Here is a 514,209-nt window from a genome sequence, read left to right as displayed (position 1 = left end):
CTTGTGGCAGCAACATGTTACTACATCAAAGTTGCTCTCGAACAAGAAGCAAGGGCACAAAATATTCCTACATAGAAGCATGAATACATTACAGAAGAGGTTCTCAAACTTTATTTTTTTCATGGAATGCCCCTCACAAGATAGAGAAAAAAACTGTCCATTGGAATACTTTGACGTAGTCTATTTTTTACACATCTAATTTGCATTTTAGAACATGAATGTGCATAGTGTGTAGTGTAAAGTGCTTTGGATAAAAGCACTATATAAGTGCACCCCATAACATACATACGCATATCAAGAAAAAGTGTTAATAATATATACAATTAAAAATAAATATATTTAAAAAAAAAAAAAAAAATATATATATATATATATATATATATATATATATATATATATATATATATATATATATATATATTAAATAAGTAAATAAATATACATAAAATTCAAATACCTCAAAAGAACAATAGGCCTAGCCTATTAAAATGGTATAATAAATAAAATAGTATCAAGAGAAAATGTTACACTTTGTGTGCAACCATAATCAAAATTAAATGTGGATTGTGATTAACTTATATAATATACAACAAAAAAGTACATTAAATTGCAAATGCATTAAGCAAAAAAATATAAAATGTACATAAACAAAAATTTAAATAAATAATTATAAATTATTTTCTTTAAAAGCGTGAATTATAATTGTGATACATTTATATAATATACAATAACAGAATACATTCATATTAAATCAAATAAATAAATACTTAAATATGCATAAAATAAAAGTGTTTTACAGTTCCCCCTTTCTGCTCTCTACCTTCAAATTATAGTCCGATTTTGACTTCTATCACTAAGCACTTCACAATAAAGTTTAATCTGAAATTCAGGTTTTCTATTGGAATTTGTTTTATTGTTAAAGGCTACAAATGTATAACTTCCCTCTGTGTATCAATATTATAGCCTAATACCTACAATGATCTACCAGCGTGTGGAAAGTAAGACTCCTGCAACGTTGAAATCAATTCCTTAAATGGTTCGTAATATTTACAGTTGGCCTAATTTGTTAATCAGGATCGCATAGCATTATAAAGCTAATGCGATCTGTGTACATGTATTTACAGCTCACCGCATTTAAACTACATTTCCCAGCAACAGGTGTATTGATTGGTCGTCATCGACTCCGCACCAAATCTCGCGAGATGTGTATCCTGACCCTGCCCTATGTCTCGCGCACTCGCAGCTCCATCGCTCAGTATATAAAGCAGGACAACGACGGAAGGAGGACGGCTGGGGAGTCGCAGCCCGGGATTGTAAATAAGACCGCTAAAACTGTGTTTTATTTACAAAAGTGATGCCGGCTGTTTTAAAATTTCGTTCCCAGTTGTTTTAAGTCGTTTTTTTTGTAATTTTTGGCTCTATTTCTCGCCTATTTCCGTGTGGTTTTTACACTACGCGTATAATGGCGAGCTCGGCTAACTCGAACCCAGTGGTAAGGATCAATCTCTAAGGATTGTCAGCGGGGAAATGGGGGTAAAGATAATGGAAAGCTGTCACGAACTGTTTTTTTCTTCATTTATTTCAGTGAAATGAATCTGCTTTAACAAACACTACACTATTCTATCAAATAAAATGAAGACTCTAAGTTGAGTCAATCGGCCATTTTAATCATTTTTCGAAACTAGACTGTTCTCTCAGATAAAGCCACCTGGCTGGAGATCTGGCTAAGAGGAGCTGTATGTAAAGTTAGTGGAAATGGTGTAGAAGTTTATTGAAGGTTGGTGATCTATTTTAAAGCTGCAAGTCATGGGCTTTTTGTGAGGTTGAGGCTTTCATTAGTTGGCCGTTAGTTGGTTCATGGTAGCATCTCAGAGGCTTCTGAAATTATATGTACGGCTACGTTAATTTAGGATAAGGATATTTTCCGTAGATATGTAATGTTGGTGCTGTTGCTGTAGTTAAGGGTCAGAACATTGCTTGTGTCGATGAGTCGGACATAAAAGGACAAAATGGTAAATATGGGCTAAATTGTTTATTTTGCATAATATATAATGTGCATATGTTCGCAAAGCACCTCGCCACCATCCACTGCGAAAGAATTGAGCTTATTTTTCTTAAAAATTAAAGTGTCCTTCGCCGAGAATCTAACGCCTCATCATTGTCCACCATTCCACGACCCGCAGGAAGAATAGCCGTCCAAAACCACCACTTTTACTCATCTCATAACTATTTTGTCCTTCTCCCCACCGACAAGGCCATACTACTTAGTCAAAGCTGAGCTCTCATAAGATATTAAACCGAAAATATCCTTCACATTCCGCCACATAATGGTCAAAGTACGGGGCTGTCGAGCGCGCAGTTCGCTGCTCCGTAAAATGGCTTCCACGTCTCCCCTCGCTCCGCTTCTGGCCCTCCTCCTCTCTGCTGCCTGGTTTTATACCGCCATATTGGCTGTCTAATATAGACTGCCCGGGATGGGAAGGTGCTACTCGACGCTACGTCACCGGCTCTACATATAAACACCAGACTGTGCTTTAAATAGTGGAGGAGCAGACAGGCCGAGGGGGAGGGAAGGAGAGACCGAGGTCCGTGCTGCGGACATTAGGGACAATGCGGAGCAGGGAGCGCAGTGCGGTGGCGCTGTGTGCGTCTGTCGCTTTTCTGCTACCATTGTACCGCTGTCTTCCGCTGCTGAATGCGGACGTTGTAGACCTTTAAACGGTATACGTTGGTTGTTTGTGTGCGCCACGTATCCCACGATATCCTCAGGGAGTGCTGTATACCGTGTTGGTGGTGACAGACAGACGTGTTTAGACCTGGCTGATGTCATATGGATTAGCATACAGTGACGTTAATACATGGCAGCTAAATCCCTGGCATTATCTCAGATAGACCACTTCCTCACCCTGTTAAAATAATCGCCTAACTCATTTTCTCAAGTTTTTCAGGAGACACAAAAAACTTCACCAGAAGTGTAACATATGATATTTATTGATCATTTCACTCAAAAAGGATGTAACAAAGGATGGCTATTGGCATAGTAATAACACTGTGTGTAAATTATGTAACTTAAGAGAAATAAATGACTTAGGCACTTTTTTGATCATGCCTTTGTGACTTAAGCAAGATATTGTAACACTTTATTTTGAAGGTGTCTACATAAGAGTCACACAAGCCTGTCAGAAACATGACATGACAAGTATGAGCATTAATTTTACTTTAAAGTGTCATTAATGTTCATGGCACATCCCATGTCATGTTTATGACACGCTCATGTCACTCTTATGTAGACACCTTCAAAATAAAGTGTTACCATATCTTGCATAAGTCACAAAGGCATTTTCAAAAAATTGCCTAAGGCACATTTTATTTTGACTTAGGCATAATAAATCTGCTGAAGTCACACACTTGACATAGGCCATTATCTTAAAAAGGTAAAATCACATGATCTGATCAACAGAGGATGTATGTGGTTTTACCATAGGTGACCGCCGTCATGAGGAGAAGATTTAGGCAAAAAAAAACAAAAAAAACAATTCTGACAAAAAATGACTTTGGCGATTATTTTAACAGTGTGACTATATGTATTAGCATACAGGCTACATCAGATAAACACCCAATATTACCATATTAAACTCACTTATGCTTATTTAGCAATGCAAAATTAGATTTATATCAACATGGTCTGTTAGACATGCAATGTTGCCGCAGCTGTGAAGCATTAGAAACTGGTGTCTTCCTATTAAACATATTTCTGAATAGCAAACACCATATGGTCCATGTAAAAGTAAGCCCAGAGAGGTAAACATTTATAATAACAGATGTATGTTTTTCTTTCTTCTTAAGCACACAAAATCATGAAAATGTGTCTTCTCTCCCTTTTCTGTTCTTCACAGCCTAAACTATACAAGTCTGTGATTGAGGATGTGATCAATGAGGTGCGAGAGCTGTTCCTGGATGAGGGAGTGGATGAGCAAGTGCTGCTGGAGCTGAAAACGGTAACTGTCCATGGCACCATTGTTCACGTGTTCTAACATGATAGGGGAAGTATCACTAGTGCAGAAGTGGTGTGAGGTTATTCATTGTAATTGACAACTTTTAAAATTTACTATGAACTTCCCTGTACAGTAATAATGTATATCAACATCCGCAATTCCCCAAAAGTTTGTAAACTGTGTAAAAAGTACAGAATGTGAACATTTGCTAATCCTTTTTTAAATTAAATTGAAAACTGTACAAAGACAATATATCAAATGTTTTATGTTATCTTCATGGATTTTTGTAAATATATTATTCTGAATTTGATGCCAATAACCCCTTTTAGAAAAAGTTGGGACAGTGACAACAAAACTTGGAAAGATGTTCGAATGCAAAAAAAAAAACCCTGTTTGGAACATTCCACACGTTAATTGGTAACAGGTGATAGTGTCATGATTTGGTATAATAGGGGCATCCATTAAACGCTAGGTTATTCACAAGCAAGGTGGGTCGAGGTTCACCACTTTGAAAAACTGCGTGGGCAAAACATCCAACAAGCCAATGTTTCTTAATGCACAATTATATTATGAACCACAAAATATGACTGTTGAGCAACTGAAGTCATATATCAAGCAGGAATGGGAAAGTATTTCTCTTTCAAAACTTTAGCAATTAGTGCTCTCAGTTCCTAAACACTAATGAGCGTTGTTATAAGAGAGGTTTGTTGTAAATATGCCCCTTTCCCAACTTTTTTTTGGAACATGTTGCAGACATCAAATTCAGAATGTATATTTACAATAATAATGTTTGAGTTTGAACATTAAATATGTTGTTCTCTGTTTCATTTTCAATTGAATATCTGTCAAAAAGGATTCACAAATGATCACACTCTGTTTTCTTTAGATAGCGCCCAACTGTTTTGGAATCCGGGTTGTTTTGGGGAAATGCCTTGTATGGATTTAATGTCTTAATGACACAACCTATAACTAAAACTCTTCTCTTTCTTCTGCCCGGTGCTTTAGCTATGGGAAAACAAACTGTTGCAGTCCAAGGCAGTGGAGGGCTTCCACACTGAGGAGCAGGCAGCCCTGCAGGCCGCACAGCAGCAGCAGCAGGTGCAGCAGCAGGTTCAGCAGGTCCAACAAGTCCAGCAGGTGACCCAGCCAGCACAGGCCCAGCAAGTCATCCTGCCTCCTCAGCAGCAGCAAGGTGTGTGAGCACTGTCACTGTCTGCCACAGTGCGGTAGTAAAGGACTAGTTGTAAACAGTAGAATTATCTGACATCTGTGAATGCCTCTTTTACACAGGGTTCGTACGGGTTCTTGAAATCTTTGAAAATGCTTGAATTTAAATGTTGTATTTTCAAGGTTTAAAAAGTGCTTGGATTTTGGATAAATTGCTTGTAAATGCTTGAAATTCTTACTGTATTTCTCTTGCAATCTGACTATATCCATCTATAGAGGATAGATAATCACATGTTCACAGTAAGAAATAATAAGTAGCCTATCAGAAATGAAGACCGTTCCTCCTAAAAGTGTAATACCATCTCTGTTGGTATGGTTCAGTGAAATCTCCCCACTTTTAGTATGCAAGTACTCATCTAAAACATGCAGTTTACAACAGATGTAAGATACTGGAAAAGCTTGAAAATTTTACCTTGAAAGTCCTTGAAAAAGGCTTGAATTTGACCACTGCTAAAGTGAACAAACCCTGTTTACACCACAAAAGTGTCAATTTAGACCTACTAGTCTAGTCCTACTAGAGGGGTATAGCATAACATTCCTCAATAAAAAGGCTTTTTTGCCAGAATGTGATATTCAAAAAGTTAAATAATTATACATAACTACCATTTTTTTTAAACCTTGAGCCTGAAGATTAAACAACTTGACCAAATTAGTCTTCACACATTTATATCTGTTTACTAATATGCTTATTGGGGTAATATTTGTAGTTTTGGCACGTATTATGGCTCAAATAAATAGTTTGTATTTTGTGAAATTGGATGCAGTACTGGCATGGAAGCTCAGTTATGTCCTGCTGTGGATGGAGACAATAGCAAAATGTGTTTTAACCAGCTAAAAAAAATCAATATCAGTTAAAGTGTACAATACATTTAGTATCATTATTATTTTACCAATTTGACTGCCTTGTTTTCAGTTCATGTGGGGCGTCTGAAGCCGTTGTGTGCGTTCTCTTCAAAGCCACCACACTCCTTTTTTAGGTAATTTACCTCACAGAACAGAGGAGTTGCTGGGCAGAAGTAGACCAAAAACATTTTTTGGGGTCTACCACTGACCCTATAAAATGACCAAAGGAGTCTGGTGGCTTTGAAGAGAGCATAGACGACGGCTTCAGTACCTCAAGTGTCAACTTAAACAGGGCTGTCTGACCACAAAATAAATTGGTGAAAACAACCTAAATGCAACTAAATACATCATAAGTGATTGATTTTTTTAGGTGGGCTTTTATTTAGGAGGCTAAAATATTTTTTTCTCCTGCCTCTATCCACAGCAGCACATTGCTTAGCTTCAGTAACTCCTGCCTGCTTCTCCAAACTGAGCATGCCGACCGCCATCTACTGCAGATGATACACTGACTATCTTTAAGCACCTCGTACTACTCCAAAAATCTGAGTTATCCCTTTAAAATGTCTCTTTCAACAGCTCCCCAGCAGCAAGTCATTGTTCAGGATTCCAAGATTCTACAGCACATGAGTGCAACGGGGATGGTAAGTAGATTATGTACACATAAAATGAACATACAACTAGAGTCTAGGGTTTTGTGCTCATAACAAAGAGTAGATGCAGTGCAACACTCACTGATCTCTACTAGAGATTTACAGTGACTCCTTTACTTACTGAAGCACTCTGTTAAGTGTAATATAGCTTTTAATGAGAGAAAAGATATTTTTTTTCCACATTTTTTTCCCAGCCAAAAAGAAGAAGAGGGTCTTAATGTGTCTCTGCAGGCTTTTTTCTCAGAGCAGACAGATGGAGGGGCAGAAGGATATGGAAAGCAAGCTAGTAGAGTAGAAGAAGGACCTTCAGAGAGTTGGATAATACATCCTACATGCTCCTGTTGTGTCTCGCACACACTGATAAACACACTTTTTCCTTCATCAGTTTAAATTTCGCACAACGGAGTGTCAACACTTCCATTTCTTTTGTACTTCCTTCTCCCAACAACACTTCTGTTCAGCAAGCCATCTGTTGGTGTCAAGGCTCGCATCTGCGCCGTATTAATAAACCATTTTTTTCCCCGTCTTAAGTCTAAAACACTCTGTTTTAACTTCACTTGCAAATTTCTAACCTTTCACCATCAAATCTGGCAGGTAAAGTGAATGCATGTGCAGGCTTTTATCGCAACAACCAGGGGAATATGAATATTAGCACTTTAATTGTGAAGTGGTTGCACTGAATTTCATAAATATTAAAGTGTACCTAACGCATACATTCATACATGCCTGTGTGTACCTGGCTACAGAGCATTTACACCTTGGCAACCTTCTGTTTTGCACATTCTTATACCCTAAAAAACAACTTTTGCCTGTTTGTTTGCATGCAAGTGAGTTTGTACCTGACTGCCGTGTTTCAGTCACTCATGTGAGTTCTCCTTTTCTCCTCTAGAGTGCAGCAGCTACCGCAGCAACCCTTGCTTTGCCCACAGGGGTCACCCCATACCAACAGCTCATCACCAGCCAAGGTGAAAAACATTCAAGTTTATCTGTGCATCCAATTGTTAAAAAAAAAAAAAATATGGAAGCCAATTTTTACCAATATAATTGGGGGAAAAACGTTTTTATAATGAGAAAATAGATTTACAATGACTTGGCGTCCTAAAATGACAAAAAAATAATGACAAACTTTCTCAAAATGGATAATGGAAACGGACTTCCATGAGGATATTCCAATTGCCAAGTTAAGTAAATTCATAGATGCACTCACATCTTCTCTGTTGTGCGGTCTCTCAGGTCAGATCCTGCAGGTGGTTCGTGCACCAAACGGGGCTCAGTACATCATCCAGCAGCCCCAGCAGCAGATCCTCCTGCAGCAGCAGATGCAGCCTGGCGGCGTGCAGGCACCGGTCATACAGCAGGTAGGCGTCATCAGGCATGTACGTATACTTTACTACTGGTAAACGGGGGCAGGTGGCTTCAACTGTTGCTTGCTGGCTGCATGTATCTTGTATATTTGTGTACTTCAGAAAGACCACTCATAGGGTATAATAATCGACATCCTGTTTGGCCACAAAGGTCGTCTGGCATTAAAGCAGCGAAAGACTAATTGAAACAAATACTATGAGAGTAAATATGAGCGCATTGCCAGTATGTTAGATTGTAATTTGATCTAACTTTCCTTTAATCTCCTCAAAAAGTTGTGGTGCTGACAGCACTGTCATTTTACATAACAGTGCTGTCAGTCCTTTTTCACGCCACAACATTGTCATCTTTTGTTTTTCGCTGTGTGAGAAAGTGGACATGTGGCATGCGAGCTTGTGAATGTGAGTCGATGCAAGAGTTAGCAGCCCCGCACAACATATTTACTGTACCAAGTTACAATACAGAGTATGTAGAGCTGAAAATGATGTGCACAGCTCAAATGTTACATACATATTCACATGACATTTCAAGCCCCGTGTGACCTTTTTATATCAGTAACTTCTCCAATTGAACCAGCATAGTAAAAATCCAGTTAAAATACATCACTCTAAATACAATTCGCTCCAAAGTACTGTACAATAATATTTTTCCTAGAGCTTTCACAAAATGTGACTCGTTCCTGTGTGTTGTGTGTCCAGGTCCTGGCTCCTCTGCAGGGAGGCCTGCCCCAGCAAACAGGAGTCATCATCCAGCCGCAGCAGATTGTCTTAGCTTCAGGAAACAAAGTCCAAGGCAATACACAGGTCAGCACTTCTTCACTGCCTTCATTACGGATTTAATTGCTTTTTTTTTTTCTTCAGAAAGTTTGCTTTGCACTTTTTCCCCCTTCCTGCCTTTTTTGTTTTGACATATTATTGATTGGCATCTGTGTCTATTTTGGAAGTACACTGGATTAGTTTAATTTATCCTTACACTGTTGAACAGGAAGCTACTGACACTAATGACCTGACAACCTCTTTCCCCATTAGGTAATGCAGGCGACAGCGATGGCGCAGCAGCCTGGTCAGGCAGCAACAGCTCAGGTCCAGCAGGTTCAGCAGGCCCAGGGTGCAGCTGCACCACAGGTCCCACAGCAGCCCCAGGCCCAGCAGCAGGGCCAGGCTCAACCCCAGCCTCAGGCCCAGCAGCCTCCCATGATGCTGCAGGTGGACGGCGCTGGAGACACCTCCTCAGAAGAGGACGAGGATGAGGAGGAGGAGTACGATGAAGATGACGAGGAGGAGAAGGACAAGGATGGGGGAGAGGACGGACAAGTTGAAGAGGTGAGGAAGTAAGAGGTCAGATTTTAAATGAAACTGACACGATGGATCAGTGTTTGAAAAAGTTCAACTGCCAAAAAGTAAGAAACAAAAGTTATGTTGTACTGTTTTGTGAATTTCTTTTCCCTAGATAATGTATATGGATAGTTTGCAAGTACATTTGTATTATAGCAGAATGAATGGGATGTTAAGCTCACCAGTCAGCCACTCTGCCTGTTTTAATGTTGAATGAAAATTCAATATTGTTCAACTTTTGTTTCCTCGTCAGGAGCCACTGAACAGTGGTGATGATGTCAGCGATGAGGAGGACCAGGAGCTGTTTGATACAGAGAATGTAGTGGTGTGCCAATATGACAAGGTAAGAAATTATGTACTGATGACTGTATTATATTCACTCCTGCAGTGAGCAGTATCCGCCTGCCTGACCAACACCTGCTGGCTGCGCTAGGGGAGAGAGAGAGGTTTGTGCTGTCAGCCGAAGAGCCAGTCACTGTGGTTACTCTGAGCTACACGCATGGCAATACTTCTTTATTTCGCCGGTCATTTTTTCGAGCCTCTAAGAGGCCTGAAAAGTTGCTAAATCAAACAAGCATGTTGGCAACATTAAGTGTGTGTGGCTGTGACAATAGCTAGCTATGGTCCACGTCGATTTGTGCCCAGCATGAACCAGTTTGATGGACAATAATCTACACTCAACGCCCACTTTATTAGGTACACCTGTGCAACTGGTTGTTAATGCGAGTATCTAATCCACCAATCATATGGCAGCAACTCAATTAGTCATGTAGACATGGTGAAGATGAGCTGCTGAAGTTCAGAATGCGAGGAAAGGTGATTTAAGTGACTTTGAACGTGGCATGGTTGTTGGTGCCAGAAACGGCTGAGCTACCTGGATTTTCACATACAACCATCTCTAGGGTTTACAGAGACTGGTCCAAAAAAGAGAAAATATCCATTAAGCCTTGATGCCAGAGGTCAGAGGAGAATGGCCAGACTGGTTCAACAGTAACTCAAATAAGCACTCGTTACAACCAAGGTCTGCAGAAGACCATCTCTGAACGTAACCTTGAAGCAGTTGGGCAACAGTAGCAGAAGACCCCACCACCACTATATTAAGTACACAGTTCACCTAATAATAAAGTGGTGGGTTACGTGCTCAATGAGTCACTGGCCAGTTGAACAGTGCTTCTATGTTTATAAATGATTTCTTTCATGGAAGTTTCCATCTTTCTTTTTTTAAATTGCTGACTTAAAGGAAAATGTATTTTGAAGTTCTTTAGTGCATGAGGGCCTTTACTATTGGATGTAAGTTCTGCTTTTGGTAGATCCTTTTTTGCCTTGAGTGAAGAATTTGATGGTCGATATCATACGGTATGTATTGGTCATAGCTGGTTAATGTGTTTGCGTCCAACTCCAACTTGTGTGTGTGTGCAGGGGTTAAAGACATTAGACACTCTGTCCACTGTAAGATGAAACAGTGTCCATCTGTCCCCGACGCCCACAACATTAATTTCCTTCTCTTTGCTCCCCAGATTCACAGAAGTAAGAACAAATGGAAATTCCACCTGAAGGACGGGATCATGAATCTGAACGGGAGAGACTATGTCTTCTCCAAAGCCATTGGGGACGCCGAATGGTGAAGTAGAAAAAAAAAACAGACAAAGCAACAGGAGCAGGAACTCTGTAACTCCTTCTATCCAGTTAACAGACACTTCAATATCCTTCCATATCCTGTGACTGGATTCATTTCAGGAAACTTCTTCGGAGTCTTTGAGAACTCTGACAAACCCAAAGGACTGTGAGGTACCGTAATACAAACCCGTGCGTCGTCAAGAAACACTCGACTAGCCTTGCGGGATGAGAAACCTACAGGGGACGAGAAAGCCTGCGAACAGAGCGTTCTTTATCTTCTTTTTTTTGTTGCTTCTTCCAGGCTTCTCTACGTTTTTTCCTGAGAGAATTCACATACATTGGAAAGAAAGCATTTCACATCGTACAGGAGTAGTGGACCAGGGTGACCTGACCCAAAGGTCAGAGGTCATTCATTATAACCCCGTAGATGAGAAACACCTTCATAATGCACTGTAGTCGGTTGACTGGATTGACTCGTGTCTACATTTAAGTCCAAACTTAGTGCCACCAGTCAAGATTGCTGCCTTTAGAACGGCCAGAATCAACCTTGGCTTCTAACTTTTGTTCTTGGATCATCACCTGTCTCAATTCATGTTTATGAAAATGGTGCTCCAGAGTGTTTTATGTAGTTAACAATCTGTTATTGTTTTAAATTTTTTTAAATGTGTTTAATGAAGGGTTAAGACAAAGAAGGTCAAAAGAAATTAATCCTAAAATAACTAATAGATGTTTAAAGGCATTATTTTAATCTTCTAATGAGTGCTCAATCCAAAAAAATACTGTTATTTTCCTCATCGGCTTCTCTGGAGCTTCATTCCATCTTTATCCAAAAACATAACAAAAAAAATGGAAGAACAAATCCAACACAGAATTCATTTAAGAATTGTACAAAATGTGTGGAAGTGTGTCCAGTTGTATCTTCTTTGCTCTTATTTTAGTTCCCTGCAGCCGTCTGAAAATTTGCACTGTCAGTTTATCAATGTGTTGTGAATCAGTCAGTCGAGTTAATCAATAGCCACAGCGTGCTCTCTTTTGTCTGTGTGTGTGTGAGGAGGTGTGAGAGGCTGAGTGTGTGTTGTCACTGCTTTTCTCAAAATGTATTAGTTTATTTTCTTGCACACCCCATACTCTCAAACTGTCAGTGGAAACAGTAAAATCGTTTTTAATTTCAATTTTTTTTTAATTTATTCCTGAAAGTTCATAAAATGTACTATTTTTTTGAAAGGTTGGAAAGCCGCACCAAACTGTGCTCTTATAATCTAATAAGTGTTCCTTTTTTTTCTCTGTTGGTTGGACAAAGCTACATAACGCTGTGTTCCAAATCATTTCGTCCACCATATGTTCCTCCTGTGCTTTCATTTTATTCATGACTTTTAAATGAGAATATTTTCTATCGAAGTGAGTTTAACTCTGGGGGCCCGTGTGTTTCTCTGCAGTTTGTTTTTAGTGCCCCTGTTGCAGCAATTTGAAATAAAGTATGTGTTTTTTGACTGTTGTGTCGATTTGGTTGATGGTTGGCTCTATAGAGAATGTTTTTAAAGAAACCCCCTTTAATGCCAAGGAAGCACTGATGTACACCAATGTAGGACCAACAAGTTAAAAATATGATTATCTGACATTTTCCCATACATGATGTAATAGAAGTAAAATAATATGTAATTTCATATTTTTTTTACTCTATTTTGATCTATGTACACAGAAAATAGGCCATTTAAAAAGATGACCATCCTTGTATAATATATGTGCCAACAGAGAGGCTTCCAACACATTTCAAGTCAAACGATAAATAAAAAATCGCCGAGGGAAACCCTGGGCTTTCAGGACAGCATTTAGTAGCTCTCCATGGTTCTAAGTCGCGCTAAAAAAACAAATCACAGTAGCTTAATTATTTTTTGTTCTCCTTATCGCTGGATGTTGCGTGTGCCTTTTGAACTTTATTTCAGTTTTCCAATATTGACAAATAATAGAAGAGCTAATGAAAAGGATGTCTATTAAAAATGTATTCTCTGCTTTCTGATTGTTTTGTCGTGTGTGTTCCAACTGCTGTTCAGATGATAAAGGAAATGTATCGCTCATATTCAATTAATTTTTTTAAATTAAATCAAGTTTGCAACAAAACTTGGGAAGTTGTGCTTTCAATGAAATATGTTGTCTTTCACAAAAAAGGAAATGCTTTCAATTAGTGTTACTGTTGACTTGTATTGAAGTGGAATGGCACTTACTTTATTACCAAAAAGTAAGATAAGACCTCTGCATTGCCCTTATACACTGCCTGACCTTACAACACTTAGTCAGCCTATCTTTTTTATTGTCAAATTAAGCCCCAGAGCCATATCAGATTATCTCCACCCTGTCATCAGCATCCCCCACCATCTTCATAATGTGTTTGCTTTAATTAACTCTGTGCATATTGTTCCTGTTTTTTTTTTCTTATACAATGATCTTATGACTTTTAGCTTACTTTCCATTACAGTTAGATCACTATTGTAACAATGTATGCATTACTTTTAGCCAACTATTATAACAAATTATCCCTTACCTTTGTCTAAGTAATGTAACAATTTATTACTTGCAGCTAACTACTAATTTATATATGAAGGTTAGCAAAGTATTCGAACAATCTATTCATTAATTTTAGCAATTTGAACCATTTTGCTTTCAGTTTATGGTTTGAACTTTTTATCTTTTTATTTATTTAAACCATTTATCCATTACCTTTAGCTAACTATTGTAACAATTCTACTGCTTTTGGCTAACTATTGTAAAAATGTATCCCTGTTGTCACAATTTATCCATCACGTTTAACAAATTCAACCACACTGCTCCTGTATAACTTTGCTTTTATATCATTTAAAACCACAACTGTCAGAACATTAATATCGCAGTAATTACAGTGTTAACTCTGTCCCCATTGTTGCCGTTTTTAGGACTGTTAGCGGTGGCGTTAGCACCATTAGCTGCTAGCTGCCAGCTCAGTCACTCCCATGTTGAGAGTCATGTACTGGCAATCATTATGCTCTTAAATCTGTGTAAAGCCACTTTTACCCTTTATCCATTAATTGTATCTTTTTATTTAAACTATCCATTACCTTAGCTAACTGTTCACTTTTCTGCTTGCTTGCTAACTACACACTCAAGTTCAACAAATAGTGTTCAAGAGTTATAGCTTAATTAATAGAATATTATTTTCTGTTTTGTTTTTCAAATTAGTTCAGTTACTCTAATCTTTCCACATTTTCCTGGCAACTGCAGACAAACCCACCGGGTTAAAGGGAGCTCCAGTTGCAAATCACTTCCTTACTAAATCGGATGCTACGTGAACGTGAGTCCCAGAATCTGCCACAGCCTGTCTTCGATTCCACTTTTCTAGCTGTATAATCCAGTGTCTGGATGGCTGTCAGGGTATGCACAGCATGGGCGTTCTCCCTGCCGTTCCTCTAATCCTAACCAAACTGATACAATCCCTGTGTATTTCCTTGTGGGTAATTATGAGATAAAGGTGTGGTGCTGTCTGGGATTAAAGCTGAATAAGAAACTACATGGAGATTTTTGCCCTTGATTGTAAATGGATTTGAGGCAAGCTGTCACTTCTACAATATATCATGCTTCACAAAGACTTATTCAGTCCTGAACAGACCTAGTGGAGGAAGAATGTATCCCTGGCTGCTTCTGATTGAGTGGGCCCTCTTGCTACTCCTGGGCACTCAGACCTAAGAGTCTGTGCTGCTGGCGAATGAGGCTTATAATGAGGCCCTGGAGATGTCTAGCTTAGACTCTATGGCTTTCTCTGCTTACCACCTAACTGACGGTGACTGCCAATCAGCTGCATGGCAAAATAGATTTGTAGGCTTCCGTGGAATGCAGTAGCCAGACCTGTTGGCTGTAGCATGTTGAGTTTACCGTGGTCTGTCTCTTTGGGACAAAGAGCCTCTATCCATTTTTAATGTAGTTTCCTCCTTTCCTGGTTTTCCACCATTGTTGAATTTCATGTAGCTACTTGAGTTTCGGGGTCCTGGTATTGTGCATGCTGGCTCACTGTCACGACTTTATGGGACACAAATAGAACAGAGCCATCATTAAAGTTGATAGTAACACCTGTGCTTCTTCTACCGTGACAAGTTAACATGACCGAAAAAGTTGATTCACTCACCGTCTCAGGAGGGAAACTGTAATCTTTTGGCTTGGGGAGAATGAGATGAATAGATTTAATATCAATGAGCAAAAAGTCCAAGAGAAATTGTGCTCTCAATGTCAAGTCTTTTGGGATTTTGTCAAATCAAGTCTACAGGTGGCAGTAGGCTTCCAAAAGAAATGCTTGTTGGATGGTGAACGAGAGAGCCTGGATCCTACAACTACCTGTTTAAAAATGCATTGTAGCAAGAACACTGATTTATGAGGATCAGTACACAAGTAATTATCCCCATTAACCACCAACTTCTACATGGTTAAGGAGCAGCATGTAGGAATTATGGGAGCTTTTTGCAGAATTGAAGTAAAACATTCATTATTATGTTTTCATTAGTGTATAATCGGTTGAAACCTTGTTGGGTTCTTGTTAGTTCAGAATGATCCCAGGTGACATTGGGTGAGAGGCGAGGTACACCCTGGACAACTTATCAGACTATCACAGGGCCCTTTCATTTATTGAATACTTTATTTTTAGCCAGATGTTCCTTCTGTGCACATTTAATAACTAATATGGCGGTCACATCCCATGCACTCCACCTGGGAAATGCAAATTAATTTGTACTGACGCAGACATCCACACAAATACATCAAACACAGTGTTTGGTGACAGTAGAAAAGATAAAACTCTTGTCCAAGATTTGTATGGTCGATAAGTAGAACCACTCAAAACAACACTTGGACAAATGTTTTCACTGACTTCAACTCTGGGTTTTTGCTCCAGTAGACATTCAAGAGTTTTGTGTAAGAGAGAGAAACTTGACTCTTCAAGAGGAACGTCAATGTCTACTGGCCCATGGAATAACGTAAGGAGTGACGCCATAAATACAGGGATTTTATGTTCCCAGAAACAAGAGCTGGATGGATACTTGAAGACTCTGACCTCCTCTGAGTGACCAAGGCTCTTCTAAATCTCCTGATAGAAACCTCAGTTTTTCTGTTCGGTAGTTCTCATGTTTTTTTCCCCACTGTATTTGAATATAGCAACGTAAGCTGGTGTTAGCGAGGTGCATCGTTGGGCCCCGCCTTGCTTATTTGAGGTACGGCTCGGCGATGGGTTTATTTAAAATACCGGGAGAGGAATGATCAGGCAGGCCTGAGAACCAGCTACATGAAGAATGTCAAAATAAATCCAGTCCAAGTCTTGATTGGTTTGTTCGGCCTTTTCTGTCTGTTGGTTTCTCTAATATTTTGTATGATAATCCGGATGGCTTTGAGAAAATACTTGACTATTTCATGAACCCTGAGTGGAGGTGTACTTTCAGAAGACAAGTATGTCACCATATCTGGTCTCTTCGTGTTCACACAGTCAAATGCGAAGTGATTTTTGATTTTTATCAAACTTGACATGTGCATACTCGTAAAACAAGTATGAAATGTGGGTTAACTTCAACTGGCAGTGGAAGAGAGAAGGCCCCTCACAAATGCAGCCAGGCACATCATGCTCCAGCTCTGTGTGCTTAGCGTTTGAAGGGTCCACACTGGATTGTTGTAAATGGGTGATTGGAGGAGATGGACACGAAGCTGTGGAAAACATTCAGCTGAAAATGACGTCCTGTTAGTCTGTTAGGAATTTACATTGCAAGTCAAGTCTGGAACGCAGCGAGCAGATGCCACTTTTAATTTTTTCAACTTTAAAACTTTAAATCCTTCCAGTTTTGAGGTTTCAACCATTTCAAACTCACTGATGCTTTGAAAATGCATATGAATGGTATAGTGTTGGGAATGTCATACTATATTTTCCATACTGAAACAAACTGTCCAGGTCAAATATCTTCACGTCTTTGCAAGCAAAATTAAAAAAGATCTGGAATGATCCCCCTTTCTTGGAAATTCCCCCCTGTTCATCTGTATATTTCCTTGAAAAAAATGTCACCCAGCAGATGAAATGCTAACCAGATGTTAAGCTGCCATTGGCAGAGGGTGTCCTTTAACTCATAATGGCTCAATATCGCACAAGTTGCAGCGGTGCAGCTCACACGTGTCTCAGCTGTATTTGCTTTAAGTTCTCCCGGTGAAGGCAAAGCTATCTCTGCTGATTGTATAAGTCACTTGTTTCCGTAAGAGGATGGAAAAATATCACGATCATGCTGGAAAAACAACCATGACATTCCAAAGGAGAGACATGGCTTTAACAGTATATATTTGTGATTATCATACCTGTCTGTAATTTGCAGAAAATTGCTAATAATCAAAATATGTCTTTTGTAATTGGATCACATACTCCCGGGAGATGAGGACGTGCCGCTGCAAACTGTTTTGCTAGAACAATGTGAAAAAAGTAAAAGATATTTGGTTACATTAAAAAAAAAAACCCTCACAATGACATAAAGAAAAAAAGTACACAAATATTTTGTGAATCTATAAGAAAGTGATACATCAACTTGGTGCAGGTATGAGCCACTTAAAGATACAATTTAAAAATCCTCTCGCACTGTAAAAACTTTCCAGTATCACAGTCAAGTAGTATAAGTACTATACAAAACCTGTCCGAATTTACATTTCAGTTTTAGGTTAACATACAAAAAAACACCAACAATTGTCCTGTTTTCATCAAAAAATCACCAAACAATATTGTGTATTTATATTTTATACAGAGCTATTGATAAGACAATAACAAATGCAGTGTTTTTACATTTTCATAAACTGGATAAACTGTCAACAGCACTGGACCAGCAGGCTGTCATTGAACACAATAACCCAAGTATGAATACGGCACTTCAGAAGGGAATTTTCTGTAACATTTGCTAGTACATCAATGTTAGAGATAATTTGAAATCAAACTCTTAGCTAAATTTAAGATACTGAAAAAATAGATTCTATCCGTAGTTATAAATGTATTTTGTAAGTTTTTATCTTTTTATTTTCCCTTAAAATAATCTCTGTTCTTTTCTAGCTTTTCCCTCCAAACACAAAGGACTATAAGTGAGATGAAGTCGGGCTCATATTTCATTGACACTTGATATTCTCCAACAACTGGAACCATAAAATCATCACAGCCGAAATTGTGAAAACAGCTGAACTTGGCCTGAAAACTGAAGCAGATACAGAATACTGGAGCTTTCTGTTAAATATCCAAACAGATCTGTCCACAAACACTTCAAGGCCTCTCCGCTCCCACCTGAAACTATCTTGCTTTACTATCTCAAGCTGGTGTTTTGCTCACGTGTTCAGGCTCTGGCTCTCTTCAGGGCTTGTCTGCTGGCAGATTGCTGGATGGTAGGTATGTCCAGAGCACTTCTTCAGGTGGATGGGCACATCTTCCTGGCCTCTGCTTCCACCTTTCCTAGCCTTATCCTTGTCTCTACGGACCTGAGATGTCCCACTGCTGCCCTTTGAGGACACCGTCTGGCCTCTGAACAGCTGCGCTCGCTGCTGACAGAGTCCGACCTTACTGAGGAGGATGAATACGTCCCCCCTGAAGGCCTTAGTGAAGATGGCGTACAAGAATGGGTTGGCACAGGAATTGAGTGGGTAGAAGAGCACCAATAAAATCTTGGAGTTGGAGACTGTGATGAGCGGCCGGTCCAGCACGGCTGACATGGCATAGAAGGAGATTGGCGCCATACACAAGAAGTCAGTAAAGATTAGGACAGCCATGCGCTTGGCGATGTTGGTATCCTTGGATCCAGAACGGTAATGTGGGTTGTGCACTGCGCAGTAGATCTTGAAGTAGCAAGCACAGATAACAAGAAAGGCCAGGATGTTGAGGACCAGCACTGACAAGATGTAGACCTGAGCCACTGTGGACTGGGTGTCCATTGGGAGACAGATGCTGACCTTCTGGTAACTGCTCACCCCAACCAATGGGAGCAGGGCCAATAGGAGGCAGAAGATCCAACCGCCTAGCATCACGGCTGCAGCATGGTGCAGATGCAGCTTTCGATCCAGCCGCATAGCAAAGGTGATAGCGTACCACCTCTCGAGAGTGATCACCGTCAAGGTGTAGACGGAAAGCTCGCTTGCGAAGACCGTAAAAAACCCTGCAAGTCCACAGCCAGGCCCTGTCTGCCAGTCTATGGCATGGTTGAAGTACTCGGATCGTGTGTGGAGGTCTACGGAGGCGATGAGCAGCAGATAAATCCCCATGCACAGATCTGCAAAGGCCAGGTGGCACATGAGGAAGCGGGAGACTGAGAGCTTGTAGTGGCTGGTGAGCAGCACCAGGAGCACCACCACATTCCCCACAACAGCCAGCAGACTCACAAACCACACAGACACTCGCAGGAAGCCAAAACCCATTATGTCCTCACAAGGATTGAACTCATCGGGCACTGGTGCACACGTCACCTCTTCTCCCTCCTCACACACCACATAATCGTAACGACTGTCAAAGTCTTGGCTGGTGTCCTCCTGGGGGTTCTTGAGGGTCTCTCCGAAACCCACATCCTCATCTGGCCGGCCCCCAAAGTAGGCGTGATAGTGGAGGCTGCCATGGAAGTCACCTCTCCTCCAGTCTTGCTGGGACTCTTTGTGGCTTCCATCATTTGGCTCCTGGTCTGGCATTGTTTCCACCACACCGTCCCCTTGGAGGGAAGGCATGCCAAGGGGCCCCACAGAGCGCTTGTGATGCTGCTCGTAGAACGCCGTCAGGTTACAGAGGATGTACTCCACATAGCTGAAAAACACATACAGATTGAGTCCATAAAGTGGTACTGTAGTCCTAAATGAGGCAAAAATACACAGAACTGGCTTCAACTCTCACTCGCACTAAGTGTCAAATCAAATCATTTCATTTATATATCCAGTTGAAAAGTGATTCCTGTTTTGAGAGTCATTATTAGTCTGGCTCAGGCTTCTTCCTACAATAACAGCAATGAGTGACACTAATTGTGGCAGCGCTGTAAGAAGTTATAGGTAAACACGTCAGGGAGTTGATTCAATCCCTGCCAAGAGCCACACCATACAAGTGCAGCTGCCCCACTCACTGTGGTAGATCATACACATACACAAATGCATTCTATTGGAGGATGTTTGTTTTGACTCTCACAAGTCCATTCGATGAATGCAAAATTTAGAATTGATAAAAACTCACCCTCGTTTCTTTTTGAGGTTTTTGAAGCCGCAGCAGTGGCTGGGATAGGTGAGGTTGGCGGTGGTGAGGTGTTTGAAGGTTTTGATGGGTGGCAGTTTCTTGAGGGCCCAGGCATTGTGTGCCTTCAGTGTCCGGAGAGAATCCATACCTGTGGTCGGCAAGGAGGTGATCCCTGTTTGGGAAACGTCTCTTTAAGACAGAAAGGGAATGAAAGAATTTAGGAAGATACAGTAGATGTATTAATTTAGATTTTTCTCTTCAATGGTTGCACTGAACTTTTGTAGCATTCCTACAAAATTGTCCAGTGACGCAGTAAACTAGCCACGTATGTCCTTATAAGATGGGCTGCAGCAATAGATGGATCAAACAAACCCTGCCTTTCAGCCAGGAGATAGACGCTTGTGTCCTAATTGTATCCCATTGTTAGTTATGAGCACAGGTCATTTTTTTGTAACCGTTACCGTGTGCTTTTTCCTAAACTTAATCACGCGAAATAGTTCCATTACACAACATTAACATGTTTAAAACAGCAATCATCACCTGTTTTAATGTGCATTTGAAAAAAAAGAGACAATTAACATGTAATTCCCTTGCATTACTTTTCTGTGGAAACCATACAAATTCCTTGGGAATAAGTTAATGTGAAGAAAGCAAAGTGGAAATGGGCACAAGAGTTACTTCCAATGCATGGGACTAATTATTCTCGGTGACATCCTAGCCATCAGCAACTCTACAGAGGAGCCAGAAATTATGAGACCAGAGATCTCATAGATGGATTAAACAACACTCTCCGTCTGTTTCCTAAAGTCAGCTCCTCTCTCCTTCATCATCTTTAAACTATTACATGTGGTATTTCTTGTGCTCAGCCGTGATGCCAAAGTCGGCTCAACCTCATCGGGACAAAGACATGCAGGGGATTGACAATCTCTCCGACATCCCGTGTGATCCCATTATCAGGACATTCCGCTGTTCAGCGCCGGACACTCCCCCCTTCCAGGGGCCAAGTAGAGGCCAGGTTGTCTTTTGCTTTCTTTAGTTTCCTAACCCATTAAACCTCGAAGTCATTGTATGTGCTCATTAACTTGATTAAATAAAAGAAACACAAGGCAAAACATTTCATATGTGCTAAGAGCTCAGTTGTTCTTTTTTAGTCCCATTTGCTCTCCCCACTTATCTACCCTGTGCTCTTTTTCCTCTCGTGGGGCACATTGTGTAAGGCTGTAAAAAAAAAAAGAGCTGCACAGACTCTGAGTGTCAGTCTGATTTTGTCATTCCCAGATGTTTAGCTCATGACCTCATGGAGGTGACCTCACTCAGGACATGTTCCTCAGTGGAACAGAGGAGGAAGACCTGCACACGAACCCCATTTACCTAAGCAGACACTTAAGGCTAGATCAGAGCCATAACAGCAACTAGATAGCCGTGGTAAAGGGTTTTGGCGATCAAACACCTTTTAAATGGGGACTCAGCTTTAAAAGCGTTGAGAATGGCAGAACCGATGACAGTATCAGAAAACCGTCGGAAGTTTCTCCCTCCCACGCTTGCACACAATGTGTGTCAGATTTCCTGGTCAAAGACACAGCTGTGGGGGAATGATTTTTACTCTTTGATGATATGCTATCCATTTCACAGACATGTCTCATCCAGTCTGCACATTATAAATGAGGAAATTGTTCAAATCTACCTTGACATGGTGTGCAAAATTAAATTATCAAACTAAACCTATTATTTATTGATATCTACTTTCAAAATGGTTTGCTACATGTACATTTGAAATACATCATTGAAACAGTACTTGGCCCTTTCTTGCAGAAAGTTAAATGAGAGGATCAATACCTAGAAGCAGGTTAGACTGCCCTGGCTCTGTCCAAAGATTTGTGACCACTTAAAGCGCTTTACACTACAGACAGCACTCATTCACCCATTCACACGCAGCATCAGGAGCAATAAGGTTCAGTATCTTGGATACAAGTCGGCTGCCATGGATCGAACCACTGACCTTCCGAGTGGGCAACCGCTCTAACAACTGAGCTACAGGCACAAGATAACAAAAAACCTTTAGAGCTCACTTATTAATGCAATACATCTTATTTGTATATAAACTAGTATTGATCTTTCATCTAGCTTTCAGCAAGAATATGAAGAAGCAGCTATATTTCCCAAAGTGTCTTATAACTATTGCTTTAAAGTTAAGCCATGGAACAGGAACCACTGTAGCCAAAAGTGTAAATCAAGATATCATGGTAAAACCTAGTGTAACATTAAATAGGGAATGTTGTACCATCAGTGAACTTACGCAGTAATTTAAGTTATGCAACAATATCTACTTAAAATGCTATAAACCATATTCAGAACACTAATATAGCAGCAAACAACTTTTTGCTATGTAATGATATAGTAGTGTAATACTATCCTGAGCAGAGAATGAAGTCATACTCCCTCTGCATGTGTTGTCATTCAAGCTTCTCTTTTCTTTGTTTGGGTTGCTTGTGCATGCTAGTGCATGTGAATCCCTCCCTTTGTAACACTTGTCCCTCCCCAATTATTCTTCCTTTCTGTTGGAACAGTGTCCATGCTTTCCTTGCACCGTTAGCTCTTTCAGCAGTTAGTACTGTTAGCACCGTTAGCGATGATAGCAGTGCTTGCCGGCATTTCGGCTCAGCAACCATAATGTTTGCTTGTGACGTTAGAAGTGAGAGCTGTGTACAGGCAATCCCGGCCCAGACTCTAAATGTTGTAAAGCCGTATAGCAGCTTGCTAACATTAGCTATCCTTAGCAATTAGTCATACCAGATCAAGTAAGGCCATAGCAGTAAAACCCTTGAGTGTTTTGAACTAAGAAAGGGTGCATTTTATTACATATGTGATTAACATTAATTTTGATAGAGAATACATGTTTTTTCTTCATTTAAAAAGTGATTTAGTCTTGCTTTAATGTAGGCTATAGCCGCAACTATAGCTCACTACATGCACGCAAGTTGAGTTAAGAATTCTGTGTAGTTGAAGAGATAAGAGTGTCTCTAATTTGAACCATTCAGGTACTTACAGAAGCATGGGGCCGCTGATTTTTCCTGCAAAAGCCCTTTCATCCAACTTGGTAAGATACTTATTCCTGTGAAGGTCTCTGGATAGGAAAGCAAAATGTAAGTTTATTAGGAGAAAAGTAATCCTTCACATTTCAATCAGACTGACAGAGGGGAGGCATGGCATAATATTTTCCGAAGCCTCATCACTTCTGTTTATTTTCTCTCATTTGAAGTGTAAAACATGACAGAAAAAGGTCTCAATCACATTGTTGATTCAAATTAGACAGTATAAGATATGATGGCGTTCTCCTTAAACACGCTGCACCCTCACTACAAAACTCCCTGAATCCCTTAAATCTAATAAGGATAATAGACCTGTGAGGGGTGTGTTTGTCTTGGTCGGGCTGTGCTGGGATCAGTTCCCCCCTCAGAGCAGATCAGGAGCCAAACCAAACACCCATGTGCGAAGACTCACTAGACATCGACCAATGGCTTAATTAGGCTCTTATAAGGACCTGGGATGTGTGTAGGTGTTGTAAAAAAGGAGAGGGGGCTTACATTAATGTCATTAATACCTCATATCCTGAATGTGCAGGATTCTGGATGACAAGAAAAAAAGAAAACATGTTGCAACAAAAGAAAAAAAAACAATTCTTACTTGTTCTCTTGTAATTTATCCAACTGAGGCTATTGAAAATATAAGTAAGAAATAGATTTTTTTCAAGTCTGACCCACACCTGGCGTCCAGTGTGGGTGTATGGGAGGGGGGAACTCTTAATGCAGACTTTCTGATACCAACTTTTGGAAACATATTTTCCCCTGAGAGCTCCAACTTACTAATCAGGAGCTGGGCTAAGGCCCTTTTTAAATACATTTGAGTAGGCTGTGATCCAGCTGCTTTTGTAGTGCAATTTCAAGTCAGGAATTGCCTATGCCAGATGTCAGAAATGGTTTAATCCAGTGAAATACTAAGCAAGTCAATTTTTTTGAGAGATGTAAGACCTCTTAATCGACTGGTGTGCCAGTGAAAGATATTGTACTAGATAAAAAAATAAATCTGGCTTCAGGGGATAGTTCAGATCTTTGAAATGTGGTTGGATAAGGCTACTGTATGATTGACAGGTCGTTGCCACAGTGCACTGTATGCTTTTCAACTTAGAACTTGGACCCTTTCGCATTGCCTTTTCAAGTTAATTAAAACATTTTGGTTGCCTAAAATTGTCTTGTTCAGTGTTCCATTGAACCAAAGAACAGTTTAAGGAGCCGGCTATTCCTTTTCAACAAAAAAATCGCCCCTAACTAAATTGGGTTTCTTTTTAATTGTATGTTTTAAATTCGGTTTTATGTAAAGAACATTGAGTTGCCCTGTGTATGAAATGTGCTATATAAATAAAGCTTCCTTACCTTGCCTTGCCTTGCTAACATAGCTATATACGTAGCTAGTGCTAACTTTAGGTAGTGATGTTGTAGTGTATTTCCAGATCTGCTCTGTGTATTCACTGGCTGCAGAAAAACAATATGGCGATGGCCATAAACCAAGATGCAGATGGCCAAAATGCTATAGTTTATAGTCTTTAAGCTCAGCTAAGTTCAAACTTGCTGGCTCTAGCTCATATTAAATGAGCGGTATCTATTTTTTTTTTATGTAACTTTCTGCAAGAAAAAAAATATTTCCAAAAATGTCAAACTACTCTTCTATCAAATTAGTAAAACAAAGAGTTTATATGAAATACCTACACTTGATCTAGCTTGGTCCCATTGAAGGCATGATGTTGAACTTCTCTGAATCCATTTCCGTACAGCATTCTGGAAAAAAGAAGTTCATACACAAATTTAAAGACAATCACATTGATTAGAATTTGCCACTTGAATGAATATATTTCCCATGTGCTGATAATTCATGCTTTTCTGCATAGCAGTGACAGAGATAAGTAGGACCTACTTATTTCGCATTCAATGGTGAGGTTTCATCTGTCTGTGCAATTTTGCGGTTTTTAGCCCAACATTTTCTAAAACATGCTGTTTTGTGGATTGAAATTGCAATTCCTCTTCCCCTGCTCCCAAACCTAACCACATACATGTGATAGCCTGTTGTGTTTGAGTGTCTGTGTACTTGTTTTTGCTATCTTTGAAGGATTCAAGTGAGTTCAGAGTAAGGACATGTTTTTAAAGTGAGGTAATTTTGGCCAATCTATTCTTCTTCTGGTGGCTATTTTAGGATTTGGTTTGGCTTTAGGGATAAGGCAGCTCACCATGTATTTCTGACAGTTTGTATCTAGTTTACATTTCCCTTACGCAGTTTGTATGAAGGTGTATGGCACAAATGCACATATATTGCGTTAAGTGTTAGCAATTCTTTTCTGTACATTTCTACATGTACCTTACTGTATGTGTGTGTGCATGTGATTGCTCTTGCAGATATCTTACACTGTCAGCACCTCGCTAGTGATGCCACGGAATGAGTTGGCAGGGATCTCGGTGATGTAGGGATGATCAGCAATCTCCCTGCCAAGGAAGACACCGAATAGAGAGGAAATGAAGTCGTGTCATAAATAAATACCTTTCACTGGAGAGTGGCACAGGGAGGAATGTAGTTGATGAATGTATTCTCAAGTATTATGGCTCAGTTGGAAAATTAAATTACATAGAATTTAGAGTATGATGACAGAAAGATGCGAGTATAGATGCTCATTTCCTGCAGAAATGCAGAGGGTTATATATCAAAAGGCAGATTATTGACTCAAAAACAAAGAAGTGGAAAGCACAAGCTCTGCATATATAACATTTTGTACACCAATAACACAATCAAATTTATGAAGGGAACTGGTCTTCAGTTAGTGAGGTTAGTGGTGGCATTTCTCTAAATTGAGACCACATTTCCCATAATCCCTACATGGAATGTAAAGTCGGATAAACATGTAAAAGATTATTTCATCTTTATTCCTTGTGACATTGCAAGAATATGAAAATCTAAAAGCTCAGTGAAAGAACCCATCCATCGTTCCTTAAGTAGTGTGAAATATATTGCATGAAAAAGCTGCTCATCTGGCTGTTGCTTTATCATAGCCAAAGTAATGGCTCTGAATTAATGTGGCAATGAATTGCTGACATAAAATGCCACCCGTAGCAGTTTGAGCTTGCATGAATACCGATTAGTGTACTTAGTTTAAAAGTTGTAACAACTTACAGTATGAAGTTCATGTCATTAGAGTGGATGCTCGTCAAGTCAGGGAAGAAAGAAAGGCCCGTATTGAAAATTCCCCTGAGTAGCAAGAGGACAGAAACAGTTAGGTCATACAGTAGATACAACAGAGAGTACACAAGCTCCTTTAATGAAAAAAATGGTAGATGATAACAGTATTTTGAGCATTGCTATTGCAAAAACAGTCCTAATGATCTGAGTTTTGCAGATGCAGCATGTAATAATAAGTAGCAACCTATTTGTTTACTGGCTTGTTTATTTTTGACATTAAATAGGCCAAGTGTCTAGTTACAGGCCGATGATTCTTATATTACTTTTAAAGGTATTATGTGAAATTTTTGATAATCCTTGTTATTAATGACATTGGTGGCCATTAAATGAACTGCAATCAGCTTCTTCATGCACATGAATCGAATCGATTGGCCTGCTAATGTTGAACATGTTTCCAGGGGAAACATGGAAGTGCCATAAATGGCCTCAGCTCACCCACTCCACCCTTTTGCCCAATTTTGGTATAGTTGGGAGTTAGGTGCAGCCCGGCACCGCCGAAATGACGACGGCTGGAGTTGCTGTATTCCCGTTTGGCCAGACGGGCTTCACTAGATAAAAGTCATTTCTGTGCTAATATGGGCTTTGTGTTGCATTCTGTGTTGTGGTGGATGCCAGTCATTTGTTTACATTAGTAGACTCTATTTACAAGCTAACGTTAGCCAGTGTTGCACACCATTGGTGCTGTAGGGAAACTGTAGAGACACAAGGCACTTGGGAGCACACAGATAGATTGGAGGTGGGGTTATGGTGACCAACAAGACCAATTATAAGCGTGTATCATTCTTTTCATTTTATTTGTTGAACTGCAATGTGACTGATACAGGCTCGCATTAGCAGGCTACAAAGTTTAACATTAACAAATTACCTTCTGTGTTAATAAGACAAAATCGCCATCCATAGCGATGAAGACGAGCAACACAAATGTGTTGTACATATCCTGTTTGGATGAAAATGTAGGCTCTCAAAGCCATGAGCAACATTTGTAGAGACACAATGTAGTCTGCCATTGTTGGTATGTAGTCAGAGAGCAAAGTGGTAGGCAGTCATTAGACAACATATAAATTCAAGGAAGGTCTCAGTTTGCGACACTTATTTTGTACCCATATTTAGAAAAAATGACTGTAAGGTTTTGCTTGGATAAAAAGGTATTGCTTTCACCTTTTTAAAATGATACCTGGTCCTAGTGACAATCCATTCATTATGTATTAATACATGTGTATTGCTATACTTTTCCTAACCTGTACGACTGCATTAAATTCAAATAAAGCAAGACATTCTTGCCCATACTGGTACAAACAATACTATAAATAGATCCCAAAGTCTAAATTATTGCCAGACTTAAGCATTTTAAATATAGACCTTTCATTTTGTGGATTACCATAATGCTGTCAATATGTGGAATTCAACGACAAAAAGAACATGCAATAAAAAATACTCACAGGTATTTGAGGTTTGGAAGATTTTTGAAGGCTTCAGGGTCAATGTAGGTCAGACTTTTTGCATTACGTATCTCTCTGAAAGACCAGACAAGAAAAAAGTGTCCTGAAAATGCACTTTCACATAAAAACAAACTAATTTCAAGTATGAGTAAAGGACAGAAGTGTATGTGGTGGCCACTATGAGATTATTTGGACACACATTCAGAAATACACATTGTGCGGTCTTAAAACTTGCTGACAGAATGGGACAAGGTGCATGCCAGTGTGCGAGAGAAGGGAAACTCAGTGCAGACAGCCAGGGCCGGAAGTTGAGTCCAATTAGTGTTTCATTAGTGTGTTTACTCAGGTCCGCCCTGGGCTGGACTGAACACCTCTCTCTGCTGTCTGAAGCCATGTAGTGGTCTGGGACATGTGCCCTGGCCCTCCTTCACACACCTGGCTAACCACACTCAGACCAGCAGACAGACATGGTCAGGTCAATAAAAGTCACTGAGTTGGAGAGGTTCATCTTCCCAGTGCTGCTGTATAAAGACTAAAGCTTCACTAAAATATCTGATTCATCAGCCAATATAACTATTACATAGTCGGTCAGGCAGACTATAAAACTCCTGAGTGGCATCGTCTGAGCCAAACAAATGAGGTAAAGAGTTTGAATCTTTGTCACAACTATTTGAACTTGAGAGGATCTCATACAGCACTGTAAAGAATTTCATTTCACATTAATTAAGCAGTCTGAAAAGGCTTGTGCCCTGGACTGCAGAATTACTAAAAGGTAGAATCAGGTTCATGTTGAACTCCAATTTTAAAGCTTTGAGTTGGCATTTTGACGGTTGCCATCTTGGTTTTTGGTCGTCATTATGTTTTTTTTGCAACCAGTGCATGCACAGAAGAGATCGGGACCCAAAGGAATGCAATGTTATCCATTAACGTTAGGGCTAGCAAGGGGAATCTGTTATTAAAAATGAATAGCTGACTCCTTGGCGTTCTTTAAGATCGCCCAAACACTAAAAATGACTTTTTTTATGAGAGAAAAATGTTCCAGTTTACTTTGGTGAAGTGAAAACACACTGTGAAGGGGTCAAAGTTAAAGGTGAAAACATACAACGCACCAAGGTTGCAACCTGTCAATCACAAGTTAGCTCCTGCTTTTTAATCTTTTCTATTCTAAATGGGACCATAATTTACAAAATAAACATCATGTTGTAATAAAAAAGGACTTTAAACTAGTGGTTGAGAACTCATCAAGAAAAGGTTTACTGTGCTAATAAATCAAGTGAGAAGTAGGGTCATTTTCCTATTGATTAACAAACAATCAGACTTCTTTTTGCAACTGGTGGAGTCGCCACCTCCTGGCCATTAGAAAGAATGCAGCTTAAATGAAGCTTTATCTAGCCAATTTCTTCCCCCAACAAATGACAAAAAATGTAGAAGCTTTCATAGTCTTTTTGTACAAATACACTGTATCACTACCAATGATAAAAACTGATTCATCTGTATAAAAGACAGATTTTTGCTTCCCAGTAGAAACCAGGAATTCTTGACATTTGTGGTTTCTCTTGATGGTGGCATGATACAAACTTCACCCAGCCCCCTTCTGAATTCTCAGCTCCGACTGCAGTCTTAGATCCACAGCTGCTGTCGGCTTCAAGCAGCCAACAGGAAGCAGAGCATTAATTTGTGTCTGACCCTGAAGGAAACCTGAGAGAGATGCCATTATCTGATGTATGGCACTACACCGCACCAATCAGTGGCAAATAGGCCCCGGAGATCCAAAATACACCCCCAGAACACTGATACAACCCTCAGCTTGCAGTTCGAATTATTGTTTCTGTCTGTATTTTGATGTCTGGAATTCAGCAGCTAATAAGGAGGAAAAGGAGAATAATTAAGATACAAATGGCAGCCAAATGATACACACACATGCATAAAGCCATGTCAAATTAATGTCTGTAGCTGTTAATTAGGTACCGTCTCAAACGGCTAAACATTTTACACAATCATTAAAGAGTGGAAACAAATTGCATACACACAAACTGCTGTGTTACAAAGATGCTGTAACTTGGAACAAATCATTCACATAGGCAGGAAGTCTTGGAGTAATATATGAAGTGCTAGGAGGTGTTCTGCTGGAAAGTGTGTGGTCCACCCGGAGACTCAGCCATAAATCTCTATCCCATAATTGAGAATAGAGTGCAACTTGCTTTGCTTTTTCCCCTGAGCTGCTTCTACAAGAGCTGGAGCATAAAGAAGACGAGTAGTGCAGCCAAATACTGTCTCTCTCTCTGCTCTAACATGCTTATTCTGACTGTCTATTTAGACCAGGCTCGGTATTAATAGTCCAGATAATAAGACTTTTCATTTAATTGAATTGTTTCTTTTTCAATTTGCATGCAGTGATCCCACAACTGGGTACATTTTTTTTTGTCAATTTCTGGAATTGGGAGTGTTCTGATGAGGAGCAATAAGTGGTGTGCAGGAGAGAAATAAGCCTCTAATGTGTTTCTTCCTTGCTTCCATTTGCTGCCGGCAAGGTTCAAAATTAGGCATTTTTCTCTCCAGAGAGCAAATGGAACAGTTTAATCAATACAGATCGATAAAGAGCGTGCCATTTTCCTTTACTCACATGTGGGTGATTTTCCTCAGGCTGTGGAACGAGTGCCTCTCCAGCTTCTGCAGCGTCATGTCCACATATATGTATCTAAAAGAAATACACAGAGCTTATAGCAAATTTACAGCATAAATGATCTTTGTAATAACAAAATAATTGTGTTTTTAACCATCTGGCTAACTTGTAAGAATAAAAGGCACTGTACCAGCATGTAGGGGAAATATAAGACGTGTTTTTATAAATGCGTTTAAGTGTGTGTGGCTCTAAAAATGATCCTAAAGCCTGCAACTCTTTCCTGAATTTATCAACCCACCTAGCCTAAAGCTTCCAAAGTCACGGGTAATTTTACAGGTATGCACCCCACATATACATTACCCAGTCATCAGTCACTCTGCTCCCATTTGTTATTACTTGGTAACAAGTATGCTCTTTAAATAAACCATGAACCTAGCACTCGAACAACCTTAAAAATGACTTGAAAAGAAGCACTGTCTATAAAGCTATATTGATATACTTATAATGCATTATAATCTGCTTATAGCACTGAAAAAACTATTAAAAGCACTTGTAAATAGTCATAATGCTTTTTAATAATAATCTCAACACATCACGACTTAAGGTCAAGTTTCATAATTCTTCATAATTGCTGGTCACTTCCAGACTTTGTTTTTGCAAGAATCATAGTGTATTATCATTCTCATAGTTGTATTACCAGACATGTGACTCAAGTCATTTTGTCCAAGCCTCAAGTATTACCAAGTCTTTATTTTTTGTCTTGGGCAAGTCAAGTTTCAGGTTATGTCAAGTCAAGTAGAGTACTTAAGGCAAGTCAAGTCACACCATAACCACAATTATTTAACAGACATTGATTGCAGCATTATATGACGCATGGACATTTTAAAATGTGATCCACATTCAAGAAATGTAACGTTGCAATGCCAACTTTTTGTTCTTGGGAAATTAATCATTATGCGGCTAACGCTAGCAAGCTAAGGAGTTGTGAGAGAGCATATTGTATCTGGCTGATCCAAATTAGTCTGATGTTTTAGTAATGGAAATTGTTACATAGACACTTGCAATGTCACCATTAACAACATTTAACTATTTTAATAAATTATAATTAATATTTAAACTGAGAACATAAAATTAACAGAGACAAGTCATTTCAGTCATCAAGTCAAGTCTTAAAACTTCCAAGTTAAGTCATTAATTTTCTGTCAAGTCAAGTTGCACTAGAGTTGACTCAAATCCAGCCCACATCTCTGTGTAATAAATTATAAAAAACAATGTATAATGCATTATTATCGGCGTTATAATGCATTATACATGGTTGCCCATCAAGTTGGAATAATTCTGTTTTGAGACACAATCCTCTGTTAAATTGTGGTTTCATTCGAATTGTGATATCTTTGGAAGAGATTGATAAATAAAGTTGTGAGATTTATATGTCAAGAATAAACCACATAGTCACCATTATTTCATGGAAAGCGGTAAACAAAAATGTATATTTATAGTGCATTATAGACACAGGCTTGCAAAAACAATGTCAGAGAGCAACCAACAATCATATTATTATAGATTAATTATATATTGTATGTTTAGTATGATGACACTTGACCTTGAAAGTCATTATAAAATGCTTTTTGCTTCATATTATAAAGCACTATGAATATTTATGAGTACTTAAAGATATTATTATGCAGTGCTATTAATAATGATGTGTAATGAGTAGGTTTATAATGCATCATAAAAGTGAACCGAAAAGAACACAACATTAATATTATTACAGGCACTTAATAAAACACACTTCAGTGTTCACAAACTAAAAAAAAAAGCTTGTGTTAAGAATGTGACTGACATTTAGCTGGTTTTCCATCATGCAGTCTATCACTTTTTCTGGATCAGGAACAAAGAGTCAATGGAAACGCTGGCTGTTAGCACTGGCTGTTTGAGGCTTACAGTCTCATCCACCTCAGTCTCCCTTCATGCATGACTTGGACGCAGATGCCGGACTCAGCGGCTGGGGATCAGGGCTCAAGTGTATATTTTACCTCTACACAGAAACTCCACCTCTACTGGGAGTCTAAAACCAGCACACACCCAAAACGCTCTGCTGGAATACCTAACAAATGTCCAAGCTCCGTTGCGGTCGAAGCACCAACATTCCTATTGAAGGAACGCATTAGCGCTTCCAGCTGTGATTAGGAGCCAGCGGTGATACTAACCAGAGAGCATATCAGCTGCTTGGGTGGGAGACAGAAAGGAAAGGGGTGGGCAGTTTGGAACTGGGATAGATTCCCACTTTTTTAAGCAGAGCAGTTGAAAGACAACAGGTGGATGAGGGTTCGTGTTTGAAAAGCAGTAAATGAAAAGTGTTCGAGCCTTGAATGGAATAATCCCTCTGAATAAATTGCCACTCACATCCTTGAGATGTTGACCATGTTGGCAAAGATGTCTGCTGGCACGGATGACAGGCGGGTCTCAAAAAGCCATCTGGTTGGAAAAGAAAGACATTTTAGATGTTTCAAACACATTTTACTCTCAATGTCTTCTAATGCCTTTTTGTCATTAGCATGGTGATCTTTGACATTTTTAAAGGAAGTACTAGATATTTTGGCAAAATGCTTATTTGCTTTCATGCAGAGAGTTAGATGAGAAGGCCACGCTCACATCTGTGATGTAAATATATAACTGGAGCCAGCAGCGCAAATAGCTGTAACCGCTAGTTTGTCAAAAGGTATCAGATCTGTTCACCAGTAACTTAATAATTAACGACCACCAACTTGTGGTTGTATGCCAGTCAAGTTGCACTTAACATCCATGTCTGTCCAACCTCATTATGTTTTGAAGACTTTCAAGAAATTTAACAAGGTGCCAAGTATATATATTGGCAAAACACAGATGCTTCACACAAACCTTCAACCCAGCAGAACGGAAGATCTATACAATCACCACAATTTGAAGGTGGACACCCAAGATTGGTGTCACCAATTCACTAATCTAACCAAATGTGATATATGGTTGAATAATGGCCAGAAAAGTGTTTTTCCAGAATATTATGATGTTACAGTGAAGTTGACCTTTGACCCTTTGGTTTAAAATGCCATCACTTTATCATTTTATCCTATTAGATATTTGTGTAAAATTTTGTATCAATAAACGTATGAATTCTTGTCTTTTGGCCACAAATGTGTTAAAAGAGGTCACATTGACTTTGACCTTTGACCACTAAATTCTAATCAGGTCATCCTTGAGTCCAAATAGACATTTGTGTCAAATTTCGACAAAGTTCTGAAAGGCGTTTCTGAGACATTGCGTTCATGAGAATAAGACGTACAGCTGAAGGGACATACAGAAGAACTAACAGAAAACATAATGCTACAACATGAAAAGCAAAGTGTGATAATGACACACTGTGGTTTTACAGGTGGGTAATGATACTGGTTGCTTGGCAGTTGATCTTGGCCAAGAAATAGTCCTTGTAAAATGAGAAATTGATACATTTTTATAAAGATTAAACAAATGAGATATAAGATGTTGGGATTCAAAGGTGCTGGTAGATGAATTTTGTTAGTGTTGGACAGAGCTTTTCCCTCCTGTTTGTAGTATTTGTACTAAGATAACTGTCTTCATATTCAAATAAAGAAAAGAAGAGATATAAAGGTAAGAGAGGAAAAAGGGGGAAAGACAGATAAAGGCCCAACACTGATTTCAAAATCAGATGAAGGGTTTCTTTGAAGTAAATGGTGAAACAGCCCCCCCTGCTCTAGAAACAAGGGAAAAAACAAAGACTGGACCTGAGCTGGCAGCCAAATCAAACAATGTCTGGGTCTGTTTAGGACAATGTTTCAGAATATCAGGTTAAGACCTAAGTGTGGGATACACAGTAAAACAGACCTCCACATCAGTTCCCAATGTTACACTTAAACTGTTAAACCAAGGGTTATGTTATGAGAAAGATAATAATTAGAATGTGATCTGTATTCCTACATTTTACCCACAAATCAAACATTTGATTGTTGGTGTATTTTTAAAATGACAAGAAATTCAAAAACATTTTATAAAACAGAAATTGTTTAATTTTAAGGAAATACACCTTGTTGCTTTATTGCTTGGAATTCGATGGGCAGATAAATATGGAATGGGAATCATGGAGCATTTTGGGCAGCACCACCATTTTTGGATGATAGAATTGTAGCTACGATAGCTATCGCTATCATCACTGGCCATCTGTCATCTATCAATTGTTCATCATCAGAAATATATATGCACGAGTTAGTAAGCTAACTGGCTGCACTGCAAAAAAAAAGAAAAGTTGGGTGAACTCAAAATTTCAAGGCAACAAACTTCGATAAAATTTTGATTTGGACAATTAAACTAAATATTTTAAGTTTTGTTTTTGAGTTTGCTCAACTCTGAAATCATATTTTTGTCAACTCAACTGTAAATTGTACTAACTTATAATTTTACATTGTAATAACTTTTAATCCTTACTTCTGCTAACTTCTGCAATGTGCTGAATTGGCACTATTGTAACGCCGCTATGAAATGTCAGCTAATGTTGCCACCACAATTTTGAGTTAGCATTAATACGCTAATGGCTACTCTAGCATCAGTTAGCCGCTAGCGTCAGTTAGCCGCTAGCTTTCGCTAATGACCGTATTTCACCACTTTCCCGCATTTCACAACAAAGAAATAAGAGTAAGCAGAACTATTGTCCCTTGTTGTGAACCCCAACTTAAAGATATAAGTAACAACAACTCACCAACTTGTTTTTGAGCAGACAACTGGCTTCCTTTGTTGTGCTAACTTACATAATTGCCCTAAATGTCAATAATTTATATTTCCAAGTGTTACCAACTTAAATCACTGTTTTAGGCCAAAAAATACAAGTTGGCTTTTTTGGCTATAGATTCATGTTCAGCATATAGAAATATAGAACTGCTTCAAGTGACAAAGTAGGTAAAGAATGGCACTCAGAAAGTACAGACCTCCACCAAGTCATGCCTTATGTCGCAATGTTAACATACCGACTTGATGACCCGACTTTAGATTATTCCGATGCCACAAGAATACAGCACAAATGCCCTAACTCAACGCAATGTCAACAAAAGTGAAAAATAATCTGTGCATGCACCCCATGATTTGGATCTATTCCAAACTTTAATTGGATCTTCCTTAGCCCTGGCTACACCTGTTTACCAAGTTTCACAAAAATCGTGCAGGTAGTTTTTTTCTGTAATTCTGCTGACAAAAAGACAAACCAAGCAGAAAACACGATCCCCTTGGTGGAGGAATAACTGTATCTCCCAAAATGTTTTTATGAAAGCATTGTTTAACCTAGCTAGTCAAAGTGTGTTATTTCTGTCCTGTGATCTTGCTGTAGATTTTGTTGTGCTGGATTTGGGAATCACAACATGGTCATAGAGGAAAGCAATTAAGATGGTAGCCACATGTGTTGATGTCATGTTGTACTCCAGGGCCACCCTGCAGTAGGATGCACATTCCGTGTTTGTTCCACTGCATCCTGCCTCAACTAGCAACAGTGCATGCATCCATTTGGAAACAGGTTTGAAAAGTGACTCAGCCAAAGCCACCATCCTCGTGCACCTTTGGTTCATCAGGGGAACAATAGACTAATTCAGAGGCTGAGATCTGGCCCACGAGTCTGAATCATGCTCTCATGGGGGGGTTGGTCAGTCAGTAGACACGGGAGCACAGCACCCAGCACGCGCTTTGACAAACTCAAACAAACAGAGGGACACAGAGCAGACCCTGACACCAAACACCCCTGTCAGAACCGCGCCGATTCGCCACCACGCTCAAATAACCAGCATGCATTTTCTCTCAGGGAGACGAGCTATGAGCCCATCTTGGAGGCTTGAGGAGAAAATTACTCCCCCAATTTGTCATTTTGGATGGAAACCCGAGAAAACAAACAGGTTGGGAATTGAGTTTGAAGTGGGGAGAAGCCACATAATTCGTAATATTGCCAGCATTGGGTTGACAACATCGCTGTGTTTACTATGGGCTCTGTCTCATTTTTATGTTTAATAGTCTGTGGTGAAGGGTTGAGAGGGTCACTTACATATTCTGCTGCACTTTTCAACCTCCAGTGTGATTCAGTGTAAACTACTATCATGCAAAAATGCTGTCTCTATAAAAATCCTTAACGACTTCTCAGTCTGAATGCTCGGATATGAATTACAGAGTGTAGGAAGATAAAAGAAAGTAGTTCAGACAGCTGTTGGTGGACAATGATTTACCTTTTAGTTTTATTCTAGGTTGTATTAAAGATTACATTGTTTTTTCATAAATAAATGAGGTACATTGTAGAATCTGAAGTAACAGTAACAATTTCCATTACATGATCCATCGGTACAAATTAATAGATGGGAAAATGTCAGAATTTCCAGTAATCTTAGTTCCAGCTCATCATGTTCAACGTCCCACTTCTTATTTCACAATTAATCCCAGTGCTCATCTGTTACCATTCAGAAAACAGCATTAGGATTTCACTCTTCAGTCAGTTTTATTAGATGAGAGGTCAAGGGACAACCAATATCACAAGTTATCACATGTTTAAACCCCAATCCAAAAATGCTGAGGTTTTTGAAAGACTGGAACTGCTGTGTTTTTTTCCCCTTTTCCCTTGAAGTCTTTTTCCCTCTTAATTATTCTCAAATGGAACTCTCCGGGTGTTTGAGAAATGTGCTGTAAAAGGTAAATATTGTATTTGAATGCATCGTCCAGACGCAGTCGGGAGTCACGCTACGCAGGCTTCTAAGCGTGTCTGTGCTTTCCTTTCCACCTCTCTGACTCCCAGTGACACATGGAGTAACCTCCACAAGTACACACACACACAAAGGACTCCAAGCTCTAAGTGTCCACATATGCACACTCACTCACAGACACGCACAGACGTCTGCTTTGCATTCACATTTTGTTTTGTGAAGAGAACTTTGACACATTCTCCTTCACAAAAGGAATTTCTAACCAAAACCTTGTGTTGATAACAAAATTAATGCAAAAATATTGGGCTCTAATGTGGCATTTAAAAAAATGATTTATTGATAAAGAAAGCAATTTAAGAACACAGACCCAGACCTCCACTCATGTTGAGAATTTTTTTAGGAATCACGGTTATTTGCTTTCTGGCAGAGAGTTAGATGAAGTGATTGATAACACTCTCTTATCTGTCTACTAAATATAGTTATTGCTAGAGGCAGCAGCCAGTTCCATTAAAGGGATACTTTGAATTTCTTCTAAGGGCTGTATGAGGTACTTATTCATGTTCTTTGGGGTAAAAAAAAACAGTTTTTGTCTTTGTGCTACACTAAGCTAACCAGTGCTAAGTGTAGCTTCATATATAACAAATATGATACAAATATGAGATGGTATCTTTCTTGCAACAAGAATAAAACAACAGATTACGACTCATAATTTTGTTGATTTGTTGGCAGTGGCTGTAGTAATTATGATGGGAGAAAAGGAGGAGGTGAGGCAACGTAGTCTTAAGAGCGATAAAGTCCGCAATATTGTTTCTTTTGCAGCCAGTGCATGCACAGAGCAAATCGGGAGGCAGAATGATGCCACGTTATCAGCTTGGTCAGCAAGGGCAAATTATTCTTCAGAATTAACAGCTGACTCCTTCAAGTGTCTTTTAGCTGAACTGAGTGCTGAAGAAGATAGTTAATGAGCCCAAAAAATGCTGCAATTAACTTTGATGAACACTAGGAAAGGGTAAAAGTTAGTTAGCTAGGTAGCTAGCTAGCTAGCTAGCTAACTAACTAACTAACTCACTCACTCACTCACTCACTCAAGTATCAAGTAAGAATTTAAGTAATTTTCCTATTGACTTTCATACCAATTGAGTTATTTATTTTTCCTACCAGCGGAGTCGCCCCCTGCTGACCATTAAAAAGAATGAAAGTTTAAGGCACTTGTGTATTGGCTTTACTTTTCAGACCTGGTTTTGCTGCTTGCATGTAACACAGGAAGTAGATAATATTTACTAAACCTTTTTTATGCTCTTTGACCATAACAAAAACTTACTGAGTTGCCCTGTCAAGATTAAATCAAATATCTATCTTTGTAGGCTCAATAAGTGGCTAAAATCTTGATGGAATCTGTAGGAATGGACCACACTGGCCCGACCAGGGCAGCAAGGTCGCCCATTCCTGAGTGTGTGAACAACATAATCACACTCCATCACGCCTCATCTGCTCAAACATCCCACTCAATAGACAGTCTATTTTGAGCTTATTTGGCAGATATTTTTTATCAGGAGGGGTGACAATCCCATGCTTGGTGGCATGCTTTCATGTCTCTCCATCCTCCTAGAGGGCTTTCAAGTGAATTGGGGCAGTGATCGGGAGATAATTTTATGTGATGGGTGCTGTTTGAGGCAATGCAAAGCATGGAGAGGTGTTCCAAGAAACTGTAAGAAAGGAATGATGATTATCATAACATGCCTTTGAAGGAATTTTGTGGAAGAGAAACAGCAAGGAGGAGTACCAACTGATTACTTCCACAACAACATCACCAAAAGTTCACTTTATACAATGGAACAGTATCGTCTGATTTATCACTCAAGAATGCTGCTTTAAATGGAAAGAGCCTTTCTAATTCTTCCAGTTCTATGTTTCCACACATCCCTCTGAAGGGCATGTGTTTCCATCACTCAAGGCCATGGCAAACTTGTCGCTCTGTGTTGCATAATTTTTGCCCTGTACTTAAGCAATTTAGGAAGTGTAAAAGCCCCGCTACATTTTTCAGAAGTGACCCTGACATATTACATCATGTCGGCTCCCAGGATTCTTTACAGATTCTTTAAGGTCTCAGATAACAAGAAAACAGACCGCACACAGATCAACTGTTGATTGGGTACTTTTTTTTAAATGACTATTTTTGTTGGTTTAATCTCCCACTGTTAACAGTCATAAACAGCACTCCTCCTACACTGTTTTGTTATTGAAAGGTTTTTTTTCATGAGTGAAAGCCTTGTTGCAACTTGCTGCTATACTTGTATGACTGTAAATTTAATATTTTTGATTTTGGGTTTTTTGTTTGAAAAAATATTTTAAGTATAAAGAGTTCATATAGGACTCTGGGAAATTGCGAGTGGGATGACATTTTCTGATATTTCACAATTTGAAAAAAATAATAGAATTGATTTATTAAAAAAAAAATCAACATGAAATCACTTATAAAAGTAGTTTCAGTCCAAGTAGAAATATTCTTTTACTGTCTTATTACCGTTATTGGAAAGAGTGGACACACTGTGATTTCACTTCACTACATATATAGTTTATACTGCAGTCTGATAGCTGGAAAATAACATCCTCCAAATAGTGTGTGTCGGTGTTAGCTTGGCTGTTTGTGAATTAACACACTACTACTGTAACTACTGTAGAGAAACATTGCAGGTAAACATCAACATCAAAGTTGAAGCTGAATAAATAAATGTGAGCAGGTATGTTTTTTCTTCTTCTGAAATGTCCTTTAAAAAAAAAATCACATGCAGGACATTTAAAATGGTTTAAATACCCTGCCGGAATCTTCTGTTATGTTGCGTGGGGAAATTAACTCCTTCTATATATTTTGTAAATATTTTGTAGATAGAATATGTTTGTATGTATGTGTCTACTTATGTGTGTTATTTTAAAGGTTTATGGTGTATGTTTCTTTCTTTTTCTTTGCTCTAAAACTGAGCTACCATGCTGTACAAAAACACCAACATTGTTGCGTGGCATTATTAAAGTGTCTTGTTTCTTTATTTCTGTGTCCGTCTCTCTCTATCCATCATCATTTTTAAAAATACAGTACATCTACAAATTGCCAGACTTCAGGACCATTAATAATGCATTGACATTAAATATTGTAGTGTGGATTTGATAATTAAAAAGGTAAAGGAAAAACTCCAAACAACAACTAAAACTAAACTAAACACAAATGCAGAAAATGTCCACTATATATTAATTTGGTAAATTCAGGTTGTGTTTTTACCCTGCTCAGTTACATGTATCTGATTTATTATATATGATTGTTAATTAATATGGTGTAATTATGCTATTTTTTAGTAAAATAGGTGCAAATTATTTAATCATTATAGTCATTAAAAATAGTTGTCCAATCATGTATTATGTATCATTTTAGTGCTACATTTGGCTACATTTCACACTAAATCAAGAATAGTCCCACTGACAACTTTGGAACATAGCTTGTTAGTCATACATATAATAGCATACCTTAAAAGGAATAACCACTTAACATCATAGACAGACTCCAACTCCCAGTGGGAGCACTTTGAGGGAATATTCATGATATTATAATGATTTTTCCTCGGGGGGTTAAGAGCACTTTATACATTCAAAATGCATGAAAAAAACAGCAGAATCTCTTTTACAGATGTACGCCTACTTACAGTGTCTCGGTGCTTGCTGGAAACCTGGGGAGAATATCAATGTCAAAGCAGGAGATTGTGTGAGTCTTCCACTCAGAGCACTCGCAGACAGCAGGGCAGGAGTCAGCCTCCGACACGCTGCTCACAGGCAGAGTGACGAGCGTAAACAACGCGCATGTTATCACCTGCATGCTGGAGGGCTGCTCGCTGTCAGATTCGCCTCAAAATATCTCCACACTGACTTCAGCCTGTCTTCACAGTCCTCTTGGTGTCCTTCAACAAGTGTTTATATCAATTTAAGTAAGCCAGGCTAGTCTGTGGTGCTTGGTTTTGGTGTATAATCCTCAGGTGGAGACAGTGGAGCTGCACGTGTGCTCATGGGCCCAGGAGTTTCTGTGGAGGTGATGCTGTAGGACGGACAGCTGCAGTTCTGTGGTGGGTTTGGAGGTGGTCTTCAACTTGAGGGGAGGGTGGACTTCTGAGGCACTCTTGTGTTAGACTCGCGAATAGTTTCTTCCCCCCTTGAGCCGTGTATGCTGCTCTATACAGTGAAATAAACTTTCGACTTTAGGATTTTCGATTTAAACTTTTTGTTTGTTTCTATCAGCCCTGTAAGCTTTGCCATTGTTAGACTATTGCGTCTAAAAACCCTCACCCTGTTAAAATAATCACCTAAATAATTTCTTTTAAAACTTTTCAAGTTTTTCAGGAAACACAAACTGTTAAAATAATCGCCTTACTAATTTTTCAAGTTTTGCAGGAAACACAAAAAACTTCACCAAAAGTGTAACATATGACATTTATTGATCATTTCACTCAAAAAGGATGTAACAAAGGATGGCTATTGGCATAGTAATAACACTGTGTGTAAATTATGTAACTTAAGAGAAATAAATTACTTAGGCAATTTTTTGAACATGCCTTTGTGACTTAAGCAAGATATGGTAACACTTTATTTTGAAGGTGTCTACATAAGAGTCACACAAGCCTGTCAGAAACATGACATGACAAGTATCATGAGCATTAATATTACTTCAAAGTGTCATTAATGTTCATGACACATCCCATGTCATGTTTATGACACGCTCATGTCACTCTTATGTAGACACCTTAGAGTAAAGTGTTACCAATATTAGTGTCGACAATAAAACAATGATAAACTAAACTGATAACTAAACAATCTCCCTCTAGCTCTTCTTTGCTGGGTTCTTATCTTATGCCTATGAAAGTGGCAAATTGTCAAAGAAGTGATGATCTTAAAGGGGTAAAATCACATGATCTGATCAACTGAGGATGTAGGTGATTTTACCATAGGTGGCCGGCGTCATGAGGAGATGATTTAGGCAACAAAAACAACAATTTTGACAAAAAATGACTTATTAAATGATTATTTTAACAGTGTGACGATATACAACTATCAAAAGATCATTGGCCATTTTCATAAAAATATCAGCACACTGAGTTTAAAGCTATATTGACATTGCCTCAAATTTTGTAAAAATGATACAGAAATAATTAAATACTTTTTTAAAATTGTAGAATATTCCATAAATTTTGACAAGACCTGGAGTCTTACTTTTTTGAAGCCACTTACTTCATCTACTCCTTTAACGTTAACTAGGTATATTGTTTCCAGATTTTGGTGTTTATATGGTTAATTTCATTAGGCTATTCTATGTTCAACATTTCTTTTTCGCAGAGTTCTTTTAATCACATCGTTTCAATAAGTTTACATATTTTATGCTTGAACTGAAATCTCTATTTAAATCAATCCTTTTTTATTAAACAACAAGAGCAGTAAATATAAAAAAATGTATGGTTGCCCACTTTTCCCACTGAAATCTAAACATGTTTATACTTATTTTATATATATGTTGTTTGTTTATTTGTTATTAATACAGGCTAATCAGCCATTATTATTCAAGTTTTAAATGTTTTATATATTCCTGTGTCTCTTATATTCAAATATTGTGTTGTGTTTGCTGATGTTTTCCTGAGTCTTTTTATATTGTACTTTTTGTCAATAAAAAAAGGAAATTATTCTTCAACCATCTTATTAATAGCTTTATTTTTCTTATATGACGGACAATTGTCTGTTTTGTCTTCTTATCTCGTCACACTTAAAATAATCGCCTATGTCATTTTTTGTCAAAATGTTTTTTTTGCCTAAATTATCTCCTCATGACGCTGGCCACCTATGGTAAAACCGCCTACATCCTCAGTTAATCAGATCATGTGATTTTACCCCTTTAAGATAATGGCCTATGTCAAGACTTAAGCAGATTTATTAGGCCTAAATCAAAATAAAATGTGACTGAGGCAATTTTTTGAACATGCCTTTGTGACTTAAGCAAGATATGGTCACACTTTACTCTAAGGTGTCTACATGAGAGTGACATGAGTGTGTCATAAACATGACATGGGATGTGTCATGAACATTAATGACACTTTAAAGTAACATTAATGCTCATATGATACTTGTCATGTCATGTTTCTGACAGGCTTGTGTGACTCTTATGTAGACACCTTCAAAATAAAGTTTTACCATATCTTGCTTAAGTCACAAAGGCATGTTCAAAAAATTGCCTAAGTCATTTATTTATCTTAAGTAACATAATTTACACACAGTGTTATTACTATGCCAATAGCCATCCTTTGTTACATCCTTTTTGAGTGAAATGATCAATAAATGTCATATGTTACACTTTTGGTGAAGTTTTTTATGTTACCTGCAAAACTTAAAAAAATTAGTTAGGCGTTTATTTTAACAGGGTGACGTTATCCGACAGACAATTGTCTGTTTTGTATTATCTTTTCTAACTGGCGAGCGGCAACACTGGCGCAAATGCATACCTTTGGACAATGTAGTTCACAATGATACATTCCCTCATTGCTTCTTCGTGGACAGCATACATTTCCCGGCGTCCTTTGCAGCTGCTGTGGTCTGTGTTGTTTTCCTGCTCAGACGCGGCTAGTTCAAGTTGCCATAGCACGGCTGTTCTTCTGTTAGCTATCACTTTCAAAGCGAAAAACCAACGGCTCTGGCTTAAGCATTTGTTTTTCTCTGTTTCCGCCGGACATATGGAGTATTTTGTCGTTTCCACGGTATTGTCACAAGTCTAAAATAGTTGGCTAACATTGGGGTAGCTAGCTAACGTTCATAGTAGACACCACTTGTTGCTAGCCAGAGGAGCATCACTCAACAATGGCCAACACAGTGATTTATTGGGAAGAGGGCAGTTTGAATTGCAGTGTTTTGCTGGTCAGATAGCTTTCTGTCTCTAAGGGCTGTCAAGGTAACGATGACAAAGCTCTCATTTCCGCTAGCTATGACAAAAATATCCATTGTAAAGAAAGTTAAGAAACAGCCCAGTTTGCTCGTTAATCTGATTAACGTTGCAGTTATCAGTTAGCGTTTCCTGGTCACTAATCGTCGTTTGACCTAGTCAGCCGTTTATCGCCCCCTTAACTATAAACCTGCCATGTCCCAAACTATGGATACATCCAGCGAGACAGATTCATTCGACAGGACGCCGGTGCACCGGCAACGGGGGCGTGAAGCCCACCGCAGAGCCGGCCGGGACAGGGGCAGATCCAGTGGGAGTGGAGGTGATGGTCGAGCCGCAGACATCTCCGACAAGATCAGTACACTGGCAAACACTTTACAGGTACTCTGCTGGGCCTCATGAGACACAGCCTCAGCTCCCCTACATTCACATACATTTCGTCACCCTGTTAAAATAATCGCCTAACTCATTTTTTCAAGTTTTGCAGGAAACACAAAAAACTTCACCAAAAGTGTAACATATGACATTTATTGACAATTTCACTCCAAAAGGATATAACAAAGGATGGCTCTTGGCATAGTAATAACACTGTGTGTAAATTATGTAACTTAAGAGAAATAAATGACTTTATTATCAATTTTGAACATTCCTTTGTGACTTATGCAAGATATGGTAACACTTTATTTTGAAGGTATCTACATAAGAAACATGACATGACAAGTATCATGACCATTAATGTTACTTCAAAGTGTCATCAATGTTCAGGACACATCCCATGTCATGCTTATGAGACACTCATGTCACTCTTATGTAGACACCTTCAAAATAAAGTGTTTCCATATCTTGCTTAAGTCACAAAGGCATGTTCCAAAAATGGCCTAAGTCACATTTTATTTCGACTTAGGCCTAATAAATCCACGTAAGTTACACACTTGACATAGGCCATTATCTTAAAGGGTAAAATCACATGATCTGATAAACAGAGGATGTAGGCGATTTTAACATAGGTGGCCGCCGTCATGAGGAGGTGATTTATGCAAAAAAAACAATTTTGACAAAAAAGTACTTAGGCGATTTTTTTTAACAGTGTGACGATTTTGGGTCTGTGATCATTAATAGCATACATTGGTTCTTAAACTTGTACAAGTAATTGTTAACTGAAAGTTTCTTTTCTTGGCAGGACGCCAGTCGGAACTTGACTAAAGTAGACCGGATGCTGGGTCATTACAGGGAGCATACAGATGATCAGGCTGAAGCCATGGCCCTGGTCAGACACTTGTTTTGTCAATTATGATTTCATTATAACTTATTAAGTCTTAAAGATGCAGATTATATGATAGTTGTTTTCCATTGCACACATTGTCATGTTATGATGTCAGATTTGTTTCAAGTACATGTTGTATCAAAACAAACTTTATTGGAGCTATTTTGAATAACATTGAGATCAAGGAAACATTCAACTAAAAGTAGCTTTTCTCCCCAATAGTTTTTTTTTGCTGTGGTGGCAACTAGGGTTGCAGCAATATATACCATTTTCAAAGTAAACTGGTATAAAAATTCATGGTTATAATACCATGTCCATTTGCTTAACTATAGTAATCAATACAATGTTTTATTTATTTTAAGGGACATTTTTTACACTTACTTCCACTAAAAATGGTTTCAACTTTGTTCATCATTGTAATTAATAATAATAATAATAGTAATAATATATGTGGACAGCATCAAAACTAACTAAGTTATTTTCGTCAAATGGTTGTAGTTAGTCCTCAGTTACAATAATGTGCTGGTAATAATATTTGCTTTCTCAGTTTGTTGTTTTACATCTGATTTTTTTAACCTGCTCCAGCTCAAGGAGAACCTGGAGGAGTCAATCAGTCAGCTGCAGACTCAGAGGGTGAGGAGATCCAATGGGGCTAGGAGTGCTTCTGCTTCAGCCTCCAGCTTGCATACCAGTGACCTGGAGGCTTGCTCAGAATCAGGTATGGAGTAATACAAATTTCATATTCTAATCTTACATCTGGATTATTTTTAAAGAGATGAAACTGAAAATGACATCAAACATGAAAATAAGTTTGTGTTTGGTGTTCTGACTCCTTCTTTTATTACTTTCTAACATATGTGCATCTGTAATTCCAGATGGCCAGCGTTTCTACCCTACTTCTCCACTGAAGGACTATACAAGCACCACAGGAAGGAGGCGGAGGTCTCAGTCTGCCAGTGTTCGCTTCAAGGATGCCAGCCTAACAGGAGAAGATGTAAGGAACAGAGACAGAACAACTACTTATCAGTGCCACTTGTTAATGCCATGTAGTGTCACAAAGTTTCCACAAGAGGGCAAACAGAGTCAGGAACATTGATATGAAATCTGTAATGCTAATCTTGAATAGGCTTTGTAAGATTTATATGAATGGGATATTGTTCATGTTAGTAAGTTATTCTGCTTTCCCCAAGGGTTGTATGGCAATATTGGAGCGCCTTAAAAAAAAGTATGCAATAGAATACAAAAATATATATGGAAATACATGAGGATAAAAATAAATATGTATTAATAGGTAAATAAAAAAGTGGCAATATGAAGCCCAATAAAAAATAATCAACATATAAACAAAAAGACAAATAAAATATAAAAGAATATAAGAATTTTCTTTACATGTATTTGTTTGTTTATTGTATATGTTTATTAATACATTCTAGGAAAATAGCAAGAGCAATAGAGAAAAAATAAGGAAAAATAATGGGATAAAAATAAAGAAATTACATTATATAAAATGATCATTAAAACATTTACAGAAAAAATAAAGTGCTTCAAATGCAAATGAAAATATTTAGAAAATGTATACATTTATACAGAAATTAATTAATAAATGAAATGCTTATACTTTTTTATATTTTGTTATTTTGATTTTCATTTTAACATTTATTTGTTTCCTTTTAATTTGCACTTTTCATGAATAATATAAGAATACTCTTTATTCCTGTTTATATTTATTTTCTTATTCTTTTATGGATTCATTTATTTATTTATTTATGCATTCCTATGGCGCCATAGGTTGCAAGGCAACTCTTTTCTTTGCTTTGCTTGTATACAATAATGTTTTGTATTTTCTCTCCATCTGTGGCTATCCCCCATAGATTCACACTCTGCATCAATCCTTGAGGGATCTGTGTTGTGACCAGCAAAGAATGTCTACTGACCTGGATAGAGAAATCCTCAGGAGAAATAGGTATGTGCAGGGAAGGGCAACGGCTGAACATCGATCATTTACCAGTCAGACATGTGATTTCTAGAACTGAGTTTAATCTCCAAATTATGTTTTGTTACTTGCTGTAGCAACATAAATGGTCTCTCAAGCCACAGAAAAAATATACCAATCTGTTTCCCAGTTTGTCACAAATCAGATTTGAAGAGCAAGTGAAATGATAACAACTGGTGATGCACAGTAAACATGTTTTTCTTCTCAGACATTTTTGTTTGATTGCCTTGAAGTCAGAAAAGAAAACTAATTAGAACAGGCTTCTTTTTAACAAATAATTCTGCATAGTAATCAGATAAATGAGTGCTTTAACTCCACCAGGACGCCTAAATCCTTAAGCGACATTATTGTCTTTCAGAGTCTGTTGCAGGCTCAGTTTTAAAGCCATATTGAAGATACCAGTTGCATATGAAACTGGACGACTAAGGCAACGATCCAACTATCCCTTTCTAGTACATCACAAGGGAGTCTCCCACTTTATGCAAATCTCATGCAGACTATCTCATGCAGTAGAAACTTTTTATTTTTTTCCTATCTATTTAATTGCAACTCTCTTGGAATTGCCTAAATTGGGTATGACTGGAGAGCTGAGACTCTTGTGGTTTCAATTTTCATTTCATTGTTGTGACAGCATTTTTTAAAACTTTACTGTATAAAATGAGCTGTGACCTCCGAGATAATCACAGCTTCATGAAACTTTACAAACCCAAGACCTAGGCCATTAAGAGGATGTATCTTTTTCCTGTGTATATTTACAATAAGCAGTTTCCAAAACAAGGTGCTTGCCATCCACTCTCTGAAAAATACAAATCTCCAAAATGTCAAAAGTTTTTGATATATAATCACAACATGTTTTTTTCTATGGTGTTCCTCAAGGTCTGAGTGTCTTAATCTGGTATTGACAATCTGTAACAAATGGTACTAACCCCAAAATTGCTACCAAATCTTATGAGACGTAATTGAGCGTGCTCATCATATAGTTCCATGTACAATACAATACAATACAATACAATAAATCTTTACTGTCCACCATGGTGGAAATTTTCCTTCGGCTCACCGTAAAAATACAGAATTTCTTTAAAAACACACAGCAGTTGAGAATGCAGTTAAAACATAGAATAAGAAAAGAAAGAGACAATTAAGAGCAGTTCAAAGTTAGTGCATCACTTATGTTGAGTTGAAGAGGCGAGTAGCATTGGGGATAAAATATTTTTTAAAGGCTCCTTTAGCTAGTGGGACCCTGTAACGTCTCCTGGACTTCAGGAGCTGGAAGTTAGGAGGTGGGAGAGATCTGCTGTAATTTTCCTGGCCTTCCTCATTGTCCAATCTGTGTAAATTTCGGTTAGTGACTTTTGGGGTCGTCTCACTATTTTGCTTGCCCAACTTAAGTAACCAAACCAGACAGGAAGATGGAAGGTGAGCACACTCTGTACATGTGTGGTGTTCACCAATTCTAAAATCTTCTGGCTGACCCCCAGGCTGCTCAGCCTCCTTAACAGGTTGAGTCTCTGTGAACATTTTTAAATACATAGTCTGTGTTTCCTGTGAATTTCAGTTGGCCATCAAGCACTGATCCCAAATATTTAAAGGTTTCGACAGTTTCCACAGTTTGGCCATCCAGTAAGATTGGCGCTGTAGAGAACTCCTGGTTTAAGCAGAACATCACCTCTTTTGTTTTTGCCACATTGATTTCTAGTTTGCTCTCTGAGCAGCATTCTTCTAGGGCCCTAACATGGGTTAAAAAAAGAGTGTCATCAGAGGGGTCTGTAGTCCGTGGAAGGCCCACTAGGGCCATATCGTCAACATATTTAATTACATTCATTAATACAGAAATCATCTGTAAAAAGAGAAAAAAGCACAGGGGAGAGAACGCTGTACTTAGGGTGAGCGTGTCAGACAGGGTGCCATTACCTGTACCCTCTGAGGACGGCATGAGAGAAAGTCCCTTATCCATTGGATTAGGATCCCTGAGATATCAAGTTCTGCCAGCCTTTCCTAAAGAATAGATAGCTTCACAGAATTAAAGGTTGCACTGAAGTCTATAAATAAGACCCTTGCATATCCTTTAGGCCGCGAGAGCTGCTTAGATATGGAATCTGTCAGTGTCGATACAGTCTCATCCGGGCCTCTGTTACTTTTTTAGGCAAACTGCAGTGGATCTAATCTCCAAGCTAAGGTGTCGACTAGGACTCTCCATGATTTAACAGAGATTAGATGTTATTGCAATTGGCCAAAAACCTTCAGGTTTGCATGCCCCTGGCTTTTTTGGTATAGGCGTTATTATTGAGGATTTCCAGGATGCTGGAACACCTGTCACTATAAGGGTTTTAAACAGCCGACTGAAAACTCCTTTTAATTGGGGGGCACAGTCTTTGAGTAGGCGGGTTTTCAGGCCATCTGGGCCTGTGGTCTTGGCTGGCGTCAATTTAGAGAGACTCCTATTAACAGCCTCCTCAGTTATGTCAATTAATGATCTTGGAGGGAGGTTTGTACAGATCTCATAACATTCCATCCTATCATCAACATCAAATCTAGAGAAATACTGATTCAGATCATTTGCAAAAAGTTGACTGTCATTAACAGGGATTTTATCCCTCATTTTTCTATCTTTCCCCATTAGGGTGCGTAGTCCCTCCCAGGCTTGTTTTACGTTGCCAGTGTAAAATTTGCTCTCTATTTTGTTTTTGTATTCAATTTTTGCTTTGAGTATTTTCCCTCTCAGTTGTCTACTTTTTTCCCGCATCAGTTCTGTGTTACCAGAGGCAAAGGCTACTTCCCTATCATTTAAACACATTTTAAGTTGTTTAGAGACCCAGGGCTTAATATTTGGGTAAATTCTTACTGTTTTTGTTTCACACACAACATCCTCACAAAATTTAACATAAGATGTGATAACATCTGTAAGTTCATGCCCATCTTTACAAGTTTAAAAAACCCCATCCCAAATAGTGTCCCCATCACTGACTTGTTTCTTACTTTCCTCCGTCCACACTTGGATTTGTTTAGTGAGAGCTTTCATTCTCTTGACCACAGCTGTATATTTGGGCAGGAGATGGATCACATTGTGGTCAGATTTTCCCAGGGGTGGTCCGCATAGCTTCAGAGATGTTGCCATAGCAGCGGTCGAGGGTTATACTTCAATGATTATGTTCTAAGCCCTTATACCGTAATCCAAATACCCACAGTGTTTACTATACAGATATATAACTAGAACAACTTGACGCTATGTTGCTGAGCTGCATCTCAAATGAATCTAGCTTCTAAGCTTTCAGATGGTATATACCACCTCTATGTGACATCTTCTGTTGACCTGCTGTCCCCCCTAAAGACTACCTGTCCCTAATGGAGAAGACAAAAATGTGTCAATAGGAATGAGCTTTGGAGTAAAAAAAACAGTGAAACAAGTTTAAAGGCTTTTCCTCTCTTCCATTTTTTTAAACATGTTACACTGAAAGTCTGCATGTCCTTAAATTGAACTTGTAGGATTTTTAGTTTTTTGCTTTAACACTGATCTGAGTGTTTGTATAAGGCAAGGGAACTCTTATGCAGTCCCTTCTTTTAGTCTGCCCACATATTTTCTTCATTATTTTCTACACTAACTTAGGCCTGACTGCATATTGATTTTTATTTTTCCATATCCACGGTACATAAAAAGTTTTCTGGTCTTTGAAATCTCCTAGATGAGAAAGTGATAAAAGTGTCATTGGAAACTTAAAGAGACGGCATTGGAAAGTCAAAAGGCTGCAGCTCTTTCTTTGAACATGCATTAGAATTTGACATTTTCAGCTTATTAAAAAGTCCCTCCTCCCTGGTGCTGCTGACCACACCAAATTGATCCACCACTATATTTCAACATCTGAGGCTTCATAATTATTTTTAGTGGCATCACATTATGCAGTCACATTTTGATCAATGATGTCCTGGGAAAGGATTTTTCAAAACGACAGAGAACTGTGATGTGTGAATATTTGTCTGCTTTTTATAGGGTTGATATTGACACGAGGCGAGCGATGGAGAACCTCACAGAGCACCTGACAACTTCCCCGAGACAGGCCTCGGTGAGTTGTGGCTGTGCATTTCACCACTACTACTTCCACTATGCTTTCTAGTTTTGTGGACTTCAGAGGAAAAGTGGATACATGCTGAATTTAACGACATCACGTCACAGTTATTGTTGTATAAAGCTTACAATATGCAAATATTTTTTAAACAGAAAACGGCTACGGACAAATGGCGTCCTCTTTTTTTCAAATGCAACTTCAATGAAGTCAAACTTTAGCAAATATTTCAGCATAAATTCCAGACACATGGCCTCTCACTGCACCATCACTACTGTGACAAATATGCTGCTCCAAATGACAGCCAACATGTTTAATATTTTTTATCTTGTCACGTCCACAGTCGTGACAAGATAAAGGTATTAACTGTCTTTTACAGTTGCATGTGATGCTGCCTGATTAGACAGGGAATTCATGCATCCTGAACATCCTGCTCCCAGTCAGTTCGAAAAGATTTTTTTTTGTCACGCACCATTTTAATTTCCTGTTGTCTCATTTATCATATCCTGCTGCCATTCTCTGCACCGGTGATGTTTGTGTGACCTCAGGCGTCCTCCGTCTCACTGTCTGCAGGTGTCATCTCGTGTGGAGCAGCGTCTGCAGGAGCTGGAGAGAGAGATGCACACTGAGAAGAATAGAGCCGAGAGAGGGAGAAGGCCTGATCAGCAGGTGGCTGTGTCTGACGAGCTGCAGGAGGTGACACTCCTCCTCACCACTCATCTGTTGTTATCCTTCCATCAAACACCTCCCTGTTGACACTCATCATGTTCTCTCACATTTATTAGTCATCACCATAGACTGTATCAAAGAAGTGGACATAGCCTCAGAGGTCTGAAAAGTGAAGCAAATGTCGAAGTGCCTTAAATCTGCATTCTTTTTAATGGCCAGCAGGGGGCGACTCGATGGTTGCAAAAAGAAGTTAGATCATAGACTTCTATGAGAAAATTACCCTTTTTTAAAAATGTTCTAAACATTTTTCTAATAAGTTTATGTTCTCAATCAGTAGTAAGGATGCCACAAGAACCCATACCTCTATATCAAATAAGACGGTACTAGTTTTTCTACAGTAACGGAGAAAGGACTCTCAAATACCTGGATGACAATGAACTCTGACAGTCAGGAGGAATGAAACAGAACAGGGGTTACGAATGTAACTATGGTTCTATTGTGGATGACAACCAGAATTCATTGTCATCCAGGTATTTCATCCGATCTCTGGTCATGTTTTTGTTTTTAAGAGCTGGGCACCGTTTACATTTGAACCTGTAGCTGGATTTTTTGTGCCGGTACCCAACATCACCTTTTTTTGTACTTTACTCTCTCTAATTACAAAATTGCAAAAAAAGCTTTCAATTCACCATAATATTACATTATATTTCAGTAAGCATTGTCCGTGTGGAGTTTTGAAAAGTGTAACCACACACTAGGCTTGACATTCATTCCACCAAAATTAGGTAAGGCAAGGCAAGGCAAGTCAAGTTTATTTGTATAGCACAATTCAACACAAGGTAATTCAAAGTGCTTTACATACACATTAAAAACAGCAAGACACAATTGAAAACAGTAAAAACAGTCAATTAAAACAGGGAAATAGAAATAAAAGTATAAATAGGATAAAATAAGATACAGCAGGATAAAAAAAAAGAGATAAAATATTAAAAAGCACAAGTCAAACATTGTGTAGTTAAAAAGTAAGGGCAGTAGAGTAGAGCAGATAAGTGTTAAAGTTAAGAGTACGCTTCAGTAAACAATAGTGTTTTTAGTCCTGGTACCAATTGGTTTAACATGAATCAGCACTTGGTAGTACTAACATCATTTGGTAGCCTTAAGAGTACCGAGTTTAGTTCCCAACAGTTCTGCATGTTTAATACAGTCTATGGTCATCACATATAGCATGTAAAGTTCAAGTACACAAGGCAGGGTTCATACAAAGTCTTTACAGCTAGGAAATTGTTTAATTTTAGCCTTTATGTTTTCAGGGGAAAGGAATATGCTTTAATGTGAACATGCTCCATGAAAAATGCCTGATTATCGTTATAATCTGGTGCTTCTTCTACATAATTAATCATCTAATACCAGGTCTTCAGGTGGCTCACACTGCATGAGCTATGCTAGCCTAAAGCTAAATAAGTCCTCTGTTGATCCCTTACTCTGGAAAATAGTAAGCATTAAATAATCATGATCAAAACATAAAATCAAAGCTAATATAAAATACATGGTATGATATTAACAATTCTTATCACCATTATTTTAACCAAAATAATTATATTTATATTTATAATATAAACCGTATAATAATAATTAAAAAAAAATTTTTTTGTAAAATAAAATATGTTCTGTCTGATTTAACCTTTCTTATGTGATGTGGGATATGGCTAAATTTACAGCCAGGCATAAGATAGGAAGGACCACACAGCCCAGTGCCATTAGAACATTTGTGGAAAAACAAAGTAAAACAGGAAATCAATATAGGACTGCATGTTATCCAGCAAGTCAGCTCTTTTGAAGTCACCTCTATCCAAAAAATGAAAATCACCACGATCAACTTAGTGTGAGTGTTTTCGTGATCCGCTATTAAATCATATATCTTACCCTCAGTAATATAAGCAGCTGGTAAAATAACCAAAGTGTCAATATACATATACAAAGACCAGGTAGTGTCAGATAGGAGTCCGAAGATAGTCCGTAAATTGAGTTTTGTTGAAGGCCATAAGAGTCAATAGTGTCTTTCCAATGCAAATATAGTGATTAGGGATTTAGATTGAACAAAATAAACAAGATTGATCATCCAGTCTAATGACTCATGTTGCTAAAAATCAGGCAGCATTCTGCACAACTGATTCTGAATCAGCAGCCAAAAACAACTTGACCAAAAGCTGCGCCCGAGACCAAGACGATTCCGAGTCCAAGGCATGAGACCAAGACGAGTGTGAGACGTAAAAAAAAAAATGGGCCAAGACTAGATGCAGATACATTCCTGCTTGAAAGTGCTTAAACTTTATTCTTTAAAAGCTGTTCCAATCCTGTAGAAGGACACTGATTGACAGAGCAGGATAAAAATATATCAAATATCATGTTGGCCCTGGTCTTTTTGTTAAATCTTTTCAATCAGTGTGTTCTAGCCATGTGATGCTTGGGGCAAAAAGGCTGATTGGCTAAATGAAAATTTCCCTTCTTGTCTAATGCTGTCACCTCAATCAACAGCACCAGGGCAACTGCTTTTACTTTGGCCACAAGCTTGATTGTATATTATTTCAAAAGGCTTGAATGTGGTTTTATATGTTTGAGTGTCAGCTAGTGTAGCAATCATCATTGCATTCATGAATAATTGTATTTATACTTTTACACACATAATACAACTAATACTAACAGCTTATCAATTAAATATATTTTTTTTACAACACAAGGAGAAATTTGGCTGAAGAGAAAGCAAGCCAGCAGGACTTTCTACCCACGTAGGAACAGCAGCAGCAATGAATGTCTATTGGTTATTCCTGAGTAATAACACACACCACTGACATTTACACAATTTATGAATGCTCAATTTAAAAGAATCATAAGCTGTTCTGGTTGCCAACTCTGGTTTAAAAAGGTTAATTGCAAGCGTGATGGCAAGAAGAAAAATTAATCCTGAAAGATTCTTATATAACCTCTGTTGGGTGATTATTCTTCCCCTTTACAAAACAAGACAGATGATTACATAATCATTTTTGACATGTATTCAATTGAAAACTGAACAAAGACAATATTATTTAATGTTCATACTGATAAACTGTGTCGTTTCTTGTAATTATACACAGTACATATTTTCTTTTAACGGCACTCAGTAAGTGTTTAGAAACTGAGGACACTAAAAGTTTTGAGAGTAAAGTTTTTTCCAATTTTTACTTGATATACGACTTCAGTTGCTCAACAGTCCGGGGTCTCATAACGCGTCACACATTTTCAATGGGAGACAGGTCTGGACTGCTGACAGGTCAGTTTATTACCGGCACTCTTTTTTATCTTCTAAGGCATGCTGTTGTGGCATTGTCTTGCAGAAATAAGCAGGGACATCCCTGGAGACGTTGTCTAGATGGCAGCAAAACCTGTATGTACCCTTCAGCATAAATGGTGCCATCACAGGTAACAATTTTGGAAAGTAATTTTCCTCTTAAGCCCAGAGGACATGAGGTCCATGATTTCCAAAAACAATTGGAAATGCGGACTTGTCAGACCACGGCACACTTTTCAGGTTTGTGTCTGACCAAGTTGGTGGGATTTCTAGATGTTGTTGATATACGGCTTTCTCACTGCGCGCTAGTTTAAGCTAGCCTTGTAGATGCAGCAAAGAACTGTAGAAATGTAGTCCTTTATACAATGTTCTGCTAATACAATCATAGAATCATAGAATCATGTGGGTTTTTAATGCAGTGCTGCCTGAGGGATCAAAGGTCACCGACTCACAGTATTGGTTTTCAGCCTTGTCCCGCCTACATGCAGAGATGTATTCGAATTTTAGTTAATGATGTTATGGATTGGAGATGGTGAGAAATTGTATGTTGAGAAAAGTTGTTTTAAACTGTTGGATTATTTGCTCATGCAGTTTTTCACAAAGCGGTTAACGTGCCCCATCGAGGATGCCCTTTTCAGACCCAATCATTATACTATCACCTGTTACTAATTAACCTGTTAACCTTTGGAGTGTTCCAAACAGGTGTTTTTTTTTTTAGCTTTCCACAGCTTTTCCAGTCATTTAGTGCTCTGGGCCCAACTTTTTAGACATGTGTTGCTGGCTTAAAATTCAGAATAAGCATATATTTACAAGAGAAACATGCATGAAGGTGATCAGGTAAAGCATTAAATGTATTGATCTATGTACAATTTTCAATTGAATATATGTGGGGGAAAAATTGGCAAATAATCACATTCTGTTTATTTACAGTTTACACAGTGTCCCAGCATTTTTGTAACCCGAGTTATATGTTTGAATTCAATAGCAGCATACAAAAAAAGAAATCTCAACATTTCTCTGCATTTGCCAGTACATGTGTCTAACTGAAAGGTTTTCTCTCTAATGTACTGCAGTCCTCCCATGTTTGTGAAAGCAGCCTCCCCACTGTGTCACCTAGCCCTCCTGCTCTGCTCTATGAGACTATAAAGCACACCTTGGCAAATTACTCTGATGCAGGGCAAATGGTTGCGAACCAAGCAATTGCTACTTTCCCATTTTTCATACCAATCTTTTTGTCTCGAAGCATTAAAAGCTGAGAGAGCTCTGTCATTAGGTGCACTTTAGTGATGTAGCTAGATGCACTCAGTAGATGCCCACTGTCACAGTAAAGCACACATTATCTTGTATTATTGCTCTCTTTTATTGCTACTTTTCATTTAGCCACACAAATAATCCATAATATACACCATCAGCATAATGCTAGTTCATTTTTGAAATAACTAAACCTTGACAGCATTTTTAGAAGCTTATCAGTGTCTTGACAAAGTCTACTGCAGTTTATTAGTAGACCACAGAGGGGCACTGTGTAGCTGTATCCAGACTGATAACTTTATGAGACTTTTTCAGCACACTGTTTAATGATAGTAGCTACAAATTCATTTGCATCCTTCTCCTCGGTAGTGCCCTAATGGGACACCAGCGGGGCCCAGGGCGATGGGAAATAATGCATTTTTCCAAAAATTAAGGGTAAATAAACAAGCATGAGGACATGAAGAGGAAAATAATCTCTTTTACTACTAAAGAGCAGGAGAGGAGGGAGAGCAGAGGGCACATTTATTCCCCACCGATGGGCCCGCTGTGATGTGAATCAAATAGATGATGAGTCACTTGGGTAGATGTTATTGCTAGCAGCCGGTAATTCATCATCACAGCCTGCTCAGAATGAGTGGGATTGAGTGGGATCTAAGCTCTTGTACAAATCCACCATGATGCCAGTATCTTGTTCCAAGAAAATGAGATGGGGGATGCTATGATGCAAGAGCACCTCTCATGTTGCGTTCTTATACTACTCATATATGTGTGCTCTTGTAATGATTCATGGTGTGGTCTTTATATTGTGTTTTGTAGACTTCAGGGAGACGCCAAGTTCAAGCCCGTGAGAGAGAGGAAGCTGTTACAGCCAGACTGCTGAAAGCCGACAGGGAGAAATCCAAGGTGAATATATTAAGTCTCAAAGGAGTGTTTTGTATTAACCCTTGTTTCTCATTTTAATAAAAGTTCCCTGATCTCCTTAAAAGGCACATGTTTGCATAAAAAAGCCATCAAAATATATTTTCCGTCCCGATTAGAACTGCCAAATATCCATTCATTTTCAGAATTTTAACCCTTTGTATTTCAGTTAGTGTACATGCATGCAGTTTTTATGGAAAAAAAACAATCAACTCAAAATTGTATTAATTTATTAATTATATATACTAATGCTACAAGGGATTTCTTTTTTCATTGTAGTAATATGTCAGTGATTAGCAACAACAACGATTATTTATTTTCTTTTTTTGTGCAGTCATTTTTTTGAGTTAAATCATTATTTTATGCATACTAAATTCTCGGGAATTTTTATTTTAGTTTTTTCAGTCTTGGATATGTCAGGAATCAGCAACAACATTGATTCTGATAAAATGCATCGAACACTGTAGGGCGCCATAATACGCCTTTACAATTCAAAGTTTGGACGTTGTCTAAAACGTTAATAAAACAATGCGATAATTTGCTAAGTCTGTGACATATATTCAATGGAAAATTGTACAAAGACAGTATATTTTATGTTCAAACTGACAAACTTTTGACGTTGTAAACACCAAATCTAAATTCTGGATTTCATCCATTCTATTTTATTTACACTTTATGCAACGTCCCAACTTCTTTGGAAGTGGTGTTGTACAGCAGCATTAACTCTAGTGGAAACCAGGAAAGTAGAATTTGTTTGCCCCATAGGGCAACCATGAGAAAATGGCTCAATCTGATGGAAAATAAAAACTACAACTTTGAAGCCAGGGCTCTGGAATAAAAGCCTGATGTTACAGAATGCCTGACTTAATGCTGTGGCATTGGGATCAAAAACTGTTGTTTGAGTGAGAAGAGTCTGAGTGTCTGTATTTTGGACATACAGTTTATTATAGATTTGTCGCTCAAATTGTGCTATTTGCATTAAAGCAGCCTAAATGATCAAAAAAGAAAAAAGTACTTTTTTTTTTCCAGTGATGATTACAAAGATAAAAATTGATCATTTGTAAGTTAGTGCTATAAAAGTTTGCATTATAAAAGTTCCTGCCTGTTCCTGCATAATTTCTACAAAATTGGCAGCGGTAGTAGTTAGCATTCATTCCTTGCTTTGGCAGTTAGTATATCAAAACTTTTCAGCTGAAAACTAAACAGAGCCCCATCCTAATGCTTTCATAATAGCGCCTTAACTAAAAGTATGTACATTCTCAATGCTTAGATTGTATATATTCTGCATACCTAATTATATACTGCACTATAGGCAATGCTCATTCCCAACATTCAAACACATCGCACCAGGCTTCTGCTACCTCCACATCACTTTCCCAAACACTTCTTTATTATGTATTGTCCTGACATTGTTATTGTTATGCTTTTCCTTAGACGGAGCAGGAGCTGGAGAGAGCTAGAAGACTGCTTGAACAGTCTGAGGATAGCAGAGAGTCTCTTGTTCAACAGGTTTGTTTATGTCTCTGTGTACTGTACCTGGTTGTATATGCAGATGTACTGTAAACCTCAGGAGACAAAACAATAAGCAGTGCAGCGGTGTTCTCTTAGAGCATTTCAGTGTCGTTTTGCTCACTGTCAGTCAGATGTCTTTCTCTGTGTCTGCTTACACGGCTGATGATCCCCAGGTGGAGGACATGCGCGGTGAGCTGCTGAGGACAAGGAAGGAGAAGACTGAGCTTCAGAGGGCCCGGCTGGAGACTTCTCAGTCCATTGCTCAGCCACATGGCAGCCACGCTGACAGGGAGGAGGGAAGAGGAGGACAACGAGGGCCAGGTACTGAATTTAAATCTGGACTGGAGGTGAGGGAACAGAGCATAAACAGGAAGACAGAGGGGATTTAGATGCAGGTTTAAAGATCGCTATACTATGTAACCATAGAAGTAGCTGGCATTAGGCTGTAAAGGAAAGAAAATTGTGAGTAACTTAAGGAATAGTATAGAAAATCTTATCTCATCAGTGCCCCACTGCTATTTTATAATGGTATTGATTTTAGAGCATCATGGGGCTTCAAAAGGCAGTGAAGGTTTGAAAATTACAAAATCTTGTAAAATTGTCTGGAGCTCTATAGAAGCCCAATACCAAATAAGACTTTTCTGCTGATTTAGATTAGATTTGTTTAAAGTCCTCTCCACTCAGAATTGTGTTTTTCTCGTGTCCCCTCAAACGCCTGACCTTGACTACATTGACTTGTGTCTGTGCAAAGTTTGTCACTAGAGAGATCCCTGAAATCAAACATACGCTGGGCAAGCTAGATTTGGTATGTTACAAGTTCGAGAGAAGCAGTAAAAGGAACTTCAGCGCAGAGCAGACTTGTCAGTACAAAGAGGAAAATCACATGTTTCCCAACTGATAACGTTTTGTCAGCCACTGCCTGTTATACGCGAACAAACAAATAAAAAAGCTACATTTTCTATTTTGATATGTCTCCTCATCTGAGTGGGAGGCTCCGAAATCTATGGCGAAATCTTACCGATGTTTTCTTTAAAGCTAGCCATCTTGATGCACTCTGCTTTTCACTGGTCAACCAAGCACAAGCAGTGATGGTGGGCTGGCTTAATAATTATGTAGCTATCATTTTTGCCCTTTTGCAGGAGGTACATTGTCTATCTTGTGTTCCCTAATCCATCTACCACTTCAAGAACTTTGTCCCCATGTATTCTGCGCTTCTTGTAGAAATCAGTTCAGAACCATTTTGATTATGTGCCTATGTGTATAGATCGTTTCGACCTGGAAAAAGAAGTGGCAGAGCTGAGAACCCAACTACGCGCTGCTTCAGTCCAAAGTGAGGTTGAAGAACTGAAAAGGACTCTGGACCGCAAAGAGAAGGAGAGGGTCCAACTCAGCCTACAGCTGGAGGTGTGTATCAGAGAACTACCATAGACTGTATAAAAAGACATGGCCTCTGTGTCTGAAAAGTGAAGGCAAAGTGCCTTAAACCTGCATTATTTCTAATGGCCAGCAGGGGGAGACTCCACTTGATGCAAAAATAAGTCTGGTTGAACAGAAGTCTAAGATAATATGCTTCTTACTTGATTTAAGTGTAAAACAGTATACTTTAGGGCATGGCTACCTTGTGTATGTCTTCAGTTCTTAAAACTTCATCGTAACATTTTTGTATCTAAAAAATATCTTGGTCAGTGTTCGGTTAGACTAAGTCAGCTGTTAATTTTGAAAAATGATTGCCCATTGCTATTCAAGCAAGCTAGCTGATGACGTAGTGTCATTCTGGCTCCCAGTCCGCGCATGCACTGGTAGCAAACGAACAATATGGCAACGGCCATAAACCGAGCTGGTGGCGGCCAGAATGCAGAACTGAAGAGTCACAATACTTATGTCCATTATTTTTATACAGTCTATGACATAGATGATGATTGAACGATGGTTCATCCAATTGTCTAAGTCTGTGAGTAGAAGCTTGATCTTATTACACCTGTGGTTAAGAGAAAGCGTGGCATTGTCATTCCTCATCTATGTGGCTGTCTGTGCATTATACCCTAAAGAATAAATACACTGAGGATTGCTCAGCTTGAGTGCAAATGAACACAATAGAAGCATGTTTTTGACTTAACTCGTGTTGGCGTCTCCACCCTGAGCAGGGTTATTTCAGTTTGTCGGGTGCCTCTCATCCGTGGTCGCATCCTCCGCCAACTCCCTGCCACTTGATCCTCTTAAAATCGTCAGATGAAGTGACAGTTGGAATAGGAGATCAGAAGTCAACCAGCAGTCATTTATCCTTCTCATACTGGTGCGATGTGTCACTTCCATCACTGTAACAAGACATAAAAAAATCTAGACCTAAATTCCCTTGCTAAGCAGGGGTATTCAGGGCTATGGTGGGTATCAATAAAATGTAAGTAGAAATAGCTGCACTTAAAGCATTGGCACATTCCTCTAATCTCTGATGTTTCTTTCACTGAAAATGTGTTTAAACTCCCACGCTTCCCCTATTGCGGAGTAGGTGTTAAAAGATGAAGTGGGTGTTTGCATGTATCACCTGGGGCGTCTCTTATGGTTTTTATGTCTAGATCAAAATAGACATTGGAAATGTTTCATTTTAACGGTAAATGAGCAAAAACGAAGTATAATGAGGAGAATAGGGTGGAAGATTCAATTTCTCAGTCACTGAATTTACATACAGTCTAATAGGCCTATGACTAATCGGTGTATGACTAATTACTCCTAACTTGGCAGTCTTATTCAGTATAAATACCTAAATGGCGCCAGGCTAACCTTACCTGCTCTTTCTTAAGACTTCAGAACTTCAAAGTGATTGTGATTTTCTCGTGGATATGAAGTTAATCCAGTGCAACTCTCCTTTCAGACTACTTTTCAGACCAGTCTTGCAGATAATCCAATTGTAGGCAGCATGTAAACAGTCTCAACCTTCTTCGACCTTTCTGTCTTTGCCTTTTGTCCTCTTCTTTGCTTACTATATGCGCCCTTTACTGTTGATCTTTTCTTATATCTCTCATAGCTTTTTTTCTTGACTCTTTTTCCTCCCTTTTTCTATCTTCTGTCGCTCTAAACCAACCTGCACACTTCTATGCCTACCTTTCTGTCTTCTTCTTGCCATTAGCAGTACCCGTAGTCACACAAACACACACGTCCTTGACCTTTATCTTTTCTATATATCAGGAATTGTCATCAGACCTGGCGCGGCGGGAGCAACAGCAGCTACGAATGCTGGAGCAACTGAGGGAGATGCAGGTATTTTCATGTTGGTTATTGCGTTGCAGTGTGATTCATCAGCAGATAGACTATTTAAATCAAGGACTCGAAACAAAGGGATGCTTGTTCTAGTGGTTATTTAAATTGGAAGCATGCTGTGTGTAATACCTCATTCTAGGCCACAAGTTCACAAAATTAAGATATAAAGAAGCTGTAAACGCTGCAATAATGAGATCCTTCCGAGTAAGGTATTTTTAAATCCACCCCATAGTTAAAAAACACTGCTTCACATTATAAAGAATGAATATACACTTTATTTATACATTCATTCATCTTTTCAGAGCCGAGGGCAGGCAGAGAGGAGAGAGACGGAGGCATTACTCCAGGAGAGCACGAGGAGCAGAGATGAATTGAAGACCAGGGCCCAAGAGGCTGTGCGCCAGTGGAGGGCAAAGTGCAGGAGACTGCAGAAGGAGCTGGAGGAGGCGAGGGCCCAGGCTCAATACCATACCGACAAAGCCTCACAGGTCGGTTAAGGCAGATGCATTCATTACACGACTTTTGACACCACAGTCTGCAATAGCAGCTGCGGCTAAGTAACTGCTGATCTTTAGAATGTTGGCTGCGTTTCCACATTTAAAAAAAAAAAGTCCATTGAGTCTAGCTGGCTGAGCTGCACTATTTCAAGATATTTTTATTCATGAAAATATTCGAAGTAAGAAAAATTCTCATTACCATATGCTTAAAAGGAATGACAATCAGTTTAACCGTCTCAAGGAGTACTAGACAGCAATTTGTATAATGTCTTCTCTGGCATCTGAAGGTGCTTTCCAATGCTGGAAAAATAACCCTCAGATGTGAACAGCGATATAGTATAACAGAACAGTTAACAAGATAGTTTTAGGTGACCAAAATGTTCCAATCAAGTTTCATGAACTGAAAAACATGCTGCGGAAAGGTCAGAAAAGTTATGAAATAAAAACACACCGTCCAATCTGTCAATCACAGGGTAGCTGTGCCCCAAAGCATACCATTTTATCGTCTATTTTACTCTAAATGGGACCATCATTTTGAAAAATTAACATCATGTTGTATTGAAGACCCTGAAGACCAGCCATTTAGGCCATGAACTCATCAGGAAAATGTTTACTGAGGTAATGAATCAAGTGAGAAGTAGGATCATTTTTTAATAGACTTACCCAGTTGAGTTGAATTTTCTTTTAATCCTTCCCCTAAATGTATGCAAGTGCAGTACTAAATCTCTGAACTGTCTCAAAAACAACATTGGGATGCTCAGTCTTTGTTTATGGTAGGTTTAGTCTATTCAAGCTAAAACCACCTTGAGAAAGAATATATTGACAAAAAAATTGCTAAGGAAGTTTGTCTCAGATAAGCAGGGCAGATAAACATGTGGTATTCGATGGTGAAGCCTCCAAGCAGCCTGGACTCTTGTTATTGTTATTTTACATTAGTTAGAGATAAACTAGCTCTGTGTCTAAGCCCACAAGATAGCAATCAAATCGCTTAGTAATCAGCTGCTTTTTTTGTTCCTGTTGGTGGTATGGTGGTACTTTTTGGCTTATCTTTAAACAAAGTGAAAGCTCAGTTGTTGCATAGAATCCAGCAAAGGTTTCCCACACTGTTGTAAATCTCACTGCAGCTTATTGACAAGGTATCAGTTTGGGCTGGAGGAAATCTGCGGCTCAGATACAACAACTCTACCCATCAGCAGCTCTGTCTCAAACTCACCTTACAGTGGTGCTGCTGCTGCTACTGCTCAAGGCTGGGCTAGCAGCTCGCCAGCTGGCAGCATCGTCCACAAAAACTAACTGTCTTTGTTGGATTTTCTAAGCAGTGGACTCGAGCTCATGCATACCTGCTTTGACTTTGACAGTGTGTTCTAAAAAGTGGAGTAATCAATAATGTTTGTCCTGAAATGCATTTCCAAACTCTAGTAATAGACTGATTTGTAGTGACGCCCCAGGCAGCGTGAATATAACCAAACTTATTTCAGCCAAACGCTCCCTGAAGCTCTGCAACGCAGTGACGTCAGAATTCATCAGCGGGTGATGGAAGCAAACTAAGTTGCTACAACTTGCTGCAGGGATACACAGAATTTTGGAAAGTGTTGTGAACATGATGGAAACACAACATCAACAAAACAACGACAAAATCATTAATGTGAATACATTTGAGCCCATTTATCGTTATAAACCTACCCAAACTTCATATCAGAAACGTTCACATTTTTACCATGCAGGTCTTTTTTCAACTGTTTCAATTCCTTCAAATTTCGGTTGTCGATTAAAAACAAGTCAACCATTAAAATAATGACTTTTGCTTAAGCGATCAATAGATTACTTGGATGTCAATATTATTATTCTGTTCATGTCATCACACAACAATATGCATATCAGTGATATAGAGCGATCCATTTGGTGTCCACTTTCACAAACAGAATAAAGATTAAAAAGACAATGATTATTGAGACAACATGTAGTCAAGTATAGCAGTCAAACCAGTTTGTGATGGGGAGTAGCCTACAAAACGGGGTAAACAAACTCTGCTGTCAAGGTAACGTGTAGAAAAACATTAATTTCCATGTTCATCAGCCAATGTTATGCTATGGACATTATTCTGAAAATACATGTAGCTAGTTGGGAGAGTTATACTATAAAACAGAGGTGGGATCAAGTCATTGTTATGTCTCAAATCTTTTCCCTCTCATCCCAAGTCAAGATAGACAAGTCCAGAGGCAGGTCCCAAGTCCTGAACTTTGAAATTCAAGTCATAATGCGCTCTTCCTCGAATGTAATGCCATTAGAAATAGATTTGTTTGTTCATTTTAATGCATGCATTTTAAAATATTTACTATTCATTCTTCATGGTTTTCCCCCGCAACTTCAGTGGATGCTGATTCAAACAATAAAGGGAAATTAACTGACACATAGCACACTTTTTAAATAACATCATTTTATCATCTTTGGGTTCCTTAAGTTAAAGTTTCAGTCTAAGTGAAGTCACAAGTTATTGATGTTAAAGTCAAAATCAATTTGCAGTTCTTTTTGGTTTTGCCAAGTCAAGTCTAAAGTAATCAAATTAGTGACTCAAATTGGACTCAAGTTCATGTCATAAGACTGAAGTCCACACCTGCTATAAAACGTGCATATAAGCTCACTGTCTTTCCTCGAGAAATCCCCTGGGCCCTGGAGGCATTATAGGCTGATCATTATAAACTGGCCATTAAGCCTTGTATTCAAGGCCATTTAGACTCTATTCAGTCTAGTCATAGTCTTGCATAGCCAGACCTTTCTCCACAGCACATTTGGTGTGTAAAATTATCAATACATTTTTTCAAATTTTTATTTTTTATTTTTGTGCCTGGTGTGAAAAAGTGTTTTTAGCAGCTCAGATTTTAAACAGTGATCCTTCCTCCTTTGTTACATTACAGTATGGAGGACATACAAGTTTACATCTCAGCATTTTAGAAAATAAATCAACACGCTCCTATCACAGGGGAAATGGAGATGCTAAAATATTTATGACTTTCCTGCTCCAATTCTTCCATGTTCTTTCATAGTAGAAATTGGCTTGAAAATCAGCAAAAGCAGCACCTTCCGTACCTTTAGAGTATACTGATTGGAAAGACGAGATATAAATCCATACCCGTTGCAATCTAAATGGTATATCGCATACAGTCCTTTTATGATAAAGACAAGGAAACAAGTCTCAGTTTTAAAGGAAAGAATGAAGGGAAACAGTGTTTAGAACTAGAGAATACCTAAGAAACACTAATATAAGTAAAGAGAAATGTTCAGGGGATTTTTATCAGTGCTGCTATTTAACCCAAACAAAGCAAAAATGATTGAATACATATGCATGCACTTATCTGTTCATTTTAATTCATACTTTTTCTTTAGCATAGATGATTTTGTATGAAAGTCAGATTAAAACTCTTGAATAATGTATTTTAAATTAACTTAACAATGATAAAACTAAATATAGAAGCCTTAGCACCTTTGTAAGGTATGTTACAGCGGTTGTGCTTAGTTGAATAATTAACAGCTGACAATTATTATTAGCTTGAAAGTCACCTCCCAGTGATTTCCATTCCATTTGAACTGAGTGAGTCACCTCCAAACTCACAGTCAGCATCCTCGTGCCTCACAGAGAGACGGACAGACAGACTCCCACCTGGCATACTCGACGTGACGCGAATTAATTACAAAATCATTTCTGCCCCCTTAATGAATTAGGGGAGAGAATCAAGTGCTCAATTAAATGATTAGCTTCTGAGCTACAGCAAAGTCTTTGCAAATTCCAGTCAAAGCCAGAGTATTAGAAGCAATCTGCCTTGAACAGACCTGACCATTGTCCCTTATCAGGGAGCTGAGTGCTAGCATTTTCCTATCAGTGCAAGAGCTGGTACTGCATATGTTTCTCTGCCTCTGTCTCTCTGTCACTCTTTCTCTTGCTCTCATCATTATTGTTAGAACTCCTTTTTGTACACCATCTCCCGCCTCCTCTTCATTTGTCATTCTTCATTTCCCTTCTTCTCTCTTTCCTCTCTCCCCCCCACTCTCTCTCCTTCTCTTTTGCTCCTGCTCTCTCTTTCTCCCTTCAGGCAGCCAGGGAAAAGGAGAGCTCTCAGGCCCAGCTGAAGGCGCTGAGCCAGCAGACTGAGGCGGCCCGCAGAGAGCTCGCTGAAATCCTAGGCCGCCTGGCCCAGCGTGAAGAAGAGCTCCACCGCAAGGACGTAGAACTGTCTGAGACCCGCCAGCGCCAGTTGTCACTGGAGCAGGAAATCCGGGAGGTACGGGGTTGAGCATCCAGAAATGTAAAATAACTCTCAACTCACTAGGGACACAAATCATTATATTTTATTTATTTTACTAGGAATTAACAGATCTCTTGTATAAAATACCAATTGTATTTATTAGGAGTCTTTCCAAGTCAACACATATAGTCAAATACCTGTAATGAGGCGGGTCTCACTCGCCGAAACGCCCCTATTTTGAATATGAGCCATCTGGAGTGGTCTTTTGATGGGACTTTTTTTGGCCCTGTTTTTCTCCCCTGAAAAAAGCCTGGTTGCTGATTGGATAGAACGCTAAGCAGGATGTGACGTAGTACTCCACGCCACAACACCATGCGCCATTTGTAAAAGCCGGCGAAGCAGTGTTGCTATCAGCTGCTGACGTTGTGCACAGTTACCGACGGTGGCCACAGTTGCGTCTATTGTGTTTAATCTGTTGCGTATGTGAACATGGATCACAGTCGAAACTGTCGCTAAGTGGTTACGTCACGATCGAAAACCATACGTCACCTCCGGAGTCTCGTAAATCCCTCTGGGGGCCTTTTTGTAATGGAGACACGCAGAGTGAGTGGACATTTGAGAGGGTGTGGCCTGACACTTTCCCGGTGGCCACTCTTCCCCCTAAAGGAAACAGGGCTATTGCCTATCATGATTTCAACATTAAAATCATATTTAAGGCTCTTTGGTTTACTTTCCCCCCATTTTCTCAAAAACTATTGGTCTAAAAGACTGTTCAATGCTAGTACAAGCAATTAGCTTGTAACTGAGCATTTGCTATGCAAACAATAATGTAGATTAACGGTGTTCATCGTAGGGGTGTGCCATATCGTATCGTTCACCATTATACCTTTTCATGGGTAAAAAAAAATGCATATCACGATATTGGCAACATGCCCTACTTCTTGACATAGTGGCAAGGATTTCCTATTAATTACCTAGACCTTGGCGGCCCGCCAGGGTCTCTTGCGCTGCGCTAACGTCACATTTCAAGCTACTGAAAGTATATCTACACTTTTCATAACATAGTTATTTTGCGTTGTGTCTCTGCTCAGCAGTGTCTGTCACCCGTCAGTCAGTCAAAACGCCGACCCACCCCTCTGTCCTCCTCCGAGACATGCGCACGCATTCACACACAAGCACTGAATATACCGAGCTGCCCTCCCACTGCGCTTCAAAACAAGCACCTACCTGTCTGTAATGTATCAGTTGCGTCCCCACTCGCTCTCTCTGTGCGTCTGTGTGTGCGTGAGCCGATCTAAATACTATCAACCTGTCCTGTCAGAGGTCCAAACGGTCCAAACACACTGTTGCATTCTGCCGTTCGTTAGCCGCGAGCTAACATTAGCTAACAATTAAAGTTGTTTTAATCACAAAAAGCGACTATTACTTCCTGTCGCTATACAAATGCAGCTTTCAAAATAAGAGCACAGAATCCACCACAGAAATTACAAGAAGACTGTCAAAATAAGATGGCTTAAATAAAACATAGAAGAACCCTTATTCTCCTTTTCAATAATTAATAAAAAATAGGCAATGATGTGTTTGTGAGGTGTTTGCTCCCATTTAGCTCTCAAAGTGGACGAGATTGATCACATTGTACTATAAAATGTACAAAATTTTCTCCCAGGGGGCCCCCAGACCCCCTAGAAGGTTATTGTTTATTATTATTTGCCAATACTCAAGTAAGTAATTTTTTTGTATTTGGCAACTGTTGAGATTTGCAATTTACACTACATTTAGATTTATGATTGATTTTTATTTTGTTGTACAATTTTTATTTATTGATACAGACTAAAAAATAATTTTCTATATATTTTTCAGTATTTTTTAATATCGTCAAGAATATCGTTATCGCGAAAATACTCTGAAATATCGTGATAATCTTTTAGGGCCATATCGCCCACCCCTAGTTCATCGCTTTTCACCCCTCCAGCACACATCAGTGAACAATCTTTTGTTGTTAAGAGTAAGACAAGCATGTTTGTGTGCTCATTCTCCAGGGGAATGCTAGCCATCATACTTAGCAAGGTGCATCCATAATTCAGGTTAACTGTGGCATTAATTAGGATGCTAAGTTCGGCCAGCAAAAAACAGGCTTGAAACTAAATGCACTTACTGAAAAAAAATAGTATCGCTAAATCAGACAACTTTATGTGACCAAAATGTTACAAATAGCTTTCATGATGTAAAATCATGCTGTAAAAGGCACAATGTTTAAGACGTTATAGACAAGACCCAAAAACGTCGGGTTACTTAACGTAATCCCTGGTTCTTTGATAACAGAGTGAGGTGTTTCACTATGGGAATCGCTTAATGCGTGACCAACTACGGAAGCTCCAATGACACCACGTCTGTCTTTTGACAGACAGGTCGACCCGTGGGGAGGGCCCCGCCCTCCTTTATTATAAGGGTCGACTGCACTGACCAGGTCATTCTTAAACGGTTTCTTCCCTTACCGGGCAAGGAGGGAAGTGTTGGTGAAACACCTCACTCTGTTATCAAAGAACCAGGGATTACGTTAAGTAACCCGACGTTCTTTTTCTAACTTCGTTCGGTGTTTCACTATGGGAGATATAGCCCACTCCCGGATTGCCTACTCTCCCAAAGCCATATGGCATCCTTAAACCTAGTCCATGACTAAACAGTCCCTGGAGTCCCTGTCTCCAGTACTGCATGAGCTAAGGATGGACCTGAAACATCCAACCTGTAAAACCTTACAAATGTGTGCGGTGTAGCCCAGCTTGCCGCGGCACAAATGTCCTCCACTAGAACTCCTTTAAACAGGGCCCATGATGTAGCCATGGCCCTAGTGGAGTGAGCCTTTAAATCTAAAGGAGGCTGCAGGCCTTTACACCTGTAAGCTAGCCCTATTGCCTCCACAAGCCAGTGGGACAGCCTCTGGCGAGACAGAGCTTTCCCCTTGAACTGTTTAGCCCAAGACACAAACAGCTGGTCGTTTCTCCTGAAACTTGCTGTCCTGTTTACATAAACGTGCAATGCCCTCACTGGGCATAAAGCATTTAACCTCTGCTCCTCAGCTGATGAAAACGGAGGAGGGTGAAAAGCCCTCAGCTCGACTGTGGGGCATCTATACGCAGACTCCACAACCTTAGGAACAAAGGTCGGGTTGGGCCGTAGACATACTTTTGAGAGCCCAGGGCCAAACTGCATGCATGCTGGGCGAGTGGACAGAGCATGTAAATCACTCACCCGCTTGGCTGTAGTCAGAGCCAAGAGCAATGCCGTTTTGAGTGAGAGAAACTTCAAACCCACACCCTCCAAAGGTTCAAATGGGTGTTGTGAGAGGGCGTCTAACACCACTGACAAATCCCATAAAGGTACCAGGGACCTAGAGACTGGGAGTTTACGACGTACACCATTCATAAAGCGACACACCAAAGGGTGTTGCCCTGCTGGTTTGTCACCCAGCCCTACGTGGCATGCTGAAATGGCAGCCAGGTAAACCTTAATTGTGGAAAAAGCCTTTCCCCTGTCCAACAGATCCTGAAGAAAACAGAGGATATCCACAACCGAACATTGAAAAGAGACAATATGTCGCACCTCACACCACTCCTCAAACACTCGCCATTTACAGCTGTATAATGAGCGAGTAGAGGGGGCTCTCGCACACTGAATAGTGTCGATCACACCGGGGGGCAAACCAACTGCGTTTAAATTCAGCCTTTCACGGGCCAGGCCCATAGTGCTACCTGTTCTGGATGAGGGTGGTAAATCTCCCCTCGAGCCTGAGACAGCAGATCCCTTCGCAGCGGGAGGGGCCATGGTTGGCCCGAAAGCAATTGCACTATTTCCGCCACCCAATGCTTGGATGGCCATCGTGGGGCTATTAGAATCAGTGACAGGCCCCGCTTCCTCACTCTGGAAAGAGTGGGGGAGATTAGGCTGAGAGGAGGGAAGGCATACAGCAGAACGTTCGGCCATGGGTGGGCCAGAGCGTCTAACCCCAACGGTGCGTTTACGTCCGCCAGGGAGAAGTACAGGGGGCACTGCGTGTTTTCCTGCGATGCGAAGAGATCTACGGCAGCCTGCCCAAATCTCTGCCACACCTGTGCCACTACCTGTGGGTGAAGCTTCCATTCCCCGAATAGAGGATTTCCTCTTGACAGAAGATCTGCTCCTATGTTCAAGACTCCTGGCACGTGCGTCGCTCGTAGCGACCCCAGCCGGTCGCTGGACCACAACATTATTTTTCGTGCCAGACTGTGTAGCTGCAGGGAGCGTGTGCCGCCCTGCCGATTTATGTATGCTACCACTGTGGAGTTGTCTGACTTTAGCAGAACATGTTTCCCCCTGAGGAATGGAAGAAAGTGTTTCAGAGCTAAAAACACTGCCATCAACTCCAGATAATTTATGTGAGCATGACCCAGCTCCACCGACCAAATGCCGTTCACTGCTCTGCCCCCGAAGGTCGCTCCCCATCCCTTTAAGGAAGCGTCCGTCGTCATGACAACCCTCTCCGCTACTGCCCCCAGGCGCACACCCTGAGAGAAAATAGCCGGGTCCCGCCACTGACGGAGAGCCGCCATACACTCCGGTGATACCGTCACCAAACGACGGAGATGACGGCGGGGGCATAGTTTTAATGATGCCACCCATCTCTGTACATCCCTCATCATAAGGAGCCCGAGCCTCACCACTGATATAACTGACGCCATCAGACCCAAGAGTCGTAGACAGAGTCTGAACGGCACCGCGGCTTTCAGTTGGAAGCGCGCCAGGCACTGTCTGAATGACGTTATTCTCTCCTCCGAGAGACTGACACAATATCTGAGGGAGTTTAAACTCAGACCCAGGTAGACAGTGCATTGAGTGGGCTGTAATCGGCTCTTGGACCAATTTATTCTGAAACCCAGGCCCGTGAGGTGGGACATTAACTTCTCCGCATCTTTGATTGCCTGTTCTTGTGAATGAGAGCATATCAGGTAATCGTCTATGTACGAAAATACTCTGATGCCGCTGCTTCTTAACGTGCTGGGACTGCTGGAAGGAGCTGTTTAGCCGGAGGCTGGGCTGGAGGAAGCCTTTTACCATCGTATAGGTCCCTCACCGTCCCCTCCGTGCCCTGGGCCGCTGGCCATGGGATGTTTAGCTTGGCAGCGGCACGCTTGCAAACCTCATACAAGTTGTTATCGACCGGTGAGGCCGCATCAGCACTGCTGGGGGGTCTGGATTCTAGAGTGGGGAAGGTGGAATCCTCCTCCCCTTCCTCCATATCATCCATATCGAGGATGTCAGAACTGGCATCGCCGTCTGCATCGTCGCTCCCCGCTAAGAGACCTTCGAACAGCGGAGGCATGTCCAGTGGCTCTAGCTCGTCCATCGCGTCGGCCCAGCTCGTCGAGACTGGCCGCTGATGGGCAGTGGGGTTTGCTCTTGCCTCGGTGGTTTTAGCCAGGCATGGGTCCTGGCTGTTAACGTTAGCCACCGCAACCCTCAGTCTCCTCTCTAGTATTTTTTCAGTCATGGTGGCGCAGTGAGCGCAGACCTGCGGGTCAGCTAGTGAAGCCTGGGCGTGTTTAGCGCCCATGCACACTATACATAGCGGGTGTGGATCCCTGCCCGAAATGATGGCTCCGCATGACGCAGGGCAAGGCCGGGACGCACCCCCCGCTTCCTTGGGCTCGGACCCTTTGGCGGGGGTCGCGGGCACAGACATGATGACTAGCGAAGTAGAAAGAAGCTAGGCTGTTAACCTAGATATCTTGCAAGAAAAAACAAGACTCGTCGTAACACGTTAGTCTTGTAACAGAGCACCGGCTATAGCTAGTGTAACCTTACTACAATCCGTGCCCTGTGGAGGATAGCCCGCCGTTACGCGATGGCTATGCGTAGGGAGTCTGGTTAGCCACCAGCTAATGTTTAGCTAACCCGACCGGGCTCGCCTGAAGCTATCGCCCTAAATAATCGCTTGCTGCTCGGTAAACAAATACCAAGTCGCTCGCGAGAATAGCTCGCCACAACGCGGTCGCTATTCCAATAAAGCTTAAACTCACTTTATTTCAATGACGAAAATTTTCAGCACAGTCCAGAGTCGTAATCGGAACCGCGCTAGGCGACGTAGCTCCTTGACGGGACGTCTGATAGCAGTTAAGCAAGTCCGACTCGTCCGGATGCGCTGAAGGAGCTTAAATGTAGATTATTCCGCATGGGAAGAAAGCGAGAATGACCTGGTCAGTGCAGTCGACCCTTATAATAAAGGAGGGCGGGGCCCTCCCCACGGGTCGACCTGTCTGTCAAAAGACAGACGTGGTGTCATTGGAGCTTCCGTAGTTGGTCACGCATTAAGCGATTCCCATAGTGAAACACCGAACGAAGTTAGAAAAAGAACAAGTTCACGACTAGTTAAATGTACACAGTGCCATGGATACAAATTGCTACGGCTTTATCCTGATTGACAGGTCTCTTCGCTAGCAACTTGTCAATCACAAGGTATCCATGCCCTAAGCACACCCTGCTTCATCATCTATTTTACTCAATAGGATAATCATTTGCAAAATAATCATGCTGTAAGACTTGATACTAACAAGTGATATCATTAATTTATTAAACATGTTTACTGAGGTAATTATTCAAGTGAGAAGTCTGACTTATTTTTGCAGCCAGTGGACTCGCCCCCCTGCTGGTCATTAGAAAGAAGATTTAAGGCACTTCAGCATTGGCTTCACTTTCCAGATACATCAACAACTAAACATGCTTTGGTTTGAGATCAGTTTAACTCCCCTATTCAAAAATGACAGCTGTTAGCACTCAGATTGACTCAGACAGTATCACACTTCCACCATGAAGTGTGCTGTTTGGGTGTCATTAATGATGACAACTTCAGTAGTCAGCAAGCATTGAAGTTGTGCCACTGTGGACATGTATCAATTCTCTTTTCTGACATGCTTGTTTACTGTTCACAAGCACATTAGCTTTCTTGTAGAAATCCCAGTTTAACCACAGACATGGCTGAAATTTTGATTTAATTCTGTTGGCAGACCAATTTGTCATGTTCAGTTTGAGGTGTTAAGATGAAAAAAATGAATTAAACCTCAACTAAATAGTCATTAGAAGGGCTTTGATCAGATTCTAACAGATCCTAACCCTAGGTGAAGGAAGCCTCAGCTGCCCTGGAGGAGGAGACTCATCGTGTGGCTGCTGTCCAGGCAAGACTGAAGGAAGAGAACCAGAGGCTGGAAGAACGAGCTGACACCCAAGCCCGTCGAAGTCTGAGAGACCAGGACACGCACGCCGAGCTCCAGGCCTCCCTTAAGCAGATGACCTCAGCCCATGCTCACCTAGTCCAGCGATTGGCTGAGGAGGAGAACTCTAAGAAGGAGCTCCAGAAAAGCTCCTTGGAGCTCCAGGCCAAGCTGACAGCAGCACAGAAGGAGCGTGCTGCACTGGGGCAGCAGCTGCAGCTGGAGAGAGAGGTGCATCAGAAAGAACTGGACAACACCAAGGCGATGATGGAGGACAGCAGGACAAAGAAGTATCGTGAAGTGCAGGACCTGCTCAAGCTCTGCCGCCAGGAGCGGGATGAAATGCAGGCAGACCTGAAGGAGGTTAAGGTAAACCCTTTGTATAGATATGCATAAAGTATTCTAAAAAGGAAATGTTCAGTTAAAGAAAGGGTTTGACATTTTGGGAAATATACAGACACCATTTAAATACATATATATTTTTTTTATAGAGTTTGATGGTCTTTCTTAGTTGTGTATAGTTAATGTGTAGCTAGAGCCAGCTGCTTTTTTTTTTTAAACTTAGCATTAAAACTGGTATAACGTCAGGTTACTTAACGTAATCCCTGGTTCTTTGATCACAGAGTGAGGTGTTTCACTATGGGAATCGGTCAGTGAGGTTGGTCACGCATTGAGCGATTCCCATAGTGAAACACAAACGAAGTTAGAAAAATAACCTAGCTTGACTCGAACCAGAGGTAAATTCAAAGGCAGCCACTGGTTCCTACCAAGAAATAATCTGCCCCAAAGTCACTTTGGCTATTGTATGGATTGAAAAAAAATTTGACGCAACTTGTTCAATGATAAGCGTTAAAAGTGCTGGTAAGCAGATATTGCAGCGTTCAAATTACATTAGAACCAGGAAGGGCCTAGGTCCACCAAAATAAGCTTGCGTCCCTCTAGAAGCAACAAACTTTTGAGAAAACTGATAAATAACCATCAGTATTTCTTATGCTGCAATAAATAATACAATACATGCATAAAGTCTGATTAAAATATATGTCCTATCATCAGTAATAAAACATGTGTCTGCACAAATCTGGACAGGCTCAGGGTTATTTTATAGATTGTTTGGCCTCCAGATTTGCTGTTTGCATTTCCTTCAAGAACCGCTCATCCAAACATCGTCACAATCAACATTCTGCTTCCCTGGGTCCCGATTAATACACCTGCGTTAAGCATAAGCAGCTTATTTAGGGATTAATTTGATGGAACAAAAGCACTCATTCCAAAAGTTGCATCACTGATGATTGAAATGTTTGCTACAGTGTAACAACTCCACTCTCTTTCTTCACCTGTCCTTGAATGTGCTACAGCAAGGGACGGAGAGCAAGCTGTACCCAGCATTCCGTTTAACAGTTAAAAGGGTTTTCCTTTTTTATAAATTATAGAATGTGCACATAATGTACTATTAATACATTTTCCTGAAAATCTCAAGAGGTTCAAAGCTTCTGAAACTTCCTTCGGTCCTCAGCAGTGCACCCACCAAGTGAGAATCATTCAATCAATTTGATCAGATGAACCGCTGCCAAGGACTTACAGTTTGCATTTTACTTAGATGGTTTTGTATGCTTATGCCCTTCTCCATTGTACACTTTTACACAGTGGCTGGAGGAAATAAGTTTTTATTTCCATACAATGACGAATTAGTGATATAGAAACTGGACACAATTTTTCACTAAGCGTAGAGTTGATATTTCTTTGTAATATTTGTTATTGGAGGTGAGAGTAGCCTAATAAAGTCTCTCTCTCCCCTCCCGAAGCTGGTTGAAACTTTCAAATTTCAACAAGCTCTGCCAGCCTAGAGCTCTCCAGCAAAAGTCCACATGAACTACCCATGCTGCAGTGAGGCAGCTGGTCAAAAGCCTCCTTGAAATAGACCTCGACTACGTTATTGTGGAAATTAAAACTTTGTTTGCGTATTGAACCAGATTTTATGAAAATATGCGTTTATTATTATTTTATTGCTTTTTTTTGCTATTAGCTACCATGACCAAGACCATTACTATATAGTTTTATATGATTGGTGTAGCTAGCTAGTCACCCAAAGTCTCATTTGATTGGATTATTTTTTGTAAACACCCCTGAGTGCATGATAAGTCATGAAACATTAAGATCTGTTTTACTTGATTTTTACTGGAACAGAAAAGACAGGATTTCTAATATAAACATACATCTGACTTTTTGACATACATTTGGCATATATAAAGAGATTAATGTACAATTAACACAGGGAATAAGGATTAAAACTGGGAAAATGTATTTTTATTTCACCTGGGGTTTCAAACATACCTAGAGGCCCTTTAAAATGCAGTGCTGAGCTCTTGATTATGTATCAAATGCGACCAAATCAGATGATGTCAGAGATGTCAAGGTCATGAGCCAAACAAAGACTTTTTTTTTTCTTCTTTGCACCTAGGCATGGATCACAGAGCACCACAATCTAATTGACATTTAGACTATCATTGGCACACACTTCAAATTCAGCACAGGGTAACATGCCTCAGCCACTAAACATCTGGCATATTTCCGACTCAGCGAGACACAGACAAAATCCTCATTTAGAGTAATTTTCTTCATTGGCCGGGGCCCTGTCCTCTGAGTATGGGTGAATCGAGGATAGCTGAGCTCTTAATGGTGTGTGGTGCCCCGTGGATCCTCATGGCCATTCCAAAGCTCCAAGCGTGAATATTTAAAAACCCCGATATCAGACCTCAGAAGTCTCATCAAGGCAGTGCTGGAGATAGGGGACTCCACTTGACTTACTCCCCCAGTGCCCTACCCGCCTCCCTCCTTTCCGTATCTCCAATGATGAGCCCTCATGGGTACATTGTTTCTTAAGGGGCATGGTCCTCACTGATATGGTTGAGTTTAGCCCATTAGCGGTGCTGAATGGCATTAATATCTGACATAGCTCATTGTAATGGTGTCATTCCCGAGCGCGGTAAGGACAAGGGCGTTTGCTCAAATGTTTTAAAGTACTAGCCTACGGGTGCTGCAGATGTCCCTAAGAAGCCCACCCAATATTCACATAGCATAGCCAAAGGCCTGTATTAAGATTTTGATACAGTCAACTGTCAGAAAAAGCTTAAAATATTCTTATTTTCATGTCCTTGTCCCCTCACTCTTGATTTCTCCTCCACCCTGTCTTCCCTTTCGTTATCTCTCTCTGTCTTAATCCCTCTCTTACTGCCTGCCTCCAGTTCTAATTTTGCATTTTCCATCTGTTTTCCCCTATTCTCACTTCTTTTTTTTCTTTTTTTTTCTTTGTTTGTGTCACTCCCAATCCTCAGTTATTGTTGTTCATTCCACTCTACTATATCTTCAGCTGTGTGTGATAATGTAATCACTGTAGATAGAAAGCTTATGTCTGAAGCTGGATTTTCCTTTGCAAGCTTCAGCTGGACTGAGACATGAATTAAGGACTTAGACCATGATTTCAGAGTCTTGGCAATGGCATTTACCCATTCTCTTGACCCATTACATGATGTTCTCTGTTTGTGCAGCGCAGAATGTCATGTCAGACCTTATTGTGAATTCACCCTGTACCTGTCAGACGTGACTTAAGATCTTTTACAGATTTATAGGGTCCACTGGCAAATTGGTCATGCTGTATATATGATCCAAAAGCAATATTATTTCAATGAAATGTCAACTTTGAAAACTAATTTAGAGGGATTCATGAAATATAAAGATACCAATAAATTATCAGCTGATTGTGGGAAATGTATAATATGTATTATTCTGATAATTTAATTATAGTCCATAAATTATCTACTGATAATAAGAAGCCAAATTGTTTTCATTAACTTGAAATAACTAAAAACGACCACACCTGTTATATATTATTTCAAGTTCAAGGTCTGAGCAATGAACACTGAAGGTGAAACTGATTACAATGATGGCATTACTCTGTATTTTGTTATTGTTTTGATTGAGAGACCTCATAGCAGCAGAGAATTACACATTATATGTATAACAAGCACAGCATCTACACAAGAAGCTAGTGGGCCTGTAGGTAGGTAGTTATCATATAAAAAAATCCCTATCTGCAGCCCTACTTAATTGCACTGCGTAATCACACTCCCAGTATATTCAAGAGCTTGAAAATCACAGAAATAAAAACTGCAACCTGCTTTAAGTTGATATTTTTGCAGCAGTCCTTATTATCTCAAATGATTGCCTGTGTACCATGCCCATGTTAAGCACACCCCTTCTCTACCAGGCAGATGCAGCGTCAGACAAGGAGCTGTGTGGGGCGCTGCGCTTCAAGTTGGACAGGATGAAGGATGAGTGTGATAAGCTGGCAGCACAGCTGAGCACAAAAGACGAGGCGCATACACTTCTCCACAGAAAGTACCAGCTACTCAAACAGGAACTGGATGACAAAGTAAGCCCTCCCTCCTTTGCCAAGTTTTTTCAAAAGTGGTGACTAATATCAAATGACTTGGAACTTCCAATAAACGAGGGGTATCTGTTGTCTCTTCAGTGAAAAATGTCTATCCTCAGCAGAAGGTTTAAAATATTTGGGCTGATTCTAATGAATCGTGACAGATGAAGTCCAAGGACATTAAAAGGAAAGACATTTGAATGACTGTACAGACATGAGTGCCATCAGCAGCCATTAAATATTCCAGTTTTGATAGAACTATGCTCTTCACTGAATCTGCAGGCTTCATATTATAACTTTGACAACTTATTTGATAACTTTTATACAGAGCCTGACTGATTAATGATTTTAGTGGGGAAACATTTTCTTATCTCGTATCCAATATAGTAATTTTTGAGCTAGGATAAAAAATAAGCCTTTTCTGTGTGGATTGCCACCGATATTACAATTGGGCGATATTCCAGAGGCTGCTTTCTTGAACAAGAATTAATAAATATTAAATTAAATGCAGTGTATTACATTGTCAACCAATTTCTAGAAATTAAAAATAAAGACTAAATAAAACTAAAATAAATTCTATAATAAAACTACATGTACAGTATATTTTGTTGATTATCCAAATAAAGAATAAATACAAATAGAATAAATAGCTAACCATTTCCCAGAGCATCGATTTCTGCATTGTATGTTATGTAAAAAATATTTAATATCTGGACATATTGGACAACTTATGTATATATATACATATATGCTGATACTAATATGTCTTTGATAGTCTAATATTGGCAGCCCGATATATTGGTTGGCTCTCCTCTTATATAGCACACAAGGGGGCAACAACAAAAGCACAAACGTTAACCTACAAGAACATTACTTTCCTTCCTTCCTTCCTGCCATTAAGATCAAGGATATCTGGTAAGGTCACATGATGATATAAACCTGAGAATGGTTCGAAAGGTTAAGTGGTGCCAAATCAGCACTATTTTTAAAGAGGCTTTATCAATACATCCTCAGGTGTTTTACAACAGCAGATGAAGTATTGAACCCCTATTCACTTGTCTGACAGGTCCCTGATCAGTTGTATGGGGCTCTTTGGGGATCCATGTATTGATCTGTATGGCTGAATAGAGAAAAAGGGGCTCTTATTAATGTAACATGGGTGGTTTATTATCCCAGGGACAGGATAATGATCCACGGTCCCTGGGCAGCACTGATCAGTTGGTTCCTGTGCCTCGAACATATCGATCACCTGTGTCCTGGTAGGGACCCTGAAACTATTGACAGCGCGGGCCAGAGTAGGGAACTTAACTAGGTCTGATTGTGTGAGAGGAATCTGAATGGCTCTATAAAGTACTAGGATTGATCTGTTCATAAGCAAACCTGGATTTCTCTATTCATCTTCAGAAAATCTACTTTAATTAATGTCTTTATACTGTCTTGTAAGATTCAAATGACATTACTAACAGCACCAGGCAGTGAGCGCTAATTTAAATACCCAATACCGCACTCAGCTCTCTGCCATCCTCCACAGGTCAGGTCAGGTGAGCGGAGACGTGCCTCAGAGACGGAGCTCGTTAAGCTGGAGGAGAAGGTGCTGCGGATGGAAGCAGATCAAGAAGCAGTCCTTACTTCCATTGGTGAGGAACTAGATTCAGCTTGTCGGAGTCTGGCAAGGAACGGTGAAGACAAACTACAGGTATTTATTTAATTACACTGTATTTAATCCAAGAGTGTTCCCGATTGATCTGACACTGATTGTTATCGGCCAATATTCGTTCTAAATGGTTCGATCGGTGTCTCTTTAAAGGCCAATCGGATGTTGCAAACACACCAGACGATTTCTTTATGTTTCTGTACCCGTCTGGCAGTTCTTTCATGTGTCTGAAAAAGACCAAAAACTTGCAGTTTGCAAGGTGTTCTTTTTGTTTGGGCTTGACATTATGGCTCATTTTCTGTGGGACATGTGGATTTTTTTGTAGGGAAAGTGGGAGAGAAATTTACTCGCCCCACCTGAAGACCAGAAGTGCTGTGGTACCCAATATAAGAAATGTTATGCTTGTTTGTGGAGTTTAGCCGTAAATATTTTTACAGCTATATCTTTTTACTCACATTGTATGGAACGTTTTGCTATCTTTTTTGAACCTCCGGAGCTGAAAAGTGAAGCGTGAAAAGTGTGGAAATGTCTACTTGAGGCTGATTCTAAAAGGGAGTCAGTCCTCATAGACACTCATATTGAAATGACCAACTTTACAGAATATAAACTTGGTTACAGTCTCCCACAAAAATCCCCTAGTCTCTACAAAAAATCCCTCTCGTTCTGACAACTGTAAAGGGGTCCAGTTTATTTTTAATTTATCTGTTTTGATTAGCAACAGGACCCACCCACTCTGACATATCCAATAGGTTTGTTTGTGAGGACTTAAAATGAATTTCAGGGACTACATCCAGATTGTAACCTGTGTAACACCACTAGATGTGTACTTGTGGCTTCTTAGTGAGACAAAGTTTTCTGTTCCAATAGTTATTGCATTCAACTACTGCAGAAAGTGCTCTCTGAAAGTGCATTACACGCATACTATACAACCACACACACCCAGGACTGGTAGATGGTAGATTGTATTCATGATACATTAAAACTTTATTATTATGCACAGTAAATTGTATGCAGTACTGCTGACAAATGTTAATGTTTTACATATATTGCCTACTAGAAGTACCCACATTCTTATACACTAATAAACACATAGTACAAACACTTACTCCAGCCTACGTACTTGACGCTGGTTTTCCTCTGGTGCTCGAGCTAATGAACCCAGGCAGCTCTTATCTGCTCTTATAGATTTCCCACTTTGGTCCAGCAGTGCTACAGCCAGACACGCGGGCCAACGCCTCGCCTCTTCTGTAATCTGTCATGTTGAAAAGAAGTCAAACTCGCAAGTGATTGGCCTAATGAGGGGCATCATTAACAGTTAGGGGTTGTATTAGGTTTCAGTTACCTCATGATACCTTTCTTCCTTCCCTTTAGAAGCACTAATGCATGAAGACAGTGTGTCGCTACAATGAAAGTTAAGGAAAACTTCTCGGGGAGATTAGAAGTTTACTGTATGTTGGCAGCTGATAAATCAGTTGCCAAGGATTTTAAAGTGGTAAAACTGACACAAAATCCACTAAGACTACATTCCAATAAACCACCAAGCTAATGCATCTTCATACAAGCCTGGAACCTGTACTTTGTGTCTGTTTTTTTTTTTTGTACAAGTGGTACAAGACTGTCTGATATAGTCAGTGAAATTATATACAAATAAAAAGACAAAAAAACAGAATAGAGCATAGGGATAATAAAAATTATGACAACACACAGAAATTAAGAAAAAAAAAGGTTATTGTAAATGTATTTGTAGAATATATCTAAATTTGTTTGACTGATGGATTTTTTTTTTGCTTGAATTGCTCAACCTTGTGCTAGGCTTGCCACGGTAGTCACCATTACCACTGTTACCTGTTGTTCAGGCATACAGCGATTACATTACACCAATGCTCCCACAATCATTTTGCTTTTTCATTTAAATATCTATCTACATCTAATACATACAATACATCTAAATAACTCATTTAGCTCATTTTTTTCATTGTCATCAATTTTTTTTTTTCAAAATGAATTAATTGAATTTGAAAATTACTAACCATGTTATCAATACTTCAGACGAGGGGCACTGCAGTTATAACTTTGAAAGTGAATGCTCCATACAGCAGCAGCACAGAGCTTTGTAAGCAAGCCGACATTGCAATGCAAGATTCCAGATATGTCTGTAGTAATATCCTACATATTCATGAATTAGGGTACCTCAGATACCATATCTGTGCAAAGCACTGGAACAAAACATTAATGATAATATGATTAATACTGCAGGCAGTAATGTACATACAGTCCAAGCTGCAGAGAGATTAAAGTAAACATATACGACCATCTTTTCTTTCTTCTTACTTCATAGTACTTCATCTTATGTAACTTCTCTGTCCCTTGTGACCAACTTCCTGTCCACATAATCTTTTCTTTTGGGCTCAGCTGGCTCAAGTGAGTGCACACCATGTAACTGTGAAGTTCTGTGTTTGAATTCAGCCTGTGACATTTGTCACCTTTTGTTCTTTCAATCTCACTATGAATCTTTCCTGTCTCCCTTCTCTTTGAACAGTTTTAATGAAGATAAATGCCACAGTGGTAATCTCTATAGAAATGTCTTACTCTGTCCTTTTCCACTTGCTGTTAGTCTTTAACATCTCCATGTTTCGTTTCTCACTAAACTTTGCCATTTTTACCATTTTCTCAGCAGGAGGTGAAACAAACAAACTGTAACCAAAGACACACCGCCACAGATTTACTCGCATTCTGAAAGAGACATACAAACCACGCAGTCACACATTTAAATTAGCTGTGGTAGACACTTGGATACCACGGCGGTGCTGCTGTGAAAATAGTGGCATTTCTTTCACTTCAACCCCACAGACAGCACTTTCAACTCCCAGCCTACTTGTTCAGTTTTCCAACAGTTTCACCTCCTTTTTGTCTGCCACCGCGCAGAGTTGCCTTTGATGGTTCGGGAAAAGAGTAAAGAGAGCGAGAGGCATGTTTTATCCTCCCACACAGTCACACGCTCTGCCATGCAGTTGTACACTCCCTGAGACGGGGACCTCTGCACAGCAGTACTCCATTGCCGTACTTTGAGCTGCCACGGCAACAACTTGGGAAATTCGTTTTGCTTGGATCTGGATTTGAATGACAGCTTGAAAAAGTTGCTTGACACCTCTGCAGTGACGATGTTGTTTGCCAAGGCACAGGACAGAAAGGGTCCAAAAAATCCTACTGTGTGCTTTCCATGTCTGTTGATCATGCGTAAACACCTTGCCACAAGGGTGTACTTGGAAAGAAAAAAGGGTTGTACTATTTGTTGACTTTGTTCATACCTGTGTGTGAGTTTGTACTTGTGTATTTGTGTTTGTTATGTCTTCTGGCTTTTTTAGTTTTACCCATGAATGGGAGTTATGTTTTTTCTCTTTCTCTTTGTTTGTTAGCAGGGGGCAAGATGTCTCCCTATAAATGGTTTCACACATAAAAATGGAATGGTTGATCATGGGGCAAAGAAGTAATTATTAAAATTAACTTGTGTCCAGTGGTGGAATGTAACTAAGTACATTCAAGTACTATACTTAAGTACAATTTTATGGTACTTGTACTTTACTTGAGTATTTCCATTTTATGTAACTTTATACTTCGACTCCACCACATTTTGAGGCAAATATTTCTCTTCTTCCACTACTACATTTAGCTGATAGCTTTAGTTACCTTTCAGGTCAGGATTAACATGAAAAACATGATCAGTTGAAAGTGATAAGACATTTTTTAATGAAACCTCAACAGTATATTAAGTAGTTATAATGAATCCTATCTTTACATAATTAAACACTGCTTGAATAAATGCATCCGTATGAATAATCTAATAATTTATTTTGAATATATAAAACAATGTGATTGGGTCCATTCTGAGTACTTTTATTTTCAATAATATAAGAACATTTTGATGCTGATACTTTTGCATGCAGGACTTTTACTTCATTTCGCAGTGTGGTTTTAGTACTTTTACTTAAGTAAGGAATCTGAATACTTTTTACACCACTGCCTGTGACTATCATCTAATACCATCTACCTTTAAACAGATTAATGTCAAAACTATAGAATTTTAGCCACCCTCGCAGCATGGCTCCAGAAATGGCACTGTCACTTGGTCAGTCCACCGTTTTGGTCCAGATTAAATTATCTCATCAAATACTGGATGGATTGCCATGAAATTTAGTACAGACATTCACACTTCTCTGATGATGAATTTTAATGCCTTTAGGGATCCCCTGGCTTTTCCTCCTGCGCCCCAATGAGGTTGGCATTTGTAATGTTGAGTCAGTCATGATACCATGATGTTGCTACCATGTGGTTTGAAGCTGTGCTTAAGTAAACCCTCACAGAGCTGCTAGTGGGGCTGAATACTCTGATGCTGCATTCACACTGACTTAGATAGATAGATAGATAGATAGATAGATATACTTTATTTATCCCAAGCTGGGAAATTACAGTGTAGCAGCAGCATTACACACAGAGACAATAACAACACAATTAAGTAAAAAGAACAACCTAGGCATACTTCAAGCAATAAAATATAAAAAAAAACAACAAAAAAAACAATAAAAATACAATAAAATATAAAGTGTCTAAAGAAGGAGTAGAATAGAATTCCAGTGCAGAATAAATATGAATATACAGTATAAAAATGTTTGACTTCATGACTTCAGCAATGCATCAGGAAAACTCATCCCCCTCATTCATTTAAATTAGGCAGGGGTGCCAACACAGGGTCGGCCAGCAGAGAAGTTGAACCTGGCTCATCTTTTGCCATTGTGCAACATGATGTTATCCAGCAAAACACTGTGGTGGCCAATCGAATACATACAAATGCACATTTCTTGTAGAAAACTGACAATGCATAACATATATCCACAAAGTCCTTAGATGCATGTCATCCCCCTCGCTTTCTCCATGTTTCCTCTCCATATCAACACTCACTGTTTAAAAAATGATGCTACTCAGGTTTTTGAAAACCCAAATGGCCCCTAACAGACAGAGACCTGATTGGCTACATAGTGTAAAGACAATGAACTAGAATGCTAAAAGTAGAATGAGAACAGGCATATTTAATGTTCCATTTCAGGCGGTGGCATGCACTTGTGTTCATCTCTTCTTGTGAAATAAGCCAGTAATGAAGCATTGAGGGGATTGTTAACCTTTGGTGAAAAATCCACATGTGGAGCTGGCACAACTCAACAGTTGCATAGAGTTGGTGGAGGCGTGCTCTTAACTGAGTGCCATCTAGTTATATGACTGTGTTTATCTGTGAATCTGAGTGTCTTTTTGAGTTTGTGTGCGTTTTTGTAGGTATGTGTGTGTGTGGTGCAGTGTGTGTTTGTGTGTGTGTCAGCAGTCATTAGGAGCCGGCAGACAGTCAGTTTGTATTGCTGATGCTGACAAGCTTGTCTGGGAAGGATGGAACATACTCCCTGAGCTCATTTTTATGACACACACACAACCTCTGTGTGCAAGTGTGTGTGCATGCACAAGTGTAGTGTAGTGTCATAGGCTGTTAAACACACATGCACAGAAATTTATGTTGGCAGAAGCCGTTCTTCACAAAAGTTAAGGGTTTGACAAGAGACTGTAGCAGTTTTTTATCCTGTTTGTCTATCCACATTTTTAATCACTATTTCTGTTTTTTTCTTTTTACATTCTGTACAGTAACTTGATGTCTCTTCACAAATTTGTGTATTTCGACAGCTTACTGTAAATTCATGAAATCCTTTAATGCCTATTCCAAAAAAAGGTTGGGATGCTGTTTAATAAGTAAACAAAATAGGATGTGAATGTGAATCATTTTTGGTATATGTTCAATTGAAAACTTACAGAGCTGACAAGTCTGGCTCTGACAAGTCCACATTTGAAATTGTCTTTGGAAATCCTGGACGTCGTGTCAGACAGATTGTTACAAACGCAAAGTTCAAATTCCAGCATCTGTGATAGTATGGGTGTTTTAGCGCCCATGGCATCATGGGTAACTAATCTATGAAGGTGCCATTAATGCTGGAAGGTACAAACAGGTTTTGGAGCAACATATGCTGCCATTCAGACAATGTCTCCTCAAGGATGTTCCTACTTTTTTCAACAAGGTGATGCCAAACAACATTCTGCACGTGTTACAACAGCATGGCTTCACAGGAAAAGAGTGCAGGTAAAAGACTGACCTGTCTGCAGTCCAGAGCTGTCTCCCATTGAAAATGTGTGGCGCATTATGAAGCACAACATAAAACAACAGAGACTCCGGACTGTAGAGCAACTGAAGTCATAAATCAAGCATGAATGGGAAAGTATTTCACTTTCAAAAACACTTGAACACTGAACACTGAAACACTGAGTGCTGTTAAACAAAAAGGTTATGTAACATAGTGGTTAAACATGCACCTGTCCCAACTTTATTTGGAACATGTTGCAGGCATCAAATTCAGAATGAGTGTATATTTATAATAAACAAAGTTTAGTTTAAACATTAATATATTGACTTTGTACAGCTTTCAATTAAACAAATCTCAAAAGTGCAAATTTTCACACTCTGTTTTATTCACGTTTTAGACAGCGTTCCACCTGCAATTGCTTAGATTTTCATTCCTCTCCAGTGTAGTTCTTTTTGAAGAACAGATGTTTTGTATAAATGCTCACAAAGGCTGCTCACAGTTGTATTAATCTCTCTTCTGTTTTAACAGGCGATCTCCCAGAAACCTGGATTAGTGACAGACCCCCACCGCTGGCTGGCTGAGACAAAGGTATCAAATTATTACATGCAGCTGTGCTGCCTTCCTTACCAGGGATTTGCCTAAATAATCAATTATATAATTGAGAAATACAAGATTAAACATTTCAGTCACACTATAACCATAAATGTCACACTCATTTCAGGCCTCCACTATATAGAAGATTAGTGACAATAGCATAGAATATATGTATTCAGTCTGATCTGGACTTTGCAAACTTAAAATGATTGTACAAACCTTATATGGTTACCATGGCATACCATCTCAGAAAAAGATACATTTTTTGTTGAAGAAGCCCGTTTACACAGCAGAGCACTGATGTGTGTGTCAGCAGTGATCATAAAGAAACTGTGAATTTCTGGAATTTTTGACAGAATGTCTTTCCATAGTAACGACAAAGGCAAGGACGATTGTAAATTGCACTGCCCTTCGAAGTTCAGTTATAGTTCATGATTTCACTGGCTTTCATTCCTCTTAAGCCAGCATCGTGGTTAACGTGTTATTATAACTAATGAAATTCTGTAATGCCGTTTCTCTTCAATGTGTTTTCTTCCTGTTGTTGTTGTCTTCCTGTCTTTTGCAGTAATGTTGCCGCTTGGCTTCTTTCCAAGACAAATCAGTTCCCATTTAGTATTGCAATGATGTACTTTCCAAAAGAAACATGTAATTATGGCTGTGGCGGTGATGCATGATACTTTGTTAAAATGTGTTTGCACAATTCATAGTGTTTATCACCATAATGTATATCTCCTGTCAGAAGTGCTTTCAGAGCACTATGCATTTACAAGAATAAACCACTGGAGAACAAGAGAGATAATTAGCTCCCCAGTTAGCAGTTTTTATGTTTGTAAAATCTAGGTATGATTTACAGGCTTATAGAGCACAGTTAGAATACCCATTTAACCATTTAGTAAGGTCATAACAACCCTTTGTATGAAACACTGTCAATTTATTTACATTCCCAGTTGCACTGTCAGTATGCACCACACTACTTTGATTGGGCCATTGTATTTTCCCTGAGCTTTTAACACACTCATTAAGACTGTGTTCCTATCTGAACTTGGGATATACAGCAAGGTCAAAATGACAAAATAATGATAGATTATATTGTGTGTTCAGAGAGATTTCAAGAGAATTATAAACTTGCAGATTAAACAGAACTGGAGAAAAATAAGGGAGAACAGAATTCCTTACATTCTCCATGCACTTTAAACACATGGTATGCCCCCCATCTTTGCCTTGTTCAGTCTGCCAGACCAAATTAATTTTTTTATAGATTGTATCCAGATTGATTTTAGAACATTGATTTTAGCAAATCGGATCCAAACCACATCTTGAGGTTGTTTGAAATGCCAGTTCAATGGGATTTCTACAGCTGCATTTCAGTCTGAACGCTCTAAAATGGCTAACTACCTAAAATGTGCCCACTCCTGTGCAGATAGCACAACGACTACTGCACTGGGAGGAGAGTGATGGAGATAGATGGATGGCTAACGAGTTAGCAATCTAGCAAAGTAGTCTACCAGCGGTGGACATAGAGGCGGAGTGCTGTCACCAGTCTGCTGCTCATTTTCTGCAAACAGTGTAGCATGAATGCATGGCAGAATAAGAAGCCAAATAGTTCGCCAACTAGCAGATGGCTGGCTAGCTTGCTAATTCTACCATGCTTTCATGCTACACTGGTTAAAGTAATTGAGCCACAAAAGGTTGTCACTGACATGTCATCTGACATAAGCAATGTCTTTTCCCACTTTGTGAGAAGAGTATTGGATGAAGCAATAAATTGTTAAATTTTGCTCATTTAGCATCTGGCTCATTAGTTATCTAGCTACTTACGTTTCTGTATAGGACAGACGTGTCAGCAGTGTAGCCAGTCTATGGTCTTAACAAACAAATTGTATTAGTCTGAATTTAGCCTTACATCAGACAGGAAATGGATCACTAGAGTACTTTTTTTGTCACTTGTCTCTAATACCCCCTTTTCAACAACACGTACCTAGTTCTAGTACTGGGCTGGTGCTGGTTCACAGTTGGTTGAAATTTCTCAGGGCCTGTTTTTCCACAGGCTAGAGAGCCACGTCATTACAACAGTGTATATGCCTGTATACGTCTCAGCTTTCCCAGAAACACTAGCGCCAACCTCAAGCATAAAAGCAGATAAAGCATTATAATTAATTTAAGAAAGTCTTGAAGTTGTTGGTCATGATAATTCCTTCCCAGCCCCTGACATAAGTGGTTTGTGGTTCCACACTAGCAAAGAGTTGGTGCCATTCTGAAACCGGTTTTCTTGGACGAGAGCTGGTTCTTTGGCTGTTGAAATGCGAAATTAATTTTGAGATTAGGCACCAGCTCTGAACCAGCCCTCGAACTGCCTTGGTGTAAAAGGGGCAAAGAGATTAAATATCAGTTACTTAAATTGGTGACTTACTTATGTTTCGTTGCCCTGGTTACATTGCAGACTTCTATGTCAGAAAACTAATGGCAGTACAGTACTGTATGTGCTGTTACGTAAGGAAAATAACTTTTCCCTACTGAGTCTTGTCTTAAAACCTATATGGTTTAATGCCCTGATCCCCTTAAAACTATAAGAACCAGTAAATCCCACCATACTTAAACCCATTGATTTTTTTATTATTTAACCAACCAGATCAAGATACGCTGGCTGTGTGAGGAGGTGCGGGATTTCAGCACAAGAGAACAGCGCTCGAGGAAGCAGCAACAACAGACCAGGGATCAGTTGAAGGCCCTGAGGCAGAGTCGGGACTCAGAGCAGGAGGTTCTCCTACAGCGCCTGGACCAACAGGAGAAGCTGCTGCACTCCCTCAGCACTGAAAAGAGAGGTACATAAACAGTATTTAATAAAAAAAAATACCATCAGGTTAATTCCATTTATGCTTTGGAAGCAAGTGAGAGAAAAGAGTAGGTACGAATATATGTGGTGTTATTTTTTTTTAATCTTACCAGTAGTACTACAGTCATCAAAGCAAAGCCAACAGCACAGCATCATGTGGAACTAATCAGGCCATGTGTTCCTTATGAGGCAGCTAATGCCTGATTAAAAACAGTATTAACTATTGGAGTAATACTTGAATCTGGTCAGACACTGACTTTCTGTTTCCTTTCCTAATTTAATCACGACATCATTGAAAGCAATTAAAAATTAAATGTCTGCATATTTCTGAAGGGTTTTAGTCACCGAGCAGTTTCTGTATGTCGTGTTGTAACGGATGCTTGTTAAGATGCCTGTCTGTGCCTGTTCCTCTGTGTCTGATGCATTGTTTATTATACCGCGCACACTGGCCTGTCTGTTTATGATAACAAATGTTTGAGAAAGCATCTTAATGCGTGTGAACTTTGAGAACTCCTGTGGAAAATGGACTTGTTTTTCCCGTCCCGGGTCCCATTTTTGACTGAATTCCTCCTAATGAGCTGTAACTGCCGGAGGAAGAACAACTTGTTTTTAGCTCTTCATCTGAACAATGCAGGGAAATGGGGCCTAATTTGGGTTCCATTAACAGAGAGAAAGAGAGTTAAAAGACGCAGTGAGACCATAGAGCGAGGATTAGTCAGACATGGACAGGAAGATGGAAGACCGAGACCGTCCGTACTGTCCATCGTTTCATTCTGTTGTTTGGGTATAGCGGTAGCATTGCACCATCCGAAGATGCAGCCTCATCCCTGGAGCCCCTTTAGAAACCCACTTCGCTCTGTCTTTAGACCCAATCAGCCATTTGACAGAAGTAGTCTTGTCTCCACTGCAGGCAGAAGCACTGATATGGTCTCTTAAGTAATTAGACCTAAGAGTGTGTGTCACAACAGCTACAAGATGCGGTTATTTGAGTTGAAGGCGTGCAAATTAAGATTTTATCAGCTGTGCTTTGAGTATGGCGTCTCAGTAATGTGGTTGCTCAGTGTAAGTCTTGTATTTCTGCAGAGCAAAACAAGATATAAAAAATCCCTACCATGCATGGATATGTACATTATGATGAGCAGTAATGACACGATGCATTTGCAAAAATACATTCAAACTATGCAGTGTGGCAAATACTAATTATATCCATGTTTACCTGAACCCAACACAACAGATTTTTTTTTTGCTGCCAAATTATATTATCAACAGGGAATGTATTCTCATGAGATTTATTTTCCTTATACATACCTTTCACCTCAGTAGATTTACTATAAATACCAGCTTTCTTCAGAGCCCTTGTGTGATATACAGTAATTGTCTCACAGTGAATTTATTACTGTCAGATTGAGGTTTTAGTCTGTGAATTTTTTTCATAGATTTCATCACTTGCACAGTGCTCTCTGTTGGTCTTGCCTTTTGAAACAAGTCTCTACTGCATATCTAGATAACAGTCCTTCTGGACCTACCCCACGTTTTAAGGTGTGAGTCAGCAAAGAGAACACTGGCAGCAATAGACTGCCACTACTACGTCTCGTCTGTACACTTCATGTCAGGAAAAATGTCAGATTGTGTAGAAGTCAGTGAGAAAATGACTGTACTCGTCGCTTTACTTATTACCTCAGCAAACATCATCCCGACTAGTTTATGGTTTTAAGTGTTAAAGCAGGGTGTGCTTCAGTTTGTTGCTACCTTTGGATTGACAGGTCGCTACCACGGTGTTGTCCAGGTGGGTGATGATTTCTTTCTGATCCTCATTTCCTATTGGCTGAGCAATGTATGAATCTGTCATAAATGGTGAACAGTTAATCAAAACAATACAAAATTAACACAGAAGTCTGTGCAGTAAGTGTTAGTTATTGGAATAATAATACTTTATGATTATATTTCACAATGATTAATACCAATATAGTACTTTAAAACATTTTCTTACTTTTTATTATTTCCATAATGTGCTTCCAACATTTCATTAAAACAGTTTGCACAAAGCTTATTCTGCTCGGCAAAATGCCAAGCAGAGTAAACTTGGGTAAATATTGTGACATTTGCTTAATAAGATTCCATTGCTAAATAAAATAAGAGTTATTCCTTTGATTTAACACCTCATTAAGCAAACAACCAGTGATTGTAATTAAAAAACAATTTGGTGTTGCATTGAAACACAAACACAAACAGAGTTTGTCTTTCCTCAACCTGTTTGGGTAAAAATGATCCAATAGCAGCATTCGATCTGACATACTGGCATAAGTAACATTCATCACATGACCAAACCACTGTTATTTGTTTCTTCACTGGTAAGCTGAGTCTATTTTTCATACCTCATTGATTGCAAATTGGTAAGACTGATTATTGTGGGATGCCCCAGGTTAAGATGTTCTGCCTCCGATTCTGAGTCAAGTCATATTAATATTGAGTGACTGGATGTGGTACTAAGACAGCTAAACACTCGTTTTACCACCACACCAAATTCCATTGACAGATATAACACTTTAAAGTTTCTTGAAATATTTAGCAGTTACTTTTTCAAATATTTATCAGTCTATTACTATGCTATTAAAACCACTCCTCACATTGGCATAAGCTAGATTGACTGCACAACACTGATTTTAAAAAAAGAGTACATGTCACTTTCAAATCAAGTTCACCTGTAACTCTCATTATTTCCGTCTTCTGAAACAATGGTGAATAACCCCAGGAGCAAGTTGAGTTTTCATTAAAACAAAATTATGAGTGTTGAGTTAAGTGCATGCCAAATTATTCAGAGCTCACAGGGCCAAATTGCCTCCTAACCTACCAGATGACCGGTTGCTGAAAAAAGCAAAGTAGCATTTAAAAGGGTTTTTTATAAAAGGAGTCTGGCACAGCGATCGTTCAACATGAAACGCATTGGACTGCCAGCAAAATACACAGAGAACAAAACAGCAACACCGATATATTTTAACCGAATACACTCTGGTGAAGCTCAGCTAGGCTACTGACATGGTTATCTTAACCTGTTCCACTTTTGCAGTTTAGATTGGAGACACTTTACTGTCCAGTTATAGAGAGCAAACAAAATGACGTATTTTTGTAGACCAACCCAGAAGTAGCATCACCACGGTGTCTAATTAGAATTCGCCAATGGGATTTTTGCATTGGATTTTGGATCATTGCAGAAAATAAGCTCTGTGGCAAACACATGTTTGCTGTAATGCAGCCGACTGAGGTAAAAAGCTAACGTTGTGCTATAGCAAACTACTTTACGGTCGCATGACTTGAATGTCACAGCCATTATGTTTAAGATGGTCTCAGACAAGCTAACCAGCAGTTTTGACAAGCTAGCAAATCCGTAGCTTATAAATTGTATATTAACATAATTTACAATCTACAAGAGTTTGCAGGAGCACTGAAAAACAAGACTATAGGCTATAAGGCGGACTAGTGAGAGGGTTCCTGTCTCTGTCCGGCGTGATGACGTTTAATGTCCCTGACAACCACTGTGGTCTCATTTAGCCACTTGTTAGCAACCGCCTTTACAAGGACACCTAAAAACCTCAAAATTCACAAGTGGGAGTATTTACTAACGTATTTTATGTCGTACAGCAAAACGCAAACATCTCTTCAGCTTGTGTTGACCATAGACCTTAATTCAGACATCTAACAAAAACCCATTCAAAATCCTCATTGACTTTAAGAGGTTAGACCCCATGGCACTAAAATGCTAACCTACTTCCTGGCTTAAGAACTCATTCCTGTGGCGCCCTATTACAGATATGTAAACCAACCACAGACAGTTGCGTTGTTCTTGGACTCGGAGAGACTAGAGAAGCACAACGCGCCAATCAGACAAAGAACAGTTACTAAAATGATACCTGTGACAATAACGATGTGATCGTCCAAACTGATATATAAATATATTGTAATTCAAGACGAGAAATTAACCATTTTGATTACCAACATAGTCAGTTTATCAAAATAACAGCTGTTTGAAAATTTGCTTTTACGCCTTCTGAGATGTGAGCTGGCCAGGTTACACAGGTGGCTGTCAGTTATGTGATACTGTACACGGGAAATTTTGAGGCAGGCTAATTTAGAATATGCCAGAATATTTTTTTTAATCCAAATGACGCCTGTTTGGAAAGTTGCTGTAATGTTTTCAGAGACCGAGAGCCGCTGGCCGGGTCACACTGGGGCTGTTAATCATGTGCAGTCACGTGATGCAGAGCATACTAAATTGCAAACAACCTGTCATGGTCATACATTAATGTTCATTTAGTAAGCAGTGTGCATATTCATTGAGTATGTAGTAGGCAGTATGTTAGTATGTGATTTCGAACACAGTAATTGCTTTTGAGGAAAATGCTGCAGATGGAGAATAACACTAATTAAACACTACTAATACATACTAATTTTTACACTGGGGCAGGGAATCTTAACTCAACTTAATAACAGCAACATGTGTTTCAGAGCTGTTGGAGCGGAGTCGCAGGAAGGAGGAAGAAATGAGGAGCCTTCAGGTTTGCATTTTATGCCTTTGTTAATCCCTATCTGTTTGCCTGTTCATCTGTGTCTGTAAATCTGCACCCTAAACAGTTGATTTTTAATATCCAGCTGCCCTAATTTCAACTACTCTGCCAAAATGAGACAGCTGTTACTATTTTTATTTATACACAACATTGCCTTCAAAATCTCTTTTGCATATCTGTTGGGGTGCTTTTGAGTAACTGCTGGGCTAGTCGTCTCAGTTCTGTGATGCAGTGCTACAAACCTTAGTACACAGCCGTGGGCCTGACAGACTGCTTGCAGCCTTGCTTGGACAAGTAGCTAATTACTGCAGACATGAGGCCTTGGAGTTTAAAAGCCACCAGAGGCCTTGTCTCTGTCTTTCAATACAGCAGCATCTACACTTGGCAGGCCACCAGCTCACCTCGTCTGGATTGGACTGGCCCCCAGCGCCTCACCGACCCTTTACCCACCATTAAACAGCAAAACACATACTCACGTACACACTAAAATGTCTGCTAAGCATTTGTTCTTTCCAAACGTGTGTCTATACCTGCGTAGGAGTGTATGTGTGCGTGTTTGTGTGTTGAATTTCCGGGGTCCCATCTGTGGCTGCATGATGGCACCTGCCAGAGCTCGCATGCAATTAATCAGCCCTCTCAGACCCAGCCGAGCTTTTAATTATGAAGGATGAGGAGAGAGAGATGTAGAGAAGAGAGACAGATAGAGTGAGGGATGCAGGAGAGTAAAAAAAAGTCGGAGGGTGGGCTGAGGAAAAAGAAAGTACCCTTGTTGCAAACTATCAACACTTTACAAGCAGAGGGGGGGAGGCAGCTGTTTGGGAGGGGGGAGCAGGTGTGTGTTTGAGTGGCAGATAAGAGGCATAGCATCACTTATGCATCGTTAGAGAGGGAACATCAGTCAGGAGCTGGAGGAGCGGCGAGAGCGCTTTGTCTTTGTGTGTGTGTGTCAGTGTGTGTGATAAGAAGCCTGCTGTGTGCTACAGACTCTCCCTAGCTCCTGCATTTCCTTCCCTTGTTACCTTTCTGTTGGAACACTCTAATCCTCTCTTCTGTCACTATACTGCCACACACACACACACACACACACACACACACACACGCACACATCTGTGAATCTACCATTGTAAACATTTACCATCGTCAAGCTCATTTTGTTAGTTCAAACAATCAAACTAACTTTATTCGTATAGCACCTTTCATACAGTTTAGTGCAGTTCAAACTGCTTTGCAAAGTGTGTAGAGACTGTTATATAACAGAACAAGAAAAATTGTTTAAAAAAAAAGATAAAAACAGGAAAAGTACAATTTGAGGCCAATGCGCATGATGGGAATTTAATTATATTAAATAATATATTAAAAGCTATATTTAAATAATAATAGCAGTACTAACATCTAAATACAATTGGTAATAATAATAACAACAAATGAAATAAAATTGTTTTGAAATTTTACTAAATAGATGCAATAAAATAAATGATTTAAAAGGGCTCCATGAAACATTCTTGGCCAAATGTCTGGTTATATAAGTAGGTTATTAGTTTATCTTAGCACCTTTTCATACTGCTTTGGATAAGTTCAGATTGCTTTACGGAAGACTAATAAGTCAGAACAAGAAAAATCATTAAATAATTAAAAAAATAATTACAAACCAATGCACCAGAGACAATAGATAAAGAGAATAGAATTCATATAAAAAGATACAATTACAATATAAAATAGATTTAAAATCTATAAAACTTTTTTTTAAAGATAAAAGTTGACTTAAATTTTCATGGTTGAAATTTTACAACATAGAAAAAATAAAGTAAATAAAATCAGCAGATAGTGTCTATAAACCATTCTCAATCAAATGCCTGGTTGAATAACAATTAACTGAACAGCCATAATAATACATTTCAACACTTCCATCTAGCAGACTGTTCCAACGACTCAGAACATAATTGTTCAAACCTGCCTCACTAAATATTTCAGTCCTGCACTTTGAAACACCTAACAAATTGACTTTGGTTCCTACTGAATTATTATATGCATATAAAGTAACATTATTGTGCTTGTGTGTCTTCACAGGACCGTGTATTGGATTTGGAGATGGTAAGGCTTGAGTTCTTGAATCAAAGTAATTCAGTAAGTACAGTTAAAAATTGATATGTACATTCGGGTTTAGAAACTTGGAGGTGTGAAATGCCCTGGAGTTGTTAAATTAGAAGTCGTGTTGACTTTATGATTCGATGCAGCTGTGCAGGCAGGTTCACCTAAGGCTGTGTTTGTTTAGCAACCCATAAAGGCTAACGCAGGGTTAGAAATGATTGCTTTAGTCAAGGCTCACAGCTCTGTTAATCATCATAAGTCTTGCTGATGGGGTTAAGAAGTGAGCTGTACTGACAATACAGTATTGACCTCACCATCCAAGCTGTTAACGCTCACCACCAACGCCCTTAATCAGCTATAAGATGTCAGCCCGAAATTACTTAGCACCACTGAACACTTATATTGACCCAAGCTCTTTTTACACCTCTTGAAAAAATAAATAAATAAAGCTGTCTAACACACGCTGTCCATCTATCACAATTATGTGGCACGCTTGGCCACTTCACTCTTCAATTAGCTGTCGTGAGAAAAAAGAGGGAACACCTCGGACCGCTACCAAGTAAAATCATTTCTGCTTACAACAACAACACAGTGGCAGCATGCATCGACCCATCTTCCACTCAGCCCGGGTGGTGTGGATCAGCCAATGAGTGTCACTTGTATGTCAGTGTGCCATTCAGTGCAGCAATCAGCGTGACGCCTTGTAACAACGGGTTCTTTTGAAGCTTAAATGCTCCATCTGAATGGGAATGGGAGGGCTGCTGAAACACACAGTGGAGGGATGAATAGGCTTGAGCAGTTACTTAATCAAAGAATGTACTGAATGTGGTGCGACAAAAGTTCTTAATTAGCTTTTTGACTTGACCAAGCAGTATGATATTGTGTCTGTTACCATGTAGCCTTGGATTGCAAATATACAGAGTGCATTCCCACAAATGCCATTTTAAGTCGGCATAAAGGCGAACACCAATACTGCCCAGAGCTCTGCTAAAAAATTCTGTTTTGAGTCCCAGTAGGAAGTGGTGAGGAGGATACTAAATAACTACAACATGCCAGATTCGATTCCAGCCAGCAGAGCTTTGATATCAATTATACATCTGCAGCATAATCCTCTTTTCCATTGTTAATCCATATCTTCAGTATATTCCAATCAATCTGCAGTTTATCAGTAATTGGCTAAATAGCTTCAGAGATAGAAGGACGCAACAGCATGATATGCAGATGCTGTGCTACATATGCCTTGTGGAGTTTTCTTATTAACGAAACTTATTTTTACATTTGAACCGAAATGCATGTTGCAAAGTTCCAGCACACAACAGGGTTTTTGAAAAATCACATTCAAAACAGAGAGAAGCAAATAATACTTTTTTCATTTGTTTCACCAGATCCAGATCGGATGCATTTTCTGCATTCTTTAGGTCAACAGGGTGTATAAACTTAAATAGCCGAAAACTTGTTTTTGCTTTACCTCGAGTTATGGAAGCTAACTTTGTTACCCAGGAGTCAGATGCAATTAAGTTACATGCATAGTAAGGTTACTATAGAATTTTTTTTATCCAATCCAATCATTTTTCTTCCGATTAGTTAACTATATTCCCCTCAGCCCTACTTCTAGTTGTGGCTCAACAGCGTACCTATAAAATGTAAAATGTTGGTGAACTATGAGTATTTAGACCATGGCCAATATTTATATCATAATTGATATTCTTTTTGTTGTTGTATTTTTCTTTTTGTTGTTGTGGCAACCGGTTGCAATGAACTCTGCTTTCAAAGTCAGTGGCATTTTTTTAATTACAACACTAATTACAGTCTAAACACGTTTTTTAATTCATATGTTTGAATGCTTATCATAGTTTATTTTGAAGGGACAGTATATGCTAATATTTCACATACTGTTTTGTCATGTGGGATGACATAAATAAAACACAAGAGTGCTAACAGTATCAGCTATGGACTCTTGTTATTTTGGTAGTACATGCCATTATCTCTGCAAATACAAAGACATCAGTAGCCGCCACAGAGCAGTTAGAGCCCACGGACAGCTGATCCAGCTGTGCAGCCGCCATCACTAATCACCGCTTCAGGTGACCCTTGGCTGGGAATGACGTCTCATTTCACTAAATGTGTGTTTCGTAGATTATTTCTTCCTCCATTTCATCTTTTCCTCTGTCTTAAATGAGAAGTGCTGAGGAACAAGGTAAAAGACACGCGAGGGAAGTGTGGAGACAGTTAAGGGAATTGGGACGTAGCCTGAGTATTTACCTGAGGATAATTCTCTGTTTGCTCTTTAGTTTTTGCATTATATTCTTTCTGCTTGACCCTAACATGCTAATTTATGATCTTGGAAGTCTTTACTTGATATTGAAAATGAAAGCACAAGACTATCCTCTTGCCCATCCTCCTTAGAAATTCTATTTCTTAACTTCTCATTTTAAGACTTGCTTCCAGATGCTTTATTCTGGGATATTTTTTTAAGATTTTAACAAATGCAGATACAGTAGTCAGCTAATTTTGTATTTGCTGCAGATTTAAATGGGTGGAGTGAAATGGCTAAATATGAATGTCAGACAAATCAAGGAACTAATGTTTAGATATAAACATTAACTGATTCTATGTTTGTTTGCTTTCCAGAACACAAGAGTAGCCCTGGACCACTTGGAGTCACTTCCAGAGAAGCAGTGTCTGATGGAGAACTTCAAAGATTTGGAGGTGAGTCTACTAAAAGCCTTGATTATTTTTTCTTTGTAATAAAATATATATGATGGTCTTAATTTCCTTTCCCTTAAATTATAAACCTTGGGTGCAGTAAAAACAAAAACATTGAGACACACACACTCATTAGGGGAGACGGAGCAATTTCTGTAAATCATCCGTGACTGTACTAACCTGCCCACCTTCAAAAAACTCTGTGCTGTTTTTCTGCTATGTGCGAGACTGAAAGCAGAGCTCTATGATACCGCGATGTGGAAAACAAGGACAGAATTGCGGAATTTACTAACAAATATTAACTCAACTTTAAAATGTGGAATATCATTGAATTGACCAAAATGGGCATGCAGAGTTGTAAAAAAATTTGTTTTTTCTTAGTTCCTAAGAGAAAATTTTCACTGAATTTATTATGTCTACTGTAGGTAATACACTGACTATGGATAAATGCAACACCACTTCATAAAATCTGAACTTTAAGACTATTTAGAGAGACATTGATATATAGACAGGCCCCACAGGATTTTTCGTTCAAGCAGCCGCATATTTTAATGCAGGAACCTGAAAATTTCTTACAATACAGTATTACATTAACAATGGATGATGAGCTCCATTCATGCTCCATGCTTAGTTATATGTGCAATTAACTGACATTATTGGCAGATATTCCCATCAGCTAGCCAAACACTGTCACCACACTCTCTCTCTTACTCTCTGACTGTGTCTCAGTCAGCCTGCTGAAGACAGTTCAGCCAACCATTGTCCACTCAGTTGCACACATATCACTATTTTTAGATATTTCCTAAATATTAAATGGGAATAGTTTGTACTTATAAATATAAACAATGCGATAAATACATGAATAACTAAATCAATTTTTTGCCGCTTTTCTTTGAGAAAAGTTAAAGTTTTGAAAAAAAAACTAGTCTGAAGATCCACTGTGGAATTTGAGATTTGCAATTCTGGGGGGTCTGTATAGCAAGAAGGAATAAAGAAGACTGTTTTTTCCCTTTGGTCTGCTTAGCCCTTTAGAATCCACAAAAGCGCCAGCACATTTCTTCTTATTGATTCACAAAGTAAAATCAAAGCAGCATCAATGCCGTCAACTTCCCTTTAAAGTACCTGCCTAAAACTCCATGCAATTTTCTGTTTTATGATGATAAGCCAATTGATACCAGAGACAAGGTCAAATATTTAGTATAAAATATAGAACTAGATGTTATCCTCCTTTTATCTCTCATATGTTATATTTTCAACCTGTGTTCACATTTACAACATTTTTATTTATTTATTATTGAGCATGATTGTGTTAAAAGTAAAAAAAAAAACCCTCATCATTTTCAAAATCAGATTATATGTTGATCCAGTAAGTCAAAAGTGAAAAAATAATTATCATGTTATTTAGATTGTGCTGAAAATAATGACACCAACATGGCATGGTAAATGTTTTTTTAAGTTGTATATACAGGCAGAATTAAAAAAAAAAAAACTCCAAAGGGTGAAGGACAGTTGTGCCTTCTGTCTGGTTGGTTGTATTGACACAGTCTCCATTTTGTGCCAACAGGAGTCACAGCGGCAGAGGGAGATGGTAGAGCAGCGCTACACCAAATACAAAGAGATCGTCTGGGACCTGCAGCACCAGCTGGACGAGTCCAAACGCAGAATCCAGGAGTACAGAGTACGACACACAAACAGATGCAATCCTGTACTTTAGAAAAATGAGCTTTATAATGCCTTACAAGAGCCAGTACTCCCAAACAACAACCCACACTTTTTCTATTTCAGTCACTAATTGCAGTGCTTTGTTCAAACAGCAGCCGTTTGGATCAGGATAGCCTGACTTTGAGAGCCATTTATGAGTCTAGTTCGCCCACACCAGTGCCAATGTGTGCACCGCACCTAATTTGCAACTTGTATGAATAAATGAATAATTTCACATGCTGGTAATGCATCATAGATGGACAGAGTGGGACAAGCTTGAGCAATGGCACAAATGTACACTCAAACAAAACCGGAGTTTTACCAGTCTCTGTTAATTGCTACAGTCATCTTCTGTGCTATAAAGCAGTCAAGGGAGCCATCAAGACATCATTGTTGACAGCTGATTGCCATCAGCAGTTTGCAACCTCCCCTAAACAGCCATACAGTCACTTTTTAAATGGTTTTAATCTGCCAGATTACCCCGATGGTTTGCCAAATGACTCCCGTGTTGAGTGATAAGTGGCGATTGCATTAGCTTAATAGCTGCTGCCCACCCGGGGTTTGTTTAAGGAAAAAGGATGGATGGAATGTCCTCAGAAGAGCTCCATCTTGATCAGAGTCAGCAATGCCAACAACAACAAACAGCTTGCACACTCAATGTAATTGTGGCTCTCTGCTTGAAAAACCAGCTTCTAAAGCCTTATTCAGACAGGATTCATTTTTGGCTCATTGCGTGTCCTGTCATTACAGGACATCTGTAATAGTAATGATTTATAAACACAGGATAAAAGAAATCTGTAATATGTGTCAAACTTCAAGAGACTGCAGTGACTTGGCGGGCCTTGCAACAGAATCACAGAATATTAAAGCAATATCTGTTCAGACTGGGACACTTGTGCCTGCATGTTTACAAGCAAATAAATGTCTGTAAAATAATCTTTTATCAGACACGGGTGCACACGGTTTATAGAGGGACTTGAATCATTCACTTCCCCAACAGAATTTTTTTTATCATTCTGTAGATCTCTTGGGGTGTTCAAACAAAAATTTTGTGGGCAGCCAAATATGGCCCACAACACTCATATTAAGGTGCTTTGAATTTGATTTTGTGTAGTCTGTGTGCTCCATAAAGTGTATTACTGCAAGACATACATTACACAGAGCTGTTCACACTTCAGGCTGACATAGTGATGAGGTGATATTTTCACCTGTCATGAACACTTTGCATAGATGATACTGGCCCTCTAACATTATTAATATCGATACGTTATTACCTTTAAGATATACTCTATTTTATCTTATATGTTTTTAATTCTGACATTATATTTATTCTTTTAATTATTAAAATCAAAAAGAACAATGTTGTTTTTTTTATCTCTAGTAGAGCTCAGTAATAAAATTGTACTTGAGATTTATGATTTGATATAAATGTAACTGTAAAGCCTTTCAGACTGCTATTCCAAGTCTCGACATTTATGCCTCTGTGACGTTACACCTGTAGTCTGAACGTACCACGGGCGTAATGAGGAGGTCAGTTCTGAGACTGTTCATGGCGGGATCAATGTGAACCAGTAGAGCCAGTAAAACGGAGAATCTGTGACATACGTTATTTGTGTGACCAACGATCGGGGAATAAGACAGGAAGTGGACCGTATCATCAGAAACACGCCTCTCACTTGAGTCCGACAGTAATCGAATCATGTTCAGCAAAATTCAGAGCAACCTTGCTTGAGTATGTAGAATCTCTACAGCACGATGTGCACTTCTTTTGCCATCATACTGCCGCTGCTCTGTTACACACCACGACTGTCTCCTCACACTTCGTTTCGCAATGCCAGATTGCAGTGTGAATGGACGCCAATATTACCCCGTTGTGGAATCAGTATGAATGTCCTAAAAGGAAATGAGTTCAGAGCTTAGCTACGGCACTTTTCACATTCTGAAAAGGACTATTTTCCATGGCAGTGCCCTGAATTGAATCAAATTGAAATCGAATCGTGGCAGACTTTTTAGTATCAGCAAATATCGTGTTGTTATACTCACAGAATCGATATAACATCTTTTCATTAGGGAACACCTTTACCTTGGCCCAGTAGACCAATATAATGGTCATGGTGGCACTAGAGGCAGTCAAAGGGTCTCCGGAGTCATTACGAGGCATTATCGTCTAGCAATTCATTGTAGATGTGAAGATATTTCATTAGAGTCATTAGGGTTCATCCTCTGAGTGCCATGCTATGACTTTTCATTGCAATGCATCCAATAATTACGGAGATGATTTGGTCTGGACAAGTACAAAGACGGATGGGTCCATTGAGTCCGACAATGTGGGGTTAAACCTGACAGTCTGACATGTCCTGCAATGGCCTAACATGTTTTGATTCAGAAAAAGCCCCCCAGGCTTTACCTACTACTGCTAAAAAATTAATAATCAAGTCTTACCCCCACAGTTTTTCAGGTTTGTAATGTGCATTAGAGCCTCACACTGCAGCTGGTGTTGCTGCAGACCTTCACCTGTGTCAGTTTCCCTGTCTTCCTGTCTTCCAGGACGAGAAGCTGGACACCACTTCCAGGAGCCTGAGGCTGGCTGCTCTTTCTTCCTCTATCAAAGGCCCCAGCACGTTCCTGAGCAGCTCGCTGAGATCTGACACCCAGTGTGAGTATTTATATACTGAAGCTCCTGCTCTGACAGCTTATCCATTGGCTCTTTTGATGGTAGTCATGTTTTTCTGCATCTCTGCATCGCAAGATAATTTGAAAACGTATACCAGTATTTTTTAAATGTGTTGTACTTCAGCAGCACAGACCTGCACAATGACGGCTCAAATGAAAATCCATGCTACTGCTGAACTCCACAGCACAGTACATCATTATAAAGCTTAAGTTGTGATATACATAATGATGAATTTTACTGTGCCAGTCTTAAGGCACTGTCATTTTCCCATTCAGTATTTCAACATGGCACCTAGAGCTCAAACTTTCCATCAGTGCTCTGGAAGTGTGTGTCTGTCTGTATCACTGCCAGTGGCTCTTAGCCAAAATCACTTGTAGCACTTTCCTAAGCTGCTTACAGATATTTGGCACAGTGTGAGAGGAGCATACTTTCTGTAGCTTTGTGTCTGTTTTACCTCCAAGAATTACAGCGGCCAAAACATATCTATGGCTATTTAAACCTAGTGTTCATATACAATACAATTATCACATGTATTCATGACTAGTTTGGCAGTAAATGCTAGGTGCTACTTGTTAAATAAAAGTTCCATTAACAACTAAATACGTGCTCTCACTAGAGTGCAGATTAGGGTTGCAAAATTCAGGGAATTTTCAAAGTTGGAAACTTTCCATGCAAATTCATGGGAATAAACAGGGAAATTACAGAATTGAAGGTTGGCCCTTAACAGGGATCTTAAATATAGTATAGGGAAAAGTTATACATGTTTTTTTTTTAGTTTTTAGTTGTTTTTTTTACAAAGTAGCACCATACTGTGGGTGGAAAGAGGCAATTAATGGGTTAATTTATCATTCTGAATTGAATTGCCATGGTGAGATATCCACAGCTTACTGTCACCTGGTCATCTACAAAGTGAGTGCATAAAGGCACTGCCCTGTGTACATAGTGTCTTACATGAAGTGTACTGACTAGTAAGGCTTGTTTTTATCTAAGCTGATTGCAGGAAGTGCCTTTACTAATAACCCTTTTTCAATCAACGCAAACCTAGTTCTTTTGCTGGTGCTGATGCTGGAGCTGGTTCGCAGTTGATTCAACTTGCAAACCATCAGAACCAGTTTGTCAGAACCAGAGCCATGCCATTATGTCATTGTATATGTCGGTATACGTCTCCACTCTCAGCAAAGAATAATGATTGTGTTATAATGATAATGTTGCTCCTGGCTTTGTGAGCCTACATTGGCATCCAAACACGACATGTACAGCACATTTGTTCCGCTCGTCTTGAACAATCACGTTACGGCGGTTACTTATTAACACTGAACATAAGATGTTCATGTTGGACTTTGTTGTAAGCTAATGCGAGCCTGTGTCAATCACATTGAAGTAAAACAAATAAAATAAAATGAATGATATACATTTTAGTTGGTCTTGTTTGGTTCCAGAGCGCCACCAACTCTTTGCTGGTCTTGGGGGATTATCTGACAGTTTTCCTGGCTGAGAGACGGTTCTTGAGAGCCGGCTGTTAAAAAAGCGCAGAACTGGTTGAAGATTAGACACCGGCCCCGAACAGGCCCTTGAACTGCTTTGGTCTTAAAGGGGTATTTGTAATGAAGATATAAAACAGGTTTATCTGAAGTTATGAATCACCATAACCATGAGAGGGCCTTGAGCAGTCATAAATATGCAAAACGAATCTAAAGGTGATCAGTCCGGTCGCAGGACAGATAAGCTAAAAGGGAATATAGTACTGTATCATTTTGGGCTGTGACTGGCTGATAGACAGACAGGGAATATAACAAATTTTTCTTTTCTGCAGCGCCTCACAAACGCCTGGCCAGTTCAGACCTGGATGACTCCTCAGTCAACGGGGCCAAAGCCTTCACAGATTAGCTCAACCTCAAGTGAACCTTTATCTGTATCTCTACAAACCCAAACACACGGTGCTTACAGCTGATTCTACCTGCCCGGTGCTCATCCAGAACAAAGAAACAACTTGACTGTAGGAGGCCTTGCACTCAACACTAATCCTCCTCGACTACCTCAACCAGGCAATCACTGAAGGTGCTCAAGAGCAGAAGGGTAAGACTGAGATTTCACAGCAAACTTTGAGAAATACTTTGAAAGAGAAGATGGACACTGTAAAGAAGGATATACTGTAGAGTGTTTAAATCTATTTATAAGAAAATGAACTGAATGTATTTAATGGATTTGAAATAAATAAACCAAAATAGTTTGACTGTTACATTCCTTGCCATTGTTCCAGCATTTTAACTACTACAGCTGTTTTAAATATTGTTTACTTTACAGCCAATCTGTACTCTTATTATCATGCCACTGTGTTTGTGCTAAATGACTCTAAACAATCAAAACACTGGTGCCTTTTAAGCAATATGTAGTTTTTTATGAAATACAGTGTTGTCTCCATCATGAAAATGTGACATGTTTTTACCATCTCTTTTAATGTATTCACCATTTTTCTTTATGACATGCAGTATGTATTTGTAAACGGAGACAATAAGCACATATAGATGTCTATTTTTTATGAAATGTGAAGAAAGTATATGCACTATGAATAAATCCCCATGCAGCCAAATGTCTGGTTTTAAAGTACACTTGATGTCCCCTTCATTTCAGAGTAAAGTGTTTGCTTTGCAGCAGCAGAGAGATTCCAGCTACTCCCGCTGGTATATCTTTTGCTTTTTGCTAAAAATGCTTCATCGGAGAGAACAACGTAAATGCACATGAGAGAGAAGTCCCTTCTTCTAATGCACAGCTGAACTTCAAACACGTAAACACACTACCTGCTGTGTAAACATTTGTCAAAGTTGTGTTTAATCTTGTTGGAGCAGCATGTTGGCAGACTTTGTGCAGGACTTTGGAAAGGTGCACTATGTTACAGTCGAGCAAACAGCCTCAATGCTTCCAACAACACTGAACATGTTGGAGGATTTGGAGACCCAAAACTGCCAAGATGTAGTGAAAAGTTAGCAGACAAGTCAAAAATATAACTGAATACAATTATATTGTGAGTTGAATGATCAAATATAACGTAAAAAGAAATATAAAGTTTTACATTTTTACTTTTTAAGGGTTTTTTAATTTTCAAATCAAACTTTATTTATATAGCGCTTTTCATACATAAAAATGCAACACAAAGTGCTTTACAAAAAAAATAAGAATAACAAAAAAAAAACTTCAAGTGACTTCATCCTTGCTTGTGTTGTACGATCTCTCAAATGTTTTGCTTTGGATAAAAGCATCTGCTAAATGAGATTGTAGATTGTAGACCCAGCCAAATTTGAATCAGAAAAAAAATTGTGGAGTAAAAAATGTCGTTTTAAAATAGTGAAAAATTAAACACTGATATCTGATATCCAGCTTCTCTGGTGACTTTCTGCTGCTGTCACACTGGCTCTCTCTAAATGTTCATGCCATGTTACGGCTTCTCTTGCTTTCAAAAAAAGGTCAACAACATCAGAGTAGTCTGAGGAGGAGGTCTGTGACTCACTAAATAATTAGCACTCACGGAGTTTCAGTTTCACCCAAAGGTGGTGGGATTTATTTACAAAAACAGAAATATTCTCCAGGTTGACTGCCAACAATAAGCAGAATAAAAAATGTATTTTGATTTGTATTTTGATTGATAAATTGTTTCACTCCTCACTCCCTTCTCTCCTTCAACAAAAACAGACTCAAAGAAACCAGCTGTCCTCACTCCCTAATCACAGGAGGAGGAGGGACCTGAGCAGCAAAACACAATTATAATCAATAATAATAGTTAATCTACAATAGTCATCAGCATTCCCAAAATACAAAGAATGAATAGGCTCCAACATGCCAAATAAACTACGGAGAAGAAAGGCTGCTCCAGAATTAATGCTTCTGTAGGATGTTACTTCAGACATGGTAATCTTCAATATGACTGCTGACACCAGTTCATGTTAGCTTCAGCAAATGTTATAAGCTACTGTTGGTAAAGATACTTATATATTGTTGAGGGCAAAGTTATTAGGAAGCTCCAGTGATTTTAGGCACACCCACACAGGAATGGAGAAAAACTAAAATAATAGCTGAAATGACAGAATTTTGGAGTAGGACCATTGTCCTACTCCAAAATTCATTTCAGCTATTATTTTGTACCTTGTAAAATATGTTCCCTTACCTTCACTCAGATCGGCGTATGCATACCCTGAGCAGGGATTGGTTTGAGTTTGTGTGTAATGTCAGTGGAGCTTGGCCTTAATGTTTTTCAAACATAATCCAAGTCAGGGTTTTGAAATTAGAGCTGTCGAGGCTCTGTGAGAGCAGTTTAGTCCACAGAAGAAGAGCCTTTCCAATAAAAATAAATAAAAAACAAAAATCACTTAATTTATCTGGGAATTGAATTAAACTAAAAAAAAAAAAACTTCCTTAAGAATGTCAAAAGTACAAAGTCAGCCATCTAACATTCCATGCATCTTCAAGAAAAAGTCAGATATCAGACTAAATATGAACAATAAGAGGATGAAAGAGAATAAACAGAAAAAATGGACAGTATTTTAAAATTATATACTTGACAGATCACCAAATAACTTGTTATAATGATGTACTACAGATGAGCCTGTTCCACAGAATGCACACGCTTATGAAATCTATCAGAAAAACATTTAAACTGGGCTGATTTGACAAATTTAGATTTGGGTATATGAAATTTTCCAAGCGAATCACAAGATTTATTATAAATATAATGCATTTCCATTGTTTTCAAGTAAACAACAAAATCTTCCAGACTAGTGTCCCTTAAAATGTGTATTTTTTCAACTATCTAACTTTAATTTGTCAGCATTTCAGGTTCACTATTGAAAAAATGAACATTTTCATCCAGGTCAGTGAACACCAGTATATTAGCAGGATAGAAAATGTGCAAAATTTCAAATGAACCTCTCTGATCTTGTTAGAAATACTGGATTTGAAGGGACAACACCATGCCTTGAGCTCACCATCCTCTCCATTGTTCCATTGATGTTACACACCCGCCTGGACCAATCACTTCTTTTAACATGCATGGACACACCCATTATCATATAAGCATTAGGGGAATAGGAAATAGCTAGTTTCAGGGCTCCATAGTATGCTGTCTGCTGCCTTTTTATCGTGATTTATGTTGGATGCTGCAATGGTTAATCAAGCTCCCACAGAGTAAAATCAGTCACTCTAATCATGCTACATCTGAAACGAGACATATAATGAATTTATGAAGCTAAACTTCCCAAAAGAAAATCATTCCTGCACTTTTATTTAATCCAAGCTTGTGGGGTTTTTGGAGTTTTGCGTACAATACAAATCCTTTAAAAGCTGCTGCAGGTGTCTTTTGTAGAGCAGCCTGTACTATTCAAAGACAGGAAAAAAATGTAATTGACAGCTAAGTAGTCTTTCTTTAATAAAAATCAAAGCTTATATGAGATTTGGCATTTTTGAACAGTACAGAAGACACAGAACAATATCTTGTTAACATCATTTTCTTGTATTCAGAAGAGACAAAGTTTTGTTTGAGTTAATGACAAAAGTGTCCAGGCGATTACAGGTCCAGTCTGACAAAATGTGTCTGTGTTTTATGCAGCAGCATCCAGAGGAAAGCAAAGCTCAACCAAGCTTAGAGCAAAAATGAGCCACGAAGCCGTACTAAGCCTTCGCTCAATCCCTGTTTCCCCTTTTGAGTTCTAAGTACATTTGGAAAGCCGAGGTCCAGAGAAAATATTGAACAATTCTCCGAGCATACATTGCGGCACGGATTGACTGCACTTGTTTGGGGACTCCTTAAACATGCTGTAGATTTTACATTTATCTATTGATTCGAGGTTCAGTAAAGGGTTTAGCACTAAACACAGAGCAGAAAGTCTTACAGATACCTGGAGACTATGAAATTGAACATTTTGGATTGTTTTGCTTTGTTGAGCAGTGTGAGTTTCAGCCATAATATTTGTTCCCCATAAAGGCTCAAACTTAAATTTAAAGATAATGAGCAATCTCAGAGTTCTGCTATTTCGCGCCCTCATTCATCATCGTATTGATATCTTCACATTTGTCTAAATAAATCACATTTGGCAAGTTCAGTCACACTCACAGAACAGCCCGACTCCCTAATATGCTTCTTCATACTGTAAGTGCGTCCCTCGGAAAGTGTCTGCTTATCTAAGCTATATTAGGTTGCAAAACACATGCAAACTCATAGATCAGTCCTGCTGCTCCCAGCAGACTAGTTCCCCCATTTGCATTCTGCCCCATCATTAGTCCAGCTTTACTCCACTTTGTCAGGTTGAGAGATGGTAATGAATAAATTCAGAGCTTTCCACTTGTTTGTGTTTATTTGTGCTTTCCCACAGAGGAAAACACAGCCCCTACGTAGAAAAAAAAAGTTTGCAATCTGCATTTGCACATGCATGAGAACTGTAACGCACATCTGTCTAAGCCTGTCAGAATAAATTGCAGTATGACAATCAAAGTTATTTAAAATGTGCCAGTAATATTCAGATGTGTTCACAAAGCGTCTGTACGGATGCAAAGTGACAAAGAAATCAGGTCATTAGCTGGCTGATGCATGTTCAGAGCTGACAATCAACACACCAAAAAACTCATGTCCACACACACCAACATTCTTTCTCAACTCTTATAATAGATGTTGTTATACAGCGTTTGTAAGGCAACTACACTGTAAACAAAATAAACAATAGCTACTCAATAAAATTGAGGCAACAGATTGCACGCAATATTATTAATTAAATCTTACTACGTTACAAGTTGAGTTAATAACTTAACAGGAAATGCCTGTCAATTAAAAACGGACTAATTCTATTGTGTTGGATTCATTCAAAATTCTCTTGATTTAGAATTACATACACATAAAGATTATATTTAATGTGATCAAAATAAGTAGATTATATCTCAAACTTAAACAACTCTCAAAATCAAGGACGCATTTATATTTAATACATTTGATCAAATATATTAAGTAAAATGAAATGACTACAGAACAATTTATTACAGTGTACTAAGATTTTAAAATATTGCCAACTAGTGTTTACTTGTCCAAACTGTCTTAAGTGAGTCTCTTCACAAGTCATCAATTCAAACTCTGTCTGTTCCTAGACATGCCATCAGTTAAATAGTCAGTTTAAAATTATGTACGTACAGGTTTAGTTGTACTGTGTGTCCTACAGTTGTCCTGGTTCTACTGACCACTGCAGGTTTTTACAAATTTAACAAGAAACATCAAAGAAGATTTTCTGTTCACAGTACATATAACACATTGATACACATAAATGTATTGTAAACGTACCAATGTGCATATGATTTCATTCTGTGTACAACAGTATTGTAAAGTTTTGTTTTTTTTTCCAAATAAACTTTAACCTACTGTTGAAATTAAAATCGGTCTACACTGTGGTGGTAGTGGTTAACAATTTCACCTCACAACAAGAGGGTCGCACGTTCGAGTCTGGCCCTCAGCTCTTCTGTGAGTTTGCTTGTTCTCCCCGTGTCAGCGTGGCTTCTGTCTGGGTCCTCCGGCTTCCTCCCACAGTCCAAACACATGCAGCTTAAGTATAATTGGTGAGTCTAAATTGCCCATAAGAGTCAATGAGAGCATGAATGTTTGTCTGTCTGGCGACCTGACCAGGGTGTACCCCGCCTCGCCTACTGTCAGCTGGGAAAAGCTGTTAAGGATCACGATGAATGGATGAAATTGAAATAAAAAGCTCAGATACACAAGTAGGGTTGACTGTTGTTTTCCAGGGTTAATTGTTGTGATGGCAGAACATCTAAACATTTTGACCTCTACAGCTCACACAAGCTCATACAACAAAACACCTTTTCATTTTGGTAGCATTGGCCAAATTTACTGAAACAATACCTAAATTCTGAAGCATGAATTACATGTTTTAAATAAGTTACTTACAGAGTTACTGTTTCAAAAAAAGTGTCAAAGTGACAGAGAAAAAAATGTAAGATATGCTTTATGACCTTCTTGATCTCTCACATGCCTCCTAGTCAATATCTTGGACATGCTGTGAGCTTCTCCAACTACACCCAGTGAGGAGAGATTTTAGCATTACCAAATAAAAAGACCTTATATTAAGATTTATTTTACCAAACTGGGGCACTGTTTCTGAATTGTAACTTTTTAATGCTGACAGCACCAGAATGAAATCCTTTTTTCCCCATTGTATTATGGCTGCAGCAGAAATCTCTGATTAATATCTTTAAAACAAACAAACAAACAATGTTAGGAGAAGTAAAAAATAAAGTTATTTATGTAACTAACATTAGGTGGAGGCCTGGTTTACATTCGGTATTAATGAGGATAATTTAACCTGACTGTCTTGTACCCACCTCGACAGGGACTTCAGATTATTAGGTCAGCAGTCAACAGTTTTTGCAGCTGATCAGGATCCAGTCAGTGTTTCAAAAGGCATTACAGGAGGATGTCCAACTTTATTTGCAAATATATACAGTAGAGATGTACAGAGATGTTATTATCTGTATCTGTCTCATGGTTTCTACCACAAGTGTTTTTCTGTGTTTACTTTCTGACTTAATATTCATTGCCAATGCAATGTTTGTCCATTCAAAGCATCAAATTGACTTAATATTGGCATATAATTAATTATGAAATATATTCCACTTTCTGACCAGTCAAGAAATGTCAGCTGTGATTGGCTCAAGCCCCCTCACAGCCCTGAATAGCGCCATACATGATTATTGCATTGATAATAATAAAGGACGTATTTCCACTTTATCATTTTTGACCTTTTAATTTCTCTCCCCCTCTGTCTTGCTTTATTTAAAAACTAAACATACATTTTATGAACTGTCTGAACTCTCTCTGAAACTATGTACAACTGAACAATTGGTTAGTGGAAAAAACAGAAACAATTTACAGTAAATATATTCCATTCAACTGAAGAATATTTTTCTAGATTTTTCTAATTCAGTGATTCTGTGTTTGCATTTATTTATATTTTTCAGGGTTGTTATTTAAATTTAAATTATAAATGTATATATATATATATATATATAAGGGTTTTGTCTCACTATTCCTGCATAGGACACTCCTCTTCCTCAGTGCAAAAGTGTCAACCCACAGGCAGACCAATAAGACTGTATGCATGTATAAACAGTGAATCCAAAAGTTAAGGGAATCATTTCTAATTTGAATGATTTTGTGTTCGCATTTATTTAGCAGGGGTTTGTTTAAATGAGAAATCACAAAATAATTTTGATATAAAGAAATCCAGCTGGAAAGGGTTTTGCCTCACTATTCCTGCACTGGACCACTCCTCTTCCTCAATGCAAAAGTTTCCTGCAGGTCTGTGGGTCCTGTAGGTCCCAACAGGCTGGTCAATAAGACAGTATACTGTATACATGTATAGAGCTTTCCTCAGTGAATCCTAAAGTTAAGGCTCATTAAGTATTACCTCAGTAAAACAGCCATTAGTAAACACAGCAACCCCTTAGTGTTGCTTCTGCCTCTCACAGCCAATCAAACAGCGATGGGGTGTTTGCCACCGCTGCTTACTGCTGTTATAGTGCTGGCGTAAGCCTCTGCAGCAGCCACCGAGGCTGATTCCCATTAGAACAAACCTATTTGGCTTGCATTACAAACCCATTCAATCAGGCAGCCATGCTCTGCTTTTTCGTTTAAGCCCGGAGGCTGAGAGTGTATCCAGCCGCTGCCGTTCAATAAGTGAATGGGTTATTGCAGCTGAGTCTCCGTATCAACCTCATTTTCTCCTGGGCTTATAGGAAAAAAAAACATGTTTTTGTGCAATTGTTGTGCAACAATTTGTATTTATAACCCATTTTCAAATAAGATGAAGTGCTGTGTGCTGTGTTTGCTCATGGAATATGCAACAGTCACGGGTGAGTGGGGTGATTTCCATGTTTGATGGGAGACAGGTGTGGAGGACCAGTCACTCAGCTGCCAATCGTGATGCCAGAATGACCTCTCCTGGCACCGTGAGCGGGGAGGCTCATCACGTCCTTTATGCCTCGCTCGAGTGTCATCACTTGTGAGGACCTGTGCTAAATCGCATGGAGCAGCCCCACATGGCCTCGCAGCAACCAGACGCTGACTGTTATGACCCAGTTGTGAATTGACTTGAGTGACGTGGCTGTAATAGTCACAGTGTTATTAGTTGATCATGAATACGTGATTAGCCTGCATTAAACTCTCAGCTCCCTTGGCAGAGTCTGGTCTACATTTCTTTTAATCCTCCTGTGTACATTTCTAATTAGCTTATTATACTTTTACTTCATGCTGAGCTGATTTTGGAACAGGTTTGGATGAAATCTACAACTGAATTGCAGCTGCTGTACTATCAGTGATCAACTGGAACAAGTAGGAATAAAACTTGGCTGAGCTCAGACAGATCTGAACACCTGTTGGAAAATTATGGTAAAAATCGCGTGTTGAATAGTATTATTATTATTATTATTATTATGGTAGAAATATCCAGTTTGGACCCACTTATTATTAATTTTTGAATGGGCAGACATGAATCTGAATAAAGATCATGGTGAGCTGGTGAGCAAGTGGCCCACATAATTCCAATACTAACTAAAAACTTCAGTTTTACTATTTGTATATATTTTTAATAACGCTTTAATATATTGTTTAATGGAGTTTTCCCATTGAGTTTTTAACACCTACTAACTGCCAAATGAAAGTGTTGAGTAGCTAACTGAATCAACTAAAAAAGCTAATGGTAGTAATAGTATAACAACATTAGCACATTTTTCAAAATACTAGGGCATCTTTTGGCATATTTGGACATACTATTCTATTACACTCAGCAACATATAATACTATTCTTTTGGCAAAGTACTACTACATTTATCAAGATACATCCAGAAAGGCAAGGGCACAGTGAAGCATGCTGTCCTCTACATGCTGGGACATTAATGAGCAGCACAGGGGCTCCACAAGGCACTGTTCTGGCTCCATTCCTATTCACACTGTAGACAGTGGACTTCAAATACAACTCTGAGTCCTGCCACATCCAGAAGTACCCGACAACACTGCTATTGTGGCGTGTAGTGTTGTAGAAAATCTTTAAAGAAAAACACTTGACGACCAGGTAGATTCGAATAGCAGCCTTGTGCGGGATTTATTTGGCAAGTATCAAAAACAGATGATAGACAGATCCAAAAGTCAGAACAACACTGAGAGAGACAACGCCCTGTGTCTCTTTTTTATTTTGCAGGTTCGTGTGTCATTGTTTCTGTGTAACTAAGGTTCAACGTCCTGTAATTTCCTGTTATGAAAAACACTTGATATAAGAGCACACTTGGGATTTCCTAAATCAGAGCTGTTCATATCTCAATCAAGCAGAAGTTTCCTGTAAAGAGACTGTGACAGTTGGTCAGATTTCTGTGTGTTTATCAAAACATGTTTGATGCATATTTAAACCGCTATATGTCTGATATTTTAATACATCTTCAAATTAATTCACAAAAGTATCAGGAATGGACAGGAATCTGAATATAGGGATCTGATAAAAGCCTTCAGTGACTGGAGTCACAAGAACTATCTCCTACTGAACACCTCAAAGACTAAGGAAATGATCAGAGATTTCCGCAGGTTCAAGCCCCTCTTCTGCCAGTGAGTACCTGTGGGGTGGACATGGAGGTGGTGCCAAGTTCTAAGTATCTAGGTGTTTACCTGGATAATAAGTTGGACTGGTCCCTAAACACAGACGCTCTCTACAAAAAGGGACAGAGCCGCCTCTTTTTCTTCTTGAAGCTCAGATCTCTGGACATCTGTAGTAAGATGCTGCAGATGTTTTATCAGTCTGTGGTGGTAGTGTGTTGTTTTATGCAGCAGTCTTCTGGGGAGGCAGCATCACACACAGAGATGATCAGACTGGTCTAAAGAGCTGGTTCTGTGGTTGGAGCCAGGTTGGACACACTGGAGGAGGTGGTGGAGAGATGACCTGTCAACATGTTCCAGGCCATCCTGAAATACCCAGATCATCTGCTACACAAAACCTTTATGGACCAAAAAAACCAGCAGTGGACGGCTCCTCTCTCTCTGTTGCAGGATTCAAAAGATCCATCAGGCTGTCTCATTCTTCAAGAGATTCTACCAGACTAACTGAATTTCCCCTTGGGGATAAATAAAGAAATTTTGATTTGATTTGATTTATCAACATACTATAATATGGCCTTTTTTTTAGCACTTTTGCAAAAAAAAAATTTTTTTTTATTTTTTACATTGTTCCATGTTTTTTACATTTTACATTTCTTTCCATGTTTGGACATACAAGAATATGGTGCTTTTTTAATTTTTTTTTTTTTTTTTTGAAAAAAAAAAAGTCAAATTTCAAAATGCCTAAAAATGCTGAAAATGACTTTATTATAGTATTTTAATACATAATAGTTGCATAGTTTGTCCAGAAATTACGGGGAAAACACCATATTAAGGAAAATAAAAAGTATATTTGTCTAGGATACTATCATGTTAAAAATCCTTCACAAAAAAATTGTAAAGTATGTTAAAAATTCATTAGAATGTCGTAGTAAAGTATGATGTCAAAACATCATAAAAATATGTCATATGATGTTAAAATGTCATAGTATAGTATGGTGTTAAAATGTCACAAAAATGTCATAGTATAGTATGATGTTAAAATGTGATGAAAAATGTCATAGTATAGTATGATGTTAAAAAAATGCCATAGTATAGTATAATGTTAAAAAAATGTCATAGTATAGTATGTTAAATTTGTCGTAAAAAATGTCATAGTATAATATGATGTTAAAAAAATGTCATAGTACAGTATGATGTTAAAAAATGTCATAGTATAGTATAATGTTAAATTTGTCATAAAAATGTAATAGTATAGTATGATGTTAATAAAATGTCATAGTATAGTATGATGTTAAATTTGTCATAAAAATGTCATAGTATAGTATGATGTTAAATTTGTCACAAAAATGTCATAGTATAGTATGATGTTAATAAAATGTCATAGTATAGTATGATGTTAAAAAAATGCCATAGTATAGTATAATGTTAAAAAAATGTCATAGTATATTTATGTTAAATTTGTCGTAAAAAATGTCATAGTATAATATGATGTTAAAAAAATGTCATAGTATAGTATGATGTTAAAAAATGTCATAGTATAGTATAATGTTAAATTTGTCATAAAAATGTAATAGTATAGTATGATGTTAATAAAATGTCATAGTATAGTATGATGTTAAAAAATGTCATAGTATAGTATGATGTTAAATTTGTCATAAGAATGTCATAGTATAGTATGATGTTAAAAAATGTCATAGTATAGTTAGATGTTAAATTTGTCATATAAATGTCATAGTATAGTATGATGTTAAAATGTGATGAAAAATGTCATAGTATAGTATGATGTTAAAAAAATGTCATAGTATAGTATGATGTTAAATTTGTCATAAAAATGTCATAGTATAATATGATGTTAAAAAATGTCATAGTATAGTATGATGTTAAATTTGTCATAAGAATGTCATAGTATAGTATGATGTTAATAAAAAGTCATAGTATAGTTAGATGTTAAATTTGTCATATAAATGTCATAGTATAGTATGATGTTAAAAAAATGTCATAGTATAGTATAATGTTAAAAAATGTCATAGTATAGTATGATGTTAAAAATATGTCATAGTATAGTATAATGTTAAAAAATGTCATAGTATAGTATGATGTTAAATTTGTCATAAAAATGTCATAGTATAGTATGATGTTAAATTTGTCATAAAAATGTCATAGGTAGTATAATGTTAAAAAAATGTCATAGTATAGTATGATATTAAATTTGTCATAAAAATGTCATAGGTAGTATATAATGTTAAAAAAATGTCATAGTATAGTATGATATTAAATTTGTCATAAAAATGTCATAGTATAGTATGATGTTAATAAAATGTCATAGTATAGTATGATGTTAATAAAATGTCATAGTATAGTATGATGTTTAAAAAAAATGCCATAGTATAGTATGATGTTAAAAAAATGTCATAGTATAGTATGTTAAATTTGTCATAAAAATGTCATAGTATAGTATGATGTTAATTAAATGTCATAGTATAGTATGATGTTAAATTTGTCATAAAAATGTCATAGTATAATATGATGTAAAAAAAATGTCATAGTATAGTATGTTCAATTTGTCACAAAAATGTCATAGTATAGTATAATGTTAAATTTGTCATAAAAATGTCATAGTATAGTATGATGTTAATAAAATGTCATAGTATAGTATGATGTTAATAAAATGTCATAGTATAGTATGTTCAATTTGTCACAAAAATGTCATAGTATAGTATGATGTTAAAAAAATAAAAAAATAGTCATAGTATAGTTAGATGTTACATTTTTCATAAAAATGTCATAGTATAGTATGATGGTAAAATGTGATAAATAAATAAAAAGCCATAGTATAGTATGTCATTAAATTTCATGAAAATGTCATAGTATAGCTTGTCGTTAAAATGTCATAGTCGAGGGTTTTGTGATTGATGATGTTTCAAAGTGCAGCCCACAGACCAATGGCAGCTTGCAGAAGCATCTTGGAGGGAGGACTGAGGTGATGAGTGCCTTTTTGTGTTGGACTATGTATGCAAATACTGTAGCAGATGTCACACAATTTTTCTGAACCACCCCACACAGAGGAAGGAGGAAATGAAGCACAAAGGGACTGACGACATGTGAAAGTATTGGAAATGTCACTGAGTAATACAAATACTAAAATGAACAAGGAAATGAAAGACACTTTTAAGTGAAAAGCTTTATTTTCTGGCAAACAAGAAAAAAGAATATTTTCATTGAGTTATGTTCAGTGTGTCCTGTGAATATTATTATTATTTTTTACCGTCCGTTGACTTTTCTTTTTCTTTTCTTTTTTACATAATAGTTTTGAATGTCACATGAGGTTAATTAAAATTGATAATAAATTGGGTTTATAATGAAATAAATAGTCTCCGCAGCTTGTAAGATACGCCAGGAAGTCAAATTTAACCAGTTCGCCTCTCAAAAAGGCAAATGAAACAACAAATATTTATCAATATGTATCCAAAAGTACAACATGGCAATGTTTAGCATTTTTGGGCATACTATACTACTATATGTATCGACATACTATAACATGGCCATTTTAAGCATTCACATTTTGGACATATTATATTATGGGTTTTTTTAGATACTATAATATGCTGTTCTCTTTTTTTGGACAAACTATATCATGAATAATTTTTTATCCTTGGACATACCATATCATACTATTACTTTCATAACCATAGTTTACCAAGGTGGTTTTTTTGGACATACTACAGTGTTTTTGTTTTTGTTCTCAATATAGCATATGCCGTTGTATGTATCAACATACTATAATATGGCAATTTATAGCATTTTGGGGCATTTTATAATAAGATTTTTTTATTCATTTTTTTCAACATACTATACTACTTTGTTTTATATACAAGTTTTTAAATTTTTGACATAATATTGTGTATTTTTTTGGTTTGTTTTAATCTTTGGAACTACTATAACATGGTGTTTATGTTGTTGGTTTTTTGCATTTCTGGACAAACTATTACATTATGGGTTTTTTTATGTTTTTCATTTTTTGTTTTTGGATGAACTCGTTTTTATGCATCCTTTTGGGACATGATGTGTCTGATTTTTGTGATGTTACGTTGGTGAAAAAAGGCAGTTCTTGAAGTTTGTTTTATATGGGTGCAAAAGGACAAATCCTGATGAAAGTTAACCCAGAGATTACTTATAATGGTGGTGCTGCAGCCAGAGCAATGCCTTTGAGGGTAATTAAATCTATCGATATGTATTTTGGGGGTTTTCGGCCCCAGCATAATAACTTTAGTCTTCAGAGTTGACTTTTTTTTTTTTTTTTTTTTTACATCTTTACATGAAGTATAGCTTGCTGATCAGTTTCATCCGGCTTGATTGACTGACATAATTGGGCGTCATCAGCATAACAATGAAAGTTAAAATTGAATGTTTTTTAGTGATTTTTCCTAAATGGAGCATGTATAATCTCAATATAATTGGTCCAAGCACAAAACCTTCTGGGACACCAAGACTTACAGCATGGATGGATGATTCATTGTTTACATGAATCTGATGAAGAGGATTCAAACCAGCTTGGTGCAGTTCCTCTAATGCCAATTACATGTTCCAGTCTTTGTCATACGATGTGATGGTCAATGGTATCAAATGCAGCACTCAGATCAAACAAAACAAGTCCTTTGTCCAAAGCTATCAAAAGGTCATTTGTCATTTTTACCAGTGCTGTTTCTGTGCTATAATGGATTCTAAATCCAGACTGAAAATCCTCATATAAACTATTGCTATGTAGAAAGTCACACAGCAAATTGGCAACCGCTTCCTCAAAGATCTTAGAGGAAGGGGAGGTCAGATATTGGCCAGTGGTTTGCTAAAACTCCGGGACCAATAGTAATCTTTTTAAAAGGTGTTTCATTACAGCTACTTTAAAGGACTGTGACACATAGCTTGTTCATAACGACAGGTTGATTGTATCTAAGAGAAAAAGTCCTTCTTTAAGCAGCCTTACTGGGATGGGGTCTAAGAGACAAGTTGACAGCTTAGATGAAGAAATCATTGACTTGCTAAACATCAGAGAAGTAGTTTAAATATCAGGTTTATAGCTTTTTCAAAGCTTCCTGGGTTTAAAGATAAATCGGTGCTAGTTGAGGGCAGGAGGTGGAGAATTTTATCTCTAATAGTTAAAATTGTCTCATTGGAGATGCTTATAAAATAATTACCAGTGAGGGCTATAGGATACATGGCTCTCTGTCAGCCTGGCTACAGTGTTGAAGAGAAACCTGTGGTTGTTCTGATTTTCTTTTATCAAAACTGAAAAATAGGCAGCTCTGGCATAATGGAGGGCTTTCTCACATGTTTTAAGTTGTCTTGCCAGGCTAAATGAGATTCTTCCAGATGAATGGGACACCATTTAATTTTAAGCTTTCACGAAATGTACTTCAGTTCTCAGGTTTTGGGGTTATTCCATGGAGTTAACTTTCTATTATTTTCTTTTTTTTAGGAGGCAGTAGACTCGAATGTCCTTCGCCTGCAACACTCTCAACCAGATTATCAGTTTGGGAAGGACTGAAGTTAACATAGTTGGAACATGACAATGAATTAAATACAGATGGAATCATTTCCTTGAATGCAGCAAGCACAGCTCTATCAGATAGACATCTAGTGTAGAAACTCTTGCCTGTTAGCGTGTAGTCCAGTAACAGGGTTTAAAGGTTTTTAAATAATGGACTGATAAAACAGGATTCTGTGGAAAAACTATTACATTTCAATCATGTATGTCAGAACAAGGTTGAGGTTAAAAGTGTTTATCAGTAAGAGGTTTATGAACTCTCTGACTAAAGCCAATCAAATCTAATTAGGAGATAAAAGCAGTACTAAGGCTATCATTATCAACATCCATGTGAATATTGAAATCACCTGCAATAACGGGCTCATCTGTTTTAAGATCTAACTAAAGAATACGGACCAGGACAACGGTAAACTATGATAAATAGCTGTTGAGTGCTCCTGGGTTATATGGTGTTGTTGTTTATATAAGTATACTATTATATCTATTATTATTATTATTATTATTATTATTATTATTATTATTATTATTATACTATGGTGTTTTTTATTTGGACTAACTAAAATGTTTTAATTTTTTAATTTTTTTGATATAATATGTATGCTATGCCATTTTGTTTTACATACAATATTATTGCATTTAATATATATATATATATATATATATATATATATATATATTTGTGTACATACTTTACTATTACACTCATCAACATACTAAACTATGGTGTTTTTGTCATTTTTAGACAAACTACAATATGACTTTTTAGAATTGTTTTGACACACTATGCCGTTTTTTGCATATTTAATAAACTTATATAGTGGTGTTACAATAAACTATACATTTATATGTAACAACATGCATTTTCTTTGTTTTCATTTTTAGACCAACTGCATTATGACATTTTTTTACAGTCAGCATTTACACAAATTTCTTTCTCATTCTTATTCTTCTTGGCTATGACTTTTGGTATTTGTATCTTTAATCATTTTGATGATGATGATGATATTATTATTATTATTATTATTATTATTATTTTACAATGTAAAAGAATGTGAGCACATGACACACATACAATACATAATGTACACACATTCTATACTCTACACACATAGTACACTTTCTATTCATACTGTACATATATACTACACATTATGCACTACACACTATGTCTGTTAACAAGTGATTGATACATAATAAAGTCTTTAAGACATGCATATTTAAATGGTGCAACACCATTTAGTAAATCACTTTTTATTATCCGATTATATAATTTCTCTTTTTATGCATGAATATAAATTGTGTATTGCCTGTCAAGACCAAGCTAATAACCTTCCAAATAAATCAAATGGATGTTTGAAAAGTTTTATATAACCAAGCAACATAGTTAAAAAAGATTGGTTGGTAGTTTTTAGGAGTGGCTGGCTCGAGGCAAAAGTCATCATGTGAAATTCAGCATTGAATTTGTTGTGTTATCATGAGGGGAGTCACCTTCACCAGCACCACTGATCTTTTGAAGCACTTTAAAAAAAATGAGAAGGCCAAAAAAGTTTTTTTTTTAACAATCTTGATAAAAATGTGTCACTTATCGGTTGAATTTTCTGTTTTTGATCTTTATCACTTAATGTATCCAAACCATCTCAAACCCAGGTTGAGTTTTATGAATTCAAACACAGCACGTCTGATATGAGCAGCATACAGAGTCCCAGTCAGACAGCCTCAACAATTATCTGCCATCATCACTTATGATCAGATCATATTTTACAGCTGCTTTTGCCGCAGTCACCTTCACAGCAGCTGAAACGGTTTGAACTTCACTTGCCTCCCAGATCTCATCCAGCCTCACTTTCCATCTGGTCTGAACAGGCAGAGTCTGGGGCCGGCCTGTGGGCTTAACGTGGGCCCCGGGGAGCCGAGCTGCCGCTGAGATACTCATTGCTTCATTGGGATTCTCACTGGATCCAATCACACTGTCAAGCTTGGATAGAAGGCCTGTCTCCCTAGGTAGTGGATACACTCACACACACTCAGTCAGAGTTTTGAACATCAGTGGCTGACACATACAAATGGAGACGGGTATACAGTATAAATGTGCACACTTCACCACCATCATACGCACTCATCCTCACATGCCTGTTGAACAGTATACAGCAGTGTTTTGGTGTGCAGCTCAGGCTCTCATTCACTCCTTGATTTTGCAGCCCAGTCTCATCTGGGGGAAAAAATGTTAAAATTTTGTTCCACTTCAATGATAATCCATTCAAAGTTATGCTAATATCACTCTAATGTCAGTTAAATTAACAACTAGTAGATGCACTTCACCAAATTGCTCTAAATTACGACAGACTTTGGTGTTTGTGAAGGTTTTCTACAAGAAAAGGCTCTTACCACACATGCGCCGACATGCATTATGCATGCATGGCAATAATAAATAACCCACAAGTGTAGAAATGCTGAGTTGCCAGACCTGGTCCCTAGATGGCACTGTGTCCACTGGGCGGGAAAGCAGCCCTGCTGTTTATCATGCAGCTGTGACAGCCTGTAAAAGCTTTTGTCAGTGGAACTGAAGATTTAGAGCCCAGATTAGCGCATTCATATCTTGGCAGTTAATTAGGGCTGAGGAGCTAACTGAAAGCTTTGGCTGCTGAGTGATGAAGCGGAAGAATAAGAGGAGGTGTGCTTCCTTCAGGCTCACACAAAAGTGAATTAAGTGCACATATATACACCTGACTATTCTGCTAATGTATCACTGTGTGCACCCACTGTGACATATGAATATGAATGCTAAACCCACACATGTGCAAGATATTTCTTTCTCTCGGTGTGTGAACTTTGACGTGCATGCCTGATGCGTGCATGCGTGTGTACACACACACACACACACACGCGGTTTTATTTGAGTGTGTGTGTGCCCTTCATAAGGCTGGAGTTAAGGTCAGCGGGCTCATATTTTACCTGTCAGGACTGATCACCATCACCTTCACAGCTGCTTTGCTTCGCTCCGTGGAGGATACAGCATCTCACCTCAATCTTTACCGGGATAAAAAAAATAAAAGCTGCATGTCTACAATCTATACACAGGGAGCCATAAAATGCTACAGCTGCAGACTTTTTTTTTTTTTTTTTAAACAGCATCCTGCCAGTGCTTGGTGTAGGAAGCAACAAAAACAGATTTGTAATCACTGATGCATCACTCCTATAAAGCAGCTGTTTATTTGAAAGGAAAAACATGGAATAAAGCGTTTAAGTGGAATTAACCAGTTCATTAGTTGAAGTAAAATTTCATGACAGGTCAACTGTCAGCCTTTGAATGCATGAAGGGGGAGCTGAGTTGCTCCCTCGCTGCCGTTCCGTAGAGCCTATACGGCAGAGCTAATGCAGTCAAACACACACAGAAATCCATTTGGAAAAGCCATTAGCAAATGTAAATTGTTTTTCTGTCAATTAAGATATGAATTATCCAGCCGACATCAGCGGGATTGATGTAATCTACTTCTACTAATTTGACTAAAAGGAAAAGTAGTTGCTACACATAAAATCCAATCAATAAACTTTGTCAGCCAACAACTGTGTAAGCAAATGGGTTGTGAATATCAAATGGATACGTTTCCTCTGCTGGCACCCTGCTGGTGTAAATCTGAAAGTGACTAATGGCTGTGAAAACAGCAATACCTCACTGTTTCAGGGTTTGTGCCAGTAGGAGCTAAATGTAGACCTCTCTTTATTAATACAGCTCTTATTCCGGGACTCAAATTCAGTATAATTCTAATGTTAATTTTGGGGAAAATATTTGGCTAAACTATAATGCTTTTTATGTATTTTCTGTTTCTTTCGTGGTGATTTATGCTGCAATTACCTTCCCTGGTACTTGTTTTTGTTTCCGCGTTCCCTTGATGTTATTGTCTTGTTAAGTGCCTCATAGAATTTGCCTTTTATTTTAATTCCTGCCCTCCGCACCGTGGAAAAGGCCATTTATATTTTCAGGATGTCACACACAGCATTTTCCTTAAAAATAATTTTAAAATGATTAATTATTTTTTTTCAGCTAACCAGCTTTCTTTCTTTACAACGGCTACCATCTCACAATTAGACTGAGATTCATATTCCAGTGGTGATGTTGGGAATGAACTTCATCCTCTACGACAGATGCTCCTGATCACAAATCAGCTCTGACAAGTTGAGAGATAAACTTAGAGGTTCTATCTGTGGTGCGCAGTGCACTGCAGGCTCAATTCATAAAAGAGCAGATAAATATTGAGTGATTTTAAAAAGGGCAGTCAGCTTAGAAAGGCACTAATCAGGGATGGCAAACCTCTTCTCAGCTTCACATTCCTCACATTCCTCACAACTTTAAAAAATCTTAAATGAAAGTGCATAATATCAATCTTCTGCCCTAGAAACTGCAAAACATAGAAACTACATATTTGATCAAAATGGAGTCAAGACCTGAATGTCCCACATTGACATCTATTTTGTCAAATAAAAATATTGCACCATAGAAATGTAGAGTTCCTGAGAAACTACTCATTCAATCTGGACAAGACTAATTTATGAAAAATGTCACAATTAACTTTGATGAACTCAAGTAAATGTTTCGGTCGATTGTAACACTTTAAAAGATTCAAAGTTCAACACTTAAACCAGACAAAAAAAAAATCACAAAACAGCTATGCTACAAGGCATACCCTGCTTTATCAACTATTTTACTCTAAATGGGACCATATTTTACAAATTAAAAACATACTGTATTAAAGAAGACTTAAAACTTACAATTGAGACCATAAACTTGTTATGATTATGTTTACTCAGGTAATAAATCAAGTGAGAAGTAGGGTCATTTTCTCATCGACATTTTGCAACCAATGGAGTCTCCCCCTGCTGGTCAGTAGGAAGAATGCAGGTTTAAGGCACTATAACATTGGCTTCTCTGTTCATAGGTTGCTGCTGTTGCTCCACTGTGTTAACAATCTAGTCACACACTTTATCTTTGTGCCCTTTGGTGCAACAGTGACTTGAAAAATAGCTGCTTGCTGTGACTGAAATGAACTAAAATACACTGAAATGCTCTGAAGAGCTGAGTGGAACTGCAGGGTGATAATTCTCCGTGGCTTCAATACAAGCGACCCCTTTCACACAGTAATCATGTTAAAATGTGTTAATGTAAAAATATTGATTAGACCCTGTATTTGTCGTAGGGCGGTTTATATACTGAAGTGTGGATTGAATATCATTGCTTGCTAAAATGAATGTTGTTTTCTTACACATTAACTTTTTATTGTGTTGACTTATACAGAACACATTTCCACACAGTTTTGGTGAAGAAAAAAAAGAATGTTGAAATGTGGGTCTGCCTCAGAATGTAAAAAAAAAAACAGTCCCTCAGTGGAACAAATCCCTGCTGGCCTTCTTGTTCTCATTGCCTGTGGCAGGATGAATGAGTTAATATGTAGTCATTGTGCGAGCTGGATATACTCACACACGCCTCTCTGATATCCTACATCAATGGGCTATTGCAAGTTAATGACCAGCTCTGTGAAGGCCCATTTGCACGAAATATGGACAGTGTAAAAACGAGCTGGGAAAGCAGGTGCTGCTGCCATTGAGTAGCTCATAACCCGGCCATATGCTTGTGGAGAATCTCATTTGGCTGTGTGCTCTCATAAAGGCCTGGCTCTAAAGAAACCCAAATCCATTCCTCTGCTGTTGTGAAGATTCTGGACCCTCTAATAACCGTTTTCTCCACCCGTCCTTTTTTCTCTTGTTGCATCGATGAACAGTGTATGAATTTGCATAATCATCTATAGGTAAATGATAGTGTTGAGCTGCTCGGCTCCGGACTTCATTTGAATGGAAATGATACCACTTTTTGGCATAAAAGGAAATCATTGAAGTGATAGCAAATGGATGAGAAATTGTGGTTGGTTGAACAGTCCTCAGCGTAGATGGTATCTATCTATCTCCATCTCCTCCGCCTGCTTTTTTACACCACAACATGGATGAGTGAGTGACAGCCAGCCGCAGTGTAACATCCAAAAAAGTTTGGGAACAACATTATTTTTATTTCTGGGAATTGTTTGGAGTCAAAGGAGCATAAGACAATAATAATTAACTGGTCGAAAAAGCCAAGTACCAACACAAAAAATCAAAGTGAACATACACACTGACTGATTCTGCATGAAAATGAGAACAAATAATTTCAGCAATAAATAATGACATAAAAAACAACATATTGCTGGAAGAGAATGTCATAAAAATGAGACATGAAAGCTACACAATAACAGAAAAAAAGACAAGTTGAGCAGACGAGAACATTGACGTTAAGTTAAAAAAAAAAAAAAGGAAGAAAAAAATAAAACACCTCCAAATCAGTAAGGTGCTAGCAATAGATCTCCAAATCCTTCATAATCTGTCTTTATTCTCTTGTTCTGTTTTTTAAATTTCCAATAAAAAAATAAATAACATGATGAAAGTAATTTGAGAATAAGGAGGAGTCCCTAATACAAGATCTGAGGGAGGTGTTTTTCTATTTGATTGACAGCTTCCATTGGTCAAATATTCATGCGACTGAAGAGAAACACCATCCAGAGAGACTAAGACGTCTAATCTAACAACATTTGCTCCCCGCCTAAACAAATGTTCCTGTGCACATCATTTTTTATCTCCAGGCGATCCTGGCAAGGAATAAAAATGATTTTCTGTGTCGTGTTGCTACAGCAGTAAAATCAAATCAAATGGTCTGTCTATACAAGAAGAGGTTTCTTTTTTTTAAAAAATCAACAGAATTTTCTGTACAATATTGACCTGCAAAGCACAACGGCTATGATGTAATAAAATATGTAAACATATTTGCTGTTTTTGACACAGTCGTCTGTGACAACAGATAGAATCACACTTGTTCACACTGATCTGTAGCCTGGAGTTTTTTCTTTTTTCTTTTTTTTAAAGATTGCAACATTTAAATCTCCGCCGGACACTGATAATGCATTTTGCCACAGCATCTCATAAAACTGGACAGAAAGAGAAATAAAAATGATATCAGAGATTTAAAACTCAGAGAAATAACAGTGTTTTGTGCATTTTGCCTGGTGGATCCACTCTTACACGCTTGAACACTGTCTAGAATTTGGTCGCCATGCGTAGCAATCCAATCCTTAGCTGAGACGTGAGGGAGGGAGAGAGAAATATTAAGATACATTACTGTATCACATCCTGCTGAGCGGTCACTGAGCACTGCCAAGTCAACCCTGACTGGACATCATCCTTCAACAAAAAAAAAAAAAGGACCTAAATCCAATAAATAAATAAATTACTTACTAAATGATTAAATTAATAAAAAAACAAAGAAAAAAGTAGAAATAAAACGACAGCTGTAAGTACACATACTTTAGCTTGTATCGCATCCGTGAAAGCTACATTTAATGAAACCGTTTGAAATGCGAAATCATGTTTTGACTTCCAACTTTCCCGACAATCATAGTTTCTTGAGGTCCCTCACTTACACAGATGCCAGCACCACGTCACATACACCTCACATGCATGCTCAGAATGGCCGAAATGACAGTGATCGTATTTTACAGGGTTACAATGGACAAGGTCGTTAGAGCTCCGAGGATCACACACCTCCTGACAGTCACTTGGGGGGTGGCGTGGATTGTTAAGAGTGATGTTATTCACACTGCCAAATGTCTCCAGCAGGGACTCCCTAAAAAGATCCACGTTGAGTCCCGGTGAAGTTGTACTGCATTGTCTCTCTGTAATGCTTACAATAGTAAGTGTGCTTCCATAAGCCAAAGTTCTTTTGTAAATGTTTCAGTGACTCAGCAAGTGTTGAGTTCAAGAGATTTTTATCCTTTTTAAATCACAGTTGCCAATATGGTACTGTCAAAATGTTTATAACTGTGTTCCAAACAGTTTATTTTTCTATGTGTTGGGAAATGACTTGATTTCTATACATAATATTCCTTGTCCTTGTCTTTCGGTCTCTTGCTACTGGCGCTGCCTTTGGCGCTGCCGCTGGGTGTTTTATCCTTCACCACAGCGCCGTTGGTTTGCGCCGAGTTGCTGATGTAGTTGCGCGTCTCGTCCACCTGGTAGGAACCCTCGTCCCTGTTCCTGTACTTGTACATGGCGTAGAGGAGGATGAGGATGCAGAGGGCGGCGGCTGAGACAATGCCCACCACCATGCCCGTGGTACTGCTGGATTCCCGGATCACCTCTGAGGCGCCGGGGGGAACTCGCCGCACCACGCCGGGCACAGTGGGCAAGGCGGCGGGCACCGTGCGCAGCATGGGCGAGGTGATGAAGGGGCCCCGTGGCTTGGTGCCGTCCAGAACGAAGGACGTGGGCAGGGGCAGCAGGACTATGTCCGGCTGCGGGGGTTTTACCTCGCGGTTGTTCATTTTCCCGGCGGGCAGCTTGGGTGGCGTGTCCGAGGGGACCGCCGCCGGCGGCGTGCCACGGGGGTCGGGCAGAGGCGAGGTGGGTGTAGTCCTACCTGCCTCAGAGGCTTTGCTAGGCCTCAAGTCCTTGGCCTCCCACTTGGGTGCGAGGGCTTTGTAGCCGCCTTCATAAGCCGATGTGGTCAAGATCTTATCTGTTACCAGGGAGAAGGTGGTGTAAAAATCTTCATCGTCAGTCGGGGGCAGGCTAGAGTCGAAAGCTTCGCCAGAGCCAAACCCCGAAATCACCATGCCATCATCATCATCATCATCACCATCATCACCACCATCACCATCATCACAATCATCGCTGCCTCGGTCCGACAAGCAAGGTACCCCCGCCTCAGTGGCCATGGCCAAGGATTCTTTGGTGGTCTCAATAATGGTGAGGACGGGGCGGAGGGTTGGGGGGAGGGGGATGAAGGGAGAACGGGTGGATACAGAAGGGATGTCTATGGGGTCCTCGACTAGCACAGGGATGACTAGCTCCCCTCCTGGAAAAGTGAAAGAGAGAAAAAAGACGAGTCAGAGGGCAGAAAGTCTCCTGGCAGTGAAGCAAGAAGCAGCCAAACACCAAAAGAACCAGTAACCAAAGAACGTATAAAGCAAAGCTCAACAAAGGGAGGAAAGGAACTGAAGAGAAATAAAGAAAGAAAGAACGGAAAATACTGTACCAGTGCAAAAACAAAGAAACTCAGAACCAAACAAGACCCAAACTGAAAGAAAACAACAGCCATAAATAAAGGTTACATTGCATCAAAAGGCTTTGAGGGATGCACAAGGGCGAGCCACGGTAAACTGACTCCACATACACTCCTATACAACCTGCACGTTCTATCAGGACTACATCTGCGCTATAAACTAGTCATGGTATATCTATAATTTACCGTACAAAAAGTGTAAATTAAGAGTAATGCCACACAAATTGAGGCCCTTTATTTAATTCCATGTGAAAACGCTGCCTATTTCTCCTCATAAATGACTAGTTCAGGCTTTTAAGAGGCTTGATTCATTTATCTTCAAGTGTAAATCCTTTTTAGTCCGTTCAAAAACTGAGCACCAAAAGATGCGCTCTGTGGATAAAAAGAAGCAGAGGCTATTAGCATTTGTTTGCAATTCAAGTGCAAGCCAGTGGGCCTGAAAGCAAGTTAACTAAGTCTGAAATGAGAAAGTGTTTGTAAGGTGTTTCATATCGCTGCTGAGAGAGGAGCTTCTTAACCCCGCTGACCTACACAGGAGAACAAATACTAACAAGTGGAAAATGACAGAGAACTAAAAAGGGAGCGGAAGTACCCCAAAGTCTCAGAACATTTTACACTGAGCCTCTTAAAAACATGACTGGGTCTATAATTATATGCTACAGAAGCAGTGGTGGAAGAAGAACTCAGACCCTTTACTTAAGTTAACGTACGACCCTGATCCCAAAAGCTGGGACGATGTGGAAAAGGTAAATAAAAACTGAATTAAATAGTTTAAGATTAGCTTTTTAATGTTCAAAGTAATAAACTTAAGTTCTGGAAATATACACTCTGAATCCTATAAATTCTGTAATAATTTGAATATTTTTTACCCAAAGCATCCCAACTTTTTGGGAATCCAGGTTGTGGTAAGTCCTCCATTCAAAATTTTACTGACAATCCTGATTCTAAAAAAGTTGGGAAGCATTGCATTTTTATTTATTTATAAAAAAACAAAATTAATTAGAATCAGAGTGTATATTTACAAAAAACAAAAGTTTATCATGTCATTTTTCAATGGAATATATGCCATAAAGGATTACTAAATTACATTTTGTTTTACTCACATTTAACAAAACATAGCAACTTTTTTGAAATCAGGGTTGTATTATAGATTTTTATTTTTTTTAATATTATTTATAAACATATTTATTTTTTATTATATTTTATCACCAACAAATGCATTAAGGAGCAATAATGCTCGTCAATCTGGAGCCAGTCTTAAATACCACTGGGCAGTTACAATTGTACTGTTTCATATCATATAAACTGTTATTTACATTTTTAGTAGTAACTCCAATTGTTAAAATAATGTAAGTAATGTAAGTAAATATTGTAAGTAATGTAAGTAATATAATTTGATTTGATTAAAGCAAAAGCATAATGTAGAATAAAATAGAAATACTCAAGTAAGGTATGTAAAATTGTATAACCCCAATTCCAAAAAAAGTTGGGACATTGTCTAAAACATAATTCTGTTAATTATTAACAAAGCAGTCCAACTTTTTTGGAATTGTTTTTATACTCAAATAAAGTACTTAAGTAAATGCACTTAGTTACATTCCACCACTGAACCAAAGAAAACTGTGCCAGCAAAGAGTCAGCACTCACGCGTCCTACAGAACTAGTGGCCCCCTTTATCGGCCCTAGCCTCTTGCCTTTTGACCCCTACAGTCACCACGATGGCACAAAGTCAGCGGGCAGTTCAATCACACCTGAATGTTTGCTCGTTTCTACTGTTTAATGGAAGAATCTCACTTGTAACAGCTTTGTTCTCTATTTTAGAGTAATATTATGAACCTAGGTGTTTAATAAATCCATTTGGGAACACTTGATTACTTGTTAAACCCGTTGTTGGACGACTACAAAGACTTTGAAACATTCAGATGTCTATTGAAGCTGCTTATCCTCTTGCCAAAGTGGCTTGTTTGTACATTGCAAAGGCTCACAAACAGGGCACTATAAAGAGATGCAAACCTTTTGGAACAATAAAGAAAAAAAGAACACAACAGAAATTAAGGAAAAACCGAAAATAATAATTAAGGCATTGCAAAAAGAGTTCAGAGTTAGAGCAAACATCGTAAAGAAAACATTCACAAAGTAAAGCCACAGATAGAGCTATCCAGAAAGGGATTAGTAAGAAGTAAGTAGAAAAAACAGGTAAAAACAAAGTCAGCTCGGAAAATCATAAAAGCCTACGAAAAAAAAGGAAAAAAAAAACAGTTTTCAAAGGAAGAAAGCATACCATCAGTTTTGTCAACTTACATCAACAAATTGCCCGCATGATTTTGGCAGGAAGAAAAAAAAATTTACAAAAGAAAGTTGTGTAAGAATGCCTTTGGACAAGTTAGGTTAGTTTCTTTTTTAGCAGTTTCTGATTAGTTAGTATATATTTCTCTTTTTAGACAGGATGGTACAGGGAGGCAACAACACATACATCCACACATCATGACATGAAAAATAATCTTCACCATTCTGTTCAGGATATCTTTTTTTTTTGTTCTATAGTCATTTAATTTTTGTATAAAAAGAAAACTGTATATCTATAATTCTTGCTTTAATAGATAAGTCTCTTCATAAATATCTACAGCCTGATTAGATGACTCTTTTTCTTTTCTTTTTTGCTCGACTTTAACTTCAGTAATGAACAAATGGATGACTGTACATATCTTAGAATCTCTACGTAAAGGGTTTAGGAGGAAGAGGGTGTGAGACGGGGTGGGACCTATGAACATACTAGGAAGGAAATGACATAGATGGGGGTGAACGTGTACATCAGTTGCCATGTCCATGTAAAGGCGGCACGAAGCGGTCGGGCGGCATTAGAGCTTTTGGCTGTAAGGAAGGGATGGGGATATACAAACAATGAGCATATACATGCCCATCTACAAAAGAGAACAGCACTCTCAACACTGACAGTTTTACAAACCCTAAGCTGCAACTTCTTTGCCATGCACAAAAAGATTAATCGACTCATTTATTGATTTAAATCCAAATTTCAATCAGAGATAGCTATGAAATAACAGTGGAGATCAGCATAGAAACAGTTTTCACAGATAGTGGTAAGGGTCTACTTTAGAGGTGTCTTCTCTTTTTTCTCTATGACAACATGAATTTTGAAATCCCAAATGCAGCTGTGTGGTTTTGATACCCAATCTCATAAAAACAAACCTCCTGTTGTTTGTGAAATTAATTCATAGAGAAAAGAGGAAGCGTCATTCTAATTAGGGAAGAAATCATCAAAACATTGGCAGTAGTGATTCTTAGCAAATTAGCAGTTAAAATTTGAACATTTTCAGAAAAAGAAACATAGATACACATATATGTGTTTTGACATATATGTACAAAAATAAAAAGAAGACAAAAATAAAACAGATTAGCAAGCAAGAAAGAAAGGCATTAAATTTCTCACACTATCAAAGATGAACAACCAGAAAGCACACACTGAGGCAGACAAAGAGGAGGGGGACAGTTTATAGGCAAAGTGTCACCACCTTTGTTTAACTAATAATAAAGACTTTATTATTAGTTACTAATACATTTCTCTTGTTAGTATTTTAAAACACAGGACAGGGCGTGCAATCTGGATGTACGTCAGAGAAAGAGAGGTCAATCAGACATGGTTTTATTTTGGATTTTAGTTCCACTATAAGAAGTTGGGTTAATGCATGCTTAAGTAAGTTGCATTTAGGGAGAGTAATATACAATAACAATACAGCAAGCCATGGGACAGGTAGGGGAGGGGCTTAAGAAGGGGGGTCAGAGGTCAGTAAAAGGTCACTGCCACCAAGGGCTGTGGGATATTTGTTTCTTTATCAGGCATGAAACCATTCATCAGCAGTTAACAGGGGAGGCAGGTGCACCATGGGTGATATATAACCAACATTATGTGGCATTTAGGCCCACTGCATTCGCTAATTAATCAACAGGGGGAATAGAGTGATAATTAATGAGTTGCTTTTTATCAAATGTTTAGATGCTTTGCGTTATGTGCATAACCAACAGCCTTCGTTTGACAGATAAACAGCGTGTTGGGAAGGAGTTCCACATGAGGGCACAGGGTGGCAGCTTTATTTGTGCCTCTGATGACTCAAAGGGCAATATTATTTGTTTTTATTATACCATTGTGTAGCTTCGCACTAGTGTTACTTATGTGTTCAAATCCAAACATTCACATTTTGAAAGAAGTCTGTGGGTTTTAGGGTTGAAATGCTACGTTTCCAAGTAAAAACTTTTTCCCCATGTGACCTAATGTAGGTTTCTGGGGTAGACGGTACTAAATATATTCCTTATCCATAGCCAGTTTGTTTCATTGATGGTGGTTTATACATTCTTTGTTTGTATAAGCAGAGTACCAGCACAGAAGCTGAGCAACATTATTGTGGATCTGACACCGAAAGTCACACAATAACACAAACTAACTAACAGCATGAGTTGATCAATAACTTTAGAACTAAAATATGTAATTATGTAAAAACACCGTTTTTGTCAAATGAGTCTTTTGGGTTAAAAGAGAACAATATGTTCTGTTGTGGACACCATGTTAGTTTGGATCTGACACCGAGTCACACAATAACACAAACAAAGTAACGTACAGAGGCATCCGTTGTGTTCTGAAAGGCAAAAAGACTGTTTTCGTCAAAAGAGTCTGGTGGCTTTGAAGAAAGCGCTATATACTGAGTGGATGGGGGTAGCAGCATAGCTTGTTTTCGCCACCGTTAAAAGGATGGCCTTAAACAATCATTACCAGTGTAAGTTTGCGCTATATTAAGAATATTTTCACATCATTACCAAGCCATCAGACAGCCATGAAGCTGTCAGCTGTGCTTTCTTCAAAGCCACCAGACTACCAAAGGGCAATTTTACCTTGCAGAACAGCGGCTGGTCTAACTTTACTGTCACCTCGTTTGGTTTGGTTTGTTTGTGTTATAGGGTGTCCACAGCAGCAAATTCTCTGATGTGATTTCCAAAACTAGCAAAGCTAACTTTAATTCAGCTAATGTTAGCACTACATCACTCCTATTTGTTAAAGCCGAGTGGGCGTTTCTATTTCATAAACCTGGTAAGTCTGCCTTTAAACAGATGTGAGGGGACATTTGTCTACAGGTTTACAGGCTGGTTAGAGAAACCTCATTCATTACAGAAAACGGAGTATTATATAATAAATATGGCATCTGTCACACGGTACTAAGTGTCTCTTATCAACACTGACGTCTTAAATGTGAATGTCCTGCTTGTCCAACCATGCTCAACAGAATGCACTAATGTCTGACAAGATATAACATGACTTTCTGCTCTATGACTGTAGTGTGTCTCTTCAGCTAACAGCTACTGCTCACACTGCACAGCTGTGATAATATTCTACTAACAGAGCCTTGTTAAATAAACAACACCAGCCCAGAGTAAGTGATTTCATCCGAGGCTTTATTTATCCAACTCTGCCCTTGTTGTCTTGGCCTTGTTTGCATCCTTTCACTCCATTCTTCTTGGCTAACAGCTTTCGGCAACTGTTAGCTTTGCCCTATATCAACAAAACACTGGGATGGGAGGGGAACCTCTGCAGTCAAGGGTCTCCAGTAAAGTCAGTGCAGAGGACCTTGATGTTTTGGTAAACACTTTAATCCTGTGTAAGCTCTTGCACCAGCGTTGCACATTTTGCTGCATTTCTGAAGCAGACAAACACGGCGCTTTCTAATGGGTTTGCTTAACCAGACTGCGTTTGTTTTCCGCACTCGTCAAGATGGATGGGACTTTATTCTAAGCCTCTGCCTCCCTGGCAAATAATTCTCCACTTCGTTAGACCTACATCCACTTTCTCTGTTTTCTGTCTTTTTAAGCAAAAACAAGTCAGGACTTCAGATTAATAAGTGTTGCTTTGCGCCAGTGTCTACTGACTAGCCTCTGCATCAATGAGAAACACTGATCCTATCTTTTTAAACCACAAAACGAGAGCATGAGACAAATGAATTTTCCACGCATCCTGCTTTTCATCATTCCCGGTAAGAAAGGACTGCGGCGTGCCTATGCTGGCTTTTGAAGAGGAATTAAGTAAATACAGTTATTTCTAAATGGCTGATTGACTGACTACCTCAGCAGCTTGGAGCCTACAGATGCAGAAATCTCTGGAGCAGCACTTTCTCTTCACTTCCCTCCACTCCCTCTCTCCTCTCTCCTGGCCTGATCCCCGTGTCCATCCAGCGTTTGCTGAGGCTTCCGAATGGAGATGAATCCCGACGGTGTGTCAGGGATTTGAAGACGCTACACCATAAAAGCGGAAAGCCATTGCAACAGCACCAACCATGGATGAACTGAGTCAATGGGATTTCGTCGCTGTAAATTGTGGGTGAGTCAGTGGTTTGGGCCCTGAAATCTCATTGTGGCTGCTCACATTGTGCCCAGACACCTGCTGTAGCAGATTCATTCACCTCTACCCACCACAGGTAGGGAGGTGATTACCAGAGAGCCAGCAAAACACAGATTGTTAGTGTGGACACACTTAAAGAGACATGCCAGGGATTATATTGGTGTCCCGTGCAATGGAGCTTTCTAGAAACATGTACCTTTACCCTGCCATTAAATCATCTTATCTTCCCTGTGCACACCCCTGCCAAGAGAGCTCTAATTTCTCACTGATGGACAATCCGTTTCCATCCTAAAAGAGGCCTGCACTGTAAGTATGCATGTACTACCTCTGGCTGAAAGAGGAGCATCCCGAAGCCACGGCGCATGGCAGATAGCTCTTAATCTGTCATCATGTGGCTGGGTGCAGTCTGGCGTATTAAATTGGCATCTCCAGCAGGCGTGGCGACTCGCCCCTGTCAGCCGGTCGATTTGCTGTACAGCCGTTAGGTTGCACCTCTGCACTCGGTGGACATGTGTCAGCTGAATAACCTTTAAACTGATCTGAGGCCTGCGTTGAAGTGACAGCCGGCCCGATGGGGCTTGACGGAAGCCATGGCCGACGCCACGAGGAAACTCAGTGATCCATCCCTATCATACTTCATTCTACACATGTCGGGGCTCTTAATATACCGCAATGAAGAGATCACACAACATAACACCCATGCTTCCACTCTAAACATCAATTTGAGCCACTTTACCAACCAAGGCAAAAGAGATGAGGTGGGATCTATAAATATGTTAGACCTGTGAGATCTGTGCTCCACTTCATCAAAGGCTAATAGGGCAATGGAGCATGCAAGACCATTTATGGCCCTTTTATTAAATACATAACGTTTTTTGCAATCTATTTGACTGTCACCCAGAGTGCAACAGTCACCCTGTTTGCAGAGATTTGCAGGGGGCTGTCTTCTCTAATAAGTGACAGTATTGTGTCGTTTGTTTGGACAGATTGGAACAACCTACCTGTGTGACTATGACAGTAGCAACATTCTTATAGCGCAGCAAGAAGTAAAGGTGTGCAGGGCGCTGTGATGCATGGGTGCACAAAGAATATGTGCATTCACAGGAGTCTGTGTCCCAAAAGTCAAGGTTGGTTTTCTTTAACTTTGATGAACATCTTCCCTTATCCCCCAACCTGATGTTTTGGCCATTTGGAGGCAGTTCAGTTATTGAAGAATTTGCTGATGAGAGTGAACAAAATGTTACATCCATTTTCATCATCTTATCTGGGGCTGGGTATCGTGGGCAGAAGGCTAAGCAAAGTATCCCAGATGTTTCTCTCCCTCTCCTCTACCTGGGGAACCGGAGTTTCCAAACCAGAGGATCTATAATCTCTCCAGCATGTTCTGGGTCGGCGCTGGGGCGCCTTACCAACTGGACGTGATGAGAAATCCTCCAACAGGAGGCGTCCAGGAGGCATCCCTACCAGATGCATGCACCACCTCAATTGGCCCCTTTTGAAATGATGCTGCAAGGAGCTCTAATCTGACCTATCTGACCAAAACAATTAGCTTAAAGGGGCCAAACGGCCCATACAGCTGAAGGAAACTGCAGTGTGGTGATAATTCTCTATAGCTTTGTCAAGATGAGCAATTCCTTTCATAATACACCCATTCATTATTTTAAGAAATATACATTAGAGCAGCTTTAAGTAAGAGTTTCATTGCCTACACTTAACAAAACCTTAAACATTAGAAATTGTACATGTACTAACCTTTTTGTCACTTATCTGTACTTAATACTGCCACTGGCAGACATACTGAACTATTGTAGTGGGACAAAACATAGGTGTAACTAATAACAAGAATTATGGCTCCATTCCATTTATGTGTTCCAGACTCCATAAAAGAAGTGGACACACCCACCCTGACGTCACCCATTGCTTTGTGTACTGCCGTTTTGTGGATTTTTTTTTTTTAAACCAGTGTGAGTGCAGCCAGAAGGATGATATGTTATCAGCTAAGGTGTAAATGAACAGCCCACTCCTTGAAGTGACAGTTTAGAGTGTGTTTTTAGAAGAAGACTTGAGACTAGAAATTGAGACCATAAACACATTTGGAAAATGTTTACTGACTAAATAAATCATGTGTTGGATCACTTTCTTATAGACTCAGACAAGTAGAGTCGCCCCCTGCTGGTCAGCACAAAGAATGCTGGTTTAAGGCACTTCAACATTGGTTTCACTTTTCAGACACCGAGGTTGCCACTTAGTTCCAGGCCCTAGTGATTGTGCATACTGTATCACTGACACAGCTTACCAACACCACAAGAGTAAACAGCTCAAAGCCATCATTAATGTTGCAACATCTGTGCTTTTTCTGCTATAACAGGTCAACATGTCTGCTCTATTTTTCTGCATGTGTGCATTGTTAGCACTGGTTAGTACAAGTAGGACTTGTAGGACTGAGCTCATTACAATCTAATTATCTTTAACCAGTCTAATATTATGTATTACAGGATTCAAAACAACTTGTAGGCACTCAATGTACAAAGATTTGCACTTGTGGGTTTAAAAAAATAATTTGCATCAATTACGAAAATATAATTACATATTAATCATAAAAATTGCTCAGATTACACGGTAATGACAAGCTGCAACTCAGTTAATCACTGTGAAATTAAATCATAAATTGACTTGTTATTTGCTGTTCTCTGAACTGAGCATCGCATAATTTTCATCAGTGATTTCCGGTGAGTATTTTTTTACTAGCAAGTGAATTCCTGCATGTAGTGATACTTTTATTTTCTGCCGGACTTAGAGTGATGTCAACGTGTTCAGGTTGAATCTCACTGCACACTCCTTATTTGCCCTCTTGTGGAACTCACATGGGATCAAGGGAAAAGGTAAGGTTTAACAGTTTTATTAAAGACACAGACAACACAACCACGAGACGACCACGTACAGCAGACAAGACAGGCTGTTTGGCAGACACAGACGGAGCACTGACAGAGACAGCAGGCACAAGCACAAACACAACACGCCTCCGAGGGAGGAGCTGCGGCGGGGAACAGCGGCGGCATGGGACCGCCGCTGTAGCCCCGAACACACACACACACACTGACATGTAGTAGAAGCCAGCTGGGGGTTAGCCTGAGACTTATGGGTGGAGAAGAAGCAGTACACAAAATGGATGCCAATCATATCCATGCAGAAGCGGGGGGAGTGGGGGGGGAAGAGGATTATAAGTTAGTCTACAGAGCTGCGGTACAGTCCAGTACAGTGTGCATGCCACAAATGCCTTCTACTTGGAGCAACAGATAGAATAGAAAAACAGATATACTTTGTGGCAATAAAAGTCTTTTTATGCCATCTGCATTCAAACAGACATGTATATGCAGAAAGGCTAAAAGAAAGAAGGTGGGTGAGTCGGGATGGAGGGGGGAGGGGTGGGGGTTAACGCTCGGGAGGGGAGACAGGGAGTCATTCTTTCACACACAACTTTCTTGAGACAGAATGGGGTTGCCTGCACAAGGCCAAAAAAAGGATGATGGCAAGAAAAGATTTTGTTGCCGTTCATTTCCCTATGTTGTATCGAAAATGGGGTGGGGGGAGATGTTTCTTTAGAAGCCATATGGCACAAAAAATATAAACACAAACTTGATGAGGAGGAGAACTTTGAATTTTCCAACCACCAAAAGTTCATGCGGCACAAGATGAGGCAAAAACGGGAGGAGTGGCTCTATCCTTGCTTGGAGGATGGACGACGGATGATGAGGAGGACACCAAAGAAAAAAAAACAAAACAACCACAACAAAATAACCCCACTCAACCCGGCCCCGGCCCCAAAGTAAAACCAAAACAAATAAAAGCTCAAATCTTAAGCAACCCAACAGCTGGGTCCAAATCGATACAGAAGAGAGATGTTCATATGTGCATCACAGGAGAAAAACAAAATGCAACAGAAAAGAAACCAACACCATGTCATGCAACTGTTCATACGACTGGAAGCGGGGCAAGGAATGAGGATATGAATTTCTGTGTCAACATGGTGAAATGTACAGTATGTATGAGTGTGTATGACTACATATGTTGCCACTATATGAGGGGAGGGTACCATGTTCTCTTTAGTAAAAACTTCTCGCTCTGTTCCACTTTTGAGAATACTTGGGTTTGAGATTAATGGAAAAAAAAATACGTGGGCTGCAAAAATCGTGTCCATTCAATTTCCATAATCTCTGATTTAAGACAGCAACTCTTACAGATAAAGAACCTAAATACTGCAGTGAGGCACGGAGGAAATGGCTTTCACTTCAAGCCATAAGCGCACGGACCTAAATGTGGTCATCATTTCAAGGAAACAAACGCTATTACAGCGTGATAAGGCTTCAAAGTGAATGAGGTCCTTTTGCAGATTGGAGGAAAACTGCTAAATTACTCGCAGAATATCTAAAGTACACGGAAAGACCTCATTCCAGAAAAAAATAAATAAATGAGCGATTATCTGTTATGTTCTTCGAGCAGAGATAACAAAGTGAAAGGGCAATGCATTGTTTCAATTTAGGCTTATTATTAGCAGGGGGAAGTGGACATATGCTTGGTGCTAAGCTCAGCTGTATTTAGCCAGATTAACGTGGCATCAATTAGTCTGCTGTGATGGCGTTTTGAAGGACAGTGAAGCAATCAAATAGCCTGAGCCGCTAATGATTTTCAGAGTGCCGAAGGGGAGACACTTTTCACATACTGAGCCAGTTTGGATAAAGCTCACACTCCCCTCCGTACTATTAGAATGTACGCCAACTGCCCCTGGGCACAAGTGTGATTGACAGTTGCTTGTGAAAAAGTCGTCCAAACCCAAGTTGCCTCAAAATAACCACTCCTTTTAAAAATCTGCAGTTATATTTCCAGCTCTGATTTTATTTTCAAACTCTACTGAGTGTTATCACTTTGATCTAATCACAAAGTGATATGTGTGTGTTTGTGTATGTGTGTGTGTGAAAGGGAGGAGGGAAGAGAGACGATGCGCACAGAAATTCGAGGATATCTGTTCTCTATTAGAATGTTTCAGGTAAGGCAAGCCTCCGACGAAGGAAAACAGAGGTACAAACGAGAAGAAGAAGAAGGAAAGGAGAAGGGAGGAAGAGGCTCTGTTGCAGTTAGTCTGCTACATATCACAGTATCTATGCTGAAAGCATCTTTGTTCTCGAAAGAATCTCAAAATGTATCCTCTGTCAAGAGAGACGCACACACACGCACAGCAAGAGGAAATCAACCAGTACAGGACAGATACATTTTGAAGCATCAGTGCGGGCGACATGGGGCTTGATACTAATTTCGTACTTTGTTGAGTAAAGTTTTGCTCTCGACTGAATGCTGAGAGAACAAAATTAGTATCAACGCTTTGTCATGTCTGCAACCAGTGGCCCCATAGCTAAGTGTAACTTGTTTCAGAGATGAAAGGTATGAGTAGCTGACTATAAAATGTAAGCATTTACTTATTTACTTCCTACAGAGAGCATGCTAAGGATATAGGAACTTAATTCTTACTGCTTTCATCCATCTCCAAAGAGTTCTTTAAACTTTAGATATACACTGAGAACCCCTCACACTAGTGTATATTTCTCACAGTGGCTACTTTTCGGAGGGCTTTTTTGAAGTTACACTTGAAGCTCCCATGGGACATGATGCTAAGAGGAGACGCTCCTCGGTAGCAAATCAAAGAAAGATAAGGAGAAATAAGACCAGGTTCAGAGCAAGCACAACTCGACACACCCATCCCACCTGCATGTCCCGAGTCGCACTCTTCCAGGTCCTCGTCGTCACTGGAGCACTCCGCCGACGAAACAATGTCATCCGTCGTCTGCGGAGAAAGAGACACATCCACGCACAAGACAATGTGAGTAAGGCCCCGGGGCAGTACAGTGAGTCCTCAACTTGCACATTCAATTCAAGGATATCTCTGCACACACAGACCTCTCCGCCTGTCCTTCGGCTTCCATATATCACTTGGAGTCAATCATATTTCACAGTGTTTATCATTCTTCACTTTATGTGCTTTCCACCTCCGCAGATAATTGTTTTCCTTCACCCTCCGCACTCTGCCTCCGATTATTTATCGCCGCTCTCCTCCTCTGTCGTCCACAATCAATGGCCCCACCAAGCCCTCACAGATCAACACTGTCCCGGCTCCTGATTTGTGCTAAAGGGTGCAGGAGGAGGGAGGGATGGGGCGGCGGTCTTGCTAGCTACACCCGGACTAGGGATGGATTATCTGCAGCCTCCAGTTCCCACAATTCTGATTTATCCCGCCTCCCCCCCTTTCTCTTCTTGCGGGTCGACCCATGGAGGACAGAGGGGGGGAGGTTGTATTTCAGCAGCGGTGCGCTGGGCAGCCGGCGTTTATTAGAATGAATCAGCGGGGCGATAAAATAAGCCCTGTCACCGAGCAGGGTTATGAAATCAGAGTGCTGATTGAGTTTTCCAGTCCTGGCCGAGGGTGTGGGGCTCTAAATATCATTGAGTTTGACAGACTAATGAAACGCGCCCCCATGCTTGTGCTGCTGCTTTCAACAGGGCCCGGAGAAAGCAGTCCGCCTCTACCGCATGCATGCTGCTGTTCAACATGTTTGTGTACCAAAGCTCACAGTGAGAAAGCAGGTTTTTCAGAGCATGTTCCTAATGCGTGGTGTGATTATGTGTGATGGACTGTGCTATTTTCTGTATCAGTACATTTGATAATGTGCTAATGCGTGTTTGTGCTGGTATGCATAATGCACCACATTATGTACTGTACTCCAGCATGAGGAGGCAAAAAATGAAGCAAGAGAGGAGGCTCTAAACTAAATTGCTGTAAAATATGGCCCCTTGGTAAACATGACTATTTATTGAAGCCACATTACAGGCGTAAAAGTCTTGGTTATTGCTGAAAGAGGGTTATTGCTTGTTATTATGATAGCGGCAGATGTGGGAGGCAGGGACACAGAGAGAGAGAGAGAGAGAGAGAGAGAGAGAGAGAGAGAGAGAGACATGAAAAACCAGAGCCACTTCAAAGTCTGTTCCAGCAATTTCAGCCCGAGACCATCACACCATAACCCAGCCTCAACTGAAAACACTGCCTTTCTCTTGTCCATTCATGCAGCATTTCTCTGCAGCTGATGCTGACAGCATCTCAGCACAGAGCAGATATTGCACTGCCTTGGATGCAGAAGCTTAGCTGAGTCTTACACACCCGTCTACATGTTTTAAATACAAAATCTGGCTGAATAGATGATCTTTTAGGATAATTTTAGGATAAATATTTGGACCAACCTGCTAACAATGCAAACAGCCTGTGTTTTGCTATTAAACCCCCTTTTTTAGACTTTCAGGCATGCACTTCATTATGTAAATTTTACATGTCATTGTCATATCTGAATAAGCGCCAAAGACCGTTTTTATGCTAGAGGCATTATGTTATTTGGTTGTTCATCCATCTGTCCATCCCATTCTTGTGAATAACATATCTCAGAGACACCTTGAGGGAATTTCTTCAAATTTGGCAAACATTCACTCTGGACTCAAGGATGAACTGAGATTTTGGTCACTGATCAAGGTCACTGTGACCTTACGTCTGTCCCATTCTTGTGAATGGGGTAATTTTGCACAAAAGTCCACTTGGACTCAAGGATGAATGGATTTGTTTTCAGTCCCAATCTTGTAAATTCGATATCTCAGGCATGCCTTGAGAGAATTTCTTCAAATTTGGCACAAAAGTCCACTTGCACATACTGAATTGGTGAAGCTAATCTTTTGTGCCCACCTTACAACTTCCATATTTGAAGCATTGTTTTATCTTGTCTCATAGAAAGGTAATCTGCAACTTGCCAAAGCATGATACAGCAAAGTGTTTATTCTGGCCTGGAACTGTTGGGATGGCAATATGACAAGGGACTTGTTACATGTCTAGTCTAAAATGGTTTAAATCTGAATTGAATTACATCACATTCAACCTGTTGATATGAATTGATGTTGACGTTCTTCATAAAGCTGATTTCCTAAACAGTATGTAAAAGAGGAGCTGTTTTTTATTATCTTGGTAGAAGATAAGAGAAACTCGTAACATGGCGCAAGTTAAAGAGCAGACTGATGTAAAGGCTGCGACAACACATGGTTACACAAAATGTGCAGCGAGAGATATTAAGACATCTTGTTCTGTCTTCTTAAGAGCACTGTAATAAATACGTAATGTCTAGCATTTCTCATGCATAAAGAAAATAAAATCAGTTGAATAAACCATGAAACACTTTAATGAGATATTTAAGATGTCGAGATTCTTCTCATGTCAGATCAGCCTCTAAAAATGTTCTTTCATGTATTTTATATACTGTATTTCTCTGCAGTGTGGGGCAAAAGAGAGAAAAAACTCAGACGACAGCTATAACGGTCAGATTATCAAATGCTTAGAGAGTCCATGCAGCAATGAGCAGAATGGAATAAATGATAGACAAGACCTAACATTTTGTTTTAACTGCTCGGGCACCGTCAGACTGAAGCCTTAAAATAGGCAGCAGAATTTTATATTCCATCTAAAAAAATTATGATAACATTTATTGAAGCAGTGGCTTACAAGCTTTTTTGTCTAAAGTACCCCCGCAGATCTTTCAAGTGAGCCCTTTATGGCAACGGTCATGTTCCAGATGTGTTCCTTTGAAGTTATTTTAAAACGGACGTCATTTTATATTCATAATATAAAAGTGGATATTGTTGGGGCACCTCTGCAGGTTAGACATTAACTTACGAATCAGTGTCAAGACCGTGTTCAAGACCTGCTGCTCTCTCTCTCTCTCCATTGTTAAAATACTTCATACTTCAATTTCACCCAGGAGTGGAGCCTTATGTGCTGCATCACAGAATGTGCCTGATGCACGTTCTCATCAGCCTGCACTGGGTCATCCTTATAAGCTAGTGAAACTATAACCCAGTTGTTTATTAACCCAATCTTTGCCTTAACCCCCAGATTTATCCTAAATGAGGCTTCATGCTTCATTCCATTTTTAAATGTTTCGATTTATAAAGATAATCCACTTCCTTGTACTGCTGCCAAGGCTGCTACTGCAACTAGACTTCCCTGCAGATTTTTTAAACAACTTTTTACCTGACTTTTGATTACTTCTCAAATTGATCATTGTAACATTATGCTGGAAACAGCAACTTAATAGTACTGAAATATATTGTCATGTCCAACAATAAAATCTACGCTGTGGGGGCGGTCTGTATTCTGATATCAATTCAGGGTGTCAGGATTCTCCAAATCCACAATTTTGATTAGACTTTCCATTTTAAAGCCACAACTGGATTAAGTTCTTCATTTAAACTTTTCTCCCCTCAGCACTGACAGCTGCACCGTTGTTTGACTACCGTGTCTTGATTTGCGATTATGAATTTCCATATCGTATGCATGAGCTAGTTAAGGAATAAAACTAGCTCATACTTTGACACTTTGTCCAACTTCTCATACTTGATCTGCATTCTTACAAATGTTCACTGCTTCAACTTGCAAGACAACATCAAACTCTGTGAATACCATGTTTTTATGGAGTCCTGTAGACCAGTGACCAAATAAGCCATGGAGATAAAATTGATCACCTGATACTATTCAACTCCTAAATTTTCTCTATTACGTGCTACGACTTAGTGACAAATGTTTTATAAGGGCTGCAGCTCTACATGTATCTGTATAAGTCTGTCATGCTTGATTGGAGCAGTTTAGGAGCATTTATGCAGCCAAAACCTACATTTCAATTCCAAGAGATACTCTATTAGACAGATGACACAAGCAATCTTATTCAATTGGGACATTGCAACGAATTTGCTATGACTATGTTGAAGAAAGTGTGCTGCAGGCTAATCAATGCAATAACAGTGAAATGGCACGACTTTTAACCTCGATGTAAGCCTTATGGAAATTGTTTATAATCTCTGCACTCTCCTGACTGAGTCTCTGCATATAGAGGCCAAACCCTGCTCAGCACTGCAGAACTCCTGCACTAGAAAAAAAAAATCATTAAGGACTTCATCTTTAAGCCTATTCACATGAAAGAGGAGGACTGATGCCTCAGCTCATGTATTGTAAAGGTTGCACTTAAATGGTAGAAGGACACGTTCACAGTCAATGTGTTCACTTTGCATTTGATTGAAAATCATCTCGGAGTAAGAGACCCTCTCATCTAAGCGACTTTGATTCCACTCGGAGAAATTGAAGAGGGCTTTTGAAGTGTGAAGTTTGACATTTGTAGATCCACTAGATGTGCGCCTGATTCATTTTCATAAACATATGATGTATCTCTGTCACAATAGTTCACACTGAAGTGCCTCTGATGAAGGGCTTAGGGTGCTATTTTTCCGCATTCGGGCTAATGCAGAACCAATGGAGTGACACGCAGCTCACAGTCTTCTCACAGTTGACCAGAGATATCAATGATAACGTAAAGCATGAGGCTAGATGCTGTTAATGCAAAGAGCTCATGGAGCGAAAAAGGCTGCATGTGTGTGCAGCGATGGGAGCCTACAGCGGGGTATAGCGAAATGATGCGGTTGGCCAGCGGGACAACAAAAACTGATTTCACAGCTGGGGAAATCCAATTCTCTGTCTAAATCTCCATAACATAGAGTGGGATATATTTTGGCAGCAAAGTGATTTCTTTTTTGGTGTAATTATTCTCAACAAACGTCCTCATCGTCATTTTTAAGAGAGTCTGGGTGGTAGGATTTACACGCTGGTTTGTTGTGTGTGTGGGCAGCTTTAATATGCATGCACATGCCTTCTACTTCCTGTGTGTGAAGAAAGCATATAATACACGATGATTTTAGCACATAAAAACTCACAGTCTATGTGCATCATGCCTGATTATCCTGATTACCCTGCCTTCAAGTGATGCTCAACTCCACAAACAAACACCACAGCCAAATCAATAGCCAGACTTCATTAAAACAGCATTTACCTCTGACCACTTCAGCACATCAACTCAAAGGATCACACCGGCGATCGATAAAGATAGACAGCCTCCTTGGGAGACGAGTCTCAAAATACACAGCTTTTAGTTTCACAACTGATGGCACTGACACAAATAAAATGGAGAATGTGCAAAGATGCTGGGCCAGTCTCCGTCTCGACAAAGCTTCCCTGGTGTTTAATCAGGAATTCTGGACTGACTACTGTGAATCAGCCAGCAGCAATGCAGAGACCATTAACAGGCGAAGCTGCAATTACCTCACCGACTGAATGGAGTGCATGCTACATCACCAGTCAGGCCTGACCTCAGAGTGAACAAAGAGGCTGCAGGATTGATTAACAATAAACTTGAAGCTCTGGAAACCAACACATCTTTTATTAAAAACTTTTTTATCACAGAGAAAAAAAGCAAAGAGCACTGTGCCTGTCCACCAGAGATTATTTATTGTTATTACAGTATAAGTAGTCGAGTAGTGAGGAATGTAGGCTTAGCCAACAAATGTGAGAAGTGAATTAAAGTTTGTGGATGTTTCATTTAAAGGGTAGCATCACATGTTTTCAAGTTGCTCTATCAACAACATTCACATGCCCATACAGAGGACTTTTAATTTTTATGACACTCTTCATGATGCCCATGTATATAAGGCATTATACATAATGAATTATATTCTGCATATAGCACTGTACAATTATAAGCACAAACACTCCTGATGCCTTACAACAACAATCATAGCACATTTAAAGCATTTTATAATGACTTATAAGTTCATTATTTACTTTTCTTATAGTGCATCCTAGTGCATTGGACTTTTCACATTGATTATAATGCACTATAATGGCATTACAGGGTTAGAGTATGGGCATTGTTAAGTATGTTTATAATGCATTATAGAGATGCCAGTGAGTTACTACCATTTATAAAGTGCTATGATGACTGACCCTCTTTATAAGTTGCGATGATTTTTGCTATGAGAGCTTACAACTATGATGAAGAGTTGGTCTAAAAGAAAACTAAATCTGTACCAGTATGGCAACATTTTGGACTTGAAGCTTATGAGAGAGGTGAGCCAAAAAACAGAAAAAGTCACAGTTTTGTCTTAAAGGTGCAATAAACGCAGCTCACCTACACTGTGTCTGAACAGCCTGTGGAGACACTGATGCTGCTGCTCTGTGAACGTGCTGCAGTTGCTACGCAGGTAGACTATAACCTCTTTGTGTCTCCATCACTCAGCCAGGAAACACAAAAGGAAATTTCTTATAGAAAAATAATTTACCTTTGGAAGCTACCTACATGATTAGACTAACCCAGGCTGCTGAAGCCTTATATTAACTTAAGCTGAAATCCATTTTTACACAGACAGAGAGCTTTAGGTGCTGTTCTCTATCACTTCAATGAAATCACATTAGGAAGTGATGTCTACAGGGTCAGTTTGGACAGGAGGAACAATTAAAGCCTTTTCCGTGACCATATGGGAGTGTTGTATTCAGACTTGAATAAATGTGATCTTTTGAGCAGGAGATGTCTCTTTATATGCCACCATTGAAAAAACAACAACATTTAGCCTTGCTCCCTTCTAGCCATCTTAGTAGCAGCAGCAGTTGCACTGCAGGCTGCCACGCTCTGCTACATTGAGCAGATAAATGCAACCGGTGTCTGACAGATTTCTTCCACAGCCAAATAAAATCCGCTATCCAATACTGATGAGCCACCCTTTTCACACTTTTGAAGTTTTTCTAATAAAGCACAGTCCACCTGGCGCAAGCACAAAGCATAAAACTGAGAAAAAAAGATGTATTCGGTTTGTTCATTACTGCTACAATCTGCTTAACTACTGAGGCTTTCTGTCTAATAATGTGCCTGTAAGAGCAAGAGTGCACTCGCACCCTCTCTTCACACTTGTTCCTAATAATAAATGTGGCTGAACCCCTGCAGACTTTACTGTTACATTAAAACAAAATATTATGCAGTATCGGCCTGTGTGCCACAGTGTGCTACACTTGGAAAGTAGAAATGGAGAATTAACAGTGAACTTATGTTCTGCAGGGAGTAAAAGGCGACATATTATGCAGATTTTTCAGGTTCATACTTGTATTTTGGATTTCTACTATAACATGTTTGTTATAAAGACACATTATTTTTCTCATATTGTCTGTCTGAAAATAACTGTATTCACCCTACAGTCTGAAACGCTCCATTTAGGTCTGCTCTGATTGGTCAGTGTCTTCTGCATCTACGCTCTCTCTGTCTCTGCCGAGCCCCTAGGAAGAGCTCTGGCCTTTGATGCCAATTTGACATATTGTCCAAATCGTGGAACTACAACTTTGGGGTCCTTCATGTGATGCCATGGGGCCAAAAATAAAATTTCCCTTTAGACTTACATTGGAGGAAAGATGCCTGTTTTTTTTTTAGCATCACAACCCAAAAAGAGACTTGCTTCACTCAATTCAATTTAATATATTTGGTTCGATAACATTTGGTCTGGACACAATTTTATCACTATTCAAGTTAGTGGAGCACTGAACTGTAAGTTAGTCAGCCCTGCCAGTGGATGTCCCCAGTGCTCTATGGGTCCCACTGCACAGAAGAGTGAAAGAAGACATTTATAAGTACATTTTAATTTAATTAATTTATAAGTATTTTTAAACACAGAAGTAAAACTTTTTTGGCTTTCATAGGAATGAACAGACCCATGCCTCCAACACTGTATCCTGTTCTCTTTATATTCTCTTTCTCTTTATATTGGGAATACTGGGAATGACTGTAAAGCAAGAAGTCCTTCAAACCATGAAAACTCATATGTCATCGGTTCCTACCCTCAAATATGAGCCACGGAAGAGCTTCAGAAAGTTAGCAGTTAGTTACCGGCTGCAGGGGATCAACCCGTCCTCAGCAACACTTGCTGTTTGAAACTATTTAATGGTGTGCTCAACACCATCATCTAAGGTTCACACCGATCAAAACAGAGAATGTTTCAACTTGCAATAAAACTCTTGAAAAACATGGCTGGTAACAGGAGCAGCTGCTGCATGCAGCAGTTGAATATTCTGCTGAGCATGACGGTGATTTGATCGGTCACATCAAAGCAGCGGCTTGTGCTCGGCAGGGGGAGAAGAAAGACGTGATGTACTCGACCACTGTCTATAGTTTTCCCCTGGGTCAGTAAAAGCAGTGTAAAGGCTAAAAAGCAGCCATGGCCCGCGGGTTACAAACATGACATGAAATATGAGCGTGAGCAGTGCTGTGTCCTGGAGAGGCGAGGGGAAACTGAGCACACATGCTTAAGTACAGTACAGTGAGTCATATCATCAGAGAGGGTGGGGGACATTGCTTCTGAACACAACACGGCCTTATCATAACAAATGACCTTCACATGTTTCTGTGCCCGGAGGGTGAAGAGAACACTGAGAAGTGAAGCCTGCAGAGAATAAGGGAAGAGACACAACATTATAGATCCACATTACATCCCTGCTATCAAACCCAATTTGGTTTATTTACAATGCCAAGGTGCCCAATGGCTAAAGCTGATTTTTTTTATACTGATGGGAATAAACCCTAAACAAATCAATTTTCCTCGAGCGCCTCATCCTGGCAGTCAGTTGCCATGGATATCCAATGTGGTTGCATGTTGAGAGATCAAAGTGACGCCGCAGAGGCAAGGGCAAATCAAAGACACACAATTCAAAGCAACTTCTTCTGCCCTCAGGTGCTCCTTGGTCACCTTGGACATATATATTTTCACACATGTTAGATGGGGATACATAGTGCAGACTATTTTTCAGGCTGAGAAATGGTCCCCCGAAAGCGACAGAAATCACCGACTCCCACTCCCATCTCCTCTTTCTCACTATCTCACCAGCTCCCATTCCTCCACTCCACCGGCCCTCGTATCAAAATAAGATAGTCATCTCCATGGCGGAAGCTTCGCCTTTCTATTGACGGCTGTCTGATGTGCGCGTTATCATGTCCGATCTGGGCTTTGACAGGCCGACAAGGGAGAGGCTTGTATTACAAGGGGAATCAATGGCACTAGGCCATATCCCTATCAATAGGCTGCCACAACTCTTTTTGCTCATGCTCCCCGCTCTGTGACAGATAAGATGCTTTATCAGAGGAAATATGGGGGCGACTGAACGGACGGGGGATGGAAACGGCGGCACAGAAGCATGTTAAAAATAACTCACAGTGGTGATAATAATCTAATAATTTGATCATTAGTTCATTAGTGCCAATATTGGTCCTCATTCAGTAATGTTTCCTTTCTTTTCACTATATTCCAAAGCAATATGGTATTTAACATTAAAAACATTACACTTAACCTTCAGTTATTTCAGTTATTTATTTGAGAATCATGCCCTCCAAAAAATGTGTGATTATCAGAGCAAGTCTTGACACTGCTACTTTGCCTGTGATTGGCTTATGCTTATATTCTAAACATAGCCAACTGCTCCTATATCTCAGGAGTCTTACACACGGTTGTGCTGTTCATTGCCTTATTGGATAGTAATGCCAAAGACAGAAAAAGGAGGAAAAAGGGGAGAGAGAGAAAATGACATGCAGCAAAAAGCTGACGTCAGGGGGGTGAGAATTCAGCATCAGAATATGGGGTGCAGGATCGCATAAACATGTTTGTTGTGCGTGTTTTTTTCAGTGATCCACCCTCTTTCAACTTTCGTTGGGCATTCTTGACTCAATTCTCTCAACTTTTCTATTCAATTTCTGTGTGTGACTATGCACACCGCCTCACACCCTCACACCCTTTTGTGTGGATTAGCTGGATGTTTACCTATGCTAATTAGCATCAACTGGCACCCTCTTTTAACTTATAACTCACCATTATAAGATACGAACTATTCAGCAGTTTAGGTACACTGACTGTTGTTTGGAACTTTCTTAAAAACAAATTTAACTTAGGAAGATATTGAATGAGTTCCAGTATTGTTTAAAAATGCAAGCAAACACAAGCAGTGCAAAAAAAAAATCTGTTAACCCTCTCCTTTAATATAGTGGATAAATTACAACAAAATGAGCTCTTGAATCAACTTGTAGGGCTAAAGCCACGTGCTAAATGATTTCCTAGATCAAATATTGATATTTCGAATGAGCACTCTCGGTGGGCCTTCCTCAGCAGCCTCCTGCAGTCAGCACATTTTTCCAGGTATTTCCAGGTTTATGTGGAAATGAAAAGAGGGCTTGAAAGGTGGGAGGAGAGCGGGAGGGAAAACAGCTGGGAAGGGTGGAGGAAAAAAGAAAAGAAAATGCATTTAATTTGTTCACCATCACTGCGGTGTGTTGGCTTCAGCAGAATGGGTTATGTGGAGAGTATTTCTCTTTTTCTCAAGGACCTGCTTTTGTACACAGAGCAGTGAGGGTTGCTGGCTCACAGCAAACTCTAATTGCCCTGAGGCCATAGGCAGCCACTTTCAAACAGGGTCATTCATCTTCCCATGGAAAAGGAAATGGTCTTTGGCCCTGATCCTTAATCACCCCCCTGCCGCAGTGTACAAGGTCATCAGGGAAGCCCTGTGACAAACAGACTCACACATGTATGTACACACACACACACACACATGCAGTCAGACACAATAACTGAAAAATTGAGGGTGTGTATGGGGGGGGGGGTGGTCACATGGTGAGAGACACATGTGAGAGGGAGCAGAGAAAAGATGGAAGGAAATTTTCCGTGCGTGCCATCCTCAGGTGAAATTGGAGCAGCGATTACAGCTCAGAGTTATGGTTTGTGTTACCGTTTGTGGTTCTCCCTTCAAAGAGGAAGTGAGGAATTCACGTGGATGTGGTGGTGAGCGGCGCTGAAAGCCGTGACCAAAGCAGAGGCAGAGAGAAGATGAGAGCATTGGGGGGGGGGAGGAGGAGGAGGTGGAGGAAGTCAGGACAGGACAGGAATGGAAAGGGCTCCATTTCACTGAGGATCACAAGACATAGGCAGAGACTGGTCCTCCAACAAAATAAAGGAAACATTATTCCTGCTTGGAGACCAGCAGAGGGGTGTTTCATAAAGCAGCTTAAAAAATTCATGACTTTACTAGGATCGTTAGCATATATTACTGTTCTATTTAGTGTGAAACGATTGCAAGGTGGAAGTTTTAAACACAAGGTTAATGTTGTGAAATAGAACTATTTGGTCGTTTGGTCTTGGTATTTGGAAAAGATCATAGTTTGGATTAAAATGACTTTGTCATGCATAATCCTTTTTGGATGATAGGAAATCTATTTATTTAGCTCAGACCAAACAGCTGCTGGTTAGTGCAGGAACACATTGGTGAATATGTTTATTGAGACTGGGATATCTACACGACGATGTGAGTCGACCGCCTTCAAAAAGTTCAGCACTTCACTCCGAAACGACAATTAAAAACACATAGAGCTGTAAGAGTTAATAACCTTATTGGGGCTAAGATGGATAAGGCAAAGGAAATAAAGGCAACATTTATTGTGACCTTTTTTGAATCTTGCACCCACCAAATACCCCATTACAAAAAAAAACTAAAACTAAGCATTTTCAAAAAAAATTAAAACTAATAAAAACTTGCAAACTCACTCTAAAAAACAATTAAAGCTATCTGAATTTGAAAACAAAAATTCACAACAAAATTAAAACTAAAACTAATGAAAAATCCAAAACTATTAAAACCTTGGCTCACACACAACCTTTATGGCTGTTTTTGTGATGAGGATGGTCTGCAATTTTTAAACAGGGCTGCGACTGCTACGGATGGGAATTAATAAGGTTTTATTGATACCATTGCCATTATCAATTCTGCTTATCAGTCCTATTTTTAGTCAATTACCTTATAGATTCCTGATAGATTTTTTGGGAAAAAGCAGAGTATAGAATAAAAACAGAGTAGACCTACAGGCCGTCAATAAAGGAAGCCCTGCTTGGACCGTTCCTTCCAGGTTCATCTCCAGGTTACATTCGTAATTATTCACTATTTTTATAATATGCCAGATTGATGCATGTCTCATCAAGCCAAAGATACTCAGTTTGAATAAAAAAATAACTACATTTAACAGGCAATATCCATATTTGAGAGACCAGGACCAGTTCATCTTTGGCATTTTTATTACAACCCTGATTCAAAAACAGTTAAATAACAGAATGCAATGATGTGCAAATACTTATCAAACTCCATTCAGTTGAAAACAGTACAAATATATCCAACATCTGTTTTTTCTATAAATAAACTAAATGTGCTGCAGTGTCCTATCTCTTTTGGAATAGTAGTTGTATTATTAAACTAAATGACCAGAAATGTTGCCAATTAATGTTCTGAATTTCAAGTCAGTATTACTCATTCTGGGACTGAATCCAAGATAATATGATTACAAGAGAACTCTGCAACAAGCTAATTTAACAGAGGAACAAACAGCAACACGTGTGTGTCAGATTTTGTGCTCACTGTTGGACTTTAAAGTGCTGCCAAAATGTAATGTTCTCTTTGTTTATGGTAGCCATTAGCTGCTCTGTGGCTGTGAACACCACAGATCTCTGTCTTCATTGTGAATTGATGTAATTTGTGCTTGATGTCCTCTTGAGATCTGTGTTATGAATATACATATTTCATCAAGGCTTGAATTAATCTGATCACATTCTGAGTTAGATTTATGAAAGAATTTATTTCTGGTTCATTAGGCTCACTTAATCCAAGCTTTTCACAATAAATTGCGCTTTTCTTCGCCTCCAATGCAAAACCCCAATAGGTTCAATAACTTAATACATCTAAAACGCTGTTGTTGTAGTGCTATCCTGTTGTAATTATACATTATCCACATTGTGAATGAATGCTGATTGGCTAAATCTAGGAGGCCTTATGTTTGCATTGTCATTTGGGAGCTAGGGGCTTTATAAATAAACCTGAGTTGACCTCACTAATTGCAACAATACAATCAATAAGTAAGACAATATGTTCAATTGGCAAAGCGATTGGCTTTCTATGCAGAATGTGTGAAGTCTGAAACAAGCAGCTGAAATTGGACCTTGCACCTTCTCCTTGTGGACTACATTTTGAGCTCCCTTTTCAATCCATTTCAATATTGCTATATTTCTCACAGTCAAAGGCTATTATGACTTCAAGGCACTAATACCAAATCAATGTAGGCGTTATGTAATGGCTGATGCTGGCAGCTTTACGTCTCCTAAATTAGCCGGGGGGGTCCCATTTGGGTTCAGTTCCTAATGAGCGCAAACCAAATTAAGCATTCGATTTAGTCTCTTTTTAGAAGATGAAAGTTGAAACGTAATCACTATCCAATAGAGAGATTATTTTAAACATACTGTACGTCGGAGCCCTCCCACAGTACCTCAACATGCTCACACACACATGTAAGATGACTAACCACACACAGATCCATAAAATTATCCTTCACTCATTGCTGCTAGAAGCAACAGGTTTCATTGTAGTTTGCAGCAACTCTCTGCGGGCACAGAGGAGAAACATTACCAGGCCTTGCTAACAGCTCAGCTGAGCAATGAAACAGAACACATTATTGCTGTGGAACATCAAAGGCTGCGTCTGTACGATACATATTTAATTAAATCCTATTGACTCTAGTAGACACATGGTGCATTCTGTGCACACAGAGACAGTAATGCATATATAGATCAGTGCATATCCCTGCAAAGACCTGCTCCACTCTCTTCTCGCTCACATACAAAAACATAAATTCACACACTCAGATCACAGGGTGGCAGCAAATATATTCACAGTGCAGAGATTCATTACTGCCACTGTGGAATAAGTCACCAGGTGTGTGAGAGCTGCTGTAGCTCAAACACACCTGACGTTATGATTTATTAGCACCTATAGTACACAGCTCAGGGGGCTTCACTTGGTTGGGTGCTATGTTAAAGGGGAATTTCAGTATTTTTCAACCGGGACCCCATTTTTTAAAATGTTGTCAGACACTTATATAAAATAACAATCTGAGCCTGTCAGTGGAAAAAAAAACACTTTTAGTGGCTATACACTGATAGTGTGAAGATTCTCACTGTGTTTACATTCTAGCTTGTTTTACAGCTGCTGGCTCCATTGCTCTCTCTCGATACTGGGCCAATTTCAAAATGGTCCCTATTACTCACTTTCTTATACAAAAAGTATTGGAAAAAAAGAATGAAAAAGCATATACCAATTTTAATAAACCTTTAATAATTCAAATTGTGGTACATTTCCAGTCTTTTAGATTTTATAATGTCTCAGATTTGTCTTTCTTTGGAACAGGACTAAAGTGTCAATGCCTGCCTCCCTGGCCTTCACCTACAAATGTCACTCAAAGACAGGCGTACCAATCATCACAAAAGAATAGTTAGAGACATAAAGCAACTCCAGAAGGCTCACAATGACTCCAAAGAGACACAAAATAGGCACAAAGTGATACAACTACAAAGAAACACAAAGTTTCACAAAGAGGGCAAAAAAAACTTCAAATGAACAAAGACACAAAAATGGCACAAAGTGACACAAAGCAATGACAAACAGACACAAATTTGCCACAAAGAGGGGCAAAACAACTACAGAGAGACACAAAACAACTACAAAGAGACACAAAATAACTACAAAAAGATGCACAACAATTACAAAGAGATGCACAACAACAACAAAGAGGGGTCAATCAACTACCAAGACTGGCAAAACAACTACATAGAGACGCAAAACAACTACATAGAGACGCACAACAACTACATAGAGACGCAAAACAACTACATAGAGACGCACAACAACTACATAGAGACGCACAACAACTACATAGAGACGCACAACAACTACAAAGAGATGCACAAAAACAACAAAGAGGGGTCAATCAACTACCAAGAGGGGCACTACAAAGAGACACAGAACAACAACAAAGAGATACACAATAACTTCAAAGTCTTTGTATGTTGCTCTAAGAAGGAGAGGTGGTGGGGACTTTTGCATATCTGTATCCAGGGGCCCATTGTATCTAATCAACCCATGTCTGTGACATGTTCAGCCAAACTTAGAAGAAAATCAAGGATCAGGGGGAAGCAGCAGTATTTGTCAAAGGTAAAAAAGTTAAATAAAAACAAAAGTACATCTTTAATTTATATGTTGCATGGTGTTACCTTAGGCTAATGAACCACATCCAATACTCAGGTAATTTTTATTCAAAGTATATAAAGCTGGGCACTTAATGAGGACAGACTCCTGAGTTGCTGTAAGCATTGGATGTAATATTAATCTTTTCATGAAATCTTAATAACAAGCAAATAACCAAAATGTTGGAAGATCCATAACAACAAGGAAAAACTAGTTGCTACAACTTGCATAATCTTGTGTGCCAAAAGCGAGTGATGCGAAAGCTATAAACTGAACAGGAAAAGCAGTAACATTCTGAGTCTGACGGAGAGTAACATAGAAAATGCTGGCAAAGAAGTTTAACTTTTATAATAGTTTTGTTCCCAGAACCGTTGTGCTGGAAAAAAGTTAATTAAACACCACCAAGAGTGTGGGATCTCACAGCAACCTCGCAACTTTTTAAAATGGCTTGGCACAGGATTTAATACCAACTGTTCCACTTTGATAATCCATGCAAGTCTACTGGCATGTGCTCGGGGATAGATGACATCTGTACCGAGAGAAGAAGAATCTGGATTTGAAATGTAATGTCTTCAATAACATTTGAAGTGATTTTTATTTTTTTTATCCACAATTGTGCTGAAAAAAGGGATTGATTAAAGTTAATTGCATTTAATGAATTGTTGGAACTAGCAATATTGGAGTGTTTCTAGGCTGGTGTTGTCACTTTGTTGCTTCAGTTGAGTTCTTAGTCGGACATGTGTATCGTCTTATAACCAGTCAGCCATCTCTGGAGGCAACGCAGCGTGAAGTGAGCCAGTATACCACCCAGAGCATGTGCTGATATCCTGCCGGTCAGCTCGGAAACAAACTGCTGCACGGTGCGCATGTGTTTGTGTGTGTAACTGATGTGTGCTGTTTGCTTGCCCCTTGGTGTGCGAGTGCCCCCGCCGTGACAGTGGAGGATGACAAGACAGCAGGTTTACACACATACACACACACACACACACACGAGCGTTCCCGGAGGATCTATATAAGCTGTATTGTGAGGCATGGGGGACATCCATTACAAAAACCCCTGTGGTTCAAAAACCCCTGGAGCTAGCTGCTAGTTCTCACACACTGAGAGACAAACTGCCCTGAACACACACACACACACACACACACACACACACACACACACACACACACACACACACACACACACACAAACAGAAACATGACCTACAGACATAAAATTGCAAACATCTACAAACACGTTCACACAGAGAAGTCTAATGGAAATAGCTCTTTGTACATATTCAGTTGCATGAAAAATTCATAAAGAAAATCACAAACGAGTGTTGCATACACGCTTTGGCGACAAGGAAGACAATGCATGACAGTGCTGGAATGAGTTTGTCATGTTGATGGTAGGGGGGGAGCTTTTCGCCATCACGCACTAAAAATCCTCTGATGCTTCTGTTCTCTAACAATGTGATGCTGCTGCAACAGCTGACAGGTTTTTGAGCGTGTGTGTGTGTGTGTGTGCGCACACAAACATGTTCAAGTAGCTTAATTTGGTCGTGCATGTATGCAGATGTGTGAGATGAAGATTAAGAGATCCTTGAAGAAACTGTGTGCGTGCATGTGTGTGTGTGTGTGTGTGTGTCTGTTTTTATCCTTTTAATGAGCCACAGGCACACCAGCGGGGTCCCCATCAGTCTGCTGTCTCCTAATTGGACCAACTGAGCAAGTAGCGGACCTCTAGCATTCATTTCCCAGAATTCACAGCGAGCAAGGGTGCCGAGTAGGGCACTCAGAAATAGAGCTAGGCAATTAATCAGGTTTTTATTCTCAATTATATTTTTGGCTTCCAATAGTTATTAAAAAACAAGGTAATTGAGATAAGATTAATCTTGTGCTACATTGCATTTTACAATGATGCTCTCTTTTTGTCGCTTGTTGTAAATCCAGCGCAAGTTTTTTTCTATTAACAGCAGTGCGATTTCGCCCGTTTTTGCTAAGTTATTGACTTGAAGATGTTAAAAACAGTTTAAGATAAGATATTCCTTTATTAGTCCCACAACGGGGACATTTTCAGTATAACAGCAGCAAAAAGTGTAAAGCAACAATAACAACAAATAGAAACAGGCAATAATAATTAATTAATAAGACATCTAAATGTATGAACAATCGAGACAAGAAGAAATATAAAAATTATTAACACTTTAAACAATAAGAAATATAAAATTATGAACAATATGTACAATATAGACAGCTGAAAATTGCACTATTACACAAAGAGCAATATTTATGTTGCACAGTGCACCTGAAGGTATTGACGTTGCACAGTTTATTTAGCTAAATTAACCTGTGTTATGGTTTACCAAAATCTTGAATAAATGTTACATATTTTATTCACTTTACTTTAGCCAAATGTATTTTTATTTATTTAAATTATTATATATTAGTTTTTGGGAATCAGAGTTGTATTATACATATTATTTATTTATATATGTAATATGTGTTTAGAAATTTTCAGTGTATTTGGAGTTGCGACATAGTCAACATAGTCGATGATATATACTTTGATCCAATTCATTTTTTATTTCTTCTTATTATTAATTTATGTGTAGATACATTTATATTATGTATTTATCTATTTTTATTTTATCATTTTTCAATTAAATATATTTAAATATAAATACATTTATTCAAAAAAAATCATAAACATATTATAATGACATTTGTAAAATAATTGTGATCTCAATATTAGTGATTTTTTTATAAAAAGAAAAAAGAAAGAAATATTGACCAAAAAAACATGATTATAATTTTTCTCCATAATCAAGCAGCACTACCCAGAAAAAGAGGCAGAAAGATGAAGAGATAGAAAAAAAAGAGGAAGGATTGAATTAAGCATCGAAAGAAATACCTGCCTACTGGTTTGACCTTAACACACAATTACTGGCAGGTCTGGACGATGGTGAGGGAGGGTGATCACAGAGACTAACTAAGTGAAAAGAAAAGACAACTGACAGCAGGTGGATCCGCCTACACACTCACACCCACACACACACACACGCACACACACACACCTGTGCACGCACACATACAGGAGCAGGTGCACTCACTCATCAAACATCATCGCAGCGACTGCCATGCAGAGACACGCAGCGTGCTGCACAGCGCCTTCCTCACTACCTCTTGAAGAGAGAATAAATCAGTGATTATCATATATCCCCAGGCGTTAAGCAACATCCCTGATGTACTTTAGATAGACAGAGTAGAAGAAGCGAGTCGAGGAAAACAGGGAGAGAAAAAACCCAAGGTATCACAGTAGCTTAGTGTGCAAAATCTTATCTTGCAACAGTATGGGTTGATTCTGGTTCACGACCTTTGCTGTGTGATTCCCCCCGTCTCTTTAAACTTTCCACCTCGTACTATCTATAAAAACACCTTGAAAATTATCCGGAAATACAGAAATCACAATGTGCCAAAGAAGAATCAGCGCTGATTCAAAGCAATATTACTGCCATCATAGAATCGCTTCTAAGCAGAAAAAAAAGCCCAATTAAACCGCACACAATTTACCTCTCATTTTCCCGTCTCCTGAGCACCAGGCCAGTTGAAGATGATGGACGTGAGCAATTTCTCTAACACGGCAACCATGCAAATCACTTTCAGTGTCTCTCCCTCAGCTGTTTTCCCCCACGGTACGCTAGATTGCAGCCTCCTGTACTAATTGTTCCCAAACATCTCAGGCCAGCAGCACAATTTAATTGAGAACGAGAGACGTCGATCTCCCATGATAGACAGACTTGCATAAATGAGTATTCCCAAAATGACTATCCACATCAAACCAGCAGGCATAAAACCCAGCCCCGGTTCCAGGGACTTCTGATACAGCATCAGCACTCCTACTCACAGGTATCGAGCAGCATGGTTAGAGGAGAAGTACATTTCCTGGGTTATTTATACTGTATCTTGAATTTTTAAAAATCAAATGAAACTGAAGGGTTTAAGTCAGTGGCTCCCAAATGGAGAAGCCTTTTGAAGGCATTGTAAGATAAATCAAAGGGGTGTTGAGATAACAAATAAGAAAGATGACAAAACATAGATGTGTTACACGCAAAAATATTGTGACTTTTTCCTTGTAAAAGACTGAATAGGTCTCTCATATGATATAATAAATATTCATCTGATGCAGCAGTCTCTTTATCCCTACTACTTATTACTAATCTTCCTTGTTAAAACCTGGCCTACATTACCCATAATGCACCAAAAGATCCAACAGTTCTGTCCTAGGAGCAACCTCTGGGCCTGAGAAGTAGAGCCAATGTGGAAGTCTCTTAAACCTGCATTCTATCTAATGGATAGTAGGGGGCGATTCAACAGGTTGCAAGAAGAAGTTTGATTGTATAGACATCTATGAGAAAATGACCTTACTTTTCACTTTGATATCTCAGTAAATATTTCCTAAATTTTCAAAAAAATTTCGTCTTCACAGCATGTTGTTCATTTTGTAAATTAGGGTCCCATTTAGAGAAAAATAGAGATAAAGCAGGATAATGTAGGTATGTCATGGCCACCACCTTCTGATTGAAAGTTGCTCCCATGGTGCACTGTTTTGTCTTTGAACTTTGAACCTTTCATAATGTGTTTTAATTTCATTAAAGTAAGAAGACTTTTGTTTCACGTATGTATTAGTGCGCCCCGAGACTTGTAAACAGACTTTGATGTGTAAAATCGGTAGAGTTCCCCTTTAATGGAGGATCATCTCCGATCCTCCTTCCTGGCTTTTCATGCTGTAAGCTACAGTGGCAATAGAATTTTAATGGTCTGTTGTGTAACTTCCCAAATAACTGTCAAGCCATTTAAATTTCAACACAAAGCACTTATGAACGCTGGAGCTCAGACAGCCAACAGAGCTCATGTCAAACTGTTTATTCTTTCAGAGAGAACACGTTGTTTGATAAAAACAGTATGAGGCTAAAACAGAGCTTAAAGTAAACAGGTTTATAACAAGACAATATTTATTCCATTATTCTTGTTTATAAATATTGACTGTTGCATTATTCTTTTTCTAGACGTTATTTACTTTGTCTTTCCGAGTCAATAAAGAAGTAATTAATATTTACGATGATGGAAAGGACAAAAGTCAAACACTTTTAATGTGAGACATTTGTTCACAGTGAATTTCTTCAGTTTCTTCTACATGATAAAGAGCAGAAATGTAAAATGCATAACTCATATACAACAGAGCAACATTATGTGATTATGTAGCATTTCTCTGTGCATGCATGACTATTGCTATGCAGTGTGTGTGGGGAAGAGTGGAGGGCAGGCAGTTGAAGCTAACATGGTTAGCATTAGTCATCCTCCTCTGAGGCACATGATCAAAGATATGTTCAGACTGGTAAATGGATGAAAGACAGAAGGATGACTCGGGTTAAATCTTCAGAAAATAGGCATACTCTGGGAGCAAGACCGTGGGCGGACGTAGGCGTGATCTACAGAATAAGCCAGCTTGTTGACATATCTAATGCCAGGTCTCAGACCATTTATAATATTCATGAAGAAACAGATGTGACATGGCAAAAACTCATTTAAATTCCTATTTCTATCTAACATACTCACAGCATTGGACCCCGAAATAGCATTGTATTGCTAACAAACCCTAGCCAAATAAAAATCTCTCAATACAAAATGTGATACGACTGAAACATGGAGCTGATGCTACATACTAACTGAAGTTTGTGTGCATGCAAACCATTTGTCCGTGTTTCCTGTGTTTTTATAGTCATCTTACTTATTTTAAGCTCTAAACTTCCCAGTCCCATGTTATTCCTTTGAACATGCACCTAAGTGGACTTTGTACAAATATGAAGTTAGCAAGTATGTGTGTTTCAAATGCTGAACAACACTAAGAAATATTATTTTCTGTTTTTATTTATTTTTAACCACATTTACTCTACTTACCATTTTCTGTCCCTACATATCCAAAAGTAGTTTTTGTGCTACAACAGTGTTTACAGCAAACACGTTTGCCTATTTGTCCTCCTATAATGGCAGCTTAGAATATATTTAAAGTGGACGGAAAGTTTTGGAGAAAATGCATGTGCGATCTATTAAAGTATGTCTGGTGGATGAATTACTAACCCTAGCCCAAAGTGTTCAGGGCCCCCTTGGCCTATATATCATTAAAAGAGATGTGTAATAAACGGAAGAGACTCAAAATGACTATGAAGAAACATAAAACAACTGCAAAGGGATCCAAAAAGACTTAAGAAAGACTAAAACAACTTCAAAGAGATGCAACACAGCTGCAGAGAGACAGACTCACAACAACGATGGCAAACCAACCACAGGGACACGCAAAAGGGCTTCAAAGAGACACAAAACAACTTCAAAGAGACCAAAAAGGAACTACAAAGAGGGACAAATGACTTCAAAGTAGCACAAAACAACTAGAAAAAGGGATTAAAAAACTATGAAATCAGCAGCCCATTTTATTATAATCCCCCAGTGAGTGAGTCTTTTTTACTGAAAATACTTTACTAATCTATAAATGTTGTTATAGAAAACTCTAGTTAGGGTTCTCAACTTGATTCACCTGCTCTTTGAGATGAGCTGAAGTGAAATCTAAAAAAAACACACTAGTCTTTGGTCCCTGAGCGGACCACCTGACCTGCAGAGTGGCCAAGTAACACAGTGACAGAGAGACAGTGAGTCAAAGAAAATGAAACGTGTCTGTCGGCCCGTCCCCGCGGAGCTATCATTAATTAAGCGTGAGATTGGTTCTCTCCACTTCCCACCCCTGTCTCTCATTCTGTTGATCCTGAGACGCGAGGGATTTGTCACTTCTCACCTCTGAAAGCGAAACAGCTAGTGCTGGTGAAGTGGACCAAAAATAGATGTGCGAGAAGATACCAAAACACACACATTTTAGTTTAGATGTGCACACATACACACACACCCTACTCCTTAAACAGCTGCACACACGCTCAGGTCCAGCTCCGTGTCAGATTCCTATAGCTCTCTTTCAGCGCTGCAGTACATCACTAATGATAGCTCAACTCCCTCAACTCCCCTATACTACCCTGAGGGGTGGAGAAATCTGCCAAACTGGTACAGGTCCTCTCCTTACCTCTCACACCACGGTATTTGACAGCCAACGAGGGAACTGTAAAATTAAAGGCCTTGGCAAATGAAATTCTGTGACACAGCGGTGTGAATCAAAGCAGACACTGCCATGGGAGGTTGTGGAGGAAGAATGAAAAAGGCGCTCCCTCAGAAGGAATACAAAAGTAAAATGAAAAGTTAGAGAGGGCAAAAGAAAACTACATTTTTATTGTTAAGTTACCAAAGTGCAAGCTCATCTCGCATCTAACAGCCGCATCCTGGGTATTGACAAAAGAGGTATAGCTTTATCATTTCACCTTGAGAAAGAGAGTGCTCTTTATAAAAGCTCTTTCATAGCACACTGAAGCCTATTGACTTCCTTTGATATTAATAGCCTATGACACAAAATGCCATTTTCCAAGCGAAGCCATGTTTTTTCTTATCTGATGTGACCTTGTTGACGGTGCCGGAGACGGCGGTGTAATGTATCTGAGCTCAGTCATCATCATCGTAGATTACTGATGCTCGTGTAGACAGAATGGATATGGACTGCCTTGGTTTTTGCTCCAGAACTTCAAACCCCACATATAAGGGCTTGACACCGGGTCTTTCTTTGTCACTTCTTTCCAAATCACAGGGTATTTAGTGGCTTTCCACTCTGGCCTCCCACATGCTTGCACTGATAGAGACTTCCAAGTGTCAGCACTGACATGAGGGGCCATCATCACTGTACGCCAGGCAATCTGTTGTTGAGGTGAAGAGGCTGATAACAGTGGTCCCTGTCTGTCGTCCACTAACCAACCTCTCCCCCCCAACCCTGTCTCACCCCCCTCAGGGAGAGTTATTGCTTTAATATGAACAACGAATGGTTCAATTTGTCCTCTGGGTGTCAAAGGACTGCTCGGCGTGATTACTTTCTTGGCACGGCGGTGACATTCATTGGCTTGGAGTCAGGACGTATTGGAGAAAGGCCTCTGTTAGGCTCGGGCCGGGTGAATGACAGATGCAGACGGACAGAGACAGACAGAGAAAAAGAGAGAATTGCAGAGAAAGGGGAGCAGTGGCGAGGCCGGCTTTGCACACCTCAGTGAACAGCTGCACTCCAATCCTCGATAGAATGAGAAATACAGTATCCTGACCTTGACTGATCAAGCAGGGGAAAAAGCAACACGCCTCCAATCCGCCCACGCACAGTCACAAAATAAGTCACAAAAACACATAAAATCGTGGAGGAGGGACAAGATGACTTCTTTAACATTTCACTTTGTCACCTTTTCAAACCTGATTATCAACAGAACAAACATTTAGCCCACAGACTGAATGACATACAACTCAGACAGCAGGTTTCTATCTCTCCTATAAGGAAAAATGCACGCCTATACTATCTAATATCTGAATAGCAAACAGGGGGTTTAAGGTGTTAGCTTGAAAGTTTGGAAAACATGCTAATTTCCTTTCTTGTTAAGAGGCAGAGTCCACACATACATGGGTTTCACTGAAAACAAGATTTTTCCTCCTTCATTCTCACAAAAGAAAGAAAATTGCATCCAAATAAAAAGGCAAAAACACAACTGAAGCACTGTAGAGACCATGCCGTAACAATGGGCAGCGATATACCCTTAACCCAAAGCCATGTTTACCAATTACGCAAAGAAGAAATTATATGTTAGCCAAGAAAACAAGCAATTAACAGAAAACTACCTGTGCTGCAATTGTGCATTGATTGCTCTGAAGCTCATTCTGACACCTCTATTCCTCAATATAATGGAAGAGTGTCTGTACATTTATGTGTAAACATGTAACAGTCCTGTTTGCAGGATTAGAACCAGCACTGTTTTGGCCCTGTTCACCATTACATGAAAGGTTGCCTCATTTGTGATGCCTCACAGAGGAGATATTGGCACACCGTCAATATCTATAACTCACTTTTAACTACCTCTCTTATTTACTTCATCGTTTCTGAACTCCAATTTCAGTGGCCTGAATGCAGTTGGCATGCAGACAAAAGGCCAAAATGCATGGAAAACCCCCCTGAAAAAACAAGTGTAAGTGTGGACTTGGCCTACAATAAAAAGACTGATACCACTCTTACAGTACATATGAAGCTGGAGAGACCAGCCAGTTATTTTAGCTAATCAATAAGACTTGAAACAGGCAACACCTACCAGCAATAATTACAGTTAACATAGATATTTCTTGTTTGTTCTGGCTCCAAATGACGTCACTGGCGCAAGAAAGCAGCATACTTATCTGATATTTTGGCTTCATTTATGTAAAGTGGGAGGAAAAAGACACATTGTCCGTCTTCATGTAGAGCTTGAGATTAATTCACTTTTCTTTTTGAAGCACTGGAACACACAAAGACTCCCCACACACACATTCAGAGGTATACAAATCTCTCCGTCTTACCTGAATAGTGGGTGGTGAGCGCTGTTTGCGTGTGGTCGTCGTGGAGAGCGTGGTGGTGGTCTCGATAAAGGTGGTGGACATCTCCGGTGGAACCGAGGTGGTGGTGCGTGCCGCGCCCCTGCTCACCGGCACGTCGCCCACCAGCCGCACGCTGCCATTCACCTTAATGTTGACGTGTCCCTCGGCGGCCATGTTGAGGACTTTGAGGCCGTTGTAGTAGAGGCCGGAGAGCTGGCCCTGGTAGGGTCGCTTCCGGTCGTTTCCACCGATGGAGATAGTGGCCTGGGTGTTGAAGATTGTCAGCTGCCGGCCTGGCGCAGGAGGAAGGGAGGAGAGTATTAATATGTCTATGATGGAGGTGTCAACATTAAACTATCATGAAAAGCTCATGCCTTTAAGAGGAACTATACTTCAAGATAGCCGTATAAGCAGAAAAAAAACATGTGTGTTAACACTATAAATTTACTGCTTGATTAAACAAGCGTGGATGGAGGTAAAATGGTTAAAAGTATAATGCACCATGCTTTTACACTGAAAAAACTACCTACAGCATCAACAACCCTACCTTTCTGTTTATTTTAAAAGACTGCAGCTATGTGCACTGTTATCTACAGTCGGAAGGCTTTTTCTCTTTGACACACAAGAAAAAGCACCCCTGAAAGAGACTACTAATGCTGAAAACAACAGACACTATGCAGCTATAGCAGCTTTATCGTAAGGGAGCAAACGCATGCAGGTGTGAATTTTTTTTTTTTTTTTGAAAAATGAGCTGGAACAAGTTCCACAGGCACTCTTAATATTCTCTGGACAAAACAGTGGACTCATGCGGTAAAAAATGATTAATAAATATGTAAACAGGGTTTGGCATATTATGATAAAGTATGAGCAATACACACTCACTACATGTCATGGTGAATTTCATTAGGAGAAGCCTAAATATCATTGTCAAAACACACTGCTCATGCATTAATTATGAAACGAAAATACAACAAACTTTTTCGCAATACAGGAATCATAATTAAAAATCTCATTTGTGTAATTTACATACAGAAAGCACTGCAAGCTTGTTATATTTGCGGCATTTGCACAATTATAATACATAATACACTGGGCATGGAATGACAGGGAGAGGACGTTCATGTCACAGGAGCGAAAATGAAATAGCACGTGTGGAGTCATGCATGCAGCAGTAATGGGATTTTTCAGACCTGTCTGTGTTTTAGCGGTTGTTAAAGGGACTTTATAATCAGGTTAAGATGTTTATGTGCAATGAACTTTAAATGCAGTTTATAATGATATTATCTGGAGGAAGAAAATTTAATACGCAAAAAAAGAAGAGGGGGAGGAGACTTTTTAATCCCCGCAATTGTCAGAGATTTGATAATTTGAGTGATTGAAAAGCACAAGTCTATCAGGGCACCTTTGGCAGGCTCGATGTGACGCTTTGCCGTCAAAAAGGCTCCAATTAGCTCTCCATCACCAAACAAGTGAGGATTTTATTGTGTAGAACTACAATCAGATAAATTACAGCAGGGAAAAGCACCTGCTGTTTGGAAAGTTTTCAGGGGGATATGCCCACTGATTAGTTTGTTCTCAAACATTGCAGAGGATTTGAGCCAAGGGAGCTAATTCTCCTCTCAAAACAATCGGCCTACTGTTGCAGCATAGATAATGCCGTCTCCTAGTCAATTTTGCCTAATAGATTAGGTGTACTTCATACTTAACATCTCATCGTTGCACTGTTTATAAAAGCTCTTCCCAGTCCCTTTAACTGGACACCATGATTCAACAAAATTTAAAAAGATGACAATGACAAAAAGGGAAATAAATATAAAATAAAGACAAAAGGAAAGAACAAAAAGCAAAAAAAAAAAAAAAAAACGCTCTGTTTTACTTGTTTTTAAAAGGTTTAAGGGGTGGTTATTCATTCTCAGAGGTTGAAAGGGGAACAAGCCGATGAAATGACAGAAAATCAAAAGAAAAAACATTCTAGAAGTTGGATAAAGATTTACCTTTCTCCTGAAGCCAATCTTCTACTGGCCGGGTATATTTGAACGGGATTTTCTTATTTGCCATTTGATAGCGCTCAATGTCGCTGTTGCCTTTAAAGTTTGAAAGTTTAATAAACAGCTTGAAACAGTTGGCAACAGCAACAGACATCACACATTTATACAGTGGTTTATAATGAGTTTTATCTTTGTTTAGAAATATTTATAAAAGCTTTATGATGATTTTTTTAGTTTAAATGTTTAAAATTCAGATTTATATAGCACACTCCACACACCAATATGTAACTAAATATCCATGGATTAAATGCACAACACATATCCATAGCAGTCATGGAAAATACTTAAACATCCTGCAAGAAAAGGTAAAAACACATCACAGTAACAGGTCCTGTAATACATTCATCATATTACATAAATATCAAGTGGTTAAAAGGTAGACATGCTCTAACTGCCTTTCTCTGAACTAAATTGGGGGTAATTAATGTGCACTAATTCCCCCACTGGACACCACCTGCTTTTACATTTCAAGGGCCAAGAAATGATTCTTTTTTGGAAGAAAGGAGCTGTGCAGCAGGTTTGCAGGGGATGGGGGTATGACGGTGGAGGAAGTGGTAATTTCAAGAACTGCAGACCTATTGGGAGAGAAGTCCCACAGTGACACATATTTGAGGAGGACAATGCATACAAATGAGATCATTACTGACATGGTGGGAGGCCTTTTGGGTAATTTAAAAAAAAAAAGCACTGCTGTACCCCAGCTGCCACATTTCTCTCCTCTGAGACCATGGCTAACGTGTGCCAGGTATATGGGAATTAAGGATAATAGGCCACCTTTTACAGGGAATGTTGAGCATGTACTTAGTATTATTTCTGGCATGATATGATTTCATGTTGTGTGTGTGCAAGGGTGCTGACAATCACAGAGGCGCAAAGAGCGTGCCGACACTGAGAATTGAAACATTCAGCTCTGGATTTAAACACTTTGAGGTATGACAAAAGACTGTGAAGCCCTGTGCAGAATTATGAATGACACCATGATGTCACTTAGTACCCAGGTGGGAAGGTATTTGGAGGAAAAAAAAGGCACCGGTACAGCATCGTTTATAACACAAGTGAAAGGGCAAGGCTTTATAATTGTGAGAAAAGACCTTCTGGAAATGTGTCTTTTCTGGCTGCTAGAATTCTCCCAGGTGATTTATCTATCAACAACACCATGCACACACGCACGGACGCTCAGGGATTCACCTGACTAAGGGTGTGACCGTTTCTGGCTACTGTATCAGGCTCAGCCTTATACTAATAAATCTTGCAGAGCAGTGGTTCCCACCCAAGGGTACTGCTGTTGTACTGCCAGGCAGGGCCGGTTGTAGCCCATTGGCTGCCCTAAGCGATATTGAGATTTTGCGCCCCCCCCCCCCAACCACATCCATTCCATGTATTCATTCTGATATAGGTACACTATGTTATATGTATTATGCTGTACACTAATATTTGATACATGAACTACAAGCAAGGTAATGGTCTCAGAACATTTTTATTTTTAGAAACTTTGGAACTTTCCCAACAACAACTGAATTGAAAATACGAATAAATAAATAACAAAACACAGATCTTCATCAAATTAAGAATGGCAAAGACTGAAAATAAATAAAATGTAGACATACAAATGCAATAAAAATAAACATAAAAATGAAATTTAAATTGCCCACGCTTTTGAAAAAATGTTTCGTTAATGAATGTTAATGAACGCCACAAGGGAGCGCCCCCCTGCCAATTTGGCGCCCTAGGCAGCCGCCTTGGTGGCCTGTAGGAATAACCGGCCCTGCTGCCAGGGGGTGTGTAGATAATATTGTTGGGTAGCTCAACTAATTTGAAAAACAGAAATTATGATCTGATTAAAAGGATATATCCACATATATAAGATCATGGACATTATAGATATAATATATCCATATATTAGCAAGTGAGCACAGAAGTTTAAACAAGTGGCTAAAAGAGATGATTAACCAGTTCAAATGATTAAAAGTGATGGATAAACAGTTGAAACAGCTGCAAGTATTGAATGGTTGAAATAAAAACACTGACTAAACAGTTTAAAGTAATGAAGCTAAAAGCTGTTAGCTAAAAGCTGTTGCTAAAAGTAACATAAGTGGATGTTTGAAATATGAAAGTAATGTTAATGGATCAAATAGTTAGCTTAAAGCATTGGATTCGTGGCTGAAATGATTAGCTAGAAGTAATGAATAAAATGTTTAAATAGTTAGCTATGGATAAACATAGTTAGCTGATAGTAATTGCTAACACAGTTGGCTAAATGTAGTTTATAAGAATTCGCTAAAACTAAATTTAAACAGTTAGCATATTTAGCTAAATGTAATGGATGAAAAGTTTAAATAGTTAGGTAAACATAATTGTTAAATAGTTATTACAGTTTACTAAATGTAATGAGTAAGAGGTCGAAATATTAAGCTAAGACTATTATTAACGGTTAATAAATTTAGCTAAATGTAATGGAGGTAAGTTAGCTATGGAACAACAGTTAGAGCTAGGATAAATGGTTCAATTACAATTAGCAATGGATAAACAGTTGAAAGTACACTTGCTAATCAAACCAACCTAACTACTGATAGTTCAATTGTATGAAAAATGAACACTATCCACTTTTCTATAATGGTGTTATAGTTACATTTGGAACATACACTGGGACTTGATAAACTGATGGTGTGTGAGTTCATCTGACACGGCTGTAGACTGAAAAGGTTGGGTATCACTTTCAAAGCATCATATTCCATGTTTTTTTTTCTTGATTTGGTTATTCAGTGCATACCGATTTCAAATTGTTCTCATCTGCTGATTAAACTTGTACATAGGGAGCAAACACAGCACAATTACATTAAGCAATTCATTTAGCCACTTATGCTGAATAGTGGTTAGGTAAACCATAAAGCTTGTCTCTGTTTCCTCTTTCTCTCTCAATTCTATCTTTCTATCGTTCCTTTCTACCTTTGAGAGAAAAAACAGCCAGGTCCTCAGTATACAGCCAGCTGGGAAGGAGTGTGGATATGGCTGCAAGGGAGCTCAAGGAGCTAAAGGACTGTGTCTGCAGCGTGCCAGCAGGTTAATCAGCTACTAGCAGGGCTCCCTCCCCATTCCTTTGATCTCAAGCAGGTTTCGGGTGGCAGCCAAATACACTCTCCTCTGGACAAGGGCCACAGAGGAGGCATGATGGTTCCATGTGAAACCAGACGGAAAGGTGAGGAGTTTGGGGAGGGTAGGTGGAGGGATGGATTGGGGCGGGAATAACAGGGGAGGGAGGATATGCAGCATCTCCAAACTGCCACTCATTTTGTCACTCAACTGGAATGAAATCATGCCTGAAACTGAGAGAATGGGGGTAAAAGCTTGCCCTGCATTGCTAATGGCACGGTCTCAGGTATAGCTCTTACATTGTTCTGGGTGATTAATGAGGTGACAGTCCCCCCGTAATGAATACACCACAAGCTAATTGTCCAACTAATGAGAAAAATCTCTCTAGTTTGTCAATTTGATATTCAATTTCTAAAGGTGACTTCAGAATGGATGACCTTGCCAATAAAAGCACTATTGTTTATTATAAAATCACTCTGCCTTCAAGGTTTTTCAGATTTTTTTCCTCCCAAGCGGAGTGGATGGACACATATTTCCTCAAATATTTTTCATCAACCTTTCAGTACAAAGAGGAAAGAGCAATTTAGCACCATTATGTGTTTGATGTTTAGTCACTGCCAGAGAGCCCATTTGGAGTGTAATCTAAAATCTATATTAGGGCACCCATACTGTTCAACTATGTACTTACAAAAATGATAATAGCAGTCATTTCACTGTTTTATATGTAAACTTTGTCCAGCTGTTTTCTATAATAGTCCTCCATCCCAGACAGAGACCTAATTTCTTTTTTCTTAATGCAGACACTAGATGAGTATTTGAGCATTAGCGGGAAACTTCGATATTTACCTACTTACAACAACCTATTTTCCCATGTTTTCGTGTCTAAGAGACTAATGGGGGCAACAATTTTTGAAATTGGTCCAGTATTGAGGGAGATTGGAGCTGGCAGTAATATATTCCTGCAGTACAGGAGATTTCAGGACCACGATCACAGTCTTCGAAGCCTAGTTTTTGCAAAATCTACTCCATTTAACACTGTAGCAGTTAAGTTTAGGTTTCGGGTTAGCTACTATGTCATCTGACGAAAAGATGAGCAGTGTCATGAAAAACTAGGCTTAGAGAGATGCAGTCCTGAGACTGTAGCCTCCAGTACTGCATGAATATGTTACTTGCCAACAGCCACAAAACAATCATCCATTGGTGCACCATCAATTTATGTCCAATAACTGATTCATATTGCTATTTTAGGTGTCTGACAGCACTTTTTTGTTTACTTTTCACTTGATCCAGTCTGATCTATTATTGTGTATCACCAAGTCTCACTCAAGGAAAAATCTCATTCTTAAATCTGGTGCAGCCATCATATTAAAAATATTTTACAAAACACTGAGCTTCTCTTGCTGTACTCCAACACAACAAACTCATTCTCTCCCTTCTCCAAATCTCACTGGCGTTTCTGCTGTTGTCGCCTCTCAGGTGATTAAAGAACAAGACTTTCCATCTTTCCATGTCAGACTATGTCTATAATACCAATCTGAGCTTGTCAGTGGCAAAAACAAGCCCTGTTAGTGGATGTATATTGACGAAAGAATTATATTGATTGGCGATGGCAGCGCTGCTGCACATACTGGACCAATTAGACAAAAATCATGGGAAAATAGGGTCCATGTTGGAAAGTGACCAAAATAAACAATATACATTACTCCTCCAATGCAGTGTTGACAACATACTGTATTTTTTCTACATGTGCAAAACATTACTGGCCCACCACTTACTTATTCTGTAACATGCTGTATTTTCGAATATGTCATGCATATTTCATATGTTGCTGCACAGCTGAGTGACCGGATGCAAACCTATTTAATCCTGTAAATATTTCATCATGTGTTGCTGTTGTAGTGTCTGTAAACACTTTATGCATTTCTCTTTTAGCCCTAATGCAAGCCTCCGCCATTTTTTTCTCCCAGCCAAAACAATGTCTAAATGTTTCCCCTTTGGTGGCAGCTCTTCAGTCAACACAAACACTGGCACGGCGACAGTCATCTGCTGGTCGGTCGCTCCGTTCTATTCAGCTTGCTTGCCAGACTCATCTCACTGGGGTTCCATCACAGGGCCAGTGCTGAGACCGCATCAAAACTGTGAAAATGGCTACTGTGACAGTCTCCTGGCATTCTCTCTATTTGGGGATGATGAGTACATTTGATATACTGCGGCCCCGTCCAAAAATCATCCTTCCAAAGCTCAGCTTCATAGCTAGCTGTTGCAGCCCCTGGTTATGAATATCATGCACCACCCACCTCCCTCCCATCTACACCTGACTTTCATCCGTGTCTCTCCTCTCTCTTTGGCTCTACACTCGTCTACCCAACTTCCTGTCTATTCTCTCTTTCTCCTCAGCTCACCGTCCATCCAGCCGTCCTCTGCTCCTTCATCTGTTCTCTGCTATTCTCTTTCTCTCCCTCTCTCCGCAATGCAATCAGCCTTCTTTGCTCTTCTTGGCTGAATCAGACCTCTTCAGCCACGATTCTGCTATCATCTATCAACTTTTCCCTTACTCTTTATTCCCTTTCTCTTCTTCTCTACCCATCTATCGGTCTATACGTCAACTCCTTCTCTCTTCTGTCAACTTATTCCAGTCATCTACTCCATTAAATGCCTCTGTATTCCCTCAGTGGCTGCATTGCTTCTCTATTCACCCATGTCCCTCCGTTTCTCCTTGCTCTATCCTCTCTCCATTCTCTCTCAGACGTCAGACAAAAGCCAGGCAGTAAATTCATCATTTATCAGGTCGCTCTGAAATTTATGGTGTTGAAAGGATGAATTAGACTGGCGGCTTCTACACTCAGCTTAGTCTGAGTTCTGAGAGCGACAGAGATTGTGTCTCAGATAGGGCTAATCATGTTTGGCCCCGGGGACGCGTGGGGATTTATCTCGTTCCCGAGGAATTGTTTTGTCTGAATTTCAAGACAAAGATTGGCAGATATCATGAAACGGTGCTGCTCATTGTGCCTGTTTCAGGTTGCAGGAGTCGTAACACTGAGTGCATCAGCCCGTGGATAAAGGTCTTTGTGTGTTTGAGTGTGTCTGAAAATGAACACAAGGCCATTCTGGTTATGACCAACCCTCATGTGCCCACAAATGATGGAACACACACAGACGCGCACTTTCCCCGAGGCCCAAGCAGAGTAGTTAGGCCAATGGTCATTCATCTGAGACAACGCCTGAACCCCAGCCAGCTCCGGCAAAGTGTGATGCACAATTTCCGCCTGGCTCGGTCTAGTAATTCTTTGATTCAAAGATTCAAACTTACGCAAAAAGATCATGTAATCCGAAATCAAAGAGTCCAAGGATTCAGAGTGTTATATAAGGAAATTGGAACCTTCTCACTAAACAAAGACAAAACCCTGCAGTAATGTGGGTTGTCACAAAAGTACACACGACTGCAGGAGGGATGTGCGGCCCTGATGAACACCGAATGGAAAAAGGCTGAGGATAAAAAAGGAATCTGAGGACACAAAAATTATGGAGATCTGAGAGGGCAAAGATAGAGAGGGGGATAATTAGAGAAAGGGAGAAACAACACAGACACACTCAATGCCCATGCACAATCGCACACACGTAAGCTGCAGGAGCCTGATGCCTGGAAATGCTGCTGTTTGGGATCAGTGTGGTTATATTGTTGTGTAGAAGAATGGGAATGATTTATTCCTCAATAGTCCCAGCATTCAAATTCACAATAACCACCTTGTAAAATTGTGTTTGATAATCACTGTAGTGATGGGTGCTTTGGAAATTGTGTGTAGATTAAATATTAGTTAACAAAAAAGACATTTAAGTAGCTGTATGGTTGGCTTAGTGGGCATGACAGTAGGTCCTCACTCCAGGATCTTAATCACACGGTATTGTTTCTTTCTGTCTTTTGTGCCCGCCTTCTCTACTTTAACCTGTCAATGAGTGCAAAACACAACCCTTTGCTTATTTATTCTGGTTAAGTTATTTATGTAGATTTAGCTGCCATTTGTGTCAGTTATGAAAACACTAAATTAGTAATTGCTGAGATCAGGTTGCATATGTCGATCTTTCAAGTTGCAGCTTGTGGACAAGCTTCACTAGCTCTATATCCTCTGAAAGAAAAAAAAACTGCACTTGTGATTTGAATGCAGAGTGAACAAAATAATTCTAGGAAATGACAATGTCTGAGGTTTACTGTTGTTCAATCAACACAGGACTACACCTATACATTGTAATACTCAGTATGCAACGGCTTACTGAAAGGTGGCTGGTGCTTCTTCTTTGGGTCTTAAAAAATGCCCCATGATCTAGGAATGTTTGCTGTTAAGAAACTTGTTTTTCTGACCTGAGGTATACTGCTACCTGCTTTGGCTCGGGGAGATGTTTCTTATTATACAAATGGAAAGACAAAGTCTGCACAAAACAAACACACACAATAGATTTGAGAGAATAAAGCAGCCTTTCTTATCTCAAAGTACTACTTTTGTATCACATACCCTTGTTCCCGCATTGTGATAACATCTTAAGTGAGCTTAGTTATGCTGTTTTTCAATAGTCTGACAGTGTTTTTGTTTTATCTGGTTTAATTTTCCTTGTATTGTTTTGACTGTATTTTATATTGAAATTGTTGAATTGGAAACTGAAATAAAGTGAAATAGGGAAAAATAAACACAAGACTTAGCTTGAATATTAAAACCACATAATTTGAAGGTGGATAAAAGAAGAATTGTTGGTAATAATCTCAGGAAAGTGTGCACACAGAATTAGTTTTCTTCTGTCAAATAACTTCAGCTAACCTGGAGTTCAATAGAGTTTAAACTTGCAAGCTCATCTGACTGTTCATGCCAATTTATAGACAGGTCTATGTGATTGTTTATGGTTTATAGCCCTAATTTGGTAGTTTCGTCCGTCTTTCCTACGTGTTAATAAAGCAATATTATCAATTAAGAAGTTATTGCTACGAAAAAAGTAAATGTGTGTTTCTCTGAGCCAACATTGTTCTATGAATAACTGAAAGCAGGTCATGGTGTAAAAACTTCCTGCTGCCATTTAAAGCAGACCCGAATGCTTCTATACTCTGTGGCCCAACTTTGCAAACACAGATGTCCAATTTACACGCCCCAGGTTATCTGGCAAGCAGCTTTGAATGACAAGCAACCCACCAACACCTTTGTTCTCACCTATTCCCTACCAGAGAGAGAGGGCATGCCCGGATCCGGTAACTGTTTATTGAACGACCTGAGAGCCTTGTGGCGGCTGCTGCCTTCAAGCAAAGCATTAGCAGTGTGAGAAAGCAGTCGATGAGTCTGCACCCTAACATGTAATTACTCATGAGATGACAACGCCTTTACAAGGGAGGCAAGGCGAAAAAAAAATCAATCATCGTTGAATTACTATCACTGAGTGTCCTGCAAATTACCTGTGCAGAAGAGAAAAAGAAATTACCACGCATTCGATCTCCCGACCTCAACTCTATTCCAAGACAATGGCAGGCGGACAGAAAAAGGAACAAACCTCAAAGGAATCACTTGGAAGGAAGCCAAAGCTAAAAAGCCAGAGCTCTTTTTGTTGTGCATCACTTTAAACTGAGACGCAAACCCAACGGACATTTAGCAGTGATCTCTGAATGGACGCTGGCATTGGATCATAGATATTGTGGAAGTTTGAGAAAAATACTGATGCAGGGGGCACTTTAGGATAACTATGAAGGTGGTACAGTGGGGGTTCAGCTGCTATCTGAACTTACTTGCTAGAAAAGATGGAAAATAGTTGAATTGTTGTGCAATACATGAGTGGTTCTCAACCTTTTTTGGGACATGGAGCACTAAATTGATACTCATTTGATAAGATTTTGCTACAGGGACCTCAACTGAAAAGAGTTTGGTTGTTAGATATGATTAAGACCAGACTTCTAAAGTTGGGTTGCATTGCCGGATGCCAATGGAAGACAGCCATCAACCACTGAGCCCAATATCAATTTAAGACCTCTATTTATCCCCTCCCTCAACAACACTAAAAAATATTTGCAGTGGCACTCATGGAATTTATCGTGCCTCTGTGCACCGTTCATTTTGTGAGCAGTATTGCCACTTTTATCAAAAAATCATGTTTGTGCAAATCCAAGGTGAGTGCATTTATTTCTAATTTAAAAGTTGGACTTTTAACATACACTTCTATGGGAATTGACTCCCTTTTTAGAGCCGGCCTCTAGTGGCCAGTTGGGGAATTGTAGTTTTTTGGCACTTCCACATTGGTTTCACTTTACAGTCCCAGAGGTTTCCATTATACTGAAAATAAATGATTCCCATTTGTCTGGAGACCCCCCTGAGCTCCCTCAAGGACCCCGCTGTAATAGATGACACACAAATCTAAAGAAGCATGACAAAAACTTTCTCTGTGTAACAATGCAGTTACATTTGTGTGACTTGCTCAATTCCTTCAGTGAGTACAGTGAACACTTGAATGTGTTCTTGAGTTAGATGTCACTTGTGTGCATGTTGTGTTCCACATGTTATGGAGTTTCTCAGTAATTTCCAGTATTAGTGTGGCAGAAATGCAGTTATGAAACCCGTCTAACTTTATCTGGTCAAAAAAAAAAAAAAAAAAGCGAAAGACAGCCAACGGCAAAAGAAAGCCAGAGACAGAAGAGATTAACATCACCTGCGCTGGCATTGAACCAAACCAAAACAGCGTGCCAGGTCACGCCAGGAGAGGATGCTGCCCTGTCCTCGTAGAGGCATGTGACTGGGAGCATGCTGTAGGGCTGCTGAGACATAGGGCTGAGAAGTGAAAGGGATCAACTCCTATTTGTTTGCTCCTTACCATTGGGTAGCATCAGCGTTTTTTTGCTTTTCTTTTTTCGAGTGTTTGAAAAAACTAAGCTATGCACTGTAGCATTTCTGGACTCATTTCTGTTCACATTAGCTCCACATCTGGTCATATAACACAATTCAATCTTCAACATTATTCTACATCTGTTTCTGTCCAATTATGTCTTGCTGCTGAGGCGCAATTTTACCTCAGAGATCAATGAAGTTTCGTATTATCTTTTGTCATCCCAACTTCTCCTCGCCTCAACTGCCACTTTGTGCCCATGTTGCTTCCCTGTGCGTCTGCTCTGTTTGACTGAGTGAAATTGAAGAGTGGGTAATAGGGAACAAGGAAACAAAGGTGGCCTCTCTTAAGCTGGCTGGCAATGTAGACACAGATATCAAAGACCAGGAGAGCCAACTCAATTTAATGGACTGTTAAGTAGAAACGGGAGAGGATTTTTTCCTTCCTTCCTTCTCTGTCTCTTACCCTTTCTCCCGCTCTCTCACCTAGCTAGCTGAGCGGCACATCTCTGTTCCAAATGAAGGGAGTGCCTGAGCCTCCAAATGGAGCGGGCTCTGTTTGATGACCCTATTTGTATTCTGCTGCTGTGCTGCTTCTGCTGACCTGGGAATGAGAGATACAGGCAGGCAGCAGCTTTATCTGGCCAACAGGCCACCCTTGGTTTCTGCCTCTATCCTCTCCTCGCTCGCCCACCGACCAAATGCCTCTTGGTGCTTTTCAATCCCTTCCCTGAAACGAAGCAGCCAGATGTTGCACAGTTAATGCCTCTTGCAAGACAAAAGATCCAAGCTCGGCGTGCTCCTCTCCTGTGGAGTCAGGTGTGAAGGCTTGAAAGCAGAGGAGCTGTTTGAGAATTGTTTTGCCACAGGAGCATAGTGTGTGCCAGCTAATGCTACGGCATGCCTCTTTCAGACCGCAGGCAAATTCAATTTGTTTCTCAAACCAGATATTTAAGACAGAATGTCCGCACTGTTCTTTGCAAGTGATCAGATGTGATTTGTGGACATCATTAACCAATCTACATGGGTGCTAATGGAATATAGCCAAGCTAGTGACATAGTTTCCCAGCGCAGTAGCATGAGAAATGGAGGTCCATCATTTAAAACTCTGAACATTCGCACTCAAGTCGCACAGAACTCCTCCATCCGGGACTTCACTTTCACAGGTGTGTGGTGTCATTAGTGTGGTGCACTGACTGGTTGGAACATGTATGTCTAGTCCTTGGGATCTTTGATGATGATAGGTGGTTCGCCAATTTAATAAGTTGATGAGGACGTATAGCAGGCTCTGTGGCTGTCTTGTGGTGCAAAAGATGTTTTGAAATCTGAATTGAGTGGCCAGAGCATCAAGTCTGACAGGCATATGTAGAATTCTGATTGAATTGCATTTCAAACAACCTCCAAATGTGGTTTGGATCTAACTAATCTTACTGTCCAGACTTCCTAAAATAAATCTTGATACAATCTTGACATGCCCAAAAAACTAATTTGGACTTTGTGGACTGTTTTGAAGCCTCAAGTTTGATATGTGGCCATTGCTATCTTGGATTTTTGCAACCAGTGCATTTTACTCAAAATGGGACAATAATTTTACAAAATGAACAACATGCTATATTGAAGAAGCCTTGAAACAAGTGATCGAAAAATGGAAAGGAAAATGTTTACTGTGCTAATACAGCTAGAAGTAGGACGATTTTCTCATAGGCTTCTATACAACCAGACTTCTTTTTGCAACCAGTGGAGTTGCTCCCTGCCACGAGAAGAATGCAGTTTTAACTTCCACATTGGCTTCATTTTTCATCCCCTGTTGCTTGGTCTAAAAGCAGCTTAGTCTTCGTAGATGTTTTACCCAGAAGAACAAGAGACAGTGACTTGTTTTACATTCTTGGTGGTGCCCTTTGACAAATAGGTGGTGTCCAGCGGTTTTAAAACTATAATTTCACCCTAACTCCTGCAGAAATGTATCAGACAAAGGAATATAAGCGGCAGTACCTGTGGGGAAGTGTTCATTGACTGGCCAGTTGTCCACCTGCAAGGTGGCGTTACCCCCGTTCCTGGTGAATCGGACCAAATGGTATTTGCCATCATTTACCATTGTTGTTGTCTCCTTTACACTGATGTCCACTGTCCCAATGTTGAATGTCACACCTACTTTGCCTTGCTCCTAGAAAAGACACAAAGAAAACAAGAGCACAAGAAGTTAGTGGTCTGATTCCAGCATTGGATGAACCAAAATCTTTCAACACAGTGCTTTTCCTGAAGTGGCAATTGGCACCAATACACAGAGCTCTATCTCTCAATAAAGCAAATTTGAAAATTTGAACTGCTACTGTGCCATGATTCCACCTATTGTTGTGCAGTAACGAATTAATTATACAATAAACTAACTGTAAAAAGTTCAATAAAGCTACTTGGATGAATGCCCTCGGCTGGTGCTAATGGTGAACTACTCAGAGAACCTGAGGACGCCAGCGCTACGCTTCATTATACCACTGTAATGTGATGAAAATAGGCTGCCAGCAGAGATTGTAATGATGAGTAATGCTCCCTGCAGCCTGTCACTGCAAAACTGGCAGGACAGATGCCTTTTCTGCTGCCGTCCTTACAAAACTGTATGAATACCATATGTTTTGTTTAGCTCCTAATGCTAAGGCAGTTTTAGCGCCTCCATAAATTGTGATGCCTCCTCATCATTTCCTGACTCCTCTCTCCTCGACCCCACTAATTTTCATGAGCTGCCACTGTGTTTTATTGTGAATGCTTGCGTATTCATGGGCATGTAGGCGTTACAAGCAAAAGGTTTTAAAGCGGAGGAAGGGCTTGAGTGAGTGGAGAAGAGGAAGGGCTGTGTTTTCTGTGTCATTTGTTTTAATCCCCCACTGGGAATCTCTCAGTGTAATTACCTACTTTAGAAGCCCTGAGCAGAGGGACCGTTTCTCATAACAAAACCAAAATTAAGAAGACTTGCACAGGGGGCAGACATATTGTTAACTGATCAGCTGAGACACTGCCCTGCATGGCTAACTGTTACAATTCAGACCTCAATAATGTCAAGCTGAGTTTAACACTGCTCCTCTGAGCTAAAGCATTGCAAGAGTGCGACAACTTAAATGACACTCCACTTAATACCATGGGAGAGCACTTAATCAGGCCAACCTACACTTAACACAGTCCTTCATGCTTTTACATCCTCAGATATTATCCACCTCAAAGAATATAATATCAATATAGCACAGGATTATTATATCCAGCTGCAGTGTACAGTAATAAATGAAGTGTGTCATTTTATTGGTACCGGCATGACCTTAGACTTAAGTTTTGTTCTCTGGCAACACATTTACTCAGTTAGTTTCATCTACTCTTCAGCATTTTTCATAAAATAAATAAATATGAGAACACGGAACAAATATGAACTTTTAAATCAAGTTTGTTCCTACATTTCTGCGCCTAAAGTAGAGCACCTAGAAAACCTTGGAAAGCAGCAGACAGCTCTTTTTTTATTTCTCTAAATTAGGATACTGTTTTTGTTTCTTAGTAAGTGTTCTTGTCTTAATTCAAGGTGTAGTGAATCCAACAGAAAGGTCATCTTTCTTTAAAGTTTTTAAGGGAGTAGAAAGTTGTCCAAAGTACGCAGTAAAATGACTTTGTGTGCATGGAAGCTGCAGTGACGGTGCATACTGTATTCAATGCCTCCGTTGTACAGTTAAAACACCTTTGTCTATTCATAAAAAGAGATGCGGTGCTTGAGACCATAATGCTAGGAGAGACCCGGCGGCTCTCGACTAATAATGGAAAAAGAATGTCACCGACAACATGAGAAAGCCATCTCCTAAAAGCCAAGGTAGGGCTCAGAGTGGGAGCCAGACGAGCAGAATATCTGAATGCGCACTTAACGTCTCTGTCGGAGAGGCTGTAAATGGGCTCTTAATTTAAGTAGTTGTCATTAAAACTTAGAGCAACAGACAATAAAAGTGTGTGTGCACAAGTGTTCGGGCACACTTGCTGCTTATCTAGCGGCAAATACACATAATCCATGCACCTGGACAGGCTAAGGTGAGCACACGCAGAAATATGTTGATGATTTAATGTGACAAGGTGTTGTTCAGCGAGTGTGTTGTACCGTGAAAAATACTACTAAGGCATCGTGGCTCTCCTGACTAATGACAGGACCTTTCTCTGGTACGAAGAAGAAGAAAAAACACTATGTCTGACGGCCTGAGCGCATACAAAGCACAGACAGACACATCAGCGCTAGTACATCTACTGTGACCTTCAGAGGCTCTGGCAGCCTCGGCTCTCCTGTGTAGTCGCATCAAAGCCACATCAGCGACCCACTAATACCTACAAACAAAGACAGATCGTCACCCCCCTGGCCCTGGTACAAACAAACAACAAAACACAACAATTGTACACCTCTGTAACTGTTGCGGAGTGCCTCCGGGCAGTGTGCAGAGGGGGACTGTGTGTGGTAACGCACCGCTCTCCTCTCCTCCCGTCTTCTTCTGCACTACTCCTGGTGTCCGGCTACCCTCCCGCCACCGCCACCCACCTGCCAGCCCACCCCCCTGCGCTGCAGCAATGTTTGATTGACAGATCCAATTACGTTTTTTATTGGCCTGTCGCTTGCGAGGCGGGAAGGCACTTCATTGTCTCCTGAGCAAAGGGGAAAAATGGCTATTGTTCTCTTAGTGGAAAAGATGATGGCCACTATTCCAGGCGTAAACAAATGATGCGCGGAGAATCACTTTCAAACTTACACACACTCCAATGCAAACACACACACAGAAAGTCATAGAGGGTAACCTTGCTCTACAGAGGCTTTGTTTCAGGAGCGTCACATGGCAAAATATATAAAGCAGTGCAGCTAGGGAGCACTTTTTTTATTATTATTGAAATTACTTATAAAAGACAATGAGGACTCTTTTAACAACTGAATCCACAAGACACCTTAAAAAACATGTATTACCATGACACACAGACACTAAGACAAGGAAAGAAGGCTGAGCTCTCCCATTGGGGCAAAGAGCATGGCTGGCATCCAATACTCCCATGGAGGTTGGTGGTGTGAGGCTGGTGGGGTGGGGGTATGGGTTATCATGAGGGATGATGATGCTAAGAAATCTTTCACTCAAAGTCAGAAATCCAGTCCAGCATCACCACCCCAGTCAAAATCATTGTTTATACTCATTTTGCTCATTATCATATTCTTTATTTAGGCAAATAGCACTAAAAGTTCCTGGCTAAGAGTTTGGTCTTTAAACCTGTTCACAAAGCTTCTGAGACCCACTTTTACCAAGGATTTGTTACAACTCTCACTGGCCGTGTTTTAATTAAAGTTGAATCTAATTTTGAAGCGAAATTTTGAAATGTCGCAATACAGAAAATGCGGGATTTTTAGGGATGTTTCCATCAATTGGTTAAGATCGAATAAACAGAGCTGCATTAAAGTACTTTGGTCAGAAGATGGCAGAGTAATGTATTACTGTAGGCTAATCCATCAGGATACAGTAGAAGAATAAGAGATTGAGCAAGAGAGTAAAAAAAAAAAAGAAGAGAGATTGCTAATCGTACGACTTTGGCCAGCCACAAGAGAAAAAACGTCTTCAGAAATTAGATTCAACTGGGCAACTTATAATTGTTCTTTCATGTCAGAGTGAAAACAGCTGATCAGCCATGAGTTAAATGTTTGCTACTTCAGGCATTTTTGAAAGTTTTATCTAATTTTGGTGTTCCATCAAGCTTTTCTCATAGGAACCTTCAAAATGCGTTGATGGAACTAGCGACTTATGAGTCCTTTGGACTACAGCTTACTTTTCACAGATATAAAGCTTTAAGAGTCTTAAAATGACGACTATCGGTCTTTTTTCAGGAATTACATTGGCACTCAGTATCTCCGGTAAAATATTAATTAGTCAAGCATTTTTCAGCCATTGGACTGATTTACAAAAGTCCATATGTGTACCAATCATATCATGTATCTCGCACAGCTGGGCATAATGCTTCAATATTAAGTCCCATTGATCTGCAGTAAGAGGTGATCTAATCTCATTAGGTGGGGATAGTGCTGTCAAGGAGGGCTAGGCTTAATAACTTATATTATATCTGAAATAGTTCCTTCCACAGCAGCTGCATTCCTCAATTTGCCATCAAGGACACGTTTAGAACACATTATAAGCACTCTAAATATGATATTACAGTAGGGGAAATGGTAATATCGTGGCATGATGTGCTAAAGCCCTTTTATAGTCTGACATGTTCCCACACTTTGTATTTAATGCCAATCAGCAATGCCGACTGTTGCACCGCTATAGGAATAGAATGAGATTATGTTGGCAGTTTGCTTGTGCGTCACTTATGTGTACAGTATGTGTGGGCATGTTGTGTTCACGCTCTGTGTAACTAAGACTGATAAATGTAATTCCAGCAAGCAACGCAGGCACCCCCCTCCCCCCTCCCCCCTCCATCTCCTCCTCCGCGAGCTGGCCCTGGCTTGGCACGAGGAGCTCCAGCGGGTCCCACGTGACCCGGCACACACTGACATCAGTAATCAGGCCCGCCACAATCCAATTCAGGGCCGATCAATGCCTCCAACACATGCAGCGCCCCGGGCAGAGTGAAAAGAGAGAGAATCACTCAAAGCAGTGGTGGGCGATCCTGCAGACCGCCATCACAGACAGCCCTTAACAGACAGATGCTGTACAGGGGACAAGCCGCTCACAATAGACCCCATCCCCTGCTCGCTGAATGGTCATTCTGCTAAGCCACAGGCCTCAGACAGATATAGACATTTGAAAGCCATTTTGTGGAGGTGAGATGGGTAGAATTAGCACATTTAGCTCTGCTGGGAGAAAAAAAGCTGACAAAAGAGGTTTGGAAACAGAGAAAGAAATGGAGAAATGTATGTGGTTATGCGCATATAAGAGGATGTACATTGAAAGGTCAGATAATGATATTAAATTGGGAGTTTTTCCCCCGACAAAAGGTATTGCATTGCAATCAAAATCTTGATTGAAATCTGGTACGGACACAGAGTAGTTGTAGCGGGACGACTCCAGTGGATCTATATAAAGTCTCAATTGGGAGGGAGAAGATCTGATATCAAGAATGTGAACATGTCCCAAGGTGGGAGTTTAGGTTACATACCCCCTCTTTCATCTGACATCAGTGCTAAAGGAGGCTTTTGTGGTCAGGGGCCATCAAAAGTGGATCATAGAAGCAGTGGAAGTAGAATCAATAGAGTGGAGAAGCTAGGACAACGTGAGGCGCGGTGGATTGATGCACCTGGCCTTCACAGTGCCAAAGCCATTTATTGTCAGTAATTGACAGAGATAACTCATAGACGGCGCAGTGATTTGTAGCTGTCTGTTCTTGTGCGCATCAGGCTCCAGAGTCAGAAATTTGCTAAAGGGTAGGATGTTAGAGGCTGTTGAGGAGCGCTTTGTGTGTGTGCTGGCCTTTAGTGCAAGTCATTTCTTCATGTACAGAATGTACTGACAACTCGACAGGCCCGAGGCTGGGCAAGAGCCCGGCATATTTGCTGCGGTCTTGAAATCGTGTAATGCTATTTGTGAAATTGAAAGCCCTAATTACAGAAATGATGTCTCTATTTCCACGATGAATTAAAAGGATCAGTCATACAAAGCAAATATACAATGTGTGACCAGACAAGTTGTGAAACTGGATCAAACCTTAATGTGAACCTTGATTAATCCAGACCCTGCTATAGACACACCTCTGACTTAATCTGATAGTGATAGTATGACCTCAGAATTAAGCTTTTAAAAAATATATTTCAGCTTTTATATAAAACATATTTTGGCATCTCGCTATGCAGATTGTTTTGATTTTATTCATCCAGGTTTTGGCTCATCTGTTTCTGAGATTTCTGCCTTCGGCCTAAATTGATGGAGGTAAATGGAGTACATGTCTGGTGATATTCTGTATTTTTATTATTGTCACCAAATAAATAAAATGGAGTGATGGTTAGTTAGTTCACCACCCCAGCATCTCGACGTTGTTTTTTAAATAATCACTCCCGAATATCTCATGTAAATGTCTGTAGAGAGTGATGAGTCTCTTATTATGTTCTGCTGTTGCAATACACATTTCAAACATGACTTGTCTGACTGAACTAACAGTCAGACACTTTGTGCCATAAAGCTTGTATTGAAAATAGCCATTATAGTTTATTTTTGAAAAAATCCCACATAAACTTTACTGCTCAAGTAAAAAAATCATTAGAGCAAAAATGGTCCCCAACAAATGAAGTCTTGACTTCTGTTTCTTTTACGTTTGCTAGAAACTAAAGTGCCCAGCTGTTAAAAAAGACTTAACATTTTAAAATGTGATTTATTTACACATTTACATCCTCAGTAGAATCAGTGGACTGAGAGCTGACTGCCAAAGACAGGGTGGAGGAGTTGAAAGTATCTAGAGATGGACTAAAATGAACGATTTTGAAGTTACTTTGGTCCAGAAGAAAAATACATACATACATATATAACACCGGCATTAGTCCTCAATTTGTGGTGCTCGCAGCACTGAATAAGTACACTGAAAAACTTGAAAGGCAATGTGTCTGACTAAAAACAATGTCCCTGCTACTCTGGATAATCCACAGAGTGCACTGTCAGGAAGTTTCATAGGGGCTATTTCTTTGATAGAGAGTCTTTTCTTTGAAAACCTGGCACAGAAAGTTCTGTGGGTTAGAGTAACAAGGCCAAAGATTCTGAAAGTTGCAACTTTTTAAATATCATTCTTCCATTCTGTGGCATTGTTAATGGCAGCAGAATATCAGAGATGGATATCTGAAAAGGTGGGCAAAGAAACCAAAACTATCTGCATGACTAGATGCTACAATTGATTAAAAAAAAGGGGGTTTATTCTATAATTTGAATGAACTGACTTTTTAAAAAAATGTATAATACTTAACTTTCAGCAATAAAATGTCTTAAAATGACTACACCTATAGTTTTTTACTTGTGTAATGATATTATCTCAAATGTAGGAAAAAAATTTAATTTTAATCATGTTAATGGTCTGTTTTATTTGATGCACTGTCAGAATTTGTGCCAGAAGCTGTCTTATAGTGACTTTTATTCAATTAAGCCCAATTTTTACGATAAACTTTTTAGATCTTAATAGTTGTTAACTTTGTATTTTAACCAGGTGAAGGATTTTAGTCAGCTGAATCCTTAGTTATGAGAGAAACAAGCTGAGCAAATGTAAATTGCATATCGGGATGCAGCCCCTCCGTCACTTCCTGCACCAAAGAAACACTTAGTTTTAAGTGAAACTGCTTTATTCAGTGTTTTTAGTGCTCATGGTCCGTTTGTTTTTCTGTAAAAAAAAACCCTGAACGATGAACACTAATGGAATCTAAACTAGGAGAAGCTGGCTGAGTGACGGCAATGGTGATGATGACGCTACTTCACAAAATCATCATATCCGTCTTTCCTTCTTGCCTTGACTGAGAGCCCCCTAGTGGCAGAAAATTGGACCGTGTGCCTTTAAGTAGGTTGTGCAGTTGTCGGCTTTGGATGGTCCTGAAAGGGACATAAAGTTATGAAAGGGATATGAAGTCTTGAAAGAATAAAGAAGTAGGAGAAATATATATTTTAATGTCATGAATAAAGCACATCTGAGTGTATATGCAGCTGCTCATAGCACTGATGCATGCATAGTGCTGCTGACAGACAAGAACCTCAGAAAGACACTAATTTTGGAAAGATATAGTCTACAGTGGGACTGAATAAAACACTGCAGACACGCTTTTACTTTCTCATATTAGAAGCGGAGGCTGTACAGTCTTAATGCACTATTCAAATAAACATTTCTCTGAAAACTGTGAAACTCCATTAATCATTAATTGGCTGAAACGTTCATTCAGACATTCATAATCGGCTGCAGAGCTGTTGTGAGAGGCGACGTGGGAGGATACAAGGCGCAGAAGCCTGGTGCCTCTGAAATATTGATCACACCTAAAAGAACCCAGAGGTCTAACACAGGCTATATTTCACACCTGAGAGAGCCAGAACAGCTTCATCGAATGGACAAGAACAAAATGGCTTCCACCTCGCTTTACTTAGTGCTACAGTAGGTAATTGCTAGGGTAATACTAGCGAGTCCATTAGCCAGTTGGTTAATGCACACGAGTGCCAGCTAATGTTAGCCCAGACTGAAGAGGAAGAGTCATTGCATTTTTAATATAAACACAAGCAGCAGCGTTGCCGGGGAAGGTAATGGCTTTGACTCCTGTGCTCGGGCTCAATGTCAAACTCTGAGCCTCGCTCTTTGATCCTCTGCCGCAGAATATGAATCGCGCAGGGTCAGCCTTATCAATTATTTACAACCACTCTTTCTCTATTTCCTGTTTGTCCGCTCTTGTGGCTGTAACTTGCCCTGACACTAATGGCGGACGGCCTGGTGAAAACATTTATCAATGTTACCGCAGAGTCCTCTCCAGCTCTATACTATCAATTTCAGGCTTTTGGAACTTAGAGTACTGACACTGCACTGATCCTAATCATCACTACTATACTTTACTGCGTGTGTCTTGGCTGCATTGTCTCAGTAAAGCCACTGTCCCTGAAATAACCTTTGGTTGCTGCATTCTGTACTGACGATGAATCTGTAGCTAATTTCAACAACAATCGACCAATTTAGCTCTTCGGTCGGTCCACCAGCATGGTGAGCTGCGTCCTCTGGGCTGGGCTTGTTTACTACATTGTCCTCTGTGAACTGGCACTACATTGCTGTACAACTGTTTATTGTATAGTCTACCTTACAACTGTCCATTTTTTATTTAGTGAGAAAACATTAACCCATTCAGCTTATTAATATTTCAATGACATACTGTTTATATTGGTATTGGTGTATTATTTATTTTAAGATCCTTAACCCCACAACCCACTGGTGGGTTTAAAGGCAAGTTTTCTTTAAAAAATAAAACATTTATCATAGCCTGAAACTATAAGAACAGAACTTTTGGTTGGATTTTTGTACTTGAATGGATCATCTGTAATGAAAGCTTCTGTCAAAAAAAGCTTAGCTAAGCTTTAAGTAATGATATTTTTCTCAAAATCGCAGTCTCATTTAGGAAACGTACCATAAATTAACTGTTTGGACTAACCAGGACATTAAATTCTGCACACCTCATAACAACTGTTGATTCATGTGACAAAATTTAGCAAAGCTTTACAATGAATTACAGGCTTTTTACACAGACCAGAGAGGACAGGAGAGGAGAGGACAAGAGAGGTTGTAGGTAGAAATAAAAATGTAAATACACGGTTGCCCATAAAAATGGAATAATTTAGTTAAGAATAAATCACATTGTCACAATCATTTCATGGAAAGGGGTCAAAAATATTTTATTCCAACTTTATGAGCAACCGTGTAGTTCAATATGTATCAATATGTATAACTTGTTGATCCCATTTTTTCCCCCAATATTGGTAAAACTTGTGGGCACATGGAAAAAGTATGTATGTTAAATAGATTACTTCCCCCCCCTTTTTTGTAAAATAAATGATCAACTTTTAAAAAGGTTTTTTTGTCATTATAGCTGTGTTATGCTGCATCAAAGCCATTTTGAGTTATCCTTGCTTCTCGCCATGATTGTGCTGTTACCACAGAGGTACAGGGATTATATATTACAGAGAAAAACAAGGCCACGGTGAGTAAAATGTGACAGGAGCAAAAGTGCCCTGAAATTGCTTGGGGTGAAGGTTAATGCTTATTTTTTCTCTCATTCTGATTATTGTTATTTATTTCCCACTCGCCTTTCTAGCACAGCCTCAAGAGTATCCTGTCGCATTACTGTAGCATTTCACTGCCCATGCTTTACTGTATGCGACAAATTAAACCCTCGACTCTTAAATCTTCTCATTCAAATTTATCTGTTGGAGGTTTTGTTTCAAAATTAAGTAATAGATAAGTTTGCTGAAATGAAAGTATTGCAAACATACAACCTAATTATTCACTTTATTTGTTTTTTTGTTTTGATGCTTACATGAAAAATACTGTTTTTCACCTATCTATTGCTGGAGCTTCATAAAATATATAATCACATGTTCCTATATATTATTATTATGACGGCGTATTAGGGCCATGTATGAAAACGAGATTAAAAGTGACTAATTTGCAAGAAAAAAGTTTTAGATTTATGAGGAAAAAGTGGCAAATCTACAAGAAAAAAGTAGCAGATTTATGTAAAAAAAAGTCGGCTCCCCAAATTTTTCTTTAGCCATTATGGAGCCAGTGAGGCCCAGACCTTAGAGGGCTGTGCCTATACTCAAAGAATCTGGAGTTACAGTACACAACTAACGTTTTATTTTGTAAAGGCTTCGCCCTCTTAGAGCTATCGCTATTGGGTTAAGGGCAAAATAGGATATAGTCCATGCCTCACCGTCCATTACCACAAGTACAAGCACAAATACACACACACTTCAGAGAGGAATAAAGATCCCCTAAACCCAGCCACCATGGCACGCGTAAAAACACATCACATGAGAATCTGCGGCTTTCTTCTCACAGATTTGCCACTTTAAATCTTGTGAATCTGCAACTTTTATTCTCGTAGATTTGCCACTTTCATCTTGTAAATTTGCGACTTTATTCACAAAATATTACCCCCCTCCCCCAAGTCCGTATTATTATTATTTTTTTAATACTTGGCCCTAATACGCAGTCGTATATTATAGATTTCCAACAGGTAAAAAAACTCAAAGTCCAGAGAGCAGATCCATTCAAAGGTGCTGAGTGTTGCGTCATCTCTGTTTATGGTCAGACTACCACACAGCTGAAGTCATTAGAATGTATACTGTATAATTACAAGCTTGCTAAATCACAGCAGCGTGGCTAAACGTCAGCCATGAATTTACATTGGCCTGACCTGCTGCTTGCATTACAACAGCCAATGACAACATGTAATCAAACCATATGTAAAAGCAAAGAGCCTCACTTGCCCACACACACACCCATACCCACCCACCCACACACACACACACACACACACACACACACACACACACACCCAAACCTACCCACGCACCCACCCACACCCACACACACACACACACACACACACACACACACACACACACACACACACACACCATCGCCTTGATTGTATTAATAGCCTGCTTGGACTGATGTTTTGCACCAGCTGTTAAGAAGGTGCTGGGAATAAATCTTTACTTTGATTGCATTTACTCAGTGTGCATTCAGATTTGATTTCATTTACTCACTGTAGCTCTGCACCAGCGTCCCTTAAAGAAAAAGCAGGTTTTGTGTGACCTCACACAGCACCGTGTTGCGCCACATGTTCCCCACGCGCCAGGGGGCTCATTTAGAAAAAAAAAGAACCAATGAATGGGATTTGTGCTAGATGGAATAATACGCTGTGAAAGTCCATTAGGGACTAGGCTAATGAAATTGAAACAGCTTGGTGATCAAATTAGAATCTGTTCGGCAGATATTTAATTTAATGTGCTGCTGAATTTGAGCACTTTCTATTTGGTAGCCCCAGAATGAAACCAGTGCACAATAAATCAAGCGGGGACACAATTCATCCAACGTTCTCTCCTCTTCTCATTTTTCTGAAATGAACAACTTTCTAATGTCTGTATTCGCACACAGCATACACATTGTCTCAGAAACAGACTCAAGTGTTTAAGAAAAAATAAATGGAAAAAAGTCGAGACATACGGCAACCAGTGTGCCGCACAAAGAACACTTTCTCTTTGACCTTTCAGTGTGTTTTCCCATAGAGAATACCTTCAGTCACAATCATATGCATCGCTGCAGCTGCTTGGTAAAGAGTCACGGGGTGAAATTATTTGAATAGACACACAAAAGATTTCAGCTTGTTTGAAGAGCTGCCCTCTGTATTTTGCACGCTCTCCTTACCATGTCTGGGGTAATATGCAAAGCAAAAACCACACTGGGAGAAAGGGAAGCAGGGAAGGGAAAAAAAGAACTTCAACAGCAGCTTTTTCACATAGCTGCACATCATCCCAATTAACAAAATGGATGGTAATTATTGGAGGAAGAGATGCAAATTTGAAATGAGGAGGGAGTGCAGACACAGACGCTTTCTAATAAGATGGAACGGACAGAGTTGCTCTCTTGTCTTGTGTGTGGTCGCCATAAACAGGTCTTTGAGCGTCGAGCAAATGCTTGGACCACAGTTTGTTGAGTGAGAAAAAAAGACACAGACAAAGAGACGGAGAAAGAGAGAGACGCAGCTTCTCATCCATCTGTTTATGTACACATACTATTCTGGGCACGCACTTCCAGGCTCAAACAGACAGGCTGATGAATGTAAACACACAAATGTGCACATGAAACACACATACTCAGACACAGACGGTTGCTTTTTTGGAAAAAAAAATAAAAAATTGCCACAGCCCTTATTTGCCCAATGTTGTCTCTGCATGCTGCGTTAAAATTAGACGTGCTAACACCCACGTGCCTGGGAACAGGTGTTAAAATGCTCACGCTAATGGCTGGCAGCTACTGTAGACAGTGTTTTTATGTCTTGCCGGCCCGTGTCAGAGCTAAATTGTGGAGGGCGAAGGGAAGTAAAAGAGGAGAGGAGTGCTTTTTTCCCCAATCACAGGAGATGATGAGGCAGAAAAAAGGGCACCCTCTGTTCTCCACTGAAGTTGCCAACAATGGCTCCAAAGCTAGTTGGAATTGCCCCGAAACACGCTGGCAGCAGAGGGGTGGGTGGTCTGTTGCTAAGGGTAACCTGCCTGGGATCAAGACTCTACCCTCCACCTTGCCTGCTGAGGTGTCAGGGATGAAGGTAGAGGGAAGGGAATGAAAAGAGGGAGATGAAAGGATGAAAGTGAATGTGTAGAAAAAATACACGAGAAGAGGGAGAGAGCTGCAGAAAAATGATTAACTGTGAATAGAGTGCATTAGGCAGCCCCAGTCCCAACCACACTCATTTTTCCCCCTTCTTCTTTCCATTTCTCTCTGTCTTTGATAATCTACTCAAGAGGAGATTCGTTTTATTTTGATTTGAGATTCATTTAGTTTCAAATCCACCAAGTCTTTCTGTGATAATATCAATTCGTGGGTCGCTCCCTCCCACTAAGCAGTGAAGACACCGATAGCTGCTGTTTAAATTCGCACCATTTGGGGTGTAATTGCTTCAACTAGGAGAGATTATGATTTGGTAAGAAGATAAAGTGAATCTCCAGTTGCTATAAACACAGTTATAATGGAGATATATTAGTGTGGCTGGTGAAATTTATACAAAACAATACCTGTCTGGCAATCATAAACCAAACAGATCATAAGGAAAGAACTAAGTACATTTATTCAAGTACTAACAGATAAAACAGGTCTGACATTGCTTACATACTGTCTTAAATGCACTATTATATGGACCTCCGTACTTTCAGTCCACTACATAATTAATGGTGCCTTTTACTCCACTATATGTATTAGACAGGTGTAGTTACTTTACTGATGAAGATTTTACATAAAAGTGTATAATAAGCTTCTAAAATACAGCAATATTAAAGATTAAAACCAGGGTTCCCAACCCGTTTGGCTTGTGACCTTTTATTTAATAAAATACTACTACTTAGAACCCCTTGTCATGTTTTAGATGTCTCAGAGTTATTAGTGATTCCACCAAAGAGACATTTCCCTTCTAAATTTCTTAGATGATCTCATTCAAATATCTGTTCAGGGCGCAAAGAGGTTAAATGATGAAATATTTCACAGAAAGGCAAAAATAAGAGAAAAGTACAAGATTTTTATGAATTTGTGTATCAGACCATTGTATTTTTTTTTTCTTCCAGCTTCATTAATTATATTACAACACCGGTATTTACGAACTAATTTTAGTCCGAGGTTCCCCAACAGCTTTGTCAGATGAACTCATGTACCCTTCATCAAGTCACAATGTGTGTGTCAAATGTATAACACAAACCATAACATACAACTGATTGTTACTTTTTTAATACAATTGAACTGTCAATACGTGATTTGTTCAGCTGTGGTACAAACACTCCTTGAAATGAAGTGGAATATTCACTTTTAGCTAACTATTTCAAATGTTTATCATTACTTTTAGCTTATATTTGAAGGGTTTAGTTTATTTCTGCTACTTATTCATTGGCCCTACCTTCATTTATAACTAGCATTCATTTTCTCACTGCTCTCAGGTGTTAGAGATGATATACTCTGGACACAACAACTGTAACTTATTTACAGATGATTTCTTTAAAAATATGGAAAATCTACAGCAAATATCTGTATTACAAAACCCCCCACATACAATTAATCATGGTGTTTGGCAACTTTTGCTTCCAGACATTTAACCATTTTTAAAACATTTTTCTTTTAAAATGTTTTCTTAAATTGAATTTAAAGTTTTACTGTAAAAAAAAGTTGCCTGTTTCTTTTTGTATTTTTACGTAAAATTCATGGTAATTTAACATTCAAGACTATTAAGCACTAGAATAATACTGTAAAAAACCTATAATGTCTACTACTACTATGTAAGATTTAAATGCATGACTTTTATATGTAACAACATGTATTTACATAAATGTATTAGGACCTTCACTTAGCTAAAAGATTCAAATAGTTCTTCCTCCGCTGCCTTTCAATGTCGAGCATATATCTTTACCTGAAGCCCTCTTTGTGCACGCTGCGCTGTGACCTCGGGCAGATATAATGTAATGTATGAATGAATACTTGAATGGGCATAATGCAGCAGCGGAGGCAAAACTCTCCTGCGGCGATGGCTCAGAAGCCACACTGGGCAACATATGCCATCTCTGTGTGCGTGGCTGTCATGTCAGCTTGATACTGGTCAACAGTCCAAGTCTCACTTTGCATTTATTCATTTCCAATTCATGACCACATCCAGTGAATTAGAGCTGTGTTAAATCAACCGCAACCGCACCAAACTCCCTGGAATGCATATAAAAGATGATGAGCTCTGATGATTGATTAAGAACGTTTTTTTGAAGCAATTGTCTGAATGATTGTTAGGCTTTACCCTACATTACCGAGGAATATTGCGTTTAAGTTCTCAGCATGTGATGGATACAGGATTGCATAAATGAGATAAGATTATTGTTTTTATAAAAAAGTAAAAATTTGGGAGTGGGTTACACCAGGGTTTTTTTTGAGATAAGTCAAGCTATCAGACCCCCTGCTGCAAAGCAGCGTGGGGCATCTCAGCAGCTGTCTAAATGTGTCATTGCCGTTTAGAGTTACTTTCATGTGTGTTTTGAGACTGAGAGGTGATATGGACAGAGAGCACAGGGGGAAAGGAAACACAGCCAGAGTGAACAAACAAACCAAACTAAATATGTCCGTGTTCAGGAGCAGAAAAGACGGAGACAGAGACAGGGAAGCACTGAAATGGAGACATGAATAGCCAGCACCTAAAATGGCTGAATAAACAGGAGGAAATCTAGGTCGGTGTGTCTCTCCCACTTCAAGGAACGTTGAGGCAAGTGCCCTACTTCCTGAATGCTTTGGACACTTTCAGGGCAAGCTGTTGTCAAACTCTCCCCTATACATCTGGATATTTTAAAACCATGTGGCCTGTCTGAAAAAGATCACAAAGTATTATTTATGAACACATAACAGTAAATGATTGTTAATTTGCATTCACGTCTACTGACATCCTTCTTGCATTCTTGTCCTTCCCCATCAATTATTTCTGCATTAATTATTTTTTCCTCGCGATTTCAAAAAGGCATTATTTTTCATTAAATTAATTGGCCCAAAAGTAATAAAGCAACAGCCATTTTTTAAAAAGGCAATTTTCTTTTCCATAATATGAAACTGCTAAAAGATAAGTGCATATCAAAGGCTCGGTAGATAGCACTCATTGCTGCTCAACAGGGCTGCCTGCAGAGAGGAGGCATGAAATCTAGGTGATTGGAATGCAAGAAGATGCCAATGTAATTCTGAGTAACGCCATTAATGTTAATCAGGGGCTCCAGATGATTGACTATGCCGATGCCTTATTGCATGTAAGGAGCCGTGCATGCATGCTGATATGCGTTGCCTGTTGTAAGCATGTCACAGAGCACGATCAAAGACACTGATGCGTTTATCTTCGTGCTTTTATCTGCTCTTTTTTATTTCTAATTGCACGGGTAGGAAGATTGCGATGGTTGCCAACAAATGAGAGAAATTGGTGTGCGAGAACGTGAGTGATGTGCTGCCAAATCCTGTGAGCACTCGCATGCATTTTCCCACATAGTAACAGCATGGAAGAGAGAAGTATGGATCTAGATAGGTGGGTTGGCACATATATATCTTTATCTTTTTCTATTCACTGATAACTACAGAGGTTCACAGAGGGCAGAGAATAGCGAGCCAGAGAAAGTGACAAATATATTGTCTATCTTGCGAGACAGTGGGAGGTTGTTTTTAAATGTCACTGTGACTCTCAAGGTCTGTCCCAGGTCAGTGTGTGTCGCTGCTCCTGAACAAGACTGCAGGAGACTCATTGGTGCAACACACGCACACACACGCACGCCCAAATAATCAGCATCTGACACCTTGACTGCTCAAAAAGTTTGCAAAAGCATTGACTTCATACTGGAGAGTGTCTCTGGAAGAGGTGGAGACAAACATATGCATGTGTGAGAGAGAAGGAAAAGTTAAAGGAGTGTTACCACATGATTAAGTGAGCATTGTTAACCTCATTGGCATGGGTTAGAAAGGGCCTGCTCCACCTTCATCAGCCCATTTAATGCAACGATATATCAACGTTAATTGTTCCAGTGGCCATAGAATATAAAGGTACTGCAAGGGGCTGTGACGTAGTACAAGAAGCAACTATAGTCGTGATTCCATTCACAAATTTTGATGCACATTTTGAAGATTTGCATAACAACACTAAAATTCGATAAAATTTAGAAAATGCGCATAAAAGTTTTAACGCTCACTCAAGGTGGTTTTTGTTTTTTGGAAAATAAGTTAACGTGCTAAAGAGGAGATGGAAACGCTTTTTCAAAATAAGTTCTGACATAGAGAACATTTAACTCATGACTGATCAGCTGTTTCCGCCCTGCTGGTCAAAACAAGCTGACATTAAAGAACAATTATAAATTGCCCAATTAAATCCAATTCCTCAAGGCTTCTCTCTATTTTCTCTCATGGGTGGCCAAAGTTGTCCAATCAGCAACCTTTTAGTTTTAGTTTTTGCTCTCTTTCACAATCTATTCTTCTTCTACTGTTTACTGACAGATTAGCCTATAGTAATACATTACACTGCCATCTTCTGGGCAGAGTATGTTTGTGCAGCTTTGTTTATTTGATCTAACCAGTTGATGGAAATGTCCATAATTCACATTTCCTTTAATGCAACACTTTAAAATTTTGGAAGGAAGGTGTCCTGTGACAAACTTTTCCACTGGCCTTTTGGTAGTACCACTTAGTGTTTCCATTTACAGTTTCAGCACTCTGTGCCCAAGATGGACTATCAAGCCGAATCTCAAGACTCAACAGCAGAGAAAAAGGTGTTTTTAAAAGTATGTTCAGCTCTCTGTACTTTTTGAGCTTCCAACTGAATCTCTGTGGTTTGAAGTTTAGCTTCTCTCCTGCGCCCCTGTTTGTGCTTTCAGATAACTGCTTTATTTTACTGTTTCATGTTCACTTTCAGCTGTACAGGAGTTGTGTTAAGTAACTGCTGACAAAAAGCCAACATTTCCTGATTTTGCTGCTTCATAATAAATCCTATAAAAAAAACCCAGAAGAATTTACAGGAAATATAATGTGTTTATCACTGACTTAGCAAAGCACTGTTAGTGGCTATTCTTCAGTAAAGATTTAGAAAAAAATATTATATAAAGTTTTTTTTATATCTTTATATCTTTAGTGTCTTTATGTGTTTACATTCAATAATGTACTGTTTGTGGTTTTTTCCCCTTAAATTGAACCACATTGTTTTGTTTTTCCCAAACCTAACCATGTCATTTTGTCAATGAAAATGAAACCTAACTGCAACTGTCAAGGTGCCTGCATGCACCCTCTAACCCATATTTATGATCCTGATAAAAGCTGTTAATGGACATTTAATGGGCTGACAACATTCAAAGAGGTCGGCGCTATCCTGATCCAACCTCTCTTTTTAAAAATACAACTTTTCATGAGGCCTTCTTTCAAGCATGTCTTCACAGTTTGACCAATGTTTTTTAAAAGACTAAGCTGCAGAAAAAGAGACAAAGAGCGGTGCAGCCTGACAAAAAACACATTCAAACACTTTCAAAGGCAATTTTCCCTTCACTAATGTCGAGCAAGCAAGCCGTACTCCAAAGGAATTAGAGGAGATAGAAAGCTTGTTCATGCATGGACTCTGGTGTGCATAATCTCAATTGAAAGCCAAAAAACAAACCAGTGACGAATAGTTCAGATGGCTCTTTCTGCCTTCTTTTAAGACCTAAACAATCTTCAACAGAGTGAAAGAAGGATAGGTTGAGGAAAAAGAGAATGAAATACCACCTCCTGCTGCTTCCTACCCCATCTGTGTTCACCACAGTGGAGCAAACATTACTCTACTCACTGTTGTCTTTTCACCTCCCAGCTCCCCTGCCCTACTGACAAAATCTCCTTCTTCTCTCACCAAAGCTGTATGGAAGTGGCGGAAGGAGTACTCAAATACATGTACTTAATTACTTTACACCACTGGTGGGTGTCTGTCATTTTTGGCTCACTGTCGGGTGAGTTTATCCGTCATAGAAGGCGTCCTTACACCACCGCCCCTGAAGGGAGATTAGACACACTGCGCTGACTCTCCCTACCTCTATTTATCTCTGTTTTTCCTCGCTCTCCATATCTCTAGTTCTTGTCTGTTGCTCTCTCTCCCCATCAACATTCCCTCTCTCTAGCCGTCACTGTCACTGTTTCATTCCCTCTACCTCTCCCTCCCCTTCTCGCCCGTTATTTGCCAGTGTGCGCTCCACTGAGCCAGGACTGCGAACAGGTTACAGTAGTGGAGAGGGGAGGTCCACCACGATCAGCCATGCGAGGCACAGATGGGCCTCCTTGTCCATTCAGCAAGACTGTTGACACAGGTTATAGCATAAAAATGCATGATGTCTCTCAATCTCCCTCTTTCTGCTCAGGCTGACAGCCAAGCAAGTGAAATAATGTCAGATGATGCTTTGTATAATGTCAAAAATATGTGGCTGTCACTGTCAAAATCAATCATTTTCCTCAGTTGCCGGTATGACTTTTTTTCTCAACCCTACTGCATTCCTCTGCAGTAGTTTTGCTGACTAGAAAAGTGCACACAGTAGAGTGCAGATCTCCACATCGCCAACATGTTGTTGTTATTTCGGTGTCCTTTTGATCTTTTTATGCAATTAAATCAGTTTAATTTGGTTAAATGCTGATGTAGTGGTGACACACTGGCAGTCATCCAGACACTGTTTCAGCAGAAGAAGGTGAATTTCACTGACTTTCCATAGGCGGAAAAAGCAGCAAAGGTGGTTGGCCACAGTTGATGACGGAAATAAATATCTGCGTTGTTTACATGAGTAACACAAATGCGGTCCAGCGCCAAAAACCTTGCCAAAGGGGGTGTTGAAATGAAAAGCAAGAGGTTCAGCAATGGACATTTACTGCCAAGGCCAAAATGTGGCCTGCATGCTTAGAGCTGTAAGCTAAGCTGGGTCGAGCCTGGTCAATACTTGGATAGGAGACCACTTGGGAATACCAGATGTTGTAAGATTTTGGGTGGCTCAGTTGGTTGTCGCTCACTGATCGGAAGGTCTTGGTTTCGATCTACATGGCAAGATACTGAACTAACGTGTATGGATGGATTACTGATGGTGGCACCATGTAGAATGTGAGTGTGAATGGGTGAATGAACATCTGTAGTGTTAAAGCGCTTTGAGTGTTCCCTATGTCTAGAAAAACACTATACAATTGCAGTTCATTAACCATTAGATGATAAAGTCTGGGTTGGGCTTGTTTTTAAGTTGATTGCTGGAAATGACATTGCTATGTAACTGAAGTAGTTATGGATCACTTGAGGACCCTACCAAATGGAGGAATGAGGAGTCAGCAGTCATTGATGATATAAAACGATCAATAAAACTTTTTTTTTTTAAAAACTATGAATCACTGCAACCATGAGGGGTCCTTGAGCAGATGGATATATAAATAATAATAAATAAATATGCACCAAAAGTGTTTGGCTGATTTGTCCAGTAGTTTAAGAGATAAGCTGTGGACAGATAGACACGCAACCAAATGCACGGGCCCCTCCAGGCTTATGTCCAGCAGAGATAATAAACAGCCATTCAGGAAATTTAAAACGTCAGGAAGTTAGACAATTATTGCACAAATGGCAAAAACCCACAGTATCCATACAGTAACTATGGTCTGTATGCACAAGAAGCTCAAATAAACTAAAGCCAAAACAAGGTTTAATCTCATCCCTGCCAGCTCTGCAGAAGACATTTTTCATAGTGAATTTTATAATTAGAGTGTTATCCAACTTGTGCCATCCCCCGAGTGGCAGCGTTGGCACACAAGAGGAGAAGGTCCCTTAGAGGCTTTTTCCGAGCAAAAGGCATATGTAATGAGTCATGAGGTCCCTCTTCGCTCCAAATGACATTAATTGCTGTACAGGCAGAAGCCTGCTGGAAAATGGCCAACACATGCGCAGGTTCGGCAATAAAACACTGGGTTGACTGCAAAACTGCAAGATTTTTCTGAAATGTGGGGACTTGTGTCATGTGTATGTTAAGAATGGTCATTTATGAAAAACTATGTGAGTCTAATGAGAAAGAGATAATAGTGATAAAGTAGCATGATTACTGCATGAGCTGGTTTAACCACGAAAGAAAGAACACTGCCTTTTCTATCTCTCCTTTGGTCAGAGTGGCATGTTCCAGCATGATGTGAATAAATTAAAGGTAATGTGGGAAGAATGAATTAACCATGTGCTTTCAGCCTTCAAACCAACTTAATCAAAGGGGTTGTGTGAAATTTAGATAGGGGGCAGGTGCTGGTGGGTTAAGAGAGCTGTGCTTTCACCCATGTCCGTCGTTTCAACATCTGTCACCTTTGTGCTGAGTCATACTGTCAAGGCCTTGGGCTTAGATCTTCCAGAGGGCAGGACGGGAGGGGGGTTATAAGGCAGAGACAGATTTAACACACAGCTTCCACTGACTTTGTTTACTTGATGAGTCTTGACCTTAATCTTACTCCTTATCTGCATGTACTGCATAGAACATTATACAACCTTAAAGGAAAATTTGACCTTTGTTCTATGATGTGTTTTACACAGAGGCTGATATATTGTGACGGGTTCAAGCCCCCCAAACCCCTGGATCCTACATTTCCCAAAATGCAACAAATAATGAAACGCCTACTCCAACACCACAACACAAGTTTCTAACAATACAATTTCTGTTATAAACTTGGACAAACCCTGATGACATCACTATGGCATAAATTATTTGTTGGTTATATTCTGTATCAGCATTCTCAATCTGTGAACTCACTATAAAGGGTTAAATAATTATGGTGCAGTAAAATTAAAATAAATGAATAAATACATCAATAAATAAATAATTGTAACTATTATATATATATTAAAAAAAAAATCCTCTTAATTGTCTTTGAGTAGAACTCTGGCAGTCAACTTCCAGTCTGTTGTTGCTACATGACAAGAATTTGTGAGAAAGCTCATTGCAGCCATCTAAGATACCAAATAATATTTTAATTCTTGCATGGGCATGATTCAAGTCCAAGAGGGTATGTTTTCTCTGATCTCTTTCTTTCCAATGACCAGAAAGGGCTTCAAAATAGTTGAACACCAATTTGGCCTCAATATTCTTCAATCAAAATGTAACTAAAGGTTGTAAAATCAACCTAAAAAATGAAAAACTGAGCCTCACTCAAGACTTTGTATTGTACAGACCAGAGAATACACAGCTACTTTCCCCCAATACTCAGGTAAAATACTGAAAAATGTGCAGTACTTGACTACTTGCATATAAGGGAGTGATAAAACAGAAACACATATTAAAAATGATTGCTGATTCGGGCTGCATTGTCACTGCATTTCCGGTAGAATTTCTTAGAAAAACTGTCAGAAATCCATTCGGAGCCATGCAAATATTTATGTATATGTGCAAAACATTGTCCTCCACATTTGTTAACTTCCCTGCACCTTAAAACTAAACAGATGGACACATCTTACATTTTTGCATATTCAGCTGACCTGATGTGCCCTGACCTTGGTAAAACAAGTTTACACTACCAATTAATAAGACTTATTGAAGGTGCAACAGCTAAACACTGTGTCAATTTCCCCATTAATTAGTATGAAAAAAATACAACCTTCATAAGATATTACCGTTACTGATCAGTTTCTTTCTAATTAGAAATGAATTATGGGACCTATGAAATAAAGCATCTGTTTTGTGCTGAGAGTGAACCAAAGTCAGACACAGACTGACTGTAGGCATACTGTAGTTAAACAGCAGAAATGTGAACACTCAGATCTACTTGAATACATTAAATATTGATTAAATATGATACTTTAAATTATAAGAGTGGGTTTCTCTGTTTTTTCACCTTTGCTCCAACCCCTGATCCCTGACTGGAAGACAGAAAAACCTCAACTTGCATGCACACACGTCTCAGAGTTACACAAAGTATACCGACCCTATTGGTAGACTTGGGCGCCCAATCAGACTGGATTCTATTGGGGGTCATGGCCTCTTTGGAGCCAGCTTTGACCTGACAGGAAATGCGTGTGTGTGTGTGTGTGTGTGTGCTGGGGCACGGAAGGAGTGCTTTGCAGAACTGGAGCTCGCACTAAAAATAGAAAATATGTTGTTTTTCCCCCACTGGAGATACAGAGGAAATGGCTGAGGGCAATGGAGGAGCAGAACAAGAGATGTGGGGATGGAAGACTTGGCTGTCATGTCCTTGGCCATCTGCCCTGGCGCTGCCTGCCCAGGACGTTTGAGGATCAATAAAACTCCAAGATACACTCTATAACCTTCAGTGATTCAGTGCTTATACTAATTCTATATAAGATCCATCCAGTAGGAAATATCTCCTATCCCTATAGATTGGTTTTCTGATGATCCCAGCTTCATAAAAAAGTGATATAGTCTTCTTTGTCTCCTTGTCAATAGAGCTTTGTCATGGTGAGAGTCAATAATAGGAGGATTAAATAAATACAAACTCGCTAAAATGCACAGGTACTCACTTTCACATTTTCGCTCCATCTGTGAAGGAGCTTCGCACTCAAATTTGATCCCCCTATTTTTTTATCAGCGAGAGAGAGAGAGAGAGAGATAGAGAGAGAGAAAAAACAACTTCTTGCTGGCGCTTAATCCTCCGTGAATACATTTGCAGTGTGTACATATGTGTATGACCGTGTGTGTTTGTGAGCGAGCCAATCTGCCACACCGTTATTGAAGGCTGAAGATTTTTTTTTTGGGGCTTCTTTCCGCTAGATTTATTTTCTAATGTTGACGTTTATCACTTGAGCGGGCCCGCAATTCATCATCCCCCCCTCTTTCTTGTCAATAATCCGAAAGGGAGTCAATTTGCTAAAATGTGAATCTCTTTCTTTTATTTGGTTTCACCCCCCCTCCTCCCTCTCTCTCTCTCTCGCCATCCCTGTTTTCCTATCTGTGTCTTTGTCCTGTGGTGGCTCAGGTGAGAGTGGCTGTAGCCGGGTAACGCCGAGCCTTGCGGGAGGATTTAGGAGTGTCTTTGGAGCCGAGATGGCAGGCACCTAGCCCTGTGTGTGAGGTAAACCTCAATCGATTCCAAATCCCTCTGATCTTTCATTAGGTGCTCGTCACAAGCTGTCCCGCTCATCACTCAAGCACTTATACTGTAGCATAGTGTCTGGAGCTGGTAAATAGAGGGGAATATAAAAGGACATTGCGGCTGGGCTTTGATCTTAGAAAACATCCGTCGCTATCTAAGAAAATGCAGCTACTTAAAGACAGATTATGTGTTGTAAGTACCAGTGTTGGGCAGTATTGTCTCCAAGCTGATTCTTGATATTTGCTAATAGAACTAACCCGACATATAACCCCCTAAAACCTGCTAAAGCCTTTTTTGTACAGATTTAACAAATGAGACATGACAATTCCAGCAAGTTTACACTACATCATTTTCCAGCCATTCACTGTGGCAGCTGTGAAAGAATGTAACTGAATGTTTCTGCTAGTAAATATTTTTGTGCAAAATGTATTTTGTCATAATCAATGACAGATGGATATGTCTTTGGAACTAGAATAGCCAGACTGGTCTCTCCTAAAAAATGTATTTATAAGGCGTTTGTACATGCAGCAAAATGCAACTCACATTTATGCTTTAGATTGTCCTCTGCTGCCTTCTTGTGTAGTAGTAATGATCGAGGGTGATCATTACTACAACTACAGATAACTACATAGTTTAAATGGCGGATGTCACATTTGGAGAGGGAGGGAGTGGAGGTGGATCGGTCGAACAAACGGTGGACTTTCACCGAGGAGAACAGGGTTAGTGTCAGGTGTGAAAAAAGTAAATTACTTTTTAAGTAACTTCCGTTTTTTTACGTAACTCGTAATTACTTCACATCCTGCATTTATGTACATTTATTTACTGTTTGAACTGTCTTTTATAATGCCTGACCAGGACGTTTTTTGCCCTAAACCTAGGTCAAACTTCAGCCTTTTTACAACCGTAAACCGTACAGGTATGTAGGTATAATGACTTGTGTGCTACTTTTAGAGCGCTCCGCGGTACCGTGAGCTGTGAAACGCTTATTTTGACAAACTCTCATAGTATGTGTTGTTATGGGTGGTATTGACAAACAGTCTATTCTGTCTTTTAGGATGGAGATCTTGTCGAGAATGGCATTGGAGAGCGCTGAAATGGATGGTCCAATATCTCAAGTGGGGAGGCGTTCTTTCCATTTCGGTGTGTTCATGCACTTGAAGTCGTGATATAGAAATAACATGAACACTACAAATGGTAAGTGGACTAAGTCAAAGTGCTTTCACACTACAGATTATGCTACAGATTCACCCATTCACACACACTTTCATACACAGGTGGCTGAGGCTTCCCTGCACGATGCCATGGGATATGATTGGGAACTAATTTTTACGATTATTCTGACACCACATTACTGCAGCAAAAATACCCTTTCTTGCAACATTAACAAAGTTATTAGTAATTCATGTATCCGCCCTGTGATTCAGATCTGCTACAAAATTGATGTGTTCTTCCAATGGCCCATGCTACAGCCCTTCCAGTTTCATGAAAATAAGGCAAGTAGTGTTAACATTATTCTGCTGATAGATGGACAAAAAACCAAGTGGCGGTGTCGGACAATAACTTGTGCAACCTGGACTTGATTCCTGCTTTTAAAATGGCCGCCACTAAAATGGCCACAATCTTCCCACACCTCTGCGAGCATAACCTTAGCCTCCAGCAGGAGCTTTAGTAGAGATGTTTTTTGCACTGCAGCTGAATTCAAACCAACTGACCGATCGGCTAGCAGCGTCCCAATCTAGCCGTTAGTATGAAAACAATAGTGCTGAGGCAGTGTAGCAGAGAGAGAGAGAGAAAGATAAGAAGGAGTGAGAGATAAGAGGGGGAAAGCGGGTAGTGGGCGGTGGGGAGGGGGAGTGGGGCATCAGAGTGAGACAGAAAGGCAACACATAATTTGGAATTCACAGCCAATGTGCTGAGACCTATCTGAGCCAAGTTTGTCTCTGATCCTGCTCTGAATTCTAAAATACCCACATCTCTCTATCTCTCCCCCCAACAGAACTTCTTTCCTCCCACCTCTTTTTATTCTTTTTTCCCCTCTTTTTCATTCAGCCCCTTGTATTTGTTCTACTTTTGGATGTACACGCTGCTCCACTCTCTGTCTCTTTCATCTTCTCCTTCTGTCTCTTCATCACTGTAAGAATGGGATTCATGTCCTACCATGGAGCTGTGAAAACATGAGCATCCCCCAGAGGGGTGGCTGTCAGAGAGCAAAGTAAGGAGAAGGAGGCTCACTGTTTGTTGTTCCTCATTGAATTTTTCATCTTAATCCATGAAATATACATCGCCAAGGCCAGGGCTAAGGCCAAGGACCAGATGGGTACATTGTAATAATGTCGCTGTGTTTGTCCAACTTGAGCGGTTATTACTTGCTCTGCCGACATGTCTGTGTGTGTGTGTGTGTGTGTGTGTGTGTGTGTGTCTGCTACATATACTATTCCCCCCAAAGTGCCTTTGGTTGACATGAATGACTGACAGGCAGATGTCCCTGAAGAGCCCTAGAATCAGGTTTGGAGTGTCAGTGCCAGTGTACCGTGGTGTAAGAATTTGTTAAAGCAGCCTGAGAAGTGTGTTTGTGTGTGTATGTGTGTGTGTGTGTGTGTGTGTGTGTGTGTGTTATGTGTGTGTTTATATATGAACATGGCTGTAGTGGAGGGCGTGAGATAACAAGTGAGCGTGTGGGCGGATGTGTACTGAAGCCAGAGTGGGAAAACTAAAGAGTGCAGGCTCTTGTGTTACATATGTTTCTGTGTATCCATGCATGCTCTGTTTGAGACAATACAAGACACAAAGAGGCTTTTGGTGTAATGTGCATTTAAGTGTGGATCTTTGGATTTTGTGTTTTCAGTTACAGCCAAGGTGGCTGTGGAATGTGTTAATTATTTATAAAACACTCAGAACCTCCATCCTTGATTATTCCGTGTCAAGCCACGAACACACAACGATACTTAAACAGAAGAGTATGGACTTGTTTCCTGTAATATTCAATACCCTTAGGCTAGAAAGTGTGATTTTTTTCTAATATAAAAAAAATAAATCTCTTTACTATTTATGTTTAAATTAAACAATACCTTATACCATTGTCAAAATGAGTATGATTGTTACAAGTAAAAAAAAAAAATACTATCATTGCAATTATAGTATACTATTTTTTTTCCTTCTTTTTCTTAACTTACGTTTATTTATTATGGTAGTCCCGTCACCTTCGTAACTTCACTTCTGGCATTAACGTACATTTGTTTACTGTTTGTAAACCGTCTAACCAGGAAGTTTTTTGCTCTAAACCTATGTCAGTGGTTTTGTAGCCTAAATTCACAGAAACTGCAGCCTTTTTTACAACCGTGAACCATACGTGTTTGTATAATGATGTGTGTGCTATTTGTACAATGCTTGGTGGCACCATGAGCCGCTTTTGACAAACGATCAACGTAAATTTTTGCCACTTAAGTAAAAAATCAACTCAGGCTTGAGAGGCATTATTAGCCAATCCTGTTGCCCCGTCTTGTTAAGGGAGACTGAATCATAATCTGCCTTTATAGTTATTATTTTAGTTCAGTCACACATGTACATACTCCTCAACAAAATAGCTAATTGACCCACATAAAACTAACTGGTCAGGAAGCACAATTCTATCATAGGAGTTGGAGTTGCACCTAGTTAATACACTGGATTTGGATCAGTGCCGATACTTTTCTAATTAAGATGAATGGTTTATGAGCCAGATGTGACTAATCAAGTTTCTTTGTCAATATCATTGTAACATTCAGAGTTCTTGTCTCCATTTAACCTGGGGCAGCAACTCACGTTAGAGTGTCACAACAATCCCAGGCCTCATTTAGAGTACGGAAATATGTCCCAACAGGTCTTTTTCGCAGCAGACATTTTGCCTCGTCGTAGTCGGAAAAGCACAGGTGTTTCTATTAACATTAACTATTGTTCCCTGTAAGCTTTGACAGTGTGATGGGGAGCCAGCTTTAAACTGAAACAGCTACATGGAATTTGGCTTTAATTAATTTGCCCATTTACCCCTGTGCTTTTCCCTTATGTTAAGTCAAAAAGTCCTCTGTGAAAAAGCCCTGTTAAATTTATTTGACAAAAAAAAAGCAGTGGAAACAGATTGGTGCTGGTTATTGACAATGTCAATGTTGTTTTTTCAGGGTTTCATAGGAGGGAGGGTTGAAGAAAGCTGCCTCCATAAATAAAAACCTGCCTCCAGATCAGCCAATAGCAACATTCAATTGCAATAGCACGGTTTCAACCAGTAGAGGGGCATATTTATGATGTATTCATATATAATACAATATACGGATAAAATGTACCAAAATGTCAAGATGGTGAAAGTGGTTTTGGTTGGTTGGTTGGTATGATAACTCTTATGGACCTCAACATGTTAACCATACTGGTATAAGTCCATGCACATGAGATAATTAGTTATATTAAATGTAAAATTAGAATCCAAAGTATCTCACTACGCAATTTCTTAACATTGCAGTACAGTAGAATCCCTGAAATTTTGTTACATATTGAGGTGATGGGATTGCTATCAGGGAAGTATAGGATTAGACTGGTGCATCCCTAATGGGAATACTGTTTAGTTCTCTGGGCATACATAATAAGGCCTGCTGTATGTAAATGTAAACAAAAAGCTTTACATTTAACTAATTGTCGAGCTAATTCTGCATTATCTGACTCAAATGTATCTTAACCGCTTTCAGATCAAACACAACCTTGAAATCCCAAATACAAACAAACATGAATGATCATGTAGTGTTTCACAGCTGCTCATGTTAGTATCTGCTGTAGCATGTAAAGGTTTACATCCCACACATATGTTTGCTCACCATCTGGCAGCTAGTATGCCAGTTAAGCTCAGCCTGCTGTGAAAAGTCATTATGTCAGTGTCACCCCGAGGGAGGCTATAGTGCTAATAATGTGGTATTATATATTGACCTCATAAGAAGCAGCCTGTGCTGGTGCCAATAATATTCCTGAAATGATAATTATAATTAAGTTAATAGGTTAAATAACAGCCGTAAGGTGAACTAATACAGTCTGTTGTATCACCTGGAAAATCTGAATAATAAAGCAGTAGAGATAAAAATGACTCAGCTTCACAGAAATACTTATTTATCAGCAAAGTTACAATAATGCTGACTGCGTGTACTGCATGCAACTAGTTGTGAAAACAGCTGCGAGGTATATTTCCTGCGCTCTTTATTTCCATGGGGGGAATCAAATGTGGGAGGTAAGGAAATACAAACTCAAATAAGAAGCTGTAATGTTATCAGAGGCCATGAGCCATAACCGCGATAATATCTATCTTTCTCTGCCGCGGTAGGGTAACTCGATAGAGGCAATACATTGCTGGCCATATACGCGCTGATGCACACAGGTACACATCAAACATCTTATATTAGGTCTGTCAAAGGCAGAGGGAGAGAGAGGGAGGGTGGGAGGGAGGTAGATGGGGAAACAGACAATGTTAGACAAACACATTCAGACAGAGTAGAAGCTGATGGATGGATGGGGAAGACAGGAATGAGTGAAGAACTAAATGAATTATGCATCTGCACTCCTGCTTTAATACATTAAAATATACATGCATTAGTATATGTATGCATGTAACGTATGTAAGGGCGATGGGAAATATGGATACAGCACAGTCTGTACTCCACAGCCATTCATCTCATTCCACATCTTGTGTCTGAGTGTCTGCACTTGGGTTTTCAATTATCCAGCAGCCGCACCTTTTCTGTCTGCGAATTAGCATGAGGGGAAAACTCAAGTGGGTAATGGAATTCCGTGTGCCGTCGCTACATCACAAAATATGAGCCTGATTGGTTGTCGATGTATGCTTTAATGATTTAAAATACCTCCAGGGACGGAGGGGAGAGTGTGAATGTGTGTGTTTAACACATGCCGGGTGAGATCAGATGAGAAATATGCGTGAGTTTAAGACATCTGGAGCATCTGTCCACCCATTTGTTTAAGTTTTATGAAGACTATTACTATTATCACCAAAAAAGGGGGTTTTATTTTGATCTTAACACCAAACCATAAAAATGTGACTACTAATGTGATTTCTGGGGGAAATTTAAGGCTTTTTAACACCTTCCATGAACGACCTGCTGCTGTCTGTTGTATTAAATATTAATGTTGTTAGATCTCAGCGCTGCTTTTGACACTATAGACTACCACATCTAGAACGCCTGGAGCACTGGGTGGGGATTTCAGGCACCACACTTAAATAGAGAAGGAGACACTTTTCAGTTTCTCTTGGTTTTACATCGTTGTCTGCTTCTGCCTCCCTCTCGTATGGAGCACCACAAGGGTCGGTGCTTGGCTGTATTTCATTTTCTTTGTATATGTTGTCTCTCACCACATTATGGAGAAGCATTCAAGTGACATATCACCGTTATGCTGATTACACACCTCCCTTTGAGACCTGGCAGCCCTGATGAGCTGAAACAACTGTTTGACTGCCTAAACAATATGAAGCGTTGGATTTGGAGTAATTTGTTAAAAATAAACGAGTAAGAGTAAGACTGAAATTTAAATTTTTGTATCTCAAGATATTGCTAAAAAGCTGGCTTGCGACTTGAGACCACTCTCTGGTTATGTCACACAATACACTAAGAATCTAGGCATTTTATTAGATCCCCAATCTAAAGTTTGTTAAATATATAAATTCAGTTGGTCAAGTAACCTTTTTAGGGTTTTAAGCAAGGACAGCTTTTTTGTTGAGATTTCGAGACGGCTTTATTTCTTCCCACCTGTATTATTACAACAAACATTTCGCTACACGTCCACAAACAAAATCTAAAGAAATTGTGTTATTGCATCATTGCACTGGTAGCCAGTGAAATTTCATGCTGACTGCAAAATTTGACTTTTTGTTTAAAACTTCCAATGGGCTAGCTCCAGCAGACTTTTTACATCCCTACAGTCCTCCAAGAACTCTGAGGTCATCTGATTAACTGCAGCTTTTCCATCCCAGATAGTCATTCCAGGCGTAAAGGTGACATTGCTTTCTCTGAAGCCGAACACAAGATGCTGAACTGCCCCAGCCATGAAATGTTTTAAAGGCAGACTAATGTGTTTTATCCATGGCCATATGTTTTGTCGTTGTGTAATTGACGATTTTTTTATTATTTTTTTTACTGTGTAAGGCACTTTGGCCAACTTGGTATTGTTTTGAAATTGTGCCTTATAAATAAACAGACTTGACTTTCTAACTTTAAATTCAAATTAAACAATCTCAGTTCTGCTTGAAATGTTAAAAGCTCACAAACAAGTAATAAAGTAGCCATTACAATGAGAAAGGTTTATAGTTCAAACAAAAGCAGCCAAGCTTTTAAGAGCTTAAATGTCACGTTATCCATAAACTGGCTATTGGAGTTTTCATTGTAATGACTTGCACTTTTACCTGCAGAGAATGTGTTGCAATTCTCACACAGTCTTTATCTTGTCAGGTGTCTTGCAGTGATTTTTCTCCCTTAATTGGAAACCAAAAGAGCTGCCAGACATGAAACTTGATGGAGCGTTCTCAATTTCAGCTTCGCTTGACTCCAACTTGTCACCTACGTCTCCCACAGAAGTGAGTTCATCTGGGCTCACTGGAGCTGTGATGAACCAGGCGCCGGCTCGCCCTCGCCTCGAACTAAAGTAGAGACTGCACTGTTCAAACATTGTAAAAGAGAGAAGATGGGGTCTCTCTGGTGGCTGAGGCACAGACAGTGTTATAGTCATGCCCTGTTTTCAGTCACACAGCCAGGACTTTGGTTACATGTCATTCTCCTCCCTCTATCTGCAGATCTTCCCAGTAACTGGTGATTAACCCTAAGAGACCCGTGGGACCGTCAGAGATCTCGGCCGACATTACTGTCTTTAAGAGGCTGTAACTGACTCCATTTTAAAGCCAGAGTGAAGATACTGGTATCACATGAAACTAAAAGACCTAAGGCATCAATCCATGAAATGCTAGCTTGTCAGGAAGAGGATGTCTCACATAAGACATCTCTACTAAGATATCTCCCCTTTACAGACATGCCCAATTTATGCTAATCCCATACAGTTTTGGCAAAATCAATGCAGTTTTTTTTTTTGCCTAATGCATTTGAATATTTCTGCATAAAGGGGGTGCAACACCAGTATTAGAATTGCATAAACTGGGTATCACTGTAAAGCTGAGACTTGATGTGCATTTAATGAGCTCGCTTTTATTGAGGTGTGATGATGTTTGTCCCCATAACAGCCATATCATTATAGTGACACCACTTTTTGAAACTTGATATCAGCGTCTATGATGACCTGTTGAGACCTCCAATAATCACAGCTTCATGAAACTTTGCCACCACAAACTAAAATGTCGAGCAATTAGAAACCAAATTACAGCATTGATTTTTTTCCTCGAGGTCTTTGTGTCTTGATGTGGAATTTTAGAGGGATTTTAACCATTTTTATCAACACACAAGTGGTCAAAAAACATTTGTACCAAATGTGTATAAAAAATGGTATCAACCCAAAATTTGCTGGAATGGCCATCATATACTTCAAACTTTGAATACTTCGAATGTTCTAAGCTGTTCTAAACTTTAAACTTTCCTTGATGACAAGAAAGAGCAGCATCTGAAATAAATATTCAGGTCCCCAGCTTTCAGATGGTGTATACCACTTGTATGTGCCATGTACTGTTGACCTACTATCCCCCCCTAAAAGAAGCCAAAAATGATCTATGTTGTTGTCTAAAGGTTAAACTTAATGATACCCCAGTAACAGGCTGTGTTTTTAAAGAAATAATAATGCTGATTTTCCTTCAATTTCAAGACAATATTGTGGCGGTTTAAAAAACTACAAAAAAAAACCCTTTAATACCAGCAGATTTATCTCTGTAATACTCTTACGTCAATGTCATTTAAGCAGCGCAGTTTCTTAAAGTTTGCCTCGTTAATTTTCCTGTCTTGTCTGTTTGTGGCAAAAAAAAGTATTTTTTCCACCCAAATAATGTAGTAGAGATGAGATTCTGAAGAATCTCATGTGATTCTCTATGTGTGTGTGTGTGTGTGTGTGTGTGTCTTGGGTAATCTTCACCTGCAGTCGTGTGTAGTCCCTGGTGAGAGGCTGTGTGAGTCACAACTGGCACATCTAGCCCACGGCTTAGAGTCTTTCTGTCATGGATTTAAGCTTACACACACACACATACACACACACTTTAAATTTACAAACCCCACATACACACATTACCACTAATCACTGCGCTATTGCGACAACCCCCTTTTGACTCAACTTAAACTATGAAGTCACCTGTGATTTTTGTTCTCCATGCAGCTTTAGGTTGTTATCTCAGCATTACACTGAGATTATCTTTTACTATGTGCAACACGAAACACAAGACGTCCCTGGCCGTTTTTATGCTCCGCATTAAAACTCAGAAATTGAATGAGCTCGTAAATGAAATACCAGCAATGGCAAAATGTCGTGCTCACCTCCGCAAATTACCCCAAATTGCCCCTCAGATTTCAAACCAAGCATGCAGTTGTTTTTAGCAGTTAAAATGTAAACACTACAATCAGCATTTTAATTCATGATTGCCAAACAAGCCGTGAGCTAATCACGGAGTGGAGGGAGAGGAGATAATGAAGAAAGCAACAAAAAAAGAGAGGGAGACTAAGGAGGGAGTCAGTGATTAGGTCTTGCCTCAAAATGTGTGTTTTTCTCTGTGCTGTGGGCTCTGCATTTTTAAGGAATGCCATCTACGCTCTTTTTTCCCTCTGTCAGAAAAAACTGCAAGCATGAGATATTCAAGTCAAAGTCAAGGTCAGTCAATGAAATTCATGATCTCCTGGTGTAGTTTTATTAAAAAGGAACTGTATGCAACGTAACAGTATGAGGCCCACCACTGTGAAATGGCAACTTTTATTTAAAACTGTGCAGAAGTGCCTATATTCTTGACTGAATGAAGGCAAAAATTACATATCCCAACACCCCTGACTATAAACTGAATATAGACAGAGATCATTTAAGTCCCGCCCACAGAAGAGGGGAAAACAATTAATCTCTCTCCATTGACTTTGTATTGTGTAAAGGAGCCTCCATGACAATTTTGTCAAGAAAAATGTCTAAAAAATGCTGTGTGGTGAAATGTACTACCAACAGGGTAAAGAAACAACACTATGTTTTAAAAATCTGACAGAAGTCAGATAGGCTTATACAGATGTAAGGCATTAGCAGCAAGAATGAGAAAACTGCTGGATCCCGTCAGTAATGTTATGTTGTAATGTTACATATTATATGCAGCAAGCATTTTCTCACTAAGTCAAATATTCAAATTTCAATTTTAGGCTAAATATATTTATTGTAAGTTAAGCAAAAACATTTTGACAGTATGAAACTATTGTTGTAGTGGAATGTGGATAAAGCAGATGTTAGCTTGCAAGTGCATTAGCTTGCTAATACATAGCTAACATTCATTTGCTAACAGCTATCTTACCCTCTCTGGTAGACATAATATAAATAAATAATAGTGTTCAAGCCTTTTGTTGTATATTGTGGCTCCAATTATTTTCCCCTCAGGTGGTCAGGTTTTCAGAGTATGATTTTTAGAGATATTAGATAATAGGTTAGACATATATCCTGTCTTAATCATTATCAACATTTTTGGCGGGAAAATAGTAGTACAGACGTATCACATTCCATGGCTGTCTCCTATTGACCCTGCTAGCTCTGTTTTTTTTGCACCATGTTCAGTAATTTTGCAAGTATGCAAGTGACCTGTTTATTTGTTTCTTGATTTTGAAGATTTTAGTGATAGAAAACTTTAATAATAATTTACGCATACTTATGAAGGGATTTCTTTCATTGCTTCAAAAATGTGACACTAGGCTTCAATGGTGGCATCCATCCACCAAATAACAATCATTCCTCAGACATTAAAACTAATTTTGAGGTTCAAGCTAAGTTTAATATGTAGGACTGGTATTAAAAAAAGTTACAATTATGTACGTTTAAAAAAAGTCAATAACAAGTCATTTTCAGTAACACTTTCTATGAAGCCCATTTCTAAAAATACTTTATAAATATACTTATTTGCTATAATCTTCTTACTGCACTAACTACTATGGCATCCAGGAACTGAGCGAATCTGACCAGGTCAAATAAGAGAGGAATGAGGGGAAGACTATTTCCAACATTTGTCCGAGAGGAGGCCCACCTCAGACTTTGAAAACCTGTGATCTATGAAATATAAAAAAATATAAAAAAGGGTGATGCTTCTAAGCAATAACACACCTGCTGTTGCAATTTAGCAACACCTTACAACACCCTCCAAACAAAATGAAAATAAAAAATATATAATCGATGCTTGGGTTTCAGAAGTTTAAAAGTATAAACTGCAGAAGTTATTTTCTCTTATGTGGTCTCGACCACACTGTATATACTCAGCTCTCAAAATGTTAAAGTGTGATTACTGTATTTAGACTTTAGTGTGCTGATTCTAAAGTAGTGACCTAATAATTACAAAGGCTAAGGTAATGGCCCTGGGCTTGATAAGACCTTTGGTTAGACATATATCCTGAATCGACAGGCGTAACACGTTTAACCTTTTCTCCCAGACTCATCACTGAATGCAAAACGCTGACAGCGAAGACCTGACGTCTGTCATTAGGAGTTATTATCTAATGACATTTTAGTAAAGTCTGAAATATCTGCTAATTTTATAGCTACCACACATAAAACTCGAAGAGACAGAAAGGTTGTTTTAGCTGAGAATACAATACTCACATTGTGGTAACCTTCCTAGAGATCCAATATTCCCACGACTGCAGAATTGGAGAATAATAAGTCTAATGTGGGGCAAATGATAATGTATTATACAGATAACAACAACAAACATTAGAAGTGAGGTCAAGCAGTGGTTTATTTTCCTCAAGATGAAACCAAATCCACCAGTCTCCAAGCTAAATATTCACTCAAGGTCTAATTAATTATTTACACTTCACCTGTGGCAAAAAGTGTAGCTTTTTCTTCATTTGCTTTCTGCTCAATAGTAGTGTAATGGTGGGAAAAATGGAGCCTGGGAGTGTTGTGATCTTTGCCAAGTTTTTTTTTATAGTTTAAGGGTACAATCACTGTTAATATTAAATGAAACCCACTTTGTTTGTACACCCTTGGCTGACAATAAATCATTTGAAATATTAGCGGTGCAATGCTTCCCATGCAGCAAAATAAAAAACACAACACAGTCAGAACATGCTGCTTCTCTCAATGAATTGGCGAAATCTCGAGTCGCTTTTTTTTTTTTCTATCAATAAATTCATTAGTGCAGTGAGACTGGAGGAATGAAGACATTCGCCGCCCAACGACTCGCAGCCAAATTATAAGAGATACCCCGCTTGGCTAGCTATGCTGTGATATCTAAAAAGCTTGAATTAAAAATGCATTCCTTTCCCCTCCTTTAGGGGTTCCTGCAATTACTCAGTCAGTTAGGGACGCAGAAAGCCGTTTCCCACATTTGCTACTGTACGTCTTTATCATTTTTTTTCCACCATCCATGCCACTCCACTTCCTCTCTCTCTCACCTTTGCGCACACATGCAAACACACACATTCACTTCATCTCTCTATACTGTAAAGGCAGCTCAGAACTGCTTGTTGTTGGCCCTCATCTTTGCAGAGCAGATGGCTGCTTTTCTGCACACATGGCCAGCACTCAGGAGATGAGGGGAGCTCTTTAAGAAGAAAAAGACTTTCAATCTGCTTTAGCAACTGTAGCACCTCCTCATCATCACATCTTTTTTCGCATGGCGTCAGCAGCAACTCTCGCACCCCCACCCAACCCCACCTCACCTCACCCCACCCCACACTGCACCCACTGCTGCCTCTAACATCCCATTCAACGCTCTGCATTCATCTGGCTACTGTTGATGATTATTTAAATACTTAATGCTTATGTAAACGAGTCAAACACAAGGTCGCAGAGTGAGATTATTAAGATGCTGCATGGATGCACGGTCGACTGGCCAAGAATTCTAAATCGCAGCCCCCCCCCCTAGTTTCTATCATGTTTCTCCAACATGTGGGAAACACGCTGCATATGTATGGAGAGCCGCATTCATTATTCATGCTGGGAGCCAGTTTGAATGTGCTGGAGAAGTAGGGTTATTCTGGAAGAGGACGGCGAGCACAGACTTAGAGCAGGGGAGTAAGTTATCTTTTTTTTTTCTTTTATGGATCTGCACTGTTTGTATAATTCAGTTGGAGCATGATGGCTGAAGACTGCAATACCTAAGCCTTGAGGAATGGTTCACGGGGTTGTTTGTGGTCATTATATTGGTTCTAATGCCAAAACACGAGTTTGACTGATACGAGTTTATCAGTGGTGGAATGTAACTAAGTACATTTACTCAAGTACACATGTACAATTTTGAGGTATGTGTACTTTACTTGAGTATTTCTATTTTATGTAACTTTATACTTCTACTCCAACACATTTTGAGGCAAATATTGCACTTTTTACTCGACTACATTCACTACATTTATCCGACAGCTTTAGTTACTTTTCAGGTTAAGATTTAACATGAAAAACATTTAAAGTGATTGGGCATTTTTTTTAATTTAACCTCATGATAGTATATTAAGTAGTTAAAATGAGCCCTATCTTTACAAAATGAACACACTGCTTACATAAATGCATATATACAAATAATCTTACAATATATCCAGAATATATAGTACTGTGCAAAAGTCTGAAAAATGCCAAGAAGAACTGATGCTAGCTTGAAGGCAAAGGGTGGTCACACTAAATTTGGATTTGCTTTAGATTTTTCTTCTGTTTACTCACTTTGCATTTTGTTAATTGATAAAGATAAACTATTAATTATTTTTAATTAAACTATTTATTATTTCTATTTTGGAAAGACTTCTTATTCTACAGTTTTTTTTACACCTGCCTAAAAAAAAGCACAGTACTGATTATAACAATCACAGCATAACAAGTACTATTATTTTGATACTTCAGGTATATTTTTAAGCTGATACTTTTGTACTTAAGTAAGTATTGAATGCAGGACTTTTACTTCTAGTGGAGTCATTTCACACTGGTATTTTACTTAAGTAAGAGGTCTGAGTACTTCTTTCACTGGAGTTTATGGGCAACACAAAAACAAGCTATGATTAATTGAATTTAAAGGAGCAGCTTGAACCAGATATTTAGCCTTAACCTAATTAACCCTGAGGACCACGGTGGGTGTTAAACGCATGTTTGCTTTTTTAAAAAAGAAGCAAAATGACACCATTTATAATAGAAAAAAACTGTAAAAGTAGATTTTATCATTAGATTTCTAAAATGTCGCAGAACAAATGATGTGTGATGACCACTCCCATCATAAAAAAAGTACCAAATCTAAGGTTAAAATAATAATATTTCATGAAAATCATTTTTAACATGTCTCATTTCAAATGTATCCAATAATAAACCATTTGCCCTGATCAGATTCTGTGAAAAAACATGACATTCTGAGCTCCTCAGTATTACTGGGGGGCTATGAATGACTCAGCTGAGATGACCATCATGTGCCAAAAATTCTGTGAAACTTTCTCTTAACTGCAGGCTGTTTACACAGACCAGAGAGCAGAGGACAAGAAAGGTTATAAGCTGAGGTTATAAAAATATCAACTGTGGCTAACACTTGCAAAAATATGATTCATGGCATTATAACTGTGTTACTTTTGTGAATACTACTCAAGAGACATTTTTGAGTTCTCCTTGCTTCTAGCCATGGTACAGCCACGTACTGTTCCCATAGAGGTGCAGAACTTATATATTCCAGTGAAAAAGGAGGGCACAGAGAGTAAAATGTAACAGGAGCAAAAACCCTGAAACTGAAACTGAAACTGGGGGTTCAGAGGGTAAAAGAAAAGACTTCAGCAGAGTCACTGTAGTATTCAAGCAGACATACCATGAAAACACTCACTTATTGCTCCCTGTGCACATACATTTACCTACCAGCCTCCAAAGTGCAAAATGAGATAACCCAATCAGTTTTTATGGGCTGCATAAATCAGAAAACAGTGGATTCAACAAGCCAATCAGATTTGGCTCCCTTTCGTATCATACAGGCTCATTTATATGCACAGGTGCATCTCAATCCATTAGAATATGATGGAAAAGTCCATTTCCAGTAGTTCAAGTCAAATAGCCCCAACCAATTATTGAGTGTATATAGATGGACATACTTTTCAGAGGCAACATTTCCATATTAAACATACTTTTTAAAATTGGTCTTTTGTAATATCAAAAATGTTTTGAGACACTTAATTTGAGGTATTCATTAAATGTAAGCCATAATCATTATAATTAGAAGAAATTAAATAAATTAAGACATCAATTGTTTCATTCTGTGTGTAATAGATCTATGTAATGTGTTATTTCCACTTTTTGATTTGAATTACTGACATAAATAAACTTTTCTATTATATTCTAATTTATTGAGATGAACCTATATATGCTCAAAAGTTCTATTAGAAACCCAAAATACACGTTCAAACCAGGATTTGAGCATAATAATTCACCGTTAAAATGATAGACATTAGTACTTACGATGTGGAGCATGATGTAGTCGCCCAGACGCGGCGCGCTGTCGATGCGGACGAGGATGCCGTCTTTGATGGTTGTGCTGAAGCCCACCGCCAGCCGGTCAGTCCGCGTGCTCGGCCTCTCATTATTTGGCCACGTGTATGTGATCAGACCCCCTCCTTTACCAAAGATATAGGTGGTGCCAGCTGTTGAAACACAAGAAGCGGAAAAAGACCTGGAATTAGATTTATTGTAGGCGAAATAGATGCAGATAAAAAGAGAAACGGGTAAAATCCAATACTGTGATGTACAAACATACCATAATTAGACAGTAGGGAGTACAGACTCGTCACCAACAAGACACTTTCCTGACAAAACTAGATCCAAACCTCCATTAAGGGCTAAAGCTGCTGTAATTCCTTTACAGCTACTTTGCCACTGCTGCAATGTAATTGTGTCGAGTTCTATTTTAGGTTTTTAATGGTATTCAGCCACCACCACCTTTTGGGTAGAAGTCAGCAGCTCCCCTGGCGCCATCTATGACCTATCCAGCTCTTAAATATAGCCCCTTCCCAGGGAATAACAGCAAGTATGGCCAGAACCGGATAAGTCTCCCAATCCTCATGTATTATATATGAGACCTGCAACCAAAGAACAAAGGCTGGCACAAGAAAGAGGAGAAGGGATGGGAAAAAAAATCGAAGAACCTTCGTCTGGTTTAATTTGACAAATGCAGTGTAGAAAAAAACGCGGCCTCTGTACCAGTGGGGGTTGAGAAGCTCACCAGAATGAAAATTTTTGTTATTACATCAGCCTCTATGCAGATTTGTGTCAGATTAGAGGCTCTGATTGAATCAAGCCTGGCCCTGAGACACAGAGTCTGTGGAAGTTGTTTGCGGATTTCCTTTTTCTATAATCACGTGAAATAATAAAAAATAAATAAAAAAAGGGAAAAGTTTCGTTGTTTGGTTGCAGGGTTGGATTCAATTCCAACTTCTGAATGTTCCCTAAGGTGCGTCAGAATTAAAGCACTGAATCCTTGAGCCGCTTAGCCATCTCGTCCACATTTAGGCAAAGATAATCAAGAGATCAAAGGCATTAGACCTACAGCAGATAGACTAGTGGGTGAATCAATATGGGAGACGAAACAGACTCCTGTGGCCTAAGGATAGTGGAAAGCATTTGGCCCACCTCACAGGCTGACAGGGGATTGCTAATGAAGTCTCCAAGCTCTTGCATCAATGTATAAATTCATTTTTCCCCCCTGCCTCCTCTGCTATCCCTCTCTTCCACATCACCTCTCTCTGCGTCTCCCCTCCCTGTCGTTCCTCTCTTTTCCATTCACTTCCTCTCCCAGTCACCTGAACATCTGTTTGGCCTTGTGATGGGTGCCCAGCTGTCTCACAGTTTCCCCTATGAAGCGGCCAACAATCTGCTCCGTGGTCCACAATACCCTGGAGACCGCAAGAACATATGGATGCGAGGAGGAGTAAGAGAGAGGGAGAGAGTCTATCGGCCAGATGAGTGTCTCTATTTGCCTTCAGGCGCACAAACAGGTCTGCATTTTACACACCTCAGGTGCCAGCAATGCAAACCACCAACTAAGGTCGCCTATGTGACGTGAAAAATATCGTAACAAGTGAAGCATCCCGCGCCTCAAACAACTGCTTCACTTCTTGTAACTAATAACCCTACATGGCTGGTTTAACACAGACGCTTCCCTTGGAGATTTCATTTTTTTTTTCTTTCCTGAAGAGAAACAATAAAAATCTCTCAATTGCACTCAATGGCATTGCAGCAAGTGAAGCTGCATCACCTGCTTCAAATAGCTCATTCCCTCCATGGCAACACGTCTGGCTGAAAACAAGGCCGTGATGCTGCAAAGACGGCAGATAGCAGCCTGCAGCCAGGTTGCACCGGATCTGGCCCCCGCTGTCTCATTGCCTCAAAGTTTCTTCTTGCCAAAAGAGTTCAGGCAGACTTGGGATCAGTTTCCCCGGCAAACGAGCAAACTTCGCCTATCTCATCTAACACACACTCTTTTTTTCTGGAGGGGATGACGATGATGAGCAGCAAAGATACAAGCACCCCGGGGAGCCAATTATCACATTGAGGAGATTTGCTTAGTGTTTCAAGAAGACAATGTTCGGCATGAAACACACACAGGCAGCCACACGCACGCATGCACGCAGGCGGGCAGCGGGCGGGCTGCTGAGGCACAAATGTGCACATTGGGGGAAGCAGGAAAGTGTGCAAACACGTGTGCAGACACACAAATGCCTCCTCACACACAATCACACAAGTGGGTGATTATCTGCACAAGTAGAGAGAAGAGAGAGAACCCGAGATCGCCGAGATGTAGCACATTTCCCTCCAAAAAAAAAAAACCTGCTGGGCCCAGACTGCGTCGGCTGTATTTCCACCCAGAGAGGAAGTCCACTGCATATCAATTCATGCAATCATTGTGTGCAAAGCTATCAGAGTGTGGCGTCATTTCTGATACTCATGTGAAGAGAGAAAGAACTGGATGGATGGTTAGTAACTGTGAGGACATGGAGAATTGTCGCGGCGAGGCTGAACTCCCAAGGTCAAGAGTTTCATTTAAATGACTTCTCTACAGAGCAAAAGGGCCTTTTTTAAATGAGAGAACTTGTCCATTCAAGTGTGGATGCAAGGCACACTAATATAATTGAATTTCAGCAATTTTGCAAAGAGACTAATTAGATGAAAGAGGGTAAGCAATGGCATATTTTAACTTTTCTAGCATATTTTAGCACTCCTACTCTCAATTACTTCGACTAACGCCTCCTTGGGCACTAACCTGCCCGGAATCTGTTAATAAACAATAGTCTTCTCAAGGTTTTTTCTTTTCTTTTTTTACTCCTTATTAAAAATTACTTACACTGAAAACAGAATGCAAAAAAATAATAATAATAACAATATAAAAGGCTGGAGCTTTTGTTCATTAAATATAAAATAAATCAACAGCTTTGGCTGTTTTGAAGCAGTGTGTACTTTACATTAGCAAGAAGAGCTCACATTAGTACTTTGGCAAAAACCTTTTAAAATGCGCATGTAATTAAAAGTGCAAGAGCGCAACAAAAAAGAATGTCATTCATTGTCTGGAGAATAACTTGGTTCATTAGTAAGGCAGCCTTTAAAGAAGATGGATCTCTTTAACAGAGTGCACTAAAGTAATATGTTTGTACACTTTTTCTTTATTTCCTGGATTCACTTGGTAACAGTTCAACAAAGACTTTGATACAATCTACAATGTTTATCCAGTCAAATGCAATAAAGCAACAAGGTTAAAGGTTATAGCAGTTCAATGTGTTGTTTGGGTAACACTGTCTATAATGCATTATAAACATACATTAATCTGTTTTAATGTGTTTCTAGCACTGTACAATAATAATAATAAGCACTAATAAATAGTTAATTAAACTATCTGACGTTGTTTTTACATGCTAATGTCTATAATGCATTATAATACTCTTAAGTACTCATAAATAGTCTTAATACTTTATAACAATGATAATTACACATTTTAAAGCTTTTTATAATTACTTATAATGTCAAGTATCATAATGCTTTATAATGGCTCATTCACTAAAACTGTCTTGGCAAGCTCATCTCTATAACGCATTATAAACAAACTTATAATTCGTTATAATCTGCTAAACACTATATGTATGTAGTTTTGATGTCTGTAATATTGAATGAGAAAGTGTGTCCAAGTTTTTGAGTATATATATATATATATATAATTTTATATATTATTATCAAAATACTGACTCACGGAAATAGACATGCATTATAAACATGCATGACAGGTTTAGGTTAGAACCAATAACCCTACCCTAACCCTATAATCACACATTACAATGCATTATAATAATGATTATATATTCATTAATTCATTCATTATTCTGAACCGCTTATCTGACCTCGGGTTGCGGTGGCTGGAGTCGAGCTGACAATGGGCGAGAAATGATCATATGACATTGTAAAAATATGAAAACGTATAAAAATGATAATATGCTATAATATATGCAAAGAAAGTGTGTAAGCCAATGGCAATCAACAAGTATTATGATAGTTGACTTTATAAAACATTATGAACTCTTATTGTTGTAGAGCATATGTAGGAATGCTTGTAACTATAATTATAAAGTGCTATCTTATAACACATTATAGACAAGGGCCCCAAATATCCTCTTCAAAGACAGCAGTTTTGCTTCTTCTCCCTTCTTTCTCGTTATTACTCCAGACTTTTCATCTGCCATCATGACCATTTTTGAAATTCTTGAAGAGATGGCCTCTTACCGCCATTTTGCAGTAAACAGCAGACAAGAAGCCTCCAACATACATGCCTTTTACAGCTATGATGCCCTGGTGGAACGCCAACTACAGGGAAAATATCATCAAAGGAATCAAATCTACAAACAGATTACAGCACAAGATGTTATTTTGGTGGATCAGAGGGGACTTTCATCTCCATATTTGAATAATGCAATCTTGCCATGGCCAGTGGGTATTGGAGGGAGGCCATTTGAAATCTAATAGTAGCATATGGGTGCACCATTGATTTGTAAGTGAAGGAAGATAGAAAGCCATCTAAAAGAAATTACAGACAATATTATTTTCTTTGATTATTCTTTGATCGTCAATACAATAAAAATAAAAATACCTCCGTATGAGGCTGACACATCCATGGTGTTAAGTTTGAAATAAATGCATTACTCTCCAGCGTTGTGATTCATTGCATCTGCAGTGTGCCTCCGTTTAGAGACACACTGTGGATGAGAGACTAGGTCAAAGCCTTGGCCTCTATTTCGCAGAGGTCCCCTGAGGCGTGGGAGTGCAGACAGAAGGTCAGGACACCTGTCTGCAGAACAGAACCATGTCCTGTCCTTCAGGCCCCCACGTGACATTACCCAACTAGAGGAAAGAAATCAAAAAAAGAGAAAAAAAAGGAGGAATAGGTATTTTTGCACGGAGCCAGAAATGAAGGAAGGTCACCAGTTTTTATGGACTCGACCAGCGGGCAAAATCTGGGTGGAGCAAACAAGATCAACTGTTAAGCCTCAGCTCCAACTCAGTGTCTGACAACAAAAAAAGGTCCACATATTCACCATTATCTAGTTAATTATTAGCAGACATATTGGTAGCATATTAGCTACGTATTAGTCATTATAAAGCACATATCAGTGCCTTATTCTGCATGACCATATTCTACGACTACTTGGCCATTACTTAAGAGTTTCACCTCAAAAATTCCCAAACCACTGTTCATTGACTGATTGACTGTTTTAGAAAGTTGTTGCACATGAATTACATTCTTAATATGCTTTGCTCAGGATGGGTCTCATAAGGTGGGTGTACCACAAGCACAGTCATTCTCCCTTAATAACACTTTATTAATATGATCTATTCCTATTAGTGCTGTCAGAGTTTTTGTCATTAATTGGAAATATTTGACACATAAAAATAATGAATGTAATTATGTATAATAAAAGTTCTGGAGGTAATGATGCCACATAAAACTAGACAAGCCAAGGAATCCATTGGTACCAATCATGTTGTGATATAAATAATGCTCTAAACTTAGACACAATTTTGGCGAGAAAAAACAGCCAGGGTTCCCTCTCTATTCAAGATATCTGAATGAAAACTGGTTCTGTGTGTCTATGGCTACCCACAAGTCTCCCCTTTAAAGACAATATCCATTCATACAAGCTATGATTATTACAAGCAATTAATCACAAGTAATCACAGCAAATTATGTGATTTATTTGTTATTCATTTAACCAATTGACTCCCTTAATTCATATGTAATAATGCACAAAAGTGCTAATAGTGTCTTCTCCTGTGTGTAAACAGCCTGCAGTTTCGCTGAATTTTCGTCATATGACTGTTGATCTCAGCGGAGTCAATCATGGCTTCTAGTTGTTCTGAGGAGTGCAGAATTTATTGGGGGTTAGGGTTAGTTGTTTTTTTGTCTGTTTTTGATTTGGTTATTCCAAATGTTGTTTTATGGCAACATTTTAAAAGGCCTAATATTAAAATTTGAACATGAAATATAGTTCAGTAGTGTTAAATCCGACGTTCCAACATATTTAGTATTTTTCGTGTTTCTGGCCACTGTCAGACTCGGGCGGGAGAGGGGGGGGTTGGGGGGTTGGGGGAGTCCCTATGGTAGATAAAACATGATGAAGGGCCCTCCAGGGTGCCCTTTCAGTGGAAAAAACACGGTAAAGTGTCCTCCAGGGTGCCCTTCCAGTGGACAAAACATGATTGAGTGCACTCTAAAGGACACGTGTCCTATAGGAGGTGCCCATTTTGGCCCTGCCCCTCAAACATCCTGAATCCGCCAGTGTTTCTGCCAATAATAGATGGTGTCATTTTTTACTTTTTTTTTTTTTTTTTTAAAGAAAACTTGCCCTTTAGACTCTGGAGTTCAGAGGATGAATAAGTTATTTATAATGACTGATAAAGAGCCCATATGCTGCGAACATAACGTAACTTTGGTGAATATGTGTACCTTAATATAAAGTGTTTCTAAAAAGGGGATGAAAAGCATTTCGCCGACATTATGTAAAGGCATGTTTGCTCACTCACGTCCTTCATCCTTCACATACATATTTAAACTGTACCAGGCAACAATGTTATCTATAAGAGCAAAAAGAGCAGAGCAGCTGCCCTGCCGCTGGTCTGTTATAACTGGGTAATTGCTTGTATTCAGGCTTCACACCACGCTGTGATAAAACCCTCTGTTTAGAGGCAGCTGGTAAAGGACCTACAGTAAAAGGCTGGTACTGTCTGTCCAACTGCACAGGCTGCAGGGAGGGGGCGGTCAAGAGTTTGTTTTTTTCATCCTAATGGAAGTAGGATGGGCTGGTGTGTGTGTGCATGTACCTGTTTGTGTTTATGGGCAGCCACAAAGCAAAAAGGTGCCACTGGCAGCTGCAGCTACCCAAGAGGCACAGAACTGCAGTGGGCAAATGCTTTAACTGTGTAAGTATGCACAAACACGTGCTCAAAGTCATCTGCATAGACATGAATGTGTCTTAACTTATGCACACGCATCCACAAGCGCACACACACACACACACACATACACACACACCCTCCCTCTCCTTTCTCCTTGGTGTGTGTTGTTTATGTGCTTTTATGTCTTTCCCCTTGTTATCTCTTGGGCTTTCTGCAGCGCCGGCACCCCAGGGGACAGAAAAAGAAGACAAACACGGTTTGATGTGGTCGAATTCTCTGCCATCGGAGAATGAGGAAAAGAAAGAGGAGCCGTACAAAAAAAAAATCCTGAAAGTGAGATGCAAAATGTAATTGCCTCCTCAATCACGTTCAAAAGAACTCTATCATCACAATGCTTTCCCCTGCCGTGCTTCATACATGCGGAATTATTAGGCTTGCTGTCCTTCACACAACTACAATAAAGAATCATTGACAGAGGAATCGAATTGCGAGATACTGAGCTGTGTAATCACCGGGATTTATCTCCATTTTACAACCTCTTATCATTTCATAATTCATATTTCCAACTGTTGCCTCTCCCCTCTGGGATACAGTGAGGGACGAGACTGATGATTGAATGCTCCCTCTCTCTCTTTCGCTCCCTCCTCAATCAGCTGCCAGAAGCAAGTTTTTCAGCAAATGGCTAAAACAGTAAAGATGTGTATGTATGTGCTTGTGTTGAATGGATTTCTATACACACAAAAACATGTGCATGTTACAACATTGTCAAAACACATGAGGCAGATGTGTCACGTCTCTTATCAGCGACACTGAATAACATGCAGAATATGATTGATGAAGGGCAGCCTGCTGTGAAGTATGGCTATGTACAGAAAACAGCCAGCCTTGAATGATTTACACTGTCTGTTTCGCTGTTATAATAAGCTGTAGCATTACCACACTATATGCATTCACGCGCCAAAAACCAGGACTAATGGAAGTGGAAGAAAAACAGAAATAGAATGGACGAAAGTGAAAGGCAACAGAGTTGCGTTTTGATATATGTGCAGGAAACACGCTGTAAAATCCTACAGAATTGTGTATGTTTCTCTCCAAGAGTTGCCCTTGGCAATCTTGCCGTTTTTAAATATAAATGTTTTCAGGCTAATTAAACTCTATACGTCAGTAATTATATTGTATCAGGTGTGATCGCTGGAACTTGTACATTGAAATTAATGTCAAAAGGTTGCAGAAAACAAGGCGGTAACAGAACACAGTATGCGTTAATAGCTTAGAAAGTTATTTTCCAGGCCAAACATTGCATACAGAGGATTGTATGAGTTTTTCTACATTGTATAACATTTAGACAGAGTCATATTCTAACTTTATGAGCCAGAACCCACTAGCAAATGCAACAAAGCAAGGCAGAGGCTCAGGCTGCTGCTGCTGCTGCTGGTTGGGCTGCAGAGCAGCACCAGTCGCCAGGAAGATAAAGTCTGAGCCGCTGGGCAGCAGCTCCTCTCGCTGGCATTGAGCACTCAAATACTACAGTGCTTGTATTTGTGGTACAGTGGCCCAACAATGCCAAGAGAAGCTAAGGCCCCTCTGCTGCAGTGAGATTCAGTGCTGACGGTTTTGTTAGAGTCGGATGTTTATACCAGTGCAGGTGATGGAAAACAATGTCAAGAAGATATTATGCTGGTTTATGGGGCTGCAACCAAAATGTATTAAGAGTATTTATTCATCTTCTAATGAATTGTATGCAAGCAAGTAATCTGAGAGAATAGCTTCGAAAAGTTAAAAAAGAGAGAGGGATAAAGTGAATTTTCAGGGACCAAGATGATTTCTTGTTTTGTTTGCCCAACAGTCCAAAACTTCAAGATTTCAAATACAATATCACATAATCCAAAGTTAGAACCATTCAATGTTTTGCTTGTTTTGCTTAAGTGATACTAGTTCCTAGTTAATGTTGAAGAAAGTGTTCAAACTGTTTTCAGGAGGTGTTCCCTGTATTTTGTGCTGCTGTTGAACAGTGTTTCTAAAATATGTTTATAATATTTTGTCCGGTATGAAAAAAATAAATATTTGTTTGTCATAATGTCAGATTATTGTGTCTTTTTTCAACAACTTTACTTAAAAATATAATCTTGCATTTCTGTTCGAGATCTCTACATCTCTACATCTCTACAGGTTAAATAATAATGTCAGATGCTAGATATGGTGTTATTTAATTGAAATTGTCAATTAAAAATGTCATTTATGTGGTAGGTATATAAAACCCATCGTCAGCACCAGGACCTTTCCATACAGCAGCATTTACTGTATATATAGTACTGCAGGAAACCCTAGGTAAGCATTTTTGCAGTTCTGGTCCCCCCACATTGCTGTCAATGGATTAAAAAAAAAGCTTAGCTGCCTGAAATAAGGTCTGTAGGTAACTCAAGCTTAAGAGACTTTCATATATTGTTCTACGACATAAAATACATCAGTAGATTCCCTAATCACACCTTTTACATGTCTTAAAAAAGGCAGTTGCTAACAAGTGAGACATTGTTGTCAGGGACACTAAATGTCATCATCAGCATATTGGTGAAGATGAATTAATGCAACTGTAGTGTGGTGTTTGTTTATAGTGTTAATGTTAGCTTTTATCTTCAGGCAATTGCCTTTCACGCTTCAAAAATCATAAAGACAATCAACATTTTGCTGAACAAAACATTCTTCAGCACCTTCGCTGGCTCCCTATCCAGCACCGGATCAATATAAAGATCTTATTCATTTCCTACAAAGCCCTCAATAACATTGCTCCCCCCCTGTACCTTACAGACCTCCTCCAACGTTACTCCCCTACCCGCCACCTCAGGTCTTCCGACGGCAACCTCCTTGCCCCCATCACCAGGACCAAGTACTGCACCGTTAGCGACAGAGCCTTTTCCACCGCTGCCCCAACCCTCACTCCGGACTTCCGCAATTCAGACTCACTCCACTCCTTCAAAAATCAACTCAAAACCCACCTTTTTAAAACAGTTAACAAGACCCTACTCCCACCGCCACACCTGAACTATCATAAACTCTCATTTCTGTTTTTATTCTCTGTATTTGTTTCATGTCCTGTGTAAAGTGACTTTGAATACCTTTGAAAGCAAGTAAAATCAGATTTATTATTACTTAATATTAAGTATCATAAACTTTAGTCTGTTACAGAGATTATTTTCTGCTTTTTACCCAAAATCTAATGGAGAAATTCCATTGGATTTGGAATTGGGATTAATGTGAAATCACCAAACTTGGTTCACTACCTGGAGTTTGGCCCATGGGATGCTATTTTATAACCCATTCCCAATGGTTATACTAAACCACCACTGCTCCTGTTGGAAACAAACTGTATCACTCACCTGAATATTATTCCTTGGTCTAACCTAGCGAATGAACAAGCCAACAGTGAAAGGGTTATTGGATGTCTTCCACAACAATTCTTCCATGTAGCTTGAAATTAATGTATGTAATTGGATTGTGCTCAAAAACCAACTCCCAACTATGCAACACACGGTAAGATGGCTCAATCAGAAAGTTCTTATCTTTTTTGTCACCCTTCACTAGCGGGGGACATACTTGACATATTTCCATGATGAACAGCTTGATTTGCCATCTGTATCATGTTGCTGAGGCAGGAGTGGGGAGATGTGGAGAGGGAGAGCAAGGGAGAGTGGTGGAAGAGTCACTTTTTGCAGAGGGGGAGGTGAGGAAGGAGAGAAGACACAGAGAACAGAGAAACACAGATGGAGAGAGAGTCAAGTGGCGTAGATGTGAGCTTGAGATATTCAGCCCCCCCGCCCCCCTCTTCTCGGAGCAACAGGAAAAGGCATCGGTTCCTTACTCACAGGCATGTCAAATCATCTTCAGAACGCTACAGAAGAACGCCAAGATCGACTCAGAGACACCCATTACCGAAGCAGTCATGTATCCTCACTTCAGCTTCATGTAACACTGCGAAGGCGCAAATGTGAGTACACAAGTGAAAATACTCACACATGCACACAGACTAGAACAGCAGAAGGTGAGCCATAACAACTCTCCCCTCATTACTGTGAGACTCGGATAGCCAGTCCCCCCCCCCCTCTCTGTCTACCCTCCTGCTGCATTACTGACACTCTTCTCTGTTGTAGCGGCAAGCGGACAGAGAGGAAGGGCTTTAAATGATTTTTTTCTCGGTTCTCTGGAGATGTCAGCTCCTATTCTCTCTGGTTGGAAAGGGAAGAGGATGAGGAAGAGGGAAGGGGGTCTGAAGAGGATTTCACAGGCTGGGGGAGTAGGGGGAGGAGGGCTGCAGCTGAGATCCACGCAACACTGGAGGCTACAAAGAAGACCTGTCTGCTGACTTTAATGCTGCACGCTGCCACCAGAATTTTCAGAAAGCGGAGAGAGACGTCGCAGAGAGATGAAAGGAAAGAAGGTACGAGGTAGGACGGATGAAGAAGGATGCAGGGTAAAAGAGGAAGAGACAGAGACTAAGATGGGCAGCAAAGGTGGAGAAGAGTCGGCTTGGGATGGCGTAAACACAAACAAATATTTGGGAGTCTTGCACACTAAAGCTCTGTAAAACCTGACTCAATCCCGCTGCTTTCTATAGCGAAAATTAGCATTCTGTCAGCTCTAGTGTTGATGTTCACACTGCTCTCAGCGAAATTAGGACATGAGTGTCTCCTTCCCATCATTCATAATGCATGACACACAATGTGTGTGAGGCATATCACTTCAGAGGCAGGCCACACCAAACCCAGCTGAGGATTAGGTGAAGAAGATCTCCTAAAGAATAAGGGATTCCAAGATGGGTCCGAGTGGAAGCATCATTTATAATTGAATCTTCCCCAGAGGATAGTGCAGCCTGTCTGCCTTTGCCAAGGCTGTGAGGAGAGCCCAGAACTCCTCTCCTCCTCCTCACTCTCTCCCAGTCTGTCTCTGTCTCTGCCTCTCCCGTCCGTCTCTCTGCAATAACTGAAAGGCCCTCGAACACAAATACAACACAGCAACCTCAGCCACTGATCTAATCCCTGGGCCTTTATGACTCAAACCCCAGTTGGTCACATTTACTCATTCTGAACTTTTTACAAACTTGTTTTTTTCTGGTCCAAGAAATGGGGAAAGTTTAGATTGTATTAATACTGCATTATAAAACGTGTTATGTTGTGCACGGTCTCCAACAACTGGCGATGTCAATGAATGTGGACAATCATGTCAGCTGCAAAGTCACAAGGAACTCTAAAAAACATGAGATCCATAAAAAGGAAAGATATTCAGTGTCCACACATATCTGCAAGCAAACATTCCATGATGAACTTGTCTTTTATTGGTGTTGATAAAAGTCTTTGTTAGATGAAGAGGGTTGTTGTAAAATTCCTTAGAAAGTGGAAAAGAGGCTTTTTGGATTTATGGTCCCAGAAGATTGCTGCCTGGAGGACAAATTATTTTATTTATTAAAAAAAGGCCCTTGGTATCTTGCACTTTATTCGCAACTTTCAAATATGGAGTTTTTGGCATGGACTATGTAAAACATGGACATAGTCTCCAAGACGTCACCACAAGGTTTTTAAGAGCTGAAATGATGCTCAGTGTGGTGGCTTTGGACATTACCATTTTGGGAGTGTCTGAATCCGGCTAAATCAAAAAATGCGCTAAAATGTGGAGTGATAGTAGAGCTGAGGCGTGCCGAATGCATCCTGGTTGCTGGCTAGCCATCTGTGACTGCACTCAGCTGTCACTCAAAGCTGTACTTTACCTTAATTATGAATAACTTCAAGCCTTAACATAATTTAAATGGATGAGTTATAAAAACAGGGAAAATATGCAAAAACAATTTTTGGACCAACTGTAAAAAAACAAAAACATTTCTGCTTTAAAGACGGATATTTAACATAAGAGTCAATGGGGATGTATTTTCTTTTGGAGCCAGCCTCGAGAGGCGGTTCCAGGAACTTCAGTATTTGGTACTTCCTTTTTTGTTTTGTTTTTCACCCCTCGAGGTTGCAGGTTTTTTTTTACTACTAGTAGCACGACTGAGCAATGTTTTTTACAAGCACGTCCCCTTTTTATTCGTATTGTGCACGCACACATGGAATTGGGAAACATGAAACAAATTCCAGGATATCACACTATTTTGCTAATTCAAAGTTGGCACTAGTGATGCGGAACATGACAATGGATACAGAGTTTGAATGAATTGTTCAAGAAAACCATGTTTGCAATTATAAAGAGAAAGTAAATGGGCTTAACATAATAATAATAATACTATTAATAATGAATTCAATTTATATAGCGCATTTCTATTATACTCAAAGGCGCTTTACATCATCATCAACAACAACAACAACAAAAAAGCAGTATAGAAATTAGTCCAAAAAAGGGAGAAGAAGAACAGAGTTTGTTAATGGTTATAGGCAGATTTGAAGAGGTGAGTTTTGAGGGATTTCTTGAAGGTGAGAGTCTCAGGTGTTTTATTAAGACCACACTTTTAAAGACCTCAAGGATACACATAATGCATTTGGTGTGTAATGCTAAATGTATATGTATATTGGTTTACAAGAAAACTAGGATTATGATTTTGTTTTTTGTTTGGTACCTCTATTCTGAAATGTCGCTGTATGGAATGAAGTATCATGTACAGGCTGAGGGTTGCATGTCAGATTGGATAACTGAACATGCAGCCATGTAGGAGTAAACAGGTATATATAGGCTTTTTTCTCCTCTTTTTTTACCCGTTCTATAGAATAATAAAGGTCTTGTGTTGAAATGTGTTGGCTGAATAAAGAACATTCTCTTCCAGATAGTGCTGCAGGGTTATTTTTCACAAGATGTCAACAAACCACAGCAGCAAATGGATTTTGTAAGCTTGGTTTGTTTGCCTCCACACTAGTTGTGTACAGAATGTAATAAGTCAAGATGGATTGACTATCTGTCAAACTGGCTGCCACCTTTTGCCACACCAACAACCAGCCCCAATATTTGCTTGACGGTAGGTAGCCGGTGTTAATTCCAGGCACTTTTGAAACAGATGCTTACGTAAGTTTTTCGCCTCTCTCCTGCACAGCTGGCTTCGACTGAAAGTATGAAAATAAGGAAAGTGATAATTAAGGCAACACTTCTGCATATAGTCCAACCACACATACAGAAATTGCAGTTTTAAATGGGAGCTGACAGCTACAAACAGAACGTTACACGCGGAAGGGGAGAGAGAGAGAGCCTTACTTTTCCGTGGCCTGTCAAATCATTCTTTCTTCTGACATGTCGGCTGTGTATTTCAATTACAGGTAGACTCTATTTATAAAACAACCTGAGAATCTCTCTCAGATGCCCACCTGCTTTTGAAGAATATGGATTAGAGAGCTGGATGGACGGATGCTAAAAGGAATCAGCGTCTTGTATGAAGCAGGGCTAATCTTCCCTTTGATATCGACAACATCAAATAGAAAAGTACTTGAACCTAATATGCTATACACAGTAATGGCTCCCCCTCACAGGGGAAAACAAACAATGCAATCAAGCTGACAATACAGATGTTTGTTTCGGAGATCAAACTCAAACTGTGAGTAAACAAGCCTGATGACCTTTTTTGTTTTCTCTGTGCCTTGCTTTTGTCTCAATCTGATGATTGCCCGTTGAAACACAGCTTCATTGTCTTCTCCAAAGCTAGACCAGCTGTGCCTGCTGTTGGCATAGCAACCCCACATCCTAGCCACCGATGCCTGCGACAAAGCTGATACCGTCTCCAACCCGACCTACATCAAACACCTTTACATCTCATTGATTAACCCACAAGCAGTACCTCCCCACTAATGATGAACAGAAATACCTACAGGTGCGCTGCAATGCACCTCCCACGCCTGCTGTACTCTCTCCATCACACATCAACAAAAAAAAACACACACATACAGAATGCAGGCTGGAGTGTGAGACAGAAAAAAAAATTCAATCAAGTTTGTACTTTTCAGAAGTTTACTCAGCCGCCTCCCTCTGAGCCAAGGACTTCAATTCCACAGTAACATTTAAGGCAGCGCTCACTGTGTCCCTGCTTTTCTCACTAAACAACCCTCCACTTTAAGCTGAGGACTGCCATCAATGGCGACCTTGATGAAGTGATTGGTTTTGACAAGGTAGCTCTTATTTCAGAGTGACATGCATTGCTACCTTAAAGGTACAAAGGGTTCACAGTTAAGTGCACCAATCTGCCATTGTTTTATGGACTCAATCAGCACACGGTAATGGTCATTCATTTTGGATCAGAATCCATCTCTCTGGGGGGCATCAACCACGAAGCGCCTCGCTAACCTTAATGGTGCGCCTGTTGTGTTATTTCAGGCTATGGCAGGTGGGAGTTTTCAAATGAGACTTTGATGAGTTTGAGTGACTAAGCTGAGCTCAGGTTCTAAGGCAGGGCACTGGTAACAACAATTGAGACCTCAGGTGGACATTACTGAGAAATCATTTATTTTTTGATTGCACCTCTGGTATTTCAGCAAGTCATAGGTTCACTGAATTAAAGTAATGTACAGTATAATTACATAAGCATTTACATTACATTTAGTCATTTAACATATGCATGAGCATACATGCAAGGAGCACAAACTGATTGGTAACAAAGAGAGGGGAAAATAATAACAAATGTAGATACTTCCATACAGGATAAGAGGAGAGGCCTTACCTATGAAAACCAGAAGGACGCTTGGAGAGTACAGACCTCTGTCAAGGCCAAATGTTGATTAATGTTAATTAAAGTGAAAAAATAATGTGTGTATCTACCCTGGGATTTGGGTCCACTCCAAAATGCAATGGGTTCTTCCTTGGCCAATGCTAAACCAACAAACCGCTCTGAAAACATAACCTCCTTGGTGGAGTTAATGATATCAATTATACCTTTTGACATACGCAGCCACCAGATCTAAATCCAAAAAAACAACTTTGTATGCTCGACATAGCTCTTCATCACTATCATTAAAGTATCAAATGTGGAAATATGTTGGAAAATGTTCATTCATCCAGCAGGGCTCCACAGTCATGTAAATTCAATGCCAATGAGGATTAAAGCCTTTCTGGTTTGTTGTAGCCCAACAACTTGCTGACAGCACATGCACAATTCCACCTAGTGTTGAATGAATGGAGACCAGAAGTCATTTCTTTTTATGGAGTTTGAATGATGGACAGTAATGGACTTATAGAGACTATGGACTAATAGACCTGCTGGCTATTGGATCACAGACAACTTATACTTGCACTAGACCATCAGAAGAACAACCTGAAGTAGGAATTCAATGTTAATGGTGATTATTAGAACTGTAACATGCCATTTTAAAAACGTTATTTGGGGAATTTGCTGCTCTGATTACACTTTGTTAACTTGTCATTGTTTGACCATTTAACTGATCACGAGAATCAAGCTGCAAAAACCACTAGGGGTGACATTATTCTCCAAATCCACAATTCAAGTTGACTTAAAATTTAAAGGTCACAATTCGATTCAATTTTCAATTTAAACTTTTATATGTTTCTTCTCAGTACTGCCATTTTCAGACTATAGAGTCTTGTTTTGTGAAGATCAACAGACTAATGGCTTTGTGCCCTCACAACTGTCATTCACATCTTGAAATGTATCTTTAAAAAGATACATGGCATCAAGTGTCCGATTACTGCCATAGTTTTCTGGAATCTTCCACACTAAGGTCATGTGGTTACATTTTCAATTTCACCAATCCAGCTTTGTTTTTGAAAGCTCATTTTGATGGATTCAGAATTGAATTTGTGACAGCCCTACAAACCAAGCTTTACATTTGGGTCACATTAACCATTTACCGTTAAGTCATTAAGTCAAGAGTGCAAAAATAAAGCAAGAGCTAGGCTGTCAGCCATGATGTTTTGGTGGATTCATCCTATTCTGTCAAGCAAAAAAAGAATCCACTACTTTTGGAGGTGGAGATTGTGTTCACCAAAAGCATGTGTGCATACAGCGTGAAACACACAATAATCCCTTTCTTTCACTCCTTCTTTTGGTCTCAAAAACACACACACAAAGACAAATTACTAGATAGAGAGCAACCTCTCTGGCTGAGACAGTCTTTATCACTGCAACTGGTTTTCGATATTGGAATGGTACTCTGTAGTTGCTGTTTTCCAATTCCCTCCGGCAGGTGGTTTGACTTCAGTCCTCTATTGAATGTGTCAACCTTATAATTAATGCCCTCCCTGTCTCCAATTCACCTCCACTCTCTCCTCTCCATTCTTCTCCTCTTCCTCCACCATTGACCGAGCTACCTTGACCGACTCTTGCCAGTTCTATCCCCTGCTCCAAGGACATTGGGCCCGAGACAAAACACAGCAGTGACTCAAGCTATGGGAGGAAAAATTGGCAGTGGAGCCACAATCCATCTCCTTTCAGTCATTTAGCCACAAAGCCGTAGAGAGGTCGGTCCTGCACCACCTCCTCTGTTATCTGTTTCCAATCCTTTATCAAAAGGGGGAGGAATGGGCTTAGGAGGAGGATGAGGAAGGGAGGGGAAAGGAGGGAGCAAGTGAGATAGATCCTTAAAAGGCCACTGCCACGAAGCCTATCTACAAATAAACAAGAGGAGGTGCAATCGATGAGAGGGGTGAGGAAGGGACAGACTTGGGGTAAAGGGTTCTTCTTGAAAGCTGTAATTAACGGAATACTTAAGCGGGAGGTATGGATCTGCGATCGGCAGGAGGGCGTGTGCCAGTCTCACTGAGGACAAGACAAAGACAGCAAGTGAGCACGTGTTCGGGGAGACTGCGCACATCTGCATGGAGTATAAAGTGAGCTTGTTTGAAAGTGCGTGCAGATGGATGTGTGTGCTGATCAGCAGCCAAGGCTTAGCTGAATTTGCCTGGGGTGAGGCTGAGAGGGCCCGGGGGAGTTTGTAGGGCAGCGGGATGGAACATGCTGGCCTCTCAGTGTGTCTTAGTGTCGACCTAATTAAAGGCTAAGCCAAAAAAGCTCTCCATGTTGTTGTTGCGGCTGCTGTGTGTGCATGGTGATGTGTGAGCAATTGAAAGTGTGTCTGTAGATGTTCAAGTGTTTTAAAACCGGTGCTTACATAGAGACTAAAGACTCTTTCCATCCTCAAATGGCCAATGCAGGGATCAATAGTAAGGACTGCCTGAGTGCATGGGGCAAGTAAAATGCCAAATCGGTTACTTAATCTAGCAATGCCATTTGGACAACTGGTAAAATAGAATAAAGCACATTGTTGTTCTCTTGAGCTGATGGTGGAAGAAACTAAAGAGTGAGCCATCTTGCATCCTTGTCATCTTTGTTGAGAGTTGCACATGCACAGTATTGAAGTTAAAGAGCTGAAGCACAAGCAAGCATTTAAATTATCCTGGAACAGGAGGTGTGTTGGGTGGTGTTAAAGGATGTGGGGGAAACTCTGACTATGTTTTGAACAATTTGCTTTAAGTTTGAATGCAAGGTGGACAGGATTATTTTGTATCCATATAGGACACTACGTCCTTGTTCTGACTGAATTACATAAATAAAGATTAAACATTATTAACTCTAGTCCTGATAACTTCTTATAAAATAACAATTTGCATATGGGCAAGAAAAAAACTGTGGTTTTCTGACCCACTAACTATAATTCTCACCATGAACCCAATCTTATTTCCTACACCTCTTTGACGCCAGATAAAGGACTTGTTAAGTTGTGTGAATTTGGGTATAGCCTTCTTTGTTTTCCAGTACAGCTTCATCTTGATTAAATAGCTATCATGCCCTGAGGAAGGAGACGATTCCCCAGAATACGTTGGCACAACAAATGTATTGGAGGAAATGAAGTTGTCTTCACAAGCTTTCAGTGAAATGACATATTTCAAAGCACTGAGCACTCTGAATACCCCTTGTATAATTAAAGCTCTGTCATGCATTAAAAAGACATAATGTACTTTTTTTAATCTATAGCTTCTGCTAAATATATATAACGCAATGTAGCAGTTATAGAAATTACTTTTCTCATAAAGTGACCATAGCTGGGGTCCTGATCCCAAAGCTGGGAAACTATTCTCTCCATATGTGTGTGGATTATAGTGTTTCAGAGTGTGCCTACCCTTTTCTGGTGTGCAGATTTCAATGTAAGTGAGTAGGTGTATACCTCGAAGCTAAGCTGCCAAGTGTATCTTTCCCCTCTTTCACTCTCTTTTTCAACCCTTCTATCTTTCTTCTTCTTCTCCTCTCAATCTTTCATTCATATACCTCAACCCCACCCATACCAGGCGGCCCCAGTTGCTGCCTTTGAAGATGTACTTAGCTGAACTGACGAGAAATTTAAAGCGAGCGACGGCATCTTTCAACAGCTCATGAAAGGCAAAAGAAATCTGCCACTCTGTGTGAGTCAAATGGATGGGGGAATTGTTGCAGTGGCATGGGTAGCAGGGACGGGGACTATAGGCAAAACCTCTGTACAAAGCTTACTTCAATCCCTCAGCCTGGGCCCGCACACATCTTGGCTCATATGGCACGCATGAAAATGAGCAAACGCACAGGAAAGACAAAGAAAGCCTCAGTCGGCAAACCCCTTGAGCTACCTTTGACAAAACAAGAACCAAAAATGCATCATTCAAATATACTTTGGCATGTCTTCATTCAACAATTTTTTTTCTCTCCTTGCCCTGGGACAATACATTGGCACAAAGCATGGGCTCTCAAGATCTTTTTTCTCAGTCCGACACCAAATTGAGAAATTTATTCCCTTGCCCTGGGGAGTCAAGCTCATTAAAACATATTACTGCGCCTGTCACATGGAGACCTACCTATAGGCATGCAATCCATTTCTTTTGGGAAAAAAAAGCAGTAGATGCTCAGTGACCTACACACTTTAAATATGTTGCAGTAGAAAGACAAGGTGACAAGGCCCATTGTATAGTCTAGACATGAGCTCTTGTTTCATCAAAGGGAACACATCAATCCGCGGGCAGAGCCAATAGGGCAACAGGTGCCACAGTCACACAGAGCCTATCAGGATCTGACTTCATTTTACTGCGGCTTTGGATATGAATACTGATAGGGATGTGTTTGACTGTGCCACAGGAGGCATAAATAGCTGCATAGGCTATGCAAGAAGAGCAATAAATATAGCCGGACTTTTATGCTGAAGCTTTATGCATGTATACATACATACAACATTACTTCTACTACTTTAGATGGACGAGGCAGTACAGTAATAGCTTCCTGTCTGGTGTAATGGACAAAAGGCATATGTTCTATATTAGATACAGTTGTAAGGCTGTTCACCTTCAGGTAATGCAGCAGGATTCAGGAGTAGAATAACAATCAATTGAATGCTATCTGCAACCCAACCATTTCCTTACAATGCAAGGGGAAATAGTAAAAGTACACTCCAGCTCTTTCAAGTCCATCATTTGTCCCCACCAGAACCCAGAGCACCGTGTAGCAAAGAGTACATTGTGAATCCCCTCTTCTTCAAAATCTCACTCTACAGCTTTACCGCCTGCATTCTTGTTCGCATTTCAAAATCGTCTCTTATCAAAGCCTTTTCTTATCTTGTGCACAACCCGGCTACCCCCAATTCCATCACAGCTCTTGACCCTAAGCTCCATCAAGGAGGTGGCAGATCCCCAGTGAGAGGTGTGAGGCGGATTCTCGGTATGATGGACTGAATGACAGAGAAGCAGCCTGAGGTGATTGCTGGATTGTGATAGATGGTTCAAGGTAAGGCACTGTGATCAGGCCAGCAATGCAAAAGGCAAAGAAATAGGTCACTGGGGCAGCAATGGCAGCACTACCCACCACAGGAGGTGAACATGTACATTTATTTTTTGGTAAAACTTTCTATGAAGCCCATAAACACACTTGCTATGAATTATAATCTGTTTATAGCATTATATAATAACAGTAACAAACACTCAAATATTCATAATGCCTAAGAACAAAAATTATAGCACAATATAAAACCATTTCATAATGACGAATAAGGTCAAATATCATTATACCTCAAAATTGATGGTCATCCACTGAATGGGTTTTGCAAGCCTATGTCTTTAACACATTATAAGCATGTTTAGAATGCATTAGATGATTAGGATTAGCCAAACCCCCTACTACAATGCATTATAACAGTGATTATAATGCATTACAACTACTTAATTCAATCAATCAATCAATCAAATCAAAATCAAAATTATTTTATTTACAACTATGAGAAGTATAACAGACAATGACCATTGCAAAAAAGGTCAGTGAATAGGTGACCAAGTATTACCACACTTGACCTAATAAGTCATTATTATGCTTTAAAATGTATTACGATTATTGCTGAAGCATTGTTGATATTCACACGCTTTTACGTAAATACAGTACTATAAGCATATTGCATTGATTTATACGTATGTTTATAATGCATAGTAGACATAGGTGTCATTGGAAGTGTTACCTACATTTTTTCTTTCTTTTTACTAATTATAGAGGTAGTAGTAAGAGGATGATGGGAGAGAAGTAGGCCACTGAATCACTAAACAGACTTGGGAATAGACTGACCGATACCGTAGAACTGCTGCAACACTCAAATACGACTCACTTTTTCAAAACATCCATACAAAAACATGGATTACATATTCCGTTCGAAAAACCAGAATATGACAATAATGGGATTTTAAATGAAAGAAAAGTCAAGGTAGTGAGCTGGGATGAAAGATAGGACTGGAAGGCATCTTCCTGCCATAACAGAGCATGTATACATCTACTCAACGAGCAATCCTGACATCAAACATTGAAAGAAAGTGAAAACATCAAAGCTGTCTCAGGGAGAACGTTTTGCTCTGTCAAATTTCACATTACCTTGATCAATTTAAACTTTTATTTTGTTCCATCAAGTGCACCACAAGCACCCTGCCAGCGAGTACAATAGAAGTTCTTCAGACTGATGGCATTTCTATTGAGGCAGAGGCATTCACTGTTGCGAAAAAGGGAACTGTTGTTGAGATAGAGGAAAGAAAAGCTTGAGTAGGCGAGTGCCAGGGACTAAGCATTATGTGTGTGTGGCTGTGCATGAACATACAGGTGCATTTGTGTGCATGTATGCAGGTGCACGTTCGCATATGCAAGTCTGAATTTCATCCGGAGACTCTCATACTTATTCAGTTGGGCTGCGGGTCCTTAAAAACAGCCTCGAGCAAATATTTACATTACAGTATGCTGATTGCTTTGCTAATGGTTGGTGCAGAGTGCTCTATTGTGGCGAGATGAAGGGGTCGGTGAGGCGAGATACAGGGCTCCAGCATAGTAACTAAAGGTGGCAGGAGTAAAAGGGGTAGTGTTGGGAAATAAACTGTTAATGTGCCTGGCTGACAGCAGAAAAAAACACAGAGAAATGGGAATATATGAAGCCTCACATCCCATTACCCATCGCAATATTCTCTCACACAAATGGTCCCCACACAGGCCTCCTATGACTAACTGTCCTGCTCATTCCGGCCAGCTGCGTTTGTGTGTAAAAAGCGACGAAAAAGCACTATTACTCATGGGGAGTAATTTGCACCGACATTAGTGGTGCAAAAAAACATCAGTTGAATGCTAAATATCCTCATTTTATACCATCAAGATTGGGGTTGTTCGAGTCTCTTCAGAATCTAATAAAAGATTTAGACAGTTATCTGAGCTTGCAAAACCAAGCGGGAGAGATTAGACTAACAAACAAACTCCAAAGAGAACTCTTCTCTTGGTTTGTTTTTTAGCATCTTTGCACAAAACATGATAGTAATCGGGCTTGTGTGAAAATGAAGACCGCCACAATGCTTCTAAATATTTCTCTTTCTCTCTCAGACGTGCTGCTTGCGCAATCAGATGGCACTAAAGTATGTGTGTCTGGTTTTTAAGGGTGAAAGGAGTGGCGGGAGAGTCAGGGAGCCGTAGTGAGAGGACGGCTGTAGCCCTGTGTAGCACTAAGGGTCCTTTCTCATTATACGCTATCAGCGCTATCAGGTTTGGCTGCAAGGTATTTCACTTATCGGGGAGGAGGCCCAACAGGCTGCGGAGCTCCTTTATCACCAAACACTTTAATTGGATCTTTTAGCACTAATCTGCTGCCCCCAAAACACTGCCTGGGTTTTAATTAAACAAACGCCATATTAGATTTCACTTAGGGCTCCTAGAAATGCCACATTTAACTCATCCTCCACCACAGCGCCACAGGGAGGTGACGCAACCCCCAAAAATGATTTGATATTGCTTAACGTTCAGAAATGGCATGCTTTACAGCACCGGAATCCATTTAAAGCTTAGAGGTCACAAACTGATGTTTTTACCCTGCTGCGGTTATCCCAGGGTGATGAATCGCGGTGTCTGTAGTAAGCCTGTGTCACCACCCTTTCCCAGAGTGGCCTCATTCGGACGCCACTTCTACTAGAGACCTCAAACAGCACAATCGTCTCATCTTGACACTCCTTGGCTTCGATTAATACCAGGATTATTCAGCCAGAACGCGTCAACAACACTCATATTTCTCTCGGAGACAGGGATAAATGGATCATTCTCACGCTGCCGATAAATCAATAAAACATTACGCTGATGCAAAAAGAGTTCCCACGAGAAAGGTGGCTCACCAACGCTGCTGTCTTGCTTCGCCTATTTGTCTTTTTCATCTTTCTCGCTTTCACCAGGAGAAGAAGCGTCTGACAGAGGATGGGACGGAATAAAGACATGAAAGGAGAGACGTTTGCTACTTCATAGCTTTGTTCTGTCTATATGATGGAAGATTTCATGTCAGCTAAAGCACGAAATCATTTGTAACACCCAGATAAGCTGAGCAAGTAAGGACCAATTAAAACTCTGAGTGGTTGATTGAATGCTCAACAATGAACGAAGACTTGTCAGACCTGGAGGAAGCTCACTATGCTGTTCTGTCGCCATTATCCAGGCTACTTCACACTAGGAAGAAGGAAGGAACCACTAATGCACCCTTGGGTGCAGAAATGAACCTGTACTGAGCCCTAGTGCTGACAGTGTATCAACTTGTGCAAGCCTAAGAGAGCTATCTCCAAGTCCTGGCCAATGAGAGTTTGACTATTTCCTCACTTACAACCACTTACTGCAGTCACATTGAATCAATGCCTGTGGATAGTTTGATTGGGCCCCTCCCTCCCCAAAGCAAAGCCTGTCTCCTAATATATTTCCAGAGCACACTTTTTCCTTCGCCTTGCCTTCTACCCAACCACTTCTACTCTTTACTGCCAAGGGGGGCTTTTTATTTCTATTACAAGATTTTAATTCTCTTTGATGATAGGCATCTAACACAGTGCCCTTAACCCTAATCTCTCTCTCTCTCTCTCTGCCTCCTCCCTTCTCTTTGCTGTGGTGTCATAATTATGCATAACATGATGGGAGGGGGGCAGTTGTCAAGTAGGGTTCTTCCTATGTGAACTATCTATGTACATGCATGTATAGGCGAGAGGTAAAGGTATGTCCCTGAAGCTATGAAAGCCATTATTAGCCAATGCACCTGAGATAGGTTTTGGTCCCATAACTCCCTATCCAGCTTTTATTACCGCTCATTGTCAATGCAAATGAGCCCAGCTAAAGCTATCAATGCCACCTGAGCAGCGCCAGAAGGGACAGCAGGCGCCAACACATTCCTGCAAGTCCTTGATAAAACAATTATGTAAGGTATGAAAAAGAATAATTCTATTAATGATGAATTACCGCCCTTTTTGGAGCACTTTTCTTTTTCTTTTTTTGAGTCTACATAGAAGTGCACACACACTGCAGATGAGGGTTTTACTGGGTGGTTATTGCACCATTCGAGAGCATTGGTATTCTGTTGGAACTGGCTTTCTGGATGTCTGGGACCACTCCAGGGAAGAAGAGGCATGAGAGAACGAGAGAAAGGCAGAGGAGAGCCCACTGAATTAAAGTTTCGATGACGACATTGAAATATTGATGAAAGCGGAACCTCAAAAATTGATTTGAAATCTTTAAAAAGCAATAGAGTAGGGGTATAGAGAGAGGGAGACAGACAAAAAAAGAGAGTGATACCAAAACTGCATAAAGTGGGTGCCCTTCAAATGGAGAAAATACCCTTAAAATGGAGAAAATGTGATAAATTGTCCCCATAGGTGCCCCTAAATGGAGAAAATGTGATAAGGTACCCTGTAAGGTGCCTTTAAAAGGAGAAAATGGAATGAAATGTCCCCCTGTGCCCTTCCAGAAGTTCACTTTTTGATGCCCATAAATGGGAAAACACAATAAATTGACCCCCAGGGTTCCCATAAATATAAAAAAATGACTGAGTCAGCTTTAAAATTAAGAATATGGGATGCAGTGCAACATAGGCTTATAAGTACTAGAAAGCATTATGTTTGCTGAAGCCACATGCATTCAGCTGGTGCCCTTTTTATTTGTTTTCACCCCAACCTCTCTGACAGCCTGAGCCGCCAGTGTCTCTGGGAGTTACAAAAGGAGTAAAAAAACAGAAGAAAACAAGGGTGAGGGATAAAGAACCAAACAATCTTTGTTGAGACTTTTACACATTTCTCTCCAGCGGCTCCAATTCCCTCAGTAGGCTCTGATTCCCCCTCTAGCTACAACAGGCCACTATCTCCTACCTTTGTGTGTGTTGGACTGGCTCTCTGCCTAGCCAATTATGTCCTTGTGCTAGAGCCATCTCCCCGTCCCTGACCTTTACCGCCTAGCTCCCAACAGACCGCCCTCCACTCCACCACTCTGTCTGAATGTCTGTCCCGATATCGTTCCTCCATGGCCCTCTAAAAAGAATCGAGTAGAAATGTGCTTTCCTTTTCCTTCATTTCATGGGAAAACATACACCCCGTACTGCTAAAACTTTTCCTTTTCCTTTCCCTTCTGTGCTTTTTTAGAATTAATTGTTGCATCTACACGCACTTGTTCACACATGCTTCGTCTGCGCTTGAGTCTACCATTTTGTCGTTGTGATCAAAGCTATTATCAGATGTGGATATATTCTGGTTTTATGGGTGAATTTCTATCTAGGGTGACGACCGAATCAAAATAAAATAATAATACCGCTAGATCTGCCCATTACTTCCTGATGGCATACCTCAGCAGGGCTCCACAATCCAATCAAACTGCAGATAATGAAAGCAAGGAAGCAATTTAAAACCTTGAGAGTCCTTGGGAGGCAAAAAGGCGGCGAATCAAGCAGATCAGCCAATATTATGGCAGATAATCCATACACCTTGCACTTCTTTTTTGGCTTCTTTGCTGGTCTTTCAGTCTCTGTCTCTCTTGCTGTATATATTTCTATTTTTTTTCTGCCTCGGTTCTATCACTTTGTCTCTTTCACTGCAGGGCAGGATAATTAAAGTTCTTTGATGCTCTACCTCCCCAACTACTTCACAGGGATAGAGTTAATGGAAGTCCCTGGCTTCTACCAGACCTTAGACTTTAAATTGAATGTCTCCACTCCATTTGAGGGCTGTAGGAAGATAAAAGGCCAAAGTGATAGGCTCTTTGCTTCCTGTTCATAGAGCTCCAACTACAACTTGAGACACTTTAATGGCCACCGCTCTGCGTCACATTCACGAGAATGAATATCAGTTGAATGTGAGTGCAAATGACATGGGTGATTGTCTGGAGTGCGGGCTACACGTGTGCGCATTGATGTGTGGGCACTGGTACACGGGAGAGCACTGAGAGCAAAATGGCTCCTTCGAGATTTCAGTCTGATGATTTTGGCAGGAAAAACCGTCTGTCCTCTTTTCTCTGGCTCATATCTCGTCCAAACATTTCTGAAGATACAAGACCGCTAACAGGGAAAAACTAAAAAACCAAGGGAATGGGGACGTCCTGGTGGCTAAAAGAGCGGGCACTTTGCAAGTCCTGCACTGTGCCAAACATGCTTTTGTGTTTTGTTACTTCCCATTTAGCTGTCTCCCTTCACTATGTGCTGTTATCAAAAGCAGAGGAGGGTTAAAACGACAAACTGTTGGAAGCTTTGTTGCCGTCTACTCGAGTCTACGCTCCATTCTCAGGAAGGGCTGGGCACAATCCTGGGCACAAATGATGTGGAAGTATCTTCACGGCGCATATGGTACATAAACTACCCCCTTGCTTGACTCTGAAAGGTTTTTGTGTCACAATTGGAATCAAAGGGGCCTTGGTTGTGATAAAGCATGCAGCTTTGATATATCCTTCAGTTCAAGGTGGAAATACACATACAGTACCTCCCCACACATATATACTCATCTATTTATCCAACCCACGCACTTCAGTTGTGTGTAGCATCAAAGTGTCAGACTGCTCGCTGCTGAAGCCTCCAAGTTGATTAGCAAAGCTTGCTTCTATTAGTATGGGAAGTGTCCGACGTGAAAAATGTACACATGTATTTGCTATTCTTCTTCAGAGAGATGTATGACAGTTGTCATCAGCAGCGTTTTTTTTGTCAATTCTATTTTTGTTTGCCTCTGATGTTGTGGATCAGAATAAATACGTGCCCTCATGCTCTTGCTGTCAGTGTATACAGGCTTGTTTGCTGGAAAATAATCACTCCACAATAGACCTCATGACTTGTTTGCACTTATTTTCCAAATCAATGTCACTACAAAGATGTGGGTTAAGACCTCCAATTTGCTTTGGCGCCGAGGTTTAGGTGTAAATATTATCGAATGCATGAAGGTTCTTTTTTCCGATGCACGTGTTGAACAATTTCTGGACTGCAGGGGAGGGGTGCATATGGTTACGTCAGTTTGTGTAAAAGTTTTTTTTATATATAATGGGTGCATCCATACTGCCTGAGTCCGTGTGGATGTGTATGTGCAGAAGCTTTGAAGTGGATCCATGCTGGGGTGCATTCCGCTTGGCAGGAGAATTGCTCCTGGCGATACCACGGCTAGGCAGCGCAGTGAAAACAGACACACATGGGAAACACACATACAGTACGCATGTGGACACACACAGTTGGAGGCAGTCTGAGACAAAGCAGCGATAGTATTCCATGAGACAGGAGAGTAGGCAGCAAAGCACCATACCTGCCAGCTCCGATCTAGTCTCTAGCATCCTGGAAACCAGACCTAACCAGACTGGCCAAGTTTGGTCTGCTGAGGATAAATGAGATTTTTGATTCGGCACGCATACCCACATCTCTCTGGTTTCACTTTCTTTTAGATTTAGAAATATTATCCATCAGTACTGATATTATGGGCTTATTTCAACGTCCATAGAAAAGATGCAACAGCAGATCAACTACTGCAACACCTAATGTAGCTGCCAGAGCATTAAAACTGCAATATGCTGGGTTATTAAACTATATAAGCAAAAGCATCCATTGGTACCAGACATTCCATTGCATCGTGTTGGGAAGGGGGCTAAATAACACTCCAAATTTAGGCAATATTTTAGCAAGATTAAAACTGCCATGACCATTTTCAAAGGGGTCCTTTGACCTTTGAGATATCTGAATGAAAATGTTACCCACAAGTTTCCTCTTTACAGACATGCCCACTTTATGCTAATTCCATTAAGTCTGGGTAAAAAAAAATGCAGTTTTTCTCACATTGTACCAGTGAAAATTTCAATTGTTGTATTTCAATAATTCTGCATGCATTTCCCTAAACAATCTTCAAATAGAATAAATTGGGTATGACTGGAAATCTGAGACTTGTACTAGCAATTATGTGTGATGGTGTTAGTCCCCATAGTAGCCATTCAATTGTAGTGAGACCCTTATTTTTAACTGTCTAAAATGACCTGCTGTGACCTCTAGGATGATCACAGCCTCACAAAAATTTCACATCACAAACTAGAAGTTAAAAGAACAAGGATCATACCACAGAAAGTCCTCAGACATACAGTACATGCTCACACACTCACACAAAGGTCAAGAGATCCTTGTCTATAATACCAGACAGGGATCTCAGTCATATTTTGGAGCCAAGTCAACAGCAAAGGTCTGAACATTTACAAAGCCCACTGGAGAACAGTCTTAACCCTTCAATAAAAACCCAACCTCTCACTGAATCATCGTCCTGCGCTCATCTCCCGATTGGCACAACAAGCCTCTTCACTTCATCAACAACCACCATAAGGATCAATACAGCACTCCAGCATTGATTCTCCATTCTGTGGTCAATGCCAACTCCAATAATCACCTCTGTTCATTCATCAATTACATCTGCTCTACTGCTAAACGTTAGATAAGATGCTGTTTTTTCACAAAGAATCACTGTCCTGGACCAGTAACATTAACTAAATGGATGCTGAATAGAAAGATAATGAAGTTAGAGTGTGTTGTGTCTAATGATGGTTCCATTCTTTGGGTTGGGGTTTTCATATAAATCCTAATAGGTGATAGCCTGCAAAGCAGTCGAATCTATCTAAGTTTGTGACCTGCCGGCCATGTTTTTCCTGCTTTAAACAGATCAAGCATGTCCCAAACTGCATGTGTCAACCAATGCTACGTTGCATACACCGTTACTCCGATTGGGATTCACGGTTTGTGCAAAAAATGGCTATAGGGCTATTCAGAGGCTCTTTAGTCTGTCTAATACACATTCTCCAGGCTAAATGGGTGATGCTAAATGGCTAAAAGTGATGGATGATATGTTAAAGTGCACATTGCAAAAAGGTGAAAATGCTCAGTCAAAGAGAAATACTGTTTCAAGAGAGTGTCGTACAGGACCATATTTCATGACTGGTAATTGTGTTGGAGGAAGGAAAGTTTCCATAGTTTGTCCTGGCATTAAAGAAGACATATTTTGCTTTCTGTAAGTTAGTGAAGCAGAGCAGCCTTCTACACTGAGAACATTAAGGTCAGCTGAAACATTAATTCACTCTACGGTATAAGTTATTCCAGCTTTGAACTCATACACACAAACACACACATACATAAGCATTTGACATTTGAAAACTGCAACTGTTTTGCCTGGCCTGGCACTGATATGTACACTATGGCATTGCAGTGGGGTGAATATCCGCCTCTCTTTCCTCTCCTCTACTGGAGCCCGATAAGCTCTGCTCCGGCTTGGCCAGATAGACAGAACGGGGGCTGAGTTTTTTTTTTTTTCTTTTTTTCTCTGCTGTGTGTCCTAGATGTCTGCACACAGTGGCAGCACTGCGTTAATTCGCTCAGACGCTGTCACGAATGCGGCTCAACGTAGCCCGAGCCTGCAACTTGGCATGAGAGTAAAAAAGAGAGAGAGGGAGGGAGGGCTGGATAGAGGGAAAAGCAGAGATAAGAGAGAGAATTAGACAAGAGATAGAGGAGGAAAAAACAACACGATGGATAGACAAGGGATAGAGATAAAAACCCGAACAGGGGCTATTTATGAAAATCAATGGCTTGGGATGTTGGTTTGTGGAATTAACGGTGACAAATCGTGCGTGGGCATCAGTGTTGAATTCCATTCAGGCGACACGTGGCTGCAAGCCTATGGATCCTGGGAGAGTGACACTGTATCAGGATAAGCCTGCCTCTCTCTGCTGCATTCAGAGATGTAATCTGTACTGTATGCTGCCTATTCTAAAGCCAGGTCCTTTTCATGTAAGTCACTTCAATGGAGAAAAAGAAAGTGGAATAAACAGTGATTCCTCTCCTTGAATTTTAGAAACACAAGGCGGTATTGTCACTTGCTCTCTTAGCAGAGATGGCTAGACATTCAGGTTGCTAGGTAGCAGACATCCAGGTAGCTATAGATAACTATATCTATATATATATCTATATATATATATAGATATATATATATCTATAAAGGCTCAAATGATAGCTGCACAACCAGAATTTTTGTTGTTGCTGTGTGTTATTAACACAGCTATTTAGCATCATTTCCCCGAAATGCAGACAACCAGACCTTTATTTGAAACAATGTTATATGTATGACAGGCTGAATTTCCCCTGCTTTCTGGCTATATCCCATAATGATTTCATTAGAGCTGTCAATCAATAAACAATTTATCATGATTAACCTCATGATTGTTCATAGTTAGTTGCAAATAAACTAAACTTTATTGATCTGTTCAAAATGTACCTTTAGGGTCACTTTATTATGTACACCTGTTCAACTGCTCGTTAACGCAAATATCTAATCAGCCAATCACATGGCAGCAACTCAATGAATTTATGCATGTAGACATGTGAAGATGAGCTGCTGAAGATCAAAGGGAGCATCAGAATGATGAAGAAAGGTGATTTAAGAGACTTTGAACTTGACATGCGTGTCCCAAGAACAAGAACTAAGCAGGGTGAGGCAGCTTTCAGTTATTCTGCTCCTCACCTGTGGAACAAACTACCTGTAGATCTGAGGTCAGCTCCTTTAAATCAGGACTAAAAACACTACTGTTTACTGCAGCGTACTCTTAACTTTAACACTTATCTGCTCTACTTTACTGCCCTTACTTTTTAACTATGCAATGTTTGACTTGTGCTTTTTATTATTTTATCTATTTTCTTATCCTGCTGTATCTTATTTTATCTTATTTGTATTTTAATGTCTATTTCCCTGTTTTAATTGACTGTTTTTACTGTTTTCAATTGTGTCTTGCTGTTTTTAATGTGTATGTAAAGCACTTTGAATTACCTGTGTTGAATTGTGCTATACAAATAAACTTGCCTTGCCTTGACATGGTTGTTGTTCTGAGTATTTCACAAACTGCTGATCTACTGGGATTTTCACGCCGAACCACCTCTAGGGTTTACAGAGAATGGTCCAGAAAAGAGGAAAATATCCAGTAAGCCTTGATGCCTTGTTGATGCCAGAGGTCAGAGGAGAATGGCCAGACTGGTTTAACAGGAACTCAAATAAGCACTCGTTACAACCAAGGTCTGCAGAAGACCACCTCTGAACGCACAACACGTCCAACAGCAGAAGCAGCAGAAGACCACACCGCCACATTATTAGGTATACATGCTGGCTAATAAAATGTCCCATGAGTATATTATTAGAAATTAATGAACAACACAGTGGTTAGAGGGTTAGAAGACTCCAGTCCTCTGTGAGCCAGATGGTTTTGGGTCTTACAGACTGCCTGCATTAGCTGTGTGTTTGGCTAGCAAATGGTATTTAAGACTAGATGTACTCTGCTGGTAACTCAGCTCACATCGACAGTAACTGTAAATAACTTTGGTCTTGACAACAGACCCATCTGCAAGGCTGTAGCTTTTTCTTTATGTGTTTTTATATAGCTCATATATGTGTACTCCTGCATTGAGTATTGCATTTAATTTCGTTATGCATTGCATAATGACAAATAAAAATATTATATTCTATTCTTCATCCATTTCTTGCTCGTCTACTGACATCCAACTTTGGGCAAAGGGTGTCGTAATACAACCGGCGTTTATGTATCCAAACAATTAATGGTGTTAAAATGAATTTGCGTGAACTTTTGGCAGCATTAATTTAAGTGAGATGTGGTCCCGTTTTCACATTTGCTTCCTTTTTAATTGGCTGTTAAAGCAAACTCAAAACTTCCTTCAACTCTGAACAGTCACTTCTGGCTCAAGGGCCTAAATGCCAAACTCATGACTTCAGTCAAGGCGACAGTCTGTGAGTTGTATTGATTAAATTATGATGCATTTTACATGCCATAAAAGAACAGGTAATTCCACTCCCCGTCAGCAGTCTCTCCTTGGCATTTAGCTTATTCATTATTTGTTTGTGCAAACCGATATTATTAGAGACTCAGCCATCATTTGAATACCAGCTTTTGTTTTGAGAATTGATGGCAGATAGATAGCTCGAGAGATGGCTAAATAGCTAGATGGAGATAGATGAACAGATGGATTGATTTTTGATGCCTAAAGAAAGGGGAAAAGGGACCTTCTGTTGGAAAACAAAATCTGCTTGGTTTACAGTGAGCACTGATAAGGGCAGGCAGAGGTAAGAGAGGAATAAGGATCAAATGTGGTGGCTAGAGGACAGCCATAGAGAGGAGAAAATCAATTAGAGGAAGAGCGGGAGGGAGAGACGGAGAGAGAGATGGAGGGGAGGGAGCTTTTGCATGTGTGTGTGATAGTATCATCAAGTTCACAGCACCGAGTGTAGAGTTGAGTGATTTGAATGTGAGTGATGGACAAGGGGTGACTCATATCCTTGTGCAGATACAGTAGCACCAGCAGCAGTGTGTTTATTTGTATCCAGTGTGTGCGGACCTCACAAAAGACCTTTTCTTCCTGGCTGCAAACAGCATCGCAGAACTAGATTACCAGCAAACATTCACAAGCACAGTATATATTAGAAAAACAATTCAATCTGCTCTTTGCAAGAAAGGAAGCACAAGCACTTTAGACACATGCAAACACAATATATGGACCGCAATAATCTCTTCAATTCAAAACCACGTCTTAAGAGTCACACACAAACACACACACACACACACACACACACACACACACACACACACACACACACATTCAGTATCAAGTAAGAGTCAGCATCTTCAGATAAAGCATTGTAGATAATAGCTTGGCATGGTATCATTGCTGTGATTAATCCTTCGGCCTGCTTTTGAGCACTTGATAAATCAAATCAAGGAAACACCCACTCCCACCCACACATACACTGATGCAGGCATGCATGGAGTAATGAGCGTCTAATCAATCTTACTCAGGCGGGCCAGTTGCAGTTTCATCCATTCAGCGAGGCTGAATCGCTCCTTGCACTCTTCATTCTGACAAATATGGGACATATATTGTTTACATCTACAGTGCCCAAGGGGGCTTTTGGGATCCATATGAATTATCCATATCCACTAAGTGCCCTGTAAAACAGGATAAATCACAGGTTAAGGCTTGCTTTAAAGTCTCAAATGGTTATGTAAGACTAGAGCGAAGAAAAAAAAAAGACCTGCCCACTTTCCCTCTCGTATCTTCTCATGTTAATTTCACCTCTTTATTTTACACTCAGGATTGCGGCTGAATAAAAATACACATTGCTTACTGTGAAAGTACACTGCTTGTGATTCTAAGAGTAGTTAGAGAGAGGCAGCCTGAAGTTGTTCCAAAGAGGCACTTCTCTGTACAATAAACAAAAGGTCAAGGAGTGGGCAGACAAACACTCCTGCCCCTTGACCCGCTCTTAAACCTGTGACCAACTATGACACAATATTGCCCTTCAGAGGGTGCAAACGATTCCCACGGGAGTGCTTGTGTTGTGCATGGGATGTGTGCAGTGTGGAGGGTAGTCGGCTGGGAAGTGCGGTCGGGCGGCAAAGTCTCGTAGTACGTGTCCTCTCCGATGGAAGACTTTCATAGATTTACTTGCAAACGGGCTAGTTTTAAGCAAATTTAAAAAATGTTGGCAAAATAAAATGTAAATCAGTGCCATCAAATACTTGTGTGAAAAAATAATTAAGAGGACCTGACAAGGTTAAATAATTAATTGAGCATCAGTGACTGGTGTTTTTAATCAGCTGGTGATTAAAGAGGGGTGACGTGTAACAAGGGACTCAGAATAGGGAGCTTGTGGTTGTGTGTAGCCCCTAAGACACCTTTGCTCTTTTTACTCTTTAACATTCAGTAGAAAGAGTAAGTGGCAACATGACACGAATGCTTGTCTGCAGCAGGAAAAGCACAGATGGCATGCCAATGTCAAGGTTTTTTCAATGGAATCTTTGGTTCTGCTCTTTCCACCAATAAAAAAAAAATAATAAAAAATCACATTTTTTCCCTTTCAAATCCCCAATAGTTTTTTTTTTTAAGGATAATTTGGTCTAGAATTTCCCTCTGTATGCACGACTATCAGTGCAAAAGAAACATGAAGAAAAGTTGAAGTTTTGGCAAATTCACTAAGGATTATCTAAGCTGTGTCCATGACCATGAATCCAATGTTCTCAACACTAGCACAAGCTGTGTAACACTCATTGTAAAACAGGCAGAATGGGAAGCAGAATGTTTTGTATGCTCCCTGTGTGATGTGTGGGCACATAAGTGTGTGTTTTGCTATTTTCCATGTGCTTGATATTCTTCAGACACATGCCAGTCCTCCAACAAATTTTATACAGGCTGTGCATGTCAAGGCGTAGGACATATATGTCAGAGCACCTTTATTGACCCGTCAGCCTGGACAATCAATTCTCCCTACAGGTGCTCCTTCATAGGCTCTGTCAAAATTGGGTTTATGTTGGCCGGCCGGCTGCCTGCCGGTCTGTCTGCACGCCGGCTCAGACCACCTGCCTGTCTTTCTCTCTTTCTGGCTGGCCATGTGTCCACATTAGTGGTGCTAGCAAGATGATATCATGTTTCCGGCTGGCCAGCGAGCCTCTTAGCCAACCCTGGCTGTCTGTTTGCTGAGGGACTGCAGGAAGTCCCAACGCAATATCCACTCAGTGCGTCTGGGCAAGCCCATTAGCTACTTTAGCCTGGACTAGAGTGGGTTGAAGAGGCTATCCCAATCTCTCTTTCTCTGTCTGTCTCTCTTCTGCACCTCTCTTTCTCTCACATGTACACTCTCTCCATCTTCTTCTCACTTTATCTGCCACCCTTCCGCTATCGCTCTTTCTCTCTACACAGCTCTCTATCTATCTCTTGCTTATTCACTCTTTACATCCCCGTGCTTCGTTCTCACTCCCGCAATATTTCTCTCTCTCCCTTCCGCCGTGATAAACCACATTGAAAGGAGAAATACTGCATTGGAAACCTGGCAGAGCAAAGATATTTATCCAGTCCGTGCAGGGCAAGATGGAGGGGATTACAAATATAATATTTGCTTGGCTGTAAACATATTTATCAGGGGATGAATTATCTGTTGGTTGTGTATGTGTCTGCAAAAACATGTTTGTCTCGACACTCAGTCCCAGCTCTGGAGTGCTGAGCAATAACAAAAATCACCTTTGACATGGCGCTACAGTCTAAACTTGCAAACACACAAAGTGCTTTCACTACCTTCTAATGCTTTACCCATACCGATGTTGAGCAAACAGGTTAATTACTACTGGGGTGCACTCATATCGAGAGGAAGTCATTAATTTTGTTTCTTTTAAAATAATTCACTTTTACTGTGGAAAACTATGCCAATAAACTATTAAGACAGCCCATTAACCCTAAGGTGAACACCAAAATAGCTGACATTACGAATAATTGTCCATAAAAGTGCTCCATCTTGCTGCCAATTGCACAAATAGCCTCTCTCAGAGAATCAAGAATCAATCACTAAAGTGCTAATTACTGCCATGAGACACATCCTGGAGAGAGGTGTGCGTGTGAGGGAGGGTGGTCCTTTATGTACTGCATATAAATCATTCAGCTGGTCTCCTCAAGGTCAGAGACTTCAGTGGAAACATATCTTATAATATCCCAGCGGCTTCAATGAAGTGAACCAGCCCGGGTGATTGACTGAGCGCTGCGATGTCACGTGTCGAGCGGCAGATCCGGATGAGACAATGGAGCAATTGAAAGGTGCTCTCACGTCTCCGCACCTGTTCTGATTGAGACCATAATGAGCTCGGAGTGAAGTCACTAAAAGGCGGCGAGGGCCGACCAGCAACCCATTACTTAACCTTATGATGTCACAGTAGGTCACATTTAACGCGATTCAAGACCTCGGCAGGAAGTCTTCGTTTCGTCTAATCTCTGGAGGTTCTGTCACTGTTTCTATGGAGGCAGACGTGACACATTCATACTAATTGGCTGTGAGATCAACACTAGAAAGAGAAAACTATTCTTATATATTTTGCATTTGTGGAGCAATAGTGAAAACCCTTATAGAGAAGAAATTAGGGGCTTGTATGGCTGCATATTAAAAAACATATAAAAAGGAATTAAATATCAATTGAATTCCTGCTCATTGGATTATTCATTTGCATTAAGGATGGGCCACAATCAGTGGGGGTTTGTTCAAATGAATAATCATTTGATGGATAATTATGAGATGTGTTCAACTACTTCCTGATGGAGCTATAGCCATAATTAGAAAAGCTAGAGAGCATAAATATAATTAATAAGCCAAGGCTGGAGTGACCGAGTAGGGGGGATAAAGTGAGCACTGAGCTTTGCGAGGACTGACTTTCCTGGTTAATTTGCAGAGCAAGCAGATTTGGAAGGAGAAAAAAACAGGGAGGAGAAAAAAAGATGTTTATCTTTATGTTGTGAAAGAAAAGAAATATGAGCAAAGAGAGAAAGTCAGAGAGAGAGAGAGAGAGAGAGAGAGAGGAAGGTAAAAAGTGAGGCTGTGAGCTGAGCCGGCATAAAAGAGAGATAAAGGTCAGGATGAGAGGGAAATGGAGGAGAGGAGGCACTGCGATGTCACCGTCACCTCATTAACGTTTTCAACTTTTTTCCTCTTTTGTTTTATTTTACTATCTCACTGCTTCCCCTCTCCTCCTCTCCTTTCCTCTCTCCCTGCTCCCTTCCTCTCTGGCAGGCTGAGAAACGGCCCTGTCTCCTCCAAGATAAAACGCCTTAGCTTGTGAGGGCAAAAAGAGGGGCAGAGAAGGCAAAAAACTAAAATAACCACATAATTAAGCCCCCAAAACAGCTCTTCCTATTGATTTGCTGTCCAGAGCATAAACAGGGAGCAGCAAGGAAAGTTAAAAGAGGGCGAGAAGTCGAGCGGGGAGGAGCAGGATGGAGAGGGAAGAAAAGCGAGAGAGGAAATGTTTTCAAATGAGAACCCAGCTTGCTGTCTCGTTTTCTGAGACACGGAGAAAAATACCAGGTCCACAGGAATCTCCTCTCCTCTATCGCTCAACCATCTTACTCCCTCATTCCTCACTCTATTTTTTTTTCATTTAATCCTGCACCCATTATGAATAGCCAGAGGGCGATATCATTTAAGTCTACCAGGGTGCTGTATAATGCCTGCACACACACACTCACAGCCACAGCTCATCAAGGCAGACAGCAACACAAAAGAGTACAATGCTCCTGGTTCATTGGAATAATTCATATACGTGCTACATGTGGGACAAGTTATTATGCAGCCACCGCACCTGGACCAATACATTTTACAGGAGACTGAGGGGTCAAATACATTTTTCATAACTTCAGCTGTGACAACAGAACCCGTTCCAGTATGTTGCCATGCTATCTCCACAAGCTACTGAGCCCACTGAGAAGGAAAACGAATACTTTGGCATTTTGAATTTGCAGTTATTTCGTTGCCCTTTGTATACTCTGGGGTAATAGTGACAATGTCACACTTTGCATTTTCACTGGAAGCCAAAGAGGTTTAGTGCAGTCACTTGTGCCTAATATATTTTTTTTCCTTTTGGTGTCATGGGAATATTTCCACAGAGGTCAAATTAGTAGAACAATATGAGAAGAGGGAACTAATTGTAAATACATGAATGAAATTAAATTTGTTCTTCCACGGATAACAAGGACCCAAATTTAATTGTGTGAGTGCAATGTGGCAGGTCTTGGGCACACAAAGTATGTGGACTTCTCCAAGCACACCTGCTATGTTGGTTCAGGTATGTGTAGTGGTGCAAAGTAGGGATGTATTGATCCAGATTTCAGTCCCAGGACCGATACCTGTACTGGGTATTGGCTGATACAGAGTATAGATCTGATGTTAAATTAATACGATTTTGGCCTTACTGAGAGGAATTGGTGAAAACTTACACAGGAATTACAATTCCAGTATATAAGGTATATAGTTTATAAACAGACTTGAACAGTATAGATCGGTCACTGATCTAGCTATTAGTCAATACTGGAGCAATATCCAATCAGTTGAATCCCTAGTGCAAAGTGGACAAACTTCTGAGTAAGGTTGAATATAAATCAGAGAGTGTGGTAATAAATATGCCCACAGCCAATCACAGGGCTTATCGCTCTGGAACAGCTGAGCCAATCACAAGCAAAAAATTACAGTAGCTCAACTGTGCGTTCTGCACTGGGTGCCAATATACCACACAGTCAGGCAAAGTGCATTTCAACGTAAGAAAAACTGCAGAACAGCTGGTTTTAGCACCGCGATGAAAACAGGGCCCTAAAGTCTACCAACCCAGGTCTTGCAATTTTATATTTCTGAAAACCCCAAGTACATTTAAACCATAGGTATGTTGCAACCCTTTTTTATTGTAACAATCACTGCTTTAAACTTGAAAACACTTTAAAAAATCGTTGGCTAAGGTTAGGCATCAAAGCGACTTGGTAATGGTTAGTTAAAAAGAATGGGTTAGGGCTTAAAAACCAACAAGATCAGAACAACCCATACGATCGTTTAACGGCTCCCGGTAAAGAGCCAAAGTTATTTACATAAAAAGTTGTTTACTTTTGTTTCACACAGGACATAAACCCCGTTCTCCTGAGTGAAAGTCTGCCGTTTGTTTGACATCCGTCATTTAAACTCCACAACGACGTCAATCACTACTACTACATTAGCAAGATGGACAGTCTAAAACGTAAATATGAGTCATATTTTGCTGCCTGTACAAATGCCCTATATTGTCATTTTTGAGGGGAGACCAGTCTCTTAGCGACACTAATTTTGTATATAACTTCCAACAACGTGACAACGTGAACAGCGGCCTCCCGGTTTAAAGTACCGTGGTGGTTCATTGGAGGCTTAAGCTAAATGCTAACGATTAGCAGATAAAATGTTTAACATGTTCACTACCACTCTTTATGTTAGAATTCTTAACATTTACCTATTTTGACAAAAGTTTTGGATCAATAATTTTTGTTTGACAATGACAATCCATCTGATAGTTGTTGAAATATTCCAGTGTGGACTAAAGTATTGGACTGACTGAAAGACCGACGTTTCCATGCAACCATTCCGCTAGCGTGGCTAAACTAATGGGACAGAGAATATAGCTACAACATAAATAAGTCAACATGTTTCCAGTGCACATTACTGATGGTGGAGTAGTGCTTCCATCTAACATGAAATACCTGAAGTGAGCGCATAATATATTTATAGAAATATTTACCACACCACAGTCTTTGAATACACTTTGATCCAAAGGCTTCAATAGATTCTTTTTTTGCATTAGAATTTGTTGGCTTTCTTTTCAATTATTCTTTGCAGCAGTGAAAAGAAGCCATTCTTCAGTTAAACTAAGCGCCAGTGCTGCCACTCTTCCTTCTCACTGTGTCAAGGGCCCGAGGAAGAAAAACAGCAGACTCAAACTCAAAATGTCAATCCTTTGATAATTTGTGAGAGAAAAGAAGGATTTGATGCAGCCTGTATTCAAATCACAGAGCCGAAGCTTACCTCAGACAGAAATGAGACTGTATCTTTCTCTCTCCCTCCCTCCCTTCCTCCCTCCCTCCATCTTAACCTTCTGGAGACTTTACAGTAAAGCACGGGTCCATTCTACGTGGAAGATGGTGTTGCCAAAGCCACTCTCTTCAAGGTGATCCCGCATCAAACGGCTGCCACACACGCAAATGCTCATACAAATGGCACACACACACACGCTCTTTTATTCTTCTTAAGTGCTGAGGGCAAAGCATCAAAGCAGGTCAAACCACTCTCACAGTTGTTATTCAGTTGACTCATTCACTTTTAAACAATGTCTGCTCAATTTGTAGCAAAGATGCTACTTTTACTATAACCTGTAGTGTAAATTGTCTATATATTCCATACATGGGAGCATGTACTGAATTCAATGTAATACAGCATTATTGGTCATTACTAGCAGAGTTATTTGTCTTAAAGTTAAACACTGAATAATTGATACAGTAGTTCAGTTACAAGCATCGCAGCTTGACTTCAAGCTGCTACAGGGAACACTCAATATACTGAATATTGTTTATGTCATTCAGTTCAATTTATAAACACACAAGCAAAAATACACATCCCTAAGCATATGCACTGATACCGACTGATGAAAATGGTGGAATCACCGGAGAATTTGGCGTGCGGTGAGTCAAAATAAAAACATCTGGGGAATTATGGAAGTATTTAATGATATATGCAGAAACTTCCCCTGCACCTTTCTAAGAACAACTAACGAAATACTGCCGATTGTGGAAGTTTCTTTTTTCTGTTTGGTGATAAATAAATTAAAAGTAACACAAAAATAAATTGTTATTGGATATTCATGCCTATGGCGGCTTGAACACGTTCCCTTATTTATGAATACCTCCGCTGTGTTGTGCCCTAACAGAAAGGATCATTCCTAGTCACTGCTTCTAATTAAGAGTTTACATACGCAGAGGGTGGAAGTCCCGAGTGTGTGTGTGTGTTGAGTTGTGTGAAAGTATACATAAAGTACGTACACATGCGTGCAACCACGTATTTAGGTGTGTGTGTTTGTGTGTGTGTGTGTGCATACTGTATACCATTAGCTGGTATTTGTTGTGTCTGTATGTTTTCTTCCAAGGTCTCCTCTGAATCTGTAATTACACTCACACCACAGCCAGGGTCAGTCTGCTGAATTGTTAATAGGGAACACACACACACACACACACACATACACACACACACACAATCACAGGCACAGGTACACACACGTGTATACAAGGCTTCTAATCTCCTGATTTTATCCTGGCTCTTATCTCGCTCTGTACTCACTCACCACATTCTGCATGCAAATTTACGCAAAAGTCAACCAGAACCAATGTGAACTAACTATTACACAGTTAGAAAACTGATGCTCATGTCTATAATGCATTATAAACACACTTATTGTATTATAATCTGCTTAAAGCATTGCACAAATATACACGGTTGCTCATAAAGTTAGAATAATTTTGTGTTCAGACACAATCCTCACAATTTCATTTTCATTTCTAATATGTTTGGAAGAGACTGATTGATAAAGTTGATAAAGTTTTGAGAAGATATACACTTTATCTGTCAAGAATATGTCACACTGTCACAATCATTTTATGGAAAGAGGTAAAACACATTTTATTCCAACTTTATGGGTGACTGTGTAGTTATAAGCACTTATAAACATGTATAATGCTTTATAACAATGACCATGACACATTATAAAGCATTTAGAAGTACTTATAAGTTTATGTATCATAATACTTCATAATTGGTGGTCAATCACAGACTTTTTTTATTTTGCAAGGATATTGTATTATAATTCTCATTATGATAATTTTTTTTATAATGCATTATAATATGATTAAAGTGTTATTTTCGGGGTTGGGTTAAGGATACTCAACTTGTTTTGCCTGGTGGCCACTTAGGGGCCAGTTAATAAACAAGCATAAATAATATTTTTCAGATAAAATGAATAAACATTAAAAAGGCCCAGAACTCATCTGTCTTTAAAGTTCACTGTTATTTTTCAAATTACTCACTAATTAACTTGTCACAAAGGTTGACACAAGGCCTATATGATCATCTATGATACATTTTACTGCATCTAATGGCTGCAACTGCATTTTAGTTTAATATTTTGGTTACATTTAAGAGTTTTAACAACATTAATCATAGCTGGAACCTTTTCCATTATTCAATCAATGAAATGTTGGAGGTCAGGTGTACGCAGGGTGCACTATGCAACCTTATTTATATTCAAAGTACAAAAAAACCTATTGTGAGTCAATTTATTTTCATTGTGAATTGGAAAGCACCCCATTGTGGGCCAGATTTGGCCTGAAAGTTGAGTATCACAGGTTATCCTAACTCTATAATGCAACATAAGTATGTTAATAATGCATTGTAGATGTTGACTTGAAAAAAAAAAATCAGTCAGTAAATGCCCAGCCTTTATGAAGTATTATGATACTTGACCTTTATGTCATTATAAAGTGATGTATAATGTGCTACGATTATTGTTATAAGGCATTGTGAATATTTATGAGAGCTTCGAACTACAATAATGAAGATTATAATGAAATATAAGTATGTTTATAATGCATTAAACAGTCATGGAAAAAAATTACAAGACCGTTCTTTTCTGCAGTTTCTTGTTCATTTTAATGCCTATATAACTAAAGGTACATTTATTTGACAACAGCAAAAAAAGCTCATAAACGTCCAAATTTATTATGGTTTTGTTTATAATAACCAAAATCATCATCAAGAAAACCATGGGAAATGGCTAGATATCAGCTCTTAAATTAAACTCTTATGAGCTATTTTTGTTGTTATCATTATATTTCTCCAAACAAATGTACCTTTAGTTGTACCAGGCATTAAAATGAACAAGAAACTATAGAAAACAATGGTGGTCTAATAATTATTTCCATGGCTGTAGATATGGGCTTCGTGGAAAGTGTTACCTAAACAAGAAACTACTATATCAGCCAACCAGATTCAAGAGTTTAAAACACAAATTAATGTTAAATGGATCAAATAGAAACAAATGAAAAGATACCAACAAACATGGACACAGAAATCCAGTTTTTGCCTCCTCAAGCACAAGCACAGGAAACAGAAATCCAGCAGTAAGAGCATATCTGCTGGCAATTAAAATTAAGATCATAAGAGTGCAACAGCACAAAACAAACAGCGTCCTGCTTTCTGATCCACAGGAGCATGCATCACACCTACGGCTTTTTAAATGGCTGCCACCCAGTCCCTGCCCAGACTCTCACACTTTGTATGGTTTGCACATTCCACATTAGTAATGCAGATCCTCTCTCTCTCTCTCTCTCTCTCTCTCTCTCTTCCTCTCCCTCTCTGCCTGTCAGGCTCATCTGCTCCAATAGCCCTCAACGTGCTAAAAATGAGCCCTCGACGTGTTAAAAGGAGTCAAGCATAGACCTGGCTCAAATTTATTTTTCAAACGGATTCGATCCCCCCGCAGGGATTGATTGATCTAGGGTGACACAAAGGCGCAGAATGAATTGTCCCGAGTCCAGAGAATAGAGAAGAAAGCGAAGGCTCCTTCAATTTGGGCCTGTTATTTTTTTATTTTTTTCTTCCCCGGGCATTTTGCATTATGTTAAAAAATTCCTCAGCTGTATTTCATTTATATATTATTTATAACAGAAGAGTATTGCAAGGATACGATAAGCCAGCGTCTAAATGCTTTTGCTGTCACTTTTCATCACAGTGACATGACATTTAAAAATAAACGCCTTTCCAGTTTGAGTGGTAAAGACCATGTAATCTAAGCAAATCAGGGTCATTTGCACTAATTTAAATTTTACATACTGACATTAATTACAACAGCCAACAAGTTAGAACTCATGCTGTATTAACTACATACTCTGTATTTACAGCCATCCACTGGAGCACAAGTAATTACAGAACAGCAGCAAAAGATATTAATGATGAAACAAAGCCTTTAACATGTAGAAGTTCTTAAAATAACAGCCCACTTAATAATGCTGTGGTAATATAAAATCTACTTTGTACTGTTAGGGAAATTAAAGATCCCTCTCCTGATGTCTGTGTAGCAGATAATGGTGCTAATATATCACATTAAGTACCTATAAAACAAAAGTCAATATTGTAAAGGCATTTGACCACCAGGGCTAATCCCCCCTCCTGGATGTGTACATTAAGTTGCCGAGAAGAAAAAGCTTGTGCTGCTGTTGGTAGAGATAACAGAAATCCTTCATGGACATTTAAGCAGGGTTGTTAAATTTGATGTCAACTTGAAAAAGCCAGATGCCAGACGTCTTACATAGCCCAAGCATGTATGAGGACGAGCCCCTTGATAAAAGCAGGGATCGGTACGACAGTGATTGAAGCCGAGGAGAACCGTCGTCCAGTTCTTCACTTTCCATCAATCATCAATTACAAGAGCGTTAAACCTGGTGGGAACAGGGTAATTCAGAGTCGTCGCTTGCTCCTCAGCTGATAGAGTCACTGTGGGTGTTTTGCTTGTCAGTGCCTTTCACTGACAATTAAAGCTATAATCTCATAAACGATATACAGCTCCATGATGCAGAGCTGCTGTCAACTATCGTTATATCTGTGGTGGAAGGGAGAGTGAGAGCGAGAAAGAAAGACAAAGACAGAGGGACAGTGGGAGGGAGGAAATGAACGAGTCAGTTATAGAGACAGAAAAAATGATAGAGAGGTGGCTGCAGATGGCTCCTTCTCACTCTGATCATTCATGATGATAAATGGACAGGAGCGGAGGGAAGCCGGGTAGGCGGGTGAGAAAAGGTGGCGATGGGGGACTCACCGTGGCCGGCTCGTAGCGAGGCCGGGGAGCGATATATGGACACAGGTGGCTGGTGGTGCCTGGGCCCCTGGGGGCCCTGCTGCGGGTGATCGGGCCGGGCCAGGGCAGGGGGCAGGGGGGCTCCGGGGGTAGGGGACAGGAGGTGGAGGTCTGAGGAGGAGCCCCAGGCAGAGCCCAGCACCATCCATCCCACTGCCAGGAGCAACATCCAGAACAGCTGGCCCTCCTGGGGCTTTCCTTTGGGGAGCATGGCTCACGCCCCCCCGCCCTACTGGATGTTTAAAAGAGAGTAAAGCAGATGTGCAAGGATCTCAGAAAAAGTGACCTTCCCGTAGCCAGGATGCAGAGGCAAACTCCATAGCAGACAGAAATCAACACAAGCTCCTTGTTAACGTAGATTCCAGCAAACAAATCGCAGCTCGGGTCTTGTCTCTTGGACTCCACTCGTCAGAAAGCGGCAGATCTCCCGCTGCTCTTCGTTTGCTCGCTGGCTCTTTGAACCAGAATCCAATATGTCTTTTTACTTTCTGTTCTCGGCAGGATCGCCCTGTGGCTGCTCCTTTGATGACCAGGTAGCGTGCTTGTGTGTGTGTGTGTGAGCAACTAGAGAGATGCACGCTTTCGTAGGCGACACCTGGAATGTGTCCCTGTGCGCCCTTCTTCACCTGCAGGCGCAGAGTGAGTGACAGGAGAGGGGGGGAACAACCTGCGCTGCAGCCTTCTGCCCCGCTCGCTCCGCTTCGTTCTGCTCTGCACAGCTCCGCTCTGTCAAGCCACAGATAATACACAGCCTCGGCTATGAGACCTGAGGAGGAGGGAGAGACGGAGGGAGGGAACGGCAGAGGAGATGAGGAGCTCCACACACTCCGGCGCGGACAAACTATCAGCTTTCTGTCTCCAGGCTGACTCCCTTCTCCCTCACAGTTCGGCTTCAGAATTTCAGCACAAGGAGAAGATCCCCACTCCTGCTTTATCTCCGTCTTTAAGTTTGGATCCAATACTTTTTTCTCTTTCTTCAGCTCTTTCTTCTTCTTCTTTTCTTTTTCTATGTCCCTGGAGGAGTGAAGTGGTCTGGCTTGTTAACCCAGGGAGACCCAGACTGATAGCTCTTTGTATTACTCCACAGGAGAAAGAGACAGATTTGCAGACAGATAAAGAAAGAGAAAAAGCCAGGGAGAAAGAAGAGAATGAGAAAATGAGAAACTGCTGGGAGGGAGCGAGATGGAGGGGTGGGGGTGTGGAGGGGAGGGAGTGAGCGAGGAGGGGAGAAAGAGAGAACGGAGGAGAGAGAGACAGAGAGAGAGAGAGAGAGAAGAGGATGAGAGCGGGCTCAGGTGAAACTAAGCGAAGATGATGGGACGGAGGAAGCGAGGCAGAGGAGGGGAGGGGAAGGGGGAGGGGAGAAGCGAGCAAGTGGGCCAGCCTATGCAAATCCTCCCTGAGCAGCGAGCAAATCAGGGAGGCAGGCAGCCACTGCAGAGGAGTGGGCTGCCTTTAGTCACAGGGAGAAGAGAGATGTGAGGGAGGGAAGAGAGTGAGGGAATGAACAGCAGAGGAGGAGAAGTATGGGGGAGAAAAATGAGAGGGTGAGGGGAAAAACTGAAAGGGATGTATAATAGTATTGTGTCTGGTATTCCTGGAGTCGCATTTGTGAAACCAGCTCGGGGGTAACGCGGTGTCACTTTCCCCGCAACAGCATGTGACCTCTCCTTCTATGTTTTGATGGTTCTGAAAGCCTATTGAAGCCCAACCACTGAACTAAAAAAAAAAAAAAAATCCATGCATTATGCACACGGCAACAGATTTAGTGAATTTCAAAAAGGGTGAAATCTCTCCCCACTCAAATAGAAATAGAGAGACAGAGAAGAAAGGCTTCCAGTCCCTGTTCTGTCACTCTTTGAGTTTTCTGAAGGGGGGAGTTGTCTGCAGGCCTTGGGAGAAATAAACACTCAAAGTCAAATTGCAGTTTAATCATGTTGCTTCTCGGAAACATAATCTGATCTGACACAGTGTTCAGTATTTGGCTGCTGACCTTCTGGATCGACACGGAGATATATTCCGAAATGACAACAGGATTTCATGTGTGCACACGCAGTGGTAGTAGCGACATTGTGCTGTAAGTGAGGCAAAACTTCTCAAATGTATGACTCATTGTTGGCTTTGAGGAGGCACTGTGCACAGCCACTTCACAGCTGCAGCTTTGCACTGTTTCTTTGCAATTGTCAAGATGTCCCTTCCTATTTCTCATTTAGGAGGAGTCCTTATCTGAGACACCCGGGGGCGCAATTATTGCACTGCTTGTTGTGAGCACCGAACACACAGATAATGTTTCATGGGCAAATGAACGACAGAGGAGAGAGGACATTTTGACAACCATTGATCCATGTAAAGAGGACGCGGTGGCTGGGAGTTTATTTACACCACAGAATAAGTATCGAGATGGAAATAAAGGAGTGTGGTATATATGGCTGCTCTCATACTACTCAGAGTAATACTCTTTTTTCAACATATCTAACATATCTCTCCATGTTATGCAATTTCAGCCTTGACCGTAATAGAAGAATCCCATTTGTTCTGTTTCCAGAGGTGATTTGTGTGTGTGTGTGTGTGTGTGTGTATGTGTGTGTGTTATTCACAGCATTGAAGGATTAGATATTAATCATGAACAGCAGTCATTGACAGTAACAGTTGCAAGCTTGGCATTGGCAACAGTTTTGAGAAACTGGCAACCAATGCTTGGCCTTAGGTTGCCAACACTTTGCAACAAATTGGGACAGCAAACTTGCGCCCAGGAATAAATAATGGTTTTCATACTTGTTGCATGAGTGACATTTCAGCCCAGTTGCCAGTTAAGATGTTGGCATTGTACGTTTCTGCAAACCACAGATACTTTCATCTGCAACTCTTTTTTTGTCCGGTAGTGAAGCAGTATGATGCTAAAAGCAGTGGACCAACTAACCCAGGACTTTGAACCAGGAGTCCAGTGTTTGACCCTGGTTGTTTTTGTGTCCTTTTTTGGAACCAGGGTTGTATAACTATCTTGTAACTTTTTTTATTTTTTGGTTTATTGCTTTTTTGACAGTGACAATGGAAGGGGGAGACGGGGGGGAAATCTGCTGCAACTCAGTGGCATGTGCTCTATCACTGAGCTACTGGGATGCCCCAATCTGCCCCAGTCTTAATTACTAAAAATATAAGGTGATTAAAAATGGCAACCATATTTCCGGTTTTGGCAACCAAAAGCTTATGCCTGGTTGCTGGCCTGCCACCACTTTCAAACCTTATTGCTTGTTGAACAGTGTTTTCTAAACTCTTGATAACCTACAAAAGTTTTCATAACAGAACAGTTTTCATCAAGATTTCTTCAGCAAAGTAGTGTCACTATGTACAAACTAGCTGCATGGCTAGATATCACTCACTTGAACAGGTTTCTATGGTTTTGTACAAAACCATTTGCAACATGGTGAATATGATATCCATAGAAATATTGGTTGTGATATTTTTAACACATTACAGAAGCTGTTTTTACACAGGTTTGGGCATATTTTCATTTTATTTATATGATGGAAAATACCAAAGTTAGCACAGTGATGTGTGTATTCTTACTGCTGCAGATTTAACAGTGACGGGTTTCATATTTGATGCTACTAAAAAAATATTTCCCCACAACATTCAATATTCATGCCTACAGATGCAACATTCAGAGTTTAAATATATAACTAGATATTACTTAAATTATTAACAGTGTAACATTCTAAAAGTCAGATCATCTGCTTCATCAAGGGAGGAGTCATTACATTTTTATTCAAATGTTGCTACATCCTGATTGGCAGGGGGCATGCATGAAGTCATGCTTTTTCTAACTAAGCTCCGCCCACTCTAACCAGTGAGAAAAGCATATATAAAACAAGCAAACCTGTTCTAACCTTGAAGGAAAACAGTGTTTTCGGAGCTCATTGTAAGAATATTTAAATTGTGCCATTACAGATGAACAGCAGATTTAATCATCTTATAGAAAAAATACTCCACCTATTATTTTAATGCGGCGGTAGTTATCATGGCTATATTTTCTTGAGTTGTACTTCTGGTCGTGAACTAGTGGTGCAGAGAAGATTGAGATTCAACGAGACTACAGCCTTTGTTAAATACTGTATATCACCATGAGAGCACTGTCTGGGGCTAAATATATCATCACAATGAAAATTGAATTTGCATGCAATTTTTAGCGAGCATCATCAACTTACGACTTTTTCTTGAGCGGATTCTTTCAAATAAGTCTCTGAAGACGCAGCTCGAGTTAAAGCCGTGCTGCAGCTCTGTTTGCATGTCTGCTCTCAGGGTAGGCCGACTGTCATTCTCATGCTGAGAGTCTGATCTTTCACCAAGAGAACATAACAAGAGCTGACAAGCCAACAAAGAGATACGTCACCTCTGACTTCTCATCCAAATTATCTGCTCATGTCAATCTTTTTTGGGAAGTGTGATGAAAGATGCAGAAACATAGAATCTTTCTCTCACTTTAAAAAAAAAACTGGCTTAGCATTTGAAATTTGTCACTCACACCTTAATGAAAAACTGCGATCGTGTCAAATTGAAAACTTATGAAATCATCCTCTCCTAGTTCCAATTAATACCTACAACTAACTCACTCCCCTACTGGAGTGATAGGATCTTACACATTCGCTGTCAGACATCACTTCTAAAATTATAATACTGATATATTTTAAAGTGCAACTGCAACTTGATCTAGTACAGCATGTTTTATCTCTATGGCATGATTTATCTGTTTGATTTTTGTCTTTGCTTAGTACAACCCTTATAAATTCACTTCACAAACACCCTCCGGGCTTTATGCTGGGTAATAAGCTGCACTACTTAAGTCTAAAATAATCATATTTCTCTTTATATAAAGTGAAGGATACAGTCGAAAATCAGCAGGGAATGGATTACAATGCATCTGGAAAAAGACTCACAGATTTCCTTTCTACATTTCTGCACCCATGCTATTTTGGCATGTAGAAAAGAAGAATGCAATATGTCACCTTGATCATAACCCTCCCTCCCCTACAGCTAAAGTGGACCAGCCAGAAAGTAGTTATTCTCTTTATATGGCAGTACAAGAGACTGTGCATTTGATCCGCAATCTTGTTGCAACGACCCATCAGGGTGCTCGGGCCTTTCAACAGCGAATCACGACGCAGATGGAGGCTCTCGCTTGTGTGCACGCCAGCCACAACGGTCGCTCGCCATCCAGGCTTCTCCCTCCTTATTTGCATACATACACTCATGCATAAGCAAACAAGCCACCTGTACAGTACACACATCATCTAGAGCGGAGCCACACCCGAGTCTGAAATCTGCGTCTTTCGCTCCAAACTAGTCAAACAATAAGAATCTTGGGAGCGTGGAGTCTCACGCTGACTCGGTAATGAACCCTCATCAGGATCAGGCCTAATTAGTGTTTTACATTCTGATTTCTCTGTGGTGTCTCTCTGTGACAAATGAAGTCTGTTCTGCCTGCCCTACACACAGGCAAATGGAGCGCAAAACATCTTAATGTCACAGAAGACTGGGGACACGGAGGAAAGCAGGATAAAAACTCTTAACTCAATTAACCTCAACTCCTGATTCATAGCTAAAAACTAGCAGTCCAAAACAAGACATTCACCCTTTTATGTATGATGAATCTGATGAATGGCAACCTAACCTGACACAAAGATTGCTGTGCTGAAGGCAGAACCTGGAAGGGAGATCATTGGCATGGCTGCAACTAAGTTATTTTCATTATCAATTTTTTTTCCATTTATTTTTATTAAGCAACTGATTGGTCAATGGGGCTGAACAAATTATTGTAATTTTATTAAAATCGCAATATGGACTAGTGCAAAATCTAAATTTCACTAGTCCTTATTGGGATGGAGATGAGTTGAACTAGAAATCTTATTCTATAGACGAAAGAAAAAATACTGATTATTACAGATTGGAGCCAAACCAATATATTGACCGAACAATAATGGCCCCCAAGAAAATACTGGTAAATCATCATTAGCATCAGCAGATAAAGGCTTTAGAATGAATCATTGAGAACTGACGTTTTTTGCCGATATGATGGTAAATTAACTGTGCTTTCTATTCGTATCGACCACTCTAAAGATGTAGTACCAGGAGATTCAGCATCTTGCCCTTCAATATAAGGACTGCCATGGTCAAGGATAAAACCACCGACCTGTTGATCAGGGGGCGACCGCCCTACCAACTGAGCCTCAGCTGCTGTTACAGTGTAGTCCTTCAAACCATACGACCACATACAGTCATGGAGAAAATTATGAGACCCCTCTTGTTTTCTTCAATTAATTTTCCATGGTTTTCTTGATAATGATTTTGTTTTTTATCAACAAAACCACGGAAAACGGCAAGATATCAGCTCTTAAATTAAACTCTTATGAGCTATTTTTGTTGTTATCATTATATTTGTCCAAACAAATGTACCTTTAGTTGTACCAGGCATTAAAATGAAAAAGAAACTGAGGATGACTGTATGACTGTTTCCATGACTGTAGGTCATTTCTCCAAGGGAGTTTTGAAAATTAGCACCCTCAGCACCTGGCATCAGGAGACACGTCCTCATGCCTGAATGTAACTAAAGTTAGGTGTTACAAAAGATAGTGAAAAGGGGAAAATAAATAAATAAATTGTGTGTTTGTCTGACCTGTCCATGACACCTGTCACTCCTGTCTTCCCTAAGTGGACCTTGCCATTCTTTATTCTTCATACCCCCACTTTGTTGTATACTCTTCACTTTCGCCTTGGCATCCTCCATAATTACTATAGCCATCAGAGGGTATTTTTTAACTCCAAACGTAAATGTGAGTCATAATAAACTGCTGATTTTTGGTGAAAGAAAAATAATTGCAATCAGGTATTTTTTTTCCAAATGGTTCAGCCCATTGGGTTATTCATTAAAAAGTAAAAAACAATAAACAAACTCTCCAGAGCCCAATGTTACAAAGTCAATTTAACCAATGTTTTATAATTAACGCTGTTATAAAACAGGAAAAAGCAAATCCTCATATAAAAAAAGCTTATCTGCAAACATTAAGCTTTTTTAAAAATAGAGAATTTGATTAGTTTGTTGTTAAAACTGCTGTTTAATCTTCTGTCTATTGTGTTACAACAATAAGGAATATCTAATTTGTTTTTTTTTGGAGAAATATTCTAATTCTAATTCATCTTTCAAGACAAGATGCTTACAAAACACACTGAGAAAACCTGTTGGTTAAAAGTCAATGATATACAAATTTGACTTTCTTTAGAGTTCTTTATAAAAGTTAGATAACAAGACAAAGGCTTGTTTTGTTATTGGGGTCCCTGAGTTGTGACTGTCAGGAGGAAGGCAAATCCATAGGGTTTCCAAGGTTAATCATTGTTTTCCAGGTTTGTTCCTTTGTTTCCTCCATTAAGTCTTAAATAACTGCTTGAGAGTAATGTTTCAACATCCATGCACCCACATGTAAACAGCTCCAAACTTCTGCTTGTTTGAAGCGACTGGCATTAAAGGGGGATTGGCAGAGGACAAAGAGTGTTGCCGGGTATTTGGAGCATCACAGACCGGCACAGGAGACACATGACGCACTCCCAAGTGAAAAATGACGGCGAAAACAATATCGGCAGCATTACAGCAAACAGCATTTGAAGCCGTCTTTTAAATCAGCTTCGCTTCTCCTCACCAAACTGCATACGTGTGTGTGTGTGTGTGTGTGTGTGTGTGTGTGTGTGTGTGTGCTTGGAGAGCTGTTGTTTTATCTGCTACTCAGCAGTTCACATAGGCCACTGCTGTTAATCCTTTGTGCTTCCAAGTCAGACGCATTGAGCTGCATCATTTCTAACCCAGGCATAAACTCTTTAGTTTTTTTTTAAATATGCACAACACACATATCCATGTTTGGATACAGACTAAAAGAAAAAGAGGAAATCTCTAAAGCCACACTAGCAGCCCCTAGAGGCTGCAATGTAGGGCTGCTCCATTATAGCATAAACCATAACAACAATTATCTTTGTTTGTATTGAATATATTATATTAAATAATACTGCATTTCCCTTAACTGTTATTCATTGAAGAAAAAAGTAAAAATATTAAATATATTAATATATATATATATATAATTTACACTTAAATTAATTAAATAAATAAATAGAAATTGAAAAAGTTAGACAAATCAGATCATAAGTACAAAGTTCCTTTATATAGACAGTTTAAAATATATATATATATATAATTCAAAAGAAATGCTTATGTTGCTCCATAACGGCTGGGTGTGTACATAAGGAACTGTTGCCTTACAAGTTTATCATATCATTTGAAAAGTTGATAATATGTCAGTGTTGTGTTCAAAACTTGTTTCTATTGCCCCCAAGAAAGAATTGCAGGATTAATTATCTGGGGAGAATGAATATACCCAGTAACGGGAACAGATGCATGACATTGTTATATTGTTTTATGTGTGGCTGAAACGTTACCTTGATTGGTGCTAGAGGAACGTTCTAGACTAGACGACTAGATCACCAAAAGTGAGATCTCGTCAGTTATATGGTTATTGAGATATCTTTTCATGGACCAAACTGTTAGTCAAGGGTGAATTCCAAGGGCCACTAAATCATTAGAAAGAGTCAAGTAAAATGTATTTCAATCCAGTATATTTTCAGATATCTTGCATTGGACAAAAATGGCCGAACAGACGAATATTCTAACTGACAGAATTATGCACTGATCCAATAAAGTGTACTCATTAAACACTGGTCTCACCAATATCCAGAGCCGGGGTAGGAGTATTGTCTGGAAGAAATCAAGTTACTGAACCTTGAGTTAGATCAATGTAATGGTTGGGACATTTTGGATGGTTCAATCCTCTAAACGGAGGTGACAAGAGACAGAAAAATCCAGAAGACAACTTTAATGCTTCCCAACATCCATATTTATGTAGTCTGATTTGAACCATTGTATTTTGGTCCATCTGCTCTGACATGACTAAGACAAACATGAAAGCTTTCCACGGCGAAAACACACGTGCGAGAATACGTCCGTCCTCTCCTCCCACATACACATACAGTAGACTCATTCCCTGCCCATGGCTAAAGTGCAGTAATCCATCCGTTGCACTGCAATGCAGCCTAACACGCTTAATAATGAATGAATCACAAAATCAAAACTGACAAGCAGCAATTGAAACGTGGCCGTTTGTTTGAAAGATTAAAAATGCAGCAACACCCATATAACTTATGAATGAAGCCTGAAACCTAAATTGGAGGGCAACAGCGCAGTGTGAGCTGAGCTGAAGTGAGCCAAACCAAAAGGTACAAATGCACAAATGCCAACAAAGGGAACTGAAAAAGAATAAACGCAGAAAGACACATGCAACTGGAGCATTTGTGTTAGAAATAAACCTAAGCAGTCGTCAACTTCCAACATCCAATTGTGCAAGCATTTATGTACTTGACCATTGTGAAGATATTTCACAAATGCGGCTGTAGTCTATTAAAAATGAATGACTAAACTGCACAAATCTCATCTCTATTTTTGTTTTCATACAAGATGTGAATCAAGATAAGATCCACATCACTGTGTGTTCCCTTGGGTGCAGCACCGGGAACAATACAATCCCAGAAGACCTAGTTTCTACAGAACAGACAATTATTCTGCACATAGAGATTTGCGTCTCACCTTTTATTTGTCACAAATAAAGAACTGTGTAAGGATTAGGCTTTTATTAGAAAAGAGTTGTGTGCGGAAACATTCATCAGGTATTGAAGTTACAGCTTACATTTTTAGAGCGCCTTTGGAGAGGAGATTCAGATGGTTTACTATGCCTATTGAAGTCTTTAAAAAGAAATGAAGGCAATGATAGAATATTGAGCAAAATAAATCATGGTTAATGTTAGTTGTTTTGCAAATAACTGGTGGTAAGAAAGAGCATTTTTTGGTATATCAGAGCCCACTTGTGGAAACTGGACCCATCTGGTGTTTAACCATGACTAAATACAGGCTATTTTTTCCACCAATCTGGAGGTAGAACACAAGCCAGTACACAAATATTAAGAATACATGACTGCCTCTTGGTTAGAATGACTCCAAATGGGTAACCTCATTTTCACCCTTGTGATGGAGAACACCAACTCTGCTGAAGTATCCTTGAGCAATTAAGATTCTGAATCTATACCAGCTCTGGGAAAGCTTTCCTCGCTGGATTGGAGAAAGTGAAAAGAGAATTTCCCTGCAGGGACCAATGAACTCACACAAAAATCTTCCTTGGTGGGAAACAGCTGCAGCCTCCGGGATCAGCAGCATGTGACATCTGCCAGCAACACAGCAAGCAACTACTGAGTACCACACAACTATATAGCGGGTTCCAACAAGCACAGAATAAGATGCAATACAAATGGTGACTCAGGACAAACAGGCCAAGCCCAGCACTATATCTATAGATATTGCTTTAAAAATAGGAGATGTGAATTAATTTGCTCCAGATTGGTAAAAAAGGGAATATACTTCCTCAAGTGGGAGGCTATCTTCATTTTTGTGCATCAAAGCTATCAAACAGAGCTCAAAGTACACCCTTGTGAAAACAAAGCCTCCCAAAAGAGCAGATAAATGTTCTCAATGGGGTTGCACTGATTTGGCCCAGTCCTTGCTACAGTACAACCACTCATCCAGCATTCTGTATATGGCGGAAAAAATGAACCACAATGAATCAGCTTTCCTTTTATCCTTTCAGCAAACATTTCATATTACTGTTTTTTAAACTGTTATGTGCCAGGTTTGGAGAAAAAAGCATTCTCGAGCAAAACCTATGAAAATCCTGCTGCCTCTGTAGGCATTTCACTGGCAAACAGAGATCTCATGATATCACACCCTGCACCTACACCCTGTCATGCATTTACCCAACACAGAGATAAGTGACAAGGCGATATTATCATGTGGCATTTTGTGTGATGGGATGTCTCTGAAGGTTTCCCACTAAAGGTCCTGGAGATAAATATATACTCTAAAAAAAGGCATACAGGCTGTGGAAACAACAGAGTCAGCACATCTGGACAAATTGTAGCCATATAACAGAAAGTTGAATCAACAGTTCTCTGACATAAAACAAAACACAGCAATCTTCACCCACTTAGTATTTAATGCAGAATTACAGCAATTTGCTTTGTGCTGAGAATTAGATTAAAGGACTGATACCACTCATATCCGTCCATTAAATATGTAACTCAGCAGTACCTACTTCTGGTCTGAAGGCAACAAATGATAATACAATTAGCTAAGCAATATATCTTCATACAACAACAATACAAAATATGAGTGTTATATTTAACGTTTTAAAACGGGTGCATGGTTGCTGCTTAAAGACTAACAGTCAATATATTTAAGGACATGGTTAACTTATTGAAATGCAACTACTTGGTAAGGTTTAGGAACAGAAACTACAGCTGCTTTAAATATTATGATAATACTTTGGTTAAGGTTAGGCACAAAAAGTAATTGAACAGGTTAAAAGAAAAGGGTTGGGCTTTAAAAAATACCTATTTCAGACAAAACTTCCAACATGACACAAAATCCCTACTACTTCCACTAGCCACATTTTTCTGCACATTTTGAAGTTTGCATAAGTGAAGCTTGATGGAAACACCAATCTTCGATAAAACTGGAAAATGCGCATACAAGTTTTTATGCTCATTTGAGGTGGTATTTGTCTTTAGTAAACTAGTTAATGCATTAAACAGGAGAAGGAAGCGAAAGTTCTGATGTAGCGAACATTTAACTCATTACTGATCAGCCGTCAAAACCAGCTGACATGAAAGAACAATTGTAAGTTTCCAAATTGAATCTAATTCCTGAAGTCAGATTTTCTGTCATGGGTGACCAAAGTTGTCAGATTAGTAAACTATTTTTTCTCTTTTACTCAATCTCTTCTTCTACAGTTTTTTTAATGACACAATCTCTTCTTCTTCTACTGTTTTCTTCATGACACAATCTCTTCTTCTTCTACAGTTTACTGACAGATTAGCCGATAGCAAATGTTACACTGCTCTGACCAAAGTACATTCATGCAGTTTCCTTTATTCACTCTAAGCCAGTTGATGCAAACGTCCCTAATTCGCATTTTCTTTCATGCAACACTTAAAAAATTTGCTCTAAAATTTCCTTCGACTTTAATGGAAACACAGCTATTGGCTGGTTTAAGCTGCTGCCTCCTGGCTCGTTATCATGTCTGCAATATACAATGTATAATGCATTACATTTTGCATTACTTTTTTAGTTCTTCTTTTTGAAAATATTGCCCTTCAAAGGTGAAAATTATTTTCAGTCTCTGTAAAACCAAAGGCAAAGGCATGTACAAAATGAAAGCAGACACACACACACACACACACAACAAAACCTCTCACCCTACTGATCTCCCTCTTTCTCCTGTTTCCTCGACATTAACCTTCTGCAAGCATTTCAGGGTAGAGTACACATCTATTTTGTCTCCCACATGGCATTGCCTGAGCCACTGTCCTCAAGGTGATCCAGGATCAAAGAATCAGCACATATAAACACAGAGGGTCACATATACACTCTCATGTGCACAAACACAAAGTCGAGTCTATGCAAGAGAAAGAGAAATAAACTTTGACATGAAAGTATCCAACTATAATAGTTCAGACGACTCAGAAGACTTGACACAATGGCTTTGCATTTAAAAAAATCATGTATGTACAGACATACTAAACAGATTCCCTTTTAGACTCACTTTATAAATCCTTCCTCTCACAGAAGCTGTACTATTTGATGTAAGACAGAGGGAGGAGAGGGCTTGTGGAATTGGCACTACTTTACAGCAGAATGGGAGTTTGATTGCTCTATTTCACGAAGCCTGATGATGCCTTTTTCCATTTCTCAACATTTTAATCCCCGTCTTAATGCACTCTGGCAAATTGGTTCCAATGAATACACACTGGTTTGCCAGGATGACGATAAACTGGTACAACTACGCTAGATTGTTAAGAAATGGTAATAGAGAGCACTTCAACCTTGAAAACTGACACTAAAAATACCCATATACAGCATTTTACAGTTTCTGTGGGAGGCTTGTTTGTATTCTAGGTACAGTAAGAGTCAGGCAGAGAGCCAATCTGCCCCCTGCCACTTCCAGGGCTTCGTCAAAACAGTTCTGGCCAAGCGATTTACAGGCAATATATGAAATATGGATCATACCTCGTTGAGGGACAAAGTGCCCGGGGATTTTGTGCTGTGTGTGTGATACATGTGACGGCTGAGTGGGAGAGAGACAGAAAAGATTGCTTATAGGATGCTGTAGAAATGAGAAACCATCACAAAGGTAATATGTTCATGTTGCCTATGCTCATCTGTGCAGTCACATGCTTGAGTATAGACATTATACACATGTGAAAATACTGATACGCACACAAGCACGTGTTCTCTTACATGTGACGGTGTATGGTTTGTTCAAACAAAAGCACTACAATAAAAAATGTCTTCATAACTGTATACAAAATATGCTGCTTGCACCTTTTACAATATACCACATCTGTGGTTAGAGTGTGGTCAACTGAAACGACTTGGGCGTGGTGAAGGAAAGAACATGTTCATGGTTGAAAGAAGCTATTGTTGACTGTGGGAAGGAGCCAATCTCCTGTGTCCTGTGATCTACTTAAAAGACTTATAACACGCTGAGACACTGCACAGCAGTTAATATTCTCTGTGGCAGGATTTTAAACCTCTAAGAAGCTCTCACAGCAGTAGAAATGTGCTCATTTTGTCAAAGCTCTCATAGTAAGCAGCAGACTTAATACATATCTGCAACACACATGCTACATGTATTCTAACTATTAAAGTATGTGACTGATGGCTGAAGCAAAGTATCACATGATACTGGAGCAAACACTGAGTCTGGATCTGGAACTTTTTTGACAGATGACACCATTGTTTTTAAGCTGGAGCTACGACTTCACTTCCGGTATTTACATACATTTATTTACTGTTTAAACTGTCTTTTATAACACCTAACAGGTGTTTTCTGCCTTAAACCTAGGTCAGTGGTTTCGTGGCCCTAAATTCACAGAAACTGCTGTCTTTTTCACAACCATGAATATGTATAATGACTTGTGTGCTATTTTTTATAAAGCTACGAAACACTCGTTTTAACAAACGCTCATATGTGTCCTTATGGGTGGTATTGACAAAGGGTCTATTCTGTCTTTTAGGCTGGAGAGATTGTCCACCATGAAAGCCTACGACCATTGAGATTTTACTCCGTAGCATAATCCTGAGTGATTTGAACTCTACCGAGAAAACAAGTTTTCTTGTTTGTTTGTTAACTTGCAGCCAGTTCTGACAACCCACGAAGTCAGACTTTTTCCAAATCAACATCATGATGTAGTTATTTTAGCATTCTTTTGATCCGTTTAATGCATTTCAATTGGAGCAAAAATCTGTTCATTTTGGGTTTGAGTGCAGTAGTAGTTCCAGGGAATCCAGACACCATAGTGTTTGGTTTTCCCCAATATAGTCAAGGAAAAAAATATTAGACCACCCTTGTTTTCTTCACTTTATTGTTCATTTTAATTCCTGGTACAACTAAAGCTACATTGTTTGGACAAATATAATGACAACAAAAAAAGCTCATAAAAGTTTAATTTTAAAGATGATATCTAGACATTTCCCATGGTTTTCTTGGTAATAATTTGGGGAAACCAGGCACCAGGCATTAAAACGAACAAGAAATAAGAAAAAGGGTTTTTAATTACTGTATCTGGGACTTCCACAAAAAGTACAAAGCAGTAATAGTGGTTATTTTGGCCATTGCACAAAGCATAATGACAGAAAGAAATTTTCGTATCTTTGCAACAAGTAATGCAAATAAACAGAAATAATCCCGTGGTCCAACCCGACAAAGTAATGTAGGGCAGGTCTTTGCATTTGGTGTGAATACAGTGTCATAGTTGACTAAAACGCCAATCACAAAGAGAGAGAATTAAAAAAAAACCCAGTGCAACACAACACTCAACAAGGAAAAGTCAGAAATTCAACTCAACACCTCCTCTTGAAGCCATCACAATGTTTTCCAAGATTCCGCACATGCTCAACTCTACTTGTGAAAGAACAATACAAAGCAGTCCGGTTTGAAAAACAGCATCATTGTGCGTTCAAGTGCGCCGCAGAGTGACTATTCAAAAGCAACCCCCACGCCTCTGCTATCGTTCAAAACCTCAATTTTGCTTGTTTTTGACAAAAGCAACATGGAACAGCTACAAAGCTCTTGAATCACTCGCACCTGCCACTCAGCCCACGTGTGTCACCCACAGGCCAGCTGGGGGTTGACTGTCAGCTAATTTGTAGAACAATAGACAATCACCTGCTACCCTTGCTCCTACATACATACACACAGTTACACACATACCTCAGCCCTCTTCTTTCTCTCTTTCCCTGCATCACTCCACTTACCAAAGTGGCAGGCATGGCGATGCTCAGCTGTTGAGCTGTCTGCATGTACTGTTAGTGTGTGTGTATGTGCAGGCATAGCCACTTTTGCATCAAAACACACTTAATCGGGCCCGTATAACAGATGCTAGTGTACAGCAGGTATGCAAAAGCTTTCCGCCAGGTGTGGCTCCACAACACTGCTGTCACTGCAAAAATTGTCAGCGCTCTGGAACTTGTGTGTAGAGATGTTTTGGGTCATATCCCAGGGGGGAGAAGAGGATGACATAATGCACAGAGGACTGCTGCACCTTCTCTTTTGGCCGGAATAAACCGGTGTTTAGTATCACAGCGCTCTAATAGGTTTCCACCATCTTACGATTGCCTGTTCTAAAAACACAGCAGACCCATAATAACCTTGAATTATAATGCATTCCAATAATGATATCATGCTTCACCAGCTGGGTGTAAATTAAACGGAGGACATTTTTAATTACCCCAGGGTAGCTGAATATTGGCCATCCTGCCCTGGTGAGGCTCTGTGCTGATACTGCGTTGGGGTGATAAAATTCAACCACAGGCCCCTTTGACCACAATCCAGGCTGGCTTCCATCTTTCCCTTCGCTTAGGCTACCTGTACCGGTCCAATTAGAGTTGGCTGAGGAAAGGACAAAGCATGGTGGGAAACACTGACATTTCACACTGGGCGCTCTCTCTCATGAATATGGAGCAGAGTAATTATGGCTGTAAAGCAGTCTCTGCTTTTCCCACGTGTGGATGCACAGATTCTAGGTCACTTTCAGGAGAGGTGAATGATACGACAGTAGGCAGGAGGGACACTGGAGACGACTGCACTCCTCTGTTACAACTGGATGTACAATTAGTGCAAGTGTAATGGATACAGAGAGGGAGCCTTAACAGACCTGAGGAGTAAAATGTTTGTTCCGTTTAAATGGGATCAGACAAGTAGCTGCACTGCTGAGCACTGTTTGTAATAGGTCAATAGTCTGAATGGTATCCACATAGGGCTGACACTATCAGTTTTCACAAAACCATTATCTTGACTAAAATAATTCACAATAACTATAATACTATATAACATAGAAGATATAGACTGTGGCTAACACACACACACATATATATATATATATATATATATATATATATATATATATATATGAAACTGTAAATAACCTGCAAATATATGCACATATTTATATATACAACCTGCATATATATGTACATAACTAAAATCTATTAAATTGCATTTTCCTTCTTATATGTATGTCTTTTCCACACACACACACACACACACACACACACACACACACACACACACACACACATATATATATATATATATATATACACGGCCGCCCATAAAGTTGGAATAAAATATTTTTTACCTCTTTCCATGAAATGATTGTGACAACGTGATTTATTCTTGACAGATCAGGTGTATATCTTCTCAAATTTTATTTATCAATCTCTTCCAAACATATCACAATGAAAATGAAACCACAATTAACAAAGGATTGTGAATAAAAACGGAATGATTCCAACTATATATATATATTCGGGTTTTTTTACTTTTTCTATTTATATATTTTTTATACATTGTTTTTATGTGCATGAAGAGAAGTCATCCACAATTTCATTGTACTTGAGTATAATGATGATAAAGATGTTTCTGCTTCTATATTATTATTATTTTCTAAAGAAATGTTGAAAAAAAAAGTGAGGTGGAAAGACTGTAACTATAACTATGAAAGCATACAAAAAGAACAATTACACCTAATGGGTAGTGAAAAGGTACCAAGTTAAAAATTATTCAAGATGTGCTGGATTATTAACGTAATATAATCACATGTGTAACGCTAACATGATATCAGTACCAGTACGTCACAACACTTCTATCTGCACCTGTAGTATAAAGGTTCACATGGTAAATTCAGCAATTACGACTGTTTCTACTTTGCTATTCTTAAGGGTATCAGTTTGCTAAAACACAACATCTTCTGCTGATGTTTCACACTAAAAGCCTGTTATGCTGGAGGATAATTGGGCAGATTCTTGGTTTGATTTGCCCCTCTAAAAATAGAGCTATGACAATTAATGTCTTGTGCAGAACGGGAAAAACATAGCACACACAAGTACAACCATCAGTAGATGCTAGATCGTACATATCTGATGAAGTTACAGAAAGGTATGACCCTCCCCGTCTCTGGTTGGTTTTCCCTGATATTCTTACCCTCGTCTTAACCAGTCTCAGTCCTTGTGTCTAAACCTAAACAACCCAACCTCGTTCGGTGGATACACTTTAGAATCTATCCTAACCATCTGACATGTCCTTTTTTCTGGAGTCACTTTTGATCACGGGAGTTTCTGTGTAGTCCCTAGAATAAAAAAACATCAAAGCAGAAGTAATTGGAAGTACTAAGTGAGTAAGACCACTATTTCTGTTTAAGGAGAAGGAAATAGTGGTGAGTATGTTGTATATATCTGTTGTATAATAATAGTAATTTGAACATTATCCTGACAACAGGTAAACATGCAGGAGTTTGGGACTGTGAGTAGATAAAAAAGCTTTTATTTTTGCAAAAATATGATCAAATTTCCATATGAAACAAGGAGGATAAAAAATAAAGGCAAGTTTGTGTATAAAACAGGTTCACATTAAAGGCCTGACTCCCTGCATTTGAGCTAAATAATAAAAGTGTTAGAAATACAGGGTCATAAGAAAATGTGATTGTTCAGGATGAAGGCTTTGGCTTTTGTCCAACCAAGATCTAGTATTACAAATATAGTATTAGCTTTTTCTCACACTGTGGTGTACAACTGTTAAATGTTGACATATATTATTATGTCTTACATCTGAAATATTATGATAAGGCGACCGTTTCCTCAGTCCTAACCTTTGAGGCGTGCAGCATGTTGGCTTCCCAGAAGGCAGGTGACTAGGCGTGCGATACGAGCAGATAAAAAGATGTGCTCACCGCCTTTGTTGATAGGCAGATAAACAAGATATGAGCACATACACATGCACACAAACACCTCAGGCAGAATCATCTAAGGTAGAGAAATAATTCTGATGAAGTTTAACCCACTCGCTTTTTTTTCCCTCAAAGGAGTTAGTGTTTGCACGGAGATCAGATGATTCTGCAACACGTTTGTGCATCTGAAGCTCTCATCATCAGGTCAGGTGCATTCCATATGCTGTCGATCATAAAATATACAGTACGTTTTCTGTTCTTTTTTTATTATCTCTTGTGAATTGTGTTAATTCTTTAGAAGTGCACATTTTACATGATTGGTAATTGTGTTAAAACATCCAATAATTAAGGAAGAGGAGTATAACTCAAAAGGAATATGCTTTTATAATAGGGCTGCTGATTATAGCAAAAATTCAAAATAATAACAAACAATTATTTCAGTTAGTATTGAGATCATGATTTGATTTAAAAATATACATAATATATAACGTGTATATGTAATTAAATACTATAAAAATAAAGAAAAACATAATAAAAATAAACATATATTTTAAATATAAGAATTTTACATAAAATAAATTACCAAATTCAATTACATGATTTATTTTTGCAGTGCACTGTCACAGCCTAGTGAAAAATAATCAACAAATATTAAAATACAACATTTTGGTAAACTATATTCAACGCAGTAACACTGAAAAATGGGTGAATAAAAGAAGAACCAGAGCACCATTGTGAGACAGAATGCAGCTTGTTTTTATAATCGCTGGATGCCAAAATCATAATTGACAATAAAATTGATTAAATGGCCTTTTAGCCCCTGCTATTACTGTTGTTTTCAATTTTTGATGTTTATTTTAGCCTGAACATCCCCCCCCACACACACACACACTATTCCCATAGTTACTTAATGTAGCTTAATGTACTGTACAATCTACTTGAAGAGCTTCATTAAAGCTTCTGTGTACAACACTTATATTAAGTGCAACATTAAATGCAAGACACTATTTTTATGTGTGCACCATTATGAAAGGAAATTCTAGATATCTTTACTAAACTGAGCTCTGCAGGTTTTAATTGGTTTTCTTGGTTTATACTGATGGAGCAGCCAAAGTGTGAAATTGAAGAGGTTAAACTGAAAGATACCTTTTGGGAGACAAGAAGCAGTCAAAACACAGGAATCAATCAGGCAGTGGCAAATTTGTGACAGAGCAGAAGAAGACAAAAGCTATTATCAGCCAACACACACAGATATATAGTCCAACTAATTCTTGACCTTATGTGCGCAAGATCCACGGAGGAAGGCGGTGAAAAGAGCGAGCAGCGTCAATATTTCAGCTGTACCTAATGGAGGAACTGAGCATAGCTAAAATAACTCAGGCCTCTGTGTCTTTTTTTGCCAGCTCTAGCTAGGCTAAGTGCAATCCCTGATGGGCCTCGGCGAAGGCAATCAAGCCTGAGCAGGAACATCTGCCTGAATGTCTCTGAACATTGTGCATGCTGACGACAGCTTTAGGCTTTTAAAGAGACACTGGCTGCCATATTCTCGCATGCTACCTTACTCACGCCTAGGTTCTGCAGCGTCCTGCAGTTCTTTTTTTGCCTTCAGAGGAGAGAAAAAGCAGCCCGACTTTATGTAAATGTAGATAGATTTTAGAGAACATGTGAGGGGGAACAAGCCACTCTCTTTGCCGTGTCTAAGAACTGAAAAGTTCACAAGGTTTCATTCTAAATTTGGACTTTTCCCTTCTTTTTGTATTTTCAGTAACTTGTGTAAATTAGCACAGCATGCACTCATCAAAGGCTGAACATTTAGTGTTAAAAAAATCATTTTGTTAAGACAAAATGGCATGAATTATTAAAAGTGAAACTAAGTCAACACATGTTAAAACACGCCCAATAAGAAAAACCATGAATTGCCTTCATTAACCTAAATTCTAAAGTTAGCTTTAAAAAAGATTAAAAGTATTGTGGTTTTTTTTCAGTTGGGCTGGATGAATGTTCAAAGAATATTTATCTTGGAAACCGGTATCACTTGATCTCATCTCATCTTACACTACCTTCATGCCTCTTTAGATAGCTAACAGGATTCCACTGCATGTTCAGACTCTATATTCAGTGGTTTCCTAATCTCCAATAATCCCCAATGGAATAGCACCCTTGTGCTAAAATAAGACGGTTTATTTGGATTTCACACCAATTGTGAGAGTTTCCTCACATGTGTTTCCATTTTTTCCCCCCATCACCGATTTGCAACTACCTCTGAAAATGGAAAACCCTGGCACCCATCTGTGAAAACGTCATGCGTTGTGACCAACTGTGAATTGTTACTGTTAAATTAAGACTACCAAATTAAAATTTCTTCTCCGGAGCCTAGAACAGATGGTATTTTAGCATTAAAAGCACACCTAAGGCCACAACTGAAGCTATTTGTTTACACAAATGCAATAAATCCTGGAGCCGTTTTATCATGTGATGCAGGCATCAGCATTTTTTTTTCTTCACACCTGATGAGCTTGTTAGTATGTACACGAAGAGAAAGAAAGTGGGATGATGACAGAAAGTCGGAGTGAGAAAGACAGAGAAACACACAGTGAGGAAGAAATTACAGATGGCTCCACTAATCAGGAGATTTTCAGGCAAGGTAGCATCTATTTTACCCCATCCCAGCCCCCATTTACTTCCGTATAAAAGAGCAATGAGACGAGTGCCGGTTTCCTACTTAATTATCTCTCTAATGGAGGAAGAGAATGGCATTTAATTACTCGGCCCCAGATTTAGACTCGTGGCATGCGAGAGGTAAATGGATTTAATGTTGCGAGGATAAATGGAGCTACGGCGATGATATGCAGATGTTTGCACATGTGCAGCAGGCGTAACAAACTACCACACAGCACTTGATATGCCGTTAGAGCCTCCCGTCTAAATCTGCTCTGTGCTATAAGAGCCGTGAGGAGTAATCACATGGCATTTAAAGCCCGAGCACAAACCGTAAAGGATGACGCCTGTGTGTGTTATTGAGTGATTATCTATTTGAAAGTGTGTTAAAAATATACCCACACAGAGGGCTGATGCCCAGGGAGTTCAGGCTCAACATTTCAAAAGGTGCCAACTTTCAGGAATAGCTGCCAGTTAAGATTTGTTCAAATTGCGCAACATGGGGATGAGGCTCGACATAAATGTTAGTCATGCCATTAGTCATCAACACGATAACAACTATAATGATAGAACACACATCAGAACGGAAAAAACATCCCAATTGCACAGTTAAATGAATTCAGATTGGGATTTTAACAGTCATTTTTACATTTATATACTTTTTATATTTGTTCTTGCTTGAAGTGTAAATACTTTTATATTTCCTGTTAATATTGCTTGTTTATATTTATTGTTATTTTATTTTATTGTATATTTCTATTTTTGCTATGCACTTTTTGCTGCTCTAACACTGGAAACTTCCCCGTTGTGAGACTCATAAAGGAATATCTTATTTCCATTTTTCCCCTAATTTTGTCAATTCAGTGAGGAAAATGTCCTCCAATTATATTATATAGAGAAAATTGTCACATCCTGTCTTCTTTGATAACTTTTTTTTTTTTTTTTTTTCCACAATATTTCATATAATCACTTCTCTGATATAGGGCGCACATCAGGTGGCGCTAGAGAAATGCCATGGGTCACTGTGCTCGGCTATGTGATCTACATATATCCACATAATTGGACACAAGATGCAGCAACTGTAGGAACTCTGCATGGTAATAACACTATAGCTGTATGTGCTGCTCCAGGCTTTGCAACATGTGGTTTTCCATTGGTGTGCAAATTGGAGTAAATGCATTTAGAGGATCAGCAGACTGAACAACAGATGCATGTGAAAATCACCAGTAAGTGGGAATCATCACTCCAACTCTGACGAGTTCATCTGTCCGTGTAACCAAAACCATTTGGTTAAAACAGCAGCTGAAGTCATAAGATAACACTTACTATTATTTAGTCCACTAAAGTCAGCTCATCTGTACTGATCTGCTGTAAGAAACTTGCCATGAAATTGTTATCGGCTGCTATATTCATGAAAAAATGAACATTTACTTGCATTAATGACAAATAATCTCTTAATTAATTTAACTTAAAAAGAAATTGTTCACAGCATACCATTTAAAAAAAAACTTTAGATGATTGCCTCTGTACAAACTTCTTACAGTCCTTATTATTTTTCTGATACATTTTATAATTACTTTTACATTTTATACTTAACATTCCACATCCGCCCCCGTACATCCAGGGGCGGATGTGGCTTGGTTGGTAGAGTGGTCACCAACTGGCCGGAAGGTCGATCCCTGACCATGGCAGCCTACATGTCCAAGTATGTGGCAAGACACTAAACCCCAATTTGCTCCGTTCATCTGTGTGTGAATGAATTGGTGGTAGGTGGCACCGTCAGCCTGGCAAAACGTATAGGTTGTGTGTACAGGCAGCGAAAAATGAGCTATATTTACGAATTTCACCGTCCGCTGTAATGCGGACGCCGCCATCTTGCTGATGTAGCAGTCACAGAAAAGTGAAGTTTAAAAGGGCGGGATCCACCAGTTGGTTGGAGGCTGCTTCAAACAAGCAACGGATATTCACCTTAGAGCGGGTTAGCGTGTGAAAACAAAAGTAAACCATATTTAACATAAGTTACGTTCTTTGCGCAAATTACGTGAATCACGATTTTGAACGTAACCTTTTTTCACGTAAATTGCGGTAGTCACGTGACCCTTGTAACTACTTAATTTACGGTATTTACATACATTTATTTACTGTTTAAACTGTCTTTTATAACTCCTTACCAGAAGTTTTTTGCCCTAAACCTAAAGTCAGTGGTTTTACAACAAAAATCTACAGAAACTGCAGTCTCATGCCCTGAAACGTGAACCACGTTGCATGCCTACTTGCCGTAATTTGTGGTACTGACACACGACCTCTTCCGCCGTTTATGTTGGAGAACCACCAGTGTATGAATGTGTGTGTGAATGAGTGCTGTCTGCAGTGGAAAGCGTTTTGAGTGGTCGCAAAGACCAGAAATATATATTGTATTATATTGTATTTTTCAGCAACTGAATGGTAAATAACTGCACTTATATAGCACTTTTCTAGTCTTTGCGACCAATCAAAGCCCAAATAAGTGCAGTCAATTTACCATTCAATTGCTGAAACGTACAATTCTTATAGAAATCAAAAAAATCTATCTTGACATCAAATCACATCATGGACTTTGCTATGGTGTTCCTCAAGGTCTTGCTGTCTTAACCATAGTGCTTTGGGGGGATTTTTGAGAATTTTGGTGGTCCAAAATTTAGCATAATAAATTGTATCAACCCAAATATTGCTGCTACAACTTATGAGACATAATATTGAACATGGGAATCGCCATTAAAATAAGTAAGGTAAGATATTTCTTCATTAGTTCCACAACAGGAAAAGTTTTAGTGTTACAGCAGCAAAAGTGAATAGCAAAAATAGAAAGAAGCATCAATAAAATAATACAATATGTACTCCTATCATAACAATTGATTTGAATAAAATACTTGATTAAACAACTAATATTATACATAAGTTAAATATAAATACACATTTCTGACCAGAAAAAAAACCAGACACAGTGCTGAGCTGCAGTTCCTAGCTTTCTATGTGGTATCTACTGTTGACCTTTTATTCACCCTGAAGACATGTTTAAGTCCGTTATTTTCCATTATTTAATCCCTGCATGGTGTTTTATTCATGAAATGCAACACCTTAAATTATTTTGTTGCAGAAAAACGTGTACGTGTGCAAAAACATGTCATTTCTGTAACATATAGGACGGTGGTAAAATAAGTAAGAGCTGTGATTTCAAGACGTCTCAAGTAAAATCAATGTGACTTGCTATACACCCACTTCACCTCAAGTGCATTCTGCCCCCTTTTTGTCAAAGGGCACCATCGCAGACTGCATTAATCCACAGTAATCTGTCTTCAAAGTGGGGCTGCAAAACTATGGGGAACACAGCGCTGTCAGCAGCAGTTAGCTGGCTCGTCACCAATCCCTGCTCCTCTATTTAAATCTTTTCCACTGTTCCCTCTCGCAGACTAAATGAGAGGTAACGCTTTTGTGCATTGGCTCTGGTTTCTTCTGGATTAGAACGAGCTGTTTATAATCTGCCTGACTGGCTCTTGCAGACCACTCGAAGCGGTCAAAACCAAAACACCTAGCATATAATTGTCCTTACAGTAAGTGAATACATGCATGCAATTGTGCAGCATCTTCAATAGCAGGAGTGATCGCGCACATCAGCAGAAACAGAATCCAACAGCTTCTAAATAGCCCACGCTATACCTTCAAGCAGCTGTGGCGTCAGGCTACTGAAGTGTAATCAAAAGCCTCGGTCTGCCCCAAGGTCAATTCATCAGAGAAGTTATCACGCCTGAATTATACATGACAGCCTCTGTAAACCATAAATGTTGGATATTCCACTTGCACACAAGAAATGACGGATGGAAAATGAGACAGAAAGACAGAGAAAGAGAAGGAGAGAGAGAGAGATTAGTGGCTGAGAAGCCAGTCACTTAAAATAAAATTTCACTGGGCTGAAACGTTTTTACGACAAGGCAGATGGATTTAAGACAAACATAAATAAAAGGACAGTTCACGCTCTGATGCACCGCTCCCGTCCAGGGATAGAACAACTACACAGTAAGCATGAATTATGTACAGTATAAACAAACGTTGGCATGTGTGCAAACGGATCGAAGTCGCAAAAATGTGTTTGACTGCTACATGCCAACGGCTTTGCAACTCATACTCTTTTCTGAAGGGTTCTTTTTTGGGACACCAAAGGAAAAATGAGGTGATTGGATTTGATCTTATTCACATCTGCTACTCAAGATGGAGCCTTCAGCTGTTAAGTTCCAGTGTCAGACTCTTGCTGTGAACCCAAACGAGCAAATCAATAGCGTATCGAGTGAGGTCAGCCTCCTTGAACCGTCTCCCTCTCTGCTTCGCTCGCTCGCTGTGTGTTTCTCAGTGAATCTTTGCCTCACCCTCTCTCAGATGGGCTTTTAATCTCACCAGAGAAAGAATAAAAATGTGAGGGGCTGATGCCTAGTTAAGCAAAGGCTAAGAGAAGTGGGTCAGAGCCTGTAAACACACACCAGCTACTGTAAAATGATATATTAAACACTGTGTTTTCCATGAAATATACAGTATACATAGTCAATAACAGCTGAGGGTGCAGCAGGAAGTTGAACAGAGGCGGGGTGTGTTGGCATTAGCTGGCTTGATAAAGCCTGAAGCCCTGATCAGAGATAACAGGTATCTCCACAGTGGTTCTACACTTTCTGTTAACCCGGGCTTTCTTCTTCAGGCTCTGTGTGCTTTCTATAAAACGGGCCGTTTGATGTGTAATTTGACTCAGCTACCCCATCACGTTCTGCCTACCTTTAGTGAAGATTTTTTTACACCAAAAAGCACCTTTGCCTGAAATAAGGCAAGAGAGGAATGCTGGGATAAAATTACGAATTCATAAATTCTTATTTTACCACTCAATGTCTACCATGATGTGACATTTAAACATAGTGCTTACGAAAGAACACTTTTAAGGGCTTCCCACCAGTGTATTGCAAGCAGCAGAAATAATCATAAAAAATGCATTTTAAGTTATTTTTTAAACAGCTACAGTGGGGTAGCCGAGATCGTGTTTTATTTGCTCTGGCAGATGTGTCTGGTCACTCTCCCATTCAGACAGATTTCCACACGGTTTTGCCCCCACCAGGCCACCCATTACCTCATATAAGGCGGGTTCAATAGATTGACTGACATCCAGCACAACTCATGAAACTCAGTTCAAAAATGTCAAACTGACACTGATCAAATATGAATCAAGTCTCCTTGACTTCGTTGCAATTTTTCTTGCCTGTTTTAAGAAATACATTTTAGCTGTAACTTGAGATACTTTTTCAAGTTGCTGTGATTGGTTGTAGGTGTATTCTGAGGCATTTTTTGTCTGCACTCATTGTTAATAACCATTCAAAATAATAAAATGAACTGAGAGGTTCCACGTATAAAAACATTAGCGGTAAGATTATGATTTGAAGGAATAATACTGCATCTCATATGCAAATAAAAGGCAAACTGATTAATAATATAAGGAACTAATCTTGTATGTTATCTGCAATGCTGTAGAAGAGTTAGACTATTTAAGAGCTGGCGTAGTAGTTCAGTAAGGGAAATAAATAAAACAATACCTGGCAACATGATACACACAGTAAGCACCACTGTGACTGCATGGCAATGTTTACTGACAATAATAATTACAGCTCAACAAGTCTGCATATATAACATGTTTTCCTCATCTGATAATCTATACCACCAATAGATTGACTATTGACTACAGAGTAAGGCCATTTCCAGAGAAAATAACTAAAACGTGCTTTTTAGCCGATTTAAAGCCGTAACTCTGAACCAAAACTCTCCCGACCAGGCTGTGCAGCATTTATCACCATGGTGAGTGAGCCAGGTTAAAAGATATCCAACTTTGTGACTCACTGACCCACTAATCTCACATCGTGGTACAACTCACAGTGCAGGAAACCGATTTGAATATTGTTTGAATGAAATTAATTTATAATAACTGACATTATGCAATAAATTTAAGATGAAAATGATAGTGCATACAAAGACTAACCCATTTCTTAAGTTTTCAAACATTCTAAATCATGGAGTTGGGAGCTCATGGTGTGCCTGGTGGCCAAGATTGATGTGTCCTTTGAAGTAATTCATAAGCAAAGATAAAGAAAAATAAATGACTGTACTTAGAAGAAAAAAAATCTATTTAATTCTGAGTTTGGGAGTTGACTCTTTTCCTCCTTTTCCCCTTGCAGGTACAGTATTCTCATTACTTCATTCCTATGGGGCATGAGTCATAACACTGGACCAGAGCCACCTTGGAGAAGATTAAAACTAAATGTGCGGCCGTTGAGTTTGCCACCCGGAGTAGCCGATCGACTATCGATTTTCACTTGGGGGGGGGGCGTGAAGCTGTGTAGAGCAGAGTGATGGCGGAGGGGACGCTGGGTGACAGCGAGCGAGGCTCAAATTAAAGATTTCCCGTCCATGAAATGAAAAAAGGCCAACAGGGCCAATAAAGTGGCTCCTGTTGAGTGGACTCACACAAAAAGCCCACATTGCTCCACGTCGCGTACTAACACTGTGCTCTCACACACACGTAAATACACACTCCTCATGAACACACACTCTCCCGTCTGTTGGCGGTGTATCCTTGTGCTGTTGACAGTCGGAGTTATGGCGCTCTGCGTGGGGGAGGATGCAACACTGACAGTGATGACATTATCCCTGCCCCTCTTTTGTTAGGAAACCACACCGTATTGTCTCATAAATAAGGCGAGGCTCCATTAAGACCAATGACTGTATCCATCCTCCCCTGTCTCTCATTATAAGGCCATCTGCATCCATCGACACACGCATCCCTCCTGGCAAGGCCAGGCAGGGCCCATCAGAGACAGGAGAGCCTGCAACGCTTCATCGCCGGAGCCCGCCAATACAGCCTGTCTCGCCTTGATGAGGTCATAAAAATAGCAATAGCATGTGCGCCGACACACAGGCTGATGGAGGCGACCGCACACCTTTGGGATTCTGTGGTGTTTTGCACTGGATAACAGTGGGGCTCCATTGAAGAGCGCACACACACACACATCGTTTTCTGTTTACCCTCTTTTCTGCCCGGTCTCTCTGGTCAAAACTTAAACCAGTGTCTCTTCAGCTGGAAAATGGCCTCTGTTCCGCCCACACACACACTTTCTGAGAATAAAACCAGCCTTCCTGCCCTGCTCCCAGCCTGTCAGCTTGCTGCTCGTCTTTCTGTGCAAGCCCGCGTTCAATCATTGATGAGGCCAGCTCCTCTGGTACGAATGAAAGGACTGGGCAAAGGAGTGCAATCACCATTAGACTGCAGAAGGAGCATTAGTGAGAACCACATTTTAAACCCCCCCCCACCACTACATCCTCAGGCAGATACTAATGGTGCACAAAAATCACACAAGAAACAATGATAGAGGGGAAGTGACATGAGAGACTTGTACAGTGTGTTTGAGTTTGAAAGTTCATGCGGTGAACATGTTTGTTCTGCGATTATAATCCGCCCGGATGTTGTGTCTGTGCATGCAGACACACAAGTGACAAGGTATAGCCGTAGCTGAGTGCGTTACCATCCATCCCTCCTCTGCACTGTCTGGATCTCCTGCCATTACCATTTATTAATATTATTTCTCGAACAATGTGTCCCCTCTTACTCACTCTTCAGCCTCTCTGTCTGTCTCCCCCTCCCACAGTTTCCCATGCAGTCAGATCTCTGTGTCTCTCCTGCCTGTTTCCTCTCATACACACCAGGCTCTGGGCACTTAGGGACAATAACGCCAAAGCATTGCCAGAGGCGACCACGGAATAAGAGCTCATTTTCTCTACAGCTAGGCCAGACCCCTCTCTCTCTATAACATAGAAAAGTAATGTAGGAAAACAACAGAAAGTATATTTGTTTAGCTTTCATATCTGTAGCTCAACTGCCATGCTGTGGAGGCTGTTTATGTGAGTGTAAACCATGGACTGAATAAAACAAATGGACAGAGTAACTGTGATATCACCACTGATTCATCCACTATAGATATCAAGAGTGGTGTCTGGCCTTTGCTATGGTGTTTTTTTTTTGGTAACCAGGACATGAACAGAATAGATTGGGAGCTGGAAGGACGCCAAGTTAACAGCTGACGTTAGCATAGTTAGCAAGGAGCGATCACACAGAGATAAATCTTCAGTAATGCGTTGCCAGCACGATTACTGTTTTCCACATGAAAGGTTGATATGAATAACATGTAATTAGAAAATGTATACAATTCTAGACCCATTATTGGTATATTCATTGGTCAACACATGCATGCACTGGAAAAAAAACCTCTTCCCGTCAAGTTAATTTTACAGATAATTGCTTTAAAAATATGGATAACATACAATTCATTATTTTTACGATTTCTTTTTACCCTGAATTTGATGATTTTCTGTAAGGAAAGAGAAAGCTGCTTTAATTTTACATTCAGCAATACAATGTGTATTTATTTTGCATATAATTCACTGTAATTACAAGACTATTAAGCAATCAAGCAATTAAGCGAGTCTGTATAATATCCCATTATATAAAATGCTAGATTTAACCAAGAACACATTGTGAAAGATCAAAGCTCTAAGATGAAAACACCTAGTAAGCAGTGGTAGTGACCTATCAATCAGGCATTTAGGGCATGCCGATTTTTATTTATTTTACTCTAAATAAGACCTTCATTTACAACAGCAACATCATACTGTATTGAAGAAGACTTGAAACTAGCAACTTAGATTAAAAAACTGATAAGTAAAATGTTTAATGAGGTAATAAATCAAGTGGGAAGTAGGTTTCTCATAGACTTTTATACAATAGCACTTCTTTTTGCAACCATAGCAGGTGCCCCCTGCTGGACATTAGGGTAGAATACAAGTTTAAGGCACTTTGATACTGACTTCACTTTTCAGGCCCTGAGGTTTCTGCCTGGCGTTAACTAATGTATAGAACACTCAAAGACTAGAGAATAGTTATTCTCTCATACAAAAAAACCCTGTTGGGACAATAGCACACACACTTTCCCAGTCTGAGCAAGTATAAATAATTAACCCCCATCCTAACTTCCAACCCTCATCTCCACCGATTTCATGGCTCAACGTTTTTCACCTCCTGAGCGCGAAGTAAAGGGGTAAACAGAGTGCAGAATATCTATATTATAGATGTGTGTTTGTGTGTGGCAGGGAGCGGATGGGGTGACGGGGGGAGTGTTACACAGGGAGCTAGGCTCAGCACTGTTCATTGCTGAGCTCTCGGTAGGCCTGCCTGGGGTTGACTCTCCATATTACTGGATCAGAAGCAACTCTCAGCCCGCTGGGTGAACTCTTCAACTCCATGCTGAGTGAGCGCGAGAGAGGGGCGGGCAGGCGTAGCCCTCCTGAGCTTGAGCTGTAGCCCTGAGATAGTCCCCTTTTTCTGCACGTAAACACACAAGGCCAAATCTGGTGGAGGGAAGCTGCACATGGCTGATAAAGTGCTACCCTGAGTGAACCTCCAACCTCTACATCTTCTCACTCTTGTTTCTCTACCTCACTCTTTCCTCTCACACATGCTCTGTTTAACCTCTTTGGCCCTGTCTTCACCTTTGAGGTGTTAAGAGGCTGGTGCAATGTTGTCACAGTAGATTTTAATGGAGTCAAGGTTTACAAAGCTTGGACTGTACGTACACGTATAAATATGTGTGAGAGTGAAAAACAACAGGTTTTTAATGGCAACAAATCAAAAACACCATTCCAACATCTCAGTTGAGGTGCTCCAGAGAGGACAAATCATTTTTGCTGTTTGTTTCTTATCCAAACAACCATTTAGTGGCTCCAATTGATTTTATCTCCCCTTCTAATTAGCCTCCATTTTTGTTTTCCATTGTCATCTTCAGGTTGCATTTAAGCACGGCTTTGCGCAGGCTTATTAGGTTGTGATGGAATAGACACATCTGGATGCAGGAGAATCACGCTGTCATGAGAGCACCCAGATGGATTGAAATGCAATTATATGTGCTGGATTAATTATGGAGTTCTTGCTCTGTTGCTACACTGCTGTGGTGAAGGAACAGGATAGAAAACATGTACACACACAAAAGAGGAAAAAAAACGGTTTAAATGTAGCAACAGATGTCTCTGGCATATTGATAACAGTTATTTCAACACCAACGCTGGCTTGCTTTGAAGACTAAATAACAGGGCTCTGGCAGAAGGCCGAGGAGATACATGTTGTTTGAGGGTGAGAAGGGACCGCCTTGTATAGTGCCACTACCAGCATAAATGAGAGGCTGCACTGCCCTGAGAAATGACAAAACGCCTTACTATCAGGAGACAGCTTTTTGCTTTTAATATGGAAATCACACTCATATACGTTTTGAGTGATTTTGTGATAGCCAGGCACCAGTCGTACTGTAGAAGCAACATCAAGAAAAAAGTGCGTTTCCAGACACTTGTTCACCACACCTCCAGGAACAAATCAAGTTGTCCAAACTGCCAGGAGGATTAGCACCAAATGCTGCAGCCAATGAGCCCCTGTGTGCAAAGTGCCACTCAGGTAGTGAGCTGTAAAGGCTCCACGCTCAATGACTGGCTCTTCAGGTGAAGCCTTTTCATCTGGCCAGAAAGAAACCAGGGGTTTTGTTGTGGAAACGGAAGGTGGAAAGTGGTGATAGCGTTAGGGGGCTGGGCTGAAATGTCCAAATCTGGCATGATCTCAAAGGCAAAATGGAGCGCCCAAAGCAAAGTGCCGCATTTGGCTTTGATCGCATCAAACTTTTGCACAGCATAATTTGCCGCTCTCCGGTACACTTTCACCAGTGAAAATTGGTCATGTCATTGTGTTTTTTTGTATCCTTGAGGCTGCATGTTTTAAGCTTCATGTCAAAGATGTTTCCCTGGGAAAAACACATCGCTTGACTTTTCTTTTTCAACACAGATAAGAGAGTTGTGTGTGTGTCTCCGGGGAGCTGTCTTTGACTGCATCTCCTCCAACCGCAACTCGCAAGCTCCATCTGGTGTGGATGTCATTAATGAACAGACCTCCAGTTGCATCGAGTATTCTGGCATTTTGCTCGCTGAGCCGTATTAGACAGCAGTTCGACAGCCTTTGAGACGACGCCAAATTCAATTGTGTTTGCAGTAAACTGACAGCCTGAAGGAGCTCTGACATACAGGGGCAACCTCAGCAATAGCAGATTGTTTTGGGTCTTTTGTGAATGTATGGCTGATATTTTAATTAGCTCACTATGTAAATGATGCACAGTATATTCTCTGAACTTGATCCTCTGGACTAAGTTCCACAGATATACGTATATATTGCCCATTAAATGGCCTCAAACATTTGCCTGCTCCACCTACAATATGTTCAGAAGGGTGTTATCAGTTCGTTAAATGGGCGGCCACAGTTTAGTTAGATTTAGGTGCCAAAACTACTGTATGCAAACAAAGGCATGGTCTGGTTTAATGCTTGCAACCCACAACTATGAGTTTGATAACCAGTGATAACGTCCAGTCAATCACATCATAACGTCTGAACTAGGTGTGCTGTATATTGATTGCTACTTAGAACTAATATACAATGTGTCAATTTATCTATAGAGCCTTAAATATCCATACCAAGATCCTACAAATAGGTTAAAAATGCATTAATGCTAACTATTACTATTGCAACTAGTTCAGCTTTAATTAAATTGTTGAATTCAGAACTTATAATTGCTTCAGACACAATAACAAAAAAACACTCAAAAGTAGAAATTTTGCCTCTCAAGTGCTTATCTTAGTGCAGGAAAATAACCTTTTATCTTCTGAAAATTTAAAATGTTTATTCAGGGTAGAGGAGAGAGTTAGAGAGGTGAACAGAATGGAGGAGAAGAGACTTTCAAAGTTGTTAAAGTTTGGCTGAAGCATGCATTGTAATCACAGCCCTCCTTTTTACTGTGGTTGAGCAAAATCAATCCCTGCGATTCGTGTGCCCGGCAGACTTCTAACAAGTGCAGCCAGCTGGAAAATAGGTCTATCGTCACCCCACAACACCTGGCCAGCCCAGACACTGCATGGGTGCTTCCTTTGGAAGGCCACATGTACACACACAGGCACACAGTCAAATAATAATACCTGTATGAGGCCGCACGGGCAACCTTCGGCTTTGTAATCTCAATGTCGATGATTCGGCGGGTGAAAGACTTGCGACTGTCACAGACAGCACAAAGCTAGCCAATGCATTGCTGTGATCTCTATAAAACTGGAGATGAATAAGACACTAGCTGGAAATGGTTGGTGACTGGCTGTGCAGTTATATCCTGTAGAGCTGCACTGAAAAGTAGGACAGATATAAGTCACATAGATCAGCATGTTGAATCTTTGAACAATCTTCCTCGCTGTTTCTTGAGTGGAATTTAGATGTACTATTGCCGCCAGGGTAATGTAACAACTTAAAGAATTTATAATCCTCATTTTATATGTCACTGATGAACTCTCTTGCAGCAACAGTGGAGTTCTGGGACTGCAACGACAAATCTTCCTGTTATTTTAAAATGATGACTTCATGGCAATATATATCAACCTTTTCCTGGGAAAATTGGATGAATTTGCAAAAGCCTAGATCACGGCTGGATTCAAACTATTGCTTGGTTATGGAGAATTAACGAGAGATAAATTGGATCTTGTTTGGCTACTAAACCTCGCAAAAAAATTGTGGCTACAATTAATAAAAAAGGTAACATGAACTGCATCTCTCATCTACTGCATTAAAGTCAGACATGCTACACGCCTACTTTCCTACAAACTCCAAATCTTTATATTCTGACTCACTACAGTGAGGAAAACCTTCTCAATGAAATTACTTTATATGTTTGCATTGAACCAAGCGCCAACCTCCAGATCTGAAGAGTGAAGCCAATGCAAAAGTGCTTTAAATCTGCATTCTTTCTAATGGCCAGCAGCGGTGACTTCACTGGTTGCAAACAGATGTCCGATTGTGTAGAGGTCAATGAGAAAATTACCCTACTTCTTACTTGATTTATTACCTCAATAAACATGTTCTTTTATGAGTTTATGTTCACTTTTGCCAGTTTCAACTCTTCTTCAATACAGCATGATGTCTACTTTGTTTTGGTTCCAGTAAAAGCTAAAGCACAGCACTATTTTACCTGGACTTTTAATTTTGACATTGGAACTATCATAGGATTGATCTACCTGTTGAATTCTGCTCTTTGCTCTGCATAGCTAACCAAGTCACTTGTTGAACCACATGTATACTTTTTGTTCACAGAAAATAGACAAAAAATGTTGTGCCACACAGCTGATTTGTTAGCTGCCATTTGACCATGAAAACTAATTGGAAGACACGACTGCAGCTGGGAAGTTTGGCCAGTCTACCAACAGCAATTCAAAGTCAGACAAAAACAAGCACACAAAGCATCAACACCAAAACTCCCACTGGAATCTTTCACAGAAAGAGTGTTAATATGGGTGAGAAATTCCATTAAATACCGGTATCAAAATTCCTGGAACTGAGCCCTCCGTGTGAGTCTATTACCTATTAAACTTCATATTCTGTTAGGCTGTAGTGGACAAACAACTGTAATCAAATCTGAATATCATACAGTATAAATGTTTTTACAGCAGTGGCATGCCTTCGACTGCAACTGAGCAAATGTGTGCTCAGGTGACTGCATGTTTCCTGTATGTGTGACCTGAACATGCACAAGGTGTTAAATAAAAGTGTGCTGCCCTGCCGCCACTAGCTGGCTTCTGTCCATTTAAATCAAATTGTTTGTGCCAATAAGAGCGGACCTGCCGTCCAAACAACATGTCAGACTGCTGTAATGGCTCTTTGAAATGGAAACAAATGCCATTGATCAACACCGCTATCCACTTTCAAAGCCAGTCTAAGAAGCTGCCTTAGTCAAACAGCATATTAAATGACTGGCTTCAGAACAGAATGATATGTGCAAACAAGTCTTTTCAGCGTCAGGATGAGAGCTTGTGTGTGATTTTCCAGCTGGTTGGCTTCTGATGTCTTTCCTTTTTTATTCAATCAGGATATCTTGTGTGATGATGATAATGATGATGATAATGATGATTATTATGTTTTTACACTAAATTTGTGGGAGGTTAGTTGGTTTGAGGTGTTAAGTGTCAGGTAGAATCATACAGCTCTGGCTGCTCCACATTCTACAGGTTTGTCTTTCTCTTTATCCCTGAGCAGGGTGCACAGGCACTATCCATTTGCCCGTCTGACTGCAGCCAGTGGATGGCAATATCTGGCTCACAATATAATGCATCGCCAGTCCCATCAGAGCTCACAATGCAGAACGCTAACCATAACCCGAGCACCTGCCTCCCAGGATGGAACCGTGCACGCAGGGAGGAGGGCTCCGAGAGAGAGAAACAAACAATTATAAATCGCGAATCATGCGCTTGTCATCCCCGAGTGCAGCTTGAGGTGACTTTAGTTTCAAATTGTTAAAGCGAGATAGATAACAAATGAAAGAATTTATGAAGAAAATGTGGAATCCTGCCTCTTTCAAGCACATCAAAGGACACATTTTCTCTTGAGCAGCAGGAGGGTGAAATCACAAGGCAGACTCAGCTCTCTGGTTCTCTTTTTCCCCCAACATTACAGATTTAATGAAGTCAAATTACAGTGGGGTTTCCAAGGGAAAACTGTGACTGAGACATCATTTATTACTGAAGTAACAGGAGCCAGTGATTGAGGGTTATGTTTATCACTAATGGCATTTGTTTTCAAAAATGTGTGGCAGTTTTTACTTTAAAATCATATTACATGACTATCATGATTTGAAGATTACTGCTTACTCCTTCACAGCTAGTTCTGTGGAGATCGAACATTTATAGAGTCAAGATAGCTCACTAGATTAGATTTTCTCTATTTTCAGGATTTCATTTTAAGGTACAATAGCTATAAAATGGCTCTCTGCCTATTTATGTATTTGCAGCAGAGTTGGGGAAGCTACTGCAGCAAATAAAAGCTCCAATCTTCAGCACTTCTACACTACACTTCATTTAAAGTAGCAATCTCTATTACAAGCCACTCAGACAGAAAACTGTAGCTTGAATTCACAACCACTGTTAAGTAATATACTTCAGGTTGACCAGCTATTATTATTTAAGTGACTAGCCATCAGTGTTATAACATCAGTAACATGATTTATTTTCAAGAAATTTTAGATTTGTTTCCTTTCCAGTGAGATATAAAGTTTAAGCTATATAGGGACTTTGCTGAAATATTACTACTGGTGGCTGCTCTAGAAACAACTTTTAAAATATGGATAAATTGGGCGTCCCGGTGGCTCACTGGTAGAGCATACCATTAAGGCTGAGTCCAGCCCGTGGTCCCTTTGCTGCATGTCCCCCCCTTCCATTGTATATATATATTTCTTTATGCTGTTCTGAATGTATTCTTTTTTTTTAAATAAATGAGTAAATGGTAATACCCATCCAAACTTGTTTTTGGATGCATTTTAAAGGGATAGTTCAGGATTTTGGACTGTAAGTTGTATGGAATACTTGCCAGTAGTGTAATGGATGCAAAGCTATTAGCTTACTTGGCCGGCTCCGGTGTCGAGATCTTACCGGTTCAGTTCATAGAATAGATACAGGTTCATCTCAATAAATTAGAATATCATAGAAAAGTTTATTTATGTCAGTAATACAATTCAAAAAATGTAAATAACACATTATATAGATCCATTACACACACAATGAAACATTTCATATGTTAAAGGAACACTCCACCGTTTTTTCATATTAAAACATGTTATTCGGTCAAGTAAGACGAGTTGATACAGACCTCTTGCGTCTCAATGCGTGCACTCAATCGCCCTGGCGCGCGGCGCCACTTGGCTAGCACTTAGCTTAGCCCAGTTCATTCATTAGGATCCAAACAGATGGACAGTTAGAAGCGACCAAACTCCTCCACGTTTTCCCTATTTAAATACAGCTACACGAGTAGTTAAACGACCACTCCTGAAAAATCTTCTCCCCTCAGGAGTGATGATATTACTGCGCCGAGTCGAAGTGCTCCCAAGTGCTATTCCGCCATACATTATAGTTATCCTTTTTATCCGCTTAGAAAAGTGCCACGTTTTATTTTGTGTCGCCATACTTGGTCGTTTAACTACTCGTGTAGCTGTATTTAAATAGGGAAAACGTGGAGGAGTTTGGTCGCTTCTAACTGTCCATCTGTTTGGACCGTAATGAATGAACTGGGCTAAGCTAAGTGCTAGCCAAGTGGCGCCGCGCGCCAGGGCGATTGAGTGCACGCATTGAGACGCAAGAGGTCTGTATCAACCCGTCTTACTTGACCGAATAACATGTTTTAATATGAAAAAACGGTGGAGTGTTCCTTTAATTTATTTAATTTCTTCTAATTATAATGATTATGGCTTACATTAAATGAAGACCTAAAATTCAGTGTCTCAAAAAATGTTAATATTACAAAAGACCAATTTTAAAAAGTCTGTTTAATATGGAAATGTTGCCTCTGAAAAGTATGTCCATCTATATGACTCAATACTTGGTTGGGGCTATTTGACTTGAACTACAAGTAAGATATTCTAATGTATTGAGATGCAGCAGTAGTTCCGGCAAGCTGGCAGGATCAAGAAACTACAAGGTTTTACTCCACATAACTACGTGTACACATTCCACCGCAAAACATATCAGCCTTGTTCATATCAGGAACCAACTTGGGACTGTTTTGTCTTAAAAAGACAGTTAATACAATGACGCATTTACTTGCTGTTTGCATTCATAACACTACTGGCAAGTATTTCATACAACTTAATGTCCAAAATCCCTTTAAGACTGATTTAAAAAAAAGAAAGAGATATGTCAATCACTTATATCACACTAAAGCATGTGAGTTGTGCACCCGAGCTAACAATATTGTGATTTAAAAGACAATTGAATCTAATACATTTCCTCAAACCAATAGGTTTGACCCTTGGCTGAGGGAAAGCATTGCCAGAGTTTTTTAGGCTGGTTTATTTGGACAAATAAAAAGAAAGTTAGGCGCATGTTTTTATTACTATACTCTGCTGTGTTGGTTGAGTAGGGTGATGGTGATGATGATGATCATAATTAATGCATTAGGGCGATGAACGGTGGAATGCAACATATGATTACTGTAAGCCCCACAGCTAAGCATGTGGGCGTTTGTTATTTTTAACCTGGTTTAAAGAGTATGGTTAATGAAAACTGTCAGCATGACATGTAATATTTTGGCATTTTATTGCAGTAAAGGTGAGTCCTGTATCATCAATTATAATTCCCACCGTGTGGGCATATAGTGTTTTGTTTACTCGCTTCCTTGTCAAGTTAGAAGATGCACCAATATGTTCTATTGGTGCGCTGCACATGGCATTGTTTATCATGTCATTCTTGTTTAGTTTCAGCACAGCAGCACCTTGGTGTTGTCTGTGTTTGTGGTGTTGATGTGTTCTGTGCATACGTTCTCTGACTTTTTTTACCCTCCCCCCAACCGCCACATCAGCAGCCTCCCTGTGTCCCGGTCGCTCCTGATTTACAGATTAAGCACTGGTCTTATCCTTGTTTTGATCATATCCAGGATTTGACATTTACATGGTACACGATGAGAGATCTGGTTATCCCTGCCTACCTGATCATCACAGTATGAACATATTCCATCATTTGGCAGGAGGAGAATAAACACAGTTTGGTGTCTTACTTATCTGCAACTTGAATAAGGTGCTCTCATGCTAAATGCCGTAGCATTGTAGCTTTTTTTCTTTATCAAACTACTAAAGCTAACATATCCAGGCAGCTTGAAAACCAGGATAAGCTTATCCAGGTTTCTGAAAACAGGATTTGGTCTTTACATGTGCAATATAATATATAGTCAAAAACTGATTATTATGGTGACTTAATTTTGGAGTTGTACACTTCAATTAAGTAGTATGGCTATTTTTTTTTTTAGCTCTTTGGTGACTGACTTGCTCAACCTGTCAGCTGCCTGTCCCTCCTCCCCTGCTCTCTCTTTCTGGTCTGTACCATCAAACGAACCCGCTGCTCGATTCTCCCCTGAATTCTAAGACGGGAGGGTGCCGGTGCAGAATCTGCGCAGGTGGTAGAGCAACATTTCAATCATTTCTGAGCTTTTTAATCTTCAAGAGGGAAAAAAATTGTGATGCAGCATTTGGTCACGCTACCCCACTTCCTGGCTGGAAAAATAGCTTTGCTGCTGAAAATGTTACATGATTTTGAAAAATATCTGTTACACAACTATACTACTGGGAATGTGTTTAGACTGGTCACCTATCTACACAACACCACTACTGACACACTGATGCCTGGTCAAAGTCAATAGATTTTTTTAAATCGATTTAAAAAAAAACATTTTTTTTTTTTTAAAGAAATACCCCATTCATTCAAATGATAGATTCCAGGCGTGGATGGGGAATAATCCTGTTTTAAAGACCACAGTGCACCTATGCAAATTCAAGCCAACCATCAAGATATATGTTCTGACATCTCCAGGGAGCATGTGTAGCCTAATTTGCAACACGGTGAGGTGACACATGGATGTGAGTGTGGAGGGAGAGCCGTTGTGGCCCGTGGCACACCTCCCTCCCTCTCTCTCAGCCTCTCCCTCCGCTTCTGTCTCTCGTGATCTCTCTCAAGCTCCATCCCTGTCCTCCCTTCCCCTTTAACTTTTCTCTGCCACGGTCCCCTCGACTCCCCTACACCCCCTCTATTTCCTGTCCTACCTCCTTCTGTGAGTAAGGCGGGAGACGCTGTGAGGGGCACAGAAGATGATGGTGATGTGCTCTTGATGTACTGTGTTTGAGACACATTGAACTTGCATGGAAATGAAAAGTGAGCAAGCCGCTCCATTTGCAAGAGTTCAGTTCTCTGCCATATGGTTTACTTTATTCAAAAATGTAGGTGCTGATGCAATTAATTTTAATTCACATATGTAGCAACCATGAGCGGACCCTGAGGCACGGGGCCCCTGGGCACAGCCATTCAAAAAGCCCAACAACCTGTCCTACATTAGAGCAAGACAGCTTTCATAGATGTGTAGCTTCGTTTTTGTTGTTGTTTTGTGTCTCCTTTTGGTCATTTTGTGTCTCTCTGGAGTTGATTTTTTTCTTTTTGTTGTAATTTTGTTACTCTTTGAAGTTGATTTGTGTCTCTTTGTAGTCATTTTGTTAGTCTTTGTCATTGATTTGTGTCTCTTTGTAGTCATTTTGTGTCTTTTTGTAGTTGATTTGTGTCTCTCTGTAGTTGATTTGTGTCTCTTTGTAGTCATTTTGCGTCTCTTTGTAGTTGATTTGTGTTTCTCTGTAGTTGATTTGTGTCTCTTTGTAGTCATTTTGCGTCTCTTTGTAGTTGAATTGTGTCTCTCTGTAGTTGATTTGTGTCTCTTTGTTGTCATTTTGCGTCTCTTTGCAGTTGATTTGTGTCTCTTTGTAGTCATTTTGTGTTTCTTTGTAGTTGATTTGTGTCTCTTTGTAGTTGATTTGTGTCTCTTTGTAGTTGATTTGTGTCTCTGTAGTCATTTTGCGTCTTTTTGTAGTTGATTTGTGTCTCTTTGTAGTCATTGTGTTTCTTTTTGTAATCTGTACCCAGTAGACCTCTTCTGTTATCTATCCATGGAAGCTATCTTGAAAAAACAAAAACTCAATAAAAATTGAAAAGAATAACACTTTGTTGCTTTTGGCTCCCAATATTGGTAATCACATCCAAAAAATATTGTTAAAACTAAAAACCAAAGATATCATGCTTTCTGAGGTCGACTACCTGAAAGTCTCTTCGACTTCCTCTCAGCTGTTTGATACAATTTATCCCATTTGATACACTTATTTATGTGTGGCCTAAAAGCACAGGCTTGAAACGAAAGCAAAGCTGCCTTCTGAACAACCTACATAGCATCTCCCACCTCTTTCCCTGTTTTTATCTCGCTCCAAATATGGCTTGGAGAGGGCAGCATTCATCACTTGCCAGTGGCACGTCCTAATGAAGTCGTCGTTTGTCTGCCTAATGGCACCTGGGCTCCATCTGTCATTGGCAAGCCAATGCAGAGACACGCGGCATTCACCTTGCCAGCTCTCGTTCGCTGACAGAGAGGGGGGAATCACGTCCGACCTTACCCCGTGTGTGTGTCTCTTTTTGCATGCTGTGAAATCCCTGTAACAACACTACTGTGCAACATGGCCTCTTGCACTCGCCCGGCTGAGTGTTTCTGGCCAGGAGAAAGCGTGCCACTGCCTGCGTGCCACGGCTCCCCAATGTGGCTCGGACAGGGAGTGTGACATATGTCTGTGTTGTCGGGAATGTGGGGTGGGTGTGCGTCTTTGCAGCTCGACAGCTGGAGCTGGCCTCAGCAGCCTCTCTGAGGGGAGCACTTCATGGCTCTTGCGCCTACTACACTGCCATGGCCTGAAGGCGGGTTTGACAACAGTTAACCTTGGATTTATCTAGCCCAGTGCCTAGCCCACAAGCCCTGAAACACGCGTACACACACACACACACACATACACACACACACACAAACAGGCATATACAGTGTGTCGCCACACTTCAAAGCCTCTCAGTACAATTTTTGCCCCCCTATAGAGAAACATGCATGCAAACACACTTCAAAGGTAAACAGTCCTCTCTGTGTTCCGAATACATGTTTCATACAAACACCTAAACCTTCACACACACACACACACACACACACACACACACACACACACACACACACACACACATGATATATGACCACACTGAGGGCTACCAATCATCACTTTTTAAGCTTTCAGCATTTACCAACTGAGTCATCCAAATAAAGTGATCCTACTTAAGTATTTCTTGTGTAAAAAGCCTCTTTCCCATTCATTCTCCCAGTTTGCCATCACTTAGATGGGCTTATTTGCATGCCTTTATGCCAGCGAATGGGGGGAGAAATCCATTACATTACTTTATGATGCTACATCTGTTTAGCCATCCCTGCAAATTAAAGCACCTCCAAGCAGGCTCATCGCTCAGCACACTCAATTAAAATGACTCTGGCTTGTGCACAGATATGCTTCTTAGACCACCATTTTTTTGCTTTTAGTCGGCTGTTGGGGCGCAGCAGAGAAGGACTGAGATAAAGTAAAATAGATAAGCGTGGAGAAGAGGGCATTTGTCACGTTAGTAAGTAAATTACGCTTTTCATTTTTTTCTTTTTTTTTTCTGGATTGCAGTGCATGAGCGAAATCCTGGAGAGTGTGGAGCAGCAGTCAGGCATGTGGATATTATATATGCATGCATCCCTGATGTATGCTTGTGGGAGTGTCTGCATCCCTGTGTATGATCACCTTGGAATCATCTGCATCAAAGAATTGGTCTACCGCCATGATGCTGGCAATGTAAAAAAAACCCTGATGCATCAGTATGCATAAAGCGGTATGCAAATGATGAAAACAGCTAAAGTCAATTGATGTTGTTTGTTTTCCTGCAGAAATTTGCCATCAAAAAGCAAAACTTAGTGAAACTCTGATGAGTTATTATGCAGTTCTTGGTGCAACCTGATCTTGATAATCTGACTGTACTTGCTTAATTAGTTCAGTAAATCTAAATGGGTTTAATTAGTTTCACAAATCTTTCAGCAGAAACAAGCCTTAGTTATAGCCACCGGACATATCACTGGGTCCCACTGTGGCGCATGGATTTGTAGCAAAGAGAGAGAAAAAAGCACAGTGAGATATTTTTACAGAAGTGGATTGTGTTTGGTTCTAATGTTCAAGGGATGAAAAAAAAAAAAAAGCCATGCTCCATGGGCTACATCTCTGCCTCTGTCTCGCTTTCTCTTTCTCTCTTTCACAGGCCTCTACCTTATTGAGGCTGACAATGGACAAGAGCGGCATGGCGAAAAGTAATTATGAGGAAAAACTGCATAGCTGCCCACGCAATCATCTGTGTCAGAGGCCACACAACGAAACACAGGGCTTGCTTAAATGAGCCTGACAAGCCCAGAGAATATTAATTTTCTCTCCCCTGATTTTATCTCCTTGCACATGTATTATTAAACCCTTTCTCATCAAGGCCACAATATGGAAATGATGAATGGTCGTCCAGATTGGCAATGTGGTTCGGAGAGGTGTGTGTGATAGTGAGACGGGAGAGAGAGGGAACTAGGTAGAGGTCAGACACACACATACAAACACAGCAGGGGCACAACTCACACATACACAAACGCGCCTCCTGGGTAGCTAACCCCACAGGAGATGGCCCGAGCCGTCTGATTGGGGTGCTGACCAAAATGAGATGGTAGACGCCCCTTTGCCCTAACAGTGAATGGCAGCGACACAGGCTGTAATAACCGGCACTTATGTGCCCTCACACAAACGTACACAGAATTGTTCTGCACGCACCAAAGTCCAAAGAACTCAGAAGTTAGAATAACAGGTTTGTCCTCCTGATTGCAGACCCCTCAGAGTGTGCCGCTTTGTCAGCTCTATGCAGGTACACAGTCTCATTAGAGTGTTCAGGCCCAATCAGAACAACTCAGGCTGTGGATAAGGATCACAGCAGATGTACTGTTTCAACCGAGGGAAATATATACTTTGAAAAAGGCACTCACCTTAAATAGAAACCTGCAATAGAATTTCCCAGTTCAACTTCAGCATGCTCAGTTTCACATCTAGGCGCATACTTTTTGTTCTGAAAAATGTTGAGACATATTGTGATGCTATAATGTTTGTTCTTTCAGTGATAGTTCGGGTTTTCTTTTTTACATCAACTTGAATGCCAGTGGTGTAGTGAAGCAGAGCTATTAGCTTACTTGCCGAGTTACGATGTTGTAGTTCTGGCCGGTTCAGATCGTAGAATATAGTTCCGGCAGTGTGTACAGTGTGTACACGTGTACACTAGTGTGTACACGTGTACACTCATGCATATCCAGAACCAACTTCACTTGGCACTATTTTGTTTCTTGAGAAAAAGACAGAAAATACAATACAGCAGTAGAGCGTACAGGCTGGTTGCAGCAAGTAATAATGTAACTAATTTACTGGCTCGCGGACACCACAGCTCGGCAGGAAAGTTAACTAAATGACTTAATGTCCAAAATTCCAAACTATTCCTCGAAGAAACTGAATCCCAATTGTTTAGAACAAAAAAAAACTATAGACTAGACTATAGAGTAGACTCTATACAGTGTGAAAATGTTGCTTTGATATTAAGCCAAACACTGGACCGGATTGGTAGACTACATTTTAGCACTAAGTGTCGCCCTTGACTCATCAACCACTCCAGAGTGGAACATAATGAGACTGAAATCCAGTGCTTTCAATGGTGTTAACGCATCTCTAAGCTGTTAAGCCGAACCACCAGTAGAGAGTGAGGCTCACCTCTTTTGTTGAAATTGTTTCCATATTGCTGCAGGTTTCTTTTCTTTAAAAAAAAAAAAACATGTATTTTCTTGTCACCCCAAAAAACACATCAACTTTGACATAAATAAAACACGTAACAACATAATATGCCAGAATGTGTCATAATGACAATTGGAGGTTAAACAAATTTGCATACAATCAAACCAGTTTTAGCTCATACACCATACTGCACCAACAAAACCAGACTGACCCATCTCCAGAAGGCTGTTTATGAGGAGTTATCAATCTTAGAGTAATTTCCAGGGAGCATGATGTGACACTCAATGCACAGCCGATGAAAATTATGTGATCTGAAAGCATATTTTTCCACAATATAAATGATTGTAAATTATTAGTGTTGTAGTTTACAGTAAGCCATTCTGAGACAAATGTATTGTGACTAACAGGATGGTACAGCGTGTTAATGTCAGGACAATATATTTAAATTACGTAAAGCAAACTGCAGCTTTACGGTGTGAGATCATAAAGTATTCTTTGGGCATCATTATGCATGGAGATAGAGATGGCAAATAATGTGTCTCCACGCTTTGAATCTGTCAGATCCCCATGTATTAAACATATCATTTCCCTCCTTATGGCCCCACTCCCACTTGCATCCCTGTGCGATTATCTATCTCAGCTGTCAATCTTCGCCGCTGGAGTTTACATGAGCATGTAACATTGCTGGAATGCTGTAGGCACACATTCACAAGCACCCACACACACACATACAAATGAAGCAGATACGGTTTCACCAGAAAACTACATGATGATGAGAGGCTTCCAGAGAAGCGGCGGACATGAGAGGGAAAAAAAAGAGAATCGTTTCTTTCATCTGATATCACAACAGATCCCAGCGAGGGGGAATGTGCTGTAGTAGATGTGGGATGGCTGAAAAGATAGGGGAGGAACATGGTGTAGCTAAAATTAATAGCAAGGCTGCCGTTTGAAAGGCTTCATTGAGTTTCTCTCTGCTGAATCCTTATTGACATCTTAAAAGTAACTTCAGAGTTCAGATTGGAAAAGAAAAAAAAATCAAGACCTAGTTTAACATCTATGAGTTATCATCTCTGTTGGGAAGGAAGACCTATAAAGAAATCAAAACTGCATTAAGTATTTGAAAATTTCTCAATCTTCAACTCCGTCCAGACCATTTATTATAGAACAAGACTTGGAGTCTACAGTCAATGCTGCCAACTCTGTGGCAGAAACATTTTCTAGTCAGTAACAAACACAAATCCTGCTGAATGTCGTTCGTTTGAACACCTTTGACCTGATGATGGCGCTAAATAAAAAGCCAGGGGATCACTAACATTGTTATAATTAATTTTGAGGGGATCATAAAAGATTTTACCAAATTAAATTGGAAATCCACCCCATAGTTGTAAAGATGTTTCATTATGCTGCTGGATGAAAACTGGGATTCATCATCTGGGGATTGTGAATATCTGTATCTGTACTGGAGTCAATGGCAATCCCTTCAATATTAGGCAGGAAGCTGGCTGCATAGTGACAAATAGTGACAAACTGAAATCAGCAATAGGATTTGTCACCATTGTCATCCTTTATAGCTGCACCGCTAGTAAGGCAAGCAATTTGTATGACAAAATGTGCAAAATGTGACACAAGCCGATCGTTGTTTTAAACACGTTGTAGGCACATGACAACCACAGCACAGTTTAAACATGTGATGTCTGCTGTTCTTTTAAACACCTTAGTTAAGGTAAGTTAACAAGAACAGGGATTGGCTGAAACCAATGCAGTTTGAAGGCAGTTTCAGAGCCGGCACCTAATCATGAACCAGTTCCTTGCGTTTCGACAGCCAAAGACCCAGCTCTCAGCCACAGAAACTGGTTCCAGAGAAGCAAATACTCTGTCTTGAAGCACAAACCACTTACGTCAGGGGCTGGGCGTGGATTACCGTCACCAACAAGAGCAAAGAAAATGGTGTGTCTGGACGTTTTTTTTAAAAACACAGAGCTTCACTATGGATGCAAAATCAAAGCAGTGGTCCCTGGAGGAGACCAAAGAGGTTCTGAGATGGTTGGAAAGTTGAACCAACTGAAAACCAGCACTGGCACTAGAACAAGGTTTACGTTGGTCGAAAAGGGGTAAAACAGGTATCCTGGTTGAAAGTCCTGGGTCAATTGTGCCCTCCACATCCTCTCCCCTCCACCCTATAGGGACCGGACAACATTGCAGGTGATCGCCTTGTTGCAGTGCATTCGTTTTAATAGGATTAACTATGAACAGATAATGAAAAGCCTGTGACAAGAACACACTTGTAGCAACTGTGACATCACCTGTAGGTGTGAAGGTTTTCAAGCTTGGATTTAAATTTACCACTTGCTGCCTCCATGACACCAGACTTGCAAGAGAAAATCAAGATTGACAAATAAAAAGGTGTTCCTGTGTGGAGGAGCAGCAACCACCACATGTGAATGTGATATGCTGAGATTTCTGTCAGTCACAAATGTTACAAACTAAATATCCCTCACAGGAAATGTTTATGACTGAACCCTTAACTGCCTATAGGAAAAATATTACCAACTTGATACCTGAAGATAAATGCTGACACTTTCTGAATAGGTATTTATTGGCAGTTCCACAGTGGTGTCAGTGTTTGGCTATGAAGCTGGCCAAATTACACAGTTATAAAATCTAAAACTAGTTTTGGAAAATGAATGAAGGAAATATGTTGAGATATTGGTTTCGTGGAAATGAAAAGTTTCATTCTGTAATGCCTGAATGTTCCAAACACTAAAACTGTCTCAGCAGATGTTTATGTTCAAATATAACTGCATCTCCCCAGTGGATTTATTCACTGCAAACTGTGTAGAAGGAAATGTGCTACAGTATATTACTGCTTTTGCTTTTTCCTATTATTATTACATAAACTGCCTGTGTTCACACAAACAGCCCACTTTATATGACATATCAGTCGCTATCACAGAACAATCTCTTCCACAGCGTTATCTATCCCCTGGCTTCTTCACAGTCAATAAACCCGCGGATGAGTCTCAGCACTCACAAGTAACTTCCAGTCTTTTAACATCATATTTTCATTTCAGCGAGTTACAAGTAAAGCTCATTATTGTTTAAACATATTTTCAACCAGAGCAAATGGGAGTGGTTCTATTGTTTCAATGCCTGTACAGGAGTGAGAAACTGAGGAAACAGTTATGTTACGTTTCAATAACCAGCTGGAAAAATAGCATAAAAATTTCCATTTAAGCTTATTGAATTGAACTTTTACACCCCGATAGTTTCATTGGATCCATCTATATCGCATAAAATCCCCATAAGGGCTTGCACCTTTTCACTTTCTAAAATTTACATTTAGCAAAGCTGTATTTATTTCTGGGAAAAGAGGACAGAAGTATTCACTAATATAAATTGAACTATCCTGAAGCAATAGGATAGACTTAACCTTTGGGTGCTGAAATTTAGCAGTAATTCACAGCAGCCCCCTCAACCACTTAATCCTCATACACAGAGATTTACATACCCCACTTGGATGCTTGTGCAGACACACATCAAGCCTGTCTCTCTAGAATACACTGTGTGGAACACACACACACACACACACACACACAGGCGCCACGTGCTGGGCTAACGCGTCCTGGGGATACAGAACATCCGACGGATAGCAACACTGCTGAGCCCAAACAAAATCAGCCAGCCCATTAAATGAGGCGTGACTCAGGAATCGTGCGTAATTTCTCTTGATGGTGTCTCAACGTGTTTTAAAGTCATTTATATAACGACGTCGATGATTCACAGAGGAGGCGAGCAGAAATGGAGCAGAAAAAGAGCATATTGACTCTGTTGAGCGTCCCTTGAATTATGTCCCCAAATGTACAGTGGGGCTGTTAACAGACGGTCAGCATCATGATGTAAGCTCTGGAGGTCAGCAATGTGACACCGTGGCACCAACAAAGTGAAACAATACAAGTGTTTCTCTTCCATTTAATTAGCTCTACATCGGCAGCACACAGCTGTAAAAATGAAATTAGAATATTTATTCCCGTGGTGTCAACGCTAATCGCTTGCACTCATATTGTATATTAAGCTTCATAAAAACACCATGTGTAGAAAATGAATGACACATATCAATCCTAGGCATTTGTGTGCATGCAGTTTCATTTACAGACAAAGCAAAGTGATCATCATCTGCTTATCTCATTGCAGCTAATGTAGCACCTTAAGGTGACAGTGTGAGGAGAAATATTTAAAGTGGAGTCTGTTGTTTGCTCCCATTGAGGTGAAAATGAATAAGGAAAATGAGAGCAACACGTGAGAAAAGCTAAAAGAGGAAAAAGCAGAAAGCTCAAACAAAAGAAGACCCAAGTCAGCTGCCATGGAAGAAACTTTCTGCTGCTTCTCGAGGAAGCTTCAAAGCACGTGTTTCGAGAAGCCAGGTGGCTTTGCTCACACAATACAGTAGGATCACTGAGATGGAGATTAAGGAATCGCTGGAATACTCCAGCAGCCAGGGATGTCCTCTGTGATGAGAGAGGATTAGATGGTAGCACGGCCACTGGAGATACCAAATCATCACTTTTTATGGGTGGTTTCATTCAAAGTGACTTACAGTACCATGTAGGAAGATAATTTTAGCACTGGTTGCCCCAGTGGGAATCCTAACCATTAAAAAATAGCTCCCAGTCTCTGCATGGCACTATCCAGAAATCTGGCATATATCTGTGGAATTTTTCAGTCAGCCACTTATTGCTGATTATGCGAAATTGCTGAAAACTTGTCAGAAGAAATGAAGGGGAGGCAGCAAAGAGAAGAGGAATCCATTAGTTTACAAGGTAGAAAGCCAAAATACCTTAGGCTAGGAGGTTCTTTTTTACATGATTGCAGAGGTGTGTAATTGCAATGCCAATCTTCAGGATTTAGAAGGAAATTAAAACCAAATCGCTCACCTCTTTTGGAACCTTAAAATCAGCGTTTTACATAAATGTGATAGAAATGGAGATCAGAGGTTGTATTATTAGCAAAAATACAGCTTTCTAAAGTAGTCAACTATCATCATGCAAGAATGGGAAATTACTATTCTGTCTCATGAATCTAACTGTTTAAGTGTTCAGGCTGGCATGCAAATCAAATCAGATTTTTTTCTCTGTGCCATTCGTTCGTTCTCGATTGTTTTGGTGCAAGTTGCCCAGTGTTAGCCTTTTTGTCTGGCACACTTTAGAGTCCAAATAAGCTGCAACAGGGTTTCCATTGACTACAATATAATACCATTGGCAGTAATATTAGATGCTCCGGTCTAATACAAAGAGCATGAAGGTCCTTTGTGGTGGTGTATGGGTCCAATAAACCCCTGGACCCCGGAGAGTCAGTGTTGTTATTTGCAGCGTATCTGTTTCCAGTAGTTAAGTAGACGATTTAACCCCAATCCTTTTCTTATACCCGAACCATGGTCGGGTAGTTTTATCGCCTGACGTTAACCATTACCTGTGACCATATAAGTTTATTTAGAAAAGCCACTAAGCATGTCACTAGCTGAAACCGACACACTGCCCCTGGCAAGTCCAAAACTGACACAAAAGGGTATCTGAGGAATTCAGATGAAATGCTAATGACGATATAGGCGTAGAGATGTCTTTTCTCCAATATGGCAAGCATGTTTTGGCACTAACAGCACCAAATAATACATTTGAAAAACTCAACAGCAATGTATTTTACCACGAAACATGACTGGTTACTCAAGATAATCCAGTACAAACTATTTTGTTTCTAGTGAAATGTCCACATGAAACTTCTGATAAGAGATTCAGTGGATCATATAGTAATCAGGTCATGACTTTTGAGTTTTTCAAATGGGACTTTGAGCAGCACAAGCAAAGTGCCATATAGCCCCGATAAACTTGAGAGAAGGCAGACATCTCTACTATAGATATCTCTAACACTGGAGATGATTGAAAACAATCTAGATTAAAGAAGAGCACTACAGGTAGAGGAAGAATATGTATTTTGGATTTCAGGATGAACTGTCCCTTTAAATCCAGAGACTAACCAACTGACACTGTGGCTATAAAGATGATTTAGAAGGGACACTTTTCACTGAATATATAGTTCTACCCTCTTCTTGAGTACCACCATTTTTAAAACACCCACAAAACTATGATTAAGGTCACGTAACAAATCATTCATGTTCAATATTAGATGTATTTTAAGGTTACTCACAAAGCAAAGATGACGACATGTTGCCATGACCAGCCATGATGTCTGACCCCCTCCGACCTGTTTCACATTACCCTCACTATAACACCGGCCTTGCCTTCTGCTGCCTTATTATTTAAGGGGTGCAGTCACAGCTAATGGTTGCCATCATCCTCCATCCTCCTTAGAGCCTGAGACGCACTAATCAATGCAACTCTGACAAACAACATTACCCGCAACATGCATCACGTTACTAATAGCAGGGGCTAATAATATACAGGTGATAAAACATCGATCTACTGCCAAGAATATGAAATTAAAAGTGCATATGCTTGCAAACATCCACACGGCGGATTAATGTTTTTTCTCAGCCTTATAACATATTATTATCATTAGTAATGATAAAAACGGCATGTTGTGTGAAAAATACCTGCAGATTTGGCATCTGTAGCATGTACTAATTGGCTACTGTACAGTGACAGCTACAATAAACTCTGATTTAGCAGTTCTAAAAGGCTTTTTTTAAAGACGCAATCCCCCCCATCTCAATTATTCCTCCTCTGATGCAAAGGGTGTGAGTAGATGTGTATAGAAATGGTTGTTAACCGAAAAAAAAGAGAAAAAACCGCTGGAGGGTTTGTATCCTTGCAAATGAAAGAGGCAAAAAAAAAGGTCTCTGGGGAAGTCTAATCACTTTCATTTTGCATCTCCGAAGAATTAGACCAAGTTAAACAGAGCAAAGCCACCATGAAGGCAGCAGAAAGTGATGTCTAGCTGGAGATGTGATAATGGATAGCTTTCACCTTGAGGTCATTAAATAATTATCTTGTCGTAGGTTTAAGAACTCGTGTTTAAAATAGGACGTCAATCCGGTCTACAGCAGTTCATATAGAAAGGCCTTTGAAGATTTTTTCTATTAAAATATGTACAATGAGGGATCTTGATGTGTGTCATTCTAGATCTATTATTCAGGTTTACTTGTGTCTAAGACAATGAAAGTAGGGTGAACTATGTTTTTCCGGAATATAAGTACTTTAAGCATTATAAGTACTATGATATAATAGGGGTATTATTAATCTCCGTCTTGGTTCCATATGCCTCCATGCCATTAAGTGCTAAGAAAAGTGAAACTTCCAAGTGTCTGTCTCTGTAATCCTGAGACAAAAAGCAGAAGCCGTGTTTTCAATTTGGCTATGAGAAGTCTTCCCTTCACTCCTCTTCTTCATTTTCCGCCTTTTGTGCCCTTTCCTGTTTTTTTCCTCTCACTGGGCTTTACTGGAACAAATCATTAGTAACACACACTGCTGTTTTTCTCTGGGTGAGCTGGGCTAATTTTGACACACTCATTATGCCTTCTCTCTTTCTGTCTCCCTCACACAGACTTTCTCTCTCTTTAAGCCCTGACCTCCCTCCATCCCTAGCTGCTGCACACTGGGCCGTGCAATACATCACTGTAAAAGCTGCTTTTTCTCTTGGGGGTGCTTGGGGTGAAGGCCCTGCTGGGCCTGGGTCGAACAGTGGCCACAGACCGATCTCTGTCCAAAGACAGCTAACTCTGGATCCTGATCGGAGGTCTGCTTTCCCGCCAGGAGCCCGCTGAAACTGGCAGCTCCAAAAACGCTTGCTCTCTCCTACCTGCCACGCTCCCAAATTTGTGTTCTTCTCTCTTTCTTGATGACTTTATGTGCTTTCCAATCTTTTCCCTCTCCTTGCTCCATGTTAGACCAGTAGTGCAGGGCATGCTCGGAGCTGACTGCAGCGCATGGCAGGGGGAGAAAACGAGGGAGGGAGGGAAGCAGATGCTTGTGACAGTGTGGGGGCAGTAATGAGGGTCCCTACGATGGAGAAACAATCAGTAAGGCTTGAACACACAGCCCACTCGCGCACACACGCGCAAAACAGCGAGGGAGTAATGGGCTGGCAAAGGCCCGGGGCCAGTCTCACTGACACACACACATTCACCACACACTACATGGTGAATAATGAAGAAGGAAACCACCACCATCACTGTCGACCACGCACTGAGCAAAATAAACCAGCCAAAACTCCATCACCCGCACCATTTTTGTAGAATATTCTCTTTGAACAAACAAACACCCAGCCTGGCTCAGGTGAATCAGCTCTGTTTGAAACTACAGTAAGGGAAGTAAAGGGGGGGAAGGTTTTTCTGGCACTCTCAGCCATTCTGTCTCATGCTAGGACGGCACATATGACTTCCCAGTGTGTTCCCCAAGCCTGCCTCTAATATGCACGCAAAGCCCTTCAAAAGCATTACCCCGCCGACGGGAGATACTTTTATTGCGGTGGACGTTTCAGCGAGAAGGAGGTTCAATTCACCAAAGCAAGGGGCGCAGAGGAGGGAAAACAAACGGTACTTGCCGAGTGTGGGGTTCACGTTGCCGCGCAGACATTTCAAGAAGTGGGGCAGAGGAGCGAGTGCGTGTTGAGGAGAACAAGGTTTGAAAATAGCCTGGGAAAAAAAAGGAGACAGCACGGCGGCTGCTTATGTGCGCACGCACGCAGCTCTGCAAAAACTGCACACGACAAAAGGAAGCACGCATAAACAAAGACGCATGCATAAATACACACAGGACACTCGCTCGCTTGCCCAAACAGAATCTAAGAGTCTAAATCAGTGGACATGCTGGACAGTTTCAGCCGAGGAAGATTGATTACAATTGATTATGTCACCACAGGAAGTGGTAAGTCTTTATCTGTCTCCCCTTTTAAGGCCTGCAGATCAATCCACTGAACTTGACATGGTTAAGAAAGCTGTCACGCCGAGGAAAGACTTACAGCGAGGGAGATGTTAAATAAAATTATACACGCAAAGCCCCTCTGCTGGGTAATGTTGTGTCTGATGTGATTCAGCACCCTACGCTGCAGCATCGTGACCTTTGGAAATTCCTCATTATATCGAGGCTGTGCTTTTTAACTACAATGATTAACATTTTAAATATTAGGGATGACTTAAACTAATAACTTGCCTCTTTTATCTTGTAAAGGTAAAGATAAATTGTAGATAAGACAAGGTCTTGAACCCTTTTCTTCTTCTTCTTCTATTTCAAAAAGTTGCCAAGACACTAACCGAAGCTGAGGGAGCACGCTGGCACCACAGTACCACCTAAAGTGTGTGTATTTGTGCGTGTGTGTGTCAGCTTATGACTCATATCAAGGATCTCAAGACTGACAGCAGTCAGTTTGCATTACGTTTACAGTTACAGTGATGTATTTGACCCTGGTGTTTATCCTAGCCTCTCCCCCACAGACGTGAACAGACAGTGACACAGTTACAGCCGCTCACACACACTCGCCGACATAAAAAATACACACATACGCGCACATTCACTATTACACATTTTCCTCTTCCCTGCTTGACGCTTGGGAGACAATTTGAAACGGTGGGACCATGGACGATCAGCCCTCTGCTGTAATTGGGTCCCTTGTCACCCAGCAAATTCATGTCAGCATTGGTCACATGGGATACTAATCTAAATGGCATCAGTGTCCTACTTTGTGTGTGTGTGTGTGTGTGTGTGTGTGTGTGGGAGTGAGAGAGAGAGAGAAAGAGAGACAGAGACAGAGAGAGAGGACTATGGAAAGCAAAAAAGGTGTGGTAACTTTTAGAGGCAAACTGAGAGGCTGCTTGTAAATTGTGTGCAGGGCTGTCACTGGGCTACACTGCAATAGAGCTGTACACCAGCTGGGAATATGACAACTGAACATGCAGTCTGGTTCAACTTGTTTCCCTTTAGGTTCTACAAGACTACCAATGGTCTGGCCATTTACAAAAAACATTTCCCTGCTGCTGATTTTATTCATTTTCCTCACCAAAGTTTGAAAACTGGGAAGCATCTGAAACTTCAGGTCACACAAAAAGAAGGGAAACTTGGCACCATGAAAGCGATCTGCTAACAGTTTCACCCCTTGATGATCAAACAGCCCACTGACTTCCTGTTTTCAGAGGCTGTAGCGGGCTCAGTTTGATCTAGCTTGTTTGCAAGGGGGCTAAATAACAGTTAATATCACTTAAACTAACAAATAACACAGTTAAACTGCTTTGTGAAGGGAAAAGCCAAAATGTCCATTTTCAAAGGGGTTCCTTCACCTCTGACCTCAAGATATTTGAAATCATGCTGTTTTTGTCATGCAGTGCAAATGTGTTATTTTCGTCTATCGTGTCCAAATAATTCTGCATACTGGGCTCCCCTAAACAGTCGTTGAATTCAAGTGGTGAAGGAAATGATTACATTTGCACCAAATCTCTGTACAAAATAAATCTAAAAGTTTGGTGCAAAACGTCTGAGACATAATTGAGCATTGGAATGGCCATCGACCAAATGGTGGAGTTTCACCTGGGAGAAGGTGGTTTGTGTGCCGTGTGAAAACAAAAGTAAATTACTTTTTAGGTAACTTCGGTGGCTCACGTCACCCTCGTAGCTACTTCTTAAGTTACAGCATTTATGTCGGTTATTTTTTGTTTAAACTGTCTTTTATAAAGCCTTACCAAAGAGTATGGGAACCGTACGTGTATGTATAATGACGTGTTTGCTATTTTTAGAACGTTCTGCTCTGCAGTGGGAGCCGATTTTGACAGACACTCATGTCTTTATGGGTGGTATTAACAAATGGTCTATTCTGTTGTTGAGGTTAAAGATATTCTTGTTTATTTTATGACTCATGACTAAAACCAATTGACACACAGTGCTGAGCTGCTACTATTGCACTTTATTTACCGCTGAACAACCTGTCCCCCCACTCCTTTAAAAAGGGGCAGAATTATAAGGGTTTATATAACTGTGGAACTGCCAGGTAACTGAATGCATATACAAACAGCACAGTAGACCTGAAACCCAACGTCAGCTTGGGCCCAAGTTCCCCTTTCTATGTCGCAACAGCCAACCCCTGACTGGCGTCCTTGTTCATCATATTATATTTGCAGAGAATCTCTGAACAAGATTATTAACTCAGAATACAGAGAGATAGGATAAGGGATTATTACAGTATGTCACAGTGCTGTAATGTGAAATTAATCAACAACCCTTAAGCAAATCAGAATTACATATTCATCCAGACCATTGTATAATGAATATAAATGATGACCTTTTGAGAGCTAACTTTTTTCATGTCATGTTTCCTCAAGTAGGCTGAAGATGAGTCACTGTGGTGGAAAAACTACTAAAATATGAAAATAGTGAATTGTATTTTTAAAAGGTAATGTCCAGTTACATAATAGGAAAGATAACGAGAGCTTTACTGAGACAGCAGCGAGCAGTAAATAGGCAGAGGGCATTCTAAACAAACCTTGAATCCATTATGAATGCCTTTTCACTAAAGAAACAAATCAGGTATGTTCAAAATGTTATGAGCGATTTTACGGTTCAGATAAACCAGTAGATTAATAGTGTTTTAGGAAAGGGTGTATGCCGGAATATAGGCAATAATCAATTTATCTTCAAGACTAGAAGGTGTAATGGTCCTTTGTTCCCCAGCTTTATATTGTAAAGAATCAGAACCGGAAAAATATGTAAAAATACAAAAAAATACAAGCCACCTTGAGTTTAGAGAAGAGGTCTAAGGCTAGGTTCAATTCCCATTTCTAAATAGGTTAAGATTAGGCAAAAGGTTACCAGTCAGGTTAAGGTGAGACCTCAAAACAGGTTATGATTAGGACAGGGGTCAGGCTTAACTGGATAATATTTATTAACCATTTTAATTTCAAACACAATTGGAAGAGAGAATGTAGGACCCTGGGAACATAGATACGCTTCTGGTAGAACTGTCATTTCATATATTACATCCTGCCATCAGAAGGAAATGTCTCCATCTGTGATCCATAGTCGATAAAGATCAAGCAGTCTAGATTGTTTATGATATGTTGCACCTGTCAGCACTTAAGACAGCAGTGAGATCAAAGTGGTTGCCTTGACGGCTCCTATAGCGGCAGGTGGGAAATCTGTAGGCCATGGCTGCAAACTCGGAGAGCAAGTTAGTACAATCTACCGTGAAAGTCTGTGAGTACCATCTGTGTGGGGCTAAGTGATGAACTAGGAAGCTGCTGACACAATAATTGCAGGCATAGCAATGAAGCTGAGAAAAGGGATTAAAAAAAGGAGTGTGAAGCAAAGTGGTAGAAAGGCAGAATGGACAGAGAGAAAGAGAGGCAGGAACTTTGAGTCAGAGGTTGATAATTATCAGGAGGGGAACATCAAGCACTGAGCATGTGGTCTTTCTCGGCTTTAAAGTTCTAATACAGTGTTTGGTCAGACGTCAGGATCACAATATGCGTCATTCCCAGTTTGTGTATGTGTTTGAGCTACCAAGATGGGAAAAACACTCTCAGGAAAGTCATTACCAGAATTTTATGCAATGACTACAGTCATGTCAAAGTAATTTGTTTACCTTCAAATAAAGATGACATTCTGTCTGCTTAATCCTATTTCTGGTGGCAGGGCTAAGAGAAAGCATATGGAAGTAATACAGCCTGCAACGTGGTGGAATTGTCTAATCCCACCCATGTCCGTTACTTCACCTTATTATGACAACAGGAAAACTTTGTGGGTGTTTAAACAACCAACATACTCTCTAAAGGAAAAGCTGGAAAAGAATGAATACACTTGCTATTACTGGAATTTGATTCTTTGGGTACAATAAAAATTGGAAAAGTTTCAGTAAAAGTAAATGCGATGTATAATATTTCCATGTCATCCTTGTGGGGGGACCAAGCAGGAATTTCTCAGCCACAGGACGTCTCTATCAGCACTCTTGTGGGCATGCTCCATGGGCACAAAAACGCTGAAAACTCAGGAAATCCTGAAAAACGTTTCATTGTATGCCCTCAGTGACAAACTTACATTAGAACACGGTGAATGGGGTGCCATCTGGGAACACAGTATCCAGTTCTAGTATTACACCCATGGGTCCAATGCATCCCTTACCATGCATTTAAATGGTAAATGAACTGCACTTATATAGCACCTTTACTCCTTAGCTGACAAAGGCCTTTGCCATTTGTCTCATTCACCATTCACAAACCTCACCACCAGGAGTTTCAGTGTCCATGTAAAGGACATATAATATGTCATATAAGCAAGATGAGCCAGAGATGGAACCAACAGCAATCAATGGACCATCCGCTCTGCTTTAAGCCACAGGCCAAGATATGTATCATGCTTTTTCACGGGTTAAATTAGGGGGGAAATGATGGGGCTGGCTGGAATATCCACATGTTGAATCTACTTACTAGCTCTTTTCCCAGGCAAATGTTGTGCTCATATTTCACATAGAGCTAATAGAGATTGTCTGATAACATTAAGGACTTCTCGGAAGCTTATACGCTCCAAAATAAAGACAATAACCTAATGATAATTTTGTTTCATCAACTGCTGCTTCCATGGCCAAGGAAAATCTTCAATCTCGACTACCGAGGCAACATGGACGTCAAGACCTTAAAGTGCTCTGGAAAATCTTTCTCTTCCTCTGAGTTGGACGCCTCAGGTGCGTCTATGTATACCGAGTGGGAGTGGACTGACTGTTCTCTTTGGAAATAAAAATGTCAGAGGTAATTGCTTTTAAATTGCCTTGGCCTGATGAAAACCATCAGTTTTAGCTGATGGAGACTGTGGACGTCTTGGCCGCCTGCACAGGAGCATATTCACTATAGGAGTGCCCTTCAGCCGTAACCCAGGGTTCTTCTGCTAAGAGCCCTCTAATGGTGAAAATGAATGGCTGTAAGCGATCAAATAGTGCAATTTTCATTTCTAGCTCGAAGGGCCGAACTTCCCACAACCTTCCATTCAGTGACCTAACTATAGCAACTGAACTCCATGATTGATGTGACTGCCCTGTGGGTAAAACTATTCCTACTAATTGTGAATTCAGATTCCCGCAACTAACTGAAAAGGGTCAGTGTGACCCATGTAAAAAGCCTGCCTTTTGAGGTAGAAGTGTTAAAAGGTGTCTGTCACTAGGCATCAGACATACAGCATTACCTGTTTTGAAGTCTATCTCAGGCTGCCATTTGTTGAAATGCAGTCAGAGACACAGTTAAACAGACTCCTGATTTGAGATGAACACAAAGAGGGGCTGGTAGATCCAGTGCCCCTTGTTTCTGATGAAGTGCCCTCCTGTAAGTGGTGTACAGAGGAGAGCTTTATTCTTTGTAGTCTGCTTTTTGTGTGGTTTAGCTCCCAACCGGTGATGACTACCTATCAGCCTCACCGCTGGGAGACAAAAGAGAGAAAGGACGGAGAGAAGGGGAGTGCATCAAGAACAATAGACTGACTCACCTTTCCTTTTGATCCATGCACATCTAAATTATTGTATTGTATGTACTCGCTGGTGCAATTGAGAGCAGAGGATACTGTCTGCCAATGACAAATTACTTCTATTTGTGTGGCCTTTCAAAACCAAAGCATAGATTTACACACATTGTCAGCACAATGTGTTGGTTGTTTTCACACAGTGGAACACACTGTTAAAAGCTCAGATCATTTCGTCTTCTTTATGAGAGCTCAAGACCCAAATCACAATGACAGGTAGGAAAGAGACATGTACGAATGAAAGACCACAACAAAAAGAAATATTACAGCCTCAAAAGAAAGCATACGCCAGAACTGCACTTACTCAAGACATGTTCCTGCCCAAAAGCCTGAAGTTGAGGCAAGGCGTTCGAGGTATTGATTGGGTGATTTGTATGTGTTGCTGCTGCTCCTGAAATGTGTCTAGGAACATGTGTTGATGGATGTGTCTGTGGCTGGGCTCTCAGCCTGCAAGGGCCAGGGTGGGTGCTGGGAACGCTCTGACAGCCTCAAGGTTACCCGCCTGGCACCAAAACAGATGGATGCCCCTCATCGTAACTGTCTGTAATGTGTTCAACTCAATCATTCCCTCCCTCTCCATACAACATCTCTCTCATTTGCTCACCAAGGCAGTTTACAGAAAGTTCCACTGCGTTCTGTATTCAGCGACAGTAGGGGAACTCATGATGCCGTTTTTCACACCAGGAGAACTTCCACATCTTCTCCCACTGTAGTTACAACAACTACAATATCAGGTTGTTAACTATTACCTTGTTGGTCTGTGTTAAAGGAAAGTTTAACATTTTCTGCTTTCTTTCCATTTTTTTTGGGGGGGGGGCGTTGACCAGGCGTCCGGCTTATGCTGGACAGTCCGGATTTGTTCTCCTTTTTGAGGCACTAGGCTTGAAGAGCAGAGTTTTTTCATCTCTGCTGGGCTGCAGCACAATATCCAATCATAGACTGTAAAAAATGCATCCAACGCAGTAACATATCTGGTCTAACAAATGATTGGCTAAGAGCGGTGTCAGATAAATATCTGCTTATCATTGGTTAAAAAAGTAAACAAGGGTCCATGTGCTGCTACATCATATGAGATTGACAGAAAGCTAGCATCATGCCAAAATGCAAGACCTTGTTTAATTCTGAATCCCTGCACAGAGATGTGCAAGAAGTTCACTGGAAACAAAAAACTCTTGGATGCAGCCAGGAAAGAACAGAAGTATTGCAGATAGACAATCAACTATTTTGCTGAGTACACTAACCTTATGATTTCACTGATGGGCTACATGAAATATTTATATTTATTGGGTTGAAAACAATACAGATTTTGGAAGGTTGATAACTATATTATTGCTATGTTGTATACTGTACAACATAGCTGGATTGTACTATAAATGAGAGTATACCAGAGTCCTATGAACACCGTAGTAATTTATTGATATGCTGCATAATGTCCTCCTTTTTGGTGTTATGGAAATGGTCACCCTAGGGGGGAAGATGGCTTGGTTCAGAGTAAAAACTTCTTCCTACACACAAAGCTCTCAAATAACAACATTGAATTTTGTTTTCTAAATCTTAAAATCTTACATGTATAGTGGCAATCTGTAGTTTTATTGGCTGGAGCTGTTCCCCCTTGCAGTATTTATGATAAGCTAGGCTAAATACATGTCACACATTATCTTGCCTTATAAAGTTGCTATAGCTAGCATGCTAAACAATTGCCTGTTTCTAGCCTGATTATGCCTCATATTGAATGTCCTTTTAGTTGTGTTTTGTTTCACCGACTTCTGAGAAAAACATCTGCCGTCTTAGCTTGCAAAATGCTCGACTATGTTTACTAGCATGTCGCTAACTTTGTTGGTCTCCCATATGGTGCTGGCTGGTAGCGTTGAGTTGGGTTATCTGTGCATTTCGCTGGAAGTAGGTACCTCATGAAACTGGAAAAGTTCAAATTAACTTTGGTGTTTTTGACCAAGAACACAGCCATGGGGCTGCTGGTTTCATGTTTTTCTGCTTATTTACGGATGGTGGCAGTAATTCAACAAGACGCATAGCAACAAAGACTGCTAGAGAGACCAAAAAAATAAGAGATTTGTCATTACGAACAAAACATCCATATCAAATTTGGTCATTCGATCCATTGTGTATCTAGAAATATTGAATAGCACGGCTTTAAGTCAACTGCCAAGAAATAATCCGGCAATAAGACTAATGGCTCAGAAATACATCAATATATTCATATGAAAATAAAAACAAATGATCCAAACGTATTGAAAACTGTGCCTTGCATCAACACACCCATTTATTGACACTCATAAGGAGTAACATCTCCAACTCTTCTCCTCCATCTTTTTACCCGTTTTACATTCTCTTTTCTTCTGGCCCTGGGGCATTTAGGCTCCACAGCACCGCGTATATCCAATTATACCGCGGCTCTGAGCACGGCGGTGACACATCGATTGACACAAGCGACATCCACTCTTATCACAGTGACATGATGCAGTGCTGGGTAAGCATCATTAGCCTGATCAGCCAATAGCGGGGCAGCTCGTTACACCCCCCCAAGGGCTGGACTACAGCTCTGGTTCTAATACAGATATCATAAGACAAGGAAGAGGAGTGATAAAGTGATGGAGAGCGGAAGAGAGATTATAAACCTTGGAGGGACAACTTTATGTTTCTTCACTCTTGTGTATGTATGTGTTTGTTTCAGGCAATTCCATTGGGATGATGCTGGGCAATTACAGTCTTCCTCCAGCCACAACTAGAAAACAACAGCACTTTCCTCAAAGCAGCAAACCTCAATCATCCAAAACATGTTCCTTTGTGATGATACTGCAGGCAGCTGTTAAGTGGCTGTTTAAGCCACCTGATCATGTGACGCCTCAGTCATTTCTAGCCAACATATTCACTTACAACAAAGAGAGTGAGATCACTTAAAAGTGTGCTTTTGGGATAGGTTGTGCCCTGAGGACAAATCATTCTCTATGGAACTCTTTTGGCCCATTTCTGATCTACCTGTGATATTTATAGGCAAACGTTCTCATATTTCTATGCTCCACTTATAAGCCCTCTTTCGCCAAAAGGTACTTTCACACACTGTATGAAAACTTTCAATAAGCTCTTGTGGAAGAAGGAAAGAGGAGGGAAAAAGGGAAAGCATTTGACGTCTGTATTCCTCTAGTGTTGGTGCTGTTTTGTCTGTGTCCATAAGCAGAAAACATGCTAAATTAAACTTTCAGCATGAATATGGCTGTAGTTGTTGCCTAGGTTCAACTTTCTTTGGCTGTACTCTATTATAATGAAGACACTAATGCCCCCCCCAAAAGAAAAACAAAATCAGATGATAGCCGATGGGTTCCAAGATTGATTTCTCCCTTTTTCCTAATTAATCGTAATATTACTTGCCTTCACTGGCTGAAAAAGTTGTCCATGTATTATGATCTAAAGTTGCCACCGCTACATCTGTGCCCAGCTGAAACTATGCCAAGCTCAGTGCTTCATAGCCAACTAACCCGTGCTGAACACCTGTTGGCCAGTCCCAGCCAGCTCCAGCTACTTAATCCCATTTACAGAGACAGCAGTTAAATTATTCAATGCTCCAATGAAAACTCCTTCAGTATTCATGAGCTGGACTATAGATACCAGCAGAGCCTGCATGTGTCTGTGTGTGTGTGTGCTTCTTTTCTCATTTGCTTGTTTATTCTAAAACCTTCACTCATCATTGACGTCATGTCAAAGTGAATAGCGCCATTGTGCGGCTACCTTATTTTCCCCCTCTGGGTTTAATACTGCCGAGCAGACATATTAGTCAATAGAGGGAAAATGCTGTTATTATTGTTGATTTTCTACTGAGTAGAACATTGTGGACCAGAGGAAACACAGCTTGTTCGTCAACTCTGAACCTCTTTTGTCCTTTTCTTTTCTCTTCCCGCTCCTCTCTCCGATGAGCGGAGGAAGAAATGACTACAAGGCGAATGCCATGATTACTTTCTTTTAAAGAGTGAAGGAAGCGATGCCGCTGCTTTGTCATTTATATAAGCAGTTATCCAGATATGCTTACAGCCCTCTGAGCATGCCTTGAAAAGTGAATTAAGGACATTGGGTTGAGCAGGAGCAGAGGGTTGGTTGGGATCAATACACTGGCAGAGAAATTCATCACTAAATCTATCGAAGCAATTACCGATGTCAGCATCACACTGACGAACAGTATTCTGTTGCCTGTCTCCAGCTTCCCTCTCCCTTCTCCACTCGTTCTTTCTGTTTGTTTACCATGTTCCTGACTGTGGAACAATGCAGCGACCTTTGCAGAGATAATTCTATTACGTAAGTTGAGTAATTGCTCTGGATGTGGAAGAGGAGTGTCCGCTGCTCTTCTTGCTTGGCCCACAGCTCCCATGTCCTTGGATTTAAATGAAAATATGCGGTATTCATAGAACCTGACAGGGAGAGAGGTCCGCTTAGAAAACAGAAGAGGGAGAGGAGGAGGAGGAAAGACGAAGAGAAAGAGGGGGATGGATACGAGACGACAGGGAGATGGAGATGAGCATGACAAAAGCAGTGAGCCAGAACCAAGCAGGATGAAAATGCTATAAAAAGAGTTCATCCCTCCATCACCACCACCACCACCCCCACACACACCCCTTTTTTTAAACCAGTGCCGGGCACGATGTGTACCTCCAGATTCCAAGTGCTGAAAATGGCTTGTATGGTGCAAGGCGCCCTGCAAATTTCCTTTGTGTCTTGTTCCCATAAGTAAAGGTGTGCAGTGACAAAGTGCGGGCTGCAGGGCTACACAAGAATAAATGGAAGGAGTGTAGATAGTTTTCGCCTGCTGAGGTTTTATTTTTTCCCACTCTCTTCGCCACCTAGAGCCCTGTTGGCTACAATGGAGAAGTGCAGCGAGGGCACAGAGGCTCGCACTAACAATCGGCAGAGATGAGAGTGCGAGAGGCTCACTGGCAGAAATGTTCACTTTACTTTTGTTCAAGTTTCTTCATTTGGACAATGGGTAGAGACGGAGTCAGAGAAGCAGACAATTACTGATATTTGCTGCCAGCTATCAGAGAAGGAGAGACTGAGAGAAACAGAGGGAGAAGCTCCACTCCCACATTGTTAATTAAAAACTCTCTCTCAGCACTGTGCTCACTGAATAAAAGGCAGTCATACAAAACACACACGCGAGCAAAAGGAAAGGACTGTGTTCCCCGTCTTCACTTTTATCAAGCTGATTCAATCGAACAATAAAACTGTTGGCAATATGATTGTATTGTACATTAGATTTTGCATTGTTTAGGAGAATGCACAATATTCTCACTATGATCCATAACTATAGAAATTGGATGGACTGTGTGTTTGTAGTGCGGGGGGGTTGATAAAGAGAGAGAGAAGTACAAGAGGCAAAGCAGGAGAGGAAAATAACAGGAAAGCTGATTTCATGCTCGGGGGATTGCATCTCATTTTCTCCCAGCGAGGAGGGACAGTGTGCGGTCCTGCTTATGGACTTACTGCCACCTGGTGGTGTGTGATGCCACTGCATGGAACCTCACAGGGACACTAACAGGGCTGTGATCAGAGTCAACATTAACCAGACTGGGTCAATCCAAGCAAACTAGACCCCTTATCTTGGGCATGTAGAGTCATGTGTGGGATTTCTGAAATAAAAACCCCAGTGAACCTGCCTCTTTATCCTTTTCATTTCTGTGTTGTGTATTGCTTGAAAGAAAATCAACCACAAAATTCCCATTTAGAGCAAAAAAAACCCTCTCTTTTAAGGATGCTATTATACGCTCGGCCAGTCCAGTCAATATCAGTGAGCATCCATCTCCAAAAGCAGCAACAGGAGACTTAAACCTGCAGCGTCATGAGGTGTAAAATAAGTTACTATCCAAGCTCTTGTGTTTCAGAAAAGAAATATGTCTGTGTCAATTGAAAATCAATGAAACTGCCCTGTATGTCATCCCAGGCAGCACCAGGAGGGGAATTAATGAGGGCTTCTCATCACTAATTAACACATAAACACACAGCTCCCATCACCAAGTGAGAACTGGAGTCGATTACGCGCCCCGCGTGGACATGACGGCTCAGATGATCTTTCGCAGAGGGTGGAGAAAATAAGAGTGAGAAGAAGAAGCGAGAAAAGAAAACGAGAGAAAAAAGAAAATTGGGATTTGAGAGACATGAAGTCACACACAGCGGCCGGGTCTAACATCAGAAAGGTCTGGATGATTAGGGGATGCCAGCGCTCACAGAGAGCAGCTCTCTTAACAGCCTCCACCACCTCATTAGTCTGGCCCAGCAGCAGTATGCCCCGACTATTAACCGCTAAATGAAAGACCGCCAACCGTGATTACTGAGGGGAAGTCCCCTGTCGTCATGGGGATAAGAGATCCCTACACACACACACGCTCACACACACGCCAACGCACACAAACTCACACTTCGACTTCCATGATAGCAATTTGAAGGGCGTTTATGAAAAGGCGATTGAGGCAGAAGTGGATATTTTACACATCATCAGTCACAGCCGTTAACTTCCAAGCCCAAAACGTGAAAGCTCGGGACATCAAGCATTTGTTACGACAAATTGCCTGCATTGCAGCAGAAGAAGAAAAAAAAAACACCCTCAACAATTGCCGGCATCTCTCAGTAGCTTCATTTAAAGATCACATGAAGCTTTCAGCTCCACTTTCATGCAGCAAATCTGACAAAGGCTTAATAAGCACATGAGTGAAACAGCCTCGGAGTCCTTGAGTCAAGGATATGGTACTCACTGTTGCAGAGAGGATGGCACGGCTCCATAGGTGCATTCAATTTATGTGTATGTGTGTTTTATGAGTGTGAAATGACTGCATGTTCTCATAATATATTGTGTTTTTATGCACTTCTTCAACAGGATTTGGGTATAAAAGTGAAATATGGCAGTGGAGTACAGTTGTGTGTCTGGTGTTGAATGCACATGTTTAAGGAGCACTCCTGCAATTTAGTACGGCACTTCCTTACAGTTTGTCTGTAGGAGACCGAACTAGTGCAACAGCTGAGGTATCCTGACTTTTACATCCGAATTTGGGTTAAGCTGGATTGGAAATTGAATCCTATGCTTCCCACAAACAATTGGTGATGTGTCATTTTCTTGAGACTTCATAAAGCTTCATTCTACAGAAGCCCTAAGAGGTAAGAGAGAAAAAAAACAATTCTCTGTTTATAGTTTTTCCTTAATTTTTTTCAGAGGTGAAAAGAGTTTTTAAATTTGCGAGAACAGGTGGATAAAATAGCTCGGTGACTTTTAAATATTTTTTGTTAGGATAATTTAATATTAATTTTGGCCACAAGAGGCTGAGAAGCACTACCCTGTGATCTAAATAGGCATTAATATTTTCTTCCAGGTATGATTTTAATTTGTTTACAACTTGGTGTAGTGCTGCACTTCAGCCTCTTGTGGATGAAATGAGTATTACAACAACAAACATTTTATTACAACAAATTATTTCACAATTGTTCCAATTTATTTTTTCTCCACTTGTTCTCACCAAGTTGAAAAAGTAACTATTTTTACAAGAATTATCCTGCCAAAAAAATTGAATAAAAATAAAATAAAATAAATAAATCTGAATGCTTTTACCTGTTCACAGATAAAAAAAAGATTAAAAAAATGTATTGTGGAATTTTTTTTTTCCAGACAAAACTTTTCTCCCATTTCATTAACAGATTCAAAAATGAAATTATATTATAAATGTTATCCTTTTTTTTACCTGTTAAGTCATATACAGTACAGGCCAAAAGTTTGGACACACACCTTCTCATTCAATGCATTTTCTTTATTTTCATGACTATTTACATTGTAGATTCTCACTGAAGGCATCAAAACTATGAATGAACACATATGGAATTATGTACTTAACAAAAAAAGTGTGAAATAATTGAAAACATGTCTTGTATTTTAGATTCCTCAAAGTAGCCACCCTTTGCTTACTAGAATATAAGACATGTTTTCAGTTATTTCACACTTTTTTGTTAAGTACATAATTCCACATGTGTTCATTAATAGTTTTGATGAATCTACAATGTAAATAGTCATGAAAATAAAGGAAATGCATTGAATGAGAAGGTGTGTCCAAACTTTTGGCCTGTACTGTACACATGAGATTTTTTTTTTAAATTGCTGTTTTTTCCCCCTTTCCTCTCTGGGCTTCCATACCCTTCATAGTCACATAAATATTATACAATTAATTCAAGTTGTTTTGTAATCCTTGTGACTGACACGTTGGCTCTGACATGTAAAAGTCAGTGGAGTGCTCCTTTAATGCACATGTGAGGCAAGTAGAGGTAAACCTTAAGCAGTACTCACGGTCGTTGCAGTGAGTCCCTGAGTATGACGTCATGGAGCAGTCGCAGGTGAAGTTCTCCCACTGCTGGATGCACACACCCATGTTTGCGCACGAGTCCTCCTGGCAGGTTGTACTTGGGCCTGGGAAAAGGCGGGAGGGAGAAAGAAAGAGGTACCACAGGAGCACAGTCAAGCAACAATTAGAGCTACTGCTGAGCCTTAACAATGCAGGACCCATGCAGAAGAAATGCACTCTAAAGAGAGATAGATATACAGCATGTGGGCCTAGAAGAAAGAACAAGGAGCAAACAGTGCCACCACAGGAAGCCTGACCTGGAGTACAACACACTAAAAAAACTGTCTGGGGAATCCTGTTTCATGCTGGGTAAAGCGGCAAACGCAGTGGCAAGCCGAAGCAGAGGAGCCAGGTTTTCACAGGATCAACAGCACGCTTCTCAAGCAGTGGGAGCATCGGCATTTTCTCTGCGTTAATTGCTGTAAAAACCGCTGTACAGGATGCTACGCTAGTTTTATTCTAATCTGACATGCTAGAGCAGATTGTACCACAACTGGGCTGATGTGATGACACTGTCCCTTCATTTCCTTCTTTTTTTTTTAGAGAGAGTGTGTGCGGGTGGACATGCATGCAAGTTTTATCATTCCAACAAGTAATTTTTACAAAATAAAAGTTTTATCAGAATAAAACTTAGAACGCTGCATTCCCTCTGTGAACAGGCAAGACAAGACATAGAAAATAACCTTTCAACAAATGACTCATGGAAAAAAACATCACTTAAACCATTCCTATTTTTTTAAAAATATGGCATTAACATGACCCTGGCAATTGTCTTTCTACACATGTTTTCACTGTGAAAATACACAGTGAACACTAGACACACTAGACAGACGGAGATCATGAAGAGCAGAGGAGGAAAGAAAGAAAAAGAGCACTTGAGAACACGTAGTGCATATCCTCGTGTATGCACTTCAGTCAGACAGGAGTTGAGGAGGGTATTCAAAGTCAAACTGGATGTGTGTTTGCTATTCGTCTACACCACACATAGCTCTTACCTTTGAATACTTATACTGAGAGGGAATGCAGATAAGGACAAGCGCACAGCATAGATAACGAGATAAACAATTCCCCCTTCGGAGTCTAGACAGACACGGGGGGGAAAACCTTGACAGAAACCCCTCTGATAACCACATCGGAAACAAACGAAAGTAAATAAAAGTGAAATTAAATAAACAGTCCAAAGGAAATGGCAGACAAATGCAATAAACGGTGTCAATTGTCTTGTGCAAGACAATGTGAAGAGAAGAAAGACATTTGAAGTGGAGAACAGAGCAAGTTTGCCAGCTGAAAGTGCATTTACTGTGTAATGTACGGTGATGGCAGTCAACCAGGCGTCGGCGACACCGAGTGCACACGTGGATCTCTGTATCGTATCAGCGTGAATCTCATGTTTGCATGCACACGTCTGTGCTGGTTTTGTCAGTGCGAGCGATGGAGGATTTCGCTGCGTTCCAGTGTTGCAGCAGGAGGTCGCTCGCTCTCTGAAAAACACTCTCAGCTGGGTAAAGTAACACACATGATAGGGTTTTTTTTTTTATTTGAAATGAGCGAGACAGAGAGGCCTGATAGATCAGCCGATGCTGACAGTGTTTAGATGTGCAGTGACAGCTTCTTTCTGCTGTCGATGTCAGTCTGTAACATGTCACAACTGGCATTTTCATAAAAGAACACAGTCCTCCCACAAACTGCCTGCCTCTGCTTTCAGGTGCTGCTTTCACACTGTCGACTGCCAGAAGTTACACTCTACCATCATCATTTATCTGACCTGATCTGTTTACTTTCTTTAACAATATTTTTTACAACTCTTATTCCAAAAGCGTTGGGACGTTGTCCAAAACCTAAATTACACAGGATGTTAATTAATTTTTTGGAATTGTGGCTGGATGATTGACTGAATTTTAGGGATGATGAAAACAAGCTATTTGAGATTTAACAATTTTGTGTCAAATTGCATTTTGTAATAATGCTCTTGTTTTCTCTTGTGTTCCAGCAGCAGTGCACATCACCCGTCATCCAATTTTTCTAGTCTCATATATTTATTTATTGATTATTTTCAAGTTTGAAATAATATTTTAAATTCTTAATTATATAATGAATATGTGTTTGTAAGTAGTTTTCAGAAGGTTGTTGAAGAGTGTTTAAATAACACAGAAGTTGATCCTATTTATTTTGATCCAATTTATTTACTCAATTATTATTTTATTATTATCTATGCAAAAGTTCAATATAAATAATAATATATTGCATACTATCTATTTTATTAATTTCTATTTTTCTCTACAATTTTTTATTTTTATTACGTTGAATTATATTTTAAAGTTCAAGAAAACCAACTGTTTTTTATCAAAGATCAATAAATTAATGATATAGATAATAGATCCAAAATCAACGAGTCATCGTGTTTTATAATCGTGTTCTCAAAATAGAGAAAAATAATCCTGATTATGACTGTTGCCATAACTGAGCACTCACATTCTTTTATACAGCTAGTTGTGTTTAGCAGGGAAGAAATTATGCTATAAAACCATTTATATGCAGTTTAATGTGCTAGAATCTAACATATGTGTGGCTACATTCAAACTGCAGCAGTGCTGTAGTGGAAATGGCAAGCAGAACCACTCAATAATCATATCATTTTAAAAGTTATTTTGTCTTCCAGTAGTCTCTCTGTCTCTTTATTTCCATATTCAGTTTCCTTTTCAGAGAGCAAGCCACCTCTGCGGCACCAAGGGAACATTACTGCCATGGTGACACCCACGATGCATTGCACACAGCAGACTTTCAGACGAGCAGGCCTCAGAGAGGCTGACTTTAACCCTCTACCTTGCAGGTCGGCTTTGGTGAAACCAACTTTGTTAGCGCAGAAAGAAAATAACAAACAGAACAGAGCAGAGCGGAAAACAAGAGTAAAGGTTAGTGAGGGACCAGCATTGTTAGAGTTCGTAAAACTTGTACAAAGTTTGTCACTTTAGCAGAGGGCAACATTGGGGAGCGTTGTTGATTTGTTAGTGAGGGGCGAGGCCCTGAAAAATCTCCTACATGGTGATATTTATTTTAATAAAACAGGATTTTTAAGTATGTTTTTGAAAATCATGGCCAAATGTTGTGCTCACTGTGCAGCACTTTGAACTAATCTTCTGCTGCCCTCTAGAGGTCATGCACTGAGGCCTGCACCACACACAGTGAACATCATGCAGTTTGACATTTTAAATTGGAAAAGTAATGATATAGAATATCTCATACAGCTAGCTGGTGTTAAGATGAAGGTGCTGGAGGAGAAAAAAATGCAGGTGGGTGTTTAAGAATAAGTAGCAACTTTACTATTTAAAAAAAACACCTGCACTTAGTTGCAGTTTCCTTTTCTTCAATAATCTGGGAAAACAGGGTGTTTCTACTGTGTTATTCAGCTACTTCCAGTTATCTTAAAAAATACTGATGCAACTTAAAAGTTAAGAAGCCATTATTAGAGAAACTCAAAGCCACACTTGAAGTATGATGTGACAAATTCCTGGCGAGGGGAAAAGAAAATAAGTAGGATTAACAATGCCAGCGAGTGGCTTTAAGGGCTACTGAAGAGCCTTCTAATTAGACTAATAAATCTCACACGGCAGGTCATGATTCTCAAACGCTACGGGCCATCTGTACCTTCACAGCCGCGCTCAATCTGCCCGCTGCGGAAAAGGGCGTCGTTGATGAGATCTGGCAGGCGGCCGTTGAGATCAACTGAGGCCAAGCAGCCTTGGAAGCCCTCCCGAGAAACCACCAGCTTAGGGAGGTTCTGGTACATGTTGGGTCCCAGACCTCCAACAAACAGGTCACCTGGAGGGAGAGGAGATGAATGAGTTTCAGAAATATTAAGGTTACTTTTGTGTAATATTCATTTTTTTGTCAAATAAGGACAATTTCTTCATTTTCAAGTAAATCTAAAGTCAATTTTAATATTTTTTTGTGATGCAAATAACCAAACATTTCAATGAAATGGACACTTATATAATTTACATATTTGCTGATTGAGATAATGTTTCATACAGTAGTGGACTTATACAATGAACCTTGAATATATTAAGATGCTGCAGTCCCCTAGTGTGTTTCACAAATTAGCTGCAACTAATGATTATTCATTATTGATTTAGTGATCCATTGTTTGGTCTATAAAATATCAAGGAATAGAGAAAAATGTCCATCTCAGTTTTTCAAAGTCCAAGAAGATGTATTTAAATGTTGTTTTGTCCGTCCAAACCCCAAAGGTTAAGTCAGTTTAATGTGAATTTAAACTGAAAAAAAGCAAGAAATATCCATATCTAAGAGGCTGGAAACAGCATTTTCTGCTATTTCTGCATGAAATATTTCTTACACCATTCGATTATGAAAATAGTTGCCAATTATTCTTCTGTCAATCAACTAATTGATATGTCAGCTGATCACTGCAGAGTACTGGTGGTGGGACAAAGTCTTCTTATTGCAAGTTAGTTTACAACCTGTTCATTTTTTATTCCCAAGGGGAGTTATTAATGGCTGTAGACCAAAATGTCTCTTGATGCCTAAATAAACATTTTCATGATGAGTTTTTGATGTCAATCGTTTGTTTCAAGTCTTCTTCAATACAGCATGATGTTCATGTTGTAAAATATGGTGCCCTTTAGAGTAAAATAGACGATGAAGCAGGGTATGCTCTACGCTCTAACTCTCTACCGGGGCTCCCTGTCAATCAGTTAGTTATAGGACTGTGTATGCATGGCGTACATTTAAATATCACTAAACTTGTTTTCTGTGATTTCATCCTAGAACTTTGATCCTTTCAGAGCGTATTTTCACTTCATCAAAGTGAATATGAACATTGTGGTTGGTCTGCAGCTAGCAGGTTGCAGAGGAGATACAAGTCACTAGTTTTGGAGTCAGTCAACCTGGATGCCTTTTGTGATTTTGTCAAGTAACAACAGTAAAACAGTGCCTTCATCATAAACATAATCATTGTAAAACAAAGGAAGTGATACCTTTGAGGTCGAGGTTCTTGGCTCCGTTGACATTCTGGGTGACTGACTTTGAGTCCACCTTCAGCGTGTGTGTGTTGGAAGCGTCTCTGGTGATGACCACGTTATGCCACTGGTTATCATTCAGTGGGTTGTCACTGTTCCCCTTCAGCAGACTGGGCCCGTTCCCCAGGTCAAACACATAGTGGATAAACCTGGCAGAGGAGAAGCAATGAGAAGCATTACATCTGGTTTTATCCTCACATGTTGATTTAGCTAAATGTAAAAACTCTCACTCTGCTCTGTCACTAACGGGAGTTAAACAGATAAAGAAAAACAACCCTTGCTGCAACACAATGATGCTGCATCAGAGATTTGGGATCAATGTTTGGGTTAGCATTGTTCAATTCACAATGCCTTGAGAAACTAACCCACATCAGCACTGCTGTTCTAATAAACATCACTGGAATAAAACATGTTGTCCCGCTCACCCTTTGACCAGCTCCACAGCGATGAAGTCGTTCCCGTCTCCGCTGTTGAAGATGATGAAGCCGTCAGGCGAGGTGGTTTTGAACTGAAAGAAGAGGTGCATTGTGGTATATGCCTGCAGCGTGGCCAAGCCCAGGTAGCTGCCCTTGGTCTTGAAGGTGACGGGGTCGGCGATGATGAAGCGCATGCCGAAACGGGCGTTGAGCTCGCAGAAGTCGATGTCCCCGTTCTTGCACATGTCGATGTACTGCATGCCGTTGAACTTAAGGCTCTGTAGAGAGATAATGTTGTCAATAAACTGTCAAGCACATTGTGTTTGGAGCAGTCAAACCCTATCAAAGAAGATAATCAAAATGATATATATATATATATACACACACACACACGGCCACCCATTAAGTTGGAATAAAATATTTTTTACCTTGTTCCATTAAATGATTGTGACAATTTGATTTATTCTTGACAGATAAAGCGTAGATCTTCTCAAAACTTTATTTATCAATCTCTTCCAAACATAACACATTGAAAATGAAACCACAATTAACAGAGGATTGTGTCTGAAAAGTGAATTGAACAAAACCAACTTTATGGGCGACCGTGTATGTAATATTTTTATTGGATAACGTGGAGCTGTATAGAACACAGGAGTAGTTTACATAATAACCCATGTTTCTTTTTTTTTTTTCTTGTCCCTCAACGCTTGCTAAACAAAACTAAACAGGAAGGACAAACCTTACACCTTGTACCACCTTGATGTCCCCACACATCTTAAACCTTCCCCATCCTACCCTCTAACTCTAAAAAATTAAATATACAGCTCTGGGGGAAAAAAAAAAGAGACCACTCTCCCTCTCAAATGTTTCTTTACCCTTCCTAAAAGGGCCCTGAAGGGGGTTATATAGTGGAGAGACGTTATTTTTTTATTTAATTTTTTTTATTTAGTTTATTGTGGATAAATATATACCACTGCTTCTTCTTTTTCATGTATGTATTTATGTTTGCTGTTATTATGTATTATATGTATGTATGTACAAAGACAAGAAAAAATAGAAAAGAGAGAAAGTAAGAAAAAGAAAAAAATAATAGTTGGACATAAAACTGAATAACTAAAAAAAATATATACAAAAAGACATACAGGTGTATACACCCACATACATACTCACAGGTTTGCACAAATACGCCACACTATATACATTTCCATAGACATTTCCATAGACATAGAAAAATTTTAACCCTTTACATGTATTCGACTCCTACACTTAATGAGAATAATATGGGCCAATCTAAAATCTAGATAGATCAATAAGGAAATGAGTTTATATGTGATTAAGGTTTGTTGAAATGAAGCATCTCATGATGTGTTGCTTAATACCTGAAGATGTCCAATAAAAGAGGAGGGAGCAGATGAGACGAAGCGCCTCTCCGTCAGGATACCCGTCTCCACGTTGTTGAACTCTAGACGGGTGTGGTCGCCGGCCATCTGACCTGAGGTGGAGGAGGGAAGAAAAAGGAGAAGAAGCGGAGGGATGAAGGGGTGGAAGAGGAGGAAGGATACTGCAACCTAAGCTGAACCCAGCAGCAGCAGCAGCAGCCACTTTCACTTTGAGTCATGCTGATGTAATAACCTTGCCAGTGTTGGTAGTCAAGTGAAATCTGACATATAAAGAAAACTCCTTTTCAAATAAATGGTGAAATGACAAACCAATACCCTGTTACATGAAGTCAATATTTTCATGTTATTAAACCTTGGGTTTCACTTTCTAAAAAATAATCTGATCTCCTCAGAGGACAAACATGCCATAATAATATTATATATAATCTAATATAATATTATTTTTATTCATTCACTGAATTAAATATTTTAACCAACTTCACACCAAATAATCATTCATTTCCCACAATTTTAACCCTTTAAATGCCAGTTTGTTTATATAATGTCACTAAGAAGGCATTATTTTATGCTGTAATGTAAAATAATGTGATTTTCATTGGCTTCAATGTGGACATTTCTGTGAGTGAGTGTCTCGAATTTGACTGCACAGTTTATTATAGACTTTTTATAGAAGCTGAGGAGCCAAAATTAGGGGGGAAAAACACACACCGCTGGCAAAATTGTGAGATGTCATATGCATTAAAACAAACACAAAAAATATATATTAATGGTAAATGCTAAATAGCAGAAATGTATGTACATTATGTACATTTGTATAAGTGTATATGTGTGTATATATGTGTATAGAATGTATGTAATGTCTTATATTCTTTATTCTGTCTTCTATGTCTATGTGGCTGTATCTTGAGCTGCTGTGGTAACTGAATTTCCCCACTGCGGGATAAATAAAGTCATATCTTATCTTGTCATTAACACCATCAAAATTATCAAAAAATTAAAAGCCAAAAAAGCGTCCCAAGTGTGACCCAAGGCATCAGTATTGTTACTCTTTGTTTTGTTTTTTCTGTAAAAGTGTTTTTCTTTACAAAAGAAAAATGCACCAGTGCTTGTATGTGCCTCATGAAATCAGTCAGAAAAATGGCATCAGTGACAAAAGAAATTAAACACAAGATAGAGAGATTCCAACTGTGTTCACACCCCCTCCCACACACAAACATAAATAAATAAATAAAAACATTACATGATCATGCATATTTTAGACAGTGTAATATAGCAAGTAAACAGTTGACAGTAGTAATACCTTCAGCCATGTCCTCATCCACAGTGAGTTTGAAGTTTTTACCGCGGCGGACCACTCGTACTGAGTGCCACTCATTGTCGTTGAGCTTTTGTCCGGCATAAAGAACCTCAGGCCCCTTGCCTGAAGAGGAGGGTTAGTTAGTCAAGGGGCGGGGGAAGCACAAGCACAAACCAAATCTCTGTTTCATACACTAATACAACTGACTGGGAATGTTGATCTAGATAGATTTTTTTATACATAAATGTGTGGTCAGATTACAAAAATCTGACTTCATCTTTATCATTTGGACATAGTAGTGTTACTTTCCAAACAAAAATTTGGTTTTGATTTGACAACAGAGGAAAACAATAACAATACAACAAACCACAATTGACAAAGTTAACAGTTGCTGTTACTCATACAAGGACTGTTTCTCTCCCTGGCTTAAACTCCATTGATTTGTGGTTTTAAATGATCCTTCCAAGTTATACATATACTTAGTCCAAGTTATACAGTAAATTTTCAATTCTTAATTGGAAAAAAAGTACTAATATAGTATAATATTTAGCAGCAGGATCCCAGCTCTCAAATGATGTCCACAACTTGTGGCATCTACAGGTGCATCTAGAATATCCTAGAAAAGTTTATTCAGTCAGTCAGTCAGTAATTCAATTAAAAAAGTGGAAATAACACATTATATGGATTAATTACAGACAGAATGAAACATGTCATGTCTTCATTTATTTAATTTATTCTAATTATAATGATTGTGGCTTACATTTAATGAATAACTAAAATTCAGTGTCTCAAAAAAATGTCAACATTACAAAAGATCAATTTTTAAAAGTATGTTTAATGTGGAAATGTTGCCTCTGAAAAGTAAGTCCATCTATATGCACCATTGGTTGAGGCTATTTGACTTGAACTACTGGAAATGGACTTTTCCATCATATTCAAATGCATTAAGATGCACCTGTACTGATGATCTGCTGTCTCCACCTAAACATCCTCTGCCGCCTTAAAAAAAGACAAAAAATAATCTATGGTGGGTCTCTAAGGATAAATAATAACTTTACTGCAATTTCTTTGTGGCTGTAATTCCATAAGGCTGTGATTGTGTGAGGTATTCTTATTAACAGCCACTAGAGGGCAGCCCAGCCCCACTGAGCTCACAATCCTGATCTGCTGAACAATATTGAACACAGGGTTTATATCCAAACAAGCAGTGCTCAGCAGTTAAAGGTATCTGTAGCTAGATTCAGGATTTTAATTTGGTGACTAAACGTCTATCATCTATTGTTGACCTAGTACTGCACATGAAGGCTAGTGTGCTGCATGTATATGAAGAAAGTAATCATCAGGAATGCAAAATAGTGAATTATTCCACAAACACTTTATTGACTGATCTGTAAGATATCAATTAAATCCTTTCATTAATTTAGAAAAATCATCACAAGTTTGATTTTGCAGCACATATATCGGATGATCACACTCGCGTACCTGAATCCTCTTTATATATCTTTTTTCTGTCTCTCTCACTGTAAGCACTTTTGAACATAATGAAAAATAAGAGTCCCTTTCATGAGTAACAGCATGTCTGCTAACACCATCTATATATCACATTATAGGTCTATAAACTGCAGTCTGTGTTAAAATAAGGAGGGCAAGAAAACAAAGCAAGTGAGACACATAGCAATAAATTACAGTGGGATTGGGAAAACAATATAGCCCATAGAGTCTCATAGTGTAAATGTTCAGCGAGTAGCTATAGGCAAACAGGGAAAGATTAAAAACTAGTTGCCTGAATCAATTTAAAAAGTGGGCCATTTAAAATACATAGAGTGCATTAAGTCAGATTTGCATAACTTTAATCTCTGGCTATTACTTTTTTTCCCTCTTATCTGAGAAATCCTCTTATCAGTCCCCTGCATTCACACATTTCTGCCCTTACATCTAGCACACAGGCTATAATCAAACATTGATTGTAGGAAGAAGGCTGCAGAAGAAGAATGTTGACTTACTGGTGTTACAGTTTATCCTGACACAGTCTAGATGGGGAGGGGAGAATAAGTGACAGATGAAATCGCATCCTTCAAGGTTACAGCTGCAGACATCCAAGAGCAAGAAAAGCCACCTTCCGGGGACGGACACATGACCCAGGCGGCCATTTTAGCCTGGTTGGCTACTGATGGTCAATATCACTGTACTGATAATGGAAACCCAATTGAATCTCAATCCAATTTTTATTATTTCTATGTTGCAGCCAATAGTACTGTACCGATGCTGTTTAAAATGACTAAACTGATTAAACTGTTTTCATTTATGTGGTTTAATTTGAAACGTCCCTGCCATTACAGGTATGCTAACAGCATCAGTATTATCTTCATGGCCACATGTTGAATTGTTGAATTTCAAAATGGTCGCTTGCAATTCAATGGCCACATCGATTTTGCAACCCAGCAACTAGAGCCAAAAAGTTATACTAGTAGCCCACATAGGAGTGTAAAATTGAGCAATTTTCTAGGATTTGTCAATAAAGTCCCCCTCCAGGAAAAGAAATACTGGTTTTCAAACATAAAAAAAATGAAGAAAAACATTTGAGAAGAGGCTGGAAGTGCATCTACTCTTCCTTCCTCATGGTGAAAATCAGAATCTAGGCTCTGGCCACGCAACACTGCTGCTCAAGTGCTAGGTTGACCAGTGAAAGAGCAGTGCAGGACATGGAGCTGTGGCTCGCGGTTTGCAGATTACACCAGTAGAGTTAGTGTATTTTCTCTGTTTGAGGAAACAACGCTGAGCCTCTAGACTCTAGACTAGTAACTACCAGTGGCTGACAGCGTTAGTGCTTGTAAAACATACAATAATATCTGCTACAATGTAGCTATTGACAAATCCGCTGTGTGCATGAGGTTTTAATTAGTTTTTCATTTGAATTTCAGATTGTAGGGAAGTGCAGAGACATCTCCCCCGTCAGCAGAGGAATGTAAAATAAGGCTCTCTAGTGACAAACTTTGCACATTTTAGGCAACACGAACAGAAGAAAAACACATTTTTGAGTGGAGGGGGGCTATAAAACTTAAATTCTCCATCCATGGGAGAGTATTGAACCTATGATTGGCAGGTGCAGGTTGAAATCCATGTGACCAGACTGGTCATGTGCCGTCAACCGCAACAGAAAAGTGGGAACAAACAGCCTCGAGCCACGCAGCACCAACACCGTACAGAGGCCTGAAGACCTTGTGTAAGTTATTAAAAAAAAGTTGTGTGGCATACATACTTGGCTAGAATTTAAATTAATTTAGATTTTAAAGATGAACTAAATGCTTGGAGAAGAGACCACAGTGCACATTAAAAACATGAAATAGGGACTACAGGTGTTCCATGTTTTTGGCAGCTGTGGTAACCAAGTATACTGCCTTCTATACGATATTCTGAATGTACACATATGCTTTGTGTCTATTCTAGGCTCACTGGTATAAAGGCCTGCACTCTACTTAAATGTAGCACTCGTGCCACCATCTGCAGGCGCGCTGGGTGCTGTGGCATCGGGCTGTTTGCCAGACGGGCCGCAGGCTCGGGGCCTTTGAAGGGGTGAGTGCCATCTTTGAACAAGGCATGGGAGATGCCAGCTAGACCAAGGGTTACTAATGGACGGAGAGGAACATGAACCTGCTATAATGAGGAAAAAATAAAAATAAATAAAAAGACCACAGGAACAGACCCACGTGATAAGAATGCATACTATCAGTGCAGCACTAACATGTAAGAATGCTTACCTGCAGTTCTGAATAGATGGCAGAATATTATCTTAAATGTAACTATTTTAATTAATGCATGTGTGAGTAGCAGTGCCATCTATTAAATTGAAAAAGTGAAATGCTGCGTCTTTGGAAAAATCTGTTCTTACACAGTAATGAGCATGATCTGTTCAAAAGATGTGCTGTAGAGCATGGGTAACTTTGTTACGTGTTAGATTGATGGATATAAAAAATCTACAGACATCTAAGCATCAAGGCAGAAAAAACTTACAGTCCAGGCAAGTCAAAAACAATACATGCAACTACAACGACAAAAACTGGTTTAGTGTGTTAGGTCTGATATCATGTCTGGACCGGAAAGAAAAATGTACAAAGAAAAAAAGAAAACACAAAGACAGTAAGGCCTCCTCTTGAACTGGAAGAGAGGTGAGCCAACAGGGACGGTTTATACGATACCTAGGTTGACCGTCAGTTTGACTCTCCCGCTGTCCAGCTCCAGCCTCAGCGTGTCCGCCGACTCGCGGGACGTGGCGGCCATGAGCAGGCCGAACGCCCGCTGGGACATGAAGCGGAGGGAGACGTCCTCGGCCTCCGTGTGCATGACGTTTGGTATCACGACTTTCATGTACATGCTGCCGTCGTACGACAGGATCGATGCCTCTGCGAGACAAAGAGGAGACAAAATGTCCAATTATTTTATGGCCAGTAAGATTTAGAGTCTGTGGTACAAGTACAGTAATGAGGCTGGGTCCATTTATACATACATGCTAAAAAAAAACAGTGGCGCCCGGCTGATATCAGATTCCTGACATCTATACTGATTTTTAGGGCAAAAACTAACAGATATGGAATGAAAAATAGACCTTTTTTATGCGGAAGGTGCATTTTTCATCGACATACTGTAACCGTGCAAAGTACTCAGAGGGCTTCTTTCTTGAACTGATAACTTCATTAGAGGCCGACTGATATATCTGTTGACCGATACTGGACTATCAAAGGCATGAAGGTATCAACAATCCATTGGTATCAACATCTTGTCCGATATGCGCTGATAAAAAGTTTTTTAACACAATATATAAAGCAGAAAACAATGCTCGGGTTAATTTAGAAATGCTGTTAGGTTTTTATTTTATAAATTTTTTTGTAAAGGTCAGCAATTGATTGACTTTTAACATTCAGTATTTATGTTTTTTGAGTGATTTATTTTCATTTTGATTTATTTTCTTTGTCATCATCAAATTGGTTGATAATGTAAATAAAGATAAAAAATACACCATTTCTTAATTACTCCAAGCATTATTTTCTGCATTATATATGGTGTAAAACAAGTCAAAACAAATCATTCAACCGATATGTCGGTCAGGCTTAGATACCATTGTAACAGGACAAAGTGTGGCAATATATTGCAGATCCTTCGCCTCCTTCTGACAGGTTTGTTTACGCATCCAAAGCTTCTGATAAGATAAAAGAGAGCGTCTGCTATGACAGGAAATACACACACACACACACACATACACACACACACAAATGTGCACAATGAGAGAGATGAAGAGTGAACCCAATTTAAAGTTGGATACCTGCATGTCCCTTATATTTTATCAATGAGAAACACACACATGTCCCACATGCCTGGTTGCAGGCGTATTCATCATCCACAGAGTGACAGGCGAGTGTCTGCGCGCTCAGGCTGCAGCGCACACACGCTGCTCAGTGTGCAGAAAATTAAATCATCATGCTACTTCCTCCTCTCCCTGCCCCACTACCCTCTATGGACGCCGCTTGCTCTAATCACACAATCTTTTTTTGGAAATGTAAAATAGAAGTGGAACATGTACAGCCCTACTGTATAATACAAAACATGTCCGCACACACTGAAAAACACAAGCTGGCTTGTAGTTTGTAGACAGACAATGAATGACGGTGAATAAATTATGTTGAGCAAGGCCAAAAGGCCAAAATCTTACAGGCAATCAGGTCATTTCATGTCTTGATGAGGATATATATCACAATGTAGTATGTTTTGTGGTAATTTAGTAAACAAATTGAGATTTCTAAATTCCTGCAAAATTATAAAATTTAAGATAAAATGTTTTTTTAACCCTGGAAATGGTCTGGAATTAACAGAATGGTTTGGCTATGCTTATACAATCCCAAAACTCATCTACCTTAATGTGACATATGTTCCTTGTATTATGACTTTAAAATCTAGTGCTGCACTGTGTGATAGTTGAAGCGCCACTACTGTCAGGCCATCAAACTAATTAAAGTCATGGAAATGGGGTTAAACATTATGGAAAAGTTATGGGAAATTTTTGAAAATGTACTGGTCAAAATGTGTGGGACCCCTGATAAATAATGTATATGAAATAAGCACATGGTAAAGCCTATTTTTGTATACTTGTTATGTACTTGACAAATAAAAAGTATTGAGTGTATGGAAGTCCACACTAGCTGCTATTTACTATGCTAAAACAGTATGTGGGGAGTGCGACACTATAGTATGAAACAGATGTAAATTGCATACTGTTTCCGGTATGCAACAGAAATATCCCACAATGCAATGTGGTGACCATAACGTTCATAAAAGATAATGGCAGACAGCAACCAGGGCATCATTTCTGCTATGTAAACAAATTGACAGTTTGAAATCAAGTTGTTTTTTTAAAGACAGCAATCAGTGCAGCGAATGATAAACAAAACAATTTGCCTGTTGGTCCACAGAGGCTCTTGAGAATTGACATGATAATTGCAGTTCAGTGCGTCTGTGTGTCTTTTGTCAAAACGTCAATATAGGTCATGTGTACAGGCAGCGAAAAACGAGCTATATTTATGAATTTCACTGTCCGCTGTAATGCAGCCGCCACCATCTTGCTGACGTAATAGTGATTGACAGCCAAACGAAGTTTAAAAGGGTGGATTCCCATGGTCAGTTGGAGACTGCTTCAAATAAGCAATGGACTTTCACCCAGGAGAGCGGGGTTCATATCCCGTGTGAAAAGAAAAGTAAACATTTTTTTAATTTAAGTTAAGTGAATCACGTTTTTGAACATAACTTACCTTTTTTTTTGTAAATTGCAGCAGTCACGTGACCCTTGTAACTACTTAATTTCCGGCATTTCTGTACATTTATTTACTGTTTAAACTGTCCTTTATAACGCCTTACCAGACGTTTTTTGCCCTAAACCTAAGGTCAGTGGTTTTACAACATAAATCCACAGAAACTGCAGGGATTTTTTAACAACCGCGGACCGTACATGTGTGCCATTTTTAGAACGTGCCGTTGTACCCCACGCACGCTGCAATACTTTAATATGAGCCCTGAAATGCGAGCCGCGATACGTGCCGTATTTTGTGGTACTTGCACATGACCACTTCTGCCGTTTAGGTTGGAGAACTTGGTGGTATGTTGAACAAAAGTACACATATTGAGTATGACGTGCATATTATTTCAAGGTGAGGATCAGAACGTAAATTGTTGACAAATGTTGCCATAATGTAGTTGGACTGCTGTTTTTATTTTTTGATAAAAAAGATCGACATTTTTATAGACATTTTGACGATATATTCATATATATATATATATATATGTCGTCATATCGCCCAGCCCTATCATGGTGGTTTGAAGGCATTTGGGTCAGACTATTCTGTTCCCTTATGAGGAGTTTGAAAAGGAGAAAGCCAGAGCGAGTGCAGCGAAGAAAGAGGAAGACAGTCAGCAGGACTGGAAGCCTCTTGGGGAGAGAGAGAGACAGATTAAAAAGGGTATCCAACCATGACATACCTGTTTTGACACCTCAGCTTTTAAAAGAAAAAAATAGCCCTGTGGCCTCAGAAATGCACCAGCATTTGGCTGCGTCTAGGGAAATGCTGAAGCTGTAGGTGAGAGCATCTCATGAGTTAGGACAGGGTTGTACCTGTAAACGATTCAATGTCGTATGTCACCTTTGTTTTTTTAGTTTTTTTAACGTCCACTGAATAAAGCATCATTTAAAAGTTGATTCGTGTACAAAAGTCTGCCCACACAAACAGGTTTGCATTATAAGTAGTATTGGATTTTGCTTCACTCAAATGTCAAAATTCATATGATGTGTTGCAAAATTCATACATAAGCAGTGTGAGATCGCTGATCCGTTTGTCTCGCCAAGCAGTGCATGGCTGTAAAAAATCCCACATTCGTTTGTGCTGCTTTTAGGGCTGTTGTAAAATCCATTCTATGAACAAGCTGTCGACTGTGTGGGTACAGTAGCCTGGAGGATAATGAAACCTTGGCTCACCATTGTTCTACTCAATTTTAAATTGCAAGGGCTCTCTCCCGCTTTGTGTCTCCTTCGCTCTCACATAAAAAAACACGGTCACACATCCAAACATGTGTGCGCGCCAGCCAGTCCACAGATGGATGCTTTAACTGACAGAGGCATGTATTGATTTGTGAGCCAGGTCAGGTCCCGGGCTCACGCCAGAAAAAAACGTGGTGAGCGTCAATCTGCAGTTCAGAAAACACAAACAGACAAGGGTGGACATGGAAAGAACCCTATAAAAACACACTGTGATGTCCACTCTGGAGTTTAAATCTGAAAATTGGTTCTGGTGTTCGTGGCTCAAGTCGGTCCAGTATGAACTTTTTTTTTTTATTTCAAGTCTAAAACAGACTTGCTTTGTTGAAAATAAACCAAACAGATCGATGGAATGCAACACAAACTGCTTTATGCATTTTCCTTTTAAGCATGCATTTACTGTGTTTCAATGTAATAAAGAAAATATGTCTTGGAAGGAGAGTTACTTGTATTTTTTACTGAATTTGTTTATTATGTCATGAATTCACATGCCACACCCATATCAGAGCAAATCAGTAAACACAGAGAACATTTCAGTGTTGCCCAGCAGAGGCCAGCATAGATCTGCCAAAAGTAAATAAAAAGCACTGTCATTAGTTTTTATGAGGCAGGGCAAAAGAGTTTTCTTTTTTGAAATGGAGATCTCAGCTTGGGGGCTGAACCATGGGTGGAGGAACACAATCCATCCAATGGTGGTAAAAAAAAAACCTTTATGTAGTCAAAACCACGAATATAAAAGTCATGGTGGCACTAGAGAAAAAAGTTAAGGGACCTCTGACGTCATTAGAATATCCTATGGGCAAGAGGGATATCTGTACACATTTTCAAGGCAATCCATCCAATAGTGGCTGAGATATTTCAGTTTGGACAAAAGTAGTAGACCAAACCTGTCTGTTTGACTGTCTGAGACAATAAAAACACAATATGCAAATCATTTGGGGGACTGAGTTCCCCTGTTTAGTCATTGCTAGCTATCTGTGGTTGCTAAATGCTTTTATCATCATTCTTATAGATGCAGTGTGTAGAATTTAATGGCAGACTGCAACCACCCCTCCCTTTCCAAGCATGCTTAGAAACCTACAGTGGCCTTCAGGTAACGTAAAAACGTGAAAGGCTCATTCAAGAGTTTTCAGTGTGTCCATCCTGGGTCACTGTAGAAACATAGTAGAGTCCATGGAAGAGTACTCGCTCCCCATGTACGTATAAAAGGCCCAATAAAGGTTAACGGAAACATAATGTTTCTCCGTTTTTGAATAACATTTTCCATTTCTGACAATAGATACTCCTCAATCCTCCCAATGAGATCTCCAACCAAAACAATAACGAAACATATTGACACGTATGAGTGTTTGTCAAAATTAGCATTTTGCAGCTCACAGGACCACAGAGCATTCTAAAAGTAGCACACACGAAAAGGCTGCAGTTTCTGTGAATTAGGGCTACAAACCACTGACCTGGGTTTGAGGCAAAACACTCCTTGATTAGGCGTTATAAAAGACAGTTCATACAGTAAATACATGTACATAAATGCTAGAAGTTGAGCAGTTACGAGCCACTGAAGTTACGTAAAAAAAAAGTGATTCACAAACCGTGAGCCAAGGAAGTTACGCAAAAAAATGGAAGTTACGTAAGAAGCAATTTACTTTTGTTCTCACATGAGACACAAACCCCATTCTCCTGGGTGAAAGTCAATCATTACTACTAAGTCAGCAAAATGGTGGAGGAGGACAGTCGAAAACGTAAACGTGAATCATATTTTGCTGCATGTACATAGCTTATATTGATGTTTTTGAGGGGAGACCAGTCTGATCCTCCACACTGCTCCTTTAAGAGGCACCACAAAAACTTTCCTAACCAGTTTGCCAATATTCTCAACACTGTGCTGTGGCTTTTTAAGCAAGCAGCAACATAACAACATTCAGTTTGAAAGGTCTGTTTTTGTGTACAGCATCCTTTTTGGGGGCAAAGTGCTCCCCATCATGTCTGAATGTCATCGATCAATCTCAGCTGGGATCGGCTGTGCTGTAGTCAAATGGCTTTTTGTTGTCTTAGAGAGGTAGGGGAAGTCTTTGGTTGACTGCAATTCAATGTATTTTATTCCCACTGCATGACTCTCTGAAAAGCAAAACAGTGAAAAGGAGTTTATTTTGAGGATGTCGACACGGTTCAATTAGAACCACTGAGTGAAGGTTCAAGAAAAAGGCAAAGAAAATGTCTTAAAATTTAAACTCCCAAGATATCTGACCCAGAGTCCAAGTCTTCTACCTCTACCTACTTACTTACTGGTCATATACTCTCTGTTGCTTTAATAAACATGAAGACACAAAGATTCTGACACAATACCCTGCTGGTATTTTGACACCAAATATATTTCTTATTAGTGATTCTGCATGCATGCAACATTTTATTTAAGAATCTGATCCAGTGTGAAGACATACACAAAAGAACTACAGCTGTAGCTTTAACTTTGTTGGTCACCCACTCTTTACTCCCCCCAGTAGTGTCCTTCTTAAACTGGTGTCTCTGCAGGACTGAGCACACCTTTTTACAAGACACGCTTGTAAAAAAAACAAAAAAACAAGTGACACACTTCTATGGTTTGTAATAAGCAACTTGCCTTGTAACTGAAATTACTTTCCTAGATGTTAAATAAAAACTTTTTACATCCTGGATCTTGTTTTAGAAGTGTTAGCTAAGATTGATATCCTTTATAAATATCCAAATACAATGATCCAAAATCCAATGCAAAAATCCCTTAGGCAAAGTTTCAATAGACCCCGTGGGGGCCACTTCTGGGTTGGCCCACAACAATACGCCACTTTGTTTGCTATTGTCAATGTACGTATACAAATAATTGGTCTATGAGTGACATCATAGAGGCTTTCATACAGCCTGCTATTTAAAACCAGTATGATCTTCTGACTGCTGCTTGCATTCCCACATCTCACCAATTACCATGGTAATCGTGTCAAACCAGTAATGGCATAATGGTCAAAACTACAAAGCTAAGACCCAGGTGGTATGTCTCCTTATGCTATGTGAAGATTAATTACAGCTCCTAAGGCTCCTATGTCAGGGCTGTATAGAAGTAAAAGCAGACAGCTGAACCAAACATCACTTTACATTTGCAGAGAATTAAACATCAACAGGCTCTGCATAAGTGAAGACTGCTGCTGTGATTACAGTCATTCATACGCAATGTAAAGCTAATAACAGGCCTCAGCAAGATACTGCAGGTGATTGAGCTCTATGCAACCTCACTGTGTGTGAGTGCTGAGACTTGTACGCATGCACAGCATGATATCTATGAAAGCACACACAACAGTTGCACCTACACTCTGTGCTGGTCTGTAACTTGGTATTTCTTAAGAGAGATATCAGCAGCAATGAGGATGTCATTTCAGATGGTAATTAAGCTGCTACTTGTCAGTCTGTGTGTTTGTGCGTGTATGTGTGAATGTGTGTGTTTTCCATCGGGCCCCGCACTTTACATAATTAGCAGTCCAATTGAAGCAGAAGATGGAGGAGGAGGAAAGCTATTAAGTGAGAGGCTTCACAAGTATTCAGGGTATAGAGAGTCGGGGGGGGGTACGCGAGTCAAATCTCTTCAGCGCACACACACACACACACACACACACACACACACACACACACACAGACACACACTTTAGTCCTATTCAAACTCTGAAAATCTGTTTTCTTTCTCTCCGTTTTTCCTCTCTCTATGTTCCCATTATTTACTTGCCTTGGCTGTAACTGTGTAGGATTATCTAATCTTTTTTTCCCCTAACAGAGTGACAAGTCTTTGTTTTGATAAACAAACCAACAAGGGCCTTGACTGTCATTGTGGTGTTTCATGTGAATGCCTGTCAAACCTTCTCCCACACACACACACACACACACACACACACACACGCACACACAAACACACACTTTAGAGCGTGCTGTCAACAATCCTTAAAGTTCAAAACTCATATCCTCATCCTGACAGCAAGGATAAGGACATCGATAAAGAATCTTACAGGCACTAAGTGTGCCTTAGTCTCCTTTCTGTGTGTGTATATACAGTGTGTGTGTGTGTGTGTGTGTGTGTGTGCGTACAGTGCATGTGTACTATGCGTGTACAGGCTGAGGCGGTAGGAAATGCCTGCACTCGACAGAGGAGGCTCTTGGCTGTGGACGTTATCCACAGTAATCCTCACCACGTGATTCACTCTGGAGACACACACACACACACACACACACACACACACACACATTAAGTGCTGCTACAACACAGGAACATCAGAACACCCAAAAATATCCCAACAGACTACACTGTACTTTTAAAGGCGTACTCCAATCCAATAATCCAAACCCCTTGTGAAAGAAAAAACACTTAAATAAGACACAGAGTAATACATTTTAAACACAGGGAATATCAGTCCACACCGCAACACTATCAGTGAGCGGTGAAATTTAAATTCCCCTTATTCCTATTTAAATGTACTGTTTTTAGTATGCCAGACATCCAATATTTGTATGTCCCAAAAGCACAAAATGACCTTTAATTATCACAGAGACTGCTGAGTCAATATTTACTTAACCTCATGCGGACATTAATAAACTATACAGGTTGTTTCCAATGTCAAAAACAAGAAAGGTAGGAAACGTCTTAAATTAGACGATGCACCTGCAGCATTTAGAAATAGCGATGTAAAAAGCTCACAGACATCACTGGCTTCGGACAATGATTTAAGTTCTTTTGACTTATTGATTTATTTATTTATTTTAATATTGTGATGGCATGATCCAGATATTATTTCATATATCTGCTCTTAACCTAGCTTTAACCATGTGCTTATTATTATATCTGAACCATCCAATCACAATGAGGGATAGTTGACTCTTTGTGTGTCATCAAGTTGGTAAATATGTTTTCTAAATATGTTTCCTAACATACAGTTTGCGGTTGTAAAAAAGGCTTCAGTTTCAGTGGATTTAGGTGACAAAACCACAGACCTAGGGCAAAAAAAAACTTTGTTAAACAGTGAATAAATATACGTAAAAGCTGGAAGTGAACAACGGTGGTGTGAGCCATGGAAGTTACCTAAAAAACGGAAGTTGCGTTTAAAAAGAAATCACAAACCGCGAGCCACGGAAGTTACTGAAACAACTTCATTTACTTTGTTTTCACCCTGCTCTCCTGGGTGAAATTCCGCTGGAAGTGAAGTTGTTACAGGGGTGACGTGAGCCACATAAGTTACGTATTTTTGCAAGTAATATATACTGCTGCATGTACGAACAGCTTATATTGACGTTTTTGAGGGGAAACCAGTCTGCAGTAGCCGTGTTTCCTTTTAAGTCAAAGAAATTTTTGTAGCCAAATGGGAAAAACAACAAAAAAGAAGTTGCTAATCGAACAACTTTGGCCACCCAAATGGAAAAAAATCTTGAGGAATTAGATTCAATTGGGAAGCTTTCATTGTTCTTTCATGTCAGCTAGTCTCGACCGGAAGAGCAGAAACAGCTGATCACTCATGAGAGTTAAATCTTTCCAAAATTCAGAAAAAATGTTTCCAGCATTTCCATCTCCCGTTTATCACATTAATTATTTTTCGACAAAAAACACCTGAATCAAGCATAAAAAATGCGCATCTTCAAAAGTTTTATCAAATTTTTTGTTTCACTAAGTTTTTCTCATGCAAATCTTCAAAATGTGAAGAAAAATTTGTTGATGAAATCACGACTTGAAGGTGTTTTCTAATGTTGAGCATGCGTCGTCAAGTCAGTGAAGATGTTTTCTAAATTGTATAGTCATTATGTCATTTTGTATGATTATTCCACTTAAAGCTGCAATTATATATATTTTTTTTCTTTTGCCGCTCCAAGCTAAAAAAGCACCTCTTGTAAAGTTGTTATGGTAAACCTGTTTGCACCTCCAGCAAACAAAGAGCACCATTAGCACCATATAATTAAAGACAAGTCTCTGGCCACCTGATTGATGTGAAGCCAAACTCTATTTTCTTTCAAGTCTATTTTGGTCTTCAGAACTTTCTGCCTGCTGCTGGAAACAGGGTTGATAAGGTTGATAAAAGTGAAATGCGACTGCCATGAAGCCAAAACAAGATAACACCTTCTGGCCATTGCTGTGATCTGTTTTTGACATTATGTTTGGCTGTTTAAGCACTTGGTTGGATTGGCTTTCTGTTTCAGGTGATATATTAATCTGACAATGAAGAAAAGTTAAATCTTTTGTTTTATCAGCCTGTGTTGCTTTATTTCTTTCATCTCATTTTTTGCTGTCTTTCTCTTTTTCTCACTTTTTATTTCCTATAATGGACACAGTGATTTGTAGGGAAACCCTAAATGTAAAACACAATGCTCTGTCTAGACCCAGATTTAAGGAATAGTCCATACTAAGCACTTTGAAGAATAACATCCTCATCAGACAGTAAAACTAAGGAGGAGGTCAGCACACTCACAGGGATTATAGAATATTCTGTCTGGCTCAACCTAAGCAGATGAATGAATTTATCAGGATATCAAAAATCATAAGGGTTGATGTAGCATCAATATGAAACAGTAAGCGGTTTTGTGCATCAGACATATTGAATAGGCTTTACACGGGGATGAGGTAAATCCGTAGAGCTTTATCAACATGTGACAGTTAGAAACAAGCCTCTGCACATTAAATTTCAAGTATGATTTGTAATGGACATCATGCTGTACTATTCATTCTTTTGTTGGCTTAACCTCACTGCTGAGAAAAGTCACAGAATGGCATTCGTCAAAAGTCCCTCAAAGGTGGATTATTCAAAGCGAAGCGCATTTAAACTGAAGGACGCTGAAGTTATGATTAATGGCGGTTTGTGATGATTTATAGAAATAAAACTGCTGCTTAGTGTGTAACCACACACATGGGTCACTGAGTGCAGAAACAAACACACACACACATACGTAAAGCCATTTGGAAAGCCTGGATATCTGGTGTGTCAGTGTTGTGCACAGAAGAAGCAGAGGCAGGAAAAGGGTGTGACTGCTAACAGAGCTAAAGGCTACCTTTTGCACTCAGGTGGCACTTGAGTCGGCCAAAGGGTAAAGAGTAGTTTTGGGGGTGACTTTAAAGCAAATGTGATAAATGGAAGTGTCCCATTATGGCGCAGACATAATGTAACATAAACAAAAAGTTGTTATAGAAGAACTATTCAGCACTCAGAGCCAGAAGGGCAGTGTGATTATGGTCTGTAATCTGGCTGTAGGATAGTGAAAATAAACAAATGTTTTCTGCATCTGCTACAGTATTGGATGTAGTGATTCTCTGCTGGGTTTGTATCTATCAGGAAAGAAAGTTTGTTGATAAAGTTTGATTTATGGTTTTGCCCTTGCTGAATCTTCCTGACTTGACTGTGCATTTAACTTTTGTTGCAACAGGCAATGGTTGATAAAGATAGATCAGTAAATGTACTTAATGCTACTGTTTGTTTTGAAGCCCTGTGTATCCTTTTAAAAAACTCCCTCCTGTTACCTTAGAGGATAAAAATGTCCCTTACTAAAAAATGCAATTTTCCACTTTCACTGATTCTTAAACCAACAAAATAAAAATAAAATGTTAATTAACATTATGCCACTGTTGCTTTTTATGAAAAATACATAAACAATGTGATTTACTATCTGTACAGTAAAAGCTAGTAGTTATTATTAGTATTTAAAGTTGTATTTTTTTTCAGAGTGTATGAAGTGTTCCATAATACAGCAGCAATAACCCGGCGGAGACAAGGAAAACAAAGCCAGGGTTGTTTATTGAAAGCCTGATATAAAAGAATGCATGATTTTATGCTATAATGGCTGTGAGATCAAAATTTTTATTTCTTTGTGTTCCAGTGGGACATTTTTGTCTGAGCATCTGCATTTTGGATGCAGTTTGTTACAGAGTTACTACAGGAGCTGAGGTTGAACTCCCCCTTGCCAACGTGTATGCCATATGCATAAACACAGCCAAATGGATGAATAATTTAAATGAAAAAGCAACAAATGTCCATAAGAACACATATGAGTTATGATTTGTAAGCATTTGTAAGCAATCATGGAGAGATGACATAACATGAGTGGAGAGAGAGAGAGAGAGAGAGAGAGAGAGAGAGAGAGAGAGAGAGAGAGCGAGAGAGCGAGAGAGAGAGAGATGGGAAATTACATGAAGCATATGTCACTGGTTGTTGGACACAAACTGGGGACAGTTCCAACAAGATCTCCAATCCAAAAGACAGAACAGACCATTTGTCAATACCTCCCATAAAGACACATGTGACACATATGAGCGTTTGTCAAAGAGTTTCGTGGCTCATTCTAAAAATAGCACACACGTCATTATACATACAAGTACGGTTCACGGTTGTAGAAAAGGCTGAATCTTCTGTGAATTTAGGGTGCAAAACCACTGACTAGATTAAGGGCAAAAAAAATACTGGTAAGCTGTTATAAAAGACAGTGTAAACTTTATATAAATGCAGACAGTGAAGTATGTAAAAAAAGTTGTTTACTTTTGTTTTCTCATGGGACACGAACACTGTTCTAGTGGGTGAAAATCAGCCGTTTGTTTCGACCCATCCACCTCCACTCCCTCTTTCCCGCCTTTAGTGTGACGGAGGACAGTCTAAATTGTAAATATGAGTTGTATTTTGCTGCCTGTACAAACGCCTTATATTGTCGTTTTTGAGGGGAGACCAGTCTGGACAGTTCACGGTTATTAACCCCCTCAGGCCACCGGGACGCCATATGTTAGTGTGTTTCTATGTGTTTGCAAGTGAAGAAAAATGCCAGGACAATTTCACAAATGGTGAAGATTAAAGAGCTCATCAGACGGGCAGATTGTGGAGGAGTGAGTGTGTATGTGTGTGAGGCCAGTGCATTAACTACTGGCTGTACCTGTATCCTGTAACTTGGAAGAGAATATATGTAGATGTGGAGGAAGAGATGACTGTATTCCTGTGGGTGTCTTTTCATTTTTTTTCTTTAACCACCAGAACTTTGCTCTCCATCATTTCCAACAACTCTGGCAATATGTTCAACAAAGGAAGCAGTCTTGTATTGTAGTGCTGAAAAACTCCTCCACATCTGGTACACTGAGCTGTACCTCCTGTTTAGTGTTTAAACCACTGAGTATGCAAATTAAATGTACAGTAGCTACCTTTACAAGGCTCTAGAGGGGTTGGGAAACCTCTGCTGTCGTTTCCTGATGCTTAGTCCGACACAGTGTGCGTTTGCGGCAGTGTGTTTAGCTTAACAAGCTTAAGCTGCAATATGCACACCTGCATGTACACCCAACCAGTGAACCACAGCACCATCGGGGGGCAGCAAAGTCAAAGACAGCCAGCTGCTGTCGACACCAGCTTCTCATTTGACTTGTTTGGTGGAGATGAGAAGGGTGGTGACAGGATGGAGGGATGGAAAAAGAGAAGAGAAAAAGATGAAGCCTGAAGCAAACAAACGGGTTACCAGAATGTCTTTTGATGCATAAAAATGCAAAAATGCTAATTCATGCTAATTTAGAAATCACAGACGCTACTACTAAAGCTAAGAGAGGGTTAAGCAAAGAAGTATCCTGTATTTTCTTTTCCTTTTTTATCCTAAAAGTCAGTTATTCTCTCAGGGAACCCTCCTCCCCGCAGCCGTGAGAGGTTTGGAGAGTTGTCAATTTCTCAGATGGTCGAACACTGAAGGCTTGATTTCCTCTAAGTGTTCTCCCTCTCTCTCTCTCTCTCTCTCTCGGTGTGTGTGTGGGAAAACCACACAGAAAGAAGAGGAGAGTTTGCGTGTGTGTTGTAGAAAGAGAAAGAAAAAACGAGAGAATGAAATGAGACAGAGAAAGCAGTGGAAGGTGGATGCAGCACATTCCCACCCTCCCTACTCTGCATCGTGTGCCACAATGAGAGTCAAGGTTTACATAACCCACCACAGCTCCTAAGCACACATATAATTACAAATGGGGATTAGGGAGCAACAGCATAATGTTCTAAGCAGCGAAAAAACGGAAACGAACAGATCGTTTTTAAGTGCAGGAGGATCTGTTCTTCTCCGGGGTAAACATTGTCAAACAAACGTCTGCCTCTCTACCGCTGTTGTCTCTGCTATTTCCAACAATTCAGGCAACAGTTCACACCTCCATCTCCATCCCCAACTCCATCTATCCACCACTACATCAGCCTTGTTTTCACGCACTGTATGAATCTGTTGAGCATAGTTGCGTCAGGCACTACTGGCATACTGTTCCTGCACAGGAGGACGACTGTCAGCTCGCCATGAGTCTGTCTTGTGGCGCCCGAGGCAGGAAACACCATCTCTAATGGCAGGCAACTCAAATCTCCTCGGTGGGTGAGGAGAGGAGACATTTCGCTCTGAATTTCTTCCGCATGTGTTTGGAGAAATTACCACAGCTGGCATCCAAGGAGAGAATTAAAATTCAATCTACATGACCTCCAATCATTTAGGACCTTCTTTCTGCAAAACCATCATCTCAGCAAATGGAGAGAGAATGAATAAAAGGAGAGTAGAATCAGGATAAATTCATTTAAAGAGAAAGAAAGAGAAAAAACCTTCACAAAGTCACAGCGCAGGATTGCGCCCGAACCACAGAACTCGGCGAGAAAAACATGTGACACGCTTGATACTGCAGAAGATACCAAACTCATTATTCTGCTCAATTCAACGATTATTCAACAGCGGGGAGTAGATAAGTGATAATAGACAAATGGAACAAAGCTGAGAAGGGGAGTGAATAGAAAGGGGCCTGGTTCTCCTTGTTGGGACCAAGGAATATATTTAAAAAAAAAAAAGAAATTAGGAAAAAAATGCAGATACTGGCATTTTCTACACCCAGCACAATACAAGCACGTTTCAGCTTCAAATGAAATCGGATTAATTTAGCATGCTTCCCGAGGCTGCAAAACAAGCAGAACACACACACTCATGCAGACACACAAAATCTAAACGGTTCGACTAATGTATGTATTTGTGCAGCTATGTTTTATAAGATGAAGTACAACACACTTAAATGTGCAGACTACAATATTTTATTGCCATGCATTTTATTCAAAAGGGTCAATTTATTTATTTTTAAGTTTTTATATGATTCTGTGGCTTCCCACTACTGTCCCTTATGTCTTTAAATATGAACATTCAAATTTTGGTAAAAGTAAAAATGTGTTAGTGTCAAAAATCCTTCATCCCATGCTCATCTGAAAATGTTTTCCCACGTGACCTGATGTCAGTTTCTGCAGGATGACATTGCTACTACAAACAGTAACTAGAATCGAATATTCCGGTCTTCAATAATTTAACTCCAGGGTCCGATTCATTCCAGGGCCAGCGGTAGAGCAGCAACTCCTGTGGTTTGGAAGGTTAAATTGATGTTTTTGCAAATGGAGACCGGTAGCTCTGAAGAGAGCAATATAATGGTTTCTGTTCCCTGTCGGAAAGGGCTGTCTGACGAAAAGGTAAAGAGATGAAAATAGTCTATGTATAGCTAACATTTAAGGTGGTTAAGATTTTTTTAATTTGAAATATATATTTTGCTGATGCCCGATCCACAGCAGCAGATTTCTTGGGTTCCATGTCCTCATTGGGCTCCCCCCAAAAACGTTAATATAAATATGACTCAGATTTATGTTTTAAACTGTCCTCCACCGACATCTTGCGGATGTAGTAGATCGATAGCTCAGGGAGGTGGATGGGGTGGACAAACGGCATGATTAAACATTAATAAACTATATGTTAACCATTTATAAATGGTCTATTCACCATTTATAAATGATGGTTATTGTAAAGTGTTACCAACAAAAGTAATGACTTCTTACGTAACTTGTGTTTTTCACGTAACTTACATTTTTACACAACTTCCGTGGTTTGTGAATCATGTTTTTTATGTAACTTCAGTATTTACATACCTGTGTTTACTGTTTAAACTTGTATAACGCCTAACCAGGAAGTTTCTTGCGTTTTTTGTAGCCTAGATTCACAGAAACTGCAGCCCTTTTTACAACCGCAACCCAAACGTGTATGTACGATGACATGCGTGCTATTTTTAAAGCGCTCTGCGGTACAGTGAGCCACAAAACTCGCATATGTGTCGTTATGGGTGGTGTTGACAAACTATGTCTATTCTGTCATTTAGTCCATGTAACTACTCCTCCTGCATCTCTAATACACTGACTAAATATCTCCCAACTTCCAAAAATCCAAACTATTCCTTTCAGTTATTTCCAAATGTTGCATGAGTAAACATTATCACAAGGTGACTTGAGCTTAAGTGGCTAGTGTGCTAGCATTCACATTATCTTGACTTTATCAAGGACACAGAAAAGCAATAAAAATAGCAAAATTACAAAGCTATACCAAATTTTGAAAAAAGACCACCAACATACAAACTGGATTAGTGGCTCCACAGTCTGGATGAAAACCTCACAGTGCTCAGTTCAATGTTGGCCAAAGCCAGAATAATACCTTCTTCAAACAGACAGCCTGCACATACATTGGTACATAACATTTCATATTAGCAGAGCAGTTGGGCACACTGACTGATTTATATACACATAGTGTTTAAGAAGCATTCTCATGCCATCTCTATACCAAAAATCAAGCATGTTGCTCTTCTATAAACAACACCATAGGTGGGTGGTAAATGAAGCTTCCTCACAATGCCTGACCAACTTTATAACCTAAAGTTACTGTGGTAACATACATAACTGTGTTCTGCTAATAGCTGAGGAGGCGTTTCTATTTGAGAAACCCAGAGAGAACAAAGGTGAAGTCGACCTTTACTGCTAAAAAGCACTATACGTAATGTTATCAGTCTGGTGCGTTTAAGGCGTCATTTTGACACTTTGCTATTGTAGGAATCTTTTTGAAAGTGAGCGTTTTTTTTTTTTACAGATGTAACAGGAAGGATCAGATGTGTATGTTTTGACACACACCTATTGTTTTCAGAGGCTCAGCAAGCACTAAAACATTTCAAGCAGTGTGTCAGAGCACCTTGACACATCTATTCTAAAATTAGTCAAACTGTTTCGGGCGTCACAGAGACTGCCGACACCTTTCAAGACATAAGGACATAAAAATATATTGTCTTTTTCCCATGGGAAATATACTATATTCATCATTCAGCTTGATATATGGCAACACTTTCCTCTCTATATATTTTTGAATAGGACTGTCAATCATACTGTATGCTTGTTAGTTAAACCCCAAAACAGGAAGCTAGAATCTCCTGTGTTGAGAAAACAAGACAGGTGATTTATCTTGCAGTATACACGCACAGCAAATAGATAAGATGTGAGGTATCATTGTCTCACTGGTCACTAACAGTCCTAGACGTATTATCGTCACTCTAAAATGAGTATGATTTAGTAACTTTAGCTGTAATGGTGAGCTGCAGGTGCAGCTGCTGCTGATGCTTCAAATCTACCACCTGCAGGGTCCCACAGAGACATCACAGAGGCATCATGTGCTAAATTATGTGAATCCGTTACCACAGCCAGAGCCAGACAGCTTCACTGTCAAAACATCACACCATCATTTTAAAGAAAAATCAAGGAAAAAACTTGATCTATAACATGTATTTTAATGCAATCTACTAAACCGTGCAATATGCAACATTCTGCCCAGGTCACTAGGGATCCCTCAAACAAAAGACAGAGCAATTCCAACATTAAAATTCCTTCAGTGTTCATTTTCCAGGAGCCAAATTATCTGCAGAGGTCTCTAAAACACACAGGCTCAGTCATTTGAACTCATAAAAACGCTGAATAAAGCAGTTTCGGGTTAAAGTCTGTGTTTTTCTAATGCTATTTGGTACGCCGGCGGAGATGTTGCTGTTGCTGCTTAGCTCGTTTCTCTGATAACTTAAGATATAGATGATCACTAATTAAAGTCTTTCATCCTGTTAAAATCAACAAGATCTCAAACCTAAATTACATAAATTTTTGCCTTTTAATACTACCCAAGACGACCCATTTAAGTGTTTCACTGGTACAAAATGGGGCATTTCTTAAAACCAGTGCCTGCATTATAATACATAAACACAAATACATGCAAATGCTGGAAGTGAAGTAGTTATGAAGACGATGTGGCTACTGGAAGTGACATAGCTATGTAGAAAACAAGTCACAGAAGTTGAGTGATGTTTGAAATGTTTGAATCGTTTACTTTTGTTTTCACATGGGACCAAAATGCTGTTCTCCTCGGTGAAAGTCCAGAGTTTCTTTAACACATCCACCTCCCCTCCTGCCTGCTATGAGTGCAACTTTTGTGCTTTACACTCCGCCTAGACTAGAAGAAAAGATTGATGTATCATATGCACGCAAAATTGATTGATTTTTGGGGTATGCATTGCACGTAAAATTTGAAGATCTAAAGTCTTTTTATGTATACACAGATTGATGAGTTGGGCTGAAAATATAGTTAAAAATGACCCAGATCTAAAAGTGTATTGTAAAAATGTGGGTTGAAACTAGATCAAAAAAGTCACATGTTATGACAACTTCACGCATACAAAAAGGGGATATGACACCATTGACAGAAAACGGATATGGCACATGTCCCTAATTAAACCTATTAATTTCTCTTGGTTTGAGCATTGTTGGAAATATTTGGGAAAATATAAAAACTAAAAAATAGATCTTGTTGTTTTTTGACATTATAGAGTGGAAATGTTACATGCTCTACTTTTTTAATAGAACCAATTGTCTAGGTTGGCATAGTCAACAATAATTTAATCAATAAAGCCAAAAGTGAAGCAAAAGCGCTTTAAAACAGTGTACAGTACTGTAGTCATATATCTACAGTAAATATCACATGCTTTGATGTCAAAGCTTATTGCTCACCATTCTTCTCCAGCTAATTCTTCACCCTCATCTGCCTCCATTCTTAATTTGCTGTCCCCTTCTATAAACCAGTCTTTTGTATTTGCAACCTCATTCCCATTTCTCCATTTTCTTCATCTTTTCCATCCTCCATTTTACACTCCCCACCCCTTTGTCCTGTGTATGTATGTGAGCACTGGCCTGGTAGTGAGGGCAGACCTTGAAGTGTCATTTTCTCCGTCTGCGGAGATAAATGTCCCAGCAAAAGGTGCTTATCACCCGTAAACGGTGAGAAGTGGGGCTGGGAGAAGACAAGGGCGAGGGAAAGAGGAAGGTGAGAGGGAGTTACAGTGTAGTGGGCACGGAGAGGAAATGAAGGGTTATTTTAACTGATCCTAAACAAAGCAAATGGAATTAAGAGGCACAGACAGAGAACTTGGTTATTTTTTCTTCAAATTCAGCTGTCTGGCAGAAGATGAAACCATTTTCAATCTAAGTGACAGAGCTAAGGGCAGCGCCGAATGCTTAATCATGACTCCTCAGCTTCTAAAGACTTCCACACCCCCTCCTTCTCTGGGTGGATATCTACTTTATGATAACACAGGGAAAGTATCTGGAAGGCTCCAGTTGTACATCTTATTCTATCTCACTCAGCGACAATGGCTTTCTCCAAATGCCAACAGCTAAAAAAAAAAAAAGAGAGAGAAACTGCTGAAAGGTGAGTGGCTGTGCAGCGTGTACTCAGACAGCTGCATGGTTATCAACCTTGAAGTGATGTTCTTTTATTCAAACCAAATTGCCAGCTGTTAGACGGGAGCTCAATGCCGCATGCATCACCTCATCCTGCCAAACAGAAATATGACCTTGAAGTAGGAGCCACAAACATTCACTAATTGATAATAATTCTTCCTTTTTTATCGTCATAAAAGCATGACTTGCGCTTGAGCTCTATATCATAATGATTTATATGCTTTGTTGAGTCAAAACCCAATGGGTGATATCTGTTTAATGTCAGCCGTTTCGTTACAGGTTAATTAAAGCACATTCAAGAGCTGGAGAGAGAATAAAATACGAAGTAAAAACCTAAATATAAAACAGCTTTCAAGGACTGAGGTAAAGGTAAAAGCTTTGTGAGCTATGTTTTCGAATTGTCACTGAATAGCCCTATAGTTTAAATATATAATGTGCAGCTTTTAGTGGCATTTGGCAGTGAGTTTCTATCTGCCTTTCCAAGCATGCCGGACAACTACAGTGGCCTTAAGGAAATGTAAAAAAGCAAAGGGCCCTCTCTAGAACGAAGGCTACAGTAAAATCAGCATAGATTAAGATTTAAATTGGATGTTTTCATGTTAACACAGCATCAGATAAAGTATTTCTATATGTCTATATACGTTTCTGTTAAATAACTGTAGTCATGTTCCAATTCATTTTTCATCCAGGGATTGAGGCTGGATGTTTTTGTTCATTTAAGCTTGACAATTTAAAGTGCCACTTCAAACGGTTGCCATTATAAATTAATTAAAGAGAAAATATGATACCAATATGGGTTTACAACCTCAAGGTACTTAATAAGATCCATGTACAAAATACTGTACACTTAGACGGGTTTGGTTTGTCATGAGGAGTCAAAATCATATATGGCAGTAATTGGTACCTGACTATAAGAAATTATTCGCACAAAGGCAGCTTCACAGCTATGCAAGGGCCATTATAGGGCTCGAGGATTAAGGGAGACTTTCAGGGAGATCACATTTTTTTCCCCCACTCTCTGTAGGCAGAAAAGACATTTGCACAAGCATTCAAATTATGCCACTCCAACGCTATTGGAACTGGCTTTTTGCATATCTGAGGAACCGACCTCATCTGAATACAAATAGGTTTGAAAAATATTTTCTAAAATTATTAATAGCTCGTGAAAGTGGGTGCAGAGATGAAGCGGTGGAAGATCCTATATGTTTGAAATCAAATAATTCTCATATTTCTGCCCTTATTTCCATAATGCCTCTAAACTTTCTAACCATAACAATAGACGAATCCTTGTGCTTGACACAATGCACTATAAATGCAGCAGTTGAATGAAGAAACTGCAACATATGAGCTGTGGTGTTGTTATACTTCATGGAGTAGCAACAAGAAAGTATATACATCCATGTTATGATGTTTTAATTTTAATTTCTCTTGTCTTTTGCAGAAATTACATCTGCCATACCAGATAATTAGTTAATCATCTGCATAATAAAGCATTTTCTTGCAGTTTATTGCCTTTCAAACCAAAAGATGAAAGGAAATATTATGAAGGACCACAAGGTTCCATGTAGAAAAGAGGCGAGCATCAATGTCATACAATCTCTGTTCTGCCATTACTACCTATGATTAAACTTTAAAAGGCATATGGCAACCTATTATTTCACTGCCACCGTGAATGAACATGGAGCCAAATGAGCAGGTAATTGCACAGCGTGTGTGTTCTGGTGTTCCAACCTTTGTGAGAACCGAAATGATTGATGTGATTAAGATGTGAATGAGTTTAGCCAGAAATGTAACATGACGCCGAAAAAACTGTAACATTAGTGGCCTGACCCTTTTCAAAATGATCAATCAATACTTAAAATTAAGACTTAAAATTAAATTAATTTTAGTTCAAGCAGTGCATTGACTCGGGTAAAAATATGAAGAAACTGGAAGCCAGTCAGGCAGCAACCTCCGGGTCTGAGCAGTGAGGCAAACCAGGAAGTGCCTTAAGTTGCATTCTACCAAAAACTCCAACAGGGGGCGCTGATGGCAGCTGCAGAAGCATTTTGGTCCATTCATTTCAAAACAAAATGAGAAAACTTCTCACTTGATTTATTACCTCAGACATTTTTTTAGGACAACACTACAGTCTCAATTGCTAGTAAAAAAAATTTCTTCAAGACAATATGATGTAAATAGTTCAAATAATGGCCCCATTTAGAAGAAAATAGAAGAAAAAGAATTGTATGATTTGGGGCGTCAGGAGACAAGAAAAGCAATGCGTATCCATGGCAACGTGTCAATAAAATTATATATATATATATATATATATATATATATGTTATATAAGAAAAAAAGACAGTTTCACTGAATTTTCATTTAATGATTTGAACGTATTGTTAATTAAAAATGTCAGCTTTTGGTTGGACTAACAGACACTCAATGGAGTCGCTGTTCATTTTTCTTAAGTGAGTACATTTTGATTTAGTTTTTTGACAAAACTAACATCCCAGTTAATGCTAACATATATTAGAAGCGGCTTCTCTCAGTCAGGTTGAGGTGTAGAGAGGCTGTAGTGAGTGATCAGATCCCTCTCCTCCTCCACAGTCCAAATATGGTCTGCTCTAAGTTTCCAAAAACAAGATGGCAAAGAGTGTAACGATGAACTCGATGCCTCAAACGGACAGTCCACAAACTAATGGGTGACGTCACGGTCACTACGTCCATTATTTATACAGTCTATGAAGCCAGCACTATCATGAGTGATGTTACTGATCTGCGGTGGACACACTTCCAGTTGTCAACTCAGGCCCACAGCCATCACTACTCCTCCAGTGACAGTAGGGAAAACACAGGCACTTACTGTATTTGGGCGGTGGCATCTTGTCAGGGAAAATGCAATATGCATTAGACACAATCCAATCTGTCCCCAGTGGATTGGTGTGTGAGTGTGTGTGGCCCTGACTGAGTCTGATTGTGTATCTGTGTGTGTGTGAATGCAGCAGAAAGGCGGAAAGAGGAGAGTCTCAGTGGGATCGGCTGGCGCTCGGCTGGCACGGCGTCAGACAAACACACTTCATTACAGGCCTATTTACCTGATTAACTGGGCTACTTTATCAGCTGCACAGCACTCTGCAACGCACGACTGTCAGCAACACCCCGGCTCCCTAAAAGCTCCCACACCCACACAAATAGATCAACACGCGGTTTACAAACACAAAGCCTCACTTACTGACTGACTGTTTGAATGGATGACTGGCTCGCTCAATCGAGGCATGAATTTCGTCTCTTGGCAGAGTCAGCGGACGACATCAAATATACCTCCCTGTAGACTTGAATTAATGTCACTTCTTGCAAGTTAGACTCAAATGCGACCTGAATAATCTGTTGTACTTGAGGTTTCCTTATGGGGAATAACATTTGGGTAACCTTTTCGTGTAATGGAATGTAAAAATCAAAAAGGAATAAAGCCTCGAGCTGCCTCCCAAAGACGAAAGAGAGGACAAAGCATCTTGAAACATTATCATTACAGGAGGGTAATGATTTCCTTTCTCTTTGCTTTCTGTGGATCTGACTGCAGGCTATTTGAGAGGAAAATCATTTTCCAGCATCACTTTTTAAAGTAGTAGTACACCGAACCTGTACGCCTGATTCAACCCAATTAGACATATCCCACGCAGATGGAGTGCTAAGTTACAGAAATAACCTTTTCACACTATAGCAAATGATTAAAGCTGGCGCAGCAGGAGACAATAAAAACAGGTTAAAAAAAATAAAGGTATTAAATATCACTTCCACAAGCCTTATCATCTGAAGGGTGTGTAAGGGCATAAATGCCCCCTCAAACCATTTTATTACATGTGTACTGTGTTGTATTTTAAGCAAGCAGCTTCTTTTTCTCTTCGCCATGTGTGCCTGTTGGGGCCGCACCGAGCCAAGCTGCCCTATTTGAATTCAGATCACAGGCAGATGGGTATTTGGCAGGGCTATGCCCCCGGTCACAACCCAGGCGAGAGGGGGTCTATCAGGGCCAGGGCCTGGGCATCATACACCTGCATGGGGCATTGGCACTGCCTGGCTAGTACGGACACACACACACACACACACACACACACACACACACAGAAAGTCAAACGCTGGCGGTCGTCAAAGAAAAACCTCAATCTCTCAGTGGATGTAAACATACATAGGGTGCAGACACGGAAGCATATGATCGCACAGAAATAGCAAATGATGATATTCATTGCTTTTTTACATCATATTCTGTAACACACACACACACACAGGGTAGATGGCTCCCATGCTGACGCTACATCTGTTTGTGTGATACCGAGGCAGACCTCTGATCACAGGTGCTGTCGTGTCTCATGGGCTGGGTTAAAGAAGACATGCCAAACGGGGGTGTGTGTTTGTGTGTGTGTGTGTGTGTGTGTGTGTGTGTGTGTGTGTGAGAGAGAGAGAGAGAGTGGAGGATGACAGGGAGATGCAGATAGTCAAAGTAAGGTCTTGAAAATGAGACACAGAGTAAAATACAAAAAAAACGAGACGCGTAAGAGATAAGAGACAGAAATCATGTGGATACTAAACCTGGCACAGACACCAGGTAGAAAACAGAGCAGACAGGAGCACTGTTGTCTGTTAGTTGTCGCCTGGTACGATCTTTGATCTCCTCAAACAGTCTCAAATATCTGTCAGGTTGTATTTTCGTTCGGGTAAACAGAGCAAGAGAAATTGCTAGCTATTTTAGCTCCCAGTGGAACAGAAGAAATTACACAGCAATGTGCTCCTTTCAATACAAATATGATGAAATCATCTTGAGACTTTCGTTTCTGATGATTCCATTATTCGGGTTCCAAAAATATCATTAGAGTGAAATGTACTGAAAGTACTTCCGTGAGGACCCGGTTTTCTCAAGTTATGAAAATCAACAACAGTACATGAGGCACTTAGACTGTTGGTACAGAAAAATACACTTTAGTACACCGGTGATGGCAATGCCACAAAAAAACCTAACCTACAATAAAGAGGATGTGCCTGAAAAAAGGATATAATAACTAAAATCCTTATCAAGAAAACCATGGAAAATGGCTAGATATCAGCTCTTAAAGTAAACATGTATGAGTTATTTTTGTTGTTATCATTAGATTTGTCCAAACAAATGTACCTTTAGATGTACCAGGCATTACAATGAACAATTAAAACAAAAACAAGGATGGTCTAATAGTTTTTTCCATGACTGTACATACACAGTTGCTCATAATGTTGGAATAAAATATTTTTTACCTCTTTCCATGAAATGATTGTGACAATGTGATTTATTGTGTATATCTTCTCAAAACTTTAATTATCAATCACTTCCAAACAAAGTGACAAACAAATGAAACCACAATTAAACAAAGAATAGTGTCTGAAAACTAAATTATTCCAACTTTATGGGCAACAGTGTATTATAAATGCTCCTACATCAGGATTTTTGTGTGTTTAAGGCAATATCAGTCAACCATCTATTTGTCTTTTTTTTATTTTTCAGAAATCATCAAAGGAATTTCAATTACACTGGTGTTAATTCATTTCAAGTTTGGCTCTTGTCTGTTGTGCAAATGAACGTGTTACATAATTTACCTCCTCCAGAGATAACTTTGCTGATAAAAGAGGTCTGACTTCAGAGTTTGAAATGCTTACACAACGTGACAAATACTTTTAAAGTGTGCCAAGGAAATCCATTTGATTGAAATAATATCACCAAAAAAAAAAAAAAAGTACAGGCTGATCTTAACAGAGACAGACAAAAGAGCTTATTTACATTCTGGCATAAAGTCGCCAGCAAAGGCCAGCCATTGTGATGTAAATATCTAACCTTTGTTACGCTCCCAGGGAGAGCGTTGATCTCTATCATTTCACCCCGTGTCTCAATTCTCTGTTGTACCATATATCGTGCTTGAGATCAATAGCTAGCGCCATGTGTGAATACATCTCTGTGGCTGTTTGATATTGTCACTAGGGAGCTCCAGGGGCTGCTTAAAAGCATGGCGGAGAGGGAAAACAAACTATTCTACTAGCATGACTAATACAATTCCATTCGTTCCAAAAGTGTTGCACATTCGTTTTGGGGGGAAAAAAAGAAAAAGAAAAAATACCATGTCGTTTCAAGCACAACATTTCAAATCAAAGCGATTTCTTCATCTCAAGGGCAACCGTTTTCCAAGCAGACATAAATTAGCTTCAACAATATTCCACTCTGTGAACTGTAATATGAGTAATCATTAGAGAAATGTAGAAGCTAATGAAATCTGATTAATTTGTAAGTTTAGTTTGCCAACATCCAGACCTTGTGCTATTTGCAGATGATGTTGTCACCCAGGTTTAATCAGACTGTGACCTCCTGTGTGCAGATTACAACTGAGGGCCAAACATTCAGACTGAGGGCAGAAAGGGGGGCTGTGGGGCTCAGGTGAGCTCTTGAAAGCTGAAATAAAGCAGGATTTTTATGGTAGCAGGAGGGGAAGGGTATTGAGGGGCTGTGTTCACTGTGGTGGAGGAGAGGGCGCTCCAAATCAAAGCCCTCCATTTACTGCTCAGTCTTCCTTCCGACCCTTTTACCTGTGGTCGCACGCTTTGGCTGGTGACCGAGAAAAAAAAAGGCCGCTGACACAAGCAGGCCGAGATGAGATTCCTCCACAGGGTGGGCAGCGAGCCGGCTGAGAGGAAGAGAGCAGCACAGAGAACTGAGAGGGCTCTGGTATCGAGCTGCTGTGCCTCTGCACTGACAGGAGCTCTAGTTGAGGTGGTTCAGGATGTTCAGGCCCGACCACAGAGCAGAGCCAGAACACACAGGAGGGATTACTGATCCCCCAGGAAGAGCTGAGGGAGGGCGAAGGGGGAAAGAACATTCAGGCTGCTCTGTCCACACGACAAGAATAAACAGATAAGATACTCTGAAAAACTTTTAAAAAAAACACATTATGTATATATAAACTGTACTTGCATATAAAAGAAATGATAGCCTTTTGGCCTTACAGCTGTCATTTCTGAATAACCGATCAATGAACTTTTCTATCTATGTTTAACCCTCAAAATCTCAAGCACTTCTGTCACATGTTACTCACTGTGGCCTCTTTTTTCACTGCAGTATATAAGTTCTGCACCTCTATAAGTCCATTGTGCAGTGTTACAGTGCAGTGCCAACGAGTGTTGCCAGTATTGGAAAGAAACAACCCCTTTTTACAACCTATCTTGTCCTCTCCACTCTGCTCTGTGTAAACACCACGCAGTTCAGTCAACGTTTGTCTAAAGTTTTGTCAAATGACAACTGTGCATCTCAGTGGAGTCACTCATGGCCTCCCCAGTTATGCTGAATAGAGAAAAACAGGTTGATGCAGAGTGGGTCATGAATGGGTCATGTTTGGTAAAAGTGATTTTAATAAAATATCATAATTTTAAGCTTTGATCTGGTTATTTTTTTTACTAACAGAAGCCCTCGTCAGACATGATCTGTACATGGAGCATCTTAAAGTTGAAAATTTGACTATATTGCCTGTTTTGACCGTTTCTGTCTATGACAATAATGTCATTTTGGCATTAAAAAAAGAAAAGAAAACATAATTCTCAACCTGGCCAGCAGGCTTTGGGATTCAGAGGTAATCTGTAGAATGAAAGAAATTACCTGTATTACTTGTATGTTACTGTACTTATGACCCCCGGTTGAGAACCACAGGACTCACACTGACACTACAGTCCCAAATCGTGTATAAAGTAGCGAGAAGAGGCTCCATTATAATAGGTACAAAAAAATCCTCACTACAGGTTACATTATGAAAAATAAGATTTTTCTCTATTGAAATGAGAACTGGCTAGATGTGTATAAATTTAAGTGGATATGTGTGGCAGGAGTTTTGCAGAAAGCATTTTATTCATTTCTTTATTTCACTGAAGCAGAGAGCACATTTTGCTGGAGGGGATGTTAAATGTTTGAGACAGTGTGAGTTTTAGAAAGCCAATCACTGGCATATATTTTGTGAGTGCCCCACTGATAAAATACCTTTCCGTGCAGAGTTTTACAAAACACCAAAAAGCCTATGTAGCACTGATGTGCCCTTGCCATTTTACACATTAATTTGAGGAAATGTTGATTTTCAGCCAAGGCCCCATGATGAATATATGTTTGGCATTTTGATATCCGCTTGTTAAAAAGTACTCACAAGGTCCTGCTTTTCTCCTGAACCACCTACAACACAGGATTATATATATTAATGTTATGGAAAAGATTACTTGTTTTCTTCGTCTTCAGAATAATGTGTTTGAATTCTTGTGGGTTAAATACTTAAGGTGCTCACGGCCAGCGGAGGGATCGACTGTATGACCTTGTACTGTGGTGTTGTTTTATTCTAGCAAACCTTACTGATTTTTACTTGCCCCCTGGCGTTTCACACTTTACCTCTCCCAAAATGTACACAGTTCTTAAATTTGGATGAGCCTGCAGACGCCAGTGGTAATAAAACCACTCTTGTCCTGATGTATTTTGTAATATAAGTGCTGTTCAAAATAAAATAAATTAAAAAAGTTGCTCCACCCCAACCAACTTCAATGGTAATGCTATTTACATAGAGTAGCATCAGTAGTTGAAATCAATTTACTGGTAATACTTCCACACCCTAAGTAGGGTTTAAATGAAGGACTTTATTTGTTGGAGTATTTTAAAGTTGTTGTACTAAAACTTTTACTTAAGTATAAGAAGAAGTCTTTCCAGCACTGCTACATAGTACTCCCCATGACTAGTAAACTGACATTTATGTGTAAGTGGTAAAGTTAAAATGATTAATTATTAAAACGGTTGCAGATTTGTTTGTTAATTAAATCGACTATACCAGGGGTAGGAAACCTGTGGCGCCGGAGCCGCATGTGGCTCTTTTGAAAACATTTTAATTAACGTTTATTATCACTGTAGACCTAAAGTGATTTTTACAATTTCCAATTGAAGGAAAAAAAGTTTAACATTTACGTCAATAAAAATGCCTCCCTGAATCTAGCACTTTGCCTAATTCTCTTAATGTTGGAAAAAGATAAATTTACAGTGCATTGATGGATGTGTTTACTCTCACATCAGTATCATTGGTCAGCGATATCTGAGAAATTTCCAAATTACAGCTCCATATACAAATATTAGGAAAAATGGCTGTTTTTATGGTAAAGAATGCTGAACCCTGGGCTATACTGTGAGTTGAAGCAATTTCCAAAACTCCTTGAATTTGTAGCAACAGTAAAGTGAGTGGGAGAGATTCAGATACATAAACTGAGAAACTTTAATGCAGACACATGTATTCAGGCATGACAGCATCAGCAGCATCGGCACATTTCACCACACCTCAAGTCTCACTGTAAATCAACTGCTGAACAGACTGAAGCTTTGTTCTGCGGCTCCAGGACTGCAGGGCAGGCCTGCGGTCCTTTGGGTTATCCCCCAGCGGCAACAGCACTCACTGAATGCAGAGATAGGACCGCTCGGAGGCCGATGTGTGGGAGGCAGCCAAACAGGACAGGAGACGAAGAATGAGAGTGTTTGGAGCGTTAGGGACATATGACTTAATGTTCTCTTCTTGTTGGTAGAAGGTCAGCCAGGCACATTGGCTCAGCTTTAGTGTTTGTTAGGCAGTACTGCTGCCTTCTTTCCCTTTGTGGTGATACACCGTTGTGGGAGTGTTGCTACAATAGATAGCAAGAGCCCTGCTAAGACAAGGTTAACTCAATCAGACAGCCCCGGCTTCTTAACTGAGCTCCCACTGGAAGTTTAGCTCTTTCGCAGCAGGAAAAGACATGTACTCTACATTACATACATTCTACATGAGTTTAATTATTTACAAGCTACATTAACAACACAGGAGGGACATGTTTCAGTCTTTAATAGTCTATAGGACAGACCGTTCTCAATGTGAGGTACATGTTGATCCCTTTTTCTTCTTTAATCATTAACAACAGGTTATCATCCCACCGGCCTCCTGCAGACACACTTACTGCTGGTTGTAACAAGCGGCTCTCCAGATACTCATTATTCCTCCTACAAGTATGTTTCTTTCCACACCTCAAGTTCTTAGGAAAGTACTTAAAGCCCTCAACTGCACCCCAAAAATCTCTGTAAAATAGTGAAAAAGTGAAGGACGATGTGAACAATAGGCCGATAGCATACGCTCCCACAGCTCCGAGTGTCCCTATCTCCGCTGTCTCATAAAAGCTTAATGCGTCCAAGCTCTTAAAATCCAGACAAGGAGAGCCCAATGCACCAGCACAGAGAAGTTCAATTTCACCAGCAAAATAGAAAAAAAAGAAAAGAAAGAAAAAAAAAGTCTTCGCCTTTCCAAAAGCCACTTGGCAGAAAAGTGAAATCCTATTAAATCTTTCAGCAAAGCTTCCATAAATATTGTGAGGGAAGTGTCCCAAGTCACACTTCTGCCTGTCTGCTAAAACAGAGCACTGTCCACTTTGCTTGGAAAGCTATTGTTAGCACACAGTGACTACATCACTGCCACTTCACGACCATCTTTAGGAAACCAGAAAACATATTCCAGCTAGGCTTGGGCAGTATCACGCTAACACAGTACAGCAGGGTTTTAAAAAGTCCAGACAGCATGACTTTCAATAGCATGAAAAGCACAAACACTGCTCTTTCAATTAAACCGACAGAGATACTGTATTAAAGTGATGTATTGTAGTTCGCTGCTCGCTCCACCGAAGGTCAGTCTCTACTGGTGGAGCAGCAAGGAGGGTAAGAAGAGGTGCATTCACAGTGTTGAATGGCAACATATGATTGGAGTATAACACGTGTGCAGTAAGATCTGGTCTGTACTTACTCAAAGGTTTTGGTTTTAAAAACAAAATAGGCTCGGGCCGATGGACAATTTAAATGACGATGGTTTGAATCAATTGGTAACGCCTATCTAGCTGTTGTTGCTTTGGCTAATTTAAAAAGAGAAACACTGCCACTGTGAATTTCAAGGTGCCACTTTCTGACCAACAAACCGACTCAACCAAAACTGGTTCTGGAGTGACACCAACTCTTTGCTGGTCTTGAACCACAAAGCTCTTACATCAGGGGCTGAGAATTATCATGAACATTCAATAGCAACTAAAATGTGTTAATTAATCATTAACTTTATTTTATTTGTTTAACTGCAATGCGATCGATAACAGCTAGCTAGCTAATAAGCAGGCTAGCATTAGTTTACAACAAAGGCCAACATCAACATGTTACATTCAGTGTTAATAAGAATGTAATCGCCATCGTCCATACCAATCAAGACAAGCAGAACAAATATATAATAAAAACAGAATATTATATTCACAGATCTCTGTAGGCCTGAGTTGTATGGGTTGGAAGCGATTGCTCTAAGACAGAATTATAAAAAAAAGAGCTGTAATAGTAAATTCTGTGTAGAGCATGATCATTGTTATCAATATATATTGCGATACGTCCTCTGTATCATAATCCATATGGAAAATAAGGTTGTAGGCAGCACTCAGCTCCACCGTATGCTCCAGTGACACAACGACAGTATGAAAACATAAAGACTGCCCATTCCTAATTTCAACTTTGTAAACCTACCTCAGATCTGCTGTCACCACTATTCCAAAACAACACTATTTCATAAGCACACTGACTAAATGGCTTTCTCAGAAGGCAAAAGGAGCACAGCGTTTAAAGAACTCCTTTACTAAAAAAAAAATCAATAGCCTTCTGACAAACCAAATAAGATTTAAAAATGATCGCTATAGAGAAAACACATTCAGCATACAGAGAGGAGTGATAGTAAAAGAGTCTCACCTCTCTCACAGGTACTATCCCAGAAGCCAGTTCCAGTACAGTCGCAGACGAAGCGGTTCCATCCCTCCTTACATGCTCCATTGTTCTTACAGGGGTTGCTGTCGCACTGTTTGCCCGTCACCTTGCTGCATGAAGACTTGATGCCGGTAACATTCTGGGACTGAGCGATCTGCCGGATGTCCTTGCTGCGTCCGTCGATGAACAGATCCCGCACGCAGCCCACGTAGCCGTAGTTGAGCATAGCGGTCCAGAGCTCGGTGGGGAGCACCAGGCCCACCCTGGTCTCGGGCAGACCACCCAGGTAAAGGTCTCCCTCCAGGTCCAGGATCTCATTTTCCCCGCTGGCTGTGAAAGGGGTCCGGCGGCTGTTTACTGAGATGATGCCTGGAGGAAGAAAAATCCATTATTAAATACTTGACAACGCTGTAAATATGTCATGTAGTCTACTCCTATCACATGCTGAAAAAACAATCTGCCATGGGAGTGAGATAATATCACTTTGTTTCTTTTCTTGTTGAAGTCAAGTGTCATGTTGTACGAGTTAAGTTCTGCAATGTTTTTCTCGCTGCCAGAAAACTCTTTTGTTGCTTGAAATAACAGGAACTCTGGTGAAAACAAGTGCTTCTAGCTACAATACAAGGCATTCTTGTAAACATTATTTTAAAACTTGGTTTTCAAACTAAATGTGAGACGGACAGCTTTTTTTGTTGCAGTGAAAATGACACAGATTTAGGTAATTTTGCAACCACATGCTCTAACAAAATTCTAAGTTGTAGAAGAACTCGACAAAAATAGCACAGCATGTCTGCCTCTGGTCTGAGTAGGTGGAGGTGCAAACCTAGGTTTGGCAGCCAAAACTGCACTGATTACAGATTCTGGAACACCCTCTTCAGGGGGACTCTTTTTGAGTCAGAGAATAACAGAATAGGTGTACCAGTCAGAGAAAAACTAAGCTGCATGCAACAAAATAACCAGTCCACTGGCACCAGGTCCAAACACCAAACAGAAAATAATAAGTCTACATTTTGACAGGGTTTGTTCCACAAGGCAATTTTACATGTTTTTATACATTCATTCAACTTATTAATCTACATCTCTGCAGGGATCACATAGTGCAAATGCTTTAAGACAGATCTAATTTGATGAGGTTGAATATAAAAAAAACAAAGAGATGCAATTAGTTTCAGTGAGCACCTGCAATATTAACAGATTAGAATACAATAACAGCTCCTACTGTAGTTGTGAGGCAAAGGTGCTGTAAACAGATTCTCTGCTTTAGATTCCAAACATATTCTTATGAGACATTCTGTGTGAACTGAGGTAGACTCTATCAGTGCTGCTATGATATAGATACTTCACACATATCTATCACATATTATTAACATATGATTCAGTTTATCACTTTCTTTCTACAGCCAAAAGTAACAAAAGAAGATGCTTAAAGGTAAAAACCAGTTTTTCCCCTACCATTATATTAGGGGACGACACCCCTCGCGCCCCTTGAAGATCAAGTTAATTTTATTTTTTATTTAGAGCCAGACCACAACAGAAGTCATTTAAAGTTACTTTTCCTATTGAACAGGTCTATATCTTGACCTTTTATTTAACAAACTAAATAGCCTTAAATTATTTATCTTATTTACACGGCGGTATTTCATTTCTGTTTCTACATGGTTGCGCGCTAACAATTCTTGTCTGTCTGTATTGCGCGCAGCAGAGTTCCGCCCCGGTGTGTGCGCACTCACACACACCTGCGCCAGGGTTTCCTATTTATTATCAAGACTGTAGCGGCCTTTGGTCCACACACTGCTGCATACACTAAACTGTGACTAACAATCTGAATAACTTCCTGCCGCTAAACACATGCAGCTTTCAGAATGAGAGTGTGTTAACAGAATCCACCACAGAGTGTACAAGAGACTGTCAAAATAAGATGCCTTAAATAAAACATACAAGAAGCTTTATTCTCCTTTAAAATAATTTATTAAATATGCAATGATTAAGATCAGTGCATATGATGGAATAGTGGCATTAGAATCTGCGAAAGGCACCAAATTTTGTCTTTTTATAGAGAAAAAAAAAATCGCCAGCTATTTTTAAACACACTGGCTGGCTACTCCATGTCTGAGCGGAAAACCCTGTTAACAGCAACACAGTAAGACAGTATCTCTGACTGAAAAATGTTGTGTGAGGTGTTTGCTCACATTTAGCTCTCAAAGTGCACATAATTATGCATTTTACTTAAAAATGCAAAAAAATGATCTCGGGGAGCATGCACCTAAGGGAAACACTGAAAACCGTGATCCAAATTCAAACAAGAGACATGTTGCAACATAAAAACAACACAGTTGGGATTATGCGATGTCAAGATTCGGTCTTTTAGCACACTAGATGTTTAGATTTGCTGAAGCTGTGAGCGATTTGTTACCATAAGTGAAAATAGCAGGAAAGCAGGTCTTTCTTTTTAAATCAAGATTGGAGCTATACACTTAATCACACTCTAACGGATATTGTGATGTAACAGAAAGTAATTTTCATATCACAGCTGCAATTATGAAAAAAAGCAGTCCATGTGACATGCGGATGAGAGTAGATGTAGAAAACAACTTGTTAAACGTCAGGCCCAAGCTTTGCTGCTCACAGTACTGCTGTGTGAAAATGGCTGAGGCTGGAGTGCAATCTATTTGTTCCCATACTGTATTACACTGTTGTGAAAGCAGCGTAATGAGTGTGTGCCGATCGAAGCAGAGCGAAAATTCACAGTAAAGTTGTCATGTAGGTCGTAAATGTACAATGAAGATTTCTGCTTGTTTATGAATAAATGATTAGGCAGAAATGGTTCACAACATGTTAACAACAAGGCTTTGAGCTATCTAAATATTTTAGAGTTTTAGAGCCACAGTCATTGTGCACTTTGTGTGATTTGTGACTGGAGATCAGTAAGATTCCTTTCAGTTTTCATATATTAATGTTCACACCAGAGCGTTTTTTCTGCAGTGCTTTGTAAAACAGTATCATATTCAAATGCAGTTGAAGGTTTTTTACATTTAATTAGCTAAATAAAGATATGTTATTCACATCAATAAATGCATCAACTTATCTTATTCCATTATAACGAGTATGCGTGGCCTATGTGAAAGAACAGTTCACATGTTGGCTGTATCCAGTGTTTTTAATCACAATATAAAATGACTTATTGCTGATGTAAAGAGTTGTCACAATATTAAATTTTCACCAAAAGAATTCATGATGATGATATTGTTGTAATATGTATAGAAAGTTTATAAAAAAAGGAATAAATCTGCTATCTGTCAAATTCATCTTTCACTTTGTTTATCTGCATTTCTGCCTTTTTTGTAATTAATTACATTAAAAACACAAGAGAGAGTCTGTAACCATAACTACATAACAAAGTGAGGAACTGGAGTATTTACATGATAGCATGTGTATTATTAACATGAAATCTATATATTCCATTTTTTTAATATGATCACATTTAGACATATATCATTAATACAGCTATATCACAACACCCCTACCTGTGAATAATACAGGAAAACATTTTTTAAAAGCGCACAATTAATCGTAATATTGTTTTTTTATTTTTTCAAATTGCAATAAAACGATTAGTACTAGTATATGTATTATTATTATTATTATTATTATTATATAATTTTATTCAGCTTTTACAGATTAATTTAAACAAAGATGAGAACATGGGGTGCTTTGTTTTTCAAGAGGAACAAAATAATAGTCATAGCCATACATCTAAACTACTAAATTTGCATACATATGGAAAAAGATTTAAACAAAAGAATGGCGTTTGAGAGAAATACACACTTTCCATTCCTGCCATAATTCCTCAAATTTATTTACTTGAGGCTTCAGGAAGAAAGTGATTCTTTCCATTAGGAAAATGTCATATATGATGTTGTAGCATTCTCCTATAGCTGGAGTGTCCGGCTTCAGCCATTTCGTTATAAAATTGCCTTTCTGGCAGCAACACTGAGTATGCCAAATGGATATTTTGTTTTCAATTTTATAGATGTTAAATGGCAGTCCAAAAGATCAGGCCACTAAGACAAAACTATCGTGAAAAAATATTATTATCATTATCATTATTATTATTATTATTATTATTATTATTATTATTATTATTATTAATAATAATAATTATTAAATGATTTAAAAAATAAAATAATTCTAACCCAAAGCATTCCCATATGATTCAGACCTAAATCAAGATCACCTTAACATTAACAAAAAAGAAATGAAACTACATATGCATGTACACCTGTAATGACTGTGGCCTAAAATGTACAGATTGGACCTTCAAATATAAATTAGTCATGAAGGAAAAAAGATAAATAACATAACATATTTCTCTCCCTCCATCTGCACCTTTCAGTAAACGTAAAGTAAATGTCTCTGTTAGAAAAAGTAGCAAAGAGATAAAAAGATTTTTTTCTCAAAACCCAAATTTAGCCTGTCTGCAAGTGGCTCAGTATACGCTTTCACATTTTCCTTGTGTTACAATAACCTTGAAGCCAGACAGAGAGATTCTGGCTGTAGATCTTTGTGCCCAAGAAATTTAATTCACTTGCAGCTCCTATTAACATTTCACTCAAGCCACAAGTGTGATTATGCCTGTTCTTAACCATCCCTCAGTCTGGTATCCATATATCTGTCACATTCCTCTTTTTCCCTGTGAAAATCCTACTTTCTGCTCTGCTATCGCACTGGTGGCTGTGCTGGTGATTAATCAAAGCAGCGAGCTCTGACACACGGCTAAATTGGCTGCTCTAACCTGATATATAACACAGGCTGTAGCGCCGACTAACACACCCTGGTTCTCTGGAGGATCCCACCTAATGCAGAGATTGTGTTGGGTTTTGGAGCTCAAGGCAACAGAAGTTTCTAACCCTTTTCTCTAATATGATCTTCTTCTAATACTTTCTGTGTATTTGGCCGTGTTTTAAGGTCAGAGGACATACAGATGGAAGGAAGCGAGGGGAAACAGAGTCGGTAGCTATCTAGAGAGAAGTATGACTTTATCCCGGCAATAAATCATCGCTGAAATTAATATATCAAGGAAGTTTACATCAGCCTGTGGTTGTGAGGCAGGAAATAAGCAGTAACATGATTACAGCTTTGATTCTTACAGCTGCTGCAGTTTCATTGTGACAGTTACAGTGAGTCTGCGGTGTCATATATATATTATAAGGGCATTTCTTTATTCAAAGTTCCATTCATCAACAGTTTAAGAAGATCAAAACTAGTTGAACCATCATTGGTAATATTGTAGAATGGTAAAGTTACAAAGCAGTGCAATGGCATGATGGTGAGAAACATTTCTATATTTTCTATTTCTGTTTTGCAATTGGAGCAGGCAGCAACCTTCCCGTCTGAGCAGTGATGCAAACCCGCAAGTACCTGCTTTCAAAACTCCAACAGGGGTTGTTATTAGCTGCTGCAAAAGAACTCCGGTCCTATCTATCTCAATACAAAATAAGACGACTTCTCTTGATTTATTACCTCAGAAAATTTTGTGGCAACATTATGGTCATAATGGTTAGTTTCAAGTCTTCTTAAATACAATATGATGTCAACTGTGTAAATAATGGTCCCATTAAGAAGAAAATAGATTATAAAGAAACGTGTGATTTGGGGCGTGGCTACCTTTGATTGACAGGTTGCTAACATGGCAAGCTGTCATCATGATAGAAGCAAAGCAATGTGTATCCGAGGCCACAGCCATGAACTTTTTTGTCATGTTTTTGTCTCAGAACTTTGACCATGTGGTTTCAGTTCATGAAAGTTTATTTGAACATTTTGTTCATTTTAAAATGTCTTGTTATCGTTGGTTGTACTAAAAGACACTCCAAGGAGTCAGCTGTAAAAAAATGTTTAGCTACCAATTTAGTTTTGGATATACCCGTCTTTGCGCCTCCCAAATCCAAATAATATGGTCTCTCATAGTTTCAAAAAACAAAGATAGCGACAGCCCTAACGCTGAACTCAATGCTTTAAAGAGCGGCCCACAAACCAATGGGTGACGTCACTAATATTTATATACAGTGTATGATATAAAAAATCAGAAAAAAGTCAGGTTTGTTTTATCATTTGAAAAGTTATTTGAAAATTCAATTCAACAAATTTTCTTTTAAAGTCATCAAATGTAATTTCTGCCACTAGGGGTCTCTGAATAGAAAGCAATAATAAAAGGCAGAGTTTGATAGCATTGGATCATGGGAGTTTTTAAGAAAAATCTGTCTAACTTGATTCAGAAATATATAATGTTCACAAATAAAAGTTTTATTCACATTATGCTTAGTCTTGTTCAATCATGTTCTGCCATTTCACTCTAATAAAGTAACCAGAAGTAACATTAGCTAACTTAATGTGAACTTGCTAGCTGACCATTAGATTAGGTGACTACCTACTGTAGCTAACATTATAAGCTAAGTTCAATTGTAGCATAGGTCAACGATGTTATCCGTGTTCAGAACAATTATACTGAAAACAACCTAATGCTGCAGTTACATATTATACCTTTAAACCAGTTGTCAAGTCACAGGGTAAAGATGGAGGATGAGTGAGGTATTTGGCTAAATGCTAACATCAGATTGCTAGCATAATCACAGTGAAAATGTTAAGATTCAGCACTTGCAATGTTCCCAATGTTCAGTATTTTAGTTTAGCGTGTTAGCGTGCTATTGTTAAAGATAATAGAGGAAAGGTAGTGTCATGCTACATAGATCCAAATACAAAGTATTTATTGATTATTCAAATAATTTTTTTTTTATTTTAGAGAATGAAGGTGAGACACATAAAGAGATGCAGGCAATAACTTTTTGTCTGTTTCTTCATGCACTGGTGCATTTTGAAAAATTGGGCTATTTTGCTTCCATTACCTGTCTTCTTTAAGACCATTGAAAGGAAAGCATAAAAAATACACATTAATGTGTTTATTTTACCAGACTTTGTCTATCTGATTTCTCCTAAAGTCAAATTTTTGCATACTGAAAATTTTAGGGAGGGAAGTAGGGAAGTTTCATGGTGATATCTATTTGTTACTTCTTCTTTTTTTTTTTTTTTTACCCTATTCACCTGTAGTACTAGATTTTTTTATGGCTGTGAAGAAGGAAGTATTTTCTGATTCATATTCAAAAAAAAATATATATATAAAACTTGCAAAACAAAAAAAAATGTCTTAATGTAAGTAATCATCTAGGGAAGTTTCATGGTGATATCTGTTAGTTATTTTTTAATTTGAAATAATAAATAAAAGTCACAACAACATCACACCACTGCAGGAAATACTGGTCATTCCTCTCTCAGTATTTTAGGATATATTGTCCAGGGGCAACTTTATTTCTCTTGGTGTGAGCAGTTTGTTTTTTGCCTTGTCAGCTCTGCCTGTAAATTCATATACAGTACAGCCAAAGGCAACAGATTTTTAATTGAGCCAGGAGCTCAGTTTCCTGATTGAAGCCATTCTTGATTATGAGTTGGTGTGTGAAAAAGAGAGAAATAAAAAACAGTGACATAATGAGACCCCAGTGCCTTCCCACAACACCAAGCTGATCACAGTTTAACAACCTGTGACAGTGATGTTAACAGAAATGAACTTTCCTATTCTACCATTGCTAAACTGTGTGAGAAAAAGTAGGTGATGGCAGAAAATCGGTGTTTCTGTTACAAATTTCTACTTGAGAGGCAGTTTCTCTTTCCCTTCCCTCTCCCCTTCATTCTTACCTGAGCGTCCGTCCCTCTGGATGTCCACATGGTGCCAGGCGCCGTCATTGACCTTAGCCTGAGTGGCCTTGACCTTTATGGTGCCGGAGCCCATGTCCAGCAGCAGGTACAGCCCTCCATCCAGTAGCTCCACCGCAAAGAAGTCCACCTTGTTGTTCTTCTGGCCCTTTATGTCCCGTCTGTCCTGGGGCTTGCCATGGGTGAAGAGTATCAGCCCGTTAGGTTCGGAGGTGCGGAAGTCAAACGAGATGGAGCCCACCCGCTTGGTGTTCCATTTCGGCAAGGCCAGGTAGGAGTCGGGGGTCTCGAAGTTGATGGGGTCGAGAGTGGGAACGTTTTCGCACTTGAAGACCACATCACCCTGGAGTTTCATCTTGGGGTCTACAATGCGGGCGAGGCGGGACAGCTCCAGCCGGATATCGTTGTTCTTGTACACCACCTGGGGAAGAAACACAAGGGTTGGATATTCATCATGCCATGCAAACAAGTCTAAATGTGTCCATGTAGCATTTTTCTCACGCAGGGCACCGGGGATCGCCTCATTCCAGCGCTGCGCTTGGGTTATGATTCTTTAACAACAATATCTTGAAAACTAATCTAACTGCCATTGTAGACTAGTATCACCCCTTTGCTTTTTTAAATGCATTTTGTCTGACATCTGCCAGGGTAAGACTGAGTGGGATTATGAGAATGGCCATTAGTATGGTGCGTAAGTGTGGGTCCGTCTGTCTGCAGCTAATCTATAGCATTGTACCCATCACTCTTAAATTTGATTTTAACACTTACGACTGTCTGCTCAACTTTCATGGTAGTGATGATTCTTAATTTTTGATAAACGTGTTTTATTGATTGTTTGAAATCGTCATTGAATACTGACTCCTCACTCCTGTGGCCAGTCGCAAGTGATCAGCAGCTTCAGTTACATAGCAAAGGCACAAACAAGTCTGTTGCAGGTCGAACTTTGGACTATGCATGTGCATTGTGGAACCTCTTGCTTTCATTACATTACACAGTGAGTTTGATCACAGACCACGTTTGTCTTTAACAGTTAGCCGCGCTGGATGCACCGATGTAAACAACGCTGCCATCACTTTCCAACAATAACAGTGGCCAACCATCATTGCTACTTTGTACCCGTTTTGGAAGTGGCAAAGACGTCAGAAAACCAATGGGCATTGGGTCTGGATTTATACTATCATCCAGAGGACAGTGAATTTAATTGCCTGGCAGAGATGTGAGATGCAGAGATGCATTCTGTTTTTATTTATGTTTTACACAGCGTCCTATTTGGAATCAGGGCTGTAGAAGAAATCTGACATCTGCAAAAAAAAAAAATGTGGTGCACTCTAATAGGGTTATTCCACCGCCGGGTTCCCGGCCAGTGCCCAATTGCGAACTGTTCTTTGGTTCTCCACCGCCAAAGAGCCGGCTCCCAGCCGGGAAAACGGGTTCCACAGTGGCACCAACTCTTTGCTGGTCTTGAACCGCAAACACTACGTCAGGGACTGTGGGCGTGGCTATCTGACCAGCAAGAGCAACTGGTGCAGCTGAAAGAGACCAACTAAAACGTGTTTTATTCATTTATTTGATTTGTTTAACTGCAATGTGACTGATATGGGCTATCGGTAGCACACTAACATTAGCGGCCGATCATAGCGTGCTAACGTTAGCCGGCGATTGATAGTGTGCTTGTGTTAGCGGGCTAGCAAGACCAAGACCAACTCGGTACCTTTGAGTTTTGTTTAACTGCAATGTGATCGGTACGGGTTAGCGAGCTATAACAGGCCTGCGCTAGCCCCCTACCGTTAGTTAACAACAAAGTCCAACATTAACATCTTACATTCAGTGTTAATAAGAATGTATTTGACATCAATAGTGATCAAGATGAGCAGCACAGATGTGTTGTAGAGACATGCATTGTAGTCTGCCATTGTTATTATGCTTGCAGCGACATACAGACGTTAGCATTGGTGCAGAGACGTGGCTCTAGAGCCTGTGGAAAAGCCAACAGGTTCAGAGCTGTTTCACGAGTTGAACTAACTGTGAACCACACGAGCACCGGCTCCTGGTCTAAAAACCCTATAAAAGAAAGAGGCCCGACACTTTTTTTCTGCGGCGACATACGCTCTGTCCATATTGGGAGCATTCGAGAAAAGACTTATGGGTTATTGGTGCTCAGCCTAAAGATGATGAATATAATTCAGTGTGAATGGTGTCTTAGGGGCTTTTCTTTTTTCATTTAGTTTACCCACAACAGTGGGGGACAAATTCCCATTGCCGTAATGGTTGAAAAATATTTATTTCCATGTGAATGAATTGCACTCCATTTTAAACTGTAATATCATGGCATCATACTCTAGTAATATTACATATTGCCGATTCAAGGACAGCTGGATCGATAAAACTAATATTTTCGAAGGCGTGTGTGGCCCAATTTGTTTCTCAGTCATTTTCTGTTTCAACTCCAATTTATCCAAGATGGAAAGGAGATTGTACACAAATGCATCACTGTATTTTCGTTAGATTGAACACCTGCCGACTGAGCTCCAAGTGCGAGAAGCGATGGCTAAATTATGACAGTCGTTTTCTGTAATATTCAAAAACAACGGTCTTCATGAAGATGGGGTGAAAACCACATGGAAGTATCTGTGACCCTGTGGGAATATACCTAATATTATACCTATTCACCCGCAATAAACTTGCTGCAACCGCCTAATCCACACGAGAGGAAAGCAGCTGCACATTATAGTCAAATACAACAAAATACCGCAAAAAAGGAGAGCAGAATATTGTCAATTGGAATCCATTGAGGCGGAAAATTAATGTTTTCTTTTTTTTTTCTTTCTGGGGAGGAAGACAGGCTTTTTCTGGTATATAGGGCAGTGTGTGTGCAGGAAACAGCAACACTGTTAGAGGGAGCACAGCTGTCAGCAAACAGATTTTACTGCTGTGGGATTACCGATAATCCTGGAAGATTTGACAGTAAATCAACACAGGTGACCCGAGCGCCGAGGAGGACTGACGAAAGGGGGAAAGAGAGAGAGAGAGAGGGAGAGATGAGCTGGTGGGAATAGGGGCAGCAGAAGAAAAGGGAACTGCATGAGAGAGAATATATGTGTGGAGGCAAAGCGAGAGGAAAGAGAGAGAGAGATGTGGAAGATTAAAAGCTGTAAGGCCAGTATGTCACCGGCTTTCAGAATATGATTGTGTGTATGTTTGTTTGTGTACGGTACAGCACAGTGATGTAGCTGTCAATGCGGTTAATGACCACACTTAATCTCCTGAATGTGACACACAACAACACTTAGCACACACTTTGTGACGCATTTAATCTTCTGCTAACACACCACACAATATTAATGAAGCTCATCTTAAAATAAACTTCTTAAGTGTATGGATTTATGGACAAAAGGATAAAGCAATGTACAACCCAAAAAGTTGAGATCTAAAATATAAGTATAACTGAATGTGATGGACAGTACATTTGATGTTCAACCTGATTAATTTTGGTTTGTTTTTTTAAATATGCACTCTGAATTCTGAATTTGATGCATTCTGGTTTTAATTATGTTTTATACAACGTCCCAAATTTTTGGAAATGGGGTGCTATTTTACTACAGCTGTAATGATTTTTTTTTTAATTATTATTAAACTGAAGGGCTGCTTGATTTAGGCAAAAACCATAATTATGATAACTCTGGTCAAACATTTGATACAATAACTCACAACACTGAACTTTAAAATAAAATAATAATCATAAAAGAAAAACTGTCTTTTTTAAATGTATTTATTGATCTTTAAGTATAATTCAAATTAGACAATTACATTTTTTTAAAATAAGATAAATATAATAATATGTAATATACATGTATATAGTTATAATATATGTAATTAAATATGTAATTATTATTATTATTATTATTATTATTAATAATGAGAATAATATTATATGAACATATATTTAAAATGTGTTTTACTGCATTGCCACAACATACTGAAAACAACTTTTATTAAAAGTATTCTATCATATATTTTAAAACCCAGATTCCAAAAAACGAGAATCTTTTAAGAAAATCTCTAAAGAATCTGTGTAAAACATAAATAAAAATAGAATGTATTAAATTCAGACTGTTTATTCACAAAATCAAGAGTTCAATCAATTGAATACACAGTCGCCCATAAAGTTGGAATAAAATATTTTTTTAACGTCTTTCCACGAAATTATTGTGATAATGTGATTTATTATTGACAGATAAAGTGTATATATTCTCAAAATATATCTCTTTCAAACACATAACAATGAAAACGAAACCACAATTATCAGAAGATTGTGTCTGAAAACTACATTATTCCACATCATGGACGGCCATGTATGTCACAAAGGATTAACAAACTAGTGCATTTTGTTTTATTCACAATTTAGAAAATGCCTGAGCTTTTTTAGAATCAGGGTTTTATATATTACGATCATTAACCACTGTGAAGGAAAAAGGAGAATTTGTTGCATTTATAACACAAGACAAAACACGATCATTGTAAGAATTATTTTTATCTCAATTATCAAGTTTTCATAATTCCTGGCAGCCAAAATCATGATTTGATTAGTCACCAAGCCCTATTAAACTGTATATTGTTTTTGTAATTTTATCATTTAGTTTTAAAGACAGATCTCTAATGCCGCTGGCATTTCTGCAGAGCGGAGCTGAACACACTTCCACTGACGATGAAAGCAGAGATGTTTGGGTTAATCATGGTCAGCAGTCGCCCAGTCTGACAGGCGAGGGTAGTCTGTGTGAATGTGGAAGTTATTCAGTCTCAAAGCGCTAGTCTGAAATGAAGTACGACACAGCCTTCGGGGGGGAATAACATTAACGTAGCACAGCTGTCCGACCCCAGTAATTAATTACTAATTAAACCCAGCAGGAATTAGCTTGTGATTAATATCATCAAGTTATAATTCCTTGTATTGTATTGTACTCAGAAAAAATGCATAATTTACTAAAATAGGAAACCCACGCTATTGTTAAAGTGGAATTTTGGCCAAAAACCGCAAGCTAGCAAGAGATATGAGGGGAGGTGGCTCAGCATCAGCCCTGTGTGGGCAGACAGCTCAGTCTTTAGCTGTCAAACAGTCCTTTATCGGCATGCAACTCAGAATGGAATCGAAACCTGAGGAATTAATAAGATTTACAAAGGTATAATTGATTTAATGCAGCAGAGGCTTGAGGCTTTTATTTTCTAAAGTTTGTTTTTCAAGGTTGAAGTTGTTGAAGCAGCTGATAACAGCACAGAACAGACTAACCTTCTGTCAGAAAAGGGCTACATTTGAATAGAATTTGATGATTTTATTTTTTCAACATCTTCAGTTTACAGGATCTGTTTGACAGAGCACTTTAGAAGTGAAATCCTTTTTGATAGATTTTAATTTTATTTGTGGGTTTACAAGTGGGGATCCACTGTAGTATTGGCTGCTTGTTAACTTCCATCTACAGCAAGGAAATGTGTCCAGAAAATGTCAGAAAATCTGAAAAAAAGTGTCCATCATCATTATCATAAAAGCCAAAGGGGAAATTTTTCAATTGCTTGTTTTGTTGCACAAAAAGTGAAAATCCCAATGATATTGAGGGTGGCAGCTCCCCATCAGCCCTGCGTGGGCAGATCGCTCCATCTTTAGCTGTCCGCGGTCAATCCTTTGACTGCACACCACTCAGAATGCGATCGAAACATTAGGAATTAATGAGATTTATAAAAGATTGATTTCATGGAGTAAAGGCTTGAGGCTTTTATTTGCTAAAGTTTTTTCTTCCCAAGTTGAAGTTAATTAGATAACAGTAACTTTCTGTCAAAACGGAGCTATATTTTGTTGAGAAGTTTTTTTATATAGGATTTAAATTAATGGCATTTGATGATTATATTTTTGTGGTTATGCACTTATTTTTCACCAAAATGACTTTGCAAAGGTACTCAGAAGGCTGCTTTTTAGACAAATAACTATTTAAGAGTATTTATTTTTATTTTCATTGTCAACTGATTCAAGAAATGAACACAATGAAAATAAATGAATAAAATTAAAATAAATAGCTAGAATAAAGCTAAATAGTCCTTTGCCGACTAATTTAAAAAAATAAAATGAAATAGTTTATGAGTACTGTATGTTCAGTGTCTTATCAGTCAATTGCAATGAATTTATTTTAAATGAATAAATATTAAAATAAAATAATATTTAATTGTATTTATTTCTTCATCTTAAATTTTTACCCAAAAGTATACATGTCAATACTGACAGACACTGATGTGATCGGAGGTTGGGCTCTGTTTAACATGTTAAAGGCTTGACAGGATCTGTTTAACAGATTTCCTGGCAAAAGCTCTTAAGAAGCGAAATCCTTTACATACATTATAATGTTTTACGTGGGTTTGCAATTAAGGTGCCACTGCAGTACCACCTACAACCAGGATTCAGCTATAATATGGTAAAAAAATAGTGAAAAACATCAATCAGACCAGAAATTTCTTGAGCCTGAAAGCCCACAGTTTGTTACACAAAAGACAAATATAAGAAGAGTATGCTCATAATTGTGCATTTTGGGGAGGTTTTCCTGTAAAAATGATAAAACAATTGATCTCTTATCCAAATAACTGTCATTTCATATTCTGTAGTTTGAATAATTGATTATTGGCTAATCAGTTCAGCTCTAAAAGGAGATTTCCAGCAGTTGGAAGAACCACCCGTGATGCAGCAGCAATGTCTGAGTATGCTAAGCATGCTAATATGATTCATGGCTTGAGGGATCATCTGTTTGTTCCTTCATTCTGCATGTGATTATCAGCTAACCTCGAGATATGAGCGAAAACGTCGACAAAATCTGGCTCTCTGATTACTGTCAATCAGCAGCAGCAACATTTAGAATAGACGCTACCCAAAACAACTGCCACATTCAATGTACTCTCTGGAATTATGATAAACATCACATGAAAAACAGGGGTGATTTTGAAAGTGATATTTCAGAGAAATGTTGCAGCTGCCCCGTGGCTAAAAAATGATTTCAGCTTTAACCACCATTACAGATGTCTTTGAAAAACTGATGTTTTTATGTGTTTTCTTCTGAAGCCCAATACCTTGCATTTCACTTTCAGCAAGCTTTCAGACTACTCTCGGGCAAGAGAACAAACTGAATATTACATGAAAAGAGAAAGAGAGAAGAAAAAGATGCTTTAATGCTGCTCATTTGCAATGCACAAATTTTTTGAACAGTGCTGTGATGGTCACTGTGTAGCCCTCAGATGTAAATCGCTCAAACTTGCCAAAGTTCAAAGACTCTCCATCTGTCTTTGAGACATATTAAGTAGAATTTAGATAGGGAAAGAAGAGTTAAGCTCTGTGACACAATATAAGGTCCCCAAAAGAGACTCAACAGCCTGTTCTTCTACTCTAAAATACACAGTTTGTCTGCTCAACTCATAAAACCTTGTCTCTGTCTTAGTTTTCTTGACAGAGGAAAGTCTTAAATTCTCCCAGGCACTTCAATGTTATTCTGGGACGTACTAATCTTACAATCAGCCAGCTCTTGATCTGTTTTGGGATTATGATTTTGTCTGTTCTGCTGCAGGCTGATCAATAAGGTCATTGAAATGATGCTATAAAATAGGAACTGACTATGGTGTACCTCATCTTTTCCTTTGTTATGGCTGCGATTTGCTACGCTATCCTTCGGCCTATCAACAGCCTTAAGGGGCCCATTCATAATGCACGCACAGGGGACTGTAACGACTCCATAAAGCCCGGATCCTCCATCTCTGCTCCAGAATGGTGTATTGATTGGGCCCTGGTAAGGGTGAGGGAAGGGCAGGTGGGTGGAAGTGCAATGCGTGCGTGCGCAGACACACACACGCACACACAATCTCCTCCCTAATCTACTTCAAATCAGTGCTCATGTCCTCTTGGCCCCGGCCACAGCTGCTGTCAGCTCGTGATTTAGCCCCGGTGTTAATGAAGAAGCAGGGTAATTCCACTGAAGTGGAGAGAAGATACACACACAAACAAGGTGCTCATGGAGCTTTGTAGAGGAGATCTCTTCAGGCTCAATACACAGAAGTGTACAATTGAAGTGTATGTGCAAACACAATACAGCTGCAGACAGAAAGGCAAATCAATGTACCAATTGTGGGTAAATATTGATGAGAAAAGTGGATGAGTGACAGAACTGATGACACAACAGAGAGAATATTCAGTAAGAATTACTGGGGATCAATATGACTGTCACTGCCATACTACAATGACTAAGAGGTGACCAGTACTAAAGGGCTAGTTCACCCAAAATACAAAAAAGGATGAAAAAATCTTCCCACAGGCCAGTAGTCCAGCGTACGGGTTTAAAACGGCTTGATTGTAAGCAACCACGATTTGCCATTACGACACATTCTTGTGAATTAAAAAAGTAGCTTACATCAGAAACCTGCGACAATAGCGTCAAGGCCCCAAATCCAATTGAATTGCATTAGTAATGAGCAACATAACAATGTCATTGACTTATTATTTTTTTCAGTGGAGTACATTTTGTTTCTATATCAACTTTACAGGAGTCTGCATGTTCTTCCTGTGTCAGCATGGCTTCTTGCCGTGGCAGTCCAAATACATTTTTGGTGACTCGTAACTATCCATAGGAGTGAATGAGAAGCGATGAAGCATGAAGCGACCTGTCCAGGGTGTACCCCACCTCTCGCACAATGTCAGCTGGGATCGGCTCCAGCTCCCTGTGACCAGAGTTCCGATAAGTGGTTGAGGATAATGAATGAATGAATGAATGAATGAGCCAACTGAGCCTGTCAGGCAGGCCAAGAAATATTGCTGATTTGTTTTGTAGATTTTCAACCAGCTTTGTCATTTCAATGTTGGCAGTACCCCTGGCAACCCTCCATGTTACCAGGGGCACCACTGGGCCAATGTGGCAACAATTTGGATTTGAAGCCAATTAAAGAGGTGAGCCAAAAAACATAGATAAGGCAATGTGTAACACGGCAGAAAAAAAGTTGTGGCTTAGAGGTGCATTACCACCACTAAGTTGACTGGAATCGCTATATTCTCATTCATGGGCTCTCTCAGTCCAATTATGTTCCACTATAGACTCAATATAAAGATGGACGACATGACAGCCACCCCAAATTCAGACAATACATCTTGCGTTCCCTAGTGGCTGGCTGCACTGTAGGTCATAAACCCCACCTCCTCCTTGTTAGTGGATGGGACATCGGCCAAACCAAAAAAAGCCGTAGTAAAATTTTTAAACCAGCCCAACGCATTTCCCATTGTGAAACAATAATTCTGGTATAATGTGGCATGCTTTTGAGATTTTAAACTTTTTATTCTCCAATGTAATGGAGGTGATAAAAATGAGTTGATGTTGCTTTAAAAATTTGATTTATAAAACTGAAAAAATCCTCCCATAACTATGGATAACTATTAACTATTTTAATTAGGATCTACAGTACATTCTGCTGAAAACTGTAGTCTACGATAAAGTCTTTCTTACTCCTAGTAAGCAAGACCTTTTTAATTTTTTCATATATATATATACTACGGAACTAAAATAAATTCACCCTAGTTTTAATGGTTGAAATTGTAAACCTTGGCTCATAAAACCAAACACACTAGATACCACTACAGGGGCATTTTTTTTAATGTGACAAAATAGGGGGACTGCTGCAAAACTTCCTCAGGCAGGCAGCTTCATGATACACTATTCATTGGAACACACGCACAGTATCCTGTAATACACACACACACACACACACACACACACACACACACACACACACACACACACACTCTCTAAGGTGTTCCATTCGATCTGTCACATGAGCATCCTCCTACCCTGCTGCTGACACGCTGCTCAAAAATACCAACATCTGTCTTTAGAGCTGCAGCTCCGTCTTCACCTCCACCACAGCATACATTAACAGTAGCACATAGTGTGTAATTGCACGGTTTCACCTGGGGATTGAGTATGAAGATGGATGAATGAAAGATGCAAGAATTGCAGGTAGTGACAAGTGAGAATCAAGAAAATATCAGCCATACATAAAAATAGAGATTTTTTCTCAATAAATATGTCCCACCAGTTGTCAGACTGAAATAGAAGAGCTGAACACAATATGAACTGCAGCTAAAGATAAGACTAACAGTTGCACTCTTTGTGTCAGTATTTCTTAGCAAGTGTTTCATTCAAAACTGGAGATGTTTATTCTACAACCAATTAGTTTATTGCCCTCTTTTCTAAGGTCACTGATCCCTGTCATATTATCATACTGTACATATACACTTATCTGCTGCCATTTGTTGCCTTTCACTTCACTACAACACTCCTCCTCTTCTCTACATGCAGCATCCAGGACCTTGACTGGCTCAGCACTACAGAGCTAATCTTCAAGTTCATAAGCTCATTGACTTCAACTCTCCTGCATTGTTGTTGGAATACTAAATCCGGCACCAACATTTTGAATTTATTTTGATCTGGTGTTGGTAGTGGTTGTAGTACTTTGGGCCTGAGCAGATCTCACAATGCTTTTATCTTGACTGACAGAAATAGTAGCAAGGATTCTATTGACTTCTGGGCATCACTAGTACTGCATTCATACCACAACACAGCTTTGTGCACAATTCTGAAATGAGCTCTACAACTAGGGTGCTGGTGCTGTCTTCAGCCTATCCAGTATAAACTAACCTTGTCCACCATGCAGTGATGGAGTACAACTGATTAAAGCCTGGGTCTTCAACAAGGGGTTTGTCCTTTTCATTTTTGATGGCTGACTGTTGCGCTACCTATGAGTCCTCCTGTAGTCATATGAGCTAGCTAACGTAGGTTAAATTACTTGCCAGCAACTATCTATAACAAGAAACTAGTTTGTTTTGTGAAATTGAAACCTATTGGTCTGTGACAGCTGCATCTGCTGCCATAGAGGCAACAAGATCTCCAGCCTAAAGGACAAAAACAGACGGTTTATCAATACAACCCATAATGACACATATGAGCGTTTGTCAAAATGAGCGTTTCGTAGCTCACTGTGCAGCAAACCGTTCTAAAAATAGCACACAAGTCATTATACATAGCCTACATGTACGTTTCGCTTTTGTAAAAAAGGCTGCAGTTTCTGTGAGTTTGAAATACAAAACCACAGACCTAGGTTTAGGGCAAAACTAAAGGCGCTATAGAAGACAGTTTAAACAGTAAATAAATGTGCATAAATGTCGGAAGTGGAGTAGTTATGAGGGTAAGTTATGTAAAAAAAAAGGTAAGTTACGTTAAAACATGATTCCCAAACAGCGGGCCACCTTAGTTACGTAAAAAGTCATTTTTTCTTTGTTTTCACACGGGAAACAAACCCCGTTCTCCTGGGTCAAAGTCTGCCATTTGTTAAACCCAAACCTGCCGAGTGTCACATCCGCCATTTAAACTCTGAATCAGCATCGATCATTACTACTTTGTCTGCAAGATGGCAGTGGAGGACAGTCTAAAACGTAATAATTGTGTTTCCTATGGCTGGCAGTTTCGCCCACTTTCCATTCCATGTGTTAAGCTAAGAATATGCATATTTGGTATCAGGACATAAGATGGCATAATTGTGTCAATATACTCATCAACCTCTTGGAGAGAAAGCAGATAAGCATATTTTTAAGTGTCAAAATATTACTCCTTCATATTTTTCTTCATCATGCACTTGCAGGAAAACAAAAATGTGATTCAATGAAATCAAACCAGAATTGTTACAAATGCAAGAAAATTGAACACTACAGAGTGTGACTGTGAGGTTGCCATTCATTCTGAAGCAAAGAGATGTGAACTTGTTTTCTGCATTTACATCCATTTCATCTGTGTTAAATAAAGGTTACATTTTTTTTTTTTTTCAAGGCCTCAAAGAAGGAAGATTATCATCTCCGTCTAGGCTCCACTCTTTCAAAAGAGGAAGATGTTTAAAAAAGTTCTAATTTTGTCAACAGTAAAAACAACACTCCCTTCATATTCTATCACTTATCATGCTGGAGGTGTAACTGTGCTCCCTGGGCCACTGACTCGAGAATTTAAAAATATCTTTCAACAAATGTATTTTTGTAATATCATATAATGCTGAGTAACCCTGAATTCAGGATATACATTTCAACATAAAACCAAATGTGAACAAACAATGTTTACCAGCACTAGATCTTAGCCTTACAGGGTGGGGGTGAAAGGTGGAAGCATTTCATTAAAGTCTGAGGTTTGTACCCATCCATCACTGTTTGAACCTTTCAGGGGACATTAAAAAAAGTAAAATAATTACAAGGACAGGGTGACATTTGCATTTGTATTGGAGGGAAAAACAAGCGTTGCCTGAACATCTGTGATGACTAACACCAAACTGATGACGACAACGTGCCTCTAAAATGCCAAATGTTGGTCTTTTTGCCCTCTCTCTTCTTCTCACTTACTCATCACTCTCCTATCAGTGTTTTTCTGTTTCTGTCTCCCACCCGCTGACATTCACCTCACCTGCACCTGTCCTCTCCTACGTTCTGTCACTCCCCTTTTTTTTTCCTCTCCACACCTTCTACCCTCTGATGGTTACTCATCATGTTCTTCCAGCATGCAGCTTCTACTCTCTCAGCAGGGATGACAGCGCACGCCCCGGACGCCCCCGCAGTCTGACACAAGTTGCCGTCGCACAGCTCCAGTGCCGCCACGGGTGCCCCTGTGACACGGGAAGGAGGGGCTGGGTGGCGTGAGAGATGGGGGGGGGGGGGGGGGGGGCACTGCAAACATCAGTCCGACCGGAGAATGAGCCGGGGCGGCTGCCCACTGGCCCTCGGTCACGTGACGCGCTGCGGCCCACGTGGCGAAGCACGCGTAGGCAGGACGTCTGTGTGTGTGTTGTGTATGGATGACATCCCTCCTAGCCTACGGGGGGAAGTGGAGAATGAACGAGGGAGGGATTGTGGCAGCACGCGGCATCGCTTTTGTTGTCAGAGAGAAGAGAGGCATCCGCTTGCTCGCTGCTGCAACACATGCCTCCATCAGCTTATTCATCAGCTCTAAGTGATGCACTTTTTTCCCCCTTGTAGACCAATGTGCTCCAACATTCCTGCTTCCGTAGCATTCGAAGCAGACATTACACACACTCAGTCAGACAGAAATACTGACGCACTGTGATCTAAGCAACGGGCCAAACACAACTGAATCATTCCCTCATTATCTGGGGATATTGAATCCAAGAGAAGAGGTGGAGGGGGCAGGAAGGAATAAATATGGCGTAGGAGAGCAAGAAAGAGGCAGAGAGACAACGGGATGATGCACAGGGAGTTCATGTACTGTAGGTGAAAGAATAGATTCAAACAATACAGCACACAGAAATGCTTTAGTTGGGCTTCGTGCAGCAGCAGAAAAAGAGATGAATGAAGAGAAGCATGAGGGGGAGATCACGCAGCCGGTCGTGAGCAGTTTGCATAGTCCTGGGTAGCAGCTGGCATCAGGCCTGCTTAATGGAGCAACGGATGATGAACAGTTGAGGATCGCACAATACTACCACTACCCAACCACATGGTGAATCACCTCCATGATTCTGTCCACCAAACACTCTCTCTCAAGGGTCGAGTCTTGCTGAGTCACAACTTGTTCAGATAATAATGGAAACACATGGAGGATACGTCTGCCTCTGCATCACAGACTCTATTTGCATTAATGCATTGGTCTCCTTAAAAGGAGAACTATCGTGCTTTTCCTTATTTTCTGTCACATGTATAATATACAATGTTGTATTAAATGACGTCCAATTTTCAAATATGATAAACATATATATATATATAAAAGTGATTTTTTGAACCAAAACCCCCAACAACATCTCCAATCTGTACAACAGAATAGACCGTTTGTTAATAACACACATAATGACACATATGAGCGTTTGTCAAAATGAGTGCACAAAAGCTGCAGTTTTTGTGAATTTAGGCTACACAACCACTGACTCAGGTTTAGGAGGAAAAAACTTCCTGGTTAGGCGTTATAAGGGACAGTCTAAAAAATAAATAAACGCTGGAAGTGAAGTATTTACGAAGGTGACGTGAGCCATGAAATTACGTAAGTTACGTAAGTTATGTACACAACAAGTTACGTGAAAAAAAAAATTAAATTCACAAAGCCACAGAAGTTACGTAAAAAATATAAATTACGTAAAAAGTGATTTACTTTTGTTTTTACATGGGAGAAAAACCCCGTTCTCCATTTCACTGTTGATCGATTTCTTCATGGTTATCTGCTCGAGGCAAGGTTCTGCAGTTGTTTACATTACATACATATTTACATGTAGCTACATGGCGTGTCATGATTTAGAAAAAAAAAAAACACATTTCAATTAGACTTTTGGTTTTAAGTTCAAGATTCAGTTCAATTTGCAATTTTCAGCACTGTAGGCTTTGGCATTGTTGGACTATTGAGTCTTGATTTATAAAGATCAACAGCCTTGACAACTATTATTCACATTTTTAAATTATTCTTTAAAAAAATGGTATAAAGTGTCATTTAACTGCCATATTTTTTTTTAATGTACCACAAAAAGGCTATGTGGTCATATTTCATCCATCCATTGTGCCAGCCCAAATTCTAATGTCCGGGAAACCTTTTTTTTGGTTGCTGATGTCTTTAATTTGTCCCTGATTTTGAGTCCTCCTGATTGCGAAGATTTAATTTGGAAACTTTTATTTTTCACGATGGAAAGTGCTCCTATGCTCCTCTTACAGTCTTCATCTTCGATTTAGGATGCCACAACATCCTTTTTCTTGTTTTAAAGGTTGCATTACAGTGAAGTGATGCCCTATACTTTTTGAAAGCACCAACAGCCATAAAATAATGTTGCAACAATGATATTGAGGTATTTCGTCAAAAATATCATCAGCATTGATTTTCTTCACATCACCCAACCCAAGTTCAGTCTCACAGCTCTCATTAACCAGGTTTCCAGCTGTGGGGGAAACTACCGTCAGACACAAAGCTTTTATTTTTCAGAGTGAGACAAAACTTTGGGATTTGCTTAACATCTAGCAGCTAAAGACCTAAAGACATTTCTCAGCAACTGGTGAAGACCAAAAACTGAGCCAAAAGAACATTTGTCAGGGAACCAGAAACATAACAGCGAATAACAAATGAATGTTCAAGTGGACGTAGATGTTGGTGCAGCATCGTAAAATGTAAAGACTAGATAACTAGATAACTAGATAATCACTTTGCTATGTTATTATTAATATTATTACTATTATTATTATTATATATACTTTTGCTGCCATTACTATTATTACTATATACTGTAATATACTACTATTATTATTATTATTATTATTATTATTATTATACCGGCCTTACCGGCCTTATTTATTATTATTATTATTATTACTATTATTATTATATATTATATATCATATTATTTTACTTAAAATTACTTTATTTATATTTTTCATTTTATTTTTATATTGTTTATTATCTATTATTACATATTATATTATATATATTATATACTGTACTATTATTATTATTATATACCGTCTAGTCACTATAGCATTGTTGCCATCATATCACCAGTTTAATTATTACCATCATCTTGCCAACCATCCTACCAACTGATGTTCTTCTTTTTTTAACTTCTTAAGTGTCCTTGTTCTATTCTGTGTTTTTTTCTATTGTTGTTTTTATTTAAGCTACCTAAGTATTTTATTCTATTGTATTTTATGTCTGTCTGTCTGTCTGTCTGTCTGTCTGTCTGTCTGTCTGTCTGTCTGTCTATCTAGCAGCGAAAAAAGTGCATGCAAAAGCTGTCTAGCACATTAGATTTATTGTCCTTCTAATCACATTGGGTGTGTCACCTGCACTGGAGGCTGAGTGAGGAGGCTCAGGTGAGGATTAGTTCAGCCCCTGTTAGGGAATTTATTGCATCACCATGTGCATTAGCATACAGGGGAGCAAGGTGTCCAAACAACTTTCTTTACCCGACCACTGTACCATAGTGGGAGTCAAATACAAACACTTGGGCCTAAAATTTAGAGCAGCAATCGCCTACTGGCAGCAGCCCGGCCCACTGAACAGTAGCCAAATGAATAGAGAAAATGTGGGGAGGAAAAAAAAAGGGTTCTGGTTTTTAGCATATGTACAATGCCGTTTCTCTAATCACAGTTTTAAACCTCAGTAAACTGCCTCCTTGGTGGAAGTCTGAGAGCATTTTCTAGTTAAGTATCTACAGTCCTGGAAAAAAATATTAGACCACCATTTCTTTTTCATTTTAATGCCTGGTACAAGTAAAGGTACATCTGTCGGACAAATATAATGATAACAACAAAATAGCTTATAAAAGTATAATTTAAGAGCTGATATCTAGCCATTTTCCATGGTTTTGATAATGATTTTGGTTATTATCAAGAAAACCATGGAAAATAAACTAAAAATCCAAACAAATGTACCTTTAGTTGTACCAGGCATTAAAATGAACAAGAAGAAAACAATGGTCTAATATTTTTTTCCATGACTGTAGTTATTAAATTATGGATTTCCAATGTTTATTATAGGAGTCTGTAGACACTGGTATAGGCAAATAAAAGCATGAATTTAATAAGAAAGTGAAAATATCAAACGACAGGCTAACTAGGCATAAGTACATTATATTTTCTTCATTTGAAAGTCCGGCACCCACAGTGTCTGCTTAGAGAAAGTCTACTCCAGTTGATGACCCCTGATTTAGAATATCTGTACAGTTTTTATAACTCTGTGTTCACAGATTAGTAATTACTACTACTGATGAAATTACTACTAATGACGCAACTACTAGCTTTGAGAAGAAGCTTCAAAAATTCCATGGCTGTCAGGAACTGTGAATCAACAAATCCTCCCACACTGCAAAATCACAAACATAAATACCCAAATGGCTTGAAACACAACAACATAACAAGGAGTGTTTCACTTTGGCACTTATGTTCTTAGCTGTAGAACGAAGCCAGTCCTCAGACAAAACACAGCCAGGATGTTAGGGATCACAGGTACATTTGCCTGAAGACATGCAGTGTGTTTGTGCCTATGAGAGAGTAAAGTGTCAGTGCAGTTTGAGGGTGGAGCAGAGATGCATTAGCCAGCGTGGTAATGACTGGGGGAACAGCAGCCTGAGCCTCAGTCGAAACATAAAACAATGCAGACAAGGTGACTTTCGCTAAGCCCAAACGCCGTTGCTTTTGTGTGTGTGTGTGTGTGTAGTGGTCTGATGGAAGCTAGCTTGGCTAAATGAAAGGCATGTTGGAAGGTGCTCGACAGAACTTGGCAGTACATCACAAGACTTACTGGCTCTTGTCAAAATTGAGAAGGTTGTGATGGAAGGGAAAAACAGCCAGGACGAGAGGACGGAGGAGGGCCAGCCGAGACACGGTGGCAAATATAACGTCCCTGAAGTAAAGTTCTAAATATTATGAAGGGTTTCTGTCATACCACAAGAACACAATATTAATTTCTGTAGCTTTGATTCCAGCAGATGAGCTGGAGTAAAATTAAGAAAAGAAAATGACCTAAGAAATAAACCTTTGTCATCATTGTATTGTAATATTGTATTATTATACACAAAAATGTTGTAAGATTACATTATATTACTTGAATAAAAGGTTGAGAGAGTAAGTAAGAATTATGGTTAATTTGGCTAAGTGAAAGGATTAATAATGAAGAAGAAAATAATCATTACATTAATCATCTTGGGATGACAAAATTAAATTGTGGACTAAGATGTTCTATTTCCGCGTTCGAAGAAAACTCTTATTTTGCATGTACATTGCTTTTATTCAAACTAAACGGTTGCCTGTAAAGGTAGAATAAAATGTTTTTACCTCTTTCCATGAAATTATTGTGATAATGTGATTTATTCTTGACAGATAAAGTGTATATCTTCTCAAAACTTTATCAATCAATCTTTTCCAAACCTATCACAATGAAAATGAAACCGCAATTACCGAGGGGTTGTGTCTGAAAACTAAATTATTCCAACTTTGTGGGTGACTGTGTATCATTATAATTTTGTGGATTTTGTGTGCATCCAAAATGATCAGCTAGATGTAATGTTATCCAGGTCGCGTTAACAAGGAGGTGTTGAAAGTCCAGCTTTTTTAATGAAAGGTGTCTTTTGTGAATTGAAATAGAAGGCATTTCTCCGCCTGATATCTGAGCCAAGCTGGGCACTTTCACAGCAGAAAAATATGGCGGATCAATTACTGTTCACAGGGTTGGCATTCTTCAGTTTAAATGATCACTTATTATTTTCTTATTATTTTCTGGCAGCATTCCAATCATCTAAGGCACGTCAGTCATGTAATTTCATCACCTTCCTTTTAACCCTGTGACACAGGACCAGAGCAGAGAAGGCAGTGGAAACTAACAGCAGGAAGGAACAGTGCAGCATGTGTATAATCAACCCGTATGCAATGCCAACACCATTGTAGTTTTCAATTAAAGCAATGTTCCATACTGCAGCCCCGAGACAAAGAAACACACTAGCACCCAGTGCCAAGTAAAAACATAATGCTACTGAGACTGCTGCTAAACTGCAGAAATCAATGTAGTCTGTTTTACAGCTCTGAAGAGCCACCGCTCCTCCCTTTATTATCATTACTTGCTGCAGAATAAGTAATGGTGAGCAAAATGTAAATAACAGGGCACTTAATATATTTTTTGGCTCTACTCATGAGCTCAAAGAGCCAGCAAATACATTATAAACGCCCGAAACAACAACGTTTTTTCCTATTTCATCATAGGCAAATATTTCTTTCAGATTGCTGCCCATTGGGAGGCGTTTAGCGGCAAACTCAAGCTGATGCTGCAAATTACATGTGACAGAAGCAATTTTGGGATATTTTCTCACACACAAACTGCAGTAAGTGTTATGAATTAGATTAGGGGAGGGAATATTGAAAGTCTGATACTTCCTCTGCCAACTCAGCAGCTTTAATTGATAATGCAATTTTGTTTTCTCCTCCTTTCAGGAAAAGTATGCTGATTGTTATTTTCGTCTTTATCAAAGTGAAGACCAGGAAAGCCTCTGCATGTGGCTGCCAGTGGTGGTTCAATACTGAAAATCTTTCATCAAGTTAACGTATAATTACTCCCATAAAATATTTCTCAGGAGGAGTAAAAGTTCCTATTTTAGAAACCACCTCAAGTAAAACTGTAAATGTACTTGGTCAATAAACTCAGCTTCAAGTTACAAGTCAGTTGTTCAGTGTGTGCAGGCCAGAGAGCTTCACAAGTCATTTTATACAAGTCAAGTTTCAAGTCTCTTTTTGGTTGCATTCACTGTGCATCAGGTTTAGAAAAAGCAACTGTGCAACATGGTTATTTTATTATCTCTAATTTAGCTACTTAATCTACACAAAAGGTATCGAAAAGATCTCTATTCTTAAAATATTATACTTTCCAGCAGCCGAGCCTACTATTGTTGTCTGTATTTATTATGTTATTACTTTTATGACATATATTATTTATTAGCTGTATTTGTTATCCAAATATGGACATGTAGCCAACCAAACTACTTGCTTTGATAGGAAGACTGCTGCATATGATTTGCCTTGTCCAATAGCACAGGTACCCAAATATGGAAGTTAATAAATAACCATTTCAACGTTAATCAACAACAAGAGTTTTGACTGATTAATACAGTTCTTTTTTTTCTAACTACTTAACCCTTTGGAGTTTGGGGCTATTGGGGTCTGTTTTTGACTTTTCACTCTGCCTGTGTATATTTTTTCACTTTGACTTAGTTGATAAATATTTTGAACCGAAAAAAAAAAGCTTTTTTTTTTTTTTACAATGCTCGATGAAGAATGTTAAATATTGGTTACAACAATAACATTTAGGAGGTAAAATTAGGATAATATCCATTTCTATATTTTTATACTAAATATATTTGACATTATCTCTGATTTACTTGACCTATCATAATCAAAGAAGTCATGTGATTTGATCATACCGGCATGATTGGAAACTGGAGGGTTCAAGAAGAGTTTGTTGCTTGGGAAAAGAAAAATAGACAATACAATACATTTCGTATATAGAGCTGAGTGGGTATTCTCCGCTCAGGGTCTCTTATTCAATGTACAGGAACATACTTCTATTCGGAGCCATCCGGTGACAGCTGTGTTCTTTTACCGGCTGCACCGACGCACACACGGTTCTAGTAAAGAACTGATATTGAGGGTTTACGTCACTCTGTTGACCTGTTGCTATTTCTGAATGAAAAAAACAGCAGACAAGCTGTCCACTGTACTGAGGACTGGACTGTTTATTGTATTTTATGACTTCAAGACTCTAAATGGTTTTATCTATCTCACTTTAATCTTGTTGATTACCATTTATTGATCAGTTAACGAGGGTCGGCTAACTGTTAGAAGAAAAAATTAACTTCCCCACACCCAACAGAATATCATTATTCCTAAAGCATCTATAAAGAGTTATTGTGGGAGTAAGATGGGAGCAGTTTATTGTTGAATGAAGTAGGGAAAGGCTATATATAGAGGGAGATGGATGCGTCACATGTAATGCCCAACAGACTGTTTTATCCACCCAAATCTGACAGTTAATGGGGGCATGACATACTCCAGCATTGGCATAGAGCATCAATGTGAATAAGAGAATAAGAAGAAAAGAAAGCCATGCTCTGCACAACAAGGGGATTCTAATATATCCAAATCAATCTGGTGATTATCTGACGTACAGTCATGGAACACATTATTAGACCACCTTGTTTTCTTCAGTTTCTTGTTCATTTTAATGCCTGGTACAACTAAAGGTAGGAGGGGTTGGACAAATATAATGATAACAACAAAAATAGCTCATAAGAGTTCAATTTAAGAGATGAAATCTAGACATTTTCCATGGTTTTCTTGATAATAACCAAAATCATTATCAATCATTATTCTTTCCCCTGACTGTAGATGTTTATACAGTGTGCAGCCTGCAGTTGCTGCACTACAATTCTGAAATGATCAAATTCAAATGCAAATGCAGATACAATACGGAAAGGAACAACCCTCGTACAAATAACATGTTCTCTGTATATTCATTTAAATCCCTCTTACCTCTCTGAGGCAGCCCATGAAATTGTTGCTAACTGGAGATCCGGGCAGGTCTGCAGTGCTGGGGCTCCCACCAACGTAGAAGAAATCATCGGAGCCCAGCATGGTGTAGTCTTCCTGGGTGTAGCCAGTGGTGGTGAGGATCCCATCAACGGAGATAGTCACCTGTTGAGGGGTAACACATAGCCAAAGCCGAGCCATTACACTCTGGGATTTGAGAGCGATGCGTATAAAACACACCAACCTTCCTTGGTCTGCATTCGAAATGAGCTATTTGAACTTTTCTTTAGGTCCCGCACTGTAGGTCGCTTTCTCATTGAACCTTTTTTTACAGAATCCTTTGGAACCTTGAAGCGATTGTTTTGGACCAGACAGCGTTTGGATTTTGTTAATGGAATTTTTGCCATAGGATTCACAGGACAGGTAAAGAAAATATGGCAGAGGCATATTTTCTTTATCTTTGATGGGGGTAAGAGAATGGATCATAGGTTTGGTTCAGAAACTTCAGGTTGGGGGAGGGTTAGTACAATGTTCAAACCAAGGACAAATTTATTGCAATTGTCTTAGGTTTCGGGATTTATCTGGTAACTGCAGACACACACATATACTATACACACACCTATGTCATAACACGCACGCACACACGCTTACACTCGTACACGCATTCACACCATCAGTCTGACATTCTCTCCTCTCTTGCAGACCTCTACATCTATATATCCACGCACATGCAAAACAAAGGGAGGCTTTTCACACCACATCAATGTGCAAACCAAGGTCATCACTGTTAGAAGGCAAATTAACCACATTTAATTGGACATGTAAGGGAGTAAGTGGATCAATGGTGCCATACAAAGCTGGAGCAGGCCACACAGGTGCAGAGGCTCATGCACGATCAAGACCAGAGCCCATATTCAAACACACTCTCAGAATAGCTGATGCTGATCTCTGATCAGGTTTAGCTCAGGTGTCATGGCTGTATTTTCAATGTCACGGGACCAGACCGATAATCCTAGATCAGGATGCTTATTCTTAGATATGTTATGCATATGGGCTCAGGGTGTAAGGGTGATCAAGGTTAGCCACAACACACAAAGACCACTTTCACCAGCATGCTACAAGAACACACACAGGGAGGGCAGAGTGAGTGAGACTGTACAGTGATAGGTGGAAGGTGAGTGAATTAGAGTGTTAGTGGTTATTTTGGGTGACAGGGTTGAGGTTATATGAGTTTTGGAGGTGAGAGGTCAATGAGGTGTGGGCATGCCATGCGCCATAGTGAGTTGGAAACAACTGTCAGAGCTCCCGCAATGAAGGTTAAGGGTTGCCATTTTTTGGTCTCTTTTAGGGCTCGGTGTCGAGGTCACCATCTTTGGGATTGTGGCAAGCTTCTGTCAGTTCTGGACGACAGTCCTCACAAAAAATGGGGACTTTTTGTGTGAAAAATAAAATAAAAAGTAAGTTGCCTTGACAAAAGGCAAATAATTGAATTTTTTACTTGTTGGAAATCTGCAGTAATGTGGAAGAAACAAAGAGAAAAAAAGTAAAAGCCAAAGTGAAAAAAAAACAGGATGGGGGATTGTGGGGTAAAGAAGGAGGTTGTTGGCAGGTCAGGGAGGAAATTGAGAAGAAGCGAAGAAAGAATTGCCTGGTAATACAAACCCATCTCCTCATTTTTTGATAAGAGTGTCTAGGATGGAACTCAAAGAGAACGAATAAAAGAAGAGAGGGGGAGGGGACACACGGCAAACCCAAAAAAAAGACAATAAGAATGATATCTACCAGACAATGTAGTTTGTTTACCATAGCGTGTCCAATGCCTGATTGCTTTCCAGAAAAAGGGGAAGAAAGGAAATCAAAAGAATAGTGAACAAAAAAGGTTGTTAATAAGGATGGACAGAAAACAAAAACCAAAAGCAATGATGGAGAATTAGGATGTTAGTTAGTACATTAGTTGGTTAGATATTGTTAGTAGTAAAAATGACTTTAATCATGAATGAGTTAGTGTTGTGGTGAAAAAACGCTACATGATTTGTTCGAGATTCGCTGCAGTAATAAAGTGCCAGCCTGCCATCCTAGCCAAATTTTTTACACCAGTCCTGAAGGAAGAAAACAAAGAGACGAACTGGAAGATGTAGGACTTTCAGACAAAAATTTGTGTAGGATGGCTTCAACCTCAACAAAACTTGTAGTGTTTATTTCACCCTTAGTCTAACAAAGAGTTCCTTTGAAAGAGGAAAGAAAATGATTGTGGAAGAAAGACAGATCTGTAAAAGAAAGAGAGAGAAGAAAGCAGCCCTTGGCTCTTAGCTTTTAACCTGCTAAACTGTGTGTTATCCTGTTGGGATTTCCAGCTACACCTATTTACTAACCTGTGGGGCAAAAGCTTACTGTCAGGAAGGGTCAGGAAATCGGCACTTACTTGTTGTGCTGCTCTGAGAGCAACATAAATGCTGTCTCACCTTGCAGACAAACTAAAGGTCGACCAAGACAATGAACAACTCCACAATTTGCAGCTAGAGCTACCTCCGCACAGCACTGGCTCTCATTATTCTGCTACTCTCTCTACAGCCTCCTGCATACTAGCTCCACCCGAGTGCAATACAAGCTAATTTTAAATCACATTAAGAAAATGGTAAACAATATCTGTCAAGGAACAAATTCTGCTTATGTACAACAGATGCACATCTTTGATGGAAATGTATTTCTGTCTTTAAAAAGCTCATCGGAGCTATAAATACTGCATTAATGGACGTCTCAAAGGCAAACACAGTCTGCCTGGGCTTTAAAGTGAAAGTCTATATTCTCCATGAGCATAAAAACAGTTTCTGAAAGCAAGGAGATAGCGACAGCGCGTGATGGAAGTGTCAGCTTAGGGGAGAGTGAAGCAAAATAGAATTATCAGATAACTTTAGTTTGAGGACACAGGGAACTCAAGTTCAATAAGCCAATAAACAGGAGAGAAGAAAATACCTAGCATAATGGTACTTTCACTAAGCTATCAATCAAACGTGAGAGAACTCCTTTGCCTGTTTTAACTAGAAGGAAAGAGGTTGAACAATGAAATCAAATTATATAGAATTCATGTAATTATAAAGACAACCAAAAAAGTTTAATGACATCTATCTTAATAATGTATCTGAACTGTGGCAATGGAATGGCAACCAATCAGAACAAGGTGACATTCTTAACGCCAGCTCTCTCTCCAAGCTCCTGGAAGCAAGTAATCTAAAGCGGAAAAAAAAATCCACCTGTCTCCAAACTCTGTCCATCACTGCTACCCCCGATTACCTGTCTCAGGTTGCGTGTCACTTTGATGTCGTGCCAGGCATTGTCGTTGAATTTTCCATTGACTGGCTCGACGATGGCCTCGAAGGCCCCGGAGCCCAGATTGATGACGAGGGAAACGGCCCCGTCTTTTAGCGCTAGGTTGACATAGTCTGCGGATTTCCCCGTGTGAAGGAGGAGGCCGTTGCGTTGCCATGTCTTGAAGGACAGCGTGATCTCGTCGCTGCTGCTCTGGATGGGGTTCTGCGACAGGTCATAGCAGAAGTACTCCGATCCACGGAACGTGGCCACGTTCTCCTCCCTCGCTGAAAAGATGAGGAGAAATGAAATGTTAGAGGTGATATACCTTTGTGTGACAGTTGGAGGAGGTAAGTGATACATTTCTAGCACTGACATTCACCACCAAAGCTTGCAACGACTCCTCATTCAGCCAATTCTGAAGTGCCTTAAAGCTGTATTCTTACGAATAGGCAGCAGGGGGCGACTCCATTGGCTGCATAAAGAAGTTAGATTGTACAGATGTCTATTTCAAGTATTCTTTAATACAGCATGATTTTTGATTTATAAATTAAGTCCCCACTGAGAGTGAAAATAGACAATAAAGTAGGGTATGCTTTAAGGTGTGGCTACCTTCATATTGACAAGTTACTACCATGATACCACTTCCCCTAATTTTGAGTTTTCAAGTTAAATGTAAAATATTGGCTGCCTGAAAAGTTCAGCCTTCGATTGTAAATATTCTATTTATTCATTCCAGTAAGTACAAATTGTTTTTCACTAGCCAAAATTTGCATCCCAATTGATATCACAGTTAACATGAATTACGAATACACCCTGCTTGCTAAGCTAGTTAGCTAGCACTAGCACATACTTCAGCCTTTTATCCAAATATGGTCCTTTCTGTCTTTAAAAAACACAGGATAACAACAGCTAAAAAGCCAAACTCTCCAAGTCTTCCACCTGATCTCTTGTTAATAGATAAATTATGAATGTTTTCTTTAATCACTCTACACACAAAGACACAAAGACAACAAAGACATTACTGCCTATAATGGTCTTGAAGTGGATTCAATTTGCTCTGGACTCAGTCATGACTTGGTCTCTACGGCCTTCTTGATTTTGTCTCGACTTGACTGGACCTGGTCTTGGAATCACTTTGAATCGATTAAGCTGGTCTTGACTACAGCTCTATAGGTGTTTTTTTTCTCATGAATTATGTTTGCAATGACAACTAAAGCCAAACAGTCATTATCACAATCATTACATCATTTATAGCAATGTTTAAAACATGAAACAAGCCCAGTATCTGTATTGGTCCCCGCATCAATCATGAAGCAGCCTCAGTAAATATGAGAACTACAGTATGCTGCAGAGGTTACAGCAAGCAAACACTCTCACACACACACACACACACACACACACACACACAATGCACTGTTCCCCATAATTACAGCTATGATAATCCCATCATTCAGTTCAGATCATAAAATCCTATCTGTACGACCGTGGGTTTAGGTTTCACATACAGCCTCTAGACAGACAGACTACTTATGATGGAACACTATTCCCCACTAATGGTGCGCATAAATCAAACTTAGCCTGATTTTACAGTTTTATATCACTCCGCTGTTGCAAAGTGACTTCCTGAGCCCATTTTTTAAGATCGACACGGAGAGTAAGGTGAGACAGCTGCAGACAGAAAGTAAAGGGGGGCTCGGGAATGGATGGAAAGACTGAGAGGGCAAAAATAAAATTGCTGGGCTGAGGGAAAGAGAAGACTCTCCAAGAAAGAAAGAGTGGATCAGAGGAGTAGTGTTTCCTTATGATCTGTGATAAAATAATTGACACTTCTCCAGCTGCCTCTTAAAAGGTGGTTTGACATACTCTGGCCAGCGTAGGACTGGAGGAATCTATTAGAGGCAAGGTCAGAGTCACTGTCAGTTTCTTTACACGCTGTGTTAAGTTGGATATGGCATCATTGACTCAAGGGCTCAGCTCAGCTAGAAGTTTCCATCTCCAAGAACATTGTGGTCAAGGCAACATTTTTTTGAAACCGCAACCTTCAAAAAAAAGTCCATCCAACATTCCAAGCCAACAAGCCATTGTGGCACAGCAACTATGTCTTTACCTGCCAACAAAACAATTTCTAATGTGACATTTCATTCCCCTTGCATCCTGCATTTTCTTCTGCGTACTCACAGAGAAGTCACAGGGGCCAAAAGTGAAAGGAGAAAAAAAAGCAGAAGCAGAGAGAGAGAGATGAGAAAGCATACGGGCTGCAGGCTGTAAAGCTTCATTTTGTTGTTTTGGATCAGGCTATATGTAAACATGAGGGAGCAGTGTTGTGGAGCTGGCAGAAAGATACAGAAGCAGGGGGGGGGGGGATGAGAATGAGAATATTGAGAGAGAAACAAAAGGGAAGTGGAGTGGGGCTGCTGGATGATGGGGTGCTGATTCCGGTCATGGAGAAATTCTCCCCTCGGCGTCAAACTCATGTCTCTGCGCAACACGGAGACAAGAGGAAACAGTATGTGAGGCAACAAAGGCCCTGTGAAAGCCCTCATCCATGTGCCAGGGGAATAAATAGAAACCCATTATTACCACTGAGACAGCATAATACAGAGAGGCGGCAGTGTAGTGAGTATACATTGGAGAATAAAAAAAAAACCTTCATCTCTACTGATTTCATGCGTATAATCCAAGAAATTGCAGAAGCTTTCACCGCATCAGAAGGCTGTGGATTGTACATCCATGTAATATTGTTCCTGAACAAACAAAATGATAGTGTTTTTATATTGTGACAATTGTGACTTTCTTTATAGATATGTATAAAGTAGATATTTCAGTATCAATCTGTATCTGCATATATGTAGGTGGTCCAATATGAGGCGATATATTATAATGCAGAAAATTATGCTTGGGGTAGTTTGGTAATGGTGTAAGCCATTTGTTTTATATTTAATCTTTATTTATTTAAATAGTCAGCGATTGCCTGATACTGAATGAAGAGCACCAATGTTTTTATTCTTTATGTTTTCAGTTATCATTTCTAGAATTGGTTGACAATATTATACACTGTATATAATTCATAATAATGTTGAAAAATTAATAAAATTATTTGTTTAAGAAAGTAGTCTCATTAGTAACTATACATAGTTTTATTGGGTCAAAATCAGTGAAAATTTATTTAGAAAAGGTATTTTCATTGTAGTTAAAAATGTAATTTCTGCCATAACTGTAATTGGTTAAAATGCATAGTCTGGGCTCTAATAAGGCATCCATTACATTGTCACCAAAGTTTATAATAAAGTAGGTCTCTAGCTCCTTGCTCCAATTGGCTTTATTGCACATCTGGACAAGTGTGGGCCAAAACCCTCTGGGGCCCCCAAGCCAGAGAGAGTCCTTGAAACAGTTGGCACTATATTCGTATTTTCTATGCTACGATGACACTGGTGGGCCCTCTGTGACATCTTGCCTGGAGGGCCCTTGCATATGCCTGATGGCAGGCAAATATGGATAGAAGGTTGACTGCCTTTGCAAGACTGAGTAGAGTTTATGAAATGTATCTACTTTTCTTTAGCAATGACACAAATGGCATCTTTTAAGCTTGCTTATTGAACAAAATGACAGATGTATGATTCAAAAAACACACAATTAAAGACACCACAAACGAAACGCCCTCCACCTCCACAGCTTTCTATGTAGGCGTGCAGCACTGTAATCCTTCAGATCTACTCCAGATACCTGATCTTGTCTGTGCCCACCTGCCCTAAGGTAGAAAGGTTATTGTCATGGCAACTCTCCTCATCTAGCCAGCATACACTTATTAGGTTGTCTGTCTGAGGAATGCTGCTCAAATTGCAAACAGGCTTACAGCATTCAGAGGGATTCCAGTGGTCACATTATTATTAAAGGTACTAAAAGACCAAATGTAACCATTAGTGGCTGTTCACCAGAGCTGGATGTGGGAAATGGTGTAGCCATATTTAAAGAGCAGTAAACTATTGACCCGTGTAATGGTGGTATTGGCAGTGCAATAGTTTACAGTTCAATTGTTGCCATGCTAGCAGCGCAACTCTAATTATGTCTATTCATTCATTCATGGACCTTCAATTATTCAATTTTGTAGAGACATTCATGGTTCCCAAAGGATGGATCCTCCTGACTTTGGTGATCCCAAGACTTGTGCCACAATGACTTAGCGTCTTCATATGGTCAATATTTAATTTGACAAATACTTTAGTTTGTGGCAAAACTAATGATTTCCCCTCAGCATCAGTTCTAATTTGTTTTAAGTGCTAACTGACAAATTCTTAACCAATGCTAAAGTGATAAACAAAAATGTATATCTGCTGAGCATCAGTATGGTAGCATCAGAGGCGTGGACTCAGACCCAAGTAATGATTTTGATTCCTTTTGAAACTTTGAAAATGGAAATACAATGTTAAATGGCTTTGAATTTGGTGATGACTGCCTCATGACTTGTTTAGGATTCAACTTGTCAGTCTTGACTTGGGACTGAACTTTGGACTCAAAACTTCTTGGTTCCACCTCCGGTGAGCATTGCGTTTGTGAGCTTGTTGGCATGTTGACATCAGTCTTGTTCTGACATGATTTTGTTTTTGCACAATATCAGCATGAACTGCAAACTGGAAGTATAACAAGTGTCAGACTTGGGTCGTTGCTTTAACTAATAGGCCCTAAAATCATAAACCTGATGCTGCCAGATGGTTTGTTGCCCAGAACCAATCTGATCGGACACAAACACATTACTTGAAGCCTGACTGACAAAATAGATTTGCCATCTTGTGATCTTATGATATTGCAAAAATCCAGCTGCCCTGCAAGGTTACAAAAATACATGAAATGCATTTTCTTATAAATAACAAAAATAACAAGAAAAATGCAGTATGTTAAAGATTTATTAAGTGGGGTTTATTTTTCCTAATTATGAGAAAAGTAACACCCATCTTCCCTGTTTCCTGCGTAACTAGCAATGTACAATTTTGTGCCTAATAATTTATCATATATATATATATATATATATATATATATATTAACACTAAATAATAAAACTAAAGTAAAAGGCTACCAGTGTATGGTATTTTTCACTCTCCATATGTGTATTAATTATAATGATGTAATTACAAAGTTGCAGTGGAGCTGTAAAAACTATCAATAAAACATTGCTGCTATGAATAATAGAGAGCGCAAATTGATATAATGTAATATTTGTGCACCTCAGCAATATTAAACCCGTGGTAAGTGTATACGGATCCATAAAAACAGGGGAAATGTATTGCCTGTTGAGACATGTTCTGCGCAGATCTGTGGCTTCGAAAAGCGGGGTCATTTTCCCTTATTTTCGCCATAGTCATCAATATTCCATTTGCGTGCTGCCTGGACCATGCAATGGGGGCCGGGGTTCGATTTCAAAATCCACTGGAAGCAATTAGCTCCTTCATTACCATCTCCCTTTCTCTTCCGCTCCCCCCCTCTGCCATACACACCCACGGTGCCTGAGCTCACTCTCCAGTCTGACCCCAAGGGCCTTGGAGCGGGGAGCGATGTCACCTTACAGAGCTCCGGTCCACAACCTACAACCTCCTTAAGACACCGCATTGTCCCTAATCACACTGGGAGGCAAAAGCATGAGAAGAGGAATCAGATGAGTTTAATGATAGGATTAGAGAGGGGATGCATTGTGATTATTGAGGCAAAACACCGACTTAAGCCTGAGAAACTACAGCTGTAAGGCTGCCAAGCTCACTGCACACGGACATGAGCTGGGCAACTAACACTAGTGCTCTTCCCAAGGAGACTTTTCTCTGCTGAAGTGAACTCAATCTGTGCTGACATCCAACACATCAACTGCATGTTTGCACTACATTTGCAGATAAACAGGCCTGAAGTTCCAGACCTAAACATAGAAAGCTAAGTTCTGCTTTTAGCTATTGTTGTCTGTGTGACTCCCTCGGCAACCGGAGCCATTCAAGGTTGCGGTGTCATCCCACACAATGCATTTAACAGAATCTGAAAACCCATGCCTCCTCTCACCCTTTCTCTCTCGCTCTCTGTCATATCCATTCTCTCCTCCTCCATCCCCACAGTGAGAAATTAGCATCATTTGCTAATAATAGTGAAAGCAGCACAGTTAGCCTGACGCAGCCAAACATGAACAATGTGCTTCACTGCTTCCCGACACGAGGCTAACACTAACCGTGCAACTTTGCGGCTTAAAGCTCAATGGTGAGCCATCATATGTCAAAGAAATTTGGAGCATCGTGGGTGATGTCTCTCTTCAAAGGCAGGCGGCACTGTCAGACAGGCTTATGTTGGAGGGAGATTTGGTGGAATATATTGCATGGTAATATTTAACTGGCCAATTACTACCAATGTACTGCAGCATCAATTAAACTCAATCCAGAAAAAGAGAGTAGTAACGTTAGCTGGGAGAAAGCGGTGAATATAAGGTTCTTCAGGGATTTATTTTCCAGTCAAAAACTATACAAACTGCCCCGAATGTGTCCTCTTCATGACAACTTTCAACATGTCACATGACATATCTAGGAGGTTGAAGCGAACTGTCACCCTGACACTTCTTTTCTCATCTCGTGTTTCTCGTAACCTTGTGAAGCCACTGCGGACAACCTGTCTGAGACTGTCTTTTACGTCTGCACGCACAGACTGAGGAGGGAAGAGTGACACGGAGAGAGACAAAAGAAAGAGATAAACATAAACAGAAGTGACACAGAGGAAGCCAAAGATGCTAGAACAAAAGGAAGCGAGAGATGGAAGCAGAAGGGGAAAAGAGACAGGGAGTAAAAAAAAATAAATGAAAAAAAAGCAGAGAGAGTTTGGGAGACAAAGAGGCAGCGAGAGCCGGAACAGGAGAAAGAGAGTGGCAGATGGAGGGAAAGAGAGACAGAAGCACTTCCAATGGCTCTCCAGAGAAACGAGGTGACACTGTGTGTTAAGACTAGCAGTGAAGAGCTGTCCCTGTGGCTTGTGATTCCAGCATTGATAAACCTTATTACTGCACCTGATAACACAGCACACCCACCAGCTCCCACTTCACCTCCCTCAAATACCACCACAAACCCAACATGTTCTCACAGTCAGTTATGTGCAATATTCCCACAGGAAAGGCTTTTTCATTTAGCATCTAAGAATTGTGATTTCTAAGATTCTTGAAAGACCTCCTGCTGAAAAAATCATTGCATTTAGAGTTCAGAAACCATCATTACGTATGGTACATGCTCGAGTTGTTGCAATATTTACAAAGTACATGAATAAAGAATATAAAAGCCGTCTCAACTTGCTGCACAGAGGAATGAGGCAGACTTAGAAGAATGCGGCATCTTGACTGCAACAGAGATGACTCATTATGGTAGACAGGCCACTGCTCTACATGGAGGAGACGCAGGGTGGTCAGCTTTCATACTATATGAGACACAGTCCACAACGCTGGGATTATCTTCAATGGACTGGTCATTTTATTAATAGACTTGCACAAAGAGCAGGTCAATGGGTTGGCTTCATGTTTGAGGTTTCTTATTGGATGGGGATGTGCGTGGGCTAAACCCAGTGAACTTGTCAGAGGGACTCAGGGGAGAATAGGGTGATGTCTGTGTTTTTAGCCACTATACTTGAGCGGCTCTAGGGACAGTGTAGATGTCTGGCATGCTCAAGAGCTCCTGTGTACGATGAATTTCCATGAATTTTAGAGGATGAGCTTCAATAATTTGGACTATACTTTGATTTTTTTTTACTCTAGTGCCATCAATGCCACCATAATGATGACATTATTTCCATTAGTCAAATTGTTTCAGTATTCATTAGATACAGTGAAAAGATGGTGATGGAATATGAATAATCATGGTCCTCAGAGGATGAATCCTTATTGATTTGATGAGTTCCTGCCCTGATTTTCTCCCTCTGATCAGACTGCCAACAATCTACATAAGATATCTGAAATACACAAGGTTAAATGACAACATCCTTTAAATAATGTGCCCTATTAGGGGTGTTATGGTTCTCTAAATGCACGGTTCAGACTGTACCTCTGTTTTTGGTAACAGGTAAGTAAGAAAAACGGGGAAAGAGTTTTATTAAACAACTACAAAAACACTCATATTATTATTAATTTACTAAAAGAGGTCAACAGCCCTGTGTCAGCGTGGGTTCTCTCCGGGTACTCTGGCTTCCTCCCACAGTCCAAAAACATGCAGCTTAGGTTTAACTGGTGACTTTAAATTGCCCGTAGGAGTGAATGAGAGTGTGAATGGTTGTCTGTCTCTATGTGTCAGCCGTGTAATAGTCTGATGACCTGTCCAGGGTGAACCCCGCCTCTCGCCCAATGTCAGCTGGAATCTGCTCCAGCCCTCCTGTGACCTGAGTTCAGTTAAGCAGTTAAGGATAATGGATGAATGAAAAGAACTCTACACATTGTGGACAATTAAATTTATCCATTTGTAAATGTGCAAATTGAATACTAATGGTCCACAAAATCAAAGGAAAATTAAATTATAACATGTGTCACAGTGTCACTGACCAAGACAATTCCTTCCTTTCTGTAGAATTTACAGAGAAACCGACATTAATAATCCCAGTGGAAAATTTCACCAAAGAGCATTGTGGTGTTGAGTCTGTGGTGTCGCAATGACGGAGTGTGTGGCGTTGCTTGTTATGTCTGTACAGCTGATGGTTGGATGTAAACTATCAGCAGATAATATGCATGCACCACCATCACACCTTTTAGTCTTACTGCTCCTACTCAGATCTCTGTCCACATGCTACTTATGAAAGCTGGCGATCGTTGTCTTCACCCGTAATATGTCCATGCAGCATGTCTTTCTGAAGGACATAACGCTGCAAACACCAGACTTTGACATGGAAGACGGAACCACGGGACGTGTTGCGGTTTTTCAGTCTCAGTAGAGAACTGTTACACCCCTAGGGCTATGTTTTTTGGTCACCTTTCCTTTAGCACCAAAACATCTGGCACTTTCATGAAATGATTATGCTCACAAGTATATGAACCCTCACTAAGTAGGTAACTGTGCTGGTGTTTTCAAAAAACATACCCTAAAAAAGTTGCACCAATAATTGATATATACATTCAATTTAGATCACATTTTTTAACTTCATGTGACTATGTGAGTTTAAGCTAAAAACACTGGACAGGTAAATGTCATTTTCAAATGTATCTGCATTAGTGTTGACATGGCCCGAGGCTGTCTTCTGGCTCCTGGCTGTAACAAGCTAGTCACTGTCACCTTCTGTGTGTTTTCCAGCATATTTGTGTGTGTATGTATGTGTGTCACTGAATCTCCTTATTGGCTGCTGATGGTCAGCCTCCGTGGAGTGAGTGATGAGGTTTGGAGTGACAACATGGGGGATGGTGTGAATGGCGGGAGGTGAACGATGGAGGGATGGTGGGTGTCTGAAGAATGGGGGCAGGCGCCTGAGGTCCAATTCCATCAACTGAGGCAATTGTGCGGAGCGAATACTGGAGTGAGGAGGTGGGGGTCGAGGATGAGTTTGCAAAGGAGAGAGAGGGAGTAAGACAGAGATGTGACTGCACTCCTTTTACCAATACTGGACAATTAAGAGTAGGAGGGATGTTTGGAATCACAGAGAGGTGATCTCACACTACGCTTTTACTTCTTTAACCTTCTCAGTGCAAATTAAAGTTAGGAGAGCATATGAAGAGGCTATTCTTTTTATCGACATCATATTTTGAAGTGGTTTTCCACCTGTCGAGACAGTCAAATATAAATGCAGTCCTGAAACTTGCTCAGAATCAGTGTTTATTTGAAACTGCCAGAATTGAAATGCCAACTGGATATACTGAGGAGATTCAGTCTGCTGTATTATTGCAGAGCACAGTGATGTGGACAATGTGTGTGTGAACACGATAGCCAATGCGATAGACAAGAATGATACAATGCATGACAAAAAAAATGACTTAAACTAATGTACGTTGTCATCAAAAGACTAAAAAAATAATCAACATCAGGTGCCAAAATGAACAGCGCTTGAGATGTGATGTAATCCATCACTGGGTACATCTGAGGCCAGATTTATGTCCGTGAAAATGCAAACCTTTCCGTTTGCTCTTGCAATCTGCATAAAATTAGCATCTGATTTAAGAAGGAAGCAGCTAATTATGCAATCAGTAGCTGGCGCTACCATCGTGTACATGTAGTCTTTGAGTGAAGTAAAGCTCAGAAAGGTGCAGGGTATGTGATAGGATTTGTCAAAGATCACCCAGCTAATGAAATAATTCAAAATGGGATATAATGTAGAGCATGGTAGGAACAACTGCAGTTAATAAGAGAATGAAGACGTTACATCTGAGAAAAAGATCAGCTTAGAGCAGCGGAGAGGTAGAGTGTTGTTATACTGATGGAATTAGGGTTAGGTTAGTTACCATACGTGTTGTTTTAGTACGCTGATATATTGTATATAAGAGATGGATGTTGAGCTTTGATGTCACCTATTGATGACCTATGGTTTTGTAGCCTCAAGTTCGGCATGTTCGCCGTTACCAAGGATGCTATGTTATCGGCTATCTACGGTGGCCCTGAAAGCTCACAGCACTGCAACTTAACGTAACACGTGCAAATACACAAAACACAAGCAAATTGAGAAAACATCTTCATCAATTTGACAACACAAGCGCAGCATTTAGAAAATGCACTGCAAAGAACACAACACAACACAATAAGAAAAAGCACTGCAAATAGATCACAACACAAAAGAAGTGTTTCCAGAGGACACTTAAAAGTGATGCACACGTCTTGACACGCTTGTGATATTATCACGTTATATCAAGATAATGATAATTTCAATGATCATAGCGTGCCAACAATAGCAGCCGATCAATAGCATGCCAACTTTAGCAGCAGATCATGGCATGCAAACGTTAGCCGTGATTAATAGCGTGCTAGCGTTAGCAGGCTAGCAAGACCAAGACCAACTCGATGCCGTTGAGAGAGACCAGCTAAAGCGTGTATCGTTCATTTACTTGATTTGTTTAACTTAAGCATGTGATTGATACAAGCTAGCAGGCTAACGCTATATATTTCATTGTAACATGAAAAAATCATTATCATGAAATAACGTGATAATATCACAAGGTAACATACCTCTGGAAACACTTCTGTTGTGTTGTGATCTATTTGCAGCGCTTTTTGTTATCGTGTCGCAGTCTTTGCAGCGCATTTTCTAAATGCTGCACTTGTGTTGTGAAATTGATAAAGATGTTTTCTCAGTTTGCTTGTGTTTTGTGTATTTTTGCATGTTTTTTTAAGTTGCAACGCTTTGAGCTCTCAGGGCCAAAGTAACTATCACTTGCTAGCTTGTTTAGTATGGTGGATTTGTGTCTTTTAGTCCAAGTCATTGCTGAGCAACTAAAATGTTGCAATTAACTTTAATGGAGCTGGGGGTAGAACCACTAACCATGTGATCAGTGGACAACCTGCTCTAGCTCCAGAGCTTCTGGTGCCACAGCTGCCCTTGGAAATTGAACAAAACCAGCAAGACACGCATTTAACCACATTCCTCATATCTGCTCTCATTATTTGGCTGGCTTAGTGTCTACTTTGGTCTGCCTTATCCAAGATTAAGGAGTCAGTCAAGAAATCATAAAGTTGATTTTATTCATTCATTCAAATCATTTAGAGTGCTCAGCAGTTGGGGGTAGATGGTCAAGCATAATCATTAACATTTAAAAACACCAAAAAACGTGTTTCCTAGCTGATTAGTAAAAGCCAAAAGGCAGAACCTGTCAGCACTGGGAAAAAGAGAGATCTGAGACATGTCCATGGGTAAATATGAAATACACCTCTAAATGTGAATACTGGTCGGCTGAGGGAAAAAGTTTCAATGACATCAATGATTCTCTTCTTAGTTGTTTGGTTTTCAGCTCTCAGTGTTCGTTTACACTGTCACATATTGATTGAATTACTGTACACTGCAGGCACAGCATCCATGAATCCTTCAGTGGTTTCCTTTTTTAAATGGCTGTAACAGTGGATTACAATATTATGGAGTCATCCACGGTCTGTATTATTTCCATCAACAATCAAACGATCTTTGACAGTGTGTCTCCTGAATGCCTACTATTGCATCAGCCTGACAGCTGCCATCCGGAGCCAAAATGGGAAGTGACGGCAGCGAGCATTGTATCGGGTTCTGCAGAAAAGTCTCTTGACGGACTTACATCACACTGCATCTGTGTGGGTTTACGAGTTATTTGTTTTCATCTGTCTGCCTGACACATTATGTGTTTTACCATAAAATCTGCTTTTATGTTTGTGATTCAAATCATTTCATTACTTTAAGCTACAGAGAATGGCTGTATTTGTATATTGTATTGGACTACTATGTAATTTGCTGTGAGCATTCACTGAATTATAAACAATCTGTCAATAGCGTGAATTATTTTATATGTTTAAGTATGTGTGTATTAATGAGCATCTTTGTGCATGTTTGCTATATTGTTTGTATTTGAGCAGAGGCTTGCTCCAGGGCTGTCGGGAGGCAGGGCCTTCCCTGGAGCCTGTCAATCATCCAGAGTGGCGTTGCCTTATTGGCTATTATCTCTCCTGTCAGAAGCCCGGCCGTGCCTCCACCTCACCACATCAGTCTCTGTCAGTTCACACGCAGCCTGTGGATAGAGCTATGGAGCATGAAGCTGCATGCTACTGTTATCATTACTTTTAGTGACATATGCTGTTTCAGCCCAAGACTCCATCACCCATGTCACCAACAAAAAATATTTTAATTTGTTTAAAAGAGGGTAGCTTAATTCTCTAATTCTGTTAATTTTTTGCAACTGATGCGTCTTATACTTTATCACCTACTCAACTATTGAGCTCCATGTAGCGTCAGTATGCTGCATATCAAATCTCCACCCACACAAGCAAAAACAAAGTATTTTAAAAACATAAGATCACACTAAAAATAAACTCTTAATGGCTGAAAATTATTGTCAGTTTTCCATTCCATACTTAAAGCATACATTTTTTATCTCATATTTAATTAAATGGGTGATAGTTTCCTTCTATCTCTTTTCTCTTTAATTCCCTGGTATGTTTACTGCTTATGTTGACACAGTTTCTAAATTTGTAATGCCACATGGGAGATATGCGAGCCAACAGAAAATGCATTTGCAATTACCACTGTGAGGTTGATGTGAAGGCTTTTCTGCCGCTCCTCCTTACATCTAATATGTACTGAAATCTACGTGTGTAGTTAGGATCAAATGACTGAAGACTAAATGTGAGTTAAAATAACAAACTGGATACAGTAATACACGCAGATTTGGAAAATTGGGGATCGGTCCCATTGCTACGGCAATTAAGACACACATTACGTGGACTTAAGGAATGTTGGTGAAGTAAAGCTGCATTAAGAATGTTTACCCTAGATCAACTGTCTTCGTGGACCGGGTAAGTAAGATAAACATCAAGATGTTTTAGACTTAAGTTTATGGGATTTTATTTTGGAAATTCTTCAAATTGATCCAGTCAGTTAGAGCTGTCCTTTGTTTAACTGTATTGTTTTGTTTGTTGTTTTTCCTGCAACACAAAATAAAATAATTTTATTTCACAATTTTGTGTGCTTTCTTTAATTTAAAAGGGACACCGGTTCCTTTGAAAATAATTTTATCTTGTATATTCTCTGTGTAAACACCTTGATTTGAAAAGCAGAAATAGTCACATGTGCATCCTTAGCCATGCATTTACCATAAAGTTCAGAAAACAGGTGCACTCCAAAATAATAACTTTAACCACAATTGTGAAATATATATTTTTAGTATCTATATTCTTATATTATTTTTTTTATAAAATGAGTGAATGGAGTCAATCATTTCTTTCCAGTCAAGCGGGGTCAATTTTATTTTGAAATGTGAACCAGAGCACAGCAATTCAATGATGTGCACTTTAGCCAGCTGACCTACATATTTCCCCTTTTATAAACAGTATGTTTTTATATTAATAAATAATTAGATAAATATGATTTACATGCTTATTTAACTTAATATGACGCAACTTCAGGCAGAAATTGCAAACTAATGAGAGCGGGAGGGAAGCAAAGTCCCTCTCCTGCACTTGAAACAGATTAGCACACATTCCTAGTCGAAGCTGAGGCCATCTAATATTTATTACCTCTATAACTTACTCTCCTGTGTACTGCCAGAACATTTAGCTGCGTGCAGGAAGGCGAGGGGTTAAAAGGGGAACAGCGGTGCCATAAAAGGGACAATGAAATAAACATGACTCACCGTGAAAGAGCCCTTAAAGCCAATATAATCTAGATGGTGGGGAAGAGCAGGGTGCCAAAAGGCGGTTAACGACAAGCACCCCCCTCAGGCTTGAACCTAGACCTCATCTCAACAGCCAATCACATCAAGTGCTGTTTTAAAGGTGAGGGGGAAAGCAATTTGGTTACATTATTGTCCACTTAGACGCTGTGAAAATCATGTAATGTTACACTGAGGGACATGGCTTGAAAGACAACTAAGACACATAGAGAGCCCCTTTTTCTACAATTTCCAATGGCATGTAGGAGCTGAGTACAGTGATTATTTTTCGGATAAAGCTGCAGATAACTGAGGGAAACGTATTCAACACTAAGCTTAGCAAAATGAAGAAAAAAAAACACTGCTGTAGCTTTAAATCCAGCTGGAACCAGTTGTAGCCTGTAGCCAAAACAATATGTGACTCGCTCTGCGCGTGCAGGAGTGTGTGCGTGTGTTAGAGTGTGTGCAGGCATTTGCAACAATGTTCTCCTTCAAGAGATAACAGTAACGATGGATTACTCTCACCTTTCTCAGGCTTTCTCTATTTAACCGTTTACTGCAGGGCTGATTGCAAACGTTACACATGATGCTGTGATTATAAAGGGCATACAGTAGCTCACGATATAGGCTCATGCAGTACACACTTCAGTACATATAAGAGGATACACACGGACAAACACTTCAATGGGAGGACGGTAATCTTGGCATATGCTGGCGACATGCAGCCACGCTAATCACACAGCATATTCTCACATGCACATCACGTGGCAGTCACGCTGACGCTAGAGGCCGAGCCACCGTGTGCCTGGATGCTTTTCTTCCCTACGTTTTCACTCTGGATCCTGCACTTTCCACCTCTCTTCTTCATTCTGTCCCTTTCCTCTCACTCCTACGCCACATATGTTTTCTTGAAAAGTGTGTGAGCAGCTCCAGGGGATGGGGGAGGGGTTTAAGCCTTCGCTTCCCGAGCTTGGCGTGGTAGAACCAAACTCAGCAGCTCCAGCATTCCCCAGCCTCCTCGCAGCTTGCTAAAATTAGCAGAGAGGATCCGCAGCCTCTCCAGGGAGACGCGGGGAGCAACTAACATGTCCGCAGTTTCATTGAATTATCTGGACCGGCATATCTCCCTCGCGTAAAGTTAGAGTCTGTATGTGTGTAAGCATTTTTCCTGCATATAATAAGCCCCTACGTGCAAGCTGGGATCACGCTTGTGCTCAGAATAAGCATACACATGTGGGTGTGTTTTATGGTAAACAAATGCCAGCTGCTTTGTAAATCCTGTTTGGCTGCAATCAAATCAACTGATCCTGACATGCTGAGGTAAATACAGAATTACTGTCATTGAGGAAAGTGGTATTTATCATGTGTGGAGCGAGCTCTGCCCACTGTTACTATAACTATGCTAATCCAAGCTTGTTAGGGTAGCACCACTGACTGCTTGGCCATCTGGTGAATGGAACTGCAAGGGCTTTTCCTGGCAGAAAGTGTGTGCATACATGTATATACGACATGTAGGATGGTGCTGGGACAGAAGTCATGATGCTGTAAGCAGCAACTTTGCAAAGATGTTTTAGCAAGACTTAACCCCTCTGAGACCTGCAGGAGACAGGAGACTACTGTCTTTAAGAGGCTGTAGCAGGCTTACAGTGAAGATACTGGTATCATATAAAACCAGAGTTAAGGGTTCACTGGTATTATTAAAGTCATGATATGTTGTTGGGAAGGAAGCTAAATAATGCTCCAAAATTTTGGCTGAATTTTGGCGAGGGAGAAACAGAAAGCTCTGACCTTGAGATGTGAATAAACTTGGGTTCTATGGTTTCCAATTCCTATTTATAACATGCCCACTTTATGATAATCCTATGCAGTTTGGGGCAAAATACTTGCAGGTTGTTCCAAGCAGTACCATTTTCACTGATTCTAAAATGGTGTATTTGAATATTTATGCATACTGGGCTCTCTAAACAGTCTTGCAATTGCATAAATTGGTTATGATTGGAAAGCTGAGCGTTTTAGAGTTTTATTCATGTGTGTTGATGTTAGTTCCCATAGTAGCCATTTCGCTGTAGTGAAGTAGTCCCCTGCTATGACCTCTAGGATAATCACAGCTTCATGAAACTTAACAACCGAAAACCTAAGACATAGGGGCATTTAGAGGACTTATGGTTTCCCTATGAATACTGACAATCAGGCAGACACAGTTTCCAGAACAGAAAGGGCTCACCATCCAATTGCTGGAAAATTAAATTCTTCCAGAAATCGCCAAATTTAAAAAGTGTTTGATACCACATAACAACATGGATTTTCATTATGTTTAAAAATGGATAACTTTAGAGCCACATTTGTTGCAGCCAAAAAACGCTGCAAAAAACTTTAAAGAGGATGGAAATCACCTTAATATACTTCCATCATAATGTTCCAAGCCCTTACACTTACACTGTCAAATAAGTACAAGATGCCTTACCAAACACAATGTTTCTAACTGATTTATCACTATAACAACCTGACACACAGTGCTGAATTATTATTAGGGTTCTCTACTTTCAGATGATGTACACCATGTCCATTTGGCATCTACCGTTCACCTGCTATCTCCCCCTAAAAATTCCTTCTTCTTCTTCTCCTAAAGACAAAAATGGGTCTATGTGGGTAACTATGGGTTAACATAAAAGCAAGGGTGCCATTTTCTGACCTCTGACCTCCCGAATAATAATCAATTCAATTGACAGAAAAAAATCCCTAAGGTGAAAAGCCACACGGAGGTGACTGAGATACTGCACACACATTTAAAATGCACACAGGAAATCCAAAACTTACACAGGTATAGTATATGCACTCAAGAATGACTGCATATTCATGTGAAATTCCGCACACACACACACACACACACACACACACACACACACACACACACACACACAACCATCTAGCTTGGAAGTCAATAACATTATCCCCTCTCCATCTCGGCGACGGTTATTAGTCTGGAGAGCCAAACGGCTCTCTTCAATGACACTCTGGAGATGAAGGGATAAATCATCACACTGAAAGGATGAGTGTGTGGAGAAGTGAGAGAGAATAGAAATGAGAATAGAAATCACAATGAGAAAGGAAGAGAGAAAAATATACTCTCTGGCACAGACTCAGACGTAGAGACGCAGGGCTGGTATGACTTTCCATTTTTTTGTTAAGTATAGATGATGTGAAGACAAGTCTTTCTGAACGCAGAGACTGATGTTCAGCTTCACAAATCTACCCCTTTCTGAGCACGTACCTCTCAGTTTGCCTCCCTCCCTTCCTTCTCTTTCCCTCTGTCACACTCACTCCATCTCGCTCCCTTTTGCTTTATGAGAGAGAAAAGGTGCCTTTATTTGGCCTGGTACTCTAAAAGCATCCCCTTTGTTACTTTCTCCCCCCGCCACTAACACTCCTCTCCATTTCACCCTGCTCTCTCTACCGGGACCCTTCAAAATACAAGGAGAGAGGAACAAACGCCAGAAGGCTTACTGCTAGTTGGATAACACACAAGTGAACACCTCATGGACTTATGTGCCCTATTTCCATTGTGCTAAGGACATTACATCAACAAATTAGGGCTAGCTCTGGAACTCTGAGAGAAGACTTTGAGTCGAAATGTATCTAAAAAAGAATACACTGAACTTAACTTTATATTAGAATTCTTTCAAATTTTGCCATTTAAAAAGTGTTAAAAATTGATTTAGGGTCACAGCACTGACAAAGCATTTTTTATTGTAAACTAAAATATTTTTAATAATACATAATTATGTATATGTGTCAGAAAGTCAGAAATGTAGAGAAAAGAGAAGAAAACTGTACATTTGTAGGCTTCCCATACATTAGTGCTCTCCAGAGGGCATGAATCTTTGGTGCCAACAGATGATGTCATTACTGGTAATTTGATTGATGCCATATCTGTGTGGGCGGACACTAAAAATAGGACATTATATCACTTTAGTTCCAGTGGTCAACCAGCCCTGGCATTCCTCCAGCTGGCTGTCAGCCTCGGTGCAGCGCTGAGGTTTCACCACTGTGTTGCAGTGAGTTTTGACAGTCTGGTCATTTGCCCTCCCCACGACTAGCTCACAATAGAGAGACAGCTAACACTAGCTAAACCCTCTCCCTTCTGAAGGATAGAGAAAAGGAACGTCATCATTAAAAGTGTTGGAGCTGCCAATGACTCAGCAGGTTTTAAAATAACGTGAATGAACAGTAACATCAAGTGGGAGTCACCGCTAACTTTAGCAACTTAGACTCAGGAGCTTCCACTTTCTGCATGGAAGCTTGTTAGCCTAGCATTTTAGCTTCCACATTACAGCTGGAATACAGGGTTAAAGGTGCTGTACGCAACATTCAGAACAGTAATATAGTAGCAACACATATTAGAACAGATGTGGTGGAGTAAATGGCATCCTGAGCAAAAACTGTAGTCACACTCCCTCTGTGTGTGTTGGGAAGTGGTGAAATGTAACAAAGTAACTTTATTCAAGTACTGTACTTGAGTACAATTTTGAGGTACATGTACTTTACTTGCATATTCACATTTTATGTAACTTAATACTTTTTACTCCACTACAGTTAGCTGCTGCTTTAGTTACTTTCCCGTTTGAGATATAGCATGAAAAACATGACCATTTAAAGTGATTAGAATTTGTAATAATATAGGTTTAAAGTACTTAAAATGAGCTATCTTTATAAAATTAAAACACTGCTTACATATATGCATCAATATAAATTATCTAATGATATATTTGGAATATATAAAACAATCTGAGCATAAAAAGTACTTTTACTATTGATATTTTAAGTACATTTTGATGCTGAGATTTTTGTACTTTTACTTCAGTAAGTTTTCAAAGCAGGACTTTTACTTGTAGTGGAGTCATTTCAAAGTGCAATATTAGCTCTTTGACTTAAGTAAGGCATCTGAATACTTTTTCCACCAGTGTTATCGGGATTCATGTTTTTCTGTTTCATGTGTGGGCACCCTGGTAGTCTGGCTGCATGTGTATGTGCCTAAATGTTGGTGCATGTTAGTCCCTCACATTGCATCGCATTTGGTGACCTGTGACTGAGAACACTGTAGGCATGGTTAACACTACTGGGTATCAGCAACACTCTCCAGTGGAAACCAGGTTCCCAAGGTGAGTGTTAGCCAACCACAGAGCTTACCAACTCCTATATTCTTTGCTTTGTTTGTTTCTTTGCCCTTGCCTCTAGCGCTCCCCATTTCTTCCACTCTCTCCCTCCCTGTGTGATCTGCTGATGAGCGGTAGCCTTCGTATTAGCACCGATCACCCATGGAAGTCATGCTCAAGTCGTGCGCAGTGTAGAGCGGCAGCAATTAGCTTGCCAGTGGGAGCACTGCCGCCGATGTTAGCCGTCATCACGGCTCAGCCACCTCCATATTTGCTTGTCACATCAGAAGTGAAAGCTGTGTGCAGCTTTTCCTGACCCATACTGTGAATATCAATCCAGCCCAGGCTGCGTTTTCTCAGTGTTTCTAGCAGCACCTTTAACCTACTGTGTCCTTCTTAATATTAGTGCCAATGGTTAAAAAAACAACACTATGAGGGTTAGTATAAAAAAGGAAATCACTGTGTTTGTGTCAGCATTCAAAGGCTGTACGGAGCTATGATGTGCTTCAGTCAATAGTCACCCAGAGCCCTGAAACCGAGACAATGTTTTCACAGATATATCCAGAAACAGTTTTATCCTCTTTTAAAAATGGAAAAATATGCAAAACAGCTGCCATATCATCATAGAATATACTTCACAACATCAAAAGTGGAGACAATTTGAACGCAAGGTTAGCCCAGGTAACATCCAAGTCCTTTTGCATGTCTCATTCTTCTCAAATGGAAAAAAAGGAAGCAACACACATCTGTGAGAAGAAAATGTATAACTCATGCAACAGTCATATGCGTGTGTGCGGTCCAATCTCAGTAAATGCCAATTCCCGTGTGACAGCTGGCTGTATGGTAGAGTGGCCAGCTCCACCCTGCAGGCTATCACTCCAAATGTCTATTTCTGGAGCCTGAGTAAGTGTGTGTGAGTGTCCATATGTGTTTGACCAGTGAGAGCTGGTGAAGAATGCAAGTGTTGCACTCCACCAGAGGCTGCTCCATATGGACACGGGGGCTGAAGCCCAGGTGGGTCGGGTACAAGAGGGTATATGTGTGTGAGATGGCATTGAGGAGGCTGAGAATGATGCTGAACAACAAGTTAAGACTGTGTTGGATTCAAACTATAGTTCAGTCACAATACGAGCAACCTTTACTGTCATTTCTACCTAAATAGTTTGGAGCAACACGGTGACCTTTGCTGCGTTACACCTGACCGCCTCGCCCACTTCACTGATTTTTAATTGGCTGCCATGCCACAAAGGCCATGTGACGGGAGAACTCTGGGTAAATAACCACATGCCCATGGTTTCATTACTTGGCTGAGTGGATAACGACGACGATGATGATGATGATGATGACGGTTTATTTAAGTGTGGAATTATGTGGAGGAGCCAGTGAAGAGGAGCTAATTTACACTGAGGGTACCGGCCAAGGAGGAGGACAAATATAAAATACAAAGGAGAAACAAAGAGACAAAACAATAAAGTGCTGTTGCTAAACCACAGAGGGCCCATCGAGAGTATTACAATGAGCTCATGAAATCGCCATTAGAGGAAACACTGAGCTTAGTGATGCATGTTTATTGCACATTTGTGTATCTGTGTGTTCTTTGGTATTTAGTCCAACACTTTATCCACAGTGTGCTACATCTGAAACATTAATGAGCAGTGGTGGGATGAGAAGAGGGGACTGAACGAACACGGTGGATTTGTAATTATTCATAGTAACACATTTAATCTGATGTGGCTGAGGAATTAGGAGGCAGTGGCTCCACAATGGACGCTTCTGTTACCCAGGCGGGCTATCTGAGCCTATCTCTGCTTCAGGTTTAATTTTCCCCTGAACGACCAACAATTTAAAAAAAAGGAAAAAAAAGGTGAATTAGGCGTGTTTCCATCAACTGGTTTGGAGCGAATAAACTTGGCAACAGCGTAGTTTCATCAGAAGTTGGTGCTATAGGATATGCACGGCTGTAATCAGCCAGGAAACAGATTAGAGCAGGTAGAAGTTGCAAACCCAAGCACAGACTTGGGAATTAGGTTAAATTGGGCAAGTTTTAATTGTTATTTAATATCCACCAGTATTGGCCATGATTCATACTGTTCAAATTATCTGGGAAGACACCAACAATAAAAACAGCCACAAGCTTGCATCAAAATACCACACGCGAGCATCAAAGCAGTTTTGCGCAATCAAGAATCAAATTTTTGCAATTTCTCTTCAGCTTTTCTAACGTGATGCATCAAAATGTGCATTAAAGGGGACATATCATGCACACTTTCATGTTCATACTTGTATTTTAGGTTGCTACTAGAACATGTTCACAGGCTTTAATAAACATTTTTTTCTCATGCTGCTCTGTCTGAAAAGCTCCATTTCAGCACCTATCTCTTTAAGCCTCCCCTCCCAAATAACCCAATCTGCTTAGATTGTTTTCAGAGAAAATTTGCAAAGGTGGTTCTAAAGCTGTGGGTGGAGATACTCAGATGAGGGTTGGAATATTCTAAGGGAAGCTGAATCTGAATGGCTTGCTGAATCACATTTTCTGTGACCTGGCAACCCACAAAAAACTGACTGGTGATAATATTTCACAGATTGTGGGCTGGCAGGCACTCCAGATGCCCAAACTATATCCCCTTTAAGATATAGTATAGGGCTGGGAAATATGGCCAATTCTATACAATAACAATATATATTTCTGTTAAATCAATAAATAGAAGTCTATATGAAATTAACACATGGTGAAGCTTATTTTTGTATAGTCCAAGTTAGGAAAATAGCACTTTTATGGTTCACACTAGCTTCTCTCCCACATGTGAGGATCAAACTATCTCCAATATATTAAGTGTCATCCAAACAATGAAAATATTGCAACAGTACAGTATGTCTACAATTTTCATATAATTTATAAATGGTCATATCACCAAGCCCTTAACTCCGGCAAAAACCCAAATTGGGGACATGATGGAGCCAAGCAATGTGTGTCCAGACTCCATGCTTTCAACTATCTCTGGAGGTTTGGATAGAAAAACATGAAATGCGTCACTCATACACTAACAAAGACACACATTCACTGCACACAGACACTCTCACACACCACAAGATGACCTCACTGGCAGAAACAGTAACTGGCACATAGCAGTAGTCCATTAACTAAAAACTCCAGAGGTTGACTCCTATTTTTGCACTTCACAGTGGAGGACATGCAGGGCAGTACACCACATAAACGCTCAAAAACTTATTAGGCCGTAAATTTAGACCAGTAATTCATAAAAGATGACCTCAAACCAAGCGACGGCTGGGCATAACGAATGAAGAATACTGAGGTCGGGAGCCATGGAAGAAATCTATGTGTGAGCGAGTGTGTGTTTGCGAGTGCGTGTGCATATGAATGGAGCTCCTTTACAGAACTTTCAGTTTCAATTTATGATCCATTAACTTGTAATAAGTGCCATACGTTCCCTCCTGCCCTGTGAATCAACAGCGAGGGGAGTTAGAAGGAGAAGGGAAAGGGCATTTAGAAGTCGGCCACACAGCTACACAATGCGGCGATTAGTGCAGTTACGGTCTATGATTTGGCATTTAACAGACGCCCACATAAGTATAGAGCCAAGGGAGTTCATCCAGCAGTCACAGCATGCTGGATTCATGGTCAACCGGTCCCTCCGGATTGCTACATGTATGTGAGCAATACAGATATATGTGAGTATCCTTTTCATCTGTCAAAGCAGTGCCTATTGGTACCTTTCGGTTCAAGTCACCCAATCAGAATGACGCTACTCAAACCTGCAGCTTTTTCAGAAAGGTTGGAGCAGCAACAATGTCCCCATCGGCTAATTCTTCTGCAGCAGGGTGACTTGTTAGTAACAGTAGTTCTAAGATCGCAGAGAGAGCCGTTTCTGCAGTGTCTCTGCAGCTTACCTCCTCCCTGCTCATCAATGAGGCTAATAGAGAAGCTGTCCCCTTGTCCGAGCCTGCATTAGGTCCCCCTCTCTCTCCACACAGATAGGCTGCTCCCTGCCTGTTGAGTGTTACATAAAACCACCTGATCTGCTCTCTTTCATACGGAGTCCCAGGAGGGAAATGTAGCTTTTTAGAAAATATTTTTTCTTTCAAATTTTCTTTTTGTGAACCTAATTATTCAGATGCAAAGAAAACAGCATTTTCTTCCTGTCCAGCTGCAAAACAATTGCAATGGGGTAATGCAAAATATATTTTTCAGCCTGCACAAATCTACCTTCATTTTATGTTGGAAACCTGTGAACATATATATATATATACACACACAAAAAAAGGATTTTTATAGTGTGCCTGCATACATTTTGATAGGCTTATTCTGATTGGCTGAGCAGTGTTCTAGTGTCCTGGGATGACACACACACACACACACACACACACACACACAAAAACACAATTAAAGGTTAAAAATATGTATGAAATATAACTTGAACCTGGATCCCTGAGCAGAGTATTTTAATGAGATTTTTTTTTGCAAGATTCATCCCTAATCTCATTGCATTTGATGAATTATTATTATTTGATTTTATTAAGGACACAGAAAAGGGTGATAGGAGCTGCAAACCAAGCATGGATAAGGACGTCCATCTCTTTGTTACAGTGAAATATTTCAGATATTAAATTAAAGTATATATAGTGCATTGGCTAAAGCATATGGAGCATAAGCATGCAATCTGGAAAGAAGATTATATGTTTATGAATGTATGTAAACAGATGCATTTGACTTAAACATATGTGTGCAAACATTCTTGTGTGTGCATGAGTGCCTTTTCATTATCATGCATCGCAGGTATGATATGCAACAGACAGAATGGTCGCTACATTACTGCCCTTTCTCTCACGGTCCAAAACATCCCGTTAACATCTGTTCTAACAGAATGATTAACTGGCATCAGGGAGGATCAGAAGTGAATCGGCCACTGCCTGAAAGAGTACAAACTTTTATTGTAATCTGCACTGATTCTTGCAGAGCATGGCAATGAAGATGAGGGTCTAATTCAGGGCTAAAGAGGTAATCACATCGTTTTCTTGAGCAAACATAAGCAGTGTTAAAACACTGCCAGGAAAAGCAAAGCAAAGAGGAAAATCAAATACTGGCTAAATCAACAAACTTGAAACAAGTGGTGCCATGAATATTCCCGTTAGCCCCTGAGGGCAACACTACATTCTGCATATAGTAGTCTTTTTCTCTCACTCCCCTCTTTACTTTCTACCGCTTGACTTCAAAGACTAACTCTCTTGCAGAATCCAAGTCAGGTGGAGGGGGGAGTGGGGCAGGGAATAAAGCACACAATATGCTGAGTGCATGCCATATCACACATCTCTCACTCTTTTATGTGTTAATCACCGTCAGTGCAGCAGCGGATGGAAGATGAATGAGAATGTAATGAAGATTTAGGTCGTGGGAAGTGACTGGCACAGCCCACTCCCCCCCCCCCACCACAACCCAGCCAAGACTTCTCCACATCTGCTTGCTCTATAATTCGTATTCACTTGTTGGGGGCATATGCCACATGAAAGGGAAACATTATGACCTTTCAAGCTCAATCATAAAATGTGCCGATGGGAATGAACTGGGCAGCTCTCTGGAAACTCAACTGGTGATTTCTTTAATCTGGCGGCATGTTTGAAAAGCATGCTTTCTTTAAAAAAAAAAAAACATCAAAAATACTTTATAAATATTTTTCATAGATGCCAACTGTAAAAAACAGATCATCAGATGATCAGTCCTTGAACAGATCATGTGTGACAAATGCTTCTGTCAGAAAAGAAGCTTAATATTCTGATATTTTATCGAAACCACTATTCTACACTTCTCATATTAAATTTCAACAAAAATAAAAAGTTAGCATGAATCAGATTCTCTTAAAAACAATACATTATGTGCTCCTCAGTGTAAGTGGGAAGCCCTGAATGACTCCACTGAGACAAACAGTCAGAGGGTAAATATTCAGTAAAAATTGGAGAGAACTGCAGGATGTTCACACGGCGCAGAAAGAACATGAGCGATTGTAAGTAAAGGTTGTAAAAATGTAAATAGTTCAATATGTACAGCATGTGGATACATTTTTTATATACTGGTAAGACTCGTGGTGTGCTATATGGTGGTGTAGTGGTTAGCAAGAGGGTCACCGGCTGGACTCCGACCTGCGGAGTTTGCATGTTCTCTCTGTGTCAGTGTGGGTTCTCTACGGGTCCTCCAGCTTCCTCCCACAGTCCAAAAACATGCAGCTTAGGTTAACTGGTGGATCTAGATTGCCCCATAGGTGTGAATGACAGCGCGATTGTCTATCTGTCTGTCCTCTGATAGTCTGGTGACCTGTCCAGGATGTATCCCGCATCTCGAGGGAACGGCTTCAGCCCCCCACGACCCAGGATTGGATAATCAGTTAAGGATAATGACTAAATCAACACTTGTGGGCAATTTTACAATACAATGTTGTGTATATTGATTTCATTTAATTCCAATATTTAAAAAAGAAAACAAATTAATCTTCTAGTTGTGGTTGTGCTGTTTCCATAGAGGTGTAGGATGTTCAAGTGAGCAAAAAGCACCCTAAAAATACTGGGGTTCAGAGGGTTAAACCTGTGTGAGGAGTGACTAAATGGGCTGAAAAAGTTCAGCAATCCCCATGGACATAGTCCCACGTGAATCACAAAGTGAAGCAGGTAAAACCTGTGACGCCAATAAAGTGTCACCTGGGACGGAGGGGGAAGGTGGGAAAAGAGACCAAGACCTCTCAAAAAAAGCCCAGGCTTTGATACACAGTAGCAGGAAGGACCTCTCTCTTAAAAAAAAGAAAAAGAAAAATATAAAAAGCCAGGCTTGAGTCTGCCAGGCAGAGAGCTCTATCAGGGCCAAGCCACACATCTATCAGGGAAAGGCACTAAGGCTATTGGGGATAAGGCATGGAGGCATGAAGAGAGGCTATTTCCATGGGGAGTCCTTGGAGAGGCCAGGCCCAACCTGCTAGAGAAGCCCAGCAATGAGAGGTCTCTCTGGGGGACTGCAGAGGATAAGAGGCCCCGGCGGAAGAACTCTCACGTCAGCACTTCAATCACGCCTAATCCCTGCTTAGTACACCCACTGCTATGGCAAGTGCAGAGAAAGAGAGAGAGAGAGAGAGAGAGAGAAGAGGAGAGGAGGGGGGGGGGGGGGGGGGGGGGGGAATGGTGAGGAGGGAGGCTAAGAGAAAGAAAGATGAAGAGAAACAGAGGGAAGATAAAAAGCTACGAGAAAACAAAAAAGATTAAGAGAAAGAGGGGAAAAAAAGGAAGCATCAAAGGTGAGCGAGTGGAGAGAGTGTGTGAAACTGAGAATGAGGATGCAAACTCGAGTGCGTTTAAGCATCAGAGCAGTCTGCCAACACATACATATTTTTGTCATTTCAGATGCAATCCAGGTCAGAAGAAATCAGAGCAAACAGAAGCGATGCGTGAAATATTAATTATTATGAATGTACATATGTGTGAGAAAAAAATAAATCTGGCAGCTGATAGCAAAATTAAAACTTCAAAGAAAATGAATTTAAGCTGTAAAATAATTATCAAGGCGTGTTGGAAAAGTGGCCCTCAGTTTATATTTATTTCTGTGTATCACACAATATTTAAATAAGGCACCGCTGGTTCATTTACAAGCATGACCAATTTTTCGGATGGCCGATATTAATGGCTGATATTGGCCTATTACAGACATAATGGTACCAATTGAAAATTCAACCCTGATTCCAAAAAAGATGGGACACTGTGTCAAACCTAAATAAAAACATTCATCAATATGAACCTAATTGTGCTTCCCTGTACAATTGAAAATGACATACCTACATATAATGCAGAACACAATATAATAGTGCCATAAAGCTATTTATTTTATTTTTGTTTTTATTTAAATGTCAGTAATTGACTTAAACTAAATAAACAGCACTCATTTTATACAGCATTTTATTTTATTTATTTTTTATTTATTCTTTATTCTCTCAGTTATTTTTTATAGAATTGGTTGACAATGGAATATGTATAATGTGTAACAATAAATTATACTGTTAAATATTGTTATTAGTTTAAGGAAGCAGCCTTCTGTGTAACTTTTTATAGTGACATTGACACATAATTGGTGCACAATCCACAAAAAACATCTCACTCAAAAATTCCCTTTATCAGTAATACACTAATTTTCCCCACTAAAACGGGTAATAGTATCAGCCTAGAAAATCCCATATCAGTCAGGCTCTAGTCCAGTTAAAGCAGGGTGAAAGAGGATGTGCTTAGCTGTCTTTCTGAAAGAAAAGAGTCCCTGCCACACCACCAGAAATACAACCAGAAAACCCAAGTGTTCCACTTGTCAGACAAATTACATGTTCCCACTGTATTGCTCTTGTTCAGCAGTGGGTAGGATTATCCCATAAAAACGGCAGAGTGATACAATCTCTGAAGATGTAAAAAAAAAAAAAAAAAAAGTAGCGCACAGACACATCAACTCTACTTTCAAGTACCAGCTCTAGCAAGAGATGTGAGGGAGACATCTGAAGATACAGGGGCCATGATGGTGGCAGCGTGGAATGGAAATCTGCTCTGTTGACCCGCGATTACTTTCCAGAGACGCCACAGGACAGAAACAAACATCTAAACCTAATCTGATGAACGCCGCGCATATGTACAGTACGCGTTTATCTGCGCGCTTATATTTTGTTTGTGTGTGTGCATCTGTGAGCGGGTGCGCTTTTGTAAGTGTGTCTGGATGGAGAGATGGATCGGCGAGAGAGGAGAGGAAAAAGGGGGATGGAGATGGAGCAGATGGACGAGGGGAGATCAGTGAAAGAGGATTACGGCACGTCAAACCATCATCGCACTCATAAAATCAGTCCACCCACACTGCTTCAGAGGCTTCAGAGCCAATGTAGAGCGGGGATAATTTAAGGCCCACAGTCTATCTCCCTCTTTTACTCCAGATAGTAAACTACTGCTGAGAGGGAATGGACAGAAGAGACAGTTTAAATTAAGCGCAGGGGATTCTACAAGAAAGGGCGATTGAAAGTACGTCAAGATAAATTGTAAAGGGTGATTGTGCAGGAAAGCTGTGAGGGGATTTCTAGGCAAGAGGGCAAAGGCTGTGTATGCATTACTAAGTCGTAAAAACAAGCACACATGGGGACAGACATGTCTGTTCACGAACAGGAAGGGCTGCATGTGCTAGAAATGTTAGCTTAGCGTTGGAGCTACAACACAGAGTGAACCTCAGGAGCGCTTTAGGCACTTTCCTGACATTTGATTTTCCCTGAGAACCGCAGCGTGATTATTAGCCCGCAGTAAAATGACGACAAGTGTGTGTATCTTTAACATTAACACAAACTGAATATCAAAAAGAATCAAAGCAGCTTTATAGTTTACATAATTTATACCTTCTGAGCTGCTGCTGGTTGCTTGTGACAGAATCTGACAACTTTTTTTTATCATCTTCCTGTTTTTCCAGCAGCAAATTTCCCAGGGTTAGCTTCCCTGCAGCAGATACACATGCTAACATCCTCTGATGTGCTTTGTAAGAGAGAAATTGTGTAAAACAGGCCATATTTAAAATTTCAACCCACTCTCAGTAACAGCAATATTTACCACAAAGGGTCAATATGAAACACGGCCAACTCAAAATGTTTGCAAGGTTGTTGACAAATACTCTAATAGGTGAACCCGATAAAGCTTCTGGTGGAATATGTTGCTCACACAGTTGCACTTGTTCTTTCATAAACATAAACTTCTTCTTCAATAAATAAAAGAATACCGATATGAGCCTCCAGCTGTGCGATGATTCACTCTTGATTTCTCTTTTTGTCTGTCTAGTTTTGGTTGTTAAAAGATAATCCCCATATTTTGTTTTGCAGGAATTTAAATGGATTCTTATATTGCTGACACATTTGTTCTTTCATCCATTTATTATTTGTTAAATCAAATTAAACATCAGCCCAAAATAAATCATGTTTGGCCTTGGATTGGAACCTCTGATGAGCATTACAGTGTGTTGCAAAACGTATCATTTCAGCACCAGATATCCCTACCAGTTTCTAGAATATGCTTCAGGATATACTCAAAAATAATATACTCATATGACATGTTTCTCATGTGGGGGGATTTAAGCTATTCAACTACCTGACAAGCACTTCAAATGGAGTATACAGGCCCCTTAATGCTCTTTCACTGAGCACTATTTAGTATTTCAGCACCATGGACAAGTCCACTCTCAGCCTGTTCCTGGACCATTCAGGACTCACAGCAGCTGTAACAACCTTGAATAAAACTCACAATAAAAGTGAAAATGAGTTTTATTGTCTGTTTGTTTTGCCAGCTAGTCAGTGTTTTGATTCCTGGATTATGTTCACTGGCAGAATGTTTTCCGCTCAAGAAGTGTTTTTTTTCTAATGTATGATGTAATGCTACTACTGTTCGATGGGAATTGGGAGGGAACAGGTTGTCACATGGATTTCTTGGTGGTTACACTGAGATACTTTGTGTTTATTTTTGGAATGAATAATGGTCTCTTTTTGATAAAGTACAGGACTTTGACAGTGAAGGGTTTGAACATTTTGGTTAGAGAAAGATTGTGGTTTAGGTTATATGTTTATAAGACTATAGGCCCAATATAAACTGTAATGTACTGTCTAAAGTGCATGGTGCAAGTCATTTAGAGCATGTCCAAATCTACTTTTCTAGTTCAATGATGGCATTATATGGAAAAGTCATCATTGATTTCTGTACCAAAATTCATGACGATCCGTCCAGTAGATGTTGAGACATTTCACTCAAAATCACAAATAGGGCTCGACAACAAAGGATCTCCAGCTTCTGTAGGCTTCATCCTCTGGAAAACATTATTAGCTGTAGAAGGCTGCCCAATCCACCCACCTAGCTAAATTACAGCTAGCTGGCTAATCTTAGATTAGGCTACAGTTAGCCAGTTGGGCTCGCCTGCCTTGCATCACTCTTGGCTACTAAAAAGCAATTGTTAGTTATATACCTATAATCTGTACTATTACATAATTTATTGATGGCTAAAATACATATATTATTACACTAAGTTAGTAGGACGGATCACGCACAGGCACAAAAATGTTACATCTTTTGGATTTTTTGGGCAAAACCATCCGTCAAAACCCATTCATTCACACAGAAATCAGTCCACAGGCTGTTTATAAATTGTCAATGCAAAGCACAGAATACATGTAAATTCCATAACATAGTACCTTTAACCAAATGCTGAGGGTACCGGAGCATAACCCCTAAAAATACTATAACGCTTATTGCTTTAAGGGTGTATTTCTTTCGTAAAAACTGTCCTAGAAAATCATAAAAAAACTCACATGCAATTGAAATAGACTCACTTATTCAGAAAATATAAATAAAGCATGCCCAGCTATGATGTTTAGTGACTTTGGGGGGGGAAGGCACATACATATTTATGTAGTTATGTCATATGAATGTACGGTACAGACTGAGGCTTTTCCTGGCAGCCAGTGTGGTCTAAAGAGGTGAGGGCTGGCGGACGGGGTGCCCCCAGAGAGAAGGTCTCATCTTTTCTTTGAAGACCTGCCAACAAGGAAGCATTCCTGGCTCACTGGTCAATTATGTAAACGCTCTCATCCCATTCCACTTCCCAACCTACTCACTGCCCTTGAAAGAAAAAACACTGTGTAAACGACATCTCCAACAGGGGACTGACGACGGATTAATGGGTTTTCTTACAATCTTCTTATGTTGTGTCACGTGCATGTATGCAATTCCCATCACTGGTGCTATCCCACATGGCCGCGCTCGCTGATTCCCCACAAACCTATGCTCACAATGCTACGTCACGCTCAAAATGGCCGATGATTAAGGCCATCTGCGGTGGGCGGGCGCCATGCTAACACCCTGGAACGGAATGGATGGTGCATTCAAGGTCCATCTGTGCCTGTACATACAGATATGTACACAGGGGAGGTGCAAAGACATGCCTGTGTACTCACATGTACTGTATGTATGCACACAGACACAAAGTCACAAACAAACTGAGACACACACACTCAAACACTAGAATACAAATAGGGCACCAGAGAGAGAGAAAGAGAAGGGAGGGGAGATAAGAGGAGGAACGCCGGCTGCTCCAACCCCTATTGATAGCAAAGAGGCTTGGACTCCCTTTTTCAATAAACCAACACTTCATGTCCCTGGCAGTCATTCTCAGCAGATACACTGTGCTGCATATCCAAAACAGCAAGAGAGCAGGAGGATATTAATTAGCCCAGCACGAGATCAGTCACATCCGTTTAAAGAGGCACCGATTTTTCGCCCCGTGCTTGATGAGTTGTCATCAGGTCAGTAAAAATAAACACATCGAATGGCCACGGAACAGTCAGACGGCTTTAACAGATAAGAAAAAGAACACAAGAAGTGCTTGAGTGCTTGCCGCAATTAATATATCAAAGGGTTGCTTTGGAAATGCCATTATGTCTTTAGTAATTGTGACTCACTCAGAGAATTTGAGTCATAATTATATGACCTTGAGGCAAACATCTTTAAAGGATGCTTCTGACAAATTAGTTAATGACCATCGTGTGTACATGTCAGCTTGGAGAGAAACAGGTGCTACATGCAGAGGTAATGTGCTTACACCTCCTTTTATACTAGGCCGTCATCTCTCCATTATTTATGTCACCGTAGGCATTTAGAGTCCATTATGCACAAGGGTCAAGGTGCTGGAAGATGTTTTATTTGAGTGACATAATAGCTCTAACGCTCCCAGGCAAAGAGGGACGGGAGAATTATGCAGCTTTCAGAAGAGCCATTTGTCATCTCTTTTTTGTTTTTTTGCTTTCTGGTCGGCCTTCTCTGTCGTGTCCGTTTGTTTGTTTATTTTCTTTCTTTTTTTTTTTTTGCTCCCCTGTGCTAAAAGGAGATGAATCCATTTTGTGCTTTAGTGTGTGGGAAAAATTCCAACAACAAACGTTTTACAGCCCTCCCTCTTCACGGGAGCTAAGAGGAGCTCAGCTATTTTTTGCTACGGGGGAGACGAGGCGAGGCGAGGCAAGTGGAAACGCAAGCTCGCTCGATGTTTGGCTGCTGGTGGAGATGGGGGAGATGTGAAAAGATAAATGGCTTTGTTCTTTACAGACTCGCGGCAGTACAAAACCCTTTTAATGTTTACCTTTCCCCCTATAATATAAACATAAAGGGGAGAGGTTTTTTTTTTTATTACACCATGACAATGCACATATGGATACATGCAGAATGGTTTTAATAATTTTTCACCCCTCCTTTTACACTTTGGCAAGACCAAAGAGGGCCATTCATGGGAAAATTGTGCAAAGGGAGAAAGGGAAACGGTTAATGGAACTCATTTATAATCAAAATGACAACCAGCTCCAGTCGAGACAGAGAGAAAAGACTGAGGGAGAGAAACGCTGGAAGACAGCTCGAAAAGGGAGGACTGGGAGGCGAGGCTGAAATTGGAGAGGGACTGTGGGCGACTGGGAGGCAGCGGCTCCCCTTAGCATCTGGGTGAAGTTCATTAAGCTTCGTTATGAAGCAAACCCAAAGCAAGTGGGAACGGCTGACGCTGTTGCTCCAAGGTCACAGCTCATCCCCGGGGTCAGTGACTTTAAAGGAGGGAATTGGAGATGATAATGATGAAGCTGATGGTGACAATGATGATAAATGAAGCACAGATACTTATATTCTATTTTCTGCTTTACACTGTGGATTTTCCAATGTAAGAGAACACAGGCAAGACCATATTATAAGTCAATGGCTGGGAACAAAAAGGGAAATGTAGTATTCACTGCGACAAGACGAACATATAGAAAGATGGTTCACATCTCATTACCCACACATACTATTATCTAAAATCCAGGTGTGACATAAATCTCACTACATTTGTCTCACATAGCATAAGATGAAGAGTGGGATTAAGCGCCAGAAATATAGTTTGAATACTACTAATATGCAACAAAAAGAACAGTAAAGGGAAACAAAAAGAATCGCATACTGCACCGTTAACATTCTCCACCTGCCATTGTGTTTTTGGCTGGCGAGTGAAGCAAATATAGCAGCCACTTGCATATTTTAGCAGCATTTGGCTGTTGGCTGCTGTTAATTTCCAACCCTGCATAAAGCACTTTGTTAAGATCAGGGAGAGTCAAAAGGGACCTGAAGGATAAAATACATTATTTACCTTTAACCAAAACCACCATTTGCAATCTGCACTTTATTTGCACACTATCCACCTCCATACAACTTTCTAGATAAAACAATGAAATGCTTGCTAAAAAAAAAAAGTGTGTAACTGAACATAATCCTAGCAGCAATTTCATGCAAGCAGTATTCACTGGTGTATTCAGTGATGTGTAAACATATCAAGGTGAGCAAGTTGTTAGGGAGCATGGCAAAACAAGCACACATTTGTGTCACTTTTCTAGTTATTAGCATGTAATATCCATCCATCCATCCATCCATTTTCATTCGCTTATCTGGGCCCGGGTCCCAGGGGCAGCAGGCTAGACAAAAAAGTATTCCAGGCCTCTGTCTCCCCAGCCATAACATCCAGCTCCTCCTGGAGGACCCCAAGGCGTTCCCAGACCAGATGAGACAGGTAGTCCTTCCAGCATGTTCTGGGTCAACCCGCCTTCTATCATTTGGATGTGCCTAGAAAAGCTCTAACGAGAGGCGCCCTTACCAGACACCCAAACCACCTCAGCTAGCTCTTTTTAACACGAAGGAGCAGCGGCTCTACTCCAACTTCTTCCACATGTCTGAGCCAGCCACCCTACGAATAAAACCTCAATTCAGCGTTTTTTATCCGCGATCTTGTTCTTTCGGTCACTAGCCTAAGCTTGTGAGCATACACTGAAAAAAGTTTTTTGAGCTGTACTTCATCCAATTTATAACTGTCCTCCCATGCAGTTTAATATTATTTGTTTTGTTTTTCCAATTAATCATTTTTCATTTATTAAATTGTTTAAAATAAACATTTTTACATTGCATTTCGCAAAGAGCTCAAGCCAACACATTTCTGTTTTGACAAATGCATAATTTTAGGATTACGCATAGGTTCGCCGCACCTGCGCATTAAACAAAGCTTGAGCAGAGACCACGCGGCATCAAACTGGACCTGTTCCTGACAGGTGAATGTTGGAACGTAGGCGGACTGGTAAATCGAGAGTTTCGCTTTCCAGCTCAGCTGCTATTTCACCACAACAGCCCGGTGCAACGCCCTAAACCTCCTTTCTATCTCATGCTGCGCTCTAACAAGACCCAGAGATACTTGAGCTCCTTCACTTCACTGTTTTCTGACAGAGAACCATATGGCCTCTGACTCTCGCCCCAACCACTTCACACTGCAATCCACCCCAATTCATGCTGAAGGTCACATCCTGATGAAGCCAAAAGAACCACGCCGCTTCTTTTGGCTTAGCATGTTTATAATAGAATTTCACATAGTAAAAAACAGTAGTGCAGTGAACAGATTTTCATAAATAAAGATCAATTGATCCAGCTGGCGAGAGTTTGTATGGAAAAACATTGTGAGATTTTTTTATAATGTCTGCTCAAAGGAGACATCAAGGTAGTGGAACAAATTGTTGGAGGATGTGTGGTTCAGATGTGGCCAACCATTAGCACTTATTTTGGGATTGTCCGAAACTTTCATCTTTCTGGCATGACTTTCTTGATTGTCTGAAATACATATTTCGAATGACGATACAATTTGATGTCAGCTCAATGTATTTTTGTACCATGGCATTACATATTCAATCAATAGCAGATAAATACCTAATGATGATATTACTGATTGGAGCAAAGAAAGCTGTAACAAGGAAATGGCTACAACCCAACGCACCGACACTGGAGGACTGGCAAGGAACTGTTCATGAAATCTACATCATGGAGAGACTGACATTCGCTCTAAAATTGCAATTGGAGAAATTTAAGATTTGGTGGTCAAAGTGGATCAGTTATATAAAGATCACGGAGACCTGAACTGCTTTAAGTATCACTATTACATGGCTTGGGGTTCCTGTTGGTCTTGGTGAAGGGATGAGTGAATGTGGCGTCTGTTGTTTCTATTTTGTGCATTGTAAGGGAGAGTAATAGCTGGGTGAATATGTTAAAACAGTAGTATAATGTCAGTTGTGTTTTGTCTAAGAAAATTACTCTGATTATGTCACCGTGATGTGATCAGGGTATTCTCTGCTTGGACTTGGAGACAGATCATCCTCCATTACAGACTAGAGTTCTGGAGTAAACAAGTTGATTATCAGGGAGTGACTAACAGAAAGACGCTTGACAAATCATGCGTGCTTGGATGTTGTTATTGTAAGTCATGTTGAATAACCCAGACAATCTGTATGTGATATTTACTGTGTTAATAAAATATTAATTGGCAGTATGAATATATTTCATATTAATAATTTAAATAAATATTGAAAAAACTTGCCTATCCAATACTTTTCATGCAGATGTAATAGTGAGAAGCTCAATATCTTCCTGAAATGCAGATTCTGCAGGCTGCTGTTGCAATTAAGACATTTATTAATTCAATACTATATTATCCTAGGAATGTTTTAGTCTCACAGAGTTTCATTAGAGCACAAATTCCTGCTGTGTTAAACATTATTGTGTGAAGTCATATTACAGCGACACCCTTTCTAGGGATTTAGTTTGATCTAATAATGCATTTTCTCATCAAGTCTTCGGTTTCATTTGGTCCCTGTGTCCCATTTGTTCCTCACTGGCTCCATGTTTCGTCCCCTCCTGCCCCTGATCTCACCATGTGATCTATAGGTGTCAAAGATGATTTATACAATCGCAGAGAGAAATAATGTTCTTTCAAATCATTAATCTTTGGTTTTTAACAATCGGCGACATGCAGGGTATATGAGAGAGTTAGAGAATATAATACAGTGTGGCGCCGGTCCTACTTGAATGAGAGTATCCATAAAGGCCTGTCAGATTAGGTGTGCAAATTCCTCAGTCTGGATTTATTATTATTATGGGCCGTGGACTGCTGGTAAATACTGCCTGCATGCAGATGAGGGGGCCTGACGCCGAGACGTCAGACCAGATCACACTCCATTAAGTTCCACCCTGGAGTGTGAGTGTTACTGTGTGTGTGGGGGGAAGCAGTAATTTTATCTGTTCATGTATACGTGGAGGATGGTGTGCGAGATGTCCTGCTGTTAGGTAGAATGTGTGCAGAGTATGAAGCATGTTTCAGGGAGTGGCTGATGGAAAGTGTGTCCCTTGTCTAGTGTGTATTATACATCCGCCAATATTCTTGTTAGGCCTTATCACAACTCTATCACAAATACTCTCCCCACAACAGAAACACAATTCTGTGACACTTCAGACAATCCGACTCGGCATGCTCTGCACAGGGAGACTGCAGAGGAGGACAGCAGCAGTAATTTGCATTCATATCCAAGTCCACAACTCTCTCCCAGATGTTGGAACAGGGCGATCTAAAGCTATGAGTGTTTGTTCTCGCCCAGTTTCATCCTTGCATACACTCCGACTATTAGCATGACTTTGAGCGCACCTTTATATACGAGCATCTACACAGCGAACAAAGCCCTGGAGCTGCTAAAACGCAAGTCATATCTTCTCTCTAGCTCCTCTTTCCTCTTGATCTTAACTCGTACTGTTTGCTTTCACTCGCGTCCTCTCCTGCTTCCCGGGATTATTTTTTCCTCTGGTTGCTTCTCTCAATTTGCTCTTCCCGTCTCACTGTTTCTTTCCCTCTCTGTTGCTTTGTTTCTCTTTCTCGCTGTCTTCCTTTACATCTATCTCTACTATACGCTGGTTCAAGAGACACCTGTGGTGACTGTGTGCACAACTGCACTCTTATAAGATTTATAAAAGACAAAGCCACACAGTAAAACTGCCAGCTTTTTAAATAACTAAAGAGAAAGAGCGACTGGAAGATAGAAAGGAGAGGAGAGGAGGGGAGGGGAGTCTGAAAGTGAGAAAAAAATATTGACTTTTTACTGTTCAATGCTGAGTCAATGTTTGAAGGAAGTTTTGCCTGAAAGCTTAGATGTTTGGGGGTATTGACTGCACAGAATAATGGCTGAGGGGACTACAAATGAGGGATGAGAAAAGATGTTTGAATATGTAATATTTCGGATGAAAATGATAAAATGTTAGTGCTTTGCCATTGCCACAGAGAAAGATGTTAATGGTTTGCCATTTATTGCGGTGTAATGTTCCATAAACGGTGGATATTTCTTCTACACAACAAGGATTTTGAAATTATACAGTTATATATAGAAATACATTTCATATACTTAGCCCAGCTTTTGGTGTAGACATGTGCCTTTAAAGCAACAACAGTTCAAAGAAAAAACTCTCTGTCAAACTTTCCAGAGTATATCCAGCTTCCACAGAATCTATACAGCTTAAAACAACAACACTAAGCAGGCAGCAATGGAAGTTACATTTTCTAAGAAGACCCACAGTTGAAAGTTTCCTAGCGTATGAACTTGGTTTTCACTTTGTGCAACAGACAACTTGTATTGTAGCATTGGTTAAAAGAACTGTGAGTACTTCCAAGTACGAGTCTTTCCCCTACATGAAGGCTTGTATCTCTCCGCACTTCTTGTATTCCCAGTGCAGCAGAGAGAGGGGGTGAGAGAAGAATTGAACAAATCTAGAAGATTTATAGTAAATCCATGGCACAAATGTTTGAGAAGAAGTTGCAAATGACTGTAAATGCTTATGTCAGTATTATAACAAGATGCCAGCATGAGCTAATTATCACTAATGCAAATTACAGCTGATGGGAATGTCATTAGTTTTGCAGGTATTTGGTCATTACTGAAAGTATTCGACGAAGGCAAGTGTCAGCCTGCTGGTGGAGCTAGGAGAAAGGTCAGTGGATCACCAAAGTTTAGGACTAGAATTTATCTAATCTGGACACCATTATCGTCTGACAAAACTACAAAATACATGAAATTCAATCCAAAAGTCTGAAATCTAGAATTACCGTCTTGCAGTTGGATGGCTCAGTAAATCAGTCAAGTTGCAGTCTGTAGTGAAAAGTTCAACTCGGCACCATCCATATAAAACCACAGTATAAGATGGGCATCATTTTATCTATTTGACATTTGTGTGAAATTTTGTTAGCATATGGATTATTAGGTTGTGTTACAGGTTACAGTGACCTTAACCACCAAAATCTAACCAATTCATCTTTAAGTCCAAGTGGACGTTTGTGCCAAATTCAATTAAATTCACTGCAGGCGTTCCTGAGATACAGCATTCATGAGAATATGACAGACATGAGCTTACAGTGACCTTGATCTATTCATCATCTAATGAGTTCATTCTTGAGTCCAGTGGACGTTTTTACCTAATACTAAAAAACTCCATTGAGAATGGGAGGTCACAGTGACCTTAACCTTAATCAACCTAAATTTGAAAAAGTTCATCCTTGAGTCAAATAGGATGTTTGTACCAAACTTTCGGAAATTCCCTTCAGAATTGGGCGGATGTGAGTTCAGTGTCCCTTGACCTTTGACAAAACAAAATTGAATTCATCCTTGAGTCAAAGAGGACGTTTGCCCCTAATTAGAAGGTATTCCCTTCAAAAACATAATGCCTTTGAAAAGGATGAGTCCAAGCATATAATTGTATGATGAGACAAAACAACAACCTTCATCAGGCATCAGAGCATGTCAGTCAGTTCTAATGACTTATATTGAAATAGTCGCCTAACAACTGTACAAATAAACACTATCATGTTACAATTAGGGCCTGCAGGTGGCACCAGTGTGCAAAAATGCAGACGCTATTACTTTACATGGCTGTAGATATCACATATTAGCATGTCTCCATTTCCAGGTCTGGCCTGCTGGCACTGCGGCTCTGCAATCGGATGATACTGGCTGGACTTGGCTTCAGTGACATCACCTTGTAATCTGCTCATTCATTTCAATAACAGCAAACCTTCCAGACAGCACCTCCTCACCACTGCGGTAGTGCTTTAAATTTAAACAAGTTAATACACTAACTCACCTGCGTGTGAGGTTCAGACTGAGCACAGGAGAAATAAGAACTAAACATTCTGTCACAGCAAGTGTTTCGGCCGAATAAACTGTCTGAATGTAATGCTGTCAACATCAGTTGGTCTTGAAGCACAAACAGTTTTAAGGGCAGCAGAGCTTATCGCTCAGGGATATTTGTCAGCTGAGTCATTTTAACTGCAGCATTCAATAGAACCTGACCTCAAATATCACTCCCTTTTAGGTGCACAGTATGTAGCATAGCAAATGTGTCCATGTATGAAATGCTTCCACTCTTTGTATATTGAGTGCAAAATATTTAAAACCTTTGATTTAAAAAAAGGAAGATAGATAAAGGAGTTATTAAAGGTAAAGCAACAGGGAGAGGACGAGAGAGAAGAACAAAAAGACAGTGACAGCAAAATAAAGAAAAAACAGAGGGGCGAGGTGTCAGCAACACAAGAGTCCCTTTCCCATCTGGAAAAGGAAAGATGAATGACGGAAGCTAAATGAAATGCCACTCTGGGTAATGGGAAAGAGCCGGCATCAGGAAAGCAGGTCACTTGAATTTGCAGGGGATGTTCTTGAGTGGCTTTGCCCTCGGGCCTCGTGCATTCAAGCTCCCTCCTCAAGACTCGATAATATTAACTCCAACACAAACACACATGCAGGCGCTGCACTAGCCACTGCCGGCTACATGTGTAAAAAAAACACCAACCTGTATGCAATCTTGCAGGTGACAAGAAACAGCACAAGCTAAATCACCACTATTTTTGTTTTCTTGTTTTTTTTTAATGTATATAAAACAGGAACTGTAGCCATGGTGATGTTAATCATTATGGAGGTAATAATGTTCTCTCTCTTGCTTTTTCTCTCTCCTCGCTGCATTCTTGTCTCTTAATGCCTCAATCTCTGACCTCTTCTTTTTTGTGCTCTGCCTTCATCCCTCTCTCCCTCTCCTCCCTCCCCCCTCTCCATCCCTCTGACCTGGATTATACATTTTTTTCAGCTCCCTGAGCTGAACAATACGCTCCGGCGTATTAGCATGCAGCCCAACCAAAAAAAAAAAAACAGAAATCCTGCTCCAGCCCCTCCTCTCTGTGTCTGTCCCTCTTCCTCCCTCTGGCCTCAGCCCTCCATCTTACACTCTGTGACTCTGGGGTCTGGTCACTTTCCATTTCCGCTTTCTCTTTATCTTCAAGGCCTCCATTTATTTTATTCTCTCTTGTTATTGGCTTATATTCCCAGTGTTCCTCAATTTCTCCACTCTCTCTCTTTTCCCGTCTTTAACCCTCTTTTGCTTCCTATTACCCTGCAACATCCTTCTTCCCCCTACTCTCTTTCCATTCCTTCTTCATTCCCTCACCGCCGCCCACACTTCACTGCCCTGCCGCTGGAGTGCTCGAGAGAAGGGGGGGTGGGGGGGCTAGCATGCTTCATTTAATGACAATAATTAATTCTCCTTCTCCCGATCTTAATGAGCCAAATCAGTCACGAGCCCGAGAAAGAGAGAGAGAGAGAGAGAGAGGGGAGGAAAAGAAATGAGGGAGTGAAGGAATGAGACAAGTGCCTCTCATCCTTAATGCCTGTAAACGCAGCTCTGACAGCCACCCGCAGCTCCGCTTCACTCACGAGGCATCCCTCAAACTTTTACTTTTACTCACCTGGCGATCAGATACCTCTCAAGTCTCTGAAGCCAAAACTGACTGATAATGTTTCCAACATAGCTGACTTTAAACAGCCCAATGTTTTCTTACTGCCCACGAATCACACTCTCAACCTGTGATTCTTGTTTTCCGGGTGATGCGTTCACTCCGTCTCTTCTCAAGTTATTTAAAGCAACTACAAACAACAGTCCATTCCCCTCTCGCACCTTTATCTTCACGAGCCCTCATTATCTGCTGAGCTTTAGCCTCTACCTTAGTAGCGTTTTATATGGAAAGAAAGCATCTTGGTTTGTGTCCTTGCTTACTGCTGTGGTAATAATAGATTATGTTGTGGTTTTTAGTATGCACATGCAGCTGGAATTATAATTATTAACCAACACACATGCACTTCTTCCCTGTCATGCCAACAGTGAGTGACACATACACCAGTGGACATGACTAACCATAGAGAAGCATATGTTCCAGCATCTCCACCACTGATTAATCTGACTCTTAACCTGAAAGCTCTTTTCAAAGCCAGAAGCTCTGAATGACTTTCCAGGTCAAAACCAACCACACATAGCCAGAGGCGGTGTGCTCTCTCTGCGCTCCAAACCAGATTGTTTTATTGGAGCTAATTTGATGCAGCCGACAGCTCAGAGACAGTAAAATGGAGGTTGTGTCATTTCTGATCAGAGCGCAACCCAGACTGCAGGTCGGGTCTGAGACTGTTCGGCTGATGAACGCATTCAACACAAAGTGCAATTTTGTGCATACAAATGAACTACCAACCAATTAATCGTGAAGGCCAAGCTTTAAACAAGCTTCAGTTATGTAAAATGATTGCGCTCACTATTCAGAGGCATCTAGCACTTAGGCAGAATTGGGGTCAATTTACCATGACTTTAGCATAAAAACAGAGAGGAGCTTTATTAAACTTACTATGAAACTTTTGATTATGTTGCTACTGAAAAGGTTAGGTGCACCCACCTTATAAAGCAAGTTTAAAGCACCAAGTTTGAAGTTTTCATGTTTTATACTATTAGTCGTGGCTGAGTTAATGGTAGTAGCGCAATGAGTGTTTCAGTAATACATCACAGATGGTCTTCAGGGGATTCACTGTGGATATACTCGGTCAGAAGTACAACACAAAAATACAAGCAACCGCTTTACTTGTGCCAACAAAAAGATATTTTCTTTTTAAAATGCCTAGGACTGCCACTTAAATCCTGCATGGGTATGGCGGACTGCGCCATTAACAACGCAAATTACTATAAAGAAAGACACAATAAGAGCGAATCTGGCCTTAAAGTGTTGTACTTTACCTAAATGTTATGATGTAATAAATAGAAATTGAGCTTTCTAGGCTGTCTTTGGGAAACAGGAATGAGGAATGTGTAGTTGTTTGTACTTGGACCTGTATAAAAACAAGACTAGGTCAAAGCCTAGTGTACGGCTGACCGTGTTTGGTTATTGTGATTTTTTGGGCAATGTGTTACAGGAATAGTTAATGCTAGTGTCTTGGATGTGGACGCTTTGAATATAAGTAGTTAGTATGCTTTTGTCCCAGTAACACAAACCAGTCAAAATACACTTATAATGACAATAAACCTTAGAGGGACAATAGCAATTTTGCACCACTCCGTGCTTGGGCTCTGTTAGTCACCTTTGAAATGAATTGAGTGAAGTAAAAGCACTGTCCTTATGAGGCCAACGACAATGTAGTGGAAAACAGGTGCGTGCTGTGAATGTAGAAGAGGACAGTGGACGTGCAGCCGTGAGCAAAGTGTGATCAGCCAGTCAGTCAGTCACATACACACCCGTGTGTAGGGCTTGCCTCAGCAGCCAACCAAAAATGTGTGTTTTGCATAGTATAGAAAAATACATGCCATTCCATTAACTTTGAAAAAAATAAAGGTGTTTGACCTGATGAAAATCTGAAAGATTATTATTTAGAAGTGACCTATTGTGCTCATCTTCAGGTTCATATTTGGATTTTGGATTTCTATTAGAACACATTTACCTGTTTTGATGTTCAAAACATCATTCAACTTCAAGGACAAATCACCAATAACAGCTTCTTAATGAAAACTGCACAATCAAACATGCTCCTGCAGGAATCACTTTTTGAAATTGGAAGAAACAAACAACGACAACCAGACTTACAGGTTTCCCTGATGTAAGCATGTAGCTACATGTAGCAGTGTAAATCATATAAACACTTCCGTAATGGAAGAGCTGATACCGATATATAGAAATCCATCCAGAGTTTACGTCAGTTCAAACCAAGGGTAGATAAAGCTGTTGGAAACTAAGCATACTGAGGTTTTAGCTCACAAGGATTACTTTGACATATATTTTCCGCATCATTTGAAACTTTGGCCACATTAAATTATAAATGACATTAATACATTATGACAGAAAGTAAAGAAAGCATAATATGCCCTCAATAATCACACTGTACCCTGTATAGTGTGTATGCCACCAAAATATCTTGTCTAACTCCCCCTTTGGGTTGACATGTCAGCTGTTTTCACAGCTTGATCTCCAAGCTCCTTAAGATCATAGTGATTGACACACTATCAACTAGATCTCACAGGATTTAGGGATAAAGATCCGCCCTCCTCACAAGCCCCTCCTAATCTGCAATCGGACAATAGTCTATAGATTCCTCCTTAGTCTCAACATATCATTACTCCCTGGAAAAGACTGATTTGACATTGAGGATAGGGCGCATAGGCATGCTTAGTCACTGCTGCTCAGATCTGTGTCCCAGTTATACCCAAAAAAAAAAAAAAAGCTGATGTCAGGTACCCTCCAGTGCAGGTCAAAAAGATGACAGATTTAAAGTGTCTCAAGTTCTCTGCAATCCATCTTGTTTTAAATTTGAAGTTTTGTCATTGAAACTTTGTTGTGGAGTGTCATGTGGCTAAATAAAGGTTAAATAGCAGTGAAATCAATGCAATTATCCTGCCTGTCCAGCCTGCCTGCAAGACACTAATGCTACAATTAATAGACAGGGATTGACAGATGGATTAGTGCTTCAAACAGAGTGAGATCATTTCTCCAAGCAGCTACGCTCCAAGGAGAGACAAGGAGAAAAGAGGAGATCCAAGTCCCAACAGATCCCCAGTTCCCCCTTCGGCTGTTTTCAAGAGGGAGATGCTGAGAAAAAGCAGCCCAGAATCAGACAGAGTGAGCGCTCTGAGGGAGAGGGACATAAGAGAGGGAAGGGTTGACTGCAGTATTACATCACTACCTTCATTGCCATACCTTCTTGCCTCTTTGCTGACATTTCCAACTGTGAAGCAAGGTATCCAGGGTCAGAAATGATGTCTCACTGCCACAGCTGACCCATTACATTGCTTGAAATGCAGTGATTATGTTGGCAAGCTAGCGAGACAAAAACACAGAGGCCCAAACAATAGCGAGAGGTCACCTTGATACAGCTGCCTGCCGGAGACAGTGCTCGAACAAGGAGAAAATGACTCAATTACAACCAGGCACACGGCGGGGGAACTGGGAATAAGGGGGCAGGGATGGCGGGGACAAAGGCGAGAGTAAGAAAAAATACAAATGTAGCATTTGTAAAGCTTCCACGTTTGATTATATACATGCTGTGCTGCACTGCTGAGAAGAATCAGCATGCCTGATTTTTTGATTGAGCTCAATTCAGGACTGAAATTTGAATGTCTCTGTTTATCTAAAATTAAGTAATAATGTTTAGAGAGTTTATGTGAGTAAAATGAAATTAATTTTAATTGGACAAAGAAAAATTAAATAGGCAGTAGGACTTTGGATGGCATGTGTATACTAAGTACTGCAACAAAAGGGGGGGGGTTGAAAGGCAGGTTTTCTTTAAAAAAGATCACAATTTTAAATTACACCATTTATCAGAACCAGAATCGTTGGATTTTCTGATATACGGCGGTAATTTTACAAATTGTATGATGATCTCCTTAGCTTAAAATAGTGATTTTTCATTAAAATCACTTTATTCTACATTTCTCATCTAAAATTTCGACAAAAAATGAGCAGTTTGCTCTAATCAGATCCTGTAAAAATTATTAAATTTAGTGCTCCTCTGAGAAACTGGGAGGCCATAAATGATTTAACTGAGACCAACAACCACGTGTCAAAAATTAAGTGAAGCTTGGACTGAACCGCAGAGAGTTTGCACAGAGAAGAGAGGACAAAAGAGGTTGTACAACCCCGATTCCACAGAAGCTGAGAACATTAACCTTTTATAATGATGGACGGACGGATGGATGGATGGATGAGGTCTTATCTGAAAAGTGACATCTTCTTGTTTCTACAGTTGTTCTTGTTTAACATGAGGCTAAAAAACATCTAAAAGTACATCAGTTCAAAAGAACAAAAAGTCTTTTGGTCTAACCCTAAATGTTCAACTTGCATTCTTTTATGATTCACAACTGTTATAATGCAAGACATGTTTGGGTTCTCCCTACTTCTATGATTGTGCTTTTTCCATAGAGGCACAGGAATCATTTATTACAGTGAAAAATGAGGCCGCAGTGAGTAAAATGTGACAGGAACAAAAAAAAGGCCCTGAAACTGCTTGGAGTCCAGAGGGTGAAAGGCACACAGATTAATGTTTGACAATGGTGTTATGATGCATATCATGAGTTTGAATTTAATTTGAAGTGTTGTTCTGCTTCATGTATATGACCTTGGACTTTTAAAGTGCCCATTTTGTGTCCTTAATGCAATTTGACTAAAATAAAGTGATTATGTGGCTTAAATTTTCTGGTTTGTGGAGTAAAGCAGCTTGTTTTAGAGGCTCCACCTCCTCTTCCCCCAGTTCTAAATGGATGACATCTGACAAGCGTCAAACTGACAGCATTGTCCCATCCATTGCCAGGGGCCTCCTATTTCTAACCACTGTGGAAAAACAAGGATATTCACTAAATTCAAAGCCTGGCAGAGCGCCACTCAAACATTCCCACCAGAAGAAGCCTCGAGCCAAGAGCTCATCCCTCAGCAAACTCTACAAAATCATCTGAGGAGGCAGAATCAAAGTGCCTGGAATATTTGTCTGGCTGTTGATCTATGGTCAAACAGATTCATGACATCAATGCTTGGCATTGCAGGCCATGTTACTAGAGAAATTTACTTAAGATTATGTTAGGTTGGTAAACCCTTGGGATTTACTTCTATTTGGAAAATATTGGCAAAGTTCTACCTTCCTTGACCTGGAATGGTGCAGGAAAACGAATTTACACATTGACTGCAAACCAACTTAAGTACTGAAATACATTATTTACATGCCTTCATTTATATGTAAAGCTCTAAATGGCCTTGGACCACTTGATACTGCAGTTTCTCTATCATTTTATACCCCATCATGCACTCTCAGACCACCCTCAGCAATCCCCTAAGAATATCAACAATCCCTCAAAGAAAAGCTGGGAATGCACTCTTTGGGCAGGATGTTAGTAACAGGGAAGACAAAGAGATGTTCATGTTCTAAATGTTGCAGATAAAAGGACACACTTTTTTGCACATTTTTTTGCACACCTGTCGTCTACCATGCTATGGATCAAACCGAGCCCTTTCACTTGTGCAAAAGGCTGCATCAAGTCGGCAAGACCTCCGACGAAGTGAAAGAGTGCTTCAAAGTGAGATCCTGACAGAGGACCCATCAGCACACAAGCCTCCAAAGTCACAAAGGCAACTTTCTAAAAGGTAACAGAGCCCTTCAGAGAGGAGACTACACAAACACTTGGTTGAGAAAGTAGTCACATGAAGCTTTGTAAGTGCCCGAGGTCACTGAGGTCGGTCGCCACGGCTTGCTGTGCGATCGAAGATTTGAAGGTGACTTGCAGAAACCAGCTGACTTTCTCTTTGCAGAATTCTACTGAGAAACTTGCGAAATCTGACCATATTTAATATTTCAATAGATGAATGCATTGAGGATCTTTGCTGAATCAATGTGTAGAATGTGAATTAATTTCAATATTGATAAATGTACTTTTCTGCTTCATCAAGGCCATTCTTCTCGGGGGATAATTTGGGCAAAAATTCAATGATAAGATTTCAGCACATTATAATTCAACATTTCTGAAAGAAAAACTGGATTTCTGCACCTCCTCGTGGCTCTGTGTTCAGGTTTTAGAAAATCTAGCCCATGACAGAAGACATTGGCCAATCACAAGTAATTTCAGAGACAGCGCGTTCTTACAGGCTGTTTTACAAATGCAGATGCATGAACACGTCCCTTCAGATGCTGAAAGCCTGATTTGATTGGAGGAAAAGCTGCAATTTCAGCACAGACAACCACTGCAGAAACTGCCAAGCAACCTGAACATAGACTGACTCATCAAAAAATAAGTATTAAAGAGAGTCAATAAACGCAACAAAACGTATCAATATGGGCTAAGCGTTTCAAAGCTATTCAGAAAATGTTGCTTATAGTTTAGCCTTCTGCTAACTGTAGCCAAAGGCTCATGACTGCAGCTAATTCAAGCTAGTTAGAACCTCAAATCACACTATGTGCTTTCCAGTACACTGCCTACCCAGGCTTTCACAGCAAATACAGTTCAATCCTCTGGCAGAGTCTTAAGTGCTACATTAGACCAAATTACATAGGCTGCATTATTAAAATTAGATAAATGAAACATCTCTTTAGGGTCAGTAATATTAATTCTAAAACGGTAAGGTTTAAGGGCAATATAATTACCTTTCACACAGTAATGAGTCCAAAAAAATGTTCATTATCCAACATTATTATTATAACGGTAATTTGTAGCTTTAAGTACATAGATGTGTACCTGTGGGGGGTTTATTTTCCATTACATGACTGTGGATTTTAGAAATACAAATGGTTAACTTTTTCACCCACACTTAGCCAGCGTGGAGGCATCTCTGTCAGAGCATAAGAAACTGCTCTGGAACAAAAAGTAACATTCTGTCTTCTTGATCAACAGATGGTTTAAGTGCAGATTACAGCTTGTTGTTGCAATTCTCCTTCAACCTTTGAGAAAGAATACATGGCAGAGTGTTTGGTGAGCGGAGAGGAGGCATATGGAAAGAAAAAGATTACATTAAAAAAAGGAAGAAGTACGGTGTAGTGTAGTCCCCAGTCCCAGCCACATCTTTTCCCCACAACTATCAACAACAGAAATGAGCTCTTGACAGTCTCCCAGAAGAGTAAGTGGCATGTAGGCCAATATATATAAAGCTTTTCCTATGCCCGAGGCCGGCCAAGCCTGCACATAACCAGCCAGTTCCTCTGCACTGCACATAAACACACAGATACAAACACGCATCCATACACACACACAAATGTGGGGTTATTTATCCGCTGGGAGACTCTGAGTACATTACATGTGTGTTTATAACAGTGAAAGATAGAGAAGACTGCTGGACTTCAGGGACAAACAGTGAGTGATTGTGCATACTGTGTGTATGAATTCACGGCCCTGCACATGTATGTGAGCCTGAATGATTGAATGAATGAATTCTACACACACATTTATCACGACACAGTCCAGTTCTCTTGCAATGTAATGTGTGAGGCGGAAAGACACTAGACACCGCACATCATGTTATTTTCACATCGAATATAAAGATGAATGTTGGGTCGAATGTTTTTTTTACAGGAAAAAAGTGATAATTTCATGATAGTGGTAGCTTATGAAAACAACTTAAAATTCTGGCTATGCATGTAAAAAGGACTTTAAATCATGTGTTTTACAATAGTGACCTCATACCTTGTGAGAAATTCATCTTTACTGCAAAGAACAGTGATTAATGTTCAATTCAAGCATCTTTTCAGGAGAATATTTGTGTTTATTTTCCAACCTATAAACATGCAGAGGAGAATTGTCTGGAGGTGGTCTTTCTAGGGCAAAAATGGCCCCAACAACCTCTTTAAATAGAGCAACCTTTTTAGTTTTCCTCTGAAAGGCCCAGCAGCACAAAGTCCTCAAATCAATTGCTGCTTCTTGCTTTTTTCAAAGTAAGCTGAAGTTTACCAAGATGAATATATCAACATTTGGATTTTGGCAGCTGGGCAAGCAGTGGAACACTGTTTACAGAGTTTACTGTTTACTGTTTACAAATCAAACTGAAACCCAATAAAAAAACCGCTGCCCTTGACTATTATCAGTAGCAAGTAAGCATTTAAAAGAAATCTGTAAGCAACGGCACAAGATTTCGGTATCAGAAGTGATCTGGTTTCTATTCATAGTCCTTTCATAGTCTGAGTGGTAATGAACAATCATTTTTAAGCATGTTTGGGAATCATGCGGTTAAACAGTTCATGTGGAGAGCAATAGAGGCTGAAGACACTGACCGAAATGCAATCTTGGAACTCATCGAATAACGTCTGACAACAACGTAGCCTTTCCCTACCTTTTTTTATTTTTAGTTACCTGAATTCATATCTATCATCCAATAGCCGTGTTTTTCTTAAAGTCGAAGCAAATTTTGAAGCAATTTTTAAATGTTGCATTCAAGAAAATGTGAATGAGGGACGTTTCCATCCACTGGAAAACTGCCCAGACGGCAGATGGCAGTGTAATGTAAAGCTGTAGGCAAATCTGTTCTATCAGTGAGTCTAGTTCAATTGGGCAAAATATCATTGTACTTTCATAATTTTATCCGATAAGACATATGTGTTAAATTTTGTCATAATTAGTGTATTCATTCTTGAGTAATGAAAACAATTGTATGAGGTCACAGTGACCTTGATGTGTTTGCCAAAATTCAGGTCACAATGATCTTTACATTTAAATCAAATTAGTTTGTTGTTGAGTCCAAATGGACGTTTGTGCCAAATTTGAAGGAATTCACTCCAGGCGTTGGTTAGATATTGCGTTCATGAGAATGGGACAGCTGTCACCAGTTTGGAGGCATAAATAAAAACAGGCCTGCATTCACTATTTTGTCCTAATATTCAGGGGTAATATGCATGCTGAACATTTCCATTTTCTATGCCTATAGTTTAGTGAGTCCCTACCCCAGGTTTAGCAGGCTAGTGTCCCTGACAAGACCTGAGCTACAGTGGAGTTCACACTGGCCCTAAGCTAAAGCTGTGGCCCCATTCTGCCAGGAAAACCAATTACTTAGTGTTTCAAAGCCCTCTGAGTGCCCGAAAGGGGCCCATCATTTAACCATGAGACACTGCAACTTCACTCACTGCCGGCCTTTCAGCACCGGGTCATGCTTACACACATATTCAAAACCTGCGTGCACACACATACCCCAAAATCATATACACAGCATGAAAACACACAGGAAAGTTAGAATTAGTGCATGGAGGAAAACACTTCTAGTAATTCATCACTTAAAATGCAACAGCTAAAAATGGTTCTATTTATATGGGAGCTTGAGATGATGCATGGTTTTACATAGAAAACATAACAAATATTAGCAACATCACCAGTAATCTACAAAGAGAGGGAACGCTAGATAAATTATACTTTGCAAGGGGAAATTATATTTAGAAGCACTCGCCAAAAAATATCCAGAAAGTTGCAGTGCTCTGCAAACTGTATTTTCCAATTAATTTTTAACCAGGGTCGGACAGTGAGTCAGCGGCTAACAGAGTGACCTCTCAGCACCACAGATAGGGTAAGCTTTCTACTGCTCAGTGTCTTCTTACCACCATCACTCACACTCACACACCAACAGGTAAGTGCACCCAAATAAACACAGGTGCATGTATGCACTCACACACTCCCACACAGTCACACGTCAGGTCTGTTGTACCAGACATGGTGTCATACATTACCCTTTACGGGAAGCCTCATTTAGCTTGAAGAAGGTATTCTAGGTTTACGCCGTGATATATCTCTATCTGAGGCTCATCAGCTATATTGTGTGGTAGAAAGCTCCAACACAAATCTTCTTTGGATCGCTCTGTTTGCCTCCAGTACATTCAATATGCTCACTCTTTTGTCTGTCTCGCTCTATCTGCCTCTGCAGGATAAGTTAATGAGTCTAATGAGAATAAAGAGTGAAGGGGGGGAGAGAGGGAGAGACAGCGAGGGAAGGAGAAAGGGGGGAAAGATGGGGAAGCAATCAGATGTGGCTCTGCCCAGCCCTTGGCAATGACAAAGTGGAGCAATTATGCATGAAGGCTGTGACATTGACTGTGGCATCACCTCTTCTGCTGATCTGTTAAAAAGCAAACATACTCTATAATTCAGTAAGGCATTCACTCAATCACACACACACACAGATGCAGGGACACACACGTCACCCTGCCAAACATGTTCAAGGACACAGATGATCATGCTTTGACAAGTTCACACGTCCGTGCATACGGACGTCATTGGCTGTCGTGAGGGTTGCACAACACAGGTTAACAGAAGGTCAGACACATTCTCCAGTATCACACCCAGTGGGTGTGTTAGGGACTGTGGGGGAAAGTATTCTCATCACAAGTTCATCACCTACTTTTAGCCTCTAATTTCTCTCTAGACACAGCTTACCCCTTAACAAAGTACACGCCCGCAGCCCCCATCATCCCTCTCCACTGGCCCACTTGATGCTTGGGTGCATAGTGATGGTGTCATGCTTGAAAAAGATATTGATTACTGTATGAATGAGCCCTCAGTGGCTCTGGTTTACACAGTCATTCACGAACATAAAACCTTTACACTGTCATGATCAAATACGTGGGCATAGAACCTTCAGGAAGGTTAAGTAGGAGTCTGTACTAGCTAGAGGTGACAATACCGATAATGCTCATGGTGTTATTGGCTGCATTTACAGGGCAGTTATTAAGGGAAACACTGCTGTTCGTGATGGTAAGCACTATTGAAAGATAAGGCTGGGTGGCTGGACAAATATCTGTTGTCAGTGATTACCTGACTGAATCTATGGTTGTGTTGTTTGAGACGATTTTGTCATTTTATTGCGCAAATTCAGTGGTCCGACTCCAAAGATGCATGGTCACGATCAGCTCCAGCAGCTGCTCATAGCAGCACAGCGCTAAAACCAGGTGTAAAGACAGGTCTGGTAGTATGAGAACACTTGGCTAGAGAGTCTTGTTCAGTGAGGATTTCTTCATGGTTATTGAAACAATATACAGACTAACCAAAGACAGTTTTCTGAAGTTTTCCAAATAAAGTGTCTTGCAATGAGTTAAGAAGGTTAAGGTTAAGTTAATTAAGCTTGTCTAAGCTCACTTTGTTCATTCATTAGACTTTTTTTTTTAAAAACCTATGAGAGCCTGTGGAATTCTGATTTATTAGAACTTAGGTCTTATTTTCCATGAAGTTTTAGCCATTATTTGTATCATTAACAATAACAACACCAAGTTAATTGCTGAATTTTAGAATTTTGCAACATTGCAAAACATGACATACACTGCAATGCCTTGAGCCGAATGCTAAAAACAGCATGCTAAGTTGCTTACATTATAGTGGGTATAATATCTGATATTTAGAAGGATTGTTTACCAATTTGACCATCTTAATTTAGCCCGTTAGCATGCTAACATTTACTTATATCACTTACTAAGCATGAAAATACAGCGTACAACTGAGTCTGATGGGAATATCATTAGTTTTGCAAGTATTTGGTCATAAACCAAAGTATTGGACAAATAATTTAGATTCTCAGCTTTAGGTGGGATGTTCAGGGATTAACAAAATTAACATCAAACTCATCCTGAAGGATAAAATGAAATGTATGAACATCATGATATTTAGCACACACATTCAATCTTAACCATAAGTTCCAACCTGCTGGTGGCACTACAGCAAAAATCATGCAACCACTAATCTCATGGGGATTCATCTCTCACACCGTGGATATCTGTCCCAAATCCAACAAACAATCCATCAGAAAATTGTCGAATTCAATGTCTCTTCACTATGAGATGTCTGCCAGTGTGATGTCACCTGGAAAAATAAGGGCCAACAGTACTGCAAGCCAATCACAGCAACCATTTTTGATGAATGCTACAATGGTCAAACCTGTTTGTCACAAAACGACCACATAAAAACATAAGGGCTCTAAAATTTTAAATGCTAAATTTGCTGACTGTCAGCTAAGGAAACCTGGATGAGTGTGGAAATGGCAGATGGCAGATGGTTCTCCTCCTCAACAGCTGCAGTCAACATACCCTTGAGCCAGGCATTTAACCCCATGACGAGCATGAAAAGGGATATTTGGTGAATAAAAGCCTTCTGACACCACATTCTTTTTTTATTTTTTACCTCCAGCGAAAAACACATCAGCCAATACATGAAATGAGGAGATGGCTCACTCTCATTCAGAAAAAGAAGATTACACAGAAAGACAACATGGCATGAAACCTCCTTCAAAATGGCACAGACAATTTTTAAATTAATCAATCCATCCAACTGTGCTTTAATGAAACTAATAGTGTGTGATCAGACATTAAGTTCTTAATCACTTAGAATTCCCAGTGTGTCATCTTTCACATGAAGACACACACAAAGACTCACACCTGTCAAGATCCACTACGGGATAAAAACGGAGTGTGTTAGCTCAGCAAATTTCCAAACAAATGATCAGCCAATTACACGACTAATTATTGCCTCTTGCAGACCTGTCAGCCTGTGCGAGCGCGGGGCAGTGAAGATCAATAGGATGTGTTAATTTGAGCAACACACACAGATGCACATGCACAACACTGAAAGATGATCAAACGCTATCAAATGCCTCTGTGAATCTCTCAGAGGACCCCAGTCAGGCATTGAGGCAATGGGGGTTAATGGGTATGCTGCAATGTTTTGAGAATCGTCTACAAGAACATGCAAGTTGAATCCATAATCTGCTCAGCTACGCTCTTTTTTTTTTAAAGGAGAAACTAAAAAGAGATAAAAGAGTGAGTTGTGTGATTGTGTTTTGTTTACTTAAGGCTCCAGGCAGGGTCAGGACTAGGACTACAGTGGATTGGGAACAGGTAGTGCAGAGGGAGAAGGGACCGAGGGAATGACGGAAGGGAGGAGGGTACCACTGAACTTCAACTGAACTGGGAAAAATGGAAGTTAGAGTAAGAGATCAAGACAGAGATGAAAAAATAACAGATGGATGATTTAATCATGAGAAGAACAACTATTTTTTCACATTTTTGCAAAGGAGGGGATGAAGAGGAAGCGGGGGTAGGGAGAGAGATGTAAGAGTGAACTGATGACTGTCTGATAGCCAAATAAAAGGAATGGGGGAGGTGGCTGTGTGACTAATGGGGAAGGGCGAAGGAGTGACAAGAGAATGAGTGAGACAAAAAGGACAGGGGGATGAAAGGGAGGACAGATAGGGAGAAATAAAAGGAGGGACTACAGAGGTGGTGGCAGCACAGGGAGGAGAATAAGAAGAAAGTTTAAAAATCAAGAGAAAGTACTGCAAGCTGCAGTAACATAATAGACAGGAGTTGCGGAAGCATCTCCTACAACTGAGCTATAAAAATACCAGAGGTCCTCTTAGTACATTTGTTGTGACGGCACCAGGGCTGGAGCTACCACTGAGGTCATGTCCTTTGATTTATAAAAAGGATGGCCTAAAATATCGTAATACCACTTCTAAGAATACCATTGTGTGTATCAAACACATAAAACAACCCCAATTAATTACAGACCCCAACATTAACCGCCACATGAGCATCCATGTGCACCCAAACATATTTTCTCCCAACCAGCACAGAATTGCACACATGGATGGATATGTACAACACACACAAACACACACAAATGAGCACATGGTCGAGTGCAGCGTTGGGAGCTGATCAGTGCTTGATTATCTTCCCTCAAAGCAGCGCACCCTAAGCAGAACCAAATCGGATGACTTCATTAGCATATCATCTGCATAATGGCTCTGCCAGAGCAAGGGCATTCGCCTGCTACGTGGCTCCTACCATGTCTCATTCTGAGGTGGTGGGGGGGGCAGGGTCAGAGATTCTCTTTAATTTTGGTTATAACTAAGCATATGCTGGGTCTTTTTTTAAGTCAGCCTTAGACATCTCAACTGGCTGGTTAATTGAGGGCACGAAAAAAATAGAAAAAATTCAAATGTAGATAATTTCCCTCTATTTTGCACAATCACCAGAGTTTCCTAGCTGATACTTCCAATTATAAGCCTTTCTGTTGCAAATTAAAGTACTAAAACGTGGGCAGTAGAGCTTTAACGAATCCTGTATTACTACCGAACCGTCACAGTACAGGGGTCATGGTCAGAAGCGGGCAGCCCCATGCTGAGTACACAGTATGGAGAATCAAGTTCACAAGCACAAGTTACAGCCGCGAACCTTTAGCCATACGCTGTTAGCAACATGTGCTGAGGTTACCACAACCAGCAGACTGGAGTGTGAGACAGTCGAACTATGGGAAGCGCAAATGAAAGACCAAAGCTGGAAAACCTGCCAGCAGGTTCCCGGTCAGCCAGAACAGTAACAGAGCAAGAGTTGTGTATAAGAAAAGGACAGTGTGAAGGTGTTAGGCCACCCTTGCAGGGTATGTGAATGGAAGTGCATCCAACATGCCAACGTACTTTCGACGGCATCATCCAGATGTGCAGATTACCACAATGATACAAGTTTGAGTGCTTTGGATGGGACGGTTCAACGCAAAATCTAAAAAAATTTCCTCCTACCTGTAGTGCATTCTATCCATTTAGACTGTTTTGGTGTGAGGGTATTGGAGAGAACAGCCGTAGAAATGTCACAAGGAGATGGCTTGTATTAAAGAGAAGGCATGATAAATAGCCCTGGAAGTAAAGGGAAAATATGTATTTTTGATTTGGGGGTGAACTGTCCCTTTACATAAAGCAAACGTGGAACCAACTTAAACACCCATCATAATGCTGATATTTTATTTTTTATTATACTATGTATTTTCAATTCCATAGACTAAGATTTTTTTCAATTTGGGTGGATTTTGTCTGTTTTGACACTTGCACTACTGCCTGTTCAAAATCCCACTGAACCGTGACTCCTAAACCCAGGATATGAACCGAATCTTGACTTTATTGTACCGTTACATCCCTAGTGTGTATGTGTGTTTGTACAGGGGATGTTAATTGCCTACTTATTTCTATTTTAGAATTTATAACATTTTTTTATTTTTTTTTACAAATCACCCAGGGAATGCTTGGTTAATACATACATAAAAATATGTGAAATCATAAAAGTACAGCACCAAAAAGATCTTTAATGAAATGATCATATAAATTTTGTCGTTCTGGTCTCGCACAAAGACAAAGTCCTTATCAGCCTAATATTTTTAGTCCTCAGTTTTTCTGGGAATAAAAAGCATCGTAATATTATCAAGGAGCTTAAAATATTTATTCCCTCAAATGGTGTGACATGAAAGGTTTTCATTCTTCACCTCAAAGATGTCTGCCCTTGGTTGGTGTTTGAAGAATGGCTCTTTCTTTTCACCTTTTTTAACATTTCATATCACTTACTTTGGAACTCAAATGTTAATAGAAGTCATGGCCATTTTTTCCATTAGCTCTGGCTCTTTTGTGTTTAATAAGTACTCACTGCCTTCATCATAGTTCACAGGTCAGAATTTCCCCAACTATGATGAAATACCTTTTGACCTGAGACAAAGCCTTTTTGTAGTCACTGGTGTCAGAATGTTCAGCTCGTAGAGATCGTGCTTGAGTGCTACACATAAGCGTTCACATTAAGACACGTAGAAATAACCTCAAAGTCAGAAAAAAAACTGCCGTTTTGTCTGGGAAGAATGCTGCCAGGTAATGTTAGACTCTATAGATACGGATATGAAAGCTATGTCATTGATGAGAGAGAAAAGGAAGCACAAAAAATAATTTAAAAATATGTACTTATGAAAAGGCACATTCCACATCAAGAGAAAAAAATGTTCAAATTACTTTTGAAACGGATCAAAATAACTAAGCTGGCAAGCCACATCACATACCAATATCAAACCATTCTGACAAACAAGTAGTACTGTAGCTTCATATTTGCCCTCTTTTTATTTTTTACAGCCGGATTTCACTTTTCTTTTAATTCATGGCTCCTTCAAAGTTCACCTTAATTCTCACCATCAGCTTCACAGCAATTACTGCAATCGAAAGGAATTATTTTCTTCTACCTGACTACGGGAGTGGACTAAATCATGTGCATCATTCAGAAGGAGGGTTGGTTGGTATATTAAGGGAGTTGATGCAATATTCTAAATGTGATTGTATAGGCTTGGGACGATGGTTTGAATTAACTGGCAATGCCTATCTAGCTGTTGATGCTCTGGCAATTTTCTTTTGCCAGAAAAACACTGCCATATTGAATTTTAAGGTGTGCATATGCCTCTTTTCCACCAAGCCAGAGGGCCAGTTTGGAGCCGGTGCATAATCTCAAACCTGTTCCTCGCGTTTCGATAGCCAAAGAACCAGCTCTCAGCCATGAAAACTGGTTCCAGAGCGGCACCAACTCTTTGCTGGTCTCGAACCATGAACTGCTTACAGCAGATGCTGGGGTCGGCATTATCAAAGCACCAACTAAAACACGCATCATTACTTTTATATGATTTGTTTATCAACCCTATTGTACAATGCAAGGTTTTTGCACGATTTGGAAAAAGAAGACAAATTGGAATTATTTGGACTGATATTACAATTGCGATATGATTCATAATATTGGGAGGGAAGATCATTTTTGCATCAATATACTATTTTCTGTAGCTAAATATATTAAAACGATTTATTTTTTAATAGAATGTTTTGCAAATAAACGTAAAAATATGATTCATCAGGCAGGACATCTTTCAGCACCACAATACTTGTTTCAGAATGGCATTTTGAAGGAGACATGAGTGTTTATACAGTCATCAAAAAATTATTAGATCATTTTTTTCTTTAATTGCTTGTTAATTTTAATGCCTGGTACAATTAAAGGCACATTTGTTTGGACAAATTTAATAATAATAAAAATACCTCAAAAGAGTTTAATTTAGTTTAATTTGGTTATTTTGATAATAACCAAGATCGTTATCAAGAAAAACATGGAAAATCAGCTATATATATATATATATATATATATATATATATATATATATATACACACACACATACATATATATATATATATATATATATATATACATGCACACACACACACTCTTTAACCCATTAAGGCCTAAAGCGCCTGGGAAAAAATGCCTGGAAAACCTATGGGCGATTTTCAAATGACCCCCTAAAACCTGAAGTTTTTCTGGAAATTCAACACCTACTAAATAATAGATTTTTCAGCCTCTGTAGCAGATAAAAATGAAATTCAAAAAGTATTTGAGAGCTTATACCCGTGGCTTTCATACGAAGTTGAGTTTATTTGTCCAAACCTTCAATAAACTTTTTTTAAAAATCAACAAACTCAGCAAATGTTACATTTGACTGAATAAAAAATCCTATGCATAATACTAATACATGCCCATTAGCAAGATGCAAACATGATATGACCACTGGAAGAACAAGACATAGTTCTCATTAGCCTACTGTAATAAAAAAAGAATTATCATGATAATAATAATAATAAATGTTATATATTGCACTTTTCAGGGTACTCAACGACGCATAAAGTAATGTAAGACATTAACAGTCATGATTTCTTATATCATCATCACAATCAATTAGCCTATTATTATTATTAATATTAATATATTATTAATAATATTATTATTATTATCTCCAGATGGCCACAAATCTGTCTTTTCTTCGGTGAAAATATGTCGTCTAAAAACATATTCCTCATCCATAAATGCCGGTCGATTGGTTCCGAGGGTTCAAAGTCCGGATCAGCAATTAAATCAATGGCGCTGTTTTCATCAGATCTCTTCCGTCACTTCCTGCTGAGCTCCTCCGCTATAGTCGTCTTCCTCCATGATTTATAAGTTTTGGAAAAGTCCAATGTTGCATTGTGACACTCACACTTGTATTCTGATGCATTTCATTGGCCAAGAGACCGAAAATAGGTGGAAAAAAATACAAATACTACAAAATGACATATCCGCTGTCCCGGCCTTAATGGTAGAGTGACGCAACAGCGCTCCCGGCTTTAATGGTAGAAATGCGGTAATGCTTTCCCGGCGTCAATGGGTTAAAGGAAGTACATTTGCTTCTGTGCTGTAAACAGTTGTCAACAAATACTTTTTTTTGTACATGACCTTAGTGTCGCAAAATTCAAATTTGTCTTTCCATGCAAAGAAAAATTTTAATGAAACCTGCTCCCCACGGAGTTTCCGAGATACTGGTCAAAAAGATCAACAAACAGACAAACTTTTAGAAAAAGACGTCGTTGGCAGAGGTAACAGAGAAAGAGAGGATGAAGCGAAGAGAGAAGCATGAAGAGAGGAAGAGGCAGCGTGCTCCAACAGTGGTTGCAGCTTTTCTTACCATTCGGCTGCCATGTTTGTTTACTTTCTCCCTGGTGTGAACATCTATGCATGGCTGCAGCCATCACATCTACACATGTCACCCCTCTGCGAAATCACACAAACACTCTGCACAAACACACACACACACACACACACACACACTCCCACATATTCCTAAGCCTTCCTGCGCTCATACTTAGACTCTCACAATACAGCCCTTCAAGCCACATCTTAACCTAGTTCTTTGCATAAATCCTACTCATAAGGTCTCCGGCACTTTGCAAACAATACACAGCACTCCTGAGTTTTCAGCCTAATGTGTTCACTCAGAATACTATTACTCCTGCATATTCTTTAATTGTAATGTTCAACTTTACTAGATTTTACTATTTTGACTTGAAGTGAGAGTATTTGGCACATTTTTGGCAGCTGTCCTGACGAGTGAGTCAAAAAATATTCATGTTTAATAGCAACACTGCATGGTAGTGAGAGTGTTTCATGTCATGTCATGATGAAGATGTACGATTATAATGTGTGTAAACAGATTTTCTATTTGACAGGGTATGAACAGTGCGCATTTTATGTTTGCACAGCAGCAAAGCCGATAATTATAGTTCAAATATTTTCATGCAAACTTATTAAATATTTTGTTGAGGAAGTGGCTTAACCCAGAGCATTATTCTTCTGGTGATAAGCAGCAATGCAAATAAAGATGGACAAATATGTCAGTTACATATTCACATGTTCTCTCACTCCCTCTCTCTCTCTCTCTCTCTCTCTCTCTCTATCCCTCTGTTGCGTAACCACTGACGCACTCATGATCCGTGAAAAAGTGGGAATCAGTTTTGCTCGGTTGATCCCAGAGGTCAGCGGCAGAGAGAGAGAGAACAGAGGGAGAGGAGTAAAGAGAGCGCAAGGCCAAGAGAGAATGAAGGAGGGAAAGACAACCAATCGCCAGGTTGGCATCAGTGAGTCGGTGTATGAATTGTGCATTGTAGCCGACAGTGTGTTGCGAACCTCTGCCTGTTGTCTGGGGAACCAGAGATGCAGGCAATGGCTCGGAGGAAGGGGACAAGAAAGATCAGAGCATAACATGACAGAGAGTAATGTAGAAAACTATAAGCCAAAGAACAAAGGAACAAGGGTGTAATAAAAAAAAATAGAGTGTGGGAAATGACACAGCATAGAGATGGAAAATGGATCGAAACAGAGAAAACATGTAAAGGAAATTAGAAAAAAGAAGACGATCAATACCTCACTTAGATTCTCGTAACAAATGCAAAATCTACTTCATTCCTTAATAACACAGCTTTGAACCAAACAGAATTGCTTGTTACTTTCACTTTCCAGGCCCAATTTTTAACAATTTAGGTCTTGGCAGCTATCGAAACAAAATGTACTCCAACCAATCAGCATCCTTTCAGAAACAATGAGCTGCAGGAGGAAACCCACAGGTGTGTGGGAGGAGGTCTGTGGTTACAGCTCATATTTTCTGACTGCGTGAGTAGCAGCTGGTCAGTGCTGAAATCAATTTGACCAATGCCCTCAATTTTTTGCAACTTTCAAATCCACCTCGAGGATTGTGGTGTAGTTTCAGACTGAATAATGAGGAAATGAGGAGAGGCAAAGTTAAACTCAATTTCAGGGTGAGCGTCTGGCCATTAATAGCCGTTTATCAACAGCACGACCAACGCGTGCCAAGGCCAGTAAGTGCCAGCTGGTGCTCCGAATCCAACGTCTCAGGCAGAGCAGGAAAACCCGTTCCCTTTGCCCCTGTGACACTGTGTGGAGACAAACAAACCAGAACTCTGATGACAAACAGTGCCTGTGTGTATCTCGGGCATTACAAAGGACAATGAAGGACAAATGACTCGTTTTGCAACATGCAATCATGGGTCAGTAGGGTAAGGACTACTTTATAGAAAGGAGATGCTTGAAGTAGTGATGAGACAACGTTTTATTATTTTATTCCTTTTAGCGGTACATCAGCAGTGAATCCTGTCAGCAGCAATTCACAAGATTCACTTATATAGGGCAAAAAAACATTTCAAGACTTCTACTCAAGAATTGCCATGAGCTGCAGTATTCTTTGAAACTGTCCTCAACTCACCTAAACAGATTATTTTTTAAACCACACCAATTCAGCATTGCACTTCTACTATGAAATAGACAGTTTAAAAAAAAAGATAAAAATGTTGCAGCAGAAACAGAGATCTCTGCTTCCAAATTGCATACTTTTAATATACACTGCAGTATGCATACAATTAAGATATACTACTTTGTCATAACATTGCGCCATTGACACTCTTGCTCATTTTGGCTGTGCAGAGGATTGTGGGTCCTTATAGCCAGAAAAGCATGCTGGCTTGCTTACTACAAAATGTGACCAGGTGCAGTAGGGCATCCTGGTATATTTGGCATACTGCATTTGACTTAATACATAATGGATCATTCTAAATAGTATGATAGTATGGGTATTAGAATGCATCCATTGTATTTTTTATTCAACACATTATTCTTCTTGGTCAAAACCTGTCCCATACATTTTGACATTGCTACTCAACCACCAACAGTTTGGTTGCAGATTCTGGGTGTTTTTTGCTTGTATCAGTTATTGTAGTTATGATCTGCTAGCCTCAATAGGAAATAAATAACTTCTAATAAACTCTAGAACTGCAGATTTTTACACACTGAACCTTGTGACATCACTGGAAGACATTTATCAGATGTCGGAACATCTATCTAAATTATCAATATCTGTAAATCTGTTATGGAGTTTGTGCTCAATCAGCGCCCTCACTTGTACAGCAATAAAACACATTTTTCCAATTAAACAAAAGATCTCAAGTTAGTGAATGAGTCACCAAAGTGCAACACACGTCATTGCTGGTTGACACGTGTCATTATATGCCACTAGCAAGTTTTCAAGCTTCATCACACAGCCTCTCTCAAGAAAAGCAAAAACATTTTGCTCCCCAGATCGCCATCAAATAATGCAGCAGTACATCATGCTGTGTGATGCATGTGACACATACACGTTGCAAAAGAACAAATACACTGCAAGTTTCTTTCCTGCAAGAAAACATAACTTTTCTCTTCAATGTTCTTTTGGATAAATAATATATGACCAATCACTATTGTTGAGGGGAAGTATATTTGTAGAATATTGCCCGAAACTACTGTGTAAACACACTGGAAACTGCTAAAAAAAAAAAAAAAAAAAAAAAGCCTTTGCAATGACTATGGCAACCTCCACTGAACTAACCAAAAAGCTCTGAGGAGGATGGACAGAGCTGTACATAAATCCCACTGAAGCCTGGCAGCATCTGTGGACAGGCAGTAAGCACCAGCACTGCATTCCCATCTTGAGCCTGGCTGTGATGTGAGGCTCATGATGTCCACAGTACTTTGAACTGAAGAAACACAAGAAAGAGTAAGGAGGAGGAGGAGAAAGTGAGAAAGGCTAACTGGAATACTGAGGCAGACAGAGATGAATAGGGTGGGACAAAGGCAGGAAGGGGGACAGAGAGAGATGGAGTCAGAGTCAGAGGAAGGGTGACAGGCAGGGAGTGAATATATATAGAGAGGGAGAGTGAAAGGGAGGGAGACAGAGGCAGAAAGCAAAAATCTTTTCTGTGTGAACTTTGCGGCAGGACTTTGAGGGGATAATTAGGGAGAGTGACTCCAGAAGTGGAGAATAAGTTCTCAGCCCTAAGCCTCCATGCAGGGGGATTAGACTCAGGAAGAACTCCTCACTCCCTCCTTCCCTCCCTCATACTCTCACTGCTCTCTAAAGTGGACTCAACCTGCGTGCCAAGTTATGTCCAAAGCAACTATGACAGTATTCTTTCTCCATCCACTCTGGAGTCCAAACAGTTTCATTACAGAATAAGATACCATTCGGTATCATCTCTAGGGGAGTGATACCTCTAGGGATACCTAGAAAGACCGTAGAGTGGCTCATCTCATTTGAAAACTAGGAAATTAGGATTTGATAAAGAGAATACATCCACATATTCATATTCAGTCAAATATAACACCAGAACACTACATGTTGCTGTGATGTTAGAGGACAAGAACCCTATTGAGCATAGAAGTTTAAACTGGTTGCTAAACTTGATACATAAATTGAAGAATTAAAAAGGCCTAGCAGGAAGTAAAGACAAAACAGTTGATATGATTAGCTTATAGTGCGGGAAAATGGTTGAAATAGTTGGAAGTAATGTAAAAATGGTGGAAGCAATCAGCTAAAAGTTGTGATGGCTGAAATAGTTAGCTAAAAGTAACATTAATAGTTAAATGGTTGAAACAGTTAGCTTAAAGTTGCATTAATAGATAAACGGTTGAAATAGTTAGCTAAAAGTGGCATTAATAGTTAAATGGTTGAAATAGTTAGCTTAGAGTTACATTAATGGATAAAAGATTGAAATAGTTAGCTTAAAGTGACATTAATTGATAAATGGTTAAAATAGTTAGCTTAGGGTTACATTAATGGAAAAACGGTTAAAATAGTTGGCTTAGAGTGACATTAATGGATAAAAGGTGAAAATAGTTAGCTTAAAGTAACATTAATGGAGTTAGTTAGCTAGAAGCAAGGTTATTTAAAAAACGACTGAAATAGTTATGTCAGTGTAATGTTAACTGATTAACGATTGAAACAGCTAGCTAAAAGTAATGGTAAATGGTTGAAACATTCAGCTCCACTACTCCAAGGAAGCAGTAATAGTAGTAGCAAGATTGCTGACCAAACCAACTAAAATATTGACAGTTCAACTCAATGTAAAAATGAACAATATCCACTTTTCCATAATGAATAGTGTTGTGCATTTGGATACTATATATTGGGAATTGATGAAGTAGTATGTAAGTTCATCTGGCTGTGGGGGCACCCCAGACCAAAAAAGTTTGAAATTACTGATCTAGAGATCAGGGAGTGCAATTCTGTCAATAGCCTGCAATAATGTCCACTAATAATTACTTTAATTATGTACAGTATATGCAATCACGATGCTCACATTTAATGAGACCATATCAGCAAGCTTTTGTATTAACTTTAACTTTAATTTCAATTCAAGTCAAGTAAAATTCACAGCGACGTTGAGCTTTTGTCACCCATACAATAGGTGGTGATATGTTCAAAGTAAAACCATTAAAGCCACAGGTATTGCTAGCAGCAAGACCTGCAGGCTGTAGCTTAGACTCTCATCTCTGACCTTGGGCTAAATTGTCATACCCTGATGAACACCATCCAGGTGTCCACTGAACACTGCACATCATTGATTAGACATGGGGGAGAAAATAATGATGTCACAAGCCAGTGAGCACAATGTGGGCCTTTATGAACAGGACACCATGGTCAGAGTGCGTTTCACTTTTTTGTTTGTCCTAGGTTAGCAGAAAATTTGCTGAGGGATTGCTTTTGATCGGTACTTTGAGAGCAGGTTAAAGTAGTAAAAAACCTCAGTCAATTGCCAAAATTAAAGATCTTTAAAAGGTGATTTTGGAATAGGTTTGTTCTTACTTATGCCAGCAAAGGAACAATGTAAGTGTTTTGTTATTGCATATTTAAAAGTTAAACACAAAGAAGGAAAAAAAAAATCCTTGTTTCAATATGCTACTTCATATCAACTGCACTTAACACCAACTCTAGCACATCACATCTGGATGCAGCATATGCAACTTGTCTTTGACTGCTTTCATACTCATGATACTATATACTGTACGTACATCCAGTCTCAACATAATCAAAACTAACAAGTGCACATAATTACCTCTGAGTGCAAACACAAGCCTCCTTGATCAGATCTCATTATCTGGATAACACAGATGATTACATTTGGAGTTTTCAGCTGTAAATGGGGTTAACATAACAACTTCCTTACCCCGTTTTATTATTCTTTCCCAAAGCAAAGAATAGGTCCAATTCTGTGAATTCAATAGTTCAATTTGCAACTCAAAGAATATGTGATCTCAAAAACATCTCCAAGTCTCCGAGTCCAACCATCTGCACATATTTCCAGGTTTGAAGTGCAGCAAGTTGCTAACTGGAGCAATGTTGCTAACTGGAGCACGGTCCTTGGTCCACTGCCATGGCTTATAAAAAGTTTGCTATATCGTCCAAGCTATGCATCAAAAAAGTTGCATCTCTGAGCCAGGAACAATCGGGGTCTGGATGATTGCAAGGGACTAAAACTTTTTGGATAGATGCCTCGGGGTTCATGCAGCATCAGCCCCAGATTTGAGTACAGGGATGACAAGGTGCTCCATATTTCTCATTAGAAATATGTGGCCTCTCAACACTGACGCACTCCCCTGGCCCTTTCATCTAAAGCACTCTATCATTTTCCTTCTGTCTTTCTCTCCCTCTTTCGCCTTTGGCCCCCTCCCCCACTCTCTCTAGTCACTCCTCTCGGGTCTATGCTCTAGTCTGTTTTCCCCAGCCTCCCACTTACTGTGCCCTCTGACCACTGTGCCATTTACAGTACATACTGACATGAATCTCATTGCACAGGGACCTGCTCTAAGGAACCTTTTCATTTCACACATCATGATCCTAGTATTTCCCAATAAAAAGGTAATATGTAACATGAATATTGCCTTAGTCACATGTATGTGTGTTTTAGAATCATCTCCTTTTACATCTATCTTCTGATACTGTTATTATTATTTTTTTTTGCAAAGTAATCCTTCGTCAGGGACACAAAAGTCTGGATCCTATCCAAATATCGTTGTAGGGTTAATATAGATATAGAGACATTCATTTGCACTTACACTTAAGGGTGATTCCCCAAAGGTATCCCCAGTCCCCACTCCATCTGATTTGCATGTCCTTGAACAGTTGAAGGAAACTGGAACACCCAGAGAAAAAAAAAAACCCAAAGGACTTCACATAAAAAGGGCCAGCGCTGCAGATCAAACCTGGGTCCTTCTTGTTCTGTTATGCAACAGTGTGAACAACTGAATCACTGTGGGGCCGCTCACTACACACTGATCTGTCTGTGTAAGGGAATTCTGTTTTTGGTTTTACCCCATCCACAGGGAGATTAAGCCTCTAGGGGCAAGGGCAAATACTTGTGGGGTTCCATTGTGGCCATCTGGATAATGGATATGAGAGCAAAGACTTCATCTTTCATGTTATGGTCATTGTTCACAGTCTGATTTGTAAGCCAGAGATGCAAGAATGGAGTTGGAGTTGATAGACGAAATCTATAAAAATTTCAGAAGTAGCCAGTTTAGTTACATTAGTTGGAGCCAACAAAAATCTAAATCGCCGTTAGACGATAGCCAATGGGTTCTGGAGTTTGGAGACTGCATATCGGCAATGCGTTCCATCTCTATTACTCTCTACACAAACCTGCATACAACCAAAGCCCACTCAAACGTGACTGATCAATATTTCTCAGGCTGCATAATTGAATCAAACACACTTCCAAAACCAAAAATATGATCCTGTTGCCATCCATCTGCATATATTTGACCAATACAGGACCACTTGCTTCTGAACAGTGAAGGCAGGAAACATACACACATATCACAAATCAAAATATATAATTTTCCCTTACTTCTTATCAGTCAAAATCCAATTGGGCGTTAATCAAGCCTTTTTCTCAGATCAGCGGTTTCTCAATCATAGAATAGCAACACAAGACCTGTCAAACTTTGGTTTTCTTACAATATAGAAGTAAAGTGCATTAGACAGTATGAGGCTGTACATGGTATCCTACTACAGTGGATGGTGTCAATTTTTAGCAGGACAAAAACCAGAAACACAAAAGTGGATGGAGTAGATTAAAAGTATGTTTGTCTGCTCCAACTTGAGCTGCAAGATGTCCAGCCTTACAACTTGCAGCACTAACTAGTAGCATTACTTGCACAGTCAAGAAGTACATCAAATAGGATTGGTGTTATTGCCATGTCTTCTACATGGATCACCAACTGGAGACGATGCTGATTTTATTTTTTTTTGCCTGGGACAGCTTTAGCCTCACGCCTGGATTCCACTGGATGCGTAACGGCTGCAGATCCGTCGTCGGAGCCGTTACGCACCCATTATAATCAATGTGTGAGATTCCACCGACTGCAGATCCGCTGCGTAATGAGTCCGACAACGCAGGGCCATCCGACAGCCCTCGCAACACTTGCGCAGAGCTTCTATTTTTGTCGGACGACGGAGCACTACGCATAAATTCAGCACAGAGCAGATCGTTCGGGACAGGAAGTCTTGCACAGACACAAAATAAAACACCGGTATATTTTCAAAATAAAATACCTCGGGTTCGCTAACGAGGTCGGCCGGCTCGTTAACAAGCCGGCCGACCTCGTTAGCGCTCGTTAAGACGGAGTCGCTGGATTTGTCTCCAGTCATTAACGAGGAGATGTTGATTATCTTCCAGTTATATCAATTGATTAGGCGTGAATTCGCGAGATCTCGTGCGTCCTCGGGACTCTGCTGTCCGCAACAGCTCCGACACAGACGGATCCGGTGGGTGTTGACGGACTGCGTAGATACGCAGCCGTTGCGGACAGACCCCTGTCGGAGTCGTTACGCATCCAGTGGAATCCAGGCGTCAGTCTGTTACAATGATTTCATCTATGAAGCCAAGTGGATATTTAAGAATCCTGTTTCTAGACTCATATTTAAAAAAGGAGTCAGTTTAACACAATAAAAACTTATACAGACAGTTTTTCAACCAATGCTAGCTCAAATAGCTAGCTAGTGCTGATTAAATCTGCCAAGGACAATTATCATTTCAGACAGTAAACTCAAGCATCCTTTGTTTAAAAAGTGTCTGAGAATCCGTAGCGGTAAATCTGCCCAGTAGTAATTGTTAACTTCAGTATGGGTTGTGCAAGGACGACAAGTTTGACAAGGGTAGCTTGAGAACAGTTGAGTGCACTCACACACACACACACACACGCACCACTGTAGTCAATCTCATTGCAGTCACATTTCAGTCAATTATGTATATATCAAAGCGGGTGATCATAATTCACAGTTTTCCTCCATCTAGCTAAATGAGGCACACACACACATACAATACGCATGACCACACACAACAACTCAGTGTATCACATAGCTTTGATAAATGAATAATGAGGGTATTCTCTGCACGATTGCAATATACAGAGGCCACTGCTATGACCTCATTCAAATGAAGCCAAATGTCAGCTCCAATTTACCAATCAGCTCCTTTTCAACAGACACAGAACTGTCACATCCAATTAAGCACTTACCCACACACTAACGCTTGTATGTGTACACACAAATGCATGTACGCCTCATCTTCACACAGGCGGTTTATCATTAATATATACTCTTAGCAAAGACACTGAATAATCCATTGGGGAGCTGGTACTTATCACTTTAGAATAAAATGTGATAATCAAGTGAAAAATCACTTAGTCTCCAGTTTTGACACCATATTTCTTTTCAACTCAACTCCTCTCAACTGCCCATCCTTCATGTACATGTGGGCGCTCGCTAGCTGGAAAGCATCGAGTCCCCTGTTTTTCGCTTTCTCTGTCAAACACACAGACGAGCATATGCACACATTTAATGAACACATAATGAATGATTAACCAGTGGCGGCACAATCGCAAATTCAACACGCACGCACACACAGCTCTCTGCTCTTGCAGCGCAGATAAGAGTACAGTAGGGAAAAAGGGATTGTTGTACCTTTGTTTCTACCTACAGGTTTTGGAGAGGAGAAAGCATCCGTAGAGATAAAAGAGGGAAGAGTGTCGTCCCGCGCAGAGCACCAGAGAAAGACAGCAAAAAGTGGGGATAAGCTATTGTTAGTCTACAGTGAAGCTCGTACACTGCCAACTGACACTTTCATGCAAAATGTTGACAATCATGCAAATGGTGGAGATTTGGGAGATGGGCACGTAGGCAGCACACAATGGACACATCACAATTTTAGCATGTTTTTTCCATTTTCTTCCCACCTGACAGAGGCACGGCAAAATGTATTTGCATGTCCTTGAAAGAAAGTACGAAAGAGACTACTTGAGGTTGTGGCCAAGCAGGTCATATTTTCAGCTTGGTTTGCTTGTTTGTCGGCAAGATTATGGGAAAACTACTGGCCTGATTTTCATGAAACCTGGAGCTAAAACAAGCCTATTCAGTTTTGGATCTGATTCAAACCACAGGGTGGATACAGAACATATTATTCACTAATTTGTGCTGCAATCATGTGGTGTCAGAATAATTGGAAAAATGAGTGAAAGCCTTGGTCAACTGCTGTTTCAAAGGTCAGGTATGCACATAGTGACTACATAGTGGTTTAGGTTGAGGGAAAGATTGTGGTTATGGCAAATAAACTATAGGGAAGGTTAAGAAACTAAAACACTTCCTTACAGTTACAAAAATAGAAATGCTATGGTTTAAAAGAAATGGTGCCAACTATAAATGTAACATTGCAACAGTGACCTGACGCAAACTGACTCACTAAACAGCCATCCACCACCCCAGCCTTCTCACAATTCCTTTTCCCTTCCCACACTACTTCCTGCATTGGCACTGGATGTAAATAGTGTGCTGCAGATTTGTCAAAAATAAATATAACTGCAAAAGATACTCGTCTGTTTCTTCTACATGTACCTTACCTAACCATGACACTTTCTGTTCCTTATTTTCCTGTTTTCCCTTCTCTACCTCTCAAACCCTTCTTCTTCTTCCTCTAAGCTGTCTCCCCTAATTCCAGTGATTTTCTTATCCTCCCTCCTGCTTCTGATCCTCCCCCCTCCCCTACGCCATCGCTGCAGAGGTCGAGCGGGAACAGTGGAGTGTGTCACTGCATGTTAGCTGTGGAACTGAGAACAGTACACAATTATGTAATACACAAAAACCTGGGTGAACCGCGGGTGAGGAGACACAGAAGCGTAGAGAGAGAGACAGACGAAGGTGAGATGAGGAACATGCCATGCAGCCGTGCAGCCTTCCCCACCAGCGCACACATACACACACAAACCCTCCCACTTCTCTGCAGCAACAATGGGAGCATTGCAACACACAAATGCACACGGACAGGTAGTGAAGGCACAAAGCGTAAAATTACGCCCCAAAACCAAGCCAGGCGGTGAGTGAAAAAAAACAAAAAACAATACAGCTCTATAAAGACAAAGAACAGAATACCTTGCTCTGCCTTCAGGTGTGCGAGGCCTTGAGGAGAAAAAATTCAAAGAGAGAGGGACAGAAAGAAACTTTGAGAACAACACCACACCAATACTACAGTTGTATTGTCATTATGCATGCTTTGCATGATGGCAAACCATGGCTATCACACTAAAAGCAAAGCTTTCCCAAGTGCATTTGAAAGCTTTCTGTTGAAACAGACAAATGACTAATAAAGAGAGCAACACGGTATCTGAATATAAAGTAGCTCTGCTGGTTGTTTACTGAATAAATGTCAATTTTAAATGATAGAACTGGATTACTGGCACATTTGTACTTGCCTTTTAAAACTGAATGCATAAACATATTTTATGTTATACAACTTTATGAAGTGAACAGCTGTTGGTACAGTTAACTAGGGATGCACGATATATATCACGCCAATTAATTATCGCCATTGCAATTTGCAATGTGTGTTCCAAGTATTCCAAGAGGAGTGAGCAATCGGTGCGTTTTAACACAAGTCACCTAAAAAGTTGTGACAAAGACGAACAACAAAGCAGCAGCAGCAGTTAACATTAGCAACAAAATCATGAGACATACAGTCATGGAAAAAATAATTAGACCATCCTTTTTCTTCAATTTCTTGTTCATTGTAATGCCTGGTACAACTAAAGGTACATTTGTTGGACAAATATAATAATAAAAACAAAAATAGCTCATAGGAGTTTAATTTAAGAGCTGATATCTAGCCATTTTCCATTGTTCTGATAATAACCAACTCATTATCAACAAAACCATGGAATATTAAAATGAACAAGAATGTGAAGAAAACAAAGGTGGTCTAATATTTTTCTCCATGACTGTATAGCTTGATGACCAGCCTTATTTCTGTGGTTGAAGAAGGGGAATTTTCTAGCAAATGGCGCATTTGGGAAATCTGTATACTCTCCGAAGCACTTTATAGATGCATCTCTAAATCTGATCAATACAAATGTAAGCGACTGTCTACTATCTGCCCTTTGCCATTGTGTTTTTTCTGCAGACTAAGCAGCCATAGGCTTTCGGTCGTACGCTGGTGGTACAGGTACATTTTCTTAATTGAGGGATGCCTCTTATTTTCTGTTTCTGTTACTTTTGTTTTGTTTATATGTCAGTCAATCTACAGACTAAGCAGCCAGGGCTTTAGAGTCTATCTGTTTGTATTGAGTCCACTCCTTACACTGACATGTCTGGTTTTACAGATCATATCAGTATTTAATTTCAATTATTTGGCAAAATGGTTTATAAAAGCTAATAAAAAGCCAAGGTTTGTGCCGTCAGAAAAAAAAATCAATGAGCACTTGAAAAGTCAGAACTGTTTATTTTTGTTGTGCTAACAATAACTATGCCAGTTAGATCTGATAAGGTCAGAGCTATGAAATATTAAATCATCCACCTTTGCTGCATTCTAGCTTTACCCTCAAATGTGCACAAACCACTCTTTTTGTAACATAAACAAATGTGAAATTATCAGTTATCGTTATTGGCTGGAAAAATCCATATCGTGCATCCCTGCATTTAATCGAAACTACTCCTTCTTGAGACTCACCTGGTTTTCTCTGGACTGCTGTGGAGTTTTTACAGGAAGAGAGAAAGCAAAGAGAAGCACCATATTAGCAACACACACCAGCTGCTTTTGCATGTGGATCTAACATGCAAAACAAACCACACTTCTTAGTACTCCATGTAAGGACCAGATAGTTGCCCCTTGACATGCCTGATCAAATTAACTACTTCAGTGTAAATCCCTGTGGAGAGAAACACATAATTTCATCTGTCCCGCCTTCTCCAGGAATCAGATTGACATTACACCTTTGGCAAACAACTCTTTCACATTTCGAATATCGTTACAGTGACAGAATATTCTGCAACTTGTATCACACAGAGGGCCTCACACACATAAAAAAAGAGACATAAATCCATGAGGATTTATGGTGTTGTGAGGTTTGTGGATCTTGGGATGCTCCTTCTCAGACCCATATCTTTCTCCTCCACCTCCATTTTTTCCCTTTAACCCACCCAATATTTCTTTACACTGCTGACCCAAATTCAACACACCACTTGGGGTTTTCAGAGGAATGCTCACTGTGGGAATCCTGCAGTTCACAGCATTGCATGGCAGAGAAATAAGCCACACATTAAACCTTAGCCCTAGCCCAAACATCCGCACCAGGATCTCACCCGTGGATGACACCTTGTGGGTATCAAACATGCCACTCTGATTTAGGGCACGAGAAAGGTCACTGTGTGGATTCTGTCTCAGTTCTATCTGCATTTATACGTGAGAGCATTAAATCGGTACTAGCATCCCTGCACTGGTTACTTGTCAAATACAGGATTGATTTTAAGGTTCTTTTATTTGTTTAAAAAGCCATACATGGGCTGCCCCCTGTACTGTTCAGAACTTCTCTGCCCCTAGTGGTTTTAATATTTTAATATTTAGTCTTTTATTATTAAAACCTTTTCTTGTATGATCTTATTTTTTTTTTGCTTGTGTTTTAGCTTTGTGGACATGCTATAATATTTATTTTTGTTTTAATGTTTCTACAGCTGTTTTTAAAACTATATGAATAAACTTGATATAATTTGATCTTTATGTTGAGCTGTTAGTCAGAGCCTGACCGATTTATTGGTTGACCGTTATTGTCAAAAAATATTCTGTATCTTTTAGTATCAGCATGTATGTTTTCAACAATGCTTGGGTTGTTTTAGAAATGGTGTTTGCTATTTGTTTTATTTTTATTTTTTCTATTTAATTTTTTTTATTATTTATTAATATTTTATCTTGTATTATTATTATTATTATTATTATTATTATTAATAATAATCATAATCATAATCATAATCATAATCATAATAATAATCATAATACTATTTGTGGGTGCCTTTCTAAACACTCAAGGACACCTTACAATATACAGTTAAAAACAAGCAATTAAATATAAACATTAAAACTGAACATATAGTACCAATATACTTAATATTTAGCTTTCATTTTATTTTTGTGTATTCTTTATATTCTTAGATATTTCTAAAAATTGGTTGACAATGCAATACATCGTATGAATAAAGTATAATGATATTAACTATTCTTTACTAAAGTTATTTGTTTCAGAAATAAGCCTTCTGAGTACCTTGATATAGTCATGTCAGTGCAAAATCCATTTCATGACAGCTCAAAAAATCAGGATATTACCTTATCTCTAATTTGTAACATTTTTCCATTTAAATCAGTATCACAGTCTCAAAAATCCCAGTCGATCAGGCTCTTCTTTTATGCAACAGCATCCCACTTCTTCAGACTCAAACCTTGTGCTGTAACCTAGAAGGAATACTGAGAGATTGCTGTAATCAGAGCCCCTTGAGAGCATCGAAGAATGACAAGAGGAAATTAAACAAATCTTAATCAAGACAGACTACATTAGACATTTTAAGTGTGGGCTCTAATGCACAATATATGATATTCATTTAGCTCAGTGTTGTGCTTTGATCTCTGCCTAGGATACACGGCGGCCTGGCCTGTTTCCCACAACTGGATATGAACTGTTTCGTTCTCTGATAGCAGTAATAATCCTTGTAATATGTTCATTTTAATAAACTCCACACAGGACATGAGTATCATTTGAGAGGCGGTGAATGCTGTAGAAGATGCTGGTGAGGGAGAAGTGAGGATTTTTTTTTTCTTTTCTTCTTTGGGGAGTCCAAAATGGCTGCTACTTCTCCTCCCACACGAGAAGGATGACATTGGGAATGAAAAGGGAAGGACAAAGCATGGAAGTAGGGGGGGAAGGGAGATAGTGGCCAGCTGATGGACAGTGGCACAGTTCTGGGGGACTCAGGACCCCTGAATGTACTGTATGTGCTTGAATGAGCAAGCACACTTCCTCTGACGGTGCAAATGCTTGCACTCGATAAGTGTGCATATACTGTGTGTGCATGCTTGCGTGTTAAACGCTCAGTTTCCCATGTAGATAAAACCCTTTCTCTTGATGCGACAGCACCCAGAACAAGCCAATGTGCTGTGGAGGACATGTGGTCCAAGCGTAATCCCCTGCTCTATTTTACCAGCAGCTTCACCACTCAAATCCAAACATAATTTTCAGCTTGGGCACCAGACACAAATGCCCTCTGCACTGGAATCAGGCAAGTCCCTGCACCATTTTTTCCTTTTTTTCCCCCTGACCTACTTTTTATAGTAAGATTATTGTAACTGTCATTTTTTCCATGTCTGTTTATTAATCCCCAGAGCTAAGCCCGAAGGCACCATTTTAGCACTTGCTTAACAGTTTGCTTGCCCTAGCCTTCAATTACTAGCCTTCCATCAAACCAGTGAATATTTTTTAAGCAAAAGGGGCCTTAAAGTGTTCATTACAAATGCAAGATGTGGGATTGCGACAGAGGAAATGGTAGAACGTTTTACATATTCATTAAACAATCCAGTGTAGCTTTTAATAACCTTGACCTTATGCATATCTTATTGTTAACTGGAAAACCCTAAGGTATTCAAGAGACTTCATAATGTCACCCCCATTAATTTAATTGAACAGAATGAGGGACAATATCCAGATCATTACCATAAAAGATACTGATATTTGCACAGCTAATAACAGGAGCTGAATCAAGTCGATATTAAAGATGACTCCGCAGAAAGAAGTAGCTTAAGAGTTATCAGCGGCGCACACGTCAAAGGGGCCGGAGTTACAGCAGCGGATTTGCCTGCCAAAGTCGACACGTGTGGGGAGCGGAGTGGTGAGTGGTGTCTAATTTCAGCTCATTGCCCTGACACAGTTAGTCACACTGATACATCCTGATCCACAAGGGAGGAGAAACGGAACATGTGTTTTATGGCCAACTGTTTGTGGTGCTAAGCTGCTAGCCGAGCTGGACGCTTTTGGGAAGAGCTGCAGGAGCTCAGAGAGAGACAGGACTGTCTCGTGATTCTCGCCTTGGTGAGAACAATGCACAATGCTTCAGCAGTCAGCAAACCTAGCTATTCTGTGATGTAAGAATAGGTTTGGGGAGTAACAGAATACATGTAACGGTGTTGTGTTGGGGTCTGTTACCGCCGCAAAAGTGTTTTTCTCTGATGACAAAGATGATATCGCCCACCTCTGTGCTAAATTTCGTACAGATTAAGATAGGGGAAACACATATCAACTGGAAGTGGTCTTTAACACAACACCAGAATAAGTTTATTGCAACTTACTGGAGTGTGGAGTGTTAACATTAAAGAAGGCTGACGTTAGCAGACATTCAAATGCGCATAATTATGTGACAGCCAAGGCATTGCAGGACGCTGGAATGTAGTTATATTGTCACTGACTTTCTCTCTCGTTTGAGGTCACTTCTCCTCTGCCCTCATGTGTTTTCCGCCTTGTGTGATTACCTGCCCCACCCCTGATTGCGTTCACCTGTTCCCTATTATCCAGCCTCCCCTGTGTTAGTCTGTGCTAGGTCACCAGGTAAACAGAAAGTGTTTCTTAATGTTAGTCTCTCCCTGACCTGTACAGGTATTTTTGGAAATAAACCAAGCCTTGCATGTTTTTGTTAATTATAATTTTTTTCTAGCTGGACAAGTAAAGACTTCAAAAAATGTCTTTGACTTTCTATTGGGTTATTTTCTTTGTTGGTTCCTGTAAGCTTAATACCATCTAGTCACCAAAAACAATCTTCTGAATATCCCTTAATCTTCTCAATATTACTGCTATCTAAATGTAGGTCACTTTGGGGCACATCAATGCCTGACACACCTTTTTCAGTTTGGGATATTTTACAACTACTACTACATATTAGAAATAAAACAATAGCAAAATTACTATTTCACTGATATTGTTGTAGTGTTTTTTTATTTTATTTTATATATTATAACCTGTGATCTAACTCTGGAAAACAGCGTTAAGTAATAGTTATAGGGTTAATGAAAGTTCAATTACTTTACTATTGTGAAACTTGGATTGGAATAATTCTAATTGCGCAACAGGTAATTAGTAATTGTATGGGAATTAATCTTTAAAGTAATCCTCCCATTCCTGTAGAAATTCACACCCAGAATAGGAAAAAAGTGTCTAACTGGATGTCTTTTAGCACAAGCAGAGCAATAGGTTCTAGTCTGCTTCCACATCCCATTTTTCTCATTTCTCATCTCACATGTTAATTCTGCTCACTCCTCATATTCCCCTTCTAGGCCAGTGGGCTAGCAGGCTACTATTAGGAAATACGGCTGGCAAAATGCTTCCAAGGCCCAGTCCACTCAGTCAGTCAGCCATCTGCCCATTTTAACGAGCAGCTCCGGGGCCTTGTTGCTCCCTCTCTACTTAATGTGTGTGTTTGCGTGCACGCCTGTAGATTCAAGTGTGTCTGGGTGTGTGCATGCGCGACCCGGGCCATGCAGCCTGATAATGTAACATATAAATATTCACAGGTTTGACAGATTGCTTTCATTGCTCATTAATATACAGCATAATCAACAGTATGCCGACAAAGACAGGTGTGCTAAGCAATTGTTCGCCTAACTGCAACCAAATGGTGATGCAATGCTTGAGGGTTGCTTGAACAACAAGTATTACAACACTTGTAGACATTTGGACATAACAATAAAAAAAATCCTGCACTAGTTTGCCATTAGACAGCTTCAATTGACGGTGGTGTTTGTGCAGGCATTTTCTGTGCAAATTAGCCATCTCTGTTCTCATTATCCTCCTAATTATGGTTCCCTGTCTCTGTGGCATAATCAACAATCAGCCACATCAGTTAATGCGAAGGCAGAAAGGAGCAGCACTCAGATCAGCTGGGGAGCCAACATGACTACTCTTCCTGCGTCGCTCTTTTATTGCTTGAGAACAGAACAAGATGGAGAGAAGGTGTGCGAATAGATGCGTGTGTTAGAGGGAAACAGAGAGGAAGTCAGGAGGGGTTAGTTCTTGTCCAACAGCTGACCTCCTGGGACAAATTGGGGTACAACAGGCCTGTGGTGAATTCACTCGTCACACTTGCTCTGCCCTAGGGCTGAGATATGACCATCTCTTTCCTTGTCCAAGCTGTCTGGCTGAGCGCACTCTTAAAATCTTGGTTGTTTTAACACGAGGATGTCACAGCTCCCCTGTCAGCTCTCAGGCAGCTCTCAGACAAATGGACCTCCTCCTCCTCCTCCTCCTCCTCCTCCTCCTCCTCCTTCTCCTCCTCCTCCTCCTCCATCGACTGTTCAACAGAGGCAATGAGCGAATGGGATGAAGCGAAAAGGGGGCATGTCCAGTCCGTCCGCTTGACTGCTCTGCAACCAGCACATCGCGTGCTGTCCTGAACAATGCCACAGGCTAACGCTTGGGATTTAAGCTCCAAACAGCTTCGTTTGAGCAGCAAAGGATGGGACATATTATGAAACCAAGTGCAGCAAAACCGCTGCACGAAAAAATCTAAAAATGCTTATTTTAAACGCATGCCATGGTGACAAATTACAGCATGTTAACTGTATCAGACACAGTTTAAAATAGCTTGCAAACAGAATTCAGTGAACATTCCCCTGATTTTTTGGCAAAATGGAGTCATCCCTAAGCCATGTCAGTGTGATTTAGACAGGCAGGAAGTGGGTCAGCAGTGGAGGAAATTTGACATGGGTCTGTACACACAAAGTTATCTATTAGAGTCCATACACATGAAGAAAAGAGTTAAGCATGTAAGATTATGGTGGGGTTTTGTATTCTCTTGTCTTAATATGAAAAATTATTTTATTTTTTGTTGTGGAAGATGCAGAACTAAGTTATTCTTGGCATCAGCTGGCATTGATCTCAAGGCTTTAAAGATTGGTATGTTTTGAAAGATGCAGGTTTGAACATTACGCAGCCTTTAACCAGCAGCAGCAAGGCCATACAAAAAAGTAGTTCACTGTACAGTAGAAGCAAAAGTGATTTTTAAGTATTTCCTAGAGAGGGAGGCAGGGACCAGTGGCAGCTTGTAAAGTGGGTGCTGCATTATATCACTGTCACTGGGCCATTTGAGAGTATACACTCGTATTAGCTGAAAAAAATATAGTATGCCTATATCTTTAAAGGTGTGGAGATAGAACAGAACATTGTCAAAGAGCTGCATCTCATTACACTCCCCCCAAAAAGAGATGACCTTGGCACAGAAGCAGAGGAAAAATAGATGAAGTTGTTTCTCATCCAAACACTGTGTGTACCTTCAGGTCCTTGCACCACCTTTCAAGAGCTGAATACATTTAACGGAGAAAAGAGAACTGAGTTTTGTAATTTTAGTCATATCAGCTAATACCATATCCACCGCTTCCTCATCAAAAGTAATAACTGTGAAGGCAGAGGAAATGCTGAGCACATCACCTCCAATTTAACTCCCACATGAAATAGGAGGACTTTCCAAAAGAAGCTGTAAAAGCAACAACCCACAAAGAAATGTACTGATTCTATGTCCTGTTTAAATTGCATTAAATCACATGAGAGTATAACTGCCTGTGCTTCATTCTAATTATGCAGTTACATAAATGCTAAACTGTAAAAGAAGTATGGATATTAAATCTACTTTCAGCATAGGGCTGGGTGATATAACAACAGTGTCTCAATGTCCCAAAAACATTTGGACAACACTTTACTTTGGATTGGTCCGGGCCTCTTTTACCCAAACTAGCATGAACCGCAATGACCCACCTCGTTGAATCCACTCCGCAGACTGGGTAAAAATTATATTGAGTTTAACATGAGACTGTGGCAGGAACAAACGGTAGCAACCAGCCGATGCTGCTGCTGAATTCAAATCATATCATTTCAATTTGCTTTTTCCGTCAGTGAAGAGTGCAGTTTAGAGGTAACTATTTTCACCGGAGAGATTTAATTATGTCTGACTTCAATGGATATCTGTGCAGAAAAATCTGGCATTACACATTACAGAAAACCCAGATTGTGATATATTTTTATCGAAAAATAAAATGACCGATATAGGGATAAAGATAGTGGCTATATCACCCAGCTCTATTTTAGCATGTATAGACATTTATGGTTTAGCAAAAGCAACAAGCAATATGATGATATCAACAATATGTACATACATATGGTGCAAAAAGCAAATATGAAAGCTAAATAAAACTTTTTTTTCGGTTTACCTGGAGGCAGACGGCAAACCAGCTGTTAAGTCTGTTCTAAATTTGTAAGGAATCCCTGTGAATTTTTAAAAAAGATTTTAATCAATATTCAGCGCTTGACACAGAAAGCTCCTGAGCCAGCCCTCTTACCTTCAGTGCAGTATCGACCTACATATCCAGTTTTGGAGCAGTCACAGTAGGTTTCTCCATCTGCCAGCGAGCAGATTCCGCCATTCTCACAGGGGTTCTCTGTGCAAAGGCCCATCATCTCCAAGCGAACTTTCTGACTATTGATGAGCGTGGGCAGCTTACTTCCATAACTGAGGTCTGTGATAATTCCCTTGAATGGTGGTAGCTCACGGACCGAGGGCAGGGTTATGGCAGATGTGCGGATGTCCCCTGGGAGCCCTCCGAGGAAGAGGTCGCTAACAATCTTCATAAAATGTCTCTGGGGCCGCACCTCTTCCGTCTTGGTCTGGCCATCCACAGCCAAGCCAGTCCGCAAATTGTGCCTGTTGATGGCGGCGAAGTGCCAGCGGCTGTCGTTGACCATCTTGTCAGAGGTGATGGTGGTCTCTGCACAGTCGATACTGACGCGAAGCTGCATTTTACCCTTGGATACAGTGAGAAGCAGAAAGTCGCAGAAGCCACCGTCATCGAAGTAGATCAGCAGGCCTTCCGATTCTGAAGTCTTGAACTGAAATGTCAGGTCACTTCTGGAACTGGCGTCCCAGCGCAGGTAGCGAGCCCACTGACCTTCAGAGCCAGTAAACTCCAAGCCTACGCTCAGGCCCAGCACGGTACTTAGCAGCAAGAGGACATGACCAGGTAGGCTGTTGGGATTCATCGTAGTGAATAACAGGATGCAGCAGAAGAGGGTTAGAACTGGGGATAGATCCTCAAAGTGATAATAACATCTGATTCTGGCTGCGTTCCAGGGTTTATCTGCTGAATGTTATATTCCACATAGATAATTTAACAGTCAAGCCAAGAATGCAATATCCGTTTTTTTATTTTTGAGGCAGATCTAATGTTGATAATGGACGGAATGTAATCTTCTCAGCCAATTCTATGAGGAGATATATGGAAAATATCCAATTTCCACACCAAGTGGACAGGTGAAAGTGCTAAGATGAATGGGATCCTTAGTAAGTTTTGTCAGTGATTCAGAGCTGCATCTTGCGATTTTTCTTTGAGGCGACTTCCTGGATTGAAGCACATAACCTTCATCGTTGGTCCAGTTCCGTGCCCCATGGTTTGACCTCCAGCTTCGGACACACCTTTGACAGAACTGCAGAAAAATAGACATCAATTTAAGCATCATGTTTTTCCATGTCAATTGGCATGAATAATAAGCCACGTGCAAATAAAGTAAAGGATATACTTCCCTAATAATAAACACAGAAACTTAAAAGATAAACAATTCTCATTATATCCAATATATTTGCTCATCATTTGAGATAATTTGTAAAACTAAGAAAAGTTCCAATTTGATTGACATTGTGTGAAAGAGGTGTTAATTAAACCCTGAGGTCATTTTAAGACAGCATTTTGCACTGTTTTAATACATTATATTAGCATATTAGTGTAATTAAGTCAGTTCAAATAAGGGGAAAAAATGAAAGCAGTGCAAGCGTTTGTGCCAACAAATTAAGTTAAATATTCAGCAGAGCCTTACAAACAAACAAAATCATGACTATGTGTTTACATCAAGCTCTAAGAGGATACTGAAAGAAGCACTCAATGCAGATTTGCCTCTCCATGTGGCCAATAACTACATCTAAATAACCACTGATAACACCCATTCTAGCTTTACGAGTATTTTATGCAGGGTTCCATTTCTACCAATTACCCATTTTATTTGAAGATCAACTCAAATGGTCGTTCAGAGATTAAAAGCTTTACTTTAAGAGTAAAATTCTGATGAAGTGGTAGCACAATACGGACATTTTACAAGAAAAAAACAGACTGTTGTTGCTGATTCTGTGATGAGTGAAAATCCATTGAGGTGAGCCAGAACATGTGTTAAGCCTCAAACGTTAGCCTGCTATCTGTAAGGGTCTGCTGGGATCCTGATAAATATGACTAATTATCCACCGCCACTCTCTCTCTCATTTGCATGTCTTTGGGGGATTACAATCATAAACAGCTATTCAGAAAGATGTTAGGATGGTACCACTTCATATGGGAATGCCATCACTATTAACAGTTTTTACATTTTCTGCCAGTGAATGCATATTCAAATTATTTTCATCAGCAAAACTGGGTTGACACTGGTATGGAATATTAACTAGCTCGCTGGCCTTTGCTTCCTACACCTGTACTCACTTGGTTCTGTTTAAATTTGCTCAGCAGAGCTAGAAATGATTCACATGGCGAAACCTTATATGTGTGTGTACTCTTCCAGCCCTTTGCCCTTGCAATTGTTTTGGCAGTGGGCTGCCCACCAGACAAATGCATTGTCCAATCATGACAGTAGCACAGAACCATGCAACACAATAGGGCCTTTAACCACCTGCCCTGAATAGTTAATCTTGCTGCAGCAGGCGGGCTATTGAATTCTAGTAACTGATACCTATGCTAATGCACTGTGTGTGCACGCATGTGTGTCCCTGTGCAGGCGTGTGCATGTGTGTCTCTCTTGACAACACTGGGTTGCCCGGCTGGATCATTGTATTTGTCTTAAAAGTGACTCAGTGAGACAGCAGAGAGGTGAAAAGGTTCTGTGTAGTGAAAATAAACCTGAACGCAGCTGTGTCAATCCAACCCACATACTACAGAGATGTTGTGTGTGTTGTGTGTCCCTTCAATAAGCAAAGCTCAATATGTCCATGAAACCCGAGACTCCAGCCTTCTATGAAAATTGGCCCTGGCTTCTATTCAATTAACACGACTTATTGTGTGTATTGCCTAACTGAGGTATCAGGTGTCCCTGTGAGCCATAGATGTGACAGGGAATGCTAACAATGCTAACATGTTTCCTGTCAGTTAACTAAAGCGCTAATGGGGACTTCATTTCCCCAGAGAGTTACAATTACGTCATTTAAACCCCATATAGATTTTTTAAAATTACACTATAATGGCGGTTGACAAGAAAAGTACTTGACATTTGACAAACTTATAGCCTTATTAGCAGTGGTGGAAAAAGTATTCAGATCCCTTACTTAAGTAAAAGTACTGATACAACACTGTGAAATTACTCCACTACAAGTAAAAGTCCTGCATTCAAAACTTACTGAAGTAAAAGTACAAAAGTATCAGCATCAAAATGTACTTAAAATATCAAAAGTAAAAGTACTTTTTATGCAGAATGGACCCACTTGGATTGTTTTATATATTCTAAAAATATATTGGTGGGTTATTATTTTTGATGCATTTATGTACGGACCGCTTTAATTTTCCCAAGGTAGGGCTCATTTTTACTACTTAATATACTCTTATGATGTTCAATTTAAAACATGTTAGCATGTTAGCAAACATTTCATATTAATTATGTTTTTATGTTAAATCTTGAACTGAAAAGTAACTAAAACTGGCAGCTAAATATAGTGGATTAAAAAGTACAATATTTGCCTCAAAATGTAGTGAAGTAGAAGTATAAAGTAACATAAAATGGAAATACTCAAGTAAAGTACAAATATCTCAAAATTGTACTTAAGTACAGTACTTGAGTAAATATACTTAGTTACATTCCACCACTGCTTATTAGTGTTTCTACCATCAACTATCTTACTTACCATCAAAACCGTCCGCCTGCTAGCTAGTCTGTAGGCCAGGGTTATTCAAGTATAATTTCAATTGGGCCAGATTTTACTGCTGAACTACAACTATAAGACATAGTTTCACAACTAAGCGCGACATTGCCTGTATGTACTAGGCTACGCCGAGTGTTGCATAAGGCTGAAGGCTTGCCAAATGTGTGTTTTCTTGGTTTTTCTCTGCTTTTCTGGTTTGACCATGACCTGGGCCACGTGGTGGTTGCTCGCGGGCCGCCATTTAATTAGGCCTGTCAGGCTAAGCTAAATGAGGCTAATGTAGTGAAATTCAAAATTTCAGATGAAACATATTGCTAACACATTTCTTACACAATCTTGTTATGAAACATGCCCTTCAGCTAACCCCACGCTCTATAACACCCTTAGTAGTCCACATTCTAGTGGACAAAAAAGCAAAATTAATAAGCTATTTTGGGCAACTTAAATAAGTATGTATGTTTAATTAGCATGAACACAAACTAGCTTTTCTCCTGTATGCTAATTGAAAACGTCACGTTTGGCCACGCATATGAAAATAAAGGGAATATCTCCCTTATAAGTCCTCAACCCTCAGCAGTAACCTGTCGTTGTTCTTGATAGTTATAAGCATGCAAGAATAAGCACATATTTTCCGGGATATACATATACATTGAATTATTAAACAGAGCAGGATATGAGATGACCTGCACGGGATACCGTCACTGACTGGCCATAAATGATGCATCGATGCATCCAGCTTTGGTGCTGCAGAGTTATTGACATGTTTTGTAATATAGCCTAGCCCCCATCACACACTGGAGACCCCTCTATCCCACGCTGTGCTCCCTGTCTATCACGCTTCAGCCCGGAGGAACGATTTAATCCGACATCAGTCACAGCAGACAAGGGTAGCCTACATTGGGAGTGTGTCCGGACCTGCTAGTCTACTGGTTAGACAAAATGAGGTCCAGGGACAACCTGGGGGGCTTTTGGGGGGGCATCAAGCGGTCACCAGAAAAAAATCATGAATAAAAATAATATGCATTTACATTTTAGAATTTGCATTCAGTAGACAATGACAAAACGTGTTTTTTTGTGTCTGTGGTCATTTATCACATGTAACTTCACCTTTAAATAAATAATTTAAACCACACAAATCATAATCACATGGTTCATTCGGGATGAATAAGACTTATTTGGGGGGTCAAACACATGAATGTCTGCCTGAGTGAGGTACAACGTGACACCACCAGGCCTGTATCGTCATAGAATGAATAGACACGTTATAATTGCTCCTTCTGTCTGCCACCCATTGAACATCTTTGCACTATTCTGTTTTTTTTTCTCTTTAGAAATATTATCGCATTTAACCATTTAAGCTTCATTTCAGCAAATACAACAATTTAAAAGCAAAATTATGTAATTTTATAAACATTAAATATTATTATAAAAGCTAACAATCCCCAGGGAGAATACATGTGGGCACTGTTAACTCTGCAGTAAGCAGCAAGACATAAGTTCTTGCATGAATATTAAATGATAGTGATGATAGTCTCTATTAAAAGCCCCCTAGGGTCTGTCAATCCCACATGCTTTCACAAAATGAGTGCAATAACCACCGTTGTTGTAGATCATAATTTTTAAACACTTTGTGGAATATTTGCAAATCTCCAACTCGAAGAAAAGCGCTCAAAAGCGACAAGAAATCCGACCCGCAGCCCTGCACCGATGAATAAAACAGCGGGCAACATTTTCCAGCAGCGCTCCAGCTTTCCCTCTGCTCCTCGCACGGTGGCAGTCTGACTGTTGCTCAGGGGTTTACAAGCCCCTTGCTCCACAAATTACGAAGCGAAATGTGATCAGGAGTCGTTTTTATAGTATCTGTAAGGAATCATTTGTGAAATAGGAATAAGTTCTTTGCATTTTCTATGTTATCGGACGGAGCTGTCCCCACTGAGAGTCGCGATCCACCGAGCTGAAACTTTCCGTCTCAACGCTCCTCACTGATTCACCACAAATATAATCGTCACAATGTCAGCACCGATAAGCCAACGTGCTCTCTTGAGATGTATTTTTCCCCCCTCAAATCACCCCCTCAGTCTGTGGTTAAACTGCGGTGGAGAGCTTTTAAACTAACCATCCAAACCATCCCATTGCGCTTAAATCCCCCATCTCAACACAAACTCACCAATTCCATATCACAGAAAGGGGAAATTCTTGCAAATAAACTTCAGAATCACACAACATAAGTACCTTCATACAACACCGAATGCATAAGGGGACAGATAAAAAATAAAAACACATACGAATAGCCTAGTTTTAATTTGCTCCTACCTTTTCGTGCAGTGAGGCGATTCCGGACGGATAAAGCTTATGTATAAATATCGCAAATTATAACAATCCAGAGCAAAATTCCATCCAGAAACCGTAGTATTTTAATTTATAGTCAGCCCGGGGCAGCGAGATGCTGATGCTGGTGATGAGGAGGTTATTAGAAGTGAGGCGCGGTGGAGGGAAAGGCAGCGGTCCTCCTTCCCCCGGCTCAGTGAACGCGCATCTCTCAGCTCGGCTCACTCAGCGCAACTGATGATGGGCCCCTGGATTTCTCCCACACTGACGCGCTGACCCGCCTTCTACACAGTACTCTGCACAGTGGGGAAAGAATCGTTTAAATTGGAGAGAGAGTACAGGGGAAAATAGCCCCACGAGACAAATTACTAATAATGGAAAATCTTTCTTCCTTATTCTTATTCTTAGATAGGGTTTTTTTACTGCTATTGTGTGCTGGAATTATGAGTAGGACAGGGCGCACAGGACGTGCCCAGCACATGCACACTGAGTGCCCACTGCATGACAGAGATTTTTTTTTATTTTTAGCTTGCTCATTTTGAGTGGTTTGTCTCCTTTTTTTCTGTTTGGCTGTGTGGCTGAGAGACTAGGTCCACACTGTAAGGGTGTTAAAGTTGACAGTCTGGTGGTCTAAAAGCTTAGGTTTTGCTTGCCCAAAAACTGCCTCTCTGGAAATTTTAGTGCAGTAGCTAGAGTAAAAAAATGTTGGACAGCACCCTGGTAATAATACTGCTAGAGCAACATGCAAAATCCCAGCTCTGTCCATGGTTCAGCACCCTGGACAGCACCCTGACATTAAGACTGTTAGAAAAACATGCAACATTCAAGCTCTGTCCAGGGTTCAGCACCCTGGACAGCATCCTGACATTAAGACTGTTTGAACCACATGCTAAAATCCAGCTCTGTCCACGGTTCAGCACCCTGGACAGCATCCGGGAATTTTGCATGTTGTCCCTGCAGTGCTAATGTCAAGGCCCTGTCCGTGGTGCTGAACCCCTATCAGGCGTGAAAGAGGTCAGGAGGATTATGCAGAGAGGAGCGGTATACTGGAGAGACCAGCAGTGCTCCGTGCTCTATTGAAGATGTTCTGGTGCATGTCCTATTATAGGCTGTTTAATTTCTGCATATCATACAACTGAACACAGGCTTATGATAGTGTGCAGTAGGTAAAACATGTTTCCTTTTATAATAATGGTGAATTTATGGATGCAGTATAAACTCTGTACTGTAGATTTTTATATGTGCCATATATGCTGTATGCTGTAAAACTGGACAAGGGGACACCATATCATGACATAATGGCACCCAGGTGTGGCCAATACTTGTACTGATTTAGGACCTTTATGTTTATTATGTACGCCTTGTAACTGTGCATTTTTTACTTCAACATTAATGTTTTGCAATGGGGTGCAAAAGGTACAATGTCACATCTTTCACTCTTATATTGCTCCATTTACCATCACATTGCATTATTTTTACCGCACCACTTCTTCAGGTAGCCTTCTGCCTCGAGTGAGGATGAGTGTTGTTGCTGTTACATAATACCAAGCAAAAAAAAAGTGTTTACAAAGTGCTACTAGAGCAAAGTACAAAACAAGCTAATAAAATGCATAACAAGAAGATTAAAGTGGCAAGAGAAAAAATCAAAAGAATAAGTAGATTTGAAAGTAGATCAGTAAGATTTAAGACAAAATAAAAGCAGCAGAGAGTAAAAACTGTCAGGATTAAAAAAAACAACAGTGTCAAAACAGGATTTAGCATATCTATGTTCTGCAGGCAGGCAATTGAAGAAGTGATCTGGGACATTTTAGTTTTGAGTCTAGACAAAGAATCAGTAAGTTGGGTCATGCCTGGGGGTCTTGACCCGATCTCTGACTTATGGGGACCCAAGAGGTCCTTATAAATCTGGGCATTAGACCAAGTTTAAACATGCTAAGTGCTTGCAACCAATGGCCAGTTGCTAAATCTGGAGATACACTGACTCTCTTTCTTTGGCACAAATTCAAATTCGAGCTGGTGCATTGTGAAATAGCTCGAGGCGTGAGGGTGACTTTTGACTGAGGCAGGACTAGAGGGAGACGAGAAGAAAAGCATCAACGACCTGCTCTTGTTCTGTGAAGAATAAAACATGGACAGACCACAGAGACCTGAAGAAATCTGGAGGTAGTAGAGCAAAAAGGGAAAAAAAGTTTATTTACAATTGTGTGATGGAACTGTAAAATGATCTCAAATGTACAGACATCCTGTACGCAAGACAGTCCTAAAAAGCCCCTGTGCACCCATATAGATATTTTAGCTGATGATGATGGGAGAATTGTCTGGACTATATGGACACACATATCACAACATACTCCTTGACTTCTTTTAATGGACCTGTTAAGCCAGGTCAACTTGGCACTTATTATTCTTTTTGTGATATGTATAAACATTCAATACCATGCAGAGCACTACCTCTGCTCAAAAGGTCTAAATCATCCAAACTGCTTTGAAATACAAAGAACACAATAGCTTTATTGGTGTTTAAAAGCAAAAAAAATATGCAGACAGGAAAAAGGAGTGGGTCTAAAACACAGCCATGAGGAACTCTACTGATTCTGGGGTTTCTCTTGCATCTCTGACCTAAATCGATGAGTGTCTCTGCAATTTGCTTATTAAAATCATGTCTGGACTTAAAAGTGACTACAGCCTAAGTATAAATAACGATTATGATTATAATGCTGGACTGAAAACTTAAAAAAAAATAAAAAAATTTACAGGACACCAGTGTTGGCGAGGAATGGGTCTCAGCTAATACATTATACAGCAAAACATTAAAGCTTTGTACAAATTTGACTGACTGTTATAAAAAAACGAGTTTATAGTTACCTCATGCTAACAATGTACTGTTTTGCTGCTTTAACATAACCAAACTGTGACTGTTTCACAATGTTGACAACCGGTTTATAACCTCAACCATTATGTTAAGTTAGAAGGACATGTTGATCCCCTGCTAAAGGTGGGGGAGCTAATGTTGAAAACACATTTGAGGGTAGAAACAAATGAAATATGTGGTCGTATGGGTTCAAAATTACGGTATTTGTCAAAACACTCTGCATACAACACAAACACAAGCATAGATAATGGTTTCAGTTCCCCGCATGTAAACTTAAAAATGGGCTGTCGACTGCAAAGTAAAGTGGCAAAAATCTTCTTAATATAGTGTACACCTAAACTGATATAGATTTATTTTAGGTGGGCCTTTTTTTGGGAGTCTAAAATACGTTTTTCTGCTGCCCTCCTCCACAGCAGTACATTGCTTCCGTGCTGATACTCTTGCCTGCTTCTCTAAATTGGGAGCATACCAACCACCACCTGCTAAAGGTAATTCACTGACAGTGAACCTCTTACAACCCCATGTCAAAAACTATTCCCTTTAACAAAATCTAATGCTTATTAGTCTATATTTTTCATTTCAAATCATGTTACTCTAGCTTTGTTAAGATCAATTATTGAAAATAATGTAAAATATAATATATATATATTTTTGTCTATGTTGGTGTGGTTTGTCTCTTTTTTTCTGTTTGGCTGTGTGGCTGAGAGACACATCAGCCTAGTTTTAATTAGTATCACACAAGTCTTTCATGCTTACTATTTCACATTGCCCATGCATCACCTGGCTTGTCCATGGGTTCGATATTAAAGCTAATCCAGTGACATTGTAACTAGGTCTTAGGGGCTAATTAAAACGCACGAGTGATGAGAAGATCAGCAGCTCTCTCTAATGAGCAATAGCAGAGAAAGACAGACAGTAAAAAGGAGGAGTGGGACAGAGAGAAAAAAAGTAAAAGAGTGTTACATGCAAACAAGCATTCATGACCCACTAAAAACAGTCTGCCGACCTTCACAACCCTGATGAAAATGCATGCACAAACCATGACAAACAAGAGGATTTCTACCACAAATAAATAACTAAAGTCAAAGACAATAATGCCTCAAGCACACTTGCTTTCACACACAAGGTTTTCTACCCTCCTTTCCTCTGTACTAAAAGGCATAATAAATGAATTATTACCCTTTGATAACATCTTCAAACTGAATTCAACACAAGCTTCTGGTTTACTTTAATAACACCCCAGCTACTTGTTCTGTAATCATGAAATGAATTTCCAGCTGCCACAACAACTGCTGTAATATTTAAAATGTATTATATATGGCACCATGCAAAAAAATGCATTAATCTTGCATGAAGCACATTGCTACTTCATGTAGAGTGGCTGGGGACCGTGCTTAGTCATCACTCTGAGCAATCGTATGTAGTAGCTGTGTCGTACATTGCTGTGACATGTGAGCATGCTTTAACATTCAAGACAGGACAGGTTGAGCATGCAGTCCAGCCGGGTTACTCAGTAGTGACTTATCCTCACTACTTCACATCTCCTGTGTTATCTGTCAATGGCTTCTTCCTCTCCTTTATAGTAATTTGGTAACACTTTACAATAACCAACTAAGTAATGTTTATAGATGGTTTATAGAACAATTATTAACCATTTACAAAGTGTTATACATATTTAATCTTTAAATGTTTTCAACCAATTTCTTAAAGGTGAATAGGAATCATTTCAAAATCATTAACATACTTAATTTGGTGTTAAAAATGTTAAAATGAGTGCAACTAAAACTATTTATACACTATTAATTATAATTTAATTGTTTGTCAATGGTAAAGTAACTACAAACTTGCATTAATATACCATCTATTTGCCATTTAAAAATGATGTATTTAGTTAAACATTAATAAACAATGTATTTACCATTCTAAATGGCCTATATATGGTTTATAAATGATGATTAAACATTACTAAACTATCTGTTTACCATTTATAAATGATGGATATTGTAAAGTGTTACCAGTAATTTCAGCTTTTAATCTTTTATGTCTTCATTTCTATGCTGTCACAACCTTATTCCTGTTTTCCAACTGACCATTTGCTAAATCCCTCCGTAGAACAGCCATTGTTCAATCATAGCTTAGTCAACATAACCGGACATGCAGGCTTGTCAAGCTTATGGTCTCGCCACATAGTTGAAGTAGAGCAACTACACCAGCCTCAACCAGTGAGGACTCATTTGGTCAGTCTGACTTGTCTGTAAAGTGCAAAACTCTGGAATTCTCTGCTCACTAATCTTAAACTAGAGAATAATAGTAATTTCTTTAACAGTGTTCACATCAACAGATTATGAATGGTTTGTTTGATCATGTTGCCTTTGCTTTGCTTTTTAGCCCTGTAGCTTAGGTAGGATTTTGATTTTTTTTTGTTTTCTTTCTCCTTCTCGACTCCTGTGGACAAGTGTTGGAAATGAACACGTTGCTAAAACACTCAAGCAATGCATCTGGTTTACTCAATGTAATTGAAATGTCCATATCGAATAAATCTCTTCATTAATATTATTACTGTGCATGGGGGGTGTTTTTTTGACCCGATCCAAAACCGACAATAAAAGAGCTAAAGTGCAGGAAATCGAACTTTTCCTCAAAGTAAATACATGAATAAGTTGAGTTATATGATATTAATAAAACGCCCATTCATGACTAGCACACTCACTGTTTGACATTTAGTATTTAGCAGATACTAATCATGTATACTATCAGCATAATTTTAACGGTTCTGTTGTATCTGATTGGTCAGTGCACAACCTTACTGAAGTCCTGGCGGCTTGTTTAAAAGCACAGTGGCTGTGTGCATTTCTAAGTGGATTGAGCATTTTGATACATTCATGGCAGTTGTGGAAGTGACAACCTCTGGGGCGGAAAATTAATGTAATGCCAAAATGCCCAAAATTGCAGGTTCTTGAATGGCCAGTTGAGACTGGCTCCAAAAGGGAGTTTATCCCCATAGACCCAGATGTGAAAATGGCCAACTTTGTAAGCATCAGTGGATACATGGCACATGCTTAACCCCTTAACGCCTGCTGTCGCAAATATGCGACAAACCGTTTGACTCAGACAACCAGCCGAGATAGCGTCTGCATTCCCCCAATGCCGGTTGAATACCTGCTGTTGCAGGTTTATATAAATAAACGAGGGTGAATAAATAAAACATTGTTTTTTCACTGTTATATTACTGTGTTATTGTTATCCTATTATTGACCATTATGCCTGCTGTAGCAAATTTGCAACATACCAAATTGACCCCAAATTGACCATTATGCCTGCTGTAGCAAATTTGCAACATACCAAAATTTCTATTTATTTTTTGTGCAAAAGTGAAATTAATAATCTCAACATTATTTACCATCTACTTAAAGGCAAAAACACACATAAAACATTTTTTTATATACAGCTATATAAATTCAGGCGTTAAGGGGATAATGGTCCTGGTTAGGGGTTTGAAATTATGGTCACCCTACATCAAACTCATATTAAGATTACGATTCCCTTATCAGTCCAACATTGGGGAGATTCAAACTCTGCATTTAACCCATCTTTTTTGAACACACCATGCTTAGGGGCACATATCTTGTCTTCTGCCTGAGCTACAACCAGTTCAAATAGCTAATAATTAATTAGCTAGCTAGCTAGCTACTGCTGATAAACTTTGCCAAACTAGAAATTATACGTGTTCCCCTTTTTTAACGCTTAAATCAAGTAATCATTGATTCAAACATCATTAAGAATTTCAAGTGCTAAGTCTGCCCCTGTTGTCACTGTAAATAGCACGCCTGCTGTGCAAGAACAGAAAGCTTGACAGATGTAGCAGCAGCAAAGGGGAAGAGGGCTTAGCAAATGGTCATTCCACTTGTCCATAATCCCACCTCTCTATCTTTCCCTTAGGCATCAGCATGAACCTTTTTTTCTCCCTGGTGTATTTTGTAGATAAAAGGAGGTCCATAGTTTCTAAAGAAATCATGGACTGTTCAGTCCCAGGGGTTTTTTACTGTCCAGCACTCTTGCTATATCAGTGGCCTTGTGGCTTCACTGTGTGCCCCGATAGTGGGAGGTTTGGAGTGCAGTTTGATCTGTAGCTGACTCTTCTCTGCATGATACTAACTGCGGTCCTGTACAAAGGAGTGTGCTAAGCCTCCACTTACCACAGATACAGCACATGAGCTGCTAACCTATTAGCACTCTGTTTGAGCAAGGCTTATACTTAAACCACAGATAGATGACACCACTGTTTGTATATGTGTGCTTAATATGTGCACTGCAAATATCCATTATCTCCTCTGATTGTCTCCATTGTGGTATTTCTTATTTAATCGCAGTGGCTCTGCATTCACCAACTGTTTCTCTGAGTGGTGCAGTGTATGCATGTGCCATCTGTGTCTTTTTTTGAGGGAAACCTGGTCATTCCAAAAGTTGACAAAGAAGATAAGCATTAAAGACAGGAGACACACATTACAAAATACAGCCTATGAGAAGCAAATGTTCTTTTCAGACACAGTTTTTATCAAGGCTTTGAACCTGCTCTCACAGGGAAGTTCAATAAGCTCCAGATTGTTCTAAAGATTCTTCCATGACTGGGGTGCAAAATAAGTTCCAACCAAATCACTGTTACCTGAAAGAGCAGCCGTGACGTGATAATACTATAGATGCTTCTTTAGGGGAAACAGGATACTATAGAAATATTGCTAAAGTTAATCCAATATGCCTTATTAAGTTCAATACATCCATCATGCAGTAGGCTAATGATGAGGAAGCCATACATAGAGCGCACCGTGATAGAAATAGGACAGTGTGAGCTTGTAAATCACACAGAGAAGTACAAAGTTGTCAACGTATGTATGTAAATAATGTTGCAGCTCAAAAAAAGTGCTTGTGTCAGAATATTCATGGCATACTGATGTATTCATATTCAGAGTCACATGGTTAATATAAAGTTACAGCTAGGAGTCAGGCAGTTTATTTCCACAGGAAGACTAGCTGGTTACTAAGGTACCAGCTAATGGGGATCCTTAATAAATAAACAAATAAACAAATAAACATTGAATTTCAGTCTTTATGCAAAGCTAAGGTAACCATCTCTTTGTTGTAGCTCCAAATTTAAAGGTATAATATGCAACCTTTCTGCATTCAAATCTCCAAAAACAACCAAACCTGTGTTATATACACTGTTGCCCATAAAGTTGGAATAAAATATATATATTTTTTACATTTTTTCCATTAAATGATTATGACAATGTGATTTATTCTTGACAGATAAAGTGTATATCTTCGGAAAACTGTATTAATCAATCTCTTCCAAACATATCACAATGAAAGTGAAACCATTCATTCATTCAGTTGCCTGTCAATGGTGTCACATTCCCTGTGGATGGGTCAATGGTGTGGTTGTCCGCCAGAATCTGTTAAAATATGATACACTTTTTAGATCTTGGTAGTTTCTTAATTATATATTCATACCAGATAAATGATTTAAGTCATTAGACTTCTGGATCTTAAGTTACCAGAGAAAGAAACTGAGCAAACAATAGCGGCAGCACCTCTTGGACATCTTTTGTTCACCAAACTGCATCAGAAAAACACAGATTTTTAACATAAAACTGCTTTATTCAGTGTTTTTACCAATTTGAATCACCTATTGTTTGTTTTGGAGAGGTGGAGACCTCTGGGGACAATTCAGCTCCCGGTCAAAACCTCTTGAACAATGAACACTGAAGGAATCTTAAAGAGAAGCTGACGGCATTGGTGGCAGTTGTGACGAAAACAACAGTTCCCATGGTCACACTCTTCTTCACTTTCTTTCCAAACTCATTACATATTATGTTCTTCCCGTACGGATACGGAAGCGATAACAAGAAATCAAATAACCATATTTTCTAAAATGTCTAACAATGCTTTAAATGTTCATCCTAGCGACAGCTTGACTTAATACATTTGCGACCCCAAATATTATATACATTATATGCAGTCCTCTATGAAGGTGTGCATGCTCACATTAGCTGATGAATGTGTGCCATTCCTACTACTGTAAGCCCAAACAATACATTTCAACAAGCCTGCTGCCAGTGGGCACCACCTGCTATGGTGCTATCAATAATCCATGAGGGTCCTAATAATGCTGTATCATGGTTTACCACCTCCACACTGAAGGTCACATGTGTTCTCTCACTCTCTCTCTCTCTCTCACACACACACACACACACACACACAAATACACAAATACACACAATGACGCCGATTGATCCTAATTGCACTTATTTTACCTCAAATCCCAGCTGCCTGAATCACTGAAAAGGCCGTTAGCGGGTCAAAGTGATTACACTATCAAGGACATCTATTAGAATCCAATTTGGCCAGGTTAGGTCCTCAAACAGGCCCAGCTAACCTCCTTAATGGACAATCATTTATCTCCTGTTGTTTGGGAGCTGTTGCGTGCGAGGTCCGCAGCTTTGGTGCTAAGCAGGATAGATGTGATATTTAGATCAATAGGTCCGGCTTATGGGGAAAAATGTGATGGTATACAGATGATAAGAGGGTGATATTTCATGGTAAATGTCAATGTAATGTAACCATCAATGCCCAGGGTGGGGGACTGTGCATACACACTATACGAGGCAGTATATTGTATGCACAGCAACCTATAGAGCAAAACCCGTGGAGGCACTTCTTCTATCGCTCCCTCTCACACAGCTGAGAATCTATTTGAATAATGAGGAGAAGCACCTGTCAAGCTTGGTTATCTTGACACATGGACTGTAGTCCAAACACCTACATACATCTGAAGGGAGAAAGAGAGACAAAGAGACGGAGAGCACACTCACTGCACTGCAGGGTACCTGCTATTTTTTTAACCACATACCTCAGAGCTTGAATAGACAATCGCCAGAGAGGTGCCTGTGCCGATAATGCTGCATCAATCACCAGCTTCACCATGAGAAACTGCTGCTGTGAGATAAGATCCATCACTCTCAAAAGACTGCAGCTTTAAAGTATGCCATTTGAAGATCATATAACACATAGTATTTCCTCTTTGGTTGTGAGTATATTTATAGGATTTGGAGTAGTACTTTTGTAGCCTGGATGATCCCGCTGCACATTAAAATGTGAATTGCAGCTGTTATGTCACAGTCCACCTGCTGGGCTCTATAGGTGTCTCTCTCTCTCTGTACATTCTTGGGCTCTGTCACACTGTTCCCTGAGCTTGTCATCTCAGTCACCAAGCTGTGAAAGAACATGCATGCACATTAACCTCAGATCAAATCCAACCACAACTTTCTGAGCCATATATATTTTCATCTAATACATAGCTGTCTGTACAGAGAGTTGAAAAATTGAAGAAGTATACATTGTAGTAGGCTTCACTAATAAACATTTGAGGTCAAATATATTTACATTTTCAACATATCCTCATACATGTATAATCTGTATGTATGATGTGTTATTAAATATGACCATTGTTGTCAGTGGTGGTTCTACACAGGGGCCTACAGGGGCCCCTGCCCCTGTGAAGAAGCCCTTGGCCCCTGCTGTGGCCCTTGTGTCAAATTAATAATAAAATGATCAATTTATAACGATGAACGACGGAACAATTCTTACCTATTTTTTCTTCAATCAATATCGCATTGTGCACAAAAGGAACCCAAAATGTGTACATTGTGTAGTTAAATAAAAGCAATAAAAGCTTGTGTATATTACAAAACAAATAAATAATTGTGCACAAAGATGAGAAATGTCATTGTCGTACAAAAAGTCTCATAGTTTCAATCAATGTATTTGTATCTTCCAAATATACTAAAATGAGATTTTTAAATAACCTAAAATAAAGGATTTGAATGCTTAAATATCATCTTTGCAGTTTTTTAATGTGCCCCTCTGATTAAACACTGGCCCCTGCTTGGCCCCCACAGTAAAACTGGTCTAGAACCGCCACTGATTGTTGTGTTTTTTTGACCATTCACAGTTGTGTGAATGTGACTGAATGTGATTAACGTTAAAGTCATTATGCACATAACAGATGAGGTAATTACACAGGTTACAGAATGTGAATGTGAAAGTTGTGTTTTCTATTACCAATCCAACCAGTCCAACTCCCTTCCTTCACTTCCATCATAATTACTACTGCCACTAGAGCAGACCTGGGCATTGGGCGGCCCGCGGGCCACATCCGGCCCGTTGGCTGTCCTTGTCCGGCCCGCGTGAGGTTACCCAGAAATTAGAAATCAATATAACCGCAGTGCTTTTATTTAAAAAAACAAAACAAACATTAGCATTAGCACTAGCTAACAACACTTTTACTATAGTTTCGACAACAAATATAGCCACTAATTTATATGACAGAAGAAAATAAACTTTAACAAACCTTGTGCCCTGTCAGCCACTATAGAAGCCTTTTTGATACTTTATATCAACTTTATATGAATGAGTACTACGCACTCGTTATTATTTACCATTCGTTTTTTCATTTAACCGTTCTACCGGTTATTTCCTGTCACTACCTTTCAAAATGAAAGCACCCGTTTCCCACTGGACGGCACTTTTTCCAAAATAAAAGCACCTCAACATTGTTAAACACCTTGAAAATGTACAAACATGAAAAACAAGCTATATAATACAAAAACACAAATAGGAAGCTTACCAAAGGACATTTACAGTTGTGTTTAAAATAAATGGACTAGTGATATTGTGATTGGAGTATTTACTACTTTTTACTGCTATATTTGATTTACTCCACATTAACAGTCTTATCATAACGTGTATTCCTATCAGTAGCAGCTCAAAACCAGATAATTTACTGTATTTTATAAAGCGATTAAATTAATATTGAGCAGAATTTAGTTCAGAGTTTTGGTCCGGCCCCTGCAACCTTTGTGGTATTGGTCATGTGGCCCCTTGGGAAAATGAATTGCCCACCCCTGCACTAGAGGTTGTTTTCTTACAACAAATATCAACACTGGTTGTAATAAGCTGCATCTCCTGGCTCACGATTAAAAATAACTTTCTATAAAAACATTTATTGATATAGCACTTTTCGAAACAAGGTTACAAGGCACTTCATAATAAAACAAAAGACAATTAAAAACAATTTGCAATATGCAATATGATAAAAGCGAGTTTTAAGAAGAGATTTAAAAGATGACACCGAGTTACCTGCCTGAGATCTCCGGGCAGGGAGTTCCAAAGCTTGGGGACCTGAACAGCAAAGGCCCGGTCGTCTTTTGTGAGTTGTAATTAAAGAACCACTAGTTGGGCCCTGATGGGGTATTGAAGTGGGTTATATATACGCATCAGAGAGCATTACTTTATGTGGATATAAGTCAATGTATTTTCATGAACAAGCTGGTATTTCAGACCAAAACTTCTGCAGTATAAAAAATGGGTTTAAAACACATCACGACTCCTGATTTAAAAATGCTGTCAATGTTGTTAAAGATTTAAGTTTAGGCACCAAAGCCACTCAGCTAGTATTAGAAAAAAAGAACAAGGGTTGGGGTTAAAGAAAACAACTTCCAACAATGGGACACCAACACTACTCTCCTGGTTGAAAGTCCTGGGTTTGTTTGGGCCGAATTATTTTTTGTTGGAATAACAATGAAGTGTTCATGAAAACATGTATAAGTACAAACAGTGAATGAGAACAGCCTGACACTTTGTAACCTTGCTGTTTTTTAAGTGCCTGTGATCATCTCTTAAATTCACTCTATTTTTCAAACAACACTGTGTATCACACTTTTTTAATCATTAAGTGGAATTAAGAACACCCCTACAGGGAATCATTGTGTTCAGACTTTAAGTTTTGAGTCAGACGTACGGTATGGACCACTTCTTTTATCATCTCCACAACAGATTTCAGTAGCAGTGATAAAATGAACGATAGGTGTGGGTATCGTGATGACTCAGGCCATATGCTGCAATGATCTTAGCTTGTGTAAAGATATCAGCTGTCTGGAATCCTTTCCACTACACTTGTTATGTGTCTCATCTCTTGTCATGCTCTCTCCTTAGTCATCTCCAGTAATATAGCTGAAATGGCAACAATCTTCCAAAAAATAGACGGAACACAAAGATTACTAGACTAAACTTAGACTAAAAACTGAAGTAAGGTGCATCATTGAAATGAAAAGATGTACTAATCCATTCATTCAAAATATCACCGTAAATATGTATCTATTCAGATTTACATTTTTACATCAGAAGTTATGATGACAGCAGAGAATGAATTCAGGGATTTAGTATAAAGAGTGAAACAGTCCACATAGGGAGGAGGTTGGTGAAGGGTTGGGGCAAAGTTAACTTATGCTTTTTAAATAACTTGGCTATAAGTACCTCACATAGTTTAACTTTTGTACTGTACTTAAGTTATGCCACAAAAATACATACTTCAAACCAAACCATAATTTTTTCCTAAACCTTAACAAGTAGTTTTGGTGCCTAAACCTAACCAAACGTCATACCAATACATTAATGTATGTGGAAGTGTTGATCTCCTGCCACTGTTAATCATGGGGTGTTTCTGATTCAAGGCAGGCATTTTTATCAACTGGACCGGAGTCCCCCAAAATTCAGATCATAAATATTTAACATGTTAGCTTGCACTAGCCCCTTTTGAAAACCTTTATTTCCAGCTTGTGCTGCAACATGTGTAAGCTATGCCTTCAAAGCTGCTCTCTCAGACATTCTCACTGACTCCTGCAACTGTTTTTCTACCATGTAATACCACCTCACCATTTTTTTTCCATATTTCTTTTGTTGACTGCTGTTTGTCTGTCTGTGATATTGTTGTAATTTTATATATATGTGTGTGTGTGTGTGTGTGTGTGTGTGTGTGTGTGTATATATTTTGTTATTTGTTATTGTTGTTACTGTTGTTGTTGTTGTTGTTGTTGTTGTTGTTGTTGTTGTTGTTGTTGTTGTTGTTGTGTCTTTACGATCCTTACTGTGTTTTACTCCCTAGCCCACCTCCCCTTCCCTCAAGTGGCCCTTGTCACTTGTCAGGCCGCCATTGTAAATAAGAATTTGTTCTTAATGACCTGCCTGGTTAAATAAAGGTGAATGAATGAATATGCTGATTCCATTACTTCCACAGGTCTTCATGTCTTCTCTTTGTTTCACGGTGCAAAACACAGCACAAACAAGTGCAACCAGCTGACAATGACCGGTCGTGGTCATGTTTGTTTTTATCTAAGGTCACATTTGGTGCTCAGTTGGTAGAGCGGTCGCCCACTGATCAGAAGGTTGGAGGTTTGATCCCTGACCTTGGCAGCCTACAGATCGAAGTATCCTTGGACAAGATGCTGAACCCCAAATTACCCCCATTTTCATCCGCTTATCCGGGGCTGGGTCGCGAGGCCAGCAGGCTAAGCAAGCCATTTTAGACGTCCCTCTCCCCAGCCACAATTTCAAGCTCCTCCTGGGGGACCCTGAGGTGTTCGCAGGCCAGGCAAGAGATATAATCCCTCCACCTTGTTCTGGGTCTTCCCCGGGGCCTCCCATGAGGAGGCCTCTCCAAGAATCGCCACCTTAATGCATTTGGGTGCCCCAGGGAGTGTCGGAGCTGTGTTGTCGGGAGCAATAGATCCTGGTAGGGTCTCCCAAGGCAAAGTCGTCCCAGGGGAGGGGCCAGAGTGATTCAAAGATCCTTATGAAGTGGAGAACTGGATACCTGAGTACCTCAACCGGCATGGGTAACCAGGGCCCCCTCCTGGAGCCAGACCGGGGAGGTGAGCATGCAGGCAAGGATGTGGTGGCTGGATCCGCTAACCCGAGGGCCCACCAACTGCAGGGCTAAGCATAAGGGTTGGGCGCACGATGAGCCGGGCGGCAGGTAAAGGCGGGTACCTAGGCCTGCTGACTCAGCGGCTGAGTTTATTGGTGTTTGAGTTCATTCCTGATGGACTAGAAAAGCGCAATAAAAGTGCAGTCCATTTAAAATTACATTTGATCACGCAAGTTTCCGTGACTGAATCGTACTGTCTTCTTAAGATTAAATATTAAAATCATCTCCGGTGTTTGTTAAATCAATTTCGATTTGAAAATCCTTGAGCGTGTACCAGGCTTAGTTACAAACAACTTATGTGGTCATATGGGTTGAAAGGCTTGTTGTTATCGTGATGTAGTAGAATGTTATGCTATACTGTATGTAATTGTGCATACTTGAGTATATCATTTTAAAGAAAAAAGCCTACATGTAAGCAAACATGCACATCTTGCTAATGCCAAAGGACAATTAGTCCATTTATTCATGCCAAGGTGAGTATGAGAGGAAACCTGGATATTAAAGTGAAATATTGCTTTAAGAGTAGCGTCTGACGCCTCAGATCCAGACGGGCAAAGGTCTTGGCAAGACACCACCGCCACCTGGGCATCCGGACACCCTGACACCTGGCAGAGCAGACTGTGTGATACCTAAGTGTTTCAGACTACGGCCAGATGGTTGCATGGAGAGAGATCACACACGTAGACAATCGCATACTCGCAGACACATGCACTTTGGCATACAGTTGCCTCGCACAAATAATTCATGGGAGCCAGATGCACTGCAGATCTACAGTCTTAAACACATGCATACAAAAGGATACTGCTATTGCATGCACTCTGAGGGTGAGGCTTTATGTTGAATATAAGTCTAAACATCAGTTTTTAATTTAATGTAAGATAATGTATCTTTTCAAAGCTATAAAAGAATGAAAGAATTTTATGAGAAATTGAGTTTTTCATGTTTACTAGCTTGCCATTTATGTCACTGGCAACTAAATATACTGAACGTCCTTACTAAGTGATAAATATGACATACTGTTTGCTGATATTAGGCTCTGGTTCAAGCTCAGAAAAGGTTACAGCATATGTGACCCACCCTAATATGACTCTCCTTTCCTCCACCCACCTCCTTGCAAACAGAAAGATGGTTCATCTTACTCAAAGTTTTTGTTCTGGAAGAGAGACAGAGGCCACGCTCCAGATTTTGAATAATAAGAAAGACAAAGCAGGGAAAAAAGAGAAAAAGACAAGACATAGAAAGATACAATGAAGCCCTCTGCCCCTCAAAAATGACTTCAGAGGCAGGGGGTGAAACAAAAGCAGCCGCAGAGGGACAAACAAAGTGATGAAAGCTCTGAGAATCTTTCGAAAAAGATGACACATTTCTTTCATTTGCAATGAGAACGCCTGCTTATCAAAGCAACGTACAATGCGATGCTGAAGTCATTTTTTCTTTTGTACTTCCTGCAATTGTACTGGAAATCATATGGCACATAAATCATGTGGACATTTCTTTATTTTCACCACGCACGCACCACTGCCATATGCTTTCAAGAGGGAGACCATTTGTTTTTCAAGGGGCCCTTGGAAAAGAGCTTTGATGCCATCCAAAAGAAGAAAAAAAGAAAAAAGGCACATTTCATTGAAGTTGCCCCCCTTTGGATGATAAAGCCAATGTGTATTAGAGAGCGGGGGAGACCGTCTTATATCAAAGCCCGAGAACGACTCTCAGGTTTGTTGTGCATCAGCGAGGGAGGATTCCCGCTGCTCCCAGTCTTAAACAAAAGGTGTAGCTACCAGTAGAACCACCACCACCCGCTCTCCGTCTCACTAAGATCAGTTCATTCATATTCCCCTACCTTCCATCTTCAAGGCAATCACTCATGTCTCAGCCATAATGGAAGGTACAGCAGTCACTTCGACCTAGCGAGAGGGAGCTCCTATTATTCCCTCATTGCCTTGACGGATGATTCCTGGATACGATAGCAAGAGAGGGAGAGAGAAAGACATAATGTCGAGAGAGAGAAAGAGATAGAATATAAGGGAGAAGGGTAATGTTCGGGCCGCTAATGTTTGCTTTCAGATTTGAAATAAAGCTGCTGCGGGGAGATAGGAGAGAGATCAATCAATGCAAAGAGAACAGGGTTAGCATTCTGGGTCTAAGCAGGTGATTTGTCTATGGGTTGAAATGGAATTGGACATTCATACAGGAATGGTTATGAATATGGAACCAGGCAGTGACTTTGAAAATGGAACAGTTCAGAATGAAGCGCTTCAGTAAGCCACGGAGACTGCAGAGGGAACAAGTGATGTAGTCTGCAAGGCAGCCATTTTTCATAGCCCGCGTATAAATTCCCCAACAAGGGCCTGGGTTCACCTCCTTTGGTATTTTATGTGCTGTGATCTTTCTTCCTCAGTAACACTTGCTGACTTCTCAGCATTTAAATGAAGAGGACACAAAGAAAGAACGGCGCTAGAAGTGTATTATTTCATCCCATATGCTGAGATGTGTTCATATATTTGCAAACTTACTGTAAAGTTTGGATTTCTTTCTCTCTCTGAACACATTACTCAAATGCACTATCTATGTTAAATAAGTTTAGTCGCATTCCTCCTGTCCAATATACTGGCCAAGAAACAGATGCTTCCTAACTACTGACTACATTATAAAAGATGAGGGACAAAATTGTGTTTCTAGAACAAACTTCCCTCTTGTTTACCCTGAACACTGTTGCTGCTGCTGCAGTAAAGTGATATTTCCCAGTAGACACATGTAGGCTTATACATCACCAGCCATAAACCTCTACACATATGACCAAGTCTATGTGCAATAACTAAAGTAGACTAAATGCATAGTCTAATAATAACAGTAAAGAACAGTGAAAAATATGCTCCACAAGACAACATAGTTACACAAAGCAGTTAAATTATATTTCTCAACATATTATGGCGTCCTTGTAGCAGTTTGGGGGTTCAGGGCCTTGCTCAAGGGAACTTTAGCTGTCCCTAAGAGGTGCACCTTCTGCTGCCAGTCCACACTCCATACAGTACTTGGTCAGTATGGGGACCTGAATCAGCAACCAGCTTGTTTCGATGCACAGATTGAGGTAATGCTGCCCTTAGTAATTGATTAAGTAATGTAAGTACTTAAGTAATGTGGTATAAATCTTCTCATCTAACGCTTGGCAAGAAAGTCAAGAGGCAGATTTCCCAAAATGCTGAACAATTTCTTTAAAAGCCATGCAAACAGATCTAAAAAGGCAAGGTCATGGAAAGGTACCAAGTCTTGGTTGGACAGAAGTATCAGTCGAGCACATTGGTAATCCGGAAAATGCAAGCGGTGGAGTGGTGAGTATATGTAGTTTGAAACTTAATGAGGAAGTGAGCCACAAGTGTGCAGAGAGGAGCAGGGTCCAGAGACTGGAGAAAGAACATCTGTTGAACAGCTGGAAAATGGAAAGGTCTAGAAAGGGGGAATGAGAGAGTCGCAAGCTGAGAAGACGGATGTGGCAGTAGTCACCTTGTCAAGTGCACTAAACTGAGCAAGGATGTGTTAAATTTCTTTGAAATTCAGTGTTTCATTTTTTAGACGAAGATGTACTACTTCTGTCAAAAAAGTGCACTGTCTTGCTCTAAAGGTACTACGTGGATTTTTTTTTTTTTTTGGAAAATCATTGCTATCAATGACAGTGTTGGCTGTTAAACGATAATACAGATACAGATGACATCATGTTTATGTATCATCATGTTGGTCCATGATACTTGCTTGCAATTTGCAAATTTGCCTACTTTATTCGATAACATTTTAAAGCAACCAAGGCCAGATGGATGCCGCATAGCTATATTACAGCCAGCTGGCTAACCTTAGCTTAGCTTAGGTTACAGTTAGCTGTTTGGCTGCACCTGCCTTGCACTGCTTTTGGCTAGTAGAAGGCTAGTTTTACATCTTGGAATTTTACTGTTACATAATTTATTGCTGGATAAAACCAACACTCATAATATACAAGTTAGTGTCATGGATCACATTAGCTAGTGAAGTAATATGGCAAGCTAACTAACTAACATATCCACTCGGATAGTATTTTGCTAACAAAACCATTAGCTAGCAGGGGGAAAGAAGGCAAAAAGGACAGCTAAGCTTTATTTCCAATCGGAGATAAGCAATCTTTGGGTTAGTTTTGAAGTACTGGAAGTTTTAAAGTTACTTTACAATCCATTCACACAGTGGCAATACAAGTCAATTTATATACAAGGTCGTCCATAAATTTGGAATAAAATATATTTTTTAAACCTTTTTTCATGAAATGATTGTGACAATGTGTTTTATTATTCACAGATAAAATGTATTTCTTCTCAAAACTTCCAAACATATCACAATGAACAATAAACCACAATTAACTGAGGATTGTGTCTGAAAACGAAATTATTCCAACTTTATTGGCAACCATGTTTGTAAATTGCTCCTCATGCTTTTCAATTTATTTAACATGTACGTTTAAAACGTCAAACCCAAAGCATTTATCAACATTTCTACACCTCTTCAGGGTATCCACAATCCAATCCAATGTTCCATCTACTTATTACAACTACATACTGTTTGAGCTTGTGTTCTTGCCAGTGAGCATGTGAGCAAGTTTGGGCCCATGTGCATTAGAATCTGTAAATCTGAATATCAAAAAAGTTTGCATCCATTAGTAAATGTCAAAAGCACAACCGTAGTTCGGTAGAAAACTGAGATGCAATTTAGTGCAGTCAGTTTGTTGTTGAATCACACCTATTCAGCCCTTAATCAAGCCGTGCCCTATGAATCAGCTGTGCCCTTGTGATTCATTGCAGCTGATTTGGATCTGAAATGTCCTTCCCTCCCACTTACGGTATCTGATTGGCTTCCTGATGTAGCTTCCTCCCATCTCCTTCCATTTGTCTAATGAAGAGACTATTGATTACTCATGCAGACAGATGGACAGACAGATGGACACAGAAATTGTGACATAAGAGGAATGAACAGACAAACCATGAGACAGACTGGCAGACAATCAGTTTGTGTGTATATGAAATAAACAATAAGTGAACAATCACTTTTACAGATTTGTCTACAAGTCTTCTGTCAGTAAATGTTAAATGCAAAAAC

At 39.7% G+C, this 514,209-nt stretch overlaps 4 protein-coding genes across 8 annotated transcripts; 2 read left to right on the top strand and 2 right to left on the bottom strand.

The window, feature by feature from the left end:
- Positions 1-1,276: 1,276 nt before the first annotated feature.
- gtf2a1 (general transcription factor IIA, 1) lies at positions 1,277-12,518 on the top strand. 2 transcript variants are annotated; one of them, XM_059355704.1, is made up of 10 exons: positions 1,277-1,492; positions 3,897-3,998; positions 5,001-5,187; positions 6,642-6,706; positions 7,605-7,680; positions 7,949-8,073; positions 8,776-8,880; positions 9,106-9,399; positions 9,665-9,754; positions 10,929-12,518. In XM_059355704.1, exons 1-10 carry the CDS (start codon positions 1,463-1,465, stop codon positions 11,034-11,036), a joined length of 1,182 nt encoding a protein of 393 aa, XP_059211687.1. In that variant the 5' UTR covers positions 1,277-1,462; the 3' UTR covers positions 11,037-12,518. The 2 variants fall into 2 exon arrangements, with proteins under 2 accessions (XP_059211687.1, XP_059211686.1); XM_059355703.1 differs by having other exon boundaries at positions 7,949-8,091.
- A 5,512-nt stretch (positions 12,519-18,030) lies between these two features.
- tshr (thyroid stimulating hormone receptor) lies at positions 18,031-41,436 on the bottom strand. The gene is made up of 10 exons (XM_059355702.1): positions 41,001-41,436; positions 32,996-33,067; positions 30,590-30,664; positions 27,967-28,041; positions 26,462-26,536; positions 25,702-25,779; positions 25,012-25,080; positions 23,295-23,372; positions 20,249-20,437; positions 18,031-19,831 (listed from the first exon to the last, which is right to left on the bottom strand). The coding sequence occupies exons 1-10, from the start codon at positions 41,168-41,170 to the stop codon at positions 18,376-18,378; spliced, it is 2,337 nt and encodes a 778-aa protein (XP_059211685.1). The 5' UTR covers positions 41,171-41,436; the 3' UTR covers positions 18,031-18,375.
- A 2,341-nt stretch (positions 41,437-43,777) lies between these two features.
- LOC131990623 (centrosomal protein of 128 kDa-like) lies at positions 43,778-106,511 on the top strand. The gene is made up of 25 exons (XM_059355701.1): positions 43,778-44,647; positions 45,447-45,533; positions 46,116-46,248; positions 46,406-46,524; positions 47,402-47,493; positions 51,509-51,581; positions 52,155-52,277; positions 57,643-57,729; positions 59,179-59,253; positions 59,430-59,577; positions 60,521-60,660; positions 62,440-62,511; positions 62,814-62,999; positions 67,097-67,285; positions 74,398-74,859; positions 78,755-78,919; positions 80,451-80,615; positions 87,275-87,334; positions 89,970-90,162; positions 94,677-94,726; positions 96,803-96,826; positions 99,455-99,532; positions 101,094-101,207; positions 103,778-103,886; positions 105,718-106,511. Exons 1-25 carry the CDS (start codon positions 44,462-44,464, stop codon positions 105,789-105,791), a joined length of 3,204 nt encoding a protein of 1,067 aa, XP_059211684.1. The 5' UTR covers positions 43,778-44,461; the 3' UTR covers positions 105,792-106,511.
- A 20,590-nt stretch (positions 106,512-127,101) lies between these two features.
- On the bottom strand, positions 127,102-494,731 carry nrxn3b (neurexin 3b). 4 transcript variants are annotated; one of them, XM_059356776.1, is made up of 24 exons: positions 494,390-494,727; positions 488,472-489,612; positions 480,783-480,800; positions 479,213-479,239; positions 408,607-408,908; positions 407,119-407,142; positions 405,319-405,480; positions 384,207-384,645; positions 376,449-376,832; positions 345,193-345,396; positions 343,000-343,026; positions 341,000-341,119; positions 339,679-339,791; positions 338,309-338,577; positions 337,842-338,032; positions 336,493-336,666; positions 335,671-335,697; positions 332,793-332,912; positions 220,536-220,717; positions 181,134-181,305; positions 169,153-169,242; positions 167,141-167,451; positions 142,363-142,441; positions 127,102-129,998 (listed from the first exon to the last, which is right to left on the bottom strand). In XM_059356776.1, the coding sequence occupies exons 2-24, from the start codon at positions 489,166-489,168 to the stop codon at positions 129,013-129,015; spliced, it is 5,118 nt and encodes a 1,705-aa protein (XP_059212759.1). In that variant the 5' UTR covers positions 489,169-489,612; positions 494,390-494,727; the 3' UTR covers positions 127,102-129,012. The 4 variants fall into 4 exon arrangements, with proteins under 4 accessions (XP_059212759.1, XP_059212760.1, XP_059212761.1 ...); XM_059356777.1 differs by having other exon boundaries at positions 127,102-129,659; positions 407,098-407,142; positions 494,390-494,726; XM_059356778.1 differs by lacking the exon at positions 127,102-129,998 and adding an exon at positions 132,587-133,076 and having other exon boundaries at positions 407,098-407,142; positions 494,390-494,731.
- Between the last annotated feature and the right edge of the window lie 19,478 nt (positions 494,732-514,209).

Source organism: Centropristis striata, chromosome 18, assembly GCF_030273125.1.
Source record: "Centropristis striata isolate RG_2023a ecotype Rhode Island chromosome 18, C.striata_1.0, whole genome shotgun sequence".
Taxonomy (NCBI): domain Eukaryota; kingdom Metazoa; phylum Chordata; class Actinopteri; order Perciformes; family Serranidae; genus Centropristis; species Centropristis striata.
This window is presented reverse-complemented; position numbering and strand designations above follow the sequence as displayed.

Coding starts and splice junctions, on each gene's coding strand:
- LOC131990623 (XM_059355701.1), top strand. CDS start 44,462: ATGTCCCAAACTATGGATACATCCAGCGAGACAGATTCATTCGACAGG. Junction 47,494..51,508: donor GAAATCCTCAGGAGAAATAG/GTATGTGCAGGG, acceptor TGCTTTTTATAG/GGTTGATATTGACACGAGGC. Junction 52,278..57,642: donor TGTCTGACGAGCTGCAGGAG/GTGACACTCCTC, acceptor TGTGTTTTGTAG/ACTTCAGGGAGACGCCAAGT.
- gtf2a1 (XM_059355703.1), top strand. CDS start 1,463: ATGGCGAGCTCGGCTAACTCGAACCCAGTG. Junction 7,681..7,948: donor ACAGCTCATCACCAGCCAAG/GTGAAAAACATT, acceptor GCGGTCTCTCAG/GTCAGATCCTGCAGGTGGTT. Junction 9,755..10,928: donor TGGTGTGCCAATATGACAAG/GTAAGAAATTAT, acceptor TTTGCTCCCCAG/ATTCACAGAAGTAAGAACAA.
- tshr (XM_059355702.1), bottom strand. CDS start 41,170: ATGCAGGTGATAACATGCGCGTTGTTTACGCTCGTCACTCTGCCTGTG. Junction 28,042..30,589: donor CTGAGGAAAATCACCCACAT/GTGAGTAAAGGA, acceptor CTGGTCTTTCAG/AGAGATACGTAATGCAAAAA. Junction 25,780..26,461: donor AATGACATGAACTTCATACT/GTAAGTTGTTAC, acceptor CTTCCTTGGCAG/GGAGATTGCTGATCATCCCT.
- nrxn3b (XM_059356776.1), bottom strand. CDS start 489,168: ATGAATCCCAACAGCCTACCTGGTCATGTCCTCTTGCTGCTAAGTACC. Junction 405,481..407,118: donor CAGGCATTGGACACGCTATG/GTAAACAAACTA, acceptor ACCCCTCAACAG/GTGACTATCTCCGTTGATGG. Junction 332,913..335,670: donor CACCAAAGCCGACCTGCAAG/GTAGAGGGTTAA, acceptor GCCTTTTCCCAG/GCCCAAGTACAACCTGCCAG.